The following is a 576,716-nucleotide window of genomic DNA, read 5'->3' as shown; positions in this document are numbered from 1 at the left end:
AAGCTCAATGTCCTTTATTTATGGCTAGAAACCAAATATGAGTGAGTACATCCCATGTTCCTCTTTTTGGGTCTGGCTTACCTCACTCAGGATAGTGTTTTCTATTTCCATCCATTTGTATGCAAAATTCAAGAAGTCCTTGTTTTTTACTGCTGAGTAATATCTAATATGTATATATTCCATACTTTCTTCATCCATTCTTCCGTTGAAGGCCATCTAGGTTGTTTCCAGGTTCTGGCTATTACAAACAATGCTGCCATGAACATAGTTGAGCATATACTTTTGTTGTATGATAGGGCCTCTCTTGGGTATATTCCCAAGAGTGGTATTGCTGGATCCAGGGGTAGGTTGATTCCAAATTTCCTGAGAAACCGAAACACTGCTTTCCAGAGTGGTTGCACAAGTTTGCATTCCCACCAGCAATGGGTGAGTGTCCCCCTTTCTCCACAACCTCTCCAGCAAAGGCTATCATTGGTGTTTTTTATTTTAGCCATTCTGACAGGTGTAAGATGGTATCTTAAAGTTGTCTTGATTTGCATTTCCCTGATCGCTAGGGAAGTTGAGCATGACCTTAAGTGTCTTTTGGCCATTTGAAGTTCTTCTGTTGAGAATTCTCTGTTCACCTCAGTGCCCCATTTTATAATTGGATTGATTAGCCTTTTACGGTCTAGTTTCTTGATTTCTTTATATATTTTGGAGATCAGACCTTTGTCAGTTGCGGGGTTGGTGAAAATCTTCTCCCAGTAAGTGGGTTGCCTTTTTGTCTTAGTGACAGTGTCCTTTGCTTTACAGAAGCTTCTCAGCCTCAGGAGGTCCCATTTATTCAATGATGCCCTTAGTGTCTGTGCTGCTGGGGTTATACGTAGGAAGTGGTCTCCTGTGCCCATGTGCTGTAGAGTACTTCCCACTTCCTCTTCTATCAGGTTCAGTGTGTTCGGACTTATATTGAGGTCTTTAATCCATTTGGACTTGAGTTTTGTGCATGGTGATAGATATGGATCTATTTTCATTCTTTTACGGATTGACATCCAGTTTTGCCAGCACAATTTGTTGAAAATGCTGTCTTTTTTCCATTGTATACTTTTAGCTCCTTTATCGAAAATCAGGTGTTCATAGGTTTGTGGGTTAAAGTCAGGGTCTTATGGTTTAATCTTAAGATTAGAAAAGCAAAACATCCAGTCTCTTGCTCTTACCTCTACTTCAGACAGAAATGGGTGATCCTGCCTCGACAAGTCCTCAGACTGATAATGAGCTGAGACTTGTCTTCTCCCATCTTATATTCCTCTCTAGTGCTGGGATTAAAGGTGTGTGTCATCACTGCCTGGCTTGTATGGCTGCTGGGATTAAAGGTGTGTGTCATCACTGCCTGGCCTATGTGGCCATTCTGGTCTTCAGTCAAGTTTCAATTATTAAAATGCACAAATGATGTACCATTGTAGAATAATGTCACTAGACCCATATTTTTGTGGAAACATCACAGTAGAAGCTTCTTAGTATCAATGAAGGTGACACTAATGAGGACTAGTAATAGATGGTATGGAGTTTGAACAGGCCATCTTTTGTAACCAGGCAAAGCTTCTAGTGGTGGTACTGGTTTGCACTTACATGAGTATTTGGCAGAGGAGGTCCTTTGAAGATCCATAAAAAACACAGTTTAAAACTAGAAGTTCAGTCTGAAAACTAATAGTGGTCCCATTGCCAAGGACAAGTCACTGAACATAGAAAGTTCACTGAAAATAGAAAGGTTGAATGTTGCCAGCATGGACCCTTAATATACACATCCTAGTGTTTTTGCATGAGAAGGTAATCTTCAGGCAACATAAAGATACATCGTTTTACTAACACGGTCACAAGAGTCTTGAAGTACAATATTTACTGCCAGGGAATATGCTGGGGCAATAATGATACAGAACATGTAGAAGTGGACATCCAATATTTTGTTTAACTTCATTCCCATGTCACCAGAGGAAGTCCAGATTCTACACTGCCTGGGTGACCACGAACTGGAGAATGGATACCACAGGCACCTATCCTAGTGTCCAAATAAAACTGGTTAAAAAGAAATAGAGAGAGAGAGAGAGAGAGAGAGAGAGAGAGAGAGAGAGAGAGAGAGGAAGAGGAAGGAAGGAAGGAAAGGAGGGAGGAGGAAAGGATTCCTAAGGAAATTCTGCTGTACTCCTAGATTCATGCATTTTCCAGTTATAATCAGAGACTTCCTTAGGCACAGAAACCCACAGACAGACAATATGAAGAGAAGAAGTCTAACTTGGAGGTATCTATTGGGTCCCTCCCATGGGAAATCTGAGAATGTTATGGAAGAAGGGTAGAAAGGATTGTAGAAATCGGAAGAGGTGGAAAACACCAGGAGAATATGACCCACGGAATCAACTAAGCAGAGCTGTTATGGGCTCACAGGGACTAAAACACCAAGTGCCTTGGTCTGTACCAGGTCTTTTGCATATGTTATGGCTATCAGCTTGGTATTTTTGAGGTGCTTGTAACAGTGGGAGTGGATATATTTCTAATTTTTTGCCTGTTCATTGGACTTGTTTCCTCTTATCAGATTGCCTTGTCAGCCTCAATATGGGAAGGGCCTTTGCCTTGTCTTATTGTATCTTGCTTTGTCCTATGTAGATGTCATATCTTCTGTTGAGAATTCTTAGTTTAAACCTGTACCCCTTCTTAATGGGATTATTTGGTATTTTGATGTCTAGTTTCTTTTTTTGTTGTTTGTTTCTTTGTTTATTTTATTTTTTTTTAGTTGTTGCAAAAAAAATTACGCCTCCTCCCCGTTTCCCATTTCCCCCCTCCTCCTCGCAAATATCATCCCCTCCCCCGCTCCCCTACCCCTCTCACCCTCACTTTCAAGAATAAAGAGCAGATCAGATTCCGTGTCCTGTGGGAAGTCCAAGGTCCTTCTATCCAGGACCAGGAAGGTGAGCATCCAAACAGGCTAGGCTCCCACAAAGCCAGTTCATGTATTAGGATCAAAACCTAGTGCCATTGTCCTTGGCTTCTCATCAGCCTTCATTGCCCGCCACGTTCAGAAAGTCCAGTTTCATCTCATGCTTATTCAGTCCCAGTCCCGCTGGCCTTGGTGAGCTCCCAATAGATCAGTTCCACTGTCATAGTGGCTGGGTGCACCCCTCGTGGTCCTGACTTCCTTGCTAATGTTCTCCCTTTTTCTGCTCATCATTTGGAACTTAAGAGCTCAGTCTGGTGCTCCAATTTGGGTCTCTGTCTCTATCTTGATCCATCGCCAGATGAAGGTTCTAAGGTGATATGCAAGATATTCATCAGTATGGCTATAGGATAGGGTCATTTCAGGTTCCCTCTCCTCAGTTGCTCAAGGTACTAGCTGGGGACATCTCCCTGGACACCTGCGAGCCTCTCTAGAGTCAAGTCTCTTGCCAACCCTAAGATGGTTCCCTTAATTAAGTTATGTGATTCCCTGCTCCCCTGTCCACCCTTCCTTTATCCCAACCATCCCATTCCCCCAAGCTCCCCCATTCTCCCCCCATTTCCCCTTAGCCCCATGACACCTCACCCCCAAGTTCCCAGGTTTTGCCCTGCAATCTTGTCTACTTCCCATATCCAGGCAGATGACTATATGTTTTTTGGGGGGTTCACCTTCTTATTTAGCTTCTCCAGGATCACAAATTATATGCTCAATGTCCTTTATTTATGGCTAGATACCAAATATGAGTGAGTACATCCCATGTTCATCTTTATGGGTCTGGGATATCTCACTCAGGATAGTGTTTTCTATGTCCATCCATTTGCATGCAAAATTCAAGAAGTCATTGTTTTTTACCACTGAGTAGTACTCTAATATGTATATATTCCACACTTTCTTCATCCATTCTTCCATTGAAGGGCATCTAGGTTGTTTCCAGGTTCTGGCTATTACAAATAATGCTGCTATGAACATAGATGAACAAATGCTTTTGTCATATGATAGGGTATCTCTTGGGTATATTCCCAAGAGTGTTATTACTGGATCTTGGGGTAGGTTGATCCAGATTTTCCTGAGAAATCACCACACTGCTCTCCAAAGTGGTTGCACAAGTTTGCATTCTCACCAGAAATGGATGAGGGTACCCCTTCCTCCACAACCTCTCCAGCAAAGGCTATCATTGGTGTTTTTGTCTTTAGCCATTCTGACAGGTGTAAGATGGTATCTAAAAGTTGTTTTAATTTGCATTTCCCTGATCGCCAAGGAGGATGACCATGACCTTAAGTGTCTTTTGGCCATTTGAACTTCTTCTGTTGAGAATTCTCTGTTCAGTTCAGTGCCCCATTAAAAAACTGGGTTAATTAGCATTTTAAAGTCTAGTTTCTTGAGTTCTTTATATATTTTGGACATCAGACCTTTGTCTGTTGCAGAGTTGATGAAGATCTTCTCCCAGTCAGTGGGTTGCCTTTTTGTCTTAGTGACAGTGTCCTTTGCTTTACAGAAGCTTATCAGTTTCAGGAGGCCCCATTTATTCAATGTTGTCCTTAATGTCTGTGCTGCTGGGGATATGCGTAGGAAGTGATCTCCTGTGCCCATATGTTGTAGAGTACTTCCCACTTTCTCTTCTATCAGGTTCAGAGTCTTCAGCCTGATATTGAGGTCTTTAATCCATTTGGACTTGATTTTTGTGCATGGCGATAGATATGGATCTATTTTCATTCTTCTACCGGTTGACAACCAGATCTGCCAGCACCATTTGTTGAAGATGCTTTTTTTCTTCCATTGAATACTTTTAGCTCCTTTATCGAAAATCAGGTGTTCATAGGTTTGTGGGATAAAATATGGGTCTTCTACTCTATTGCTTTGATCGACTTCTCTGTTGTTATGCCAATACCAAGCTGTTTTCAATACTGAAGCTCTGTAATAGAGTTTGAAGTCAGGGATGATAATGCCTCCAGAATTTCCTTTATTGTATAAGATTGTTTTTGCTTTCCTGGGTTTTTTGTTTTTCCATATAAAGTTGATTAATGTCCTCTCAAGATCTGTGAAGAATTTCGATGGGATTAAAATGGGGATTGTATTGAATCTATAAATTGCCCTTGGTAGAATTGCCATTTTTAATATGTTGATCCTCCCAACCCAAGAGCAAGGGAGATCCTTCCATTTTCTGGTATCCCCCTCAATTTCTTTCTTCAAGTACTTAAAGTTCTTGTCAAAAAGATCCTTCACATTAGAGTTACCTCAAGATATTTTATGCTATTTGTTGCTCTCATGAAAGGTGATGCTTCTCTGATTTCCCTCTGTGCTTCATTTTCCTTTGTGTATAGGAGGGCAACTGATTTTTTGGAATTGATCTTGTATCCTGCCACGCTACTAAGTGTGTTTATCAGCTGTAGGAGTTCTTTGCTGGAGTTTTTGGGGTAGCTCATGTACACTATCATATCATCTGCAAATAATGAAAGTTTAACTTCTTCCTTTCCAATTCGAATCCCTTTGATCCCCTTATGCTGTCTTATTGCTATTGCTAGAACTTCAAGCACTATATTGAAAAGGTATGGAGAGAATGGAGAGCCATGTCGTGTTTTTGATTTTAGTGGAATGATTTTGAATTTCTCTCCATTTAATTTGATGTTAGCTGTCGGTTTAATATAAATGGCTTTTATTATATTTAGGTATGACCCTTGTATCCCTAATCTCTCTAAGACCTTTATCATAAAGGGATGTTGAATTTTGTCAAATGCTTTTTCATCATCTAATGAAATGATCATTTTTTTCTTTCAGTTTATTTATATGATGGATTACATTGATATATTTTCGTATGTTGAACCAGCCCTGCATCCCTGGGATGAAACCTACTTGATCATAATGGATAATTTTTCTACCGTGTTCTTGGATTCGGTTTGCCAGTATTTTATTGAGAATTTTCGCATCGATGTTCATGAGTGAGATTGGCCTGTAATTCTCTTTTCTCGTTGAGTCTTTGTGTGGTTTTGGTATCAGGGTAACTGTAGCTTCATAAAGGGAATTTGGCAATGACTTTTCTGTTTCTCTATTGTGAAATACATTAAGGAGTATAGGTATTATGTCTTCTTGGAAGTTCTGGTAAAATTCTGCATTGAAACCGTCTGGACGTGGGCTTTTCTTGGAAGAGAGGTTTTTTATAACAACTTCTAATTCTTCGCGACTAACAGGTCTATTAAGATTGTTCACCTGGTCCTGGTCTAACTTTGGTATATGGTATTTATCTAAAAAAGTGTCCATTTCTTTAACATTTTCCAATTTTGTGGCATATAGGCTTTTGTAGTAAGATCTAATGATTTTCTGAATTTTTTCTGTGTCTGTGGTTATGTCTCCATTTCTGATCTTGTTAATTTGTGTATTCTCTCTCCACCGTTTGATTAGTTTGGATACTGGTTTATCAATCTTGTTGATTTTCTCCAAGAACCAGCTTTTTGTTTCATTGATTCTTTGTATTGTTTTCTGTGTTTTTATTTTGTTTATTTCAGCCCTTTTTGATTATTTCCACTCTTCTACTCCTCCTAGGTGAGTCTGCTTCTTTTTTTTCTAGAGTTTTCAGGTGGGCAATTAAGTCTCCAATGTATGCTTTTTCCGTTTTCTTTAAGTGGGCACTTAGTGCTATGAATTTTCCTCTTAACACTGCTTTCATAGTGTCCCATAGGTTTGAGTATGTTGAGTCTTTATTTTCATTGAATTCAGGAAAGATTTTAATTTCTTTCTTTCTTTCTTCCTTGATCCAGGTGTGGTTCAGTAGTTGACTGTCCAGTTTCCATGAGTTCATAGGCTTTCTAGGGGTAGCATTGTTGTTGAATTCTACTTTAATCCACGATGATCTGATAAGACACAGGTGGTTACTAATATTTTTTTGTAACTGTGAAAGTTTGCTTTGTTACCGAGTATGTGGTCAATTTTCGAGAAGGTTCCATGAGCTGCAGAGAAGAAGGTATATTCTTTCCTATTTGGGTGGAATGATCTATTGATGTCTGTTAAGTCCACTTGATTCATTACCTCCGTTAATCCTCTTATTTCTCTGTTAGGTTTCTGTCTGATTGACCTATCCATTGGTGAAAGAGGAGTGTTGAAATCTCCTACTATTAGTGTGTGTGGTTTGATGACTGCTTTGAGTTTTAGTAATGTTTCTTTTATGTAAGTGGGTGCTTTTATATTAGGGGCATAGATATTCAGGATTGAGACTTTGTCCTGATGAATTGTTCCTCTTATGAGTAAAAAATGTCCCTCTCCATCTCTTCTGATTGATTTTAGTTTGAAGTCAACTTTGTGAGAAATTAGTATGGCCACACCTGCTTGTTTCTTAGGTCCATTTGCTTGATAAACCTTTTCCCAGCCCTTTACTCTGAGTAGATATCTGTCTTTGTGGTTGACGTGTGTTTCTTGTAAACAGCAGAATGTTGGATCCTGTTTTCATATCCAGTCTCTTAGCCTGTGCCTCTTTATAGGTGAGTTGAGTCCATTGATATTAAGTGATATTAATGACCAGTGGTTGTTAACTCCGGTCATTTTTTCTTTTCTTTTTTTTTTGTGGTACAGTTTGTGTGTTTCCCTTCTTCAAGTTGTGCTGGTGGTGGGTCATTAGATGTCTGAGTTATTGTGGACATTGTTGGACTCCTTGGGTTGTGATTTTCCTTCTATTACTTTCTGTAAGGATGGATTTGTGGCTATGTATTGTTTAAATTTGTTTTTATCATGGAAAATTTTGTTTTCTCCATTTATAGTGAACAAAAGTTTGCTGGGTATAGTAGTCTGGGCTTGCATCCATGGTCTCTTAGTTTCTGCATTACATCTATCCAGGATCTTCGGGTTCATGGTTTCCATAGAGAAGTCAGGTGTAAGTCTGATAGGTTTACCTTTATAAGTAACTTGGCCCTTTTCCTTTGCAGCTCTTAATATTCTTTCTTTATTCTGTATGTTTTGTGTTTTGATTATTATATGGCGAGGAGATATTTGGTTTTTTTGTTTTTGTTTTTTTTTTTTTGATCCAGTCTATTCAGTGTTCTGTATGCTTCTTGAACCTTCAAAGGAATATCTTTCTTTAGGTTGGAAAAGTTTTCTTCTATAATTTTATTATATATATTTTCTGGACCGTTGAGCTGTACTTCTCCTTCTTCTACCCCTATAATTCTTAGTTTTGGTCTTTTTATTGTGTCCCAGATTTCCTGAATGTTTTGTGATGAGAGTTTGTTGGTTTTGCTGTTTTCTTTGATCAATGTGTTTATTTTCTCTGTGGTATCTTCAGTGTCTTACATTCTTTCTTCTATCTCTTGTAATCTGTTGGTAGTACTTGTTTCTGTAGTTCCTGTTCGTTTACCCAGATTTTCCATCTCTATCCTTCCCTCGGTTTGTGCTTTCTTCATTACTTCCATTTCATTCTTCAAGTCTTGAACTGCTTCCCTTTCCTGTTTGATTCCTTTTTCTTGTTTCTCTCGGTTTTCTTAGGTATCTTTGAGTGATTTATTTATTTCCTCTACCTTTTTGTTTGTAATCTCTAATTGTTTATGGCAGTTATTCACCTCCTTTTTAAGGTCTTTTATTATTTTCATATAATTCACGTTTGAGTCGATTTCTTCTAATTCTTCTGAAGTAGGGTGTACAATTCTTCTTATTTCGGGATTCCTGGATTCTGGTGATATCATGTTGCCTTTCAGGTTGTTGGAGGAATTCTTGCATTGGCGCCTTCCCATCTCTTCCTTCAAATGGAGTCAGGAGAGGCCTGGTGTCTTGGTCCAAACTTTGCTGTGACTGACTCTCTGGGTGTATCTCCTCAGTGTAGAAGCAGGAACCGTTCCCATGCAGATGAAACTCCTCAGCACCGAAACATGGACGCCTTGTAATCCAATGACCCGTGGACAAACGGGCAAACTTGGGGGGCAGGGCGGGGTCGAGTAGAACACAGGAGACCCTGCCGCGCAAGCTGAAGGTGCCCATGCTCCCTTTGGAGGTCCTTGAGGCCTGCCGGGTAGGCAGGCACTCACCTCTCTGGGTGGTTAGCCTTAGTGTAGGAGCAGAAAACTGTTCCTGAGCAAAGGACCTAGCAGAAAATGCAGGCTTGGGGGGGGGGGTCGTGTATAAGAAAGACAGCCCTGCAGAAGGAGCTGGGGGAGGGCGGTATGTGCTCTCTTCCGGGACAATCTGCCCCTTGATAGCACACACTCACCCATCCAGATGGAGCTCCTCAGCACCTAAACAGGGATGGCTGGTAGCCCAGTGAGTCGGGGACAAAAGGTGATGTCTAGTCTCTTGAGTTCTTTATATATTTTGGTTACCAGTCTTTTGTCTGATGTGGGTTTGCTGAAGAACTTTTACCATTCTGTAGTCTGCCATTTTGTGCTATTGATAGTGTCTTTGCCTTACCGAAGCTTTTTAATTTCAAGAGGTTCCATTTACTTATTGTTGCTCTCAGTGTCAGCACTATTTGTGTTATATTCAGAAAGTGGTCTCCTTTGCCAATGAATTCAGGACTACTTTCCACTTTCTCATCTATCAGGTTCAATGTAGTTGGATTTCTTTCTTTTTTTTTTTTTTGTTTTTTTTTTGTTTGTTTGTTTTTGTTTTTCGATACAGGGTTTCTCTGTGGTTTTGGAGCCTGTCCTGGAACTAGCTCTTGTAGACCAGGCTGGTCTCGAACTCACAGAGATCTGCCTGCCTCTGCCTCCCAAGTGCTGGGATTAAAGTCGTGTTCCACCACCACTCAGCTAGATTTCTTTTGAGGTCTTTGACCAACCTGGACTTGAGTACTGTGCATGGCCATAGATATGGGTTTATTTGAAATCTTTTAATGCTATGCTAGCACCATTTTTTAAGATACTTTCTTTTTTTCCATTGTACAATTTTGACTTCTTTCTCAAAAATCAAGTGTTCATATGTATGGGAATTATGTCAGGTCTTCAGTTAGATTCTCTTGATACATATGTTTGTTTTTATGTCAATACCAAGCTGTTTTTTTTTATTACTGTAGTTCTATATTGTAGCTTGAAGTCAGGAATAGTAATGCCTCCAAAATTTCCTTTATTGTACACAATGGTTTTAATTATCCTGGGATTTTGTTGTTGTTGTTGTTTTTGCATATGAAGTTGAGTATTGCTTTTTTGAGGTATATGAATTATCTTCTTGAGATTTTGATGGACATTTTATTGAATCTGTAGATTGCTTTTGGTAGAATTGTCATTTTTATTATGTTGATCCTACCTATTCAAGAGCATGTGAGATCTTTGCATTTTCTGATATCTTCTTCAATTTCTTTCCTCAAAGACTTAAATTTCTTTTCATATAGGTCTTTCACTTGTTTGGTTAGAGTTGCCCCAAGATTTTTATATTATTTGTGGCTGTTATAAAGGTGCTGTTTCTCTGATTTCTTTCTTGGCCCTTTTATCATTTTTATTTAGGAGGACTACTGATCTTTTTGAGTTAATTTTATACTCCATCACATTACTGCAGTTTTTTTTTAATCAGCTGAGGAGTTCTCTGGTAAAATTTTGGGGGTCATTTATGCATACTATCGTATCATCTGCAAATAGTGACAGTTTGACTTTTTGTTTCTAAATTTTATCCCCTTGATCTTCTTTTATTTTCTTATTGCTCTAGCTAGAAAATTGAATACTATATTCAATAGATATGGACAGAATGGACAGGCTTGGTTTGTTCCTAATTTTAGTAGAACAACCTTGATTTTCACTACATTTGTTTTGGTGTTGACTAACAGCTTTCTGTATATTGCCTTTATTATGTTTATGTATGTTCCTTGTATCCCTGATCTCTCCAAGACTTTTTATCATGAAGGGCTGTTGGATGTTGTTGAAGAGTTTTTAGCATCTAATGAAATGTTCATGCCATTTTTTTCTTTCAGTTTGCTATATGTTGGATTGCATTGACAATGTTGTGCATGTTGAACCATCCCTGAATCTCTAGGAAGAAGCCTTCTTGATCATGATGGATGATGTTTTGGTGTGTACTTGGATTCAGTTTGCCAGTATTTTATTGAGTATTTTGCAGCAATATTCATGAGGGAGATTGGTCTGTAATTCCCTTTCTTGGTTGAGTCTCAGAGTAGGTTGCTGTGTTTCCCCTTTTCTTCCTGATTTTGTTAATTTGGATATTCTCTCTCTGTCTTTTGGTTAGTTTATGTAAGGATTTGTCTATAATGTTTATTTTATCAATGAATCAATGTTTTGTACTGTTCTCTTTGATTCAATGGATTTTAATCCTGAGTTTTATTATCTCCTGCCATTTGTTTCTCCTGGGTAAGTTTGCTTCTTTTTGTACTAGAGCTTTTTGGTCTGCTGTTAAGTTTCTTGTGTGAGATTTCTCCAAATTCTTTTTATAGGCACTTAGTGCTATGAACTTTCCACATAACACTACTTACACTGTGTCCCATAAGATTGTATATGTGATGAATTCATTTTAATTAAATTTCAGAAGGTCTTTAATTCATTTCTTTATTTTTTTCTTTGACTCAAAGGTGGTTCAGTTGAAAGTTTTTCAGGTTCCATGAATTTGCAGGCTTTCTGTAGTTTGCATTGTTGTTCAAATATAATTTTACCCATGGGAGTTTAATAAGATAAAAGTGGCTGTTTAATATTTTTTGTATTTGTTGAGATTGGTTTTATTACTGAGTATGTGGTCAGTTTTAGAGAAGGTTCCATAAGGTGCTGAAAGATATATTATTTTGTGTTTGGGTGGAATGTTCTTTAGATGTATATTTAGTTCATTTAAGTCATGATATCTGTTAGTTACCTTGTTTCTCTGTTAAGTTTCTTTCTAGGAGACCTATCCATTGGTGAGATCTGGGTGTGGAAGTCTCCTGATATTATTGTGTGGGGTTTGATGTGTGATTTAAGATTTAGTAATGTTTCTTTTCCAAATGTGGGTGCCCTTGTATTTGGGGCATAGATGTTCCAAACTGAGACTTCATCTTGATGGCTTTTTCCTTTGATAAGCATGAAATATCCTTCTCTGTCTTTTTTGATTAATTTTTGTTTGAACTCTATTTTGTTATCTATTATAATAACTACACTGGGTTGTTTCTTAGGTTCATTTGATTAGAAAATATTTTCCCAAGCTTTTACTTTGAAAAAATGTCTGTCTTTGAAGGTGAGATGTATTTCTTGTATGCAGCAGAAGAATGGATCCTTTTTTTCATATTCATTTTCTTAACCTGTGTTTTTTTTGGCAAATTGGGTATTGATATTAAGAGATATTATTTATAACCAATAATTGCTTATTCCTATTATTTTGATTTTAGGAGAGGGAAGACTGGAGGATGGAGGGTGGAAAGGGATGGAAAGGGAGAAGGAGAACATGAGGGAACATGATGCTCAAAAAGGGAGAAGGACAGAGAGGGAGAGAAAGGAAAAATATATCTTGATTGTGTGAGCCAGTAAAGGACTAACCAGAAACATAGAATTAGGAAAATTGCCAGGAATCCACCAGGATGACCCCTTCTAAAACTCTAAGCAACAGTGGAAAGGACTCCTTAGCTGTTCTTCCTTGGTAATCAGAGTATTGATTATTTTAATGGGCATCATAGACCCTTCATCCAGCAACTGATGGAAGCAGATACAGAGATTTACGGTGAAGTGTAGGTGGAGGCTGCTTGTTCTTTCCTTGTTGCCCAGACCCAAAATAATTGCACAGAAACTATATTACTTACAACATTGCTTGGGATATTAATTCGGGCCTCTTATTAACCAACTTTTACATCTTAAATTAATCCATTCTTATTATTTTGTACTTTACCAACAGGCTTATTGTTTGCTGATAAGGTTCTGAGCATCTGTCTTTGTCAGCTATATAGCATCTATCTGACACTGCCTTCTTATCTCCTCTCTCTCTGCTTGGAATTCTCACCTTGGTCTATTCTGTACTGCCATAGGCCCAAAACAGCTTCTTTATTATCCAATAGTAAAAAAAACACATTTACAACATATAGACAGGAAGCCCACATCATCTTCCCTTTCCTGTCTAAATGAAAAGGAATATTTTAATTTTAACATAGGAAGACTGCATATAGCTAAAGAGTTATTAAGTATGAATTACAGTTACAATATTCATATATATTCTATCTGTTATCATAACTAAGAAAACTATAATTAAACATCTATTCTTTAATTCTATAAAAGGCCCCAAAAGGATATAATATTACTTTAGTTAACAGGAAGTACATTGTAATCAACTTTTGAAACTCTAGAATTGACAGAGACATCTCATTGCCTGGACAGTTACCCATGGTTCTTCTGTAACATTGAAACATCCATCTTTAATCTACAGGCCCATAGTATCTGACAGACATTTCTATGAGTCAGAAAATTTCAAAAACAGTTCCACCTATATTGGCAGTTTGTCAGTCACTCTCTTTTGTGTTTTGCAGAATGTCTTGCAGACTTTTTCCATGAAGCAGGAACCTTGAAGGACTGTTTTATCTTCTTTAGGCAAATTTAACAGTCATTTTTCTGTGGCTCCTGCATATCCAGTTCATACAGCATACCATGCAATCCAGGCAAGAACAGTTGTTGTTGTTGTTTTTCTCAAATGGCTACCCTTGTCACATTGTAGGCAAATTTTATGATGAGTTTCTTTACTGCCCATCAACCTCTCTGAAGTAATTGATGCTGATAGAAGGAGACATGCCTCACTGTCAAGAAAAGTCTGTTTTTAAAATGCCATATTCTGTATGTCTTTGAATGATTTGAAGAATACCTTTCCATCTGAAATATATCTTTGTACATCTAGAAAACCTAACTAACACAACTAGAAGCTTGCCTATTATAGCTGACTATCTATTAACCTGTATTCCTTAAATATACATTACATTTTTAAATGAGCTGTACAAATGCAATACCTTAAACAAAAGCAAAAATACATATAAAATTGACTTTAATTTTGTATCAATAGACAAAGATCCATACCAATGTAAAGTATTCATCTCTATAGCATATCCTCTTTTAAATGTAAAAAAAAAACATTTATAAGCAATCATTTAGGGAATTAGGGCATTGTTCTATAAACTACATCCTGATGCTTGGGGATGCTGGTAATCAGGTCTTTCACAGCACACAGGGGGAATCCCACATCAGCAAGGCACTGCACTGAGCTACCAGAAACTAGTCCAAGAGAGGGAGGAGCAATGTTATAAACAAAGGGGTCAAAACCATGATGGTGATATTCACATAAACAGCTGACTTGTGCTTGAGAGAACTCACTGACTCTGGACTGATAATGGGGAAAACTGCATAGGACCAAACTAGGCCTACTGAATGTAGGGGACAGTTGTGAGGCTTGGGGAGTCTCTAGGGCCACTAACAGTGGAACCAGGATTATCCCTAGTGCTTAAACTGACGTCTTGGTCCACACTCTCTCTAACATGGGACTTTATACATGCTAGGCAAGCACTCTAGCAACTAAGCTGTATCTCTGGTTCTCTACTTTTTTTTCCAGTCAAAGTAAAAAGAAAGAAAGTTCTCAATGATTTTTGGGTCAGGGCAGCCATAATCATTGAATATATCAGTCATGAGAAGACTTCTATTATTTCACAGGATCAGACTGTGACTATTTCTGGCATTCAATCAGTGTGGGTCTCATCTGGAGAAAGGAGCCTATCTCTAGGCAGAATATTGATAGCTAGGGAAAGAAAAGACTCTGGAGCCAAACTGAATATTTATCACCCTCTTTTATATAATGGTGCCCTCATTTTATTATCTGTAAAATGATCATGATGGATTGATTATATTACAATACATTTTCTTATCCTAGTATTTAATAAATACATAAATACTTGATGAATAGCCAGTGCTATAATGATAGTTACTGTTACCTTCTTCAATAACAGTTATTTCTGATCACTGTTTCTTTCTTAGATTCCTAGCTTCTCAGATTTTGATTTGATCTATTATATTTATATCTGTCACTTAGAGGTTAATTTTCGTTGTCCTTAGATCTTGCCCCAAAGATAGTAAGAAGAAACATAGGTCTCTTAACCCATTGGCCATTCTAGAGTCAACAAAGTATTTCCTATTTTCACTTTGCTTTTGAAAAATTTTACAAATAAAATATCTATAAATCATGAGATAAATTTTAGAAACTTGCAGATCAAATACCACTGATGGTATATTCTGTGGAAGCACAGCTGTTGGGTTGAAGACATGGATAGGTGGCTAAAAGCGTGAACTGTTCTTCCTGAAGACTCAAATTCCATTCCAAATATCTATATTGCCAGTCTCCCAGCTTCCTGTCATTCCAGCCTCAAGAGATCCAAAACCTCTGACTCCTGAGAGCACCAGAAGTCATATGCACATATCCCTCCAAGGTACATAAGTAGACAAGATTCAAAATGATTAAAATGTCTTTATAAAAAGCCCCATTTTTACATCAAAGTGACTTAAAAATCTCAGTTGAAACTAAAAATCTTTTTCAGAATAAATTTTTATATAAGCACTGTGTAGACTGAGTGATTCAACCAGCCTCACATTGAACTATTTTGTTGATGTTTCCTTCTCCTGAGTAATTTCTGAGTGAGTCATAAACACTTAGAAAATTCAGGAAACAATGACACAGATATGATAAAAACCCTTGGTTAGCTCAGTAGGCCGTGCTCCTGAAGGGCAAAACATAAATATCATTTATCCTTGTTCTTCTAGGTGTCTTTCAGGTACAAAGGAAATAATAAGCATATTTGGTAAATGAATAAATAATTAAATAACTAAGTGTTGACTTAATTAGATCAACATAGAAAAATGCACATGAGGCTCTATTGCAAATATGTTTATTCATAAACATTCACCAAAATATTTTATGCATTCTTAATATGAAAACAGAATTAGGGCCTCACAAGACCAGAATGCACTCAGTGAATCATTTGGGTGTTTGCAGGCCAATCAAGATAATACTGCTTCTAATTGGTATTCCTGAAAGTGGTTAATTTTTTCCCTATGCTTGACTTGTAAGCACTCAGGTGCAAAATTCTTTCTTGCCTTTAAGAACATCTTAGGAATTAGTCCCCTTCTGAATCTTGGAACCAGAGTCCCCCCACTGATGGGTAAAAATGGGGAAGAAGCATTTCAGCACGCATGGGCACAGGCCTGTCGCAATGAAGATTTATTAGATCCAGCCAACCAAGTGATCACTAGAAGCAATCAAAACAATGAATTTCCAGGGTGGGTTCAGCAAGTATTTCTTCTGTTCAGTAAGCCTATCCCACTCCAGTCTACTACACAGCAGGGTTCAGAAGACATGGGATCCTGTATTTGCTAGTCCAGATCTTGCTTGAAGGTGTTGACCTTGAAAACCCTATGACTTTGGAGATCAATTTTTGTTTATAAATGGCTTTAAACTGTGGTGCTCGGTGGAGGTCTTTGGGATTTGTTTGGCTGCCAGCTCTAGCTGCTGTTTGAAAAGAGCAGCACCATATGCAGCACATGCATATTCAATGGTGTAGCTCTTCCTGTGGGAAGGGGAGTGCCAGGGCTCAAGGCTCAAAATGTGAATTTGCATCTCACTTTGCATAAATTTGCATGCAGACTTCATAAGCCTCTAATTTCAAGTATGTAAAATGAAACGAATCAATGCAATCTACTGCAATTGTTTTCCAAGGCATTAATCACATGAAACACATCCCAGCTTTCCTTAACCAATTAATTTAATCACACCCAAGGTTAGCAGAGACAGGGAAGTAATGAATAATGGCTGCTAAGTGCCTGGCCTAAGGTTGGAAGGATTTATATATATGTATATACAGCCTCTGTTCTTTGCCAGTATGTCTTTCTACCAATCCTACACCTCTGTGGAAAATATATTAACATTTTTAAAATATTATATTTTGTTGCACGGCCTAATTCCAAAAAGTTATTCATCTCTATTTCATAGAATTTAAAAGGGGCTATGTGACTAATTCTGACAAATGAACTGTGAGCAGAAGTGATATATGTCCCATTGAAACAGAAGCTCTAAGAGCTAAGACAAGGTTCAGTGTGTCATTGCCTGGTATCACAATATAAGCAATATTCTGTTTGGAGGTTACATCACGTTTTTAAAGATAGACAAAGACCGAGAAAAGGAGAGTTACACATATCTCCTTGAGGGTTGTGCAGGAGAAGAAAGAAATATAGCCATGTGGCATATGTTGGCATGTTCTTTGCTATAATATAGCTAAAGTTTGGTAAATCATAATGGATGTATACTTTGAATCAGTAGAAGGAGATATAATTTGGTTCCAAAGGTTTTATCAGCTTTGCTTATGTTAACAGCACTGAGGCAGAGGAAATATATTGTACAGTGTATTCCATATTACTAACAAACATATGTAGCTGAGGAAACATTGTTCATGCTCCTTACACTATTCCATATAAAATAGATATTATATATGCCCTATTTGAGTAATAGGATAGACTATTTAAAATTTTTAATATTGACAAATCCATAAAAATTTGTTCAATTGTTGAGACAGAAACCATTTTTTTCTTTGTGAAACTTTGAAATTCTTCATACCAGACCATAAAATAAAACTCAATTAAGCACAATTTTTTAAAAAAACCCTTTTTTAGTACATTTCAATTCACTATTAAATTAAGGTGGATAAGATTAAAAGGGCTACCCAGTGAGTAATCAAATGATGAAATTTTAAACGAATCTGAAAAATGAGAGTTTTGCTCTGTTTTCGAAATTAAAACACATGAATAATTAAAAAATAATACAGGATATAGATGACAGAAATTCAAAGTACAATTTTCTTTGAACCAGTCAATCCTAGCCTTTTTGCTTCTGTCCCACAATGTTGTCCTTCAAATTCCAAATGTGCAACAGTGTGTCACTGACCTTAAGAAAGCAGAAAGTCAAGCAAAGAAAACATGATATTGGTTTATTTTTATTCTGATTTATATTTTCAGAAGAGAAGGACCATTAATCATAAATCTATAACTTCTCATTCTTTCCCCAAGCACACACACAGCTGGTTTATCAGTAATCACTATAAAATTAGTGATTTCAAAGTTGCTTTGAAACTTCCACAGTCCTGTTACAAAATTAGTTTGCTTTCTTAGAGAAAGAAATGACAGAATTTTCTACTGTGTGAAATGAACATCAAGAACAGAAGATAAATATTCAGGGACAAACCATGAGGAAGAGAAAATGGAGTAATTTCTTACCAAAAGAGTGGAAATTTAATTTACTTCTTCCAATGGCCCAGAAGCACACTCACATCTTGGATCATTTTTTTAGTATGATTTCTTCCAGGGGAGTGATAGCTCCTGAGTGTCTTTAGATATGAAAACTACAGAGCTATGATGTTTCTTAACTAATTTAATGGTTATGAAAACTACTGGGGACTCCTCATTCCAGAAGTTTCAGAAATAGTGAAAAAAGAAAGCATTTGATCTTTAAAACTGGCATAGCCCTAAAAATGCTTTAAATTTATGAATGACTAGAAGTACAGCTCAGGAGAGGGCTGTTTAATTAGCATGAAAAATATATCTTGGATTTGAGGTATTTAAATCACAGAAAGGGTGGAGAAGTACAATGGAGTCCTTTACAACTAATATTTCTCAAAAAAATCTAGATTTTATTTCCAGATTGTTTTGCACTAGAATCAAGTACATTCTTTTTTATAAAGGTAGAGCCTGAGAATGTTCTGGCAATTTTGTGGTCCTACAATGTTGCTTCAAGAAAAAGCAGAATTGTACAGTCCTTTAAAACTGTCTTACCATAGCCATTCAGTATTCTGATTGTTCACAAAGGAGGAGCTGGGTTTGGGGGCTAAAGTTTAATTTGATGAATAAGCCAACATTTTCCTACCTTTTTGGAAGATAACACACAATATCTAATTTCATTTTATTAAAAGATGTTCTTCTACTGTGTATTTATTTTAAATCAAAAGAACTTTGTTATGAACAACATGTATTGATATCATCAGAATTAAAGTTGTTGGTGATAATAGATGTTAGAACAGAAATTCTGAAGCTGTGACATTTCATACTGAGTTTTAAAACTTAATTACACTTATATTAATTAATCCAGTAGCACACATGAAAACCTCAATGACAGAGGTAAAACTAACAAAACAAATTTATATTCAGCTTTATATTATGTTTCACATTTCATGTGTCCTTACCTGTATTTTGTCCTTCCTCAAATTTCTTGGTGAAAAACAGTTTAATTGAGATAGGATTATATTTCAAAATAATTTTAATTTACCTTGCCCTGATGGCTAGAGATAGGAATACTTTTCAAAATAGTTACTAGCCATTTGTATTTTTATATGTTTTTCAGAATTATTTATTAAATTTTTCATGCCATTTGTTGAATACAGATTTATATCCTTGAAATGTAATTTTTGCAATTTTTGTAAATTTTGGATATTATCCCCTCGTCTGAATTAAGCTAATAAATGTTGATTCTGTGGGATGTCTATGTGTTTGCCTGATAGTTTCTTAAGCTGTACATAAACCTTATTTTTGTGTATTCTCATCCATTGTTTCTTGGGGCTATTTTCTCTGTTTTTGATGTCTGTTCAGAAAACTCTTGTCCATCCCAATTTCTTGAATAGTATTTATTATGTTTTCTTCCAGATATTTTAACATTTATGATATTGTTTCTTTTTTGCATTTCTGATTTTAAATTAGAGTTTTTGGTTCATATTGAGTTGATTTTTTTTCAGATTTAATTCACCTTATATCTTTCTCATATAAAAACTCTATGTGGTAGCCACCTCTGGAGATGTTGGTGTGGTTTTCAAAAAGTCGTCAGTGTATTTTTGATAGAGAGACTCAGTGAATACAGTCTATTTACAGATGTTGGGGGTTAGGAAACTTTAGGTTTTGGAGACAGCACCTAAGTTGTCCTTGCAAAGTTGTTCAGGGTGCAGTGGAGTCCTTAGCTTTCTGTCATCAATGTCTGGCAGCAGCAGCAGCTTTTTGGGCACAGGAGCCCAGACAATGCCTGTGCCTCTGGGGTCAGGGCCTTCTGTGATCTAGGATGGGCTCGTCAATCTTATTCTCCTAATAACCTCCCCAGACATGGGAAATGGGAAACTTGGCCAAGATGATGGCCCCTCAGATGGCAGTGGCTACCTTCTTAAAGCACTTAACAAAGACCAGGATGACCACTGCAGTTCCCAAGAGTGACAAAAATCCTTGAACCTTGTCTGCTGTCCAGTCCAGGTCAGCTTCTGCAGAAACAAAATCTTTAGAATCTTACAGTATAGTGACATATAAAAAAAACAAAAATCAATAATCTCAGATTTCTTGTTGGTCAAGGACAATAGGATCTTCTCCTCTAGGGATCAGTTTGATTTTCTTGACCAGACAGTGTTACTCAGTGAAGAGGATCCACTCTTTCTCTTTGAGTTTACCTTCTCATATCCTGTAACCATGGCCACAGCTTGGCTATGATAGTGGCCATTAGACTACTGTAGAATTCTCAGAAGACACAGGTGCATCCTTTCAAGTCTTCTTCATCTCCTACCTTTCTGGCCCTCTCTTGGCAACACCACACCCCTGCACTGCTGCACAGATGTCATCTGCCCTTTGGTGCTTTAGGGGAAAGAAGAAGAATTGGTTTTTCACAAGGCGAAATATATGAATCTGCTTTCATCTTCTGTACATAGAAATCCATCTTTGCCAGCGCCATTTGCCTTATGTATAGGCTTTTCTTTCCATTATAGGTTTGCTTCTTTTGTCAAAAAATAAAGGGGGCATAATTTTGCCATCTTATTTCTCAGCCTTTTCTTCATCGCATTCCATTGGTTCACTTATTTTTATGCCAGTACCAGGCTATCTTTATCTCTATTGGACTCCAGTACAACTTGATGTTGGGCATCACAATAGTTTCAGCATTATATTTACTTCTCAGAATTTCTTTAGCTATTCCGGTCTTTTGTGGTTACATGTGAAATCTTGAATTTTCTTTTCTAAATTAGTTTAATATGACTTTGGAGTTTTGATACATATTTCATTAAATTCCTAAATTACTTTTGGTAATATAGTCATTTTCACATTATTAATTCTGCCAATACAGGAACGTGAAAGATCTTTCCAGCAACCAGTATCTTTTTTAATCTAATGCTTCAGTGTCTTGAAATTTTTGTTGTAGAGGTCCTTCTCATTTTGGTGCATTTGGTACTTCTAGAGAAATTGTATACTTTTCCTTTATACTTTAAGATTTTAATTACAGTAGGAATTTTCTCAGGTGTAGACTAAAATAATGAGCAGGAATGTTGCCAGTATTGAACTTTGAATCAACACAACCTTCCTCAGTCCTTACGTGTTTAGGATTTTTCCTGTTCTTAATGTTTCTGAAGTTACTCATGTAACTTTACAGCCAAATTGGTGGTAACTTTCCACTGTTTTGCAGTGAAGCTTTGGATATAACCTCTGATCTCAATGTCACCATAATTTAGTCACTCTTAATATGCCCATTTTTTGGAACACCAACTTTTATTGCTATAATAATTCTCGCATTATTTATAGATAATAGATACCAAAAATATCGACCTTCAGGACTGGTACAAGATGTATTGAGTCAGACTTTTTTTTTTTTTAATTCGGAGATGAAATTTCAACTCTTTTAAATTTTGTTACAGACAGCTAAATTAAAATTTCCAAAGTTGTCTGAGACATATAGGAACATGAGTATTGCAAAACCATAAATGTGATACTGTAAAGCTTATCATGAGCACAGAGAAAACCTAATGCAACCCTTATGGTATGTAGGAAGGAAGACCTTTGTCAGAGTTTCCCTGAAGTAAGAGATACAAAGTAGAGTTCCAGGGACACACAGATTTCAACCTGAAGCTGAGCAACACCCATGGAATTTTAAATTGATACTATTTTGCTTTTATTTCTGTGAAACTAGTGAAGTTATTTTTCTATTGACAAAAGAAAAATAAGAGAAATGAAATAGATGTACTCACTCATAATTGGCTTCTAACCATTAATAAAGGACATTGAGCCTATAATTCGTGATCCTAGAGAAGCTAAATAAGAGGGTGAACCCAAAGAAAAACATATCGTCATCCTCCAGGACATTAACCTTCATCAGGCAATGAAAGGAGACAGAAACAGAGACCCATATTGGAGCCCCGGACCGAAATCCCAAGGTCCAAATCAGGAGCAGAAGGAGAGAGAACACGAGCAAGGAATTCAGGACCACGAGGGGTGTACCCACATACTGAGACAATGAGGATGATCTATCAGGAACCCACCAAGGCCAGCTGGCCTGGGTCTGAATAAGCATGGAATAAAACCGGACTCGCTGAACATAGCAGACAATGAGGACTGCTGAGAAGTCAAGAACAATGGCACTGGATTTTGATCCTACTGCACATACTGGCTTTGTGGGAGCCTAGGCAGTTTGGATGCTCACCTTACTAGACCTGGAAGGAGGTGGGAGGTCCTTGGACTTCCCGCAGGACAGGGAACCCTCACTGCTCTTTGGGCTGATGAGGGAGCGGGAGGAAAATGGGAGGCGGTGGTGGGGAGGAGGCAGAAATCTTTAAAAAATAAACAAATTAATAATAAAAAAAGAAAAAAAGAACTAGTTTTGGTGCTGGGACTAGGCAAAATTGAAGTCACCCTGATTGCTAAAAAAGTTATCACTTTAGAAGGTGCTAGACAGTTTTTGTTGAAGAAAGAAATATTTGTGCAGTAGTCTGTAAGCAGAGTTCTCCTATCCTAACTTCTTGGTCTCAAACACACAGAGACTTATATTAATTGCAAATCTTAATCCAATAGCTCAGGTTTTTTACTAACTAGCTCTTACATTTAAATGAACCCATTTCTATTCATCTATGTGTTGCCATGTGGCTCGTGGCTTTATCTATCCTCTAGCATGTCTTGCTTCCTGGGTGGCTGGCTTGCATCTCTTTGACTCTGTCCTTTCCTCCAAGCATTTTTAGTTTGACTTTCCCACCTATCCTTATTCTGCCTTGTTCTGGGTCAATCAACATTTTTATTAAACAATTCACAGTGTACAGAAGGATTATTCAACAGCAATAGTCATGCTGTTGAGAAGAAACAGAGTTAAACACAGTGAAGAAGTTTTGAAGAAGGGTATATTAAGAGTGGGTATATTGAATTGATTGACATAGATTTAGTTCCAAGATATCAACAGAAGTGAAAAGTTGTTCCTCCTTCCATACATCACTGACAAATGAAAATGGGTATGAACTCGTAAATGGTAGACTTATAAATAAGGAAGGAGAAAAATATTCCCAACACCACAGCATAGATCAATGAGAGAGTAAATAAGACATGTTCCTACTTCTTTGTCCTCATTATATAAACCTCCTGCATTTTATTGGCTAAATTCATCCAGAATGTAGTGGGATGCAGTTTCAGGCAAAGCATGGATCAGACAGAAGTAAGAGATCAAGGAGGAAGATTCAATATATCAACAATATCCATATCCTCCACTCTTTCTTCTATTTTCTTAAAGGCTTCATTTGCTTTCAGACATCAGTGAAATATATCCAGGCAAAGTACAATAGAAAATGCGACCCCATCTTTGTCAATAGGACTACTAGACAAACATATGTTTAGTTTTATATAAATTTGTCTAAAATTAAGCTTTTCTTTCATGTGTTAATGTCCCATGGACGCCTAATTTTCATTTCATTATTGTTTCTTTTCTTCTTTTCTTTTCTTTCCTTCCTTCCTTTTTTTTCTTTTCTTTCTTTCTTTTTTTTTTTTTCGAGACAGGGTTTCTCTGTGTTGCTTTGGAGCCACTCCTGGAACTAGCTCTGGTAGACCAGGCTGGCCTCAAACTCATGGAGATCCGCCTGGCTCTGCTTCCTGAGTGCTGGGATTAAAGATGTGAGCCACCAACGCCCGGGTTCATAACAGTTTCTTGTAACTTGAACTTGATTACTCAAATTTATACTTTACCACTCTGAATATACCAATAGCCAATAATACAAATGTCCTCTTCATACAAGATGCATTTTTAATGGGCACCAATCAGAATTCATATCAAGGAAGGTCCAGGGAAACAAGATCTTTACCACTGAAGGAGAGCTCATGATAATTTACAACATAAACAGCACATTATTTATAGGGCAAATATTTGTTGGCGACATCTCACAGGATTCCTCTATAAAATATTCTGTCTCTAACTAAATGTGATGTGTCCATATGAAGAAAGAGTGCAGGTGAAAATTCAAGTCAATAGGCAGGGCACCTTGTATAGAACACAACATTGTAACCTGAAAATTATCACACCACCTTTGTAGAAAAAGACTAGAGGAAACTTTGAAGTGTCAAGGGATAACTGAAGTGAAACATAACTTGCAACATCTTGTTTGAAAGAATATACTTAAAAGAAATAGGGTCCATGGTTCTAGAGCTGTGATGACTCTATAGGAGTTAGGAAATATGCAATAAGGATTTTGGTAGTGAGAAAAAAGATTCCTAGCCTTGTATGTACTGTACCAGTTCTCCATTGAGTTTGTATTCTTCTTTAAACAGCTGGCTTTTCTCCTTCGTTATGGAGAGACCATGTACATATTATTTCAATGTTTTAAACAGTATCATCATTATAAAAGTGGAAACAATAGCTACAATTTGTAGATTGTTCCACATAAAAAATACCATGCATAAAGTATTTTATGTATAACCTATGTCCAGGAGATTAGATTGAATATATATATATATATATATATATATATATATATATATATATATATATATAACAGAAAACTTTAAGAAACTTTGGAGCATCAAGTTAGATGGAAACAGAAAGCTTTGCAAAAGTGCATACCAGCTGTCACTAGCAGCTAGCCCCCTGTCAACACCCAGCTTTGTGGTCTAGACAGGAGCAGAAAATAACTGCTCGGGGCGAGGGCAGGGGGCATGCACAGAAGCAGAAGTAGCTGCTTAAAGAAGAAAGAGGGTACACAAAAGTAGTCCATACCCTGTACTCAGCAAAACTAACCCCCTTGACCCTGAGTAAACCTGGCTTGTGGTTTTTGCCTATATAATGTCAACCCCAAATGATGAGGGGGTCTCTTCCCTACTGCGCTGTGCCGAGTAGTGGTCAAGCCCCCAGCCTGGCTGGAGAGCATGCTGAATAAACCTTACTTTTGCATTCTGGAATTGACTGGACTCCTGTGGTGGTTTCTCTGGGGGGGGGGTGTCTCAACTTGGCCACAACATTATGTATGCATACACACACACACACACACACACACACACACATACACACACATACACACACACACACACACACACTTAAATCTGTGAGCATGTAATCTTTTAAATGAAAGTGAGTACAAGAATAAGTGTTATTATGGCAATTTTCAATAGGTTTGCTATTTTTATTGCTGTGAATATTCTGGAGAATGGCAACTGCTTTTTGAAATGGCATGTATTTATGTGCTGATAAATAAATCAGCCAGGAAATCTTAGGAACTTCAAAATCATCAGGTCTCTAAAGCAGTCACAAAAGAAGATGTGAGTCTTCATGTTGCCAACTTCACACCAAATATGACTGTGATCATCATCTAGTTGCATCAACTGTGTCTTTTTTCCCCACGACTACTGCAGTGAATGACGACCCATAGGCTTAAAAGTTAATGCATACCTCACATCCATTCAAAAGATGAGTGTGATTCTGCATTTCACTATTGCAAACAGTGACAAAATATCATGGGCCTGCAATTTCCTCCATGGCAAGCCTTTTCTCGTTTGCTTTCAATGTATATCTGGAAAAGCAATAGTATATTATACAGCAGACATATTTCTAGGTTTTTATTGTTGCTCTTGTTTGTCATGATACAAGGTCTTATTCTTTAACCTGGCATTGACTAAAACTTTCAATTAAATTGACTATAGATTCTGAGTGCCAGGATGGATACCAGCACTCAGTTTATAAACTGTGAGTTATAAATTGAAGTAAACAGGCATTTCAATCCTAATATATGAAAAAATAGATTTCAAGCTAAAACTAATCAGAGGAGACAAAGAGATACACTTCATTCTAATTATGGAAGTGATAAACCAAAAAGACATTACTCTTCTAAATACATATGAACCAAACTTTGGTATGCCTAATTTCATTTACAAAGAAATCACACTACTGAAATGAAAGACACATTTTAATATCAACCGATTATTATAGTAGATAATTTAAATACTACACTGTCCCCAATATACAGGTCATCTGAACATTAAATAATCAGAGAAACATCAGCATAAAAAATATTATACATCAATGAACAGCATTACACAATAATCCTTACGGTGCAATAGGGTCAGGTATACTTTGCTAGTAACTAGCAATACTCCAATTGAATTTAAGGCCTGCTCAACAAGATGGAAATCGTATCTAGTACTGGAAACCTAGGCATCTACCTAATGAACTTATTGATATTAGAGGAGAACATACAGCTGCTACATAACTTAAAAAGCATTCAAATCTTGAATTACATTCCAAAGATGCATAATAATACCCATAAATAAGTGTAGCTTCCACACTCATCAACATATAGAAAATATTATAGGAGCTACAAACTGATAAAATTGCAGAGTTTTGGTGCCTAGTCCCAACTGATAGATCTACAATACAACTCCTATACCTAAGGTTCAGGGATCATTGTAGAAGAAGCAGTAGAAAGACTGTGAGAGATGAAGTAAGAATGTTTTCTGTGAGACTGTGTCTCGAAACTCTCAGAGAAGTTACACACATAAAATATCACCAACATGATTGCATAAACAACATGAGAACAAGGCCAGCTTGAATGAGCATGCTAATGCAGAAGGGTAAAAGATCAGGAAGTTACAAACCTAGAGAAAAACCATAGGCACCTAAGGAATGTGGAAAGCAGAAGGCATAGCCTTTTCCAGGAAAGAGCATATCAACTTTTTATCTAATACCAGATAGTTAGCCCTGAAACATATTCATACAAGTAATATTATACAGATTGAGCAGGTTGTATTTAAAATTTAGAATATTTATATAAGCTAATTCTAAATTTTAGAATTACATATACGTAGCTAAATAAACAATGATTATATATATTTTTTCTTTTTGTAAAATTTCTAGAAAATATTTGAGAAAGGAGTAACATCATACTTGACGATCATCTAGGCATAGTTACCAAATATTGTTCACTGTAATTTTAATATTTTTTACTTGAAAATATACTTTATAAAAATAAAATTTTCTGTGTGTTGACAATTTTTACAACACATGTTAATTGTGCTTAAACTGATGTTTTTACTTCATGAAAATCTTCAAGAAGAGGCTGAAGTAGCCAGGCAGTGGTGGCGCACACATTTAATCCTAGCACTTGGGAGGTCAAGAGAGGTGGATCTCTGAATTTGAGGCCAACCTAGTCTATAGAGTGAGTTACAGAATACCCAGGGATACATAGGGAAACCATGTCTCAAGAAAACAAATAACAAACTAACAAAAACAAAAAGACAGCCTGAAGTAAGGTTGCTTTGGCCTAGTCTGGCAACCCATGCATTCACAGCAATAAACCCCCAGGGCCTCTGATATGACTCACCCTATTTGTTCCACAACCCAAAGGCCAATTTTATTGCACATTCAATCTCTTTGCAGCCAGATCTACCACTATACTAGAGTGCTAGATTAAAACATACATCTTACATACCATCCCAGTCTCCTCTGTCTATTTGACTTCACTATATCTAACTCACTTCTACCCTGAACTCAACACACGCACACATCATCTATTCTGACCCACCATCTCTGTCCATATCAGACACAGAACTAGAATAAAAGAAATCCACTTGCCTAGATTTTATCTCAATAAAACACAAACACTATGAACCAAGCCAGTATGTTGCCTCTAAACCCCAGAAGTTCAAGAAAATTGTGTGACAATAAGAAATACATAGATGAACTTGAGGATACAGAATTTAAGAAACAATCATAAATTTCATCAAGGAAGTTCAATAGTTTAAAGGAAACACTAAAAACCAGTTTAATGAAATTAAAATGAAAGAGTTGAAGGAGAATAGATGCCTGGGGGATACCGAAGAAAATACAAACAAAACTGAGAAAAATTTGAAGACAACCCGGACTTGCAAATGGAATTCAATAAATAGACAGCCACATTGAACAGGACTCAAACGGAAATCAAGATGGAACTGAGGCACTCAATAACCCAACTTGAAAACTGAAAGGAAAGTCTTTCAAAATCAAGCAGAAGAAAGAATATCAAGAACTAACAAAAAAGTAGAGAATGTAGGTAAAATAAGCCAGGGATATGAATTAAAAATAAAAGTATAGAAAAGGAACATTCAAGAAATGTGTAACACCATGAAGATACCAAACCTTTGAATTACAGGCATGTATAAGGAAAGAGAATGCAAAGGCAATGGCATAGGCTGGGACATGGTAGCACGTGCTTTTAATCCTAGCCCTCGGGTGGCAAAGACAAGCAGATTTCTGTGAGTTCAAGGCCAACCTGGGCTACAAGAGCCAATTCCAGGTCAGGCTCCAAAGCAATAGAGAAACCTTGTCTTGAAAAACCAAAACCAACCCCCCCCCCCCTAAAAAAGGCAATGGCATAGACCAGATCATCAACAAGATAATAGAAGTAGACTTCACCAAACTAAGGAAAGGCATACACATATGAATATAATAAACATACAAAACAGCAAATTGATGAGGGTAGAAAAAAGAATTCACAGACTATCATAATTAAAATACTAAATAGACAAAACAATAAAAAGGTATTGAAACCTGTGAGAAAAAAAAAAACAGACAGTACATATATAGGAAAACCCATGGAAATAACTACTAATTTCTCAGTGAAAGCCCAGAACAAAATTATTTCAAGTCCTAAAAGACCATAATAGTCAGACCAATGTAATATGGTCAGCATAATCTGTACCAGAGTTGTAGGAGGAAGAAATTTTTTCATGATATAGAAAGCTTAACATATTTCTATTCAACAAACTCAGCCTAAAGAAAATTACAGGAAGCAGTATTCAGGCTGAAGAAAGAAATGATCATAGTCAATAGAGTGTAGAAAATATTACAGAGCCCTAATTACTAAAATAATAATTATCTGTGAGAAAGCAAAGAACAATACTAAAAAATCAGTGACCCATTATCAGAAATTTGCAAAATACTGTTCAAAAAATAACTTTTAATAATCATATCCTAAATTATTAAAGAAATGGCACAGGCTGACTAATTAGATAAAGAAACAAAATCCATCTACAAGAAGCATATCTTACCCTTAAAGATTGTCACTACCATAGAGCACAAGGATGGGCAATGTACTCTAGTTAAATGGAATCAAGAATCAAGCAGATATTACTATCTTAATATTTAGGAAAACAAAAAATAATTAGGAAAGATAAAGACATATACTTCATTCTGTCAAGAAATACATTAATTTCATCAAATTCTATTCCTCTAGAGAACGTTGACTAGTACAGTAAGTGTTTTTCATATATTAATTTCTTTAATAGAAAGGTCTTCTAGATGAAACATCAGTAGGGATATATCAAAATTAAATGTTATCATATATCAAATGCACTTAACAAATATCTATAGAATATTCCCTCCAAACACCAGAGAATACATACTTTACACATAAGCAAATGGATGTTTTATCAAATAGACCAAATCTATGAGCTCAAAACAAATATTTACAACTTCATGAAGACTAGAATAAATTCATGTATCATATCTGACCATAATGCAGTAAAACTTAAAATTGACAGCAAATAAGCTTCTAATAAATATACAACCTCATGAAGATAAAACAACTCATTATTGAATGTTCAGTGTGACAGGGAAGAAATCAAGAAAGACATTTTCAAAGTCCCGGGAACTAGTCAAAAATGAAACACACAGAGTATAACCACTGGGACAAATTTCAAACAATCCTATGAAGGAAATTTATAACTTTAAGTGACAACATTAAAAAAATCCAAAAGAGGACAAAGAAGTGGCTTAATGATGCAAGTCAAAACAAGAACAAACAAAATCTAAACCCACTTGATGGCAGGAAGTAATAAAAAGTAGAGCAGAAATTAGTGAAATATATACAAACAAGACAATTCATCTGTGACTCTAAGAGTTGGTTCTTTGAGAAGATAACAAACAATATGCCTGAATATTTGCTCAACCAATTAAAGAAAAGTGAAAAAGGTGAGAGAATCCAATTTTAAAAATAGAAATGAACAGAAAAAGAATATAACAGATAACAAAGAAATTCTGAATATTAGAAGGGGATGCACTAAAAACCTGTTCTTATTAAAATGGAAAACCTCAAAAAAAAAGAACAAGGATTGTAAATTTCTAGATTTCACTTAACTACCAAAATTAAATCAAGAAATCAGAACTTTAAAAAAGACCAATAATATATGAAAGGATTAAATACTAAGTAAAAGCCTTCCAAATAAAATCAGTTTCACTGTTGAATTCATCTATACTTTCTTTGATTTTGTTTTGTTTTGCTTTTTGTTTGTTTGCTTGTTTGTTTGATTTTTGTTTTCATTTTTTGAGGCAGGATTTCTTTGTGTTTACCTAGTTATCCTGGTACTAGCTCTGTAGAATAGGCAGGCTTTGAACTCACAAAGATTCTCCTGCCTCTGCCTCCCGAGTTCAGGGATTAAAGGTAGGTACCACCATTCATCCAAACTTTTAAAGAAGATCTGAAGCCAAACTTTCTTAAACTGTGAAAGAAAGAGAGGAAGAGAGGGAAGGAGAGAGAAAGGAAGGAAGGGAGGAAGGGAGAAAGACATAATGAGTACTCCCAAATTCCTTCTATAAATCCAGTACCACATTAACAGAAAAACTAATTAAAGACCATAACAACAAGAGAGAGAGAGAGAGAGAGAGAGAGAGAGAGAGAGAGAGAGAGAGAGAGAAGAAGAAGAAAGAGAAGGAGGAGGAGGAGGAGGAAGAGGAGGGAGGAGGAGGAGGAAGAGGAGAAATAGGTCAATATCCCCGATGAACATATACTCAAAAAAAAAAAAGCTCAACATTGCAGACAAAATACAGATATACAGAAAAATAATAGATACTATGACTCTGGTGTCTTTCTTTATCAGTTAAATTAGGGAGTGTTTCAACATATGAAAATTTATTAAAATAAATTTAACAAATCATGTAAATAGATTTAAAGACAAAAATCCACAGCTATCTCAATAGGTAGTAAAAGCCTTTGACAAAATCCAAAACACAATCTTCAAAGAACTGCTAGAAAATGTAGGACTTGAGTGAACATACCTCAACATAGTAAAAGCTATAAACGAGAAACACACAGCCAGTATCATTCTATATAGAGAAAATCTGAAGCAATCCCACTGAAATTGGTAGGGGGGAGAAAAGGCTGTACACTAACTTCCCTTCTCTTTAATACTGTGCTCACAGCACTAGAAATGGTAAACAAGTTTTAAGAATGTTGCAGGATATAGAATCAACTTACACAACTAATTACTTTTCCATATGCTATTAACAAACATACAGAGAAATAACATGGACACACTCCCATTCACAATAGCCTCAAAGAAAAATGAAATATCTAGGAGTAAACCTAACCAAAGAAGTGAAGGACCTGTATACTGAAAACTTTAAACCTCTAAAGAAAAAGTTAGAGAAACACACTGGAAAATGGAGACATCTGATGCTCATGGATTTCAATAATGAACATTGTACCAAAAACTTTTTATCGATTCAAAGAAATGCCACTCAAAATCTTCACCCCATTCTTCACAGTATTAGATAAAACTACCCCAAAAATCATATGGAACCACAAAAGATCCCAGATAACCCCAGCAATCCTGAGCAAGAAGAATATCGCTAGACAAATTACCATTCCACATCTCGAGATCTACTACAGAGACATAATAACTAAAACAATATGGTCCTTGTAGAAATACAGACACACAGATCAATGGAGCAAAACTAAAGATCCAAACATGAACACATATAACTTTAGGCACCTAATAGTTGACAAACATGACAAAAACGTAAGCTGTAGAAAATAAAGCGTGTTCAACAAATTGTGCTGAGAAAATGGGATATTTAAATGTAGAAGAATGAAATTAGATCCTGTAAATCACTGCATTAAGATTAACTCCAAGTGAATCAAAGGTCTTATTATGAAACCTAAAACCCTGAAATTGATAGAAGAAAACCTAGGAAGCACCCCATATAATTTAGATATGAGAACAAACTTTCTGAATAAGACTTTCACTCGCTCAAGAACTAAAGATGACATTTGGTAAGTGAATTAATGAAACTAAAAAGGTTTTACACATCTAAAGAAACAGTCAGGTCAAAAGGAAATTGACAGAATGGGTGAGAGCTTTGCCAGCTGTTCATCTGAGTGCAGATTTATATCCAGAATACAGAATATAGATGTACTCAAAAACAGAGTCAAAAACACAACTCTCTGACCTAAATGAAGAGTTCTTAAAAGAAGAAACACAGCTAATAAATATCTTTAAAATGTTCAAGATTTCTAGCAAGTAGAAAAATGAAAATTAAAGTAACTTTGAGTTTTCATTTTATCCTTGTTAAAATGGCAAGGTTTATCAAAGTCAATAGGAAATGCAAGCTAAGATGTAGGCATAAGGGAGCTCTCATTCACTGTCGGTGGGGCTGCAAACTTCTCCAGCCACTCTGAAAGTCAGCAAGGAAAGTTAAGAAAAGCTAAAAATAAACATACCATAGGAAGCAGCTGTACCACGTTTTTATATCCTGCAAACTTGCCATTCTACTCCACAGATACCTGTGCCTCCATGTCTGTTGATTCTTTCTTCACAAAAGCTATGCCATGGGAAAAGTCTAAATAGCCTTACACTGATGAATTAGAAAATAAAAATGTGGTACATCAGCACAATCATGTACTTTTTAGCTGTAAAGCAAAAATGAAATTATAAGCATTGCATATAAATGAATAAAACCAAAAAAGGTAATATTGAGTGAGGTAACTGACCCAGAAAGACAAATGCCACAGGCCCTTTTTCACTTTTGGTTCCTAGCATCAAAACTTCATACGTGAGCAAATATTTTTTGTTGTTGTTGTTTTTGTTTTTGTTTTTCGAGACAGGGTTTCTCTGTGGTTTTGGAGCCTGTCCTGGAACTAGCACTGTAGACCAGGCTGGTTTTGAACTCACAGAGATCCGCCTGCCTCTGCCCCGAGTGCTGGGATTAAAGGCGTGCGCCACCACCGCCAGGCTGTGAGCAAATATTTTGTAGGAAAGGTGGGAATCATGAAACTAAAAAGGTACTATTGCCAGGGCTGCAGAGTATGGGGAAGCAATAAGGAAGAATATCATTGTAAAAGTGATATGATTGAGGTAATGAGAAAAAATGGAGAGAGTTGTAATTAAGGAAAGAGAGGGAGGTAAATAAATAAGAAGGAGTGAGGATAGTAAAATAAGAGTAAGGATGTCAGAAAATGTCATAAGTCATAATGGTAACTATTTACCTAAAACACCTATAATTCACATAAGTCTGTTTATAAATATATGTATATAGTTTAAATAAAAAATATTAATCTGTGATAGCAACGTTCCCCCCAAAATTCAAAGACCATTTAAGAAATACTCAAACATAAGGAATGAGAAACCCTCTTTTGATTTCTTGGTCAACATTGTTTGAGATATTCCTGAAATATTAGTGACTTTTACTATTGTCCTTGGTTGTCCCTTCTGAAGTGAAAGTTAAGTACCTATATTGAAATATAACATATATTTCAGACCTAAGAGATAGGGTTCCTTAGGCTGCAACTGACCTGCAAGTCTCATTTCTGAGGGCTAGCTTTCATGATACCTGAAGGATTCATACAATCTTACTAATGAGGCATGCAACCAATCATCTTACATAGTTATGATGCCTATGAATCATAATAATGACCAACACAGCATGATAATCTTAAGAGTATATTAATGGCACACATACATTAGAAGTAACCAATAGTTCACTAATTGAACTTAAGACCTGCTCAATAACAAGGAAATCATGGCTGGAAATATAAAAAACCACTCATGGCTCATATATGTTGGGATAGAATCTACACCTGCCATTTTACTATACCAGAATGATCTTTAACTACACTCGAGGCAGAGTAGTGGCCTTATACCCACAGATAAGTAGAGTCTTTACTACCGACCTAGGAAACTTCCCTTTTGAGTACTTTAATTCTCGGAATTATTTTGAAAAGAGTTGGTTGAAGGTTAATCAAATTCTATAGTAAAACTACCCAAACCTGAATTTTTCTTTGTTGGGAAACCTTTTATTATTAATTTACTTATTATCTTTACATTTATATTTTTGTGTCCCAATATCTCAATCCTAGGAAGTTTTATAGGTCCAGATTATTCCTTTCATTTATTTCATATTTCATATTGTTCCTTTCATTTAGGTGTCAGCTTCAGAACATTACCGCAAACCACATCCAACTGAAATGCAGAATTATACAATCCAGTCCCAATGAATGCATCTTAAATACAATTCCCTATCTATTGTTCAGGTATTCTTGTGGAAGAGGTGATAGAAAAACTGTAAAAGCTAGAGGGCCATGGAGTTTTTTATAAGATTGTGTTTCTTAAGAAGTGAGAAGTTACACCTACAATGTTTCATGAAAATGAACTAGCCAAGGAAACCCGTAGAAATGCTGAAGCGGTGGGAGAAAGCCCAGGAAGATTCAACTGTGGATAGAGAACTACAGGCAACTAAGGAGTAGGCACAGAAGAAATGGCTTTCCTCAGTAAAAAGAACACCAATTTGTTAGCTGATACCAAACGGACAGACCTGTAAATACATATAGAAGTAACATTATACAGCCTGAACAGGTTGTACTTCCATATTGGGACTATATGACTTGTACAACACTTAATGAGAAAGAGTACATGAATTAGAAAAAAGCCATAGGGAGTATATGAGAGGGTTTGTAAGGAGAAAGGGAGTGATTATTATATAAATATATTATTATCTTAAAAGAAGAAAAAGTCTTTTAATAAATTTCAATTAAGCTTGCTTTGAAATTCTTACTTATGATAATTTAAAACACATGCCTTTACATAAGTAGAGGTCTTGGGCTGGGAGTTAGGGGCAGCATGGAGTACTGTATCTGATCCGCACCATCACTGTTTGATTCACAACATATTTGTATAATTTTTCTTGTACATATCCATGTTATTTGCCATATAAACTCCCACCTTCTTATTTGTATGCCATTTTTTCTTCTTCTTTTGTTTAACTTCTGTCTAAACTTCCAGTACTATGTTAGATAGGACAAATAAAAGGAAGGGTATACTTGCTTTGCTTCAGAACTTACAGAAAATGATTTTAATTCATTCCTTTCAATGTGATATCCACTATGTGTTTATTATATACAGATGTTATTTGGAGGGCTACTTTCCACAATTAGTTTGTTCAGAATTTATATAATGAGGCAATGGTAAATGCTATCAAGTTCCATTTTTGTTTCAGTTTCAAAGTTTCAGTGATCATATATGTATTTTCTAATTTATTTGTTGCTGTATATATGTAAAACATCCTTGTTTCCTGGAGTTATGATGAACTTAATCACATAAATTATCTCTTTTATATTTGTGCATTTTTTGGTTATCATTTCTTCAAAGATTTCGATTTATATCTACCAGTGATATTTGTGTACAGAGATTTTTGTTTATGTTTGGTGTGTACCTCTGTGTGTCTCCATGTTTGTATGTATGTGGTGTGTGTGTGTGTGTGTGTGTGTGTATGATTGTCTAGATTGAGTAACTGGACAATGCTGATTTTGGAAGGAATGTCTCAATTTTTTGAATTACTTTGAAAGGCGTTGGTTTAAATCTGGTAAAATTCCACAATGAAGCTATCGAGATCTGGCTTAGAATTTTCTTTGCTGGGAAACACTTTATTAGAAATTAATTCTTTCCACTTGTTATTGGATGTCATTCATTTTTTAATGTCCCCATGCTTCAATTTTAGTGGGTTATATATGTCTAGAAGTCCATTTTATTTATGTTTCCAATTTACTAGCATGCAGTTACTGTTGACAATAGTCTCTCATGACATTCCGCCTTTTCTGTGATGTTGGTGGTAATGTCATCTCTTTTATCTCTGATTTTTAAAATTTAGATCTTCTGTCTTTTTTCTTGATTATATGTACTAAAAGTCTATCACTTTTGTTCATCTAAAAAACACACTTCCTTTATTTTTATATTTTGCTCATACTCGTATTACTCATTTATATTTTGATCTTTCTATTTTTATTGATTTTGTGTTTCTATTGTCTTATTTTTCTATGGCATTGAGAATAATTATTAGGGTGTTTATCTGAAGCTTTCAGAAGAATTACTATACTGTTAATACACTACTAATCCACATTAATGCTACCCTGGTCATAGTCTTCACTTCTTTGAAATCACTTTATGATGTCAAGTCTGACTGAACAATATCTCTTAATTCTTAGTCTCTAGTTCTTGGTACATTTTCTTTCTCTAGAGGTCTATACCATGGAATGGTTCATTCTTCCAATTTCTGGTTAGAATCAGATGCATGGAAGATTAAGACTAAAAGGCACCAAAGCAATCAACAACAATCTCTGTAGATGAACCCCTTGAATAGCAGTTAGATAGATCATTTTCGTCCAAAATAATATAACCACAGCCAGAACATATAACACTGAGTATTATGGGCCTATCATCTTTCTGTTCAGATTGCTTGTCAAGTCTATTTCATGCAGTAACAACTGGCTGGAAACTCTAGGATGAATTCAGTCCAGTGACTTTAATGATCTGCCATTCAGATTATTCATATCAACATTTAAATAGGATGAAGATAATATAAGGACAAACAAGTTTCTTGTGTAGCAAAAAATCTATAGCAATAATAAATTGTTTTCTTTTCCTCATATGCAGATTTGTGGTTACCTCCTAAACAGAGAATATCTTTAAACATGAGAGCTTATGATCTACACCTGCAGTTCTTAAGTTATGGACTTCAATGCAGCAGTACACCACCTTAGAATCTGTAGAAAATGTGACTTCTTGAACTTATCTATTGCTGCACCAGCACTGTCTGGATGTCGAGACTGGCGGGGGTCGCCGGGATTGAGACACAGAGGCTTCTTCTCAGGTGGAAGAACAGCAACCTTTATTTGCCCCAGCTTTAGCCTTTTATACCATCGGCCAGAAAGAACACAAACATCCTTGTACAAGGAAGTTAGCTTGTCGGTCAGGGGGAGTGTTGGCAGCCAGATCACAACAATCTATATCTATTCAATTATTAATTCAGAAGACGAGGTTTAGTGATAAACACTTTGGGAAGCTCTATTTTGGAGTTTATGATACACATTAGACTTCCAGAGTACTTACCTAGAGAAGCTAATATATGTATTCATATATATGGATATATAATTGAATGAAATCTAGGTATATGTTCTATATAGTGTATAAATTAGTGAATGAAATATATGTATAATATTTTTGTGTAATTAGGTGACGGAATATGTATTTGCCATAGTATAGGTGTAGAAGTCATAGACAATGTTCTGGAGTACATTATCCACTTCCACCATTATGTGATGTATTAACTACATTTCTGTTGGTGTTGTAGACCATTCTAAACACATTTAGGAGAAAATGAGGAATATGTCTTGCAGTCTCCAGGAGGAAACAGTCCACCATAACAAAGAAAGGGTAACAACTGGAACATGAGACCAGCCAACCAATCAGGAATCAGAGTGATCATATTTTATTTGCATACTAGAGGCAGAGTGGGCTGGTGGGTGAAGATGAAAGGAAAGGGAGAGGGAACTGAGAGAGGAGCAAAGAGGGAGGAGGAAGAGAGGAAATAGAAAGTGAAGTCAAGCTATAAATAGCTTCAAAACTTGTCCCCAGTGATATACTTCCTCAATCAAGGCTCCAACTCCTAAAGATACCATAGCATTCCCAAATAGCATCGACAGCTAAGAACAAGTGTTTAAAGATGAGTCTTTGTAGGACATTTCCTATTTAAGTTACAGCATTCTGCATCTGACTCCCAGAATTTTATGAATATTTCATAAAGGAAAATACGTTTAGTCAAAGTCCAGAAGTCTCCAGTGTCTTTACCAGTCCCAACACTTTTCAAAAATTCAAAATCCAAAGTCTCTTTGGCGACTCAAGGCAAGCTATTTACTGTGACCTCCTATGAAATAAAAATCTCATTACATACTTGCAAAATAAAAATGCATAGAATATAGTGTCCTATTCCAAAATAGGAAAGTGGAATAGTGAGGAACAATTGAAACAAAGCAAGACCAACAACCAGCAGGAAAAACATCAAGTACTTTTCCTCCAGCATTAGCATCTGAGGCTTTAGTTTCAAAGGACTTAAGGGGCTCCAGCCTTTGAAGTTTGCTGACTCTAATACCTATCCTTATCTTGTGATGGTCCACTGTCTGTATGTGGTTCTTTTTTGCAAATATTCTATGGCTCTAGCCATCTCCATCATCATCTTATGGTTTTCATTGTCACCTTTACTGATTCATACAGGGTTTTCTCAGGGTCTTCTTATTGGAACTTCAACCTTGCCACAAGATAAATGGATGATTCCCTTAATCTTGCATCTGTCATGGTTCCAAAACCCAGTGCCACATGTATAATACTTCAAAGTTTTGCTGTCACAGCAGGGTAGATCCTGCCCCACCTTGCATCACAGTTAAAACAGATTATGTATGCTTCAGTGGATGAAAAACTCCCCCTACCAAAGCTGTATGTAGTGTTAGACATCCTTAATCCCAACACTCAGGCAGAGTGACCATTGAGTGCAAGATCACCTGATCCATAGAGAAGGTCCAGAACAGCCTGAGCTACATAGATAAATCCGGTTTCAAAAAAGAAAAGGAAAGAAAAGAAAAGAAAAAAGAAAGGGAAAGAAGAGGGAAAAAAGCAGAGAAGAAAAGACAATCTTCCTTAGGTTGTTGCTTTCCATGAACAAGAAGATGGTGTCTTACCCCTGGGATATCTTTCTTATTGTTTCTCTTTAATTGATGGAGGAAGGTCATTGGCTAATAAAGGAACTGCCTTGGCCCATTTCATTGGTTAGAAGATAGGTGGGAGGAGTAGACAGAACAAAACGCTGGGAGGAAGAGGAAGTGAGCTCAGACTCGACAGCTCTCCTCTCGGGAGCAGATGCCTCAGAGAGACGCCATGCTCCCGGCTCCTGGGCAGACACACGCGATGAAGCTCTGAAGCTCCGACCCAGGATGGACTTAGGTTAGAATCTTCCTGGTAAGACCGGTGCTACACAGATGATAAGAAATGGGCTAGTCCAGGTGCGAGAGGTAGAAATGAGCCAAGCAGTGATTAAATGAATACAGTGTCTGTGTAATTATTTCGGGGCATAAGCTAGCAGAGCAGGCGGCTGGGGTGTTGGGGACGCAGCCCGCCGCCACTCCTATTCCTACATTTAATGGATATAATCACTTTAACAACTACAGCTTCTTTTTCCTCTTAGTGGCATTCTTATACTTTCTAGTGTCCTTTTCCTCTCTAAACTGCACATATTTTAATTTCTTTCTGACCTATTTACTATCCTTTTCATTGTATAACTTTAATAAAGTGATCAGTAATAACCATGCCATGGACCCAATGATAAGTTGTCTTGAAATTTCCTTCAACAGATAAACTAGTCATTACTTATTAATTCAGCCTCTTGAAAATTCTCAGGACACAGAGTATAGAGAGACCTTTTGCAATAGCATGTCCTAACTGGCCTAGAGTCTAGTTGCCATAAACTCTTTAATATTCTCTGAAGCTTCATAAGCCAGATATCCATTCTTTGCATTTTTATCAGTTTGATTACACCATAGGAACCATTAATCTCTGCTTAGGACATTTGACGGCTTTTCTGGGCCAAAGTTACAAAGTCCTCCATATTTGTCCCTGAAACCAGTTTCAAAAGCTAAGAATCACATAGTCAGATTTAGTATAACTGTGATCCCACTCCCTGTACCAATTTCAGTTTAGTTACTTTCCTGTTGCTATGATAAAATAAGAAAAAGTTATTTAGGGGAGAAAAGATTAATTTTGTGTGAAAGTTCCTGGTCGGTACGTCCAACATGGTGAGGGCATGAGGTCAGCCAGTCATGAGAAAGCAAAGAGAAAACAGGGAGTGAGGCCACATGGCAAAACCTCAGTCTATCCCCAGTGGCGTATTTCCTCAGGCAAGCCTCTGGAAAGGTTCCATACCTTTTCCGAAGTGCTACTATTTTGAGGCCAATGGTTCCTTCACATGATCCTTTGGAGAACACTTTCTATTCAATCCATAAGATGTGAGTTCCAGGGTTCAAACTCAGGTTCTCAGGTTTTCAGTCTTGGAAACTAGTATTTATTTTACCCCCTGAGCCATCATTCTGCCCACAAAGCAGCATTTTCAAAGGTAGATATGACCTTGGCCCTGAATATGTTCAATAGTTATATATGTCGTTAGAATGTAACTCTGAAAATAACTTTATTAGTATAAAGCATACACAGTTCTTTATGAGTAATGTTTTCTCACATAAGATAATATGTATATGAACGATTTAGCATAAGCTTGCTAGATTTTTTTTTTCATTACAGTCTTGCTGAGCTACAAGCAGTGCTGGCAAGTACACTATACAATTTAGAATTTTAAAGGGAAAGATGCATCTCTTAATTTTACAGTAATTAAAGTACCAAAATATAGTATCGCAAACTCAGTAGACTATAGGAATAAAGTAGCCCAGAAACAACAGATTGGGAACAAAAGCTCTGACTCATTTCACACTTCCCCTTCTAGCTATCAACTACCCCAGCAGGATACTACTGAAAAGTGGTCTGTGACAGACTGAAATAAATAGTAGATGATCAATTATAATCCCCTGATAATTCAACGTTAAATATACTAAATGCAAAAAGAGACAATGAAGATGGTAGAAAGATAACAGAGAATGTATATATACATAGAAATTAAGTTCTTCAACTGCCAAACACAAATCACTTATGGTATCATTCTTCATGGCAAAAGTACTTTCAGTTGTGATGCCAAATATGTAGGTAGAGCAAGTCTTCAGGAGTAAAAATCAAGTAGTTGCTTCAGTTCCCACATCCATGCTTAAACTCAAGGGCAAATCATGAAGCTTTCTGTCTCTGAACTAACACTGTTTGGTTTATCTTTTGCCTCCAATTTGATCATTGTAATGAAGTGTGAGTAGCAAATTAGAATGTTTACTTCCTTCGAAACTCCCAGCAATATGATTACATAGATATTTTGGCTTGTTCCTTATTTCCTGTTAAGGTAACTGAATTGTGTTAACTATGAAGGAAATTGAAATGCTTCTAAATAGACCAAAAGTCTACTTTGTATTGTCACTGGAAAACTGCACGTTGCTTAAGGCTTATTTACTAAGGTTGTCTGACTTTATTGTGCCTTTCATTGCTTTTGGACTGTTGTAAAATTCCAAAGACATAGAAGTTATCTTATAGAGAATACATAGGATTAATTCTTGTTTGTGGATATGTAAATAAAATTATTCAGTGGAAATCAAATCACTTTCTTCTTATTCAGACAATTACAGCGATTAAATGCATTTATCACAGCAATCACGATGATCTTATATATCTCTTTCACTTTGTGCTCCCTTTGTTATGTTTTATAAGGTTTTAACTTCCCTCGTTAATTAATGAGTTAAATAAAAATTCTTGACACATGTTTATCTTATATGTAAGAGTAACTACTAAACTTTTAAGGCACGATTATCCTTTAATGATGTATTGTATAAACAATATATTTAGCAACCAATTCTGGAAGATAAACCAACAAAAATAGACTACAAGTATAATAATTTCCCTGTTGCCTTTTATGGCTTCTGTGGTTATTATGTGGCCACATGATTGTCAGTGAGAAAGAGAGTAATTGTTTCTGTTTACTTCTGTCATAAAAAGGCAATGGATCCGCAGTAGGATATGGGAAATCCTGTTTGTCTTTACCTTTGCCTTACAACTATATGAGAAGAAGAATATTGGAAATGCAGCTGTCATCTTCAGGAACATGAGCAAGGATGAAAGAAAATCTTAGAGAAGCTATCTCTGAGTCATGACATTAATATTGAGTCTTGGAGTTAATCAATCAATCAATCTTTAATAAGCCAGTTAAACAGTTGAAGAACTACTCTCAGAGAGTATTGCTAGGTTAGATAGTAATTTCTAAGCATGAAGCTATACTAATTACTTGCTCTACACATTTTGTGTGTATTCTAAGAACTATCACGGCCACAAACTGATTATAGATCCAGAAAAATTTACAGGCTCTGAGATATTCTTCAATTCATGAACACAGTGAAGGTGGTACTTTTATGACACTGTAAAATACAAGCGAAAAATACAAATTCTTCTCTTTTTCCTCCATGCTCTGCATTTATACTTTTTAAAGTTATTTCAGTTTGGCTTTATTTCTGATGAATTGTGATTTTATGGAAAAATCCATATGCTTATGATTTTGTGATGTCCCACTTCCTTTCATTTCATTTTGATTGTTGATGATGTTCTTTTCTTCTCTTAGTGTCGATCCTCCTAGTAGAAATCTGATTTTGTATGGCTCAGTTTCAGTCCTGTACTTGTTGAGCAGCGTTGCTGCCATTCTTTCCATTTTACAGTAGTTCCCGCATATCTCTAAATTCCCTAATTTATTTGCCTATTATTATCTTCTCCCCTAAACCCACTCTATATTCAATAGCCAACTTCATATAGCCTGTAGTAGGTATTAATTAAATCTTGTTTTAATTAAGAAATTAATTACATACCACAAAAACCAGTTCTTAGCCTACTTTTTAAATCCTTATATCAAATGATATATTTTACTTCAAATTGAATTCTCTTTTTCATATAAAATTCCCTGAATGTAGAAAAAAAAGTCTTTTATTGTGGATTGAATAGGCTTGATCAGCACTAATATTCATTTTGAGTACTGATTCTTTAGTGTGGATACAGTGACATGTTAAGCATTGTAAGAAGTACTTGCTTCATAGTGATAGCCTACATAATTAAATCAATCCCTCCTAGGGATGAGTTTTCACTGTCATGGACCTGAGTTAGTTATCAGAATAGCATATTCTAAAGCAAGTGTCCTAGTTTAATTTCTGTTACCATGATAAAACACCCTGACAAAAATCAACTGAGGTAAGAAAGGATTTATTCTTCTCATAGTTTCAGGTAATTGTCATTGAGGTCTTTAATCCATTTGGACTTGAGTTTTGTTTTGTGCATGTGGATAGATATGAATACTTCTGCAGGTTGATATCCCGTCATGCTAGCACCATTTGTTGAAGGTGCTTTCTTTTTTATCATTGTATAATTTTAGCTTCATTTTCAAAAATCAGGTGTTCATAGGTGTGTGGATTAATATTCAGGTCTTCAATTCCATTCCATTGTTCAACCGCTCTGTTTTTATGCCCGTACCAAGAGCTATTTTCATTACTGTAGCTCTATAATAGCGCTTGATGTTAGTAATAGTGATGCCTCTGAAAGTTTTTTATTATACAGGAATATTTTGCATATCCTGGGTTGTAGTAATATGGGCGGCGGCGGCGGGGCTACGTCCCCAAAACCCCAGGCCGCCTGCCCGGCTAGCTTATGTCCCGAAATAATTACACGGACACTGTATTCTTTTAAACACTGCTCTGGCCCATTTCTAATCATCTGTGTAGCGCCCCTAGGTGCGCTTACCGGGAAGATTCTAGCCTAAGTCCATCCTGGGTCGGAGCTTCATAGCGTGCGTCTTCCCTGGAGCAGGTAGCATGGCGTCTCTCTGAAGGCATCTGCTCTGGAGAGGAGAGCTGTCGAGTCTGACCTCACTTCCTCTTCCTCCTGGCATTCTGTTCTGTCTACTCCTCCCACCTATCTTCTAACCAATGAAATGGGCCGAGGCAGTTCCTTTATTGCTTAGCCAATAAAATCAACAGATTGATATATGACACTCCCACATCACTGGGTTATTTGTTTTTCCACATGAAGTTTATTTTGGTTCTTTCAAGGTCTGTAAAGAATTGTGTTGGGATTTTGATGGAGATTGCATTGAATCTCTAGATATTTTTTGGTAGTAGAATTGCCATTTTTATTAGGTTTATCCTACCTATCCAAGAGCATGAGAAATCTTTCCATTTTCTGGTATCTTCTTCAATTTCTTTCTTAAAAGACATGAACTTCTTGTTGAAGAGGTCTTTCCCTTGTTTGGTTAGTATTAACACAAGATTTTTCTGTTATTTGTGGATATTTGGAAGAGTGATGTTTCTCTAATTTCATTCTCAGCTTCTTTATCATTTCTATATAGAAGGGCTACTAATCTTTTTGAGTTGATCTTGTATCCTGTCACATTAGTGAAGGTATTTATCAGCTATAGGAGTTCCCTGGTAGAAATTCTGGGGTCACTTATATATACTATTATATCATCTGCAAATAACAAACGTTTGACTTCTCCTTTCCCAATTTGAATTCCCTTGATCTCTTTTTGTTGTCTTATTTCTTTAGCCAGAATTTCAAGAAATAAGTTGAAGAGATATGTAGACAATGGACAGCCTTGTCTTGTTCTTGATTTTAGTGGAATTGTTTGGAGTTTCTCTCTATTTAATTTGATATTGATTTCTGCTTGCTGTATATTGCTTTTATTATGTTTAGATATGTTCCTTGAATCCCTGATCTCTCCAAGACCTTTATCATGAAAGGGTGTTGAATTTTGTAGTATGCTTTTTCAGCATCTGATGAAATGATCATATATTTTTTTCTTTCAGTTGATGTATATGATGGATTACATTGATAGATTTTCATATGTTGAATCATCCCTGCATTTCTGGGATGAAGTTGACTTGATCATGGTGGATTTTTTTTTATGTCTTTTTGGATTCAGTTTGACAGTATTTTATCAAGTATTTTTGCATCCATGTTCATTCATGGATGGAGGGGGGAGGACCTTGGACTTCCCACAGGGCAGGGAACCCTGACTGTTCTTTGGACTGGAGAGGGAGGGAGAGGGGAAGTGGGGAGATGGGGAGAGAAATGGGAGGAGGGGAGGAGGTGGAAATTTTTAATAATAATAATAAAGAGTTTGGCAATGTTTTTTCTGCTTCTATTATGTGAAATTCTTTGAGGAGTATAGGTATTTGCTTATTGGAAGTTCTGGTAGAATTCTGCACTAAAACCATCTGGCTCTAAACATTTTTTGGTTGGGAGGCTTTTGATGACAGCTTCTCTTCCTTGTAGTTCATAGGTCTATTCAAATCTTTCACCTGGTCTTGATTTAATTTTTGTATATGGTATCTATCTAGAAAATTGTCCATTTCTTTTGTGTTTTCCAATTTTGTGGAGTACAGGTTTTTGTAGTATGACCTAATGATTCTCTGAATTTTCTCAGTGTATGTTGTTTTCGTTTCTGATTTTTAAAATTTGGATGTTCTTTCTCTGACTTTTGATTAATTTGGATAAAGAATGTCAATTTTGTTAATTTTCTCAAAGAATCAGTTTTTTGTCTCTTAATTCTTTGTATTGTTTTGTTTATTTCAGCCCTCAATTTGATTATTTCCTGTCATCTACTAGTCCTGGTGTGTCTGCTCTCTTTGTTCTAGAGCTTTCAGGTGTGCTGTTAAGTCACTGATATGAGCTTTCTTTATATTATTTATGTGGGCACTTAGTGCTATGTATTTTCCTCTTAGCACTGCTTTTATAGTGTTCATAGGTTTGGATATAGTGTACCTTCATTTTCATTGCATTCTAGGAAGTCTTTAATTTCTTTCTTTATTTCTTCCTTGACCCAGGGGTGGTTCAATAGAGCGCTGTTTAATTTCCATGAGTTTGTAGGCTCGGAGAATAGTGTTGTTGTTAAATTCTAACTTTAAACCATGGTGATCAGATAAGATACAGGGAGTTACTTCAAATTTTTTTGTATTTGTAGAAGATTGCTTTGTTACTGAGTATATGGTCAATTTTACAGAAGGTTCCATGAAGTGCTTATAAAAAAGGTATATTCTTTTGTGTTTGGGTGGAATGTTCTATAGATGTCTGTTAAGTTCATTTGATTTGTGACATCTCTTAGTTCTTTTATTTCTCTGTTACGTTTCTGTCTGGTTGACCTGTCCATTGCTGAGACTGGAGTGTTGAAGTCTCCTACTATTAGTGTGTGGGGTTTGATGTGAGATTTCTTTTTGAGCAACGTTTCTTTTACATATGTGGGTGCTCTTGTATTAGGGGCAGAGATGTTCAGGATTGAGACGTCATCTTGAATGGCTTGTTCCTGTTATGAGTATAAAGTGTCCTTTTCCATCTCTTAGGATTGATTTTAGTTTGAAATCTATTTTGTTAGATATTAGGATAGCTACACCTGCTTGTTTCTTAGATCCATTTGATTGGAAAACTTTTTCCCAACCTTTTACTCTGAGGAAATGTCTGTCTTTGAGGTTGAGGTATGTGTCTTCTATACAACAAAAGGCTGGATCCTGTTTTCATATCTATTAGTTTGTGGCTTTTTATAGGTGAATTTAGTTTGTTGATATTAAGAGATGTTAATGACCAGTAGTTGTTAATTCCTGTTATTTTTGTTAGTAGTGCTTTATGTTTCCCTTCTTTGGGTTTTGTTGGCAGATGCTTATCTGTTGCCTGTGTTTTTGTGGGCACTGTTAGATTTCTTGTGTTGGGGTTTTCCTTCTAGTACTTTCTGTGGGGCTGGGTTTGTAGATACATATTGTTTAAATATGGTTTTGTCATGGAATATCTTGTCTCCACTGATGGTGATTGAAAGCTTTGTTGGGTATAGTAGTCTGGACTTGCTTCCTTGGTTTTTAATGTCTGTAGCACATCTGCCCAAGACCTTCTGGCTTTCATAATTTCCATTGAGAAGTTGGGTATAATTCTGATAGTTTTATCTTCATATGTTACTTGACATTTGACATTTTTCCTTTCCAGCTCTTAATATTCTTTCTTTATTCTGTATGTTCTGTGCTTTGATTATTATATGGTGAGGGGACTTTTTTTTTGGATCCAGTCTATTTGGTGTTCTGTAGACGTTTTTTACCTTAATAGACATATCCTTCTTTAGGTTGGAAATTTTTTCTTTTATGATTTTGTTGAATATGTTTTTTCTGCCTTTGAGCTGGAGTTCTTCTACATCTTTTATCTCTAGTATTCTTAGGTTTGATCTTTTTATGGTGTCCCAAATTTCCTGGATAGTTTCTGTTAAGAATTTGTTGGATTTAATGTATTCTTTGATCAATGAATCTATTTCCTCTATAGTATCTTCAACATCTAAGATTCTTTCTGCTATCTCTTACATTCTGTTGGTTATACTTACCACTGTAGTTCTCATTTGTTTACCCAGATTTTCCATATCCAGAATTACAGAATTCCCTCAGTTTGTGTTCTCTCTATTGCCTCTACTTCAGTCTTCAATTCTTGAACTGTTTGCTTCACCTGTTTGATTGTTTTTTCTTGGTTTTCTTAGATTTATTAATTCCTTCCAAATTTTGTCTGTCTTCTCTGTTTCTTTAAGGGAATTTTTCACTTCCCCTTTAAAGGTCTCCATCCTCTTCATAAAGTTATGTTTAAAATCGTTTTCTTTTTCTTCTTCTGGGTTAGGATGATCAAGTCTTCCTGTTGTATGACCACTGGGTTCTGGTGTTACCATGTTGCTTTTTTGGTTGTTTGATGAATTCTTGCTCTGGTACCTACCCATCTCTTCCTTTAAATGAGGCCTGCAGTGTCTTTGCATCTTGGTCCAATCTTTGCAGTGACTGAGTCTTTGGGAATTGTTCTTGGTCTGCTCTGTACTCTCAATGTCTGTGTCTGAGGGAGCCACTGAGTTCTCTCTAAGCCTGTGCTCTTGGTCTTCTTTCCAGGTTCACTCTCTTGGTCCTCTCTCTTGGTCTCTTCAGTGTTAGAGCAAGCTGTGTTTCAGAGTTCCACTGAGGTTGCAGGAAGATTGGCAAGTTTGGGGCTAGTAGTTTGTGGGATCTGGTGGATGGGGTAGGTAATGGGGTAGCCTACTTTCAGGAAGCTCTCTTGCTGGCTGGCTAGACAAGACAATGCAGTTGAGGGAGGGGCCCCAGGTTTTGTCTGTCTATGGAGGTCCTAAAGAGTGGGGTGTCCCACTGTGGGGCTGGCCACTCAAGATTTGGTCTCCCAAGTATTGTAGCAAGCTGTGTTTCAGAATTCCCCCAAGGTTGAAGGAGGGATAGGCAAGATTGGGCACAGGATGGAGCTGGTAGCTTGCGGGTTCCAATACATGGGATGGGTATTGTGGTAGCATACCTCTATTTTCCCCTTTCTAATAACTTAAGTAGACATGAGTTTAATGTAGACTGCAGACAGTAAAAACTGAGTTTTTGTTTTTGTTCTTCTTTGCTTATTTTTCTAAAGCACTAAGTATTGAATCTAGAAATACTATGCCACGAATCTTTACTCAGCACTAAATTCTCAGATATGGTTGGCATTATATTTTCTGTTCTTAAATATTTAACAGATTACAGAGAGTGCTATGTATATATGGACAATCACTTTTTGGCTTGCAGGAGTTTAGAGTCCAGTCGTATACATAGAATGAGGAGCACATTATTTCCTACTAAATTACCAACTGAGAATGCAGAATGCTTCAGTGAGTGTAAGGAGTGCACCAAGTTAAAAAAAAATATCTCCCCAGAAGCACCCATTTTTTGGGAAGGGGGTCAAATAGCCTTCCCAATGACAATAAAGTAAATGTGACTTAGTACATATAGTTTTATTAATTCTCGTCTTGACTGCTTACTAGTAACTTTAGGATGCACAGAATCCAAGATATCGTGAACAGAACAAGAAAAGTGCTTCATCCTATTTTTTCAAATTTACCAGATTTGGAGCACAGGATAACAGGAGGAGATAAAAATCCTGTTGTGTGTGTAAGGGACTTTGTTTAGACAATAAAGCACGCATGACTTAAATTACACATGTAAAGAGAGGATGCATATAGGTAAGTAAGAACAGAAACAGTGATAAAATATAAAAAGACTAATGGGTTTTTTCCTCTTTACTCTTTGATCTTTTGGGAGCCTACCACCCAGCTTGCCAACAAATCATATAGAGGCTTATTCTTTCTTATGAATGTCTGGCCTTCGCTTGGCTTTTCTTATCTTAAATTATCCCATCGACCTTATGCCACTGAACTTTTGGTTTTTTTTCTATATCTGTGCACATTTATTTACTTCTTCCTCTGTGGTTTTTTATGTGGCTGGGTGGCTGACCCTTGGAGTCCTCCTCACTTCCTTTCTTTCATACCTTGACCTCTCCTGCTAGATTTCTACTCCTATTTATTCTCTCTGCCTGCCAGCCCTGCCTATCCTTTCTCTGCCTGGCTGTTGGCTATTTAGCTATTTATTAGACCCATCAGTGTTTTGTATAAACACAGCTTCACAGAGTTAAACCAATGCAATGTAAAAGAATGAAACACATATTTACATCACTAAACAAATGTTTCTCAGCATAAATTAATGAACATATCTTCGACTAACATTCTACAGCAGCCTAATGTGGAGAGGAGTATGTTCTGTGAGCAGAAAGAGAGTATTTTTTTAAGAATGAAATTTGAGAAATATCATATTTTTCTTAGAGTGGGCAGTCTTCATCCATAGTTCTGTAGAAAGCTAAGGATCCACCTACCTCTTCCAGAAGATATGATTTTGTGAAAGATCCATTACTTACATAGGAAAGAAGATTTTAAGATCTTTTTACACCATTACAGTAAAGATAAATTTTTATTTTTTGCTTGTTTGTTTTTATAGACGGTTTTCTCTGTTTAACAACCCTAGAATTAACTATTGTAGATCAGGCTGGCCTCGAAGTCACAGAGATCCACCCACTTCTCCCTCCCAAGAACTGGGATTAAAGGTGTGTGCCTCACTATTGCCCAGCAAAGATAAAATCTTTGTGATCAATTTAATAATTGATTTATTTATAAAAATAGCATAACTTTATTCTTATGTTATCCATAGTATTTTATTTCTAGTTAAGTCTATATTAGTAAAAGTCTGAAATGTATAAATATTAAGTAAAACTAGTGTAGGTGTACATCACCACCACAGAAATCAGAGTGTATGTCTACAAACTCTAGCACTGATGAACAAACATTTCCTTATGTATTTATGGTTGCACACTCCCTTGTTGTTTGACTTAACATTCAGATGTATTAATACTGCAATGCAAAATATTTTCTCTACTCTGTAATTCACATGATATTTTCCAAGTAATTTCTTTTTTTCTATTGCTCTTTTTATTTCTTTTTTAATTTTAATTTATTTTTAAATTTTATTTTACATTGCATCCACAGTTCTCCCCCCCAAAAACTCCCCACCCTCACCCCACTTCCCCCCAGCCTAATCCCCATCCACTCCTCTCAACAAGTATGGCTTCCCATAGGAAGTCAACAAAGTCTGGCACAGTAAGTTGGAGCAGAACCAAGCCCCCTCCCCTTTGCATTAAGGTTGAGCATGGTATCCCACCATAGGGAATGGTTCCAATAAGTTAACTCATGCACCAGGGACAGATCCTGATCCTACTGCCAGGTGCCTCATAGACAATCCAAGCTTCACCACACTCTCCCACTTATTGAGGGGCTAATTTGGTCCCATGGAGGATCCATAGCTGTTGGTCTAGAGTTTCTGAGTTTCCATGAGCTTGGTTAACCTGTCTCTGTAGATTTCTCCATCATGTTCTTGACCTCCCTTGCTCAGATATTTCTTCCTCCTTCTCTTCAGTTTGATTACTGGAGCCCAACCTGGTACTTCTTTGTGGATCTCTGCATCTGGTTCTGTCAGTTGCTGGATGAAAGCTCTATGATGACTGTTGGATTATTCACCAATCTGATTATGGAGGAAGGCCAGTTCGGGTTCCCTCTTCACTATTGCTCAGAGATTTATCTTAGCTGTGGTCATTATTGTAGATTCTTGGGAGTTTCCCAATCACCGGGTTTCTTCCTAACCCCATAGTGGCTCTCTCTCTCCAGATCTCTTCTGTTCCTGTTTTAAAAGCTCCAACTAAAAGCCTGACTAAAGGCAATTTAGGGATTAAAGTGTTTATTTGGATTTATGGTTTTCAATAGAAGTCTACAGTGGTAGGAAGAAAAGGGTATGGCAATAGGAAGAGAAGCCAAGATTGCATCTTCAACAACAAGCACAAAGCAGAGAAAAATTAGCAAAGGGACAAAGCTTTGAGCTCACAAAGCCTGCCCCCAGTGACATATGTCCTTATCCTCCAACAAGGCTACATCTCCCAAACTCTCCAAAGAATATCATCTCTTAGAGGCTAAGTCTTCAAACACATGAGTCTATAGGGGACAGCTCTTATTCAAATCACTACAAGCACTAAAGCAATAATTTTTTTCCAGTATCTTTTGAGGTAAATTCTTTGTGTCATACCTGTATTGGACAGTTTAGTCTGTTGCTTATCTAAGGCAAAGAAGTGATGACAGAACTGTCAGAAAACTTCCACACTGGCTGTTCTTCCCATCATTACCCATCACAACTATTTTTATAAGGGTGACCAATTTATGCTCTCTGTTATTAATAAGGTCTTCTTGTTGGGCTTCAACTTTGTACCACAATAGAGGGTCAAATTAAAAATTGAAGTCATTAATAAGGTTGATCTTGTAGTGTTAGAAACCTTGGGGTGACTTAGTTTGCAAGAGATGTTTCTGACAACTATAATGTACTGAGAGGATAAGTAACTAAGATAACCTGAGTGATTTGATATACAGTCAGGAGAGTCTCAGGAGAATAAATTTTTATTATTAATAAGAAATATTTGAGCAGATATAGAAAAGCACAAACGGTCAATATGGTTTCCCCAAATGACAGAATTCATGTGTACGCTTATGAGAGGAAACAAACAAAACAACTAAAAGATAAAAAAAAATCTTGATTTTCAAGTAAAGAGGAAAGATTGAAATAATGATAATATATAATAATGAACTTGTTCTTATTCTTAAGAGTTTATATTGGACAAGATCTCCTGAGTAAATTGTGAGTATGGGGCCCTTGTGTGAGGGGAGAGGCAGGGAGGGCAGCAGAGAAAAATGCTCAATAAAAATCAATTTTCAAAAAAGAAAAAGATACAAAACAAATAAAAGAAGAGTCTACAGTGGAGAGAGGACCAAGAGGTGAGTGACAAGCCACCGAGAGGGACACCCCATCTATAGGCCCTCCATAACAGGGACAAAACCCCGGTCCCCTCTGCCACCTGCCTCAACATCTCTAGCCAGCCAGCAGGTGAGTTTCCTACTGGTAGGTTTCTTCAACACTCCAATCCCATCCAAAGGACCCTGTAAGATACAAGTCTCACTCTACCCCCAAACCCTAATATCCACTACCCCCATGCAAATTTAGTGGTACTCTAAAACATAGTTTGCTTCTACACAGAGAAGACAAAGAGGTGAATGACCAGCAACCAAATGAGAGACTCCTCTCTCTAGGCCCTCAGAGAAATGCTAAAACACATGTTCCAACTACATAGTTAGGACCAAGAGAGGTACTCTGAAGCACAAGCTGTGACTGCACAGTATGAACCAAGAGAATGAACCAAGGGAGTGAATAAGAGAGCAAGCCAAGAGAAAGGGTCAAATGAGACCTTAGTGGCTCCCTGATACACAGACAGTGACAGTACAGAACAGACCAAGAACAGTTCCCAAAGATACAGAAAGCCACTGCAAGGATTGGACCCATATGCAAAGACACTGCAAGCCTCATTTGAAGGAAGAGATGGGTGGGTGCCTGTAACATGAGGGCTGGCTTATTGGGGTTTATGTCCCGTCCGGTCCCCAACCATTTAGTTCCAGAGAAAATGACATAGAGAGTATACATTAGGTTATAAACTGATTGGCCCATTAGCTCTAGCTTTGTATTAGCTCTTATAATGTATATTAACCCATTATCCTCATCTATGTTAACCACATGTCTCAGTACCTTTTTCAGCAGGGTAGGTCACATCAGGCTTCTTCTGTGGTCCGGGTAAGACTGGAGAAGGAGCTTCCTTCTTTCCAGAATACTCCTGTTCTCCTTGCCCCACCTCTACTTCTTGTTTGGTTTTCCAACCTACACTTCCTGCCTGGTTACTGACCAATCAGTGCTTATTTAAAATATAATTGACAGCTATAGAATTGTTTTCCCACACCAGGCGCTAATGCAAGAATTCATCAAACATCCGAAAAAGCAACATGGTAACACCAGAACCCATTGGTCATACAACAGGAAGACTTGATCTTCCTAACCCAAAAGAAGCAGAAGAAAATTATTTTAAATGTAACTTTAGAAAGATGATGGAGACCTTTAAAGAAAAAATGAAAAATTCCCTTAAAGAAATGGAGCAAAAGACAAGCAGAAAAATTGGAAGAAATTTAAAAATCTTAAAAAAAAAAACAAGAAAACTAAGAAAGAAAACAATCAAACAGGTGAAGCAAACAGCTCAAGACTTGAAGACTGAAATAGAGGCAATAAAGAAAACACAGGCAAAGGGAATTCTGGATATGGAAACTCTGGGTAAGCTAACAGGAACTACAGAGGCAAGCATAACAAACAGAAAACAAGTGAGGGAAGATAGAATCTCAGGTATTGAAGATACTATAGAGGAATAGAAAGAAAACATTAAATCCAACAAATTCTTAACACAAAATATCCAGGAAATCTGAGACACCATAAAAAGACCAAACCTAATAATAATGGAGATATAAGAAGAACTCCAGCTCAAAGGCACAGAAAATATATTCAACAAAATCAGAAAAAATGTTGAAATAGGAGCGGCGGGGCTGCGTCCCTGCCACCAGGCCGCCCCCATGGCTAGCTTTACTCGAAATAATTACACGGAAACTGCATTCTTTTAAACACCACTTGGCCCATTTCTATCCAGCCTCTTCTAGGCTAGCTCTCGCACCTGGACTAGCCCATTTCTCATAATCTGCTGTAGCCCACGAGCTGGCTTACCAGGAATGATCTTAACCTGCATCTGCCTGGAGTGGGAGAACCATGGCGACTCCCTGACTCAGCTTCTTTCTCCCAGCCTTCTGTTCTGTTTTCTCCGCCTACCTAAGGGTTGGCCTATCAAATGGGTCTAGGCAGTTTCTTTATTGCTTAACCAATGAAATCAACAGATTGATATATGACATTCCCACATCAAAAAAAAAAAAAAAAACTTTCCACACCTAAAGAAGAATAAAAGTACGAGATTAAAGAACACCACATAGACTGGATTAAAAAAAAATGTCCCCATCACCATATAATAATCAAAGCACAACACATACAGAATAAAGAAAGAATAGTAAGAGCTGGAAAGGAAAATGATCAAGAAACATATAAAGGTTTTGGGTGTAATATCAGAATTACACCCAAGTTCTCAATGAAAACTATGAAAGCCAGAATGTCCTGGGCAGATTGCTGCAGAATTAAGAGACCATGGATGCAAGTCGAGACTATTATACCCAACAAAGATCTCAATCACCATCAATGGAGAAAACAAGATATTCCATGACAAAACAAAATTTAAACAATATGTATCCACAAACCCAGCCCTACAGATTTTTCCTACAGAAGGGAAAATCCAATTCAAGGAAGGTAACTGTACCCACAAAAACACAGGCAACTGATCACCTCATACCAGCAAATCCAAAGAAGGGAAACACAAACGCACTACCACTGAAAAATAATAGGAATTAATAATCACTTGTTATTAATATGTCTCAATATCAATGGACTCAACTCACCTAAAACAAGACACCCTCTAAGAGATTGAATAAGAAAACAGGATTCATCATTCTGCTGTATACAAGAAACATACCTAAACCTCAAAGACAGACATTACCTCAGAGTAAAAGGTTGAGAAAAGATTTTCCAATCAAATGGACCTAAGAAACAAAATAGATTTCAAATTAAAATCAATCAGAAGAGATGGAGAACACTTTATACTCATAACAGGAAAAATCCATCAAGATGAAGTCTTAATCCTGAACATTTCTGCCCCAAATGCAAGAGCATCCACATATGTAAAAGAAGCATTACTAAAGCTTAAATTGCATAACAAACCCCACACAACAATAGTAGGAGAATCAAACATCCTACTCTCCCAAAAGGACAGGTCAACCAGACAGAAACTTAACAGAGAAACAAGAGAACTAACAGATGTCATAACTCAAATGGAAATAACAGACTCTATAGAACATTTCACCCAAACACAAAAATATACCTTCTTCTCAGCACCTCATGAAATCTATAAAATTAACCATTACTCGGTAACAAAGAAAACCTCCACAGATACAAAAAAAAAATGAAATAACACCCTGTACCTTATCCAATCACCATGGTTTAAAGTTAGAATTTAACAAAAATGCTAATAGCAAAAAGCCTACAAACTCACGGAAATTGAACAGTGCTCTATTGAACCACCCCTGAGTAAGGAAGAAATAAAAAAAGAAAATAAAGATTCCTATAATTCAACCAAGATGAAGGGACAACATACCCAAATCTATGGGACACTATGAAAACAGTGCAAAGAAGAAAGTTCATAGCACTAAGAAAGTGGAGAAAGCTCACATCAGTTACTTAACAGCACCTGAAAGCTTGAGAACAAAAAGAAGCACACTTATGTGTGAAGAAGAGATGACAGGAAATAATCAAATTGAGGGCTGAAATCAATAAAATAGAAATGAAGAAAACAATACAAAGAATCAGTGAAACAAAGAGCTGGGTCTTTGAGAAAATCAACAAGATAGACACACCCTTATCCAAACTAATCAAAAGGCAGAAAGATAACATCCAAATTAGCAAAATCAGGAATGAAAAGAGGGGTATAACAATAGACACTGAGGAAATCCAGAGAATCATTATATACTCCAAAACCATGTACTCCACAAAATTGGAAAATGTAAATGAAATGGACAATTTTTTGGACAGATACTATGTATAAGAATTAAATCAAGGCCAGGTGAACAATTTAAATAAATACATAATCTGCAAGTAAATAGAAGCAGTCATAAAATGCCTTTCAATTAAAAAAAGCCCACAGCCAAATAAGTTCAGTAAAGAATTCTACCAGAACTTCAATGATCTAATTCCTATACTCCATATAAAAGAAACAGACACAGACAGAACCTTTCTAAACTCTTTTTATGATTCTGCATTTACCCTGATACCGAAACCACACAAAGACTCAACCAAGAAAGAGAATTACAGACCAACCTCAGTCATGAACATTGATGCAAAAATACTCAATAAAATACTGGCAAACCGAATGTAAAAATACATTTAAAAAAATCTACCATGATCAAGTCTGCTTCATCTCAAAGATTCAGGGATGGTTCAATATACAAAAATCAATCAATGTAATCCATCACATAAATAAACTGAAAGAAAAACTCATGTGATCATCTCATTAGATGCTGAAAAAACATTCAACAAAATCTAACACCTCTTCATGATAAAGGTCTTGGAGAGATCAGGAATTCAAGGAGCATATCTAAGCATAATAAAAGCAATATACAGCAAGCTGAAATCAACATTAAATTAAATGGAGAGAATCACAAAGGAATTCTACTAAAACCTGGAACAAGATAAGGCTGGCCATGCTCTCCATCCATTCAACATAATTCTTGAATTTCTGCCTAGAGCAATAAGATAACAAAAGGAGATTAAGGGGATTCCAATCAGAAAAGAAGAAGTTAAACTTTCACTATTTGCAGATGATATAATAGTATATATAAGTGCCCCCAAAATAATACTAGGAAACTCCTAAAACTGGTAAATACGTTCAGTAATGTGGACGGATATAAGATCAAGTCAAAAAAAAAAAATCAGTAGCCCTCCTCTATACAAATGATAAAGAAACTGAGAAAGAAATCAGAGAAACATCACCCTTTACAATAGCCACAAATAACAGAAAATATCTTGGGGTAACACTAACCAAATGAAGACTTGTTTGACAAGAACTTTATGTCTTTGAAGAAAGAACTTAAAGAAGATACCAGAAAATAGGAAGAGCTCCCAAGCTCTTGGAAAAGTAGGATCAACGTAATAAAAATGGCAACTCTCCAATCTATAGATTCAACGCAATCACCATCAAAATTCCAACACAATTCTTGAAAGACCTTGAAGAAAGAAAAATCAACTTTATATGTAAAAACAAAATGCACAGGATAGACAAAACATTCCTGTGCAATAAAAAACTTCCAGAGGCATCACCATCACTGATATCAAGCTCTATTATAGAGCTACAGAAGTGGAAATAGCTTGGTCCTGGCATAAAAACCAAGAGGTTAACCAATGGAATTGAATCAAAGATCTATATATGATACATACACCCATGAACACCTGAGTTTTGACAGCTAAAATTTTACAGTGAAAAAAAAGGAAACATCTTCAGCAAGCGGTGCTAACACAACTGGGTGTCAATTTGTAGAAAAACGAAAATAGATGCAGATCTATGTCCATGCACAAAACTCAAGGCCAATCAGATTAAAGACCTCAATACAAATCTGACCACACTGAACCTGATAGAAGAAAAAGTGGAAGTAGCCCCCAATACATGGGCACAAAGACCACTTCCTAAATATAACACCAGGAGCACAGACAAGGAGAGCAACATTAAATAAATGGGACTTCCTGAAACTGAGACGGTTGTGTAAATCAAAGGACACAGTCAATAAGACAAAAGACAGCCTACTGAAGGGTAAAAAATTGTCACCAACCCCATATCACACAGAGGACTGATATCTAAAATAAATGAAGAACTCAAGAAATTAGACACCAAAATTCCAAATAACCCAATTTAAAAATAGGGAGAATTCTTAACAGAAGAATCTCAAATGGCTGAAAGACACTTAAGGAAATGTTCAAAATCGTTATCCATCAGTGAAGTGCAAATAAAACAGCTCTGAGATACCATCTTACACCTGTCACAATGGCTAAGATCAAAAACACCAATGATAGCTTATGCTAGAGAGGTTGTGAAGTAAGGGGAACACTCCTCCATTTATGGTGGGAAGGCAAACTTGTCTAATCTCTTTGGAAATTAGTATAGCAGTTTCTTAGAAAATTGGTAATCAACTTACCTCAGGATCCAGTAATACACTCTTGGACATCTACCCAAAAGTTGCTCAATCATACTCCAAGGGCATTTATTCAACTATGTTCATAGTAGCATTATTTGTAATAGCCAGAACCTGGAAACAACCTAGATGCCCTTCAACCAAAGAATGGATAAAGAAAATGTGGCACATTCATACATTAGCATACTGCTCTGTAGTAAAAATCAATGACATCTTGAATTTTGTATGCAAATGGATGGAACTAGGCAAAAACCTTTCTTAGTTAACCCAGACCCAGAAAGATGAGCATAGTTTGTAGTCACTCATAAGTTGACACTAGAATTTTTCCTAACCGTGCCTCTCCACTGATGCAAAATAATCCCAATCAGAGGAAATCAGACCAAATTAAAAGATATCCAGTTTTAATTAGACATCTGCACTCTCGAGTACCCCCAGGGGAGGATAGGGAGGGGTTTTCCCAGTGCTTAGAGGGTTCCTAGGGTAGGGAGTTGTGGTAGCAGGGGGAGGAGAGGAAGAAGGTCAGTTAGGAGAAAGTTGACCTTGAATTTCTGCTTTGGCTGGGGGAGGTAGTAGGTGGAGGTTGGTAAGGAGCACGAAGGAGAGGAAGGCGGACAATGTTGTTTCACAGAAAGGAGTTGTGTAGTAAGGGGTTTAGGGAGTGGGGGAGGGGCCAGTGCCTCTGGTTGCATGATCCAGGAGGAGCTATCAGGTTCCCAATTCCCAGGTGGCCAGTATCTGAGGGCACTGTGACCCTGGCGACCAGAACCGGTGTTGCAAGACACTGGGTACTGAGGGAGGGGTGAGAGCGCAGTGTCCAAAAATCACAGACAGATGAACAAGAGTTCTGTCCATTTATCCCTAAGGCGGCAAAAATTTTCTAGGTCCCAGAGGACAGTAAACTCAAGAGTTCCCTCTGGTGGTCACTGCGTCCCATTGTCAAGGTTTGTATTGAGTCCAAATCTAAGTGCACAGAGAAATTAGCCACGAGGAACCGAGGGTGAACTGAGCTGAGCTTCCAAAGTCCTGTTGAAGATGGGAATAGTGAGAATATCAGCAAAGAGGTCAAGACCATTATGGGATACCCACTAAAACAGTTTGCCAGAGCTAATGGGAGCTCACCAACTTCAGCTGGACAAGGAAGGGATCAGCATAGGACCAAACTAGTCCCTCTGAATGTGGGTGACAGTTGTACGGCTGGAGCAGACTGAGGGGCTACTGGCAGTGGCACCAGGATTTATCCCTACTGCTTTTATTGGCTTTTTTGGAACCTATTCTCTTTGAATGGATACCTTGCTCAGTCTAGATACAGTAGGGAGGGCCTTGGAGCCTCCCCAAAGCAATGTATGTTACCCTCTCTGAAGAGTGGATGGGGGAATAGGTTGTGGGGGTAGGTGGAAGAAAGGGAGGAAGGGAGAAAGTGGGAACTGGATTGTTATGTACAATAAAAAGATTGTTTTCTTTTTAAAAAAAATAATTCAAAAGTCTATACTGATCTTTGTTATTTGTCACCTGCAGTATTGCTTTCTCCTCTTCTTTCCTTTCTTATTTTTTCCTTCTTTATTTATTTACTCTTCTTTCATATCATGCATCCTAACTACAGCCACCCCTCCATAGGCTCCCCCACCCTATCTCCCCTCTTCTCCAGATCTACTGCTCCTCCTTCAAAGATATCAATCAAACACAGCATAACAAGATGTAATAAGACTAGGCACAAACCCTTACTCATATAAAGACTGGATGAGGCAACCCAAAAGAAGGAAAAGGTTCTCAATTGCAGGCAAATGAGTCAGAGACACACCCACTCCTACTGTTAGGAATCTCACAGGAAGACCAAGCTAAGTGATTTAACATATATTCAGAGATCTTGGCATAGCTCCATGAAGGGTCCATTACTGCTGCTTTTGTTTCCTTGAGACCCTATGAGCCCTGCTCAGCTGATTCTCTGGGTTGAGTTCTGCTGGCATCCTTGACCCATCTGGCTCCTGCAGTCTTCCTCCCCCAACCCCACGTTACTTTCATGCTAAGTTACTGGAGGAATAAATAGGGTAAATGCAATATGTCCTGCTGTGTTTATATTTCTAAGGCAAAGAGATCTTGTGATTCACTGAGAGGCTTCATATTTGCTATTGCTTTAGGTTGTTTGAATACAAATGCAGCTGATAAAGAAAGTCAAACTTTGGAGAAGATTTTTATCATAGCAAGAACAAATTTGATTTAAAAAATTGTTGTTCCTAGAGGAAATTAAATTTATGCCAAATGGCTTCTTTAATTTTTTTTTCTAAAGAGAATTGTATTTCATTTAACATTTGGTAGATAAAACTATGTTTCATTTACATTTCTTATGTAACACTTAAATCCTTTGTCTGTCTGTTTGACTGCACGCATCCCAGGAAACCTTCTAGGAATCAGTTCTCTTTGTCTCCCAGTTAGTTCCTAGAAATCAAACTCAGGTTATAAATCTTGACAGCAAGAGCCTTTTTACTCTGAGTCATCTTGCAAGGTGCCAAAACTAGATTTGAATGCAAAAATTTTTACTGTGTGGTTGTGCTGAAGTAATTGAATCATTCACTCTCTTGATTCCTCATGTATAGTCATGAGAGTCAGGGATCTTTAGAACCATTACTGCTTTGAAAAACTTGACTTTCAGTTCTCTCCTGCTTTATGGGTGGCCTAGATGGGTACTACCTTCATGTTTCTCCAACAAAGGAACCCTGATTTTTCAATCAATATCAGCAAAACATCCCGATTTACATCCACCCTGTAACTAAACACATTATGAACTTATGTTTTGAATTACACACACTGTCAATCAATAAATCAAGCAATTGTTCTTACTCTCAGAATATTAGAATTTCCTTCAGACCCTGAGATGTTTTAATTTGTCACTGTTTCCAAGTATAATTTCTGTGTTTGTGTCATATATGTATGTGTTCATATATGTATGTGTCATATATGTATTTATGTTTTTATACTAGAACTATATTAAAGTAGATTGTGCTTACTTATTTATGATAAATTTAAAGTAATGAAGTCAAAACTGTCCTTCTTTTTCAGAATTATCTTATAGTAGTTAAAAAAAACCCTCAGTTTTATCAATTACACATTTGGGATTCTTGATATTTACTTGTACAGGTCATATCAGGTATTGGATTTACAATGGAGACCCATTGAATTTGTATTTTTTAAGTTCTGGTTTAGAAGAGATATTAGCTATGCACTTGATTACAATGGGCGCACTGTAGTAATATGAGCGGCAGGGCTGCGTCCCCAAAACCCCAGCCGCCTGCCCGGCTAGCTTCACCCAAAATAATTACACGGACACTGTATTCTTTTAATCACTGCCTGGCCCTTAGCTCTAGCCCTTACTGGCTAATTCTGATATCCCAATCAACCCATCTCTAACAATCTGTGAGCACCGGTCTTACTGGGAAGATTCTAGCCTAAGTCCATCCTGGGTCGGAGCTTCCTAGCGTGCGTCTTCCCTGGAGCAGGTAGCATGGCGTCTCTCTGAAGCATCTGCTCCGGAGAGGAGAGCTGTCGAGTCTGACCTCACTTCCTCTTCCTCCCGGCATTCTGTTCTGTTTACTCCACCCACCTAAGGGTGGGCCTATCCAATGGGCCTAGCAGTTTCTTTATTGCTTAGCCAATGAAATCAACAGATTGATATATGACACTCCCACATCAGCGCACCACAAGGAAGGAGACATATCTGCCTTGATCTGTCATTGCTCTTTGGAATCTTTGAGGATTCTGAGTACTACATAGCAGCTAAAAGTATTTCTAGCCCTTACTGAGAAAAAGGAAGCTTTTCCTCAGAAGTTTTAAACCAAATTTCTCTTTTTGAATGAATAGACAAAGGTGAATTTGTGGGATTTTGAATTCTACATTTGAGAATGCTAGTCCCAGAAAAAACATGACATTATTTTTTTACCTCATAGTTACCCAAAAGTTTTAGAAGAAATTTCAGCATAAATACATTCTTAGAAGTGATCATCATTTCTCCTGGATACCTTCATGACATCTGTTAATTTTGCCTGGTGTGATTGCACATATCCAAAATCAGGATCCCTTAGGGATAGAGGCAGTAGGGCCAGGAGTCCCTGACAAACCTGTTTTATATAGTGAGTTTAGGGGCATCCTTCCAACAGGTGCATGAATGACTACAATCAGGATATGAAGTAGTCTATTGGAACTGTTGCAAAAATCTGTCAACTGAAATCTTAGTTCACATTTCTCTAGCATATGATTTCATTTTACTGGGTCAGGCCTTAGGAAAGGCCTGACCTTTCCTAAGGTCAACATCTCCTCTAAGCTGCCTTTCTCTGGGCCTTACCTTCATATACTTACATATAGAAGTTTCCATCATCATCATCATCATCATCATCATCATCATCATCATCATCATCATCATTTTGTATGATCCTCTTTGGAATCCTTTCACTCTAGAATTTGATCACCTTTTCAGTCAATGACATTTTTTTTCTCTAGATAAACTCTTTGTTTTTCTTTAAGTCCTGTAGGTGATATCCAGGATACTCCTATTTTAATTTTTACTCTTGAATTTCTCTCTGAATACCTATTCAGAAACCCTATGAATAGTTACCATAACTTCCTATGGGGCTTGTGTTGGTTTTAAAGAAAATAGCTCCCAAAGAGTATGGCACCATTAAGAGGTATAACGTTGTTGGAGGACATATGTCACTGTGAGGGCAGGCTCTGGTGTCTCTTTTGTTCAAGATTTCCACATTGTGATTAGCATTTGACTTCTTGTTCCATGCAAGATGTAGTACTCTCAGGTCCAGCATCACATCTGCCTCCATACTCCCTGTAATGATGATAATGGACTGAACCTCTAAAACTGCAAGGGAGCCATCCCAATTAAATATTTTGCTTTACAAGAGTTGCTGTGCTCAGGGTGTCTCTTCACAGCAATAAAAACCCCAACTAAAACATGCTATTACTCAAATGTGACCATTATGGTAGACTTCTTTGACCATCTGTGATTCTATAACTTCTTCACTCTCAATCTTTAATGTTTTGCCTACATAGCACATTTTATTGCTCATATGTAGTGTTTGTGATATCTCTCTGTGTATGTGTGTGGTGTTTGATTCCTTCTGCTACATCTTGTGCCCTAAAAGAAAATATGTTATTTATTTTCTATGGTAGTCCAGCATTTTATCTGAACTATAAGATAACAATTAGAAATGCTATTTTAGAAAATATTGAAATATATTGAAAAATATCTTAATTTGAGATTTTGTTCTTTTTTCCTCATCGGAGTCATTAGCTCCTGATCCTGGCCATCCATTAAAAGAAAATTCTTCAAAAATTTAAACTTCTTTTCATACAGGTCTTCCAGTTGTTTGTTTAGAGTTACTCTGAGATATTTTGTGCTATTTGTGGGTTTGTGAAGGGTGATGCTTCCTTGATTTCTTTCTCAGTCCATTTATCATCCTTGTAAAGAAGGGCTACTGATTTTTCTTTTTTTAGTTAATCCTGTATCCTGCTACATTACTGAAAGTGTTTATGAGTTGTAGAAGTTTCTTGGTAGAATTTTGGGGTTGCTTATGTAAACTATCAAATCATCAGCAAATAGTGAGAGCTTGACTTCTTTTCCAATTTGTATCCCCTTGATCTCTTTTTGTTGTCTTATAGTTTTAGCTTGAACCTCATTAACTATGTTGAATAGATATGGAGAGAGTGAAAAACCTTGTCTTGTTCCTTATTTCAGTAGGATCGCTTTGAATTTCTCTCCATTTAAGTTGATGTTGGCTGTTGACATACTGTATATTGTCTTTATTATGTCTATATATGGTCCCTGTATCACTACTCTTTCTAAGACCTTTATCATGAAGGGATGCTGTATTTTGTTAAATGCTTTTTCAGAATTTAATGAGATGATCATGTGGCATTTTTTTTAGTTTTTTTATATGGTAAATTACATTGACAGATTTTTATAGGCTGAGCCATCCTTGCATCTCTGAGATGAAGCCAACTTGATCATGTTCGATAATTTTTCTGATGTGTTCTTGGATTCAGTTTGTCAGTATTTTATTGTATATGTTTTCATCAATGTTCATGAGTGAGATTGGTCTGTAATTCTCTTTCTCAGTAATGTCTTTGTGTGGTTTGGGTATCAGGGTAATGTAGTCTCATAAAAAGAGTCTGGCAGAAATCAAAGAAGACACCAGAAAATAGAAAGATCTTCCATGTTCTTGAATTGGAAGAATTAAATAGTAAAAATGGCAATCCTATCAAAAGAAATCTACAGATTCAATGCAATGCCCAGCAAAATTCCTTACAAACCTCAAAAGAACAACTCTAAACTTCATGTGGAAAAGCAAAAATCCCACAATAGGCAAAACAATCCTGTACAATAAAGGAACTTCTGGAGGCATCACAATCCCTGACTTCGAATTCTACTACAGAGCTACAGTAATGAACACAGTCTGGTATTGGCATAAGAACAAAAAGGAGGACCAATGGATCTGAATTAAGACCCAAATATTAATCCACATACCTACAAACACCTGATTTTTGACAAAAAAAGCAAAACAACAAATAAATAAAATGGAAAAAAAATAGCATATTCAAAAAATGGTGCTGGTATAACTGGATATCAACATATAGAAGAATGAAAATAGATCCATATCTATCACCATGCACAAAACTCAAGTCCAAGTGGATCAAAAACCTCAACATAAAGTCAACCACACTGAACCTCATAAAAAGAAAGTGGAAAGTACACTTGAATGCATTGGTAGAGGAGACTACTTCCTAAATATAACCCCAGCAGCACAGACATTGAGAGAAACAATTAAAGAATAGGACCTCATGAAACTGAGAAGTTTCTGTAAAGCAAATGACATGGTCAACAAGACAAAATGACAGCCTAAAAATGGGAAATGATCTTCACCAACCCCACATCAGAGAGAGGGTTGATCTCCAAAATATACAAAGATCTCAAGAAATTGGTCATTGAAAGAACAAATAATCCAATAAATAATTGAGGTATAAGCCTAAACAGAGAACTCTCAACAGAGGAATTAATAATGGCTGAAAGACACTTAAGGAAATGCTCAACATCCTTAGCTATCAGAGAAATGCAATTCAAAACTCTGAGGTTCCGTCTTACAAGATCAAAAACTCTGATGACAAGTTATGCTAGAGAGAATGTAGGGTAAAGGGAACACTTCTGCATTGCTGATGAAAGTGCAAACTGGTATAGCCCTTTGAGTATCAGTATAGAGATTACTCAGAAAATTAGGAAAAAACCTTCCTCAATACCCAGTAATACCACATTTGGATATATGCCAAAAGGATGCTCAATTGTACCACTAGGACATGTGCTCAACTATGCTCATAGCAGCACTGTTTGTCATAGCTGGACCCTGGAAAAAACCTATATGCCCTGGACAAAAAAAAATAGACAAGGAAAATGTGATACATTTACATAATGGGGTACAACACAGAAGAAAAATAATGACATCTTGAAATTTGCGGGCAAATGGAAGGAGGTAAGAAACATATTAAGTGAGGAAACCTAGACCCATAAAGACAAATATCATATGTACTCACTCATAAGTGGTTTTTAGATATAAAGCAAAGAAAAACCAAACAGAAGTTTCTGGCCAAAGGAAACCAATGGGATGTGACTATTAAACAAATTATTGTGTCCTAGATTATTTTGAAGGCAGAAGAAAACAGGGAGAGAGAATGAAGTAACAATAGATAAATTGTGGAGTTCAGGTAATATTTTGTTGATGGTGATTTCCTAATGGAGATAAATATGTTGTAGTAACAATGCAATGTTAACTAAAGTGGGGCAAAATCTCTTCAAATATCTGTAACCATCATTGGAGCCTTTGTGCACCCAACCAGGAACCAGATTTCTTTCTTACTGTAAAAATAAATGCTAATTAAAAATAAAGAGAAATAAAAGATTCACCTTAATTTAAAATTGATCCAATTTCATAACTACCAAAACAAAATTCTCGAGGGAAGGCTACTCAGGTTCCTGCAATTTTAATAAGTCTCTGGAAACTTCTGATGCTCTAGGTCACACATTATGAAGTACAGAAAAATATATAAGGAAGTAGTTAACATTCCATTATGAACATCATCCTTGATTTGATTGCTAATTTTGTATTTACTTGATGTCATTCTTTTGTTTCTGTTACAATATTTAATTCAATTACCAAAAGCAATTTGGGGAGGAAAGAGTTTGTTGCATCTTACCAGTTAATGTTCATCATCCATAAAAATCAAAGCAGGAATTCAAGATTATAATCAAGAGGCAGGAACTGAATCAGAGACTATGGAGTACATATGCTATTGTGAGTTATAGAATATTTAAATGACTTAGATTCCTCAGACTTATGAAAAGTAGTTAACATTATTATATGATGATAGTAACTTCAGGTTATTTCGAAATAAGCATTGGTTAGTTTTGATCAACTTGATATAGCATCATGTGGAATGTGGGAACCTTAATTGAGAAGATGTCTCCACCAGACTGTCCTTTGTCTGTTGGTTGTTTTGCCATTTTTTTTATGTAGAAGGCCCAGGTATTCTGGGTGGTGCCAGTCCTGGATAGATGATTCTGAATTTTGTCAAAAGCAAACTGAGCAAGCTATGGAGAGAAAGTCAGTAAACAATTTTATTTTATCATTTTTCCTTGGTTCCTGCTTGAGTTCCTGTTCTGACTTTCCTTGAATGTGACCAGGTTGTATAAAAAAAACTAAATCATTTCTTTCCAAGTTACTTTCTTAATAGTTTTTATCACAGCAATAAAAAACAAACTAAGACATCATATTCATCAAAAATGCTGATTTATCCATCCATCCATCCATCCATCCATCCATCCATCCATTCATTCATTCATTCACTCACTCACTCGAGATCCTGAAGTACTGTAGGATCAGAATCACAAATATAGTTCCTTGAAAGCAGCACCACAATGCTATTCAGGAGCACCAGCCTAATGCCATGGCATAGTGTTCCTAGACTCATTAAATAGCTAAATAATTATAATATTATGACCATGTAGCTTTCTATTGAAAATAGGAGGTGGTAACACTTTGGAGAATAGCACTATTTTTGAATTGGAAACTGATATTAACAGTGTCACTGTATACAGCACTCATATAAAATGCTCAGGCTATGGAGTAAAATTGAATAAAATTGTCTGACATATTCACCACAGCTGCTACCTGAACTGGAATATAATGGAGAAAATTAGTATTTTTTAAGCTTAAGTAACAATCAAGAACAACATTATCATTTTCTGTAATTGAAGTCTTAGGAAGCATATCACATCATATTTCTTCTCATATAGTGTCTCTATAAAATCTACTTGGAAGATTACTGTAGGCATGAGCAATCTAGTTTAGCCAGAATGATACTAGTATTAACTGTAGCTAAAACATTTAGTGTTAGGGAATGTAACACCACTGTAATTCCATATTAATCCTTTGCTATGAAAATCTTATTGGATCCCCATGCATTAAATCCCAGAATGGCCTTGTGAATATTGAAAAATAATATTATATGTGGAAATATGTGTGTAAATATATGTATATATGTACATTTATATATGTATATATATTTGTGTATATATATATATATTTAACAAAATATGCAGCCTATTTCTTTTCTCACTGTCAATCATAAATCACATTTCTGTAGCAAAATTGGAGCTGTTTCTAGTTATCTGGCTATCCTAAGTAATAGAGGTGCAAATATCATTTGAAAAAGAGTGAGTGTGTCTATCCAGTTATCCATAAAGCAACCTGTTTATCTATCCATTATGTGGCATTTACTCACAAGTGTAGTAACTATCCTGCCTGGTTTGTCTTTTCTCCCACTGTAGAACTTAGTTACATAGAAATTATTTAAAGGTGCAGTCTGACTTAAAAAAATGTTTCTAGATTAAAAATGACTAAACATCAGAAGACCATTTTCAGTGTCCCAATTTTGAAATCAGCAATTAATTAATTATATATAGAAGTGTCAGTTCAAGAGAAACCTTTGTCAATATTCTGAAATTTCTTTTATAGAGTTGCTATTAACTTCTAATTATAGACTAATTATCCTCTTCATTATCACAGAGGATCTGTATGTTGATGCCAAGAAGACAAGTGTGGATGTAATGCATCCGTGAACTATTTAATGTTTGCATCTCCATGTGAGTAGAGAAAAAAAGGGACAGAGACAGCCCCTGTGTTACCTCAGTAGTAAAGACAGAAGCTGAAGGATCTCAGTATTAAAATTCAGAGCTTTTAGGTATGGACAAATAGTGACAATAGACATCTTGATTTTAGTACAAAGAGAAGCTTATGCACGTTGAAAAGGAGGAAAAAATATTATTTCAGCAGTTCTATGAAGGGGAGTGTATGGGTGTGTGTATGAAAGAGAGGGTGAGAGAGAGAGAGAGAGAGAGAGAGAGAGAGAGAGACAGACAGACAGACAGACAGACAGACAGACAGACAGAGAGACAGAGAAACAAGGAAAGAAAGTATCCATGTTTGTTTCAAAGTTTGCCAGCGAAAAGGCAAATTATTTGTTTTTGATTTTGTTTTTTGTTTTTGTTTTATTTTTTATAAAATAAAATGCAAGTTTCTATAGAGCACCAAGTCATATTTTCATTATGGAGGGAGAATCAGTCCAGTATATTTAGTAGCAAATTTTTGGTGACATTTATGCTATCTTGATGAATTTCATCACACTCTTTTACAAGTGTGATTCGTCATCCACTTAAGGTCTGTACTCTCAAATATTGAAAGTCATTTCTTGCTTCATTAAAGTCAACTAGAAAGACAAAACATTCAGCTAGTTATATTTGATTAAAAATAAGGCAAAATGCTTCCAGTTTTCCTGGACCTCATGGCACTATATAGGAAATGTCCATGAAAAGTTGGACACCCTTTCATTGAAAAAGTGGTGTTGAGGCTTTTTGAGAACCTATTCTCTTTGAATGGATACCTTGCTAAGCCCAGATACAGTAGGGAGGGCCTTGGAACTTCCACAAAGCAATGTGCCTTACCCTCTCTGGGGATTGGATGGGGGTGGGGTGGGAAGCTATGTGGAGGGAATGGGAGGAGGGGAAGGAGTGGGAACTCGGACTTGTATATATAATAAAATTAAATTTAAAAAATAAGAAAAAAAAAGAAAGAGTGGGCTTGAAAGATAGTCATCCATCTCCTAGAATATAAACTTCCAGGATTTTCTAAAGTCTTAATTGTTTCCAATAATGCAGTTAAATACTGAGCACAGCATCTTGTTCTCATTAGATACTCAATAAACATTTTTAAATTAAATGTGTATATATTTTTGATTAATATATACTCTACAAAGAAGTGACAAAAATTCTCTCTTATACACACACACACACACACACATTGTTAACTTTTATATTTGTGAGACTTTTCTCAGGGTTCTAGAATCATGATAGAGGGGCTACTTCTGGATCATGTAAAGGCAGAGTGCAAGCTGCATATTTTTCTGCAGGCATAGGTGTTTTTTTTTGGGGGGGGAGATTCTGTAATAGTATGAGGTGGTTAAGTACTAATTGGACATTTTAGCCAGCATAAGCAAATAATGAATTTTGTACCAAATAAACCACACAAAGAAAAAGTTTATTCTGCCTGACTGCTTTGGAGAATTTAGTAAATAAATGGTTTATTTCATTGCTTTGGATCTGGGTATTTACTCTCAGGAGTCAGTGGCTAAATAAGGGAATAGACCTTAGTGGCTAGTTTTAGGGGTGCAATATAGTGGTTTAGCAAGGGAGAGGGAGTGGGATGGGAAAACCTGCCTGCAGTGATTGGACCTGCTAGACATTCTTTCATGAACTAAGCTTACTCATCTAACTAAAATGCTTTGTGACATGTGGCACTGCATAATCTTGAATATATCCCTTTGTTTTGTGGCATTTGAATAGACAGAGACATGTGACAATCTAGTACTCTTTCCCTTGTGGCCAGGACACAAGAGAGGTAGGAGACCAGGGTTCCATAATCATCTTCAAAGAGACAAGCGCAGTATCCTAAAGTACTCCCAGGCAGTTTGTCCTAAAAAGTTTAAACCACCTTCCAATCTGTGTTTTAATTCCCTAAATCATGGGCCTTTATGAGACAGTAAGATAAAGATTATGGTTCTTACCACTGAGACATAATAAAAACCCACTTATCTGGGCATGGTGTCACACACTTAATCCCAGCACCTGGAGTACGGGGGGAAAAGGCAGGAGGATATTTTGAATTCAAGGCCAGTCTGATTGACATAATGAGCTCTAGAACATTTAGGACTATATAAAGAGGACTGTCTCAAAACTAAAGAAAAGAAAAAAAAAAGAAAAAGAAAGAAAGAAAGGATGAACAACAAAACCCGCCATTCCTACTTTCCTTCCAGTCACTTTTCTAAATCCAGTTAAGATTCTACTTAGTTCATCTTTTTTTCTGTCAATCCTGACTGTCATTTCCTGCTAAATAGGATATTTTAATATTCTGGCCCCTTTGATCTCTTCAACTCTAGTAGTTTTACCTTCATGAGTCAGTCATTTGTACCACATTCATTCTTTTCATTTCAAACTGCTCTATTGCAAAAATCTCAACTTTATTCATTCTTCTTTTTCTTCTATGTTTTATACATAGCACTAGTAGTTCTAAATAAGACTTAAACACATTAAGTCCCTGTCCCAATAAGCATTAAACGTAATAGCCTAGAATCACCTGAAGAAGAAAAAGAATCTCAATTGAGGTAATTTTCTTTTTTTTTTCTGGTAAGTTTATTGACATGTCTGTGAAGGATTTTGTTGATAATTAATTGATGCAGGAGGGACCAGCTTACTCTGTGTAGTACTGTCCTTGGTCACATAGTATGAAGTAGTATAAGGAAGTTAGTGAGCAAGACAGAGAGTTAGTTAGCAAGTAGTAATCCTCCATGTATCCTATCTTCAGCTTCCTGCTTTGAGTTCTTCCCATGACTTCTTTCAAAAATGAATAATGGACTGTGATTTGAAACTGCAAAATGAAATAAGCCTTTTCCTTCTCTAAATTCTTTTATGTCAAAGTGTTCTTATCTGAGAAATAGATAGAGGCCACATAGTCTTTAACAACCCCAACATGGTCTAAATATGAAAGTGCCTTCTAAGAGTCAAGACCACCTTTAAAATATATTTTCTAAAAATAGCAAAGCGGATTCCTATATTTACAATATAGAAAAGTACTGATTAAATATTCTTATCCTTAATGGAGGAATGTAAGAAAGACAAGGAAAGACAAGACTAAAGAAAGGTCAAACCCCAGAAGGATGAATACTAAATTCTAAAGTTCCATAGGTAGCTTATGATGGATTGTAATAGTATTACTTAGCCCTAATCTTCACTTTTGCCGCATGTAGCAATACAGATTTTCCCTTGGGCTAGCTCCGCTCATTGCCTACAGCTTTTCTTGGCAGATATTACACATTCTTGGCATCTTCACCATCTTGACATCTCTATTTCTATTCAGGTTCACCTGGAATCTTTTTGAAAGATGTGGAATCTTTTTGCAAGTTGTAGAACTCTTAGCTCCTTCTCCAGCATTGTCTGCTTTCTTTTCTCCATGTCTCACCATGATAATGATGGATCTGAACCTCTGAACTATAAGCCACCCAATTAAATGTTTTCCTTTATAAGATTTTCTGTGGTCGTTGTGTCTATTTACAGCAAAAAAAAAAAAAAAAAAAAAAAACCCTAACAAAGACACTTGCTTATTTAGATTTAATCCATTATTTTCAATAATGCCTTAAATAGGATTATTTTCTTGATATAGTTTTTGCTGTATTTGTCTACTTTGAGAAATTTTTCAATGACCTGTTACATTTGTTTACGCTGTGAAACATTTGTTTTAATGATGCAAAGAAGTGTTGCACTCTTTGATGCTACACTTCTTTAACTCTATGAAGCTGTGTTATGTTGCCTGTCTAAAATATCTGATTGGTTTAATAAGGAGTGGAATGGCCAATAGCAAGACAGGAGAAAGGATAGGCATGGCTGGCACCCAGAGGGAATAAATAGACAGAGGAAATGAGAGAAAAAGAATTCAAGGAGCAAGAAAAGGATGAGAGAGGACACCAGGGGCCACCAACCCAGCTACACATCTAACCATGTGTAAGAAGTAAAGAAAAGCTCATAGATAAAATTCCAGAGGAAAAAGGTAGATGGGAAAACTTAAGAAAATTTTGCTGACAAAAGTCAAATTCAGGCAGGGCATTCATAAGAAAGAATAAGCTTACGTGTGTTATATATTAGGGAGCTAGGTCAAGGGTCTCCCAAAAGAGACAAAGAATGGAAAAAATCAGTCTCTTACATTTTGGTGCCCAAAAGGGGACTTGAATTTCCATAGGTCCTTTGGAAGCTTAAAACAAACAAATAAACAAAAATGGATATGGCTTCTTTAAGAAATTTCTGTTATACAAACAGAATCAAAAAGAATAGAATCAAAAAGTTAAGTAAACAATGCCCGCCACAGTGTGAGACACTGACATTCCATAGTTGGGGGACGGACTGCAGTTCCTGTTCATATACCTCTGACTGGGCCATGAGCTTTAGGCTTGGTTTTCACAACCTGAGAGAAAGGCAGAGTCAGCCTCGTAGAATAGCACAGAGCGCCTAGCTGTAGCTTACCAGTATAAAGTTTGCTCACGTGGTCAAAGAAGACAAAAGATACACAGTAATCAAGGTCCAGATTGAAAAAACAAAAACCTTTAAACAGATTCCAGAATGTTTTATAATGTGCATAGGCTTAAGAAAGAAAAAAATGTGTATAGGCAGTCATAGAAAGAAAGAAATCACTTAATAATAATAAAGTCTTTAAAGAGAGAGTAAAGTAATATAAGAAGAGTAAGTCATATAACAATGGAAAATATACATGCTATCTGGATCCCTTATGTTGCTGTGTTGATTTTGAATTTTATGATTTCTAATAAGCAAAGGACAATTGTTAAGAAACCTGGAATTGAAAAAGTGACATTAAAATAAACCAGCCTATAAAATACAGGGATGTCTTCACTTTAAAATGGAAGTAAAAAAAATGTATTTGTCAAATGAAAATCAAAAGTACTTTGAATAAGAGGTTTTGCTTTTGCTTCTACAGGAAACAACAGGCTGTGGATTCCTTCCAGGTTGATATGGTCTAATCAGGGAAGACCTCATAAATCTTGACTTGTCTTCCCAGTACTCGGCCATTATCTCAACTTTTCTCAAGGACTCTAAACATGTGTTCTCCCACAGACACCAGGAAGCAGTCTGAAGAATGTGATGCCTACATTCCCAAGAGAAAGGCATCAGAGGAATTTGGTTCTTTGGTGAGTCATGGATATTTGTTATAATTTAGGGTAATATAGAAATATAGGATAAAAAACTACTCTTAATCTCAGGTATTTTGCATTGGCTAAATTTTGGTATATTGATACAAGTTTAAAGTTAATTTTGTTACACTGTATATATGTTTCCACTTTTGGGGGGATTTCCACTTACAAAGCTCATTTAAAAATCCAATGTATAAAAAATACAATGTATAATTAAGAAATGAGGTTAGTAGTTAATGTATAATAATTGGACTTGTCACATTAGGTAAATTTTCAAGGTAAATGGGTATATTTTAGATATATAAATGGTCAACAAACACTTTAAAGACCTACAGAATATGGCATTTAAGATGTTTAATAATCTAAGGTTTTTTATAACAATAAGACACATCTTTCCTGGCAGCACAAATTTACTTCATAAAAGAATGATAGGCTTTGAAGAAACTCCATAAGAATTTACTTTTAATGTGGCAACGCTAGCTGTTTGGGCTAGCCTTGACTGTTTACAATGTGCTGTGAAGACTGGACATGCAGGACCCACAGAAAAGTGATTGCTGAACTTTGCCAAAACCATGTGGGATGATGCTTCAGGGTCCCTGCTTCATGTAAGAGTCTGCCAGACATTTTGCAGAATACAGAGAAAGGTAAATGCAAAGCTTTGCCAATACAAGTTGGGACGTTTCTTCAGATTTCTGACTTCTCTGAAAGGTCTGTTAGATACTCTAGACCCTTAGGCTTAGTAAGGATACACCAGTGTTGCAGAGGAATTTTGGGTGACTCTATTGACAGCCAGATGTCACTGTTGTTAAGAAAATTAATTACTTCTGGGGTCTTTGATAGAGTTATAGACTAAATAATTTGAGCCGCAGTTTTCCTTAATCATGACAGAAAGTAAATTCGGTAGAAAATTTAGAGTCACTAATATTTGGGATTAAAGATGTATGTCATCACTGCCCTCGTCTATTAAGCTAGCCAGTCCAGCTGTTTTACTTTCCTGATCCTTTGACAACTTTATTTATTAAAATACAAATAAAATGCCACTACAGAGTTTCTCTAGATTTTTTGATAATATTTATAGTAATAATGACAGAGTATTAATGTCACTATCACTCTTTTATGGTAAGTCTGTGATATTTGTTCTATTAGCAATTTTCATTAAAATGGGTACCTATGTGTTTTGTGTGTAACTGCTTAGAATTATAATGTCTTAATGGTAGATTTTTTTCCTCTTGAGTACTAAATGTCTCTCCCTCTCTTTAGACTAGTTTTGGTTTGAAATTGGTTCAGACAGATATTAGAAAAGCAACTTATGTCTTTTGCTTTTTCCATTTACTTGGAACTAGTTTTCTATTCTTTCACCTTAATGTGGTATTCATTATTGGTAGTGAGGTCTGTTTCTTGGAGTCTGTTTCTCCTTATAGATGTACTGAGGATTTTAATATTTAAAGTTATTATTAAACAAGATTAATTTATTCACATTTTTACAGTAGTGTTTTCCTTGTCCTCTTTTGGTTTACATACCTCTTGGACATGTTCAATATTTTCTTTAGAACAAATTATTCTGTTCAGTATTCTATGTAGAATGGAAATAAATTTCTTATATCATTTTTTTTTTGTCCTGGACACTTTCTCTTTACACTGAGAGTTCTTGGCATAATAATTTTTTTTTGGTATCATTCGTCTTTTGGAACTTGTAAAACACCTGTCCAGGCCTATCTGTCTTTAAAATGCTCTGGAAAAAATATGAATTATTCTGATGAGTCTGCCTTTAAATGTGACTTGTTCTTTGTCTCTTGTAGTTTTCAATATCCTTTCTTTGCTCTGTACATTTAGTGTCTTAATTATTATGTGAATGAGGAGTTTTTTTTTATCATCTTGTCCATTTGATGTTATGGATTTTGAACATTAATCAACATAACTTTTTTAGAATGTAAAATTTCTTCTATGTTTGTGTGGAAAATATTTTCTGTGTTGCTGACTCTTGTTTCTCCCCTTTCTTCCATATCTATAACTTATAGTGTCTTTCTTTATACTATCCCATATTTTCATGAGGTTGTATTTCTTGCGTTTATTTACTTTTTTAGATTCAACATTTTCTTTGTGTAAATGAGCCATCTCTTTTCCTTTCTTTCTAAGATCTTATATTGTGCCTTAAATTTGATCCAGACTTTCTATAAAACATTTTTCTGAACTTTATGTTGGACTTCTTGAGTATTTCACTTCATTTTGGATGTTCTTAATCTATTCTTTCTGCTTATTAAATTTCATTTTAATATATTAGATGCTTTTTGCTACTTTTTATATTTTGTTTTATGGTCCTATCTTGGATATTTGTTCATATCCTCTCTGAATTCCTTGAGCATATTTATACTTGTTTTGTCAAATAATTATTTTAAACATTAACCAAGTTGCTTTTCTCAGGTAACAACTCTGCAATTGGGATGGTTTTTTTTTGGTTTTTTTTTTTTGTTTTTTTTTTTTGTGGAAGGGATAACATCCAAATTGTTATTTTATTACAATAGAATTAAGCATTTGGAGCTAGAAAATCCACAATGTTTCTTGGTGTGGATGTCTAGTACTTCCTTTGTTGAGTGGGTTCTTGAATCTTGGTTTATGGTCACCTAAACTTGGCGACCTGTGGACCAGCTGTATGGTGTGTTGATATGAGTATCATATCAGAAGTCATCTTGGTTCAGCTAGGGGGAGGTGACAATTTTGAGTCTAAGAAAAAATCTCCTGTGGACTTAGAAAATTCATGATAAAGTTTATGGAGGTCTCACGATGATCTGCAGATAATCCTTCAGTAGTAGGGGCAAAAGTGCTAATACAAATGGGCAGTATTTTGTGAAAATGGGGCAAATGATACTACATTGTGCTTAAGAGGAGATAGATGTGGTGCAGGTAAGAGTAAAGTTTCTTGTTTGCTATTACAGGTACAAGATGCTAATGTCTAGCTCATTTTGTTGTCTTGCATGGTAGATTGGATATTGAGGTCCCTACTTTGAGTTCCAGGTTGGACTCCATGTATTGTCAAACAGATCCATGGTTAGAGTGAAAATAGCTAAGTGAGAGGAATGGGTCTGAGGTGATGCACCTTTATCTCCAGGCCAAACTTTATAAGGTACAGTAGTTCTGTGGTAGGAAGGGTAGATTAGAAGTGGGTGGTGATATAGAATTGGCTTCAAGACCTATCAAGGTTGGACTTCACATGGTATCCCATATTATTTAATTTAACCCTTACATGATTGCTGAAATATCAGCCCATTTTTACATATGAATTTAGCATCATGGAGCCAGTTAGTCTTATGGTACCATGTTGATAACTCTGATGGACCAATTACTAAGTTACATTAGCTTTGCAAAAACTCCATGAACTTGGGCTGGAGAGATGGCTCAGTGGTTAAGAGAATTGCCTGCTCTTCCAAAGGTCCTGAGTTCAATTCCCGGCAACCACATGGTGGCTCACAACCATTTGTAATGAGGTCTGGTGTCCTCCTCTGGCCTACAGACATACACACAGACAGAATATTTGTATGCATAATAAGTAAATAAATAAATAAATATTTTTTAAAAAAATCCATGAACTTGCTTATTATGTGAGTGAAAATTGCTATTGGAAGTTCTAGGCACATGGGTAAATCTATAAAATGCTAAAACTTATTATCAGTATATTAAATATTATATAACCTCAACAATGTAATTGGTAAATTTTAGATTCCTTATAGGATCTTACGGTCACATATCCTTTTGAAAAATATTCCAAAAAGGTACAACACTCATCCAATAAACTGTACAGTGCAATGAAATTCACCACATAGTTTAGCAAAAATTTTTAAAAAAATTCAGAACTAAATATAAAGACTATGCCATTCGATAAAGATTCTCATGTCTCCTTTATTCTTTAGATTGTGAAGTCTTTAGTCAGCCTCCTAGTTGCTGTTATGAATCAGAGTTTCTCTAACTAAAATTTAGCAAACAGTGATGATTCCATATAGCTATTCTTGGGCTGGACTGATTTCTGTATAGATTACATCTGACCATTGATAAAGTAATGACCTAAAAGTTCTATCTCTTCAATGGATTGTATATCATTAAATCATGAATCACTTTACAAGAGACATGTAGTTACTCAAACCTGAGATTCAATTTCTATGTTTTTGTTACCTTGTTTCTCAACTAGCAGAAATAGTGTATTTGTAGAAATGTGAGAATAAATAAATGAGATGGAGGAAATTTCAGGAGCACATGAATCATAGTGCAGGCAGAGATATATTGCAGTGGCAAAGGACTTCAAAGCATGACTCCAATAATCAAGAAAATAATTATCTCCATGAGTAGGCTTGATGTTCCTATAGTTGCGCTCCACTGCTTGGAGAAATGACTTTTTATCTGTTTCCCATTCATACTCTTCTACTTTCTTTTTGTATCATAAGTTCTTAACTTTTCCATCTTTTATTTTCATGAATTACATGTCCTTTAATTAAAAGCATTATTTACTAAATAAAACCCTCACTAAAATGAGTCATAATCAATTTGATTTTGGGTCCTTTTTTTTCTTCAAAAGTTCTTCAAACTATACTTTTTAAAATGAATCTTCACACATGAAGGCCTGGATATCCTTTCATCTACACATCCTCTCTATGTCTGGTATGAGACAGTGATATCAGCCTCTGCAGGAGCACCGTAGTGTTTCTGATGGACCACCCAGTAATGTGAAAAACTCATTTAAAAAAACAAACCAAACCAAACAAACAAGCCAATAGAAGATTTCAATGTTCCAATATTATTAAAATGTACATTCTATCCCCCTGTGACAGAAATTGTGAAACTGTTTTATCAGAGAAATCTGCTTTGTGATACATTCTATTGAATATTATGTAAAATAATTTGGTAAGTTTAGAATATACAGAGGGTAAAGACTTGTAGTAGGAGGAGCGGTGGGGCTGCGTCCCCGGCACCCAGCTGCCCATATGGCTAGCTTTAGCTTATGCCCCGAAATAATTACACGGAAACTGTATTCTTTTAAACACCGCTTGGCCCATTTCTATCTAGCCTCTTCTAGGCTAGCTCTCGTACCTGGATTAGCCCATTTCTAATAATCTGCTGTATCCCATGAGCTGGCTTACCAGGAATGATCTTAATCTGCATCTTCCTGGAATGGGAGAACCATGGCGAATCACTGACTCAGCTTCTTTCTCCCAGCCTTCTGTTCTGTTTACTCCACCCACCTAAGGGTGAGCCTATCAAATGGGCCTAGCAGTTTCTTTATTGCTTAACCAATGAAATCAACAGATTGATATATGACACTCCCACATCAAAGACTGATGGTTATGAGGAATAATATCCATGCCAACCTTTCTTTCTTCTTCCATCTCGCCTATCTCCATATAGAAATATATTTTTCTATTTAAGGAAACCTTAGCAGAACCTTGTTGTTGGTGTGCTAATGGAACAAACTGATCATCTTGGTTCAAAAGTTAGGAAGAGGCATATATGGAAGAAGAGTTGGACCTTAGGGGAGACATTTGTTTGACAGCAAGGAGGGAATGAATAGAATCACCTGGCAATCTGTTAGATGACTAATGTGACATAAACAGCAAAAATACATATGTAAAAATTTGTATATTTCCTATGAACCATCTGAGAAATGTAAAGTGTGGTACCAGAGAAAAGTCTATACTTCCATGATTATATAGAAGATGGCCTTAAATTATTACCCATTAGGCATAAAAGGAAAATGAGAAAATTCATAAAGAAAAATGAATTTCTGAAGTACTGATTAAAGTATTCTGATATTTACTGATTAAACAGGAAAGAATAAAATGAGCAGTGGATAAAACCTCTCCATAGTTGATTTGCAAATCAAGATAATTGAGCATGATGGTATTAGAGAAGAAGCAGAAGTGCATGTTATACATGTACATTAAGCTTCACTGATGGTAAGAAATTGAGATGACTTGAGACATTGTGAGACAAAATCTTTTCTTCTTTTTTTAAAGTAGAACTTATGCTCTGTGAGAGCACTGAAATTCCACATGTATTAAATTCTTTTCACACTACTTTGACAGAAGGCCTCATAGAACAACTTATGGAAGGAAATGCTTATTTTGCCTTATGATTTCACAAACTCCATTCTTTCATTTCGGGGAAAGTATGATGGAATGACTTCATTGCAGTTGGAAAATGTGGCAAGACTCTTCAAATCAAGTCTGCACATGAAAGCAAGAATTAACAGACCAAAGACAGGCTGGCTTACACTTGTTAGCAATGGCTCACCAAAAATTTCAAATAAAAGTATTTTGAATGTAATAGATAGCAATTGCATCTATTAAGAAAATAAGTCATACACTCACAGAAATAATGATGATATCAATAACATATAGCATATACACTTTTCTTGATATTGATATGTCAATTATGGGATGGTTGTTATATCTTATCTATCCCAAACTCTTAAGGAAATTAACTTCTTGAATGTGTAGGTTAGTGAAAGAGGTGGAAAACGAAATTTTAAATCATATTTACATTTTATTGACAAAAGAGAATCAAATGATCTTAACTAACTTCAATGGGGTGGGAAGTGTAATCCTATCTTAGAAAAAGAGTATATAAATGAATAGAAATAAAAATAGTAGTGCTCACAATAAAAATTGGTAACTGCACAAAAACTACTTAATAATTTGATCCAATATAAGAAAATTATAAATGACCTATAAATTAATATGTGGATATCTTGGTGCCTGTGTGTGTATACACTTGTGTATAATGATAATTTAAATATGGAGCCTGAATATAAACTGTACAAGAGCTCATTCTGTAAGCAACTGACTACAGGAATATTTTTCTTCTCTAACCCTGTGGCTTTTCACTAACACTTCTTTCATGAATGAGTTAAGATGAGATACAATAGATAAGCCAAGAAGTAAAATATATTTTTTTCACTAATAATTGGCTCATGTATGGAATTGTATATTTTTTCTCAAGCTTATATATTAACAAAACCATGCTGATACAAATGCATCTTATTCAGTATGTTTCAGTTAAAAATGATCATGTCATACTATTATAAAATTTTAGAATTTTGACATTTTGTTGCTTATTTCCAGTTAAAAATTTAAACCATTTTTTGAGAATATCCACAATCCTTTACTCTGTATATATCTTAAAGTCATGTGTTGTTGCATTAATTACATTTAAATAATGTCTTTTCATTATTAATTGGGGTACTTAATAATGCTAATTTTATTAATTATAAGTTTTTGATGAATCCATAATATGATACATTATTGGAGGAAGAATCTAACTGTAAGAAGTAGGTTACTGTGATAAAGTCCTGTCCTTTACGGCTTCTCTTCTCACTTCATAGCTGCCATTGGGTCAGGAGTTCTGTTCCACTATATTCTCTTTCTCGTGATATTCTATTTCACTACCCCTATGGAATTAAGATCACTGTAGCCATTAATGAGGCATTTTCTCCTTTAAATTCATTGCAGAGACAAGTAAATTTACTAATACACCAGCTAAAATTCTCTCCAAGTGTTTATACATCCATGTCATTATATTTTATTTATATTTTAATAAATAAAGCTTGGTTGAAGATGAATATTCAAAACAAACACACAAACAAACAAACATGCTTGTCAGCCATACAGACCAGGCAGTAGTAGCACACACCTTTAATCCCATCAGGCACACTAGTTAGCGATAGAATCCGGGCCATCGTGGTACATGCCTTTAAACCAGCCTTAGAGAGGGATATACGGATAAGAGAAGAACTAGCTCTCTTTCAGTCTGAAAATTTCGTAGAGTAAGTGTTCTCTAGTGGATTGGCTGCTTTCCTTTTCTGATCTTCAGGTTGAAGCCCAATATCCGTCTCTGGATTTTTATTATTTGTGCTACAATTTGTGCCCAATGTTTGGGGTACAAATTCACAAAAACGCAGATGGTCTATGGCTTTTTAGCTACCAGCACAAGCTGAAGCTGCACATGGGGATCCAGTCCCACCCAGCTAGGCTTTCTTTGTTTTTTTGTTTGTTTGTTTGTTTGTTTGTTTTCCCCCAAGACTTTGAGGGAGTATGAGATTTTCCTATTTTAGGCCCTCTGAAACAATCTCTAGCTGCCATCCAAACTCCAGAAGCATCTGGTCTCCAAATACATGCACCCTTTCTCTCTTTTCATTGTGAATTGTGGCTATTCCTAAATCATCTACTTAAGCTGCTGCCAAAATAGGAAGCTGCCTGGAATTCCAGTCAGTCCTTTACTGCTCTATGCAACAGCAACAAGCCTCATATATTCATCAACATTATTGGTAGATTTGGTAAGAAACTTTGAAGTTTTTAAAGTAAGGAATTAGTTAAAATACATATTTTTTCCCACATTAAAAACTAGGAAAAACCATTATGATGGAGGGATTTGGGTCTCTGTGTGATAATTTTCTAGATCGTTCAAAAATGGGATGATTAAATGAGAGGATATATAACTTAGATGGGATTTATGTAATGTCAATTTTAAACATTATCAGCTTTATCATTTTTGTCTTAGCACTAAACAGGTTGGTTAATGTGAATGCTAAGATACAGGCCTTAGAAAAGCCTAACAAAACAGATCACAAATATATTCAAATTTAGACAGAATAATTTAATAGAGAACCAATTTCAGCAACACATTATAAGAATAGAGAGGAATAGCATAAGGTTTTAAAACAATCAACCTTAATATATCCAGTAACCTTTGAGGAATTGCCAAATGACAATTACAGCTAAATATATTCCTGTGCCAATATTAGATTTAAGGTGATTCAAGGAAGCAATAATCTCATATAGCAAACTTTCATCTTTTGTGAAATAAATTTTAAACTTGTAGTCAGTTTGTAATAGAATTATCACTAGAGACTGTATAGAATTGGTTAAAGGTGTTTTAGAACTTGGCCCAAAATTACAGTGTAATACTTGACTCAGAGATGAAGCTAATGTTATTGAACAACACAGTAAAGCTAGAGGTATAAAACTCTCCCAAGATCAAGCTTTTGGAGAAGGACATTATGTGACTATAGAAAAGCAAGTTCTACATAATTACCACACCCTGGATTTATGCTATGCAGCAGTTTTGAATGCTTGGTACAGACTTGGAGAAATAGGTAAGAAAATTGAGTTATTTACTATTTTTATGTCGGGCCAAAAGGAAGCCTTTATGGATTTCCTCAAAGATTGACTTCAGATGTAAATAGAATGATACACAATTCAAAAGTTAGACAAGTTATAATTGAATCTCTGGCTTCTGAAAATTCCTATTCTCTATGTAAAATTATAGTTAGGCTATTAAGACAAGGTCAGCACCATTGGAGGAAATGATTCAAGGTTCAATAAACATTGATTCCCATGAATATGATGATGCATGGATAGGAGGGGTGATTTCCAGAGATTTCAGAAAAATATATCTAAATGTCAAATGTTATAATTATGGCAAACAAGATCATTTTTTAAAGTGTTGTATGCAGGCTGTTCCTAGAAAAAAATGTTTTTTTCTAAGAATAATCTATTTAGATTTCCCCTTTATTCTGGATTATTCAGAGGCATGGTAAAGGCACCCTTTGGACTAATGAATGCAGTCAACAACGAATATTCAAGGTGATACTTTGTCATTATGAAACTCCACGAGGAGCATCTCATGGTCCCCTATGCCAAATCTGCTTCATGCATTTCCTGTCATTATGGAGGAAACTCCTTCCCAGGGTAATTAAAGATCCCAATGCCTATTGTAAGAAAGCATACTGCTTTGGATAATAGAACAGCTATAGAAGACAGAATGAAAAAATTCAGAAGAAACCTTAAGTGAGTATTTTGGCAAATTTCTATAAATGAACAAAGAATTAAAAATACAAATAGATGATGCTGTCATTGAAAGTCTCAGAGACACAAGTGTGGATTTAACAACAAATTCATTAGAATCTTGTTTCCAAAGTGTCCTCTTCAGGATGTAAGTGTTCAGTTTTTAATGACCAGAATTTTATTTCAGGTAAAGCAGAACACTAGATGTGTCAAACATATAAGGCCGGAAGGACACAGAGAAAAATTAAAGATGTATGTAGATAATATAGCATTGAATTTGTGGGAAAGTAATTTATTACAGTGTTAATACTCAGATTAACATGACCCTGGTGTGGGAAGTCCTTCTGTCTATGTGTTGCTTTTATTGGTTAATGAATAAAGAAATTGCCTTGGCCTGTTGATAGGGCAGAACTTAGGTAGCTGGGGGAAAAAACTGGACTGAATGCTGGGAGAAGGAAGTTGGGGAGGAGATGATATGGAGCCCACTGAAGATATGCATGCTGAATACAGTTTCTATGTGATTATTTCAATTCTGGACATCTGGGAGGAACAAGCGGCTCCTTGCAATAACTGGTGCGCATGTGCCCAATTAAAATCCATGTAAAATCTGAGAAAGTTTAAAAATTAATTCTAGACACAGAGAACAGAGTTAAGCATAGTTTGCTAGCGGCATTTTCTTGGATGGGCTCTGTTTGCTAGAAGCAAGCACAGGCAAGGCTCCTTTAAGAGAGGTTTTTCTGCTTCAGCCATAGCAGCAAAAAGGCCATACAGTTTTAAACTGTGGCTTCCTGGGTCATTCTACCAGTGCAAACTCCAGCCCTGAAGCTTTTAAATGGCATTTGTGGGCCCGGGTGTTTGTGTGCCCACTTGGGGTCAGGAGGAAAGTAGCTGAGATCATGCTCATGGCTCAGTGCTCCCCACCTGGTAAGGTGGCAGGATCAGGTCTACTAGGCTTACACAGACAGGAGAGCATGGCAGAATCCTGCAGCCATACACAGAGATATTTCCAGGCTGTGCAGTGCTCTGAATGATATTTAGAGATTACTCAAATAAAAAAGAGTTTATGTGCTGCACACTCATTCTCAGAGTTAAAGTACTGAGTGTGGCTCCTACCTGGTAGCTCCAGAATCTCCAGCATTTTAAAAGTGTGGAGAGGTGAATTCAGCATCCAGAGCAGCTGCAACCAAGCTGCTTACCATTTTTAAAAAGGTGTGGCATATATACACATTAAAGTTTTACTCAGTAGTAAAAAACAATGACATCTTGAATTTTGCATGGAAATGGATGGAAATTGAAAACACTTTACTGAGTTAGATAACCCAGACCAAAAAAGATGAATATGGTATGTACTCACTCATTAGTGGATTCTAGCCATAAACAAAGGTCATTGAGCCTGTAGTTTGTGATCCTAGAGAAGCTAAATAATAAGGTGAACCCAAAGAAAAAACATATATTCATCCTTTTGGAAATTGAAAGTAGACAAGATCGCTGGGCTAAATTTGGGAACATGAGGGTGGGGGGTGAGGGGAAGAGGAGAGGTGAAGAGAGAAGGGAGAAGGGGATGATTGGAGAGAGCTTGGGGTAATAAGATGGTTGAGATGGAGGAAGGGTGGATATGGGAGCAGGGAAGAAGATATCTTAATTAAGGGAGCAATTTTAAGGTTGGCAAGACACTTGGCTCTAGAGGGGTTCCCAGGTGTCCAAGGAGATGTCCCCAGCTAGTTCCTTGGGCAGCAGAGGAGAGGGTGCCTGAACTTGCCTTCTCCCATAGCCACACTGATGAATATTTTGAATATCACTATAGAACCTTCATCTAGCAATGGATGGAGATAGAAATAGAGACCCACATTGGAGCACTGAACTGAGCTCCCAAGATCCAGATAAAGAGCAGAAGGAGGGAGAAGATGAGCAAGGAAGTCAGGACTGTGATGGGTGCATCCATGCATTGAGACAGTGTGATTTATCTAATGGGAGCTCACCAAGGTCAACTGGACTGGGACTGAATGTAGCATGTGATCAAACCATTCTCTCTGAATGTTGCTGACAATGGGATCTGACTGAAAAGCCAATGATAATGGCACTGGGTTTTGATTCTACTGCATGTACTGGCTTTTTGGGAGCCTAGTCTGTTTGGATGCACACTTTCCTAGACCTGGGTGGAGGGCAGAGGGCCTTGGACTTCCCACAGGTCAGAGTGCCCTGACTTCTCTTAGAACTGAAGAGGGAGGGAGAGGGTGAGTAGAGGGAGTGGGAGGAAAATGGGAGGAGGGGAAGAGATAAAAATTTTTAATAACTAAATGAAAAAGAAACATCTAAAAAAATAAATGCTCTTCAAGACAGTAAAGAATTACAGATAATTCAATAAGGAGAGATTCAGACATAAAAGAACTCCAAATGGGTCACAGTGTTGGATAAATGTACATAGGCTTGGAAGAGAGAATAAAATGAGTATAGGGAGTTAGAAAAGAAAGTAAATGGTTTAAAAAATAAAGCAAAGTCTTTAAAGAGACAGAGTTCAATCATAGATTAAAGGAGTAAAGATAGTTAAATATTAAAAATTAATAGAGTAAAAATAAAATCACATAAAGATGGAATTGGATTATACACAGAGAGTCTGGATTATGAAAATTATTGTGTTTTCTTTGAATTTTTTTTTTATTGTGAAGGAGCTAAGTACAGAAAGTCACTTCGCTGTTTGGGCTGCTAAGCTAAACCAGCTTGTATATTATAAAGGTATCATGACTTCCAAATTTGGGTCTAAGGATATGTTGTTTTGGAAAAGTGGTTCTTCTTATGATTCCATAGAGGATGAGAACCTGTGGATTGGTTCCAGACTGGTGTGGTTTGATGGAACAAAATCCCCAAAAAGTTACCTTGAACACCCCTCAAAAATTACTTTGCCCTATAATCAGCAAGAAGAAGTTTGGACAAACTATGCCCATATTCCCAAATATTGTTTGTAAATGTTTCTTTTCATTTAAAGGGGGACATGCTATAAAGATGGATACTTTGCATTGGTATGGATCTTGGCTTATTGATACAAATTTAAGGTCAATTTTGTTGTATGTATATGTATTTCTGATTTTGATTAAGGTATTATGTTTGTGTAGCTCATTTAAAAATGTAGTGTATAATTAAGAAATATAAGTTAATAGATACTTATCTATAATAGTCAAGTTTGTAGTCATGTTAGTTAGATGTTCTAGATGTATAGAGATATATTTTGGTTAGATAGGTATTCTTCAAATTTTTCAGAGACCTTTAGAATATGGCATTTACAATGTTTAAGAATTTAGGACTTTTATGACAATGAGACACATATGCTCCTGGCATCACCAATTACTTCAAGATGAAGATGGGCATTGAAGAAGCTCCTTATGGAGTTTACTAGCCATTTGGGAAAGAAATTGCTTTTGCCTGGACTGCTTAACTGGACATGCAGGACCCACAGAGAAATGACTTCTAAACCTGCCTAAAAAGTGAGATGATCCTTCAGGGTTTCTGCTTCATAAAAGAGTTTACTAGACAATGGCAATTGGTTTTTGATCCTACTGCACATACTGGCTTTGTGGGAGTCTAGGCACTTTGGATGCTACCTTACTAGACCTGGATGGAGGTGGGTGGTCCTTGGACTTCCCACAGGGCAGGGAACCCTGATTGCTCTTTGGGCTGAGGAGGGATGGGGACTTGATCAGGGGAGGTGGAAGGAAATGGGAGGCAGTGGTGGGGAGGAGGCAGAAATCTTTAATAAATAAATAAATAAAGAGTTTGCTAGACGTTTTGCAGGATACAAAAGAAAGTGAGTGGCAAAACTGCCGATATAGGTATAAGAGTCTTTGACATTTCCTGCTTCATGGAAAAAGTCTGCTGGATACTATGTGCCAGTAGGCTGAAGATAGATTTCCCAATGGTACAGAGGAACTTTGGTGACTGTTCAGGCAATGAAATGTCTCTGTCAATTCTAGAGTTTGGGAAGTTGCTTACAATGCACTTCCTATTTGCTTAAATAATGCCAGGAATTATCAGCTTAAAAGAGAGAATTGGCTTTGATTGAAAACAAATTAAAGAAGGCCATTTTATGAATCATGTGGATCCAAATCTCAACAGCATTCTGATCATATTACCCTCCACACATTCCCCTCCACAAATTTTAATGTGGAGGGAAGATATAATTTTAGAATCTACTATATAAACAGAGTTAAAGAAATAAAAGGTTATTTGGAAAAGGTTTCTGAGTTAATTCTAAAAGGAAAATTGTGACTTTTTTAAGTACAGGAAGAGACACAGCAAAAATTATAGTACCTTTTAATAATGATAAAATTGACAAATTATGGGCAGAAAGTGAACTCTGGCAAAGAGTTTTTAGCAATTTCTTTAGAGAGATTAACAACTGCTATCCCAAAAGCAAGAGAATTCAACTCATAAAGAGAACTAACTGGATCCTTCCTCACATTGTATGGGACACACCAATGACTAGAGAAAGTACATTTTTAACTGATGCAAATAAATTAGGAAAGGTAGGTTACAAGTCAGAAAACTTAAGTAAAGTGAATCAAAGCTCTTCATGATTCTGTTCAAACGTTTAAATTATATGCTAATCTCATGGTACTAAGGGATTTTAAAGAACCTCTCAACATGGTTACTGATTCTCAATATGCAGAAAGAGTTGTTTTGTGTATTAAAATTGTTGAGTTTTTACCAGATAATATATAATTGAATTTATTATTTATTCAGTTACAAGACATAATTAGGAATAGGAATCATCCCATATATATAAGACACATATGATTCCAAATGGGTATAAAAAGTCCTCTAGCACAAGATAATGCAGAAACTGATCAAATATTGACTGAAAATATGGTGAAGGCCTCAGAATTTCATAAAATAAATCATGTCAGTTGCACGTGTTTTAAAAAGACTTTTTCATTCTATTCAATAATCCAAGATAATTATAAGGAAATATCCTACTTGTTTTTTATATAACCAAACACCAATACTTTCAAGAAGTAACTCAAAGGGTACTCAAAGGAATGATCTCTGGCAAATGGATGTGTTTCATTTTGTAGAATTTGGAAAACTAAATATGTACACCACACCATTGATACCTCTTCAGGTTTTCAATGAACAACTGTTTTGAGTTCAGAATTTCCTAATTTGGTAATCACATATTTTGTATAAGTTATGGCCATCATGGGTATACCTTTACAAATAAAGATATACAATGCTTCTGCATATATCTATAAGAAAATGAAACAAAGTTTTGCTTATTATAATATAAAACATATTACAGATATAATACACTATCCTATAGGACTGATCGTTACAGAAAGTTCAAACCAAACTCTAAAGGATATGTTAAATAAACAGAAAAAAATGATAAATACCCCCATAAATAGATTGTACAATGCTTTATTAACTTTAATTTTCTAAATGCTAATGATAAATGAATAATACCTGTGAAAAGACATTTGATAGTAGGAAAAAACTACAAATTAAATCAGCCATTATACTTTAAAGATGTATTGATCTAAGAGTAGAAATCAGAACTTGTTTTACATTGGGGAAGGGGTTTTCCTTTTGTTTCTGCCAGAGAAGAAAAATTATGGATGCCACCAAAATTGATAAAGATTCTATTTGAACAAGAGCCACCTCTTAGTTAGAAGTGATAATAGTTCATCAAACAGCATGGTGTTTTAATCTAAATGTTTCATTATCCCTTCATTAAAATTTGCTGTTTCATATTAAGCTAGCCTGGTTATTATGCCATTTACAGATCAGATATACCTTGTGAAAAGGGAATCATCCCAAACTTAGTATTGGGGGTGGTTTTTTTCCGTCTTTTTAGGAGAATAAAGGTATCAAGTTAAGGAAACAGAAGAGCACTAGAGAAATGAGGCATCTGAAGCAAAAGGACAAATTACCTAGAAAATATATGTCTCAAGAAGAGGGGTAAATGGCATATTGATATATTTAATTTCTAAAAGAATAAAATTTCATAAATATTCACAGATGTTTTTTCTGCTATTATATATAGACTTATTATGTGAGTGGTCTTTTGCAATCCTAGTCCAATTAAATCTTAAAGTTGGCTTTTGAGTTGGATTGTGACTCTCTCCTTCTCTGGACCCAAGCATATTTGATAAAGTAAAATCTAAAATGTCTGTCTCATGGTAGAAAAGCCACCTGATACAGGAAAGAGAAAAACAAATATTCAAGGACTATTCTATTGTCACTAATCTCATAATCCTTTTGTTTTATATTGAATCTTTAACAGTTTTTCTTAAGGTATAAGATTTACAAGTATTGTATAAGGCTGATTGTTGGTTCCTGGCTGCCCAGATCTGAAACAATCACTCAGAAACTATATCATTTGAATCACTGCTTGGTCAATAGCTTAAGCATATTTCTGGATAAGTCATATCCTAAATTAACCCATCTCCATTAATCTGTGTATCATCATTAGGCTGTGGCATACTGGGTAAAGTTCCAGCATCTTTCTCTGGTGGGGCTACATGGCCTTTCTTTACTTTGCCTTCATTCTCCCATCATCCAGTTTAGTTTTCTCCACCTACCTAAGTTTTGCCTTGCACAGGCCTAAGACAGCTTTTTTTTTATTAACCAATGGTATCCACAGCATACAGAGAAGAATCCCACATCATATACAATTTATATGTAAATATGGATAAATATCTTTTTTTTCATGATATTGATGACCATATAGAATACTAGCTAATTCAAGAAAAAGGTTTCAGCTACCTTCCTGTACATGATTTCAGGTTTAAATCCCAATCAGTTTTCCGCAGTGAATCATAAGCATGCCTAACAATGACCTTTGAAGTCTCCAATGTAAAAATGGGTCCCATAATGATAATTCCTCCAGGACTATGATAACACCACTAAGCTGGTTAACACCACCTAAAGATGGGCTTTGTACAACAAACTGCTCAGAAAATTTTAAGATGGCCAGCTGATCATTCAGCCAAACAGACAACTCTAGTCAGGATTTGAGACAAATTCTCCACCTTCCCATTACGCAGAAACTGTACAACTAATGTTACAGCTATGCCTCCCATGACCTGACAATTAATTTTATTTTTTATTATTATTTTATTACTTTAACAAAAAACAATCCAAATTCTCACTCTCTCCCTGCCTTCCACTCCCTCCACAATCCTCCCACCCCTTACCCCTCCAATCCTAAGAGAGGGCAAGACATCTTGCCCTGTGTAAAGTCCTAGACCCCCCCCCCCCATCTAGATTGAGCAAGGTATACATCCAAAGAGAATAGGATCCCAAAAGACCAGTACATGCAGTAGAGTGATGGAGGAAGGTCATTGGTTAAATTAAAAGAAACTGCTTGGCTTTCATTGGTTAGAAGATAGGTGGGAGGAATAGACAGAACAAAACGCTGGGAGGAAGAGGAAGTGAGGGCAGACTCCACAGCTCTCCTCTCCTGAGCAGACACTTCAGAGAGACGCCATGCTACCTGCTCCAGGGAAGACGCACGCTATGAAGCTCCGACCCAGGATGGACTTAGGCTAGAATCTTCCCGGTAAGCACACCTAGGGGTGCTACACAGATGATTAGAAATGGGCTAAATTAATATGTGAGAATTAGCCTAGAAGAGGCTAGATAGGAATGGGCCAAAGCAGTGTTTAAAAGAATACAGTTTCCGTGTAATTATTTCGGGTAAAGCTAGCCGTGCGGGCGGGGTGCTGGGGACGCAGCCCCGCCACCGCTCCATATTACTACAACCCACGTGATGGACTAAACCCACTTAAAAAACCTGAGAAGGCTTAAAAATAAGGGAGAGAGAGTTTAACACAGATTTTTGCTGTTTGTTGGTGGCGTGCTGTAGAGAGATTTCCTGATTCAGCAACAGCAGCAGAAAAAAAAAGCTGCGTTATTTTAAAGTGTGGCTTCCTGGGGCTTTGCCGCCAGTGCAAACTCTGGCTTTATGTTTGTGTTCCCACCTGGGATCAGAAGGAGAGTGCTCTGAGACCTTGACAATGACTCAGAGCTCCCCACCTGCTCCTGGGCAGAAGGCAGAATCAGGCTTAGGCAGGCGGAAGAGCATGGCGGATTCCTGCTGCCATACAGAGACGTGTTTTCAGACTGTGTAGTGTTCTGCGTGTCAGATTTGGATGTAACTTGGATGAAAAGAATTTCTGCACTGCATGCTCAGTCTCAGAATTAAAGTGCTGAGCGCCGCTCCTACCTGGTGGCCCCAGAGCTAGCACAAAATTGTACGTCCTCCATTTTGAAATTTTCCTGACTCAGCAGCAGGAACAAACCTGTGTTGTTTTAAAATGCCGGCTTTCTGGGCTATCCTGCCAGGGCAAACACTGACTGTTTGAGGCAGGAGGGCCGGCTACCGAGAGAGTATTTGAGTGTTGTTTGTTGTAGCTTGCTTGCTGGCAAGGACTTTGAAATGCCATAGAAGTGTCGCTATAAATATGGCTGCAGCCTGTATATCCGCCATGAGGCTGGAAAGCTAAGGAATGGACTGGATCTAGCCGTCAAAGCCACACCTTTAGTCCTACTGAGATTGCTTGGTAAATTAAAGGCTCTTGTGTTCAAAAAACAGAGAGATATACAGTAAAGAGAGATTCAAAGACAGAGAAAATTTCTGAATGGTTTAAAGTGTGTTAAAAATATATGCAGACTAAAAGTTAAAATTCTTAAAGTAAACCTCTGTGACTTCAAGGTGTGGTAGCACATGCCTTTAATCCCAGTGCCTAAAAGGGAGAGACAAACAGATCTCTGTGAGTTCAAGGTGTAGTAGCAAACACCTTTAATCCCAATGCCTGGGAGGCAGAGACAGGCAGATCTCTAAGAGTTCAAATAATTCTGGTCTACAGAATTATTCCAGGTCAAAGATATACGCTCAAAAAGCAAAAAGTTAACCTAGGAATGTCACAGCTTAGATTCTTAAGTGTTTAGTGATTTAAAGGCGCAAATCAAAAGTGCTCCTGGATAGTAAAAAATTGCAGATTCACAATAGAATAGATTCAGACCACTAAATGAGTCACACTGTTGGATGAATGTATGTAGGCTTGGGAGAGAGAAGAAAAAGAATATAGAGAATAAAGTTAATGGTTTAAAAAGAAAAAGGTAAAAGTAAAGTCTTTAAAGAGACAGAGTACAGATAGTTATAGATATAAATAAAAATAAGCCGCGTGAAAATGAAAAATTCACAGAGAGTCTGAATTATGTACATTGTGTTTTCTTTAAAATTTTTGACTGTGAAGGAGCTAAGTACAGAGAGACATTTCATTACATGGGCTGCCAAGCTAAACCAGAATGGATATAAGGGTATTACGATTTCAGAATTTGGGTCTAAGGATATGATGCTTTGGAGAGAGTCTTCTTTTGTTTTCACAGAGGATGAGACTCTATGGATTTCTTCTATTCCGATTTGGTATGATGGACCACGTCCTCCTGAAGGGTTGCTGTGAACATCTTCAGAAAATTGCTCTGCTCAACTGCCAACTGAGATGAAACTAGCACACAGGTTATACCATGAAAGACCTAATTAACGACGCCCCCATTCAGCAGGAAGCAGTTTGGAGAGAAAAAACTGCGCCCATGTTCCCAAATTATAGTTTATAAATGTTCTTTTACATTTAAAGGGGGATATGATATAGACATGAATAATTTGCATTAGTATAGATTTTGCTTTATTGATAGAGATTTATGGTCAATTTTGTTATATGTATAAATGTTTCTGATATAACTTTTACTTGATAACTGTTTTGTTATATGTAATTTTGCTATGTTAAAGTTAAAGCCTTTTCTGTTTAAACCGAAAAGGGGGAAATGATGGAGGAAGGTCATTGGTTAAATTAAAAGAAACTGCTTGGCTTTCATTGGTTAGAAGATAGGTGGGAGGAGTAGACAGAACAAAACGCTGGGAGGAAGAGGAAGTGAGGGCAGACTCCGCAGCTCTCCTCTCCTGAGCAGACACTTCAGAGAGACGCCATGCTACCTGCTCCAGGGAAGACGCACGCTATGAAGCTCCGACCCAGGATGGACTTAGGCTAGAATCTTCCCGGTAAGCGCACCTAGGGGCGCTACACAGATGATTAGAAATGGGCTAAATTAATATGTGAGAATTAGCCTAGAAGAGGCTAGATAGGAATGGGCCAAAGCAGTGTTTAAAAGAATACAGTTTCCGTGTAATTATTTCGGGTAAAGCTAGCCGTGCGGGCGGGGTGCTGGGGACGCAGCCCCGCCACCGCTCCATATTACTACAGTAGAGACAAATCCCAGTGCCACTGTCAGTGGCCTCTCAGTATGTCGCAACTGTTAACCATATTCAGAGGGATTAGTTTGATCCCATACTTGTTCAATCCCAGTCCAGTTGGAGTTGGTGAGTTCCTATTAGCTCAGGCCAACTGTCTCAATGAGTGAATCCCTAATGATCTTGACTGCCTTGCTCATATTCTCACTCTTCAACTGGACCTTGGGAGCTCAGTCCAGTGCTCCCATGTGGTTCTCTCCCTTTGTTTCCATCTGTTTTTGGACGAAGGTTCTATGGTGATATTTAAGATAATTATCAGTCTGATTATAGGGCAAGACCAGTTCAGGCACCCTCTCCTCTATTGCTTAGGGTCATAGCTAGGATCATCCTTATGGATTCATGGGATGATTTCTAGAACTAGGTTTCTTGCTAACCCCATGATGGCTCCCTCAATCAAGATATATCTTTCCTTGCTCTCATATCTGTCTTTCCTCCATCTCAACTATCCCATTCCCTTAAGTTCTTCTCAACCCGCTCCTTTTCCCCTTCCTTCTACCCCCTTTCCCCCCCACTCTCAATTTTCTCAGGCAATCTTGTCTGTTTCCAATTACCAGGTGGATCTACATATGTTTTTCTTTGGGTTCATCTTATTACTTAGCTTCTCTTACATCAAGACCTATAGGCTCAATGTCCTTTGTTTATGGCTAGTATCCACTTATGAGTTAGTACATACCATATTCACTTTCTTGGGTTTGGGTTACCTCACTTAGGATAGTGTTTTCTAATTCTATCCATTTGCATACAAAATTTAAGGTGTCATTGGTTTTGTTTTTTTTTTCTTCCGAGTAGTACTCTAATGTATAAATGTGCCACATTTTCTTTATCCATTCTTCAGTCAAGGAGCATCTATGTTGTTTCCAGGTTCTGGCTATTACAAATAATGCTGCTATTAACATAGCTGAACAAATGCTTTTGAAGTATGATTGAGAAACTTTTGGGTTTATTCCTAAGACTGGTATTGCTAGATCCTGAGGTGGATTGATTCCCAATTTTCTGAGAAACACCATACTGATTTCCAAAGTGGTTGCACAATTTTACATTCCCACCAACAATAGATGAGTGTTCCTGTTACTCCACATCCTCTCCAGCATAAGCTATCATTGATGTTATTGATATTAGTGATTCTGACAGGTGTGTTAGATGGTATCTCAGAGTTGTTTTGATTTGCATTTCCCTGATAGCTAAGAAAGTTGATAATGTCCTTAAGTATATTTTGGTCATTTGAACTTCTTCTGTTGAGAATTCTCTGTTAATTTCAGTACCCCATTTTTAAATTGGGTTATTCAGAATTTTAATGTCTAATTTCTTGAGTTCTTTATATGTTTCGGAGATAGTCCTTTGTCTGACGTTGGGTTGGTAAAGATCATTTCCCATTCAGTAGGCTCCCTTTTTGTCTTTTTGACTGTGTCCTTTGCTCTACAGAAGCTTCTCAGTATCAGGAGGTCTCATTTATTTATTGTTGCTGTTATTGTTTATGCTACTGGGGTTATATTTAGAAAGTGGTCTCCTGTGCCAATGCAATGAAGGATACTTTCTCCTTTCTCCCCTATAAGGGTCAGTATGGTCAGATTTATATTGAAGTCTTTAATCCATTTGGACTTGAGTTTTGTGCATGGTGATGGATATGGATTTATTTTCAATCTTCTACAGACTGACATCCAGTTATGCCAGCAACATTTGTTGAAGATGCTTTCCTTTTTCCATTGGATAATTTTAGCTTCTTTGTCAAAAACCAGGTGTTCATAGGTATGTGGGTTAATATACAGGTCTTCAATTCAATTTTATTGGTCAATTTCTCAGTTTTCATGCCAATACCAAGCTGTTTTGATTACTGTAGCTCTGTAATAGAGCATGATGTCAGAGGTGGTAATGCCTCCAGAAGTTCCTTTATTGTATAGGATTATTTAGGCTACTGTGGGTTTTTTGATTTTTATATGAAGTTTATTATTGTTCTTTCAAGGTCTGTGGTGGATTGTGTTGGGATTTTATGGGGATTGTATTGAATCTATAGATTGCTTTTGGTAGGATTGCATTCTTACTATGTTGATCCTTTCTATCCAAGAGCATGGGGGTCTTTCCATTTCATGGTGTCTCCTTCAATTTCTTCCTTCAAAGACTTGAAGTTCTTGTCAAATAGATATTTCACTTCCATGGTTAGAGTTACCCCAATACATTTTATGTTATTTATGGCTATTGTGAAAGGACATGTTTCTATGATTTCCTTCCTTCTTTATCCCTTGCATATAGGAGGGCTACTGATGTTTTTTTAGTTGATCTTGCATCCTGCCATATCACTTGTGGGAGTGATTTCTTATTAATAAAGAAACTGCCTAGACCCATTTGATAGGCCAACCCTTAGGTAGGCGGAGTAAACAGAATGGAACGCTGGGAGAAAGAAGCTGAGTCAAGGAGTCGCCATGATTCTCCCACTCCAGACAGACGCAGGTTAAGATCATTCCTGGTAAGCCAGCTTGTGGGCTACACAGATTAATAGAAATGGGTTAGATCAATATGTAAAAGCTAGCCAATAAGAAACTGAAACTAATGGGTCAGGCAGTGTTTAAAAGAATACAGTTTCCGTGTAATTATTTCGGGTAAAGCTAGCCGTTCAGGCGGCCGGGTGCGGGGACTCAGCCCGCCGCTCATACTACTACAGAGTGGCACCCAACGTGCTAATGAACTCCACGTAAAACCTGAGAGGGCTTAAAAAGGAGAGAGAGAGAGAGAGAGAGAGAGAGAGAGAGAGAGAGAGAGAATTTAAGACAGCTTTTTGCTGTTTGTGGGTTGCACACTGCAAAGAAATTGTCCTGACTCAGCAGCAGGAAAAAACTGGCTTTTTTAAAATGCCGGCTTTCTTGGCTGTGCCTCCATTGCGATCTCTGTCTGGCCCCTGTGGGAGATAGAGCTTTTGAATGGAGCATTTGGAGTAAAGCTCTACGGCTTGGTTGATGGCAATGTGGACTGCTGTGTGCCTGGAACTGTGTGTGGCTCAGGGGCACCAAATGGCTCTGAGGCAGGAGCTGGTCTCAGGTAGGAACTACCGTAATTACCATAAAAACAGCGCAGTTAAGGTTTAGACTGGGCAGGACACAGGCGGTACCGTATTACCTGTACATGGTGCAACTTAAGTTTTTAAAAACTGCTTAACATTTTAAGAAATGCTCCTGGATAGTAAAAATATTACAGATTCACAATAAAACAGATTCAGACATAACAGACCTCAATGAGTCACACTGTTGGATGAATGTACGTAGGCTTGAGAGAGAGAAGAAAAAGAATATAGAGAATAAAGTTAATGGTTTAAAAAAAAGGTAAAGTCTTTAAAGAGACAGAGTACAGATAGTTAAGAGATTAAAAGAAATAAAGAAAAATAAGCCACGTAAAAATGGAAAATTCACAGAAAGTCTGGATTATGTACATTGTGTTTTCTTTAAAATTTTTGACTGTGAAGGAGCTAAGTACAGAGAGACATTTCATTACATGGGCTGCCAAGCTAAACCAGAATGGATATAAGGGTATTACGATTTCAAAATTTGGGTCTAAGAATATGATGCTTTGGAGAGGGTCTTCTTTTGTTTTCACAGAGGACCAGACCCTGTGGATTTCTTCTATTACAATTTGGTATGATAGACCACGCCCTCCTGAAAGGTTGTTGTGAACATCTTCAAAAAATTGCTTCGCTCAACTGCCAACGGAGATGAAACTAGCACACAGGTTATACCATGAAAGACCTAATTAACGATGCCCCCATTCAGCAGGAAGCAGTTTGGAGAGAAAAAACTGTGCCCATATTCCCAAAAATTGTTTATAAATGTTCTTTTGGATTTAAAGGGGGGTATGATATAGGTATGAATAATTTGCATTGGTATGGATTTTAAGGTCAATTTTGTTATATGTATATGTATTTTTGATCTTGAATAAGGTGTGATTGTGTAGTTCATTTTTAAAATGTAATGTATAATTAGGAAATATAGGTTATTGATGGATAATCATAAATAATAGTCAAGTTTGTAGTCATGTTACTTAGATTTTCTAGATATATAGAGATATATTTCAGATAGGCATTCTTCATATCTCTCAAAGGCTACAGAATATGGCATTTAAAATATTTTAATAACTTAGGACTTTTCATGACAATGAGACATGTCTGCTCCTGGCGGCACCAATCTACTTCGAGAGGAAGATGGGCATCGAAGAGGATCCTTATGGAGTTTGATAGTCATTTGGGCAAGAAACTGCTCTTGCCTGGACTGTTGCATAAAATGGACACAGAGAACCCGCAGAGAGAGGACTACTGAACTTGCCTAAAGGCGAGACGGTCTTTTGGGGTTCATGACTCATGAAAGAGTCTGCGAGACATTCTGCAGGACAGAGCAGATAGTGACTGAACTGTCTTTGAAATTGCCTGCTTCATGGAAATGTCTGCTGGATACTATGGGCCTGAAGGCTGAAGATGGATGCCCCAACGGTACAGAGAAACTTTGGGTGACTGTACAGGCAGCGAGATGTCTCTGTCATTTTCTTGTTTACTTAGGTAATATTATATCCTTCTGGAGTCTTTGATGGAGTTGAAGAATGGATAGGTAGTTATAGTTTTCCATTGTTATGATAAAAGATAAAATAGATATAAATATTGTAACTGTGATTCTTGCTTAATAACTGTTTAGCTATATGTAATTTTACTATGCTAAAGTTAAAGCCTTTCTTTTTTGTTTAAACAGAAAAAGGGGAAATGATGTGGGAGTGATTTCTTATTAATAAAGAAACTGCCTAGACCCATTTGATAGGCCAACCCTTAGGTAGGCGGAGTAAACAGAATGGAATGCTGGGAGAAAGAAGCTGAGTCAAGGAGTCGCCATGATTCTCCCACTCCAGACAGACGCAGGTTAAGATCATTCCTGGTAAGCCAGCTTGTGGGCTACACAGATTAATAGAAATGGGTTAGATCAATATGTAAAAGCTAGCCAATAAGAAACTGAAACTAATGGGTCAGGCAGTGTTTAAAAGAATACAGTTTCCGTGTAATTATTTCGGGTAAAGCTAGCCGTTCAGGCGGCCGGGTGCGGGGACTCAGCCCGCCACTCATACTACTACAATCACTGATGGTATTTATCAGCTGTAGGAGTTCTTTGGTAGAGTTTTAGGGGTTGCTTATGTACATTATCATATCATCTGCAAATAACAAAAGTTTGACTTCTTCCTTTTCAATTTGAATTTCTTTGATCTCTGTTTGTATGTTGAATTAGCCCTTCATCCCTCTGGGATGAAGCCAACTTGATCATGATTGATGATTTTTTTTGATGTGTTCTTGGATTCAGTTTGCCAGCATTTTATTAAGGATTTTTGCATCCATGTTCCTAAGTGAGATTGATCTGTAAATCTTATTCATGGTTGAGTCTTTGTGCAGTTTCGTATCAGGGTAACTGTAGCATCATTATAAGAGTTTGGTGATGAGCCTTCTGTTTCTATTATATTGAACAGTTTGAGGAGTATAGGTATTATCTCTTCTTGAAAGTTCTTGTAGAATTCTGTAATAAAACCATCCGGCCCTGGACTCTTTTTGATTGGGAGGTTTTTGATGATAAAAACCTCCTCATGGCTTATAGGTCTATTTAAAATGCTTACCTGGTCTTTATTTAATTTTGGTACATTATATCTATCTAAAAATTATCCATTTCTTCTACATTTTCCAGTTTTGTGGAGTACAGTTTTTTGTAGTAGGACCTAATGATTCTCTGAATTTCCTACATGTCCATTGTTATGTCCCCCTTTTCATTTCTGATTTTTTTAATTTGGATGTTCTCTCTTTGCCTTTTGATTAGTTTTGATAAGGGTTTATTAATCTTGTTGATTTTCTCAAAGAACCAGCTCTTTTTTTCATTGATTCTTTGCATGGTTTTCCATGTTTCTATTTTGTTGATTTCAGCCCTCAATTTGATTATTTCCCGTCTTCTATTCCTTCTGGGTGAGTCTGCTTCTTTTTTTTTTCTAGAGGTTTCAGGCATACTGTTAGGTCACTGATTTGAGCTTCCTCTGTTTTCTGTATATGGGCACTTAGTGCTATAAACTTTCCTCTTAGCACTGCTTTCATAGTGTCCCATAGGTTCGAATATGTTGTGCCTTCATTTTCATTGAATTCAAGAAAGGTTGTAATTTCTTTCTTTATTTCTTTCTTGACCCAGGAGTGGTTCAGTACTTGACTGTTCAGTTTCCATGAGTTTGTAGGCTTTCTGGGAGTAGTATTGTTATTGAGTTCTAACTTTACTCCATGGTGATCTGATAAGACACAGTGGATTACTCCAATTTCTTTGTATCTGTAGATGTTTGCTTTGTTACTGAGAATGTGATCAAATTTTGAAAAGGTTCTATGAGGTGCTGAGAAAAAGGTATATTTTTTTTTGTTTGCCTGGAATGTTCTATAGATGTCTGTTAAGTCCATTGGATTCATTACAACTGTTAGTTCTCTTATTTCTCTGTTAAGTTTCTTTCTGATGACCTGTCCATTGTTGAGTGAGGAGTATTGAGATCTCCTACGATTAGTGTGTGGGGTTTGATGTGAGATTTAAGTTTTAGTAATGCTTCTTTTACATATGTGGGTGCTCTTGTATTAGGGGCATAGATATTCAGGATTGAGACTTCATCTTGATGAATTGTTCCTGTTATGAGTATAAAGTGTCCTCCATCTCTTCTGATTGATTTCAGCTTCAAATCAATTTTGTTAGATATTTGAATAGCCACCCCCCACTTGTTTCTCATATCCATTTTATCGGAAAACCTTTTCCCAACACTTCACTCTGAGGTAGTATCTGTCTTTGAAGTTGAGGTGTGTTTTTTTGTAAACAGCACAATGCTGCTTCCTGTTTCCATATCCAATCTCTTAGCCTGTGTCTTTTTATATGTGAATTGAGTCCATTGATATTAAGCGATATTAATAACCAGTCTCATCTTTTGGTAGTTTGTTTGTCTGTTTCCCTTCTTTGGGCTATGGTGATGGTGAGGTTATCAGATGTCTGTGTTGTTGTGGGTGTAGTTAGCTTCGTTGGATTGAGATTTTCTTTCTAGTACTCTCTGTAAGGCTGGGTTTTTGAATATGTATTGTTTAAATCTCTTTTTGCAACTGAATATCTTGTTTTCTCCATCAATGGTGAATGAAAGCTTTGCTGGATATAGTAGTCTGGGCTTGCATCCATGGTTTCTTAGTGTCTGCAGCACATCTATCCAGGAACTTCTGGCTTTCATTGTTTGCATTGAAAAATCAGGTGTAATTCAGATAAGTTTACTACAAATGGCGCTCAGATGTGTGGACAACTGAATCCACTAAAAACCTGAGAAGGCTTAAAAATAAAGGAGAGAGAGTTTAACACAGATTTTTGCTGTTTGTTGGTGGTGTGCTGTAGAGAGATTTCCTGATTCTGCCACAGCAGCAGAAAAAACGCTGCATCATTTTAAAGCGCGGCTTCTTGGGGCTGTGCTGCCAGCGTGAACTCTGGCTTTAAAGCATTTCAATGGCTTTTATGGGACTAGATGTTTGTGTTCCTGCTTGGGATCGGAAGGAGAGTGCTCTGAGACCTTGCGGATGGCTCAGCACTCCCTGCCTGCACCTGGGCAGACTACAGAATCAGGCTTAGGCAGGTGGAAGAGCATGGCAGAGACGTGTTTTCAGACTGTGCAGTGCTCTGCGTGTAGGATTTGGCTGTAACTTGGATGAAAAGAATTTCTGTGCTGCATGCTCAGTCTCAGAATTAAAGTGCTGTGTGCCACTCCTACCTGGCCGCCCCAGAGCTAGCACAAAATGGTACGTCCTCCATTTTGAAATTTTCCTGACTCAGCAGCAGGAAAAAAAACCTGTGTTGTTTTAAAATGCCTGTTTTCTGGGCCATCCTGCCAGGGCAAACTGACTCTTTTACGCAGGCGGTTCGTGTGGTTTGCAAGCACAGGCTGCTGAAGCTCACTTGCTGGCAGGGACCTTGAAATGCCATAGAGTTGTGGCAGTAAACATGGCTACAGCCAGTACCTCAGCCATGAGGCTGGAAAGCTAAGGAATGGGCTACATCTAGCCGGCAAAGCCACGGCTTTAGTCCTACTGAGATTGCTTGGTAAATTAAAGACTCATGTGGTCAGAAAAAAAAAGATATACAGTAAAGAGAGATTCAAAGACAAAGAAAATTTCTAAATGGTTTACAGTGTGTTAAAAATATATGCAAGCTAGAAGTTGAAGTTCTTAAAGTAAAAAAAAAAAAAAGAGAGTTGTTGTGTGTGGTAGTACACACCTTTAATCCCAACACTTGGAAGGCAGAGGGAGATTGACCTCTGTGACTTCAAGGTGTGGTAGCACACACCTTTAATCCCAGTGCCTAGAAGGTGGAGGCAAACAGATCTCTGTGAGTTCAAGGTACACCTTTAATCCCAATACCTGTGAGGCAGAGACAGGCAGATCTCTGAGAGTTCAAGGACAGCCTGGTCTACTGAGTTATTCCAGGTCAAAGATACAGAGAACCTGTCTCAAAAAGCAAAAAATAAAAGTAAAAATAAACAAAATAGAGTTAAAATAAAGCAGTACAAAGATGGAAAATAAACAGAGAATTTTGATACTGTATGCTATTATGCTCTCTTTGAATTATTTGAATGCTGAGGAAGGAGCAACAGATGCCAAAAGATATTTGTTTATAAATGCTGCTGAACTAATCCAACACAGATATTTTGAAAATGCCTTGAATTTAAAATTTGGACCTAAGGACATGATGCTTTGGAAAGGAGTTTCTTATTTTGTTTTCACAGAGGATGAGACCCTGTTCATTTCTTCTATTCTGATTTGGTATGATGGACCATGCCCTCCTGAAGGGTTGCAGTGAACATCTTCAGAAAATTGCTTTGCTCAACTGCCAACTGAGATGAAACTAGCACACAGGTTATACCATGAAAGTCCTAATTAATGATGCCCCCATTCAGCAGGAAGCAGTTTGGAGAGAAAAAACTGTGCCCATGTTCCCAAATATGGTTTAAAAACGTTCTTTTACATTTAAAGGGGGATATGATATAGATATGAATAATTTGTATTAGTATAGATTTTGCTTTATTGATAGAGATGTAAGGTCAATTTTGTTATATGTATATGCATATTTCTGCTATTGATTAAGGTACTGTGATTGTGTAGTTCATTTAAAAATGTAATGTATAATTAGAAATATAGATTGTTAATAGATAATCATAATAGTCAAGTTTGTAGTCATGTTAGTTAGATTTTCTAGATGTGCATAGATATATTTTAGATAGGCATTCTTCATATCTTTCAAAGATTATAGAATATGGCATTTTAAATGTTTTAATAACAGGACTTTTCATAACAATGAGACACTCTGCTCATGGCAGCACCAATCTACTTCAAGAAGAAAATGGGCATCAAAGAGGATCCTTATGGAGTTTGATAGCCATTTGGGCAAGAAACTGTTCTTGCCTGTACTATTGCGTAAACTGGACACACAGAACCCACAGAGAGAGGACTACTGAACTTGCCTAAAGGTGAGATGATCTTTTGGGGTTCCTGATTCATGAAAGAGTCTGCAAGACATTTTGCAGGACACAACAGATAGTGACTGAACTGACTTTTAATTTTCCTGCTTCATGGAAATGTCTGCTGGAAACTATGGGCCTGTAGGCCAAAGATTGATGCCCCAAAGGTACAGAGAAACGTTGGGTGACTGTCCAGGCAGCAAGATGTCTCTGTCATTTCTAGAGTTTTGAAAATTGCTTACTTTTTTTTAGCTTAAGTAATATTGTATTCTTCTGGAGTCTTTGATGGAGTTGCAGAATAGATAGATAGTTATACTTATAGTTTTCCATTGTTATGATAAAAGATAAAATAGATATAAATATTGTAACTGTGATTCTTGCTTGATAACTGTTTTGTTATATGTAATTTTGCTATGTTAAGGTTAAAGCATTCCTTTTTTTTGTTTAAACAGAAAAAGGGGAAGTGATGTGGGAGTGTCATATATCAATCTGTTGATTTCATTGTTTAAGTAATAAACAAACTCCTTGGGCTCATAGCTTAGAACATAGGTGGGTGGAGTAAACAGAACAGAATGCTGGGAGGAAGAGGAAGTGAGCTCAGAGACGCCATCCTCTCCTGGGCAGACACACGCGATGAAGCTCCGACCCAGGATGGACGTAGGCTAAAATCTTCCCAGTAAGCACACCTTGGGGTGCTACACACAGATGATTAGAAATGGGCTAAATTAATATGTGAGAATTAGCCTAGAAGAGAATGGGCCAAGCAGTGTTTAAATGAATACAGTTTGTGTGTTGTTATTTCGGGCATAAGCTAGCAGGCGGCCGGGGTGATGGGGACACAGCCTCGCCACTCTTATTACTACACAATCTTAAGGCTTGAACTGTTTTCTTCACCTGTTTGATTTTTTTTTTGGTTTTCTTTGAGGGATTTATTAATTTCTTCCAGCTTTCTGCTTGTCTTCTGCTCTATTTTTTAAGGGAGTTTTTACTTCCTTTTTAAAGGTCTCCATCATTTTCATAAAGTTATGTTAAAGTTGTTTTCTTCTACTTCTTCTGGTTAGGATGATCAAGTCTTCCTTTTGTATGTCCACTGGGTTCTGGTGTTACCATGTTGTTTTTTAGGATGTTGAAGGGATTCTTGCATTGGTGCCTACCCATCTCTTCCTTCAAATGAGGCCAGCAGTGTCTTGGCTTCTTGGTCCAAACCTTGCTGTTGCTGTCTCTTAGGTCCACTCAGTATTAGATCAGGCCTTAGGTCCACTCAGTTTTGGCACAGACTATGTTTCCCAAGGTTCCATGAAGCTTGCAGGGAATGGCAGCTTGGGGGTGGGGTGGATTGAGGGCTACCAGGGAAGCTTCCCTGCTGGCAGTTAGAAAGCTGAGGGACCTCTTATGTCCCTCAAGAATTGGGGCAGGATGTCTGACAGGGTTCCATGGAGCTTGCAGGGAACAGCGGGTTGGGGTGGGGTAGATTGAGGGCTAGCAGGCAGGCTCCCTGCTGGCCTCTGGAAATGACTAAGGACCTGGGGAGGGGCCCCTGGCTTTTCTCTCAAGTGGAAGCCTTAGGGAGTTGGGGGTCTTGGGCCAGAGGGCCACTGCCTACTCACCTCTTATGTCCCCCAAGTATGGGTGCAGGTTGTATGACCACTTCTTGTATTTTTATATGCATATCTTTCTTTAGGTTTGGAAAGTCTATAATTTTGTTAAATATATTTTCTGTGCTCTTCAGTTGGACTTTTCCTTCTTCTATCCATATTATTCTTAGGTTTAGTCTTTTAATGGTTTCCTATATTTCCTGGATACTTTGTATTAAGCTTTTGTTAGATTTGAGGTTTTCTTTGACTGATGACTCTATTTCCTCTATCATATCTTCAATGCCTGACTTTATATCTTCCATGCCTTGTGTTCTGCTGGTTATGCTTGCATTTGTGATTCCTAATTATTTTTCCATGTTTTTTGTTTCCACATTTCTTTGGTTTGTGTTTTCTTTATTGTTTTTATTTTGGTTTCCAAGTCTTGAATTGTTTCCTTCACCTGTTTAATTGCTTTCATTTTTTGAATTCTTCAGTAGATTTTTTGATTTCTTCCAAATTTTTGTTTGTCGTTTTTTTCCATTCCTTTTAGAGAATTTCTTATTTGTTCTTTAAAGGCCTAAAACATTCTCCTAAAGTTATTTTTTAGGTCCTTTCTTCCACTTCATTTTTATTGGGGTGTTCAATTCTTGCTGTTTTAGAGACACTAGTTTTTGTTGGTGTCATGTTGCTCTTTGTGGTGTTGAGTGTGTATTTACCTTATCTATTCATCTTTTCCTCCAACTGGAATTGTTGGGTCTGTGTCTCTGGTAATTACTTTTCCAGGTGCCAGTGGATCTAAGGTTCAGATAGCTGATCCTCTTGGTGAAGGTGAAGCCATGTTTCCAGTCATCCTGGAGGTTATTTGGCATTCCCAGAGGTTGCTTGGAGCTCCCACAAGTTGTTCTTCAATACCAGAGGCCATTTGTGCCTGTTCCCATGAAGGTCACTTCTGTTCCCATGAAGGTCACTTGCTTGGGCCTGCTTTCTGTTAATTTTCTGAGTTGGGTTCCCTCCTGCAGAAGTTTCTGACTCAAATCTGGTCCCGCGATTGGCTCAGGCCTGCTCTGGTGGAGGTCATTGGCTTGGGTCTGTTCCAGCAGAGGCTGCTAGCTAGCGTCTACTTCAATGGAGGTCATTGGCTCAGGCCTACTCCAGGAAATACCCCTACTCAGGCCTGTTTCTGTGGGGTCACTGGTTGAGGTCTGGTCCTGAAGAAGTCACTGACTAGTGCCTACTTCATTGAAGGTCACTTGTTCTAGGATTCCCCTCTGTGTGCTGTGATTACCCTTAATAAATAAAGAAACTTCTTTGGACCTATATCAAGGCAGAACTTAGGTAGGCAGGGAAACCTAGGCTGAATGCTGGAAGAAAGAACTGCAGAGTCAGAGAGAAGCAATAGAGCTGCTGGCGACAGATGCTGAGAACATTAGCTGGTAAGCCACAGCCATGTGGAGATACACAGATTACTAGAAATGGAATAAATTAAGATGTAAGAGTTAGCCAATAAGAAGCTTAAGCTAATGGGCCAATCAGTGATTTAAATAATATAGTTTCTTTGTGTCTATTTTGATTTTGGGAGCTGGATGAACAAGTAGCCTTCCTTCAACAGTCATTCCCTTGTCCCTGGTCTGTCTAATCAGTTTTACCTTCAAATGTTTATTGCAATAAGTCATTGGTCTGATTCAAGGCTTCTGACTTCTGGTATACCATCATCACTGGATGCTCACTGAAACCTCTATGGGATATCCAGTGGCTACCCTGAGTTGTGGAGGTCCTGCAATTATTATTCCACAGAACCAGCCCCTTCATGAATTCAATCACATCATAGATTGAGTAGATACTAGAGTGGGTCAAAGCAAAGAACTCAGTGTGTGCCTAGTTGATACCTGATCCAGCCACAAATCAGGAGAGGGTAAGAGCAAGCTCTTTTATACCCACAGCATCAGGGCCAGTTTTCTCATGCTTATGGTGAAGAGTGTGGTCATCTCTATTGTGTGTGGAAGATCAGTTCTACCGTAAGTATTAGGGAGAGTTCTCTTGCTTCAGTGCCCAGTGCAGGTGCAATGGCATCTTTCCCAGGGCCAACAAAGTGTGGGACACCTTGGCACAGCCCTTTGTTTCCATCACTTATGGCTCCTTTGATCCCTTGTGGTGACATGGGCCACAGACTTCAACACAGACCCCATCTACAGCAGGACCATGGCCCTCAGCAGCAGCTTGGTCCCAGATGCCACCATAGATCTGGGTGGCATCACAGGTCACTCAGATCAACATGGCTCTGGTAGTGGTAGGAACCAAGATACCAAAAAGACCACAGGTTGCAACCCAGATGATAGGCTTCCGTGTGGTCTTTGGTGGCAGCCTGTGCCTTGAACTTCAGCACAGACCTTGGGCTTCCATATGTCATTTGGTGGCAACCTGGGTCAAAGACATTAACATAGACTTTAGCTTCAATATGATCTTGGACCCAGACATAGTCTTAGGCAACAGCCCAGGCTTGGAAGTCTCCACAGGCCAAGCAGCAGAGTAGGCCATTCAGATCAGTATGACAAAGTTCTAGCATGACTCTTGGACACCAACATGGCTGTAGGTTGTTGGCCAGAACCCAAACATCCACAAAGTCTTTTGTGGTAACTGGAGCCAAGGACATCTATTTAGATCCTAGCTACAGTAGGGCCATGACCAAGACATAGGCCTCAGTTGTAGCTCTGTCCAAGATGTCCCCATGCATTGGGTTGCATCTTGGGCCATTCAAATTGGTATGGCCATTGTGATGGCAGAACTCTCAGTCACCTACATGGATATAGGTGGCAGCCCAGACACTGAGCATCATAGTGGCCTTTGGTGCTACCAGGGTCCATGGATGTTAACAAAGGTGATGGCTGTAATAGGACCATGAAAAACACATGTCCCTTTGTGTCAGTCAAGGCACAGATATCGCCACGGCCCTGGGTGACAAGCAATCCACTGTATAAGTGTACTCATCACCTGCTTCACTTCTTTCTTTCTATGTCTTTACATCACGTGAACCATTTTGTTTCTTTCTCTCTAATTTCTCCATCCTACATTTGCTAAACAAAAGGGTACTACCCACTTGGTGGTACAAGGACCTGCTAGACCCATGGATAGTTTCAAGGCTGTATATGCCTTGATGATCCAGGCTGGCCTATAGATGACTTGCATGCACCTGAGCTGAATAGTAGAAAGTGGGTCTTTGGATTTCTTTTCACCAGACCAGGCCTTGAGGACCCAAGCTATTATGTGCACAGCTTTCACCTGTGAGTAGAATAACATCAGGTGGGCCCATGGATGCCTTCCTGCCAGCCCAGGTCTTGAGGACTCAACTAGTAATGTCTTCTTTTTTCTTTCTTTCTTTTTTTAATTAAGAATTTATTAGTACAATCTTTTCTCATTTTACATAGCTATCCCCATTTCCATTCCCTCACTCTTTCCCACCTCACCCTCTCACCCCACTATCCAATCCACTCCTCAGAAAGGGTAAGGCTTCCCATGGAGGCAACAAAAAAGTCTGACACTTCACTTCCAGGCAGGACCAAGCCCCCCCCCCATACTTATACTGAGCAAGTTAGTCCTCCAAAGAGATGTGCTCTGAGACGTCAGTTCAAGTAGTAGGAATAAATCCTGGTCTCACTGCCAGTGGCCCCATAGACGGTCTAAGTCTTACATGTCCACCACATTCAGTGGGCCTAATTTGATTCTATATAGGTTCCCCCACTATCAGTCTGGAGTCAGTGAGCTCTCACTATCTCAGGTCACTTTTTTTCTGTGTCTATCACCATCATGGTGTTTTTCTTTTAATTAATTAATTTATTTATTTATTAAAGATTTCTGTCTCTTCCCCACCACCGCCTTCCATTTCTCTCCCCCACTCTCAATCAACTCCCCCTCCCTCGTCAGCCCAAAGAGCAATCAGGGTTACCTGCCCTGTGGGAAGTCCAAGGAACCCCCACTTCCATCCAGGTCTAGTAAGGTGAGCATCCAAACAGACTAGGCTCCCACAAAGCCAGTACGTGCAGTAGGATCAAAAACCCATTGCCATTGTTCTTGAGTTCTCAGTAGTCCTCATTGTCCGCTATGTTCAGCAAGTCCGGTTTTATCCCATGCTTTTTCAGACCCAGGCCAGCTGGCCTTGGTGAGTTCCCGAGAGGACATCCCCATTGTCTCAGTGTGCGGGTGCACCCATCATGGTCCTGAGTTCCTTGCTCGTGCTCCCTCTCCTTTTGCTCCTGATTTGGACCTTGAGATTTCTGTCCGGTGCTCCAATGTGGGCCTCTGTTTCTGTCTCCTTTCATCGCTTGCTGAAGGTTAATATTCAGGAGGATGCCTATATGTTTTTCTTTGGGTTCTCCTTATTTAGCTTCTCTAGGATCACTAATTATAGGCTCAATGTCCTTTGTTTATGGCTAGAAACCAAATATGAGTGAGTACATCCCATGTTCCTCTTTTTGGGTCTGGCTTACCTCACTCAGGATAGTGTTTTCTATTTCCATCCATTTGCATGCAAAATTCAAGAAGTCCTTGTTTTTTACTGCTGAGTAGTACTCTAATATGTATATATTCCATACTTTCTTCATCCATTCTTCCGTTAAAGGGCATCTAGGTTGTTTCCAGGTTCTGGCTATTACAGACAATGCTGCTGTGAGAATGGGGCACTGAGCTGAACAGAGAATTCTCAACAGAAGAAGTTCAAATGGCCAAAAGACACTTAAGGTCATGCTCAACTTCCTTAGCGATCAGGGAAATGCAAATCAAGACAACTTTAAGATATCATCTTACACCTGTCAGAATGGCTAAAATCAAAAACACCAATGATAGCCTTTTGCTGGAGAGGCTGTGGAGAAAGGGGTACACTCATCCATTGCTGGTGGGAATGCAAACTTGTGCAACCACTCTGGAAAGCAGTGTGGCGGTTTCTCAGGAAATTCGGGATCAACTTACCCCTGGACCCAGCAATATTACTCTTGGGAATATACCCAAGAGAAGCCCTATCATACAACAAAAGTATATGCTCAACTATGTTCATAGCAGCATTGTTTGTAATAGCCAGAACCTGGAAACAACCATCACGGTCTTGACCCCATTGCTCATATCATTGTTCCCTCCTCTCTTAGACTCTTCTCTAATAAATTGGCCTACTGCAGTAGTGTAGATCTCTGTATCTGCTTCTATCAGTTGCTAGATGAAGTTTCTATGATGACAATTAAGGCAGTCATCAATCTGATTACAGAGGAAGGCCAGTTTAGGCATCCTCTCCACTGTTGCTTAGAGTCTTAGCTGGGGTTATCCCTGTGGGTCCTTGGAAATTTCCTTAGTGCCAAGTCCAGAGGTTTTATATAAAAAGACACATAGTTTAGATAGTCTTAATAGTTTACAGATTTAATGCTTCCCTGAAAGTTTTTATGAAATATCTAATAAAAATTGTTTTAAAAATACTACTTTTTAAATAAAATTTATACTGATGTTTTAAGTAAAAAAGATATTTCAGTATGTAAAAAGAGAATAACAAGAAATTGAGGGACTGACTGTGGCCACAGTCCACACTCACACTTGGAAATATCATAATGATTTTTTTTACTTTGTTTAATGAACGCTACATAAACCATGGCCCATTCTTTCCAGATGTGTGCCTTCAAATATATTGTCTCCCCTCTCCAAGTCTTGGTTTCCTAATCCATGAAATGAGGCCATAAGGCTGGATTGGGCAGTTTTGCTGGCTACATAAGCACACAGACACTCGGCAAACTCACATCTATCTCCATAGTTACCATCTCTTCCCTTTTGTGAAATTTCAGCTGGATCAAAAATAGATTTTGGTTTCCTTTTTGCTTGTTTCTGGAGCTGAAGGAAAAGATTTTGAAGCTCCTGTGGCTCCTTGGAAACTCCTCTTCCAGTCAGCTTGTTATGACTCACTTTGTCTTACTTTTTTAAATTGATTTTTATTGGGCTCTACATTCTCTGCTTACGTCCCTGCCTCTCCCTTCCCACATCAACCCTCCCCCAAGGTCCCTATGCTACCAATTTACTCAGGAGATCTTGTCTTTTTCTATTTCCCATGTGGATGAGATCTATGTAAGATTTCCTTAGTATCCTTATTGTTGTCTAAATTCTCTGGGATTGTGGTTTGTAGCTGGTTTTCTTTGCTTTATGTTTAAAACCCACCTATGAGGAAGTACATGTGATAATTGTCTTTCTGTGTCTGGGTTACCTCACTAAAAACAATGTTTTCTAGCTCCATCCATTTTCCTGCAAATTCAAGATGATGTTATTTTTTCTGCTGTGTAGTACTCCATAGTGTAAATGTACCACATTTTCTTTATCCATTCTTCAGTCAAGGGGCATTTAGGTTGTTTCCAGGTTCTGGCTAAGACAAACAATGTTGCTATGAACATAGTTGAGCACATGTCCTTAAGGCACTACTGAATTTATACCCAAAAGTGGTATTACTGGGTCTTGAGGAAGGTTGTTTCCTAATTTTCTGAGAAATTGCCACACATACATCCAAAGGAGCTGTACCAGCTTGCATTACCACCAGAAATGCAGTTTTTCCTTTTCTCCACAACCTTCCCAGCATAAGTTGCCATCAGTGTTTTTGATCTTGACCATTCTTACAGGTATAAGATGGAATCTCAGAGTTGTTTTGATTTTCATTTCTCTAATGACTAAGGATGTTGAACATTTCCTTTAGTGTTTTTCAGGCATTTTAGATCCCTCTGTTGAGAGTTCTCTGTTTAGGTTTGTACTCCATTTTTTTAAAAATTGGATTATTTGTTCTTTTGGCGACCAATTTCTTGAGTTCTTTGTATATTTTGGAGATCAGCCCTCTGTCTGATGTGGGGTTACTGAAGATCTTTTCCCATTCATAGGTTGTCATTTTGTCTTGTTGACTGTGTCCTTTGCTTTACAGAAGCTTTTCAGTTACAAGAGGTTCCACTTATTAATTGTTTCTCTCAGTGTCTGTGCTGCTGGGGTTATATTTAGGAAGTGGTCTCTTGTGCCAATGTGTTCAAGTGTACTTCCCAGTTTCTCTTCTATCCTCTTTCTTTTTAGTTTTCTAGTTGAACTATTATTTTTATTTCTTTTGCTTTGTTTTTAATTCTACTTTTTGTCAGCTTGAATTTTCTTCAGTGTTTTTTATCACTTTACTGAATTCCATTTTCAAGTCCTGAACTGTCTTTGCCATTTTCACTAGTTTTTTGTTTGTGTGTCCCTGTGCATCAATCACTCATTTGTATACTTTAAGCTTTTTCTCTTTGATTTCATTGAGCTATTTTCTTGTGTCTTCCTTAAAGTGTTTAAATTCTTCTGAAAGGTTTATGATTGATCTTTCAATTTTGTGCCCTGGAGTTATCTATGTAAATAACATTGTCAAGCATCTTTACAGGTCTGGTAGTTTTAGAAAGAAGTCACTGAATTTATCTTTTATATGTTGGTATTCCTGCATTGAGATCTGAACAAGTAGTATTCTTTTGTTACTTTTAAGTTTGTTTTGGATGGAGCATCAAGTGTGAGAAGGGAGAATGTGGGTTGGATTGGATCTAGAGGTTGGAAATAGTTTGAGAAGAATCAGTCAGGTAAGTAGAAAGGAATGGGCTAGTATGCAGGGTATTCCTATTCCAAGCTGGAAGTATGGGACTAGAAAGCTCTAAATAGAAAGATTTTTTATAAAGTGAATGAGTCCTTTGGTTTGAGAGAAAGGTAGAGAGGATAATGCCCCAAGACTTGAGGTCCTCTGCTGTGTAGGCAGGGAAGGCCAGACTACGCATGCATATTGGTTATGGAACCTAGGCTAAAACCAGTAGATTATGGAGCAGTAGCTGATAGTATAGATGTAAATCTTGTAGACTATAGAGAAGAGTTTAGGATATTCATGAAGTTAGACCATGAAAAAGGACATAGGAAATCTGGGTATGGAGTAGCATGGTGATTGCTACAAAATGATCATTTGGATTGATGTGGGCTGGGCAGGTCAGGTTGTATTCCTAGATGTTGGTTACAGCACAGAAGGGAATGATGAGACTAGGTCAGTGTGTGGATTTGGGAGCCTTGTGCAAGCCTATAGGCTGCCCTTAATGGATGGCTCATTAGGCCAAGGCACTGGTTTGGGAACTGGAATATACTCACAGGGATGTGGGGAAAAATCTAAGTGGGAAGTATTTACTCACCAGGCTAGACATTGGAGGAGAATGTAGAAAGTCTTTGTATGGAATGACATAGTCAAAATTTCACTTTCTTTAAAACACCCAAAGTCTCTCTGAAAGTCAAAAGCCTCTCCAAAATACCCAAGGGCTGTCTATATTCAAAATCTCTCTAAGATATCCAAAGTTTCTGTAAAATATTCACAGTATCTCTAAAATTCAAAGTTCTTGTAAAATTTCAAAGTGTTTTTAAGGGTTCAAAGTCTTTCAACTGTGGGATCCTGTATAATCAAAAATAAGTCCTGTACCTTCTTTTCCAGTAGGAGAGAATCACTGCACAGTCATAGTCAAATGAGAGAAAAACTAAATTCCAACAATATAAAAACATTGGTAACTGATGTCTTGGGCTCTCCCATGATTCTGTAGGTTCCAAATGGATCCATTTCTCCATCTCTGCCATCAACAAGATGGGAAGCTTGTCTTTTAGGTTCAGGGAGGCTCCACTCCACAGCTACTGCTATCTGTGGTATTTGTTTCATAGTATTGGCATTTCTAAAATGCTGGAGTCTCCTGTTGCAACTGGGTGGGACATTTACTGGTAGACTCCTTTGGATCTCTTCATGAATTCTGTCCCTGCAATATGGTGCCAAGCCTCCACCTCTTTCCATTATTCATTTAATACCAAGCCTTCTACCGAGACTGCGACTGAGGTTACATCTCACCAAAGTCTTTTATTGGCCTCTATTTAGGGACGCCAGCCTTGTCAAAAAGTGCCACACTCCAGTTGCTCTCCATGATTCTGTGATGTCATCACTTATCCCTTATTAAGTTCAGAAACCAGGAGAAGATGTATGTAGCATTTGATGGCTCTGCAGAGTAGGTTTTGTGCTCTGACCCTGAGGTAATATTCATAGACTTACATTCTTCAGTGATGCTTGCTTCTTTCTAATTATTAATAACAGCTAAGCTCCAGCTAAGCAGCCTCAGTTATGTCAGAAAGCACAAGATTTACTTCAGTGATGCTGATTTCTTGTTAGTCACAGTCAACTCTTTAGCTTCAGTTGACCAGGCACCACACCAGATTCTTAATTCAAAATATTGATTGTGCCCAACAGTGGTTTCAAGGGACTTTCAGATTTCCCCCTGAAACTTAACAAGTCAGGTTTCCATAAACTGTATTTCTCTCTTTTATCTTCTAGTTCCCACAAAGGAGCACCAATTTCTGAATACTCATGGCTTTTCAATCCTAAAGTTCAAATGTAACAGAAATCCTTTCAGTGACACAGGATCAGGTCTGTCACAGCAATGCTACAAAACCTGGGATTTATTTCAATCTTAGCTTGTGTTTCTACTGCTGTAATAAAACACCATTTCCAAAATCAGTTTGAAAATGTTTATTTCATTTTTCAGTCTATAATCCAACGTCAATTAATTCAGGGCAGGAACTTGAAGGTCATAGCTGATGTAGAAGCCATGGAAGGTTGCTTTATTTCCCATGGCTTTCTCAGCTTGCTTTCTTACAGCACCCAGAAGCACCAGTCCAGGATTAGCATTTCTCACAATTTTTTTGAGCTCTCCTATATCAATGGTCAATCTAAAAAATGCACCACACACTTGTCCACAGGTCAATTTGGTGGAGGCATTTTCTCAATTGAGGTTCCTTATTCTCACATGAGTAACTTGTGTCAAGTTGGCAATAAATCAGTCAGGACACCTACCATTTTTGATTCTTCTGTGCAGCTAAGACAGTGTGAATCATTCAAGTCATGGACAATAGCACACAAGGCTCTTAATGCTGATATCCAAGAGGTTATTTATTTTCATTCAGAGGTTATATTGGCATTTGGTGTAAGCTGTCATCTGATGGCTTTTGATTTACAGCCTCAGTATAGAGAGCTTTACTCTTTCCACAAGGCATGTTTAATGAAATCATCATAATAAAGCAATACATATACACTTTAGGATTAATATAGGCTATTCCCTTAAAATAAAATGTAATTGAAATTTCAAAATTACTTCTGTCATATTATATTATATTATAATAATTTGAGTCACATTTCTGTGATTAAAAATTTCTAATTCAAAGTACACTCATGAGAAATGATGCCAAAAGGGACTTAGAGTAAAGTTCTGAAAATATCTGAACCAGAAGTCAATCACTGTAAAGTCATTTTCTGTAAACGTGGAAAACACTACATTTTTTTACCTGCTTCTCAAATTACTTGTGGGAACTCAATAAGATAGTGATGTGAAAGTGTTTAATGTCTGTGAAGAGAAACCTGTTACTATTATCAAAGCTATTGTTATGACTATCTCTAGAGAATGTCAGAGAGGCGTCTTAGAGGCACATATTATTAGCTAGTGCTTCTTATTGATCACAGTTCTCTAAAATAATACACCTAAACAGAGATGCAGCTTACAGAGTATCTGAAAAAAAAAAAAAGAACACTAGTGTACTTTAGGCTTCAAGAACCACAAAAAAAAAAAATGAGACTGTTCAATGATGTATATTCCCATGAAGTCATAAATATTACAGTATGTTTTATTTCTTCCCATATAAAGAAAATACACTAGTTAGTGTGCTAATTAAAATGCATTGTAGGAAAAGGAGTTTCAACAAAGGTATATGTGAGTAATACTTACCTCAAAATACTTGGGTTATGGAAAGGAATTGGTAGTTTAAAATGGCATGGTTAGTTCCCCAAGTTCCCCACATCCTCCCCTTCTCACTTTTCTCTCCCCATCTCCCCTTACCCCCAAACCACCCCACCCCCAAGATCTCACTTTTCTCCCCGGCAATTTTGTCTACTTCCCATAGGCAAGAGGATAACTATATGTTTTTTCTTGGGTTCACCTTCTTATTTAGCTTCTTTAGGTTCACCAATTGTAGACTCTGTGACCCTTATTTATGGCTAGAAACCAATTATGAGTGAGTACATCCCATGTTCATCTTTTTGGGTCTGGGTTACCTCACTCGGGATGATTGGAATAAAGGAAGGCTGGATAGGGGAGCACGGAAGCACAATCCTTAGTTAAGGGAGCCACCTTAGGGCTGGCAAGAGACTTGAACCTAGAGTGGCTCCCAGGAGCCCAAGGCGATTTCCCCAGTTAGTTCCTTGGGCTGATGAGGATAGGGAACCTGAAATGACCCTATCCTATAGCAATACTGACGAATATCTTGCATATTACCATAGAACCTTCATCTCGTGATGGATGGAGATAAAGACAGAGACTCACACTGGAGCACTGGACTGAGCTCCCAAGGTCCCAATGAGGAGCAGAAGGAGGGAGAAGATGAGCAAGGAAGTCAGGACCACGAGGGGTTCACCCACCCACTGAGACAGTGGGGCTGATCTATTGGGAGCTCACCAAGGCCAGCTGGACTATGACTGAAAAACCATGGGATAAAACCGGACTCTCTGAACATGGCGAACAATGAGGGCTGATGAGAAGCCAAGGACAATGGCACAGGGTTTTGATCCTACTTCATGTTCTGGCTTTGTGGGAGCCTAGCCAGTTTGGATGTCCACCTTCCTAGACATGGATGGAAGAGGGAGGACCTTGGACTTTCCACAGGGCAGGGAACCCTGACTGCTCTCTGGACTGGAGAGGGAGGAGGAGAGGAGTGGGGAGAGGGGGAGAAGGTTGGGAGGAGGGGGAGGGAAATGGGAGGCTGAGAGGAGGGGGAAACTTTTCCCCCTCTCAATAAAAAAAAAGAAAACCCAAAAAATTAAAAATAAAATAAAGTAAAATAAAATCTTCTCACTGGAAAAAAAAAGGGCATGGTTGGGGGTCCTAGAAGACGGAAAGATACAGAAGAGATGATTTGGTGGTATTGTAATTTCAAAAAAAATAATAAAAGTACTTGTTTAAAACAAAAGAACCTATTGCTGAAGATGCAACACATTTTGGTTGCAGAAAATAGAGAAAGCAAACTACGAACTTCCTCTCTGCTGGCTAACATTAAAAGTGCCATGCAATCTGCTGTGGAGAAAAAGATAAAATCATCAACGGTATTACCCAGTCAAGAATCCCGAATACTAAAATATCAACCTGTTAGGCAAAAGGATCTTACTGGTGCAAAAATGGCATGTATTTTATAGGGTAACTATTGAAATTCTGATTGATTTTGCAGTCTACTACGCAAGAGGAATTAACGTCTAGTATTATAAATGTGGTCCAAAGTTGGGGAATTCCCAGGACATATGGGAGAATTTATTACTATTGTTTTGTTAAATGGACATATCACATAGCGGTATAAATACATACATTTATACCCATAGAGTTCTCAAACTTGACCACATATATTTCTTTTTGCACAAGCAGCAGCTAATCCTGAGATTCATAAGTGAAGTCTCCAGAATAAGTGACCATTGAATGTTCAGCTCTAAGTGGGACATCTATATCACCCCTCCCAAATCTTAGGGAACATTGTGAAACAGGGGATACAAAGAGATGAGGATGGGGTAGAGTGCTGTGAAATTTTGTCTTCCATATATAACACGGCCATTATACTCATTAACTCATGACACCTATTCATACCTACATAAAATCAAACCAACAAGATAAGTGAATGTTTCAGTCAATGTTACAATTTTGACTTAGTGGGTTATAAAATAAAAAGGATAAGAATTGGAAATAGCAGGAGGCATATGGGGTACCTGAGGAGAGCATGGGGGAGACAAGTGGGGTAGATAGTATAAAGACACATGAATAAAAAAAATAAGGAATAAAATATATTCTAAAAATAGAAAACTATATCTGTGCTTTAATTATGAAGTGATATAGGGAGAATATTGGTGCATGCTCTTCTTTTTACTTGTCGGTTCCTTAAAATAAAGTTTTAATATAAACAAAGAGAATGTAAATTCCCTCATCTTTACCTTTGAAAGTTGCAGAAGAAGACTTGATTCAATCAACAGCTGCTAGTACCCCTGAAAATGTAGAGCCACTCTGAGGAGCCTGAGACACCAATGGGGACTCTGAGGGGAGATGAGGAAGTGGAGGATGTGTCTGACAAGCGTGGCAGTATCTACACAACACCTAAACAAGGGAGGTCTCATGGAAAGATGTTTTTAAACGTGGTCTTGTGAAAATGGAGTAAAAGATGAGAGAGCAGGGCCACATATGCAATGGAGAGAACCAAAACTAGAGATGCAGAAACTGTGACTGTGATGGACAGGGAGCATGCTGCTGCTGAGTGTAGCAGACAGGCTGTTTAGCAGTTCACTCGGGCTCTGCTCCTATATGTGACCCCAATCCACATAATCACTCTTGAAGCCAGATACGTTTCTCTGTTCCCTGCCATCCTGCTGGGCCAGTATATCTCCCACCTGGCAGTCCCCACAGCCAGTTATAAAATAAACACTCAGAAGCTTATATTAGTTACAGTTGCCTGGCCAATTGCTTAGGCTTCTTTCTTGCTAGCACTACATCTGAATCAAAACATTTCCGGTTATCTGTATATCACCACATGTCCCATGGCTCACTGGTAATACTCTCAAAACTTATTCCCGCAGTGGCTGCTGGCATCTCTCTTCTTGGGCAGTTGGCTTGCCTTCCTTTCAATTCTTCTCTTCTTTTCCTGTACATCTGTTTGGATTTCCTTCCTATCTTTATTCTGTCTTACCATAGGCCAAAGCAGCTTTAATTATCAACCAATGGAAAGAAAATATATTTACAGTGTACAGAAGGAAATCCTACCTCAAGTTCTGGTTCTAAGTAGCAACAAGATATCTTAGATGAAAATAGTTCATTTTCTGAAAGACCTCCATGATCGATGTGGCTGCTGGAGACCAAGCTGGTGTCTGTGGTGCTGGCAACAGCTGGAGGTTATGCTAGTATCTCTAATCAGTGTTGCAACTACAGGCTGTGTTGTTGTGTTGTACCAGTGGTTCATGTTGCTACCAGAGGCCATATGGATGTCCATGGCCTGTGCTAACATTGAAGGACATGCTGAAGTCCACAGTCCATGCTATCCCTGAGATCCACTGGTCTTCATGAGACAACTTTTGTTTCTGTAGTCTGCACTGCCACCTAAGAACATGTTGATGGCTGTGATCATGGCTGCTGGGGAGACAATATTGTTGCCTGTGGTTTGTGCTGTCAGTGGAAGCCATGTTTAATCCATGCTGCCCCTACTAAACCTGGTGAAGTCCATATACAGAGCTGCTCCCTGAGGCCATGGGGATACATGTGGTCCATGCTGTCACGGGACGCCGTGTAGAATTTCATAATCCTATGATCAGTGTGTGCTGTAACTGCCTGTTATGAGCAGGAAAGCTTCCTTTTCAGCAGCATCAATGACTGCAAGGCTCAAAATTAAGCATGAGAAATATTTAAGGATCTCCTCCACCCTCAAAAAAAATGAAAAAAAAAAAATAAAAAGCCTAGACAAGAAACCATTGAAGAGAGTCCTTAAAAATGTTGATAAAGATGCTGAAGTATAATTCTTCACTATTGACAGCTTCTGGCAGGAGGATGGTAAGGGGAGTATTCAGTTTTCTTTAAGGGGCTGGCCACTGGCAGTTCCAATAATGAGGAAGGAAACACAAATTAGAGTGGGTGGGTTTTTTTTTTTCTTTTTTGGTGAAGGACATAAAGGAGAAAGGGTAGATTTGGGAAGAATGGGGAGTGAGTGTGACCAGGGTGCATGATATGTAATTCTAAAATAATCAATAAAAACATTATGTTGGAAAAAGAAAGTTGGAGAGGATACGCGGATGTTCATGGTGATGTGTTTCCATTGAAAGTTGGAGAATGATATGTAGATGCTCATGACAATGAGGTTATGAAGGAAGCAATATTGAGTACAATATTGTTCTCAGTCAAAATTAAAGGAAGAATTTTTGCCTTCTACTGCATTTATAAAGTTACTAGTAAAGGGCATAATTTACCACTTCACTAGAAGCAATTAGAAAACATAACTGAATGTGTGATAGAATGGCTTTCTCACATTAGATGATATACAAACTATTACTGTGATCACTGTGAGACAGTGAACAATGAGAGTCCTCTGAGTAAAAATGATTTCTACCTGAAACCACATTTCAGATGTGGACCTGCACGAGACAGCCCAAGCAAAGAGCAACTATTCACTATATTTCTTTATACAAAACATAGTTTTGATGCTATTGTACAATTCTTTTTTGATTTCTAAATTGAAGCTACTATTGTCAGAAATACAGTTGTCTAATTCCACAGTATTGTTTTAGAAATACTAATATTTCTGTAGGAAGAACATGAACATATTGTTTCGAACACATTTGTAGTATTTAATTGAACATGATATGCAATATAGTTAAAGTACAAATTTTAATACACACACACACACACACACATATGAGTCTCTGAACACAGAAGAATTAAAGGATGTTAGTCAACTTGAACTGCTACCAAAAAAGTGAAAATAATAGGTGAGTACTTTAGACCGCAGATAATATTGCCAGATTTTCTCAAAAATGTCACTTCACAACACTTTGTGTCCTATTCTTTAGTATTACTACATAACCAAGCAGCCAGCCAAAACAGTGAATGGCAGTCTTTTTGTCTAACTGATACCAAGAAAGTTTGTGAATGTTTTCCTTGCTTCCAACTCTATTCCCATTGAACCAAAAAGTGGAGAACAGAGTGTATTTCTCCCATTCCCTTTTCATACAGCAATTTCTATAACTTACTGAGTACCCTACTTAATATTTTCCATCATCAAAAATAGTCAAACATGCACAGATCCACTCACAACAGAAATTAGCAAAATCTAGAAAAGAAGAAGCATTCTGTTTATTTTTATCTTGGAGGATGTAAGTGCTTTGTTTTCTATGTGGTGATTTTACTATAATCTCTGAATACCATCAGTGATCTCAATAAGCCTCTCTGTATCTCCTTATGTTCTTAAAACATATCAGTTTAGATTCCTGCCTTGTACCCTCAAGTAAATATGTGGCTTGTTTAATAATAGAAGAACATGCATGAAGCTTGGTCCTTAAACTTAATCATATTATTGGTGCTTTTCTATTATTAAGCTACATAAGAAACCCAGGAAGCCTGGATGAACAAATATATTCCTGCTATTTTGGTGAACAATACAAACCCAACTAAAAGAATCAGTATTTAGGAGTACTGCTGTTGTGTCACAGTCTTTTCTGGGGGCTTGCAACACAGAAGTCTAATCACTCTGTATAGGGAACCCAAGACCAGTGTAAAGGTATCACTAAAGTCCAACTTGATAAAGCAAAGAGTTTTACTGTGGTCACTTAGAAAATTATGAGTAACAGGTTTCTTACAGGAGTAGAAAATGACTCAAAGACATTTGTTTCATCAAGGCCCATTTTGGCGTGGATGGCAGCTGGAAACCTGGAGAAAAGATGGCAGATAGCAAAACAGATATGAAAGTCCTTTCTGAGGGACTCAGTTGAGCTTCTTCTAAGAAACACAAGTTGTATTGGTTTATTCTAGGCACTTTAGCTTCTTTCTTTTTCTCTTAGGCTGCTTTGTGGATCTCTACTTTCTTTGATCCAGTCTCCTAAACTTGCCTCTGCTTCTTCCAGGTTGCTAGGCTTTGCTTGTAGATTAGATTTTTCTTTTAACTTATTTTTAGGGTTTTTTTTATTTGTTTTAATTGAGCTCTACATTTTTTTCTTTAAGAGTTACTTCTGCAGTCATTACTGCTTACATACTCTTGGGGAAGTTGGAGCCGAGCCTTCATGAATCTGATTAGTTTCAGGGACTTCCTGAAGCTATTTTCAGTTACTAACTTCCTGTTGTAAGGCAGTTCCCTGTAATGTTTCACCTTCCCTTAAAACATACCATAGTTTCCTCTCGCTATAAGTATCCTGTCTTAAGAAATTGCCTTTAAAGTTGGATGATTCGAATCTTAGAGGAAAGTGTTATATAACTGTGGCTAAAAGACTGAATTATTCCTGTAAGTTTTATTTATTTATTTTTAGAAATGCTCTTCTATTCACATGCAGTTCTGAAACAGGTGATTTTACTTAGCGTCTCTCAATTCTTTCTGGGTATGCAAGCATTTACAAGCTTCTTGTAGAATAAATGGGTCTTATGATTATCCAAGAAATTTTCATTTAAAGGCCTTTGGAACCTCTGCTACACAACTGCATTTGCCAGATATAAGTAAATAGTGCAAAGTATTTTTGCAGACTCCTTAAGAAAATAATCCGTTCTTTACTTTTATACTGATAAAGTACTTAGAACTTATAAGTACTTAGTACTTAAAAGGTAGGCAGGAAAAAAAGGGTAATTTAAAAATTATGTGGAGCAAAAGAGTTTAATAGGAATGCTTAAATGTCTGTCTCTTGAACCTCTGCTCAAAATCTAATGAGATGAATTGGTGAAAAATAAATTGGATGGTGTTGTATCTCTAATGACTAAAGGAGAAAACATACTTGTAAATCGCAAAGTGTTAAGGTAATTGATCTTGACTTTGGAGGGCCTTGTTGCTTTAAGTGCAACACTGTGGTTATTAAATTTTAGATAGAAAATAAACAGCTGTTTAGAGTTTAAAATCAGGAAGGAAAATCTCTTGTCTATATGAAGTTGAAACTTTTGCAAAAAACCCAATAGAAGTTATATGATACCAAACACCAGAATAAATAAGAGTTTTTGTAGGTCACTTTCATTTAAACAATTAGTACCATTCTCAGTACATAAAGCCCTCCTGTCTTCACATCCAAGGTGTAAAGTGTAGAAGAATGAAGTTTTAGAGTTGACCATGTGGGATTCATAGATAACTGTTGGTATCAAGTGATAGTCTGTAGGATATCCATCAATGCATTTGTAATCTTGTTCCAATGAAAGCTGAAAAAAGCACCTGGAAGAGGCTACCAATGTTTATCTGAGGTTTTGGATTATACTCTGTAGATAAAATTGCTGGGCTTTAGTCATGGCAATCTTCCCAAAGATCTTTCATACTATATATTACTCAGTGCTAATGTCAACACTCTTGGAATAATCATGAAAAATCCCCAATATAAGCAAACAGTATTCTTCTCCAAAGTCATGCACACCTGAGCAAATCAATCTCACCACATGTTAGCTTCACATAATTTTTTATATGAGCTTAGCACATTTTTGTCATTAGTCAGGATTTGACTCTTTGACAACTTACTTTGTATTTCCCAGTTCTTTGTTGTCTTATATAATGGCATGTTTCTATCTATTTCAAATGCATCTTGGGAAAATGAAATTTCTGGCAGAAGGAAATGGCCCAGTAAGCAAATGTACTTAATATCAAGCCTGATGGCAAAAGAACTATATCAGGATCCACATGATAGAAAAGAGAAATGATTCATCAAAGTTGTCCTCTGACCTTGACTTTGGGCTGTATCATGAGTGTGCCAACTCACATGCATATCAATCAATAAATATATAATAAGTTTAATAATTTTGAAAATTAAGGAGTTATAAAAAAGAATATTTTGATTTTTAAAAATGTGCTGAATAAGGAATCTGCAATAACAATAATTGCAGTAATGAAAATTGTGTATCAGGAACCAAGGAAAAGATGTTTTCTTCATTAGGGTGTCTATTGCTATGAAGAGACACCAGGAGCATGGCAACTCTTAAAATGAAAACATCCCACTGATAGGGATGTTACACAGAGGTTCAGTGTCATCATGGCATGGAGCGTGGCGGCCTACAGGCAGACATGGTTCTGGCTACGTATTGATCAGAAGGTAACAAGAAATGGTCTGAGTATCATTGAAGGAAGCTTGAGAAAAAGTAACCTCAAAACATATCCCCACAGTGACACACTTTCTTTAAGAGACAGCACCTACTCCACCAACATCACTCCTCTTAATAGTGCCACTCCCTATGAGTTCATGGGGGTCAATTACATTCAAGCTACCATAGATGTATATAATGGAAGACATAAAGATACTCTACAGAATAGGTGAATTCCATCACTCAAATTGTTTTATGTGGATGAGTCATTGCAAATTATTAGTAAAAATAAAGTAGAGGAAACATTTTAGATTTTGTGAATTTAACATCCCTATCTCAACAACTTGTTAATAAATATTTTCATTAGTTCTTTGGAAATTTAATAAATGTCTTTTGATGTTATTTATTCCTGCATCCATCCCCTTTCTCTTCCCACTCAACTTTATGTCTTTTATTTTCATATTAAGCCTAATTTATAATACCTAAATAATCTTGGATATATGGTTATCTACTGGATATTGGTTGACCTATCAGAAGCTACTGTCTTAGAGAATAGTGATCCTTCCTTTCCTGCAACAAAACTAATAATAGCTCCTCAGCTAGGGGTAGATATTCTTTCTCAGCTTTTCTCTCCATGCTTGGATTGGGTACAACATAACTTTAAAAAGTTCTGTAAATGCTGCCACAATTGCTGCGGCGTCTTATGTGCAGGTACCCTGCAATGCCCAAGAGAAAGCTTCCTTGTAGTCATCTCTGTTTTCTGCCTCTTACCATCTCTTACACTCCTCTTCCACAATGATTCCTGAACCTTTAGATGAGGACATGTGGCCGATAGGTTCCACTTAGGGATGGACATTCTATATTCTAGTATTTTTCAAACTTTGGTCATTTGTAGGTCTCTGTGTTAATCATGATCTACTACAAACAGCTCCTCTCTGATGAGGGTTGAGAGATGTCTTAATCATTGGTATTAGATATAATCTTAGGAGTTAGTATAATATTATGTCCATTGGAAGAATAATAAGAGATTTTTTTAGGGACTGTAATTTATTTTGTAAGAGTTACTGGCCCAATAATGGTACCAGAGAAGGGCTTATTCTTTCAGAACAGACCTTAAAATCAATCATAAGTGGTTGGTTATTCCCACTTGTGACCCTATTGCACCTGTGAGCATATCCTGCAAAGCCAATAATTACTGTAACTCACAGGATTCACAACTGTTTAAGACTGATAATTGCTTCTCTACTCATCAAGTGCTATGAAATCTAAAGAGTATAGATGAAGCCTTCAGATTAGCAGCACCTTAATTTTTCCATGTTCTGTGAACTTTAGGATGCTATCAATAATGTCCTACTGTCAAGCTCTGGGGGGCAACTAATAGAATTTGTAATAGCCAGTAATGCTTTGAGTCTTTGGAACCTTACTAGTCAAACATACCTAACAGAAGTAACCCCCTTCTGTTTTAGTGTATCAGAATTTTTATTTGGCTTCCTGAATTTTTTAGTTTAATGTTAATTTAAATTTGTCTTTTCTTCAGAGATGTTTCTTTTTGTTGAATTCTTTGATATCTTAACATGTTTAATTATTTGATTCAACTATTTATGCTTTTGAAATCCTCATTCTGGCATTTTTAACTTTGACTACTTGATCATGTTTATTGTTGCTATTTTGATCTTACTCTACTGTGAATTATTAGAATCTAGAACAATGTTCTCTGGAGACATTACTATGACACTACCAATTTTTGAAAGATATAACTTTGTTCATATTTGTGTATTCATATTGTGTAGGACATAGGCATTTAGAGTTAGGCAGTTGGTAGTATTTTGGTATGTTATTCCCGTCTCGATATTATTGAGTAGGTGTTTAAAGCTCTCTTTCCTTTTATTCCAACTTGTCAGGTGATTTAGCAGCAATGTTGATGTTAGGATTCAATTTTTGAGCAATTCAGTTTTGAAGGTAGAATAGGGTATCATAAGTAGTCCTGGCTCATCTTGAGCTTAGTGAGGTTTTTTAACCTGGAAATAGACATTCATAAAATCAGAAGATTCTCAGAGCCACTCATCAGGAATCTTGTAGAGGTACTTAGTTTTCAATAGGCTGTAAATACGTGTGGAATTGTGTGTCTTGGCTCTCTATGAGGAAAGAAAGGATAAGAGGAGGAAGTCATAAGACTTGAGGTTCTTAGGCAAGCTTTGTGAACGGGTAGAATTGTTGATGGGGAACTAATGTCCCTTTCTGGAGCAGTTTCCTTGGGTTCCTGGAATGGGTTGACTTGATGACACGAGTCTTGAGTTTTTTCTAGAAAAGGGGCCAGATATGAGTTTCTGGGATTGATAGAGCTAGGGTGTTGTGAGAAGGTAGATAGAGTTATGGGTGCAATTGTACCTAGGCTTACTGTCTAGATATGAGGGTGGGTACATGGGCACTTAAACCCATTTATTATCAGGGACACAATTATCAGTGAAACTAGCTGATGATCAGTGGGGCCCTACTTGAATGAGATGTCCCAAAATGGGCCTTGAAGGTAGACATGGGATACATGGTCTTCTGGAAACTAACACAACATTGTGTGTGTGTGTGTGTGTGTGTGTGTGTGTGTGTGTGTGTGTGTGTGTGTATGTGTTAAATGCACTTCCATAGTAAATAGTTTTATAAGTCACAGAGTAAATGCAAAAGAGTAGAAACCATTAAACCATGGTATAGATGATTTGGAAGCTAAGTTTTGTGTTGATTCTTTGAGGGATTCTGCTAAGATTTTATAGAGATGACATTCTTTTCAATATACCTCAACCATGAAAGAAATCTATACCCTAAACAAAATGGAATACCAAATGCTTAATAGTGGGAATTTAAAAACAATAACTATTTTGACTTTGGTACTTTCCCCAAAAATGTAACTTCTATGTATAACTGTCTCACCAAAACAAAACAATTCCAAAGCCATGACCACCTTAATTTAGTCAAATTAAATTCAAGGTTTAAGTTATTTATTCAGTTGTATTTTGTGCCAACCATGCTCTTATTCTGATTTAAATATTACCACCAAAATGCAACTCCATTTTCATTGTCCTATAAGGAATCTCTCTCTCCCTTCCTTCCTTTCTTCACTCCCTCCTTTCTTTCTTTTTTCCTTCCTTCCTTCCTTCCTTCCTTCCTTCCTTCCTTCCTTCCTTCCTTCCTTCCTTCCTTCCTTCCTTCCTTCCAGCCTTCCTTTCTACCACCATTCCTTCCTTCCTTCTTTTCTTTCATTTCTAGAGCCTGGTAAGTGGACACTTAAAAGCATTTTTATATATTCTATATTACAATTAACCATGGATATGTGAAAATGTTAACTGTATAAAAATGAACATTTTAAACATTTACTTGTGGTGTTAGGTGAGCCTTTTTATCTTTGATCTTGCCAATATAAAGTAATACAAGATTTTTTCATATAAAGCTCAAACCCAAATAAATACCAACATCAGATACAGACTATGAAGCCAGGCTGTTGGGGAAGAGATGATGATATTAATGTAGTTTTTTAGTTAGTTCCTTTGTGTTTATAGTTTATTTGTTAATTTGCTTTTAATAAAGCAGAGAAAATCTTCTTAATAACTAATTGATCTATTATGTGCAGCTTATTATTTTCTCATGTCAATTTGGTTCCTTTTCCCCAAAGGTGTATGTGTGTGGTAATAAATTAGGTAGTATAACAACAGTCTGTCACATAAAACTGTCTCCAGAGCTTATTCTACATATATACTAATCTTGATGAGTCAAATCCATTTGGTTAGTATTAACAACTTACTTTTCCTAAAGGTTATTCTCCACCAACTTTCCAACCTTCAAAAAAATTCTTTCATTAATGCTCTACATATGATAGTTCCTAAACATGTATTCACAAGACTCAACTTTCAAGTTTGTTTAAAAACACTCCCAAATTATCTAAGCATATAAAATATTTAGATCCAGTACTTAGAAAATAGACATTTTAAGGATGTTTTCAAGATGTTCACTATCCAGTCAGTCAAGATGTTATAATACTGGATATTACTGATTTAGGGAACTTTCATGAAATCTACTGGGAAAAAATATGTTTGAATAAAATAGATAATACAGACAAGGTATTAAATTCATTATAATAATTCAGATAAGTTTTTCAGCACAAATTAGTTATTATCTGAAAAAACTCACAGTATGTTCCTAATAGAAAAATCAAAAACTTAAATATATTGACTATAGACTGGTAAATGTAAATAAGTGAGGCTAGATGAGTAGAACATCCTTCTCACTTAACTTTGATTACAGAAACATTTCGGTAATTCTATTTCATATTCTTACTACTTCTTTGAACGAAGCAGCACTGGGGCAGATATGTATGTAGATTAAGCTTCCAGACAACAAGCTCTGTGGAGAAGTAAAAAGAATGCAGACATTGAAATATGAAAGCTTTCTGTCATGTCAAGGAGGAGCTTGTACTCAGCTATTATTTGGAAGGTTGCTTTGAGGGCTTTATGTGGAAATGAATATAAAGCAGTAACTATATTTTCTGATAGAAAAATACACTTGATGAAAAGTTCTTTAATTTTTGCTATATGTGTTTATGTGTATGTATTCATGTGTAATAATTTGAGTTCACATAGACCACTAAATTAAGTATGTGGAGATCATTGGACAACCTTAATTTTCCATCTTCACCATTCATCTTGCTTTGAATAGGCTTCAATTTTTCTTGTTCGCTACTGCGGGCTTCCAGAGATTTCAGTATTTCTTTTTTTCTTTTTTCTTTTTCTTTTTTTTCTTTTTTTTTTTTGGATTTTTCGAGACAGGGTTTCTCCGTAGCTTTTAGTTCCTGTCCTGGAACTAGCTCTTGTAGAACAGGCTGGCCTCGAACTCACAGAGATCCGCCTGCCTCTGCCTCCCCAGTGCTGGGATTAAATGCGTGCGCCACCACCGCCCAGCTAAGATTTTAGTATTTCTACCATCTATCCTGCCTCAAAAGTTCTGGAATGGGTACAGCCTGTCAATCTTGATATAGCATCAGGAAATATGAATTCAGATGTACATTCTTATGTGGTAAGCAATTAATTCCTAGGTCACTTCACTACCGTCAATGTTATGCTTTTACACCCTTGATTCTATGAGGCTTTTAGAAGAGAGGTTGCTTATCTCAGACATGCATTTCATTATAAAACTGATGCAACTCAGGAAGTATATTAAATTCTGCTGTCTCTCTAATTGTTTTGTAAACATCTCACTTGAGATTTGAATAGCAGTTAGACATTAAATGATTTTGTATGATTCTGTTCTCTTCAGAAACCATAGCATTTGGAGGTATCATTTTGAAGCAAAAATTTATGATGTCATTTCTCTCTTGACAGAACTAAGAATGTTTCTGGTATTTTTCTCTAGGCTATCTGATATCAATAAACACATACATTTAAAAAATCATGACATTGTAATTATTACCAGGTTTTGAGAATTCCAGTTTGTAACCATTTTCTTCTTCTAAGAAAAAGATTTTGTAAACAGAGAACTTTGTTCTTATACATAGGAAGTAATTTTCTAGTTTGATAATCTAGGAAAAGTCAAAAGAATTAATAGCAAGACCTTTCTTTAATCAGTCATTTATTCTCCAGAAATGACAGAAATGGCTTTAATTGAGAACTCAGCCGATTACACAGGGAAAACAGACAGAAAATTATTTCCACTAGCAAGTGATCCTGGTCTATTCATTTTAAGAATCTCATAATGATGGGTGAATAACTTGAGACTTGACAATTACCAGTTGAAGACATCTGATGACCTTCTCATGTGATCATGTCTACTACCTACACTTAAGACCTGAAAAGTAAGAAGGAGGAAATGTACTATATTATATTTAATAATACTTGATTAGTCATTCCTTTTGCATTTTTAAATTGATTTTTATTGAGCTCTACATTTTTCTCTGCTCCCCTTCCTACCTCTCCCCTCCCCTTCAACCCTCTCCTAAGGTCCCCATGCTCCGATAAGTCATTCTTATCTTTAGAAGTTTTGCAGTCATCTTCCCATGTATCAATGTCTCCAGAAATACATTAATACAAATACAATGATGATTCTTACAATTGCTGATGTGGGTATTATTGTTTATTATTTATATCTTTCTACTATTAGTATTTTTCCATTTACTTATATTTCATACTCTTTCAAATGTTAAAAACTACCCTATCATTTAAAATCATTTAAATGCACTTTCTATTTTTCCTTGGTAATCTAATTACAGCAGGGATTTGAATATGACCATTTAAGAGAGATCTATAGCTAGCCTTTAAGAATACATAAGCATGGTGCTCACCATTTGTGGCTTTTGCCTCTGCATAAAACATTCAATGGAAACTCTAATAGTTACCTTAATGTCTAAATCATCTTGGGACATTTCTTGAAAATAAGTTGATATATATGTATTTAAATTATTGTATTTAAATTATTATAGCAATACTATGACATAAATTATTTTTATTCTTTTAACATTATAAGAAAATTTTAAGCCTTTTAGTGTAAATTACTTACCTCTTTCAAAAATATTATGCTCTTTTAATTTTGGTTCTATGTAGTTTTTAAAATGTTCTTGGGATTTTGTTCACTATGTCACTTTGAGGAAGGTTGATTGTCTTACAAAATTTACTTTTTTTTTTTTCTTTTTTTTCAAAATTTACTTTTTTAAACTATGAATGTGGTACATGCATTTCAAACTCCTGTTCTACTTCCTTTTGCAATTTTTATAACTTTCAGAATTAATATTTTTATAGCATTTATTCCTAATTTTTAACATTATTGTGAATATACTTATGATTTAATTTACTTTTAAATTAATTTTGTGAATTAATCTGTTTTGAAAACTTTCTATTAGTTGAGATTCTTAAAGCCATTTTGTGGGTTCATTGTATTAGTTTCTGTAAGAATGATGAAAAGAAAATTTAATCTCTTATTTTCATGCAGTTTTATTTATTCTTTTACTTGTTTCATTTCATTGACTAGGATCTCCAACAATATGTTAAGAAAAATGATATCCATGATCTCTTATAGGAAGCATGAAGACTATTTACCCTTGTGTATGAAGTCTCTAATATACTTTTCTATCTGTCATAACTCAGACTTAAGTACATCCCACTGATTCTGAGGCTGCTGAGATTTCTTTATTGCAAATGATCATGACAGTGTCTAATCTTTTTCCTTTTCTTTCTGAAATACATAACTCATTATATTAGTATACAAGTAACAGTTTTTTATTGGAATTTGCGTTTATACTAAATTACAATAGCGCCACTTCTCCTCTCTCATCTATGTGCCTCTCCTTTCTGTCCTCCTATGACCCTTTCCTTTTTCACATCGCATGTTCAATTTTCCTCCATGCCTATTTTTCCTTCTCCTGCATCTTATTCCAATATCCCGACCTCCACTCCCATCACTCATACAAATATTTGAAACAAGTACACATATATGAAAAAGAGAATGTGGTGTTTGTGTTTCTGAGTTCATGTTCCCTCATGAAACATAATGTCATACAATCCTACCCATTTTCATCTCAATGTCATAAATCTTATCTTTCTTTACATTTAAATAAAATTTGAATTGTTTCGGTGACATGTTCCTGATTCATTTGTTGGCTGGCACCTAAACTGGTTCCATTTCCTTGCTGTTAATAAAAATCAATGAACACGGATATTGAGAAGGATTAAGAGTCTTTTGTATATATTCCAAGGAATAAGATAAATGGATAATATGAAGTTAGATTTTTAATTTTTATAGAAATAACATTCATTTTCAAAATGGTTGCATTATCAAATAAGGTTTTTCTTTTACTCACATCCTTACTCATATTTTTGTCATTTCTTTTCTTAATGATAGGGATGATAGAACTCTCGGAAAAAATTTAAATAGATTTTCCTTGATGGTTAACAATGTTAAATAAACTTTTCTTTGGCAATTTATTTTCTAGATGATAAGTGAAACAATTCCTCTTTCCCTTTCCTCTTTCTAAACACACAGTATACCTCTCCCTGCACTTCTTTACATTAGTGGTCTTCCTTTTTGCTGATAGTTACTGCATGCATATATGTATATGCATATACATATAAATTCTTTCCTGTTCAGTCATATAAGGTTATTTCTATGTACGGTTTCAGGGATGGTGTACATTTGTCACTGGACAATGAGTTCGTGTGTGGTCACCAGGTCATCCTAAGCAGACTATCTTTCTATATTAGCTTAATCACCCTCTCCAAGACGCAAGTCCATTCAGCTCTTGCATAGCCTTGGGAATACTTGTTGTTTGGCAGTTCCTCTTAAGGTTGGCAGTTTGAAAGACTTTCATTGTTTGTCTCTACCCTTAAAATGCAATGCCAAGATTGGTTCACCTTTAAATCCCTCTGTAAGGATCTAAATATCTCTATGATCTGTTTTAATTTTTTTTATTAGAATTGTATCTTGGCACTCATATTAACCAATGCTTTTAGGGATAAAGCAAGAATGATCAAACCAATAATATTTAAAATTGACATTATGTAAATCTCATCTAAGTTAATTATCTTTTCATTTAATTGTTCCATTTTTAAACCATCCATTGTGTAATCATACAGAGACCTAACTCCCCCATCATAATATTGCTTTTCATTTTCTAATGTGGGAAAAACTCTCTCTCTCTTTTAAACTAATCCCCCCCGTTTAAGAATTCCCAGTTGTCTCGCCAAATCTGCTGCTGCTGCTGAAGAGGATGTTGAATTTAGATACTGACTGCTATTTTTAGAACAGTAGAAACCCGAGTGGGTGTTCAAGGCAGCTACCTAGTTTGGCAGCATCTCGAGGAGGGGTTCCAGGAAAAGCCCACAACCCACCTGGACAGAGAGGCCACTGTCCAAATGCACATCGGGGATCATGGGGAAGAGGCACAGGCGGCAGGAGCTCCCTAAAGGCAGAGCTGGCCGGTGGTAAGAGGCTAACTCTGCAGCGTTTGGAGCCCAGAAGCCTGTAGAGTTTGCTGCAGAGAGGCTGCAACAGGAAAATCCAAGACTTGTTCATAGGACTTGGGGGCGGGGGGGAACCTAGCCGACAGGGTGGTAGTTTTTGACTGTGTGCAGTTCAGTCCTGTTTTGGTAGCTGCAAAGCCACAAGCAAACAGCGTTTTCATGAATTCATGACCCAAAGTTGGATGCTAGGTGAATCCTGATCCTCAGTAATCTTAATAATAAAAACCTGGATTCAAATATCGGTGTAAAAGTCAAAAGATCAGAGAAGCAAAGAAACCATCACAGTTACTTCTTACCTCTCTGAATGTTCGGATCAAAAGGGGCTGAGCTCTTGTCTCCACCTTGCCTTATTACTTCATCTCTCTGCCCAGCCTTATCACTTCCTGTCTGTCTGTATAGACCTCTGTTATTAACTAGTAGCTATCTCCACCTTCTGATCACAAGGCAAGTTTTATTTATCAGAAGGCAAAGTACCACAATAGCATTAACTCTTTTTTCTGGCTTCATATGCATCATTTATTTTTATTCTAAGAACTAGAACAACTGTGTGTATTTAATGCATGTGGATATTAGAAGAATTTCTACATCTTTGCACTTAGCTATACTTGTTTTTTTCCCCCTGTTTCTTATTATTATATATTCCTTGCCTTACACATGGATTTTGTTTGGAAGTATAGAAGTCAGAAATAAGTTTGAAGCTCCTACTATGCTTGTTTAATGCTCTTAAAATTGAAAACATATCAAAAATTCTCCACGTTTTTTGTTTCAGCAGTTTAGCTTCAGTTACTCTGGTGCTTCTACCATAGCTGTTGTTATTCTTCTCTCCATCTCTTCCTTCCTGTAGGAATGTTCAAAGAAAGAAATTTCTATCACGATTCCTGCATCTTGCTAAATAAATATCTAAGGTGTTGTTTTTGGCAGCTTTTCTGATATGGTAAGATCAGAAGCACTGTGATTTTCAGCAATAGGAGGCTTGATTCCAATATGACATACAACTGGGTTCAAGCTTCTAAATAATCTCCCTGCTGGGATTCTGTCAGCTAAGTTGGCCTTACCAGACTTCCTTTCAACATGCTGGCTGTGCTTGCTTAGTAGTCATTAAAACTATTCACTCAAATACATATAGAAGGAACAGCTGAGGAAAGTAAAACAAATTCATGGAATCTAAGGTTAGAAAAAATTAGTTGTTTTGTTATCAGGGGGCTCTCATGAAGAATTTCTTGCTGTAACTCATAACTCCCTTTAATTTGAATTGTGTGGCTGTGTAACTAAACTTTTGAGTAACTGCTTTGGCCTGTCACCATCTGTATCAAGATGATAACTGATGTTACTAATTTGCTTCATCTATAGTGCTATTATCATTCACACTAAGAAGTATTTTTCAATATAACAGTGTGAGGCAGTTGTTCTACTAAATTTGGACACTCAGTTACACTGGTAAGAAGACAAATTACCAAAATAGTGAGATGGTTATTTATATAAAGGAAAAACTAGGTGGCATTCACAATCTCATTGGAAGATGCTCTACAGAAGCATCTTCAAAAACATGTCTATACAGAGGTAATCCAGATATTCAGTAACATGTTTAAGAAAATACATCAGGAATAAGATTGAATATGAGGGCTGGTGTTGTTAAAAGTGATCAATTTTCACTTCTTCTTTGTATAACCACACATTAAACTAAAAAGTTCTAGTATTAGAGATAGTTGACCTCACTAATGCTGTCTTTTCCCTGGGGAATTGTTATGCATAGATTAAAATACAGAAAATAATTGAGAGATTATATGATGAAACAGACACTCTGACCTGGTCATGATGGACCTACTAAAATTTATAGGAAGTTGAAAAACTCCAAGCTGCCTTAAGAGCAGAGTTCAGACATGTATCAAGAACGGACAAGAAAAAGCAAAAATCAGGTTACTCAGAAAGACTTTGCTAGTCTCTTAATATTAGTCATGGGTTTGCAACTGGGTTCTCTAGGAAACCACAATAAAAATTCTCTTTTATTTGAATATCTTTAGAGTCATATTTTTTACAAATGAAAATTTCTTAACTATAAAAGTTTTTGAATATTTTTGTCAGATAAGAAAAGGTCATGAGATTTTAACTCTCGCTGGCACTATAAAATTCTAGAGGAAATAACTCTACTTAGTTCATTATTATATATTCATTCATTTAGCAAGTGTCCTGTATTGTCATAGTTCCTCGTTCAACTAGTAAGAGTTTTTGAGAGAGAAAAGGTTTACAGATTGGACACACACACACACACACACACACACACACAAACACACACACCTATATATGTCTGTGTGATTGATAGGTGATAGACAGAGAGATGATATGGAAATAGCCTCACAACCCTATGAAGAATGTGCAGCTGGCAATTGTGATGGCTAATTTCCATTGACAACTTGGCCCAATCTTGAACCATCTTGGAGGGGAGTCTAAATTAATAATTCCACCAACTGGCCTGTCGGTGGAAGACAACTTGATTATATTGTTGGAAACCTGAATATACTCTCACTGTGGTACCATTTCCTAAGAAAGGGGTCCTAAATTCTTCAAAAGTGGAATGATGAGAGCAAGCTGAGTGAGAACAAATGCTCTTTGCTCTCTTCTGACTTTGGCTTCATATGACCAATCCTCTCAGGCCTTGTGTTGTGACTTCCCTGCTGTGAAGGACTGTAATCTGGAATTCTGAGCTAAAGTAAAACCTTTCCCTGACACACTGCTTTTGTCAGGATCTTTTGTGGTAGCTACAGGAAACAAACTTTAAGCAATAAGCCAGAGACACACGATGTAGAGCTGCTTTCTGGGTCCCATTTTGTCTGGAGACTGGGTCTGACTCTGTAGCCCAGGTATATTTCAACTTCAGAATTTTATGGTTTGGAACTCTAAAGATTATAATCACATACTACAAGCACAGCAGGAATTCCCTTTTAGCAAGGCCTTTATTCCAGTAATATGTTTGATTGAATGAAATCTATTATTAGAGAAAAAATCTACACTATGAAAAATTCTGTCTTAAATGTTAATTTCATTCAGAAGCAGCCACTCAGACATTCAACATATATAATGACTCAGTTAAGTTTACATATAAAATTGGCAATTGTTCTTGTTTGATAGCTCTCTTTTTCCTTCATAGATGGTTATAGTATTCATTTACTTTAACAAAAGACATGGGGGAATTCTAAGATCACCGAAGAAACCACCTACTTTCAAGATACATGTCTCCTTTCTGTGTTTTGTAGAAAGAGCTCATTTTCTTCAGCATAGAATCAATCACCTCTCTAGTGTTACAAACTCTTCTTTGTCTGTTGGGTACCTTCTAAGAATAACACAAAATGATAATATATACAAATTTTAATGGAGTGAACCATAGCTTCTGCTAATGAAAACATGCAATTTTTGATCTAATACTCAGAAATTGGCAGAGTCTAAGTAGTACAATCTTTGCCGTGGGATCAGTGGGGTAGCAGATAGAAACATTCCTATATCATTTTTTTTATTTTAAGATTTATTATGTATACAACATTCCTTCCATGTATGCTTGCATGCCAGAAGAGGGTGCCAGACCTCATTATAGATGGCTATGCGCCACGATGTGGTTGCTGGGAATTGAAATCAGGACCTCTGAAAGATCAGTCAGTGCTCTTAACCTCTGATCCATCTCTCCATCCCTCCCATATCATTTTTAAAAATTGTTTAAAATTGTGCATGTAAATACAAGTTTGTGTGTGAATTTGTACATGTGTGAATGCAGGTGCCTATGGGGTCTACAAGGAGGCATTTGACTTTCTGGAATTGGAATTACAGATGGTAGGCCACCATGTAAGACATGAGAACCAAACATTGGTCTTTTGCAGGGTCATCATTCACTCTTGACCATTGAGGCATTTCTCCAGCCCCAATACTCATTTCTAGTCCTTGAATCTTAAACCTATAAATGTCATGTTCTTAAGAAATATCAATATGCTCTACTAGTAGGGAATGTAAGCTACATCCCACTCTACATGTAGTATCATTACTGAATTTCTAAAGATATTTGGTGATCCTGTAATGTTAATTTGTTCAGCAAGATTGCTATTATAATATTACCAGCACTTATGATGCTGAATAATTTTTATAGGAAACAGTAATGTGTTGTGAAAAACCCATGACACTAAATAAGGCATTTTGGAAATATAGGAACAGTGGCAGGAATGATAAATCCATAATATATGTCTACTTACTGAGCAAATGTTGCTATTTCATTTATGAAAATTAATTCAGTATAAGTGACCTGCATCTTCTTTCAGAAATAGTGACATTTTGAGGCCTTAGTGACAGTGCTATTACTTGATTGGTCACTCAGTAGTTATTGAAGCCTAATTGGTCTCTTTAAATGGAAGTCCATGTATGACTTTTTCTTGATACTGTAGTCATCTTTAACATTGGGCTACTAGACATGAGAAATGAAAACATGGGGAAAATTATTAAAATCCACAGCACAGATTTACTTTTTCCTGTAATTATTAAGACCCACCTTTACTGAGAATACCTTTTAGAAAACCACATGGGGCAAAATTCCATACTTTCTTCCTAATTTGGAGAGGCACTATCAAATTCTAATTTCTCAAATTCTATTTAATACCCAGATTTTCATTGTCTTGCTTCCAAGTCTCTATCATAATAAGCACATAAATTAGTGTAGACTTATAAAATATATCCATTTGATAAAATTAACGACTAAAATACATTATTTTCTCAGAAAAAGGAAGAGCAAGTAAAGAACTTTCCTTCTCCTTTGTAGTAGAAATTAAAGAATGACAATATCAGATGGTTTGGGAGGTGAAGCTCCTTTTCTATGGAACCATGGAAAGACAGTTGGCAACTCAACTAAACCAGCCTCTAGCAATAAGGGATTTGTTTGACTGGAGTATAGCTGGTACTCAGGATGTTCCTTGTGTCCTAAGTAATAAATTGTTCTAGAATACATCTAGTAACCAACATCTCCAGTTTTACATACTTTTACTATGAGAAACGAAGAAAATTTAGTATTTCCCAGGGTGAATTTGTGAGTGGATTAAGTGGAATTGTTTTTCTATGCATCCAGTTATTTTAAAGAAATAATTTCCATGCTCATTGTACACTGTAGAAAAAAAGAAAGTTTAGGGAATGAAGTGTATTTTTCTACTCCAAGTATGTTCTCTCTAAAAATTTCTGTGCTTTATCCAATATTTTTTTTGCTTTATCCATAACATCAAGCGATATGAAGAATGGCCTTGATCAACTTGTATTAACCAGCTTTATTTGACTCAGATTGCATGGTTTTTAAAAGCTTGACTAAAACACCACATTCCTACATCTTATTGGAGATATTTTTATAAACTCTGGCATAAAATCCCAAAACAAGTGTCTATTTATTCATCAATGAATTCAAGGAATATGGTGATATAACGAGATCAAATCATCCATTTAAAACATGGGTTATGAAACTGAACAGAGGATTCCCAAAATAAGAAATAGAAATAGATAAAAAATGTTTAAAAGGTCTATTATTTTTAATAGTTACTAAAATGTAAATTAAAACAATTTTAAAGTTTTATCTTACCACAGCCAGAACTGCAAATTTCAACAAAACAATTCCCACCACCAAATGCTGTCAAGGATCTAAGAAAAGGAGAGTTCACATTCATGGTAGGATTACAAGGTGGGGCAGTCATGCTGGATATAAGTGAGGAGAAATCTCACAAAACTAAAACTATATCTAGCTAGATCTGTCTGTGACATTGTCCAAATACTCTGTATTCTACTCTACAAATACCTGCTCACTCAAATTGCTGCTCTACTTGATATAGAGAGGAAATGGAAACTAGATTTTCTTCAACTGAAAAATGAATAATGAAAATGTGGTAAATATGCACAATGGAATTTTATTCAGGTGTAAATAAAACTGAATTTTGAAAATTTCATCTAAATAGATGGAATTAGAAAATATGTTGACTGAAGTAAACAACTTCAGACAATCAATCCTGATATCCTCTCTCATCTGTAATTCCTAGTTCTAAATGCTCAACTGTGAATGCAAAACTTGGGATAATCACAGAATCTTGAAAATTAAAATGCAACCATGGATGGGAGGAGTCACTGGAGAAAGTAGCAGGATACATGTGATATGAAGGAAAAAGTGAAGAAATTCAGCATGTTTGTGCTTTATTCACAAAGGGAGAAGGGAAGTCAATACAGAAGTAGAGGAAGGGAGGAAGGTAAAGAAAATAAGATTTAGGATAATTGAAAAGTCAAAGGGAATCACATTATTTCATATTTACTTTAAATTATCTATAATACACATAAATATTTGTGTATGTACATGCTTGCACACACTCACACATTCCAATGAAGTTGTACTACTTGGGAATGGAATGCTTCCCCCAAGGACATAGAAAATATCTCAGAAAACACAATATTATACATGAGAATGCTCCCATCAAGGTTTTCTTAATACGGTTCCTATGACCATGGTAAAGTCATGAACAAAAACTTGGGGAAATTGAGGAACAAAGGGTTTTATTCATCTTATAATTTTATATACTCGGTCCATCAATAAGAGAAGATGGAAGGAAATGAAACATGAGAGGAACCTGAAGATAAGAATTTATACAGTTATGAAGAAATGTGTACTACTTATGGTATTCCTTCCCTATGACTCGTTGAACCTACATTCTGATACATGTCACGTACACATACCCAGGAGTGGTATCACACATAATAGCCTGATCCAGTTATATCAATTATCAATCAAGAAAACACACTATAATCTTGTTGACAGGTCAACTGGAGACATTTTCAAAATTTCTTCCAAAATTACTATAGCTTGTGTCAAGTTGACCCAAAACTAGCCAGCACAGGACTGTTTATTTTGTTAGGGTAGTTCAAGAATGTTATCAAACTGTAAGGACTCTTGCTATTGCTTTTGTTAGCTTCCCAGAAGTTCAAGGTAAGTCCTTGTTGATGAAACCACAATATACTTTGAACTATATACTTTGCTCACAGAAGTCTCAAGATTCCTCTTGGATTGGACCTGAAAACCTCTTCCTTGAGAACTAGCTCTCATAGTACTTGAAGGTACTAGACAAGCTGCCAAGAGAGGCAATAAGTCAATACTCCTGTGTAACTTTGAAGCACATTGTGCTTGATAAGTTTTTGTCAATTTGACAAAAGTTAAAGTCAAGTGAGAGAAGGTAACCTCAATTATAAAAATGCCTTTATCAAAGGACATTATCAAAAGGACAACATGGCAGCCTACAAAATGGGAATGCATACCGATACAACCTGGTATCTAACAGATAGGTAATTTCCAAAAAAAAAAAAAAATCAGCAAACCAAATAATTCATTTAAAAATCAGGTACTGATGTATGCAGGTATTTCTCAACAGATGAATCTCAAATGGTAAAGAAATATTTAAAGACATTTCCAACACTCTTAGCCATCAGGAAAATGCAAATCAAAGCAGCTATAAGATTTCTTCTTGTACCTATAAGGATGACTAAGATAAAAAACATTAATGACTGCTTATACTGGGGATAATGTGTAGCAAATGGGTACACTCCATTGCCAATGGGATTGAAAACTTGTACAGCCATTTTGGAAATCAATATGGTGATTTTTCAGAAAACTGGGAAAAGACCTACCTCAAGATCCAGCTATAACATTCCTGGGTATATATGCCCAAAGGATATTCTGCCATACCAGAAGAACACCTCTTCAACTATGTTCATAACAGTATTATTCCTAATGTCCAGAAACTTAGATGTACCTAAACTGAAGATAAAGAAAATGTGGTACATTTACAGAATGGAGTTTCATGTAGCTATTAAAAACAATGACATTGGCTGGGTGGTGGTGGTGCACACCTTTAATCCCAGCACTTGGGAGGCAGAGACAGGTGATTCTCTATGAGTTCAAGGCCAACCTGTCTACAGAGCTAGTTCCAGGAAAGCTGGGGTTGTTACAAAGAGAAACCCTGTCTTAAAAAAACAAAACCCAAAACAATGAAAATAGATGGATTGAGAAAAAAAATCATTCCGCGTAAGGTAATGCATACTCAGAAATACAAATATGATATGAACTCACTTATAAGTGGATATTAGTTGTAAACAAAAGAATAACGATGCTACAATCCACAAATCTAAAGAAGATAAATAACGAGGAAGGCACAAGGCATAACACATGTATCTCACTGTGAAGGAGAAATAGAATAGACATCAACAAATGGGTGGGTGGAAGGGTCTTGATGGGGGTGGTGAACATGTGAACAGGAAGGATAACGTCAGGGGAGGATGGAGGGAGAGAGTTCTGGAAAAGTCAAGTGGAAGAAAGGGCATCTTTGGGATGAGCTATAAACCTAGTGCGATGGAAGCTACCAGGAATCTATGAGGATGACCCTACCTAAGACTCCTAGCAGTTGGGGATTCAGAGCCAAACTAGCCGTTTTCTGTAAACAGTCAAGATGTAGAGGGAGGAACTGGATCCCCAACCCAGATACATTACTGTTGACCTACAATTTGTCCTGGATCCAAGATATGCTAGGACAAAGGTGGCGTAGAAATTATGAAAATGGTTAGCCAATGACTGGCCCCACTTGAGACAAATACCTTAAGTTTGAGCCCACGCCAACATTGACTGGGGCAGGGGGACAAGACCCAGAGGCTGAATAAACCAGAGACCTAGTGTAGAACAAAACTTGACTGGCAAAAAAAATCAACAAATAATTCCTAATGATATTCTGCTATACTCATAGATTTTGCCTAGTCTGATTGTTTCTCTCAGCAACATATGAAAACAGAGCAGAAAACCACAATCAAACCCTTGGTGAACCTTGGAAAATCCTGTAAAAGAGGAGGAAGAAGGATTGTTAGAGCCAGAGGGGCCAAGTATACCACAAGAAAACCACAGAATCAACTAAACTGGGCTCATAGGGGCTCACAGAGACTGAACGGACACCCTTGCATATATACTACACTTGTGTAGATTGGTCTTCTTGCTGGACTCCAAACGGTGGAAAAAGGGGGCTATTGCTGACTCTGTTACTTGATTCTGGGACTCTTTCCTCCTACTAGGTTGCCTCCTCCAGCCTCAATAATAGAGGAAGTATGTATTCTTACTGCAACTTGATATACTATGTCTAGCTCATATATGTCGAAAGCCTGCCCTTTCCTGAAGAGAAACAAGGAGGAGTAAATGGTAGGGGAGTAGAAAGGAAGTTGGGATAAGTCACTGAGAGAAGAGGAAGGAGAAACTGTGGCTGGGCTTGGGTTAAATCAATTATTTAAAAATACATTTTTAAAGAAAATGCCTTTATTAAGATTGAACTGTAGGCAAGCCCATAGGTCATTTTCTTAGTGATTGATATAGGAGGACCCAGTCCATTGTGGATAGTGCTGTCACTAGACTGCTGGTTCTGGGCATCATAAGAAAACAGGCTGAGGAAGCCATGATGAGTAAAGCAGTAAGTAGCATTCTTCCATGAACTCTGCAAAACTCCTGCCTCCAATTTTTTGCCCTTCCTTTGATGATGAACTATGATGTGTAATTGAAAACAAATAAACCCTTTCCTGTCCATGTAACCTGGGCCATGATGTTTTATCACATCAGTACTAACCCTAACCATGATCCTGCTTCATCCAATTTATCACACAATTGCAAAAAGTATAATTTCTATAATAAATCTCTTACTCAGGATTACCTCTTATTGAGCACTAAGTTAATAATTGGAGCCACTAGTAGTGCTTATACAAGATTATTACTGCAATGCAGATTCTGATTCAGTTAAAACCTGAAATCAATTGTCATTGAAACATTGGTAATCTATGTCAACTATTTCTCAGTTATTATAGGCAGAACTGATATAGACAGCTAGACAGCTGACAAAATCCTTGTATTGCTTCCTTGATCTCTAGGGTGAGGCCTGTTATAGTAGAAAGGTCTAAATGGACAACTCTACCACATTTTTGTTTTACCAAACATAACCCCAAACCAATACTGTATTTTAGGACAGGTTAAAGACATTAATTTCCTGCCCTCATCAAAGAATCAAAGCAAGTAAGAGTGATTATTTCTAACACATGCACATCCAACTTATTTCTTTGGGACCACACAGACCACAAGATGGATTATGGCACAAAACTTGAGGGTGGTGTTTTGAGATGGTAACTCATTAAGTAGCACAGAGTGAACAAAAACTCGCAGTCCCGCTGCACTAGCTTCCTGAGTCACCATGCCTGTGGGGGGAGAACCTTGGACTGCCCCCAGGGCAGGGAACCCTGACTGCTCTTCGGCCTGTTTTGATACTATACTTTTATTCAGTTAATCAGATGGCAGGAGACTCTGTAGTAATATGAGCGGCGGCAGGGTTGCGTCCCCAAACACCCCAGCCGCCTGCCCTGCCCGGCTAGCTTATGCCCCGAAATAATTACACAGACACTGTATTCATTTAAACAATGCTTTGGCCCTTAGCTCTAGCCCTTACTGGCTAATTCTCACATATTAATTTAGCCCATTTCTAATCATCTGTGTAGCGCCCCTAGGTGCGCTTACCGGGAAGATTCTAGCCTAAGTCCATCCTGGGTTGGAGCTTCATAGCGTGCGTCTTCCCTGGAGCAGGTAGCATGGCGTCTCTCCTACGTCTCCTCCGGAGAGCAGAGCTGTGGAGTCTGACCTCACTTCCTCTTCCTCCCGGCATTCTGTTCTGTTTACTCCACCCACCTAAGGGTGGGCCTATCCAATGGGCCTAGCAGTTTCTTTATTGCTTTACCAATGAAATCAACAGATTGATATATGACACTCCCCCATCAAGACTCTACTTGTAGCTTATTCAAGATGTGATTTTTTAAAACATAGATTTTAGCAATGCATTCTTTGTTATGTATTATTGTGTATTATTCAGCTAGTGACCTAAACAATATATTCTTAGTATGTTAATAAAACCTACTGGAAGCCATTTGCTTTCAGCTGGCAGCCAGAAATATATTGTTCTTTTAAGAAGTAAAAAAAAATATTCTCATATTATAACAGTTTATGGGCAACTCTTTATGTCCCTATCCCAAAAGACTTTGGTTAGCTATGGTTTTGTTTTTTAACATTTTTAATATAAAAAATTAAAATGTAATTGCAACATTTGTCTCCCCGTCCTTTCCCTCCAAGCCCTCCAAATTCTGCCCCCCTGACTCTCAAATTCATGGTCTATTGTTTTTAACTATTGCTACTTACATATAAATGAATAACTATGTGAATACACTTGCTAAATCTGTTTAGTATTGCCTATTTGCCTATGATGTCAAGACTGAGAATTTGGTATTTGATAACCAATTTTGGAATGTCCTATGTCTATGTGGAAGCACAATTCCTTTTCCCAACAGTTTTTGGTTATTACTATGGATGGGACCATGTATGAATTTCCCAAACATATTAACATATCCTTTGGTGTTGGCATTGCTAATTCATATAGTTGAGGTATCATGGGTGTAGTTTTCCTACAACTTCTAGTATGGGTATTCTCATGGAAGACTTCTTGGTCCTCTAGTTCTTACAGTATTTGTGTCCCCTCTTTTAAGAGCCTTAAATACAAAGGTTGTGTTGTAGGTGTATCAGTAGGGATTGGGTACTCCACAATCAATTTCTCTGCACATTTTGACCAGTTGTGGAATTCTGTAATGGCTTCCATCTGCTGCAAAAAGAAGCTTCATTGATGTGGGGTGATATCTAATCTTGTGGTTAAATACAGGGTAAGTATTTAAAAGGCAGATAGGATTTACATGGGTTTTATCAAGTGGCAGTAATAGGTTCCCCTCTAAGTTTTCTGACTTCACTATACCTAAATAGTTGATTAGATTTTCACTACCAGGCATGGTTCCCCTCTTGACAAGTAGGCCTTGAGTCAAATTAAATAACTGCTGGTTATTGCCAAAATAAAAGCACTACTACTGTATTTTTATGAATATCTTGCTACACTGCTGAATGTCTTTTAATTCACAAATATTATATTTAGGTGTACTATTGTTGTGATAAAGCACCATTATCAGAGGCTAGCTGTGGAGGAGACGATTTATTTGGCTTAAACCTTCACATCATAGTCCATCACTGGAAGAAATCAGGGTAGTAACTCAAACAGGGCAGGGATCAGGAGGTGATGGAGTGGCCCTGAAGGAATTCTACTTACTGGCTTGCTAATCATATCTGGCTCATTCAGATTTCTGATAGAACAAATGACCACCAAACAATCCAAGGATGACACCATCCACAATGGACTGGTCTCTGAGTCAATCAGTAATTAAGAAAATGCCCTACAGCCAGATCTTATGGAGGCATTTTCTCAATCGAGTTTTCCTCCTTTCATATAACTCTAATTTGTGTCAAGTTGTTGTAAGACTATCCAGCCCAATTACCAAATGTGTGGGAAAGAAAGGAGAAAACTTCAAGGTCAACAACTCTCATCTCCTAGAATTAGCACCAGTGAAGAAATATGCTGTCTCAAAGAAATACTAAAATAAGACAACTCATCCAACTGCTGAAGTCAGACCTCAAGTAGGAAACACTTTGTGAATAACATAACAACTGATATATCTATGGACCCTCATCTCTGTTCTTCTATATCCAACATCTAGGTAGTGTGCCTTGAGTTATCATTAGTCACCAGAACCCAAAGTTAGGAGAACAACTAGGCCGATAGTGGAAGAAAGCAAGAATATTGGAATCATTCAGACATTTTTTTGGACTTTTCTTATCTTAACTAGCCCTAAAGTTCTTCAGATAGGAAGGATCTTGCTTTAGTTTTATGCCAAATCTTCAGAAAAGTTTAACCTGGAACCATGATGAGAAAATGGAATTGGAGATCAGAGACAAACACCTAACCAAATTTAAAATAGAAAAATCTAGTGTTAGAAACGTGACACAAAGACAAATAAATATGATATGGAATATAATGGGGGGTTATCACTGCATGGATGATCAACCTCCAGCAGCCTAGGACTCAAAGAGAATATGAGAAGTCAATGCATCTAAGACTGTTCTTTATTTTCCTGGTGGTTTCCTTTTCTCATTCTTGATGTTTTCCTTTTAACTTTATCTTTACTCTTGATGTTTTCCTTCTAAATGCTTCTAATTCATTCTTAGTGGTTTGTTCCTCACTCATTTTAACTCTATTCTTTTTTTTTTACAGCTTATATACTCCAACAAAATCTATTAGGCAATATAAAAATTACAATGTGGTTGCATTCTGTTTTTCAAGTGAATAATTACAAGTAAAAAAAGAGCTTGTTTCCCATATTCTTGAATGAATAAATATTGTATGTATTGTAGGTGAAAAACAAAGAACCTACATACATTCATACCCAAGCACTTTGATATAGACTAACAGTGTAGGCAATCAAGCTATTTTGTTTTAATGGCAGGTTTTGTAACTGGAAGGTAATAAAGAAAAGACCAATTATTTCATTACTTATCTTGAAAGGCAATCTCAAAAGGAATATTAGAGAAATCACAAGTCTAAATTTTTATATATGAAAAAGAAGCAGTCAGCTCTAACTTAAACCTTTAGGGTACATACCCACTCATCAATAGTTTCTTATATCAGGAGATTGAGGGCAGAAATGGGTATAAGAAATTAATCATTACCTTTGGTCATCAACCAATCCTAGCAAGAAAAGCCCATCAGATAATGATAATTGGATGGCTTTGTCCTTGTTCCCTGGCCTTAGAAAGTTCCTCACTCAACTATGTGCCTTCAAAAACTTTAGATTATCTTCTTTGGTTTTTCACCTCAAAGTTATTTGACAAAAACATCTTAGTCTTACTTTATTTTCAAATCTTTGTTTCAGCTATAATGTACTCCAAAACCTGTGAACACAACATGTTAAAAAATTTTATGTTAGCTGGGCTACTGAAATTCAATTGTTTTCTTAATCATTAATTCAAGCCATTATCTATATGGCTACTCAAAAGAAAGTCACAGGTTCTAGCTGTGTGATACTTCCTTGTTGTATTTTTTATCATCAAACCTCTTTTTAAGCTATCGTTATTATTATCACTTAGACAGTAAATATTTTTGCTTTTTTTTAAAGATATTTATTATTATTATTACAAATTTTCACCTCCTCCTCTCCTCCCATTTTCCTCCCCCTCCCCCCACTCCCCATCCACCTCCATCTCTAGTCCAAAGAGCAGTCAGGGTTCCCTGCCCTGTTGGAAGTCCAAGCCCCCCCCCATCCAGGTCTAGGAAGGTGAGGATCCAAAGAGACTAGGTTCCCACAAAGCCAGTACATAGAGCAGAATCAAAACCCAGTGCCATTGTCCTTGGCTTCTCAGTCAGCCCTCCGTGTGAGCCACGTTCAGAGAGTCCAGATTGATCACATGCTCCATCAGTCCCAGTCCAGCTGGCCTTGGTGAGTTCCCATTCAATAGGCCCCACCGTCACAGTGGGTGGGCGCACCCCTCATGACCCTGACTTCCTTGCTCATGTTCTTTCTCCTTCTGCTCCTCATTTGGACCTTGGGAGCTCAGTCCAGTAAGAAGAAATTATCTACATAATAATCCATAAGTAAAAATGCCTAGTAGGACAGGTTTAGCCCATGAGATAAACACACTACATTACAGGCAGTGGAGATCTCACCACAACCATTCACACCATACCAGATACCAGAGAAAGATAGCTGCACCAAACATATAAAGGCACAGCAGATGTAAAAGACATTCTGGAGTCTGAGGTCTTGGTGCCTTGCCAATCTAAGATTCATCACTTAGTGATTTGCCTCCTAGGGGCCTGAACTTCAATTGCTTTCTGCTGCACCTCTGATATGAATACTGGCAAAGGCCAACAGAAATATTTATTGCAAAGATCTTTCACATCATTATTTATTATTTGTTTGTATTTATTTATTTTGGAGTAGTTATGAATGGGATTGTTTCCTAATTTCTTTTTTCATCATATTTGTTATTGCTATATAGGAAAGCTATACATTTTATGTGTTAATTTTCTTTTTATTGTTTTATTGAGCTATACATTTTTCTCCATTCCCTTCCCTTCCACCCTGCCACTTTGCTGAAAGTGTTCATCACTTATAAGAGTTTCCTGTTACAACTTTTATAGTAGCTTATGTGTAGAATGCCATTATCTGAAAATAAATATTTTTAAATTCTTTTCCTACTGTTTTCCTTTTATTTATTTCTCTAAGACTTCAAACAACAAGCTGAATAAAAGTATGAAAAATTGTTTTTCTGACACATTAACTCCAACTTTTCTCAAATTATTACATGAAAGTGAAAGTAGAAAAATGCTATTATTTTTTATAATGCTAATATTATTCAGATACCCAAACAAGGTAAAGATATATATATACAACAAAAAAAATTAATACTATCTCCCCAATGCAGATAGGAATCAAAATTCTTAATAAAATACTTGCAAATGCAACTACAGTCCAATTAAAATGAAAATAATCATCAAAAAGATAATTCATAATATAACATTTAAAAAATAATTTTAGAATATTAAAGAGGCTTTATTCCACAGATGTAAGGGTAGTTCATCTTATGGAAATTAATAAGTAAAAGATATCACAAAAAAGATTAAAATAGAGAAATAATGATGTGGGAGTCCCCTCTGTGTGCTGTGATTGCCGTTAATGAATAATGTTGATAGGGTAGAGCTTAGGTATGTGGAGAGGATTGGACTGAATGCTGGGAAAAAGATGGGTGGAGTCATAGACGCCATGATCTGCCACTGGAGGTAGATGTGCTAAAACTTTGCTGGTAGGCCGCAGCCTCATAATGATACACAGATTAATAGGGTTAGGTTAAATTAAGATGTAAGAGTTAGCCAGTAAGAAGCTAGAGCTAATGGTCCAAGCAGTGATTTAATGAATATAGTTTCTGTGTGATTAATTTGGGGCCAAGCAGCTGGGAAAAACAAAGTGGACCCTGCAAAAAAATCATATTATAATATCAATATATTCTTAAAAGGTTTTTTGACAAAATTTCATATCTTTTTTTAAAAAAAGAACTGAAGAGGCCAGGAGTAGAATGGCTTTACGGAAATATAGCTAAAGACATACAGTAAACCTCTTGTTGACATTAAGATAAAGGAAAACACTTCAATGTTTTTCTACTAAAATCAGGAATAATAAAAGGATGTCTACTTTTTCTACACATATATGAAAATTGTTTTGATTTTGCTCAGAAAAATTCTACTTGACCTAAATTAAATCCCAATCACAATTTATGGGCAAATATAGGTGCCCCTTTTTTGGTTAATTGGATTAGGAATGAAAGGTCAAGCTCCAGAGTATTTCCTGTACCTCACTGGCATCATCTTATTTTCAGTTTTCCCTTTTACATTGTTTCTACTCCCACCCCCTTTCCCTCTCCCTCCTCCTCTCTCTGCAGGCCATAGTTTGTCTTTTTATTTAATTGATAGAAAATGCTTGTCTACATTCTATCTCCAAAACCCAGTAGTAGGTAAGCTGATCCTCTCTTATCAATTCACACTTCTAAGAACAATCAATTTAGCTTATCTTGGGTCAGCCTCTGGAAGAGAAACTCTTGCTGAGGAAAAATGCATAGAGTAGGGAAATTAGCTGATTCAGGATCTACAACATGAGCAATCTGATAATAAGAGGTAAAACAAAGATCTTTAGTGTTGCAGAAATAAAATATTAGAATAATTTGTATTTCCTAGAGGTTTTATAATAAGAGAAATGAACTTTATAGGTAAAAATTATTGGACTATTCATTTAAAAATTTTAGTGAATTTGATTAGACTTTTAAATTAGTATAAGCAGCCTCAAAAGCTGCAAAATAATCATACACTACAAAAATATTACATCACTGTCATAATTCAAGAATGTGTTTTATGGTAGTGAGTATTTTTTAGTAGAGCTTAAGGATCATCATCTTGTCACCTATATTGATAAATGAAAATATGTTTTTGGTTTACTTTTTGAAATAAAAATGTTTTAAGACTGTTGCCTCACATTTAACCTATGAAATATAGTTTGACTAAATGGACAGATTAAGCAATAGATTCAAATTTTAAATAGGTCTTACCAGCCCTGATTTAGCTAGGTATGGAATATTCATTAACCTATCTGAACCTTACAGATTCCTTTAGAGAAAATGATCTGGCATCCATCAATAATAGCTCCAAGGGTTCTCAATGTCTTTATTTGTCACTTTCCTTGCCTGAGATAAGATAACATGACCAAAGCATATCAGAGTAGAATGTCTATTTAGACTTAAGATTTCAGAGGAGAAATCCATAATGATTAGGAAGGCATGGCAGCAGACTACTTATGTGGGAAGCTGAGAGAGCCCATCTTAGACTGCAATCTCAGAGCTAAAGGAGTGAACTGAAATTGGCCTGAGACTACAGATACTCAAACCCAGTCCTGGCAATGTACTTCCTCCAGAAAGGTTGTACCAATTCACAAGTCAGCACCAACCAGGTGGCGACTAAGTTTTCAAAGACACGAGTCTATGGAAACATTTCCCATTTAAGCCACTACTTGCATATTCATATTCATACTTGAATGTTCATTTTGTATCTTTAGCTCACACAGAATTCAGATGTCTGTTGAATCTAGCAATGTCAAAGGAGAATAATCTAAACTTGCTGAGGCACAGAATGCTTACAGTGTTATTTCTGAATAAATGATATATTTAAATGGGTAGACGACCACCAGTAGACTTAATAACAATGGAGCAAATTTGAATGATTAGAAAGCTTAAACTCCATGACAATATAAGAATACTTACTTGTTGTTTACCATTGCAGACTGTATGAATAATAATAATGATTTTTATAAAGGCGAGGAGAATTTATAGCTTGTTAAGCAATGATACTTACAATTTAAATATACAAAAACAAATAAGAGAAATGTTATCTAGTCTCCAAATATGTATGATGGGATTCTTACACATCGAAATAAATATTTGATTCATAATACTGGGGTTCTATTTTTTCCTCTCTCTTGATATTTTTCTTTCATTTCTCCTTCAGTGGTTCCTTTCTACCTTTCTGAATTGTACAGGAATACCAAATTATGCATATAAAACTAAAGTTTCAAAACTGAGATTGATAAATGTGTGAGAGTATGTTATTTTTACTTTTCTGGATCTGCTTTACCTAAGTCAGCAAAATGTTTTGCAGATCCATCCTTCTACCTGCAATTTTTATAATTTCACTTTTCTTTACTGCTGAAAAGTCCATTGTCCATCAGTTTTTGGGCATCTAAGCTGTTTCTATGACCTAGCTATTGTGAGTTGAGCATGTATAAAATGGATGAGCATTTTCTGACCTACAGTCTTTATAGTATATGCTCGGTAGTAGTATATCTGGCTCATAGCAAAGATATAGTTTTAGTTTTCTGAGAAACTGCCACAATGAATTTCACAGTGGATGTAATAATCTACACTACCATCAATATTACATGAGTGTTCCACCATTCCCACACTAAGGATATTTGTAAAAAAAAACATATGGAAATGCTGTTTTATTCATATATATGTATATGTATTAATACATATGTATATGCACAGATGTAATCATATAAGTGAATTTAATTTGGAGTTACCCTACACAGTGGATAATGATATCAAATAAAAAGTCCATTGCTACGTTTGAAATTGCTCCCCTCCAGTTGTTGGTACACAGTGTCTAATAGATCCCCCAAATAATACAGGCTATTGCCACTGTTCTTGATTATCCACAGGAATTTGATGATCTGACCCTATTGATGAAGAATTTATACATATTGGTCACAAAAACAAAAAAAAATATTATGGTAACATGAGTAAGTTTCCTCTATGTTGTAAACCTTCCATGTTTCCAGAGAACAATATAAAGATTGCTGGTTGGGGAAAAGTGATCAACAGTATTACCCAATGGCAAGCTACAATAGTGATCATGATGCATGCCAAATAATAATAATAATAATAGCACACAAGTAATTTAATGGTGGTACCCCACTGCTTTGTAACTTCTTTAGAGAGCAACTCTAAGAAAGGAGGCACAGGTGGGTACTGAAAATCTGATCAAAAATCTATGGCTGGAGAACTTTCAGGACCCAGAGATAAACCTATTGCTATTAACTTACAGTCTTAGTGTTTCTAGCACTGTGAAGAGACTTTATGACCACAGTAACTCTTCTAAAGGAAAATATTTGATTGGGGCTAGCCTAAAATTCAGAGGTTTAGTCCATTTATCATCAAGGAAGCACAGCAGCACAGAGGCAGACTTGGTGTTGGAGAAGGAATTGAGAATTCTACAGCAGGATCAGCACACAGCAGGATGAGAGACACTGGGCCTGGCTTGAGCATCTGAAACTTCAAAGGCTATACCAAGTGAAATATTTCTTTCAACAAGGTCAGGCCTACTACAAAATCACAACACTTCCTAATAGTGGCACTTGCTTGTGACTAACATTCATATTTGTGAGTTTATGAAGGCCGTTTCTTTTCAAACCAACACATTGCATTCCCTGGCCTCCATAGACAATATCAAAATGCAAAAATGCACTTAGTCCAACTTCAAAAGTCACAAAGTCTATTAGAGTCTCAATGTTTAGTAGTCCAAAGTTCAAAATATTTTCTGAGACTCATGGCAATCTCTTAATGGTTACTTGTAAAATCAAAATGAAAAGGCATAGTCCATACTTCTCACACACAATGAAAAAGAATATTCATTACCATTTCAAAGCGGAGAAAAAGGAGCATAGTGAAGGTTGAAAATCAGCTGGGCTAACTTCAAAATCTGATTCACCGTGTATAATGTCAATAGGCTCCAGATTGCCAACTCCTATCAGCTTCTTTGACAACAGCACACTTTTCTCCCTTAGGCGGGTTTCCTTCCATGTCAGCAGCTCTATTCAGAAGCTATCCAAAGATTTCGAACCTCCAGTGTCTTAGGGTCTCCAAGGCAACCCAAACATCGTCTTTCTGGATTCTGTAGAAGTTCATGCAGGGACACACATGCATGATGGCCTCAGCGGCTTTTCTTATCACTGGAGGGAGACTCCATAACCTCTTCTCAATTGTCTCTAAAGACAGACCTATGTTTTTCTGTGGCTGAGGGTGGAAAAGGGCTCTCTTATTCAATTCCGTATTCACCAGCTTTTCATTTTCAATTGTTTTCTTTATTACCAAAGCTTGATTGCCCCGAAACTTGTTTTGTAAATCAAACTGGCCTTTCACTCAGAGCTCTATTAGTCTCTGCATTCTGAGTGTTGGAATTAGTGTGCACCACCCTGACAGCCTTCAAGCTTTTCTTTAATTCCCTTTCAGAAGTTGCAAAGCTAAGGCTCAATGGGTTCTTTCTCTGAGGTCAGCACTCCGTTTATTCTACTTAGCAGGAGGCTTTTCTTTAATCTGTTTACACTTCCTGCTGCCCCTTTTCTTCTCAAACTTTACATTGTATATTTTTCCTTGCTCAGCTCTTTTTCATTGTGTATTTGCATAAGTGTGGCCATTAATAACCAAGCAAGACATACTAGGCTGTCTGGTTATCTCCTCTGCCAAAGCCGTTAATCCACAACTCGTCAATTTAGCATCAGTCATATATTTTGGTGAAGGGCAGAGAGCAGCCACATTTTTCACAAAAATATCGAAAGAATTGTCTCTAGTCCACATATTTATGTTCTTCTCCTTTAAAACCTTTGGAACTGGGTCCCCACAGTTTAAATTGCCCTCAGCACCACTGCATTCCATGCTGCTACTAATATGTGCCGTTAAGCTCCCACTTACAGATTTCAGCTTCCTTACTAATCCTAGTTCCAAAGTCTACATAAACCCCGAACAAAAGCACAGTCAGGCCTATCATAGCAATACATGAGTTCCTGGTACAAACCTCTGTCTTAGGTAGGGTTTCTGTTGCGGGTGAAGGGACACCATGACCTTAACAAATATTTTAAAGGAGAACATATAACTGGGACTGCTTTACAGGTCCAGAGGTTTAGGCCATTATTTTTATAGAGTTGTACACAGAGGGAAGTGTGGTTGTATGCAGGCAGACATGGTTCTACAGAAGAACCAAATAGTTTTACATGAGGTTTGGCAGGCTGAAGAAAGAGATAGTGAGCCACTGGGCCTGGCTTGACCATCTGAAAACTCAAATCCCATTTCAAGAACACATTTCCACTAACACCATACCTAATCAAATAACGTCAAATCCTCCAATAGTGCCATTCCCAGGAGACCAACCACTCAGATATATAACTCTATTGAGATCATTCATATTCAAAACACTACACTTTCTAGAAGGATATAGTAACATTCATTTCTTTAAATCCATATTTCTTTACCCATTACTGCAGCTGTCAGACCTCGTCAATGAAGCGTTTTTGTTTCTGTGGATAGCTATGTAGAAGTTCACACCTAGTTAAAAATAAAAAGAATAAGTGATTCTTAAATATTCATCCAAAAATGGGATATCTATATCATTATATATTCTTCTGTTTTATTTCATTGGAAAATTACTTTTTAAACTTTCACACACATTACATTTCCCCCTCCTCTAACTGCTCTAAGACCCTCCTTACCTTCATACCAATCCAACATCAAATTCTATCTTTCCCTCAAACAGAGGAAAACATAAACATAATGACAAAAAACCAAACCATAACAACAGTAACATAAAGCATACAAAGAGCACAAAAATATGTGGAGACTGTTTTGTGTTGGTAAACTACTCCTGAGCATGTAGTGTGCTCTGGAGTGAGTGTGGTTGGTATACAAAATGTCACTCCAATGGAGAAAACTGATTTTTCCCCTCCAAACAGTCTAACAGTATGTGCTTTCCAATACTATGAACACTAGTCAGTAGGGTAGACAGTTCTAGTTGAGTACTAACTCAATTTCTCATGTTGTATAATATTAAATCATGCCTGTAATGGGTTTGCTGTGAGTCCCAGACAGCTTGCTGCAGCATCCCTGCAGCAGACAGTGGAACCACAGATGGTACAAGTCCCTGGCTGTGGGCAGTGGGAGCAGCTGGTCCTAGGCAGGGACTGCCCACAATATCACATGACAGGAAGGTGGCTGGCTGGTCCCCAGTGAGTCATGTGGGCGGTGGTGGGTAAAAGGCAGACAGGCACACCATGTAGAGTAAATTGGACATTTATTAAGTGGCTTATGGAGGGGAAGGGGAAAAGGGAAAAGAGGGGAGAGAGGGAGGAAGGAGAGAGGCTGGAGAGGGAGCGAGCAGGGGGAAGAGGGGAGAGCTGGGGAGAGGCAGAAGCTGCTTGGGAGAATGGAAGAGAAGACCAAGGCTGAAAGCAGCAAGGCAGTAGGCATGGCTTATCTCTTAAAGGGACAGAACAGATAATTACAATGCCTTCATCAATATTGCTTTACAGTCAGAATATGGAGGATAATCAATATAATTTGCAATAGCCTCTAAAATTTAGGGGGTGTTTATGACCAATAACCCAAGAAGATGAACCCCATTTCTGCTATTGGGAGTTTTACCTGGTAATTTATAATATGTAGTTTTGTTTCTTTTTAAGAGAATAAAAGAACATGGAATTGGGTGGGTAGGATGTTGCAGTTGGGAAGGTAAAATATGACCAGCCTATTTTGTATGAAATTCTCAGAGAATAATAAAACATTTAAAGAACTATCAGTAATTCAAAAGAGTCAAAGAATAACACTTTTTAAATATTTGCTTATATTACCATTCAGAAATATGAATTGATGAGTATGGCAACATGTTTCTCATTTTAAATAAAGTGATACTTTAATATATACACATATATGTATATATATGACTATATGTGCTCTAAAACATTAAATTGTACCCTTGGAAATAATCAGGTCTAAAAAACAATCTCTGACCAAGATCTTTGCTGTTATTGAAGACAGCCAGAATGATCCAACCACAGAGTCTCTCTCAAATAAATATAGCAGAAAGTTGAAAAACACATATTAACCTTGTTTCTGAATTAATTCAATGCTGTTAAAGTGATTAGATATCAGAGATATGATGGAAATTCTTCTGAAACAGGTAAATAATAAAAAAAATGTTGATATTATTTTGACAGAAGTGGTCAGTAACCTCATCTGGGTTAAAGTGAGAAGGATTTAGGCATGTGAAGTAGAAGGGGGAAAAGAACCTCCTCTAAAAATAGTAACAACTTTCAAAAAATATGTGTGCCATGGAAGTTAGCCAAGGTCTAATAAGCAAGGGAATGTGTAGAGTTTTACAAGACCACTCCATTACCCTAGTACCTGGAAATGCTATAAAACACTGTGAAGATATTTGAAATCACTCCAAGATCTTGAGAAAAGTGATGTAATAATATAAACATGTGTGATCTGACAGATGACATGTGAATACAGACAAGTCACATAAAATATCCAAAATATATACAAATAAACTCCCAAAGGATTTAACATTCCAGCGTGACGTCAATAACCACAAACCACAGTATTATATTTTCTTTTTGTAGTGTTGGAGCCTCAATGTCTCTTCCATCCACCCTGTTATGACGTTTTTTTGTCCTTGTCCACCTGATGAGACCTTATAGTTCTAGAGTCAGACATCCTTAGGAAACACAATTTCCCAACAATCTAACTGTTTCTCTAGTATGTACTTTCCCACCTCTTCTTCCACAGTGATCCTACAGTCTTAGGTATAGGTGCATGAGTTGTATTGTAGATGTGTTCTTTCGTCTTGCCCCCCTCTCCTCAACTCTGCATTTTGATTGGTTTTTGTTTTGCATTTGGTCTCCATATGTTTCAAAGAGAAGTTTCCTTTATTTGGGGTGAGAACTACATTTATTGGATTATATCCTAAAAAAATGAACAGGATCTGGAAGGCTCTACACAAACTAAAAGAGGATAAAATAAAACAATCTCTACCAAACTCTGAATCCTGTGGGCTCAGCAGCCACTAGGATGACAAGACATAATCACTGGTGCACTTACCAGAATGTCCGGAAAGAACTTTCTGTTCCTATACAAGTCACTCCACAAGATGAAATCCATATTTTCATCATTGTTCAACCAAGAATTTATGACTAGATACGTCATAGACACTAAATTAGATTGATATTATTCTGCTTATAACTCATTGTTATACCCATAAATTGACTCAGTTTGAAATCTTCATCAGAGAAGTTTCTATTTGCATTAGAAAAGTTCACAACTGTCCAAGGTGCAGAGAAAAAACTGGAATGTCTAGTACTGTATGAAAAACATACACTACTGATCTTTATCCCTTAGCAAGTCACCTGAAAGTGATTGTTGAGAAAAAGGGTTTGGCATGACTGTAAGACTCATAGAAATTAAATGAACACAAGGATACAGAGTCCTTCAGACCCACCAAGGGACCTGAACATTTGAACACACAGGATTATGTCAGCATGCACAGCCCCAGGCAAACTCAAGACTAACCAAATCAAAGACTGGAGAAGAAAGGAGGAAATGATGCAACACTCATAGCTGAGGAACTCCCAGTAATTGATAGCTATTGGGAGAGGGATCTTCAGTTTTCTTTAAGAGTTCCCCATTGAGGTTTGACATTCCTCAGTGGAAAGGGACACATCCATGAATATATGCAAAGCTCAAAATAGACTTGGTTTGTGAGAGAAAACAATGACCCAAAATTGGGTGGATAGAGAACGGATAGATCTGAGAGGATCTGAGCAGTGGATAGGCAAAAACACATTGTATAAAATTCTCAGAAACTAATTTAAAAATGGGGAGGGGACCAGTACCCTTAAATATATTGACATGAAAAGTAATTATGATTTCATGTATTAATATTTCAGGTTACCACAATCACAGTGGCAAATATTAACAAAAGAACTGGTGGTTGCCAATGTTGGCTAGGATTTGGAACAAAAGGGGAACCCTCATTCATTGTTGGTGACAATGCAAACATGCACACTTCTTAAAAAATCAGTGTGGAGAATTCTTATAAAAGGTATAAATATACCTATCATAGAACTTATATATACAACTATTTAGCATATGACCCAAATACATTATATTGTACTTCTCAAAAACTTTTCATCCACATTTGTTGACACTTTATTGACAGTAACTAAAAGTGGAAGCAGCCTAAATGTCCAACTGATAAGTAAATATTGAATGCATGACTCATATACACAATAAATTATATTCAGCTAAAGAAAAAGGAAAGTATTACATTTGTATGTAATTGAGTGGAACTAGGAAAATAGATAACACAGACACATAAGGATAAAATCTAGAGGTTTTCTCTAACTTGTAGTTATTTACTCTCAATCTTTTGATGTAAGTCTATAACCTGGAGAAAAGACAGATGCCTAGATAGGAATAATGAGGCATAGAAACTCCATGAAAGGGAGTAGCATAGAAATACAAGGACGCTATGAAGAGTGATGGGAACAACTTGCAAGTTTTAACTTCAGAGGAAGGAGGGAAAATAAAGATAGGCATGTTGAATTAAGAATAAATAAAATAAAACCAACAATATTTGAAAAATGCAGGGAATCCATATTATTTCATGTTTACCAAAATTACATGAACCATATATAAATGATTGCATATACATGTTATATATATTTTAATAAAGCTGAAATACTTTGAGTAAAAATACTCTCCAGAAGAGTAATAAACTAAAAACAATATCCATAGGAAATGCAAATTATTTCATATTTTTTAAAAATGTACAAATGACATTATATAATATATATATATATATATATATATATATATATATATATATATATATATATATATATTCAACATTCAAACTGATATTCCTTGTGCCTGGTGTTTTTGTTAGTCTAAGATTTCTTTGGAGATATTTTGTGGAATAATCTTCTTGTACACTGTGAAGATGTGCTTTTGCCAAGTCATCTTCTGATTCATTCATTTAGTAAAGAGCTAAAAATTCAATAGTTAGGCAACAGAGGATAGGCGGAAGTTCAGGGAAGAGATAGGAACTCTAAGAAAAATAAAGGTAAGATTCGCCCACCAGACAAGGAGGATGTGAGGCTCATGCCACTGAGAAGAGGCAATGAGTTACATGCAAGAACATAGATTACTATAAATGAGTTAATTTAAGTCTTAAGCATTAGTTGGGAATAAATCTTAACCAAAACCAAGCTTTTAGACTTAATAAGAATTCTCCATGTCATTATTTGGGAGTTGGCATACCAAAGAAAGTCTGACTACAAGGGATTAATATCAGTTCAAGTGTTTTAATTTCCTTGAAGATAAATTTATATCTTGAATATATATATTTATATATAAATATATATATATATGTATGCATGTGTGTATTATATGTTTTGTGTATATAATTATAACTGAATATGAAATGATGAGATTCCTTGAAACTGTATAAAACCATCTTGAAGTTAGATGTCTCTCTTCCCTTCCTTCTCCTTCTGAATTGCCATCTTTGCTTCCTGCACATTAAAAGATCCCTCCCCGTGACTTCACTTTTCACTCCTTATCCACTGCATCCTGTTATTCACCTCTCACACTCCTTCCCTCCACCTATGATCTCTTCATACTTACCTGGTTTTTGTGGTTCCTTCATGTTGTATACTCATATCTGAGAAATCGGAGGAATGAGAGAAAACAAGAAGTTTTCTTTTTTTCTGAGTTTTGGTTAGTTCACTCAATGTTATCTTTCTGAGTCTATTCATTTACCTGAAAATTTCATGGTTTAATTTTTCTTTATAGCTAAATAGCATAACATGGTGTATATGCAGCACAGTTTAATTTTCCATTGTAATTCCTGGCTCTTGGAAAGAGGACAACAATGGACATTACTGAGAATACATCTGTGGAGTAAAATGTTGAGTCCTTTGAACATATGCCAAGTAATGGTATAAATGAATCATATGATATATTTATTTTAGTTTTTTGAAGACTCTCCATAGTACAATTTCTTTCCTACCAACAGTTACTGAGGAATCCCCTTTTCCACAACCTCACCAGCATCTGTTGTCCTTTTTATTTTTATTTATTTATTTTTTTGATGTTAGCCATTGTGACTCAAGTGTAATAAATTTTAATGGATATATTAATTTGCATTTTCTTAATTACTAAGGAAGATAAACAGCTTTTGAAGTATTTCTTATTCATTTTAATTTTTCCATAAGAGCCCTCTGTATAGATTTCCAGACCATTTTTTTAAACAGGGTGGTTATTTTTACTCTGTTTTTTTGAGTTATTAGTATATTCTGATTATTAATCTTCTCTTAGATGAATAGTTGGCAATGATAATTTCTTATTATGCAGGTTTGATTTTTTTATGTGTGAGTTTTTATTTTGTTTTGATATTAGAGCAATACTGGATTCAGAGAATGAGTTTAGAAGTGATTCTTTTGTTTCTTTACTTTTCCTTTTAAAAATAATTTAAGAACTGGAGGTAGGTTGTTCAAAGCTTGGAAGTCTATTGTGGATATACCTGGGATCAGACTTGCATTTTTTCTGTCTTACAGATTTTGATAATTTTAATTTTATTGTTCTGTATAATTAGTATTTTGGCTAGGGTATATTATAGGATGTTTTTTGCTTGTTGGTTGTCTTCTCTCTCTCTCTTTTTTTTATTCTGTCCTGTCCCATTTGGGTTCTGTGTACCTTTTATATCTGTATGGATATGTGCTCCTTAGTTTGAGATAGTTTCCTTCAATGATCTTGTTAACAATCTGTTCTCTCCCATTGATCTGTGACTCTTTTACCTCTTCTCTTCCTATAATTAAAAGATGTGATACTTTGATGGTATCCAATATTTATTGTGTGTTATTTTCCTGTACTTTTAAAAATTGTTTACTTTCTTTGCTTATTTCATCTAGATTTATCTCCAAGTCATGTTATTATATTTTCTGATTGATTCATTCTATTTTTTTATTGAGAAAAGGAAAAAAATAGTTTCCGCCTCCTCCCAGCCTCCCATTTCCCCCCCCCCCTCCTCCCACTCTTCTCCCCCTCTCCTCACTCCTCTCCCCCTCCCTCTCCAGTCCAAAGAGTAGTCAGGGTTCCCTGCCCTGTGGAAAGTCCAAGGTCCTCCCCCCTCAGTCCATATTTAGGAAGGTGAACATTCTATTTATTTATAAGGCTTTCTCTTGAGGTTTCTAAATGAGATACTAAAATTTTCGATTTCATCTTTATTTCTTCACATATTCTCCTCAAAGTTTCCATATATTTATTAAATTCAGTTTTGAAATTTTGCATTATCTTCCTTGTTTCATTTTTGTATATATTGTATTTTCTTTGAAATCACTGAAGCATTTACTGCTAATCTCATGTATTTCTATTTGTGTCTTCTTTAAGTTTCTTGAATTCTGTGATAAGGTTTTTTTTTCTTTTTTACTTAACTTCTAAATTCTGTGTTTTGGAGTTATGTAGACATTCCTCATTAGAGAAAAATATCTATAGGTCTAGTGAGCTTTATGACAGGCATGCTGTTTTGGGTATTTTTGTTTTCATAATTTGTTCTAGTCATATGGACTTCTTTCTCTGATGTATATAATGTAATAATTTGGCCTTCCTTAGACTTGGACAGCTCAGGAGACGTATGAACTGAGATAAGCCAGATAAGGCTGGTGGATGAGCTATTAAAAGATCAGTAAAACATGGCTCCCAAACAAGTGTCTGAAACTAAGCCTGTAGGTTTGTAGATGGCAGCAGGTAGAGAAAGGGAAGGTTGAGGGATGAAACAATTTTCTGACAAAAGGTATCTCATAAAAGAGTGTGTATTCTGAAACTAGGTTTGGGGGCTTATGGATGGCAGTGGATTGGGGTAACAGTGGGGAAAGGGAAGGAAAGCAGTATGCACATAGAGCATACATACGGGCTTTACAGTTTATGAATCTGGAGCCAGTCATGTGGGTTTGCAGATGGAGGAGGGTTGTGGGAAGGGAAGAAGGGAAAGACATAACTGACCTAGGAATTGTGGTACACATGCAAACCAGGTTCATGGGTCATAGGTTGGTTATTTTGATAAATCTAAAAATTAGCCTACTATTTTAGCTTTTCTTACTTACTAGAATATAGGTTTTTAAAGTATTCTTGATAATATTCTGAATTTCTTTAGTGTCTCTTCTATTACTCCACTGTTTATTTCTGACCTTATTTATTGGCGTCTTCCCTTTAGTTCTTTTGGCAATTTTGGTCAAAGGTCTGATTATTTTGTTAATATTTTCATAGAATCAGCAATTATATTTGTTAACTATTTGTATTATTGACTTTGATCAATTTAAATAGTTTTGCCCTGATTTTTATTATTTCTTTCCATTTTTCAGTTTTGAGTTTGATTTATTCTTGAATTTCCAAAGTTTTGAGTTGCATCTTTAAGTCATTATTCATGGTCTTTCTGTTTTTTAAATGTTAGTGCTCAGAAATACTATTTTCTGTCTAATGGATGCTTTTAATATGTATGAGAGGATTTGCTATATTATTTCCATTTTCATTTAAGTCCATGATTTAAAATACATTCTTTCTTAATTCCTCCTTTTCCTATTCAACATTTGATAATGTGTTCTTTAACATCCATGAATTTTGTAATAACCAGATATATATTTACTGCCAATTTTAAGCTGTATAACATTGCTGTCAGATAGGATAGATAAATTTACTTCAGTTTTTCTTAATTTCTTTTTTTTCTGTTGTGACACTTCAGAAAGTGTTTATTATATGCAAGGATTTTGATGTGTAATATATACTAGTATAAAAATTAAAATAAATAGTTTTAAAATTTCTCATCTTGGCAAACCAGTAAATTCACTAACTGCTTTCATATAACACATACAAACACTCCACATATACAAAACCAGTAAACAAAACCCTAGTCTATAACTATGAAAATATTTAATAACATTTTACAGTGAGTCATTATAGATGACTTATTTCTGGGTAACAGAGCATGCTATTTATTAAGATGTGTTTTGAGCTCCAATGTGTTGCATTTTGTTTATTATTTCAGAACTCTTAATGCAAGATTGAATAAACTGATCTAGCTATACAATTACAAAAAATAGTTTCAGAAAGAAAAGAGTTATTTTATCAAGTACCTAAAATAAATAAAAGATAAATCAGTTCAATGGTAAGAAGTATTCATATTTAATCAGAAAATTTTATTTCTATTCTAAAAATAAGGGCTTCCTATTCAAGAGTGCTTGGCCAGATTTACAGTACCAAATTTATATTTCTTTCAGTAAAGCAGGCCTTAAGCTCTATCAGAAATCAGTTGGTTATCCACATAACATTCATGACACTATTGGACTCATGGGAATATTTTTCCAAGTCAATCTCTACTATCGGTCACAAGATTGATGATGATTTTTCTCCCAAAGTGATCTTCATAGCAGCTTCTACAACCATGAGAGCTATACAGCAGTAAAAATGCTTCCTGGTTAATATCAACTCTTTTCTCCATGTCTCTTGATAACTATGAATTGTGTCTTCAGTAATAGAGTTGTCCTATTTAGTTATGGTGGACAATTAATAACAATGATAATATTCTCTATTAATCTGATGTCTCTGGGATACCTTTGGCCAACAACTGGAGGGGCTGGCATTCTGAACCTGACACTTGCCTTTTCACTTGGCAGCCTATAGTTTAGGAAAGAGCATTTCCCCCCATTATTCAGGATATCTCTAAAAAATATCTATTACAAAAATATGTGTGTGTTCATATAATAATAGGGTTCCTGTGTCTTTTTGAAACATTCTAAGTGTTAGTTATTATTCTTCTAAACCCTCCTGCAGTCTACCCTTTCTAACGTTCCATAGCCAAGATCCGTAGGCTAGCAATTAGTCAGTCTGGGTTTGCAGTACCCCCCCCTTTTTTTTCAACTGATACACCTTTCAAATTGTCTCCTTGAAATATTGTGTTCATCCTCCTACTTTATGGATGAAAAAATGTTTCTGAAGAGGGGAAAACAGCTTTCACAAGAGCGCAAGGATTTTAGTATTCTAACTGGAGGGTGCTTGTCAATTCTGTCCTTTTCTCTTACTTGGTTAATGGCTGGGGATCCTGGAAAAGAAGTGTGTTGCTCTCAGGGCTTCATTGTGTAGACAATTCAATAGAATGTCTGTCATAGAAACAGACAGCTTGACTTGCACTATCTAGCTCACTTACCCCAGGAGGAGTTTGATTAAGGGAAAGACATTTGTAACTCTGATCCACACCAAGGAAGTTCAAGTCAGCTATTCTGACATATTGGCAAGAAGACACTAACTAGATTTATTTTTCCTAAATACATTTTATAGAAACATTACTTTTATTTTAATAAGAGAAGATACATTAATGTTAGGCCAGTTGGAACTGGGGGATCACCTTCCTGAGAGCATAATGTAGGGATGTGGACCAACTGCCTGAGAAAAGGACTGCCTAAGAACAACTTCTCCTGTTTGTCTATGCTCCAGCGAGACGGGGAAAATGTCTAAAACAACAAAAAAAAATCATCTCATCTCTGCCATATATCTGACTACGGTGAGTCCAGAATTTGTGTCTTCTGAGCATTTTTGTTAAGAATTTTATTTTGATATTTAAAATCTGTTAAATAAGTAGCCAGAACAGGGTACACAGGGCTATAAAAAAAAGATATAACTTTGAGAGATGGGAACATTTACATTATGGTATCAATTATTTGTTTTAAATTTACTCATTTTATATTGTTCTGAAGACTTTTATAACAAATACACTATTACTACACACTATATCATTATTTTTCTATATTAGACTGCTAGTTTTATTTTATATTAAAAAATCACACAGAGAAGAGGTGTCTTAGAAGACTCTCCATAATTTACTCTGCCACAAAATGTCTCAAACTCTAATTCCACTATACCACATGTCCCAAGTATCTTATATTCCAAAAATAAAGAACTTTTTACTTGCTCTGAATGCCAAGGTTTGCAGACTTCCCTTTTCTGATGCCATTTTCCTCTTTTGATACTGTTCTAGTACTAAGGTTCCAATTACACATATTCTAAGATCCAGATTAAATAGTATTTCTCTGAGAACACGCCCCACTCTCTCCACTACCCTCTACTCACAAACCCATATGGACAGCTTGAGTAGATAAACTGCGAATGGTTATACTCACTTGCTTTCCACCCTATCCAGCCCCACTAATACTCTACATTTATATTCCTTCAGAGCAAAAGCTGTATTTCTATATCCTGGATCTCAATTCACTCTCACTTATTTCTTTGTACTTAGTAAATGGCAATCTTTTTAGTAGATTTGATAAGTGATTACCATGCTGATTGTTGTGATCCAGTTAATACATTTACATATCTATCCCTAACTATTAAATGGAAGTATATAAATAAATCCAATATTCTTCATGAAGCCAGGTACATAACAATACTTTGGTGTGGGAAGTCCTGTCTGTGTTTCTTTTATTGGTAAATAAAGAAACTTCTTTTGACCAATGGCTTAACAGAGTAAAGCCAAGCTGAAAGAGAGATATATAGTGAAAGTAGACAAACTCAGAGAGAAGCCATGGAGCTGCTGCTGCAGACAGATGCACTGGACCCTTTCTAGTAACCACAGTGGCAAGTCACAGATTAGTAGAAATGGGTTAATTTAAGATATAAGAGTTAGCCAGGAATACACTTAAGCTATTGGCCAAACAGTATTGCAATTAATGTAGTTTCTGTGGGTTTATTTCAAAAAAACAAGCAGCTTCCCCCAGCAATACTTCTTGGCAGATTCTCCCTACTATGATGATGAATAAAATAAACACACAGTCATTTGAAACTTCTTCTTTCAAATCTGACATCTTTGTTGGGGCATTTCTATTTACCGTCTTAGGTCCATTATCCATTCTTTCCTGTGAGACTCCAAACTTTTAACAATAATTGTTAGAAATTATATTACTCAATGTTGTTTTTTCTAAAGCTCTCATATAATGAATATCACTCATGGAAGACACAGAGCCCCAGAAAGCAAGAGATGAGATTAGATTTACTTTCTTTCTTAATGTTGATGGAATATTGTTGGACAATGGCTTCCAACTTTTATCTAGGATCACAACTTTTATTAGAAAGCCCATTATATGAGTTAGTTTTCTCCAAATTACTATAAACATTGGAAATTTAAACAACACAAATCAATTGCCTCACAATTTTATGGGTCACAATTGTGGCAGGTCTCAATGAATTGAAATTGCAGTGTTGGCAAGGTTATATTTTACACAAGTGATGCTAGAATAGAATCTGTTCTTGTCACTTCCAGATTCTAAAGTTTTTACACATTCCTTCGTTAATGACCCTCTCCTCCATCTTCAAAGCCAGCAATATAATATCAGATCACTTTGATATATCTACCTTTATCATATCTCTTTCTGACAATGGCAGAGAACTCTTCTTAAAGAAGTATGGTGATTAGATTCAGCCATCTAGATAATTCAGTGTAACGACCTTATTTCAATTCAAGGTAATTAACCTCAATTGCATATACAGAAATTTTTCCCTTCCCTTTTCTTATTTTCTTCCTTTTCTGCCATTTAACTTAAATTTGCTATACATTGTGATAAACAGGATTTCAGCATCTTTAAGGAGGTAGGACTTTTCCCCATGCACATAGCTTTAGTCCTTAATATTTCAGGTACTACTATTCTTCTTAACTGTCACTGAATGTCTAAAAGTGATAATAGTTTCCTGATGTTACTAAATTTTTCTGCCTTTGAAAGGTCATTTTATACTCTTGTCTCTCCATAAGTTTTCCCATTACATTATTTTCACTTAACTTTTCCAATATGCCATAGGATTTCTTTCAAAAAGTTGTGTAGAATCAAATGCTAAATCCATGTTAGGGTGAAACTGTATGGTTGGAATTTTGCTTGAATCCCAGAAAGCACTAATTGGATTTCTCTTAAAAATCATTCATTATTTCATTTCCTTAGGATGATCTTCAGCCCAGTAAGACAGAAGACTGAAGTGCTGTGCAGATGAATGGAGAATACTTCTATCACCATTTCCATATGTTTATGTGCATAAAAACCTGAAATGTGGATTTATATTTTTGATATAAAAGAGTTTTCTCACTAAGAAAAATGAATATGAACTAACTGGGGACCTCGGCTTGGGCACCTGGGAGCCCCTCTTGCCAAACCTAAAGTGGCTCCCTTAACTAAGAATTGTGGTTCCGTGCTCCCCTGTCCAACCTTCCTTTATCCCAATCCTCCTGCTTCCCCAAGGCCCCACCTCCTTCCCTTCTAACTTTTCTCTCCCCATCTCCCCTTACCCCCATCCCACCCCACCCCCAAGATCCCAATTTTCTCCCCGGCAATTTTGTCTACTTCCCTTAGCCAAGAGGATAACTATATGTTTTTCGTTAGGTTCCCCTTCTTACTTAGCTTCTTTAGATTCACCTATTGTAGACTTCGTGACCCTTATTTATGGCTAGAAACCAATTATGAGTGAGTACATCCCATGTTAATCTTTTTGGGTCTGGGATACCTCACTCAGGATAGTGTTTTCTATGTCCATCCATTTGCATGCAAAATTCGAGAAGTCATTGTTTTTTACCACAGCATAGTACTCTAAGGTGTATATATTCCATACTTTCTTCACCCAGTTAGTTCCTTGGGCAGCCGAGGATAGGGAACCTGAAATGACCCTATCCTAGAGCAATACTGACGAATATCTTGCATATCATCATAGAACCTTCATCTGGTGATGGATAGAGATAGAGACAGAGACCCACACTGGAGCACTGGACTGAGCTCCCAAGGTCCCAATGAGTAGCAGAAGGAGGGAGAACATGAGCAAAGAAGTCGGGACCACGAGGGGTGCACCCACCCACTGAGACAGTGGAGCTGATCTACTGGGAGCTCATCAAGGCCAGCTGGACTGTGACTGAAAAAGCATGGGATAAAACTGGACTCTCTGAACATGGCGAACAAGGAGGGCTGATGAGACGCAAAGGACAATGGCGCGGGGTTTTGATCCTATGTAATGTGCTGGCTTTGTGGGAGCCTACCCAGTTTGGATGTTCACCTTCCTAGATATGGACGGAGAGGGGAGGACCTAGGACTTACCACATGGCAGAAAACCCTGACTGCTCTTTGGACTGGAGAGGGAGGTGGAAAGGAGTGGGGGGAGGGGGAGAAGGGTGGGAGGAGGGGGAGGGAAACGGGAGGCTGGGAGGAGGTGGAAACTTGTTTCTTCTTCTTTTTTCTCCTTTTCTCAATAAAAAAGAAAAAAGAAAAAAATAGACATGGAGAAAGTTAAAAAAAAAGAAAAATGAATATGTGTAAAGTTTCATTATTTAAAAGTATTTATAGACGATCTAATTCTTATCTATAAACAAAAATAAAAAGCTGAATATCTGCTAATAAACTGAGTCACTCTAACACATCATTAAAATTGAAACACTCATTCCATGTCTCTCTTCCACAAAACCATTGCTTCATGCTTAACATTTCATAAGAAACAAATCTCTGCTATATTTTTCTCTGCTCTGTGACTTTTATGCATTATTTAACATCTCTGATCCTGTTCTCTGAAATTTGGATGGTAGTGTGTAGAATGATTTTGACAAATTGAATAGACTTTACAGTGTTTCTAGTTCTTAATAATTCCAAAATATTATTATATTATTTATTAATTTTTTATTGAGACAGGGTTTCTCTGTGTAGCTTTGATGCTTATCTGGTGTGGGACTATTCTGTATTCTGTCAATTAAGTTTTAAATAAACTCTAATTGGCCAGTAGCCAGGCAGGAAGTATAGGCAGGACAACTAAACAGAAACTAGAGGTGGGTCAATGAGAACAGGAGAATTCTGGGAAGGAGGAAGCACATTCCTCCCCAGTCCTGTCCAGATACCAAAGAAGGAAGATGTGACCTACCCTGCCAAAAAAGGTACCAAGCCATGTGGCTAACATAGATAAGAATAATAAGTTAAAAGAGTTAGTAAGAAGCCTGAGCTAATGGGTCAATCAGTTTATAACTAATGCAGACTCTCTGTATGATTTTGAGGGGGGACTAAATGGCTGTGGGAACTGAGCAGGACAGAAACCCCAACAAGAAGGTCCTCATGTTACACCTGTCCTGGAACTAGTTCCTGTAGAACAGACTGGCTTCAACCTCACAGAGATCTGCCTCCCTCTGCCTCCCAAGTGCTGGGATTAAAGACAAGTACCACCACAAACTAGCTTTAGTCCAAAACATTATTAAGCAGCATTAAATCCTCCACATTATTCAAGGTATATGAAATACCTTGAATATAAATATAAAACCCTCATCTCCAGAAATCATTCCTAGATTTTCCCAGACATCTAAGTTTCCCATTACCTTTAATTTCTTAAAGTTATTATAAATAATAAGTAATATTTAGCTTTTATTTACAATGGTTATTATAGTATTCTTCAGAGAAGAACTCATGAACTCTGGTTATCTGGTAGTTTCTTCCATGCCTAACCTAGTGGTGGACAGAGAATACATAAAAACCACTTGTCAAATTTTATTTTTCCAAGAAAGATTGCTATTATGAGGAGTGTAATTCATCAACCCCCTTTTCCAGTTCCCAGTTTGCTTCATGAGTCTCTCTGAAGTCATGGAAGAAAGTAATGAAACATCTATTTGTGCAAGTTAGGTATCTCTTTCCTTTTGTTAATCTACAGGATTGTCATGCAGTTTTCTCATTCATGGAAGATATTCTTATTTCTAAATGCTCTGCTCACATCCTATATTTGGTCAAGATATTGGTTATAAATTTGACTTCAGAAAAGTTGATACCTTCTATTGTCTTTACATTAATCAAAACAACATAGATTATGCTGAAGAGTTAAACTGGCTCAGTGTCAGCTTTTTACCAGCTTGTGTAATATAACAAAAAGCTTTTTTTTTCCTTAGTGAAAAGCCTATTGAAAGTTCAGTTGCTTTCCTACTCAACAATCCATGTTTCATTTCGTCTTCAAACTAAAATGATGCAAGATCTTTAACTACCACCTGCATTGCCTGGAACATGTTGCATTTTAAGATGTGACAGGGAATAACAATGTCTAAGTCCTCCTTTGATTATTACACTTAAGTCCTTAAATCTAAATTTCAAACAAACATAACACTTTGATTATATTTCATTGATCACAACAAGAATCACATATGGCTGCATAAAAGGAGAAGACATGAGAAATTTTAACCCACCGGTTGGCTTTTAGAGAGAGAAAACTAAGATAGGATAAGGATTTCACTCTCAACTTCACTAAGACACTAGCTTGACTCTAACTTATATCATATTGCATCTGTTTTAATATTCTAATATGTTTTACACTATACTAAAGTGTCCTTAAAGATTATTTTTAAAAGTTGATTCCTATTACCCCCTCTAATATTGCTCTAGCACAATCTTTGCCATATTATACAAGAATATTAATTTCACCATTTTTATTTTTCAAATAATTTTTTGAGTATTGACCATGTCACATATTATTCTAGCTGATATAAATAAAGCCATAAACAACCTGCACTTATCTCTAACCTCTTGAAACCTTAATTTTACTCTGAAAAGAAAACATAGCAAAAATAGAATTTATGATAAAGTACCTATGAGTGTTATAGATGAAATTCAGAAAGAAAGGAGCAATTATGATACAAGTGTACACAGATAATAGTTTTGTAGACCTCAGTAGACATTGCAGCTGAGCACGAAATACTGAGCTTCTAGTGCAGACAGGCATAAACAAGAAAAGGAGATAAAGGATGAATCTTGATAGCCTCAAGGTAGATAGAAATGATGAGACTGAATGTATTGGGAGTAGACAGGAGCTGTTCAGAGACTTTCCAGAATTATAGAATTCCCTGTTCTTCCTAGAAACACTGAAATGAAATCCTTGAAATAGTTGCAATTTCTGATTTTGTTCTAAACTTGCTGTCAGAGGCAAAATGGCATTTTAACCAGAGTCCATGGACAAATATAACTGGTTGTTTCTGCCACACATTTTTCAGGTATGGTTTTATATTTCATTTTCCTTTTACACTTAAGAAAGTCCAATGGCATGTGCACAGCCCAATAATGGTCCTTCTTAAGACCTTTAACTGCTTTTTCATTTGCTATTTTCACACAGTGTGAAATTTCTGCCTTATGAATTGCTGAAGAAAAGATTTTTAAAAGTCCATTTCAACGCTTCTTTGAGGATGTTCCTGCTGTGTTGATTTACCTTTGATTTCTCCTTTACATCCCACCCACATAATCTTCATCCCACCCACATAATCTTCATAACTATATTGCTCATCAAATCCACACTGATATTTACTTATGACTTGTAGGTGATCTTTGCTCAGCTCTAATAGCTATAAATTTTTCATTAAAAGAACAGATATTCAGAACTTCCAGTACTTTTTATTAATAGCTGTACTACTTGAACCTTCCTTAAAATGAGTGAGATAAAGCAGGGCAGTAGTTGACTCAAGTCTTGTCTTGCAGCTCTAATTAGTGAATGAAGCTGTTTGCAGCTTCTCAAACTTGCTTGATTCTTCTGAAAGGTATTCTGATTAATATTATTGGTGTGTAGTCTTATTGGAAATGGTTTTTCTATAATAGTTTTTGATCATGGTTTTCCCTCCACCAATTCCTTCCAGATCCTCCCTACTTCCCTACATAAATTCATATTCTTTATTGATATCTCTCATTAAAAAGCAGACAGGAATCTTATTAATGAAGAAAAGAAATGAAGACGAAAAACAAAACAAACAAATGAACATAAAAACAGAGAGCCCTGTAAAAAAGGAAAGAAAAAACATATAAATGCAGAGACACATACATTGACAAACACAGCAACCCAATTAAACACAATCCTGAAAAAAATTTATATAAGGAAAAGACCTGTAGAGTGGGGATAAAAGAAAAAAATTCCAAATGTCTAGACAAAGCAATATGTATGAGACCAAAATTTCCCAAATTACCAGGGTTCATTTTGTGTTGACTGTCTACTGCTGGACAGAAGGCCTGACCTTCAGAATGGCTTGTACACTTGGTATATACTTAATATTATTTTATTCTGGAACTATATTCACCATCATATATATCATCCAAATTGTTAAAGGCATACCATATAACATTTGCTACTTTGTTTTTTTAGGTGCACTATATACTGGTATTAACTATAAGTAAGTTAAAATGTAAAGTTATCTAATCTTTAATCTTTTAGACCTGTATCAGTTGAGCAAGAACTTCAAGATTCTTTTGCCTCAAGCCCCTGTACAAAAACAATCCTACTTTATGTTCTGACACTACCATTATTTTAAGTATCTCTTACTTTCAGACTAGGAATGTTCACTGTGCTTACCTAAAGAGATATTTCTGGATCATGTAATAAGTTTATTTTTAACCTATAAATCATATTATTTTTTCTAGTTGATATACCATTTTGTATACATGTATTACCTATTTTGCCAAGGGGTAAAAATTTTCTTGCATTATAGCTGAAACTGGGTAACTTCCATTATATTGATAGTATTCTAACATATATGCAACAAGCTATGGTGTACTTCATGTATGTCTCATACTGGAAATGAAGTCAACTCATGAATCTTGGAGGAGAACCTACAAGAAACACATTACCATGTCAGTATAATCACAATTCTAAATATTTTTCTTCACATTTTCTGTTCCCAATATTCCTCAATTGTCTCTAGTTCTTCATATAGAGTTGAGGCCTTGTGGACTTTGCACATACACAATGGCAAGACATATTGGAATCTTTGCTCAGCTCATGTTTGGGCATTCTACAAAATATTTCAAGTGACCACAGTATTTATGATAGAACGTAATAAAGTAAGAATGAGACTAAATCTAGAAAAAAGGGTTGTTGATCAACTAAATTTAGATTTGAATACTAGAGGCTATGAAACCATGGGGATTTAGTCAGAGCTTCCTAACTACAACAGTAACTATGTATAATAACACAGATCAAAAGTCAAACTTCTTATGCAGATCCTCTTCTTTTTGATACTAAAGCTTTTGTAGGTAGAAAGAATAGGTAGAGAGAAGACTAAGGAACTATAGCATGTCCCTTTCATGGAAACATCAGCACTTCAAAGTAAAAAAAAAAACAAACAGGAAGATGTTAAACTGTATTAATATTACAATACTATCTATAAAATTCAAAAGACTTTCTTATTTTATAATAAAAATTAAAATACATTCACATACTCACATGCCACAAGGTTCTTTAAAAAAGTTAGGGGTTACGCTCACAGCAATATTTTTCATTCATATGGTAAAGATAGACAAGCAATATTTAAAAACTCTGATTATATCACAAACTGTGGTGCATCTTATCTTCGAGCAGTTAGAAAGTAGATACAAGAGGATACAGAGTTCTAATCTAAATAAGCCTTGGCTATATTTGCATTTAAGGTTAGCTCAGAATGCATTAGTGGCTATCTGAGAAAAATTGTTTAAAGATGACTTAAACTACACTAAACTTAAGGGTTTTTTTTCTTCTTCTTCAGATGCTCATTGATGCAAACAACTAACCAGCTGTTTCAGTATTCAGCTGCAAGAAATGTTCACCTTTTTAGTGAAAAGAAGTATGAAAATTAAAATGAGAATGACAAACAAGTGAAAAACGTTAATCAAGCAATTACTGTGATACCTTAGATTTGATTTCTGCTAGGTAACAACTTGAAAGCCCAGGTCACACCATTGTGTTTACTTAGAGTATGTAGTATTCATGTAGAAAGAGTTGCTACTATTCAATGATTTCAATTTTGATGAACAAACTAAGCAGCAATAGCAGTTACTTAATAGAAATTTAGTTACACTTGATTTTATATGCTTTTTAAAATTTTATGAAAAGAGTGATATAATTCTATCATATCTTATATAGATGTAATTTTATGTAAATACACTATTGGCATTGTACTTGAATTGAAGAATGAGTATTGCATTACTCTTGTGCTATATACAAGGCCAGAGGATGCTGAAATCACCAGTTATGTGCTGACAAAATTGAAGATTTTTTTGTTTTATTTTATTTTATTTTTTTATTAAAATTTTCACCTCCTCCCTGCCTCTCTTTTCCCTCCCCCTCCCCTTACTCCCCTCCCCCCAATCCCCTCTCTCTTGCTCTCCAGTCCAAAGAGCAGTCAGGGTTCCCTGCCATGTGGGAAGTCCAAGGTCCTCCCCCCTCCATCCAGGTCCAGGAAGGTGAGCAACCAAACAGGCTAGACTCCCACAAAGCCAGTACATGCAGTAGGATCAAAACCCAGTGCCATTGTCCTTGGCTTCTCAGCAGCCCTCATTGTCTGCCATGTTCAGAGAGTCCGGTTTTATCCTATGCTTTTTCAGTCTCAGTCCAGCTGGCCTTGGTGAGCTCCTGTTAGATCAGCCCCACCCTCTCAGTGGGTGGGTGCACCCCTCGTGGTTCTGACTTCCTTGCTCGTGTTCTCTCTTCTTCTGTTCCTCATTTGGACTTTGGGAGCTTTTGTGATGGCTAAGTTTCTGGCACTTCACTTGGACTGGGTCATGGGGTAATCAGAAATTTTAGTCAAAGGTGATTCTGTTATGTAAGTATTTTGGATAAAATTATCATTCTAATTGGCAAAGAAAAGCAGATTGTTCTCTACAAAATGGATTGTTGTGATGATATCTTGTTTGTACAAATAAAGTTTGCCTAAATATAAGAGGGCACAGTTAGGCACAAGTTAACCATAGAGGTCTAGAAGTTTGTACAGACAAAGAGGAAATGATAAGTCCAAGAAGAGAGAGGAAGTGATAAGGTGGGAGAAAACAGGATATCACTAATCTTATTGTCAATTGGTTATATTTTGACTCTTTGAAGCCTTTATTTAACCTCTGTGAGACCTGCTGTACATGATATTTTAAATGATTGAGATTTCTGCAGTGAACCAAGACCATATAAAAGAGTGACATCCAAGTCTTCAAAAGAAGAATAAGTCCTCTCAGTGACGATTCTACCAGGACTATGACAACAGTACTAAGCTGAAAAAGACCACTTACAGATCAGTTTTGGGCTATAAACTGCTAAGTACAAATTTGAGGTGGCTAGCAGAGATGATCTAGCCTTACAGACTATTCTAGCCAGAACTTGAGAAAAGCCTAGCACTTTCTCTTTACTCAGAGACTGGATAACAAATGATAGAGCTATCTCTTCTGGAACTGGACAATTTTTCTTTTAACTGAAATTTATTCCAGAATTTCTCTTTTCATGATTCTCTAAAGATGTTGTTGCCACCAGACATCAGGAAGTAGAAAAAGATCTTCACCAACCCCACATCCGACAGAGAGCTGATCTCCAAAATATCCAAAGAAATCAAGAAACTGGTCATTCAAAAGAACAAATGTCCAATAAAAATGGGGTACAGACATAAACAGAGAACTCTCAACAAAGGAATCTAAAACATCTGAAAGACACCTAAGGAAATACTCAACATCCTTATCCATAAAAGAAATGCAAAACAAAACAACACTGAGATTCCATCCTACACCTATCAGATTGCTAAGATCAAAAACACTGATGACAACTTATGTTGGAGAGTATGTGGGGTAAAGGGAACACTTCCCCATTGTTGGGGGAGTGCAAACTTGTACAGCCCCTTTGGAAATCAGTATGATGATTTCTCTGAAAATTAAGTTAACAGCCTACCTCAAAACACAGCAATACCACTTTTGGGTATATACCCCACAATTGCTCAATTGTACCACAAGGACATGTGATCAACTATGTTCTTAGCAGCATTATTTGTGATAGTCAGAACGGAGAAACAACCTAAATGCCCCTGGACCAAAGAATGGATAAGGAAAATGTGGTACATAATGGAGTACTACACAACATAAAAAAAAAAATAATGACATCTTGAAATTTGTGGACAAATGGATCTAGGAAACATCATATTGAGTGAAGTAACCAAGTCCCAGAAAAACAAATAGATTTTCAATTAGAAGTAGCTTTTAGACAGAAAAGAAATAAAAACCAGTCTACAATTAACAACCACAAAGAACCTAGTGAACAAAGATGACCCTAAGATAGATATCCATGTATTTAATCTACATGGGAAGAAGAAAAAAACAAGATCTCCTGAGTAAATTGGTGGGATGGGGATCATAGGAGAGGGTAGAGAAGAGGGAGGAAGAAGGGAGGGGAGGGGAGAAAAACATATAGCTCAATAAAAACAATTAAAAATGTATAAAAAAGGCGGCCGAAACACCGGGCGGCAGAAGGCGGCTGGAGGACGCCCAGTGCAGACAGCGGGGACCGACTGGGACTGGAGCAGCAGCAGAGGACACAGGCTGCTGGTGGCGGGAACAGTCCCAGCAGCAGAAGCAGGCTGCAGGTACCGCGCGCAACACCGAGAACAGATCGCCCCACTACAATTAAACCAAAGAGGTAGGCCTTCAGTTGGGGAGGTCCCCGGCAAAGAAGGAGCTGGGTCCTATTCCTGAAGACCCTTCTGAGGGGTGAGAGGGATCTTGGCCCCCAGCAGGAACCAGGAAACAGAGCAAGGGCATTTTGTAACAGGAACCCCTGGCCAGCAGGGAAACCTGAACCAGTTTTAAAAGACCCCTTAGATAGCATCGATAGGAGGACATTGGCAGGCGCCAAGGAAAGAATTCACCCAATAATCTGAAAAACAACATGAAAACACCAGAACCCAACGATCTTACAGCAGAAGGTCTCCAACACCCTAACACAGAAGAAGTGGAAAAAATTGACTTTATGAAAGCAGTAGAATCCCTTAAACAACATATGAAAAATGCCCTTATAGAAATGGATGAGAAGTATAACCAAAAATTTGAAGAAATGAGTAAATACGTACATAATACCCTGGGAAACCAAGAAAGAACGATCAAACAGGTAATGGAAAACAGTTCAAGAATTGAAAACTGAAATGGAAGCAAAAAAGAAAAGACAAACTGAGGACCAGCTGGATATGGAAAATCTAGGTCAACGAGCAGAGCCTACAGAAACAAGCATAATCAATAGAATACAAGAAATAGAAGAAAGAATCTCAGATTCTAAGGACACCATAGAGAAAATAAATGCTCTGATCAAAGAAAACTGCAAAGCCAACAAATTCTCATCACAAAACATTCATGAATTATGGGACACAATAAAAAGACCAAATCTAAGAATAATAGGAATAGAAGAAGGAGAAGAGTCACACCTCACAGGCCCAGAAAATATTTTGAACAAAATTATGGAAGAAAACTTTCCCAACATAAAGAAAGATATTCCTTTGAATATTCAAGAAGGATACAGAACACCAAACAGACTGGATCAAAGGAAAACATCCCCTTGCCATATAATAATCAAAACACAAAATATACAGGTTAAAGAAAGAATACTAAGAGCTGCAAAGGAAAAAGGCCAAGTAACTTATAAAGGTAAACCGATCAGACTTACACCTGATTTCTCTATGGAAACAATGAAAGCCAGAAGGTCCTGGATAGAAGTACTGCACAAGCTAAGAGGCATGGATGCAAGCCCAGACTACTATACCCAGCCAAGCTTTCATTCACTATAAATGGAGAAATCAAGACATTCCAGGATAAGTACAAATTTAAACAATACGTAGACATGAATCCAGCCCTACAGAAAGTAATAGAAGGAAAACTGCAACCCAAGGAATCCAACATTGCCAACACTGCCTACAATAACTCAGGCATCTAGCGACCCTTCACTAGCACAACTCAAAGAAGGGAGACACACAAATTCTACTTCCAAAACAATAAGAATATCTGGCGTAAACAACCACTGGTCATTAATATCACTTAATATTAATGGTCTCAATTCACCTATAAAAAGGCACAGGCTAAGAGATTGGATACGAAAACAGGATCCAACATTCTGCTGTTTGCAAGAAACACATCTCAACCACAAAGACAGGCATCAACTCAGAGTAAAGGGCTGGGAAAAGGTCTTTCAAGCAAATGGTCCTAAGAAAAAAGCAGGTGTGGCCATATTAATTTCTAACAAAGCTGACTTCAAACTAAAATCAATCAGAAGAGATCGAGATGGACACTTTATACTCATAACAGGAACAATTTGTCAGGATGACGTCTCAATCCTGAATATTTATGCCCCTAATATAAAAGCACCCACGTATGTAAAAGAAATTTTATTAAACTCAAGGCAGACATCAAACCACACACACTAGTAGTAGGAGACTTCAATACACCTCTCTCAGCAACGGACAGGTCAATCAGACAGAAACCTAATAGAGAATTAAGAGAACTACTGGAGGTAATGAAGCAAATGGACTTAACAGACATCTATAGAACATTCCACCCAAATAGGAAAGAATATACCTTCTTCTCTGCAGCCCATGGAACCTTCTCGAAAATTGACCACATACTCGGAAACAAAGGAAACCTCCACAGATCCAAAAAATATCAGTGTCCACCTGTGTCTTATCAGATCACCATGGATTAAAGTTAGAATTCAACAACAATCCTACCTCCAGAAAGCCAACAAACTCATGGAAACTGAACAGTCAACTACTGAACCACACCTGGGTCAAGGAAGAAGACAAGAAAGAAATTAAAGTCTTCCTTGAATTTAATGAAAATAAAGGGACAACATACTCAAACGTATGGGACGCTATGAAAGCAGTGCTAAGAGGAAAGTTCATAGCACTAAGTGCCCACTTAAAGAAAACAGAGAAAGCATACATTGGAGACTTAACAGCACACCTGAAAGCTTTAGAAAAAAAAGAAGCAGACGCGCCCAGGAGGAGTAGAAGACTGGAAATAATCAAACTGAGGGCAGAAATCAACAAAATAGAAACGCAGAAAACAGTCCAAAGAATCAATGAAACAAAAAGTTGGTTCTTGGAGAAAATCAACAAGATCGACAAACCCCTATCCAAACTAATTAAACGACAGAAGGAAAACACGCAAATAAATAAGATCAGAAATGAAAAGGGGGACATAACCACAGACACAGAGGAAATTCAAAGACTCATTAGATCTTACTACAAAAGCCTGTATGCCACAAAACTAGAAAATGCAAAAGAAATGGACATTTTTTTTTAGATAAGTACCACATACCAAAGCTAAACCAAGACCAGGTGAACGATCTAAATAGACCTGTTAGTCGCGAAGAGCTAGAAACCGTTATCAAAAATCTACCTTCCAAAAAAAGCCCAGGACCAGATGGTTTCAATGCAGAATTCTACCAGAACTTCCAAGAAGAGTTAATACCTATACTCCTTAATATATTTCACAATATAGAAACAGAAGAGTCATTGCCAAATTCCTTTTATGAAGCTACAGTTACCCTGATACCAAAACCACACAAAGACCCAACCAAGAAAGAAAATTACAGGCCTATCTCACTCATGAATATCAACGCAAAAATTCTTAATAAAATACTGGCAAACCGAATCCAAGAACACATTAGAAAAATTATCCATTATGATCAAGTAGGCTTCATCCCAGAGATGCAGGGCTGGTTCAACATATGCAAATCTTTCAATGTAATCCACCATATAAATAAACTGAAAGAAAAAAACCATATGATCATTTCATTAGATGCTGAAAAAGCATTTGACAAAATTCAACACCCCTTTATGATAAAAGTCTTGGAGAGATTAGGGATACAAGGGTCATACCTAAATATAATAAAAGCTATTTACAACAAGCCGTCAGCTAACATTAAATTAAATGGAGAAAAACTCAAAGCCATCCCACTAAAATCAGGAACACGACAAGGCTGTCCACTCTCTCCATACCTCTTCAATATAGTACTTGAAGTTCTAGCAATAGCAATAAGACAACATAAAGGGATCAAGGGGATTCATATCAGAAAAGAAGAAGTTAAGCTCTCGTTATTTGCAGATGATATGATAGTATACATAAGCGACCCCAAAAACTCTACCAAAGAACTCCTACAGCTGATAAATGCCTTTAGTAATGTGGCAGGATACAAGATCAACTCCAAAAAATCAGTGGCCTTCCTATACACTAAGGATAAGGAAACAGAGAGGGAAATTAGAGAAGCATCACCTTTCACGATAGCCACAAATAGCATAAAATATCTTGGGGTAAATCTGACCAAGGATGTGAAAGATCTATTTGACAAGAACTTTAAGTCTTTGAAGAAAGAAATTGAAGAGGACACCAGAAAATGGAAAGATCTTCTTGCTCCTGGATTGGGAGGATCAACATAGTAAATATGGCAATTCTACCAAAAGCAATCTATAGATTCAATGCAATCCCCATCAAAATCCCATCAAAATTCTTCACAGATCTGGAGAAGACAATAATCAACTTTATATGGAAAAACAAAAAACCCAGGGTAGCCAAAACAATTTTATACAACAAAGGATCGTCTGGAGGCATTACCATCCCTGACTTCAAACTCTACTACAGAGCTACAGTATTGAAAACAGCTTGGTATTGGCATAAAAACAGAGAAGTAGACTAATGGAATCGAATAGAAGACCCTGACATTAACCCACAAACCTATGAACACCTGATTTTCGATAAAGGAGCTAAAAGTATACAATGGAAAAAAGAGAGCATCTTCAACAAATTGTGCTGGCAAAACTGGATGTCAACCTGTAGAAGAATGAAAATAGATCCATACCTATCACCATGCACAAAACTCAAGTCCAAATGGATTGAAGACCTCAATATCAGGCCTAACACACTGAACCTGACAGAAGAGAAAGTGGGAAGTACTCTACAACACATGGGCACAGGAGACCACTTCTTACGTATAACCCCAGCAGCACAGAAATTAAGGACCTCATTGACTAAATGGGACCTCCTGAGACTGAGAAGCTTCTGTAAAGCAAAGGACACTGTCGCTAAGACACAAAGGCAACCCACTAACTGGGAGAAGATCTTCACCAACCCTGCAACTGACAAAGGTCTGATCTCCAAAATATATAAAGAACTCAAGAAACTAGACTGTAAAAGGCTAATCAACCCAATTATAAAATGGGGCACTGAGCTGAACAGAGAATCCTCAACAGAAAAACTCCAAATGGCCAAAAGACACTTCAGGTCATGCTCAACTTCCTTAGCGATCAGGGAAATGCAAATCAAGACAACTTTAAGATACCATCTTACACCTGTCAGAATGGCTAAAATAAAAAACACCAATGATAGCCTTTGTTGGAGAGGTTGTGGAGAAAGGGGTATACTCATCCATTGCTGGTGGGAATGCAAACTTGTGCAACCACTTTGGAAGGCAGTATGGCAGTTTCTCAGGAAATTCGGGATCAACTTACCCCTGGACCCAGCAATACCACTCTTGGGAATATACCCAAGAGAGGCCTTATCATACAACAAAACTATATGCTCTACGATGTTCATAGCAGCATTGTTTGTGATAGCCAGAACCTGGAAACAACCTAGATGCCCTTCAATGGAAGAATGGATGAAGAAAGTATGGAATTTATACATATTAGAGTACTACTCAGCAATAAAAAACAAGGACTTCTTGAATTTTGCATGCAAATGGATGGAAATAGAAAACACTATCCTGAGTGAGGTAAGCCAGATCCAAAAAGAGGAACATGGGATGTACTCAGTCATATTTGGTTTCTAGCCATAAACCAAGGACATTGAGCTTATAATTAGTGATCCTAGAGAAGCTAAATAAGGAGAACCCAAAGAAAAACATATAGGCATCCTCCTGAATATTAACCTTCAGCAAGCGATGAAAGGAGACAGAGACAGAGACCCAAATTGGAGCACAGGACAGAAATCTCAAGGTCCAAATCAGGAGCAGAAGGAGAGAGAGCACGATCAAGGAACTCAGGACCGCGAGGGGTGCACCCACACACTGAGACAATGGGGATGTTCTACTGGGAACTCACCAAGACCAGCTGGCCTGGGTCTAGAAAAGCCTGGGATAAAACCGGACTCTCTGAACATAGAGGACAATGAGGACTACTGACAACTCAAGAACAATGGCAATGGGTTTCTGATCCTACTGCACGCACTGGCTTTGTGGGAGCCTAGGCAGTTTGGATGCTCAACTTACTAGACCTGGATGGAGGTGGGGGTTCCTTGGACTTCCCATAGGACAGGGAACCCTGATTGCTTTTCGGGCTGAGGGGGGGACTTAATTGGGGTAGGGGGAGGGAAATGGGAGGCGGTGGCGGGGAAGAGACAGAAATCTTTAATAAATAAATAAATTAAAAAATAAATAAAAAATAAAAAAATGTATAAAAAAGAATACAACACCCATATTCTTAATGATTGTGGATATTTGTCATTCTGTAGGGGGATTGGTTAAAATTTGTTATTGTTTATGGTCAGGAAGAAAATATAACTGAAGAGATTAGATTAAATATCCTTGTTTTGAAAAAAAAGGAGGGATATAGTTATGATAGAATATAAGGGTAGATTGTTAAATATACTCTGAGAAAAATAAGCATGGATATTGAAATAGGGCTATAATGTAGATTATTAAATCTACTTTTCAACCAAAACCAAACTAATAGTTTTAAATGTTTTACATTGGCTTGGATTTTTGGTATATTGATATAAAGTTGAAAGTATTCTTATTAAAACATACTGTACATATATTTCTAATCTTGTTTAAGGTATGGTACCTATGCAAGTCAGTGATCAATATAATGCAAATTTCTAGCACTTGAAAATTATTATTATGGACTATTGAGGATAAGAAGGCAATGCAGTTTAGTAATTATATACCAATTATAATTGAGCTTATAGATATACTTGATATGTTTTCAATTTATAACAGAGATAGTTAGACAGGTTGTCTTCAAATACCTCAGAGATCTACAGAATGTGGCTTTAAAACATTTTAATAACATAGATTTTGTCTTTTTTTATGACAATGAGAGATATCTGCTCCTCGCAGTAACAATGTACTTTGGAGAAGATGATGGGCATCAAAGAAACTCTACATTGAGTTTATTTTCTCTGTGACAAAGGGTAGCCACTGGGCAAGAAAGTGCTCTTTCCTCAACTGCTGAGAGTATGCTGTTCAAATTAGACAAACAGGACACAAAAGAAAGGACTGATGGATTTTGCATTACAAGGTAGGATGGTCCTTCAGAATATCCTGTTTACAGAAAGGTGTCAGATATAGTAGTCCTCTTGGCCAAAGATGGATGGCCCAGCATGCAGAGGAACCTTCGGTGACTCTTCAGGCAGTCAGCTGTTTCTGTCATTTTTTTACATTTTTTGGAAGTAGCTTGTTTGCACTTCCTCTTTACTTAGATAGTACTATTTTCTTCTTGGTTCTCTGAGTTGAAAACTTTATAGTTATAGTTTTCCTTGTTGTCAGATTCAGAAAAGAAATTCACTAAAGAAATATAAAGTAAGCTGTACTGGGACTGATTGAGCAAACCGGACTCTCTGAACGTGGCAGACAAGGAGGGCTGACTGAGAAGCCAAGGGAAATGGCACTGAGTTTTGATCCTACTGCAGGTACTGGCTTTGTGGGAGCCTAGTCTGTTTGGATGCTCACATTCCGAGACCTGGATGGAGCGGGGAGGACCTTGGTCTTCCCACAGGGCAGGGAACCCTGACTGCTCTTTGGACTAGAGAGGGATGGGGAACAGGATAAGGGAAGGATGATGGGGGGAGGGGGAGGGAGATGGGAGGAGGGGAGGAGGTGGAAATTTTTAAGTAAAAATAAAAAAAAGAAATATAAAGTGCATATAATTGATAAGACATAAAAAGATAATTTTGATAATCCAAGTTAGAATAGAAAGTGAATTGGGAACAAGTTTTGGACACACCAATATAACATAGATATGGAGTATTTTTTTCTGAATTTGTCAATTGTTATTGGTCTAGACATTGTTGATTTATTTATTACCTGAATAATTATTGGTCTTCATGTATGTAGCTTTTTAAGTATTAGTTTTAATATTTTGTCAAAATTTTAGACTGAAAGGGGGAAATGGTTGATATCTTGCTTGTATAAATAAAACTTGCCTGAAGATCAGAGGGGAGAGCTAACCATAGAGGTCTGGAGGTCTGTATAGACAGATAGGAAGTGTATGTCTTGGCAGAAAGATGAACTGATACAGAGGAAGGAAACAAGAACTCAGTCTGATTTTGGATGGGAAGTTGAAATGTAAGGTTTTACGTCTGTGTTTCTTTAATCTCTCAGCATTTTCCCCAATATTTGACTCTGGCCCTTTACTATTAAGACCTATTAGAACTCGTGCTACAGAGGGCATGCATTCAAGTTTTGGAGGTCTCAGAAAAGACAAAACATTTAACAGACTGCATTCAATTTCATTTCTGATATCAGCTTTGCCTCACAAGTGCCCTTGAAATTTATCATTAAATCTTTTTAGCCTAGTGACCTACCAAGAAAATGGACTTGACATCTTCCATGATCACAAAAATTAGTTCACGTATATAAAGTTATTAATTTTATAGTAAAATATAGTATTCATTATAAAATGATATAATACCACAATACCTTTCATAGAATAAAATATGGCTATTGTCATAAATGTAGTTTTTTCATATTATATAAAACATATTTTATAATTTATTAATAAAACTGTATACACACCATATTGACATACAAATAAATAAATTATGTATTAGTATTTATTACATAATGTTTTTTGGTTTTTCCTGATTGTATACATAAATATGTATACCAAACTTATATAATATTTACTAGTCTTATTCCTTAGAGAACTCCAGTTCAAATATGAAAAGAATGCTTATTAGTTGAGGGTAATAGAAAATGTCAGTATGTTGATACCCCTCCTACAATAACCTTTAATAGTTTAGGGCTGATCTTTCTGTTCCACCAACATAATTTCTTCACAGTTAGTGATTGGTGCTTCACAGAGAGATCAGGGCCTGTCTAATAAGATGGCTTAATACACATTCAGAAAAGGAATTCAAAGGCAGTAAAGAAAATGCAGTCCTAATCCCCTCCTCAATATCATTCAATGTCACAAAAACTAGAAAATATATAACTGCTTGGAATCTTGCTTTTGTTAGTGAAAGCAGGTACAGAGGATGACTTTTATATACACATACATACATAAGATATAGAAATATATCATCTATAATTCTTTTCAATGCCAATAATTACAGATGTAGATGTCTGATTATATAATGTATTACTTGCAATTAATCTGTCTTCCATTCCCCTGATTAATAATTATAACATTAGTAATATTTAGTATATCTTAGTATATCTTTAGTATATATTAGTATATCTTAGTGATACCAAAGTTATGTATCATTTAAAGATATAAATGGCCATGTCTTTATTTTTGCTTTATATAACAGTTACCATAATCTTTTTTTCATATTATCAACATGTTTATTGGGCTAAAATAATACAAAAATTAGAATAGCTTTTATTGGTAAATTAGATGGTGTGAAGACATGTGCTTTAGTTAGCCTATTTTGGAGATATTCATATATTTTTAATTTTTTTTGCTTTATAAATAATACCATTCAAAATTTCCATTTCCCCTTCTCCCATTTCCCTCCCACTCCCCCACTTACTCTTTCCTTTCCCCCTCCAGTCCTAAGAGAGGACAGGGTACCATGCCCTGTGGGAAGTCCAAGGCCTTCCCTCCGTCCATCCAGGCCTAGGAAGCTTTGCATCCAAACAAACTAGCATCCCAAAAAGCCAGTACATGCAGTAGAATCAAATCCCAGTGCCATTATCATTGGCTTCTCAGTCAGCCCCCATTGTCAGTCACATTCAGAGAGTCCTGTTTGATCACATGCTCATTCAGTCCCAATCCAGCTGGCCTTGGTGAACTCCCCTTAGTTCAGTCACACTGTCTTAGTGGGTGGACGCACCCATTGTGGTCCTGTCTTCCTTGCTCATTTTTTCCCTCTTTCTGCTCTTCAACTGGACCTTGGGAGCTCAGTCCAGTGTTCCTATGTGGGTCTCTGTCTCTATCTCCATCCATTGCTAGACGAAGTTTCTATGGTGATATTTAAGATATTCTTCAGTGTGGCTATGGGACAAGGCCAGTTCAGGCACCCTCTCCTCTGCTGCCCAAGGACCTAGCTGGGACATCCCCTTGGACACCTGGAAATCCCTCAAGAGCCAAGTCTCTTGCCAACCCTAAAATGGTTCCATTAATTAAGATATCTTCTTCCCTGCTCCCATATCTTCCCTTCCTCCATCTCAACCATCCCACTCCTCCAAGCTCTCCCCAATCCTTCCCTTCTACCTTCTCTCTCCCCCTCTCCTCTTTCCCCCACCCTATCCCTGCCCCTATGCTCCCAACTTTGGTCCAGCGATTTTGTCTGCTTCCAGTTTCCAGGAAGATCTATAAATGTTTTTCTTTGGGTTCACCTTCGTATTTAGCTTCTGTAGGATCACAAACTATACATTTAACGTCTTTTGTTTACGGCTAGAATCCACTAATGAGTGAGTACATACCATATTCATATTTTTGGGTCTGGGTTATCTCACTCAGCATAGTGTTCTCTATTTTCATCCATTTGCATGCAAAATTCAAGATGTCATTGTTTTTCACCGCTGAGTAGAACTGTAATGTGTATATGTGCCACACTTTCTTTATCCATTCTTTCATGAGGGGCACCTAGATTGTTTCCAGGTTCTGGCTATTACAAATAGTGCTGCTATGAACATAGTTGAACAAATGCTTTTGTAGTTTGATTGGGCATCTCTTGGGTATATTCCCCAAAGTGGAATTGCTGGATCCTGAGGTAGGTTGACTCCCTATTTAAAAGTTACCATAATCTTTAAGCTCTGTTTTCTCAGTTTTAAGCTACTAGTAAACAATTACTTACATGTTTGATGTTTTCTAGCTTAAGCATTTTTTAGAGCATCAGGAAAGCTTTGACCATATAGATCATCAATGACTTTTTATATATTTATGCTCTGCCTTTTATATTCACTAGTAAAAAGGAGAAGTAGTTCTCCTTTATGATTAAGAACACTTTATAGGAATATGCTATATTGGCATTTAAAATCTCTTTGATAAATCTCTTCAGGACAGGGGAGATTTGGTAATCAACAAAGGGAAGTATTCTCAAGACTTAGTAAAACGTGTTATGAGCATTTGATTAAAATTAGAGAAATGTCTATGGGAAGATGTGAATTGATTCAAGGCAAAAACAAGAGAAAACAAAAATTAGTGAGAACAAAATGAATATAGTTAGGACAAGATGAACGATTAAATTAAATAGGACCCTTCACTCTTAAACACCCCTTGAATCCTCCAGCTCCTCACACAGGGACATGACTTGTTAACTTCCTGGGGCAGACTTCCTCTTGTTTTTAATAATTTTCTCTCATTTCAGAGCCCAGAGCACCTAGAGCCTACCACTTTGACAAAGCCCCTTCAGAGAAAACTACTTTTTTCTAGATATAGCAGAAAATGCCGCAAATATTATACATGTATCACCATCGTTTTGGCAGTGAGATATGTACTGAGGATAATATAAAATGAAAGATAATCCTTTATCCTGTATCTAAAATGCTGATGAATTAAAGTGAAAAACCTTGGAAAAATTATGAAAGTTTGAGAAGAGGAACAGTATGTCCTCATAGTAGTAAATTAGGAGATGTGTCATAAACTCTACAACAGTGTTAAGGAGTTGTTGTTGTTCTTGTTGTTGTTGTGTGTGTGTGTAAGTGTGTGTTTCTGGAATGAACAGCATTTGTAATAGAATTTTGAAAATAGAGGAAACTCTAAAGATGAAGACCCCAAACCAAAAAGGATTAGATTGGAAGGGGAAAGTAACAGTACTATGAGTACTTTTCAAGTGAACCAGAGGAATCTAGGAAGAAATGGAGAGTTAAAATCCATGAAGTAGAATGAATATGTGAAGGGACCTGAGATATAGGTTTATGACTGGCCACACTCAAGGCAAAGAGCATCAAAATAATGAATCTTATGGATATGAAGGATATCCATATTTATAAAGGAAAAAGATAAGTAAGAAGAATTGAAATTTGATACTTGACCTTGACTGACTGGAGAGAACACTTGAAATGGAAGAGAGAGAGAGAGAGAGAGAGAGAGAGAGAGAGAGAGAGAGAGAGAGAGAGAGAAGGTTTTCTTTTAATTAAAAATATAAAATGTGAGTCAGCACTGTCTATAAAAGAAAATACTGTTTCTCTTGTCACATTTGCAATACCAAATGTGAATTCTTTCTGTGCCAACCAGTTTTCTAGCTCTCTGAAGACACAATCTGGGTGTCTTACTATTTAATTCAAAACTGAAACTAACTAACAATAGTCAACACATATCTAACTTTTAAGGACTTAGTTCAGGAGACTGCTTTCCACTTCAGACACTGAAACAATGGATCACCACGTTACCCAAAACTCTTGGGTAATTGGTTACAAGTTGCAAGTTCTTTTAACTTTTTATTCAGATTCAATAATTTTCTATAATGGCTCATAATACTCAAGGAAACACAGCTTAGCATTATCAGTGTATTATATAGCATATTTTGACATACATATAAAAAACCAGATGATAAATTTGATAAATTATGATCCAGAATTGTCCTGAGCATAGGATCTTCTGTAGAGATGAAGACCAGTACTCTCCTAGCACCTCTATGATTTCATTATCCTGAAAACTCTTAGAACCATGTAATTAAGGGTTTTCAAAGGATCTATAATGTACTGATATTGATTAAATCATTGGTTATTTGTCCTTAACTTAATTTTCTGTCCTTCGCCCTTCCCAGATGTTACCAGTAAAGCTAACGGGGATGATCTTGTAATCATATGGATTACTCTACTATCACCCAATCCCATCCTGAATCTACCAGAGAGCTATGATTAGCTTCCTTAATAATATAAATCAGGTGTGTCTGAAAACAATTTACGATGGATAGAAAGACACTATTCATACCTCTATACTCAGAAAAATCCAAGTTTTATAAGTGTGCAAATCTTAGTAATGAGCAAAAAATTAGAGTAAAAACAGTCATTAGTATCCTTATTATATAAGATTTTGCTAGCAAGAAGTATAGACAAATCCATATTTCTGATAATATTAATGATTCTGTAATGGGACAGCACATAGATTGGTGTGGTAGACATGCATTTTTTATAGTTCTGGAAATGCAGAGTTCTAGATCAAAGTGCCACTCTAGTAGGGATCATGTGTAGGCACTCGCCTGGGCTCACACATTTCTGTTCTTTTCTGTTTTCTTTCATGGTGTCTTTTCTTTTTGATGTTAGTATACTTATCTCATCATAGCCATTTCAACCTTATAATCTCATCTGAATACAATATCTTCCCAGAAGACAGCCCCATCTTCTAATTCTGGCACATTTGTTAGGAATATCAATAAAGCTCTCAAAATACAGGCTTAGGGGTGCAAAATCATTCCTCTTTAATTGGAACAATAAATTCTACATGGAGTTGTCCTCCTTTATAGAGGGAAGATTATTTAAGATAGAAAATCTGCCTTCTATATTTAATAATAGACTGGCCACAAGTCATACAAGGCTCTTACTGAATCTATGTATGGCATCAAGATACCAGGAAAAAGAAGCCCTGTCATCAAACTTCCATTTACAATAACAGCCTTTCATAGAGAAAGGGCAATATTAATGCCATGATAAAGGTTTGAGAGGTTCTGAAATGACCTGTGTGGAACAAGCATTTTCTAACACTTTCTTTAGTATTGGAGAAAAGATGGAAGTCAATCCCTGCCTTCTTTTTAGTTACTTGAAAATATTATCTTCTTTTCTTCCCCGGATTTTCAAACACTTTATTCTCAAGAACAGTATTCATCTAGTGAAGAGAGTGACTGTAATTTCTATTCTCAAATTACTGCCTGGAGCATGAAATGTCCAACATCTTTCTAGGCAATAATTTCGATACAAAAATATAAACTCATCTCCTTTATTATTCCACTATTTATTTATTGAAGACTTTAGAATCCAGACTCTTTCCTAAGCACTAAATATACAAAGATGAATGGAAAATGTTCCTAGATGAACCAGAAGTTAGTGATTCAGATTTTCATAAAGACAGCTAAATTATCTGGGTTATTGTTAGCTTCATATGAAAATCAAACAAAAGCTCTCTAATTCATCCATCTGTCTATGCACTCATTGACAATTCAGGCAATGTTATTAGATGCCTCATAATAAGGAGCTAATAAAATGAAAAACTGGGGCTTTCTTTAGAGAGATCTGAATTGATAGTAAAACAGGAACTGAAGATGGGGACATGAAGATGAATATGTGAAATAAGCTAGTTGGAAGAGAAAGGCTGGAGTGCTCCCCAGCCTGGATAGAAACAGTAGACAGTACATGCCTAGAAAAACTCATGACAGAGAAACATGGGAGAAGGACATTCTCTGTAAGTGACCTAAACAGAGTTGAAGTTGGAGGCTCAGTGCTTTAAGGGACAGATCCCCACTTTCTGGTCTCCAGTATTCTTAAAATTTTGGGAATCGTTTCTTTTTATTAATATTTATTTATCTCTAATTCTGTTCTTGAACATATGACTCTGGTGTGATTCACGGTCACTGGAGATTTTAGTTAGTGCCTTTGGACTTAGATATGTGCCTATAACAGTTAGCAATTCAGTCAGGAGGTGATATATATATGATATATATATATATATCATATATATATATATACTTTCTCCTTTCTTAATTTGAACTATTTTTCCAATATCTACAAGGAACTTGTGAATATTATGTTAATATTTAAGCAGCCCACGCTTTCCTTTTTAACCTTATTTTCTTCTTTTATAAGGTGGCTTACATTGCTCTTCAGCACCAATCTGGAGACCCAAATGGCGTAGAATCTCTATTTCTTTACAGAGCATTAACCCAGTGTATGCCATGAAGAAGAAACCCAGAGACAAGAATGAAATATATCTTTTATTGACAAACCACATTTGATCTAGAAAGTGCATATATGCCTTGTCAAATTCACCCACATTTGCATGGAGCTACTGTCATCAGGAAGATTGACTATAGTGTCCTCTAGTTCATGTCCTCAAGAGAAATACAGACAAAGAGAAACCAAAAATGTTCCTGCTTACATAGTTGGTCAGTCTCCAAATATTATAAATAGAAACAAAATTCCCCTAGACTTTCTTATGATTTCAGTATTTATTTTTACATCATCAATCTCCTTTTTAGCATTTTATCTACACCTTAGGTAGATGGAAACTTCAGACTCAACAGTAACTCTAGTACTTTGATCACTAGTACAGGGAATGCTGAGTTTGTACTTCTACCACATTCACATGTTGATCGCTCTGGTGCTTCCAAACTTACATATTTTCTTATCTCTATATTTTTCAGTGTGTTTATTAACACGACAATAGCAGCCAGGACAATATTTCTCCACTAGAGCTCAGCAACCCTACCACAGTATGTCCCAAGATCCAATAGAGCTGAAGTTCAAGACAAGAACTTCAGAGTAGCCTTTATGAAAGTATTAGAGATCCTTAAAGAAGAAATCAAAATTCCTTATAGAAATCTATGAACATAGAAAGAATGAAATGAAGTGGTGAAAACAGTGTAAGACTTGCAAGAGGAAAAATGGTAAAAAAATTTACTCAAACTGAGTGAAACTAAAAACGAAAAATTTAATAAGTCAAACAGAAACCTCAGAGGCAAATTCACCAATAGAATACAAGAGTTGGAAGGCAGAATTTTATGCATTGAAGACAAGATAGAAGGAACGGATAACTTTGGTAAAGAAAAAATTCTATCTAAAGTCATCAGGTATGAAATACGCAGAAAGTATGGGAAACTATAAAAGGACAAAATTTATAAGTAAAAGGAATAGAGAAAGAAGAAATCAGATCAAAGGCAAAGACAAAAAATCCCCCAAACTAAAGAAAGAGGTGAACATGAATGTATGCACCAAAAGATGCATACAGCACATGAAATAGACTAGTCCAGAAAAGAAATTCTCTATGACACCTGATAATAAAAACACTAAATGTACAGAACAAAGAAAGAATATTAAAATCCTCAAGGGGAAAATTTTACATAAAGTATAAAGGCAGACCTATTTGAATAACACCCGAATTTTCAGTGGAGACTCTAAAAGTGAGAAGAGCCTATATAGAAATTTTACAAATTCTAAGGTGTGCAAGCTGAACTACTACACCCAGCAAAAATTTCAATCACAACAGATGTATAAAGACATTACTCAATATAACCAAATTTAAGCATTATCTAAACTTCAAATCTAGTCCCACAGAAGTGGTAGAAGAAATACATCAGCCAGAAGATGTAAACCATAATCACAAAATCACAAGGAATAAATAATATCAGACCAGCAAATCAAAATAGCATATGAAAATAAAATAAGTAGTTCATTTAAGCATTTTAATAAAGTGAAGGATCAGATGAGGGTAAACAAATTACAGTATTTAGTTTCATCGCACAATTTTTATATAAGTCAGTAAAGGTGGTCATTCAATTTGCATTTTAATGATTTATATTTCTCATGTGTCCACTTTAAAAATTACCTTTGATTCAACAGCCCCTTCATCCACTTTCTTTTCCTTTTTTTATTTAGAATTTTTATACAAGTTTCTCTTGTTTTACATAGTTATCCCCATTCCTACTTCCTCCCCACCTCCTGCCTTACTCTTCCCCTCACAACGTGCCCCATTTCACTTCTCCAAAAGGGTAAGGTTTTCCATGGGGAATCAATATATTCTGACATTTCACTTCCGGGCAAGACCAAGGCCTTCCACCCAGTAGGCTGAGCAAGGTGCTGTTCAAAGAGAATGTGCTCTTTGATGGCAGTTCAAGCACTAGGGATAAATCCTGGTCCCACTGCCAATGGCTGCACAAACTTTCGAAGCCTCAGAAATGTTCCCTACTTTCATTGGGTCTATTTTGGTCTTAAGCAGGTTTCCCTGCTATCAATCCAATGTCAGTGAGCTTGCGCTAGCTTAGGTCAGCTGTTTCTGTGAGTATCACCATCGTGGTCTTGACCCTTTTGCTCATATAATTGTTCCTCCCTCTCTTGAACTAGTCTCTGAGTAACTAGGCCCAGTGCTTCATTGTAGATCTCTGTATCTGCTTCTGTCAGTTGCTAAATTAAGTTTATATGATGACAATTAAGGTAGTCATCAATCTGCTCACTTGGGAAGGCCAGTTTAAGCATCCTCTCCACTGTTGATTAGAGTAGTAGCTGGTGTCATCTTTGTGGATTCCTGGGGATTTCCCCAGTGCCTTGTTTTTCACTCATCCTTTAATGGTTTCCTCAATCGAGATATCTCTTTCATTTCTCTCCCTCTCTCCTTCTCCGTTCTTAAGTATCCCATTCCCTCATCTTTTCCTCCTCCCTCCCTTTCTCTCCATCTCGTCGTCTTCCACTCCCCTTTCTCTCATTTTCTCAGGAGATCCTGTCTGTTTCCTCTTCCCAACGTGATCTATGCCTGTCTCTTAGTGTTCTTGATATCTAACTTCTCTGGGATTGTGGTCTATAGTCTGGTTATCCTTTGCTTTATGACTAATGTTCACTTATGACTGAGTACATACCATGTTTGTCTACCTGGATCTGGATTACGTACTCAGGATGGTTTTTTTTTTCCTATTTCCATCCACTTGAAAGCAGATTTCAAGAATGTCAATGATTATACTGTTGAGTAGAACTCCAATGTGTAAATGTAACACATTTTTTTATCCATTCTTCAGTTGAGGGGTACCAATTTTGTTTCCTGGTTCTGGTTATTATAAATAATACAGCTATAAATATGGTTGAGAAAATTTTATTCTGATTTGAGTGTGCATCCTTTGTGTATATGCCTCAGAGTGGTCTTGCTGGTTTTTGAGGTAGGTTGATTCCCAAGTTTCTGAGAAACCACCATACTGATTTCCAAAGTGACTGTACAAGTTTGCACTCCCATCACCAATAGAGGAGTGTTCCCCTTAATCTGCCTCCTCTGCAGCATAAGCACTTTTGATCTTAGTCATTCTGACTGGTGTAAGACAGTATCTCAGAGTTGTTTTGATTTGTATTTTCCCGATGGCTAAGGATGTTGAGCAATTACTTAAGTGTCTTTCAGCCACTTGCAATTCTTCTGTTGAGAATTCTCTGTTTAGATCTGTACTCTGTTTTTGTTTGTTTTTTTTAAATTTGGTTATTTGGTAATTTGATGTCTAGTTCCTCTATTTCTTTATATATTTTTGAGATCAGTCCTCTGTCTGATGTAAGGTTAATTAAAATCTTTCACACTCTGTAGGCTACCATCTTTGTAATGTCCTTGTTCCCCCAGAAGCTTCTCAGTTACAGGAGTTCCCATTATTAATTGTTGCTTTCAGTGTCTGTGCAACTTGTCTTATATTTAAGAAGTGGTCTCCTATGCCCATGTTTTCAAGGTTACTTTCTACTTTATCTTCAATGGGTTTCAGTGTGGTTAGATTTATATAGTGAGGTCTTAAATCCATTTGAACTTAAGTTTTGTACATGGGGATAGATTATGGATCTATTTTCATTTTTCTACATGATGACATCCAGTTATGCCACTTGTTGAACATGCTCACTTTTTCCATTGTATAATTTTAGCTGATGAACAGGCCAAGGTAATTTTTTTATTAATTAATGTTAATGACAGAACACAGAGGGGACTCCCACATCATGGGTATATAATAGTGGTATTGCTGGGTCTTGAGGAAGATTGCTTCATATTTTTCTGAGAAATCGCCATAGTGATATACAAAGAAGCTGTACCAATTTTTATTTCCACCAACAATGCAGGAGGGTTCCTCTCCAGCTTAAGTTGTCATCAATGTTTTTGATCTTGTCCATTCTTACAGGTGTAAGATGGAATCTCAGAGTTGTTTTGATTTGCATTTCTCTGATGGCTAAGCATGTTGAACATTTCCTTAAGTGTCTTTCAGCCATTTTAGATTCCTCTGTTGAGAATTCTCTGTTTAGGTCTGTATCCCATTTTTTTTTACTTGATTGTTTATTCTTTTGATGACCAGTTTCTTGAGTTCTTTGTATATTTTGGAGATCAGCCTTCTGTCTGATTTGGAGTTGGTGAAGATCTTCTCCCATTCTGTAGGCTGCCACTTCGTTTTGTTGACCGTGTCCATTATTTTACAGAAACTTTTCAGTTTCACGGGGTCTCATTTATTAATTGCTTATCTCAGTGTCTGTGTTACTTTTCTCAATTTCTTTAAGGAAAATTTTAATTTCCTCATTAAGGGTCTCAGTTATTGTCATAAAGTTATACTGAAGGTTGCTTTCTTCTGCTCCTTCTAGTTTAGTATGTTCAGGTCTTGCGGTCTTCCTGTTTTAGGACCACTAGGTTTCTGGTGGTGCCATATTGGTCTTTATGTTGTTGGATGTGTTCTTACACTGCTGTCTGCCCATCTCTTTCTCCAGTAGGTTTAGGGGGAGACTCTACTTCCCAGGGTCCTTTTCCTCCAACTGGTGTAAGTGGGGCCCGTGACTTAGGTGGTCACTCTTTCTCTGGGTGCAGCCAGGTCTGTGCTGCTAGTGGATGCTGATAAGGCTCTGGGGCTCCTTCCCCAGGGGCAGTCTGTGGAAATGCTCTCTCCAGGTGCAGCCTGGGCCAAGGCTTTCAAGGGACTGTCTGGGCCAGTGCTCCGGTGATCACAGATGTGGTGGAGCATGGTACCAGATGTGTGGAGGCTCCTTGCCGTCTCCGTGGCTTGGTGGGTGGGGGTGGGCTATGATATGCTCCTCCCAGGGCAAGGACATAGAGAGCTGAGCCCTCTAAGCAGGAACCCAAATTCTTACCTCTCCAGAAGCAGTTTGGGCCAACCCTCAGGTGGTCACAGTTGAGGAGGATGGTAGTGGGTGTGTGGTGGCTTCTCAAGGTCTCCGAGGCCTGATGGGTGGTGGTGGTGGTACAATGGGATTTTCCTCCCATGGGAAGGACCTACAGAGCTGAGACTTGCAAGCTGTAACACAGATGCTTACCTCTTGGTCAGTCTCATCCACTTACTTCAAGATTTTCCCTTGAGTAAAACGAGGACCTGGGAGTCCATTTACCAGAACTGCCTTGTTATCCTGTTTTGACATCTAGAGATCAAACTCAGACAGTCATTAAAGTCAGAAGATAGTTATACTAATGTTAGTCCTAAAACTGTTATCCTGAACTCTTTCAGTGTTTAAAAAACCAAATCAAGATTTTGGAAAAAAATATGTTGACCTTTCTGTTATAAGGGCATGAAATGTAAAATATCAACTGGAAATATTAGGAGGGGAACACATGAAAATAATGTGCCTCATGTAACTAAGTGATTGAAGAAAGGCAGTGACTGGTCAGTGACTTTAATAAAAATTACCTTGAAAAGTATGAACAAAATAAGCCATACTAATTAAAATACTCATTGTATCATAAAAATATTTTATAGTATTCCACTGATCATGTTCCAAGAAAAAGTTGTAGATAAACTTATTGTGGGTATAAGAAAACTTCTACAGTTTTAGGACTAACATCGTTATAATTGTTTTTCATAAATAATTTCATTATTTTTAGTCTTTATTCAGTGTCAATCCATTCTGGACTGAAACTATAATTCAAGACAACTATATTTTAAATAACCTTTTAGTTAATATACTTTCTATTTATTTTTGAAATTTTAATTGCATCATTTTCCCATTCCCCTTTCTTCCACAATACACTCCCATTTACTTCCCATTCTGCTCATTTTCAAATAATAACTTCTTATTATTTAATTGTTGGTGTGTGTTTATTCCTAAAAACATAAATATATCCTGCACAGTCTCTATAATGTTACTCATATATGTATTCAGAGGTGAGCATTTGGTATTGGACAACCGTTTGGTGATATCATCCCTGGGGAAGACGATTTTACCTTTTCTCATCATTTATTAGATATCTATAGTTCTTTGTCTAGAGATTAAATATCTTGATCTTTCCTGCTTTCATATTGGCATGTGTGTTAGTGTTTTGTTATGTTTAGGTAGTCACATTGGTGAGACTTCAAAGAAATAGTTTCTCTGAAATTTCTAGGAGATAAAACATTATAGTATACTTCCTGTTACTCTGTCTGTTATATTCATCTGACCAATTTTACACAATGATCCCTGAGCCTTAGATAGAAGAGCTGTGTTGCAGATATATCAGTTTGGACTGGGCTCCATTATAGTGCTATTTTATTTATGTTTTATTAAATAAATCTTGCCTAAGATCAGAAGGGCAAGACTAAGCCTCTAGAGATCAGGCAGTGGTAGTACACACCTTTAATATCAGGATTTGGGAGACAGAGTCAGATGGATCTTTGTGAGTTTAAGGATACCCTGGGCTATAGAGGATCAGTGCATAAACAAATCCAGGTGGTAGTGTTTCACACCTTTAGTCCCAATAGTAGGGAGACATGTTCCTTCAATTCCAGCCCTAAGGGAATATAAAATGAGGAGAGAGGTTTAGTCTTCTTAGCCTGTTTACTCTGCAGTCACTCAGCCTTGGTAAAGGTAAAATTTCTTTAATGTTTTGGCAGCTTTGCTTCTCTGGTTTTCAGGTTGAATCTCAATATCTGATTCTGGGCTTTTATTATCTGTGTTACACTCTACAACTCTGTATTTTGATTGGTTGTGACTTCCTGTAATAATTTTTGTCTTCTGAAAACTCCACTAATGGGTGTGTATAAGTGGTGTGGGATTTCCCTCTGTATGCTGTAAATATCATTGGTTAATAAAGAATCTGTCCTTGGCTTGGCAGAGCAGAATAGAGGTAGGCAGGGAAAATTAAATTGAATGCTGGGAGAAAGAAGGCAGAGACAGGAGATGACATGGAGCTGCCTCCAGGAAGAAATGAGCTAGAACCTTGCCAGTAAATCACAGCCAAGTGGCAGTACACAGATTAATAGAAGTGGGTTAAATTCTAGATGTGACAGCTAGCCAATAAAAAGCTAGAGTTAATAGGTCACGCAGTGATTTGATTTACACATTTTTTGTGTAGTTATTTCTGTTCTGGGCAGCTGGAAACAAACAAGTGGCTTTCTACTACATATAAGCATAGATATTTAGATTGTAGTTAGGGAATAAGCTGTTTTAAAGGGACAATGTAGTTGTAAGCTCTTCTCCAAGATTCATGAATTTATTTACTATTTTGAGCACCAGCCATGATTTCCCTCATCTTAAGCAGTGATAAGTCCAATTAGAAAGCTGTTGGTTATATCCAAGGTATGAATACCTTTTTCTAAAAAGTAAAGATTTCCTGGAGAACAGAGTGCAGAGCCAGTCACTAGTTAAACAGAGACCAGACAGTGGTTGCACATACCTTTAATCCCAGCACTTGGGATCTCATGCCTTTGATCCCAGTACTTGAGAGGCAAACACCTTTAATTCCAGCACTAGGGAGGAGAAAACAAGAAGTGGAATAGCTAGGCAGAGAGAAGAATATAGGGTGAACAGAGAAAGTGTTTGCCTCTTTCAGAATGAGTAGTTGGCAAGGTAAAAGTGACTGTGGCTGGCTCCTTTGTCTCTATTTATTCAACATTTTAACCACATATCTCACTCTAAGTTATTAAGACCAATTAGAATTTGCACTACAAATACCACTATTGCACTCTTGGGGTACTAATGGTGTACTCATGGTGGCCATTCTTGTTATTCATAGACATTATAATTGGGGATGACTATTGTTTCCCTCCTTTGGAAGCCTAACCAGAACTTTTGAAATCATTAATACAGATCATAAATAAGGAGGATTTCAGGTCAGACACTGTTTGAAGTACATGGTGTTTTTAGAAATAGGGACCTATTTATTCTATCTTGGTGAGTCCTAAATTTTGTACCTGACTTACTTTCTAGCATAACTAAAAAAAAAAAAACTGTATGTATAACTATCTAGGTTTCAACTCTATCAAAGACCTAAGAAGCCTATAATTCTATTTTTGTAAATATAAAGTACTATGCAAACAGTTTTCAAAACGGTTGAAATGATAGAGACATCTGGATGCATGTACATGAACCCAAGATTCCTCTGCAATGTGGGGGTATCCATCTTCAAATATACAGGCCAAGAAGATCTGGCAGACTTTTCTATGAAGCAGGAATTTTGAAGGTCTCTCTTGCCATGTTTTTCAAAGTTAGTCTTTTCCTTTGTGCCCTGCTTGTCCAGTATGTATAGCATACTGTCAACACTCAAGACAAGGTCAGCTACTTGCTCATATGACCAGCTTTATAACAATGAAAACAAACTCCACAATGCCTATCACCCTTTCTGCAGTAGATTGGTATTTCCAGGAGCATATGTGTCAGGAAGAAAATATTTAGATTATTAAATATCTTAGAAGCCATAATAGGTCTCTGTAGTCATATTAGATATGTTTTCAAAGTTAAAAAGATATATTTTAGATAGATAATCTTCAAACACTTCAATTTGATTATAATAGATGACTAACTACTAACTGCATTTCTTAATTACATTACAATTTTAAATGGGCTGGCATTACAACTTTAAATGAGCTGCATAAAAACAACATCCCAAACAAGAGCTAAAACATATACATAGTATAATAAAAATAACTTTTAATTTATATCAATATACCAAGATCCACACCACTGTAAAATATTTGAGGTTAATAGCTTTCTTTTGATGATATATTTCTATATCATCCCTAAATGTCAACAAATATGCATAACCTACTGAATGACTAGAAATCACCCACCCTACTTCTTGCAAATATGGATACTCTGTTCTCTAGACTACTTTTTTTCATCTGCATGTGACAGCACCTTTAGGAGATTTTGAGAAAATTAAGATAATTGTAACATTTGTTGTCCTCTCTCAAAACTATCCCCAGGCAGAGAATTCAATATATCCATCAATTATCACCTGTCTTGTAGCTTTTCCTAGTTTATTTATGTTTGTAGCCAATATTTTCTCAAGGGATCCCCTAATCAAACCTGATCTCTGTTAACCTTGAAGAAACTTATGGATACAAAAGCAAAACCTCTTCTCCAAATCAATGCATTTTCTGAATTCCATTTTAAAGTTAAGACACCCCTAAAGTATCTAATGGTGTGGGATGTCCTTCTATATATTTGTTGCTTTTACTGGTTACTAAGGAAGCTGCTTTTGGACAATAACATTATTGCTTAAAAGAACATAGCCAGGCTGGAAGAAATATATATAGAGAGAGAGTAGGAAGAATCAAGGAGATACCATGGAGCTTCCAGGGGTGAAAGAAGCAAGTTGCAAGCTGGAACCTTGTCTGTAGGCCATGAGCCTCATGGTTAAATATCAAATAATAGAAATGGGTTAACCAAAAATGTAAGAGCTAGCTAGCAATACATTTAAGTGGTTGGCCAAGGAGTGATTTAAATAATATAGTTTCTGAGTGATTATTTTATGGTGTCTGTGGCCAGGAATGAACAAGTGGCCTCCTACTACAGACTGGCACACCAACATGAGTAATTATATCCACATAAACACATAATAGAGCTTGAGCAGAAATTTTAGACACACACACACACACACAAACAGAGTTTAGCATAACTTCTTGCTCTGTTTTCTGGCAGCAAAGCAGAGACATGACTCCTTTAAGAGAGGTCTTCCTGATTCAGCAGTAGTAGCAAAAAAAACACACAAACAATGCAATTTCTAAACAGTAACATTCTGAATTATGCTGTGAGCACAAACTCTGGCTCTTCCAGAAGGCCAAGCTTTAAATGGGGTTTGTGGGCAGTATATTACAGTCTGCTTAATTGCATGGCAATCTAGACTGGTATAAAGTATCTAGACACTGGTTTACAATCCAGCGTTTCTCAGTGGCTATCATTTATTTTTTAGCAAAAAATTTCAATGTCCACACAAAAGTATACATGATCTAGGCTTTCTGTGTATTTCCCATGCACGTGTGGCTTTTATCCTTTATATTATTTACTCAGTCATTAAAGACTTTATTATTTATAAACTATTCGTTTAGTTTTTATGACTGTCTATGCCAGTTTTCTTTCCTTTCATCAGTCTATGAATATTTTTCAACACACTATAAACTGTTTAGAGGTATTTTTTTCCAACTGGACTTGTCTTTACTAAGAATCTGAAGCTTTCTTCAGTTGAGCTGAAACTTAAACTGATAAGTAGTCTTCTTCTGAGAGTTTTCTATGCCCTACTCAGGTCCATGAGAATCAAGTTTCACACCCCATTAGCCTGGCTGAGAGCTACATTCTACTGGGAGTTGCATCTAACTGGGAGTGACATTCAACAGCCCCAGCTTCTGACGATGGTAGGTTTCACAGCCATTATCATGTGGGAATGATGAAAGTCATGAAACCAATATAGCTGCTTGACAAAATTTTAGCAAACTTGAGGCATATGCAATGATTTTTGATCTGATATCTTTGATTTCTGTTTGAATCTCTATGTGTTATACTCTTGGGGGTTATTAGCACACTGATTCACCCATACCTTCTCTGAAAAAAATTATTTCTTTATGCCCCTGAGGAAGTCATGAATGTACTATTCTCTGCTCTCAGGTAAATAACCATACTTGGATGTCTTTTATATGTTTTGGGGATTTATATCTGCCTCTATGCAAACTCAAGTCAAAATAAAAGTAAGAATTTAGAAAAGGCTGACTGTATCTTATCTATGCTTAGTCACATGGCTTTGTACCTTTTTTCAGTAAGGCACTCTTATCTTGCTTCCTCTGGGTTTGTCTCGAAACTAAATCTCTGCCTTTCCTCTTCCCAGAATTCTCCTACTCTGGACACTTTACCTATACTTCTTTCCTGCTACTGACCAATCAACATTTTATTAAACCAATATGAGTAACAAATCTTTACCATATACAAGAGCATTATTCCATAGCATTTGGCCTTCTTTTTTCTATTCAAAACAAAATCCCTGAGTTTAATCTCATTTGTTTAAACTCTTTTCCTGACCATTTTCCACAACAACTTGTAACCAACACTCTAAACAAAGACAAACATCATAATCCATTTTTTAATATGGGCAAAGTTTTCTAGGCTACTTTAGGTTGATTGGGGGCACTGACAATCTTATGAGGATGCCTAGAAAATTTAGAATTATGGTTAAATATTAGCTTTAGTAGTCTATGAGACTGCACAGTCTCAGCCAGTTGTCTTGAAGTTATCCTGCATGTTGGATAGCCTGAAGACCTCTCGGGGGGGGGGGGTATCACTTATTCAAACCATATTAACTTGGAAAGAATCCACAACTTCTCATCTTCTGTGGAAACAAAAGCAGGATATCTTTTCCAAAGTAAACTATTCTTAGACCCAAATTTTGAAGTCAAGATACCTTTATGTTGGTTTAGATTAAAAGCCTCCACAATCAAATACCTCTCTGTAGTTTGATCATTAACAGTCAAAAAATTCAATAATATGCAGAATCCAGGCTATATGTGCATTTTTCTTTTTACATGTCTTATAATTTTATTACTTTAAAGCCTTCTTTAAGGACCTCAACTTACTATCTTTAAATTATTCATTTAATTTATGAGTGTTTATCCCTTCTCCTATCATCAAGCCTATGTATATTTATTAAACAAAGTATGGCCCATTTAGAGGTTTTTTGGTCTGAGTCTGCCTTTATTGTGTACTTGTAATTATTTTTTAATCATTGTTTTAAACCCAACCATGTGTCTTGGTACCTTCTCTCAGTTAGACATCCTTATCTTGTTTCATCTGCATCTGGATTGTTATTGCATCTCTGCCTTTCCTCTTCCCAGAATTCTCCCAGTATTGTCTCCCTGCCTATTTTTGCTGCCTGGATACTGACCAATCAATATTTTATTCAACAAATACAAGTGACAAACCTTTACAGTGTACAAGAGAATTATCCCACAACAGTTGAAAAAGTTTAGCAGGATAGGAGAAATGGTAGCAGATCAGAGCTCAGAATTCCTTTTAAAATATACTTTGAATTTCTTAGACACAGCATACAAGCTAGAGAAATATATATATATATTATTCAGCAATAAGAGATAGAATGACTATAAGAGAATAATATGTGTAAATAGTGTAAGAATGTCATAGAAAAATATAAAAAAGTAAGATATCAAGATTTGTCATTTCTAATTAGATTGATTTATATTAGGTTGCTATAATGTTACCTAATTTAGAAACAAAAAGTTCTTTTACTTAAAAAATTTTTAAAAGATTATAAAAAAACAAATATTACAAAGAATAGAGCAATAGCTACAATGGTTTCGAAGCCTGAGATCAGACTTAGATAATTTGTAGGTATTGTGATTGATTATCAAAGGTTGAAAATATACTCTTGAAAGCATGGTGATTCTCCTGGAGTGACTCAGATATGATCTGAAACATCCTGAAACCACAAACTACTGTCCTGCTGAAAGCAGACTACTATATTATGCTTGCTTACAATGAAATAATCGGCAGAATTCTAGGAATAGGGATATAGGTTGATAATAAAATCTATTTTCTCTCTATTTAAGCCACAATCCCGAGTATGCTAGAGAAGTATTCCCAGAACAAAATGATGTGATCTGTAAGTCTTGAGAAATCATAAATATCTTTAAGATCTGTATAAATAAATTTCCTGAATTTTAATCAGTGATATTTACAAAGTCTTCCTGTCTGCGTGTCTGACTCAGTGTTCCCCTTGTTTGATCCTTACATACTCTCAGAAACATCTTCATTGTTTGGACTGGCCCCCAGCAGACACCTGCATTGTGGTAGATCTTTTACTTATTTTCTTGTTTCTACTTAATATACTAGCAGGCTACTCGAGTTATTTTCAGTACAGCAAAGCCTCTTAAAGAAGTCATAACAATTTTGGGGAAGTGGGTGTTTTGTTTGCTAGTTTTCTCAGGCCCTATGTAAAAATTTGTGCCCATGTTGGAACACCAAATTTAGTAGTTTTCTCTGAGCCATTAACCAGTTCCAAAATCACAACACAGAAACTTATTGATTATAAATGCTGGGCCTTATTTTATGCTTGTCCCAATAGCTCTTATAACTTAATTTAACCTATTTCTCTTCATAAACACTTTAGCTTAGGGATTTTTATCTTTCTTTCATTCTTGTATGTCTTACACTGTATCTGGCTGGCTGGTGGCTGCCTAGTTGACTGCCCCTGGGCATCTCTCTTTTCTATCATTCTTTGTTGTCTCTCTCCTAGATTCATTAGTCTACTTATTCTCTCTGCCTACAAGCTGTGCCTTTCCCTCTCCTACCTATTGACCTTCAGCTTCTCTTATATCAATTAAGTTCCTTAGGAAAGCAAAGCAACACATGTTTGACTATTTAATGCAGCTTATACAAATGTAAAACACCTTAACAGAGTCAAAGTAATATTCCACAACATAAAAATATAAAACATCTTTATGTATCTAAAGTAATATTCCTCAACATCCAGTTTCTTAGAACCCTTTATTGAAGATACATTTTTCTCCAAAGTATATTCTTGCTATTTTTGTTGAGTGATAAATTGCTACAGTTATGAATACTCATGTTTAGATCTTCAATTTTGTTCCACTGGTAAATACATCTATCTTTTATGGATTCACTACATTGTTTTTATAACAACTAATATATCTTGGATTCTGCAATGATAATCCCTCTAGTATTATCTTTTTCATCATGACTGTTTTGGTTATAAGAAATCTTATGTAGTTACATATGAATTTTAGTACACTTTTTCTATTTTTATGATGAAAGAGATGGCAATTACATTGGATTTGTAAATGGCTATTTGTAGAATAGCATTTTACATTATTTCTATCACACTACAAGCATGTGACATTTTTCCAATTTCTTATGCCTTTTCTTTCTCTTTCTATAGAGGTTTAAAATTTTCATTGTAGATTATTTCATCTTCTTTATTAGATTTATCCTTGTTTTATTTCCTTAAATGCTGTTTTTACTGAAAGTATACTCATGATCTCTGTCTATATTAATATTGCTGTATTAAAATGGTTATTGACTTCTGTAATCTGATTTTATAACTTGCCACATTGCTCAATTTATTTATTTCTTCTATAGATTTTGGAATCACTTGTACATGATTGTTACATCATATACAAATAGGAATAGTGCAACTTTTTTTCCTATTTGTATCCCTTTAATTTCATTTTCTGTCTTGTTGAACCAACTAGTACTTTGAGCTCAATATTGAAAATGAGTGGGAATAGTGGGCAGCTCTGTCTAGATAATTATTACAAAACCCATAACTCTCTTATTTCTTTCTTTCTTGTTATTTTGTTTTGTTTTATGAAATAGGGTTTCTCTGTAGCTAATAGCTTGTCCTGGAATATTCTCTGTAGACCAGGCTGGCCTCAACCTCACAAAGATCTGCTCACTGCCTGGCAATATAACTCTTATTTCAATGATGTTAGTTCTTCCTTTTGAATATATATTTTTGAGATCTTTAATGACAAAGGCATGTTGAAGTTTTATCAAATCCTTTTGGGGCATCTACTAAGATCATCATAATTTTTTCCTTAAGTCCATTTATGTTGTTTATTATTACATTTATTAACTTGTCTATACTGACTGAGCCATCCCTGCATCTTTGAGATAATGGTAAAAATAAATATTTTTGTTATTGTTTTGTATTTCTTTTGTAAGTATTTTGTTAAGGAATTTTTTTTTTGTTAGAGTTTTTTTTGTGTTCTTTTTTTTTATTGATAAAAGGACAATAAAGAAAGAAAAAAACAAATTTCCACCTCCTCCCAGCCTCCCATTTCCCTCCCCCTCCTCCCACTCTTCTCCCCCTCCTCCCACTCTTCTCCCCCTCCTTCCACCCCTCTCCCCTTCCCCCCACTCCTCTCCCTTTAATCTGTCTTCACAGTGATACTGGCTTGGAAGTTTTTGGTTTGTTTATTTTGTATCCTTCTCTGATTTTAGAGTCAGAATGATAACAGCCTCATTTTAGAAAAGTTTTGAATTTTTAAATTTTGATTTGTGATACATTCATTTATATATTTACTTTTCAGTTATGAATTATTTAATCTGCATTTGTGCAATTACAAAAGTGTGTTTTCTGATCATTTTATTTTTATTAAAATTATAGTAAGATAGATGGAATTATTTCAAATTTTCAGAATTGTAAAGATTTTTCTGTCCCAGATTATGGCCTACATTACAGAAAACATTTTTTAAAAAACTTTTTGAATAGTTTCAGAAGTGGTGGCTATAGATCTTTCAACACTTGGTAATATTCTGCTGTGACTTCATCTAGCTCTGATTTTTTTTTAAAGATGGGAGACCTTTTATTACTTTTTCACTGATCAGTCTGTTTATGTTGTAGTCTGTTTTGGATGCTGACTACTTTTGATTTAAACTTGGGGATTTGAATGAATCAAAACAATTTATCCATTTCTTTTTGTTTTTTATCTTAGTGAAGTACAAGTTCTGTAAGTATTTATTTATGCTATTTATATTTCTTTGATGTCTATTTTAATTCCTGACTATGGTTATTTTGATCCTCAATCTTATTCTTCTTTCAGATCTTTTTCTTTGGGATTAAGGGTCTGTTAATCTTGTTAATCTTTTCAAAAATTAAAAATAATAGAAAGAACACAAAGAGCAAAATAAATGACTTAATGAATTAACTTGATTTTTTTATTATTCTGATTTATTTGATTTTTATGTGCCTGTTTTCTAAAGAAATGGAGAAAAGAGGCATGAAGTAAGGTGGGTGTAGAGGTAGGAAACTAGAAAGGAAATTAAGGAAGGAAAGTCTAAATAAGAATATATTGTATGAATTATCTTAAAATCTTCATACTACAAGCATGGCAAATAACATTAAAACAAAAAAAATGAAACAAATTAATTAAATCTAAGCCAAACTGATGGGAAGAAATAAATAATAAAACTAACGAAGACATTGATGAAATAAAACCATAGGAATCAAAGAGTTGACTTGGCTATGTTCAAACACTATTTATCCTAAATATTGCTTCTTGTGTTTTTCTTCCCTTTTATTTGGTTGACCATAAATTATTTTAGACATTTTATGCATGAGAAAGTTTTTCTTTATCCTTCCACTCTTGTAAATTGTTTTCTGTATGTATTAGTCTAAATTATTTATCATGTACTTTTAGTAATGTTAGACAGTTATCCAGGCTCTTTGCCTTTCCAATATTCCCTTGAGTAATCATCTGTTATTCTCATTGGTTTTATTTATGTGCTGTGTTGTTTCTCTTGCTGTTTTCAATGCATTTTCTTTGTTCTGTTCATTTACTGTTTTAAATATTATCATATTTAAATATTTTGGTGTTCTGTATGGTTTTTATATGTCTGTGGGTATGTGTTTTCTTAGTTTGCCAAAGTGTTTTTCTATAATCTTGTTGAAGATTCCTGAAATTTTTCTCCTTCATCTATTTCTTTAATTTGAAGAACTGTGTCCTTTCAAAGCATCACATATTTTCTGTATGCTCCTTTCCTAATTTTTGTAATTTTTCTTATTTGCTTCTTTTATCTAGAAAATCTATCTTTGAGTCCTGCTATTTTTTCCTCTTTTATATGTTCTACTTTGAAAGTTTCTCCTTGGGTTTTCTAGTTGATTTATTCATCTGTTTTACTCTATACTTATTTCATCTTGAATCTTCTTCAGTGTTTCTGTTTATTAAATCTCCTTCTAAAATCATTGATTGTCTTCATCATTCCTTTCAGACCTATATTTGTGCTATCATAAGCATTACTTATACATTTATTCTATTTTACTTCATTCTTTGAAACTTTATTGAGCTGTTTCTGTATGTCTGCTTTAAACACCTGGAATTTTCTGATGAATTTTATGATAACTCAAAAATTACATATATATATGTGTGTGTGTGTGTGTGTGTGTGTGTGTGTGTGTGTGTGTAACTTTCGTCGGCAAACACTGCTTTAGAACTTGTGTGGTGTATAACGTCCTTCTGTCTTTGTGTTGCTTTCATTGGTTAATAAAGAAACTGATTTGGACCCGTTGATAGGGCAGAATTTAAGTAGGCAGGGAAGACAAAACTGAATTCTGGGAAAAAGAAGGGTGGGTGGAGTCAGAGTAACACCATGGATCCACTGGACACAGACACTGGGAATTTTATCTGGTAAGCCACTGCCATGTGGAGATATACAGATTAATAGAAATGGGTTAAACTAAGTTGTAAGAGTTAGCCAATAAGAAGTTAGAGCTAATGGGCCAACTAGTGATTTAATTAATACAGTTTCTGTGTGGTTATTTCAGGGTTGAGCTAGCCAGGTGGCCAGTACAAACAAGCAGGCCTTCCTCCTTGCAACACTTGTGGATTCTGAGGTAAGATATTGGCTTTATCTATCATGTATTAGGCTTTTTTTTTTCACGTGATCCGTAAAAGTGGACTTCCCTTGTCAATTCTGTGCCTGAAATGGTCATACCAAATTGGGGCAGAAGAGAAACTGTGAAGATCAAATCATGTCAAGAGGTTGGAAGTGATTTAGGTGAGGTCAGATGGATAAGGTGACTAGGCTGATACGCCAGATTTAGTCTATCTGTGGCTTAGAGATAGTTCTTTCAGTTTTGGTGGGTTTAAGAAGTGAGAATTAGCCATATTTGCATGGTTAGACCATGGAGAAGGATTTTCAGTATATACCTCAATGGAAAAGTCGGATATTATGTGGTAAGAGCCTGAAGTTTGGAATTAGACTGGGCAGTCTTCAGGAGAAGTCCAAAGGTTTGGTATGACAATGTGGGATCAGATAGTTAGACCTCACTGGGTATGTGGGACTGAGTTAAATCTTGAGGTCTGGGGAGTGTTTAGGTAGAGAAAGACTATTTCAAGTAACCCAGCTAGATCCTAGAGAAGGATATGTAAGATCCAGATGGGCATGTAGGTGGTGTATGATATATAGGAGCTTGAAGGTTTGTGTCATGCTATATGAGTCCCATGGAAACCTAGAGGATGTCATGTTACAGATATGACTGATCTAATTATCCTGAGACTCTTAATCAGTGGCCCAAGCTAGATATGGAAGCTTGGGTATGGAGTGGATGATCATGTTGTCTTACTAAGCTAAACCCAAGAAAAGAATGTATAGAATCTGGCTACAGGAGAGTTTAAATATTGTGTTTTTATTTTTATGACAGAATTGATCTACCTTATCCTAATGACAATGTGTATGGGCATTAAATTTTGATTAATTAATCTAAGATTAAATATTGTTCTTAAGAGATTACTTTGCAACACTATCAACAATAGATTGTAATCAAGTTTGCAATCAGTTCTTTTGAAATATTCCCTACAATATTCCCTCACCTACAATATCCATAAACACCACTAAGACCACAAGAAAATCACTTTTAAATAAACAATAAGGAAACAATCAAATGAAGGTATATTTTATACCTTTTTATAAACTTTGAATGACTCAAGGGCATATGAGTGATGGTTTTTAAATTTTTCTACAATTTTCTATTATTTTTACATTTAAGTGTGTGAGGGAAGAATTGTGTACTTCTTCCTTTGGTACTCTATGCACATATTCAGAGTAACTGTCAAGCAACCCATTATTAAACAGAATTCAGGTGAAAAATATTGGTGGGTTGGAATAGAAGGGTGATCATGAACTAATTGGGAAATAAATAAATAGAGCTTAGTGATTAGTAGAAGTAGAAGGCTAAAAGGGGAATGAAATCAAGAGTGTTTCTGAAGCTGTAGTTGGGCAACCAGATGAATAATGCCATTTGTTAGACAGATAATTCGAAGCAGACTATGTTTAAGAAGGATGTTTAATGATACTTTGACTCAGAGTCAGTAAATGGAAGCACCAAACCCTTCTGTTGCCCAATTTGACAATGTCAAATGCAGGATTAATACTCTTTTATTTAGCCCTTGAGTTAGTACTTCGGATAAGGCCTACTAGCCATCTGAGATCAACTACAGGCCCTTCACATCATACCTTCACAAGGGTACATAAACTAAAAGCTAATTTAGAAATTAAGGCAATAAGAAAGAACATTTGAGTGAATGTACCATTTTATAACAATTTCTAAATCAAATTTTAAATAAAAACTTTGAAAGATCTGAATATCTTTGTCATGCTTACATCTATAATTGAAGAATCTTACCCAATTTAATTTCAGAACACTAAAAAACTGTTAGAAAGCTGAAAATAGGTCAACAGTAACTGTAAAGGTAGCCTTAGAATCTAAATACAATTAAAATTGACTTGATTGATTGTCATAATGTATACTAGTAATTTCAGCATTCAGAAGCTGTGGTTGGGAGACCAACACTAAAAATGTCCAGTCTGGCTGTATAATTAGACTCTTTCTCAAAAAACAAACAAAAAATACAAGATATGCACAACATAAAAAAACCATCATCTAAAAATAATAAAGGATTACAAGTTAAAATGCAGTCGAGATTCTTATATCACATAAGCTTATGTATTGATTATTATGAAAAGAAAATGAAATCTCATTTAGTACATTATATTGAAGATGGACATAATTAGTATTCAGAGCAGTAAACTTCAGGCTCAGGAACACAAAGCCTGTGTGACAGATGTTATGCAGGATCTATTACCTCCTGTTTCCCAGGTCACCACCATACTGTCTATACACATACATTAGCACTCATACACTGGATCTCTAGATGAAAGGTTTATTTAGAATAAAAAGAGTTTTCACAGACTCTGGGAGTGGAGGAGAGGGTGGCTGAACTGGTTTTGTCCCTTAGTCAATCTGATGACTATCTTGATATATCACCATAGAATCTTTGTTAGGCGACAGATGGAGATAGAGACAGAGACCCACATTGGAGCACTGGACTGAGCTCCCAAGTTCCGGTTGAAGAGCAGAAGGAGGGAGAATATGAGCAAGGAAGTGAGGACCATGAGAGGTTGGTCCACCCACTGAGACTGTGCCTGAGCTAATGGGAGCTCACCAAATCCAGCAGGACTGGGACTGAACGAGCATGGGATCAAACTGGAACCTCTGAATGTGGCTGACAATTGAGGCAGACTGAGAAGCCAAAGTGAATGGCACTGGGATTTGATTCTACTGCATGTACTGGCTTTTTGGGATCCTAGTTTGTTCAGATGCCCAGCTTCCTAGGCCTGGATGGAGGGGGGAAGGCCTTGGACTTCCCACAAGGCAGGGTACCCTGCTCTCTCTTAGGACTGGAGGGGGAGAAAGGGTGGAGGAGTGGGAGGGAAGTGGGAGGAGGGGAGGAAGTGGAAATTTTGAAAGGTATTATTTATAAAGTATTAAAAATTATTAGAAAAAAGAATATAAGTCAACCTATTGAGTTAGAAATAATTGTTAAAGATAATTTTCTTAACTTTCTATATAATACAGTTCTAACACACATTCATTCCTCCCCTTATTATCAGTTTTCTCAATCAACACCTAAAAATCTAGTAATATACCCATAGTGTGACAAGGTTTTCCATCATCAGTTTGTAAGGCGGTTCAGAGAATATAATGAAATTATCAGAGAAGACAAGACTTCATTTAAGATAATTCAATATTCATGTACCCTAACTCACAAAATGATAAATTAGGGGATGTAATAGCAGACTTCCCTATAGTTCTGCTTGAGATATCATGCTTCATTAGTACTTTCTAAATATTTATAGACCATTAAATATTTGACATGAAGATTGGATGTATAAGGAAAGAATTTTAAAATTAGAGTGTTGAAATATTCAACTAACTGATGGAGAAGAAATTTTTAAAAATAAAGACTGCTTAAATTACAGTGTAAAACATTCCTAAATCCAGTCTTAGGTATCAAAATAATCTCATGAATTGAAAATGCTGCTTCCCAAAAAGAAGAAAAATGAAAACTGATGAACTGATTTCTGCCTTCTGTCTGTCTTTAATTCAGTGAGCACGCGTGAATAAATGCTTTGGAAGAGCCCTGAGATGGACATTCTAGCAACTGAAATGGGCACATGCTCTACTTGAAGACATTTGGATTTTTGTCTTGACTGTTGCGAAATTAGAACATAAAATTTCAAATATACTTATAATTGACATAGAGATGAGCTGTTTTGATGATTTATTAAAATTCCTTTTGATGTGTTACATGTATTCACTCCCAGAATCTCACACTTTGAAATACTCCTACTCAGTAACATACTTGGTCTCAAATTTGCACTCCTCTGCTTTTGGCTTTTCTGGTCTTACACAACTTTTGGGCCAAAGCAACAATACTCAATGCAGACTAGTTTAGAAAGTTCTTAAGTAGAAAATAGAGGAGACATTAAAACTAACTTTGACTGTTCTTTGTATATTTCATCTGATTTTTTAAATGCTTAAAAGGAACAGAATTAAGACATTTAAAGTATGAAACTGGCTAGAAAAGGAAATGCCTTTATATTATATTACAGTTTAATAATACCTCATTTTTTTTGCCAGGAAATTCAAAATTACTTACAAGCCAGAAAAAGAGAAAGGCTTTGGAGCTATCAACTAGAGGAAGACCAACCTGCCAAGTAGAGGAGGAAAGTTTTGGGGAAATTTTATCCTCAAATCAAATAATAAAGCATAGTATCCAGGTGTAACACATAGTCCTCAAGTGTATCTTGTGTAAGAGACAGAAAGAGACAGGATGATTCAAAAGATGAACAGACAGACAGACAGACAGACAGACAGAAGAAAGGCAGAAAATACAAAAGAAAAACAGAAAGAAGAGATTGAGGTAAGAAGAAAATGGAAAGAGAAAATTTATACAAAGAAGATTTGTGGAAATTGGTAAAATTTGAATATTGCATTTACATCAGAGCAGTAGCGCTGCATAAAGGGCAAATATTTTTGAGTTCGACAACCACCCAGGAGAAGAGAATGACAACATTTTTCAAACACACGTGTTAACATATTTAAGAGTCAGCCAAGCATGAAAGTACATGTTTATAATCCCAGAACTAGAAGACTGAGCTGAACTAAGACCTCAAGGCCATCTGGGATACATAGCTACACTCCACTCCAAAAACGGGAAAAAAAAGTAAAGGAAGATCAGAGAGAAGGAAGGATTTTTTCAGAAATTTTAATAACGAACTAAACACATAAAATGATAAAGAATACCACAAATATAAATAATTGGATTATTTCTATAACTCTTTAATATATTTAAATTTATTAAAAATGTGTTGACAAAGCTTATAGATTTTTGAATTAAGGCATTTTTATTTTGAAATCAAACTAGTGGGAAAAATATCACAACAAATTTATGCATGAATTGGTCCTCTCTCAATTTATGGTGGTGTATATAAAGCCATAAAAATAATGCATAAATTAGTGCATTAAATTTTAGTCTTCATTCTCAACTTGACTGTATGTTCAATCAAGTAAACACAAAATGCTTGGCACTTCTGTTGGGAATTTTCTTGATAATACAATTTCAAATAGGAAGACCTACCCTAAATGTGGATAGCATCTTCTATAGTAGCTCAGATAAAAGGACATAAAGGGGGAAGTTTTCCTTTGCCCATTTGCTCTCTCTCTCTTATTGATACATTTATCCATTCCATTGGCACAACATTCCCTTGCTACTGTTATAATCAACTTCTTCAGCATTCTAATGTAGACTGAGCATCAGTAATTAGCTTTTAAAAATCTACTAGGCCTTTGGTGCCAGATAAGATCTATAGAGACAGTCATTGTTGTGAATGGAACAAGTGCAAGACTTTTAAGCCTTTCCAGTGTAAGATAGCCATTGTTACCTTGACTGAGTCCTATAAGCTAATGTGTGTGTGAGGGGGGGAGGGTGTACTCACTGATCAGTTCTGTTCTTTCAGAGAAGCCTAGCAATCACAGTTGTACGAATTTTGATTGAAATTCTTCGTATAAAAGTAAAACTGAGTTATAATTGTGGCTGTCATTACTAGCTGCATGATCTTGGGGAAATTATTTAAGTATTTCAAGTCTCAATTCCATATCTACAAAACATGGGTAATAAACTGTTAGCATCAGAAAAGTCTTGCTGGATTAAACCCTAAGGACGAAAGAATGTAAGGTATTATGTTACAAATTGACTCAGGAGCAGCACTAAGTCTGTCTTAAATGCATTCTTTTAAAAGCACAGTGGGGTTAACAACTATGACTAAAAATTCCTAAGTAAAAGTAGATGATCAATTCCAAGATAAACAAGACTAAATGACTGACCAGATAACATTTACTTCTGTAAGCTGTATGTTTCAAATTTAAATTGAACATCCTGAAAGTCAACATAAAAAGAATATACAGACAATTAAATAAGAAACAAGATATCTATGCCTGTTGCTGAAGAGATAGGAAACTTTTCTTTCATTAAGTTCTAAAATAATTAGCTTAGAAAGCATAGACTATACTAAAAGAAATAATATCCTAAGAAAGATTGTTACAAAAGATATTGTTACAGACTTCTCAACTCTCGGAATAAAACAATTGGAATGGCATTAAAAAAATCTCTTAAAGTAGCAACTCACAAAACAAAGTAAAAATAGCTAAGCTAAGCTAGGCATTGTTCTAAAAGTCAACTTCATCCAAGAATGCAACCTCTAATATCTGTAGAATTACACTGAATGTCCCTTCAGTAATGCCACTTCTCTTAGGGGAACTTAGAGAAAAATCAAGACAGAAAACGAATAGCCCTACCAACAATTAGATTACAGCAAATGGAAATTTTCTTTATTGCTCCTTAAAGCTAGATCTTAACAAAGAGAAATGGTGAGACTTGCACAACTTTTAGTAGCTATCTTCTTAAAGGTTTTGCCTTGGGTACCTACTCAGCCTTATTCTAGTCTCTATCCTATTTGACCAAAGCAGGTAACGTGGGAATAATAACTATAAGTTAGAACTTGCTTGATACACACAGATAGACATACATATACACATACATCTTTTAGGTGGAGACTGCTCTGCTCATTTGTTTCCCAGCCACCCAGACCCATAATACACACAGTGAAACTATATTAATTATAACACTGTTTGGCCAATAGCTTATGGATAGGTTTAGCTAACTCCTACATCTTAAATTAATCCATTTCTATTAATCTGTGAATCACCATAAGGTTATGGCCTACCAGGAAGTTTCTTGCTGGCAGCTGGAGGCATCTCCCTGCCTCTGCCTTGTTTTCTCCTTTATCTCTGCTTGGAACTCCGACTTTGCTCTATTCTGTGCTGCCACAGGCCCAAAGCAGTTTCTTTATAGTTGCAGAGGACCAGCCACAGCAGAGAAGTGGGTCTTGAATCAGATGTCTGGAAGAAGAAGTGAGTACACAAACACAGGATTCTGATGCAAGCTGACAGCTATCAGCTGCAGGGCAGGTCCTCTCTCTCCCTTTCTCTTCTTTTTCTGCCCTGAACTTCAAACCTCAGTCTTTTATTGTAAATCTTATTCAACAAACTTGAATTTTTTTTTCTTGTCACAGGTTAATCATTACATGGTCAAAGCAGTTCACAAAAAGTACAAAGATTCTTTGAAATCAGAACAACATCATTCATCACCATGGTTTCCCAGTTCCTAAGCCCCATGCCAGCCACTACATATCTCCAGAGGTATAGCGTAGACAAAACATGTTTGTAGTGGCATTTAAATAGTATTTTAATAAATAAAGACTGCCTGAAGATCTGAGACTAAACAGTCCCACTGGTCAGACTTACAGACCAGATTATGGTAACACAAACCTTAATCTCAGAGCCAACTGAGATTAAAATAGTCCATATTCTGAAATAAAAAATAAATCTTAGAAAATTCAGAAAGATTGAAATAATTTAATGTATCCCATTTAAGCAGACTGAAATAACACTTAAAAACAACAACATACAAATATCTAGTAGATACACAAGCTGATGGAGATTAAACAACCCACTGCTAAATATGAATGACTCAAAAGAGAAAACAATATAAAAATACTTGGAAAAATAAAACTAAAAGCATTAGACAAGAAATACCTTTAGGGCACATTAATAGCACACCTAAGATAGCTTAAATGCTTACCTTAAAAATAAATATAAATGTATACAAATTAATTACTTACTAATGCAACTCAAGAATTTGGATCTACAAGAACAAACCAAACCACAATCCAGTAGAAAATGCAGAATATTAAGACTCATGGCAGAAATGCAGTACAAGGAATCAATAAATAACAGTGTAAAGATAAAGAAGACCCTTGGACAAACAAGCCAAAAGAAAGAAAGGGATGATTCAAATCAACATAATAGGAAATAAACAAGGAAATATCACAACAAATGGATATTATAAAGGAAGGTTTTAAAAACTTGTACTGCAGCAACCTGAGAAATCTAAAAAAAAAAAAAAAACCAATAAATTTCTTGATTCTTCCAAACTACTAGAGTAGAACCAAGAAGAGAACAATAACCTAGAGAGACCCAAAACAAGAAAGGAGGTAAGAATGTTTTATTTTACCATTCAGACTACAAAACTGTACAGGCACAGATAAATTCACAACAGAATTCTCCCAGACTCTTAAGGAGGTCTACAACATCTACTTCTTAAAATATTAAATTTGTGGGAAAGAAAATAGCTCTTCCAAACTCTTTATGAATTCAATGCTACTCTTATACCCAAATCAGGTATGTATGTTTAAAATAGAAAACTACAGGCCAAAATTTGTGATGAACTTAGATGCAAAAATAATATACTGAAAATGTGAATACATTTATATGTCAATAAAAATGTCAAACATTATCTAATTGGTTTTACCCCAAAGCTGCATTGATGGCTTAACATACATAAATTAATAAATATAATAAATAATATAAACAGGCTTTAAAGACAAAAATTACGTATTCATTTCAATAGATATATTTAAAGCCTTTATCAAAATCCAACATACTTTTATAATAAAAGTCTTGGAGACCATAGAGCTAGAGGAAATGTACCCTAAGGATATATATAGAAATCCACAGCAAACACTATCTTAAATTGAGAATAATTCAAAAATATTCCTCTAAAATAAGAACAATACAGGGCTGTTCACTCCTCCTAAAATTCATTTTTGCACTTAAAGCACTAGTTGAGCAATAAGACATGAGAAAACAATTAAGGGATAAAAATAGGAAAAGATGTCAAAGTATCCCTACATATAGATAATATGATGTTTATAAATGATCTCAACATTCCACTAGAAAAGTTCTAAAAATGTTCAGCAATTTTATATAGAAGGTGGGATGCTAATTCTATATCATCAAACACATTAAGAAAGAGATCATAAACGCATTCTTATTTATAACAACCTCTACGAAAATAAAATATCTGGGAGGAAAGCTAACAAAGATGTAAAAGATTTCTACAATGAGAAACAAGCAAACGTAAATATATTATGAATTAATAATATGAAAATTATCATTTTTCCTGAAACAGCAGATTCAATGTAATCTCAATTCTTAAAAAGTCTATAATTTTAATTATAGAAATAGAAAGCAAATAATTCTAACAATGTTTTCAGTAATGAAAAATTATTCTAAAATTCACATGAAACAATGGAAAACCAAAACAATAGCTATACTAACCCTGAGAAAAAAGAACAGTGCTGGGGGGATTACAATTCCAGGTTTCAAAATACGTTATTAAGTTATGGTATAAAAACAGTATATTACAAGAAAAAGGACTTGTAGATCAATGGAACAAAATAGAATAATCAAACATAAGTACACATGACTACAAGTCTAATATTTGATAAAGTTTAAGAAATATATACTAGAGAAAAAACACCAACTTTAATAAATAGTCCTGGGACAATGAATGTCCACACATAAAGTAAAGAACCTAGGTCAATACTTATCAATCTGAACAGAAAGTAACTCCAAATGGAACAGAGGCATCCATGTGAAACTCTGAAAGTACTAGGAGAAAACAAAGCTGGGGCTGAGATCAACAATTAACAAATGAGCCTTCAAAAATCCCAAAATTTCTATACAGCTGGGGCAGATGTCAATCGTGCATAATAGATTTTCCCCATTACACACACACACACACACACACACACACACACACACACAACTGAAAACACAGAGTCAAAGGAAATTTAAAAATCCAAATAAGAAATGGACTATGAATCTGAACAGAGAATTTTCAGTGGACATAAAACAAAAATAGCTAAGAAATATTTGATAAAGTAACCATCATCCTTATAATTTGAAAATTTAAGATTAAAAGCACTTGAAATTTGATTTATTGCAAGTCAAATCTCTAATATCAACATACCTACTGATAAAAATGCCGGGGAAAACATGGAGCAAAAAAGAATAATTACTCACTGTTGGTAGTCTGTCTGAAAATTGGTGCAGCTACTCTGGAAATCAGTGTGGATAATGTCTCTCCAAAGCTACAAGTAGATCTACCATATGACCCAACTATACAACTCCTTGACGTGTACCCAAAAGGCTCAACCTTCTGCTCCACAAACACTTCCTTAGCATTATTGATTGCTAAATGGCTAAATGTTAATTACTATAGAGCTAGGAAATGGAAATAATCTAAAGTCCCTTTAAATAACCAATAGAGACTCTAAATGTGATTCAAATACACTATGGAATACTATTCAACTGTAAAGAAAAATGGAACCATGAAATTTATAAGTAAATAGATGAAAAAAAGGAAGTATTGTATTGAATGAGATAACCCAGACCATGAAAGCAGAAAATCTCATGTTCTCTCTCATTTGCAGCCCCCAAATCTTAAGATGTGAATATAAACAAGATTAAAGCAAAAACAAAGAGACATAGAGAAAGGGGCTTTAATTTTTAGAAGGAAGAAAATATGAAAGGAGAGGGAGGGAAGAGGGCTAAAAACACTAAGAATGTTAAATCTGTTTGGATGAAAAAGATGGTTTTCAAGATAGCTTTGGTTTTATTCAAGGAATTACATAGGCAGTGTTAGATTATCTCAACTCTATAGTAGGCAGATGTTCATAATTTACTTAGAGGTATGTAATTTCTCAGTTCCATCTGTATTTTCATAATAGCTAACTTCCTGAAACTTAAGGTCTTGCTGGTATTAAAGTAATAATTATTCAGATATTAAATGGTAATAAAAATTTATGGAAGACTGTTGCAATAAAAACAGAGAGATTAGATTCAGTTCGAATACATTTCAAAAGTAAAGGTCAAAGGATATTATAGCTGAGAAAAAGAATAAGCTATCAAATTAGAAACTACAGAGTGAAGATATCAAAAGTAAGGCATTTCTAGATAAATCAATCTAACAAGATTCGGTATGGAGGATGACTACATGTTTAGTGTAGAGAATTCACCAAAAACTTAGCTATCATGGTTATTACTAAAACTGGGTAAGGCAAAACCAAGGAGTCCAAGAGCAAAGTTTGCTAGAAAGAAAAGTTTGGTGGACCCTGACTCAGTCTGATGAAAGGTAGCAAGAAGAAAAGCCTCTTTTCTGGTTTTGTGATGCTGATTGAATAAAATAAAAATAAAAATACAAAAAAAGAGTAAATCCAGATCCATTACAAAAAGCAATGAAATATTTTACAGCTTTGGAAGACAATGGACTTTGTGAAAATAGAGTAGTCTAAGCCCTCAGTGTACTCAGTAAAAAATGATAGCTATATCTCCTGTTGATTTCAAAGCCTATTAGGAACAGTTTTAATGATGCCAAGAAATAACATGAAGACTTGCCATCTTGTGCATGTTTTAGACTGCACTGAGAAACCACTGAATTAAAACTACACTTTCAGTCTGTTGTATTTTTAACTAGAAAATGTGTTTGTGGTGTGTGTGTGTGTGTGTGTGTGTGTGTGTGTGTGTGTGTGTGGTGTGCTGTGTGTGTATGAGAAAGAGAAAGAAAGACAGAGAGACAGAAGAGAGCACATGTGCTTGCTTGCTTTCTGTTATTCAGATCTTTTTTAAATGTGGCCATATGGTAAATGAGCTGTAATGTCTCAGTCTCTTAGTAGCAAAGATGGAATATGGAACAAGTCTCCAAATAGTTCAACCCAGCCATTGTGGGCCATAAAAGGGAGGAAAATATTCTATTTACCATCTTTCTCCTTGGAAAACTGCCATTTCCATAGAGGTCAGAATCCTATATCCAGTGCCAGTCGGAATTAGAACAATTTATTCAATTGTCCTTTATGAGTCCAAACAACTGTTAGATCTCTGTAGAAATTGTGTGGATCAGCAAGTATTTGGAGGAAACAGCTGTGCTTGGTCGTTACTAAACGCTGTTAACATGGCTAATGGCTCAAATACGTACAACCAAGAAAGAAGCACTGCCCTTCTCACAGGAATGGCCGCTCTGTAACTGAACTTTGGTGTTTTTTTCTTCAGTGGATGTGTGTTTTGTATGTTCACATGTGCATGTGTGCTTTGGAGATACAAGTTATCCTGAAGTGTGGCCAATTGTGGTAGTTATGTACATTTCTTCTCTGATCCTTGTTCATCCAGGAAAAAACAAAGAGTATATGTGATGCCTTTGTTTAGAAAAAAAATGGACAAAAGAGATCATCCACTATATAAAGTCCTGCTTGCTTTCTAGTACATTTCTGATTTCTCACATTGTAGATACTGATCTCTTTGAAGGTTAATTTGCTTTAAAAGTTCTAGTCAGCTTAAAACAAAACACAAAGCCATCTTGCTTTTCTGAAATGGTAACCACCAAAGAACAGAAAAGCTTATACTCCAGAAACAATAGATGGAAGTGAAGAATGGAGAAAGAGGTTGGAATAGGCTAAAACTTAAACAGGAGGATTTTTCAAAAAGTCCCTTTGTATCTATACCAAATCTGAGTGATAAACTTCAAGCTGCCATAAGGCATTCTGTAGTGGCTTCTGCATACTAAGGAGCTCCTGAAACATATTCTTTGGGCTCAGTGATATAGAATTGGCTGACAAGCATTTCAGTTAGAAGACCAGGTTAAGTTGCTAAGTTGGCACTGAAATTCTTAATGTGATTTCCAGAAAAGAAAAAAAAAAAACAGGAATATTCCGATTTGTTTAACTTGCTCTAATTGGGCAAGCTGGGGTCTCTGACTCATAGTTAGACCCTTAAGCCCTAATTCCAATCTTCTAAACTTTTCCATAGCATGGCTTTCAAGGTCTAAAGGATTGAGGATTGTTTGGCAACTGTGCCTTTAGAAGGCAAATTGAAAGGCTGCCAAAATAAACAAACAAAAAAAATGAACAAATAAATTGTTACCTTCTCCAAAGGAAGTTGTTTGTACAGACATCTGTCAAGGTATATATGGGATATTCCAAAAAAGAAAATGAAATTGACTTGTAAAAGCAGCAACAAGAAGAACTTCCACTTCTACCAAGCATACACTTAGCAAAGTCTACTCACATGCTAGCCCCTTAACCTTGAAATCTGTGGAAGCTCCTGCTTTCTTCTTGAAAGTAAAAGGAAGCATGTTTGGGGAATGCATTTGGGTCTACTTTCTGACTTGCTTGTTTTCCAACTATCATCTTTGTCTATGCACATAGCAGCAAAGAGCGCTGATTTTGCTTATTTGTTAAGGAACTACTTATTTGCAATGACTTAACTCATACTGCATGTGAGGAGTTGCCTATTGGATCTTTTGTGGTATTTTTGTTTTGCTTTACTTTAGTTTTAGTTTTGCTATCTTTTAGTAAATAGATGTGAAGTTATCATAAACTCAAGAGTATAAAAAATTTCATCAAAAGAGGATGGCCATATCTTCTACAAATTTAATAAACCAACAATGCATAGTACTGTTCCTCCAAACCCAATGAAACCTTCTTCTGTTCAGTAACAGAATAAAAATCAGCCAGGCAAGTACACAGCAAAGCCACTGAGCTAAACCACTCTGCAGGTAAAAAACAAAAAACAAAAACAAACCCCAGTTTATTGGGGAACAACCTACCAGGCTGTCTCACAAGGACAAAGAACAGTAGTAATCAGCAGGAAGACAAGCAGAGTGATGTCATTCTTAGCTTCTCCTTGGCTTGTAGTCTTCTTTATGGTCCTGCACATGAGTATGGGGTCTAATGTCATCTTTATATGAAGACCCCAGTGACACTGGATAAGGATTCATCTTAAAGACCTCATTCACTCTTAAGCATGCCATAGAAGACTTCAGGCCAAATACAGAAACATTCTGGTATTCTCAGCATCACTTCTATGGAAATAGGACTCTGACATGTGAATTTGGGAAGTGGAAGTAAGACAAGTCAGCCTAAGGCAAAGCCCCTTCATGTTTCCCACTTTTTTGAATTCTTACATCTTCCTGTCAGTTTCTGAGGAGCAAAACAGATACCACTTCTGAATTGTCACAAACACTGCAACTCAAAGAGAAATTGACTAAAGCATAAAAGAACTAGACTGTTGCCAGTCAAGACCTGTAATTGACCTTTCAGTTTTCTCTTCCACACTATCGGTTCATAGGTTTTTATTATGTGATTTGACTGTATTGATGAAGGTTCCTCTCCCATGCACCACTTTTAATTCAAACATCTCCTGTGGGCTATCCCTTTTCTTCACATAATGAATATGTGTTGCTCTCATTGGTTGATAATAAAGGCTACCTTGGCCTCTAACAAGGCAGAATATAGCTACGGGAAAAAACAAACTGAAAAATGTGAGAAGGAAGGGTGGAGTCAGGAGAGACACAAGCCAGCACCAAAGAAACAATTTGTCAGTCAGAGCAACAGACTGAGCCCCCAAGGTCTAGTTGAAGAACAGAAGGAGGAAGAAGATGAGCAAGGAAGTCTGGACCGTGAGGGGTTGTTCCACCCACTGAGACAGTGTGACTATTCTAATGGGAGTTCACCAAATCCAGATAGACCAGGACTGAATGAGCATATGATCAAACCGGACTCTCTGAATGTGGCTGAAAATGGGGGCTGACTGAGAAGCCATTGATAAAGGCACTGGGACTTGTCTCTACTGCATGTACTGGCTTTTTGGGACCTTAGTCTATTTGAATGCAAAGTTTGCTAGGCCTGGATGGGGGGGGGGGGGCTTGGGTTAAGGAGGGAGGGGGAGGGAACAGGAGAAGTGGGGAAGCGGGAGGGGAATGGGGGAGGAAGTGAATGGAAAAATAAAAAAAAAGAAACAATTTGTCAGCAAACCTGTAAATGCCATGGCCAAGTGGCAATGCATAGATTAATAGTAATAGGTTAATTTGAATGTAAGAGCTAGTTAGTAATAAGACTGAACTATAGGCCAAACATTCTGTAGTTAATATTAATTCTCTGAGTGATTATTTAGAAGTGACTTTACAGGTGGTATTGGCACACGACTTTAATCCCAGGACTCGGGAGGCAGACGCAGGCAGATCTCTATGAGTTTGAGGCCAGCCTGGTTTACAAGAGCTAGTTCCAGGACAGAGCTTCAAAGCTACAGCGAAACCCTGTCTTGAAAAACAAAAGTGACTGCAGGACAGGACTGGACAGGGAGACCTCTGTTTACAATCTTTTAAGAACATAATTGTATTTCTCATTAATTATGAATCTGATGTATTTTTCAAATAATTTTTTTCTGTTCAATATCTATGATCTCCTCATATTGTTGACCCTATCAAAGTTCAAGCTTAGCCTGAAGCCAAACTCATTTTGATTTATTGTTCTATCACAATTGTGGTGGTGTTTGAGATGTAGTTTATAATTATGGTGCATTACTGTGTTATTTATTGAAAAAGATAGAGCTCGTGCTAGTAATAACAGCTAGTAATTTAGTTTCTCATTCAAGGATACCTGACATGTGACATCATGCTTTCTATTTCCAGACTAGAGAAACAAACATAAGTCAATCTATCAATATTTTAGGGCACAATGAATTTATCCTTACCATTCTACAATGTCATTCTCTTTCTTTATTCTTTGTATGTGTGTACAAAGCAGATTTAAGAAGTACTTTTCTTGCTTTTCTAAATGAAGATGTAATCACTGGCCCAATGCAATAAGTTCTGCACCATGAGTCTAGGGGCAACCTTAAGAGTATCAAAAATATTTGCAAAACTTTCTAACTTAGCCTAAACACCCCACAAAGGAATATATTTTTTTTCAGAAACAGAAGTTTTAGCTAAAGAGTTATGCTTTTGGAATATGATACAGGCTGCAACTTGGTCATTTAACCTTAGGAAATAAGGTAAAATTTTCCTGTATACAGTTAGGAATAAATCTCTTGAAAAGAAGAAGTCATGCTGGGAATAGAATCAAATGTTGAGTCAATATTTCCCCATTCACATTTTTGTTTCCATAGAATTTTCCTGTTTAGAATAAAGTTATTGGTACATCTTGGATACTCCTGAAGCTGAACTGATTCTGCACACACAAATATCTAGTCATTCAGGTACATATTAATCGAAATTCACAAGTGACTCTTCTAGAGTGAAAAAGACAACTCATCAGTTCTATCTGTTCAGTAATCACATAAAAAATTATTGTAGAAGTATTTCAAAAAGATTCAATTGCAAGAAACAATCACCAGACAGTAATTTAAATAGAATGTTATTTACTATAGGACTTTAGGTATTTTCAAAATTATAGATATTGAGGACATACAATATCAGTATGTATGAGGACCAGGCATACATACTGAATTATAGAAAAATTTCTAATCAGTGTTCTATTGAAAGAGCCTTTTTTCCTGCTGCTATCAGAGATATTGTTATAGGTGATGGCTGCATCTAAAATTGTGTTCTGGAAGATCACTTTTCATAATGGTCATTCAAGATCACAAAAACCACAGCCTTTACTACCATATTTAGTACATTTTAGCCCAGAAAGCCTGTGACTAGTCTCTGGTAGAAAAATAAAGAAACCAATACATAACTATACTTACCTTACTGAAAGAAATCAACTGAAGTAGCAGAAACACAGGCTGTATCTCAGTTCTATATATGCTAATACATATACTTTAAAGGAAAATATTATGTTTAGTATGATAAATAAATTTTAGGAAGTTAGATTTTAATCATCCAGTCTTCATAATGCAGGGAAACAAAAGAAAGCTGAGGGTCCTCTGCCACATACTCCATGAGGGACATGTCAACCATAAACTGAAGAAGAAGAAGAAAATCATGATACTCTCAAGGAAGAAAATATACTGTACATATAAACTTTTATGTGCATTTTATAGTACACATAGATCTCACAGAAGCCATGATGTATCATAAAAACACTTATATGCCTTGGTGGAGTAGCATCCTTTGCTTTCACCCACTAAATGCCTCAGGTATTTATTTACCCCACTTTAGGTAGGAGAGCCAAAAAATGTTTTCCAGATATGTTTAAATGTGCTCTTGATGGAAAATTATAACGCAAAATTAAAGAAACATTAAAGAACAAAGTTGAATACTGTTTGCCATTAAAAAATTTATGAGAGGAGTACCGTGAGCAACAAGCACGTAGAGAAGTATCATTGAGATTTATATATAAGAATGAATGATGCTTCTCTACATAAATATATATATACATATTTTATATCATATATAATTATTCCAAGTGTATATAACTCAGAGAAATAATGATAATTTCAAAAGTGGTTCTAGGAGAGAAAACTTTAAGTAGAGAATGGAGTTGAGACTCAGAAGGATTTTCTGATAATTAATTTTAATATGTCAACTTGACTAGGCTATAAGATTTTGGCAAATACCTTTTGTAGTATACTTAGAATGATTATTATTTTAACATGTGAATTAACAGACTGAGTAAGTTAATTGTTCTTTTTGGTTTGGGTAGTCGGCAGCTAGTCAACTGAAGACATGGTCAGGGTACTCCACCTGCCTGTCTGTTAAACTAGGATACTATATAGTTCAAGATTTTGGGTTACATCATGAATCAACAGGTCCACCACTCATTAGGCCTACAGACAAACTGGAGTTACACATTGTTTTCTTGTGTCTAGCTTGCAAATTGTAAGCTGACATTTGTTACTGGCCTTGATTATCTGACCCCATTCCTTATACTAATTATCTACTTCTTATATCCTATATCCTGTTGGTCCTCTTTCTCTGATTTTAATCCAAGTGAGTATAAATATTAATCTGTGAACTTGAATAATTCAGTTCACTTCTCTTAGCCTCAGTTTTTATGATTGTGAAAATGAGGTATGAGGTTTATGGAAACTCCTATGTCTTCAGAGTATTGTTGTCCTGAAGAGATAAAAGTTTGGTAGTATTATTGAATATAAGTTATAAAGAATATAGGTAGTTAAAAATGTGTCCTCCTTACCATCACATCTATCATGGATTACTGGGGAAAAGTATCCACCACCATTTCTGTTGTTCTACTTCAAAGAATGATTTATTTATATTGTGGTCCACTTGATAAAACATTTTCCATATCACCCAGTTGAAACAGTGGTGATTATTTATGGTTGCATCATTCAGAAAGAAATTTAGAAGAGTTAAACACTCAATTTTCAACATAATTTTTATGCTGATAAACATTAATTTTAATTGAAAAATCAAAAAAAACAATTATTGGATATTAAAAGGAGACTTTCAATGTCAAAATATAGGCATTAGATTCTTATTAGTCAATGGGAGTAATTAAAGAGTTGAGTAGAGAATCACAGTAAATACCCACAAAGTCAAGTTGGCAATTCATTCCATTAGATTTCTTTAAAGTTCCATAAACTAGAAGATATAGAGTTTTATTTCTTAATGAAATATTCATCTTCCATAAGGATCCATCACTTTCACAAACAATGCTCTTGGCTAAAAGCATTAGAAGTAAGAGAAATGCAAAACAGATATTAAAAAGAAATTACAACTCAGTAAATTCTCTTTCCTGTCTTGTCCTGTTTGCTCTTTCACTGTTTGCTGTTGTTAATTCCAAAAGCCAGATTTTCTTTCCTCTCTTCATTCCGCTCATAACTGAAACATGGGTAACTTATTCTGACACAAAGACTCTGGGGGAAAAAGATTCTGGGCCCTAGACTTAAATTCTATTTTGAAGTCCTCCTGAACCAAATTCATCCACTTCTGAAAACATACAGTAATAAAATTGTGAAGGCATTATTAAATCTCTGTATAATCCACAGCTGTTTAAACACATCTAAAGAGAAAGGGGGTTTCTTCCTCTCTTAGATTTAGATTAGCATGCAGGCATGAATATTGCCATAAAGTAGTAATGAAGATATTATCCTTGAATACAAATAAATTAGTAAAAATTAAAAACCCAAATACCTTAAAGAACACATGCCTCCTAGAGTTATTTATCAAAAGTTAATCATAGAATCTCACTTCTATGATATCACCAGTGTAAAGTCATATTTTTTTAAATTATTGAGTTTAACATTATACACTATATGCCACATTATTTAATAAAATATTTTTTAAATAATATGTATTGTTATAAATTACTTTTGAAAAATTCCTAACAAGTTCTTGAAAGGCCATTAAGAAGTCCCAAAGGAAAAGTGCAATTTTGCTTCCCAAAGGTTCAGAACATATTTGACTGAAGAACTTTTTCTTACACAAGAACATACCTTAATTAATATCACACCTGAAGCTTCTGTAGAGGAGTTTAAAACTGCAGGTTTGGTATCCCATCTCACCTTTGCCTGCACTCATATGTCCCAATATCATAAATTCATTTAGGTGGGGAACATTTTCTCTTTTTTGAAAATAACGCTCCAAAATCAACTTCCTTTCACTGTCACTTGCTATTAAAAACATTCCTCAATGCTATTCTTTGCTAAGAGACAATTTATCCAATCAACTAGTTGAAAACAGAAAGGTAAAATTGAAAATAACTACATTCATCTTTGCTTCTTCCTTTGCAATAGTGTGACTTCGGGTATTTGGAAAGTTCTCATTTTCCCTTAGTATCCTGCGCTCTATAATGTGAGTGCAATTGTAACACTTGTACTAACATTCAAGTGAGCCAAGCCTAAAGCGATGTGTCTGACAGGTAACATGTATTTAGATCACCAAATAAATGAGCTAATATATGAATCACTCCTCTCAATCTCATTTGATGTTTCCTGTACTTTTCAAGTTTTCCCTTAAGGTAAGACTACAATGTATATTCTTAGAGGCAAACTTACTAACAGAACTGCACTAAAATGATATACATTATGTATCCTTTGCAGTTCCAAACCCAATCTCATGCCTTATTCCCTGTTATTTTCTGTGCCAGTCATGTTGGGCCTTTGAAAGTTCTTTCAGTGGGTAGCACATGCTATTCCTTGTGTCTGAGACACTCTTCCTGTCTCCTGTTTTTCTTAATCATAATCATATTAAGGTGGAAAAAAACACCTTCTTTAGAATGTTCTCGTAAAATTAATTCTATCAGTGTAATTAGGAACAATTTTACATATTTACTAAGGAGGGTGTGAAGATTTGGTAACTTCACTTCTTCGAAGTATATTAGAGAATTCCTCTGTTCCCTTCTATTTGACCAGTAGTTTGTGATAGAAAAGCTCTCTTCTTGAGAAACTTCTCCTTTGCCCTGTGGATAATCTTCTTCATGATTTATGATATCATAGGAACTTATTCTAGGTATGAGTAACTCAGCCCTGAAAGAGATGGAAGTTTGACAAGGAAAATTAATGGAACTTTTCCCACAATTACTTTGGACCTTAGGCAAGAGATGACACCAAACACTGTACAGAGAACATAATAGAATCTGATATTCTCTCATTTTGGATACAGTATGGCAAAGAAATCTCAGAGCTCCTCCAGACTGTGAAATTTAACCTTCTTCACTGTTGCCACAAAATCTAATGGCTGTGTTTTGACCTTTTAGGTGACCTGTGCTTGTCTTGTCCACTGGCATTAGAAAGTGAGGACCTGAAAGAATGGGGCAGACAATAGTCTAATGCTGTAGATGAACTTACTTCAGTTTCAGTGGACTTTTCTGTACAAATGAAAAAAAAAGAAAAGAAACAATGATCTATAGAAGGTTATTTGGGTTCAGAAAGAGCAGGCCTGTCTCAACTGCCTGGCTCCTGTTGCGAGTTATATCTGGGAAAGTGCAGAAGGTCATATCCAGATTCAGGGTACATTGATCAGATGGGGTTCTATAGTTATTTTCTGATATAAAATCAGAATATTCATAACCTATAAATTAAATGCAAATGTTTGTCAAAGGAGGTATGAATTACATCCAAGAACAACCCAGGGAACAAAACTCACCTGAGGTAAAAAGGCCCTCTGCTTTTTTCCTGCACCTCTTTCATGGTCCCAGGCATTTGTCAGCATGTGTCATTCTTTTGACCAGGACAGCAGTGTGGTTCTGGAGAGCTATTACTATGTATCAAGACCTCCTAAGGCCTAGCCCCAGTTTATTTTCCTGGCAAAGTTCAAAGAGAAAGGAAATCTCTTTTGGGCCTAGAAGCTGGTGATGTGAAACTTGGTAGAGATCCAAAAAGGAAGATATCTTTCTTGATACTGCACCTGCTGCAGAAATGAACTCCTTCTGTTTCTATTTTTTTTAAATAATTTATGAAGTTCTAAATCTTTGTAACTCTGGTCTGCTGTGACTCCTTCCAGGTCTGAGATTGTTTCATACAGAAATATTTGTTCTATCCCGTCAATCCCCTTTGTGATGAGTTTGTTTAAATTTCTGATATTATCTTGATCTACCCTTACTGGTTTTGGATGAATCTTGGAATTCAACTATTTCTTTTAGATTTTCTAACTTAATGTAATATAGGCTTTTAACATATTCACTTTTAATATTCTGAAATCTTGATACCTAGCATACTGTTTCTCCATTCATCTCTAATTCTACTAATTTGAAACATCTATTTCTCTCTTTTGTTTAATTAGGAAGAAGAGAATATGTGTCTCATTTGTATATCTTCTTAAAGAAATCATTTCTTAGATTTGTTGATTCTTTGCATTGTTTTCTTTCGATCTGTTTCATTAATTTCTACTCTGATTTTGTTGTTTCTATCTATCTACTGAGTTTGAGATTGGTTGATTCTTCTATTTTGAAAATCTTGAATTAGTATACATGTTATACTTTATTTCTTTTAAAGTTTCTTATGATTGCCTTTTATGCTAGGATGTGGTCTGTTTTAGAAAAACTTCAATGTTCTGAGGAGCACAATGTAAATTCTTTGGTGCTTGCATGGAACATTCCACAGATATGTGTTAGGTCTTAGTTTTAGAATATCATTTAGTCCTCTTTATTCTTTTGTTCAGATTACTTAACTATTAGAGAAAGTAGAATATTCAAATAATCAACTAATGTGTCGGAGTTAATTTGTGGCTTTAAGTTAAGTAGCACCTTGTTTCTAAAATTGGATGAAACAGTTTGGTGCCCTTAAGTATAGAATAATAATGTCTTCTTTGTTAATTGTTGCAATAACTAACATATTCTTCATTAGCATTTCTGAATTATTTTGGCTTATGTCTATTTTTGTCAGATATTAAGATAGTGATACTAGCTTGGCCCCTAGTCCCATTGTCATAAAATACTTTCTCCCTATCCGTTGAGTTTATTTGAAGTTAGAGTGAGTTTCTTGTAGAAAACAGAAAACTATATTTTGCTTTTTACTCACTCAACTAACCTGTTCATTTTGATTGAGGAACTTACATTGTTAATTTTAAAAGTTACTATCGAAAGATGTATATTTGGCGTTTTTTCTTTTCATGTTCTTAATCATAATGTGTGTTTCAGTAGTTGTAGCTTCATTTGCTTTCTTTCTATTTTCTCTTGTTTACCTCTCTCTTCATTTCAAAGTTATTTTTTTTTCAGTATTCTCTGTAGGACTTGTTTGATAGGCATTAATTCTGTTAGCTTATTTATGCAAAGAAAAGGTTTCCCTTCCCTTTCAACTATGATAAATTTGCTTTGTACAGTAGTCTCAGTTGGCATCCATGGTACTTTATAACTTAAAAGGCACTGCTCTAGCTTTTTCTGTCTTTTATAGAAATTGAGGAATAAACAGTCATTCTGATGGTTGCTACCTTTTATATGACTAATGGTTCTTTTCTCTTGCTATCAGTACCCTCTTTGTTCTGTATGTTTAACGTTTTAAATATAATGTCTAGTCAGGATTTTCTTTTCTGTCACTGTAAATGGGGTGTTTTGTGCTCAGTTTATATGTGTTTCTTCCTTTGGGGAAAGTTTTCTAATGTGATCCTCTTTAAGTTCTGGCAATGTCATTAACTTGAGACTTTTTTTCCTCATCTATGCGTATAATTTAAAGATTTTTGTCTTTTCATGATGTGGTAGTTTGAGTGATATACCCCCACATTCTCAAACATTTGAATGTCTTGAATTTTCCCTTCTGGGTTTTGGTTTTACTTTTGTCCAAAATTTTCTTTCTGTATTACAAATCTTCCTTTTTGAATGGTAATATATATTTTGTATCATTATATGATGGAAGTATGTAATTTGGTTTCGGATTTTTACAGGAGTTTACAATGAATAGATTTCCTAAGTTTCAGAGGAGACTGAATTTTCAACAATGAATTGATTTCCTGAGTTGTAGATGAGACTGGTTTTTCAACAATGTAGATACTGTAAAACATTATGGGATTTTTGAAATAGGACATAATTCAGTTTCCAGTATGATATAGTCATGAGACTATGGGGGCAGAAAATAGAATGTAATAATGTGAGATTTTCCCTATAGTCATGGGCTTTTGATTACTTAGTTCCAAGTTATTAGTATTGTTTCGACATTTTGACAGGTATGACCAAGCCTTTTTTCCCCCTTCTTTCCTGTTCATACCCTATGTCATCAGATTTAACACTTCCTTTTCCATTATTCCTTGTGAATTATTTATATTAGTGAATTCTCTGTTTTATTTGTTTCTTTGTTTCTTATATAATTACATTGATTATTAATTCTTTTTCTTCTTCCACATGCTCCTACATACCCCACCTTTATCTTTATCAGATTCATAACCTGTTTTTTCATTAATTGTTGTTACATGCATATATGTATATGTGTACAAATGCATGTGTTTTTTTCTCCCTTCCTTTCTGCCTCTCCCTTTCTTCCATCCTTTCTCTTTCTTTCTTTCTTTCTTTCTTTCTTTCTTTCTTTCTTTCTTTCTTTCTTTTTATTTTTGATAGTTTAAGAAGGTTTGGCTATAGATGCTCAAAAGTCATAGAATTCGACTGTGGCTCATCTGGACCTGGTTGTTTTCTTTATTTGGAAGACTTTTTATTAATATCTCAATCCCTTTTGCTGTTGTTGTTGTTCAGGTTGTTGGCTTGTTGACTTCTTGGTTAATTTTATTGGTTTGAATGAATCTAGAAATTCATCAATTTTTTTAGGTTTTCCAAATTGATGGAGTAGATGTTTTTAAACTACTAATACCTTATAATATTCTGAGTTTCTTTAGTGTTTGCTTTAATGTGTCCCTGTTTATTTCTGATTCTCTTGCTTTCATTTGTTTATTTCTCCCTTCCTCTGCTTTCCTTTTTGTGTCTCTCTCTGTCTTCTCTCTCTCCCTCCCTCCCTCGTTCCCTCCCTCCCTCCCTCCCTTTCTCATATTTAGGTGGACCACTGATCTTTCAAGACACTTCATCTTATCACAGAACCAGCTCTTTATTTAATCTTTTCAATCTATTTTCATCTCTCATATATTAATATGTTACATCCAAACCAGTTTCCTCTTCCTCCTCCCCTTCTAGTTCATCTCTGTCCTCCATTTCCCTTCAGAAAAGTGCAGTCCTCTCAGAAATACCAATCAAACATGGTTCAGAAGGGTGCAATAAGACTAGGCACCTCCCCTCATATTATAACTGCAGCCTCGTATTATAAGGCAACCCATTAGGAGGAAAGGCATCCCAAAAGCTGACAAATGAGTCAGAAACAGTCCCTGCTCCTGATGTTAGGAGACCCACAGGAAGACCAAACTATCTAACAATAACATATATGCAGAGGGCCTAGGTCAGACCCATGCAGGTTACCTGAGTGTTGAGATTCAACTTTTTGATTTATTGATTATTTGTCTTGTTTTTTATTAATTTGTGTTTGAACACTGTTTGTATGATTTGTGTATTTAATGCGATCAAATTGGTTTGGATTTCAATTTTCATTTTTTTTCAAATTTTTGAGCTGTATTATCAATCCATTAATTTGTACACATTCCTCTGTATGTGTGTGCTTTAATGTAGGCACTTAGAGATATAAATTCTCTTGTAAGACTATTATCAATGTGTTCCAGCTGTTTTGTTGTGTTGTTTTCATATTCAATTAGTTACAGAACATTTTTTTTTCTTTTTTCCTTGATTTCTTCTTTGACCCATTCATCATTCAGTAGTGGGTTGTTAAATCTCCATGAGTTTATGGATTTTCCTAATGATTTGTTCATTATTATACGTTTTAAGTTTTATTGTGGTGTGGCCAGATAGGATATACAAATATTTCAATCTTTTTTTAATTTGTAAAGGTTTGTTGTGTCCCATACCATGGTCTATTTTATAAGTGCTTCTGTTGAGTAGAATATGCATTATTTGGTGTTTCAGTTAAATATTCTGCAGTTAATTTTTAAATCCTTTTGATGAATCATGTTGTTTAATTCTAATGTTCCTCATGGTATTTTTCCAGATGACCTATTTGTTGGAGAAAGTGTGATATTAAGATTATCTACTATTAATATGTACATTTATTAAATTGGGTTCAACAAAGTTGAGTGTATGTATGTTTAGGGTTATAATATCTTCTTTGTTAATGGGTCCCTTGATAAGAATGATCACTGTTAGTTGGAGGTCTAACTATATTAGATATTAGTATAGAGATACCTGCTTTCCTTATGGTCCCATTTGAGTTCTTTTGTCCACCCTTTTATTGTAAAATAGTGCCTTTCTTGTACTATATGCTTCTTGTATATGAAAGATAGATGAATTTTGTTTCTTGATCCTCCATTCATCCTGTGCCTTTTGAAGGAATAATTGGAGACTTTAATATACAAAGTTATAATCATATGGTTTGTATTAATTATGCATATTCCAGTCTTTTCTGAAGTATTGATTTTGATAAATTTGGATTTTTTGTGTGAGTTTTTTTATTCCTACAGCTTTCAATACACTTCTTTGTTTTGTATACTTAATTATATCTATGGGGGATTTTCATTTCTGATTTTCTATATTTGGTATTTTTTTTACTTTTCTTGTATTGACTAGACCCTGCAGAAGGATATACAGAATCTGACTAGATAGAGAGCCTGTATGTGGTGTCCATACTTTTAAATAAACATAAAATAATTTCCACCTGATGCCTTCCCCTTTCCTTTCTTTCTTCTTCCTGGTTCTACAGTCATGAGTTACCAAACAAAGGTGTTCCCATTATCTTACTACCCTAGCTTTTTTATATTTTTGTGTATTTCTTTTGTCTAGAATATTAAGGAAGATTTGCTTGTTTACTGATAAGTGCATATAGTGATATTAGCTGTGTCTTAGATTTGAGGGCAATATTATTAGCATCTACTGTAGCCCAGCAGGCAATACAATGAGACTAAGCTTAGTAACAAGAATCTCATACCTTTCTCTTTTCCTTGCATTTTACTAGCTCTGCTATTCTATAATAAAGGGTGTAGTGATCGATTTCAATTATTGAGGCAGGGAATGAACATGGCAACATGTTGTTAGGTCTCTCCACTTAACATGTATTATGCATTTTTCAGAGTGTGTGTTGTCAACTACTCTTTATAAGTCTACCATTGCTTTCATTTTAAAAGAGGACACTGAGATTGACTTACTTAACAACTTGTAATAACTGAAGATTATAATTGATTTCTGATTCTAAAATTCCATTCTCTACATTCTTTATTCTCTTTGCAATGTTCCTACTCTACTGTCAAAACTTCCCATCCACTACTTTTTATTGTTTTTACCCCATATCAGTCCTTCAAAATAGTAATAATTTTAAGCCCCATTTCTTTTTATGTGTCTTATTCATTAAAAAGTAGACATTTCTAAGTCATTTCAATGGCAGCAAAATCATTTTTATTGATTTCCACAAAAATGATAGTAATGTCTCAACAGGCACTCTGAAAAGTTTGTATATTATAGAGGAAATCTGTTTAAACTGCAGACTCATGCTGTGGTGTTATTCACTACTGCTTCTCAATCTGCTCTCCTGGAGTTATGAATGACAACCTATAAAAGTTCTTGAAAAATTAAAACTGGGGACAAATGCTTAGAGTCTTTATTGCTGTGATGAAAAAATGACCAAAAGCAACTTGGGGAGAAAGGTGTTTATTTTATGTCATGACAGTCAGGTCATATGCAATCAACAAGAAAAATCAGGCCAGGACTTCCAGGAAGGAACCTAGAAGGAGTAAATGAAGCAGAGGCAGTGGAGGAATGCTGCTTACTGTCTTACTCATTTTGCTTTCCTATGCACCCAAGGATTACCTTCCAAGAGATGGTACTACTCAAAGATCACTGAACCCTTCCACAGCAATCACCGATCACAATAAATGACTCACACGCTAGCCTACAAGGAAATCTTATGAAGCCATTTTCTCATTTGAAGTTCCCTCTTCTCAGATAATCAAATCATGTATCATACTGACAAAAGCAAAACAAAACAAACAAAAAAATGGGACATGGGCCTTCATTTATTTTCCCAATATAAACTTAATTTTATTGTATTTAGACTTCATACTGTACCCTAGGAATGGAATAAGTCACAGTATCTGCCCTCATGAGTAACGCTTACTAATATATACAAAGAAAACACACCAGTAATTAAAATAAAATACTGAGTACTATGATAGTTTAGTGTAGGATGTTAGAGAAGAAGAAAACTCTCAGATACAAGATTGATTTGAGTTAGTGTTCCAAATTTTAGGATACATGTTATGATTTGAATCTAAATGTCTTCCGTATCAGTGCTGGTAGCATTATATTTGAAGGTGGCATAATCTTTAGGAGATAGAGTGGCTGGTGGAGATAGGCTATTTGTGGGTAGCCAGGTGTGTGTTGTAGAGCTTCTCTGCTTTCTGTCTGCCACAGTGAGAGTATAGCCTCTTCAAGTTCCCACCTTCTCTATGTGTTTTCTTACAGGACTTCCTCATTCTGATGGGCTGAGCCTATGCTGAAATCAGGAGCTAAACAAATCTCTTCATCCTATAAGCTGATTCTATCAGCTATTTTGCCCCACCAACAATAAAATCGACTAACACAATATAGTAAAAGAAAGGTGTGAGGGGTAAGGTCACATTATAAGGCACACTGAATATTTTTCTACTTGTTCCTTTCAATTGTTTTTATTTACTGAGTATCAAATTAACTTTTATTTCACTAAATTAAAGTAGTAATTAATTCACTGTGCTCTTAAATATGTAACTTAATGGATGTTCTTAAAGTGCTGAATACTGCTCTCTGTAGAGTATATTTTACAGTTACTACTCATTCACAAGCCTGAGAGCATAGTGATCCAGATACTCAACCAAAGGTCAGATCAGGAGTTTAGTGACTGTTCAAGTGGATTCTATGCTTTGTCTGAAAGCTGAGTTTCCAATTGAAGGGACTTGAGAAAGTGTACCAGGGAAGAGTTGGATTGTTTCTTGTGACTCAGTTTCAAAAAATGTATTAGTCTTACTTCTTCATCCAATGAGAAACTATCCAGCCACTGTTATTTGGAGTTTTTCTGATTATGACAGCTTCTAGATCTAAGATATTTCACTTAGAGGCCAAATATAGCCAGTGAAGTGTGGATAGGATACCAGTAGAATTAAATATTACTTAAACTTATTTTAAATTGAAATGGATACATGACCACCAACTATGATACTGACCTGAACAGCCCGGTTATTATCAAAAGCCCTTATTGTAGGCATTTATGGTGTTCATCATACTATTACTTCGCTTTAACCTGGCTCATGTAGCATCAACTCCAGTTCTCTGATAACTCATTTCTTATGGGTGTGGCAGACTATTTCACAAATAAAATATGTCAGTATCTGACATCTTAGTGAATAATTAGGCCAAGATTCTCATTTCAGAAATGTAAAAGTCACCCTAACTGATCAAAAAGGTTAAATTTCCCTTGAAAATTAGACAAATATTTGAAATTCAAGTTACTTTCTTTCTTTGATTAAGCTCACCCTCTGGTTGCTGCTATAGTGAAATCTAAACTCATATCAAAAGTGCACAGCAAGCACACAGTAGGCTCCCACCAAGGCTTCTAGTACGACAAGGAGTGGTCATGGCTGAGAGCTCTGCCACTGTTATCTCCACGCCTACAACTCCATTGGAACTGAAGCTGCCCTTCTGAAAACTCAGTTCTTAAAACCTTGGCACATTTGGGGGTTTTCCTTGGATATAAAAATCCTTTACACCCTTATGCTCAAAAATGTATATTTTTTCTCCTAAAAAAAGTGAGCAGCAGTTACAACCAAGGAAGTTGTAAATGACTTAAGCTGCAGATGGGAAGGCTCCATGGTCGAATTCATTTCAGTTACTGCGCTTTTAGAACAGGAGGACGTTTGCAATCCAGCTGTATGAATTTAAGATCATGTCTATTGGACAGATGTAATTTTGTTATCTGTCTTTGAAAGTTGAACTAAAGCCCATTTGAAGTAATGAGTATGCTTAACCATCCCCACACACATACATACCCACACGTTCACGCTGGTGTCAAAGAGATGTCCTGTCTCTCTCTCTTATCACGTTTGCAAAATTCCATAGGCAATTGTCTTGGGATGGGCAAGTGCACGTAAGTAGATTCTATTATAATTATAAAACATTTTGGGTATTTTTTGAAGACACAGTAACTTTCTTTCTGTGCTTCTAGTCAGGTCAATTCCAGTGATTTTACCATTAAAACCTTCCAGAAAATCCCAAGCTCTCTTGCATGTAAATATCATTACATCTAAAATATATGAAATCTCCAAAAAATCATAAAAGAATAAATGATCAAACTTAGACAAAATTTAGAGTCACCCTTGAACATACATCATCGTTTGTCTTTATCAAGCATGTGCACCAATGTGGATATGAACCAACAACAAAAACAGGATAGAAAGGAAACAGCAGGCATCAGGAAAAAATAGAAGAAACAGGTTGATTGGTGAAAACTATTAAGAATAGACTTTACCCATTATCTTAAGTAATATCTAAAATTCTTATAGACATAGAACAAATTCCATAGGAAGCAGAGTTCCAACGGGCTCTGATAATGAATGTCCTATGTGAGTTTATAGGGAGGAAGAAATATAAGGGGTAGTGACCAGAGAAGCCTTATGGAGACCAGACAACTTGTGATGCTTCTGTTTAGATCTTAATATTGAAGCAGCTGCTATCTAAATAGTGTATTTCCACGTTCAAATTTGTCCCCATATAATTTCCTGTCAACAGGTTTTTCTCTTTGCCCACATTTAAAATAACACACTCTATAAAGATCTGACATGAATATTTCAATTGTGAAATAGATTCAAAGTAAATGTACAATTCAGCATACAATAAACATTTAAAAATCCCTGAAGTTATATGTTATGTATTCAAAAAAGAAAGAAATTTTATTATTCTTTTCTTTCAAAGTAAGAACAGTATCTAGTGCCTCAAAATGTGGGTCCAGAGCAGTACTGTGTAAACTAGCAACAATTGACTGAACTGGAATGAGAATGACATACATTTTCCCATATCATCCCTTTTTACTGTTTTAGTATTAATTTCCTAAAATTTATTAAAATGTGAAATTTATGTTGGCTAGTTTTATGTCAACTTTACTTAAGTTAGATTCATTGGAGAAGAGGAAACCTCAATTGAGAAAATGACTAGTTTGGATCAGGTTATAACCAGGCTTGTGTGAGTGTTTTCTTAGTTAATGACTTACAGGAGGGGGAACCAACCCATAGTGGTAACAGCATCGCTGGGCTGATGGTCCTGGGTTCTACAAGAAAGAAGGATGTACAAGAAAGTCATGATTACTAAGACATTAAGCAGTAAACCCTGATGGTCTCTGCATCAGCTCTCACCTCCAGGTTCCTATACAGTTTAAATTTCAACCCTGATTTCCATCAATGTACTGTGACACAGGATATCTAAGCCAAATTATCCCTTTCCCCCGCAAAGTTGTTTTTGGTAACTGAGTTTTGTCACAGAAGGAGAAACTGTACTTGACCAGAATCAAGCTTTAAAAATGCATGGCACATAGAGAAAGATATTGAGAAGCAAGACTCACGCAAGATTTTCTCAGAGGCCCCGAAGAAAGGACAAGGGGAACTTTAGTTCTGTATCCTTGTCCAGGAGGACATGTGGCAAGGCTGACTAGGGACGGTGCATCAGGAGAGTTAAGATTCTGGCTTCTGGGAATGTCACTGGCTGAGGTATACTGTGTTCTCTTTGTCAACATTGTATGAATTAGCTTACTGTTGACCATGTTCATTTTCTCCCTGAAAATAGCATATACAATGCTTTACTTCTTAATAAACTTACTTCACAGGCACATGACAAAGTTTGTTCAAGACCTCCTGATCCCAGATTTTATCTTCTCTAACTCCTATCTTCTCTATCTTTCTTATCCCTTGGCACCTCTATTCCATGTCAACATAATTACTAATACAAAGTGATAAGTCTCTGATTCGGATTATATTGAATGGACAGGTTAAGTTTGAAAAACATGACATCATGAAACTACTAAATAATTTTTCCTCCATGAACATGGAAAATCTATCCAAATAATTTGTAAGTTGTCTTTAACTTTAATCATTGTTTATAGTTTTTATATTTTGTTTATATTTATGCTGCTAGATTTATATCAGTGAATCTATTTTTGGTGTTAGTATACATATTTCTGCTGTGAACCTGTAATTTGGAGTTTTAGGCGCTGTTGGAAGAAGAACAGAGTGAAGCATTATACTATCTTTTGGGATAAAAGGGCAAAAGCAGAAAGTGTTTATTTTATGATACATCCTGACATTACTTTGAATAAGTTGCTTTGCTATAAACATATATCTTACATTAATATGGATGCATACATGTAAATATATATAATCACAATATACTCAATTCCTTTAGCATTGCTTGTGTTCATAATTTCACAGAATTTACCTGTGGGGATTAGATAGTCTGTTAAGGAACAAGAAGACCAATTTTGCTTCTGTCAGCAGTCATCTCTTCACCAGGGTGGGGCACTTGTGAGATAGCCCACACTACTGTTATCATGTCATTTCTTAATGAAAAAGTTGACGACAGCTATCCTGCTTGAGTAAAGAACAGGGTAAAATAGTGCCATAAAAATAATCAAATAAATAACCCAAAGACTTGATCGAAAGCATTTGACACCAGCAGAATGAGAGTTAGTTTTCAGTTTATATACAAATATTATCAGAATTATATTCTTTCACCAATTTTCTATTCTTCCTTGAATCCATCTTATCTATCATGCAATTTTCTAATTATAACTGACAAATAGAAAGTACTTGTCTTTGGGTTAAGGCATATAAATTATTTTGGTTAACAATATAAAGGATAAGTAACAGAGTGCCAATTTTTTACCCATGTGTTAAGAAGCCTTGTGTATTTGTACTTGTCCTCTTGCGATTCTGGACTGGATAAGAAATGTCTCTCTTTTTTTTAATTTATTTATTTATTAAGGATTTCTGCCTCCTCCCCGCAACCGCCTCCCATTTCCCTCCCCCTCCCCCGATCAAGTCACCCTCCCTCATCTGCTCCAAGAGCAATCAGGGTTCCCTGACCTGTGGGAAGCCCAAGGACCGCCCACCTCTATCCAGGTCTCCTAAGGTGAGCATCCAAACTGCCTAGGCTCCCCCAAAGCCAGTACGTGCAGTAGGATCAAAAACACACTGCGATTGTTCTTGAGTTCTCAGTATTCCTCATTGTCCTCTATGTTCAGCTAGTCCGGATTTATCCCATGCTTTTTCAGACCCAGGCCAGCTTGCCTTGGTGAGTTCCCGATAGAACATCCCCATTGTCTCAGTGTGTGGGTGCGCCCCTCGCGGTCCTGAGTTCCTTGCTCGTTCTCCCGTCTCCTTCTGCTCCTGATTTGGACCTTGAGATTTCTGTCCCCTGCTCCTCTGTCTCTGTCTCCTTTCATCGCCTGATGAAGGTTAATATTCATGAGGATGCCTATGTGTTTGTCTTTGGGTTCACCTTCTTACTTAGCTTCTCTAGGAACATGCATTATAAGCCCAATGTCCTTTATTTATGGCTAGAAACCAAATAAGTGAGTACATCCCATGTTCCTCTTTTTGGGTCTGGCTTACCTCACTCAGGATAGTGTTTTCTATTTCCATCCATTTGTATGCAAAATTCAAGAAGCAAATCAAGACAACTTTAAGATACCATCTTACACCTGTCAGAATGGCTAAAATAAAAAACACCAATGATAGCCTTTGCTGGAGAGGTTGTGGAGAAAGGGGCCACTCACCCATTGCTGGTGGGAATGCAAACTTGTGCAACCTCTCGGGAAAGCAGTGTTTCGGTTTCTCAGGAAATTCGGGATCAACCTACCCCTGGATCCAGCAATACCACTCTTGGGAATATACCCAAGAGAGGCCCTATCATACAACAAAAGTATATGCTCAACTATGTTCATGGCAGCATTGTTTGTAATATCCAGAACCTGGAAACAACCTAGATGCCCTTCAACGGAAGAATGGATGAAGAAAGTATGGAATATATACATATTAGAGTATTACTCAGCAGTAAAAAACAAGAAATGTCTCTTTTTTGCTTGCTTTTTTGATCTGATCATGAAGGACCATGTGGACCAGATATTTATCAGTCACTAACAGTGAAACTGAGTCTCTGTGACATTCTGGAGCCTTGTGATCAGTAGGCCCTAACCTGAGCCCAGACTTCATCTGTCCTAACTTGTAAGAGTCATATGATTATAAATGGTTCTCAAGCCATGTGATCTGCTCTGGTCTGTTATACTGCACTGATGTTGTCATAGCAAACAAAACTCAGTTTCCATCAAATGTGATCCTAGGAAAAGAATGCACATAGAAAATACCACATTTCTTGTCAAATTTCAACAGTCTTTATCTCTTATCCTCCACAGGCTCCTGGGGAAAGTGATTACTCTTACTCCTAACAGTTAAAACTTTGACTTCCCATAAACCATACTGCAACTCAAGATTGTTTAGTAAACGTATTTTTTTCAAGTATTTGATACCTTATCTACAAATATTTCATTTATTTTTGGTATTAGTTACAAAAAGCCTTCATTGTTGTTAACTAAATAACACAAGGAAGGAAAATACCTAAAAGTATAAGTAAAGAAGAAGCATAGTAAGACCTCAAAACCAATAACCACTATACTCATTGCCTGGATTATCCTTTTGGGAATGAACAGTTCTGACATCCAAAGATAAAAATGTGTTTTCCTCTTGAAAATGTCCTATTAAGAGTTAGAGCAAAGTTAACTGATTGCTCATCCTAAAATTTAAAGAGGCAACAATGATTTCAAATTCTGCTTCAGACATGAAATGGTACCCCATTGCTGAAAGAAGAAAAGAAAGCATTTACCTAAATGGTTCAGAAGAAAGCTGTGTGGATAGCTGCATTTAACAAGCAATGATATTTGTTTGAGAGATTCAACCAGAGAGGAAGGGCAAGGGACTCTAGTAGTGTAATCTGTATGTGTCATCCTGTTAGAACACAGAGAAAGATGTAAAGTTCACAGGAAATGGTACCCAAAGGAATATGAGCCTATTGTTAGGGATATGCTTCAGAGGGTACTAGTCATTCCTGTCAGTGAAAATTTAGTCCATATGGACTCTTGCAGGTATTTGGAATTTGAATCACATTTGAGTAGCCCATTGGAGACTCCTCTATAAATCCAAAGGGAATTGGCCAAATGGCTGGATAAGATTACAGTCCTCCTGAAGGTAAACTGAAAATGGGGATTTTTGCACCATTCCCAAGCCTTTCCTACAGGCTGTCTAGGTAGACACACAGGTAAGAATCCTCAAATTATCTCCATTCTACCATGCTAATTTATGATCCGAAAGTGTTCTGCAAAAATACCCTGAAGAGACCGAAAATGGAGATGATTATGAGATGCATAACCAATATGAAATATCAAGTTAGACAATTTTCATGCAGGTTAACATAATTCATGCCTTTGGATTTTTTTAAGACTACAATATATTAAACTTTTACCTCCTGGTTAGAAATAAAGTTTAGTGCTACCAGAAGAACCCTGTACTTCCAGCCAACAAAACCATAAGAGGTTATATATAAATACCAATCATCACTCTCCATACTGTGAATTTTTTGTCAATAGGGCTCTGATTCAAAAGTGATATTTTGGCATTTTCAATTATTTGCTTATGAAATGCATTAACCTATATTTATATTTAGGCTGCTTTCCAATTCAACATGATGTATTTGCTTTGAATTACAAACAGACCTTCCTTCATTCTTTCCAAAAACTCCAAATGATTTCATTGCTATTATTTTCTTAGCATCATGATGAGATGAGAATGCATGGATGAGAATGCAAACAAAATTTCAGGTCTTTCCTGCATCTCTGGCTCTCTGAAGGCTTTATTTATACTAGTAAATGGGGTTGATTGTACTGCTAATTAAACAACCTGAGACTTATGTAGGGATGTATTCAACCTCTCATTACCAATTTTCACAAAGTCTCAATAAGAAACTATGAATTTCTGAAATCTTTAAAGTTTGATTTAGGACTTGTTCTCGTTCCAAATATTTCAAGATGGCAAAAATTTGCCAAACCTTGACATAATAGCTTCTTCTTCTTTGTGTCCTGTATGAAAGTCTATACACAAGTCACTGTTTTCAAAAATAATTTAGAGAGTTTTGAAATCTTAGCTTTACGTCTTTGTTTTTTACATGGATTATCCAATAAAAAGTCTAACAACATCTGATTTCTTTTTTTTTTTATTGAGAAAAGGAGAAAAAAAAGTTTCCACCTCCTCCCAGCCTCCCATTTCCCTCCCCCTCCTCCCTCCCTTCTCCCCTTCCCCCCACTCCTTTCCCCCTCCCTCTCCAGTCCAAAGAGCAGTCAGGGTTTTCTGCCCTGTGGTAAGTCCTAGGTCCTCCCCCCTCCGTCCATATCTAGGAAGGTGAACATCCAAACTGGCTAGGCTCCCACAAAGCCAGCACATTACGTAGGATCAAAACCCCGTGCCATTGTCCTTTGCATCTCATCAGCCCTCATTGTTCGCCATGTTCAGAGAGTCCAGTTTTATCCCATGCTTTTTCAGTCATAGTCCAGCTGGCCTTGGTGAGCTCCCAATAGATCAGCTCCACTGTCTCAGTGGGTGGGTGCACCCCTCGTGGTCCTGACTTCTTTGCTCATTTTCTCCCTCCTTCTGCTCCTCATTGGGACCAGTGCTCCAGTGTGGGTCTCTGTCTCTATCTCCATCCATCACCAGATGAAGGTTCTATGATGATATGCAAGATATTTGTCAGTATTGCTCTAGGATAGGGTCATTTCAGGTTCCCTATCCTCAGCTGCCCAAGGAACTAACTGGGGACCTCGGCTTGGGCACCGGGAAGCCCCTCTAGGGTCAGGTCTCTTGCCAACCCTAAAGTGGCTCCCTTAACTAAGAATTGTGGTTCCGTGCTCCCCTGTCCAACCTTCCTTTATCCCAATCCTCCTGTTTCCCCAAGGCCCCACCTCCTTCCCTTCTAACTTTTCTCTCCCCATCTCCCCTTACCCCCATCCCACCCCACCCCCAAGATCCCAATTTTCTCCCCGGCAATTTTGTCTACTTCCCTTATCCACGAGGATAACTATATGTTTTTCCTTGGGTTCCCCTTCTTACTTAGCTTCTTTAGATTCACCTATTGTAGACTCCGTGACCCTTATTTATGGCTAGAAACCAATTATGAGTGAGTACATACCATGTTCATCTTTTTGGGTCTGGGATACCTCACTCAGGATGGAAGTCAGTGTTTCAGTTTCTCAGGAAATTCGGGATCAACCTACCCCTGAACCCAGCATTACCACTCTTGGGAATATACCCAAGAGATGCCCTATCATATGACAAAAGCATTTGTTCAACTATGTTCATAGCAGTATTATTTGTAATAGCCAGAACCTGGAAACAACCTAGATGCCCTTCAATGGAAGAATGGATGAAGAAAGTATGGAATATATACACATTAGAGTACTATGCTGCGGGAAAAAAACAATGACTTCTCGAATTTTGCATGCAAATGGATGGAAATAGAAAACATCTGATTTCTTATAGAATAAATTTGAACCTCCTACCTATGCTGCTTGCATTACACAATATTTATTGGGTGCTCTATTATAGCTGGAATTATTATAAATGGAGCATGTATTTTAATACTGTCTACATGAAACTTCTTTTTTTTTGGATTTTCTTGATTTTCTGGGCTGCTTTTCCCTTTGTTTAAGTCTAGGTATTACTTCATTTCACAAATAAGTTCTCTCACTTCAACCACATATTTTCTGAGAATTCTCCCCATCTTCAATTGGCTGAGTTCTTCTCTTTCATTGTAGATCTCACCAAGACTGCTTACCACCATCTTATACTGGCTGAGATTATGTCTGTTTCTTTTCATCCCCAAGATGTGAACCACAAGGGACAATAGTTGAGCCTGTGTTAATCTTCCCAGGTACCTAGCACAGTGTAGATATCCAAAAGATTTGCTGAATGGATGAATACATGAATGAACTGCCACTAGTAGAGAATCAAGTTACTAACTAAAACCCCAAGGGAAAATTCTCAACAAAAGTAGCAAATTACTCATCTGGAATTAAAAGCCATTATGATGTTGCTAGTTACTTGTATGCAGTTTGGCAGTTGGTGGGAAGCATATAAGGAAGAAATGCTGAGGATAACAATGTCTGACACCCACATTTCTCATTCTGTATCTTACTTGTTCCCTGAACAGTCAATAAGTATGGCTGTTCACAAGAAAACTCTCACATAGCATCACCACCTTAAAGGCAGGGAACTATATCCGAAGAACTGAATTCCTTGGCTATGTACATGTGTCATAAGTGTCCAAAGTAGCTCATTCTGTCTCCAGCTAAGCTATAAGCTCTTCAAATAAACCCAGCCTTATTTGTTTTCTTTCCTGACTCTCTTGTGCTACATAAGACTTTACACCAACAATCCTTACAGCATTGTTAAGAAAAACATATTTCTAGAAAAATTCTAGATGATCCGTATTCTTAAAAAATACTGTCATTATAATCAAAATACCCCTCAAAATCAGTGTTCTGTTCCACTTCTCACTTTAGTAGCAACCCAAAGCAAGTGTATTCCTCAGTACAAAGCATACTTCCATATGATGATTTAGAGACCCAGATCCATCTTGAAATTCCCTATAGCATCTTTACCCACTTGAGCACGGAGAAAAAAAGAAACAAACCTCTTTCTTTACTTTGAAGACCAAAAGGTGTTTTTATTATATAGCAATGAATATTGACAACAGCCTTACTAGGTGTGGTAGATTGAAAGAAAATGGTCATAAAATAAGTGAGCAGCACTATTAAGAGTTGTGTCCTGATTGGAGGAAGTGTGTCAGTGTGGTGGTTGGCTTTGAGGACTTTTTCTCAAGATTTCTTTTCTATCATGATGATAATAGACTAAACCTCTAAACCATAAGCAAGCCATCCCAGTTAAATGTTTTCTTTATACAAGTAGTAGTGGTCAAGAAAATAAATGCCCCAAAAAAATAAAAAAAGAAAAAAAAGAAAAAAGAAAATAAATGCCCAAAGAAAGACACTTGGGAAGGTCATACTTCATTGTATTGTATTAGAGCACTCTTAAAATTGTAACTATTTTCATGGAGGACACAGAGTGTAGATACTTTGTTTCATTTACCACCATTTAGCACTTTGCCTCTTGAGACTGCATGTATTTTCTTCAATTATTGTATCATTTTTACCATTGCAATAGTCTTGTTAATAAAAGGTGTAAAGGGTTTCTAACCCTATTTATTCAGGAATTCAACCTAATAAAATAAAATTGGATTAACTATTATACTTGATGATGTAAATAACAATTATTATTTCTATTTATGTTCCTGTTATCATTTGCCAGATGTTATGGCAACAATTCATCATTATCTCATTAGGTTCTCAAACAATTTCCTTTAAAATGGGCTTTCATCATTACTTTTATCTAAATGAAAGATGAGGGTTTCAGAGGTCAAATTACTTGCTCTTAGCCACATAGAATTTCATATTCCAGAATCACGGATTTTAATATCCATAGCCTGAAACATTCTCTATACTGTCTTTTATTTGGAATCCACATTTTTGTCCCAATGTTCCCTCAAAGTTATCTTCCTATAAAAATTTGTGACTTAAAGGGATAAATATTCATTTACTTCTATCCAAGAATAAATTCTTACTTTTAAACTATGACATAGTATCTCACATATTATTGTTACATGAAACTTGAATTATTAACCATACACATAGAGAAAAGTTCATGGATCAATTAATTAAATTTCTCAAAGATCAACTCTTAACCCAGTGACTCATATAGCAGAGACAAGACAAACTTATTCTGATAATGATGAAGCTATATTAAAAAGGATATGTCAAGGACCATTGCATTTTATATATAATTAATATTCATATTTTTCTTCAGAATCCTCCAATTGTGTATATTTTATAATATAAAGATCAGATACACCCAAGAGTGTTAATTAGTTAGGAATATGCTCCTATGGCCAGTTTACTAGATAAAACTCCAGTTCTACAATTTGACAACTATTCCATCAATGTGGCACTTGGTTTCTATTTTTCACTTATGATGCATGGATGTTTTGATGAAAGACAGTTTTAAACCATGAGTTTGTCAATAACATAAGCTGCCATATGATAATTTATTATTGTAAAAGCATATGTGCAAACTGGTGTTTTATATAATGAAAGAAATTCAGTGAGCTATGATGTTTATATTACTTTGTCTAGAAAGTAGTGTTTTCAATCATCATTTAAACAACTGTTTTGTTATCAGTCCTTGTACAGAAAAATATTCTGACTCAAACTTTCTGACACTCATTTGCTATTGATAGATTTAGTTGTCTCAGAAACTTGAACCTAGTTGCTGGTTTTTAGGCAAAAGTTACTGGGGGCTCTCTAACTATCTTAATAAATTCTGTACTATCACCTCAAATCTTGATCATCTAAATTAAATGTCATCTATCTAATTTTTCCCAAAAGAGAAAATTAGCCCTGTCCTAACTTGGCTTCTTTTCCTGTTTAATTGGCAGCATACTAAGCTATTCACTGGCTTCGTGCTGACTAAAAGAAAATATCAATGATGGGAAATATGATGAAGATAGCCACATTTTTCAACTGTTTTCTATCTGACTCCTGATTTTTATTTTTAACTGTCTCATAATAATTTCACCCTATCTTAACTATAATATAGTCTAAAATGCTATTTTCTTGCATTTTACTTGAAACAAACTGAAGTTCAGGGTAGTAAAATGACTTCCCCAGGAAACACAGCAGAAAAAATATCTGGGCAGGAACAGAAATTAGAATTTCTAAGACTCAAGGTTTCATTTGAGTCCACATCAAAATTTCAAAAAATAAATAGAAAGGAAGGAAGGAAGGGAGGGAGGGAGGGAGGGAGGGAGGGAGGGAGGGAAGGAGAATGAGAGACAGAGAGAGGGGGGAGGGAGGGAAGGAGGAAAAAAGGAAGGAAGAAAAAAAGAAAGAAAGAAAGAAAGAAAAAAAGAAAGGAAGGAAGGAAGGAAGGAAGGAAGGAAGAAAAAGAAAATCTCCTTGTAGGATAACACATTTGCTTCTGGTTTTCAAAACTGAATTATCAACAAAGACTAATATAAATAGGTGAACTTTTGTTGACAAAAGATATTAAGTACATTAAGATAGAACTGAAGTGACAGCAATTGCGTGTAGTACATTTTTTGTAGCTGTTACAAATAATTTTAGCATGGTTATGATAAATCTCTTCTTTAACAGAAACAACAGCTGGGGTCAGCCTTCTGTGAAAGCAGTAGGTATGCACTTGCATAATAATTTGAAGGCAAAGAGTCCTTTCTTATGAGAATTATTTAAGAAATTGAGATAACTTATTGAAAGATTTTTCCAGACTTACTGCCATGTCAGACTCCACCATTATTTCTTTCAAGATTAAATTTTTTGACTCAAGAAATCTCACTTTTCACATGAAAAACTATGTAGAACTGTTAATTATGGAAAGGCACCATTGAATATGTCAAACTACACAGAGAAAAACCCATGAGGCATCAAACCTACACAAAAAACTACAGGTAAGTGAGAGAAACTAGGAGTAGGAAAGGCGGGCTTCCCCGGAGAACACACTAATTAGTTGACCAGTACCAAAGAGCCATAAAAACATACATATAAGTACATTATATAAACTGAACAGGTTATGTTTGTGTCAATGTGTGTGTGTGCTAGCATGCATGAGCACGTATGTATCCATATATGCAGGTAGTAATAATGAATGAAAAGAGAGGCCATTAATTTGAAGAAGATGAGGTAAAGGTTTATGGAAGAGTGTGGAGGAAGGAAAGAACAGGAAAAATTACTTTAGAAAAATTAAGAAGAAAAGAAGAAATAGAAGGCATTAAAGACAATGTTAGTGAAACAAGTTCGTCCATGGGAGTCCTGATTAAGAATACAACACAACAACTGAAGAGTATGACGCAGTATTAGATGGTCTGAGTTTTCACCCTACCTCTTTATCAAAATCCTCATTGTAACAAAGAATCAATAAAAGTTTAAAGAATCAATAAAAGCTCCTTATAACATATAGTCTTATTTGACAGTTTACTAGGAAGATAGAGAGATCATTTAATAACTGCTCTTATGTGATGTATCATAATCATTTACAACTCTAATCCCAAGGGATTTGGTTCTCTCTTCTGGTCTCCATGGGAAGTGCACACAAGTATTGTAAAGATATATATGTAACCAATATTCATATGCATAAAATAAAACAAAAAGAAAAATGTAAAGTTTATTAAATATTTTCTATTAACCACTTCTTAAAACATTTATTAGTTATTTCAGGATTAAATACACTGTATTTTGACCAAGATATGCCCTATTCTACCCAAACTCACCCTTCCCAGACCCCTCACTCCTTCATCTTTACTTCATGTTTGTCTTTTCTTAGAAAACATTATCTCATGCCAGATTTTCTGGTTGTTGGGCTGGCTCTTACAGCAATTTTTCATTATTCTAATGTGGTATCTTTTTAGCTTAAAGCACTGTTCTTATGTTATCACTACTTAGTGCCCTCTCATTCAAACTAGTAGTTGTTAATATTTTTTCCTAAGAGTTCTTATTTTTCCTACTGCTTTATCCAATAATAAATTTTATTAGATATCTTGAATGAGTAAAAAAATAATGAAAATTTCAGCTGATATTTCACAAAGTAATAGAAAGAACATCAAGGACATATAAATCAGGCATATTCTCTATATATAATATAGTGAGTTTTAATTTAGAAAAAAATCACTTATTTCCTTAAAAATGATAATCTAGGAAACCAGTGTTTAAATCAAAGGAAATAAACATGGTTATAAAATCAAGATCCATAGACTAAGATCAAAGCATGCTACCAACAATAAAGAAGTAACAATCATTTTGACATCCAAAAGGCATTAATAGTAGATGTTACCTCATTAATCAAAACCCTGACCAGTATTATGAAAAACTGATTATTACAGAGTATAGAATTATATGTATAAATAGAAGTGACATTTGTAGTTGTCCTTGTTACTGTGGTATTGATGCATTAGGTTTGTGTAGTGTTTTATAAATTTAATGAACCTATATATACATGATTTCAGTTAAATTTCAAAAGAAGTGAGGTGAACAATATAAGAATTATAATTCTCATTGAAGGAGAAAAGCTGGAAATAAAGGCAGTAAAGCAATTTCTATAAGACTATTTAAAATTCATCAAACTAAGATTAGCAAATGGTTTCAGTAGTTGGTGGTTCCTTACAAGCTTGGATACCACATCTCTCTTTTAAGTATTAAAGCACTGAAGCTTAGAGAAGTTGGTTGGCTTAATTTCTCTAGAAGAATATAGAAGTCCTTCCAAAAGAATCCACTTGGAACCTTAAATATGAACATTTTCTTCAAATTCTGTTACCATCCTCTATGATGCTGAGGAGAAAGGATGATTAAATAGGTCGAAGTAGGTTGTAAGATATGACATGAAGAGTCCAGAATTACTGTTAATATTAAATGAGTAAGAAAGAATTTCACTCAGATATTTATAATATTACTGACACTTCCAGTACGATAAATGATGTAGTTTTAAGCACTTTATGTCAGAAGGATATAACTCACAGAAGAAAAGGGAAACATAACATGAGCAATGAGAACATTGATTTATTAACAGTCTAGAATATTAAAAGGGCTAAATATGTATGACTTGTACAATGACTGAAGGATGGTAAGGAAGTCTATAAAAGGATACAAAAGGATATTAGTGGCATAAATATCTTAAAATAAAGAAAAAATGTTAACATTATTTTTAAAGGTATCCTTTGAAGATAGGGAAAAATAAAAGTTGAATATAAGGAAATAGTAAGAGTTAAGTTTATTGTTTTCAAGATTAATCTTCTTGGGTCAAGGATAGAGTCTATGGAGCATTTAAAAGCTTATTGTACCCAAACACATGATAATAATACAGAAAGCTAAGATCCACAACCACTTGTAGCTCCTTTTCAATCCCAACTTCATAAACAAGAACATCACATTAATATTTTGCTTTTCATTCATTTTAATGACTTGGAATTTTGGCCTTTATGTAGAAAAGTCAAAGAGTTCTTAAGGTATTAAATACAAATCACTAGCCCTCAACCAAATGGGATTATATAATAACTTTATAAAACTGGTTCTTGAATAAATAAGTTAATTAAACATAGTAGACTAATGGGAGAAATAAGTGTTTGTAGTTTGTTATTTCCCATCTACTTGTTTTTACATGAAAAATTGGATTTTTCTATTCATACACCAGAAAGCAGTAAAAAAAATACAAATAATTTCAGAACAAAGAAGCCTGTGGCAGAATAGTAGGTTTGAAGCCAATCTGTGCTACCTAAGATCCATCTTTACAAAAAAATAAATAAAGACCCTTTGTTGAGATAAGGGATCATGGTTTTGTTTACTCTTTTGCTATGTTACATATGTCATCAAGATTGTTAGCTTGATTTCCAAATTTTTACCTTTGCCATATCTACTAGCACTTGAGGTGCCTATATATCTTGAACTACCTGCTTAGGTTCAATTATTTTGTCTTTCTGTATCCTATTTCCTTGTTAAAGTAACTATGTAGCTTTATTTTGACATGTTGTTTATATCCTGAGTATGGAAATTATAATAACATTGAGAATTGACAGTGTACCTGCTAATAGGAGTAAAAAGGTTTATTGGCATTCCTACATAAAATAACATTCAAAAGATACTGTCTGTTTTGTCTAAACTAAAATTTTGACTTCTGCTTGTACATGAGTTCAGTTACTATCCTGATCACAACCAGCAACTAAGAAGCATCTGTTATAAAGTTCATGTTCATCAGGTATTAAATGAGCAGGTGAACCTCATTATTCAACTTCATTAATTTGTCCATTCTAAATGTGAATAAATATTTAATGAACATAATACTGCTTGGTAGGTTGACTCTCCATCATCATATAATATAAATTTTCAAAACTCAGAGGATTCATTTCCAACTCCATATGCTTACCATTTGTTGAAAGAGGTTTCTGTCTCACCCACTGTCTCACCCAGTCCTGTTCAGTCCACCCGCCCCCCCCAAAAAAACAGAGAGACCTGCATTAATTATAAATTTGTAGGCCTATTAGCTCAGGCTTTCTTATTAACTAATTCTTACATCTTACAGTAACCCATAATTTTTGCCTGTGTTAACCACATGGCTTGGTACCTCTATCAGTGAGGCACTCTCATCTTGCTTCCTCTGCATCTGGATAACAACTACAGATTAAGCCTTTCTTCTTCCCAGAATTCTCCTGTTCTAGTCACCCCTCTTATACTTCCTGCCTGGCTACAGGCCAGTCGGCATTTTATTAAATCAATACAAGTGACAATTCTTTACAGAGGACAAGACCATTGTCCCACAGCAACCATTGAAAGGATCATGATTGACTTGAACCTCTATTGCTGATCTTTTTAAATAGCCTTGCTTCCCAGAAATTCTAGTAGGTAACCTGATTCATTGTATTGGAATTATTTAGGCTTTGAATCTAGTGTTCATAAAATCTTAGTTTATTGCATTGTTCTAGACAGGATAATGTGAGTATAATACTATTTCCAAATTCTCTGTTGTTTATTACTACAGAGATTATCCTTTTTCTTCCACCCCCTTCAGAAAAATGCTTCTCGGATGCCACCATATCTCTAAACATAGGTCATGCCATTTATATTTTATTTTGCCTTTTCTTCTTTAGTCATTTTGTCTCTCTCACTTCTTCTGGAAGCCCATTTGTTTTTGAAGAAATATGCTATTAAGGTTTACACTTAGGATTGTTGTCATCATATTCATTAAAAACGAGTGGCATGGAAAACCACTGAAGATCATTACAACTGTAGCCAGAATATAGTGTACTAGGATAATGAAAAGCAATTCTGCAGTTTCTCCATGCTCTGTTAGTTGTTTTTGTCATAAATGAGTTGTGAGACTCAGAGCGAATGATCCGTATCATATTAACTGTCCTTTTTTATTGCTGACAATTGAAGGTGACTGAGAAGCAGGGCTCATGTCAGACTGTATCTAATTGGAAACCTTCATCATTAATGTCTAATGTTGACTTGTGTTACTTGATGAAATTAGAGTCACAATGGAATGGATTTTATTACAGCAAATGAATTTGTTGGGCTGTCTTCCATTTCAGTGGGTTTTTTTTGTTGTTATTTTGTTTTGCTTTGCTTTGCTTTTCCTCCCTCTGCTCAGATGTATTTCTGTAGAGCAGTAATTTTGAGCAAGGCAAGTCTGTGCATAAAGCAAAATTAGCACTGTGAAGAAAATTGAAGCCATATGGACTTTTATTCCACATAATTTGTAAATTTCCTGCGTATTGTTGTGGAACTGAAGAGACTTTGTGAGGGTCACCTTGGTCCTAGGTCTCCAGCAAGAACTGTTCTAAACCCAAGCCAGACAACTGTAATATATTCATCTCACCCTCTCTTCCACCCTCCCTTCCTCCCTTTCTTTCTCCCTCCCTTCCTCCCTTCTTTGCTTTCTTCCTTTTTTCTTTCCTTTTTTGTCCCTTCTGTCCTTCCCGTGTGACTGTCTATCTCTCTTTCATTGACTTTGTGTAATAGAGAAAAAACTGAAGGTGATAATAATTAACCACATTTTATAGGATCACTTGAACATTTCATAAATGTAAAACTGTTTCAAACATATTATTTAGAAGTTCATATTATTCACCTTCCATACACCACAAACCAGTACATACAAATTTATTTGTTTTCTTTAACCCCATGAAGATTAATAATTGTTTTTGGAAATACATTGTTTTCTTTTTTTTTAAAGTGGTAAGGATTAATAGAGAAACTGAAATAAAAGTCCATATTTTGTCACTCAAAAACATTTTTTTGAAAATTCGGTCTTAAATAAAACTACAAATGAGCTATGAGGTCTTCAAGGCATATAGTATTCTAGAGAAATGTGAATTCATGTTCAGTTTCAGAAGATAAGGTTATAGATAATTGATACATTTTGATTCCTTATGAAAGAGCATTTTTCCTATTCTGACTCTGTTAATTCCACAATGCTATGCAGTCAAGAAGACTATGGAGAAAGGGTAAAAAGAGACAGAGAGTCTGTTCTTTATTAAACGATAATAGTGATATATGTAAATTTAGTCCCTAGGCTTTTAATCTTGTGTTCTCTTTATACTTTGCTTCTATCTGCCTACATATTTTTGCTATTGTAAGAAATAACTATCCTAACTTTTCAGTGTTTCCTTTGATCTACTATCAAAATACATTTACATATTTATCTTAGTAATAATTTAAATATTTAACCTAGACTACTACAGAATATAAATGACAATACTGTATAATGCATTGCCATTCTAGGAGCATTTGGAAGGTAGTAAAATGAATGATTTATTATTCTTATATATACATAATTTTGTCTTTAGTATTATTATTATATTTTGTCTGTCACCCCTGGGAATCAGTGAATCATAAACTGTTAGAGCTGTAAGGGACCTTGAAATTCTCTATTACATTCATCATTTTTCATATAAGGATATGGAAGACTAGAGAATTGAATTGATAACAAGATCATTTAGGCTAGAATTGCAATTCTAACACCAAATTTAGCATTCATTCTCCCACAGCACATTATGAATCTCAGTTCCACTTTTCTAAGTGCTTCATTCAGTCCCTGAAATGTCCTATGCCATACAATGATATAAACAAATCCTCTTGATGTTATATTTTTATACTCATACAACTGCTACTGATAGCTATCCTGGGGATGTCATTAGAATCAATGATTGAACAGTTTCAGAAAGTTTTTGTGGGAAGTTGTTTTAAAAAAAAATGAGTAAGTGAATCAGATCCCACCATGAAAATGAACAATTGTTTTGATATAAAAAATGTATAAACTAAATTTGGTGGGTCATTATGAGAGCCTGCTCTTAAAGAATGTATTTGCACGTGGTATTTTGTTGATACTAAACATATGGCTGGAGAGAAAAAAAAATCATTCAACCAATAAAGGAGATGCTTAGTCTACTCATTGCCAAACATCTGGGCAATAGTGGGGTAATTTTCTTTTACTGGAGAGTTTAGGGCTATTGTCACCTAAAGTGTAATCATAATGATGAGAACAGAGCATGAAAATGACAAATGGCACGATTCTCCATGGCCCCTGTGACGGAACATTTTTCAGGTCTGTGTAACTCAGTTCAACATCATTTAAGTTTGTATTTGATGACTGTTCTGAGACAATCTGGTGCCAAGACTTTTTTAAATCCCTACTTCATGAAAAACTGAAACAATGAGCTAAAAAGAATACCATATTGACATTTCCTAATAGAAGAGCACTGTCTGAAAGTTATGGTAGTCCCCTCCCAACTATTATCAGGTGATCTCTTTAATCTTTCAGTGGTTTGAGTGTATTTTTTGGCAGTGTTCCACAGATTTATATAAGTACAGAACATAGCATCATTTTGAGATGTAATTTATCAGTCAAAAGAAAATCAATTAAAGGTTACTCTCACAACTACAATAATTGGAAGAAAAAAGTTAAAGATTTCAGTAGAATGCATTTCAAAATAATTTAAAGACAGATTTGACTTTGGGTTCCCTTATGGTACACCAGTATTCATTACTCATAAGAGTTGGAGAAAAAAATTAAGATTTATTATTTTTTTCAATTCTAATCAAAAGTTAAGAAGAAAGTGTAGCGAGCTGCGTGAAGCCACATCTGATAATCAGCTCCAAATTATGCCTAAGACCTGACTTACGCTATTATCACACAACGATCATCAGCTGCTTGCATATGCGTGGGCCTATGGGCAGTGCCACCTGGCAGTTCGGGGTTGGCAGCCCATGCCTACTTAAGGGCTGGGAGAGGTTTGCCCAGGGAGAGAGAGGGGAAGAGAGAGAGAGAGAATGTAAATAAAGTCCCGGAATAAACTGTGAATAAACTGTCAGCAAGAAGAGTTCCGGTGGTAGCGTCATTCCTTGCTGGACGAGGTGGGGCGCGACAAGAATGGCAACAACAACAACAACAACAACAAAAAAGCCAGTACAGGCAAAAAAGAAGGAAAATAAAGGACATTTCATCGTGTATATTAGCAAAAGTAAAGCTATTTCATTTGTGATTTGTGTGATATTGAGAGAATTTTTGTAGGAGTGGAGAAAGGGCACTAGCATTGCTACCCTTTGCCACTATAGCCCCATACTGAGGGTGTGACAGGATCTTACCAGAGAAAGTGTCTTTGTAAAGAACAGTGTTCAGTGTTCATCACGGTTGCTTTCCATCATAGCAATGACAATGCTCTACAGACAAATAGAACTCTAATATCCAAAGCACTTTTATACAATGATATTTTTAATCCTTTCTCTTTACTAGATAAAATTTAAAATAAATGGAAAGATTAACATCATTTACAAAACGCCTACTACTGTCCAAATGTGCTGTCAAACATTTTCTGCTGCTATCTAATTCATATACACAAATGGAAGTGTACTACATTTTAGGTCCTTTTTAACTTAGAACATGATGGGGTATGGAGAAGCTAAATAATTTCCCCAGGTATCTGCATTTGGAATATTCTTCAAAATGAACAATACCTGTCTTACAGTAGCTCTCAGGTGACTTGGCAAGCTAGGGGCAACCAGTTTGGCAAAATCCTCATTCAGTCAATTACTAAAAGGCTAGAAAACCACTATCTACTTAGAAATAAGTACCAATAAGAAAGAAAAATAACCTTCAATATTTATAATTCCATTAACCAGACTAGTGAATTATCTGTGTACAATAATATAAATTTAGTTGAATTTTACAATTTAGCCTACTATGCACAGAATAGTAGAAGATAAATATAGTTTGTACAGATTATATATATATATATATATATATATATATATATATATATATATATATATATATATTTTTTTTAAGTAGTTTGTAAGGTAATAATTACCATACACACAACAGATATGCATACATAGTAAATGCATTCATACCACACACCCACACATATTATTTTTTACCTCTAAGTAGTACTCCACTGTGTAAATATACTACATTTTCTTTATCCATTCTTGATTGTTTCCAGGTTCTGGCTATTACAACTAATGCTGCTGTGAACATAGTTGAACAAATGTCCATGTACTATGGTTGAATATCCTTTGGGTATATGCCCAAGAGCTGGTCTGGAGGTAGGCTGATTCCCAAATTCCTGAGAAACCACTATATTAGTTTCCAAATTTATTGTACAAGTTTGCATCCCCACCAGCAATGGAGAAGTGTTCCCCTTACTACACATCCTACCCAGCATAAGCTGTCATTGGTGTTTTTGGTCTTAGCAATTTTGACTGGTGTAAAATGGTATCTCTGAGTTGTTTTGATTTACATTACATTGAATGCTAAGGATGTTGAACATTTCCTTACATATCATTCAGCCATTTGAGATTCTTCTGTTGAGAATTCTCTGTTTAGATCTGTTCCCCATTTTGATTGAATTATTTTGAACTTGGTATTTGAATTTCTTAATTTCTTTATATATTTTGGAGATAAGCCTGCTTTGTGATATGGAGTTGGTGAAGATCTTCTTCCACTCAGTAAGCTGCCTTTTTTGTTTTTTTGATTGTGTTCTTTGCTTTACAGAAGTTGCTCAGTTTCAGGGAGTACCATTTATTTATTGCTGCTCTCAGTGTCTGTGCTACTGGTGTTATATTTAAAAAATGGTCAAAGTGAATAATTTAAATATAACTATAACTTGCAAACAAATAGAAACAGTCATCAAAAGCTTCCCATTAAAATAAAAAGCCCAGGGTTGGATGGTTTCAGTACAATATTCTGTTGGAACTTCAAAGAAGCAATATTACATATACTCCTCAAATTGTTCCAAATATTAGAAACAGAAGGCACATTGCCAAATTCTTTTTTTTTTTCAATTGAAAAAATTTCCACCTCCTTCCCGCCTCCCATTTCCCTCCCGTTCCCCCACTCCTCTCCCCCTCCCTCTCCAGTCCAAAGAGCAGTCAGGGTTCCCTGCCCTGTGGGAAGTCCAAGGTCCTCCCCCCTCCATCCAAGTCTAGGAAGGTGAGCATCCAAACAGGCTAGGCTCCCACAAAGCCAGTACATGCAGTAGGATCAAAACTCAGTGCCATTGTCCTTGGTTTCTCGTCAGCCTTCATTGTCCGCCATGATCAGAGAGTCCAGTTTTATCCCATGCTTTTTCAGTACCAGTCCAGCTGGCCTTGGTGTGCTCCCAATATATCAGCCCCACTGTCTCAATGGGTGGGTGCACCCCTCGTGGTCCCGACTTCTTTGCTCATGTTCTCCCTCCTTCTGCTCCTCATTGGGACCTTGGGAGCTCAGTCCAGTGCTCCAGTGTGGGTCTCTGTCTCTATCTCCATCCATCACCAGATGAAGGTTCTATGATGATATGCAAGATATTCGTCAGTATGGCTATAGGATAGGGCCATTTCAGGCTCCCTCTCCTCAGCTGCCCAAGGAACTAGTTGGGGACATCTCCCTAGACACCTAGGAACCCCTCTAGAGTCAAGTCTCTTGCCAACCCTAAAATGGCTCCCTTAATTAAGATATATACTTCCCTGCTCCCATATCCACCATTCCTTTATCCCAACCATCCCATTCCCCAAAGCTCTCCCCATCCTCCCCTTCTCATATTTCTCTCACCATTTCCCCTTATCCCCATCCCACCCCATCCTCAAGTTCCCAATTTTTGTCTGGCAATCTTGTCTACTTCCAATATCCAGGAGGATAACTATATGTTTTTCTTTCAGTTTACCTTATTTAGCTTCTCTAGGATCACAAATTATAGGCTCAATGTCCTTTATTTATGGCTAGAAACCAATTATGTGTGAGTACATCACATGTTCATCTTTTAGGGTCTGGGTTACCTCACTCAGGATAGTGTTTTCTGTTTCCATCCATTTGCAGGCAAAGTTCAAGGTGTCATTGTTTTTTACCACTGAGTCGTACTCTAATTAGTATATATGCCATACTTTCTTCATCCATTCTTCCATTGAAAGGCATCCAGGTTGTTTCCAGGTTCTAGCTATTACAAATAATGCTGCGATGAACATAGTTGAACAAATGTTTTTGTACATCTCTTGGGTATATTCCCAAGAGTGGTATTGCTGGGTCCAGGGGTAGATTGATCCCGAATTTCCTGAGAAACTGCCACACTTCTTTCCAAAGTGGTTGTACAAGTTTGCATTCCCACCAGCAATGGATGAGTGTAACCCTTCCTCCACAACCTCTCCAGTAAAGGCAATTCCCATCAAGGTCCCATCAAAATTCTTCACAGATCTTGAGAGGACGATAATCAACTTTATATGGAAAAACAAAAAACCCAGGATAGCCAAAACAATCTTATACAATAAAGGAACTTCTGGAGGCATTACCATCCCTGACTTCAAACCCTATTACAGAGCTACAGTATTGAAAACAGCTTGCTATTGGCCTAAAAACAGAGAAGTCGAGTAATGGAATCGAATAGCAGACCCGGATTTTAACCCACAAACCTATGAACACCTGATTTTCGATAAAGGAGCTAAAAGTAGACAATGGAAGAAAGAAAGCATCTTCCACAAATGGTGCTGGCATAACTGGATGTCAACCTGTAGAAGAATGAAAATAGACCCATATCTATCACCATGCACAAAACTCAAGTCCAAATGGATTAAAGACCTCAATATCAGTCTGAATACACTGAATCTGATAGAAGAGAAAGTGGGAAGTACTCTACAACATATGGGCACAGGAGACTGCTTCCTACGTATAACCCCAGCAGCACAGACATTAAGGGCAACATTGAATAAATGGGACCTCCTGAAACTGAGAAGCTTCTGTAAAGCAAAATACACAGCCACTAAGACAAAAAGGCAACCCACTGATTGTGAGAAGATCTTCACCAACCCCGCAACAGACAAACGTCTGGTCTCCAAAATATATAAAGAACCCAAGAAACTAGACTTTAAAATGCTAATTAACCCAATTAAAAAATGGGGCACTGAAGTGAACAGAGAATTCTCAACAGAAGAAGTTCAAATGGCCAAAGGACACTTATGGTCATGCTCAACCTCCTTAGCGATTAGGGAAATACAAATCAAAACAACTCTGAGATACCATCTTACACCTGTTAGAATGGCTAAAATCAAAAGCCAAATTATTTTTATGAAGCTAAACTTACCTTGATACTGAAACCACACAGAAACTCAACCAAGAAAGAGAATTATAGACCAAGCTCCCTCATGAACATTGGTGCAAAAATACTCAATAAATTACTGCCAGACTGAATTAAATAACACATCAAAAAATCATCCACATTAATCAAATCAGCTTCATGACAGAGATACTGAGAAGGTTCAACATAGGAAAATCTATGTACTTCACCATAGAAATAAACTGAAAGAAGAAAACTATGTGGTCATGTCATTAGATGCTGAAAAAGCATTGACAAAATCCAAGGCCCCTTCATGATTAATGTCTTAGAGAGAATAGATATACAAGGAACATACCTAAACATAATAAAAGCAGTATACAGCAAGTCAACAACGAACATCAATTTAAATGGAGAGAAACTCAAAGCAAATACCACTACAATCAGGAACAAGACAAGGCTGGCTACTCTCTCCATATCTATTCAACATTCTTTAAGTTCTAGCTCGAGCAATAAGACAACAAAAGGAAATCAACGGGACCCAAAGTGTAAAGGAAGAAGTCAAACTTTTGTTATTTGCAGATGATATGATAGTATTCATAAGTGACCCCAAAAACTTCTACAGCTGACACAAACCTTCAGTAATGTGACACGATACAAGATCAACTAAAAAAAAAAAATCAGTAGGGCTCCTATACATAAATGAGAAAGAAGTTGAAGAAGATACCAGAAAATGAAAAGATCTACCATTATCTTGGATAACATAATAAAAATGGCAATCCTACCCAAAGCAATCTACAGATTCAACACAAACTGCATCAAAATCCCAACACAATTCTTAATATACTGTAAAGGAACAATACTCAACTTCATATGGAAAAACAAAAATCCCAGGATAGCCAAAACAACCCTGTACAATAAAAGAACTTCTAGAGGCATCACCATCTCTGACATCAACTCTATTATGGAGCTACAGTAACGAAAACAGCTTGGTATTGGCATAAAAACAGACAGGTTGACCAATGGAATTGAATCAAAGACCCAGATATAAATCCGCATACATATGAAACACCTAATTTTTGAAAAAGAAGTTAAAATTATACAATGGAAAAGAGAAAGTTTCTTCAACAAATGTTTCTGGCATAACTGGATGTCAACATGTACAAAAATGCAAATATATTTATATCAATCCCCATGTAAAAAACTCAAGTTCAGATGGATTAAAGACCTCAATATAAATCTGATCACACTGAACCTGATAGAAAAGAAAGTGGCAAATAACTTTTAAGGCATGGGCACAAGAAAATCTTTTAAGACCAGGATAAACTTGTCCTTTACATGTGTTTTCTGTCTAACACAAAGATGTAAACTTTGGAGAAACCACTAATTAGAATATTTGACTGACATCATTTAGGTTACACTTACTGATATATAAAATTAGATGGATGGATAGGTAGGTAGGTAGGTAGATGGATGGATGGATGGATAGATAGATAGATAGATAGATAGATAGATAGATAGATAGATAGATAGATAGATAGACAGACAGACAGACTGATAGGCAGAGTACTAGTCACTAGTTTGGGGTGTAGTTTTTGTTTGTTTGCTTATTCAAATTTTTTATAGATATGTATTTCCATTGTGATAAACTAAATTGCTCTTAACCCATGAGTCAAAACTAATCTTTCATGAAATCGCTTTTAATAAGTGTTTCTTATCACAGAGTCAAGAATAGAAGCCATTCTTTTTCCCCCCACAGGCATATAAACTATTTATTAACAGCAAAGGCCCAGGGACTAACTTCTTCTTGGATACACCCACAGTGCAGTCCCGGCGGTCAATGGTCTTAGTGTGCTGGCCTCGGACATGAAGGCCCCAGAAGTGGCTCAGCCCCCTATGGGCCCGAATCTTCTTCAGTCTCTCCAGGTCTTCGCGCAGCTTGTTGTCCAGGCTGTTGGCCAGAACCTGACTGTGCTTCCCGTCCTTCACATCCTTCTGTCTGTTCAAGAACCAGTCTGGGATCTTGTACTGCCGGGGATTCTGCATGATGGTGATCACACGCTCCATGTCGTCCTCCGTGAGCTCTTCAGTCCATGTCTGCTTTCCTCAACACCACATGAGCGTATCTCGGCTCAACACCCTTCATGGCAGTGATGGCAAAGGCTATTTTCCACCGCCCATGGATGTTGGTGTTGAATACTCGCAGGATGTTCTGGAACTTATCTAGGATCACAAGAGACATGTAGGCCTCCCGTGGAAGAGATAGAAGCCATTCTTGAAGACTAGAAACAATGTATACACAAAGCTTTTGAGTTTTAATTACATATTTTAGGTTGCTGGATTTAAAAATCTAAATTTTAAGTAAAAATTCTTTGTCTTTCTTAATAAATGGAACATTTCAGAGCACCAATTAATAGTGGAGCAGGTCACTCATTCCAAATCTCCCTGGAAATTTTTAAACCATTCTCTCATTCATTTCTAAACTTGCTACACACTGACAACAGCTGTCTCTGGGGATTATTCTATCATCCCAACTAAAAGTCCTCAGAACACAAGTGTAGCACAGTTTATAAAATCCCATAGTCACAAATTGGAACTCAACCTGAAGTAAATAAAAGCAAAACAACCAGTCATTGGCTCTTACCTCTACCTTAGTCCAAAATTGCAATCCTACCTCCAGGGATCTCAGAATGAGACAGTGAGAGCTGTTTTGTTCCATGTATTCCTCTCTTGGGCTAGGATTCAATGAGTGCAATACTACTTACCCATTTCAACTGCAAACTAGTGTGACTACTGGGATTAAAGTTGTGTATCATCACTGCCTGGCTATAAGACTAATCAGTAATGTTACTTTCTGAGCTTCAGGCAAGCTTTATTTATTAAAATACAAATGAAATGTCACTACACACAACCATGAATTCATTCCTTCTGCTCTTATCTACTTGTATGCTGTGGAACCCAGCATTCTTCTGTGACAAAACCAATGCTTGCTGGCTCTCACATATCTCAAATCTTATATGACTAACACAAGCTGTCAAGCCCTGCCTTCACAGTGCTTTCTCATTCTGAATCTGGGTACAGTCATGTGTCTTTTACACTGCAGAACCTTTGCGTGTTTTTCTTTATCTTCCTACCTTTACAGGCAGAAATACTCTAGGACTTAGGTTCCTAATCTCTTCCCACGTATCCACACATAACTGCTGTCTAATTCATTCATGCTATTATTTCTAATGTGATCTATACACTGACAACTCCTAAATTTATCCTCAAGGATTTTCCATCTTGACTCCAAATTGATTCCAATTTTGTACCAACATCTTTACTTGAAAGTCAGAAAGTTATCTCCAACATAGCAAGTCTGAAGTCATACTTTTGATATCCCAAAGATACTCTCTTTACACTTCATGGCATTAATAGTATTCTATCTCAAACATCAATGACAATTTATATTTTAGTTTCCCACTTGCTATACCCACAATGTCAGTCAACATTGTTATACATACCTTCTAAACAAACCCAAGCCATTCTTGCTCACAGTTTCAGCATGTACTTCTTTAACATGGTCTCCATTCTCATGAATTCATCGATACTTATTTCTCATCTTTCATGCTTTACACAACTATTATCTTCTCAGAGAGATGAGTTTTGTCCATGATATATTCCATAATTTCAACCACTAATTATTCTATTACTATTTCTAGTGCTATTTTGTTAAATGTTGATTATACACTCTTCTTCATGCTTTCTGACATTATCATATCCTGGATCTTCCTAAGGTTACCATAGATGAATCCCTTATAATAGTTCCCCGTCTTTTCTTTTTCACTGATGGAATTATTTAGCTTGTTTGATTGGAAAAATATATAATTCTGGTGTCAAAAAGGAGAGAAATTCTAAGAAACTAAGAAGCAATGATAGATTCTTAGAAAAAAAAATTCCCCAGCTTTTTCACTCCAAGATAAAATCCCACAAAATCTTCTATACTGGCTTCAAAGGTTCTAAGAGGGATTCAAACACCATTGTCATTGTGCTATCCCACTTAATAATATACAGTTTATGAGTTTTTCTACGTGTCTGTCACACATGCTTGCTCTCTCATCTCACTCCTTGAAATTAGTTACACAATATGCTGGTGGTCTTCATCTGAGTACCAGTCAAATCTAGTTAACTTTAAGTCAAATGAAGCTATTCCCCAGTAAAACTAAAAGCTAAACGAAAACTATTGACATGTACTAGTAGAGGTTAGTGAGTGTTGTTGTGATGTTTCCGTACATTAATACAATGTGTACTGACCATCTCCACTCCTCCTTATCTCATCTCACCCTCCTCTAAACTTTATAGTCCCATCCTCATTCTCTACTTTCAGGATATTCTTTTTTTTCTTTTACTGACTTAAAGCAGTTCCACATATACAGGAAATTTTCCTCTTTCTGTGTCTGGCTCATGAATTGCTCCATCTATTTTCCTACATTTGAGAGAATTTTGTCCTTAACAATGGATGAATAATATTCCATTGCATATACATAGCAAATTTTCTTTTTCCCACTCTTCTTTGGACTGGACTACTTCCACATCTTGTCTATTTTGAATGAACACAGCTATGTAAATACATCTTCTGTATACTGACTTTATTCTCTTCAGATATATATACCCTGCATATTACAGCACTTCTATTTTCTTCTTGATAAATAACTTTCATTCTGACTCTTACAGAGTCTATAATAATTTACATTATTACTGTGGGTAGTTAACAGTCTTCTGTTGGTGGGACTTTGTAGTTGTAATTTCTGAAATTAATAGTAAACAAAACCTCTCAGCAAATTCCCTGGTCTTCTAGTTCTGACAATCATCCTGTCCTCTCTTCTATAAAGTTCCCCACAGCTTAGGTATAGGACTATTTTGTACATGTGTCCATTGAGACTGGGCCCACATGTCTGCATTTTGATTGACTATGGTTTTCTCTAGTAGTCTCTGTGTTGCAAAGAGAAATTCTCTTGATGAGAGGTAGGGACAACACTTATCTGTGGGTATGAGAACAAATGTTTAGATTATTGTTTGGGATAATGCTGATTTAGTATAGTAGTGGATTTATGTTTCTTCCAGTATCACCAACTTCACTAATACTTGGTAGTTGCTAGGATTTCCAATGCCAGGCAAGATTTACTTCTTGATGAGCAGGTCTTAAGTCCAATTAGAGAGCTGTTGGTTAAAGCCAAGGTATACATTCCATTACTGCAAACTTCACTACACTTTACCATGCTGGTCAATGATGTGGTTCATAGACATCTTAGGTAGGAAGGACTTTTGTTTGCTGTCATGATTGGAAAAACTAATGGTGCTATTGTGTACTTTGAAACTAGTCCACAGTGTGTAAGCATTCAGGTGAGTTTCAGCCAAGGGACCTCTGTGCCATTTCTGAAACAATGTGCAGAAACCACTATCTTTATACAACAACAAGAAACATACAGATAAAGAGAATATGGACAACTACCATCCACAACAGCCTCAAAGAAAATTAAAAAGTAATGAAGTTAACAGGGAGATGGTGGAACTCTACAATGGGAATTTTAAACTTCTGAAGAAAGTTTAAACCAAAGACATAACATGCTCATGTATTGGTAGCATTCAAATTCTTAAAAAAAAAATAGAATTTCATGAAAAGATACTTTCAGGTTCAATGCATTTGAGATCTAAATTCCCATTTATTTATTCAGAGAAATAAAAAAAACTATCTTAAAATTCATAAGAAATGACAAAAGACCTGAGATACTTAAAAATTTTTGAGTGAAAAGAATACTGAAGAGATGGTCATTTAATATTTTAAAATATATTAAAAAGCCATGGTAATAAAACAATATGATATGCATAATTCCAACATGTAGATTTATTTAGACAAGCCCCCAAAATGAGTACACATAATAAACTGGAGAACAGCATTTTCAGGAAAAACGTCTGAGAAAACTAGATGTCCACAACAGAAGAGTACAATTAGATCCATACCTGTCACCTTGCACAAATGTCCAATTACACCAAATATCTAAATATGAAAATTGAAACAATGAAAATACTAAAAAGAAACACAAGCCTCCAAACAGTGGTGGCAAATATCTTTAATCCCAACACTTGGTAAGCAGAAGCAGGTGGTTCTCTATCAAGGCCAGCCTGATCTATAAGACCTAGTTCCTGGGTAGGCTCCAAAGTCATAGAAAAACCCTGTCTCAAAAAAAACAAAACAAAAACAAACAAACAAGCAAAAACCCCACAAGTCACATCTTCTGTGGGTACAGGTGTATCAAAGGACTTGTTGAATAGGACTCCATCTGCCCAAGAATTAAAGTTAGTAAGTAATAAGTGAAATTTTGCAAACTTAAAGGCTTCTGTAAAGCTAAAAAAAAACAATTAACCATGCAAAGAGGAGTGGCAGAGAATCTTAATAGGTTTAGGACTAACAGAGGTTTAAAATTAAGAATATAGAAGAACTAAAAAAAAAAGTGAGGGAGTCAAACAATGACCCATTCAAAAAATTTTCTGGAACTCAGCAGAGAAGAAATGAAAAGAAGAGGAAGAAGAAGACAAGGAGTGACAGGAGGAAGAAACAACTAAGGGATATTACAAAACTATTTTCCCTTGCAATTGTAAAAAAAAAAAAATCCAAACATGTTTGAAATTTCACCTTTTCCAGTTGAAATGACAAACATCAACAAAACATTCTTTAAAAATGCTGGAGATAATTCACCAAAAGGGGAACGCTTATTCACTATAGGTTGGATTGCAAACTGTTAATATCACTATGGAAATCAATGTAGAGAATCCTCAAAAAGCTAAACATAAATTTACCATATGACCCAACTATCCCTCTAAAGTATATGTCAAAAATGACTCAACATATTGCTCTATAATTACTTGCTCAGTTGTTTATTGCTGTTTTATCCATAATAGCTAAGACATTATGTCTCTCATCTGATTAATGGATAATGAAAACATGGTACACAGATAATAGGGAATATTGTTTATCTGTATATAAAAATGAATTTTTGGGTAAATGGATGAAACTAAAAAACATATTTTGAGTGGGGTATCCCAGACCCCAAAAGCAAATATCACATATTCTTTCTCTTTGGAGTCTCCTAGCTCCAAATCTTTAGTTGTGAGTACATAGCCCAGAGAAGCTGAAGAAAACTTAAAGTAAAACATGACAGTTGCCAGGCTAAAGGTTTCAAGAAACAATAGTGATGGGAAGACAAAGGAAAAAGTGATATAATTAGGAAAATTCAAGCAGGGGGTTTGCTTAGGGAGAATAAAAGGGGGAAATTAATACAGAAGAAAAAGATGGATGATAAAATAACAGTAAGGATGGCTTTAAAAATTCAAAAGGAGTACTATTAACTATTTACCTTTAAAAGAACCTATAATACACATAATTCTGTTATAAATACACATATATGACCAAATAACCACTTAAAGTTCCAACTAATTAAACAAACATCTGATATGTCATGTAACTGTTAGAAGTAAATAAAATCATTTGACACTTCCACTGCTCCAAACCCCCAGTCTTGGCCCCGGTCACATAGCCTCTGAGATAGTGCTGTTTCATGACTTTATCCTGCCTTTCCTACAGTCAACCTCCAGTCAAATCTTGAAATCTCAGCATAAGTTTAGGCTTAGTCTGGGTCTCCTCAATCTGTACCTCAATCTGTCTGTAAACACACAAGTTAACAGACCTATTCCAGATTGCATATTCTGTGCGTCTAAGCTTAATGAGATCAGCTTGTAAACATCCAGCACCCAGGTTTGGCCCTATGTCTGTATCCTATGGGCCTTCCTTGTCTGATTAGGTTGACTGATCTGATAGCCTGTATTGCCATATACAACTTCTAGGTTTAACCCAAGTGCCACAGCCTGCACTGAGGTTGAGTCTAGAAAGCTTTCAGAACTTTTGCTTGCCTGAATCTTCTCCAGATCCCATATACATCCTATATATCAGTCCAGATTGGTCAATTTCCTAAATCTCAGAATACCTGAACCATATTGAACTTTCAGGAATAGCCAAAGCAGAATTATATATGTGACAACCCAGTCTAATGGGTTATTGGAACCTCAATGTCCCAAGGCATTCCTGACCCTCACACTTTGCCTTAGCCCAGAAACTACATACTAGTTTACCCTAATGATTGTTAAAACTCTGGCCCAACCATGCCATCCTCAGACACCAGGTAGCACAACAAGAACATAAGTCTAGTCAATAGTCCCATTTATATGTTTACTAGCTTAGCACTCAATCAGAATCACTCTAATTTCTTTGATTCAAAATTAACTTGGAGATTCTGAAAGATGAAAATAGAAAATTTTCATTCTCAATGTGAAATCAACCAAATTTGAGCAACAATATCTTCTCCTCTCTTATTATATATGTGGTCAAAGTCCTAGTTATGGCAATTAGACAAGAGAAAGATATAAAAAGGATTAAAATAGGAAAATAAGAAATCTCTATTTACAAGTGACATGCTTCTTAAAAGATCCTACAGAGTATCCTAGAAAACCAGTGGTTCTCTGGCAGTGGAGCCAGAATTTATCCCTACTGCATGTACTGGTTTGGGGGGGATTCTATTCTTTTTGGATATATACTTTGCTCAGCCTAGATATAGTAGGGAGGGCCTTGGACCTTCTTCCAAAGATCTATGTGCCTTACCCTTTCTGAGGATTAGATGGTGTGGTGTAGGATGGTACGCGGAGAGAATGGGAAGAGGGGAAGGAGGGAGAACTTGGATTGGCATTTTTTTGAAATCTAATAAAAGAAAACAGTGGTCCTATCAAAAACTTATTGTTAAAATTACAGGATATAAAATCAATAAAAAAATCAAAGAGTAGCCTTTATTTATATCACCTATTCAGTCTCAGATAAAGAACTTGGAATATTTTACTTGGAAGTAAAATATTTATTTGGAACCAAAACTCTACAAGTCTCACTACAAAATCAATAGTCCAGGGAGGTATAGATAACGTCTGTTTCAATTGGAGAAGAATGACTCTTGGAGGCACAGACATCATCTGTACCTGATGAAGGAAGAGATGGGTAGATGCCAGTGCAAGAATATATTTGACAATATAAAGAGTAATATGGCACCACCAGAAACTAGTGGTTCTAAAACCATAATACCTGAAGTATCTTAATGATTAAGAAGTAGAAAAAATATGTCCTTAAAATAACTTTATGAAGACAATAGAGGCCCTTGAAGAGAAAATAAAAAATTCCCTTAAGTAAATAAAAAAATAAAAATTTAAATCAATAAATCCCTTTAAGAAATCCATTAAAAACAATCAAACAGCTGAAGGAAACAGTTCAAGGCTTGAAAATTGAAATATAGGCAAGAAGCAGAACCAACAGAATGCAAGAGATGGAAGAATCTCTGCCACTGAAGATACTATAGAAGAGATAGATTCCTCAGTCAAAGAAAACACTAAAACCAACAAAATCATAACACAAAACATCCAGGAAATGTGAGACACCATGCAAAGACCAAACCTAAGAATAGTGATAGCTGGGCAGTGATGGCACCTGCCTTTAATCCCAACACTTGGGAGGCAGAGGTAGGAAGATCCCTGTGAGTTCAAGGCCGGCCTGGTCTACAAGAGCTAGTTCCAGGACAGGTTTGATAGCTACAGTGAAACCCTGACATGAAAAAAACAAAAAAAAAAAGAAAAAAGAAAGAACAGAATAATAGGGATAGAAGAAGAATACCAGCTTAAAGGAACAGAAAATATATTCAGCGAAATCGTAGAACTTTTCCAACCTAAAGAAAGAAATGTCTATGAAGAGAAAAAAAGTTTATGGAACACCAAATAACCCTTTGGTTATTTGGTTTTTTGGTCCAAATATACTGGACCAAAAAAAATCCCCTTATCACATAATAATCAAAACTCTACCTACAGAATAAAGAAAGAGCTACAAATGGATAATATGGTAATAGCTTGTTTGTACTCTAACAAATAAAGCTTGCCTGAGCATAGAGGGTGGAACCATCTACTAGTTAACCATAGAGGTCTGGAGATGTGTACAGACAGACATAAAGTTATATGGCTGGGTGGGGAGAGAAACGTATGGCAGGAAGAGACAGGAGCTCAGCCTCTTTTCAATCTGATGAATTTATAGAGGTAAGAGCTCTAGTGGAGGGATGCTCTACTTGTCTAATCTTTAAGCTTTCATCCCCTAATGTCTGAGTTTTTATTATTAAGACCAATTAGAAGTCATACTACATCTGGTGCCTATCTTTTGGGGGCATGAATTCACACACACACACACACCAAAAATAAAATAAAACTGCTTGCCTGTGGTTTAGCAACCACTGGCACATAACAGAGTTACATGCAGAATCCCCACTGGAGTCACCACATCAACAACTAGGTTCTCCTCTCATTTTTCTCTAAGACTCAAAGTGAGTTTAAAATATTTTTGTTGCAGAATCTCTGCAGCAACCACCACAGACCCCAAACACTAGAGTCATCTGAGCTCCAGACACCACAGCTAGACTTACTGGCCCTAAACTGGCTGACTCAGCCTTCAGGCAGCTCTCAACTCTCTTACCATATGTCCTTATTCCATATGATCTCATGTGCCTTTTTTTTCTGACAGCCAGATTCCTCTTTGCTGTCAGTTGTGGATTTCGCCTGAAATTGCTCCTTAGCCTATTTTCACATTAGGTGGCTGTCTTGATATCCACTCAGGCTTCTACTGTTTTTGCAACCACCACACACTCTCTGCACATGGCTACATGCTAGAAGTTGCAGTTGCAGCTGCAGCTGTCTCAGCCAGGCAGTGCACCACCTGTGTTCTCTGATCAGATATGCTATGCAGCTTATGCTCCACCATAATTGTCAGCAAGTTTAGGCAGACAATTGGGAATTCTCAAAGGGGACATTTTGTTTTAGGAAGAGAGTATTTTGTCCCACATTAAAAATGGGAAGCAATATTGCAAAGAGAGTTAGCTCTCTGTTTGAGGCAATGGGTGGCTTGAAAATGGAACAATTAAAGGAAAGGATAACTAATTTATGCAGGATTTATGAAATGTCAATTATAAACATTATCAATTTTATTATCTTTGTTTAGTCACTAAAATGTTTCTTAATGTGAGTACTAAGATAAAAATTTTAGAAAAACTTATTAAAACACATCATAGAGATATTCAGATCCAGACAGAGGAATTTAAAGAAGAAAAAATTATAGTGTTGCTTCATAAGGTTATAGAAGAACAACCTAAAATTTTCAAACAACCAAATTTAATTTATCCAGTTGCTCCATAGGAACAACTGCCAATTAAAGATATCCTCAAGGCTGTGCAAGAGCTGAATGGACTGATGGGGAAATGTTAGATTTAGGGAGCTTCAAGGAAGTGATAATCTCATATGACATGCAACCACCTTTTTTGAAAAAGAGGGTAAACTCACACTAAAGTAGTAAAATAATTAGTACTCAATACTGGAGAGTCTTGGTTCCATCAGTCTTGGTGACTGATTCTCAATTACAATGGAGGACCTGGTGCAAATATGAGACTGAGAACATTGTGCAATGAACTAGGGCTAGAAGTATGATAATCTCCCAAGAACAACTTCTTGGAGAGTGATATTATGACAATGTACAAAGACAGATTACTGTGTTGACAATACCATGGCTTTATTGTGTGCAACAACTTTGAACGCTTGGCACAAAATTAAAGAAGTAGGAAAGAAAATTGAGTCATTTACTAAAGTTATACAAGGCCCAAAAGAAACTTTCACTGATTTCTTACAGAGATTGACTTCAACAGTAAATGGAATGATACTGAATTCAGAAGCTAGACAAACAATAACTTAATCTCTGCCTTTTGAAAATGTTGATGTAAAATGGAAAGGAGGAGTTTGGCCATTAAAGACAAAATCAGCATCCTTAGAGGAATGAATCCAAGATACAATCAATATTGGATCTCATAACCATAATAACACTTAGATAAAAGAGATGATTTTCAGAAGTTTGAAGAAAAATCAAATTGCCAAGTGTTTTAATTGCAGTAAATAAGGTCATTTAAAAAGGGATTGAAAACAGTACAAACATTTTTTCTAAGCACAATCTAAGCAGAATGCTCCTCTTCTTCTGGATTATGCAGAAGGTGTGGCAAGAACAAACATAGGACTAAGGAATGTATATATATATATATATATATATATATATATATATATATATATATGGAGGGACCTCTCACAGTCTCTTGTGCCAAATTCAGTTTCATTGTTCCCTGTTATGGTTGACAGATAAATATGTTGGTTTGCCCAATAACCTTTAACAACAGAGAAACTGCAGACTTTGGAACAGCTAATACAGAAGTGCTCAGCATATTGAACAATCAACCAACACTTGAAATTCTCTTGCATTTGCTGTTAAATAGAAATCTTAGAAATGGAGAATGTTAGCAGATCCAAGAGCTGTTAATATGGTGTTTCAGCCAATGGGCTTTCTATAGTCTGACATTTCTTTGCCTTCTCTATTACCTAGATGATGGTCTCTTAGAGTAATTGATATAAAAGTATGTTTTTTTTCACTATGACAGAAAAAAATTACCTTCATGGCATATTCTCAGCCTGTTAAGAGATAGTAATAGAAGATTCTCTCATAGGGAATGTTAAATAGCCACACCCTGTGCCAATATTTTATACAACAATCATTGGAAATAATACATAACCAATTTCATCAATCCGTAGTTTACCAATACATAGACAATATCTTACTAGCTTATTCAAATGTAGATACTTTTGAAAGAATGTTTTAAAAAGTGAAAAAATAATTACCTTTTTGGGAATTACAAACTGATCAGGAAAAATTTCAAAGAGGATATTCTATTAATTATTTCAGATATAAACTAGGTTTACAAAAATTAGACATAGTTACTGAGTCTCTATATGCAGAAAGAGCTGTTTTGCATATCAAAACTGCTGAATTAATACCAGATGATACAGAATTGACTTTATTATTCATTCAGTTACAAGAAATCAGAAATAGGAACATATATATATATATATATATATATATATATATATATATATATATATATATATACTACATCTGATCATATACAGGTTTGCCAGGCCCTGTAACACAAGGTAATGAAGAAAATGACCAAATGTTGATAGAAAATATGCTGTAGTCCTCAGAATTTTATAAAGTATGTCATGAGAAATAGCAAAATTTTGATAAGAGAATATTCAATAACTGGGGAATATGGGCATAGTATTGTCCAAACTTCTTCCTGGTGATTGGGGGCACTGTTAATCAGGCCTTTTATGATGTATCCTATGTGCTAGATTCATCATAGTCAGCAGTTGGGTGAATTTTTTGAGGATGCTCATGGTGACCTTTCAGGAGGCCTTGGTCCATGAAGCCATATTTGCCTGGAGGCAATCTAGAGGTTCTCATCTTCTGTGAAAACAAAAGTAGAATCTCTTTTCTAAAGCACCATGTTCTTAGACCCAAATTTGGAAGTCATGATACCTTTATAATATACATGCTGGTTTAGCTTAGCAGTCCATTCAATAAAATGTTTCTCTGTACTTAGCTCTTTCACAGTCAAAATTTCAAAGTAAACACCATAATATGCATAATAAAAACTTTATGTGATTTCCCCATCTTTACATGGCTTGTTTTTATTCTATTACTTTACTCTGTCTCTTTAAAGATGGTATCTTTTTTTTAAAAAAAGCATTAACTTTATTTTATGACTCTATACTCCTTTTTTTCTTTTCTCTCTCAAGCCTGTACACATTTATCCAAAACTGTGACCCAGTTTTAGGTCCTTTATGTCTTATTACATTGTCTATAATTCTCTACTGTCTTGAACTTTTAGAATGGTAAGCAGCTTGGTTGCAGCTGCTTTGGATATTAGCTCCACCTCTCTCCAATTTTAAAATGGTAGAAGCACCACCAGTGCTAGCTCTGGGGGTGCCAGGCAGTAGCCACGATCAGCAGTCCAACCCCAGGAATGAGTGTGCAGTACATAAACCCTTTTTATCTGAGTGACAGCCAAATCTGCCACACAGACCACAGCACAGCTTGGAAACATCTCTGTGTATGGTGGCAGACATCCGCCATGCTCTTCTGCTTGTGTATGCCTAGTAGATCTGATCCCACCACCTGCCCAGGCAGGGAGCCCTGAGCCACAGGCATGGTCTCAGCCACTTTCCTCCCAAACCTAGTGGGCACAGAAACATCAGAGCCCACAAATGTCATTAAAATGCTTCATAACCAGATTTCATGCTGGTGGCACAGCCCAGGAAGCCATGTTTTAAAACCACATGGCTTTTTTTCTGCTATGATTGCTGAGTCAGGAAAATCTTTCTTAAAGGAGCTGTGGCATGCTGCCAGCAAACAGAAAAAAAAGCTGTGCTAAACTCTATATTTGTGTCTAACCTTCTCAGGTTTTACATGCAGTTAGTTGACCACGTTGACATGACAATTTTTGTAGGGAGCGGGGCCCCTTGTTTTTCCTGGCTGCCTGACTAGCTTACACCTGAAATAACCACACAGAAACTATATTATTAAAACACTGCTTGGCCATTAGCTCTAATTTCTTACTGGCTAACTCTAACATATTAGCATAACTCATCTCCATTAATCTGTGTATCGCCATGTGGCAGTGGCTTACCAGAGATTCTAACAGGCATCCATCTCTGTTGTAGGATCCATGGCTTCTCTCTGACTTCCTGTCTTTTTCCCAGAATTCAGTTCTGTCTTCTCTGCCTACCTAAGTTCTGCCCTACCAACTAGGCCAAGGCAGTTTCTTTATTCATTAACCAATGAAAGCAACATACAAACAAAAGAAACTTCTACACCAGTTTGATTACAAAGCAAACAATGAGGTGCCTTTAGAAATTATACAGTCTTTACAGCTATGATATCCTGACAGTCTTATGTGATTTTCCTTATACATCCATTATTTGATTTTAGAAATTAGTTTTGTTTTTCATATTGTATCATTAAGAAAATGATTTGATAACAGATAAAACAATGAGGTACTTTTATAAATTATACAGTCTTTTCAGACTAATAATTTTGAACAGCTAGTTCAAAAAATTAATACTATGGAGAAGGATAGCATTAATTTGACAGATAAAATCTAGTCAATGTTGAAGGATGCTGAGATATTATCTAAGAAAAATTGTGCTTATGAATTGAATAATTAGAATCTGTTGAAAAGTTAGGATAGATTAATGGACAAGGTAACTCTCCCGGAAGGTAAAATGCATAGCATTAAAATTATGTCCAAGAATGAGACATTATCTTTACTGGACAAGATCCATACCTTTGAATCATCAATGAGGTCATTAGAACAGAACACTGAAAAAGAGATTCAAACTTTGCAAAAGGCAGTAGTAAAAGATTTGAAAAGATTAAGGAAATTATCAAAACTGATGAACAGGGACAGAAGGTAAAAGAACAGGACTTATCCTCATCAGTGTGTGCCAGACTCCAGAATGACTTATTCAGAGTTTTAACTGCATATCTGTTCATTTCTTCTGAGAAGACATCTGGAACAAAGTACCAAAGGTAAGAAAAAATATACATGACCACCTATAGGTATTGGAGATCTAAAAGTAATTAAAGAAGCAATAGTATCTTATGGCCTACATTCACCATTTGTTAGGGAAATGGTGGAAAAGTGGGCTTCAACCAATAAGGCTTCCCAACTCAATTGGCTTCAATTAATCTCAGTGGTCCTAGAATATGGACTCCAGCTGCTTTGGGAGTATTATTGGCAAGAATAGGCAAATGTAGAGCAAAAGAATTTGCGTCTTCACAAGATCAAATTCTTGGCAAGGGCCATTACTCTGATCCTCAGGGCCAGGCTCTCTACAATGTATGCACCTTGTCTTTATATAGCACAATAGCTTCAAATGCTTGGGTCAAAATTCAGGAACGAGAAAATAGAATTAAATCATAAACAAGGCTTAAATGGGGCTATAGAAAACCTTTAGTGATTTTTCACAAAAACTAACTAAGGATGTACAAATAGAAATCACAGACCCAGAGGCTAGATGAGTACTTATTAAATTTCTGGCTTTTAAAAATGCCATCTTAGAATGCAAAAAGATACTTGGGTCTTAAAGATCAGATCATCATAAATAGATGAATGTATCTTGCAGACAATGAATATTGAGACATTTGACAATAATACTGAGGCTTGGGTAGGAGAAGTGATTTCCAATGGCATGAGGAGATACCAAAATGCCATATATCCTGGGTGGTGGTGGTGGCACACCCCAATAATCCTAGAACTCATGAAGAAGAGGCAGGCAGATCTCTGTGAGTTTGAGACCAACCTTGTCTACAGAGTAGGTTCCAGGACTGGCTCCATAGCTACTGACAAACCCTTTCTTAAAAGAAAAAAAGTCAAATGCTTTAATTATGATAGAAGAGCATATCTGAAAAGGAACTGTAGACAAGGAATTCCTAGAAATAATGTCTCTTCTATGGATGGCAAGAATAGGTGGTCTCAGCCTTCTGGGATATGTAAGAGATGTGGCAAAGGTTGACATAAAACCAATGAAAGTAGGTCAATGAAAGACAGACAAGGCAACTTAATATTACCAGGAAACTCTTTTAGGGGCCTCTCTCAGGCCCCTTTATCAAATGTGGTTTAGTCATTCCAAGTCACTGTGGAGAACATGTCTTATCAAGAAAATTTAATAAATCTAGTGCTTACTGTAAAAAAAAAAAGTACTGTTCTGGATGATAGAGTAGACATGAAAATGAATCAAAAACTCCAGTAGGAAATGGGTAACATATATTTTTGCAGACTTCAATAAATGATCAAAGACAAAAGCTAAGAGGATTATAAATGACATTGTAACTGAAGGATTACTGGCCATGGGTTCAGACATAAGTATCATTACTCCAGAATTTTATCATCTGAATTGACCTCTTCAAGAAATAATTCAGTTCCTAGGAACCAAAACCCTATCTGAAGTGAAACAAAGCATGAGATGGGTTGAATTCATAGGGCCAGAAGGACAAAAAGAAAGTCTAAGGCCATATGTGAATTTATGGGGTCATGACCTATTGCAGCAATGGAATACCCAGATTAACATCCATACAGTCCCCCAAACTCATGCTTCTGGGAAGGATATTAGAAAGTATTATAAACAAAGTCAACAGTCATTCAGGCTGTACAAGAACACAAAGTAATTAGCAAACCTTCAGAGGTACTAAGGGCCCTGCCCTTAAAATTGTCAACTGAGAAGCCAATATGGGTTAAACCATGGCCTTTAACAGAAGAGACACTGCAGTCTTTGGAATAGCTGGTACAGGAATGACTAGATGGTTAGCATATTGAAGAATCAGGCAGCCTTTGGAATTCTCCTGTATTTGTTGTTTAAAAGAAAGATGGAAAATGGAGAATGGTGATAGATCTATGAGCTGTCAAGAAGGTAATTCAACTTATGGGCCCTCTACAATATGGAATTCCTCTACCTTCTCTATTGCCAAAAGGATGGCCTCTTAAAGTTATTGATTTAAAAGATTGTTTCTTCACTATACCTTTACCAAAAAAAAAAAGGATAGAGAAAAATTTGCTTTCAGTCAATACTTATAATTCTTAGCCTACTGGGAGATAGAAATGGGCAATCCATCCAAAGTTCAATAGCCCTACCCTGTGCCAATACTTTGTAAATCAACCATTGAAAATAACATGTAAGCAATCTCCTAAGTCTTAAATTTATATTACATAAATGGAATTTTGTTATCAGATTCAAATGCAGAGACTTCAAAAAGAATGTTTAAAAATGTTAAAAAAGTTTTGCCTAAATGGAGATTACAAATTGCTCCTGAAAAAATACAAAAAGAAAGGGGGGGGGGGAATTAAATGGGATAAAAAGTATATTAGTGTGAGCTTACTCCTACTAATTATATATAATAGTGAGTAATAGAGTGAATACTTGTGACCTATTATTTATGGACAATTTATATTGGTATAGATTTTTGTATACTGATACATGTTCAAATTATATTTGTTATATTGAATATGGTACTATTTCTATTTACAATATTTGTACACCTATGCAAAGTTATCTTGTCAGACTGTATGCATACATGTTTCTACATCTTTTTAAGACATTTTGTATATTGATACAATTTTAGGATTATATTATATATTTCATATTGCATTATATATTTCTACCTCTGATCAAGATACTTATGTATTGTTTACATTTTGAGGTCATTGTCCTCATTCATGGCAGAATTGTTTAAATATTTTCAATATTCTGATATGAAGTCTTAGTCTTTAAATTATATGTTTTAAATGTTATAGGTAAATAATCATTCATGTTTGCCATACTTATAGTCAGACTAAATAGGTTTTTTTTAGATACATAGAGATTGTATTATGCATAGATAGGTAATCTTCAACCACTTCAAAGATCTGTAAAACATGGCATTTAAATAACTTTGGTTTCTGTTGATGTGACACATATTTGCTCCTGGAAGCACCAATCTTTTCCTGAGAGAATGTTGAACACCGAAGACAATCCACTTCGAGCTTGTTTCTTTTTTTGGCACAACTGATCTTTGGGCAAGGAACTGCTCATGCCTTGAACACTGGCAATTGTATGGTGTCTGGACTGGACAAGCAGGATACAAAAAGACTGCCAAACCTTGCCAAGACATGGTAAGATGGTTTTAAAAAGATTTCCTGCCTCTGAAAATGGTCTGTCAGTTTCTCTAGGCCTTAGCCAAAGTTGGTTGCTTCAACATTGTAAATGAGACTTTGGGTGATTGTCCAGGTAGACAGTTGCTGTCTCTTTGGGAGAAAGCAGAAAAAGGAAGAGACTCAGGCTGCAAGCAGGAAGAAAGACCTGCCTGCCTCATCAGATGGGGAGGTAGTGGGCATGTCTTGTCTCTTAAAGAGAGAGGACAGACCAATACATTTAGTGTAGTTATCATTCCGATTATAGGAAAAGGCCAGTTCAGACATTCTCTCTAGTATTGCTAATTGTCTTAGTTAAAGGCATCATTGTGGTTTCCTGATAGTTTTCCTGGCATCAGATTTCTCCCTAACCCCATAATGTCTCCCTCTATTAATATATCTCTTTTCTTTCTCTTCCTCTCCATTTCTACCCCAACTTTACCTCCCATTAACTCATGTTCTCATCCCCTATCCACTTGCTTCAAACCCCTTTACACCCGCTAACCCCAGTTTTCCCAGGCAATCTCATCTATTTTCTCTTCCCAGTAAAATCCATGAGTCCCTCTTAGTGTCTTTCTTGTTCCTTAGCTTCTCTGGGACTGTGAATTGTAACCTGATTTTCATTTGCTTTACATGTAATATCCACTTATAAGTGAGTACAAAACATGATGTTTGTCTCTCTGGGTCTGGGTTTGCTCACTCAGAATGATTTTTTTTCAAATACTATCCATTTGTCTGTAAATTTTATGATGTCATTTTTTTTCACCACTAATACTCAATTATGTAAATGTGCCAGATTTTCATTATCCATTCTTTGGTTGCAGGGCATCTAGGTTGTTTCTAGTTTTTGGCTATTGTGCTGTTATAAACATGTTTGAGCAAATGTTCTTAGGGTAACTCTCACCAAACAAGTTAATGACTTGTATGATACCAACTTTAAGTGTTTGAAGAAAGAAATTGAAAAAGATATTAGAAAATGGAAAGAACTCCCATTTTCTTGTATATGTAGAATTAACATAGTAAAAATGGCAATCTTACCAAAGCAATCTACAGATTCAGTACAATTCAATCAAAATCACAATACAATTCTTCACAGACCTAGAAAGAACAATATTCCACTACATATGAAAAAACAAAAACCAAGGGTAGCTAAAACAATCTCGTACAATAAAGGAACTTCTGGAAGTATCACCCATGCTGACTTCAAGGACTACTATATAGAGCTCTTGTAATAAAAACAATTTGGTATTGGCATAAAAAGAGACACATGGATTAATGGAATCAAACGGAAGACCCTGAGATAAATGTAAACACCTATGAACACCTGATTGTTGACAAAGACACCACAATTATACCATGAAAAAAAGAAATCATCTTCAAAAAATAATGGTACCAGCAGGACTGGATGGCAACATGTAGAAGAATGTAAATAGATTCACATCTATCACCATGCACAAAACTGAAGAACAAGTTGATCAAAGGCTTCAAAATAAATCCATTTATATTGAACCTGATAGAATCAAAAGTGGAAAGTAGTCTTAAACACTTTGGCACATAAGACTACTTTCTGAATATATCACCAGTAACATAGGCAGTGTGAATAAAAATTAGTAAATGGGATCTCCTAAAATTGAAAAGCTTCTGTAGGTCAAAAGATGGTAAATAAGACAAAATGGTAGCCTACAGAGTGGGAAAACATATTCCCAATGCCACATCTGGCAGAGAACTGATCTTGAAAATATAGAAAGAAGTCAAGAAAGATGAAATCAGAATGCATCCAATTTAAAAATTGGGTAGATTTAAAAAGATAATTCTCAGTAGATGAATTTTAAATAGTGAAAAGACATTTAAGGAACTATTAAACATCTTTAGTCATCAGGGAAAGCCAAATCAAAATAACTCTAAGATACCATCTTACACCTGTCAGAATGGCTAAAAACAAAAAGACTGAGGACAGTTTACCTTGGAGAAGATGTGGAGTAAGGAGAATACCACTCTACTGCTGGTAGGGTTATAAACTTGTACAGACACTTTGGAAATCAGTTTGGTCATTTCTCAGAAAATTAAAAACCACTCTACCTCAATACCCAGTGATTCCACTCTTAGGTATATACAGAAAGGATGGTTAGTCATACCACAAGACCATTTTCTTTCATACCACCAACCATTAAAAACAGATTTTCTATACATGTTACTATGTTTTTGTTAGTCTATGGTTCTTATGGGGAGATTATCAGCCATAGTGGTTTCAATTTACTTAAGATTATATATATATATATATATATATATATATATATATATATATATATATGTGTGTGTGTGTGTGTGTGTGTGTGTGTGTGTGTGTGTGTGTCTGTGTGTGTGTCTGTGTGTGTGTCTGTGTGTGTGTGTGTGTACATGATAAATATATGTATATATTAAATACAAGCATACATATACTAAATACAAGCACACATATTTTAAATACACACATAGAGATATATACATAGATAATAGGTAGGTGGATAGATAGATAGATAGATAGATAGATAGATAGATAGATAGATAAGATAGAGAATAGAGACATACAGATAAGTAGATATCCTATATGTATTTAGTATTATTGTATATGTATGATTTGCTTTGGCTCTCTTGGGACTTCTCTGGTTCTACATGAATTTAAGGATATTTCTGTGTCTTTCTTTGAAGAATGCTGTAGCTATTTTTATTGGAAAGAAATTTGTAAACAACTTTTGACAAAATGGTCATTTTTATATATTAAGTCTACAAATCTTTAAACATAAGATGTCTTTCAATTTTTTAGTATGTTTTTTAATCTTTTTCTTCAGAGGTTTGAATTTTTTATTGTAAAGGTCTTTTATCTCCCTTGTTAGCTTGTTCCATGATATTTTATTTTCATTAATGCTATTGAGTATGGAGGTGTATGTATAAGCTCTTTTTAATGTATTCGTTGTTATATTTGATGTATGGAAAGGCTGCTGATGTTTGCAAATTAACCTTGTACCATCTCACTTTGTAAAAATATTTGAATGTTCCTAGCAGTTTTCTGGTAGAATATGTGGTACCTACTATGTATAATATCATATCATCTCCAAATAGAAATAATTTGCCTTCTTTTTTATTGGTGTTTCTATAATTTCTTTCTTTTGTCAAACTGTTCTGACTTGTGCTTCCAAAACTATATTGAAAATGAATGGGGATAGTCTGTAATACTATGTCATTCCTGATTTTAACAGATTTGCTTTAATATTTTCTCCTCATGTAAAATAATGGTGGCTGTGATTTTGTCATATGTAACTTGTATTATGTTGAGCTATGCTCCCTCCAACCCTACTTTCCCTAGAATTTTATAAGGAAAACATGTTAGATTTTATAGCTGGTCTTTTCTATCTGTTGAGATGATCAGATGTTTTTTATCCTAGTTCAAATTATATGCTGTAATATATTTATTGCCTTATATATGTTCAATAAACTCTGTGTTTCTGTGATAAAAGCAACTTTAACATCATGAATGATCTCCTTGATATGGCCTATAAATCTTTGACATCCCTGAAGCCACAAGTTATGCCTCACAACTGTGTTTATATTATCTTGAAAAGTTTTCTGAGATCACTGAGATAGAATTCAGGATGATTTGTTACTTTTAAATGTTATGTTGGGGGAACACCGGGCGGCGGAATGCAACGCGGCCGGAACACCGGGCGGCGGAACGCAACGCGGCCGGAACACCGGGCGGCGGAACGCAACGCGGCCGGAACACCGGGCGGCGGAACGCAACGCGGCCGGAACACCGGGCGGCGGAACGCAACGCGGCCGGAACACCGGGCGGCGGAACGCAACGCGGCCGGAACACCGGGCGGCGGAACGCAACGCGGCCGGAACACCGGGCGGCGGAACGCAACGCGGCCGGAACACCGGGCGGCGGAAGGCGGCCGGAACACCGGGCGGCGGAACGCGGCCGGAACACCGGGCGGCGGAACGCGGCCGGAACACCGGGCGGCGGAACGCGGCCGGAACACCGGGCGGCGGAACGCGGCCGGAACACCGGGCGGCGGAAGGCGGCCGGAACACCGGGCGGCGGAAGGCGGCCGGAACACCGGGCGGTGGAACGCGGCCGGAACACCGGGCGGCGGAACGCGGCCGGAGGACGCCCAGCGCAGCTGGCGGGGACCCACTGGGACCAGAGCAGCAGCAGAGGACACAGGCTGCTGGCGGCGGGAACCATCCCAGCAGCAGAAGCAGGTTGCAGGGACCGTGCGCAAAACCAAGAACAGATCGCCCCACTACAATTAAACCAAAGAGGTAGGCCTTCGGTAGGGAGGTCCCTGGCAAAGGAGGAGCCGGGTCCTATTCCTGAAGACCTTTCTGAGGGGTGAGAGGGATCTTGGCCCCCGGCAGGAACCAGGAAAGAGAGCAAGGGCATTTTGTAAGAGGAGCCCCTGGCCAGCAGGGGAACCTGAACCAGGTTTAAAAGACACCTTAGATAGCTTCGATAGGAGGAGATGGGCAGGCGCCAAGGAAAGAATTCACCCAATAATCTGAAAAACAACATGAAAACACCAGAACCCAACGATCTTACAACAGAAGGTCTCCAACACCATAACACAGAAGAAGTGGAAAAAATTGACTTTATGAAAGCTGTAGAGTCCCTTAAACAACATGTGAAAAATGCCCTTATAGAAATGGATGAGAAGTATAACCAAAAATTTGAAGAAATGAGTAAATACGTACATAATACCCTGGGAAACCAAGAAAGAACGATCAAACAGGTAATGGAAACAGTTCAAGAATTGAAAACTGAAATGGAAGCAAGGAAGAAAACACAAACTGAGGACCAGCTGGATATGGAAAATCTATGTCAACGAGCAGAGCCTACAGAAACAAGCATGATCAATAGAATACAAGAAATAGAAGAAAGAATCTCAGATTCTGAGGACAACATAGAGAAAATAAACGCACTGATCAAAGAAAACTGCGAAGCCAACAAATTCTCATCACAAAACATTCAGAAAATATGGGACACAATAAAAAGACCAAATCTAAGAATAATAGGAATAGAAGAAGGAGAAGAGTCACAGCTCAAAGGCCCAGAAAATATTTTGAACAAAATTATGGAAGAAAACTTTCCCAACATAAAGAAAGATATTCCTTTGAATATTCAAGAAGCATATAGAACACCAAACAGACTGGATCAAAGGAAAACATCCCCTCGCCATATAATAATCAAAACACAAAATATACAGGTTAAAGAAAGAATACTAAGAGCTGCAAAGGAAAAAGGCCAAGTAACTTATAAAGGTAAACCAATCAGACTTACACCTGATTTCTCTATGGAAACAATGAAAGCCAGAAGGTCCTGGATAGAAGTACTGCAGAAGCTAAGAGACCATGGATGCAAGCCCAGACTACTATACCCAGCCAAGCTTTCGTTCACTATAAATGGAGAAATCAAGACATTCCAGGATAAAAACAAATTTAAACAATACGTAGCCACGAATCCAGCCCTACAGAAAGTAATAGAAGGAAAATCGCAACCCAAGGAATCCAACATTGCCAACACTGCATACAATAACTCAGGCATCTAGCGACCCTTCACTAGCACAACTCAAAGAAGGGAGACACACAAATTCTACTTCCAAAAACAATAAGAATATCTGGCGTAAACAACCACTGGTCATTAATATCACTTAATATTAATGGTCTCAATTCACCTATAAAAAGGCACAGGCTAAGAGATTGGATACGAAAACAGGATCCAACATTCTGCTGTTTGCAAGAAACACATATCAACCACAAAGACAGGAATCTACTCAGAGTAAAGGGCTGGGAAAAGGTCTTTCAAGCAAATGGTCCTAAGAAAAAAGCAGGTGTGGCCATATTAATTTCTAACAAAACTGACTTCAAACTAAAATCAATCCGAAGAGATCGAGATGGACACTTTATACTCATAACAGGAACAATTTGTAAGGATGAAGTCTCAATCCTGAATATTTACACCCCTAATATAAAAGCACGTATGTAAAAGAAATATTACTAAAACTCAAGGCAGACATCAAACCACACACACTAGTAGTAGGAGACTTCAATACACCTCTCTCAGCAATGGACAGGTCAATCAGACAGAAACCTAATAGAGAAGTAAGAGAACTACTGGAGGTAATGAAGCAAATGGACTTAACAGACATCTATAGAACATTCCACCCAAATAGGAAAGAATATACCTTCTTCTCTGCAGCCCATGGAACCTTCTCGAAAATTGACCACATACTCGGAAACAAAGGAAACCTCCACAGATACAAAAAAATATCAGTGTCCACCTGTGTCTTATCAGATCACCACGGATTAATGTTAGAATTCAACAACAATCCTACCTCCAGAAAGCCGACAAACTCATGGAAACTGAACAGTCAACTACTGAACCACACCTGGGTCAAGGAAGAAATCAAGAAAGAAATTAAAGTCTTCCTTGAATTTAATGAAAATAAAAGGACAACATACTCAAACCTATGGGACACTATGAAATCAGTGCTAAGAGGAAAGTTCATAGCACTAAGTGCCCACTTAAAGAAAACAGAGAAACCATACATCGGAGACTTAACAGCACACCTGAAAGCTTTAGAAAAAAAAGAAGCAGATGCGCCCAGGAGTAGAAGACTGGAAATAATCAAACTGAGGGCGGAAATCAACAAAATAGGAACGCAGAAAACAGTCCAAAGAATCAATGAAACAAAAAGTTGGTTCTTGGAGAAAATCAACAAGATCGACAAACCCCTATCCAAACTAATTAAACGACAGAGAGAGAACACGCAAATAAATAAGATCAGAAATGAAAAGGGGGACATAACCACAGACACAGAGGAAATTCAGAGACTCATTAGATCTTACTACAAAAGCCTGTATGCCACAAAACTAGAAAATGCAAAAGAAATGGACATTTTTTTAGATAAGTACCACATACCAAAGCTAAACCAAGACCAGGTGAACGATCTAAATAGACCTGTTAGTCACGAAGAGCTAGAAACCGTTATCAAAAATCTACCTTCCAAAAAAAGCCCAGGACCAGATGGTTTCAATGCAGAATTCTACCAGAACTTCCAAGAAGAGCTAATACCTATACTCCTTAATGTATTTCACAATATAGAAACAGAAGAGTCATTGCCAAATTCCTTTTATGAAGCTACAGTTACCCTGATACCAAAACCACACAAAGACCCAACCAAGAAAGAAAATTACAGGCCGATCTCACTCATGAATATTGATGCAAAAATTCTCAATAAAATACTGGCAAACCGAATCCAAGAACACATTAGAAAAATTATCCATTATGATCAAGTAGGCTTCATCCCAGAGATGCAGGGCTGGTTCAACATACGCAAATCTATCAATGTAATCCACCATATAAATAAACTGAAAGAAAAAAAAAATATGATCATTTCATTAGATGCTGAAAAAGCATTTGACAAAATTCAACACCCCTTTATGATAAAAGTCTTGGAGAGATTAGGGATACAAGGGTCATACCTAAATATAATAAAAGCTATTTACAGCAAGCCGTCAGCTAACATTAAATTAAATGGAGAAAAACTCAAAGCCATCCCACTAAAATCAGGAACACGACAAGGCTGTCCACTCTCTCCATACCTCTTCAATATAGTGCTTGAAGTTCTAGCAATAGCAATAAGACAACATAAAGGGATCAAGGGGATTCGTATCGGAAAAGAAGAAGTTAAGCTCTCGTTATTTGCAGATGATATGATAGTATACATAAGCGACCCCAAAAACTCTACCAATGAACTCCTACAGCTGATAAACACCTTTAGTAATGTGGCAGGATACAAGATCAACTCCAAAAAATCAGTGGCCTTCCTATATACTAAGGATAAGGAAACAGAGAGGGAAATTAGAGAAGCATCACCTTTCATGATAGCCACAAATAGCATAAAATATCTTGGGGTAACTCTGACCAAGGATGTGAAAGATCTATTTGACAAGAACTTTAAGTCTTTGAAGAAAGAAATTGAGATGACACCAGAAAATGGAAAGATCTTCCTTGTTCCTGGATTGGGAGGATCAACATAGTAAAAATGGCAATTCTACCAAAAGCAATCTATAGATTCAATGCAATCCCCATCAAAATCCCATCAAAATTCTTCACAGATCTGGAGAAGACAATAATCAACTTTATATGGAAAAACAAAAAACCCAGGATAGCCAAAACAATCTTATACAACAAAGGATCGTCTGGAGGCATTACCATCCCTGACTTCAAACTCTACTACAGAGCTACAGTATTGAAAACAGCTTGGTATTGGCATAAAAACAGAGAAGTCGACCAATGGAATCGAATAGAAGACCCTGACATTAACCCACAAACCTATGAACACCTGATTTTCGATAAAGGAGCTAAAAGTATACAATGGAAAAAAGAGAGCATCTTCAACAAATTGTGCTGGCAAAACTGGATGTCAACCTGTAGAAGAATGAAAATAGATCCATATCTATCACCATGCACAAAACTCAAGTCCAAATGGATTAAAGACCTCAATATCAGTTTGAACACAGTGAACCTGATAGAAGAGCAAATGGGAAGTACTCTACAACACATGGGCACAGGAGACCACTTCTTACGTATAACCCCAGCAGCACAGACATTAAGGACCTCATTGAATAAATGGGACCTCCTGAGACTGAGAAGCTTCTGTAAAGCAAAGGACACTGTCACTAAGACACAAAGGCAACCCACCAACTGGGAGAAGATCTTCACCAACCCTGCAACTGACAAAGGTCTGATCTCCAAAATATATAAAGAACTGAAGAAACTAGACCGTAAAAGGCTAATCAACCCAATTATAAAATGGGGCATTGAGCTGAACAGAGAATTCTCAACAGAAGAACTTCAAATGGCCAAAAGACACTTAAGGTCATGCTCAACTTCCTTAGCAATCAGGGAAATGCAAATCAAGACAACTTTAAGATACCATCTTACACGTGTCAGAATGGCTAAAATCAAAAATACCAATGATAGCCTTTGTTGGAGAGGTTGTGGAGAAAGGGGTACACTCATCCATTGCTGGTGGGAATGCAAACTTGTGCAACTACTTTGGAAGGCAGTATGGTGGTTTCTCAGGAAATTCGGGATCAACTTACCCCTGGACCCAGCAATACCACTCTTGGGAATATACCCAAGAGAGGCCTTATCATACAACAAAAGTATATGCTCTACAATGTTCATAGCAGCATTGTTTGTGATAGCCAGAACCTGGAAACAACCTAGATGCCCTTCAATGGAAGAATGGATGAAGAAAGTATGGAATTTATACATATTAGAGTATTACTCAGCAATAAAAAACAAGGACTTCATGAATTTTGCATACAAATGGATGGAAATAGAAAACACTATCCTGAGTGAGGTAAGCCAGACCCAAAAAGAGGAACATGGGATGTACTCACTCATATTTGGTTTCTAGCCATAAACCAAGGACATTGAGCTTATAATTAGTGATCCTAGAGAAGCTAAATAAGGAGAACCCAAAAAAAAAACATATAGGCATCCTCCTGAATATTAACCTTCAGCAAGCGATGAAAGGAGACAGAGACAGAGACCCAAATTGGAGCACAGGACTGAAATCTCAAGGTCCAAATCAGTAGCAGAAGGAGAGAGAGCACGAGCATGGAACTCAGGACCGCGAGGGGTGCGCCCACACACTGAGACAATGGGGATGTTATTGGGAACTCACCAAGGCCATCTGGCCTGGGTCTGGAAAAGCCTGGGATAAAACCGGACTTGCTGAACATAGTGGACAATGAGGACTACTGAGAACTCAAGAACAATGGCAATGGGTTTCTGATCCTACTGCACGCACTGGCTTTGTGGGAGCCTAGGCAGTTTGGATGCTCAACTTACTAGACCTGGATGGAGGTGGGGGTTCCTTGGACTTCCCACAGGACAGGGAACCCTGATTGCTTTTCGGGCTGGGGGGAGACTTAATTGGGGGAGGGGGAGGGAAATGGGAGGCGGTGGCGGGGAAGAGACAGAAATCTTTAATAAATAAAGAAATTTTAAAATAAATAAATAAATAAATAAATAAATAAATGTTATGTTGGTCCACAAAACACATAAATTCACACACACACACACACACACACACACACACTATATATATATATATATATATATATATACATACATACATACATTTGTTCATGTATGTATGCATATGTATATTCATTCATATAAATACATGCATATATATATATACATATTGTATGCAAAACACATAGAAAGGATACCACAGCAATAAAAATCTCCCTGACTTTTAAAAGTAGTCTTCTCTGTCCCATAGACTCCAATCACTGCTGAAATGATAGAAAAAAATGTTTCTATTTCTCAAAATGTCATTCAGCTCTTTTGTTTGTGTCCTTTATTTGCAGAAGGAGCAAGAGTTCCTTAGAAATGCCCTTTTGAGGTTCACAAAAGCAGGGCTGCCATAAATCACAAACTGGTAATATTAGTGAAGTTAAGAAACAGAGTCATAACAAAACTTTTCTCAGAAATTCAGAATGAATTAAGTATAGAATTGAGGAAATTTGAATTTTTTTAGTCAGGATCACAAATTGAGCTTCTGAAATTATCTTTGAAGTGACATAACTGGTCAGGGCTAAGACTTAAACTCTGCCTCTAAAATTATGACAATAGGGCAAATAGATAGGGAAATAGGAGGTATGAATCCTCTTAATGGAGAAATGGGGAAGGGGAGCTCTAATCAGTAGAGAGCCTGAGGATAAATATGGAAGAAGGAAGAAGGAAAATAATACCAGGGGTGTCTGAAAAAGTCATAAGGCTTCATAATATTAACTATGTACATGAAAATACATATACTACATTTAAGTTAATGTAATAATATATAAATGTAATTTAAATTAAAATTTTTCAGCTGGGATGACAATGTTCCCTCCAAGAGCCAAAGACTATAAGAAAAACTCAATACCCAGTATGAAGTCTTTTGAGTTGTTGATCAGAACTGTCCAAGAGACTCTCCAAACTTTATATGTTATTTTGATTGCTCTTAGTTAGCCCCAAGAGGGGTGAGGTAAGTATTTAATGTTGAAAAAAACAAGTAAATTTTACACAGGGCTAGGGAACTAGAGCTGGGTCCAGTCTAAAAGATTCTGAGGACTAATTTGTTCTCATAACAGAAAGCATCAAGCAAGCTTCAAAACAATAGAAATAAACAAGAGGCATACCCAACTATGAACCAGAACATTAACCACCTATGAACTACAACAATGACCAACATGGCAGGATAATCTTAAGGGAAGACTAGTTTCATACATACTTTGGTAGTAACCAATTGTTCTCTAATTGAGTTTAAGGCCTACTCAAAAAGAGGAAATTCATTCCTTGTCCTGGAAACCTAGACATCTTTCCAGAGCTAAAGAAGTTATGGATCTCAAAGAATGACCTACAGCTGCCATTTTACTAAATAGCATAATCCCAAACTGCATTTCAAATAATTATCCTTATACCTGCAGATAAGTATAGTTCTCACCCTCACTAGGAAATTTCTCTTTGCACAGATAGAGACCATTGCAAAACACAATTTGTCAAAATACAGAGTTGTGCAACTGAGGCCTAACTGATACCTTTGCAATACAGTTTCTGTATATAAATATCAAGGATCATTGTGGAATAAGTTTGAAGAAAGGTTATAAGCAGCAGAGGAACAGAAAATTTTCTTGAGATCATGTCTTCTAGAAGTGTCAGAAGCAATAACCACGAAGTCTCACCAACATGACTGCCTAAATATGACCTGAATAAGGACATCAATAGGCATATCAATATGGAAAAGGGTATGCTTAAAGGTTAGACAAATAACTGCATGCAATTTAAAGTCAAGAGCAGAAAGATTACTTTAGCCAAGGGAAGAGCACACCAATGGTTATCCAATACCGAAAGGTCAGCACTAAAAACATGCATATACAAAATAGCATTATATGAATGATATATGCATATATGTGTAAATATACATTATATACATTCATTGGAGGTTCTGAGGAGTATTTGGAAAGATAAAGTGGAGTAGGAAAATCATTCAATTATAGTCATAACAAATAAAATGTACATCTAACAAAAAGACATTAGTTTGTTTCTGTTTTGATTTTCAACTTACAGCTTTGTCCTGGGGCTAAGGATTAACAAAGTTTGAAGGTAGAAGTGACTTTTCTAAAATACTTCTCTTTGCTTTTTTCTATTTAAATACTTAAAAAACTAGATAGCAACCAGTTGAGAATGAAAAGCCCTATACATTAGTTATATTTTGTATGGCTTGAGCATGTATCTGTCTTGTGTATGTCTCTGTAAGTTCATATGTGTATTAGACCTGGATTCCTGACAAATGAAAAGGCCAGTAAGCAATTTGAAATTGTGACCTGTGTCTGGAAACCTATCTTTCTTTACTCAAGGACCTAACTATAGTTTTCAAAATCACACAATTGTGAACTAGTGTAGGAGAAACTACACATAGAATAGAGGAATAAATGATTCATCCGATATCTAATGTAAGAAAATAAAACTTAATAATAAAAACGCATCTGTGTGATTTATAGAAAGTGTTTTACACCAGGAAGTATTTATTTTGGAGTCTAGTATTTTACTGTACATTATGTTTTACAATTTAGAGTTAGTATATCACACTGTTGCAAAAAAGGTGACTTCTAAAACTCATCAAAGGAATCTGTGTTTATTTGTCTCGTAAGCACTATTAAAACTGCATGGTTAAATATAGGTAGAGGAAGTTGGTTGTTTGCTCTGCCAGCATCCACCTTCCTTTCACATAGAAATAGCACCTTAATTCAATCTGTGGAAATCACCTCTTTACCTGCATTCTGACAATGTGTTAAAGTGATGGAAGTAAAGGACAGGGGAAATCATATAAAGCGGAAATAACCCTTGGTCATAGCAATTATCAGGGATTCCCATAAAACCCTGCAAAAACCAATGAGACCATTCTATGGACTTCTTGGAAAAAGAAACACCATCTTCTGGAATTAGTGTAAAATTACCTATAAAGCTACTTTAGCCAATGCAATGCTATGAATTAAAGGAGGAAAAGAACAAAGACATCATTCAGAAGAAGTTGAACGGATAATTATTTGCTTACTATATTAACTTCACCTTTAACAGAGCCATTCCAGAAACCAAAACTACCTGACTTTGCAATAATACAGTCTGAGAGATTCAGGTGTTTTGGTGATTATTATACTTTTTACTTATAGTTCAAACTAATATAATATTAGCTATATTAAGTATCTAATATAAGAATTTATTCTATTTTTGCAATCATTTATGCTCATTTGCTTTTTAAAAATGTATTTATAGAAGGCTTATTGTGACAGGTGCAAATATAGAAACTGAATTTGATGCTGTTTAAAAGAAAAGGAATTCCAGAGGCTTATATGTTTCAATGCTTGGTTACTAAAATTCTTTGGCAAAAATAAGGAGGGGTGACACTGTTGGAGTATGTGTGGCCTTGTTGGAGGTAGTGTGTCACTGGGAGTGAGCTTTGCGGTTCAAAAACCCAAAGCAGGCCAAATTTCTCTCTCTCTCTCTCTCTCTCTCTCTCTCTCTCTCTCTCTCTCTCTCTCTCTCTCTCTTTCTGCTTGCAACTTACCAATCAGATGTTTACTCTCAGCTACTTCTCTACTACTATTCTTGCCTGCCTACTGTCACATCCCCTGCCATGATGATCATAGAAGATTTGTAAGCAAAAAGTATGGTATATCACCATGTGACTCACAGTCATAGGAACCATGAATATACAGAGGATGAAAAAACTCAAACTAAGAATTACAAAGAAGCTCAGGAGAAAAGTAGAGGACATGATAACAGAAGCTCCAGGGCCCATAATTCTCAGCTGACCTATCTCCTTTGAGAAACCCTTGGGAACATTATGAGCATTGCATTGAGTGACTAAACACAGGACAGAAATGTACAGCTAGAAAAGTGGAGCCCTTTACAGTTTAGTAGGAGAGGTCAGTGATTTGCGGACAAAATTGTCTCTGTCTGTCCTGCTGTGTAAAAAGTTGAAGATATTATTTATTATTGTTGCATGGGTCAATTTTCTTTGTCCCAAGCTGAACCTGTTTGATGCTCTGAGATCCTGACAGGAGACACAGTTGTTTTCCTAGTTAAGGCTCTTTGTCCTAGCCCACCCTACTGCAAAGATAAATTTTAAGACTGAAGTTAATAGATGCCTGTGCTATTCTTCATTACAGATATCCATCTGTGCTCTAGAAAATGACCTGAATTTCTCTATGGTGACTGTAAAGAGAAAGGTTAACAATGATACAAAAAGACTAAGGCATTCAGAGCAATCAGGCTATGCAGCTGCTGTAATGAATTCTCTGAACCTTTCATGCACAATGTCTGTGTCTTTTCCCAGTGGATATGGCTGGAAATCTTCAGCCAAGTCCCCAATTGCTAGACAGCAAATAAAGACCTTGAATGGAAGCAGACAAGTACAAAAGACCACAGCTCTGCACATGACAGAAGATCTTCTAGAGACTTCACTGAAGACTTTAGTGAGTGACTTATTTTAAGAGATTAGTTGTTAGGCAAAGAACCCATATTTAAAACTATAGCTAGAGGCCAGCAACTTCATTGCATAGTCATAAAAAAATTTAAGACCATGTGTTCTGAAAAGATAACACATAGTTGCAGTTTTCTTGGAACTGAATTGTCAGTCAAACAGAAAAAAACGGTGCTGAGATCCACTCCATTAAAAGAGTAGGGAAATAGAGAGGTGAATCCCAAGCTTTTTTCATGGGGAAACAGTATCCAGGAGAAACAGGTCATCAGCCAACGTGTTAATGTCAGACAGCCATGCTAAATGCCTTGATTAGCAATAAAAAAGAGACTCTTCATTTAAGTAACATACCTGCCCCCAGTGACATTCTCCCAGCAAATTCTACTTCATAAAAGTTCACTAAACTCTCCACACAGTGCGAACATCTAGAGAGCAAATGTTCAAATATATGAGTCTACAGAGTGCATTTCCCGTTCAAATTACAACACTCAGAAAACAGAATTGAAACAGGTTGAGAACTATGCTTCTCACTGTCTGCTACACTGTCTTTTCCAATAGTTCTCACAGGTGGGAACTTACAAAAGGCTCACTCAGAGGTCACAAGAAATAAAACTTCTCTGGATCAGTCAGACTTCTTTGACTCATCCTAGAATCAGAATCCCTGGAGGTTGCAACCAATATTTTTTGTTTAATAAGCCCTCTAGAGCATTCAGATAGGACTCAACTTTGAGATCTACTTCTCTATGGATATTTTTGTAAACTAGAGCAGCAATCTGTTTTAGTAGACAAGATTTGATAGGAATATAGACTGCTTGGCCATTTGTGTATTGTTTAAGGCTATTTTTTGATGCAATGCCAGAGTTGAATAAATGTACAACAGATGAAGTAAATTATAAGGATAGAAGAGAGAATGAAAACCAAAGCATAATTTAACATCCTTACTCTGTCCTTGAGCTTTGAAAAAAAAGGCATGAAGATGTGATAGATAAAACCCTATGTCAAAAGCAGAGTTTCCTTAGACTTGACATTGCTAGAGTCAAGAAACATCACTGTCTTAATTAGTTCACAATTGCTTATAACAAAATGCCAGAGGTGGGCAAATAAATGAACAGAAATTCATTTATTACCATTTTGGAGACTATGAGTCCACATTGCCTGGCAAAAACTCTTTTCATAACTTGAGATAACCATCTTCCTTTTAAGTCTTTTCATAGTCTTCTCTTAGTGTTTGTATATGGATGAGGCAGAGAAGAAACAAGAAGAAAGATTGGGGAAAGGGAGAGAAGAAGGAGGAAGAAGAAGACAAACATGGAAAAGATGTAAAAAGAGAGAAGATAAAAGCTCTTCTTATAACACTATAAATTTATGATATTATGTCATTAATATTCATATATAATCTTTGTATTTAAACACCTTCCTAAGCCCCATCTCTAAATATAATCAGATTGTGGGTTTGGAATTTAACATATAATTTGTCATGGAGGGAGCAATTCATCTCAGAATACTTTAAAATTGGGAATTAGGTGAATTGATTTGGGGAGAGGAGATGAGGTGTCCTTTTGTTCTCTATGTTTTCTACTATAATTCTCAAAAGCATTTTTAAGAGGAAAAAAATTGCCTTCTAGTTAATACAACTTTAAGAGCATGACTTTGGTGATGTTGTGAGGCAGTTTCTGAGTGATGTTAATAAAGGAGTGTGAAACCATAATCACCTAAAAAGATAGGAAGAAGTTGGTTCTTCAAGAAAATTAACAAAATAGACAAGCTTTTAACCAAACTAACTAAAAGGTAGAGAGAGAATATCCAAATTAATAAAATCAGAAATCTAAAGGGGGACATAACAACAGGCATGGAGGAAACCCAGAAAATCATCATGCCATATTTGAAAAACCTGTACTCCACAAAACTGGAAAATTTAAAGGAAATGGAAAAGTTTCTGGATAAATACCAATTACCAAAATTAAGTAAAAACCATATAAATAAATTAAGCAATGCTTTCAGTTAGATGTTATTATCTCATTATAGTCTCCCAACATCCCAGTTAGGTAGATGTGCTAAATGTTTAACAAATGATATATTTGAGGCATAAACTGTAAAATAGGACACCCACAATACACACATAGTAAATGATATATTGTGAATTCTTGCACTACTTTCCCATATAAGTACCTTTGTAACATAAAGAGAGCTTCCTAGTTGCTGAATTATGTGCCCACAAGAAATAAAACCTCTTAGCATGACTGGCTTTCTTCATCCACAGAGATCTAGGTTGGAACTCATCTCTGAATGTCTTCAGACTCTTACTTCCTCTCCTGAGCTTCTTCAAGTGGCAATCCATCAAGTGCATCCATCAAGCTCCTTCTACACTTTTTTTTCTGTCACAAGTCTGTGGCAAGATGTAGGCACTTTTAGGTACTTTTCACTGTCTTACAAAGGATGAGTTAGAGTTCTTTAAACATCAGTATCATTATATATGGAAAGTATTACTATTGTCCTTCAAAAAAGGAAAGCCAAGCTTAATGGAAGCAAGAATGCTAACATGGAAATGAAGATGAGCCTTCTTTCAGTTCTTGACAAACTAAGATTAAGGAATGTACAAAATATTTTTTAATCTCTGACAACTTTGTTCAATTCTTTTGGGGAGGATTCTCTTTCAACTTCAGCAAATATACACTTCTCAGGTGAAGATGGAATTGAAAATGTATTTTGCCAACATAACACAGAAAAAAAATTGTGTGTGCCTTGTTGGTAGGTAGATTGCTTTAACAAAAAAAGGAAGGGAGACATTTATAAGAAGAAAGGCAGAGCTAGGGGAGGCTTTGAGCTCCTGTTTTTCAACAATGAAAAGAAAGAATAATCAAATATACATTGAAAATACAGCCACAAGCACTCTGAAGTGACTGACATTTGGCTGTGTTGCATTCTCTGACTGGGTAACAATAGAAGCCTGTTCAGCTGGCTTTTCTGGAAGCCCCGAGAAAGGTCCTGGAGTTAAAATGTCACAATGTATCTTACTTTCCTTTTCTCAATACTACCCTCCCACAGAAATTTAAAAATAACAACTATAAAAGCTGAAGAAATTGAGGGTGAGAGAGGACAGTTTAGAGTTGGATCAGGCTCCCTGATTTAGGACATAGATTATAAAACTTCATTGAGAAGATGAAGAGAAGAATAAAAAACATGATTTCCCCAGAAAACATTCAACTTCTTTGCCATAATTGTGTGATGGCTTAGAAAGTGAGTCAGCTTTTAATTGCATTTGAAATGAGGAAATTAAAGAATAGATAAAAGGTTTTTAATGAGATCTTTGCTGATCAGTTGGAGGACTACTTAGATTAAATATTTTTGCCCAGAAACAGCTATTGTTCTGTTATATAGGACCTGATATCCTGCCTAAAACCAGAGCATATCCATCCCTCTTTTGAAACCAGCTCCAACAATGGGACTTGCAAAGCCAAATGCATGCTGGCCTTTACTTTAAGCTCTTGCCTCGTCTCTCTTCATGTATTCCCCTTACTATGTTCTCCAGACTCTAATACACTGTTACTTAAAGAGAAGAAATGACTATGTGGTTTCCTCTTCAAAAGATGTGCTTTAGTTACACAAATCACCTTCAATAAATTTTCTCCTTCTTTCTTACTCTTCTATAACCCTCATGAATTTGAACCATGCTGTTTAGAGTATTTTTGTGGCCAATTAAACAGACAGAACCAAGAAAAATGCATTACAATTATGAATATTCTTTACCTTGTTATTACTATATTCTTCTAACAGAACTATTACATTGGACAATCAGTAATTTGATTGATATAGCAGCATACCTCATTACTGTAAGCTTCAGTTTGTCACTATAGCACTCTTTCTAACACATAAGCCTCCTATTTTGACTAAGTCAACTTTGGATCTCTTTTTAACTAATTACCTCAAAAGAATGACATTCCTACACATATTTCCCCACAATTATATATCTATATTCCCATGTGATCATTTTCTTGAAATGTATAACTCATATTAGGTGTATGGTCATAGATGGAGTAACATGTGTATGCAGATGTGTATGTACAGGCCTCTGCCCTTAGAATTAGAAGTTGATAATTGGTGGCTTTCTTAGTTTGGCTCCACTTTATTTACTTAGGCAAGGGCTCCCATTGAACCAGGATCTTGCTAATTCAGCTGGTTTAGGTAGCCAGCTCTCACAGAATATCACTTCTCTCTACATCCCTGATGCCAGGCTTGCAGGCAGGTCACCATACCAATATAGGTGTTCTGAGTATCTAAACCTGAGTCTCCATGTTTATGAGGCAAGTCTTATATCTACTAGGCTATCTTCCCAACTCATTTTTCTCTCTGAGCCTTTCTTATTGCTGACAGTCTTTCATGTCCAGTTGAAATGACATTTTTGAGAATTTCACTGCCAGACATTATCTCTTTCCTGTTGTCTTCTCCTTCCTAACAGGGCTTGCCATATAGTTCACTTTACTATTATTTGCTTGTATGCCTCTTTCAGTCCATAGAAGATGAACTCCTTGAAGTCAAGCATCTCCTGGTAGTCAACTCTAGGTCTTTGTCAATATGACTCATATGGGAGATGAGTATTATATTTACTCATATGCAATCTAAATGACACTTTAACATTTATGTATATTTTCACATACAGTAATTTAACAGTCATCCCAAAGGATATGTGAGACACATAATATCACATTTATAATACGAGACAAAAGAGGCTCACAAAATTAATTGATTGATCAAAAATAATCAACATTTTTTGTGGCTCATCAAGAGAAGACATCAGATCTAAAATTCCTCCTACAGTAGAACTTCTGTAATTCTACCAAAAATTGTATTTCAGAAAAAGAATAGAATAGTTATTTCATTATCACCCCACAGTGAATAAAAAGCCTAACAAATGTTCTTCTCTCATTTTCAATATTGCATTAGGTCACACTAGATACAGACATTAGTTTCATCAGTGTAATGCAATATTACCTTCCTGTATTATTAATAGTCAAACAATTGGGTTCAAAGCAGGTAGGCCTCATACAACATATGTTATTTGCCAAACATATGTCTTCTATGCAAATTTTACTATTATCTTGATTGTGTGTTATTTATTCAAAAGGCAGAAAGTACCAACATGCATAAAATAATGTGCGAGACTAGACTGTGGAAATATAACAAGTATGTAGTTAAGAGTCCTTAGCGACAAAGGAGTGGTGGTGGTCAAAAACCACTCACAAAACAAAAGGAGTCGGAGTGACTGGCATAAGGATATACATATATTTTTACTGTATTAAAATAATATCTATTATGGAAAAGCACTTTATATTAATTTTATGAATAATCAGACTCTTGTTTTGCAGCTTTAGAATACTAAAAAGGAAAGAATTTTATAAAAATTATCTGAATGATCAGACTCTTGCAGTTTTATAATACAAAAATCAGAATAACAACTGCAGCAAAGACCTGTTTAAGTAAATAGGATGTGGTTTTCTACATTCTGTGTATCTCCATTTGGACACCATTTCTGCATCTGATACTCTGAGTGGCTCAGAACATGGCTGAGTTTCTTTGTTCTCATTGTGAAACTCATGGCATAGGGTAATAATATTATACTCATCTGAACGCTTATTATTAAGCAAATCAATTGTTAAATTCTCTGTGACATAGGAACATATTCACTCAATAAATGAATATCATTCTTGCAAACTGTAGCAGACTTATCTTCTTTGAAACATGACTTTTCAAAAGAATATATCAGAGAAAATTTGAAAAGATATAAAGTCATCCTGTATTTCTTGTCAAGATTTCATAGTTCGCTTTCTGAAGTTAGTTTTTGTTTTGGATCCATTGGACAAATATTCTAATATCTCTAGGAACTTTCCTCCATTCCACCAGAAACAAAACTGCTCACGGTTGGCATGAAAGAGAAGACAGGGCAGGAAAAGATCTCGGGACATAAAGGTGGCCATTCCCTTCCTCTTTCCTATTGTTCTTCTATAACTTCTTTAATCTGAACAGAACACTTTCTCAACTGGAGATGTGTGGCAATGCCTGGAGACAACACTGACCACCCCACTGGGAAAAAAAAAAACTATTCTACCAGACACAGGACAGTGTTTCACCTCATAATACTTCCTGTTACAAATTGTCAGTCATGTTCACACTTAGAGCCCCCAACAGAGCAAGCTATAACCAAAGACACCGATAGAAGTGAAGCATCCTAATCCACCTGTAAGAATAACTAGTGAGCTCTGTTTGCAACAGAAAGCTCTTTATATGGGCCTAGACAAAGTGATCTAAATTCAGAAGAGCTTAAGAAATAGTTATGTGGAAAACTGTGCCCGAAAGAACCAGATTTCCCTAGAATCAGATTTTCAGACTTTTTTGTATCAGGATGTAGTAACAGATGTAGTTTGTAAACTTTGCGGATTTTCAGAATTCATTAAATAGGTCCTTATGTAAATCAATAGCTTACTTTACACGCTATCTAGATAGTTATGCCAAGAGGCAAAACTTCCAGCTGTTTAATTTGAAAGTTAGCTAATTCTGATTAGGAAATAAAATGTAAAAACATAGTTTGAGGATATTGCCTTTGTTTTTGTTTTGGGGGAAATTAAAGATTTATTTTTCTACATTTCAATTTCCAATGCTATAATGAGATTTTTCCTGCTACTTTATTAAATTTTTAAAAAATTAGTAAAGGGCAGGAGAGATAGTGTTCAGTGGTCAAGACCCGTATTTAATTCCCAGAACACACATGGCCATTTACAACAATCTCTTACTAAATTTGCCCAATATCCAACTCCCTCCAGTGGCACAGAGATGTACGAACGTGGAACACACATACACTAAATAAAGTAATATTTTTTAATGAGGGTATAGACTGAAATAAACATTCATCAGCAAGTTCTCTGTGTATTTGCCTGCGGCAATTTAGTGGTCTGGGAAGAGGAAGGTGTCAGCAAAGTCCTCAGGTGTGATAAACAGCCAGCTCAAGTGGTCTTTTTCCTATTTCCCTAGTGTATTATGGGAACAACAGCAGCAGCAACAACATTGCCAAGATGAACATTCAGTTCTCTCTCTGCTTCCTGACTGAAAAAAAAAAGCAAGCAAGCAAACAAACAAACAAAAACCAGTGACCAGATCAGCTTCCTCAAACATACACCCATGCCGTCCCTGTTGTAAATGGACACTATCCTCAAATTTGACAAGGATTTAAATTCATTGATACCCAAGTTCCATATTTCCTTTGTAGGGCATCTTCCTTGATAATTTGATGAATATTTGTAAGTGCAGGAGCACATCTTTGATTGGCACCTGTCTACAAACCATTTGTGACCACTGTTGGAAGGCACAGAAAGCAGCATTTCAGAGTCAGGTTTTCTTCCAGCAGCACAGACAGTAAAACCCTCAGACTGAATTTACCAGGATGCAAAGTGTCCAGAAAACCTTTGAAGCTTTTCAGAGGAGCAAACTACAGGAGACTCACAGTGCCACTATCAAACTTTGACATGAACTTGTCACCCCAAGGTCATCAAACTGTTTTCCCCTGTGACAGACATTTTATATTCTCCAGACACATGGAGAAGACACAGAAGGGATTAAAAAAAAAAACCCTCCAGATCCAATAAAAAAAAGTCTATCAAGATTTAGAATTAAGTCAATAATGTATCTTGCATACATTCTGTTGGTTGAGGAAGAAGATTCAAATATAAGATTCTGAAAAGTTATTTAAACAGGTTTCTGAGCAAGGGGAATGAATACTACATAGGGAGTTCCAGCTGTGTGAACAACAAATGGTTCCTATAAAGTTCAACTGAGGAACAATGCTAGTATATGGAATACAATAAAAGAAGATTGGCAAAATGCGCGAGAAAATAATGAAGAGGGTGGATACACTGAGAAATTTGATGACGATATTTGCACCACTTACTGTGTTGGACACCCATGAAGATCTTATAATCACTTCTAGAATTAAGCCTTACGCAGATGTTCAGACAGTCCAAGAAAAACATGATGATATCAGAAGCAATCTGTTATACAACAGTACTGTTGAAAGCAATAGCTGTTTCAAATAAATTCTCTCCAGAAACAGTCTTCAAAAAACACGGGGTAAAGCATGGCAGAAAGTAATGCTGTAGTAGTAATTCATACAGCACTGGAATTTAATTCTCATGTTACAAAAAAGAAAATTTGTCATATAAATACCAGTTAAATTTCACTTTATCTGATCAAGACCATAGTGCAAAGAAAAGTTGATTTGTTATGAGTTGGTTTTTATTGTGCTCTATTTACTATTCATCTAAATTGGGACATTTAAATCCATTCATAAATGTGATTAGAATCAACTAGACTTTGTAATTGCTTCCATGGTAAAATCTGAATTGTATTTAAAAAAAATTCCTCACCAAGTTGACAGGCATAGGCAGCATGACTAATACCTACATCATGGTTAACAGAAGGCATAAAGTGGAAGATTAGGACTAGCTGAACATAGAGGACAATGAGGAATACTGAAAACTCTGGAACAATCGCAGTGGGTTTTTGATCCTACTGCACGTACTGGCTTTGGGGGAGCCTAGGCAGTTTGGATGCTCACCTTAGGAGACCTGGATAGAGGTGGGCGGTCCTTGGGCTTCCCACAGGTCAGGGAACCCTGATTGCTCTTGGAGCAGATGAGGGAGGGTGACTTGATCGGGGGGAGGGGGAGGGAAATGGGAGGCGGTTGTGGGGAGGAGGCAGAAATCCTTAATAAATAAATAAATTAAAAAAAATAAAGTATACATCCCTCAGAATCAACTTTATATTTCAAGTTAGGATTTTAACCATATCTTTTACTAAATAACAGAATTTCAAATACCGTATCTTGATCATATTTAGTTCCAGTTTCCAGATCTAGATCCATTCCTTACCTACCTAGCCTGACCCCTGACAATTTTTTAGGACACTGTATCACAACAGATATCCTCATGCCTCATGCTCTGGCTATTTCAATCTCTTTGCACCTTCTTCTGCTATGTTCCCCAGACTTTAAGTATACAGGCTGTGTTGTAAATGTATTAAATGGAGGCAAGCATCACACATTGTGCTTCTCTCAGTTGTAGCTTTCCATCACAATCTCTACTGCAAAAAGAAGCCTATTTGGTTAGAGATGGGAGCTTGGTTAATTGTGAGATATATATATATATCTCCACAATTAATGCAACTAAAGTTATACAGGTGCAAGAAAGTACCAGTAGTAAGTTCACCTCTATGTTTTGTGGCCTCACCAGGTAATTGATTCAATTTACAGCACCAAACAGGAATGCCCTGCAAAAAGCAGGTCTTAAAACCAATCTCATAGTTGCTTCTTGCATCCAGGATACAAGTGCCACTGTTGCATCTTTAATAAGATCTTGCCAAATTGGTCTTTCTTGTATTTTAATGGTGTTATAGCTCGATAAAACTATGGATTGCTTTTCTCTTTTAGTAGCTTGCACAGTTTCTTCTAACACTATGGTAGCTAGTCTTCAGTGAGGCTTACGAGTCAGATCCAAATTGATCCTTCCAGAATTCTGTGTATGAAATGTGTGCAATAACAGGGTCTTTCTTTTCGGCAAAATATCAACAGCAATGGAAAGAGTCTATATTGCTCTGAGGTTTCTGTGACTCAGCTGACTAATAACTCAAAACAAGGTTTCCTATCCCTGGCATTGTTTGTTTGTTTGTTTGTTTGTTTGGCTGGTTGGCTGGTTTGTTTGCTTTACCTATGATTTTCACAGGGAGCACTGTAAATTGCTGTAACTTCAATTAAACCTTCCAAGGTGTGTGTGTGTATGAAATGTTATGTATAATTGTTCCCTCTGAGATTATCTCTACCTCTTACGCTTTGTGTGATTTATCTCTCCTTCCTGCTTCCCCTTTCTTGGTCTTACCGTTCCCTTAGGTAAGTCTCCCTGGCACATTTTTTTTTCTGTTTCCTCCTTTTTAACAGTGGGGTCATGTTATTTCTCTCTTGAGTTTCTGTCCATGGTAATTCAGTGTGAGCTGGCATCAAACATGTAGAGTATCATTAAGCATAAAATATTCACATTTTGTATTAAGAGAGTGTTATATGTACTCTATTCTAAGGCTTAAGACATCTATAAAAGACACCAGTAAGGCTTTCACAGCCGAGCATATATCAATAAGCGAGGCTTCAAGTGCCCATTTACTAGGTCTATGCTGTGACAGTTCAGCACTGCATGTCAATGTAGATAAATTAAACACTTAGTAGATAAAATTGTGATGATACAAAGATAAGAAGATGGATATATACCTAATGCAGGAGAGTCTTAGAAAGTTTCATAAGGACTATAGCTATCTCTAGAAGGCCAAGTTAACCTACTATCTTACTGTCCACTAATTATCAACAGGTGATAGGATGAACTAACAGAAAAATCAATAAAACCATATAGGAAAGACAGTAATCAGATGCCTAGAACCCAGACCTCAGGTACAAAAACAGGATCGGTAGACTGGCTATTATTTTCATATACTCTATTTGGTAAAGAGAAACACAATCAGATCTATAAGGGCTAGCATGTAAGGCCCCAAATCTATCATTAATTATTAGTATCTTCAAACAGGAAAAAGGAGTTCTAGTAGTGAACTAAAGTCTGAGAATAACTGAGTAGCTACAGTATCAAATACACATAGTAATTTTGTAAGTTTCATGTTCAAACTCTGGCATTATAATTGAAAAAAGTGCTAGCACTGTACATAAACAGAAAGCTTTTATACCTGAAGGAAGTAAAAGACATCAACCTTCCTCTTACCTCTAGAGCCCGTTCCTCTCTCATTCCACACTACACTGGCATCAAAGTTCTCTGTTCATCAAAGTATCACAGAGAACTGTGCATAGATGGTAGGACTCATAAAGGTATTTTACTTTGGAACATATTAACAGTCTTTAAAGAATTAGAAAGAGACAACCCAAGTCTTTGAGTGAAAAGAGGGAATAAATGAAGAATCAGTATTCACTAAGGAAAGAGAGAACCTGACAGAATTCCCTCTGCTGAACAGAGTTGCTGATGTACTGGTCTGGGTCTCAGATCCAATCCTAGTATACGGTTGTTAGGTAAAGAACAGAATAACCAGTTAAATTTGATGCAGATAATAGTAAATGGTTGGAAGTAAATATTTTTACTAGTTTGTAGAATGGGTACCAAAATATTTATCTTAATATTCAGATTTGGCTGGTCATCTCATACTTTATATTAGTTTAATCTGAGACAAGACCCTAGCCTAGATGGAAGTGAGAAGCCTAGGCCATGAATACAAGATAAGTATGAAAAAAGAGGTTAGTAAATAGATATCAAAATAAATACACCCACCACACACTTTGTAGCAATGTTTTCTATAAAATTTTTGTAATTATGAATAATTGCTAAAACTCAATGCATATTTTTAGAGATTAGAAACAAAATGCTACAAAATATGAGAAAATTGTAATCGAAAGAGCAGAATAGGAATGGGAATCTTCAATAAACATGATTAAAAATGATTCTTTGAAAATCATCACATTCATAAATGGAGTAATGTGAATGGATTCTATGATGGGAATTAAGGACAGGATGTCCTTGCTGTACAAATCAGGACATGGCATAGTCCTTTGCTAAAACTAAATTATTTGGTGTTTGGGCTATTGAGATGTGATAAACTTTAGTGTTTTTTGTAAGCTGCATATCAGACACAATCATGTATAATATTATTCATTTACATGAACATCTTCTGAATATTACATAATGGTCTAATAAAAGAGTTTGGATAACACAATATGTTGCTACCTGGATTTTCTTTTTTATATCCTGAGTGATATAGTGCATGCCCTGATGTCTAGGATCAGTTCAGCACTGTCTCCCTGGCTCATCTAATGTGGACATGACTGATTTTACACCTGGAATCTCAGAAATGATTTGCTTTCTTGGTGGCCTCATACTGTATACTAATCCTAAGCACCGCTCCCCCTCAGGCTGCAGGCTGGCATCTGTATTCCTCTCCGTCAACTGGAAAGCAACAGCATCACCCTTTGAATGACAAGGGCATTAAATGAAAATTCAAAATTCACTAAGGAGAGTGAGAGAGAAAGAAATAGTTTCGCCCTTATAACCTCATTTTCTAAATATTAACATCTAAGAACCTTAAATTTACTTCTACTGTCATCAATTTATGGATTACCATTTATCTCCCATTATATTATCATTGTCAGAGACAGAATGAATGCATAATTATTTTACTTTTAGTTTTGTATTTTGACCTAGGATAGTGCTTAGCAAACAAAATCAGCTGTTTGTAGGATTACAAACATATACATTGAGATTGAATTAATTAGTAGATTATCTGAAAGATCTTGCAAGCACACAAATGAATGTTTATTTTTTTTCATGCACAACTCCTGCTTTATTCCTTTCTTCATTCAGTCTCCTTTCCTCAGTCAACTGTCTTCTTTAGAATGGACTTTCACTCCATTTCTACACCTTAACTCATTTCCATATGTTAACATATGTAACCCCTAAGGCTATGTTCTTTCCACTATGTCATTATCAATGTTGGCAAAATGCATTTCATTAAAAATGGAAATGCAAACATTAAGAATTTACTGTGAACATAAAAATAATTTCATTCATGCACTTAGCTTGTAGTTTAATGGTGATCAGTATATAGTATTAGAGAGAATGATTTATTTTTTTCTACTCTTCTGATTTTTGGATTCATGTGTACAGACAAACTAGGGAACAGTTTTTGATAAATCATAAACAAGAACAAAAACTGAGAATGATGAAAGAATAATTCAATATCATAGACGGTTCAAGTAATCTTTCCCCTTTACTCCTCTTAGGGGGAATCAAAAGTATTCTTATGGCTATGTTAAAGAAGTGGATAGTTCTGAAACAGAGAATAAAGGAACCCTACAATTTTCCACAATGGAGAACAGAGATTTTGGTGAGGAAATAAAAGCCAATGATCTTGATTTTAAGTCAGAAGTTTCTTTAAATACTATGGCTTGGTCACTTCATGAGACATGAGTTCTAGACTTATCCTTTGATCATATGTGTGTAGTGATATGCTTCATGGAAAGAAAAAAGGGTGGATGTAGACTGCAAATGAGTATTAACATCTAGATTCCGCTCATGCCAAGTGTTGTTAAAATTGCTGTGATTGTTAAAATATAAGAGGAATCTGGGAAGTCTGCCAACAGTACCAATGGTTATTATTCTTAATGTAGTAACAAAGAAAAACATATCGAGAAACAGTGTGGTTCCTGCCCATAAACTTTTGCCAGCTATAACTGGGACCATCTGGAAAGCGTGTTATTTACTCTTAATATTTCTTTCTATAAAACAATACAAGCATGGATTTTTAAAATGTAGTTCAGTAAAATAGGGGCTGCGGTAAATTTTTGAGAATAGCTGCTTTATGAAAATTTTGAAACCTTCTAGTGTTTCAACAAGAGAACAGTCTCACCCCCACCATCTCAGTAGAATAGTAATCAAAAGTAATACATGCCCTGAAAAAGTTTGAAACTTCTATCTTTGATGCTTCTGTTTCCAACATAATCTGATTTTCTTTTTTGGGGAGAAGAAGTTAAACTGTGTCTTTTTCTGTAAAACAATTCTGTATCTTCTTGCATTTATAAAATAATGGATAACGTTTGAAAAACAATATGTAGCCATCTCCTAGTGGAATATTTTAGGCCACCTGGAACTAGACTATTTTGGGACACACTAGAACTCAACATAAGACACATAGACCCTAATCCCTTCCTGTTTATGGCTGAGGCATCTGACGTCTTACCAAATACTGAGTGATATCCTGTTTATTTCACCCCACAGGTTAGAATAAACTGGGGGTAGGATTTTCTTTCTTCCCTTCCTTTTACTCAAATAATCATCAGACATTATACATGTTTCATTTAGCCGTTCTTCAGAAAACCTTCTCAATATTCCCCCTCCAATAATAACCACCATTCGCAATGTTAGTTTCTGTATTAAATCCATGAGCTCCCACATCAAGGAGCACTGGATTTTAACGAATCTAATTTTCCTCCCAGTCATGAGCAGGTGAGAGCAAGATCTGAACTTGCTTCACGTTTTATTTGTAGCACCTTGCACATAGTACTCAGTAAATATTAGTTGCCTTAATGGGTTTGGAGAATTCTATCTTGAAAGCATTTGCAACAAATAAATTGACTCAAGAGTCCAAATCAATGTGATCACCATCCAGCTAATTTCAATTACAGAGGCCATGAAATGGATAATTTGGACTTGAATTGTTTAGCTTGCTTTAGATAAAATGTATCATCCATAGCCTTATCATCCCTTCTCTCCACTGTGTAGATAGTGCTCTGACATTAACGGTTTAAGATTAGGCTCTGATCAACGCAGTAACAACAAAGATACCAGAGCAGGAACGTGTTGGCTCTGTCATTAACGTTGGTGGCTTTGGAGATGTTCTCTGAGCTTCAGAGTGCGCTGTCACTGTCAGCCCTGCCGTACCTGCGCTAGTGAGGAAGATGAACGGAAAAATGTTTAAGTCCGGATGTTAAAGGTCTATGGAAATATACATGGAAATATACATTGTTGCAGGAAATTATAAGAGCATTTCCCAGTTAAATGTTATTAGTTTTCAACATCACAAACTTTTTGTGGTTTCCCTCCTTCTATTACTTCTCTAAAATATTCATATAAGCTTCCCTTATTTCCTTACGGGTCTGTGATGAAGCCTAGTTCTCTACTTGGCTTTTATGACTATATTTGTAAACTTCTACTAACCAAACACTTACAGTCAGAGACTGACTTCAGCTACTTTGCAGAGAGACCAATTAAAGAATCTAATTTGTAGAATATATGGCTTCCCAGCAAACAGTCACATATGGTTTAGTTAAAGGGAAAGGTATTAAATGACAAAAATGTATGTTTATATTTAAATGTGTGATGCACAAAAGCTTTTGGCCCCTTGATAAGAGAGTTTCATCATGTTTTTTTTTTTTTGTGTGTGTGTGTGTGTATGTCTCCTTTCAGAATTATTGCCTGTGAAACATTTATGTAGTCTCCACAGATTTTCCAAGGTTAGTTAAAAAAAAATAAGCAGAGGGATTGTAACCTGGAAACCAGAATAAGTTGAGGATTCATTCTTGTGACTTCTGCAGTTTGGATAACAAGAAGGCTGAAGAATGAACTCATGAATTTTAAAAGTGAAAGATTCACCTCCCTACAAGCATGTCTGCTTAGCACCTGTCTATTGTTAATGACAAATTATCTGAACTCTGCTTTGAAAGGAACTCAAGAGCTGTTCACAAAAGCCAAATTCTCATCTTTTGTGCCTAGATATCCAAAGTTATAAATCTGAGAGTTTTAGTCTCCCCCAAAAGAATGGAGGACACAAATTTACAAAGATTTGAGACTTTTGATTGTGTTTATTGCAGTGAATTTTTGTTACCTTCCTCTAGGACACCAATAACAGGCACTTTGAACATGGAAGAGGATGCTTGATTGAAACTGAGCCTGGTAATTCTACTTTAGCAATTTCTTGCTTCTTCTTAAAAAAATTCATTTCAGTATATTACATAAACCTTATATTTGGAATAAGTATCTGGAGTTTAGAGCCTATACAAATCTTTAGTTTATGCTATCAATTTTATCAGAAAACAAACAAAATAACCTCTACCTTACCTTTGTAAAAACACTGTTAGTGGGAAGAACATTATAGTATTTAACAAGTCTTCAGCTAGAACCACTTTTGAATGTAGCTTAGAGTCACTCCTTACAATGAAAACAATATCAGTAAGGGGGAAATACTTTTTAAAAAAAGTATTAAAGAACTATAAAAAGAATACTGAATGAACAGGGATGATAGAATGTTCTTTATTGTCCAACTCTTCCATTTCCCAAGGCCATCAGCTCAAAATGCTAGCCAGCTTCATAATGATACTGAGGTCAATAAATGGATATTTAATTCTTAATCTATAAGGCAAAAGAAAGTAGAGTAGAGTAGTTGGCCTTTAGGGTAAAACTTCCTGTTATGCTAGTGTATTATGGTAAACCTCATATAGAACATGTGCCGAGTCACTGGCCAAAGTTCACAGTTACCATTGACAGTAAAAGCTTCTGGCCACAATTTTATTCAGTAACTATTTCAAAGTACTGTAAGATTATTTGTCTATCACAATATTGTCTCTTCTTGATGTAGTGTCCAATTATTCTAATTTATTTCCTTAAATTAAGGCCTCATTAGTAAGCACTGTAGGATGAGCAAAATACCATTAAAAAGATTGCAGCTTATTCTCCCATGTAATAGATTCTAGAATTCTGTGGTCTGAAACATGCTTAGTTATACATACAAGTTCAAACCAATTAAACAAGAGTGAAAAAAAAAGAAAAATGCTATGTCAAAAACATAAGTAGATGCTAAAGCTTTGAGTTTGGATTTGTTGTTTGTTTTACTTTGGCTTTGAAGCAAAGGAAGGTTGTTACACGTCCTAACATTTAGGATAGCAACTGGGAAATGAGAAAGGCACAGTAGTGAAAGAACTCAAGCTCCCACAAGGAAACCTAACAGATCTCTTGCAGAAAAGAAAAGGGGAAAATAATATTAATGACATGAAGGAGAAATAGAGAAGTGATGCGAAAACTTAAGATTGACTCCTGAGGTTCTCAGACACAGTTTGCCTGACCTCTTGAGCAGGGGAGTTGACAAGCTCTGCCCAGTAGGGAGGAGATTGCCAGCCTGCAAACCTCTCTAACAGCTGTTTCCTTTCGAGCAGACTATCAGAAAATTGAAAACAGCTATGTAAAAACAAACAATCAGTTGAAACAGAGTAAGAAATTTTCAGCTTCTTTAAAAAAAAGTGAGAGCACTTTAGTTCCAGTTGAATTGTATAGCCATGGAGAAAGACCTCCTATCACAAACCAGTAAAACCTCGTAGAACAGAGCTGTGAAGATTGAGGGAAAGACATACAAGTAGCAAAGCAAATACAAAGAGTTGCAAATTTACATATAGAACATAAACTTGAAAGACTGTCAAACCGGTATGGGTGAATGTTAGTTAATAGCCTGGTTTATTCATGAGGAATTGTGTCAGGCTGTATTTACAGACATCCTCAAGTCATAAAGAATTGCTTTGTCCCAGCCTGATGATTCCCCTTCATTTTCAGAAAAACATGTCCAGTAGTGAAAACAGCTCACCCTTCTTCCAGCCAAATGATGAAACAGCAGTAATTCCTAGGTAGAAGACAGATATAGATATACTGATAACAGGTATAGATTAATTTAGATAGAAAAGGATAGATAGATTATGATATACAGATGGTACATATGGAGATACATATGCATCTAGACACTACACTATACACACATACACACACACACACACACACACACACATGTTACCAGTTCCTCTAAATATATACAACCTCAATTCTAATTAAAAGAAAAGCCACTTTCATTAATGTCAGTGTTGTGGCCTTGTTTCTTTCCCACTTTGTCCCAATTTATTTCCAGTCTAACAGCAATATCCAACAAAAACAAAAAGAGAAAGTATTAAACTATAAAAATTATTGCCAGTATACTGTTCTATTCATATTTAGGCAAAGAGTACTCATACATTTCCGGCCACCCACACCCAAATAATCACACAGAAACTATATTAATTACAACACTGTTTGGCCAATGACTCAGGCATATTTCTAGCTAACTCATACATCTAGAATTAACCCATTTCTCTTAATCTGTGTATTGTCATGAGACTATGGCTTACCAGAAAGGTTCAGATCCTTCTCCTTTGTCACCTACATGGCATCTCTTAGACTCTACATATTATTTCTCTATATCTCTTCTACCCTGTCTATATTCTGCCCTGTCATAGGCCAAAGCAGCTTTATTCATTAACCAATAAAAGCATCACATATACAGAAGGATCTCCCACATTGTTTGTATATCAAATGTGCAAACCAAATATATTTAATCATTTTCCTATTATGAATATTTCTTTGTCTTTTGAAATTTTTCATTATTACAAGACTTCAATAAAATTTTATTTTTCTGTATTCACCCTACAAACCACTCCCAAAAAAGCCAACTGGAAAGGTTCAGTGTCAGGTAGAAACCTGGTACAAGGGAAACTCAGAGAAATGTACAAGGATGACCCCAGCTAAGACTCTAAGCAATTGCAGATATGTAGCTTGACCTGGCTATCTCCTGTGACCAGACATGACTGCCAGTAGAGAAATTGTGAGGTTAACCTAACCACAAAACCATTGACCTACAATCTGTCTGACCTATAGGATATACTACAGTAAGGCTGACACAGAGACAGTGGGAGTGGCCAACCAATAGCTGGTCTAGGCTGAGACCTATGCCAGGAGAGTAAACCCACCCATGACACTGCCTGGAAAACAGAACACAGAGGGTGGCCCAAAGACCTAGGATAGGACTAGATATGACTGAGGAAGAGGTATCAATGTAATAATGCCTAACAATATTCTGCTATACTCATAGAGTTGGTGCTTACCCAAATCATCATCAGAGAAACTTCATCTAAAAACTGATTATCAGATTAGTGACTACCTTAATTGCCATCATAGAACCCACATCCAGTAACTGATGGTAGCAAATGCAGTGATCCACAGCCTAGCATGAGGCAGACCTCTCGGACTTCAGTTTGATGAAAGTGGGTCTTGTATCTATTTGTTGCTTTCATTGGTTAATTAATAAAGAAACTGCTTGGCCCTCTGATAGGGTAGAATTTAGATAGGCGGAGTAAACAGAACAGAATGCTGGGAGAAAGAAGCAGATTCAATGCAGTTGCCATGATTCTCCCACTCCAGACAGACACAGGTTAAGATCTTGGCTGGTAAGCCATCTTGTGGTGTTACACAGATTATTAGAAATGGGTTAGATCAATATGTAAGAGCTAGCCAATAAGAGGTTGGAACTAATGGGCCAGGCAGTGTTTAAAAGAATACAGTTTCCAGTTTCCGTGTAATTATTTCCGGTCAAGCTAGCCATGTGGGCAGCTGGGCGCTGGGAATGCAGCCTGCTACTCCTCACAACATCAGTTGAAGAGAGGGAGACAGGATCATATTAGCAAAGGGGGTTAAGATCATGAGGTGGGAAACCACAAAACAGCTAACCACAGCTAGTGGGAGCTCACGGACTCTGTATGATCAGCTGGGTAATCTTCCTGGTACCAAACTAGACTCTTTAAATGTAGGCAAAAGTTCTATGTCTTGATCTGTTTGGGGGGGCTCCTAACAAAGGTATGAAGACTTATCCCAGGTGCATTAACTGACTCTTTGGAGCCCATTCCTTGTGGTAGGAAGAGAAACTTTATCTAGTAACTGGTGAAAACAGATGCAGAGAGAGACCCACAGTCAAATATTAGACTGGGCTCCAGGTATCCTGCTGAAGAGAGAGAGAGAGAGGAAGCATTTATGAGCCAGAGGTGTCAAGGACATCACAAAAAAAATCACACAGAATAAACTAACCTGGACTCTAGCTCACACAGATTGAACCATCAACCAGGAAGCCTGCATGGGACTGACTTAATATCTCTGCATATATGTTACAGTTGTGTACATCGATCTTCTTGTGAGACTAACAATGACAGCAGGGACTGCCTCTGATTCCTCTGCCGACTTTTGGGATCCTACTCCTCATACTGGATTGCTTTGCTCAAATTAACACAAGATAAAGTGCTTAGTCTTACTACAACTTGTTATATCTTGTCTTGTTAATATCCATGGGAGCCAGAAGGCATAAGTCACAAACAATCCCATACTAGTTTGGAATTATGATTAATAAAATGGTTATTTATTTAAAGGGGAAAAACTTACAGATCACCGTCCCAGACAACAGCCCTCTGTGTAATCTGGAAAGGAGTTTAGTAGCCCGAAGCAGAGCCGGAATCAAGAGAGCAAGCACACAGCTACTGCTGTTTTTAAAGCAAACTGGACCACGCCCAAGTGGGCTGGTATCTTAAAGTCTATTGGCTGAAGGAGCAGAAGCAGCTCCCGCAGCAGGAGCCATGTTTTTTTCTGAATAGAAATGGAGGAAAAATGAATGGGGAGGGGAGCAGAGGGGAAATAGGAAAGAGGGACTCGGAGGAGAGGAAGGAGAGGAAAATGAGGTCAGGATGTAAAATCAATCAATTAATTAATTCAATTTTTTATTTTTCCTTCTTTGATCTTTAAGAAATAAATACCTTTTCTATTTTTATTATTATGTTTTATTTAAAAATCTTTTTTAATTTACATGCCAACCCCATTTTCCCCTCACTTCTCTTCTCCCACCACCTAACTCTCCCATTCTATTCCCCCATACACTCCTCAGAGGGGATAAGGCTTCCTTAGGGAGTCAACAAAGTCTGGCATACCAAGTTGAGTTAGGACCAAGCCCTGCCACATCAAGATTGTGCAAGGTATCCTACCTCAAGGAATGGGCTCCAAGGAGTCATATAATGCACCTGGGATAAGTCCTCATACCTTTGTTAGGAGCCCCCAAAATAGATCAAGCCATAAAACTTTTGCCTACATTTAGAGAGTCTAGTTTCGGTACCAGGCAGATTACCCAGCTGATCATCCAGAGTCTGTGAGCTCCCACTAGCTGGGGTCTGCTGTAATTGTGGTTTCCCTCCTCATGGTCTTAATCCCCTTTGCTCATATGATCCTGTCTCCCTCTCTTCAACTGAAGTCTGAAAAGTCTGCCCCATGCTCGGCTGTGGATCACTGCATTTGCTACCATCAGTTACTGGATGTGGGTTCTATGATGGCAATTAAGGTAGTCACTAATTTGATTTTAGGGAAAGGCCAGTTCACCCACTGTCTCCATTATTGCTATGAGTTTTCACTGGGGTAATCCTTGTGAATTCATGGGAATTTCTTTGGTACAGAGACAAACAAATATATGACTTTGACTCATATCCTAATGTTTTTTCTGAGATAGTATGGGTAAGAATGCTGTTACAGGAATGTAGACAAACGAATAAACAAACAGTTATTCTAAGAGACAGGAAAACTCAACTTTAATTCACACTAATGATTTCAGTCATAACTACCAAGCTAAGGCTTAGCAAAAGTTCTTTGAATCCCCACAATTTCTTGTGACATTTAAAAGTTTGATAACATGTTATTATCCCTGACTATATGGATAGTTGAGGAGGTTTTTTGAGTCTCCTGACTATCCGGAGAATTTCCCATTATATTGAATATATAAAATTGAATATATAATATTCAGTTTCCAAAACTGAATATTACCATTATAGTTAGGCATGTCTATAGGAAAACCATTTGCATGTAGCAGTTAAAACATTCCTTCCATAGAAAAGAGAAAAAGAAGTATGACCTTAGATCATTTAGCTCTGATAATCATTGCTTAAAACAGTTTTTGTAATTATTTGGTTTCCCAAAATAAGAGGAGAGGGCTTTGATAAGTAATCAGAACTCAGCACACTTAAGTCAAATTTTAACTCCTACTTTCCCACAATCCTATAGTTTCTAGATGTTGATTTCTATTAGGCTTCCACAGGATAGTACCTTCATTTTGTTAGTTATGTGTATAAAAGTACAGATTATATAATTGTATCATCTCTTCTTTAGTATGAAGATCTTAAGATCCTTGGCCTATGCTTATCAACACATTTTACAACTCTTTCTCCAGTACCCTCCAGAAATAAAAAGTACATTTCAATGTCCCAGAGTGGCACTGATTATAACATTTCATAGGCTATTGTCTAATTAATGTAACATGTTCATATAGTTTTTGTTTATATTCCAGATTTATCTTTGCATGTTAGTTTCCAGAAATACAATTTTAATGGTGTAGAAGAAGCAGTCATTGCCATCTTGACTATGCTGAGGGAAGGAAAAGTTGAGAGAAGAGAGAAAAGAAGTACATGTATTTAGTAGTTAGGAACCTACAACTCTGTTTGTGTTTGGGCCACACACTAGTGATGTGTGTCTGACTGAAAAACAAATCACCAAAAGAAGGGTTATTTTATGATCCATACACATATAAAATTTAAATTTCAGTGCCATCAAGAATTTGAAACAGAAACTTTGGTAACACAAAGTTTGATTCATAAATTTCAACAGTATTTCCACCAATCTAAACTTTGTTTCCTTCTCAAAGTTCCCTTTTCCAGTTCCAGAAAAATAATTTAAAATGCATTGTTTTCAAATCAATAATATATTTTATAATTGTGGACATCTCCCTACACAAAAATCTTCTCCTGATAATTAACTTTCTTCTGCCCTTGAAAGAAGCAGTTTATTTGAGAACTACCTCAGAATACCTTCTTTATCAAGTTCATCATTCCATCTGAATAAAGATCATGGGCTATGTAGTGTAAAGAGAAGATACTCACTACCTAAATAGCACAGGAAACATGTGCTACTATGAAGTTTCATCTTCCAGGCATCACACCAAGCAGGCAGAGACCTTATCAGCAATGGGTGACCAGTATGGAAAGTGTTGTGACTCAAAATAGTAGTTCACATTCAAGTATGGCAATTCAACCTCAAAAGGACTTTGAATGTTGTACTGTGCTATGGATTTGAATGGATGGATGGGTAAGTAAAAGAGCATAATAATGACTTTTGCCTAACCACAACTGTGAACATCATTTTATCTTCTGCTGTTGTAGACGGGTGATGCTAATAAGGTCTGAGTATTTAAGATCAAATACTGTTGCTGGGACTTCACAGCTCCTTCAGGGGAGGGGTTGAGAAGGCAAGAAGTCAACATAATAGAACACTAGAGTCCTGTAAAAGAAAAATAGCACATTCATTTATTCAGCAATGGGGACAGTTTACATACACTCCACCCACCCCCAAGGCTGCTTTACAATCCCTTGATATTGCATGGTCACCCCTCATTGCTAGGCATAATCAGGACCCCTGCTAGCACCTGTTGTTGGTCCCTCAGGCAGACCCCAGGCTGGCTCATCTCTGTCTTGTGGGCCTTATCTTACCCAAATAAGAGTTTGAGGTGTGGTAAAATGATCAACCCTACCAAAATCTCAAAGATACCACTTAGAAAGCATGAATTTAATGATGTTTAATATGCGTACTGTCTAGAACCATGCAAAGAGAAAGGCAAAAATAAATTAAGAGTGAATAGAAAAAAAAAACAAAATAGATGTTGAAAATAATTCTCAAATACGTGAAAAATCACAATATAAATGACATAATTTTATTGATAAGTCTTCAATAAAAGGGAAAACCAAGTCAATTAAAGTATATTTATAAGAGCCAAACCATGACACCAAGAAACAGAAGTGGTGAGAAGGCCTTATTTTTCTTAGAGGTAGAAATTTACATATTTCTAGAGTTTTAAAATTTTAGGTTTTCAGCTAGATAAAGCCGGCATGTATTTTTGGTGGAGGTTATATTTTAAAAGGACTACAAACACTATGTGCTCTACCCAAAGTGCACATTACTACCTTCCTTTCATGGCAATTGGTGTCTATAATACACACACTTGTTCACAAGGATTTCACTCAGTATGGTGAGAGATTAACCAGATTGACAATAACTGTAGGGGATTATTTTTCCTGAGGTAAGTCCAAAGACAGGCAACTCATGTCCAATATACATATCTAAGGACTCAGAAGTACCCTGCTCCCTCATAGCTTCCTATTCTACCATCCCTAGAATTCTTTATCCTCATGAAAACTAGATGCAAGCCTCTCCCAAGACTCAAGACATTCATGTGGCAAACAATAAAAAAAATTACCTACTATATCTGTATTTCATGTGCTAGAAAGAGATTTCCTGAAAGTCAAATCTGGTATGTATACACATCTGAATATCAATAAAAACAACACTTAGAATGAAACACCTAAACCAGTTCAAGTGTATATGTTTACTTACAATTAAGAAACAGTATACAAAATGTGGACTTCTGCACATAAAAGGATAATGGGGTATAGGTACAAAAAATTCAAAATGAGTGAAGCAATTAACGTAAACAAGAGCTATACATTCAATGACCAGCTAATGAGTGCATGCAGACTGTGCCCAGGTCACAAAGGTCAATTGTATCATGAAAACCTAGAATTTTCAAGCTCTAGAATAAAGTAAGTTTTTATTTGCAAGAACAATAAAGCTTGTGGAAAGCATTTGAATAACTGCTGAAAAGTCTGTTTCTTCCTTTCACAATTCTGTTTCTTGGTATCATGGTTTACTCTTACAAATGTACTGTGTTTGACTTGGTTTCCCCTTTTATTGAAGACATAAATGAAATTATGTTATCCATATTATGATTTTTCATGTACTTCAGAATTATTTTCAATGCCTTCTTTTCTTTTCTTTTCTATTCACTTTACTTTATTTTTCCTTTATCTTTGTATTGTTCTTGATAGAAGGATGTTTTTATTTATCTTCTTGCCCTTTTGTAATTTTATTTTCGGTATTTAACTATTACCATGTTTTTTAGTATGTTGAAAAAAATCATCATCTTCTACTCCCTTTTTAATAGCACAAAGACACAGAATGATTTTATTCAAATCACCACTTTTCATTAATTTCATGCTATAATTCTTTAGTATTTCAGTTATACTTTTTTCCCAATTCTTTTTACAAAAAGGAAATCTTCTATAGATTTATATTTTTTGAAAATGACAGTTAAGTTTGTTTACATGTTTATCATTGCTTTGACACTCCCTTTTTCACTGAATATCATGTTTTTGTAATTCATTATCACATTATAGTCTAGGATATAGTACTAGATTTTGCCACATTGAGAAGCCCACCAATTTAATTGTGATTCGTCTGCTGCAGGAATTTGTGAGGGTCTTGTTCATTGTTTTTTCTGATTAACAAATGTTTTTCTTCCCTTGATCTCTAGTAGCTTCTATTGTATCTGGTGTTATATAGTTTACTATCCTGTTCATGTGTTAAGTGTCTATTACATAAATGATTTCTTTCAAATATAGGTAATTTTGACTTTAAGGGTATTTTCTGTTCTTTGTCCTCAATAATTCATTCATTCTATCACAACTCACATAATCCATACCCATACACATAATCAATTAATAAGTTGACTTAGTGAGTTATTAAAAATAAACACATGAGGTTGGGAGGTGGTGATATAGAAGGAGGTAAGATATATGATATTATTTCATTGTATACTTGAATTTCATTCAAATATCATGAAAATTTTCAGAAAATACTCATATTTAGTACATTCTATACATTCTCATGTTTCGTTTTGTCTCAGATTTGATTTTTCATATTTCTCAACTCTGATATGAATACTTTGAGATCAATTTGAGTCACTTCCTCATGTTGATACTCTGATTTCTTTAATCTTCTACTACCAGTCTCTAATCTGTCATTGAATTTACCTGCTTACTTCTTCATTTCAAACACTATACTTTTATTCCTACATTTTATTTAGCTCATTTTGAAATGTATATTTGTCTTCTGGAGACACTTTTATTATAAATTCTATTATTTTCTTTTATTCTTCTTAAATAATACTAATGCACAAGCCTTTTTCTGATCAGTTCTAGCACTTTCCTACTGTGTAACATTACAGCATTAATTCCACTCTTCTTGCTGTGAACTCACAAAGCTTTTGGCTTAGGTTTTTTGAGACAGGGTCTCCAGGTATAGACTTATCTATCAGGGAACTCACTCTGTAGACCAAGTTGGCCTCAGAATCATAGAGATCCACCTGCCTTTATCTCCAGAGTACTGTGATTAAAGACATGAGCCACTACTGCCCTATGAACATCCAAATTTTCTTCACTTCATAATGAACTCTTTTTCACTGAAGGCTATCATAAGAAGTCTTATAAATGCTATAATGTGAGTATTTATCACATAGATGTACTCATTTACTTCTGCAATGATTACTATTCTGCACACACATCTATGCCATTATAGAAATGTCTTGCCCAGAATTCCTACACAATATGAAATATATAAATTTTTACCTTCCACTCAAATATATTAGAATCTTGGTGTTTGATTGCCTATTAATGTTTTGTCATAATTATCCCCTGGAGAAGAATAGTCCAGCAAATACAGACTTTCCCAAACCATTACTAATAACAGTAATTAAAAAAATTTTGATCTTCAGCCGGGCAGTGGTGGAACAATCTTTTAATGCCAATAATCTGGAGGTGGAGGTAGGCTGATCTCTGTGAGTTCAAGGCCAGCATGATCTACAAGAGTTAGTTCCAGGTCAGCTGCAGCTACTACATGAAGAAACCCTTTCCTGAAAACACAAACAAAAATTTTGGTCTTGGGGGCTGGAGAGATGGCTCAGAGGTTAAGAGCATTGCCTGCTCTTGCAAAGGTCCTGAGTTCAATTCCCAGCAACCACATGGTGGCTCACAACCATCTATAATGGAGTCTGGTGCCCTCTTCTGGCCTTCAGGCATACACACAAGACAGAATAGTGTATAAATAATAAATAATTAAATATTAAAAAAAATTGGTCTTTATATGGGTATCTTGAACATGTTATGTCAGACACATAGACGAACATATGTTTGCTTTATCACAGAATCAGAATTTGTTAAATAACTTAACTTTTTTCAATTGCAATAATAGTCTGATTTCCCCAATGATTCCAGCTGAGGCTAAGAGTTTCTTTTATTCTAATATCAAATACTAATATTAACTTGCATATAACATGTCACATCACAAAATAAACATATATGTATATTTGCATGCACATATATACACATGTATGTGTGTCTGTATATATATAGAGAGAGGGGGGGTTGTCTCAGAGTGACTATAATTGATAAAAGAGGCAAGGAGTTTCAAGAGGGTTCATAACTGGACAGACAGAGTTTCAAATACCATGTGTGTGGATAAGATGACAAATGGAAACTTACCTGTAGGGAAGAAGACATAGGAGCAGTAACACTGCTAGTGTGCTAGATGTGAGAGTAGAGCTGTACCGAATCAGCAGGTATGAGGGTGGAGCTGTATAGGTGAGTGCAGCTGCAGGTGTGGGAGGCCAGGACTTGGTCAAAATGAAGGAACATGTAGATGGATGGACAACAGATTCATACCATCGACCAGAATAAGCAGACAGTCATGTAATAAGTTATATCCACAGTAGTGACAAAGAGAACCTGAAGCTCCAGGGATGGCAAAGGATTGTATGGCTGTTACTTCTTAATACACATACCACCAGAGGGTAGAGTGGGGCTTTGCCATCTCAGTGCTGTGTACATACCTCTTTATGGAATACAGTTGATGAGATTATACCTTTCCCCTGCTCTGGTGTTCCCAATTAATTCTTGGTCCTGCTTCTCTAATATGGTTTTAATGTGCCTATGTGTCCTTACAATCTCAGTTAACCCTGGCATATATAGAAAACTTCTCAAGAAAGAGGCCAATTATTAGTCTGTAAGCTTGAGTGGTCCAGGTCAGTGGTGATCATGTGTTTACTTAAGAGCACAGACATCTCTATCCTCAAGATGGAGTCAAGAGATCCTGCAAAATGGAGTCCCGAGGGGCATTGTAATGATTAGGCAAGCAGGCCTGCTTTGTGTCCCGCCTGGCTAGCTTAACCCTGGAATAATTACACGGAAACTGTATTCATTTAAACACTGCCTGTCCTATTAGTTCTAGCCTCTTATTGGCTAACTCTCACATCTTGATTAACCCATTTCAAATAATCTGTGTACCACCACGAAGTGGTGGCTTATCAGAAATATTCTAACTACCGTCCGTCTTGTGTAGGAGAAGCATGGCGTCTGCCTGACTCTGCTTCTTTATCCCAGCATTCTATTCTGTCTACTCTGACTATTTAAGTTCTGCCCTATCAAAAAGCCAAGGCATAAACAGAAGACCCACCTACATCAGGGCATTACAGAAGATGAAAACAAAACAAACAAACAAAAAAGCAGATTTTTTCCATAAAACTGAATGACTTACAGGAAAACACAGAATTATTTCAACAGTAGGGAACACAAATCTAGGTTGCGACCTCTGTGGGTCAGGGTCATTCATCCCTTTGTGGGGCCTGCAGTTTCACCTGATTTCTAGCCCTCATTTCTGAAACTTGTTCATCATAGTGATAAAGCTACATTTTAACAAACAGTTTTTATAACAAGACTCTCAGTAGATTAATAAGATTCTTCTTAAAACTTTTTCTTCATAGATTAATAAGATTCTTATTGAAACTTTCTCTTCATTTTCTGAAATGATCATAAAATTAACCCTGTTTTAGCCCTTGCTTCCTTTCTGTGTGATTTTTATTGCACTGGTACTTCTTTTTCCTCAAATTATTCTTTGGTCATCCAATTTTATTATTAGAAAATTATTTATTATTTACTCAAGTCTCTAATTCTCTTTACTAACATGATTGTTCCTTTTCTAACTGTCAGGTTAAACACACACACATGCACAAACATACACACACAAACACACATGAACACAAACATGCATACACACATGTATACACAAATCAAACACTTAATTTAAAATAATTCTCCTTTTGCCTTCTTCCATTTGATTCTGCAAGTTAAGTATGTTCAGAATTGATGCTTTTGTCCATTGTTAATATCTTCTCTAGGTTCTTTTCTCTTAAAAAAGTCAAATTAACACAAATAGTTAAACTGTCCAATGACACCAGTGGATTTGGCTTATCCAGATGTACTCCTGATTATGACACTTGATTAAACTTCATCTTTTTTCTCTTAAAAAAGTCAAATTAACACAAATAGTTAAACTGTCCAATGACTCCAGTGGATTAGGCTTATCCAGATCTACTCCTGATTATGACACTTGACTAAACTTCATCTTCTATGGAGTTTGTCATACACCCCAGCAAAGAAAATGGTAAATTTGTTTGATATATTAATAAAGAATATTAAAGTCTTCAGTTTCCCCATCATTTAACTCCACTCTAAAGGTTATCCACATAACTTAGCTTACACAAAGAGATACTTTTGATCACTTTAAGGTATCCTTCTGTTAGGAATATTCCTAATAAAAGCTCTTTGCTTCACTAATGTTACCATTTCGATAATGTGACCACGTGGTGGGGGAAGGGGAGGTAAGAGAAAAGACCACTAAGGGACTTCCCCAGGAGCAGTTTAAATTAAATAGCCTGGGGGAGGAGCCAAGGTTTTGGCGGGCTGCCTTGCCCCTTTTCAGGGAGGGAGCCAAGGCTTTGCGGGCCACCTTGACACTCCTCCAGGGAGGGGTCAAAGTTTGGCAGGTACAGGGGGTGGCCTCCATATTAGGCCCGAGACCCTGACTTACAACTTTCCGTTACAACAGGATAAGCACAGCACAGAAGAGAGTGGGGAATAAACTTCTGCGTTTTGGGAAGCTTTGTCCTGGAAGACTGACTAGGTAACTGGAATAAATAAAGGACAGAAACACAGACATACACAGCAACCTTGGCATCTGAGATTGGGTGGGCCGTGTACTCTCTGGTGGAGAGAAATCTCCATGCAACATTGAGGGGACTCAGACATTGTGATGGGGTCTCTCAAGGTCATTGGTCTTAGGCTGTGGTCATTATATCCAGGAAGAGGAATCGACAGCACCGGCTATTTTATACTATCAGCATCTGTGGAAAGACTAGGTGAAGGCTTTGCCATTCCCAAAGCCTGACCCGGAAAAAATTTTGCCACTTCCCATGGGTCTGCGATATTGGATTCCTAATTAATAATACCACATTCAGTCAGAAAGTTATCTGCTCCTTATGCATTTACTCGGGGCTTCTTCTACTATCCATGACTTCAAGTCTGTATGAATACAGGTACCCCTACTGCTCATCTGGACTTCCTAATATTCTGGAAATCCACAGGCTATAATTATATGTAAATGAGTTCCATCATAATCATCATGTAAGTAATGGCTTCATTTCTTAATTTTTATATTTATTTTATTTTATTATTATTTACATGTTTGCTTGTTTGTATTTTGTTTTACCAGACAGGTTTTTTTTTGTGTGTGTGTGAAACAGAACTAACTATCTTGGAACTAGTTTTGTAGAGCACACTGGCCTCAAACTCACAGAGGTCTGCCTGCCTCAGCCTCCTAAGTGCTGAGGTTAAAGGCATGCACCACCACACCAGGCCCAGAGTTGATTCTTTAACCTTTGTTTTTGTTTGGTTTTTTGGCAGGGAATTCACATTGTAAAGATCAGTGTCACATCTTGTATCCCTTCAAACAACTGCAGACAGTATTTCAAAATTCAGTCTTATCACTGTGGTAGGTAGTCAGTCTTGTGTGGGGATTTATAATATTGGTACTTTATTTTGTTATTTTCTCCTCTGCAGAGGAGCAGGGGCTGCAAATATGGAGAATATGGAATCAGAGTCTTGCCTTCCTCTTGAACCCTTGGTGGATGATGTCCAGATTGAAGGTCAAGTCACTACAGACAAATGATTAGCAGTATGTGATTAGATTCCTTTACAGAGAAGCAAGTACAAACTTGTCCTTACCATATACTGAAGCATGCCTAGCCTAACCATTAGAGAGCTTGTCTGCTTATGTTTCCTTGAGAATCTTTGCTTCAGTGAGACTAAAGTGTTTAGAAGTGCAAGAATATGAGACACCAGTGAGCAGTCAGCGATCAACAAGGAGCCATAAACATAGCGAAGTTAAAGTAAGACTCTAAAGGTAGAACAGCTGTTGCACCTTCCCTCTTGGACAGCTGCTTCGGCTGATTGTCCTGTGTCACTTTGCAACTGCCTAGACTGAGATACATAGGTTGCTTCCTGCCAAACTTTTAGGGGCACAGTTCATCACCTCATAATTTTCTGCTTACGAGAACCCCTAGGAGAACATTCTCACAATTTAGCCTAAGTATCACACATTTATTTCTATCCTGAACAATTGCTTTCTATTGCATTTATACATACAGAATGAATTTGGTGACCTTTGCATTTGGTAAATATTATAATAACTCCTCCTTTTTCTCTACGCTCCTTTCTTTGTTGTCTAGTTTCTCTGGGATTGTGGCCTGTAGCCTGGTTTTTCTTTGCTTTTTCTCTTTTAATATGATTTCTTGATATGTCTATTTAATTTTACCTTCATAGTCAAAAACATTAAATGAGATGGAAATCAATGTATTTTATTAGGCAATAACTTTGATGAGTTTTCTTTTTAAATTGCTTTGTTATTTTGATGACTACTGTATTATTGACTTTTTACAGTACTATTGCAATCAAAGATGCCTGTGAAAGTTTCATCTTGAATAGAACTCAGTTCGTAAACAAAACATAGTAGAAAAAAATCAGGTATGAGAGGCAGCAAGTTTGACTCAGACACCTTTATCACACATCCTTCATTAAAAATCTCGCTTGACTAATCTTACTTTCAAATGCCATGAACACTGTCACAAATCACTTACAGTTTTCAGAACAAAGAATCTGTTCTGAGGATATGTGCACAATAATGATTTGTGCACTCTCCTGAATTTTTATTTCCTTGGTATAGGATTTCTGACAAGCTATGCTTAATGGGGAAAATGGTTTCTAATAAAGCTGAACTGCAACAATTGACTGTAGTGCAAATAGAATTTCCCTGTATGACCTATTTCCACTACATTTTTTTTCTAAAAATTATGTATTGGCTATTAGGTCTAAATGTAATACATGGTCTTTAACACCTTTCAGGAAGAATTTTAAGAAGCTATGGAAATTCCCTACTGTCTCTCTGTTTCATCTGGCCAGCAGCTCAGTCATCTTGTTGATAAATGAGCTCAGACTGGCGTTAGTGTTTAACTGACAATGAATCTCACTTTATTGCAGTATTTATGAAAGCTTTTAAGAATATTGTTAAAAGAAAGTCTTTGCATAGGCTGCAATCAATATTTCTTAACATGATATAGAGAGTCTAAGTCCTCAGACTTCCGTTTTCATTACAATTTTTGACAGAGAAATTTAGTTTTAGTTAACCAGGAAGAACTTTCAGGTTAAAAATATCTTCTATAGGTTTTTACTTCTGGTAAAGTTGTGATGTTTGGTGTTTAACTCTTTTCTTCCCACACCATTTTTAGTTACACCCTCATCCCCAGGTAGTTTGGGTCCAGAAAACTGAGTCACACAATTACCATTTTAAGACAAAAGCACTGTGCTTTCTATTAAGACTGTAGAGTAATTAACAACATTTTATAATAGCTGTGAGAATTTCTGCTTGGACTCATCTGATTGTAGTTCTGACATTTCAAATAACAAACTGGTAAACAATGCTGGCTACAGAGGCCTTCTCAGCGTGTGCAGGAGTGACCTTTGGCAAAGAAGAGTCTTTGTCAGAAATGGGCTCGGAGGTGGCCCCTGTTAGAGAACAAATGGTGCAAGAAAAACGCTGTCTTGTCAGCACACAAGGACAGCTAGCTGGTCAACACTTGACAAACGTGAAGATTTAGGTTGGTCAAAAAATGGGGTGGGGAGCATTGTTATTCCTAGAAATAAAATTAGAGAATAACTACTAGAGAGGGCCAGCTGGACAATTTAGCTCTTTTCAGTTTTGGCTCTGCTAGAAGATTCATATTTTAATAACTGCCTGTGTTATACAGTGAAGTAGTCTTCTGGGTTCATCATCACCTTGCTTCCATTTGCAGTAAGGTGGAGAAGTTATCAAATGTGGCATAGTGACAGAAAACTAGGTTTTGGAACCATATCAGCTATAAATTGATTATAGAAAAATCATTTAATATTTCTTAGCTTCTCATTTCTTGTCTACAAAATAATCTTTCTCACATCCCAGGCAGACAACAGAAAGGAAAAAGGAAAGATAATCAGTAGATGACACAAGACTAGCAAGAAATCTGGTTGCTAAATTCAACCTATAGTCTACTTTTGAAAAGTTTTATTAGAAAACAGTAGACCAGAAATTAATTTTTTAAACTGTTTTATTCAGAGAGAGTCACATCTTAAAAGATCTGTCTTACATCTTGTAAGCATATTGTATAGGGACTTCAAACAAATTCAGTCTTCCACAGAACTCTTATGACACTAAATGGAAGTACAATTTTTTTTGTAAAAGACCAATTTTACAAAAAAATTTATCAAACTCTGAACTACATAATTTGGAGTTTTCACCAATAAAGAATAATCTTAAAAACAAAGTCTTTGGGGTGATTGTTCTTATCAGGTTCCACAAAGAACAATGTATGATAGTGATATTTAACCATCATGAGGAATGCTGCATTAATTTGTTACTTACAAGTTGTAGTCAAACATTAAAATTTGATGCCAATTTTTATATTTTGAATTGCTGCAGGCTCAAAATGACTAATGCCATAGCATGACAATGCAATTTCGAAATGAACATGGTGACATCTGTCGGAGATAATAGCACTCCACCTGGGAGGCTAAGTTAGAACTGTAGGCTGGAGTTAACCTGAGTTACATAGTGGATTCCAGGCCAAAATTATCTGTATAGCAAGATTTTCTCAAAAATAGTGATGATAATGATAATAATAGTAAGAATAGTATAATTTTTAAAGGGACCAATAAAAAGGAGACTGGCATTCAGTGATCAAGATACCACCTCACCCCTGGATTTGCCAAGATATTCACAATATGTCTTTCCACATGTGTCTCAAAAACAGCTTAGAGTAATTTATGTGTGTCAGAGAATGTCCAGATAAAATCATATTAAATAATTTAGAACTTTATCTTCTTATGTATTTCTTGGCAGAAATTTTACAACTTAGCTCAGAGCACTGATTCCAAGATAAACAGCACCATATCTCTGAGTACCATTTTTTCCATTCTTCCTTACATCTTTGCCTCACTCTATGATACATGAACATCTTAGATTAACAATGTTCAAGACAGGAAGAAGAAACATATCAAAATGGAGCTTGCTCATGTTCACATCTCTCTTTTTATTGAAAATATTATTTTTTATATTAGGTAAATTTTTCTTGAATAATCCTAAAAATTTATATACAGGCACAAACACATTAAAATCCCAGAAAGACTTCTCTTTGCTTTATTCGCCAGAACAGTCACACAACCAACTGAAGATTGAAATTGACATAATGAAAGATGGCTTTTAATACCTTATTTAGCCAATCATAATTCATCCCACGAAAGAAGACACATTGACAAGAGCTAAGAAAAGAAAGGAGGAATGACTTTTTCATGAGAAGTTAATGGTGTCTATACACAGACTAACTTGAAAAATGGTTTAGAGGTCTTTCACATGGAAGAAGTCTCAAAAATTTTAGGAAAATGCGTTTGTTAAGATGTAATAAAATGTTTTAAAATATCTTAAAACTCATATCTAGGCCAAGACTTTTTGAACTTTTCCCACTTTGTCACTTCTTTAAACCTAATTTGTTATTATGTGGTCCTTAGATATATACATATTAAAAGGGTATGTAACTCAAACATTTAATAATAAATAATAATAAAAACCTATTTTAGGAATGCCTATGGCTGGGAACTAGAGAATGAAAGAATGTTTGGCTAGCATGTGCAAGGCTCTGGCTTTGATTGCCAGTCCAACAACCAAAAAGGAAAAATATAAATTTATTTAAGAAAAATAACATATTTTTACCATTTATTATAAATGCAAGGAAATTTGCAAGATACTTTAAACAGAATTGTGATTTTGATTTTCTATTAAATACATAAAAAACCTTCACTAAATATTTTATGGCACAGAGCACCTTGAATATTTTTCAGAATTAACCAATATTTTGATTGCATAATCATCAAAACTGAATATTCCACTTTGTACAAATACATGCATAAAATAGCAAAAATATATTTAGAACAATTTTAGAAAATCTTGGAAATTCTGTCCTAATCCCCAAATAAATCTTATTTAATGTTTATATGAAACTCAAATCAGTAACTCAAAGAACAGTTTTTAAAATCAAACATTGTAAAGTACTTCAATGGTATGTTAATTGAGTACTTACTTACAGAATAACTGTTAACTAACTATTGAACCTTGTTAAGCAAAAATGTAGAGACATCATAGAAATATGTAGTGGCATGGAAGATTTAAAGAAACTGTATACATAGCTATGGCGTTGCTTATCTTAGCATCAGAGCAAAGGACGGATCAAAAAACACTTAAAGTCTTTGTTTTCCATAGTTAAACGTGGATTACATAACATTAGAAACCTTACTATTTGCAGTAAAAACACTGTAATTTGACATATACTACAGTCTTTAAACTGAATCTTTGAATTTTAGATGATATACGTTGGCATTGTTGTATAATGGCAGATGCATTGTAAAATGCCCAAATTATGTATCCTGAACTGAGGCTGGAGTGAAGTCATCCCATACAACATAAACGCTCACTGCCAGAAGCAGTTAAGGTTTATTATGTACTTGATTTTTAATTAAAATTTAGTTGTTAAAGATTAAGAAATATTTTACTGATGTTAAATTTTTCATAACCTCCCATATAGGATTATGACTTATAGGTTACAGTCACCAGGCTACTAGTTAATGACATGCACTACTACAGAATTTATCAACCAAGTATTTTCTCAAACAGCTCCTTTGGCAAGAGGACGTATGATCAATTATCTTATCATGATTATTTAGTCTTGGCAACTTGGTAAAATTTAGTCAACATGGAAACAAACCTTTATATATGTCTATGAAGAATTATCTAGAATAGGCCAATATATGTGGGAAGATCTGCTATAATATGAGTGGTACCATTTTATGGGCTGGATCGCAGGACTGCACTAAAGACAGAAAATGAGATGAGTGCAAGAACCAATCTCTTCATTTTCTTACTGTTTCACACTGCTGCAGCCATGAATGACTTCCATGCAATGATGGACTATATATTCAAACTAGGTGCCAAAATGACCCCTGCCTTAACCTGCTCTTGTCATAGCCACAAGGCAGTAGCTAAGGCTGCTGACAGTATCCTCACACCTACATTTCTTCAACCTGAATTGGCATAAGAGTGTCTCGGAATCATTGAGATAAAGTATATTCTCAGCTTTGTTTTCTTTGACTTGCATATTTAGGGGAGTTTAATTGTTGAACTCTGGGGAAAATGATCTAGTTTATAGGCCCTAAAATTAAATTTAGTAAGTATATCTTTAACACATAATGATGGAACTTATCTACACCAAAGAGTACTTGATGGACTTTCTCATGATTATATATCCAGATTTCCTCTGCTTCCTCTTGTATAGAAATGCTAGAGAGAATGAAAGTGCCCAATGACTTCAGACACACTATTAAGATGAAAATGGTAGCTCCTAGGATTGTGAAACACCTTAGGTGTAGTATACAAATATAAACATAGTCCTTTACTAGGTTACTAGAGGCCTAACAGTTCTTAAAATACAAATCTTTTCTTTTCTGCCTTGTTACCTTAAAGTCTCATCTTCCACTCTTTGGGTTATGATTATAAGGAAGGAGAATTAATGGTTAAGGTTCAGATGCCTTGCTTCTAAAACTATATTTTTAGTTTTCAAAAATTTCATCTTTTTCTTATATTGAGCTATTTTCCTTGGTCCCCTGCTTCACCCCAAGCTCTATCTGTTATTTGTTTCCTCTTCACAACACTGCAAGTGGAAATAGCATGCATTTTGGGATTTAATAACCAAGGCCCAAATCCTATTTTTCTATGAACTAGCTATGTTTCCTCATTTATGAAATGGAAATGACACATTTCAAAATAATGTACTTGAGAATTATATGATAAACACACAAATTATGTAATATCCATTTAGACTAAAGTGTTTGCTGCTTTCCATATTATTTGATCTATAGCTATGAAGAATGATAAGAAACATTTACTGAGAGTTTATGGTTTTCCAAGCATTGTGCTAAGTGCTTTATACTAATTATCTCATTTAATGGTCATTAGAAATTGGTGGGTAGGTGTTATTACTAGTGCCAGAGGGCCTATGAAGCTAAATAATCTCACAGATGCGAATTCTATAACAAGCCTGTTGGTACATAACCTCCATAACTAGATCTCTATTTAAAAAAATAAAAGAAAAAAAAGAAAAGAAGTTGTTGAAAATATCTGTTCTTGTTATTTGCAGTTCTTACATTTCATCTGAACCTTCAGCTGAATGATTATCTTATCTTCCTTAGAAATGTAGAATGCTTTGTCTCAGATACAATGTGAGCATAACTCATGTGTTTCTCTTCAGAGATTGCTATTTTTGACCTAGTGTTGGAGATAGAATCCAGGGCTTTGTGTATGTTAATCAGGTTGTCTACCACTAAGCTACATATCCAACAGCTTTTCTGGGAATATTATTCTAAGATGCATTATTTTGTTTGTTGTGTTTGTTTAACTCTGGAAAGTTGTGATACTTCGTTTGTCTGGAACACCTGATGGTCTAGTAAAACTCTGAATGGCCAATAGCAAGGAAGGAGAAAGGATTGGCAGGGCTGTTAGGCAGGAGAATATAAAGAAGGAGAAAATTGGGAGAAGGTGTTTGGAGGGGAAGCCTGAAAAGAAGAATTTCAGGAGTCAGGCATACAGCAATCCATTAAGAAAAAGTAAGATTTAAAGAAGTAAGATAATGTAAAAATACAGAGGCCAAGCTGTTGACAGGAAAGTGGGTAAGAAACAAGTCAAGCTAAGGCTGGATTTATTTTATTGGTTTTATTGAGCTGTACATTTTTCTCTGCTCCCTCCCTGCCTCTCCCCTCCCCTTCAATCCTCTCCTATGGTCCCCATGCTGCCAATTTACTCAGGAGATCGTGTTTTTTTCTGCTTCTCATGTAGATTATATCCATGTATGTCTCTCTTAGGGTACTCATTGTTGTCAGGTTCTCTGGAATTGTGATTTGTAGGCTGGTTTTCTTTGCTTTATGTTTAAAAACCACATATGAGTGAGTATATATGATAATTGTTTTTTGGGCTCTGGGTTACCTCACTCAATATGATGTTTTCTAGCTCCATCCATTTGCCTGCAAATTTCAAGATGTTATTTTTTTCTGCTGTATAGTACTCCATTGTGTGAATGAACCTCATTTTCTTTATTCATTATCCAGTCAAGGAACATTTAGTTAGTTTCCAAGTTCTGGCTATGACAAGCAATGCTGCTATAAACATAGTTGAGCACATGCCCTTGTGGCACGATTGAGCATTCCTTGGATATATACCCAAAAGTAGTATTGCTGAGTCTTGAGGAAGGTTGTTTCCTGATTTTCTGAGAAATCACCATAATGTACCAGCTTGCACTCCCACCAGCAATGCAGGAATGTTCCCTTTACCCCCACAACCTCTCCAGCATAAGTTGTCATCAGTTTGTTGATCTTAGACATTCTTTAATGTGTAAGATGGAATCTCAGAGTTGTTTTGATTTGCATTTCTCTGATGACTAAGGATGTTGAACATTTCCTTAAGTGTCTTTTAGCCATTTTATATTCCTCTGTTGAGCATTCTCTCTTTAGGTCTTTACTCCATTTTTTATATTGGATTATTTCTTCTTTTGATGACCAATTTCTTGAATTCTTTGTTTATTTTGGAGATAAGCCCTCTGTCTGAAGTGGGGTTGGTGAAGATCTTTCCCCATTCTATAGGCTGTTATTTTGTCTTGTTGACCATGTCTTTTGCTTTACAAAAGCTTTTTAGTTTCAGGATGTCTCATTTATTAATTGTTTTAGTATAGTATCTGTGCTACTAGGGTTATGTTTAAGAAATGGTCTCCTGTGCCAATGTGTTCAATTGTACTTCCCACTTTCTCTTCTATGGGATTCAGCGTGACTGGTTTATGTTGAGGTCTCTGATTCATTCGGACTTGAGGTTTGTGCATAGTGATAGATATGGATCTATTTTCATTCTTCTACATGTTGATAGCCAGTTATGCTAAGGGCTGGGTGTTTATAACTAAGAATAAGCCACTGTGTATGACTCATTTGGTAGCTTGTTGGTGGGTTCCTGAAAAACAAAGGAACTTCATAACATCATGCTATAACCCTTATATGCTTTCTTAGAAGGCAGGTGATCCTCCATTTCCCTTTCCCTTTTCACTATTGAGTCACAGAAAATGAATAAATGGCAGAGAATGAAAGAGCCAACAAGGAGCCCAGGTCTCAAAATTTTCTGGTGAAAAATAGCTCTTTGCCTACCTCTGCTTTGAGACTATGTAATAGAGCAATTTATTCTTCATTAATGAAGAAAACAATAGATTTTAACCGTGTTTTCATTATAATGTTTTGTCATCATTGTTGGGTAAGAGCATTATTAACTAGCCAACTCTGTTCCTTTTGGTATGCCTTACTTTGAAAGCCATTTTCTATTTTATCCCTCCTTTGACCTTTTTTAGTTTCTTACAGTATCTCCTAATCAATGATTTTATCTTTTCATCATGTCCTTTACTTTCTGTCTCTTGAATGCTCACAATGCCAATGGTGAGGGAAACCTGTGGAAGAAAATAAAGAGACAAAAGTAAAACAACAAAAAAATCAACTGTGCTTTATCAGATTAACTTTCTAGCCAAGAAGAAATGCAATAATGATCACCAATGCACATTCTTAAAACCTTCTCAAAAAGATAAAAAGAGCTAAACAGGATATAAAGGGTGTACATGAAGCTCAGGTAATACAGAATAGGATTTCTTCATATCACATATCCAGTAACACAAAAATCAAGATGGTTTAAGAGGATGTGCACAGAATGCTTTTAAAACTAGGAAATAATGATGCATGCATGCTATTGACTCTATCATGGCTACCTTTTTTCTCTCAGAAGGGTTGGGGGAGTAAATAGGGGCATCTCACTGGGGTGCCCCTTTTACATAAAATTGCACTGTCCACACAGTTCAAAACAAGTTCCTATGTAATACAGTCCACACATGCATAGATCTGCCATTTCTCCTTAAATATAGAATAAAAAATGTGTTTCATTTTTTAAATGGAGGCTATTTGATGTTGTAGGAGCTGTGGGCTGGCATTCCTACCACCTGGCTCCCAGCCGTCTGGCTAGCTTATGCCCCGAAATAACAACACACAAATTGTATTCTTTTAAACACTGCTTGGCCCATTATATCTAGCCTTTTCTCGGCTAACTCTCGCACCTGGACTAGCCCATTTCTAATAATGTGTGTAGCACCCCAAGGTGCGCTTACAGGGAAGATTCCAGCCTATGTCCATCCTTGGTTGGAGCTTCCCCACATCTGCCCCAGAGAGGAGAGCTATCGAGTCTGAGCTCACTTCCTCTTCCTCCCAGCATTCTGTTCTGTTTACTCCACCCACCTATGTTTTAACCTATGAGGCCAAGCATTTTCTTTATTTTTTAACCAATGACCTTCCTCCATCAATTTGACATAAATTTCTCTTTAAATAATACTTTTTGTTCTTTATCCTAATATAGTGAAATTTATTGGGACTAACTTGAAACCTATGATTTGACTCTTCAAATTTTCTGATCCATATTTTTGGTCTTTCTCATGTTCTCATTTCTATTAAATTTTGATGTGACTCTATTCAGTCTAGTTATAAATTACATTGATTCTATTCTGTAAAATTCTGAAAGCCCTTCAACATAGAATTATGTTGATAAGACATATGTTTGTCTGAGGGTATCCCCTATCAATATAGTTCACATGGTAGGGGAAGCAGACATTTGGGCAGTTAACCTATGATCAAATTGAATAAATTGGAAAGTGAAAAGAATGTCACAATAGCCCTAATATCTTCAACAACATTCATTCTATTCCAGAAGTAGGTAACATAAAGTAGTGAGTAAGTCAGTTGCCTTGGTTTAGAATCTCATTTTCTTCCTGCTTTTATGTCATCTTGGGAAGATCACATCTCAGAGATGAGATTCTTTGTTTGGAAACTAATGATAGTGATACACAGCCATAGGTTATGATCTAAGGGTGAGAATAAAAACCATGTAACAGCTATGAATGTGAATGCAAACAGTTGGTGCTCATACTCAACTGGACATATCTCTCTTGTAGTTGAAACTATTAAATTATTCAATATGATATAGCAGTATGTGATATGTGCCCATGTCTTTGCTGTTCATAGAAACATGTATGAATCATTAATAATAAAATAGTGAAGTTTAGTCTCTACTGGAAGAATCTGGAAGAACATATCTATCTAGTCTTCTACCTTGCTCTAGGTTACTCTCTTGGCCCTTGCCCTTAGCAAAGACTAATTAATTATTCAAAATTTTCTTAGAATCTAAGATGAACTTGAGGTCTGTGACATAAATATAATTTCCCAGTAGCAGAAATATGTCATTTATATGCTTAGAAACAAAGAATACCAATTGAAGCATCATGTTACTCTCAATAGTGAAATAGCAATGCGATACAGAGGCCTAAATTGTGATGATCACTTTTTAGCATCATCTACATCCCAAGACAAGAGAAATCAAACAAACTTGTTTCTATCACTGTATGCTGTATGTATTAAAGACAGGGGTGATGTATACCCTAATAGTATACAAAAGACTGTATGTGGAAATGACCACAGAGGACAAGACCTTGCCTTTTCCCAATTAATGCTTGCAAAACCTCACTGAATATGCTAAGGGCTACTTTTTTGCAAAGAAAAAATTTGTAGAGCCACTCAAAAATACTGTATCCATGATGCAAAGAGTCAACACTATAGTACTAATACTACAAGTTCTAGAATTGCTGACTAAATACTATTATTTCCAACTATGTCATCTAAAATTTACTCTCTTGATGCTTAATATTTAAGCCCTATGGACCAAAAAAAAAACTAACAAAAAAAACCTGTAGGTAGCAGCTGTGATTCTTATTTCTTAGAAATTCGATCCAGGAGAACACCAGGTAAGAGTGTTTTTCACATGGGGGTTGAAAAAAACAAACTAGGAGTATACTAAAGCTGTGTAAAATTTCAAACAAAACCTAAATTTTCCCTTTATTATCCACCAGAATTGATGGTATGACCTTTCTACAGAAGACAGCACGTGTCAGAGAACAATGAGAAATAACCTTGATACTAACTAGGAAACTTCCTGGTGGCTAGCTTCATAGTAACAGAATATGCTTTACAGGATGTCTGGGGTAGGGGGTCACTAACTAATCAACAGTCTTGCATAACAATGATCCTTTAGGTCATAATAGCAACTGTCATAGCAAGATATGCCCATGAAGGCAAGAAGATGGTAATTTTTCATTGAAACCCTATATGTCAATATCTTCTCCTATGTCATAATCCTTACTGGTATACATTTACTTTCTAACAATCCTGGGTCCAGTTTTCTTACCATCCATTCCATACTCCATCAGCATGTTTTTCCTGAGACAACAAATTTGAGTATCCCTTTCAATTACTTAAATTCTTTCAGAGGATTTCCTTTTTCTTCAGTACGTAATATCATGGTTTGAATAGTACTCATTTGAAGCCTAAAGAGTCCAAATCCAGGGTAACAATAGCTGGTTAACAGTTAAGAAGGGCTAGAGGAGTCTGCTCTTGGTCAATTACATTAGTTAGTGGGTGTTGTTGGATTTTTGTTGATTTTATTTATGTTTTTGTTGTTTCTTACTTGACAAAACTAGAGTCAGCTAGGAAGATGGAACCCTAATTGATAAAATGCTTCCAACAGATCACTGTTACTGTAATCTCTGGATAGGGAATCACTGCCGTGATAATAGCTATTAATGGTGCTTGTTATCAAAGCTATCTCCACCATACTTGACAGCCAGCACAGTTAAAATTAGTAGGAAGTAGGGCTTCCTTGTTTATCCACTTGCCAAGTTTTGGAGGGCTACCATGATTTGTGGATCTTATCAACTGAAAGAGTCAGAGAGATTCAAGTTTTATTGCTGTGGGGCAATTGTTTTACTCTGTAATGATTTTGTTTTTGTACTTCTTTATTAAAATGCTGATTGGCCGGTAGCCAGGCAGGAAGTAGCCAGGCAGGGCAACCAGGCAGGAAGTAGAGGCAGGGCAAGGAAATCAGGAGAATTCTGGGAATAAAAAAGAGTCAGTCTGTAGTCATGACTAGCCACAGTGGAAGCAATATGAGAATGCCTCATGGATAAAGATACCAAGCCACATGGCTAACATAGACAAGAATAATGGGCTAGTTTAAGATGTAAAATTAATTAATAATAAGTCTGAGCTACGAGGCCAACCAGTTTATAATTAATGTAGACCTCTGTGAGTTTCTTCAGGACTGAATGACTGTGGGACCAGGTTGGACAGAAAACTTGGTCAACGTGTTATGGTGATAAGCTTTAAAGGAAGTCTCAGAAAATGTTAGAATTGGTATACGTCAGCTATATTTTCCAGTCTTTTCCATCATTACTTTCAATCTCTTCAAACCTCTCATGACTTGTATTTTTCCAAGTGAGTTAAAGACTTCTACTTCTCCTTACATTATCCCTGAAAAACCTAATCCCTTATATCTAGTCTATGAAATTTGCATTCTTTCTTAATGATCCACTTTAAGCAACATTTTCACTGGAATCATCAGCCAGAAGTAATCACTTCTCTCTTTCTATGTTCTTTAATCATTTATTGTATGCTACTCACAGTAATCCAATTCATCTGCTACATTAGTGTTGACAAGCCCTGCCCTGAAAATATGCTTAGGTACTCCCAATTAAAACATTTCCATGTTCCTTCCATATCCTTTTCTATTCTGACTCAGACTTTGACATATATAAATGTGTGCTGACAAAAATGAATCTGTTAAGCATAGCTAAATTTCCATTGCAGCAGACATGCTCATAAAGTGAGGTAGACCCACCTGTATTTATTTCCCAACAGATTATAAATGCTCAACCCATTAAAGAGAATGAAGTAACTACAGAGAAGAAGAGAATGTTGGCATCTTATAAAAGGATAATGTAAAACAAAAAATCTCCCCCTTGCTCTCTTTTCTCAGAGGTCGCTAGAATATGGAAACACATCAAGCTTTAGTGCCTAGGCTTCTATTTATATAATCTCCCTCTTGTAATTAGAGACTTTGTTTTCTTCAAAAGTAGTCATAATTTAATTGACTCAAGATGCATTTCATTTTTTAATAAAACCTCTAGCATTCATATAATTTGTAATATATTTTCCATCAATTTTGGCTGTGTTTCTTTAAGATTTTAGTCATGAACATAGATAAAAAGGAATATACATTTAAAATTCAGATGGGTTCTTTCCCCTTAGTGACATCTGTTACTTGATTTTATTCTTTATCAGTAAAAACAGACATTTTAATAAAATGCTGGGCAGATGTCAAATAATTCAGGACATGATTCTTTCATAGAATATTTTTTCTTTCAGAATATAACATGCCTTAATTATTCCCTTTGAAAACTTTATCATCTACACTGACTAGTATATTGGATTTGCCTTTATTGATGACCTTTGAAATTTATCACAGGGTAATGTTTTGGCTTCTCCTTGGGGAAGACTATTTCTTAAGCTCTCAGTATGCTTGACAGAATTTTAAAATATTGCATAATACCCTCTTCCATTCTAGAATCTCCTTGTTCTGTCTGATACTATATTTAAAGTTTCCATTTACAAATATTTAACATCTTCCCCTCATATGAATGAATTCAGGACTGAACCCCTTGATATCAGATAACAATTTTAGAAGCTCTCATAATTTCTTAGATGCATATCTAGGATTAAAGCATCTTGAGCTTTCATTAGTCAAGATGGCATGACCATAGGTTTCCTCGTTCTCCTCTTATTTAGGCAGCAGTGTTGGTGATACTACATAGGAGTAGCTCCTCTGACATTTCTAGAAGACACAATCATATAGACAATTCATCTGATTGTTAAAATCTTTCCAACACTCTTACATAGTAGTGCCTGAGCCTTGGCAGCAGGAGTTGTGTTGTAGATATATCAGTTAAGACTGAACTCAACAATTCTGAATCTTGAGTTTTACTATTCTCTAAAGGTTTCTGTATGTTACAAAAAATGTTTCTTTCTATGGCCTGATAACTACATTATCTGTGGGTATAAGGATAAATATTCAGAATGTAGTTAGGGCTGATGCTTGCTTAGTAAAGTGGTAGTTGTAAGTGCTCTTCTAAGATTCATGACTGCTATAACCTTGGGTTTTGTCTAGGTTTCCACTACCAGGTATGGTTTAACTCTAATTGAGTGTAACTTAAGTTCAAAGAAAACAACTTTGATTACCACCAAGGTATGTATGTGAACTTCACCCTTTAGATTACAACAACACTCTGGTTGTTATGATGGTACCCAGGGACCATAGTTAAGTTTAGCTTATTTGTTGCATGGCTAGTTCTAGTACCATGAAAATTGGCCATCTGGGAGAAAGCTTTCAGGTCAGATCTAGCCCATGTACAATGTACAAAGTGCCTGGTATTTTTTGAGAATAATGACTTACTTTCCATCTCTGAGAGACAATAAACTCAGAAATGTTCTACAATGTCTGGGAGTCTCTTGGACAGCCCTGAGCAACAATTCAAATAGAACATCTAATCCTTAGTGCTGATGGTTTTGTTAAATACTTCATGGTTTTTGAGGGGAGTTATTGTCAGGCCCAACTGCAAAAATTCATGTAAATAATTTATGTATATGTATACATAGACTTGTGTGTATTATAGGTACTCTTAGGTAATTAGTAGTTTGATTCCTATAATATTTTGAATCATCCTTACTGTTATTTTACCTTCTTTGTTTATTTCTTCTGTATTTATTTCCTTCACACAAAATATAATTAAAATGCACCACTTTATTGTTCTTCTCTTGAGATCACTTGTGTACCCTGCTTTCCCCCATTAAAATAGAACCTTTTTTATTTTTCTGGATTCAGAAGCTACGTCAGGTAATATACTCAAGATTTTTGTCATGAGATCTGGGAAAATCAGCTTCTCTTATTCATTATGTGCCCAATACTGACAGAGCAGATTGGAGCAAAAGATAGGATATGAGGACGGGTTGGACCTAAAAGTTGGATATGGTTTAGGTTAAATGAAGTTAGGTGGGATCAGGATTAGTGTGCAGAATATGCACTATGCTTCAGGAGCATATCTAGAGGATAGACTGTCCTCAGAGTGGGATGATCAAGTGGACTCATTCAGCTAGACGCTGAAGAAAGAAATGTAGTGTCTGGCTGTGTGGAGAAGTTAGATGTGACACAGAAGGCATCTGTGGTCAAAGACAGGAAAGGTAAGTTTTGGAAAAAGCCTAGAGGTTGCTTGTGGCCCAGACAGACATGACCAGACCAAGCTTGACACTGGATATTATACCTGGACTAAATACATAGAGGGGAAGATCAGAAAGAGTTACCCACCTAACCCTGAAGAAAGATATGCATTGCAAAATATTTTAAATCTTTTTTCTATTTCAAGATTATACAATAGTCTTTTAAAAGACTATTCAAAGTGACTTAGGTTCACACTTTTCTTCATTAAAGATCAATGCATTAAGAGCTCAAGAGATAAAAAAAAAAGACCATTTAAAAAAATGACAGAATAGAGATCAAGGTGATTTTTGCAAAGGAATTGAGCAGTTTAATAATGAACAATTTTCACAAACAGGACTGAACTCTCAAATAACTATAGGGACAAGAAAGGTAATGGAAATAAAAAATGTAATTTAGGTCTAGCTGCTGAGGACCATATCTGAGAGCAATAGATAGTGAGATAGCATTTTTTACTTATACATAGGATTTCCCTCTATACGCTGTGATTACCATTAATGAATAAAGAAACTGCTTTGGACTTATAGCGGGGCAGAACTTGGCTAGGAGGGACAAACTAAACTGAATGCTGGGAGAAAGAAGGGCAAAGTCAGGGAGAGGCAGTGTAGCCCCACTGGACTCAGACACCAGAATATTACCTGGAAAGCCACAGCCTAGTGGCAATACACAGATTACTAAAAATGGGTTAAATTAAAATATAAGAGTTAACCAATAAAAAGTCAGAGCTAATGGGCCAAGCAGTGATTTAAATGATATAGTTTCTGTGTGATTATTTCAGGTCTGAGGTGTCAGTGGGCCAGGACCACACTAGTGGCCTTCTTATAACACCAATGGATGTTCCATACTAAATAGCAAGACTGTCATTTCTTATAGGTGTGATAAATTTTAATTTTTTCCCAGTGGCAATTAATTCAAAATAATTTCAAGTGCTGTGCATATACATAGTGGTGAAGCAAATCATAACATCTGGCCTCTTGGACATTGACTACACTCTTTTAGGCTCTGTGCTTTGTTTTATAGAAATGCAACATTCTAAAATTGCCTTCAATTTCAATAAAAGTGATAAGAAATCTATGTTTCACTGTAACCCAAGTCATACAGTACTATGAGAGCATAAAGGAGAGAAACACATTTTTAAAGGACTGTTTGAGATTTCCAAGAGCATATAACACATGAGTCTAATGTGGAATGGATATACATTTACAAAGTATGTGAAGATGGACAAGAAAAAGCAACAGAATCTTTGAAGAAGACATAACCACAACAATGCCCCCACAAAAAAACAAGAAATGACCAGATCAAGAGATTTCTCTGTTTGAGTTTAGTCAATTTAAGAACTTTTTAAAATTTTCCTTGACAAACTAGAAGGTACAAATAATGTGGGATTCCCCTCTTTATGCTGTGAATACCATTGGTGAATAAAGAAACTGTCTTTGCCTGTTGATAGGGTTGAAATCAGGTGTGTGGGAAACACTAACCCAAATGCTGGGAGCAAGGAGACAGAGTCAGAAAGAAGCCATGTAGCCCCGCCAAAGACAGACACTGGAACTTTAGCCAGTAAGCCACAGCCACGTGGTGAAACACAGATTAATAGTCATGGGTTAAACTAATATGTAAGAGTTAGCTAATAAGCTAGAGCTAATGGGCCAAGCACTGATTTAATTAATATAGATTCTGTGTGATTATTTCAGGGCTGAGCGGCTGGGAACCAGCAAGCGGCATTCCTCACAACATACAAAGATATGACTTATATGAACATTAAATAGATTTCCTTATTAATCAATAAGCATTGTAATTTTCAACTACAATAAAGGCACAAGCCCTTTATTCACTTAAATATTTCATACTGTAGCAATACTCTTAGGTTAAGAACAAAAACTGAAATCTCCTTTGGAAAGCCAAACAGACCTGCATTAGTTGGTTTCTTTGCTGTGATGAACACCATAACTAAAGGCATTCTAAGACAATCAAGGCTTTGTTTCAACTTAGACTTCCAGTAAAGTCATCATTAATGAAAGTCAAGGCAGGAGCCTGAAATCTTAGAGAGAGGCTGCTTACTGGTTTGTTCATTAGTTTTTGCTAAACTACCGTTCTTACACAGTCTGGGTTTACCTGCTCAGGAATAATGCTATGGCACAGTGGCTAGGCCTACCCACTTCAATCATCAATCAAGAAAATTCCTCATAGACATAGCCACAGGACAATCTGATCTAAGCAAGACCTTAAGTTAGGTTTTCTCTTTCCAGGTGATTGGGGGATTTTGTCATATTGTCAACAAAAAACTAATCACCATAATATTTCAACTTCAATTACACATGGGCAATGAATTCTAGCTATAAAAATAATTTCTTTGCTTTTCTCTTCTTTTTATCCTTTTGTTCTTTTTTCTTTTTTATTCTCTGATAAAACTGTCTCAATGAAAAAAATCATTAGGAAAGATTACAACAATTTGTTGTCTAGTGTCAAATGGTCAACTCCAAAACAAACAAATAAATAAATAAATACAAGTAACATTACACAGACTGAAGAGTATATATATACATATTCTGTCAATAACAGTTGTAAAACAATGATGCCATGAGTTAAAAGTTTAAAGGAGAATAATAAAGAGTATATTGGGTGGCATAGAGGAGAGGAAGGGAAGGAAGAAATGGAATTATATAATAAGCTCAAAAATAAAGTAAATAATAATTAATTGTAAATATCAGGCTACATTTCGACTTGTCCACATATTACCAGCATTTGCACAGCATATCAGATCCATTGGTGAACTCCCATTTTGGAGTATTCAACTCTCTCATTTGATTTTGACACTATTTCAGATAAAGTGAGTAAGTGAACATTTCAAATCAAGAGGATTGATGCTTTTACCACTTTTGCTATAAAGGATGTTAAATCATAAGCCTTGATTCACAGATGCTGATACCTAAGATGTGTACATTTTATTCTACACATTAGACACTCTAGGCAATAGTTTTCAGTTCTCACAAGCACCAAGACAACTAAATACTGTCTAAGAAATGATATAATTTCAAACTTCATGCAATGGAGTACAGAAATTCCTATTATTTTGTTTTATGAGCAAGAACTGGAAATGGAAAAATAAAATGACATGTAGACTAGTACAGATGCACAATAATAAATATTATAAAGGAGTAAAAATAACCTTTTGCCTTTGGTTTCCAAGAGGTTTTAAGTCTCTCTTCCTCCCTTCTTCCCCCCCCCCTCTCTTTCTCTCTCACTTTTTCACGCACACACACATGCACACATACAAACACAGAGAATGAGAGAGACAGAGACAGAGAGAGAGAGAGAGCAACAAAACCTTACTTTTGGTTTTGTTTGGTTGGTTAGGTTTGGTTTTCAGCTAGTATCGCACTGAACCTGGAACTTGCTCATTTCTCCCAGCAGTCCTGTTGGTCAGAGGTAAACACTAACACACATGAATTTCCTATGAGGTCTGGAAAACCCCAGACAGCAATTATTTTACTCACTGATCATCATTACAGTCCCCCAATTTTCAAGATTTACAAATTCCATTCAGAAAAAAATGTTTCACTCTTGCTATTACCTACCTAACCTCACATGTATATGGTACTCTGAAATGTACCTCAACGTTATTTACTAAATACGTAATGACAAACTATTGCCCTGAAATGACTATTTCAAGATACACCTTCCCCAATACTTGAATTTCTCAAACAAATCACCCCTATTTGGATGTTTCCCCTTGATGTATATAGTGATGTAAACACATTAGATGCACAATGCATTGATTATTTCCAAGTCGTTTTGCCTGTACACTATTGTTATTACCTGCCACATAGGAAAGATGGAGACACCGTCATTGTGGTCAACAACTCCTCTTGAAATTCTGGAGTCAGACAGAAGCAGCTACTCTTTGTGTTTTGAAGAGTGAGGAGGTCCAGTGGAACAGAATGCAGTATAAGTCAATGCTTAAGAACTTGGCCCTACAAGTTCCCATGTAACTGACTACATAATCCTTAGTGTGCTATGTGACTCTGCTTATTACAATCCTATGTTTTACTTTGATCTTAGAAGCTGTTTCCAAATATTGCCATTTTCCCTATAAATTTTATAATAAAATGTTTTCTATTCATCTAATAAATGATATCTATTCACTTGTTAAAAATGAAAAAAAATATATAATGGCTGAAATTCTACTTTAAGCAGCAACATATTTGGAGTAAAAGAGGCTTAAGGTACAGAATGCATCCTAAGGGCAAAGTCTATCCTCTGTTGGTTTATTGAATCTCCAGAACTACTTCACAAATATTTTTGCTGAAAAAATTAATCTTCCCCTACCCCCATAACAAAGTGAGTCCAAGTACTTTTTTCTTTCATTTGGTTTAGGAGAAAAATTTAATTCATGAACTTCTCTCATATTTAAACCTATATCAGTGCACTATTTAAGGAAACTTTATCTCATAGCCAAAACTTTGACATTCTGAATAAATATAAATAATGTTGAAGCATGAAAACTTGTCTAAAGCCTAGCTTTTCACATCTGAGTCAAGGTCTTGTTGTCAAGCCAGAGTTCTTCCTCGTACAGCTTGTATACCAAATCGAACCCATATGTGACCTGACACCAAAGAACAGCTTTTGCATTTTAAAAATAATATTAACTAATAAATAATACATAGAGACTTATATATAACACTGGATGTATAAATTATAATCCTAAAATATTTACTGTTTGGCTTACTTCACAAGAAGTATTCTAACCTTTAATCTAGGAAGAAAATGCCCTCTCTCTGGCTTTTAAAACCTTATGAAAATTCTAAATACAGTTCATGACCACTCATCTTTACAAAGTAAATTATAGTAGAAATAATTCAGATGGGGAGAAAAATGCACTCCATTTGAATTTGTGGCACATTTTGTGCATTATCTTAGCATGAATGTACCCAGATGTGGCCAATGAGAAAAAAAATTAAAGTTCAAGAGGTTTTGTCTGGAAAATAATTTCAGGACACGCTGATAAAAATGGAGCAAGATAAGCAGGATGGTAAACAGTCAATAAATAGTGCCTGATCAAATAAAACTCATAGGGTGAGTAAATTCAGTTTAAATCTGAATATGCACTTCAGTATAAGACAGATATTACTATGTTAGAATACTGATAATAGCCAGGCATGGTCTTTCAGTCTCTAAGCAACAACCTAGAGACAGTTATTTAACTGCTATTGGAAGAGTTAGATGATTCGTAAATATTCATAGATCTAATTGCAAATTAGAATGGGGTACAAAATAAAAAAGCAGGAGAGAAAATTCAGAGTCTACATCAGAGGAAATAGTGAGTCAAATTGAGGTTTAAGTAACATCTAATTCAGCAGAGTATTAACCCCAGATGCTAGAAGATACAGTTTAAAATAAATAGGTTTAGAAAATTTGTGTTACTTTCAAAAATAAACATTTTAAAGAATAGTAAAGGAGAGAACATCCAGATAAGGGTATGTAGCTACACTTGCAGAAAGAGGCACCCAGGTTTCATTAAGCAATTGACTGCAAGAGTTGGGAAATATTATTTCAAAAAGTCCTGTGTTCAATAGTTGGGCAGATACTGGCCCTTTGTGAACCACACAATGGAGACATTCAGAGCATAATCCCATGGGAACTGTCCTATAGTAAAGGTAAAATAAATGAAATTCTAGACAAATAATTTAAATAAATGATTATTGGCATTCTAAAATGAATAAAAATAAGAAATAAATAAACTCCTTTGTAAGTTCCAAGAGGACAAATATAGTGGGATTAAATAAGAAAGTCACTACAGAATATGAAATAATAAATAAAAAAGAGATAGAAATGCTGATGAAAAAAAGACTGAAGCAAAGTAATGAAAAGTTGCACAGAAAACTTTATCTAAAGAATGGATGAAGAACAGAACAAGATTTTACAGCTAGAGCAGAAAGTAAAGGAAATGAAACCTCCAAACATGAACAAACATAAATCAGTAAGAAAACAGGAGTGTTAGTCCTAAATGGGATACCTATACCAAATCTCTGCCTTTGCAGATAATGGGGCAGAAAGATCATAGCAGTTGGAGGTAGTTCGTGACTAAATAATAATAATAACAATAATAATAATAATTTACCGTATCTTTAAAGATGAACTACCATCAGTAGTTTTAAAATTATTTTATAAAATAGAAAAGGATAGAATTCTTCTAAACTCTATTTACAAAGGTAGTGTTAACCAAATTCCAAGATCAAACAGAGAATAATAACTAAAAAAGTAAAATTAAACACCAGTATATCTCCATGATGAGCAAAGATGAAAACGTTATCAAGAAAATAAGTGAAAACTAAACTTAAAGACAAAGCAAACAAAGCATTCAGAATGGTTAAAGTTATCATTCCAAACATGCAGGTATGGTTCAACATAAAATCACAAGTGTACTTCATCACATAAATGGGCTCAAAGACATAAACCACATGATCAACTCAATAAATGCAGAAAAATGACCTTCACAAAATTTATCATACCTTTATAATAAAATTCCTGGTGATATTAGAGATGGGGGAAACATATTTCAGTATTTAAAACGACTATATATGGCAACATATAGCAATATCAAACTACATTGAGAAAATCTAGAAGAATTCCCATTAAGAAAAACAAAATTACTTAATCCCCATGGTCATGTTCAGTATAGTTCTTGAAGTCTTAGCTAGAATAATAAGATAAGACAAGGAAATAAAAGAGACACAAATTAAAATGGAAGTAGTAAAAATATTTCTATGTGCAGATGATATGATCTTCCATATGAGAGACCATAAATGCTCCACCAGGAAATTCTCAGAGCTGATAATCATTTTCCATAAAAGGACAGATTACAAAATTAACTTACAAAAATCAGTAACACTTCTATAAACTAATGACAAGCATATTGAGAAATAAATAATAGAAACAATACCATTCCCAGTAGCCAGGAAACAAACTTGAAATAAACGAATTGAAGTAAAATACAACAGCATTGAAAGCTTTAAGCACTCAAAAAAGAAATTGAGCAAGATGCCAGAGATGGACAGATTTTCTATGCTCCTGTGTTAGTAGAATTGATATTGTGAAAATGGTCACTGTACCAGAAACAGTCTACAACCAATGCAATCCCAATCAAAACACAAGCTCCTTCACAAAAATAGAAAGAAAAAAAACAAAAATGAATGGTCAAATTTATATGGAATACAAAAGACATAGCAGCCAAGGCAACCTTAAATAATATGTCAAATAACTCAGTCAATAAATGGGATAGGGAAACGCAAAAATAGTTCTCAAAAGGTCAAATATAAATGGCTAGCAAACACTTTTTTAATTCAACCTCACTGTCAGAGAAATGGAAATCAATAATACTACATTGAGATTTCATCTTATTTTAATCACAATGGCAGTCATTAAGAAAACAAATAGCAGCCGGGCAATGGTGGCTCATGCCTTTAATCCCAGCACTCGGGAGGCAGAGGCAGGTGGATCTCTGTGGTTCGAGACCAGCCTGGTCTACAGAGCTAGTTACAGGACAGGCTTCAAAGCCACAGAGAAACCCTGTCTAGAAAAACCAAAAAATTAAAAAAAAATAAAAAAACAAATAGCGGATACTGGAGTAGATGTGAATGAAAGGGAATGAAAGGGAACCCCTACATACCACTGCTGAGAAGGTAAACTAATATAGCCACTATGATAATAAGTGGGAAAGAAGAAGGGGAAGAAAGAAAGAGAAAATAGTGAGTCAAATTGAGGTTTAAGTAACATCTAATTCAGCATTATGAAGGTTGAAAGATGCACTAATCTATGGACCTATCAAAATGTTACTGAGAATCACTTTAAAATTATGTCCATTTTGGAGAATAAAGTAGCATATTTTACCCTAGAGACTAGGAAAAAGTTATAGTCTTTTAACAGTATCAGTTATGGGTTCCATCTCACAGAGCAGGTCTCAAACTAGTCAGAAAGTTTTTGGTTAATACTATAACAGTTGTGCCCCTATTCTACCTGGGGGCATACTTTACCACACAGATTCCATTATTATAGCTGACAGGATTGACAGACAGGTGAGAGTGATGATTGCTTTTCTCCTTTTAATAGTGTATCTCAAGGTCCAAATCAGAAGCAGAAGGAGAGAGAGCACGAGCAAGGAACTCAGGACCGCGAGGGGTGCACCCACACACTGAGACAATGGGGATGTTCTATCGGGAACTCACCAAGGCCAGCTGGCCTGGGTATGAAAAACCATGGGATAAAACCGGACTTGCTGAACATAGCGGACAATGAGGAATACTGAGAACTCAAGAACAATCGCAGTGGGTTTTTGATCCTGTTGCACGTACTGGCTTTGGGGGAGCCTAGGCAGTTTGGATGCTCACCTTAGGAGACCTGGATGGAGGTGGGTGGTCCTTGGACTTCCCACATGTCAGGGAACCCTGATTGCTCTTCGGGCTGATGAAGGAGGGGGTCTTGATTGGGGGAGGGAGAGTGAAATGGGAAGCGGTGGCGGGGAGGAGGCAGAAATCTTTAATTAATTAATTAATTAATGAAGCATCCAGAAAAATAACCACTTGATTTTTATTTAAAAAATGTTTTTCACTCTAGTATGATGTCTTGTAAAAATAGAATTTAGCATAAAGTTCTAAAAAAAAATAACCAAGAGCAATGGCCATATTCTGCGATTTTGGGGGTCTACAGCAACCCATTGGCCAACAACTCAAAAAGAGGTAATCCATCCCTGGAATTTTTATTTGGTAAAATGTGGTATCAAGTTGGGGTGCTGTCACCTCGTTATAGGATAACACCATTAAAACACTTTTTATGTATGTATGTATTTTAGGAAACATCTACTATAATAGGTTTACAGATGGCATTTTTAAAAGGCTTTAGTGTTAGTTGTCCCTGTCAAACACAACAGATTTCCTTCACTTGCAAAGAAGAATGATGTTGGGTCATCTTAGAAAAATGAATACAGCTGCTAATAATAATATTAAATAAATTAAGGCACTCTCATAAAAACAAATATGCTTTGTTTTCTCTCTTGCTTTGTTTCTAGATTTTATAGTCATATAAACCATATGTACAGAGAAAAACATTCACACAATGAAATAATAAAATAAACATTTGTATAAAATTCCTCTCTTCTCTGTCTCTCTCCTCTTCATGACACTCAAAACCAGGACTCTACCAGTTATAAAACAAATTGAGCAAATTGAGTAAAATAATGTTGCCTCTAAGATTTGTGTATTAGGCAATACAAAGAAAGTGATATAAATACATATTCAACTTCTGAATTTTAAAAAGTTGTATTCCTGTGTCAGGTTTTGAACTTGATAATATTTCCCTCCTACTGAATAGACAAAAAGTATCATGAATATGGAACATTTGCCAGATCAAAACAACATGGCATTTCAATAATAAAGTGATTATGAGCCTATAATATTAAAATGCCAAAAATAATATTCTCCAATTTAGAAAGTAAGCCTCTATAATCAAATTCTTAAGGAATTATCATAGTCTTTATGTCAAATCCCATGAAAACATAAACTCCCAAATAATTCAATTCTCAAATTCTTTTTCTTTTGTGATTCTTATGTTTTTAGAATATAAATTCTAAATTATTCTCCCCAATACAACCTTCTAATCATTTCAGTTCCAAAACAACTCCAAATGCCTGGATAGAATTAGGATTCCTTCAGTGCAATCACTCGGTAATCTTTTACTGGACTACATATAGTTTCTTCAGGACTTCAGAAATTAACTCAATGCCGAACCTTTACTGTATCTAAAATCTTAAAAGTTCAATTATATTCTGGATTGGTATTGGACTCAACGCTTAAAAAAATAAAGTGGTCCTCTTCATAATATGCCTACTGGTACATAACTAACTAATAAATTTCATCAAGATAAAAATCAAAGGCCTCATCCCTTAAGAGGCTGATGTTTCTAATCCCCAAGAAATCTTCACAACTAAATCTAGTCAATATGATAGCTAAACTATATCTGGTGTCTGTACTAAATAATCTGTAATAATCCTTTCATATGCTTATTTTGGTGCTATTTACAAAGATACATTTACTGTCTCTTAAGGGAAAAATCTGTTGTCTTCTCCCTTTTAGGACAGAACATCTTTTTTTTTTTTTAAATAAAGTAACAACTACTGTAACCACAAGCTGTAAGAAAGCTGTTATTGTCTTCTGAAAATTTAAAGCTTCCTAATTTCCAGTCCTGTTTTGATGTCATAGACTCTGCTACACAATAACTGGATTTAGCGTAGACTTCAGACTAAGACATAGCATTACATTATTTCCTCAGCAGTTATTTCTGCTGTTATAAGGCGGTGGTTTTGTTTTCAGTCTTGCTGTGAATAAAACAATTACTTAAATCTAAAATGAAAATTCACACTTAACATGTTTGGGCATTCATAATAAACTGACAAAGAGTTAACCTGGAAAAGAAAAAGAAAGTAGTTGATCACCACTGAACATAATTACAAACCACTTGAACTTACTATAGCCTTCTCATGTTAACTTCCATAGCCTTAAATTTAGGATAGAAATTGAGACAGCCACTCTATTCCTATCTTTCTAGACAAAGACATTGTTAGAATACCTAGTCTTTTTGCTGTTCTATTGCATATTTAGACTATAGCTGAATTGTATTTGACAAAATATCAATGTTATGAGCTGTATAAGATGCCTCTAATATTAAATCTAAGAAAGACCTATAAGTATCATATATAGGTGATAGTCTATATAATAAGGCCAAACACAACTTACAAAGCTATCTTGTACAAGGGCAGCTATATGGAGGAAGAATAACATATCTGCATTCCATAGGAAACTTCCCTCCTGGAGAGGAATAATTTGGGCTCTGAGAGTCTGGTTTCTTCTTTTGTTACTTATAGTCATAAAGTCATCTGTGCTCTACATCAACAGAGAGTCAAGAGGTTGACAGGAAGTGTAAAGTATAGATATACTTCTATAGATACAAATTATAGATACAAGTATAGTTAGAAAGAATGAGGATTCTTTCATATGTAAGAAAATCTGTGGTTAAAGAATAAATATTTCCTGCTAAAACGATCAGGAAATTTCTCTAACATAATGGTAGAAGACATGGTTTTGTTTTGTTTCATAATATTTTATTTTGTTATATTTTATTATTATCATGTAGAAGTCTGTCCTTTTCAAATGAGAAACAGAAAGGGAGTAGATTTTGATAGGAGGGGATGGGGATGAAGTGGGAGGAACAGATACAGGAAAACGGTAAAACTGTAGTCAGGATAGATGTTGTAAGAAGAGAATTTATTTTCAATAAGATAAAGCATGGTTTTGCTTTTGTTTAAAGATTTAAAGGGCGGGATATGTACCAGAGCATCCCTTTGTTCAAGAAAACAGGTGTATTAAGTCAGCATCTATGGAAAGTAATAGCATATCATTTTTCTAAATCACACAAATACACACACAAAACACAAACTAGCTCATTTCTAACTTCTGCCAAAAGTTCAAGCACAACTTTAATGTATACAAAAGAAAGGAAAAGAAATAAAAGGATGGTAACTGGTTCTCCCTTCTGCATGAAACAAAGCTATGAAAATCAGAACTAGAGAGAGAAAAAAACTTTTGTGGCTGTATCATACAACCAAGTCCACAGTCAAACATTTCATTTCATCAGCATATGAGAATCACCAATTCCTCTTTTGTGTGGTCTCCTATGCTTTACAACAAATAAAAATACTAATGTCTCTCAGTCTCATAAGGTTCAATAAAAACCCAAACAAAATAAAGACTTCATAAAGTATACAACAAACTACATTCATTCACCAACCCTTTCTGTCATAATGAAAGAATGTAGTTTCTTCATCAGGTATCTGGTTGGGCATGAGTTTCTGGACATCAGATTGTCTTTGTTCATGTTTCTGAACATAAACCCTCATTTTTTCCAAATATCCAGAACCCTTTCTAGATTCCTGGCCTTTACCCATATTTTCTCCCGCCTGGAAACAAATATTTGGCAGAGGCTAGGACCCACACTTAGGGGCATATATGGTGTTTGTCTTTGCAAGCCTCGGTTACTTTACTTAATACTATGTTTTCCAGTTTCACACATTTTCTGCAAATTTTATAACTGTATTTTTATTTATGACTGAATAAAGTTAAACTGTATATATGCACTGCATTTTCATGCAACTGAGATTTTTACTTGAATGAGGGTAGAGAATTGATCTGGTCTACTTCAATTTGGCATATTCCATGGAATAGTGCAGAGCTAGGGATGGGGGATCCTCATTTGATTGAGGAGTTGGGTCCACAAACACACAAGTAGGCAATATATAAGAAAATTTTCAGGAAGCAATTTGTTGTGGGTAGGAATTGTTGATGAACTATAAAGATGGATATTCACCAAAAATATATACAATCATGTGTGATAAAAATCAACTTTCCCTAGTTTATTCAGTTAAAAATGTGTTATATAAACCAATATTGATTTTAGTCATATTTGAATATTATAATAATGCATTTCATTTATAGAGATGCCAAGGAGGGGGTAGTTGGGAGGGAATTTGTTGGGTGAATGTGTGTTAGATGAGAATGTAGAAAGCCCAGGAGCACTCAATCGAGACAAAGAACCATAGGCAATTAAGGAATTGTGAAAGTGGGAGAAATAGTTCTCAAGTGAAGAGAACACCAAATGGTTATTAATTCGGGATAGTTGATCCTGGAAACACATACAGTGAACTGTTGTGGAATAATCTTTTTGTACACTGTGAAGATATGTCTCTGAGAAGGAACCTTCTGATTTATTTAATAAATAGCTGGAAGGTTAATAACTAAGGAAGAGAGGTTAGGTGGGATGTCTAGAGAAAGAGAGTATCTTAGGGAAAGATTCTGACAGGTTGAGATTCATCAGCCAGACACAGAGGAAGTAGGACATATAATATGGAGGAGAGGTAATGTGCCACATGGCAGAATGTATATTAATAAAAATTCATTGTTATAAGAGGTATTTAAGATAAAGTCTAAGCTAAGGCCAAGTCTTCACACTTAATAAGAAGTCTCTGCATCATTATCTGGTAGCTGATGATCCAAAAAATTTACAGCTGCAACCAACATTGTAGAGACTCAGTTGGCTTTATTTATACAGAACAAAGAAGAGAGGGATTATGGAAGGAACTGGTGGGAGGAAAGGGGAAGGGAGAAATGACGTAATTATATTTTGTCATCTATTATTTGTTGGGAATAGAATAATTGTTTATGTAAAGATATGTGGCATTTGTTTGTGCTGCGTTTGTTTAATTATGTAAAGCTGTGCTGCTGTCTCACCTTGCCTAGCTAAGGCAACAGATTGGTCTAATAAAAAGCTGAATGGCCAACAGATAGTCAGAGGAGGAATAAGTAGGGCTAGCAGTCAGAGAGAAAAGGTGAGCCAGTCAATCCACCATAGGTGAATCAGTCAGCAGCCAGGGTTTAACCAGTGGCCAGTTAGATAGGCATGGAGGAAACAAAAAAGTAGGTAGGACATACATAATGAAAGAAAGGTAAAAAAAGGCCCAAAGCAAAATATAGAAGAAGATAAATGGTAAATTATGCTGTAAGATATAGTGGGAAAAGCCCCAACTAACCTATTAGAGGAAAAGCTGAGTAGAAAAGGTAAAAACACATGCAAAACCACAAAGAGCAATATGACATCAGTAAAGCCTAAAGACCTTATGTCAGCAAGACTTGAACAACCAAATATAGATGAAGCAGAAGAAAATGACCTAAAAATTAACTTCAGGAGAATGTTTGAAAGTCATTTTTTTCCTACTTGTTCCTTTCAACTGTTTTTATTTATTGAGTATCAAATTATCTTTTATTTCACTAAATTAAAGCAGTAATTAATTCACTGTGCTCTTAAATATATAACTTAATGGATGTTCTGAAAATGCTGATATCTGCTCTCTTTAGAGTATATTTTACAGTTACTACTCATTCACGAGCCTAAGAGCATAGTGATCTAAATACTCAACCAAAGGTTAGGTCAGGAGTTTAGAGGCAATGAGAAATCCCATCAAAGAAATGGAGTAAAAGACAAACAAAAAATTGGAAGACAGCAACAAATCCCTTAAAGTAAATTTAAAAAAAAGCAATCAAACTTATGAAAGAAACTATTAAAGACTTGAAAACTGAAATAGAAGCAAGAAAGAAAATACAAGCCAAGAGAATTATAGAAATAGAAATCCTGAGAAAATAATAAGGAACCACAAACACAAGCATGAACATCAGGATACAAGAGATGGAAGAGAATCTCAAGCGCTGAAGATACAATAAAGGAAATAGACTCATCAGTCAAAGAAAACATTAAATCTACAAAAGTTACCCAAAACATCCAGGAAATATGGGATACCATGAAAAGGCCAAGCTTAAGAATAATTGATATAGAAGAAGGAGAAGAAGTTCATCTCAAAAGCTCGGAAAATATATTTAACAAAATCATAGAAGAAAACTTTCCCTGCCGGGCAGTGGTGACACACACCTTTAATCCCAGCACTAGAGAGGCAGAGGCAAGTGGATCTCTGTGAGTTTGAGGCCAGCATGGTCTACAAGAGCTAGTTCCAGGACAGGAACCAAAAGCTACGGAGAAACCCTGTCTCAAAAATCAAAATAAATAGATAGATAGATAGATAGATAGATAGATAGATAGATAGATAGATAGATGATAGATAGATAGATAGATAGATAGATAGATAGATAGATAGATAGATAGATAAATGAATAAACTTTCACAACCTAAAGAAAGATATGTCTATGGAAATATAAGAAGCTTACAAAACAACAAATAGACTGGATGAAAAAAAAAGTACCCTCATCACATAATAACCAAAACACTAAACATACAAAATAAAGAAAGAATATTAAGAACTACAAAGGAAAAAAGCCAAGTAACATATAAAGGCAGACTTATCAGAATTACACCTAACATTTCATTGAAGACAGCAAAAGCCGAAAGGTCTTGGTCAAGCATTATGCAGACATTAAGAGACCACAGATGCCAGGCTAGACTACTATACCCAGCAAAACTTTCAATGACCATAGAAACAAAACAAGATATTCCATGATAAAATCACATGTAACCAATGCCTAGCCACAAACCCCTTATACTAGAAGGAAATCCAAAACACAAGGAAGCTGGCAACATAAACAAAAACACAGACAATTGAATGTCTCATAGCAACAAATTCAAAAGAAGGGGGAAAAGCACAAATTAACATCACAACAATGAAAACTAAATTAACTGAAAATAGCAATTACTGGCATCAATATCCTTTAATATAAATGGACTCAAGCTACCTATAAAAAGGCACAGGCTAAGATATTGGATAGGAAAACAGAATCCATCCATCTTCTGCATACAAGAAACACACCTCAACTTCAAAGACAGACATCACCTCAGTGTAAAGAGTTGGGAAAAAATATTACAATCAAATGGACCTAAGAAACAAGCTAGTGTAGTTATCCTAAAATCTATCAAAATAGACTTTAAACTAAAATCAATCAAAAGAGGCAAATAAGGACATTTCATTATTAGTCACAGGAAAAATCCATCAAAAGGAAATCTCAATACTGAACATCTATACCCTAATACAAGGGCACCCTCATGTGTAAAAGAAATACTTCTAAACCTTAAATAATACATTAAACTCCACACACTAATAGTGGGAGACTTTAACACTCTCCTGTCACAACTGGATAGGTCAATCAGAAAAAAAAAACAGAGGAATAAGGGAATTAACAGATGTTATGACTCAAATGGACTTAACAGACATCTATAGAATATTCCATCCAAACATAACAGAATATACCTTCTTCTCAGGACCTCATGGAATCTTCTCAAAAATTGAACACAAACTCAGGAACAAAACAATCCTCAACAAATACAAAAAAAAAAAAAAAACCTGGAATCTTGTCTACTTCCCATATCCAGGAGGATAACTATATGTTTTTCTTTGGGTTCACCTTCTTATTTAGCTTCTTTAGGATCACAAATTATAGACTCAATGTCCTTTATTTATGGCTAGAAATTAATTATGAGTGAGTACATCCCATGTTCATCTTTTGGGGTCTGGGTCACCTCACTCAGGATAGTGTTTTCTATTCCCATCCATTTGCATGCAAAATTCAAGATGTCATTGCTTTTTACCGCTGAGTAGTACTCTAATGTGTATATATTCCACACTTTCTTCATCCATTCTTCCATTGAAGGACATCTAGGTTGTTTCCAGGTTATGGCTATTACAAATAATGCTGCTATGAACATAGTTGAGCAAATGCTTTTGTAATATGATAGGGCATCTCTTGGGTATATTCCCAAGAGTGGTATTGCTGGGTACTGGGGTAGGTTGATCCTGAATTTCCTGAGAAAAAGCCACACTGATTTCCAGAGTGGTTGGACAAGTTTGCATTCCCACCAGCAATGGATGAGGGTACCCCTTCCTCCACAACCTCTCCAGCAAAGGCTATCATTGGTGTTTTTGATTTTAGCAATTCTGACAGGTGTAAGATTATCTCAAAGTTGTTTTGATTTGCATTTCCCTGATCACTAAGGAGGTTGAGCATGACCTTAAGTGTCCTTTGGCCATTTGAACTTCTTCTGTTGAGAATTCTCTGTTCAGTTCAGTGCCCCATTTTTTAATTGGGTTAATTAGCATTCTTGGGGGTGGGGTGGGATGGGGGTAAGGGGAGATCGGGAGAGAAAAGTGAGAAGGGGAGGATGGGGAGAGCTTTGGGGAATGGGATGTATGGGATAAAGAAATAGTGGATATGGGAACAGGGAAGTATATATCTTAATTAAGGGAGCCATTTTAAGGTTGGCAAGAGACTTGACTCTAGAGGGGTTCCCAGGTGTCTAGGGAGATGTCCCCAGCTAGTTCCTTGGGCAACTGAGGAGAGGGAGCCTGAAATGGCCCTATCCTATAGCCATACTGATGAATATCTTGCATATCACCGTAGAACCTTCATCTGGCGATGAATGGAGACAGAGACAGAGACCCACATTGGAGCACTAGACTGAGCTCCTAAGGTCCAAATGAGGAGCAGAAGGTGGGAGAACAGGTGCAAGGAACTCAGGACCGCAATGGGTGCACCCACCCACTGAGACAGTGGTGCTGATCTATTGAGAGCTCATCAAGGCCAGCTAGACTGGGACTGAAAAAGCATGGGATAAAACCGGACTTTCTGAACATGGTGGACAATGAGGGCTGATGAGAAGCCAAGGACAATGACACTGGGTTTTGATCCTACTTCATGTTCTGGCTTTGTGGGAGCCTAGCCAGTTTGGATGCTCATCTTCCTAGACCTAGATGGAGGGGGGAGGACCTTGGACTTTCCACAGCGCAGGGAACCCTGACTGCTCTTTGGACTGGAGAGGGAGGGGGAGAGGAGTTGGGGGAGGGGGAGAGGAGTGGAAGGAGGAGGAGGGAAATGGGAGTCTGGGAGGAGGCAGAATTTTTTTTTCCAATAAAAAATAAATAAATAAATAAACCCGGAATAACCACATGTATCTTACCAGAATCACCATGACTTAAAAATAGAATTCAACAGCAATACTAATCCCAGAAAGCCCACAAACACATTGAAATTAAACAATGCTCACCTGAGTCATCAATGGGTCAAGAAAGAAATAAGGGGAGAAATTAAATTTCTAAAATTCAATGGAAATGACTACACAACATACCCAAACTCTGAGAAAGAAATGAGCAAAAGTCTATATCCCTAGCCAAGAAACCATCTACAATTATAACTGCCAACAAGGGAAAAATTAGTTTTCTTGAATGGAATCTCACTGGGTATACAAATCACACTTAAGGGCAGGATCCATGACCACAATCACATGTAGTAGATGACAAACACAAAAAAAATTCAGTGGTATGTGGGAAAGGTTATTGTCTCACAATACCTTTCTTGGGCTTTCTTTAAACCTTACATGTCTTTTGTTTGTTTATTAAGGTTTCCATTTTCCTGTTTTAATGTGATTTTTGTGTGTCCATACATGTGTGTCTCTGTGTTTATATGTGTTCTTTGAATTTTATCTTTGTTTCTTGAACTTTTTTCCTTGTTTCCTCTTGTTCATTATTTTTTGTCTTGGTTTTGTCGCATTCATGTAATTTTATTGGTTTTTTCATTGTTGTTTATTTGTTTATTTCTATCATCACCATCATTTTAGATTTATATTTCTATCTAATTAAAGAGAGAGAGAAAGAATGAAAGAAAGAAAGAGAGAGAGAGAGAGAGAGAGAGAGAGAGAAAGAAAGAAAGAAAGAAAGAGTGGATTTGTGTGGATGGGGAAGTGGAAGAATAACAGAAGAATTAAGAGAGGTGAAACTGCAATTATATGGAAAAATATATTTCTTTTTTATAAGCACAGATAATTTTAATGATTTATGTTAATTAAAGATTGCTTAAATTCATTAGTGAATAATAAAAATTTTCAGAGTTTCTACAGAAGGAAGTAATGTGTTAAAGGAAGTAAAGTGTTTAATCTCATGTGTTAAAGCTTAACTAAAACCAACTGCATAAAACCATTTAGAGCACTCAGAAATAGTAGTATTAGTAGAGAAAAGGAAATAATGAGAGGGGGCTAAAGCATGAAAATCAATCATGAATGGCAGTTTTAGAAATTCGCAGAAAGGAAAAAAAAAACATAAACTTGAAAAAGAATGAGACTCTGGATGCAATAGAAATCAACTCAGAATCAGAATTTAAAAATATGACCCAAATCCCCATATCTTAAATGGCTTAATCCAGATGTTACTGCCACCTCCCTGATTCAGGATGAAATGTGAATCAAACACAGGTAAGAACTGTAAGCTTTCAGATCTGTTCACATTGGAAAGCCAACATCAGGAAAATGTTTTTCTGTTCTCATGATATGCCTGATGACATGTGAAAGTAGTAGGCCAAAGGAGTACTTTTGCAAAGCATATTTTTAAAAATCAGCAGAAGATCATACTTTCTTATTAAGAGGATCTTTTTGTTTTTGTTTTATTTAATTTTTTTAATTTATTTATTTATTAAAGATTTCTGTCTCTTCCCCGCCACCGCCTCCCATTTCCCTCCCCCTCCCCCAATCAAGTATTAAGGGGATCTTTAAGGAATTGACTTCACAGTCTCCCGGTGTTGTGAGTAAGGGCAGTTCTACCCCATGGTTGTCAAGTTGCCCTCTTAAGCTTCTGACAACAAAACCAATGGTTCCTTCGTCACCTCCTGCAAACTGTACAAAAATCTCAATTTCTGGGAAGATTTATCAAAGAATCCCTTTAATTAAAACCATTTTAAAAGTATAGCACTAGTCATTCACAATAAGAACATGCAGAACACACAGGGAGAGGTGCCGATGTATTCCTGATCAGGTAGTGAACTCTCGACTTCTATGCTTTGGCTGTTTTGCTATCATGAGTTAGCTCCTTATATCTCCATTATACTGCTATGGCCTTTGTGTAGGATATGGTAAAAATGTAATGAATTGAACGGTCTCCAACTTTTGCCTATTTAAAGTGTGGATTTGCGTGAGCACATTTCTAACTGAAAGGAGGTGGGGGAGAATCATAATCAGAATATATTGTATGGAAAAAATTATTTTCAGTTTAAAAGTTAAATTACAAAGAAATAGTGTTGTGGAAAATGTATTAGAAAATGGGAATTTTTTAACTTTGTATTGATTCTTTGCAGATTTCATAGTATGCATCACAATCCCACTCAGCTCTCTGTCTCCTCACTTCTGACCTCTGTTCTTATGACCTCCCCCCAAACAAAATAAAACAACAAAACAAAAACAAGAAAACAAAAAATCTCAAAGCTGTAGTGTGGCCTAGTGAGTTATACCATATAACCTGATACGTCTTTACTTGTGTTCATTGCAGTGAGTCATTGGTCTGATTCAAAGCTTCTGAGTTCTACTACTCTATCAATACTGGGCCCTGACTCGGACTCCTTTTGGAAATCCTGGTGTAGTCCTGTGTTATGTACATCCTGTAGATTTAGATATGTAGGTCCAGCTTGGATCTGTAGGTCCAGCCTGTAGATTTCAATCTGTAGGTACAGCAGTTCATAGAAGAGGTGGATATTTGGGTTGGGCTAATTCATAGCCCTGTTTCTAGGCCTGGGTCGTATCCGAGTTCATCTACCCACCAGCTTTCTTTCATCATAGCTACCTGGATGAGCTCTCAGCACTGCACCAACTAGCCCACTTGATGCAGCAGGAAGCAAGGAGTGGGGCCACTTCTCTGATCGCACCACAAGACAAGCTCATCTGCACCCTACTCATCTGTGCCCTAGCCAAAACCGTCTGCTCCAGTAAGGTACAGGGCCTCCTCTCCCTTGTGCTACAGTTGGGGAGGGACAGAGCCAGCTCTCCCATTCTTATGATCCCAGTACTAGCTCTTTCACCTGCCACAGCTGGCAAGGGTGGAGGGGGAAAGGGCATCTTTCCCTCACCCATCACAGCACATGGCAGATGAGGGAGGAATAGGGTCAACTCTTCTGCTCTCCTGGCTCAGGCACAGCTCACCTGTAGTCCCAGCAAAGATGGTCAACTCTATCATGATACCCAGGTGAGGTGCAGGTCCTGCTCTCCTGAGCACTTTTGCAGGCAAGAGGCAGTGTCAATTCTTCTAATCTCCTGTGTCAGGCCCAGCTTTCTAATCCACCACTGGTGGTGAGGGATTAGTGTGTAGAAAGATCTTCTCTCCCTCACCCAATCCACAGTATGGCAGATTAAGGATGTTGGCCACATCTCCCATGCATCTCTGCAGGGACAAATCACCTGTTCCCTGGTCAACAGGGTTGGTTCTACTATGCTGCCCAGGCAAGATGCAGAGCCTGCTTTTCAGAGTGCTGCAGCGGGTGAGCATAGGGTCACCTCTCCCACTTCCATGACTCCTGGACTAGCTTTTCTCACATTCAGTAGGAGACAAGGTACAAGGAAACTCCAGTATCTGGATACATCAGTTTTCCCCATGTTCTATATTCTTATAGTACTTGTCATCATTATGCTTCCTTCCATGCACCTCCATACACCCCCACACCAATGAGTTAATCAGGACTAAAATTTTGAGACATAAGGCATAGGGCTTTTTTCCCTGTTACAAATTATAAAATAGAGCAAGATAACAAGTCTTAATCCTTACTATTTAATAATGGTATGTATATTTGACACTTGAAGTTTCTAATATCACATTTTACTTTGTTTCTGTAGCACATTAGTGTTTTTATTATTAATATTATTATCTGTTCTTTTCTAGGAATATCTTTACCCTTACCCATTTTATTCTTGCAATTAGTTTTCTGACTTAGATCAAATACTAAACAGCTAAGCCTTCCTGGAGCATGATAAAATAATTAAAACAGATTTTCAGTCTCATTCTATAGGCAACGATGATACCTGTAAGAGTGTCAGCAGGATCAGAGCTGTGCTTTAGGACAGCTTAAGAACATTAATCAATGTTCTTAATTTTTGTGCTAAACAGTTTAGCTGATTCTTGTTTGGATTTAGGGTAAAGATTCGCATTCTTAGGAAACTAAGTCAGATATCACAATTCAAAGAAAGATAGTGACTGTTCTTCTTATGTTATAGAAGAAAGTACCCCAGACAAAGGCACATGGTGTCAAATAACTTCTTCCATGTGTTCATGACAAAGCTTCAGATTTTTCTAGGTTTTTTTAAATAATACCTATGTGTCATCTCCTGAATGTTTTAGCTGGATACACATTTTTAAATATTGTCGCTGGATAAAATATTGATGAGACTAATTAGACAGGCAGGATCTGTTTGAGAGCTCAGGCCAGGAACCTTGACAGGTCCAAAAAGGGACTTTTGTTTACTTTTGCACATTCTAGTTTTAAAAATGACTCTCTTTGTCGTTTGGGTTTGATGCTTTCCCAACACAATGAAAAGAATGTATCCTCAAAGTTAAATACAAAGTTAAGTACAAAGAAAAGTTTCTGGTATACTTCTGATTACCACTTAAGAATATTAGACTTCCCCCAGGTTGAAACGGAAATTCAAATTACAGTTTGCTCTACTTCCATGCTGATGAGTATAGAGGACTAACACAGAATTTTGTGAACAAATACAAAAGGTTTTAAAAATTATCTGGTGATACAGATTCTGTTTTAGTTACTTTTCTAGTACTGGGAAGAGACATCATGTTTAAGACTACTTGTGAAAGAAAGCATTTGATTGGGGTTTGATTACAGATTCAGAGGATTAGCCCATAACCATCATGATGGGGTGTAGCAGAAGGTAGATATGACAATGGAAAAGTAAATGAGAGCTTTTATCATGATCTACAGGCAGCAAGGATGTGTGTGTGTGTGTGTGTGTGTGTGTGTGTGTGTGTGTGTGTGTGTGTATAAATCTCTCCATAATGTCTAATCCTTCCTAAACAATCCAGCAGCTGGGAACAAAGATTTCAAATATATCAGCTTATGGGAACCATTCTCATTCAAAACACCATAGATTCTTTCCTTGAATTTTGAAGAAAAGTTCATTTTGGAATGACTTTCAGAATTCTGCATGACTTTGGAAATGGTATGAGCTATCCAAGGTTTGCTTCCCCAAAGATATACTAAGAATAAGACTATTGTTCTTTCTGACCAAGAGTCCTTGTGACAATCATGAGGAAAGTATTACTGTACGTCCCAGTTTACAGAGGAGCGAAAGACCTCAAATAAGGTATGCAAGGTGTTAAAAAAAACACCTTATACAACATAAATTGAAATCTGAAATCTTTCTGCTACCGCATGCTATCAAGCTTACAGAGTCATTTACATATAAAACATTTACATGTAAATTTTACTGAAGCCTCATAAATTAACAGTTATTACATTCCATACTAAAGGATCAGATCTAGCTACCAATTTTCAAATGAAAAGCGTGATATAGTCCATTCCTATTTGTAAATATTTAGTTCATTTTGGAAAAAGAACACAATCTTATTTCCATTGGTTTTGTACATGTCACTTGTTATGATCAATGATGTGTTGCTGAAGAATTACAAATCATGTGTAGCAGAAGTGTTAACGATTGCAAATGTCTCACCATTCTTATTTTTACCCTAAGTTACAGTAGTTGACAATATTCAGTAAGAGGTTCTGTGGAATAAACAAAGCAGTATAGAACACAAATGGTCCTGAGGCACCTTTGGGACTAATTTTAACAATATCTTCCTTTTCTTGATCCAATAAAATATAAGGATTACTTGTTACTGAAGCACAATCTAGCTATGTTGAATAATTCAGAAAACAATAAAAAAATTAGTCTAAAGATTCAAGCCTCTTATTTGTATCATTGGAACAAGTAATCAAATTGAATATTGACTTCTGAAAGTGATTTTTTTCCAAATGGTTTTCAGTATAGTGAAGTTTTTTTCCTTATGAAAAGAGGTAATAGGTACTCATCCTTTACCCAAACCCTGTAGACATCTCCAAGGACTACTCAGAAAACCTATTAGTGTCCAGTTCTGAAATAAAATAAGTAAAAGGAGGAGAAGACCTATCCAGCTGTGCTAATTGTGAAAGCGTAGGGGATGTTACTGTTTTGTGGATATCACTCTTCAATTTTTTAAAAATTTTTATTACTTCTTTCATCTTTTTAGATTATGATGTAATTATCACATCATTAGTCATCTTCCCCTTTTTCCTCTCCATACCTGTGACGTGCCTCTTTTGCTCTCTTTCAAATTCATTGTCTCTCTTCCATTAATTATTATTAATTATTAATATTACTGTAATATTCCTAAAAAGAGCCTTCTTAATCAGTGTCAGTATAATGTTACTTGTACATATATACATATTGTACAGATTATAAACCAATACCTGAACACCATAGATTCAATCTTAAAAACAAAGATTGTATAGACTATGAACCAATACCTAAACACCATAGATTCAATCTTAAGACTTAGCAGGAACAGGACAGAACCATAATTCTGAAACAAAGAGTTCCTTTGCATATCTTATCTTTTTTGAGGTGGGACAAAGAATTGGTGCTAATTCTGCTGAAGATCAAACCTTCAATTCCTAAGAAGCATAGAGATGCAAACAACAGTAAACATAAAAAAGGCAAAATCCAGAAAAAAAATAAAATTCTTTGACTTGACTTTGGTCTATTGTGATAGAGATAAAAATACTACAGATAATGTCTTCTTTTGAGGAAACTAAAGGTTAAAATCTTATCGTCTATAGCATCTGTAGGGACACACATACACAACTGTCAGGAGAGATTATACTGGAGGCAGACTGTCAATGGCTCAGTCTCAGTAAGGAGTACATACTTAAGATATCTAGACATTTGTCAGCAGTTAGTTGCTGTGTTCTGACTATGTATTTCTATTTGTCTTAGACTATGATCTCCTATCAACTACCTGTGCTGAAAACAACCCAGGCTAAAGCACAGAGAGCCAGATGAAGGTATCCTTTTGTAAAAGGATGTATCAAGATATTGTGATCCAAGAGTTCAGGCAAGCTGGTCTTAGGCCATTTCAATAACCTAAAGTGTAGAAAGGAAGATATTATGTGTGATGGCTAGTCTCTTGGGGAGTTTTCAGATGGGACATTTCAATAGTTATTATTATTATTATTATTATTAATTATTTTACTATTACTTAGGACTTCTTCCATAGTAACCCAGTCACTCTGGTTTATGTGGAGCAGAAAAAAAGGAACTGTAGTGAGTAGATGAGTCTGGGATAAATCCTGAGTTCACTAAAAATACATTTTTCTTTTTTTTAAATTAACATAATTTGTAAATGATCTTTGGGATGTTCACATCATGCGTGCTAACCCCACTCATTTCCCGGTACCTAAGTAGCCACCCTTCAACCTTGTAGCACCCCCAAAAGAAAAAAATTAACAAAAAATAATAAAAATAAATAATACAAAACAATAAAATTAGCCAGGTGGTGGCAGCACATGCCTTTAATCTCAGCATTCGGGGGACAGAGGCAGGTGAATCTCTGTGAGTTTGTGAGTTCAAGGCCAGCTACAAGATCTACAAGAACTAGTTCCAGTACAGGCTCCAAAAACTACAGAGAAACTCTGTCTTGAAAAATCAATAACAATTATTATTATTATTATAAATGATAAAAATAATAAATTTTTAAATGCAAATAAGAGCATTAATTAAAAACAAACAAGAAATAAGAATACTTCACTCCTCCATCTTTCCTGCCTCTATATCACCTCTTCATTAGTCTTGGTGGCATTGAGAGCTGCTCTATTGTTCATTGATTAATGTGTTGTTAGGCAATTTCAAGGCCTCTGGCTTCTGGTACACCATGAATACTGGACACTCACTGAAACTCCTCTTGACTATCCTGCATTTGCCCTGAGTCATAGAGATCTTGTGACTCTGGTTCCATACGATGTGACTCTTCATGTCATGTATCAGGTCATAGATAGAGTCAGTTTTGGGTAGTGCCAACTCAAAGCCCTGTGTGTGTGTCTGGTGGTATCTGGGTTGTTGTGACTGGACTGCTGGGAACATCCCCCTCAGGTGAGTGACAAAGCCAGCTCTTCCACACCCAAGATGAAAGGTGGGACAAGCTTTTCCTGTTAAGGGATGGGGCCAGTATTTTTGTGCCAGGGTCTCTGACTATAGTGTCACCTGACTGTCTTGTGCTTAAGGATCTTCACCCTGCCTAGGGCAAATAACTCTCAGAAGACAAATGTGTCCATCTCCACCTCCTCAGTCATTCTAAAAATACATTTTTGATCTAGTCATATAGAAGGAATAGCAAGTATTTAGGTAGTGTTACAACTATTTGGTTCTAAGACTCAAGATAATAATATAATAACAGAATTAAAATAAACTTATACTGAAATTTCCAAGTATATTCTTTGAGTGAATGATCAGAATCCTTAAACCTACAGATTAATAACTGTATATTGAATTGTATCATATATTGATTACTGAAAATTTAAAATATTCAACTTTCAGTACAACAAAAAATGAATATCTGGACATTTGATTTATGAAATATTTCTGTCCATGATGACACACTTAACTATAAGTCCATCAATTTATTGAGCATTTGCTTATACCTGATATTAAAACATCTGCAAGGATAGATAACATTAATAAATAGCATTCCCATAATGAGCCCAGTTTACTGAAGAAATAACACAAATACATCAAGATTATCACACAAGAGAAGATTCCATCTTGAAAGAAAATGTCAGAATTATGAAGTTAAATTGGGAGCATGGGGATCATGGGAGAGGGTAGAACGGGAGGGGAGAGGAAGGAAAGGGAGCAGAGAAAAATATATAGCTCAATAAAAACAATTTTAAAAAAGAATCATGAAGTTTTCCAATGTGAATGGAGTTTTAGTACACAAAAGGAAAAGGGTTCTGGTCAAAATAAATAAATTGCAGAGGTAGAAAAGGACAGGATTTGTTGCTAGAATAATCTATCGCTGTTGAGTGAAGATAGAATTATATCGTAAAGAGTAAGTACCCCTGAGAACCAGACCTCTGACAAGTGAGATGTGCATAGCTAATATGAGAAGGGGTCCAGGAAACTTGGGAGAGTTTGTTATAAAATCATCTGTAGGGGCTGGAGAGATGGCTCAGCGGTTAAGAGCACTGGCTGCTCTTCCAGAGGTCCTGAGTTCAATTCCCAGAAACCACATGGTGGCTCACAACCATCTGTACTGAGATCTGGCACCCTCCTCTAGCATGTGGGCATACATGGATGCAGAATGTTGTATATATAATAAATAAATAAATCTTTAAAAAAAATAAAATAAAATCATCTGTAGTAGGGAGAGAAAGCCAATAAAATATGAATTAATGGGAGGGTAGTCATTTTGGGCAAATAAGACACGCTGGGAGACCAAGAATACAGTTCAGATTGCTGTCACAAGGAAACCGGGGTCATCATCCATCAACTCCTATCTGTCTTTGGTTAAGGGTTATTTTTTTCCTGAGCACTAACATCAGGACACTTCAAGCAGACATGCTTCTGCAACCAGAGAAAGCCCTCAGGCAAGCAGACATAGGTACTTAAGGCAAAAAGCCTTTCATGTATACAGAGAAGTGGCCCTTGGAGGTACAGACAAGCCACAGGCAGGACACCATCTTGAAATAGGAAGAATCTAAAGTACCAAATATAAGTCAACCTCGCAGCCTTGTGTTCCTTTCATCTACATTCAAATCCGTTGACATTTTAGAGCTTTGCACACTTTGAAAGGAGAAAACTTTACTTGAGAATGGAGTCTGCAAGTGGCAGGAATTGCAAGAGAGGACTGAAATAGGCAGGATATAGTGAATCAGCCCCAAATGAGAGGAGCACTAATAAAAACAAGATGATGGACAGGACTGTGTGTGTGTGTGTGTGTGTGTGTGTGTGTGTGTGTGTGTGTGTGTGTGTGTGTAAGTGAGAAAGAGTAAGCTTGATAGGATGAAGTGATGACAAGATGAGACTTATGGTGATAGATATGGGTCTATTTTCATTCTTCTACATGCTGATATCTAGTTATGCCAGCACCATTTGTTAAATATGCTTTCTTTTTTTCCATTTGATATATTCTGCTTCTTTGTCAAAAATCAGGTGCTCGAAAGTGTATGGATTAATATCCAGGTCCTTGATTTGGTTCCATTGTTCCTTCTGTCTGTTTTTATGCCAATATCAGGCTGTTTTCAGTACTGTAGTTCTGTAGTAAACTTTGAAGTCAGAGATTCTCCAGAAGTTCTTTTATTGTATAGGATTGTTTTGGCTATCCTGAGTTTTTTGCTTTTCCATATGAAGTTGAGTAGCATTCTTTCGAGGTCTGTGAAGAGTTTTGCTATGATTGTGATGTGCAGTGCATTGAATCTGTAGATTTCATTTGGTAAGATTGCTATTTTTACTATGTTAATTCTACCTATCCAAGAGCATGGGAGATCTTTCCACTTTCTGGTGTCTTCTTCAATTTCTTTCTTCAAAGATTTAAAGCTCTTGTCATACAAGTCGTCCACTTGTTTGGTTAGAGTTACTCTGAGATATTTTATGTTATTTGTGGCTGTTGTGAAGGGTGTTGATTCTCTGATTTCTTCCCCAGCCCTTTTATCATCTGTGTACAGTAGGGCTACTTTTTTTTGAGTTAATTTTATATCCTGCTACATTGCTGAAAGTGTTTATGAGTAGTAGAAGTTCCTTGGTATAATTTTTGGGGTCGCTTATTTTAAGTAGCATATCATCAGCAAATAGTGAGAGTTTGACTTCTTCTTTTCTGATTTGTATCCCTTTGATCTTCTTTTGTTGTCTTAGTGACTCTAGCTAAGACCTCAACAACTATATTGAATAGATATGGAAAGAGTGGACAACCTTGTCTTATTCCTGATTTTAGTGGGATCTCTCTGAGTTTCTCTTCATTTATCTTGACATTGGCTGTTGGCTTGCTATGTATTGCCTGTAATATGTTTAAGTATGTTCCTTATATCCCTGTTCTCTCCAAGACCTTTATCATGGAGGGATGTTATATGAGACTAGTGGCTTAAAAGTGAAGGATGCAGGAGATTCTAACATTTTCAGTCTGGGAACAATGTTAGCTATATGAACAGCAACAAAGAAATGCAAAAATAGGATATTGGGGCTTCTTTTTTCATACATGAACTTTAGTTCAGCATTGAAACCCTTTCTAGATTTGGTTTGGGCCACTATTAATTTAGAATATGTTGAAGTCACATCTGATTGTTCTGGTGTTCGGTGTCCAGAGAGACAGGGTTGGAGTGGAAGCCATCCAGGCCTCAGAGACATCACCTCACACTAAACTGCAGGTTATTTGCTTTTGGTTTTATTTTTAATTAACATTTTGGTTTTTATTTGAATTTGCTGGTTTTCATTATAAAATTACAAGTCTGTTGTCACCTGTGAAGGTAGTGTAGTCTAGGAAGAAAGCAAAAATTCTTCTCAAGTAAAGTTCAGTGCTGTAACTACCCTGACAAAAAAGAAGCCATCTTCCCACACACTGTCAAGGTACTGTAAACCTAGTCAGGACATTTACAGCTTCTCTGGCTTCTGCTTATACTACAAATGCTCCTGAAAGAACTTTAGGACCTCCTCCCTCTTTCTCAGGTTTCCTGATGCTGTTTGCTTGTTTGCTTACTGGCTTGACGCCTGGATGGCTGGTTGCCTTGATGACTAGATGGTTGTATGGCTGCTTGGCTGGATGATTGGTTTGTTTGCTGCTAACAACATAAGCACAAGCAGGGAAAAGCTCCAGCGAGTCCTCAATAGTGTAAGAAAACAATTCACAGCAACTTTCGTTTGCAACATTTTTTCTTGAAACAGGAAACTGTGCCCAAGGAATATTTGTCTTGGCTATTTTAACTCCTTGGAAAACTAATATAGCAGTTTAGAACACTGTCAATTTTTAATAATAGTAATTTGTGATAATTGTGATTTCTATCTTGGGGCAGTTTGTGGACCACAATGGCACCCCAATGCTGGATATATGTAAGTTATGAATGTATCTCTGAAAGATGAGAGGTGAATGGTGGAGTTAAGCTAAGGAGATCCCCTTGGCATGAAAGGGATAGTGAGTTAATACTGTAGTTACTGCCATAGAGTCAGCCAGCCAAAATCATCCTCCACCTATAGACTTTCCAAGCAAGTTTTATTTCCTCCTAGAAGAGTTGTGATCAGAGCCAAGAGTGCCACCTACAGACACTTGAATGCTAAACATTTATTAGACACTTTGGGGTTACATATATTTTAGAAATCAGTTGTTCAAGATCTTGAAGTTTCATGATTTTTTTTAAAAAAAGGAGAGATTCATGAAGATGAAGTGTGTGTCTAAGTACATGTGTGTGTGATTGTATCTGTGTGTGTCTATGTGGCGACTAGCCATAGACTTGTCTTCCATCTGTGAGTTCTTTTAGAGTCTCTACTCTTTTTAAATTGTCTGCATTCTCTTAGTTACCTTTTGGTCCATCTAGTTTCATTTTTAAAAGTTCCTGTTTCCTGTCTAACACACACACACACACACACACACACACACACACACACACAGAGAGAGAGAGAGAGAGAGAGAGAGAGAGAGAGAGAGAGAGAGAGAGAGAATTTTCCCTTTTGAAATTACAACTTTATTTCTTATTTATTCTTGAGAATTCTTATTTGTATACAGTGAAATGTGAACATAACCATCTCCATTTCCCTCTTCTGATTCCTCCCATAGGTGTTATATGTCCCATCCCAACATCATGCCTTTTTTTCTTTTTCTTTTTTTTAATTAATTTTTATCGAGCCATACATTTTTCTCTGCTCTTTCCCTGCCTCTTCCCACCCCTTCAGCCCTCTCTCAAGGTACCCAGGCTACCAATTTACTCAGAAGATCTTGTCTTTTTCTACCCATGTAGATTAGATCTATGTATGTCTCTCTTAGGGTCCTCATTGTTGTCTGCGTTCTTTGGGATTAAAGACAATTATCACATTACTCACTCGTAAGTGATCTTTAAACATAAAGCAAAGAAAACCAGCCCACAAATCATCATATCTTTATTAACCATGACTCTTTAAGATCAATGAACATATTAGTATGGAAGGGGGAAAAGTTCACTGGCTCCCACCCCTAGAACAAGAAATGAAGACAGCAAATGACTATGTAGAGAAGGAGAATTAGCCTCTTCCAGAGATGAGCCTACTTATTGCTTGTGCAATGCAGCACAGTCAGCCCTGAAACCACATGCACAATAAAAAGACTCAACTGGCCCTAATTATATATTTGTGCACACACACACACACATACACACACACACACACGCATCATTGTACATGTGGGATGTGTGTTGTGTGGCAATAAAAGAAGCTACCACTTTAGAAAGGTAAATATGAGAGGGGTTGGAGGGAGAAAATGAAGGGGAGAAAGGGGTGTGATTCTACTTCAATTAAAAACATTATAAATGCCTTTTCCACTGGGTCATTCTCCTGCACAGAAGGCAGTCAGCATACCCAGAGGGAATGGCATGATCCTGAAGACTCACTCTCACAAGAATTTGCAGCAGCAAGTGGATACTTGGTTAAACCAGCTGGTAGACAAGACAAATATTGACAAGGACCAACAGGAGAAAGTCAGCTGCATCGTCACTCGCTCTGCATCCAGTCTCCTCAGCCCTTAGTGAGGTGCTCTACAGTGAGATACCACACCAAGCTACCAGCTGGTAGGGGCTTCCACCTGTAAGAACTCAGGATAGCTTGTAGCCATAAGAAAGTGTCTCCCACTCTATAGACCCAAGGAAGCAAAAGAAATCCACGGCCCTTGTGCAGCACCTGAAGAAATACTGATCCAAACTCCTACTTATCCCCCATGAAGCATTCAGCTCTATAGAAGGAAACTAGCTCTGCTGAAGAGTTTAAATTGGTCACCCATCTAACAGGACTGTGATGCCCATCCGGATTGTTTACAAAAACGGAGAAAGAGTCATCACAGAAGAGAGGAACTTTTATGTTTTTGCCAATCTTCTCATGTCCTGAGATCCCAGTCTTAGGCATACGAGCAAAAGGGATGAAGGAAGCTACAGAGAAAGATGATGAAAAGAAAATGTAATTGGAATATTCCAATACATTTTCCATAAAAAAAAAACTATAAATAAATTTAATCGGAAAAATCAAGGCCTTAACAAGTGTTTAGTCTTTCCAGATTGTTTAAGTAATGATCATTAATTTCAAAGAAATAAATCTCTAATACATTGGAGATTTATTCATTTGAAATTAATAATGGAATTTTGCACTAGATTGTGGAAGCTACATTGAGCATATATCCTCAAATCATCAAATTACATAACATAAAATTTGCTCTTACCACAGAAACTAAAATGATCCTCTCCTTCTAAGTGATATAATGGAAACTGGTAAAAAAAAGAATTTAATACAAAGTTTAGCTATGGCCCCTTCCAGGAAAGCACAAAATATAAGACAAATCTTAAGCTTCAGTTTGATTTGTTTATGCATAAAATAAGAAAAAAATATGCTTCTCATAAAGAGTGCATTATAGATTTTATTTTGCACTGCCTCTCACTAGATATCTTAGGTGTCTCCCCATGATTATTTTCCTTCCAGATTTAACAGGAAAATAATAAGTATTTTCTGAACCAGAATGTTCAGATTTGACTGCATTCCAGGCCGCTCCATCCAATGCACTACAGATCATATTTTCCCTTATTAACAAAAGGTCTTACATTAATTAAATACTTTCTCATGCTTGTCACGTACATCTTAATTTAAAACCAAGCTCTCCTCACTACAAGCAACTTCCAGTAAAACAGGCAGCAGAACAGACCATGCCCTGATCACAGGTCCACAGCTTAGGACGTGCCAGGTCTTCTTAATGAAACTAAGTGCCAAGGTTGTGCATTCTTCTGAAATGCACCAGGGGAATGAAGGAGCCATCTTCTTGCTATTGAGTCTCTCCATGAATTTTCACTGTGTACTTGTTAATTTAAGTCAACTAGAACAAGCTCAAGCCATCTGACAGAAGGGAACCTTATTTGAGAAAATGTTCTCCCTGGATTGGACTCTGGCCAAACCTGTGCTTTTTCTTGCTTGATGATTGATGTGGGAGTGCCCAAATCACTGTGAGTGGTGCTACCACTGGGTTGGCATCCTGGGTGCTGTAAGAAAACAGTATGATACTGTTTCTGGAGAGCCAGACTTCAGCAGCACAAGGTTTTGCTAGGAATCCGTGGAGTCAGTGAAGCTAGACTTTTCTGTCTGAGGGGGATTAGGGAAAAGCACTCACAACTCTCTCTTGATAGTTTCCTTCTTTATTCTCTTTTTTTTTTTGTATTTATTTTCTCTTTCTCCTCTCATGTTGTTTTACAGCTTTTATACCACAACAAAACCTTCCAAGCAGTAAAAAAAAAAAAAAAAAAAAAAAAAAAAAAAAAAACTCAAAATGGTTGCTGATTATAGGTAAAAACATGTTTTCATCTCCCTCACATGAATAAACATTTTATGTATTAGAGGTAAAAAAAAATTATCTCAAGAACCTACATACATTCATACCCAAGTGGCTTGTTATAGATTAGTCGTGTGGGCAAGCAAGGTGTTCTTGGCAGGCTTTTACTGGCAGGCTGTGCTTTGCAGTTGCAAAAAAAGGGACAATTACTTCATTACTTATCTTCAAAGATAATCTTATAAGGACTCTTAAAGGAATAACAAACCTAAACTTTTATATATGAAAAGAATTAGTCAGCTCTACTTTAAATTTTTACGGTACATATCTATTCATTAATAGTTTTATATATGTATATACGTGTGTGTGAGTGTGTACGTGTGTGCATGCGTGCGTGCGTGTGTGTGTGTGTCTCTCTCTCTCTCTCTGTGTGTGTGTGTGTGTGTGTGTGTGTGTGTGTGTGTGTATGAAAAGACTGAGAACAGAAATGGATTTAAGGAATTAATCATCACCTTTGATCATCAATCAAAGCAAGGAGAGTATGTCAGTCAGTAACAATTGGGTTGCTTTGTTCTTGTACCCTGACCTTAAAGAGTTCCACATTCAACTATGTATTTTTCAAACATTTTAGATTTTCTTCTTGGGTTTTTTTCACATCAGAGGTTTTTTTTTAACAAAAACATCTTGTCTAACTTTGTTGTTTTCAAAGCTTTGTTTCAGCTGTGATGCACTCCGAGACCTGTGAACACATCTCCCGGCATTAAGGTTAAAATAATTTAAACTAGCTGGGCTACTGGGACTCAATTGGTAGTCATTAACTGGACCTATAATCCATGCAGTTCCTTAGGTGAGACTCACAGATGCTGGCTGTGAAGCATATCCTTATATTTATTTTTACTCATCAAAACTTGTATAAGCTGGGGCTGGAGAGATGACTCAGAGGTTAAGAGCACTGCCTGCTCTTCCAAAGGTCCTGAGTTCAATTCCCAGCAACCACATGGTGGCTCACAACCATCTGTAATGGGGTCTGGTGCCCTCTTCTGGCCTGCAGGCATACACACAGACAGAATATTGTATACATAATAAATAAATAAATATTTTAAAAATTCTTGTATAAGCTATCATTATTATTAGATGGTACATATTAAGGAGGATTTATCTTCTTGACAATCTACAGTAAAAATGCCTAGTAGAATGGGATGTTTCCAAGACATAAACACACTATATTATAGGCAGTGGAGATCTTGCTATGTCCACTCACACCATGCTAGATACCATAGAGAGCAAGCTGCGGCAAACATGTTGCAGCGGAAGCAAAAGGCATTCCCGGGTCTGTAGTCCCAGGGCCTTGCCTAAAAGAGATTGACCCTTCTGGTGGAATGACACCTGGAGCTTCAACTGCAATTGGATGATCCTTTGGCATGGCCAATAGCAGTTTGAGAATGCCATAAGGAGCAAGTTAGTAAGCAGCACTTCTCCACGGCCTCTGCATCAGCTCCTGCCTCAAGATTCCTGCCCTGTTTGACTTGCTGCCTTGACATCTGTGGTGAACTGTGACTTGGAAGTTTAGGCAAATAAACCCTTTAAAGTCCAAGCTGATTTTGACAAAGATGATTAAGCACAGCAATAGAATCCCAAGCTAAGAGTAGAATTCACTTCATCCCACTTAATACAATGACTCAGTCACAAATAAAGGGACATTCTTTATTTTATTTCTTATTGAATGGACCTTTTAATTTCCTTCATCCACACTTCAAAATCTGTGTGATTTTTCTCCCGTTTTGAAGTTAGACCTTGGTACATGAAGACTTTAAAGATGACACGTGCAAAGAGAGAAACCTGAGGAAGCTGGGAGTCTGTCCTCAGAATCTCCCTTGAGCACCAAGCAAGCTGAGCTGAAAAGGCAACAACGCATCATCGTCTTCTGCTTCTCCACAGCTGAGGCCCATTTGCCTGATCACAAAAAAGCATGGCTGCAAACAACATGTAATCTTCACTGCTTTCTCTTTAAGATCGTTATCACTAGACTTTGTGAACAATGATAGTCATAAAGAAATGAGTAGGGAATCATTCATTGATTCTGAGAAAAGACTAATCAAAAAATCAGTGCTTGGAGAGAAGATAAATAAGCATAAGATTAAAGTTTTTACAACAGCTGGCATGAGCAATTGGCAAGGAACTCTCTGAGTATCTCAGAGCTATATAGCTTATGCGGTGTAGGAAAGAAGAAGACAATCTCTACAACATTATCTCTGGAATCTGAGCCACAGAAGCTTGAGACTGAACCTTCCAACCATCCTAGCTCCACCTTGTACTTGCAGCTACTTTGTGAAGCTGGGCATATACATCCCTGTTGAAGTAACACTGTTTGCTATGGTTTGCAGCAGTCCTCAAAGGCCACACTGATCTAAAAAGCAGAAGTATCGGATTATTTGCCACTTATTTGCTAGCTGGAAGCCACTGATGCACAACAGAAGAAGGGGAAATGTATGGGAGATGGAAAGCTAAAAGAATGCCTCACCTGGGAATATGGTTTAAGTCTCTTGCCAAAAATGTGCAAGCCACCTGACAATAACCATGTAATGCATTATCTGATAAAATCTCAGAAATATAATATTATAAATGGCATTTGTGGTCAAAATTGTTGTCTTGACCTCCTTGTGACTTATGAACAATAAGAATTCTGTTGTCTTCTTTTCACTTATATTTTATCAACCTATAAATCTGTACAAAGCACCTCATAAACCGCCTAAAAATTTGCTTCCTATATTTTGATAAAAATAAGTATATTTAAATCTCTGGTCCTGCAAGCAAAGTTAAGATATAATTAAGGGAATAGTAGAATGCATGTGATATGAAAAACAGAGGGTATGAACACAGAGTTAAATATAAGTGAGAATAGGTGTGAGACATGAAGCAATAGAGAGGTTGGGAGATAGGTGAAGAAAAGCCAAGATATACACATTATAGATAACTGATAACTATTTTGTAAGATAACCTAAAAATAATTTCAGAGTTGGGCAGTGGTGGCACACGCCTTTAATCACAGCACTTGGGAGGCAGAGGCAGGTGATCTCTGTGAGTTCAAGACCAGCCTGGTCTACAAGAGCTAGTTCTAGGACAGGTTCCAAAGTTCCAAAGTGAGAAACACTGTCTCAAAAATAAATAAATAAATAAATAAATAAATAAATAAATTCAGAAAAAAACTGAGTTTCAGCTTTCAGTACACTGCTGCTTCCAGGATACATGCAGTATGAAGTGAAAATTTTGATTTTCGTGGAAGACCCAAATTGCTCTTTGTTGACCATCATAACTAGATAACAGGGCCTTTGCTGAAGAAAGGAAACATTAGGATGCAAAGGATAACAGAAATCAGTCTTGAGCTAACCAGGAAGCTACCATATGCTATCTAGCTTTTCTGGTGCTAGAAGGTGCTATGGCTACTGGGGGTCTTATCTACCACTGGACACGAAATGCTACAGTAATGACATGACAAGCAAGATGGAACACGACAATTGTTTTGGTAACTAACAGTTTTCTGACTTGATTTGAGGCCTGCTCCATGAGAGTAAACTCACCCCTGCTATCATAACCCTGCTCAAGAGCCCGTGGCTGGTGAAGCTATAGCTCCAAGGGAAGCCTATCATTGTTATTTTTTATAATGGTAATGCTGTAAAAATGCCTCATGAAATTTACGTTTATACTCATAGATCTGTGCTGCTTGTCATCTTGGCCAGAGAAGCAGTGGTTAATGGAGAGATTCATTACTGGTCAAAGTGTTGACAATAGGTGACAGCAAGTGCTCATCTATCAAGCATAGAGCTGTCATTAAAACACTTAATGGAACTCTGTCTTGAAAAGACTTGGTCATTGTTTTTTTTCATTTTTTATTGATTTTTATTGAGCTCTACATTTTTCTCTGTTCCCCTCTCTACCTCCCCGCTCCCCTTCGACCCTCTCCCAAGGTCGCCATGCTCCCAGTTTACTCAGGAGATCTTGTCTTTTTCTACTTCACATGTAGATTAGATCCACGTATGTCTCTCTTAGGCTCTCATTGTTGTCATTTGTAGGCTGTTTTTTTTTTCTCTGTGTTTAAAAGCCAGTTATAAGTGAGTACATGTGATACTTGTCTTTCTGTGTTTGGGTTACCTCTCTCAAAATGATGTTTTCTACCTCCATCCATTTTCCTGTAAAATTCAAGATGTCCTTATTTTTTTTCTGCTGTTTGGAACTCCATTGTGTAAATGTACCACATTTTCCTTATCTGTTCTTTAATCAAGAGGCATTTAGGTTGTTTCCACGTTCTGGCTATGACAAACAATGCTGTTACGAACATAGCTGAGCACATGTCCTTGTGGAACAATTGAGCATCCATTGGAAACATACCCAAAAATGGTATAACTGGGTCTTGAGAAAAGTTGTTTTCTAATTTTCTGAGAAATCACCATACTGACAACCAAAGGGGCTGTAACAGCTTGCATTCTCAACAGCAATGTAGAAGAGTTCCCTTTATCCCACAACCTCTCCAGCATAAGTTGTCATCAGTGTTGATCTTGGCCATTCTTACAGGTGTAAGATGGAATCTCAGAGTTGTTTTGACTTGCAGTTCTCTGATGACTAAGGATGTTGAACATTTTCGTAAGTGTTTTTCAGCCATTTTATAAGATTCCTCTGATGAGAGTTCTCTGTACTCCAGTTTTTTATTGGATTATTTGTACTTTTGATGACCAAATTTCTTGAGTTCTTTCTATATTTTTGGAGATCAGACCTCTGTCTGATGTAGACTGTGTTTTTGTCTTGTTGATTGTGTCCTTTGCTTTACAGAAGTATTTCAGTTTCAGGAAGTCCCACTTATAATTGTTTGTCTCGGTGTCTGTGCTGCTGGGGTTATATTAAGGTAGTGGTCTCCAGCGCCGAAGCATTCAAGTGTACTTCCCACTTTCCCTTCTATGAGGTTAAATGTGGCTGGCTTATCTTGAGGTCTTTGATCCATTTGGACTTGAGTTTTGTGCATGGTGATAGATATGGGTCTATTTTCATTCTTCTACATGTTGCTATACAGTTATGCCGCCACCATTTGTTAAATATGTTTTCTTTTGTATATTTGATATATTTTGCTTCTTTGTCAAAAATCAGGTGTTCAAAGGTGTGTGGGTTAATATCCGTGTCTTCGATTCAGTTTCATTGATTCTCCTGTCTGTTCAAGACCAGATAAGCAAATTAAACAGACCTATAACTGCTGAAGAAATAGAAACAGCCACCAAAAAAATTCCAAGACCAGATGGTTTCAGCTCAGAATACTACAAGACTCTCAAAGAAGAACTAATACCAATAATCCTCAAATTATTCCACACAATAGAAAGAGAAGGAACATTGCAAACTGTTTTTATGAGGTTACAATTACTGATACCCAAACCATAGAAAAACATTACTAAAAAAAGAGAATTATAGACCAATCTCACTCATGAACATTGAGGCAAAAATACTCAATAAAATACTGGAAAATTGAATCTAAGAACACATCAGAATCATCATCCACCATGATCAAGAGATGACTTAATGGATAAAAAACATTGAAACTCAAGTAAGAGGACAAGACTTGAATCATCGAAATGCCTGTAAAACGTCTGATAGGAATAGCAGGTACCTGTAACCCCAGCACTTGAATGACAGAGGCAGAGATCACTTTAAGGAGATAACTAGGAAATTTGATAATGAAAGGGATATTAGTCAAAATTCCTACAAAGAGTGAAAATAAAGCAAAATAAGAAAAAGAAGAGGGGAAAGAGGAAAACAAAAGAAAGAGCGAGAAAAAGAAAGAAAGAGAAGAAAAAAGAAATAAGGGAAGAAAAGAATGAAGGAAGGAAGAAAACATGCATGCAAAGATATTTTTACTACCATCTTTACTCCCAAAGAATTTCCCTCAAGTCAGCTGGCTAATTTGAAAGAAGTTTAATAGATTCTATCGGTTGCATTTTAACATCTGTCACATTTTCCCTACTTTCATTTATCTAGCTATCATGTGCATTAGTTTTAAGTAGGTCCATACTAATCCATAGAGGTGAATTCTAAACAGACACATCTATTATGGTAGGCTGAACCTTCTGCCTGCTAATGACTCATCCAGAAATGAGTGTGTAAAGCAATGGTTGCCAGTAATGATTCAAAACATGAGAAAAGGCATCATTGATGATTATAAAAATGGAGCCAAGTAATAAAGATCCTTTTAGCTTCTCTTTCTTGATATATTATCTCAATATGGTACATAGAACTCTTGGTTTACCTGTAAGAAATGCAAAATAAAAGGAGATAGGTCCCTAATGACTGCATTCTGACCTATATAATTCTAAAACAAACATATCTCTATCCATGGCACAAATAATAATAATAAATATATAATAAAAATAATTAACAATAACATCCTTACTGCTGCAGCCAACTGCTCCACAGTTCTATTACTTCTGTTGAGGGCATTTTAAACAACATGAGGAGGTATATATTTGCTCCTCATTGACTTGGAAATAAGCATAAACCTGGGTTCTCATAAATCCTTCACTCTCACTGGATTGTACATGGGAGGAAATGGAGGATGTGGAAGGCGCACCTGTAAGCACTCTGCTGCAGTGTTTTCATGAAACTGGGAGAATGTAATGGAGGACTGAAAGGAGAGTCAAAAATCACTTTCTGAGGCCAGGTCTTGCATGACTACTGAAGGCCCTGGATAGGGAGTGTTTGTATGTTCCCATAGTGACACAAAGGAATAAGAGTGTTCTAGAAGAGGGGACTTAATGGGTCCATCAGAAGAAGAAAATCTAGTTCTACACCTAGGTTTGATAGAGTTCACAGAGAATGAACATAGGGTGGTAGAAGACTGCTACATGGATGGGTGAGCACTGAGACATCGTTATGGAAGAAATGAAGAAGAATGAAACTTGCCTACCTGAGTCCCAGCCCCATGTGGCCACTTGCTGTCCCAGATAGAAACTGTTTTTTAGGAATCAATGCAAAGAAATGGAAATGGGCTAGAAGGGAGGAGCAACAATATCCCTAGGTAGGAGAAAAACCATTCCGTGGTCTCCCAGAGTTTCATCTTAATTTCAGCTGAGATTAGATAGAAATGCAGCAACCAAATGTTGTCTTGTACTAGCAGTTGCTCCCTCCGGTATGTGCTATGGAAATTTCTCAAGTACCTGGAATCTTTAGAACACAGACACATTATTCTCAAAGAAGCTTTGCAAAGTAGGCAGAGCTAGTACTTCTACCATTTAAATCATGAAGACCCAGAAGATTGAAAAATTGCTATAATAGCATCCAATTAGACTATTCAGTCTCAGCTTCATGGCCATCTAGTAGTATCAGACATTGATTCCTTCTCATAGAGTGTCTCTGAAACTCAATAAAATATCAGTTGGTTAGTTTAGCTTTTGTACCAACATTGAACCAGTGCATCTTGCCCTTTGTCTATTCCTAAACCATGAGCCAAATTGTTTATTTATTTCTCTGGGTGGTTGGGTTTTTCATTTGCTTGTTTTTAAGCTCATAGGTCTTTGCTTATGTATTATAGTTTCTGTTTGTGATTTTATGAGATTTCTGTGTGTAACTCTATATCTGTGCATGTTTCTTGCACTCTTCTTTGGTTCTTTTTTCTGTTCATTCGTTTGATTTGTCCTATTCCAGGTTGTTTTTATTTTATTTCATCATTTGTTTTTTTTCTGATGCTTTTTCTTTTTTCTAATGACAGAAAACAAGAAAGGATGTTTATTTGGGTGGGTGGAGGTGTGTATACAATCTTGGAAGAGTAAGGGAAATGGAAACCATAATCAGAATATTTTATATTAGGAAAATTTTATTTTCAAAAAAAGAGAGAAAAGAATGACTACACAAATAGAGATATGTTCACTTGGTAAAATCTTTGCTGTGCAAATGAGTCAAGTTACATAACATCTGAGAAAAATAAACACTATATCATGGGCCTGTAATTCAAGTTAATTTCCTTATTCTAAGGAAGAAGAAGTATCTGTATGGCTTGCTTGCCAAGCAATCTAGCAAATCATGAACCTCTTTATTTAGTGAGAAAAATATTTTTTTACTGATTTATTGAGCTATACATTTTTCTCTGCTCCTCTCCCTTTTTCTCCCCTACCATTCAAACCTCTCCAATGGTCGCCATGTGCCCAATTTACTCAGAAGATCTTTTCTTTTTTTTTACTTACCACATGGATTATATCCATGTTCTCTGGGATTGTGATTTGTAGGCTGGTTTTCATTGCTTTATGTTTAAAAACCACTTATAAATGAGTATATATGGTAATTGTCTTTCTGGGTGTGAGTTACCTCACTCAATATATTTTCTAGATTACATTCAAAATCTAATTATTTTTTTCTGCTGTGTAGTACTCCATTATGTAAATGTACTACATTTTCCTTATCCATTCTTCAATCAAAGGACATTTAGGTAGTTTCCAAGTTCTGGCTATGACAAACAATGATGCTTTGAACATAGTTGAGAACATGTCCTTGTGGCACAATTGAGCATTCTTTGGGTATATATCCAAAAGTGGTATTACTGGGTCTTGAGGAAGATTGTTTCCTAATTTTTGGAGAAATCACTATACTGATATCCAAAGGGACAATACCAGCTTGCACTCCCACCAGAAAAAGAGGATTGTTCTTTTTACCCCACAACCTTTCCAGAATAAGTGTCATCAGTGTTTATGATCTTGACCATTCTTACCAATGTAAAACAGAATCTCAGAGTTGTTTTGATTTGCATTTCTCTGACAACTAGGGATGTAAAGTATTCCCTTACATGTCTTTCAGTCATTTTAGATTCCTCTCTTGAAAGTTCTCTGTATAAGTTGTACTCCATTTTTTATTAGATTATTTGTTCTTTTGATGACCAATCTCTTGAGTTCTTTGTATATTTTGGCGATCAGACCTCTGTCTGATGTAGGGTTGATGAAGATCTTTTTTCCATTCTGTAGGCTGTTGTTTTGTCTTGTTGAGTATGTAATTTGCTTTACAGAATCTTTTCAGTTTTAGGAGGTCCCATTTGTTTCTCTCAGTGTCTGTGCTGCTGGGGTTATATTTAGTAAGTGTTCTCATGTGCCAATGCATTCAAATATCCTTCTTGAGGTCTTTGATTTATTTGGACTTGAGTTTTGTGCATGGTGATAGATATGGGTCTATTTTCATTCTTCTACATGTTGCTATATATTTATGCCAGCACCATTTGTTAAATATGCTTTCTTTTGTCCATTTAATATTTTTGCTTCTTTGTCAAAAATCAGATGTTTGTAGATGTGTGGATTAATATGTGGGTCTTCTATTTGGTTTCATTGTTCCTCCTGTCTGTTTTTATGCCAATACCAGACTGTTGTCAGTACTGTAGCTCTATAATACAGTTTGAAATCAGAGATTGTAATGCCTCCAGAAGTTCTTTTATTGTACAAGATTGTTTTGTTTATCCTTGGTTTTTTGCTTTTCCATATGAAGTTGAGTACTGTTCTTTCAAGGTCTGTGAAGAATTTTGCTTTGATTTTGATGGGCATTGCAATCAATCTGTAAATTGCCTTTTATAAAATTACCGTTTTTACTATGTTAAGTCTACCTACTTATGCTTATGCTTGTGGCTCCTGATCATATTCTCATGATTTCTGTTTCTGTAATCCCCTTAGCTTGTGTGTGTGTGTGTTTATTGACTCTATTTCACTTTTCAAGTATTGAATAGTTTCTTTCATATGTTTGATTTCTTTTTCTTGCTTTTCTTTGAGGGATTTGTTGATATCTTCCAATTTTTTTGTTTGTGTTTTCCTCCATTTCTTTGAGGGGATTTTTCATTTCCTCTTTAATGGCCTCAAACATTCTTCTATAGCTATTTTTAGGTCATTTTCTTCTGCTTCATCCATATTTGGTTGTTGAAGTCTTGCTGTTGTAGGGTTACAATTTTTACTGGTATTGTATTGCTCTTTGTGGTGTTGGATGTGTTCTTACCTTGTCTACCCATCTTTTCCTCTGATTAGTGTAGTTGGGCCTGTGACTCTAGTGAGCAATTTTCCAGGTTCCAATGGATCCAAAGCTCAGATAGTTGCTCCTCACGGTGTAGTCAGTGTCATGGTTCCAGTCACCCTGTTGGTCACTCCATGTTCCTGGAGGTCTCTCAGTGCTCCTGGGGTTTGTTCTGCTCCTGTGGAGTTCATTGTCTCATGCATGTTTTGGCCTAGGTTGTTGGCTCAGTCATGGTCCTGTGGGGTTTTCTGTTTCAGGCCTGCTCCAGCCTAGGTTGCTGGCTCAGTCCTTTTTATTTTTAATGTCCCTGGTCTGGATTTTCTCCTGTTCCTGTGGAGTTTGCTGTCTCAGGCCTATTCTACCCAAGGTCCATGAGAGAAATCTTACTCAAAAGTTTTGTAAAGAGTAATTGAGAAAAGACAGTATACATTTACCTCTGTCCTCCATATACTCACACATACATATTTACATAAGTATATACAGGTGTGCATGCATACACACATAAACACACAAGTGAAAAGGATATAGTTAATTAAGGTTAGAAAGCATGATAGAGAAAATAAAAGATAGCTATCCATGTGATGTCCATAGTTATGAAAAAGAGAGAAAAAAATGTTGATACATAACTTACTTTTTCCACCTCCACCTACCTTTTTTATTCAGTCCAGTAACCAATTCTGTGAGATGCTACCAACTACATTCAGGATGGATATTCGACTGTATATTAAATATCTCTGGAAATAACTTCCAATGTGCACACACACACATAATCATGAGTGAGTCATCTATGTGACTGTTAATCCTGTCAATCTGAAAATGAAGATTAAACATCATAAGTATTATTCCGTATTCTGACTTGAAAAAAAAAGAAATTTTTACCATATTGTTTCAATAGAATTCAACAAGGTTTTTTTATTTGTCTGTTTGTTTAATTCCTTTGGCTTTAATATTGGCCTCTTGAGTAACCTTACTGGATCAGTAGGGGTAAGACAAAAGCTGGAAGGCAAGTAGAGAGCTCCTAGCAGAGAAATCAAGCTGTACTACTGTGACAAAGAGGCATTAACCAGCTTTCTTCAAGGGAGCTTCAAGTAGCTTCATTTGCTGAAATAATAACATGGAAAGTATACCAAATATGAAGCCTCCCTCAAAAAAAGAAAGAAAGAAAGAAAGAAAGAAAGAAAGAAAGAAAGAAAGAAAGAAAGAAAGAAAGCTTTCCTTTCCTCATTGGAGGCCAGTGAGAACAGGCTAAGGAACTTAGGGTTGATATTTTCAGTACTTGGGTTACAAACATTATGTTCATAAGCCTTCTAATCAATGGCACGATTATGTGCATAGAGCCTCCAACTTGCTTTGAATGGCATGGAAAACCAAAATTAATCAATGTGTATGTAGAAGAGTAGCTAGGGTTTATAAGTGGGGGTTTATTTGGTTGCTCATTCAGTAACCCTTTTAATTTCTTCATAGGATTACACATCTTATACTAAAAGGTGCAGGAAGAATTAATTAGGCACCATCACATTGTGTAGGATGTTTTTATGTATAAGTGTTGCTTTTAAAGGTTGATGAATAAAGCTGTTTTCACCAATGACTTAGCAGAGTAAAGCAAGGCAGGAAGTCTAAACAAAGATACACACAGAAAGGGTAAGCAGAGTCCAGGATATGTAATGTAGCTGCTGGGGAAGCAAGGTGTGAGGTAACAAGCCACAAGCCTCATGGTAAAATAGAAACTAAGGAAGATGGGTAAATTTATAGTTAAAGCTAGCCAGAAAAAAGCTTAAGTCATTGGCCAAATAATTGTAATTGATATTTGTCAGGAGCCAATTTCCTCCTAAAATCATTACAGGAACCATCACCTCAGAACATTTACTTCATAAGAACTGTGGGAACATGTGAACAGAGAGAAACCTGTAGAAAGGGACCAGTGGGACAAAAAAATACTTCTAGCTATATATGGTGCCCAATGTGGGGCTTGAACCCATGACCCTGAGATTAAGAGTCTCATGCTCTACTGAATAAGAAACCAATCCAGGGGATCAGTAGTACAGAGCATACTTATAGTTACATCTGGTGCCAGAATGTATGGGGCTAACCTAACCTAGTTACTGCCACAAGCCCACATGGCCTTAAACACCTCAGATCTGGATGTATGCTCACTGGGTTCAGGAGGAGCAGGATCAGGTCTGCTAGGTGTACACAGACAGGAGAGCATGGAAGATTCCTGCAGCCATACATAGAGAAATTTCCAGGCCATGCAGCACATTGCATGGCAGATTTAGCTTTTACTCAGGCAAAACAAGTTTATTTGCTGCATGTTACTTCTCGGAGTTGAGGTGGTGAGCATGACTCCCACCAGCTGGTCCCAGAGCTACTGGTAGCTCTGCATGTTGGAAGGCCAAGAGGGAGGTGAAGCCAGCATTGAGGGGTGCTTCAACCACGCTGCTTAGCCTTTTAAAAAACCATTCCTGGTCAGAAAGGAATTTCAAATACACAAAAGGACAGATTCAGACTTAAAAGACCTCTGAACAATTCATGGTGTACTCAACAAATATGCATAGGCTTGGGAAAAATAAAAAAGTGTAGAAACATAGATTAAAATGATTTTTAAAATCCTTAAAAAGATATAGAGCAATAAAAATAAATTCCACATTGAGTTTACTTTCTTTGTTGCAAACATTAGTCAGTTGGTAAGAGAGTACTCTTGCCTCAACTGTTGACAGCATGCTGTACAAATTGGACAAGCAGAACACAAGAGAAAGGTTTATCAAACATAGCCAAGACAAGGTAGAATAGACCTAAGACTATCCTGCTTCACATAAAAGTCTGTGAGATATTCTGGGCCTATTGGTTGAAGATAGATGCCCCAATTTTGCAGAGAAACCTTGAGTGACTGTCCAGAAGTCTACTGTTTCAATCACGTCTCATATTTTTTTTTGGATGTTGCTTGCTTTCACTTCCTGTTTAATCAGGTAATATGTCCTTCTTGAGTTTCTGTTGGAATTGAAGACTTTATAGTTTCAGTTTTTCTTGTTCCCAAATTCAGAAAAGAAATTTTCTAACAAAAATATAACGTGTATAAGGTTGAGAGACATAAAAAGATAGCTTTGGTCATGTAAATTTGAATAGACAGTGAACTAGGTGAATTTTTAACTCACCAAGATAGAATAGATATGGAGTATTTTCTCGCAATTATCAATTGCTAGTGGACTAGACATTGTTGGTGTATGTATTGCCTGTACATATTATATATAGTTATTGTACTTATTGTATATAGTTTTTCTTACATTAGTTATAACCATTCTTTTTAAATTTTTAGAACAAAAAAGGGGAAATATGATGATATCTTGTTTTTACAAATAAAACTTGCCTGAAGATAAGAAGTAGAGCTATGCACTAGATAATCATAGAATTCTGGAAGTCTATACAGACAGACAAAAGTTATATGGCTGGGCGGAGAGAGGAAGTGATAAGGTGGGAGGTAAAAGGAACTCAGTCAGGTTTTAGCTGGTGAGTTGAAAGGTAAGATGGCCACAATTTTGCTCCTTCATCTCTCTGGTGTCTCAGCATTATCCCCAATATCCAACTCATGGTACAATAATGCATATATGTACTTTTTTCACAAAGGGAATATTTTATAAAATAAAACAAAAGTTGGCTGTTATAGAAAAATTATTGTATTTTAGGATTAAAGAACTAGATTTTCACTACATGGTTGAAAACTTCTACTCAATCCAAAAAAGAAAAAAATCAAGTAAGCCATTTGTTCCTTGTTTTTAGATAATTAAGTTTAAAACATGGCAATTTTTATATAGTTTACTTATATCGGAAACTTATTACACTCATTGACCTTTTACTGATCATTGTTTTGAATTCAGATTCAGATTATTGCAATCACAGCTAAATTTCAAACTTTACCCACAACAGAAAAATGTGCAAAATGAGAAGCATAATAAACCTAAGAGGAGGGCTGGAGAGATGGTTCAGCCATTAAAGGCTAGGCTCAGAACCAAAAATAAACCTAATAGGATAAAAGTGTGGTAATAGTGGTGGAAGAATTCTATTCTAGAAACTCTTTCTTTGGTATTGAGAGCATGTTACAGCCTAGTGAATTAAAAAATGATAATTAATTTAATTAAATGTATAACTCCTTTTTGTAATAGTTGGAGAACTTTATGGTTATTTGATCATTCAAATACTGAAGATCTATTGAGGAACTGATTTCTTGAAATCCTCCTATGGAATCACATTTTTTGAAAGAGTTTTGATTTACCCTTTAGCCCAGGTTGAGATACTCTTCAAGTGAAGAGCAAAATTATTCAAAAGATGTTTTGATTAAAGATAAGGTTGGTTTTAGAGCAGTTGTTCTGAACCTTCTTAATATTGTGACCCTTTAAAGCAGTTTCTCATGTTGTGGTGAGCCCCATAAAAGTATTTTCATTGCTACTTCATAACTGTAATTTTAATACTACTATGAATCTTAATGTAAATATCTGTGTTTTTAATGGTCTCAGGAGATTCCATTGAAAGGGTTTGTATTGTCTCCCCTATAGGGAGTCAATAAACAGGTTGAGAACCACTGTTTTTTTCCATTAAACTAGAATAAAAGTGAAAGACGAAACTATGGAAAAGAAAAATAAAGGGTGTGGTTACTTGAGCATAAAGCAGTTCACTAGGCTCACATATTTGAAATCTTGGTCCCAAGTTGCTGATTCTGTTTAAGGAGGTTAGGGGACTTACGGTGTTTGAAACTTTGCTGGAGGAAATACCATTGGTGTAGGATTTGAGAGTTCTTAGTTTTGTCCCACTGCCAGTTGATTCACTTTTCTTGAACTTGAAAGGAGATGTGATGAGCCAGCATCTTCATGTGATGCCTCCTTCACCATTGTAAACTCCCTATATGGAACAGTAAACCAAAATAATCTTTTCCTTCTATGAGCTGCTTCTACTCATGGTATTTTTATCATGATCTACAACAACAACAAAAACTAAGCCCTGATACATAGGATATAGGGAAACCAGATGAGAAGCTACATTCATATCTAAAAAGCAAAATGTGTGTGACATATTTGGGAAAAGGAACTGGAGAAATATTTTGAGGAATACCTAAAACTAATGCTGAGCAAGACTGATGACTGGCAGAAACATGAAGTAAAACAGACAGATAATGGAGAGTGGTCCATTTATCCTTTAGTAAGAAATAAGTGTTTGCTAAGAAAATTTAATGTATGCAAGGCTTACAATTAAAACATATTGCACTATGAAATTTTCTATAACCCTTTCTTTTAGCTTTCTTCTGTTATATTAAAAGAGGAGTATTCAATCAACTGTCCCTCAATGTCATGGCCACAGATTCAGACCACACACCCAGAACTTCATTGAGTCATGGAATGCCTAACAGACCCTAATCCATAGTCAATACAATAAAATCAATGCCCTCAACTAGCTTTCTTTGCATAATCTTTGCCAGCATAGTCTGGTGATTTCTTAAGACCCTTGCTTTTTTTTCATCTTAAAACTCCTAACCTAGTCCAGTCACACATCCTGTGCTCAGGCCCAGCCTAGTCAGTCACCTGGACCCTCATCCAGCATAGTAATCTGACATGCAAACATGCATGAGAAATTTCACATTGTCACAACCCTAGATAAAGAGCTACAGGTTACTTAGAAAGGTAGAATTATCTTCCTCCAGGAATAAGCTTTTACAAAAATGCCCATAGCAGGTCAGCCTTGTACACATGTACATATGAACAACACTAGACAGACTCACTAGGTTGCTCATACATGCAAAAATAATAATTAAAGAAAAGATGATGGATTTGGGAGGGAAGATGGAGGGTTTGGCTGTGCAGGGGAGGACAGAGCGGGAGTGACATAGATGGAGTACTCATATATTGTGTTCTCAAATGCATATAACATTAAAAAATGTTCAATGAGAGAACATTGGAGAGACAGGGTCAAAACTGAGTTCTGTGTGAGTTTTAATGAATAATTTAACCGTTATTACCTTCACTTTTCTCGTCTAGAAAGAAAATTATGCTAATGATATGACCTGTCAGGTTATTTACCTCCCTAATCTTATTAAAAGACTCGAAAATCAGTTGACTCTGGGCAGGACAACTCTGTAAGAACAACGAGAGGGTTAAGGCACTAAATGAAGAATGTGACAGATCATGAAGACGAATCAGTTGCAGGGAGAGTCAAGAATGTAAATTAATATAGGTTTGGGGCTTTCTGTAGTCACCCATCAGCACCCAAGGGAAGCAGGTGCTAATAATATCATTGAGAATAAAACTTTAGGTTACTGCAAACGCATCAAGCAACAGACACCCGAAATTTACACTAATGTACTCTGAATCAGTGCCAAAATCAGTCTCGTGAAGGCCCTTTAGAGTGGTTGACAGCACTGTGAAAAAGTTTAAAATGAAGGCTAAGTATTAAAATACAAAGTCATACCAATATATGCTTTCTCATTTTCTCAGAAAAATAATATACCACCAGTGAGTGCCACTTCCTAAACAAGGAAAGGTATTTTTTTCCAGTCACCTGCAAGCAGCTGATGCTTTCTCACTTTTGAAGTAAAAACAAGAGCATTGGCCAACTTATTCGCATTCCCTCTGCTTCATATTCAGACCTTAAGGAGATTAGCTGGAAGAAGTATGAGAAGAAGCTGGATTGTGAAATAGAAGGGAAACCGAAGCACAGAGCCAGTAAACTGAGGTTAGAGTCCCTGATCCCTGGATAACAGTTAGTACTGAACTTTGTAAGGAAAGAATACATACATTCAGAGTTGAAGAACCAAACAAACCAACTGTCTGATTGGTTTAGACTAGGAGACCAGGCTCTGTGATCTCCATCTGAACAAGTTCTTTTCAACACAAACTGCATTGAATGTGCTTGGAAAACAGAAGCACTGTCTATTTTTCTCCAAGTGGATTTACTGACAGTGTTCTCATTTGCTCCACTTGGAGCCCTTCTAGCCAGTATATGCAAGACTTCTCACACTTAAATTATCATTGTCCATCTAGAATATGGAACCTCTTCCCTTCTTCATCTTTGGGGTGCTATTGCTTTGTTAGTTGCTTTTGTTTTGTTTGTTGTTTTTATCTTTGTTTATTTGTGATAGGACCTTGTGCATGACTGGCAAGTTTACCACCACAGATTCTACCTCTAGCTGCTTCCTTGCCTTTCACCCCTCACTTTTTCTTACATTCTCCCAGTTCTGGCTCCATTTCTAATTCCTTGTTATTATCATTCCTGCAAGACAATATCAGAATATGGTATTCTAACTGTTTTTTATTTTTAAAAGAACTTTGTAACTTTTTATTCTTTAAGCTAGGGAATATGTTCTGCCTGTTGTTTTAATGCTCTGTAACCCATAGGATATCTAACTCGATGAAATAATTAGTTGATTTTGAAATGCACTCTAGACAAACAACCTCTGGATCCTATTCATGAATATTCTGAAACAACAAGCTTGTCCATCATCTGTCATTTACATACATGTATAATTGTGACAGTGTCCCAAGCTGATTCCTCTATCATCTACCCATTATATCTGTCACTACTCTTGTTACACATTCACCTCCTAGCATCTCCTGCATTAGATTAAAGCTCTCAAAGATTCCTTATGGAAAAGGCTAATAGGTTGTCCTGTATAGAATGAGAAAACTACAGTTTTAGAAGACAATGAAATCATGAAGGTGGCTGGAAAAGTATCTTTAGAAAATATAGAAATACCAGGAAGAGGACAAATAGGAGTCTACGTAACAGAGAAAACTGGAACTAAAGGCTATCTCAATACAGTCAAAATAGACATAAAATGCTTCATGTTCCCACTGTAATCTACAAAAAGAGATTTATAGATTTATTGGTATCATACATAAATGACATACAAAGTCCACTTTCTGTTTGAAACCATAAATCCTAATTTCCTTTATTCTTATACTTGTTCTTCCTTTTCAGGATGCAATATTGTCCACCAAGCTGTTATCTTCTACCCAATTATTAGTAATTCAAAACTTATTTTTTCCTAGTAAATATTGTTCTTATTACTAAAATAGTTTCTAGTAATCTTGAATTTGAAGAGCATGACATATCAATGTCAATCTTTTTCAAATCAAAGAACAATCAAGCAATTGTGTTAGATATCTTACTTTTTGATTGGATCTCTTATGTATTTTAAATAGTAGGTAAATGGTCTGCATCATTTTTTTCTCTCTCTCCCTTATAATTGATAATAGAAATTCGAATGATTCCAATAACGAAGAAATATTGACTCTTCCTCCTTCTTGGTCATCCACCAACACAGAAAATATTTCTTACTCCCTTTACTCAGTGCAGACACAGAGCAGCACTTCCTTACCAGGGACCACTGCCACAACGTTTGTACATTCTAACAGTTTGGATCTGCTTGTTAATCTGCCTTCCTTGCAGGAATGAGTGAAAATATAAATGTTAAATATTTTCTGAAACTCTCAATACCAAATGTTCTTCTCATCTAAAATATAGAGCTGATATCCAAACTTGAACTTTATTTTATAATTAGAAGTTATTAAATTGCCATATTGCCTCCATTTCACCCTCACTCATCTTCTGGATTTTTCTACAACTGTTAGTAGCATCCTTTATCAAACATCATCCTATTTTTGTTATTCCTTCTTACCTTCCTTCCTTCTTTTGTTGCTTCCTTTCCTTCTACCTTTCTCTTCTCTTTTTTTCCCTCTCACTCATTTTCCCTATCCCTTACTTTGTTATATGCTGCCTTGGATCTAGCACATGAACTGACAATGAGTGGCTAATTTATGCTATTAAATATATAAAAGAGTCTACAAGACTGAGAGTTTTAAAAAAAAGAAGTGATTTTAAAAAGTCTATGGAGAGCTATATTTACAAGACTTTTATTGCTATCATTTTATAGAGGAAATTAGTCTTTTATGCTTTCAGTAATGGTCCCCTAGGCCCTTTTTTATATTGGCATGTTTATAAATTCCTTGTTTTTACAGCAAGGCAAAAGTATTCTAAAATGTGTTCTACTCTCACCACATTGACTGGAAGAATATACAAAGGCATTCTGGAATGCAAAAAAAAAAAAAGTGCTGGCTAAGACCACAATACCATAGGCCACTAGGCATCCACTGAAGATTTCTTTCCAGGAATGGTTGAAATTTGTAATGAGGAAGATGTTTAGAAGAGGAAAGGACATTTCTTTTCTTGAAAACATGACTGCTATAGTTAAAGAACAGAAAGCTCTGTTCTTTGGGCATCAAAACCCTAAACAAGTGTTCCTGAACCATTGCTTATCTTGGCTAGTACTATTCAGACGCTGTTTAGAAGGGCTCCTCATGAAGGCATCTGACCTTGGCACCTCCTGACCTTACTGCTTCAAACAGAGGAACTACTCTCCTTTGTCACTTAGGAAATTCTCCAAGGCCATAGTGGACCTTCTGGCTCCATATTCAGCTCCTGAAGTTCATGTTAGACCTACAACCCCTCTATGCACTGAGCCATTTTGCAGGCCCTAAAAAAAAATTTCTAACTACATAAAATACAGTCACTAGTCTCTCTTGATTTTAAAGTTGGGAGATTTGTTTAGCATTTTTGTTTAGTTTTTTAATTTAATTATCTTTCCTTCTCTTTATATGTATGCATATTTTGTCTTCATGTATATCTGAGCATGACTTTGTGAGCCTGGTGACTATGAAGTCCAGAAGATAGAATTGGATCCTCTTGAATTGTAGTTGCAGATAGTGTGAGCCACCACATGAGTGTTGAGAATCAAACTTTGGTCCTCTGGTTTACCAGCCAGGGCTTTCAACTCCTGAGCCATATTTCCAACCAATTGGATTATTTTCTAAATAGCAAGTCATGCAACTTTGTATATCTTTCCTTCTCTAAGTTCTATATCACCACAATGTAACTCTTTTCATGAGACATTGAAGAAGGAGGTTATTTAGTCAATTTTCTACAAGAGCTCATTTTCAACATTCACCTGAATACAGAAACTAATTTGACTTAATTTGACACTAAAGAGGTCTCAGAACTAAGTGATAAGAAATACATGAATTGGTTGCCAGATACATGGTTTCAAATTTCCAATTTCTTTCTGGTTAATAGATTCTTTTGATTAAATGTAGAACTTGAGAGTTGACCATGTACAAAAACAAAGTGGTTAATATATGTTTTTTTATTTATTAATTTTTATTTAATATATGTTTTTATTAATTAATTAATTTAATATATGTTTTTATTTATTAATTCTATAATATAGTGATATTAGTCCAATTAGCATATGAGTAAAATAAGCATTAAACAAATCAGATATCTTATTGAAGGAATACATAATAATGTCACTGAGTTCCAAATTATTTCCAAGGTTGAGTCTGTAGCAACTCTATAACAACTGCTTTCTTCTTCATATTCTTTTCTTTTTTAATCTCATCTAAGTTTATAATATATAAATGTGCATATTTGTTGTAAACTTACATACCGCATAATAGTCAAATTCAGTGATTCAGACTCAAAAGGAAATCAATAACTTAAGCTTCATTAAGAGAAGCTTCACTCTCTTCATTGTCCATTCCTTTAGATGAGGTGCAATTTATATCTTTCATCATAATTCTTAATCCCTAAATTTGGCAACATTGTTGAATAGGGAGTTGCTTGAATGAATGAGTGAATCAAGTGTTATTTTTGTAGCTTGGGCCAATTAACACTGAATCCACCTCATGGGAGCTTTCTTTTGATACTTTTCTCTATGTTGCACCAAAACTAGAGATGACTCATACAACTCTGAAAGCAGGTGTTGAAATATTTCTAAAAACGAGCCTCTCCACTGAAACAAATAATTTCAATCAGACCAAACCAAACCAAATTAAAAGATATCCAGGTTTAATTGTACATCGGTACTGTCCAGTGGCCTGAGGGGGAGAACAGAAAACCAACCCGACAACCAAAGAGGAAGAGAAAAGACCATGTGTTTATTTTCTGGGGAGCAGTTTAAATAGCCTGTGGGAGTTGTCTCGACCTTTCCTGAGGAGGGGTCAAGGTTTGGTGGGTTCCCTTGACCCTCCCTGGGTAGGGGTCAAGGTTTGGTAGGCTTAGAGGAAGGAACTTCCAAAGATGGAGGCCAGGGGCAGGGATTACATTCTAGACTCTTTGTGTAAGGGGTGACAGGAAGCTGAGGTGATATTTATGAACAACATTTTAAGCTCTTTGGATAAAGGGGCATCAACTCAAGTCTGGCTACTTCCTGTGGGTATGGGGAGATGTGCGGGAAGGAAAGCTGGGTGTTGGTGGTCATGCTCAGAGAGAGGTGTGGCTGGAGAGGCATCCTGTTTACTGTCTTCCTGGAGATTCCAGGCATCTGTTTCTTGAGGGAGATGAGAAGGCAGGTGACTAAGAAAAAAAATACTGTTTTTACCTGTCTTATCTGTATCAACAAAGATGAGTGTGCCAGGATGAGGAGCTGATAGGCCCTCCATTGTGGAATCTTAGAAAGCCAGAGGTCCTAACTGCTGGACAGACCAAGTGTCCTGAGTAGGTGCCCACTTGAGCCTAGAGAGATGTTACCAGCATGGATGCCCCAAGCTTGGCAGCCAAGGAGGTGGTAAGGATTATTGTGTGAGGTCCTGTCCATCAAGATTCAAGAGAAAGTGGGGCAGGTTTAAGGGCATTAGAATCCACTGGTGTGGGGGCAGGGACACAACTGTCAGCATGTGAATCGAGAAGGGACCTCAGAAGGGAGAGGTAGATACCCCACCAGTGGAGGAGTTTGGCCTGGGAGATGATGGTTAAAAAGAAAGGGCCTGCCATAATAAAGCTCAAAAAGGGCTCAGAACTGTAGGGGAACATGGGGTGACCCTAAGTCGAGTAAGGGCAATGGGAAGAAGAGAGGGCCAAGATAACCTGAGTTCAAAATAACCTAGAGAACTTGATTAGCTGATGTTTGATGAGTCCATTGTCCCTCTCCACCTTTCCTGAGGATTTTCGATGGTAGAGGATGTAGAATTTTCAGGAGATGTTGAGAGCTTCTGACACAAGCACCATGACCCTGGAAGTGAAGGCTGGCCCATTGCCCATCTGGATGGCCCATGGGATGCCAAACCAAGAAATGATGTGGTACAGGAGTACTTGAGTCCCCACATCTGCTGTTTTTCTGGAGGTCAGAAACACTTCTATCCATTCTATAAATGTGTCCACAAGTGTTAGGAGATAACAGAGTTCTTTTGAGTAGGCATATAGGTGAAATCAACCTGCCAATCTACACCTGGTTGGTGTCCACGAAGCTGATGTAGAGATTGGTGTATGTGAAAAGCCCCTGTGGATTGGCCTGGGAATACATCTGGCAAGAGGAGTGAGCCTGTGAAATATGATCTCAAAGATGGATGGGTCAAAGAAGTGCTCTAAGAAGCAGATCAAAGCTTCATGGCCTATGTGTAAGGTCTGGTGGATGTCTGAAATGATTGACAATGCCTGTTCTTGGGGAAAGATGAGATGGTTATTTAAACAGAACCATCCATCCTTTGGTTTTTGTGCCCCCCCTTTTTTATAAGCTTGTCCCTCTCTTTTGGTAGGAGGGAGTTAAGAACAAAATATGTTCTGTAGAATCAGAGGAGCTGTAGGCCAGACTCTGGGCCACTGAGTCAGCCATGGCATTGCCTAAGGCCACTAGGTCCTTGGAGGATTGATGTCCCTGACTGTGAATAATGGCTACTTCTGCAGGGAGCTAGAAAGCCTCCAAGAGGATTGCAATAAGGGGTCCGTTAACTATGGGAACTAGCATTGCAGGGTTTAGGGCAGGACTGGAGGCCAAAGTAATTTGGGAGTTTTTTAGAAACAGTAAGAAAAAAACCTGGTCTCGTGAAGGGCCAAGGAGAGAGAGGAGTGTCTCAGAAGGTCTGAAAGGTGATGGATGAAATATACCATGATTGGCCTGCAAGGCCTCCCAAGTGAGTTCAGTTGCTGCTGCCAGGGCTCTCAGGCATGGCTGCCATCCACAGACAGTGAGGCCCAGCTGTTAGGATAAAACAGGAACAGTCCAATTCAAATGCCCAGCCTGTTAGGTTAGAACTCCTGTGGCTACTTCTGACCTCTTTGTGGGATCTGGAAGAGCAAGAGCAGGGGCTGCTAGAAGGGCATCTCACAGTAGAGAGAAGTGGTGGCAGACAATAGCCGAGTGGGTAAGAGGCCCAGTAGGGGTCTTTTTGGCTGCCTGGTATAGAGGCTTGGCTGTAATGGCAAAGTTGTTAGAGATCTAATGGCAGAAGAACCCTAGCAGGCCCAAAAATGAGAGGATTTGAACCCTTGTGGTTGGGAGTTGTAAATCCCACAGGGCCTGGACCCAGTCAGAGGTGAGGGTCTTAAACCCCAGGCTAAGTTGAACACCCAAATATACCACTGTAAGAGAGCACAGCTGAGTCTTAGTTGGTGAGACTCAATATCTCAAGGATCGGAGGAAGTTCGGGAATACAGAAGTGGCATGTTGAGACAAAGGCAATGTAGGACTGCAGAGAAGGAGATCATCAATGTACTGAAGGTCAAAGGATCTGGGTCAAAGTCATAGCTTGGCCAAAAAAAATCGTGGCTGTCCTGAAAACCTTGATGGACAATAGTCCGTGTAACCTAGCTGGAGGACAGGCATTCAGGGTCCTCCCAGGTGGAGGCAAAGAGGAAGTATGTCTGAGTGTAAAGGGACAGTAAAGAAGACATCTTTTAGGTTCAGAATAGTAAAGTAGGAGGCGGAAGAAGGAATATTAGACAGGAGATTAGATGGGTTGTTAACCAGTAGGTGAACTGGAATAACTGCCTCATTTATGAGTCAGAGGTCTTGAACCAAGTGGTAACTTCCAGAGGGCTTACACACAGGAAAGCTTGGAGTGTTGCAGGGTGAGTCGATAGGAATCAAAAGTCCTTGAGATAGGAGATGGGTGATAATAGGCTTAAGGCCACAGCAGTGGATTTCAGAAATAGAAAACGGGGTCTGGAAGGGAAGGATGAAGGTCTTTAAAGCAAACTAGAACTGGCTGGTGGTGAGTAGCAACCATAGGAGTGGAAGTGTCCCATACTTGGGGATCTACTGCATCAGGGAGAGTAGGGACAGAACAGTCTGGGGTAGGAATCTATGAGTCTGTTAAAGTGAAAAGAAAGAGCAAATCAGGAGAGTGTGTGTGGGCCAAAGTGAGTGTGGCCCCAATGCAGTTGATAATATCTCAACCAGTAGAGGTGCAGGGCAAACAGGTATAACTAGAAAAAAATAAGAGAAGAATTCTTGCAAGGCAGTGGCAAAATTTTAAGTGGGAGGAACGGGTTCCGTCTACCCCATGACTGAAGTTTGTGAGGGGAACATAAGGCCCACGTGAGATGTAAAGACAAAGTAGGTAGCTCCAATACAAAAGCAATGGACTTACCTGCTACCTGCAGCATCACCCTAGGCTCAGACAGGGCTATGAGAGTCACCAAATCTGGGCTGTGTCAATCCTCCGCAAGGCCGAGAAGTTCAAAGGCTGGCACAGTCTCACTTGCCAATGTTGGTGAGGCTGGATTTTCATGGCATAGCATAAAGGATGATCCCACACAGGGGCATTATGATGTCCAGTGTCCATGTTGCTGGCAGATAGGGCATGGCCTTGTAGATGGAGGCCCAGGGCAATATCATGCCAAATGACCATTAAGACCACATTTGAAGCAGTCTTCAGGTGACGTTCATTAGGCTGAGCTCTGGTGGGATTGAGCCTTGTGGTTGACTTCCCTTGTACCCCTTCTGGGGGTCTTGGTGGCCTCAGGGCAGCTGCTAGGCCTCGGTCTTAGAGCATTGCTGCCTGTTGTAGCCTTGTCTATCAGGAAGACTCAGCTGTTTCTTTTCAGACATTAGACTTTAAAGGCTATTTGTAGAAATAGGAGCAACGGGCCTCTTCCTGCCACCCAGCTAGCTTTACCCGAAATAATTACATGGAAACTGTATTCTTTTAAACACTGCTTGGCCCATTAGTTTAAGCCTCTTATTGGCTAACTCTCACATCTTGATAACCCGTTTCTATTAATCTGTGTACCACCATGAGGTGGTGTCTTACCGGAAAGGATCTTAACCTGCATCCATCTCAGAGAGGAGAGCTATGGCGTCTAACTCACTTTCCTTCTTCCCAGCATTCTGCCTATCTAAATTCTGCCCTACCAGGCCAAGCAGTTTTCTTTATTAATTAACCAATGAAAGCAACAGATCGATAGATGTCCCACCTACATCAGCCATTTTCACCAATTCTTGTATGAGGGTTTGGGGACCTTCCTCAGCCTTTTAAAAACTTTTTTCTAATATCTGGTACTGACTGAGAAATAAAATAGATAGCCAGGACGGTGGCTACTACTGGGAGGCTGGGTCCAATCTGGTATATTGGACCATGGTCTCTTGTAATCTGTTTTAAAAATGCCTGGGTTTTTGTCAGCTAGGTGTGTGATCTTTTGAAGTTTGTGAAAAGTAACTCCTTTTGATGAGACCATCTCTATACCCTGAAGGAGGCAATGAACCATGATGTCCTACCTCTGTCAGTCATTCTGGCCAGGTTGTTAATCCCAGTGTGGTTCTGTGGCTGGCATGGCAACTTTGCCCACACGGACTGTACTGTCGGCTAGGTGAGTCTGGTCTGCATACTGTCTTGCTGCTGCCTGAATTCTACTTCACTCTTTAGGCGTGAGAGTAGACACCTGAATGACGTAGAAGTCATGCCAGTTTATATCATAGGCCTGGGACAGATAACAAAATTCCTTAATATAAACAGAATAAATAGCAGAGAAGGAACCCAACCACTTTTCTATTTGAGAGAGATCTGGAGGAGAGAATGGAACAGGGACTTTAATAATGCCATCTGCTCCTACTATCTCCCAGAGAGGGCAGAGAAGAGCAGGGTTATGATAAAGAGGAGAAGACTGGAGAGGATTTGGAGGGATCTAGGAAGTAAGTTGAGGTGTGGGGAGTTAGATGCAGTAAGAGGGAGGGAAAGAGGGGAAGGTGGTTAGGGAAAAAGTTGATCTTGAAATTCCGGGGAGGGAGTAGGTAGGGGTGCCTAAGAGGAGGAATGTGGAGAATGTTGTTCCACAGAAGGGTGTTGAGTAGTAAGAGTTTAAAGGAGTGGGGGAGGGGCCAGTGCCTCTGAATGCCTGGTCATAGTGGAACTATCAGGATCCCAATTCCCAGATGGCCGGGAATCTGGAGGCGCTATGACCCTGATGACCAAAATCAGTGCTGCAAGACACTGGCTACTGAGGGAGAGAGGAGAGTGCAGTGCCCAGAAACTGTGGACTTAGAGAGTTCTGTCCATTTATCCCCATAGCGGCAAAAATTTTCTGGGTCCCCGAGAATGGAAAACTCAAAAGTTCCCTCTGGTGGCCATTATATCCCATTCTCAAGGTCGTATTGAGGCCAAATCTTAGTGCATAGAGAAACTAGCCTTTTGGGACAGATTGTACCAGACAGTTCCAATTTATAAAGATTTTGTAGGAGGCAGCCCAGGGGCAATAATGGATCTGGCTTTAAATTGCAGGAACCCATTTGTTAGCCTATGCCCAATTGTGGGGCTCAAGTCTATCACAGTATGTCCACTGGGACAACCCTTGAGCCTAAAACAGGGTTGTGATAATTGAGTGGTAGGCGTCCCTGGCTCTGCAATTTCACCTCTGCTAAGCCTGACTCAGCCGCTTGGATTGGACTTTCACAGCGCTATTGCGATCTCAGTGAAAAGCTTGAAAATTGACAAAATTAAATATGAATGGGTGTTACAAACTCTAAGAGCATAAGGAAAAGGGGGGGTACTCATCGAGTAGAAGCCTACATAGCCTGGAAGCCAATTTTAGCTGGTGGAGGTGGGTGCAATAAGGACATTTCCCAACACATGGCCTTGAGCCTGGATGAAAAAGAGCACCACTCCCACCCCCACCCCAGTGGGACCTTCAAAAATGTTAGGAATATTCCTAAAAACGACCCTTTCCATCCACGCAAATAATTCCAATCAGACCAAATCAAACCAAATTAAAAGATTTCCAAGTTTAATCTGTACTCGGGTGACCCAGGGAGGGGCAACAGAAAGCCAACAAAACCACGAGGGAAGACCGGGTGTTTCTTTTCTGGGGAGCAGTTTAAATAGCCTGTGGGAGTGGCCTTGACCCTTTGTGGGAGGGGAGCTTCCAAAGATGGAGGCCAGGGGCTGAGATTACAGCAGAAACAGAATAAAAATAAAAATTTAGTTTCAAATAGAATTGACTGAATTGGATCAAGATAATTGGAATTTCTACCAATAACAGATATCAATCTATAGCTATGCCCTTCATGGTACAAACAAGCATTTTTTGGGATCCTTCCATCAAATTATAACTTAAAACCTCTTAAAAAATTCTCTTCAAAATGATGAGACAAACATTTTCTCTTTATATTCCACTACTATAGCAATTAAAGGCAAAATGAGGTGTAATATAATTGATAATAAATCTTTTGTCTAAAAGTACATTTTTAACCAGAGCAATATAAAGATGGAAATGCCAACAGAGCCTAAAGGAACTGGCAGTTAACTTTTTCCTCCTGAAATCTTTGATATTCCTTTGGACTCTTTAGACACTTATTGCTTTGACCTGAATGAGAGACAAGGGATATATTAAAGATGAGTTGCCCCTTATCCTGGCCAAGAAAACAATGAGGAAAAAAAATTATTTCCCAGACATGGTATATAATCAAGAAAAAAAAAACACTCAAGAAAAAAATTCTATATGTTGGAGGATAAACATCATGCTTCCTGGATCCCAAAGTCTTCTGCTATAAAATGGGATAGGAAATTATAGACTTGCTAGTGACAAAGAATTGTGTTGAAAGTATGGTAGGACACTAAGTATAAAAACACTCTGAAAATTCTACAGTCTGTAAAATACAATTCACTAAACATTTGCTGTGTGCAGGGTATTACACCCAAGAGCTTAAAATTAAATTGCTTGTTTAATGTTTCCAGCAACACCATGAGGCAAAAATTGACTTTGGCAAGGAAACTGAAAACCGGAGCGCTGATGTAATCTGCCCAGGGTAATAGCTGAAGCCTGGAATTTCACACCCATGTTTATACTGCAGAATGTGTATTACAAAAATGACTGTTTCATTCAGAGAGAAGAAAAGAAGGGTAGAGAGAATGAGAGAGTGAGTGAGGACAATCTTCACTGCTCTTGTGAGCAAAGCTAATTCCTGAAAAGTTCAAAGGTCCCACTACACTCATTCTCATTCCTGAGCACTCATCGGAACTATTAACATAGCTTTAAAACAATACTGAAGCCTATATTCTTCTCCAAGGAGCCTCAAGCTCTTTAAAGCTCCCAGGAAATTCTACTGTAGCCAAATGAGTAAATAACACAATAGTGATAACCCAAAAAACATGAAGCCACCAGCTTGCTCAGATATAGGCTCTGAAGATTCCTTTACCATGTAAAATAAAAGGCACACACAATGAGAGAGTGGGGGAAGGGATGAATGGCTAAGAACTGATGGAATTCAATTTTCATCGCTCTATTCTGAATGGCAACTTTCCCAGCAGATACATTACTAGTCATGTCCCAGTCATAAAACATAGAACTCTCATTTCTTCTGCAGCATTATATACTCTGAGTGCTTTTCAGCGTTATTAACCTCCATGATCAAAATAGATTGGAAGGCTGAAAGCCAGAGAAAACCTCTTTATATCTTCTGAATTGCAAAGCCACTCTCTGAAAAAGAAGTCGCCCTGTGTCTGAGTGTTCCTGTTCAATCATACAAGCCAAGAGTTACACAATTTCTCTGTGTGAAAATAGCAGGTTTAAAAAAGACGATGGACCTTGAAAAATAAATGCACTTTAATTAGACTCATTCCTATTAGGATAATAGCATACTTTGTCTGCATAGTGTTTCCTATGATCAAGGCCATCACTGCTTTCTATAGTCATATTTTCCCGATAAAACTAACAACACATGTAACAGGAAACACCCATCATTACTGCTGTTCAGTTTACACTCCCCTCCTATTTAGGTGAATCAAACAATCGACAGAAAACAAGGTCATGTCCTGGTGGGGAAGCTTCAGGAATATAAATATTCCTTCTGCCTCCCAGAAAGTGACTATGGCAGTCTGATAGTACAACCCATTGGATGCTTTCATTCAGATCACAGATATTTGAAGGAAATATGTGACATCTATTAGAGATTGTTCACAGTGGCTACTCCAGAAAAAGAGTCAAGAAGCTAACCAAGTTTACATACCCTAAGAACTTTATGAAAGTCAGTCAATTCCTCCTCTGTTTCTTTTCTTAGTTTCCCATTCCATGAAATATATGCGTTATATATATATACTCATACTGAATTCCTGATATTGCTTTTGGCATGTGAGTAGTGATAAGTGTTGACTCTGTCCAGATAAGTAATATGGAAAATTTGATAAATATTAAGATTAATTTATAGAAGATTTATGTTGTTCATGAGTAAAATTGCATAAATACAAAATTAATAAAACCCATAATCTGACATCAAAGATCAGTAAGTAACTAAAACATTAGATAGAGTTTTTAAACTTTCAAAATATGTTTGATGAATTTCATTTTTCACTGTCTCCTAAAATATATGTCTATCCTCACAGACTCTGGACTGACAGCTGGGGATCCTGTGTGAGGTCAAACTAAGCCCGCTGAATGTGACTGACAGTTATATGGCTTGATCTGTTTTGCTGATAGTAGTGGGGGAGCTGGGCAGTGAGACCAGGACTTAGCCTGGGTGCTTGACCTGGCTTTTTGGAGCCCATTTCCTATGGTGGGATGCCTTGATCTGCCTTGACACAGAGGGTAAGGGCATAGTCCTGCCTCAAGTTGGCATATCAGACTTTGTTCACTACCCAAGAGAGAAGGCCTTAACTCCTCTGAGGAGTGGATGTGGGGAGAAGTGGAGAACAGAGGTTTGGGGAAGGGGAGGAAGGGGGAACTGGGGCTAGTATAGAAAAATAATTTTTTAAAAAATAAAAAATACCTCCCTCCATCCCTAACCCCTGAAAACCCTCTCCTGTGAATCCAGTAACGTCTTTCTAACATGTCTACAAAATTCAGCCCAGCTACCCGCTTCTCCACACTTTTATAGACTCTCCTACCCACAGGCCGTAGGATGCTGGTAAATGTTTAACGATTCATTCTCTGAGAGAAATCCATGCTTGCAATGTTTGCCAATTTCTGACATATAAATACTGTCATCATAGTTGGTTTTAAGCCAGCAGCACGGCACTGCCATGCACATAGCTGCGGCGATGTGAACACTGCCAACTCTCACAATCTGGCATAAACTGGTTACAACCACCTGTAACTCAAGTTCCAAAGGATTCAAAGCCTGCTTCCAGCTTCCCTGGGTACCCATGTGCACATGGCACACAAACACACACACACACACACACACAAGTAAAAAGAAAATAAATCTTTAAAACTAAAGAGTATCACTGTGGCCCCATGCTGAATCAGTTGTCTTTCCAATTGACCTTTGATGAACTTTACTCAGCAGAACCTAATTTGCTCCTTCCCCTTCCGTTAAACATCTATCTCACTCACTCCAATTAACTATAAGCTCCTTGACAGAAGAAACTTTACTAGTTTTTAAATCAAACCTCTAATGTTTGGCACATAGTAAGGATTCGATGAAATTTCAGCTAGCTCGTCATCTTCTGTGGCAAGCCTGCCCACTCTGTAATGATGGGACATTAAAAAGACTGCAACACCTTTTTTCTTCATGCTGTTCTGTTTCTTCTCCACTCCTACCATGGCCCATGAACAGGGAAGTTCAATTACAACTAATTTCTGCTTCATGATGGAATAAACGTCTTGTTACCAGATGTATGTTATGTTTTAGCTCTTCCTGAGTAATGAATTATTTTCCTTAACTAAAAAGATTTCAGTGATTGCTGGCAGCAAGAAAACATCCATGGATAGCCATTTATTGTATAGAAAACATTGTTGAATGTCATAATGTGAATGACTCTTCACTATTTACAAATTCCCTTTGCATCTTAATAATAAAGTATTTTGAAATTCACAGCATTTTAACCTAAAGCTATAATTTATCAAATTTCCTAATTCCAACTTCTCTTCAGCTTAAAACTTCAGGAATCCATCTACATAACTTAACCTCTTTCTTTAATGTTTAGTAGCATAGGCCAACCATATACAGGCAACAAAACTCTGTGCTAACTGTTAAATCTGCTCTCTATAAAAAAAAAGAGCTTTTTTTCTGAGTCACATTATATTTAATATAAGACTTCATCCCTGGCACATGACATAGAAGTCTAACTTTATAGTGAGACTATTTTATAAGAACATTGCCAGTGATAATTACTTCACCTGTTTCCTACTTGCTTGCAAATAAATTAGCTATTTTACATGCATTCTGTTTTTACAACCTTCTATACAGTGAATAAATTAATGATCTAAACAAATGTAGACTTTTTGACGGCAAGAAGTCTTCTTGGTATTTTTTTTTTTTACTTTCCTAAAAGAATGCTGTCAACCAGAGTGTGGTGCAAAGAGACTGAGAAGGTGCAAGCTTTCCAACTTGAATATCTTACTATAAAACTAGCAAAATCCAGGCCAAAGTCTAGGAAGAATTCAAACATGACACGAAATAATGTTCACACAAATGGATTATTTCATATTCAATCATATTGTCTGGATATTTAATTAATAGAACAACTATATTTCTATTGACAGCCTGAGCCTCCTAAGACCCATAGCCTTATTTTCTTCTGGAAGCATGCACCAAAAGGAACTTTGTGTACTTCAGTTTATTGTCAAATATATCTTGTTTCCATTAGGGTCTGAACACACAGACATTCACTATGTCTTTATTGATAATTGTACCTGATTAATTGTACCACAAACTCTTACAGAAGGAGTATTGAGTAGTTTTTTTATTAATTAACATAGTCAAGTTGAGGAAAACAATCTACATGACGGATAGCTTGCATAAAAATAATTAAATCATTAATCTTTTCCACACGATCATGTACACTTTTGCAAGATCAGTCTTTAGAAAAGATTCAACCTGGAAGAGCACGTTTACATATCAATGATGTAGTGATTTCATTTGGACTATCACAGAATTCTTTTGATCGTGCAAATTTTTATTAGGACATAATCAAAAGACAGTCAAGAATTTTGTAATGGCAATCTTTAATACACTTTGTTTAAGCTATCAGGGAATTTAGGGAGAAAGCTGCACTCCAGTTTTTATTTCAGCAAAGAGGCAGCAGTGTAGCTCCAAAGCATACCCAAGCTTCTTCATCCTGAAATATTTTACCTAAGAACAAGGAGCGGTCCTGTGCAATATCAGAAGTATGGAGAGCAGAAGCTGCGAGGCGGGCCACACAGTCTTTCTGAGGACTATAGCATAGAGGGTGGGAAGAGAACCTGGGCTGGGGAATACATAAGCCTGAGAAGCAGTTGTTTAAAACAGCAAGTAAAGAAAGTTCTTTTTTATTAATTTATTTTTTTTTATTGAGAAAAGGAAAAAAAAAAGTATCCGCTTCCTCCCAGCCTCCGCTTTCCCTCCCCCTCCTCCCACCCCTCTCCCCCTCCCCCAAATTCTTCTCCCCCTCCCTCTCCAGTCCATAGAGCAGTCAGGGTTCCCTGCCCTGTGGAAAGTCCAACGTCCGCCCCACTCCGTCCTTGTCTAGGAAGGTGAACAACCAGACTGGCTAGGCTCCCACAAAGCCAGAACATGAAGTAGGGTCAAAATCCCGTGCCAATGTCCTTGGCTTCTCATCAGCCCTCATTGTTCGCCATGTTCAGAGAGTCTGGTTTTATCCCATGCATTTTCAGTCACAGTCCAGCTGGCCTTGGTGCTCCCAATAGATCAGCCCCCTTGTCTCAGTGGGTGGGTGCGCCCCTCGTGGTCCTGACTTCCTTGCTCATCTTCTCCCTCCTTCCGCTCCTCATTGGGACCTTGGGAGCTCAGACCAGTGCTCCAGTGTGGGTCCCTGTCCCCATCTCCATCCATCACCAGATGAAGGTTCTATGGTGGTATGCAAGATATTCGTCAGTATTGCTATAGGATAGGGTCATTTCAGGTTATTTATTAAGGATTTCTGCCTCCTCCCCGCCACCACCTCCCATTTCCCTCCCCCTCCCCCAGATCAAGTCCCTCTCCCTCATCAGCTGGAAGAGCAATAAGGGTTCCCTGACCTGTGGGAAGTCCAAGGACCGCCCACCTCCATCCAGGTTTAGTAAGGTGAGCATCCAAACTGCCTAGGCTCCCCCAAAGCCAGTACGTGCAGTAGGATCAAAAACCCATTGCCATTGTTCTTGAGTTCAGGAAAAAAACACATGTAACTTGCTATTCATTAAGAGCTGGACAGTCCATAACATATGATAAGGTTCAAGAAGGAGTTTTTTAAAGTTGTGAAAGTCCAAACTCTGACTGGCTACTAAAGAGAGGCTGGGCTATTTGGATGCATTCCCAGTTATCTTGTTAAAACAGACACTAGTTAATGAAATATTTGTGGCTCCCAGGAGTTAAAATAAAATATTTAGTTAGGTAAATCATTAGATTGATTGTATACATTCTATGTGACTTGTTCTACTGTTTGCAAAGATTTCCTGAAGAGCAGTCCCATAGTCAAGTGTGTCAGAATCTGGACTCCTACAGTGGCCTGCTTATGTACAGCTGTGTGGTTGTGTAAGAGTCTTTAAACCTTCATGAAATAAGTCTTACACTATTTCTCCAGCCCTCATGTCCTCCATCACATTGTTACTGTGGGAAGTGAGCTAAATTTGGCTTTGTAAACCATAAAGTACTGTGTATATGTGAGTAGTGCATGTTTTAATCATCCAGACAGTTATCGACACCTCATAAGGAAATCAATTGAAGCTACATCATAAAAAATAATTAGTTCTACAAGCCTTCCCATGGGCTACACATAGAGCTCAATGGTAGAGAAGTTGGTTAGTATGCTCTCTGGCCTTAATTGAATCCCCAGTGCCACAAAAGCAGTGTGTAGATGAGTATAAGACAATCTAATGGCTAAAGGATTTTCCCCCCTTGCCTTTGCTTATCTCAACAGCTACCCAAATCTTCAACCTGTCATCAGAAAATCCTGCCTTATCCTTCTCTAAACTCTCTTTCAACTAGATTTAGGAAAGTGTTTTTGATTCTCTTTCTATTATTCATTTCTCAAATAGCAAAACTAATTCAAAAATCAGAAACAATGAACAGGATACCATCCCAGGAATACTTATATACTAATGTTTGTGTTGATGCAGAATATTTCTAGACTAGAACACAGTGATGTGTTATAACTTCTCACTGCTTCATATGAGAACAATATTATATAAGGATTAGGGTTGGAATTTAAACACCTCAAATTAACAAGTATTCTCTTAAATACCTGCTACTTTGTTGGCATTATGACAGATGCAATTGTCAAAGAAATATATGTCCCCTTAGAGAGATCACATATTTGTTCCTGAACAATGACATATGCATCATATGCATAAGAAGTTGCTTGTCCAGTGATTATCTGGCCTCCTTATGTTCACAACATATGGTGCAAAACATGGGAGTCTCAATTATATCTTATAAGTGTTAGGACCTTCAATCGGTCATTTATGCTTTTTGAACTCCTAGCTTCTTAATTTTAAAGTGGAGATTATAAGCTAACACACCTCCCACTGGGGACAATGACATATTCTCTCCTAAAGATATGTAAAGTGCTTGAGCACTAAGCCTTGCACAGAGTAATACACAGGGAATGGAAAATACAATTTACAGCTATCTCTGAGGTTCCACAGAGATCTTTTGGGTGCTACAGCAACTGGGAGCAAGCTTTGTGGCATGAAAACACCAGCTGTTGCAACTTGCACAAAGTCATCCCCAGTGATGTAGGGGATGAGTAGCCAGGGAAAAACCAAATAGTTAACTCATTTCCCAGTGTTCCACCTCAGCTGGCTGTTCAAGATCTGGAAAGCTGCATTTGTTTCAGAGGATACCACATCCCGGATTGTCCCTTGGAGCCACTGCAGCATGTGGCATTTATCTTATCTTCCACAAAGTGTTGTTCTCTTCAAGGATCATTGCTTGTAGAAGCCACATATTAATTTCTTAATATTCTGGCATGTTCTTTCTACTCATAACAGGCTTCCATGTAAGCAGATCACTCTGGGCCTATTAAATATTGTATTTGTTTAACAGTCACTATGTAAACATGCTTTGGAAGGATTATTTTCACTGAGCCCTGTTAGAGGTCACTGCACAGAAGCTCATTACTTTGTTACAAGCCTGTGACTCTTTCATATCCCTCACATAGCAGAGAATGACAAAAAAAAGCCACATTAAATCCTCTAACCATGGAGTGATTTTTATCCAGTCCATACAACCCTTAGGTCTTCTAGAGAACTCCTTCATCTGAATAAGTCAGACATAAACATTTACTTTTCTTTCCCAAAGTAAAATCTGTTTCTATTGTAACTAATATTGTAAAATATTTCAAAAAAAAACCCAGGCAACCCATTTTTGCTTCAAGAGGAATCAGATAACATGTAAAAAAGCAGAAGGATTAAGTAGAGTTTAATTTTTTTATCTCTTAGACACTTATGTTGCTTTTTCTTAAGTTTGTACAAAAAAAAATTTCCCAGCTGAGCTAAAAATGTGGAATGCCCTTCTGTATGCCACAAATATGTGCTGCTTTATTGGTTGATGAATAGTGCTGCTTTGGCCTATGGCAAGGCAAAATATAGCCAGGCGGGAAAGCCAAACTGAAGAGAAGGAGAAAGTCAATGGAGTTGAGGGGGATGCCAGCAGCTGCTGAAGAAGCAAGATGTAAGGTAGCAATCCAGGAGCCTCATGGTAAAATACAAAATAATAGAAATGGTTAATTAAAATTAAGAGCTGGTTAGTAATAAGCCTGAGGCATCTGCCAAATTTTTATAGTTAATATAAGCCTCTGAGTGTTTATTTGTAAACTGGCAGGAGGAAGAGAAAACTCCTTTTACAAGCTAAGATCAAAACTAGCACATTTCACACACTTGAGAATCCAGAAGGTCATTTGCTTAAAAGCTAGACACTAGATTCTTTAAATTTTATATCTACAAAATTTTAAATGATAATTTCAGAAGTCACATTAGGTAATCAATGTAGAACTGCTACAACTAACCACCAGTCTCTTTGTCCACCTTATCAACTTGCCGTGAGCTTCACAACCATTGGGTAAAAGTGAGAACCAGATGTAGTAGTGTATAAGTCAATACTAGCACTCAAGGGAGAACAGAAGATTATGAATTTGAAAACCCTATAATTTCTTCTAAATCATGATGCATCTAAGTCACTGCTGGTACTTGAAGGCAACAAAATTTAAAACTTGCTTGCAAAGAAAATTGGGGTAAAGGAAAGCAGTAGTTAGGAAAAGAGAAATTGAGATATACACAGAAAATTTTTAAACAAATTTGTAAACATATGTACCAAAAGTCTTGGTGTATCAATTAGAAAGTTCATGGGTGAGATGAAGTTGAAAAAAATTAAATCATAGGGGTCACTGCAGGTGTCATGGAGTGTTTTATAACAGAGTATGTGTTGAGTAGGATCTGGACCTGGAGTCATAACTCTATGTTTATTGAAATCAAGTCTTCTAATGTAATTCATTTTATTATGCAGTACTTGAAGAACAGTTTCCATAGGGTGTTGTCTATCTTATAGGAGACTATCTTATAGGAGTGTCTCTTTGAATATTGTGGATAGAATTGGATGTTTTGTGGATGATATTAATAGTGGCCATTAGGATACTGTTTTACAAACTATGGACTCTGGAATTTCCAGACAAGATCTTTGTCGATATCTATGAACAGGTTGTTCAGGAATTGATAAAGTTTTGTGAATTGAGTATTTCCAGGCCACTGAGGTAGACAGTCCCCATCATTATGTTAAAGCTAACACAACTAGAGGGCTGTATTCTTTGGGAAAACCTTCTAGCCTGGTCCTGCTAATTTTGGTGAGGTATATCCAGATGAAAGTAGCCAAGAGAAAAAGGGAATAGTAATTGCCCAGCATTAACTGGGAAAGTCAGTGTGGTGCCTCCATCTTGCCTCATGGCATTGTTGGGACAGGTGTTGAAGTGGAACCAGGAAATGGTTCCTCCTGGTGTGACCATAGATGTGTTTTGAGACAAAACAGCTGTCAAACACGTGAAAGAAGAAGAGTTTACCACACAACTGAGGAGGAATATTAAAATTGGTCAGAAATGCCATGTGGAGTGTGCTCAGTTCCCTCAAAATGGCCAGTATCTCATCACTGGATCTGTTGATGGATGTAATGAAATGGCGAACTTCACTCCTGAAAATATCAGGAAGGATCTTAAGTATCAGTCCCAGGTAACTTCATGATGATTGATTATTCTCTTCTCTGTATGTGTTTCAGCAGAGATACTGAAATGTTAGCACCTAGAGCCCAAGATTGAATTATCAGGTGTGGAAGAGTCAGGATGGACAGAGTTTAACAAGATTTGAAAGGTCAGATAGTAAAAGTGTCACCTGTCTAAGCTTTTCTAAGTAAAGCAGTGAGATCCTTAGTGCATCTTTTGATCAAAGAAAAAGAATTTATGGCTTAACATCTGAGAAAACACCAAAGGAATTTGAATTAATTTCTTCTTTGTTAATGAGGCAACGTTTATACAAGGTGGACTCTACATTATTAGTGCGTCTTCTAGTGGCACTGTGAAGGTATGGACTATGAAGAGCACAGAATGTTCAAATACCTTTAAATCTCTGTATAGTGCTACAGGGACAGATATTACTATCAGTAGCATGACTGTGCTTCCAAAAAATCCATAGCTCTTCATTTCGTGCAACCGATAAAACACAGTGATCATCATGAACATGCAGGGGCAGACTGTCAGAGATTTAGTTCTGGTAATAAAGAAGGTGGTGACTTCATTTGATGTGCCCTCTCCCCCATGGTGAGTCAATCTACTGTATCAAAGAGGACATTGTGCTCTACTGCTTCAGCACAGTCACTGGAAACCTGGAGAAAATTCTAATGGTTCATGAGAATGATGTGAAATTGCACATCACCCACATCAGAAATTGATTACCACCTAGGGTGAAGATGAACTCCTGAAGCTCTGGAAACCCTAACTCAAGCTTTACAATACATGGGAGCATGTATTTAAATGGAGAAATGTTCCTGTGTTGTTTTAGTTTTTCATGTCTGCCTTTGTAAGAAAAGATATTGTCTGAAAATGCCAGAAGAGTAATTTTGTGATAATTTATGTTTAAACAATAGTTACCATTTAAGGCATCTTTTTCCCTTGAGAGAAGGATTCCCTATGTAGCTCTAGCTGTCCTGAAAATCTCTCTTTAGGGCAGGGTGGCCTCCAATTCAAAAAGGTCCAACTAATTCTCAACTGTTGGGATTAACAGCATGAGCCAAGGCATCCTGGCTTCCATTCAAAGCATTTAAAAAGAATTAGGTAATCTGCTTCTAACTGGGTCATTCATTTAAATGTTGCCATTGATCTTATACCAAAATATTTGAAATATTGATATTTCTAGAAGAAAAAGTTTTTATTTGAAAAGCTAATTAAAATCTTAATCCTAGCATAAAACTTGTAAATAAGTCACTCTGCAATATTCCGTAGCTCTGGGTTTTTTTAAAGATTTTAATAAACTTATACCTCTTTAATAAAATTAAAACACAAAATTCCCAAGTTCATAGAGCTAGAAAATAAATCTTGAATGAGTTATTCCAGACCCCAAAAGACAAATCTGGTACGTATGCACTTATATGTAGACATTAGCAGTAAAGTCATTTATAAGCAGGTTACAAATGATATAACCACAGAGGTAAGGTATAGAGTAAGGGACAGGGAAGATAATTGAATGACCCATACAGGTAGATTCACTACATCCTGTCAAACGGTCAAGATATGCAACCATACTTCTGCTTCTTCTTTTGTAATCGGAGGTTTAACCTGGGAAGCGGCTGCCTATAGGATACTTAGTCTAGGATGGCTTCACTGCCTAAACAACAGAATGTTAATGACTTGATGTCTCAATGTTTTGAAGCAATTAACTGTTCAAACTGTCCTTTGTATCATGTTAAAGATGCCTTCTTCCCCCTTTTATATTGAGTATAAAAGTGTATGGGAAATTAAAACAGGCGATTTCTGTATTCACTGGAACTCCCTCCCAATACTATCCTATGTTTCTGTTTTATTATTTTTGTTCGCAACTTCTCATTCTTTACTACATTTTCCGATTCCCATGCCCCTAACATAATAAGTAGTATTTTTTTTCAAAGCTCGGCTCCGATACAAAAGAACCATAATTTTCACAACAGCAACAAGAAGTAGCATGCAAGTATATTTGAAAGTTTTATATATTTTTGTCTATATGTATATGTGGTAAGCCATAATTAGCCAAAAACCGTATTTAACATGTTTCCTCCATAGGCATGATTGAGAGGATAAAAATACTTTGAAATGGAAGTACTATTAACAAAATACATAACATCATAATGGCAGAATGAAGAGGATGAAACGTAGCCTTTAGAGAAGTGTAGAATGCACTCTTCTATATGCATATGTGTAATCTCTTTCACTTCCTCCTTCCCTCCTTTCTTTCCTTGCTCTCTATCTCTTTCTCTCTTCTTTCCTGAAAATCAAGTTGCAAGTAGATTTAAGTTAGGGAACTTCAAGGCCCTGATCAGGTCTAAACCAGGATGGAAAAAATAGGTCACTGCACTGCTTCCAGCATTCCTGAAAGAGCTCTGAGCCTTCCCTCAGCAAGTGCATCTACTTGTATTTCTGACTCTTCCTTTAGGAGGCCCCTCGGGGCTTTGCTTCTTTTATCCCAGAGTATAAAGCCTGGAGCTCTATGGTAATTATTCTTTCTCTATTTCTGTAGTATTTGAGTATTGATATTAACCCTCCCAAACCCATTCTGTCATTAAAGGGGCCTGATGCTGACAGCCAGGAAAATCTACCACCATGAGTCCTTGTTTATCTCAAGATCCAACCATTGAGTATTTATACTAAAAGGATAGAAATATAATGAGTACAAAACTTACAAAACTTAAATTTGCTATGCAGAAAAAGTAGTAGACTTTCTTGATCGTGTTGATGTTGTAAAGGCTCTCCCAGAGTTCAAGGAATTAGACTAAACCCCAATGATTATTTCTGTCCATCTAAAGGAGACTATACATTTATCTTTAAGAACAGAATAATAAAATTTTCCTTAGCTGAACATTTATACAAATAATACCTTATTGACTACATTAATCTGTATTCAAAATTTTGTTCTATTGTAAATTAACACTATTCTTCAAGATTGTCTATGGTTAAGAAGTTTGGATGGGTAGGTGAAGTGCTATATTCAACTCGAGTTAATATGTCATACAAGCAAAAGTGCAGAGCAGAAAAATATCCAATGGAGCACAGGCCTGGCTGGAAATTGAAGAGCTAGGCAGGAAGAAATGATAACTGCCACTCGTATTTTGACATACAAACAGACTTCCCAGAGAAATCTCTTTCCATGAAGAATCTGGGGAATCCGTCAGAGGACCTAGTATCAGGCATGCATTTTAGACATTCTCTGATCAGATATTGCCTTCAAAGGGGCCACAGCCATCCATCAGTTTCTTTCCTTTATTTTATTTCCCTTTTCTACTAATATCTCCTTTCTTAGTCCAAGACTGTATTGATTTCTAAGAGTGATAGAAGAAGCTAACATGATCACCCTGTGTAACAGGACCATTAAAATGAAGATTAAGAAGCCAATCAATTGACAGTTTATGCTGGAGAGGATTTGGAGTAAGGGGAGTACTCCTCCACTGCTGGTGGGAGTACAAACTTGTACAGCCACTTTGGAAATCAGTATGGAAGTTTCTCAGAAATTGGAAATCAATCTACCTCAAGACCCAGCAATACCACTCCTGGGTATATACCTAAAGAATGCAGAATCATACCACAAAGACATTTGCTCAGTTATGTTTATAGCATCACTATTTGTAATAATCAGAACCTGGAAACTACCTAGATGCCCCTCAACCAAAGAATGGATAAAGGAAATGTGGTACATTTACACAATAGAGTGTTACTCAGAGGTTTAAAAAAATGAAATCTTGAAATTTGAGGAAAATGGATGGAAATAGAAAAAAAAAAACATCCTGAGTGAGGTAACCCAGACCCAGAAAGACAAACATGGTATGTACTCACTCATAAGTGGATATTAGATGCAAAACAAAGAATAACCAGGCTAAAATCCACAACCACCAAAAAGCTAGGTAAAAAGGTAGACCCCAAGAGGGACAAACATGGAAGGCTCCAGGAAAGGGAAATATTTAAGATCTCCTGGGAAAATTGGGAAAGGGAGTAAAAGGGAGGGTATGAGGCATAGGAACATGAGAGTTCAAAATGGCTGAGTTGGGAGAAGGTATCTTAATAGAGGGATCCATTATGGGGTTGGCAAGAAATCAGGTGCTAGGGAATTCACAGGAATACACAAAGATAACCCCAGATAATATTCCTAGCAATAGTGGAGAGAGTGTTTGAACTAACCTCCCCTATAATCAGATTAGTGACTACCCTAATTGTCACCATAGAACCTTAATCCAATAACTGAAGGAAGCAGATGCAATGGATCCAAACCAAGCACTTGGGTGAGCTCCTGGAGCTTAGTTGAAGAGAGGGAGGAGAAATCATAGGAACAAGTTGGGTCAAGATCATGTTTGGAAAAAAACCACAGACAGATGACAGATGACCTGAGCTATTGTGAGTTTACAAACTCTGAACTGAGCTGAGGATTCTGAATGGGACCAAACTAAGCCCTCTGAATGTGGGTAACAGTTATGTGCCTTGATCTGTTTGGGGAGGAGCTGGCAATGGGACCAGGACTTACCCTGGGTGCATGAACTGACTTTTGGAGCCCATTCCCTATGGAGGGCTATGAAGCTCAGCCTTGATACAGTGAAGAGGGGATTGGTCTTACCTCAACATGGTATACTAGTCTATGTTGACACCCCGATAATGACCTTACCACTTCTGAGGAGTGGATTGGGGGATGGAGGTAGATAGGAGTTGGGAGAAGGGGAATGCGGGGAAACTGGATCTGGTAGGTAAATTTAAAATAAATAAATACAGTCAATTACTAGCAGTGACACACACCTTTAATTCCAGCACTGGGGAGGCAGAGGAAGAGGCCAGCATGGTCTACAGAGTGAGTTCCAAGACATACAAAGAGAAACACTGTCTTGAAAAAGAAAGAGAGAGAGAAAATGAAAGAAACCAATCAATGAGAAGCAGGAAGAAGAGCTAGTGTGGGGAGGAGAGATCAGAGAAATCTAGGGCAAGCATATTTGTAGCAGCTGACAAATTTATAATCTAGTTGTGGACGAGTCTACAGACATAATGAGTCACAAAACACTCATTAGCTAAGAAGACAAGCATAACCTGTATCAAGTGAAACAGAATTTTAAAATGGATGAAAAAATATTAAGTAAAGGCTTAATATTTTTAAACTGAAATGAGCAGGTGTTGAACATAACTACATTCAATACATCTTCACTGTTCCTAATAATTTTGTCACATGATCGACTAGTATTCTCACCATTTTGCAGATGAAGAAACAAACTAAGAGTTAGTATGTTCTGGACACTAAGCAACTTAATGGCCAATCTAATGGTCAATCTAGTAATTGATATGTCACAGAAATTTTTTCTGATCAAAGGCCTGTAAGGCCAAGTAGCCAAAAATAGTTAAGTTTTCAAAAGGCAGGAGATAGAACAAATGAGAACATCTTTCACTTGGGCAGGGAATAGTCCAACTGCCATCAAGGGGTTATCTGGGCTTTATTTGTAAACACGCCATGCTATAGGACTAAAAAGAGTAGAACAGTGGTGTTTCCACTGTGGTTTAACCTAAAATCCAGAAGCAGAATCCATGAGATCATATCAGAAAGTAAAGCCCAATAGACTCACTGCAATCCTGCTCTAAATTCTGCCTTTCAGAGGATAGAAATAGCTTTCAAGTTTTAATCATCAGACTAAGTATCAGTTACCTTAGGACTTTCCAATAAAGAAGAAATAACGGCTGGCAATCTGACTAGTTTTGTCAATGGGTCTTTGATATAAGACATGTTTTGATTCTCGCGGAAATCCTAGGAGATATATAATAGTGGTTATAATTTCAATCTTGTGGATGAGAAAATGGAGGCTATGAATGATCAAAGTTCTGTCTATAATTATGTTGAAACCTGGATCTTCTACTATCAAAGCCTATGTTATATTGTTAGTTTTTTTTTCCCGCTGCAATTCCTATCAACAACATTCACAGGAAGGGGAGAAGAAAGATAAAAATGTATATTGTGGAGAACATATAATAAATTGATCACATGTTTGAAGAGAAATATGCTTACTTGACAATAAGTCTTTCACCTATTGTATATTCTCTGAATAATTATGGCTTTCGGAAAACTAACTTGCAGAAGAAACTAAAATTCTGCAGTTAATTTTAAACTTGTCCATGCTTCCTACATTTTCACTATTGTCTGGTTCTGATTTTCTATATTTTGTTTCAAAACACTGATTCATTTTAAAACAGGCAAATTCTTTGTGAGTTCTACTCGGCTTCATCTTTCAGCCACTTTTAGAGACTTGAGAAGTTATATTTTAGCTGAAAATTCCAGGGAATTTGGCACATAGGGTCACAGATTGAAGCTTGACAACTGCCCCTGCCTGTCCCCCTTCCAACATACACACACTTTAGAATGGCAAAACTTAGGACAGGATCCAAAAGAATTTGCAAACTTTGCTTCCTGCTCCTGCCTCATATGTTTTGCTCCCATATAAAAGATTAAGCAAGAGCAGAAATTCCAGGATTCTGAAAATAAACTATCAGCTGGGATGACAGAAAACAGATGCTTGTTGAGAGCTCTGTTTCTTAAGGTGTCTGGTGGACACCTGGTTAAAAGATTTTGATGAGGAACAGGAGTGGGGAATAGGAGGTAGGAGAAACAGAGGGAAGAGCCATAAGCTAAACCCTCTTCACGTCCTGGTTTAGAAGCAGCAGCATAGGAAGCTCAGTGATATCATACTCCTTTGCCCTATTGTTCATAGTCAACAAGTAGACTGCTGGTCACTAGCTTGCAATCAAGAAAAGCTAAATTTTGCCATTTTTAATGTTCTAGGTTCAAGAGCTGTCTTCTATCTTTGATCTAACAAGATAGCCAAAAACATGTTGCACTTATTTTGAAAACATAAATTGACCTTGATGTTCTATGTCTAAGATTCAAAATAGTTAAAGTGTCAATGTGTAAACTTCTGTTTCTCTTGCTTAAATAAGGATAGCTGATCCAGAAAATAGTCTCCTAGTAATTCAAATATTTTCAGGTGGCCACACAGGAGATATTGTAGGTATACACAATCCAGTCCTCTCTAATAACTTCCCTCTAACACCAACCTTGATCTCTCAAGATAAAAAATTATGATCTGTAATAAGAACAAATTACAGTCAATCCTCTATTCTGTGAAAAGAGCTATTAAGTAGTACAGCCTCTGTTGTTGTTGTTGTTGTTATTTTTATTATTATCATTATTCCTTATGTATAAGTGTATGTGCTTATACACAAGGGTACGTGTGTGCATTCCATGATACGTGTATGGATGTTAAAAGATAAATTGTGACAGTGTCTTTTGCTTTACAGAAGCTTCTCAGTCTCAGGAGGTCCCATTTATTTAATGAGGCCCTTAATGTCTATGCTGCTGGGGTTATACGTAGGAAGCGGTCTAATGTGTTGTAGAGTACTTCCCACTTTCTCTTCTATCAGGTTCAGTGTGTTCGGACTGATATTGAGGTCTTTAATCTATTTGGACTTGAGTTTTGTACATGACGATAGATATGGATCTATTTTCATTCTTCTACAGGTTGACATCCAGTTTTGCCAGCACAATTTGTTGAAGATGCTCTCTTTTTTCCATTGTATACTTTTAGCTCCTTTATCGAAAACTCAAGAACAATGGCAGTGGGGTTTTGATCCTACTGCACGTACTGGCTTTGTGGGAGCCTAGGCAGTTTGGATGCTCGCTTACCTTACTAGAACTGGATGGAGGTGGGTGGTCCTTGTACTTCCCACAGGACAGGGAACCCTGATAGCTCTATGGGCTGACAAGGGAGGGGAACTTGATTGGGGGAGGGGGAAGGAAATGGGAGGTGGTGGCGGGGAAGAAACAGAAATCTTTAATAAATAAATAAATGGAAAAAAAGATAAATTGTGGAAGCTTTTTGCTTGTTTGTATTTTGTTTGTTTGTTTTTGCCATATGGTTTCCAAGGATTAAACTCGGGTCATCAGATTTGGCAGAAAGCATCCATACCCACTAAACCATCTTACTTTCTAGAGTTTTTAGTAGAATAGCTCTGTCTTTTACTCTGCAAATCAATAGAACTTACAACTTGTAACAAATCTTTAAAATCATACTGAAAAAAGTAGATTTGAATGACACACTTCAGATTATTTTGACCGCCCTTCTGAGAACAAAGACTCGGTTACAATAGCACTTTTGAAAGCAGTTCTATTACATGCATAAAATAGTCATTCCACTCGGCTCTATCTTTTAGATTTCACCTCCTCCCAATAGTGGCATTCTAGGGACATAAACTTAAATTATGGACCTTTGGGAGCACTTAAGATATAAATTTACCAAGATAACAATCTAAGAAGAAAGTAATATAGATATGGCTGCCTCTTTTTGAGAGAAAACATCATTTTACCTTACAAACCTTGAATGTCTAAACTGTAAGAACAATCTGGAAACCATTAGACTTATGTGAATATCCTATACAGAATATTTTCCTATTCATATATGTGTCCATAAAATTTAATTATGATTTCAGTAATTGCTTCAGAATTCCATATTCACACACAATGTACTTTCATCCTATTAACCCAGTTGCTTCCTTTAACTCCTCTCAGGCCATCCCTATCCCCACAACCACTTCGGGTTACACTCATGCACTAGTGTGAGGCTTAACTATGAGTGTGATCACCCTACAATAGACTATACCCTTAAAGAAAATGAACTCTCCATCCATCCCACAGGAGCCATCAACTGCCAGTAGCTCTGCAGCTAAGGGTAGGAGTTGTGATTCTCTCTGTGGCGCACACTCTACAGACCAACTATGTTCAAATGTTGACAAATTTGATCTCTTGTGGATCTTGTTTGGGCAACAACAGTTCTGTCATGACAGACACTATTTTATTCCAGTCCTACTGATCCTCTCATTCCTACAGCCCTTCCCACTCCTTCCATGATGAGCCCAGAGCCTGAGGGTGAGGAGCAGGAAATGTGATATAACTGTTCATGGCTGAGCACTTCTCAGATACTTATTCTCTGCACTTTGACTAGTTGTATGTTTCTGCATTTGACTAACGTTCTCTACATAGAGAAACAACTTCTCTGCTGAGATCAGAGAGTTTTAACTAATTTATGAGTATGTAAATGCAAATGTTGGGGTCAGTTAGATACTATGCTTCTAAAGTTTTAGATCTCTAAAGAAGACATTATATTAAAAGGTCCTTTTATCGGTAAGGTTTACCCAATTTTTTTATGGAAAACATAAATTGGAACTAACACTAACAGATGGAAATATGGGAGAAAAGTGGTTAACAGGCTTAGAGAGAAAAGAAATGGCCGAGAAAAAAGACTTATAAAAATACCTATACTGATTCTGATGGATATAAATGTTTATCAGGAATCAGCACAGTGGTTCTGGCATAGTTCTCTAGACTTATCCTATGGTGAACTCCATTATTTATGTGCACTACTCTTAACTCTAGCCCGAACCTTGGAAACACAACCTATGATCTTTCCTAGGTCCATGCATACTCAAAAAATCAGCCCACCTCTTCCATCTTAGCACTTTCAAGCTTAGCTCACAATAGCATACCTTCTATCTCAAACTAGCTAAGGTGGAACTACTCCTTTGTCTTAGTTTTGTGCTTCCTGGGTAAGCACCGAATTGGAATTATCCACAACCACCCAGCAATAACAACAAAAATCAGTCCTGATTATCTGAGTGATTTAACTTGATCCACTTCATACCTAATGTGAAACCAACATAGCTTGGGCAACAATGAAAACAAAGTTAAACTTATACTTAACAGACACAAACTAAACCTTTCATCAGAAAAACAACCATCAAAGGAAGTCCACATGCCTGGGTCACATTGAAAAAAATGCAAACAATATGAAAGGCAAAGACAACATATTTCTCCTCAGAAACAATGTGAAAGGCAAAGACAATATATTTCTCCTCAGAAACCCCAAGTCCTATAGAAATGTTCCCAAGTGAGAATCACCTAAATGAACCCCAATGATTTAAAAGAACAATCTAAAACATGATTAAAGGAGTTAAGTAGTTAAACAAATACCTCAGTGAACTTGAAGAGGATAGGAATGAACTCCTGATTGAAGTTCAAGCAACTGCTAATATACAGCTGGATGAAACAACAAAGAAAAATCAGGATCTGAAAAATTAGTTCAGTAAAGAGAGAGAACTACAGTAGGAAAGTCAAGATGAGGTAAAGATTGAATGAAAAACCTGAATAACATAATTGGAAAGCTCGGGGGAAGTGTTATGAGTAGAACGGATCAAGAAGAAATAGTAATATCAGAGCTTGAAGAAGAAATAGAGGAACTGGACTACTCAAGCAAAGAGCATAAAAAATAAGAAAAATGCATGCAAAACTGTGATAAACCCCGAAAGACAAAAATCTATTAATTATAGGCATAGATGAACAAAGAGAATCCCAGGTAAATGACAAAGAACATATTTTCAACAGGATCATAAAAGATTTCCAGAAATAAAGAAAAGACACGAGAAGTATACAGAACAGGAAACAGATAGGACCAGAAAAAAAAATCCCACAGCATGTTAAAATTAAAACCTTAAATATACTGAATAAAGAGAAGATATTGAGCCTGGCAGTGGTGGCGCATGCCTTTAATCCCAGCGCTTGGGAGGCAGAGGCAGGCGGATCTCTGTGAGTTCGAGGCCAGCCTGGTCTACAACAGCTAGTTCCAGGACAGGAACCAAAAAAGCTATGGAGAAACCCTGTCTCGAAAAATCAAAAAAAAAAAAAAAAAGATATTGAAGTATAAAGAGAAATGACAGGTCATTCGGAATAACAGCTTACTTTTATTAATTTTCATTCTTTTATTAATTAGTCAGTTAATTCATTTTCCCAGCCAGATCAGTTTTCCCTCCCTTCCCCTTCTCCTCCCAATACCTCTCCCCCACCTCCCCTCTCTCTCCTATCTACTTTCTCTTCCCTTCCCTTCAAAAAGCACAGTTCTCCCATGGAGAAAAAGTCAAGAATACTTTACCCAGCAAGACGATCAACCACAATTTTAGGAATAAGAAATTTTTCTACAATATGAAGAGGCTGAAAGAATTCATTTCCAACAAGCCAGCCCTAACAGAAAACATTGAGAGTAATACTTTGAAATAAACCCAACATAGTCAAGAATCTATGAAAAGAAAATAAGGAAAGCTATAAATACTGACAATGGGACTAAGAATGCAAGCAAAGAAAAAAAACAGCAAAATAACAACACAAAAGAAACAGCTTTCTATAATAGCTTTAAATAGTAATGCCCTAAATCTCCAATCAAAGGACACAAGTAAGCTGAACAGATTAATTTTAAAAAAATCTATATGTTATAAAGGAATTCATCTTAGTTGTGCAAGGATAGGTACTATTTTAGAATGAAAGGCTGGAGAAAAGTACTAATGACAAATAGGACCAGGAATTAGTTATTATTATCCTAAATATAGGCAAAGCATCTCTCATACGAACATTACTGTAAAGACACTTGATTCTGACCCAGGGAACAATTTATAAAAAAGACATTATAATCGTTAACATAATGCTGCAAACATTGCTGGGCATAATTTTATAAAATGCATGCTGCTATGCTTTAAGAAAGATATTATCCTAAAAAAAAATGATAGGTAATTTCAGTATCCCACTTTGTCCATTAGACAGGTCATCTGGACAAAAATAATAAACAGAAAAGCATTGCCATTAAACAGCATCATACATCAAATGTATCTAAAAATATCTACAGAATATCCCAACCAAATACTAGAAAATGTGCTGAAACACAAAATAGATCATACACGGAAACAAAAAACAAACTTCAAAAAATTAAAAAGAAGTTAAGTAATGCTGATGTGCCATGCTTTATTGACTCCCACAGAAGGCCTGCCCCTTTCTAAACAGAAACAGGTTGGGTTGGGGGGCTGGGAGGATGTAGGGGGAAGAAATGGGAAGAGCATGGAGGGGAAACTGCAGTTGGGATGTAAAATAAATGTAATTACTATAGAAAAGAAAAAAGTATTAAATAAATCTATACATCCTATATGACCACAATGCAATAAAACTTAAAATCAACAGCAAATGAGTATTAGTAACTACATAAACTTGTGGACATTAAATACCACATTACCAGAGAGTGAATATACCAAAGAAAAAAAATAAATTTCTAAAACTAAATGAAAACAATATAATAAAACTTTTGGGACACATTGCAAGCAGCCTTCATGAGGAAAGTTCTAGATCTAAGTGCTAAATAAGATATGGCAGAAACATTCGTATCACTTATCCTCATGTCTGTACCTGGGCATGTGGGCTTAACTGGTCTCTACACAAACCTAGGACATATTACCTTTGCAGAAATTCTTTTGGAAAGTAATCAACAACCAGATAAATTCCAGAGAATTGCTCCAAGAACGAATGCAAAATTCTCTGTAAATTTGTCCATATTACCATTTCCGAGAAGTGGAAGAAATGAAGCAGGTTTTATCTCCATATATATAGATAGATAAATAGATAGATGATAGATAGATAGATAGATAGATAGATAGATAGATAGATAGATAGATAGAAGAGTATCTCTATGTATGTGTACATATGTACCCTTCTATCTATATCTACCTACATATTTACACATGTGTAAATATGTATGTGTAAATATGGAGATACCCTTATATGTATGGAACCCAGAAGGTTCATAATGAGATAGGACTGCCACCACAACACAATTTGTATTTGCAAAGAAAAGTTGTTAATTAGCTTGAAAGAATTCTACAAAAAATTAATGCAATATGTTCAATGTGACTACCTCCCCAAAGGTTGATTTTTTTTACTGCATAAATTTTGAAAGTACAGATTCATTTCTAGTGGTATTATATTCAAATGCACTCAATATGAAATCTTGCATGCCTCTCATATCATGTTAATAGACACACATTCAAAGATAATCTGAATCTCATGAAGTAACATTACATATAAATCTGAAATACAAAAAAAATTCATGTTATAAAAAAAGTTGGTTAAGCAAAAATGAAAATATATTCATTATGATTTGTTTCAGGATTTTCCTCTTTCCACATTTTCCCATAGCTTTAGGGCTCTTGGCACAGTTTACTGGAAGGAGAGTTTTTTGGCTTTTAGGTAGCTTGCAATGAGCTGTATCTCCAAAACTGCTAGAATCAGTCAGAAAGTTCCCAATCAAGTTAAAGCCATGGCAGCTTTGTGACCTCAAACTTGTAATAGTTCATATCATGCCATTGGAGGGAGAATCAGAGCTAAAAGTGAATCTTCCATGATGTACCCTCTCTCTTAGCACTGAGGCCAGAAAAGAAAGTCAACTGCACAGTATCCACAAAAGCACGTTGGTGGAGGATACTCAATTTTGTTTTGATTTCTGTTTGGATCTAACTCTGGAAATAACTCTGGTAGATTCCCTTCTCAGGTTGACTCTTATGCTTTATTTTAGCTAAATAGGAAGTCCACCTGGGCCCCATGATATTCAGTAGACACCTTGGGTCAGACGTTCCACAAATTAGATCAACTCAGAGAGCTTTGACTTGATTTTCCTTTGTTTGAAAAAGCAAGTCCTTCAGCTCCAGCTGCAAGGATTAGCAGCTAAAGCCAAGCTGTGCTAGCTGATGAGCCTTGCTCTGCTGGGCCTCTTTTCATCCAGCTAACACTGGCTGCGCAGGAGGACTCGCTGGAGACTGCTCCCCCTGCGTAGGATGGGACACCATATGGAGGCTTCTGGATTAAAACATTCGCAAAATCTTTCTTCTTTTAAATTTTAGACTTTGAATTTTTGTTCACAAACTAACTCTATTATCTAGCAGAGTACTTCTGTTACTTTCTGCTGTCACAGTTTCTCTTCTAGAAATCCTAGCAGAAGGGTTTGCAGCAGGTAGACCACATGTAGGCTGTTGTAGGCATCCGTTTTTGCTTATTGAGACATCCTGTATGTGGGAGTTTGAAAGATGACAAATTATCCAACTATTAAAAATTGTGCAATATCAAACTTTTTCATAAAAATATCTAAACAAATCTTCCAAATTTTTCTAACATTTAATATTGTGTTCAAATAAGATATGATATCTGGTTATTAGGATCATACCAGCTAATTCTTTTCATGTTTATTTTTATATATTTTAAGCAAAAGAGTATGCATTTTTGTGGGGAGTGTTTAAAAGTTTTCAACCAGAGATGTTGGGTTATTTGTATTTTCAGTGTGACTAGTTTTCCCAAAATTCACTGCCTCAAGCTTTCTTTCCATCAGGGTCTCAAACTCCCTGAGCTAGCCATATTTTCAGCACCAACAGTTTTTTGTGCACAAGCTAGTTTTATTGCCTCATCTAATTGCAATTTAAGAGAGAGCTTAATTCTATTGAATCAGATACCCAGGGGCAACTCAAAAAGAAAGGGGGCTACTGAGTTTACTGAACTCTCATAAAAGTGCCCAGTCAGGATCTACCAAGGGCAACACAGTTGTTTGGGGATTATCAATTTAATATGTCTTTACATTTTATGAATTGCAGGCAGAGTTGTATTTATAAGGAAACACATTGGTGGTTTTTAAAGTGATTAATTAAGCATGTAATTTATATGGAAACAATTTACTGCTGGACATTATCAGAATACCCCAAATAACTTGCAATTTTCTTGCCTTCTAATTTATAGACAGAATTTATTTTGATTGTACAATTAGGAAAAAGACCTTTATTAATTTTGATGGAAGTCTAAAGAACCAAGACCAATTTAACAATGAAAGAGTCTGCTTTAATCTTTAAAAAGTAAAAAGAAATATGTATACTTGAGGTTTTGCCCAGTGAATACATTCTTTTGAGTCTAAAGTCAAGCAAGTATATATATTTCTGTTCCTGGCTTTCTTCAACAAGTCATTTTATTACCCTGAACTTCAGTGGGGTTTCTTTTGTTTCTTTGATTTATCGATTGATTCTAAAAATAACTATTTTTTAAAAAATCTCCTTTTCTGGAAGCAATGAGTATGGCCTATATTGTTTAGGGTACATCTAGAGCTTCCCTGATTAACACTTCAAAAGGACGATTTCCATGCTTGGTTCTCTGGTGTTTGTTAAGTAGCCTATGGTTTAGGGACAATATTGTTGCTGAAGATACCACACAACTATAGTTACAATATTTATATCTACTTTGTCTCCTTCTTTCCACAGCACATGAACCATTCCACTTCTCTTTTACTCCCATTTCTCCACCACGCATTTGTTCATCCTAATGGGCCTTACCTGCTGGTGCCTGGTAGGCGCACAGATGTCTTTCCAGGAGTCAGGGCCTAAAGGACCCCAGTTGGCCTGTGCCTGGATAGCCCTCACCTGAACAGAACAGCATCAGGGTAAACATGGATGTCTTCCTGTCAGCAAGGGCCCTGTGGGCCCCATCAGCTCTGTCTAAGCTTCTTTGAAATTCTTATTGAGGATATTATTTATTCTGCCAACGTTTTATTAATATGTGAAGATTTGTGGGTGAGGCAAAATATAAATAGGTATAGTAACCAGATGAATTGAAAACATCATCAAGAATAAAATAGCACTTACTGAATATTTTGTGACCTTTCCTAGGAAGGTATGGTAAAGGGTAACTTTCACCTGATATAGGACACCAAAAATGGACCAAAGTAACAATTCTACCCAATTCTAGCTTAGTGGGCCAGTGAGTTTAGTGTGGTTACTTTCAACAATGTGGGTAAAGGCTTGCTTGTGGAGGCACAGATGACTCAAAGGCAGCTGTATCATGGAAAACCCAGCCTAGAAAAGGCAATAATTCACACAAAAGCATCATTGTACCTTCTTATATGACTTGCAGGCAGCTCAACCATCTGGAGTCTCTTCTCCCCAGTAAATTTTATTGTTTATATAACCTTGAACAAGGACTTTGCAAATCTAGAAATTTCAGAAGCTTCATGAATCTTAGTTCTGCTCTCTTGTTGAAACCTCTAAATTTCATTTTGCTTTTAGGATTTTGATATTTTTTTTTTTTGCCTTAGCGTTAATAGTACAAGGCATTCCTTATGTGACAGTGTTCCATTTGGAAGAAATACTCCCTTCCTCTAGCCTTTACGTTCTTCCCAACCTATTTTCCATGATTTTGTTTGACTCTTGGCAGAAGTGATATAGGTGTTTGTTTTTTTATTCATCTTTGGTTAATGTTGGGAGAGTGTACTCTAAGTAGAAATTCATTGTTGACACATGAATTCAGTCACATGTGATCAGTCCAAGCACTGTGGATTTGGAAAAACTAAGTGCGTGGATTGATCACATCTATCCCCATGAAAGGCCCGAGCAGATGCCATAACAGGCTGCTCAGTCTTCTATCAGAGACCAAGTCTCAGTTTCAGCTTCCCAATACTTAGCAAGCGGTTTCTGAAAGAACCACAAGCAATGGACAATCAATCTTCAGTACTCCTGACACAGAGATGAAGGAGATAACAGGTACCAAACCTGGGCCATTCCCTGCAGCATATCAAGGCAATGACCAAATAGGGACAGATTCTGGGAATTGTACAAACGTGCCCTAAGATGAAAGAATTATAGCCGTAGCCATCCCACTAGCCCTGGACAGTCGGAAATGTACTAATGTAACTGACGCTTGCTTAGCCAATCATAGATAGGGTAAACCAAAGTGTCCCTAAAATACTCCTTGACTCTGCTTAAAAGGAGCCCACATGCTCCACTCAGAGCCATTACCATTTTGTACAGGTGAGCAACCCCCCATATGTTTGTATAGTAAAAAATACTCTTCCCAATTGCATATGTGGATGCTGGTATTTTGTGGGAATTCTCTTGGACCCTAACATATAGTGCATTGTCGAGGAAGTCCCCTTAATACTCCCAAAACACTGAGTGTTTGGAAGTTCAGCCTGTGAGTGAGCACTCTTTGTCTTGGTTTGTCATTGTTCTGATTGTCACTGTTCTGCTCCATGTGTTCCTTTCTCTGGGAAGCTTGAGCTAACTGAATCTGGAGGCCCGAGTGTGCCAAGTGGGTGCCTTTTCACCCTTGTGTCACATAGATTGAGAGATGTCTCTGATCCACTTGTACCTGTAGGGGACTGGGGCAAAGCAGGTTACTCCTGTAAAATGGAACTCGCTTACAGTGAGACAAGCCGTCGACATGTATCTGGTTTCTGTTCCTCGCACTATACCAGTACCTGGTTGTCTGTGTCACTGATATCTATTTTTGTCTATTAACGTCCTTTATTATTCTAGAGGAAATGGGACAAGCAGCCTCTACCTCTACCCCCTTGAGCATTTTATTGGACAATTTTCAGGACTTTAGAGCCCAAGCCCATGACTTGGACTTATTGTCCAGAAGGGAAATCTCTCCAGAAGGACGTATGGTGCCCGCAAAATGGGGAGGGGCAGGGGAGGTGCAGGAGCCCTCCCTCCATCACTCTTTTGTTGGATTATGGTTATTAGTCATCAATTATTAAATTTCATATTTTTTAAATATATATACATATATATGTATATATTTCTACTCTTTGTTAAGGTATTGTACCTACACAATATTCCAGACTACTGAAGAAAACACAAGAAGAACTTTGAATAAAGTGTTTATGTTATCTGAAAAGCAAAGAATAAAAAGGAGGGAGGCTGAAATAATAAAGAAAGAGAAAGAAAAGAGGAGTTTGTCAAAATTAGAAATGTCTGCTGAACCAGAGGAGCAGAGATAGGAAACGTCTTACCTGGCCAGAGGGGATGTAAACTGTATTTGTTTTGGTTTTCATATTGCAAATACTAAATTTGAAAACAAGCCATCAAATATGTTTGTAAATTTGACCATATTAGGTTAATTCTTGTTGACTTCCTTCATTTTAAAAATAACTGATGATTCTTGACTGCAAATTGTTTATATTAGAAATAGGGTCATGCTATTTAAAGGAGGAAAGAGGACTTTTGTCCCATGTCAGACTTATTTTAAAATGTAAGGTATAGCCTGAACTCTGGCTTTAAAGCATTTGTGGCACTCTGCTTGCTAGAGGCAAGCAAGCGCTCTCATCTAAGAGAAGCTTCCTGACTCAGCTTTAGCTGCAAATCCCTGCAGCTCATTAAGAGGTCCTGCCACAAAACACTTAAACAGTGTTGATGAAAAGCTGAATGCATGCTTTTCAGTTTTCAGCCATAGCAGGAAAAAAGCTGTACCGTTTAAAAATGCTGGCTTTCTGGTCCATCCTGCCAGGGCAAACTCTGACTGTTTGAGGCAGGAGGGCCGACTACAGAGAGAGGACTTGTGTGTTGTCTGTGGACATAATGCTGCAACTTACTTGCTGGCAGAAACCTTGAAATGCCATAGAGTTGTGGCAGTAAACATGGCTACAGCCAGTACCTCAGCCACGAGGCTGGAAAGCTAAGGAATGGACTGGATCTAGCTGGCAAAGCCACGGCTTTAGTCCTACTGACATTGCTTGGTAAATTTAAGACTCATGTGGTCAGAAAAAGAGAGATATACAGTAAAGAGAGATTCAAAGACAAAGAAAATTTCTAAACAGTGTGTTAAAAATATATGCAAGCTAAAAGTTAAAAGTTCTTAAAAGTAAAAAATGAAAGAGAGTAGTTGGGTGTGGTAGTACACACCTTTAATCCCAACACTTGGGAGGCAGAGGGAGATTGACCTCTGTGACTTCAAGGTGTGGTAGCACACGCCTTTAATCCCAGTGTCTAGAAGGCAGAGACAAACAGACCTCTGTGACTTCAAGCTGTGGTAGCATACACCTTTAATCCCGAATGCCTGGGAGGCAGAGACAGGCAGATCTCTGAGAGTTCAAAGACAGCCTGGTCTACAGAGTTATTCCAGGTCAAAGATACAGAGAACCTGTCTCAAAAAGCAAAAGGTTAAAAGTAAAAATAAACGAAATAGAGGTTAAAATAAAGCGCACAAAAATGGAAAATACACAGAGAATTTTGATACTGTATGCTATCATGCTCTCTTTGAATTATTTGAATGCTGAGGAAAGAGCAAAAGTTGCTAAAAGATATTTATTTATAAATGCTGCTGAACTAATCCAACATAGATATTTTGAAAATACCTTGACTTTGAAATTTGTATCTAAGGATATGATACTTTGGAAAAGAGATTCTTATTTTGTTTTCACAGAGGATGAGACCCTGTTCATTTCTTCTATTCCGATTTGGTATGATGGACCACGCCCTCCGGAAGGGTTGGTGTGAACACCTTCAGAAAATTGCTTCGCTCAACTGCCAACTGAGATGAAACTAACACACAGGTTATACCATGAAAGACCTAATTAACGACGCCCCCATTCAGCAGGAAGCAGTTTGGAGAGAAATAACTGCGCCCATATTCCCAAAAAATGTTTATAAATGTTCTTTTACATTTAAAGGGGGATATGATATAGGTATGAATAATTTGCATTAGTATAGATTTTGCTTTATTGATAGAGATTTACGGTCAATTTTGTTATATGTATATGTATTTCTGATATTGATTAAGGTATTGTGATTGTGTAGTTCATTATTAAAATGTAATGTATAATTAGGAGATATAGGTTGTTGATGGATAATCATAAATAATAGTCAAGTTTGTAGTCATGTTAGTTAATATTTCCTAGATGTGCATAGATATATTTTAGATAGGCATTCTTCATATTTTTCAAAGATTATAGAATATGGCATTTTAAATGTTTTAATAACTTAGGACTTTTCTTGACAATGAGACACTCTGCTCCTGGCAGCACCAATCTACTTCAAGAGGAAGATGGGCATCGAAGAGGATCCTTATGGAGTTTGATAGCCATTTGGGCAAGAAACTGCTCTTGCCTGGACTATTGCATAAACTGGACACAGAGAACCCACAGAGAGAGGACTACTGAACTTGCCTAAGGTGAGATGATCTTTCGGGGTCCCTGATTCATGAAAGAGTCTGCGAGACATTCTGCAGGACACAACAGATAGTGACTGAACTGACTTTGAATTTTCCTGCTTTATGGAAATGTCTGCTGGATACCATGGGCCTGAAGGCTGAAGATGGATGCCCCAACGGTACAGAGGAACTTTGGGTTACTGTCCAGGCAGCAAGATGTCTCTGTCATTTCTAGAGTTTTAAAAGTTGCTTTTTTCTTGTTTGCTTAGGTAGTATTGTATTTTTCTGAAGTCTTTGATGGAGTTAAGAATAGTTAGTTATAGTTATAGTTTTCCTTAGTTGTGATAAAGATTATTGTAACTTTTACTTGATAACTGTTTTGTTATATGTAATTTTGCTATGTTAAAGTTAAAGTCTTTTTGTTGTTGTTGTTTAAATCAAAAAAGGGAAAATGATGGAGGAAGGTCATTGGTTAAATAAAAAGAAACTGCTTGGTCCTCATTGGTTAGAAGATAGGTGGGAGGAGTAAACAGAACAGAACGCTGGGAGGAAGAGGAAGTGAGCTCAGACTTCACAGCTCTCCTCTCGGGAGCAGACGCCTCAGAGAGATGCCATGCTCCCAGCTCCTGGGCAGACACACGCGATGAAGCTCCGACCCAGGATGGATGTAGGCTAGAATCTTCCCAGTAAGCGCACCTTGGGGTGCTACAACACATGATTGGAAATAGGCTAGTCCAGGTGCAAGAGTTAGCTGAGAAGAGGCTAGATATAATGGGCCAAGCAGTGTTTAAAAGAATACAGTGTCCGTGTAATTATTTTGGGGTATAAGCTAGCCAGGCAGCGGGGGGGGGGGGGGCTGGGGACGCAGCCCTGCCGCTCTTATCACTACAACCATCAACTCTGGAAACTGTTGCTCACATTTGCTAAAACAGCTCGGTGTCCCTCAATACCTGCATTGTAGTGTGTAATCTCATGTGAGTTAAACTTTTTTATTCTTTTCATACCTTGCAGAGAGAATTCTCTGATTTATATTCACATGGGTAGTTTTTCCAGTAGGAAATGTATTTAGATGACTTAACCTGAGTCATTTAAGTCTTACATGGGGAAGTTAAGTCATTCATTAAAACGAGATGCTGTGTAAACATGGTGAGAAAAGAGAGTAATTCTCAAGCATCAAAAAGTATCTCAGAATCAGGGTATTTTCTCCCCTCAAACCTATCTTCTCAAGTCCCAAACTCTTCTCTTGAATCTGTCTCATGGCTCCAAATCTTCATAAAGCTCATATTGGGAGAATGAGAAACAAGTAAATGATTATGTTAGTAAGCAGTGTTGGTGGCAACTTGCTTTTTCTCTGTGTATTTTATCACAACAGCATAACTGAAGCTAAAAGATATTGGTACCAAGGAATTGTTGCTGTACTAACTACATCCATAAAACTCGGTTTTTACATACATAAAACTCGGTTCTTATGCCACATGAACCACACTATGACTAGAATGTGGGAGAGTTTAGAACATGGTCTAGGAAAGACATCATCTTCTAGAATCAGAGATAAAGATGAGATTTGGATGCCAGTAGTACTGAAAAAAATGCAGAGAGCAAATGCTTTGTCCCTTACACTTCAGAGCAGAAATAAGGACTTTATAAGAAACTAATGGGCACTATTCATGTGATGCTCGCCAAGAATGTGGCTGTGCTCTGCCTGTGTCCTGAAAGCTTGAGTGAAGATGAATTTACAGATAATATTGTGCTTAGTTTAACAGAGAAAACTCATGGCAAAATAGTTCAGGCTAATGATGAAGAACTTTCTGTAATTAATAGAGAGATGAGCTACTGTGGAGAAGTCATGTGTTCTACACTGGAAAAACAAGAAATTATTTACTGATGGACTTCGATTTTTTTTTAATCTGATTGTTTTTGCTAAATTCTAGGCTCTTCTCTACTAGACTAAGAATGTTCCCTCTCTGCCACTAGATGTTAAGATGTATAATTTGCTTTTTGTATTTCTTTAGGAGTTTACAATTCAAAATTGGACTTTTAGAAAATTGAAACTCAGACTTTGGCATTTTTTAAAGCTGAAATTTATTTTGTTTTGTCAGATTAATAAAAGACTTTGAGGTCAAGAGATGAAAGGATGTTGTTTTAAGATGATATGTTGGTTTGTAATGCTGACAAACTGTGATATGGTAATGTCTGCTTTTACATGCAAAGTTGAAGCTGTTAAGAGTCACCTGAGAACAGAGTATCAAGCAAGGACTGTAGAGGTCATATTTTCCTGTGGACATATCTAAGAGCAATTGCCTTGATTATGTTCATTATTGCAGAAGTCCCAGGCTATTGTGGGTAGTAATAGTCCGTGGGTTGGTTGCTGGACTGCATGTGAATCAGGAAGGTGAGCTCCATCAACTACATGCATACATGTATTCATTTCTCTCTTTGCTTGTTGTGGATGTGACATGACTAAGATTATAGCCCCTTTGGTTCCCCTGCTATTGTGGATTATAACCTGGAGCTGGAACTGAAACAAACTCTCCATTAATATCGCCTTTGTTAGGGTGTTTTATCATAGCAACAGACATGTGTTCTAATGGCATCTATACTTAAATTGAGAACCAAAATGAAAACCCTTTCAATTACTGTGCCAGAAAGTTCCTAAAAGCAATCACACCTCCCACTGGATGTAATGCAAGACTGATTAACAGATTTCTTCATTAACAATATAGAGAGGCTGGAATATAAAAGTTCAGAACCAAATTATTTTGTAGCATTTTTAATCCCTCCCCATGTCAATAGCCATCTATTACCCTCCTCTGCATGTAATGTGATATCTGTGTAATCATTAGGTAAATCTTTGCAAAGTGGAAAAACTTAGTGTCCAAAGGCTAAGAATGTCGAAGGGAAGCATCTGAGAGCTATAGCAGTTTTCTCTTCTGTGCTGTAACCTACTTATGTATGTGTTTCCATAAATATATTTTAAAAGTGCCTTAAATGCTTTTAGATGGGAAAAGAATTAGTATCATAAAATAAATATTTTTCAAAATGAAGTAGACAAAAATAATGTTAGAAGATTAAAGTATGCTATAGAATATTGTAAAAATAAAAAATAGAATGTCTTTCATTAAGTTAATTGTAGTAAGAAAGTTGCCAACACATTTTAAGATCCAAATTCAGTTCCATGCAATAAAACTAATATTTGATTTTCAACAAACATCAATAAGGTTTTCTTAAATTTTGTTTATTCTTAGAAATGTTTAGAGTCAGAATACCCTTAAGATTAATTACTTTTATCTTTTTACTAAATGATTTAAAACACATGTTTAGATTTCTATTATTATCTATCCTATTGAATAAAGCCTTCACTGATTACCCATTGACTTAATAGTAGGAAGATTCTTGTTAAATAATTATTCATTCTTGGAAAATTCTTACTAAATTTCATAATGATCATGGAACTCATTTTAATGTGCAAATAATTAAATCAATTTCTACACATTGGTCTCTTAGATAAACAATGTTACTAATATATTGTCAAAATTAGCTAAATCTTTGGCTTTCCTCTAAGTTTTTGTTATGCAGAACATTCATTGTTTCTTTATAAAATAATTACTAGGTATCCTATTAAAATGGTAAGAACAATATGTGCAATCTCTATTAGAAGAAACTATATATTATTCAAAAGAAATTTAACTATGATAATAATTGAAATTAAAGTTTAGTTCAGAGCCTTCCACAAAGAGTAAACAAATCTAGACAATTTCATCAGAAGAGAGAAAAACAACAATAATTGAGATAATATCACTGGCTATTATATTTAAGTTATGCAATAGTAAAATATTATCCCTCAAAGAATATTGCAAACTATTTTAAAACTTGCAATGGCTTTCTGGTAGCATATAAGATAGTCTTATATTAAGTATAATTATGACCTGTATATAGTTTCCCTTTGAAGAATAAGCATGACATGAAAGAATATGATTGTGTGTCAAGTTGATAAGGGATAGATTTCTGTTGTCTATTCTTGGTTGTAAATTTGAATACATCAGGAGTCAACTAAAACCAAAGTATCTGAGTACACCTGTGAGAGATGTTCTTGATTGGATCATTAAGGTGAGATGACCTCTCCTAAATCTGGGCAACACTGTCTAATGTCAAACCACAATAAAGAACACAGAAGAAGAAAAATTTCTATTTTTACATGCTGTGTTTACTCTCATTGAGTAAGTAGTTCATCTATTCTGTTGCTGAGGCAGTACTTAGCTTACTTCTTCAGGATTCCAACAAACACTAAAGATGAGTTGAGACAATCTACACTGTAGACTGGATTTTGGTTGTTCCACTGTGAAACTGTGTTGTCACATTCATAAATACTAAGGATATTTTTTCATCCTATTATTTCTGACCAGCTTTCTAGAGAACCTTGGCAAATACACTGCCATACTGATTTCCACAATGGCTACATTAGAGAAAATGCAGCTTAAAAATAGGTGAGTCAGATCAAAACCTCCTTTATTCTATTTCCTAAGAATGCAAAGAAAAATTTTCATGAAGAAAAATGGTTTCCTTTTTAGCAATGGTAGCTGATTGTGCTAATGCAGGTTATATGTGGACTTCATTATTACATTAGCCAGACTGGACTGCTTGGAGATGTGATTATACAAATTTGTGAAAATCTGGTCTCCTAAGCATGTTTTATTAAAATGACCTTGGCATCTTAATTTTCTCATTACAGGCCAAGCATATAAGTTCAAAGACTTTTCAGAGACCCACAGGAAATACTTGACTGGTTTCTGAAGGAAAGAAAAGAAATGAAGAACAAAATTGCATATTCCAAATACACAGGGACACACAGAAGACATTCCCATTTCAAAACTAAGAAAGAAAAGAATAGAGAAGAAATACTGAGCCAAATTTATCAAGGCACATATTCCAGTTAGGTTTTTTTGTCAATTTGACATGTGATTGAACCACCTAGCATGAGGAAGCCTCAATTAAGTTATTTGCTTATCAGACTGGTGTGTCTGTGATCACAGGTCTGTGGGTCATTTTCTTGACTAGTGATCAATACAACTTTATTTATCACCCTCTAGGTGACTGACTACAAGACTGTGATTCTTGTTATGTCCAAAGTGGAACCCCAAAAATGACAGTATTGTTGACATTGTCCTAAACGAAAGGACTCTGACCAGGTAAAGAGAATAGTCATTAGGTAAACAGAAGCCTGAATTCAGCATTCCTTGGAAATCTCAGAAGTTGTGTTTCTGTTTAGGACAAAAACTACTACCTCAAAAAACTGTTTCCCCTAAAAATTCCTGGTATAACCCTTGGATATATACTCAAAGGAAGCTCAATCATACCACAAGCACATGTGCTCAACTATGTTCATAGCAGCATTATTCATAATAACCAGAACCTGGAAACAACCTGAATGCCCCCTAACCAAAGAATAGATAAAGGAATCATGGTACATTTACACAATGGAATACTACACAGTGGTAAAAGAAAAATAGTGATGTCTTGAAATTTACAGACAAATGGATGGATCCAGGAAAAAAAACCTATATTTAGTGAGGTATCCCAGACCCAGAAAGACATATTTAATATGTACTCACTCAGAGAGGCTATTAGACATAAAGCAAAGAAAAGCCAGCCTACAGTTCACAACCTCAAAGAACCTAGATAACAAAGAGGATTCTAAAAGAGACATTATGGATCTACATGAAAAGGAGAAAAAGACAAGATCTTTTGAGTAAATTGGGAGTGTGAGGGTCATGAGAAAGGGGAGAAGGAGAGAGGAAAGGAAGGGGAACAGAGAAAGATGTATAGGACAATAAAAACAATAAAAAGAATTTAGATTTCTCTGTTGAGAATTCTCTGTTTAGTTTTATACTCCACTTTTTATTGCATTATTTGTCTTTTAATAACCAATTTCTTGAGTTCTTTGTATATTTTTGACATCAGACCTCTGTCTAATGTAGGGTTGATGAAGATCTTTTCCCATTCTGTAAGCTGTCATTTTGTCTGGTTGATCATGTCCTTTGCTTTACAGAAACTTTTCAGTTTCAGGAGGTTCCCTTTATTATTGTTTCTCTCAGTGTCTGTGTTACTGGGGTTATATTTAGGAAGTGGTCTCCTGTGACAATGTGTTCAAGTGTACTTCCCATTTTCTTTTCTATGAGGTTCAGTATAGCTGGCTTTATGTTAAAGTCTTTGATCCATTTGAACGTGAGTTTGGTGCATGGTGATAGAGATACTTAAGGAAATATTCAATATTCTTAGTCATCAGATAAATGCAAATAAAAACAATTCTGAGATTTGATCTTACACCTGTTAAGGATGGCCAGCTAAGTCCTCGGGCAGTAGAGAAGAAGGTGCCTGAACTGGCCTTGTCTCATAGCCACAATGATGAATATCTTGAATATCACCAAAGAACCTTTGCCTGGCGATGGATGGAGATAGAGACAGAAACCCACATCGGAGCACTGGACTGAGCTCCCATGGTCCAGTTGAAGAGCAGAAAGAGGAAGAAAATGGGCAAGGAAGTCAGGACTGTGAGGGGTTCATCCACCCACTGAGACAGTGTGACTGATCTAAGGGGAGCTCATCAAGGCCAGCTGGACTGGGACTGAACAGCCATATGATCTAACTGGACTCTCTGAATGTGGCTGACAATGGGGGTCAACTGAGAAGCCAATAATAATGGCACTGGGATTTGATTATACTGCATGTACTGGCTTTTTGGGATCCTAGTCTGTTTGGATGCATACTTTCGTAGGCTTGGATGTTTCTGCCCTATCAAAAGGCCAAGGCAGTCTCTTTATTCAACCAATAAAAGCAATACAAATACAGAATAACCTCCTACACCAGCCTTGTTCTTCCCACAGGGCAGGGTACCCTGCCCTCTCTTAGGACTAGAGGGGGGAGTGGAAGGGAGATGGGAGAAGGGGAGGAGGTGGAAATTTTGAATGGTATTATTTATAAAGCAAAAAAATAAATAAAATGTTTGAATTTTTAACTAATAAAAAAAAGAATGGCCAAGACCAAAAACACTAATGACAACTTATGCTGTCAAAACAAAGAGAAATTAAATCTAAATGCCCAAACATCTTATTTTTATATCATGCTACTATTTTTTGAATAAAATTTACTGCAATTCTTTACTTGGTTGCTACATGTTGCATTCATGAACTTAATAGCGTAGGTCAAATATAAGTAGCTAGTAAAAGAAGAAAAAACATCCTGGTATTCCAACTCCAACATCCACGGAATCTATGAACTACTGGAGCATGTGAATGGGACAAACCTAAAGATCCAAAACATCATGATCTCCATGACAAAGGGCACCAATAGGATATCTGAGAGGATGAGCCCCACCATGAGACCCATTATTGCTAGTTTAACAACCAGAGGTCTCCATCTAAGTCAATGATCCTGGTAATGAACACTTATAAGAAAAGATGAATGGACTAAGGAACAGATAAACTCTGAATCAAAAGGCTACACTACAGCTTCGATGATAAGATTCTTCTCCTTTTTCTTTCTTTCTTGCCTTTTGCCTATTTGTTTGTTTTGGTTTTCTTGTTTTGCTTCTTTTTTTTTTTGTCTGGGTAGACTTTATTCACATAAAATTTATCAAAGCAAAGTCATTAGCTACAAGTTCAAACAATATAGTCAAAATGTATCTCCTTTAACTTACGGCATTCCAAGTTTCCCCAAAGCACTCACTGTTTTCACATGCTGTTGGAGAACTGACCCAGTGCACATGGAGCTTTGTTCTTCATTTGTAGCGTTATAAATTAACAATGAAATAAACCACTCTACATAGGAGGAATTAAAGCCAAACATCCTTAAAGCTTACAAGTTGGGCACAGAAGGGAAAGAGCCCAATTTCAGTAAAAAGGCATTTGATCCTTTAATATTCCAAGACTTTACCTCTGGATTCTTTTTTTTTTTTTATAGGTTTTGTTTCTTTTATTATAACAGTTAACTGAAAAGATACAATGAATCAAAGGTAAGAAATAGGGATAGGAACAAATACAATGTTTTTTTTATGTATTTTTTTTATTGATAAAAGGAGAATAAAGTAAAGAAAGAAAAAAAAAACAAATTTCCACCTCCTCCCAGCCTCCCATTTCCCTCCCCCTCCTCCCATTCTTCTCCCCCTCCTCCCACCCCTCTCCCCTTCCCCCCACTTTTCTCCCCCTCCCTCTCCAGTCCAAAGAGCAGTCAGGGTTCCCTGCCCTGTGGTAAGTCCTAGGTCCTCCCCCCTCCGTCCATATCTAGGAAGGTGAACATCCAAACTGGCTAGGCTCCCACCAAGCCAGCACATTGCGTTGGATCAAAACCGCGTGCCATTGTCCTTGGCGTCTCATCAGCCCTCATTGTTCGTCATGTTCAGAGAGTCCAGTTTTATCCCATGCTTTTTTTGGTAACAGTCCAGCTGGCCTTGGTGAGCTCCCAGTAGATCAGCTCCACTGTCTCAGTGGGTGGGTGCACCCCTCGTGGTCCCGACTTCTTTGCTCATGTTCTCCCTCCTTCTGCTCCTCCTTGGGACCTCTGTCACTAAGACACAAAGGCAACCTACTGATTGGGAGAAGATCTTCACCAACCCCACAACAGACAAAGGTCTGATCTCCAAAATATATAGAGAACTCAGGAAACTAGACTTTAAAAGGCTAATTAACCCAATTAAAAAATGGGGCACTGAACTGAACAGAGAATTCACAACAGAAGAAGTTCAAATGGCCAAAAGACACTTAAGGTCATGTTCAACCTCCTTAGCGATCAGGGAAATGCAAATCAAAACAACTTTGAGATATCACCTTACACCTGTCAGAATGGCTAAAGTCAAAAACACCAATGATAGCCTTTGCTGGAGAGGCTGTGGAGGAAGGGGTACACTCATCCATTGCTGGTGGGAATGCAATCTTGTGCAACCACTGTGGAAGTCAGTGTTTCGGTTTCTCAGGAAATTCGGGATCAACCTACCCCTCGACCCAGCAATACCACTCTTGGGAATTTACCCAAGAGATGCTCTATCATATGTCAAAAGCATTTGTTCAACTATGTTCATAGCAGTATTATTTGTAATAGCCAGAACCTGGAAACAACCTAGATGCCCTTCAATGGAAGAATGGATGAAGAAAGTATGGAATATATACACATTAGAGTACTACGCTGCGGTAAAAAACAATGACTTCTCGAATTTTGCATGCAAATGGATGGAAATAGAAAACACTATCCTGAGTGAGGTATCCCAGACCCAAAAAGATGAACATGGGATGTACTCACTCATAATTGGTTTCTAGCCATAAATAGGGACCACGGAGTCTACAATAGTCGAATCTAAAGAAGCTAAGTAAGAAGGTGAACCCAAGGAAAAACATATAGTTATCCTCTTGGATAAGGGAAGTAGACAAAATTGCCGGGGAGAAAAGTGGGATGTTGGGGGTGGGGTGGGATGGGGGTAAGGGGAGATGGGGAGAGAAAAGGTAGAAGGAAAGGAGGGGGGACTTGGGGAAACAGGAGGATCGGGATAAAGGAAGGTTGGATAGGGGAGCACGGAACCCCATTTCTTAGTTAAAGGACCCACTTTAGGATGGGCAGGAGACTTGACCCTAGAGGGGATCCCAGGTGCCCAAGCTGAGGCCCCCAGTTAGTTCCTTGGGCAGCTGAGGATAGGGAACCTGAAATGACCCTATCCTAGAGCAATACTGACGAATATCATGCATATCATCCTAGAACTTTCATCTGGCGACGGATGGAGATAGAGACAGAGACCCACACTGGAACACTTGTTTTGCTTCTTTATTAAGTTTGGTTTTTCTTTTAAATTTGCTTTTGAATTGAAGGGGAGGTTTCAGGGGCAGAGAGCAGATGCTAAAGTAGGGAGATAATTGGGATCAGAATGCATGATGTGAAATCCACAAGGAATCAGTAAAAGTTTAAAAATTTCCTGGTATTAAAGCTTTGCTATCTTTCTGTCCACTGTTACATAATATTCTCTAGACCACAGTTACAGAAATGATAATGTAGATGTGTCCCTGTTCCTTTCATTTCTACATTGTGTCTATTTACAATTTTTTTTTCGGATGATCACTGTTTGATGTTGCAGAGGCTTCTTGATGAGGTTTGGTAGCTATACTTGTCTATGGACATAAAGATAAGATTAAGAATGAAGAAAGGGATTATTCTTGTCTATCAAGGTAGCAGTAGTAGATTATTTTCTAAGGTTCATGACCTCACTAACTGTGGGAGACTGACTAGATTTTCAGAACCAGAGCTGATTCTCCTCTTGTTCAGCAGGTTTTCAGTCTGATCATATAGATGTTGGATGCCACCACTAGCAAATGAGTACCACTTAGTACACATTTATACATATCTTGTAATGCTGGTAATTATCATAGTTCATAGGTATTGCAGCTGGGTAAGACCATTTAATTACTTCCCTCCCTTGGCAGCTTGCATAGTATTTTCTAAAACCATGGAAGGTAGATTGAAAGAGGCTTTCATGTGAGATGAATCTTGAATCATCGGAGTTTTGTGTCCTGAATGTGTAATGTTTTAATCAATAGGTGTCCACCCTCAAGTCATAAACATCATCTAATCCTACTTCAATAAGCAAAATTGTTTTAGGAGTGACAAACCATTTGAAAGGATGTTTCTTGTCATTGATACTGAAAGTTTGTTAGTCTGTACTTCCTGTGGGGTATTATTGTCAGTCCATGTTGTTTTAACTTGTGTATGTGTACATATGTGTACATGTGTACAACAGATATGAGGTGGAAAATAATAAATGAGAGAATGTTCTATTTGTGGAGGAAGTAGAGATTTCAATATAGAAAAAGGGAGTAATGAGGGACAAATTACACCAAGATTAATGAAGTCTCAAGAACTCACTTTTTTGTATGCAATTAAATATCGTCCCCCCTCTCTTTCAGACTATTTAAGCAGTCTTTAATGAAAGATCTGTATGAGATGTCTCTACTCCTGCATCATCTCAATCATTTCATTTTTTCCTTTATTTTTATCCTTTCTGACTTGTTGTGACTGGGCTTGCCTTTCCAGGATCTTTTTTGCAGTCTTTCTCCAGCTTTAGCCTGGTGATACCCACGCTGCTAAGGTGGATGTCAACATGGACAGTTGAACCATCAGCCTTTGTGTGCTGCACTCACTCGATGTAGATGACATATTTCTTCCTGCACCTTGGACCACTTTGGCAATCTTCTGGCCTTTGTATGTTGTTGTTCAGTGATAAATAATGAATTAGAGCTAAATATATGTGGGGGATCCTATAAGCTTTACGGTCAACTGGGAAGCAAACCTCATGAGATAAGAAGCAAAATCTAATTCAGCCTGACTTACTCAGTCCTGCTTCAAATCTTCTGGAGTCTAACAACAAGTCAATTTATTTTAGGCATACTTAAATCCAGTACAATTTTGAATACAAGTTTTCTATCAACCATCACCCCCATATTCATGATAAAGCTTAAGACATGACTACATTGAACCTCCTTTCCAAAATGAAGTGAAGGTGGATCCTATAGCAGGGGCCAGGATCTGGTGCAATTGCTGAGATAGCAGGCTACAAAGTACCTGTGTTATCTCCCCTAAGAATGGGTTCTATTAACTAAGATACAAAGATAAACATAAAGGTCTGGGGAAAGACTGTGTGAGATAAATATTCTGGGGATTTGGATAACATCTGGCTCTGTAGATAGCAAAGGTCACCAGGTCATTAATAACAGTGATTCCCAGGCTTCTGGGTGGAAAACAGGTATTCATTTCCATCTTTGAGGATACAGCTCTGAATAATTCACATTCCATGTGTACAAGGACATCTGTGATCCTAACAAATATACAAGCATGCATAGATCACAGATATTTAATATTGCTGAGATGTGTCTAATATAATACGACTTATTAAAGCTTAAGATGTGTCAAACAAAATATATTTTATTTGCCTTTTAATGCATATATTCACATAAAATAAAAGTTGTTTATTACAAAAGGGGAAAATATAAAATAGATTAAAGTTAGTAATTTCTTTGATAAAAGAATGGAGATAAGTGAAATTGAAAGGAAATTAATGAGGAGTTTCAACTGATAATATAATTCTTTATTTAAAAATATTTAAAAAGTAAGCAAAATTGTAAAATTTGTTTATAATGAATGATGATTGATAATACACATTTATACTTGCTTCCAAATTCTACTAACATAATAAAACCTGTATTTTTAAGACATCAGCCAAAAAGGAAAAAAAAAAGAAGATTTGGAAAGGAAACAATAGCAACAAATTTTGGTAGCTGAAAAGCATAGCAAGTAGATTTTTTTTTTAATCAAAGAATTGAGGAAAGGAAATCCTACACTGACAGTTTGAAAACAGCAAAACAGCTTGATTTTTTTTTTCTTCAGAGTGCTAAAAAAGGGCAGAAACTGGCAACATAAAGTAAAGAATGTGCAGCCAACAGCAGGGCAAAAACTGGGGGATGGATTAAGAGTCTGTTTCAAAAAGCAATTAGCTGGGTGTATTGGTACATACTTGAGTTCCCAAAACGAGGGAGGCTGAGTCAGAAGAATCCCAAATTCTGGACCAAGCCCAGCTATAAGGTAAAACCCTATCTCAAAGAAATAAAAGGCAATTATACTCAATATTTCTGCTTTCTTTCTTTCTTTCTTTATTTTTTGTTTGTTTATTTTATTTTTTTTAGTTGTTGCAAAAAAAATTTCCGCCTCTTCCCCATTTCCCAATTCCCTCCCCCTCCTCTCACACATCGCCCCCCTACACCCACTCCCCTACTCCTCTCCCCCTCCCCCCAATCCATTCCCCCTCCCTCTCGAGAATAAAGAGCAGTCCAGATTCCCTGCCCTGCTGGAAGTCCAAGGTCCTCCCACTTCTATCCAGGACCAGAAAGATGAGCATCCAAACAGGCTAGGCTCCCACAAAGCCAGTTCATGTATTAGGATCGAAACCTAGTGCCATTGTCCTTGGTTTCTCATCAGCCTTCATTGTCCGCCACGTTCAGAAACTCCGGTTTCATCCCATGCTTATTTAGTCCCAGTCCTGCTGGCCTTGGTGAGCTCCCAATAGATCAGTTCCACTGTCACAGTGGGTGGGTGCATCCCTCGTGGTCCTGACTTCCTTGCTCATGTCGTTCCTTCTTCTGCTCCTCATTTGGATCTTTTTTTTAATTTATTTAGTTATTAAGGATTTCTGCCTCCTCCCCGCCACCGCCTCCCATTTCCCTCCCCCTCCCCCTATCAAGTCCCCCTCCCTCATCCGCTCGAAGAGCAATTAGGGTTCCCTGACCTCTGGGAAGTCCAAGGACCACCCACCTCCATCCAGGTCTAGTGAGGTGAGCATCCAAACTGCCTAGGCTCCCCCAAAGCCAGTATGTGCAGTAGGATCAAAAACCCATTGCCATTGTTCTTGAGATCTCAGTAGTCCTCATTGTCCGCTATGTTCAGCAAGTCCGGTTTTATCCCACACTTTTTCAGACCCAGGCCATCTGGCCTTGTTGAGTTCCAGATAGAACATCCCCATTGTCTCAGTGTGTGGGTACACCCCTCATGGCCATGAGTTCCTTGCTCGTGCTCCCTCTCCTTCTGCTACTGATTTGGACCTTGAGATTTCTGTCCAGTGCTCCAATGTGGGTCTCTGTCTCTGTCTCCTTTCATCGCCTGATGTAGGTTAATATTCAGGAGGATGCCTATATGTTTGTCTTTGTATTCACCTTCTTAGCCAAAAGACACTTAAGGTCATGCTCAACTTCCTTAGCGATCAGGGAAATGCAAATCAAGACAACTTTAAGATACCATCTTTCGTCTGTCAGAATGGCTAAAATAAAAAACACCAATGATAGCCTTTGCTGGAGAGGTTGTGGAGAAAGGGGGATCCTCATCCATTGCTGGTGGGAATGCAAATTGTGCAACCACTCTGGAAATCAGTGTGGCGATTTCTCAGGAAATTCGGGATCAACCAACCCCTGGACCCAGCAATACCACTCTTGGGAATATACCCAAGAGAGGCCCTATCATACAACAAAAGTATATGCTCAACTATGTTCATAGCAGCATTGTTTGCAATAGACAGAACCTGGAAACATCCTAGATGCCCTTCAGTGGAAGAATGGATGAAGAAAGTGTGGAATATATACATATTAGAGTATTACGCAGCTGTAAAAAACAAGGACTTCTTGAATTTTGCATACAAATGAATGGAAGTAGAAAACACTATCCTGAGTGTGGTAAGCCAGACCCAAAAAGAGGAACAGGGGATGTACTCACTCATATTTGGTTTCTAGCCTCATTTGGATCTTAAGAGCTCAGTCCGGTGCTCCAATTTGGGTCTCTGTCTCTATCTCGATCCATCGCCAGATGAAGGTTCTAAGGTGATATGCAAGATATTCATCAGTATGGCTATAGGATAGGGTCACTTCAGGTTCCTTCTCCTCAGTTGCTCAAGGTACTAGCTGGGGACATCTCCCTGGACACCTGCGAGCCCCTCTAGAGTCAAGTCTCTTGCCACCCCTAAGATGGCTCCCTTAATTAGGATATATATTTCTCTGCTCCCGTGTCCACCCTTCCTTTATCCCAACCATCCCATTCCCCCAAGCTCCCCCCATTCCCCCCTTCTCACGTTTTTCACCCCATTTCCCCTTAGCCCCATGCCACCTCATCCCCAAGTTCCCAGGTTTTGCCCTGCAATCTTGTCTACTTCCCATATCCAGGCGGATGACTATATGTTTTTCTTTGGGTTCACCTTCTTATTTAGCTTCTCTAGGATCACAAATTATATGCTCAATGTCCTTTATTTATGGCTAGAAACCAATTATGAGTGAGTACATCCCATGTTCATCTTTTTGGGTCTGGGATACCTCACTCAGGATAGTGTTTTCTATTTCCATTCATTTGCATGCAAAATTCACAAAGTCATTGTTTTTTTACCACTGAGTAGTACTCTAATATGTATATATTCCACACTTTCTTCATCCATTCTTCCATTGAAGGGCATCTAGGTTGTTTCCAGGTTCTGGGTATTACAAATAATGCTGCTATGAACATAGTTGAACAAATGCTTTTGTCATATGATAGGGCATCTCTTGGGTATATTCCCAAGAGTGGTATTACTGGATCTTGGGGTAGGTTGATCCCAAATTTCCTGAGAAATCGCCACACTGATTTCCAAAGTGGTTGTACAAGTTTGCATTCCCACCAGCAATGGATGAGTGTGCCCCTTACTCCACAACCTCTCCAGCAAAGGCTATCATTGGTGTTTTTTTTATTTTAGCCATTCTGACATGTGTAAGATGGTATCTTAAAGTTGTCTTGATTTGCATCTCCCTGATCGCTAAGGAAGTTGAGCATGACCTTAAGTGTCTTTTGGATCCTGGATTCTGGTGATGTCATGTTGCCTTTCAGGTTGTTGGAGGAATTCTTGCACTGGCGCCTTCCCAACTCTTCCTTCAAATGGAGCCAGGAGAGGCCTGGTGTCTTGGTCCAGACTTTGCTGTGACTGACTCTCTGGGTGTATCTCCTCAGTGTAGAAGCAGGAACCATTCCCGTCCAGATGAAACTCCTCAGCACCGAAACATGTACTCCTGGTAATCCAATGACCGGCAGACAAACGGGAGAACTTGGGGGGCAGGGCGGTGTCGAGTAGAACACAGGAGACCCTGCTGCACAAGCAGAAGGTGCCCACACTCCCTTTGGGGGTCCTTGAGGCCTGCCCAGTAGGCAGGCACTCACCGCTAGGGGTGGGTAGCCTTAGTGTAGGAGCAGAAAACTGTTCCTAAGCAAAGGACCTTGCAGATCACGCAGATTTGGGCGGGGGGGGGGGGGGGGGGGTCGCGTGTAAGAAAGACAGCCCTGCAGAAGGAGCTGGGGAGGGGGGTTTGTGCTCTCTTCCGGGACAATCTGCCCCTGGATAGCACACACTCACCCATCCAGATGGAGCTCCTCAGCACCTAAACAGGGACGGCTGGTAGCCCAATGTGCCAGCGACAAAAGCTCTGCTTTCTTTCTTAACTCACAGTGTGATAAATTTTCTTTAGGAGACACAGACATCCAATCACCCATATTAAAGAGAACTATATACTTACAGAAGTCAAACTCCTTATGAACATGGACTTAAATGAAAAGCCTGGACTCAAATCCAAGCACATCAAATACTACTGATCGTGCTTCTCCCCAACTCCACATTACTATACAATGTGTTATGATGCTCTCCTTACAAGTCTAGTAAATGACATGAAAATCTACTTTGACTAGTAAGAATTTTATACTTATGCTATTTTTTCTCAAATAATAATGAATGAGGAAGAAACAAATAGTCAAGATGTATTCATAAGAATCCGTGAGAGGTGAGTAAAGAAGAGAATATAAAATATTTTATTAAAGTAAGAAAAAAAGGGACTTTTCAGAGCTAGGAATATAACTTAGTGGTAGAGTAACCGTCATTCTGCAAGCTACTGTAAGATTATTTTAAAAATTGTAAATGAATAAAAGCATATAGTTTATAGTATCTGTTCATTCAATTCAAACAGCCTATTAACAAATAATGTAGTTTCATATAGATCTTCTTAAAGTGTCTAATTTAATCTCTTTTCCTTGTTTCTTTTGGTCTCTCTTGTACATGTTGCATTTTTCCCAAGTTCTTTAAAAATGATGATTGGTTAAGGCAATCTTCAAAACTTTTTATGAATACAAATTCTGCAGGGTCATCTCAGTCTCACCAGGAAGTATCCGCTGCTGTCAGGTGGCTGTTTTACCCCCAGGTGATGAATATTTCTTTCTTAATCCACATACCTCAGGATCGCCCCCTTTTCTCACACCTTCCACTTTTTGTTTTTAAGATTATGGGTAATCAAAGCTCTGTGAAAGTTACTTTCATCTGTAAAGCAGTCCATTAGCCCTCTGCTTTCTCTAAGCTGCTTGAGTGTTCTCACTTCTTACTCTGGTTCAAATTGTGGATAAAAATCCACGCATTTTTCCTTCCATTGTCTATTTCTGTTGCATTAAACACACCGGAATATTATTTTACCCATTTATATGCCCAATAAAGGGACTTCTCTCATTTAGTATATCACACATACTTACACACACACACACACACACACAGTTCTTTAAAGTTATTGACTCTACTTTTAATCCAAAGGCTTCTTTAGAAAATGTCCCATTATATTAATAGATAAAAAAAACCCAGAGCTTCCTGTCAATATCTGTAATGCCTTGGTTGTCATTTTTTCCTTTTTAAACATGAAATTATTTATAATCATATACTTCTCCAAGATCTCCCAGTTGCTGAGAATGGAATTTTAATAAAGAACACATTTGTAAGAGGTTTTTTTCCCTTCCAAGTTATCACCTTATCTTCAAAATACATATTCTTTTAATTCTGATTTTTTAAATTCTAACCCAGGTTATTAATACAAGATTTTAAAGTTATTTAATTCTACAGCCTTATACTATACCACAAATGTTTTGATAGAGAAGAAACTTTACTATTTACAGACTATTAACTTTGCTCACCTCCAGCAGAAATATCTTTTGTGATATTGTTCCTTTTTGCTACAGAGTTCATATAATATTGAGAAATATAAACTACCAAATCAATATGTTGTCTTCCATAACCATCATCTATGATTATGTACCATCCACCTCACATATATTCTGACCTATCAATTATTGATCAATGCAGATATCTTCTCTATTAATTGTCAATAAAGAATAGATCGACTGTCTGTGTGAACATTTAGCTTTATTTATTATATATTATGGTTATAGTAGATGGTACATATTCTTTCTCAAGCTTTTGACATAAACTAATTTAATTACAATAAGGTTTCCTAGATATTTGAAGAATAAGAGAGTCTCTCAAAACTCCTTGAACGTTGTTTTTCTAGTTCATTCCTTTTTTATATGAAATACAAAATTTCAGGATCCATTTGTAGAGGTTTATGACTATATCCCAACACTCAGAAACTAAGCCAAAATTTTTGTTATAACGTTAAGTCTAGTCAGAGCTACACAGTTTAAAAGGGGGATTGGATTAATGGCTGAGAATAAGGGATGAAAATAATACTGGTGGAGTCCTCTTTTAGTTGTATTTAAACACTATCATACTTATCTCCTATTCATGAATTTTCAAGCCTATGCATAATCTTTTTATAATAAAATTAATTTGGCAAAAGTTGTAAGTACAAATAATCAATGCTCTAGACTCTTAGATACATATTTTTTAAGACTGGAATATATACAAGATATGGAGCAAGAACTATGTCCTGTCTCCTTCTGAGCATCAACTTACTAGAAGATGACTGATCATAATGATGACCTAGAGAGAAGTCATCTATGAGGAGAAGTAAATAAAGCACTCAGTAGGAATTTCCTTAAGGATGCAGGGAAGGCTTCAAACTAGCCTAAGTCATGGTTGCCGTGTGTGTCTGGGTTTCTGTGGTACTTCTTATAGTAGAGGACATAGTAGAACATAAGAAATCTGTACGCAAACAAAATCAAAAAGGAAATAATGTGGACCAAGAGTAAGATGCTTAAATTTTCTGGGCCTTTAACCCCATAATGTGAAAAGAACAAAGTTTCTTAGACATCAAAGATAAGAATAGACATCTCACAAACAAGTGGGTAGTTTCCAATGGGCTGTGTTTTGATAACTGATACTATTATTGTCATATTTAATATTTCTATCTCTTTGAGACAAAACTGCTCTGTATAGTTGAAACTCCACAAACACATGATCCTCCCACCTTACTATTCCTGCAGGAAGTAGGTGAAAAAAATGAAATTTAAGCCCTGGCAATGCTGAAGCATGCATGGGCAGCCCATATATGGCAGTTCTGTTGAACTTATCTATATTGAGTTTTATGGTCTAAGTTGATGAGGACTACTGACCAGGTCTCTTCCTCAAGAGGGCACCAGATCTCATTGCAGATGGTTGTGAGCCACAATGTGGTTATTGGGAATTGAACTCAAGACCTTTGGAAGAACAGGCAGTGTTCTTAATTACCAAGGCATCTCTACAACAAGCAGGAAAGAAGTACCAGCTCCATTTTTAAGAGATTTTATTTTATATTCTATAGGCTCTCTTTGTAATTGAAGCAGAAACATACATACAAACAACTCAGGCTCAGGTCATTTGTGTTGTTAAACTGATTCATTCACCTGCTCAAAGTCCTAAAATCCAATTCTAACTCACTTAACAGATACAGGAAATCACATGATCCCTGGGGTGAAGTGTCTTTATTCCATATACTTAGTAAGCCCTGTCTGTGCATAAATAAAAGGCACTTGGCAGATCATTAACATCATCTGTCTTCCCCAGAGTCCTCTTTCACACTTCGTATGCTCATCTTAGTCACTACACATATTAGAGCAGTTACTACGCCATTCCATCTCCTACATATGCCTTCTTATTTTAAAGAGAATACACATAATATTTCTAAGAAGAATAAACAGATTATTTAGACCATTCGACCTAATTATGTTCTTATAATATTCCCTATATGACTTTTCTTTTGAGACACTCTAAAAATAAGCTTCCTCTGCTAAACTTAAATTTATTCTAAACTTCAGAATTTATTAGCATAAACTCTTGGAAATACATTCCTTGATTTCAAACACAGACTTTTCATGGGAGAGTATAACAGCATTTCCAAATGACCATCTATCTCCCTGTCAGTTCCAAGGTCCATCTTCTGGATGTGGGAAGCCATGGGGAACTTCATAAGTCGTTTTTCTCTGCCTGCCTCAATTAGCTATTCTCACTTTCCTCCTTGTATTTCTCCTTCCTTTCTTCCATTTTGACCCAGTATTCTAACTTGTACCTTTCTTGCCATTCCTAAAAATTCCTTTCCTATGAGCTGACCCAGTCCTCCCTATGCAAAGCTGATAAAAGCTACTTTTCCTTGGATGTGTTTAGTGTTTTTTCAATCTTTTCTAAATAATGGAAAGCCTGGGAATCTTTCACTGTCTTACTCTACTCTTTTTTTTTATTTTTTTATTGAAAAAAAAATTGCACCTCCTCTCAGCCTCCCATTTCCCTCCCTCTCCTCCCAACCCTCTACCCGTCCCCCCACTCCTCTTCCCCTCCCTCTCCAGTCCAAAGAGCAGTCAGGGTTCCCTGCCCTGTGGAAAGTCCAAGGTCCTCCCCCCTCCATCCAGGTCTAGGAAGGTGAACATCCAAACTGGCTAGGCTCCCACAAAGTCAGAACATGAAGTAGGATCAAAACCCCATGCCATTGTCTTTGGCTTCTCATCATCCCTCATTTTTCGCCATGTTCAGAGAGTCCGGTTTTATCCCATGCTTTTTCAGTCACAGTCCAGCTGGCCTTGGTGAGCTCCCAATAGATCAGCCCCACTGTCTCAGTGGGTGGGTGCACCTATCGTGGTCCTGACTTCCATGCTCATGTTCTCCCTCCTTCTGCTCCTCACTGGGACCTTGGGAGCTCAGTCTGGTGCTCCAGTGTGGGTCTCTGTCTCTATCTCCATCCACCACCAGATGAAGGTCCTATGGTGATATGCAAGATATTCATCAGTATAGCTATAGGATAGGGTCATTTCAGGTTCCCTGTCCTCAGTTGCCCAAGGAACTAACTGGGAACATCACCCTGGGCACCTGGGAGCCACTCTAGGTTCAAGTCTCTTGCCAACCCTAAGGTGGCTCCCTTAACTAAGATATGTGCTTCCCTGCTCCCCTATCCAACCTTCCTTTATCCCAATCATCACCTTTCCCTAAGTTCCCCCCATCCTCCCCTTCTCATTTTTCTCTCCCCATCTCCCCTTACCCTCATCCCACCCCACCCCCAAGATCCCAATTTTTTGTCCGGCAATCTTGTCTACTTCCCATAGCCAGGAGGAGAACTATATGTTTTTCTTTGGGCTCTTCTTCTTATTTAGCTTCTTTAGGATCACAAATTATAGACTCAGTGACCTTTATTTATGGCTAGAAACCAATTATGAGTGAGTACATTCCATGTTCATCTTTTTGGGTCTGGATTACCTCACTCAGGATAGTGTTTTCTATTTCCATCCATTTGCATGCAAAATTCGAGATTTCATTGTTTTTTACCACTAAGTAGTACTCTAATGTGTATATATTCCACACTTTCTTCATCCATTCTTCCATTGAAGGACACTCTTTATATCCACACCTCTTCTTTGTTCCTCTTATCTACTGTCTACTTTGGCAGGGGTAAGTGATCTATAGTCATTGGTTATTCCACATCAATTCATGTACCAAGATACTAGGTTTAAATCTTCTTAGCTATCACCACAAACTAGTGAGGTTGTCCTTATAAAATAATTTTAGAGAAAAAGAAATTAAAGTATAAGGAGGTTGAATAACTTTGTTAAACTCATGAAGTCAGAAAATTCTGCCAGAATCAGGATGCAAAGTCATTAATCTACATAGCACTAAGTCTGTGATCTTTTATGCAGCTGTGCTAAGACCTCTCTGTAGAATATTAGTATTGCCGTTACTAATCTTCATGAAAATTCATTTACGTTGAAAAGCACCCAATCAACACAGATTGAAGAGAACAATTGATTAAAAAAAAAGAAAACTTTAGGTGTTGGCAGGCTTCCTTGGTAGATATTATATGTTGGGAAGCACAATGCTTTTTCTATGAGGATGAATAATATAACTATAATTACACATGCCCTCCAAAAACTAACTCTATTTACAGAGCAGGGAGTAAACCAGTTTTACTAATGAAGGGACACATTAGAAGCTTCTCAAGTAAAAGATATTCAATTCCCAAAATAAGTATTTCTCACCATTAAAGAATACTTGGAGACCCTTGTTCCATAATAACAAAGGAAGGAGTAAATCTGAGAAAAGAAAGCATTACAACAAAGCCCTGAGCAGGAAGCATGGGGGAAATAAACCAGAAGTAATCCCAAGACTACCAGGGAGACTCAGTAATAGTACCCTGTGCAGCAGAGGCAATTCATTATGACAGAATGATCAGTCATATGAAGAAAATGAAGCATTCTGTAGGAAACGCACTGCTAAAAACTTGAAGGCCCCACAGAGAAAAGAAACTGAAGACAACCCTAAAAATTGAAATTATATCATGAAACACTAATGACTATGCTATTTAAAGGAATATAGATTCAACACAATCTTCATAACAATTTCAATTACAGGATTAGAGAGGTGATTCAGTGGTTAATAGTATTTACTGCTCTTGAGGAGGGTTCACATTAAATTCCCAGCCCTTACATGACAACTCACAAGCATCTGTAACTCCAGACTGAGGGCATCAGATACCCCTTCTAACCTCTGCAGGCTCATGCACACCCCTGTGCACATATATAAACTCACGTACATACACAAAAAATAAATAAATGTTTTTAATTTAAATTTTATTTTTCATAGAACTAAAAATAGGACTCCAAAAAATGAACACCGAGGTACAAAAGATGTTCAATTGTCAAAGCAATTTTTAGCACAAAGACAAATGCTGGGGATACTAAAATGTCTCATCTTAAATTAACAACACAGCTATAGTACCAAAATACAGAACATTGTCTTGGTTAAACAAAATTGTCATGTAGAATAATGGAACAGAAGAAAAGGCCTTAAAACAAACTCACACACATATAGTCATCTAACTTTTGACCATGATGTCAAACATACTTTTAAAAAAATACAGCTTCTTACTTCACTGTGACTCACAGGACATGCAACATGCAATCTGATGTTCAAATAGCAAGAGCCCTGTGGGTTGGGGAAATTTAACCTATTAGGTCTGAGTACAATCCTGACTGTTGGGAAAATGCCTTCCCCCCAGAGTACCAGGGAATGGCAGAGAGCACTATAACAGAAACTACCAGTAGTATTGTAGGACAAAGATTCTATGAAACGTAATTGCCACTCCATCCAAATAGTGCTGGACTTTCCAGCCACTTAAAAAAACAAACAAACAAAAAGACTGAAAAAGAAAAAAAAACTAAAAATCAAGGAACACTGACTTTGAATTTGTTATAAAGCGGAGGATGACCTTGAATTCTAATTCTCCTGATTCTCCCCCCTCTTCCCCCTAACCTCATCATTTTTCCAGTGCCAGGGATCAAATTCATGGCTTGTGTGAAATATATGCTCTACACCTGAGCTCTACTCCTAGCCCTGCCCCTTTCTCCCCCCCCCCCTTTTTTTTTCATGACAGGGTTTCTCTGTAGCTTTGGAGCCTGTCCTAGAACTCTTTCTGTGGTCCAGACTGGCCTTGAACTCACAAAGATCCACATGCCTCTGCTTCCTGAGTACTGGGATTGAAGGTGTGCGCCACTACCGCCTAAAAAAAAAATACAGCTTCTTCACCAAATGATACAGAGAAAACTGGATGTCCATACGTAGAAGGATAAAGCTGGATCTCTATAAATATTTCTGCATGTGCAAGCACACACAAGTGCACACACACACACACAGAAATCAATTCTTAACTGGATGAAACACTTTAATATAAGGCCTAAAATTTTTGAAGTACAAGAGGAAAACATTGGCACAGCACTTTAAGATATAAGCATATATAAGATATAAGCACCTTATAAAAGGGATTCTGATTTTAGAGAAAAAATTCAAGAAATTTTTTTTATTTCAAGTGAAATAACATAAAATTAAAATGTTTCTTAACAATAATAACAACAAAAACAACAATAATAATAATTAAACAATAATATTAATCACCATAGGAAAGCTATTGCTGTGGGAACTCCTTCAGTCAATAGCCTTTGAGATACTGGCCCACTTTGGGCATGGTCTCGTGTAGTATAAATGCAGACAAAAAGTGTGCACAGGCCTCTTGGTTGCTGCATTCAGTACCAGTTCCCAGTGCTTGCAGGGGACTACTGATCGCTACTATTTCTGTGAGTTTAATCCCAGATAAATAAACCTTTGTTATACTCCATTCCAGGCTATTGTGGAACTCTTTTGTATACCAACAGATTGGCACCAATATGGTCTGAATTCATACCACTGTCAGGCCCTGCCCAGACCCCCGTGACCTTCTCCCACCCCACAGAGCAGAACTTCCCCTCTGCAGCCGAACTATCCCATTTGGCAGCTAGCTGCACAAAGTTTGGCTCAGCTGACCCACTAAAGCAATTTGGCAATTTTCTGCTGGCCCACACACACATCGTTCAGTCCTGCCTACTGTTATGCATGACCTATGCCTGGATGGCTTGGTCCAGCCTGTTACTGCTGCCCACTGCTTTCTGCCACAATTCCTCTGTGATTTCTCTGGCTTCTGCCAGGACTGCTCTGATCAGGCCAAACTCAGACTCCAGTCACAAGGGCTCTAATCTTGTACTTGGAACACAGGCTTGCACTCCCAGTTCGGGTCCATGAATGACTGGCCTGAGCTTTGGCCAGTAACCTCGCTGCTCACGACTGCCTGCAAGCTCTGGATTCCTTGATATTCTGCACAACTCAAGCCTATGCATACAGCTTTGCTGTTCTTAAGTAATTAACTGCATTTGTTAGTATTTCTAAATCAGGTAATTCAAGTACTGATGGAGGACCTGCCGCAACTGCCAACACTGCGACACCTGCTGGTCAATTGAGATTGTTACACCTATAACAATTTTCATAAAATTATAATGGAGGTAACATAATTTGAATAATAAATAAATAAATAAATCTGAAAATTGTAAACCAACACCAAGATAATTGAAGACAATATCACCATCCAGGAATTTAAGAAACTTTTTGTTTTTATGATGGATGAAATTCTGCAAGAGCTATTTGAGCTACCTTCTACATATATTTTTGTGAACATGGTGGCTATTAGCTTTGTTCTTCATATTATATGCTTACAACATTAAAGAAATGGCTTGATAACAGAGTCAAGAATGAGGAACTTTTAGGAAGGATACAGTCTTTAGTTGAAAGGGTTTTCAACTAGATATATTTGAAAATATATTCAACTAAATATAATTGAAAATTATAACCTTAATTTGACAGGCAAAATTTAATCCATGCCAGTGGATTATGAAACCTTACAAAAGAGTACTGAGAGATTATCTGAAATGATTCATACTGTTGAAATGGAAAATCAAATATCTTAAAAAGTTATGATAAGCTAGCAGATAGAACATCCCTCCAGAAAGGCAAGCTACACACCATCCAAATCATATCCAAGGATGATAAGATATTATTAATGGAAAAAATTAAAACCTTGGAATCACATATGCAGAGTGAGAACCAGAAATTAATTGATTTGATGAAATCATTAGAAATATTCATAGGTCAAGAGATTCAGACTTTACAAAAGACAGTGACAAAAAATAGTTGACTAGATTGAGGAATTTGTCAGAACTGATAAATGAGGAGAGGAGGTACAGGCAAAGAATGTAACATTACCAGTACTTACCAGAGTCAGAGATGACTTACCAAGACTTTCAGCTACTTTTCCTATTATTACTTCTGAAAGGCCAGCAAATACTAAATATCCAAACAGATAACAAGAATGGAAATGGAAATCTATAGATATGAAAGATCTAAAAGAAATTAAGCTAGCAGTAGCATCTTACAGCATGCATTCACCATTTGTTAGGAAGATGATAAACACATGGACTTTCAGCAGTATGGTTAATCCACATGATTGAATTCAATTAGTCTTAGTGGTACTAGAAGATGGGCTGAAGTTATAGTGGAAGTGATACTAGAGAGAGGAGGCTAATTCTACAGCAAGGTAGAATCAAAGAACTTGAGACTTGCCAAGATCAAATTCTTGGTGAGGGGGCTTATGCTGATCTATAAATTCAAACTATTTACAATGAAAACATCTTGTCCATATGCCATGCAGCAGTCTTGAATGCTTGGAATAAGATTAAAGAACTAGGAAAAAGAATTGAATTACATACAAAGGTCATAAAAGACCCAAGGTAACCCTTTAGTAACTATTTACAAAGATTAACTAAATATATACAAATAGGGGTAACAGATCCAGAGGCTAGATGAGTATTTACTGAATCTTTAGCTTTTGAAAATGTTAACATAGAATGTAAAAAGATACAAGCACATTTAAAGGTCATGTCAGCACCAATGAATGAATGGATCTTGTGCAGTGTTAATGTTGAGTCATTTGACTTCGGTAGGAAAAGCAATTTCCAAAGGTATAAAGAGACATCGAAATGACAGACACTTTAATTATAGTAAAATAAGATATCTGAGAAGACCCAAGGTAATGAATTGTAAACACTGCATTGTGAGAAAAAATGTTTCCTCTGGAAATAACAAAAGAGAAGGTCTCAAACTTCTGGATTATGTAGAAGATGTAGCAAAGGCCAATACTGGACCAATGAATATAGATCAACAAACAAGGTAACCTGTTGTCATCAGGAAACTCCTTGAGGGGCTTCTCACTGGCCCCCAGGTCAAATGTGATCCAGTCATTCCCAGTCACTGTGGAGGACATGCCTCCCAAGGAAAATTTTAAAAATCCAGTGCCTCTTATAAAAAGCCATACTGTGATGAATAACAGAGTAATTATTGAAAATGTATCAAAAATTCCAGTAGAAAACAGGAAATGTATATCTTGGAAGACTTCTATAAAGGATTAAAGATCAAAGCTGAGAGTATGAATAAACAACATTATAACTGAGGGATTACTGGTCATGGGTATGGATGTGATTATTATTACTCCAGAATCTTGGCATCTGAATTGGCTTCTTCAAGAGACAGATATTCAATTCTTAGGAATTAGAACCCTATCTCAAGTAAAACCAAGTGATGATATGGGTTGGATGTATAGAGCCAGAAAGACAGGGAAGAAGGCTGAGGCCATATGAGGCTAATATAGCATAGCAGTGAATCTATATATGAGGTCATGATCTGCTACAGCAAGAGAATTCCTAGATTAACATTCTAGCAGTCTCAGATATGGAACATAACCAGCTCATGATTCTGGGAAGGACTTTATAAGGTACTATAAAAAAAAAGTCACCAACCATTTAGGCAGTACAAAAACACAAAACAACTAACAAAACTTTAGTGGTACAATTGGCCCTACATTTAAAGGTTAAGTAAGAAACCAATATGGCATAAACAATGGCCATTAACAGAAAAGAAACTGCAGGCTTTAGAAAAGCAGGTATAGGAGCAACTAGATCCTCACCATATTATATAATCAACCAGCACTTAGAATTGTTCTATATTTGTTATTAAAAAGAAATCTGGAAATAAAGAATGGTGACAGATCTAAGAGCTGTAAATAAGATTATTCAACCAATGGGCCCTCTAAAATATGGAATTACTTTACTGTCCCTATTGCCTAAAGGATGGCCTCTTTCAGTTATTGATTTAAAAGATTGTTTCTTGACTATACCTTTACAAGAAAAAGAAACATTTTCCTTCATGATACCTACTTATAATAATTCTCAGCCTTCTAAGAAATATCAATGGATGATCCTCCCACAGGAAATTTTAAATAGCCCCACCATTTGCCATTATTTGTAAATTACCCATTGGAAATAATACATAAGCAATTTCTTAAATCTGTAGTTTATCATTACATGGATGGCATTTTGTTATTTGATTCAAATATAGATACTTTAGAAACAATGTTTGAAGAAGTAAAGAAAGTTTTGCCAAGTTGGGGATTACAGATTGCTCCTAAAATAATACAAAGATGAGATTCTATCAATTATTGAGGTTATGAAATAGGTTCACAGAAAATTAGAATATAAAAGGCACAAATTAGGAGCGATCAGTTGCCAACTCTCAATGATTTTCAAAGATTGCTAGGAGACATTTCCAATCTATGGCCCACTTCTGGAATAACACCTGATCTATTATTTTAAGCAAATCCTTAGATAGTGACAAAGACTTAAATAGTCCCAGGGAATTAACCTATGAAGCTGAGAAAGAATTGACTTTGATTGAATGTAAATTATAGAGGCACATGTGAATTGTGTGAATTCAAATCTTAACTGTATTCTGGTCATATTATCCTCCAAATATTCTCCTACAAGAACTTTAGTGCAAAGGGAAGATATTATCTTAGAATGGATCTTTTCTCTTTTTTAGTTTTTTTTTTTTGGACTGGATCTTTATACCTTTTAAACTGAATAAAAAAATTGAAATTTTATGTGGAAAAAGGTCTCTGAATTAATTATAAAATAAAAATTGAGACTTCATCATTTAGCAAGAATAGACCCAACAGAGATTATAGTACCTTCTACTAATGATGAGATTAAAAAATTATGGGAAGACAATGTACCCTGGCAAAGAGTTTGGACTAATTTTTTGGGAGAGATTAATGACAACTACCCCAAAATTGATAGAATTGGCCTTATAAATAGAGGTAATTGCATCCTTCCCCACACTGTATGTGACACACCAATAACTGGAGCCCCTATACCAATGTAAATAAATCAGAAAAGGCATGTTACCAATCAGAAGATATAAGTAAGGTGGACCAAAGCCCTTATGATTCTGTCCAAAATCAAAATTATATTCTATTCTCATGGTACTAAAGGATTTTAAACAACCTTTCATTACAGTTATTAATTCACAATATTCAGAAAGAGTTGTTTTGCATATTGAACGTTCTAAATTTATACCAGATGATACAGAATTGACTTTATTATTTGCTCAGGTGCAAGATATAATCATGAATAAGCTTTGTCCCATACACATAATACATTCAAACCCATATGGGTCTGCCAGGTCCTGCACAAGGTAAAACAGAAATTGATCAATTATTGATTGGAAATATGCTGAAGGCCTCAAAATTCATAAAAAACCACTATGTCAATAGCAAAGGTTTAAAAATGGCCTTTTCTATTACATGACAACAAGGTAAGCAGATTGTAAGGCAATTTCCTGTTTGTTTTTTATATAACCAAATACCACTACTTTCAGGAAGTAACCCAAAGGGTACTCAAAGGAATGAAATCTGGCAGATGGATTGATGTGTTCCACTTTGTAAACTTTGGAAAATTAAAATATGTACACAATACCATTCACACCTGTTCAGGTTTTCAACGGGAAACTGCTCTGAGTTCAGGAAAGGCTGATTCAGCAATTTCACATTTACTAAAAGTTATAGCCATCATTGGTAAACCTGTACAAATAAAGACAGATAATAGGCCAGCAGATAATGTGTCGAAGAAAATGAAACAGGTTTTTTGTTTATTATGATATAAAGCATATTACAGGTATACCACATAATCCTACACATCAGGCAGTTATAAAAAGATCAAATCAAACTGTAAAGGATATGTTAAACAGCAGAAAGAGAGGAAAAATAGCCCCAGAAATAGGTTGCATAATGTTTCATTAACCTGAATTTTCTTAATGTTGATGAGAAAGGAATAATGGCAGCAAGGACATTGTATAGTATATAAAACTTCTGAATTAAATCAGCCAGTATATTTCAAGGATGTGTTGACCTCATAATTGAAACCAGGAAATGTGCTATATTGGGAAAGGGTTTGTGCTCTTGTTCCACAGAAGAAGAAAAGCTATGGATACCATCAAAGGCAATAAAGATTTGTTTTGAAAAAAAGAAACCTCTTGATAAAGAAAAATGACCACTCATCCACAGAGTTGACAGATTTATAGGTGGTAAAAAAAAAAACGTCATAAGGATTGAAGCAGGGCTCTATTCTTGTTTTTGCAGGATAATACCCATCTTCAAAAAGTCAACAGATCTTGGGCATCTAGATACATAAGGAAGAAAAGATAGCTATACAGAAATAATCACCAAGCAAAGAAAAATCTGACTTATGGTACCAAGATCTTCTGCAGGGTAAAATTTCACTACCTAAACATACATTGTAGGAGAAGGTATTTGTTCCTGCTGGTTACCCAGAACCAAAATAACCACACAGAAACTATATTAATTAAAACACTCCTTGGCCCATTAGCTCTAGCTTCTTATTGGCTAACTCTTACATCTTAATTTAACCCATTTTTATTAATATGTATATCACCACAAGGCCATGGCCTATCAGCAAACTTTCAGCACATCTGGCGGCAGCTTCATGGCATCTCTCTCTTTCTCTGTGCCTTTCTTCTACCAGCATTCATCCCAGTTTCCCCTGCCTACCTAAGTTCTGCCCTATCAACTGGCCAAGGCAGTTTTTTTATTCATTAACTATTAAAAGCAACACATAGACAGAAGGACCTCCCACATCAATACATATCTCCTGACTTCTCAGTATAATGATAGCCAGGACTCACTTAAAAATCAAAGCTGGCTTTGGAGATGCATAGTGGCTATCATTCTCTAAATCCAACTTTGTTGCTAAAGGAAAAAGTCATAGTTTCTGTCTCATATCAGGAGCCACCAGTTATGAGACATAAGGAGGATAAAATTTAGAGAGTAATATTATAAAAATTTTGTTTTCAAAAAAATTTATTTCTTTCCATACCTACTTTTTTCTCTATGGTACCTTTCATTGAATATATGCCTAAATGAATAATGTTTAATGCTAGAAAAATCCCTTATTCCCCAGGAAAAGGTGATAATAACAGCTCTTTGATTGACTAGAGTGTAAACTCTGGGAGTGCCCGCCAGAGTAGTGTGCCCCACCATTCTAGTGGTTATGACTGCTAAACAATCACAGCCAGCATGATCCTTTTTCCTAATAATATCCAGCCTTGGATTGGAACGTTAGGATTATATCTCACCAAAGAATCCTGATGAAGCACATTGTTGAATTAATTGAGTGCCTGACACCTAAGGGGGTAAGGAAGTGATCTCATAAGGTTGTCCTCCTTTTAGGAGATTATAAAACACATCTAGTTTCCCAGTCTCAACAGGCTACCAGGGCCTTACTCAGTTCATTTCCCACAGTATCTTTTGTAACCCTGATAAAGTGAAAGGCTTAGGCAGGATTAATTAGGGTCTATTGACTATGTCTTGAGTTGGTGTTATTTGGGATCCCAACAAATGAAATGAGTGTACATTTTGTGTTTTGTTTGCTGCTATTTTAAAGTCATGTTGTTGGAGGACATCACCAATAGTGGTTACCCAGGGAGATAGCTCTGATTCTTCCAAATGCCCCATGATTAGATCATCCATATAAACATATAGGAGGGTACTATCTATGTCAAAATAAGGAAAAAATGATACTATACAAATATTGTTTGCAAAAGGTCTGACTATTGGCCATCCCCTGTGGGAGAACAGTTCATTCGTATCTCCCATCAGGTAGAGAAGAGTTAGTTAACTGTAGAAATGGAAAAGGTGAACTTTTCACAATCCTTCTCATGAAGAAAAATTAAGAAGAAGCAGTCCTTTAGATCAATTACAATGAGGTGAAACTGGGAGAGGATTGCTTGAACTCAAGGTAAGTCCCTTAAAGGGGCCCCTACTAGCTCTATAAGGGCATTGATTACTCATAGTTCCTGTAATTTTCTCCAGATACCATTAGGCTTATGTATCACAAACACAGGGCTCATCAAACAAAGTTTTTTTTTTAACCTTTGCTGTTAAAATAATTTTTTAAATAAATTTTAAAGCCTTCAGCATATTTCAATATATTTTTCCACAATCCTTATTTTTTGTATTGAAATCTTTAACTTTCTATACAATTGAACATATGTAATAAAAATAACTCCTCATAGCTTGGAGGTTGATCAAATCAGACTGAACCAGCACATGACTCACAACTTGGAAAGTAACAAAAAATCCACTCTCTCTGTCCAGACCACCTGATACTTTATTCCTATATCCTAGAGTCTGCTTAAGTTAAGCCATCATATTAAGCAGCCAGACAAAGTACTCGATCTGTGCCTGATGCCTACCATACTTTTCTCACAACCCAGAGTCAGATCCAAATTGCTGCATGTACCTGGCCCAGTGAAGAATAAGTATTTCCTCTTTCCCTAACTCCTTCAGATCCCACCCATGCTTTGTAGCATGCTCTATTGCACTGAAAATTAAGTAAGGCACCCTTCTTTACCTCCATTGCCTATAACACTACCCTAATTCCAGGAACATGCTTAAGCTGAATGGTAGAAAGTTGTTCAGCATGGCAGAAATATAGTAAGAGAAACGTTCCTTCCAACCTGTTTTCCACTCTTCAGTATCCCCAAAGTGGTTCAACACACTAACCACATAAAAATATTAGTATGACGATGTGAAAATATGTACTAAAATTTCAACCAACAGCCTCACATACTAAGCTTCTACTGAAAAAAATAATACAAAAAGAGTAAATATTACCACCAGATTCCAGGAGAATATTTTAAATGGATTTTAAGTCAAGTAAAATTTTATCCTTCTCAAAGATTTCTGATGCAGTTTGACAGCTGAGAGGTTTTGTCAGTTTAAAAGGACAACCTCACTGAACAAATTTTAGTAAAATACAAATACAAAACCTGTAAGTTATAAAAGTTTGAGGACAAATACAAGTTATCAAATTTCTCTCTCATGCTGTCTTCAATAGTCTTAAAAATACTTTTCATTGTGCATAAATATCTGTCACAGTCATTCTGACATAAATATGCTACTGTTTATACAATGTATATGTCTGAAACTTCTGTCTTCACAAACCCAAAGAATTCTTGTGAGTTCAAGTTAGCCAAATTGAAGGATACACCTTAAATAGGTCAGATACACCCGCTTTCAATTCCCTGGTCCTAAATTTTTTTTTCTTAACTTAACTTTGTCCTCTGTTCTGCCAATACCTTAAACAGGTGTAAGAGACACCAGACGTTTCCATACCTCAAACACCAGACAGGAGCAAACAGACCAGCTATACCAGGATATGACCAGCACTCAGCTTTCTCAGGCTCCCCTATCCAAGATGATGCCCACAAATAAGCAGAAAGCAGTCTTGAGAATCTGATGCCCCAATTCTTTTAACCTGTTTTGCCTAACCCCCTGCTTTTTTATTATAAAAAAGAGATGGGAATGTAATGGTCTTCTCTGTCTTTTTAGGAGACAAATGACACCCACTTACTCCCCTGTCTATCTAGATAAGATTATCTTCAGTTTCCAGCCTGAGTCCCTTCCCTTTTTTGTCTCTCACCTGAAGAGGCAGCTTCTGCCTCACTCCATTCTCCCCACTTCTCCCCTTCCCCTCCTAGACAGTCTCTCTGTCTCTCTGTCTCTCTCTCTGTTTCTCTCTGCTCTTTCCCTTCTCCCCTTACCCACTCTTCCCTTCCATAATCCACTAAATAAATATCCAACCTCACTATGCATGACGTACCTATCTGTCTGTCTCTTACCTTCTGCGTGGCTCCCTACCCAGCCACCTTCAGAGACCTGTGGCATGGTCTCATGGCATGCCCATCTGTCTGTCTCTCCTTGTGGGATTGGCTGCCCCATGAGGGTCTCTTACCCACCACATGACTCCCTGACTGGTAATCACAGCCTGCTGCAGCCACTCAGGGAACTGTGCCATCCCTGCCTGGGACTGGCTGCTGTCAGGACCTGCTGCCAGCTGCCTGCCTCTGCTTGGGGATCTGCAGCATTTTTGCTTCTGCACCCCTTGGGGACATGCAATTTTACTTAATCTATTACACTAATAACAAACTGCAGGCTCTGTGCTTACCTTTTACACAACCTAATAACGAGCAACAAGATCCATGTTTATTTACAGTTCATTTACAGTTTTGCTTTTTCATTTTTGTTTTTGAGTCATGTCTCTTTGTGTAGCCCAGAATGTCCTTACTTGCTATATAGACCAGGACAGCCCAAAGTCACAGAGCTTGGCCTATCTCTACATCAAAACTGCTGGGATTAACAATCTGCACTACCATGCCCAGCTCTGAGTTTAGTTATTAAACACTTGAACAATTAACATCAGTTTCAACACTTCTTAACAAAATCCAGACTTCAAGAGACTGAAGCTGTGTTTATGACCATATTGATGTGTGTGGCTTAGGTTGATGCCTGAGGCTATGTTCACATCTGTGGTCAATGCTGCTGCTGTTGGGGAAGGTAGCCATGTTGTTGTCTGTGGCTCTTATTATGTCAAAAGCCAAGTGGATGCTGTGGTCTGTGTTTTCACTTGAAGCCATGTTAATGTCTGTTGCTTGGGCTGTGGCCACAAAAATATATGTAAGTACATGATCTGTAGTCCAGCTGAAAATAAAGAGCAAGGAACTTTCCTTTGATATGTGTGCTGCCTTCTTTTTAAAATTTTAATCTATCTGAATCAGTTACAGCAACAGTTAGGTCGCTGAAGGCCACAGCCTGAGGGAATTCTGCTCCCTCAGGCACCAACTCTTTCAAAGCTAAAAGGGAACTTAACTAAATCTCTGACCCTCTAAAGAATTCAAGATTTGAGGTGGAATTCTGCTCCTCAGAGAGGCTGAAAAGCAGTTAACTCACTACCAATTAACTCACTGCCTCTCCTTCTCAAAGTTCTCCAAAAGCCCTCTTGTTTCTCCTCTCCCTTCTTAAAAACCCTTCTCTGTCTGGCTCTACCCAATCACTTCCTGTCAACTACTTGCTGACTCAACCTCCTGATTGCAGGTAAATTTTATTTTTACAAACACATCTTTGTGTCATTAAACAAATGTTTCAGATCATAAACAAAATCAACACACATTAAAATAATATTCTATACCGAGTTTGAAATCCCAAATAATCAATAAAAAATATTATGTTGGAAAAAAAGAAGTCATAAAATTGAAAGAGAATAAGGGGAGTAGGATTATTGGGGAAGGAAGGTTTGGAGGTAGAAGATGAGACTGGAAGGGGAAATGATATAATTATATTAATCTGAAGAAAGAAATGATTACAAAAACATATCCAGTTTCTTTTAGGAGAACATCATTTTAACATTAAATTTGTGTAGGGAATTGCACACATTGCATGTTGATGTCAATATTTTTAGAGACCTGACTGCTGTATATCCAGTAACTAAATACATTTGTATAAGCATGTGACATGTTTGCAAGACTATTTAATAAAGACTTTTTTAGAACAGCAAGGCATTAGACTCATCATAAATACCTTACCATATGAGAATGTAGAATAATGGGAGCACATTTACATAGGGAAATATATATATATATATATATATATATATATATATATATGAAAGAATAAAAGACCCCTACCTAGTAGCATTAAGTTAGCAGACCCCTACCTAGTAGCATTAAGTTAGCAGACCCCTACCTAGTAGCATTAAGTTAGCAATAACAAGCCCAGCCGCCCCCCCCCCATAACCCACAGCTGGCCGGCTCTCATGAGAAACATCCTGTCCGCTTGAGACCCTCAGGACCCTCTCAGGACCTGCAGCTAGCCGGCTCTCATGAGAACATCCCGTTTGTCTAGGGGAAACAGGAAGCCTATAGCCAGCACATGTGCCCAACTTAGGATATATCAACAATTCACAGGAGAAACAATTCCCCCTACGGAAGATCCCAGCTTAGCTGCTGTAACGTCATTCCACGCGGCTTTTGACGAACAATGTAAATGCAGAGTGAGGTCAGGGTTCCTGGCTGCAAGGCAGAATATAGAATCAATTAACAGGAAGCATGTTGCCATACATCTGGGCTGGGAAAGGAAGAACCAAGAGAAAAAACAGGATAGCTGATCCCATACATCTATTCTGGGAAAGGAAAAACCACCTGTGCCCCTTGCCCCATTCCAACTGACCAATAACCATGCATTTGCTTCTGTAATCCGCTTCTGCTACCCTCTTTCCTATAAAAAGACCCCTCCCCAGTCTGCGGGCGCGCAAGCCCTCCGAAAGACTTGCTGCCCGCAGGTACCTGTGAATAAAAGCCTCTTGCTGTTTGCATCCGAACGAGTGGTTTCGCTGTTCCTTGGGAGGGGTCTCCCCAGACTGAAAGGCAGCCCTCATTGGGGGTCTTTCATTTGGTGCATTGGCCGGGAAATTGAGACCCTTCGCCCAGGGAGCACCGACCCACCGGAGGGAGGTAAGCTGGCCAGCAATCTGTGAATATCTGTGTTTCTGTGTTTCAGTGCATGTGCCTGAGTATCTGTGTTTCTGTGTTTCTGCGCCTGCGCTTGTATCCGGAGTGCCTGCATCGGTAGTGCCCGAGTTTGTAGTAGAGTGCCTGTATCGGCAGTGCCCGAGTTTGTAGTGAAGTTCCCGTATCTGTATTGGCTAGCTAGCTAGACTGGTATTTGAAGCGAGTCGCGGAGAAGGAGAAGCTGACGAGCTTGCTCTCCCGACTGCCATTCTAGGAGACGTCCCAGAAGTGTCTGGGGCCAAGTATGTGGCCCGTCCGTATTCTGAGAGTCCTACTAGGATAGGACTGTTTGGGGCACCCCCGCTGTCTGAAGGGTATGTGATTTTTCTGGGAGACGAGAGATCCGGGCTCTCATCGGCTCCATCCGAACACTTGCTTCTGGCTCTACGCCGAAGCCGCGCTGTGCGTTTGTGCGGTCTCACTGTCTGTCTTTTGTTCGTTAGCTTTGTTCTGTCAATAACTGTGTTTGAAACCATGGGACAGTCCATCGCCACCCCTTTGAGTTTGACTTTGCAGCATTGGCGGGATGTCCAAGCCACCGCGAAAAGCCAGTCCGTGGACGTCCGCAAGAAGCGATGGGTCACACTCTGTACATCGGAATGGCCCACCTTCGATGTCGGATGGCCACGGGATGGGACTTTTGACCTTAACGTTATCTCACAGGTTAAAGCCAGAGTGATGGGTCCCAGCCCTCATGGGCACCCTGATCAGACCGCCTACATCGTCACTTGGGAAGCCCTGGCTTATGACCCCCCCCCCTGGGTCAAGCCTTTTGTTCCTCAGAAACACCTCTTTTCTGCTTCTGCACCTACCCTCCCCCCACCTATCCTTCCAACCCCGGCCGGGTCCCCCTCTTCCACTTCCCTCTACCCTGTATTAACCAAATCCTCGCAGGAAAAGAAACCGCCAGAGACTAAAACAAAGCCAGCCCCACGGGTCTTGCCTCCAGGGGACGACCTCCTGCTGAACCTGCTCTCAGAAGAGCCACCCCCGTACCATGGGTCACCACCCCGGGATCCTGGCAAGGCAGAGTCGGCAGACTCCCCGGGGGACGATGAGAAACCGCCGGAGCCCTCCCCAATGGCAGCTAGACTGAGAGGAAGGAGGGAACCACACCCCGCTGACTCAAGCACTTCCCAGGCTTTCCCACTTAGAGCAGGCGCGAGTGGCCAGACTCAATATTGGCCATTTTCGGCGTCAGATCTCTATAACTGGAAAAATAATAACCCTCCTTTTTCTAAGGATCCGTCTAAGTTAACTTCCTTGATTGAGTCTATTCTAGTCACCCATCAGCCTACCTGGGATGATTGCCAGCAGCTCCTGCAGGCGCTTCTAACTACAGAAGAAAAGCAGAGAGTCCTCCTAGAGGCACGGAGGAACGTCAGGGGGGCCAATGGCCAGCCCACCCAGTTGCCTAATGAAATTGAGGCAGCATTCCCCCTAGAGCGTCCGGATTGGGATTTCACTACGGAGGAAGGTAGGAATCACCTGGTCCTCTATCGCCAGTTGCTCGTAGCGGGTCTCCGAGGGGCCACTAGACGCCCAACCAATTTGGCTCAGGTAAAGCAGATTATCCAGGGCCTCGAGGAAACCCCTTCTGCCTTCCTAGAATGACTTAAGGAGGCTTATCGCATTTATACTCCTTACGATCCAGAGGATCCAGGGCTAGAAACAAATGTTTCCATGTCCTTTATTTGGCAGTCAGCTCCGGACATTAAGAGGAAATTGGAACGATTAGATAACCTAAAGGAAAGTTCACTCCAGGACTTACTAAAGGAGGCAGAGAGGATTTTTAACAAGAGAGAGACCCCAGAAGAGAGGGAAGAACGACTTAGAAAGGAAGCTGAGGAGAGAGACGAGAGGCTAAGAAAGGAAGCTGAGGAGAGAGATGAGAGGCTAAGAAAGGAAGCTGAGGAGAGAGACGAAAGGCTAAGGAGGGAAGCTGAGAAGAGGAATAGAGAAATTAGCAGGCTTTTGGCCACTGTAGTTTCAGGACAGAGACAGGATAGACGGAGGGGAGACAGAAGGGGCCCCCTCGTGGACATGGATCAATGTGCCTTCTGCAAAGAAAGAGGTCATTGGATGAGAAACTGCCCCCAGAGACACAGGGGACCTCGAAAGCCAAAACCCCAAACCTCCCTCCTGACCTTGAATGACTAGGGAGGTCGGGGTCAGGAGCCCCCCCCTGAGCCCAGGATAACCCTTAATGTCGGGGGGCAGCCAGTCACCTTCCTAGTGGACACTGGGGCTCAGCATTCTGTGCTGACCCAGAACCCTGGACCCCTGAGTGACAGGTCTGCTTGGGTCCAAGGAGCTACCGGTGGAAAGAGATATCAATGGACAACTAATCGTAAAGTTCATCTGGCCACTGGTAAGGTGACTCATTCTTTTCTTCATGTCCCTGACTGCCCATACCCGCTATTAGGGAGAGACTTGCTCACAAAATTAAAAGCCCAAATATACTTTGAAAATTCGGGGGTGCAGATCACCGGGCCCCAAGGGCAGCCCCTGCATGTGCTGACCCTAAATTTGGAAGATGAATACCGGCTCCATGAACCGCCCACAGAATCTGGACCCCTAACGGAGACCTTTTGGCTGACAGAATTCCCTCAAGCATGGGCAGAGACTGGGGGCATGGGACTGGCCAAACAACAAGCCCCCTTAGTCGTATCTTTAAAGGCTACAGCCACCCCCATTTCGATCAAACAATATCCCATGTCACATGAAGCCAGAGAGGGAATTAGACCTCACATACGGAGACTCTTGGACCAGGGAATATTGATACCCTGCCAATCCCCCTGGAATACTCCCTTATTGCCTGTCAAAAAGCCTGGAACGGGGGATTACAGGCCAGTCCAAGACTTAAGGGAGGTCAACAAACGGACAGAGGACATACACCCCACGGTGCCTAACCCCTATAATTTGTTGAGCGGACTCTCCCCAACTTATAACTGGTATACAGTATTGGATTTGAAAGATGCATTCTTCTGTCTGAGACTTCACCCTAGAAGTCAGCCTATATTTGCCTTCGAATGGAAGGACCCTGAATTGGGGATTTCGGGACAGTTAACTTGGACTAGGCTCCCACAGGGGTACAAAAATAGCCCCACCCTGTTCGATGAAGCGTTACATAGAGATCTGGCTGGCTTTAGGACCCAGCATCCAACACTGATGCTACTTCAATATGTAGACGATCTCCTGCTGGCAGCCACTTCCGAACAGGAATGCAGGGAGGGAACTAAGGCCCTGTTACAGACCCTGGGGGACCTTGGCTACCGAGCCTCAGCTAAAAAGGCTCAAATTTGTCAAAGGCAGGTCACTTACCTGGGGTATTCCATCAAAGAAGGACAGAGATGGCTGACAGAGGCCAGGAAGGAGACTGTCATGAAAATGCCAGTGCCTCAAACCCCTCGACAACTGAGGGAATTTCTAGGGACGGCAGGATTCTGTCGCCTCTGGATCCCGGGGTTTGCTGAGATAGCGGCTCCCCTGTACTCTCTTACTAAACCAGGGACTCTATTTGAATGGGGCAAGAACCAACAGGAGGCATATCAGAAAATAAAACAGGCCCTGCTAACAGCCCCTGCATTGGGACTCCCAGACCTGACCAAGCCATTTGAACTATTCGTAGATGAAAAGCAGGGTTACGCCAAGGGGGTCCTAACACAGAAGCTAGGACCCTGGCGACGCCCTGTAGCCTACCTATCAAAGAAATTAGACCCGGTGGCCTCCGGATGGCCCCCTTGCCTCAGAATGATAGCTGCAATAGCAGTCTTGACAAAAGACGCGGGCAAACTGACTTTGGGACAGCCATTGACTATTCTGGCCCCTCATGCGGTGGAGGCCCTGGTCAAGCAACCCCCGGACCGCTGGCTCTCCAACGCTCGCATGACCCACTATCAGGCCATGCTCCTGGACACCGACCGAGTCCATTTCGGGCCTGTGGTAGCCCTGAACCCTGCAACCTTGCTCCCTCTGCCAGAGAGGGAGGCAGAACATGATTGCCTCGAGATCCTTGCGGAAACGCACGGGACTAGACCGGATCTGACGGATTGCCCTCTTAAAGACGCCAATTTCACCTGGTATACGGACGGGAGCAGTTTCCTAAAGGACGGAGAACGAAAGGCTGGGGCAGCAGTAACCACCGAGACCGAGGTAATCTGGGCTAAAGCCCTTCCAGCAGGGACCTCCGCCCAACGAGCCGAACTCATTGCCCTCACGCAAGCACTTAGGATGGCAGAAGGTAAGAAGCTTAACGTCTATACTGATAGTCGGTATGCTTTTGCCACCGCCCACATCCACGGGGAAATCTACCGGAGGCGAGGGTTGCTAACCTCTGAGGGCAAGGAAATCAAAAACAAGCTTGAGATTCTAGCCCTACTCAAGGCCTTGTTCCTGCCTCAAAAATTAAGCATTATGCATTGCCCAGGTCACCAAAAGGGAAATAACCCAGAAGCCAGGGGGAACCGCTTGGCAGATGAAACAGCTAAGCAAGTGGCCCAAGAGACCACCTCGACGGCTTTCCCCATACAAAAAGGGACAGAAAGGGCACGGGACCCCCTCAAATATGATGAAAGAGACCTGGAACTCTTAACCCGCCTGGGGGCCTCCCATGACCCAAGCACAGGCAAATGGACCTGGCAAGGAAAGACTGTGATGCCCATGGCATACACTCATGAGATGCTGAATTACTTGCACCAGCTGACTCACCTCAGTCCCCGCAAGATGAAAACCTTATTGGACAGGGAGGAGAGCCACCTTTACTTGCTGGGCAGAGACAGCATGTTGCAGGAAATTGCAGACAACTGCCGAGCCTGCGCCCAAGTTAATGTAGGAAAAACCCGGCTGGGACTGGGAGTGCGGGTACGAGGGCATCGTCCTGGAACTCACTGGGAGATTGACTTTACTGAAATCAAACCAGGATCGTATGGATACAAATATCTGCTGGTATTTGTTGACACCTTCTCTGGATGGGTGGAAGCCTTCCCAACCAAGCACGAAACGGCAAAAATTGTGACCAAAAAGCTGTTGGAAGAAATCTTCCCCAGGTATGGCATGCCCCAAATGCTGGGCACGGACAATGGGCCCGCCTTCGTCTCCCAGGTAAGTCAGTTGGTGGCCAAGCTACTGGGGATTGATTGGAAATTACATTGTGCATACAGACCCCAGAGTTCAGGACAGGTAGAGAGAATGAATAGAACTATTAAGGAGACTTTGACCAAATTAACGCTTGCAACTGGCATTAGAAACTGGGTGCTCCTACTGCCCCTAACCCTCTATAGAGCTCGCAATACACCAGGACCCCACGGGCTCACACCTTTTGAGATACTATATGGGGCGCCCCCGCCCTTCATTAATTTCTTTGACTCCAACATTTCAAACTTTGCTAATAGCCCCTCTCTGGAAGCTCATTTGCAGGCGCTCCAGATCGTGCAGAGAGAGGTCTGGAAGCCACTTGCTGCAGCCTATAAGGAACAATTGGACAGACCAGCGGTACCTCACAACTACCAGATTGGCGATACAGTGTGGGTCCGCAGACATCAGACTAAGAATTTGGAACCCCGCTGGAAAGGGCCCTACACAGTACTGCTAACCACACCAACGGCACTGAAAGTTGACGGTATCGCGGCCTGGGTCCACACTTCCCACGTGAAAGCAGCCCGTACGGAAAGGGATACAGCAGAACCATCATGGAGGGTTCAGCGCTCTCAAAACCCTCTAAAGATAAGACTTATCCGGGGGCCCCATTAACCATTTTATGGACCCTGTTGGGACTGGGAATGATGGCCCGAGGGGATAGTCCGCACCGGGTTTTTAACATAACCTGGAGAATCACCAACCTTATGACGGGAAGGGTTGTCAACACCACTTCCTTGCTAGGGACAACGACAGACGCTTTTCCAACCCTATACTTTGACCTTTGTGATTTAGTGGGAGAGTCATGGAACCCCTCGGACCAGGAGCCGTTCCCTGGATACGGCTGTCACCATCCAGGGGGCCGACATGGGACAAGAAGCAAAGATTTCTATGTATGCCCTGGACAGGATACTAGAAGAAATTGTGGGGGGCCAGCAGAGGGGTACTGCGCCCAATGGGGTTGTGAAACAACAGGGGATGCTTACTGGAAACCATCCTCAACTTGGGACCTAATCACCCTTAGGCGAGGAACCACACCTGGGTATCAAGGTAGGGGGCCATGGACATGCGGAGGAAGGGCATGTGGCCCTTGTTACGACTCCACCACCGCTACTAATGTCCGAGGGGCCACCCCGGGAGGCAGATGTAACCCCTTGGTCCTTGACTTCACCACACAAGGGAGAAAGGCATCCTGGGACGGGCCCAAGTCCTGGGGATTACGCCTCTATCGACGACAGGGGCATGACCCTGTCACCATGTTTTCCCTAACCAGACAGGTAACGAACGTTGGTCCTCAGCTATCTATTGGACCAAATCCAGTCTTACCCAAGCAGAATCCTCCTTCCCACTTAGCACCAGCATCCCCCCCAAGCTTCTCCCAACACATCACGGAGAAACATTTGGCTTATACCAGCACTCCTAATACAGGAAACCTGCCCCTCACGACTAGGGAAATCAAACAGCAGCCTCCCCAGCACCTCGGGACTGGAGACAGACTGCTCAATCTGGTGCAGGGAGCATATTTAATTCTCAACGCTACTGACCCCAATAAAACCCGAGAATGCTGGTTATGCTTGATTTCCAGACCCCCCTCTTATGAAGGGATAGCGGTGACAGGTGCCTATGCCGTATATACCTCGCCACCCACACAGTGCACCGGTCTTCCCCAGCACAAACTAACCCTGTCGGAAGTATCAGGAAAAGGACTCTGCATGGGAACAGTCCCAAGCTCTCATCAAGCTTTATGCGATATTATACAGCCAGTCCCATCCGGTTATTACTTAACCGCACCAAGCGGTACCTACTGGGCTTGTAGCACTGGGCTCACTTCTTGTCTATCAACAACTGTGCTTAACCTGGCCTCTGATTACTGTGTTTTAGTTGAATTATGGCCTAAAGTTACGTATCATGATCCTGAATATATCTATGGTCATTTTAAAGGGGGACCCCGATTTAAACGAGAACCAGTGTCCCTGACTCTAGCACTGTTACTGGGGGGGCTAACTGTGGGAGGCATAGCAGCGGGGGTAGGAACTGGTGCCTCTGCCCTTATAGCCACCAACCAGTTCAGACAACTTCAAGTCGCAATACATACAGACATTAAGGCCCTAGAGGAATCAGTCAGCGCTCTTGAAAAGTCCTTAACCTCTTTATCAGAAGTAGTGCTACAGAACCGTAGGGGGCTTGATATACTGTTCCTACAAGAAGGAGGCCTATGCGCTGCCCTGAAAGAGGAATGTTGCTTCTATGCAGACCATACTGGCCTAGTTAGAGACAATATGGCAAAACTGAGAGAAAGACTTAAGCAGAGACAGCAGTTATTCGAGTCAGAACAAGGATGGTTTGAAGGCTGGTTCAACAGGTCTCCTTGGTTTACCACTTTAGTTTCCTCCATCATGGGCCCCCTAATCGTTATACTCCTAATCCTACTTTTTGGACCTTGTATCCTAAATCGCCTGGTCCTATTCATAAAGGATAGACTCTCAGTCATACAAGCCTTGGTCCTCACTCAACAATACCATCAGCTTAAACAATATAATCCAGAACATGCTGAAAGTGCCCATTAGCTAAATAAGCGATTTTACCCTATCTAAAAAAAAAAAAAAAAAAATGGGGAAATGAAAGAATAAAAGACCCCTACCTAGTAGCATTAAGTTAGCAGACCCCTACCTAGTAGCATTAAGTTAGCAATAACAAGCCCAGCCGCCCCCCCCCCATAACCCACAGCTGGCCGGCTCTCATGAGAAACATCCTGTCCGCTTGAGACCCTCAGGACCCTCTCAGGACCTGCAGCTAGCCGGCTCTCATGAGAACATCCCGTTTGTCTAGGGGAAACAGGAAGCCTATAGCCAGCACATGTGCCCAACTTAGGATATATCAACAATTCACAGGAGAAACAATTCCCCCTACGGAAGATCCCAGCTTAGCTGCTGTAACGTCATTCCACGCGGCTTTTGACGAACAATGTAAATGCAGAGTGAGGTCAGGGTTCCTGGCTGCAAGGCAGAATATAGAATCAATTAACAGGAAGCATGTTGCCATACATCTGGGCTGGGAAAGGAAGAACCAAGAGAAAAAACAGGATAGCTGATCCCATACATCTATTCTGGGAAAGGAAAAACCACCTGTGCCCCTTGCCCCATTCCAACTGACCAATAACCATGCATTTGCTTCTGTAATCCGCTTCTGCTACCCTCTTTCCTATAAAAAGACCCCTCCCCAGTCTGCGGGCACGCAAGCCCTCCGAAAGACTTGCTGCCCGCAGGTACCTGTGAATAAAAGCCTCTTGCTGTTTGCATCCGAACGAGTGGTTTCGCTGTTCCTTGGGAGGGGTCTCCCCAGACTGAAAGGCAGCCCTCATTGGGGGTCTTTCATATATATGTGTGTGTGTGTGTGTGTGTGTGTGTGTGTGTGTGTGTCAATGTAATATAGATATTGATGTGTGTATGTTCTCCATGAAATGGAATGTAAAGAACTAAATAGCAATTGCCACTTTTATGAAGAAAAAATAAATGCCTAAATATATTTTTCACTTGTCCCACCTATAAAGTAGAGGTATATTTGTCAATATTTCTTGAGTCATTTTTCTATGCAAAATGTTTTGTTCAATAATGACCAGATAAAAACTACATTCACAGTTTCAAATTCTGGTAGTTCAACATAAAACAGTTTAAATATGCTCAAATTCCTTACTCTATTTTTTATCAAATTCTTCTAGTTGATTTCTGGAAATTATAATACAACAAAAATAATATGTCTTACTTTTCATATAGTTTTATGACTTATATGACATATTTATCACACAATGATATAAAATGTAATATGTATGTGAACAACAATGTTCACTAAATTTCATATATACTATTATACAGTACTAAATCATTCAAAGAAATTGGTGTTAATTCAGTTCATCAAGTGATTGCTTGATATCCACAGAAATAGGAATAAACTCCATTGCAACCTTTAAGGGTGAATTGCTAGTCTATGTATGGCTCTTGCTTGGTGTCCACGGCCTTTTACCTTGTAATAATAATCTACTGTATCCCAACCAAGTCCATTAGGCTCTTTGTACAACTGACACAAAAACCAGGCCACTTTTCTTTTAACAAAGAGCTCATTAAGACCTATCATACAACCCTACTTTGTTGAGACTGAAGAGACTTTGCTGTCAAATATTTGTGATTAATCTTAACTCTAAAGATGATCTTGTGAGCCACATTATCAAACTGCTGACTCCTGGAATATTTTATCCTTTGTCTCCCTCACTGACTGTTCTTGAACATTGAGAGACAAAATTGCAGCATCAGTTTTCTTTGTCATAAGATTGTCAGGATACATGAAAGACTGAGTAAATAATATATAGAAGACTTTACATTAGAGGGTAAACATACAGAGGTGGGTATTTAGGAGGATTGGAACAAACAAATAAAGTAAATGCCATTTTAGAAATGCATTGCTTTGAGAAAGACAATGTTTCTTAGATACGATTTTTAAAGTAAAGTACTGAATTGTTCAAATAAATTTAAAACAATTATGAACACATTTTACCTTTTGAAAGTGGAATTGTACAAGAGAAGGCTATGGGGATGCCCACAGCTGGGGTGTAAGAACAGAGTTGAACTCCAGGTTCTGTCATGTTTTGTATCCCTAAAGTTTAAAATATTATGATAGTCTATTATGACTATCACATGGATTGATAATTTTAAATGCATTTCTGTTTGTTTTGTGAGTAAAAAAAAAATTCAATGTGGCTATATTGGGAAAAGGGACAAATTGATCCAGACAACTGTCTAAGTCTATTTTGATGGAAGGGCATCCTGAGGTAAAATCAGAGTTTAAGTAGAGGACCACAGATACAAATGATCTGAACAACTAACCAGTTCTTGTTAAGGTGTGGTCCTACTCATCAGTGGCCCAGATATCCTTATCAGGGCTTCAGTCTCATCATGTAAGATAGCCTGACAAGTTGTTAAGATTGTGAAATATTTTCACAGGAGACAAGTTCCCCTTCTAGCTGAAGTCTTTTCCTCCTCCCATCATGAGATTACTGTAGACTCTCCAATTTTGGGGGTTAGGGGACAGTGTTTCAATAGTTTGCTTCAGAGACACAGGTGTCTCTTTAGAATATCCTTATTTCACTTTGAGAGTTACAAGTACTACTTTGGAGGATTCAAAAACCCCTTGCAAAATTAAGCACCCTTTTAAATTCTGTGAAAGTACCTCTCTTTCTATTGATTTCTAGTGAGTATCTTAGTACATTATTTCTAAGATAGATCTAAACAATGGCTACTACTTAGTCCTTTGAGTCCCTGGGGCAAATACCTGATTTGCCTGCTTATCTTTTGTGATTGTTGATAGTTTTAAATGTTTTTTCTCAAGGAACAATAGTATAGGAAAATGATTATGACATTATATTAAGTAAAAAAAATAGATACCAAGCCAGGTTTACAGTATGACCCAATTAATTTTGAAATATTAATAGAGAAATATGCAGATATTTATATACACTGAATGGCTTGTAAATGGATTATTTCCTGGCTTCACATATTGAACTAAATAAACAAACACCACTGGTGCCATGAAGTTAAAAAAAAAAAAACCTTTAGAAGATTTTCTGAAGGTAATGCATTCATGATCATCTCAACTCCATCATCCTGTCTTTTCTGACCTGACCAAACACACGTTTAATGAATTTGGCTCCGTTTCTTGATTTTTAATGAAGAAAATGTCATTAAGTATTCAAGAATGTAATATAATCAATATTTGGAAAGAAGACCAGACAGTTCATATAACAATTTGTAAGTCATTAAAACTGAACTTTAAGTATCATCATTTACAAAACTGTGTTTAACCATGCAACAAAGGAACAATCATGCTGCCCTTTTTCTGTTAGATCACATAGATTTGTTTTTTTATGTACACTCCTTTCTCCCTCTCTCATTATTTCTATATCTCACTCATTTGACCATCAAAGAGCCTCAAGTTTCTTTTCATAATTAAGCCTCTTCAACACTGGTTCCCCATGAATTCTACCATCTCTCCTACTCTGCTTGCCAAGGTATTCCCAGAGTTAGTTCCTGTGACAGAAATCATCGTACTGTGTTCATTATTAGAGGGTCATTTCTTAAACTTTTCTACTCACTAAAATGTATATTCTTATTTAATTTAAGAATATTACTTCTATGGTTTCTACGAAAGGACAGATTTCAATGGCTATAGTGTTATGTTTTTGGTGAGTGTGCATGTGTGTCCATATATATCTGTATGTTCCTTTCAGTTAAATGTTGGTTCATCACAGCCATTTTGTAGACTTCAATTTATTCTTTACATTAGCTAATGGACTTGAAAAGAAAATAAGCATGTTAAGAATCAGCTTGTTTTTACATGCATATTAAATATCAATGGTTTATTTTAGTGATATTAAAATGAAAGATAATTGTATATCATGAAAATTACATACACTTACTCATCCAATCCTTCATAATGTAGGTGTTAGTTTGAGTATTTGAAAACTGAAATGGAATTTGCCTGTAATACCACTACTTAGGAGTACCCATGTGATTCTAATTACTATAGAATAGAAAACCCCCATTCTGAAATAAAAAGATAATCACATTGTTGTACAGTTACCACATGTTGCTTTCTATCCTGTTTTTACCACTTTTTAAAAAAGTTAGCATACATTTATTAATTTATATCAAAAAGAACTTACATGCTTCCAAGCACACTAAGCTGTGACATACTTATCATTTCTTACAATGCATATGGGCACAATGCCCAGTCTTTGAAAATATATCATGAGTCTTTAAAGCAAGCACAATTTGGTATGACTGATTCATGGATTATGAAAGCCTATTATGTAGGCACTGAATATCCATGAATAAAATTTCTGTCTGGATTTCAGGAGACACTTGTGATGTGCAGTTCAATATAAAATGAAATTATGACTTTGACCAAATAGGAAATGCAGATGAAATCCCATTCTTTTTAATATGCTTTGATGGTAGAATATAGATGATGATGTCAAAGATCAAAATGTGAAGTGCATATTGTGGCAAGCAGAACATAGAATTGAATGTCTGAGCAACTATCAAAGATCAGGAGTGATTCATTACTTATGAAATATAATGAGTAACCAGTATTGTGTTTTATAGTAGATTGCATCATAGATTAAAGAATATTATATCATGGTATTCATAATCATAAAAAGTGAATAAAATAAAATACCAAACAGTTACAAATTGTTGATAAGAAAAATATTTGTGGATCAGCTTCAATATTCTTTTTATATTTTCCTTAATTTTCAAATTTTCTAAACAATATAGATGACTTTTCAGTCAGAAAATACAAGATATGTTCTTAATACAAATATGTGCATATAAGAAGGTTTTCAGTTATCTCACTTATTTCTCTTTTTATTATAAATATATTAATTAAATTATATTTAAACCATTTCCCTTCCTTCTCCTACCTTCATTTCTTTCCATATACTTTCCATCCTCTCAAATTTATAACACTTTTCAGTTATGTGTGTGTGTGCATATGAGCAGTATATAAATTTGAGCCACTGGGTCCAAACAATGTTGCTTGTATCTGTATGATTTGTGGGCTTAATATTTGGCATTGGACAACTACTTAGGGGCTAATCCCTTCTGAAGACTTCCTGTCTCAACAACCATTGATTATCTATAAATTTTACTTTGGGTGGGCAATGTGAAATGTCACCCATCCATGTTGGCCTGTCAATGGTATTATCGTGAGTAAAGTCTTGTTTAGGTGATCACATCCTTCATAGATTTAGCTTTAATATCATATCTAGGAGACAAAATTTGTAGCAAACTTCCTGTTTCTTTAGTTCTTGCACCCTCTTTCCCCTCTTCCTCGGTGTTCCCTGAATCTCAGATGTAGACATCATATTATGCATTTACCAAAGGAGAACAAAAATATCACGGTCCATTGTTCTCTAAGGTTTGAATGGTTTTCTGTAGTAGTCTCTGTGTTTTGATAAAAGAAGCATCTTTAATGAGTTGCTGGAGCTTCATTTATCTACAGGTATAAGAACTCATATTTGAAATGCAATTAAGAATTGAATAGGTTTCAAAAAGTGGTGGTAGTAAGTTTCCTCCCAAGAACCATGTTCTCTTTAGCCAGTGGTGTTTAGCTAGGTGCTTAGCTATGTACTGACATGATTTCTTTGCTTAGGGAGGATGCTTCAGATGAGATACAGCTTGAATTCTTTGAGTCCTGTATCCAAAGTAGATAGGTTCTTCAGCAGTAGGGACTTAACTTTACCCTCTGTAAAAAAAAAAAAAAGAAATAGCAGTATATATTGTCTAGGGAGTTTCTTGGACACCCCTAATCAATGACTCAAAAGGGTTTTCTCATACCTGATACTGAAATTTTGTCACATAATCTATGGCATTTGGGAAAAGCATTGTCATCCCAAATAGCTATAACTTCCTTTATAATATGTGGGGATATGAATATATGTACTTCTGAATGTGTGTATATACACATTTATACGTATTATGTGTAACTTAGGTAAGTATGAAATAATATGGTTTTTGTTGGTATTTAAAATATCTTTAATGTTATTTATCCCCTCTTGCCCTTACTCTCTTTCACTTTCTGTGTTGTCTCTTCTGCATTGACCTCAATTAAAGACCCCCACTCTTTTCTGGTTTCTCCCATTTTATCACCTGTATACTGCCATTCCTTTCTTAGAGCTCCTTTCCCATCTTTCATGACGTCTTTTTTACCTTCCTTGTTCGTGAAATAAAAATATAAAAGTAACACAAACAAAAACATTAATGAGCTCAATAAACACATAACACTCTAGTGATAAGTATAACTATTAATAACTCTCCAATTAAAAGATATGATAGCTAAATAAGCATACCCATCTTTCTGTAGTCTACAGAAACTCACTTTAAAAACAGACACCAGCATAAAGGGAAAGGATAGGTAAAGTAAATGTAACAGGAATAAGGCACATGTAGATATCCATGTAATTGATGAAATAGACTTCAAACTAAAACTAATTCTAATTCAGGAACAATCAAGCAATAAGACATTTCACATACTTAAATATAAATTACCAAACTCTGGAGCAGTCGATTTCAAGTAAAACAAAATAAATTGTAATTAAAATCACATATTACAACAAATCCAGTAATAGGAGGTGATTTCAGCATCCCACTTTGCCAATCAGAAGGTCATCTGAAACATATATAAACAAAGAAATATATAATTAAATGACAGCATACATCGAATAGACCTAACAAATATCTACTTCACTCAAACACCAAAGAATACTCATTCTACTTAGCAACCAGTGGGAGGATCTTTAAATTAGTGTACATACTGGGAAAGAGGGTAATCAAATAACAAAAGCTTCTAAAAATATTGAAATTAGTCCATATGTCCTATCTGACCATAATGAACTAAAAGCTAAAATTGAATCAACAAATCTCTAGTAAGTACACAAACCTGTGAAAATTAAATAATTAACTACTAAAGATTGAATAGATCAAAGAAAGAAAAATAAAATGTCCAACTTAGTGAAAATTAAAATACAATATAAAATACTATGGGACACATTAAAAGTATTCTTATGTGGAAAATGTATAGATATAAACTCCTATATTGAAAATTGGGAACAGCCCATCTGACCATAAAAAACAAATGGATAATGAATATCTATATTTACACCATGGAATATCACTCAAATATTTAGAAAATAAAGAAAATAGAAATAAATTATTAAAATTTTAGGTAAATGAATGGAGATAGAAAAAATCACGCTAAGTGAAATAATACAGATGTAAAAAGACAAATATGATGTGTATTCCCTTATATGTGGGTATTAGCTGTTAAATCTTCAAAGAGCTGACTAATATCCATATAACCACAGATGTTGCATCCAGAGTAAGGGACTAGGATGAAAGGAATGATCTTTCTAGGAAAGGTATATAGGACAGATAGCTATGAATGGGGGTGGTATTAGGTAAGCCTGGAATAGGAAGATTAATGAGAGGAGGAATAAAGAAGCAGTAGGTGATGGCAGAAATCAAAGGGGTTCCTGATTCATGAAAGAGTCTGTGAGATAGTCTGCAGGATACAGAAGAAAGTGACTGAACTGTCTTTGAAATTTCCAGCTTCATGGAAATATCTGCTAGATACTATGGGCCTGTAGGCTGAAGAAAAACTTTGGGTGACTGTCCAGGCAGCGAGATGTCTCTGTCATTTCTAGAGTTTTGGAAGTTGCTTACTTCTTGTTTAATTACTTAATATTATATTCTTCTGGAGTCTATGATGGAGTTTAAGAATGGTTATAGTTATATTTTTCCTTTATAAAAGATAAAATAGATATAAATATTGTAACTGTAATTCTTGCTTGATAACTGTTTTGTTACATGTAATTTTACTATGTTAAAATGAAAGCCTTTCTTTTTTGTTTAAACAGAAAAGGGGAAAATGGTGTAGGAGGGTCTTCTTTCTATGTGTTGCTTTCCTTGGTCAAATAAAGAAACTGCCTTGGCCTTTTGATAGGGCAGAACTTATATAGGCAGGGAAGACAGAACAGAATTATGGGAGGAAGAAGGCAGGCAAAGAGCCACCCACCATGAAGCTACCAGGTCAGAAATGCTGAATCTTTCCCGGTAAGCCATGGCCTTATGGTGACATACAGATTATTAGAAATTGGTTGAATCAAGATGTGAGAATTAGCCAATAAGAGGCTAGAGCTAATGGGCCTGGCAGCAATTTAATTAAAACAGATCTCCGTGTGATTATTTCAGGGGTTAAACTAGCCGGGCAGGCCAGAACAAGGAGCCCGCACATCTTACTACACGTTTGGAATTATGAATAATAAAGTTATTTATTTAGGGAAACTTACAAATCACTGTCCTAGATGACAGTCCTCTGTGTGAACAGGAACATAGTCTAGCAGTCAGAAGCAAGAGCCAGAAGCAAGAGAGTGAGTGCATGTTTACAGCTGCATTTACAGTATAAGAAACCATCCCCAAGTGGGCTCATATCTTAAATACTATTGTCTGAAAGAGTGGAAAGTGCTTCCACAGCACTTACCTCTTTCTTTAAATAAGAGAGTTCCAAACCCAATACAAAACGAAATACACCAGAAACAAATATCAAGTATAATTAGAATTACATCCATCATAAACAATATTAAGCAAGGAACATATGCTAAATGTTTTAATAAACATTCTATTCTAAGGAGTCTAAGTCTTATATAGGAAATGGCTTGGCTAGATTATAAGAGGACAGTAACTACAACTATCTAATCTTCAACCTCATTAAAGGCCTGAGAAGGGAGATAATATTACTTGATCAGGCAGGAAGTACAATCAAGTAGCTGCCAAAGTGAGCAATGTATAAGGGAGACAATTAGCTATCCAAGCAATCACTCAAAGTCTCATTTGCAATGTTGAAGCAACCAACTTTGGCTAAGGCCTAGTATAATTGACAGACAATTTTCAGAAGCAGGAAAATTTTCAGAACCTTCTTACCCTGTCTTAGCAAGATTTGACAGTATTTTTATTTGTGTCCTGTTTATCCATTTCTTGATACCATGTACTTGGTCAGTGGTTGAGGTATGGGCAATTTTTTTCCCAAAGGCCAATGGTGCCAAGAAGAAAACAAACTCCAAGTGGAATGTCTTTGGTGCTCAACATTCTCTCAGAAGTAAATTGGTGCTGTCACGAGCAATCATGTCTCATGTCAACAGAACCCTAAGTTATTTAAATGCCATATTCTACAGATCTTTGAAGTGGTTGAAGATTACCTATCTGGACAGAATACAATCTCTATGTATCTAAAGAAACTAAATACAACAAACATGAACAACTGTTGACCTATAATATTTAATACATGTATAACATAAAGACTAAAAATTCATGTCAAAATATTAAATAATGTATCAACAAATGTGTAACAAATGAGGACAATGACCTCAAAATGTAAACAATGTATAAGTATCTTGATAGAGGTAGGAGTAATATATAATGCGATATGAAAATATACCCTAAAAGTTGTATCAACATACAAAATGTCCTAAACAGAGGAAGAAGCATGTATATATACAATTTGACAGAATAATTTTGCACAGGTATACAAATATTATAAACAGAATTAACAAATATAATGTGAACTTGTATCAATATACAAAAAACTATACCAATGCAAATTATTCATAAATAATGTCTCACAAAGTATTCACTCTCTTACCAACTATTATTATCCCTTTTTAAAAGAACAAACATAGTTTCCACCCCAACCCTCTACCTGATAGAAGAAATAATCAAGAACCCCTAAACATTGTTCCCAACCCTTAGGACAAACTTCTTTGGTATAGGAGGCATCATCCTCTACAATTGCTTCCCACTATTATGGGGGTGATATTCTCTTTACAGGATCCTTCAAAATTAAAGTGATGGTTAAGTTTCAAAATTACTATATAGTATAGTTACAAATAACTTCCGAGTAGTCAACTGGGTTTTTTCAAAGTTCTTATTTGGAGTTCTGGCCAGAACGTCATGAGAAGGCACACCATTTCAGCAGCTGGTACCCCAGAGAAACAGTCTTATAGTAGTGCTATCGGCATCCTGATGTCACCTCAACCAGGAGTTGTTGCTGTGGGGACCCATCTTCTTAAACATATATATGATTAAATATATGTGTATCCAGTACCTGACCTAATAATCCATATTTCTTTTTCTAGATGATCCTTAGTGGATAGTTATTTTTCCTTCTGTCAGCATTCAAATATCCAGGGTCTCTTGAATTTTTGAAGATGTGTATTTTCCTGTAAAGATATGAGCAGAACCCTGCCCCAACTCTATGTGCTTTCCTTACTACCTGTATGGTTGTCAACATTGTGGGTGAGCTGTCATTTTTGTTTTTCAAGAGGTTTGTCCTTTTCAAAATGAATCTTTATTAATTTTAATGGTATCCATAGTTTTTCTTCTCCTGTGGAAACAAGTTCTGGTTTCCATTGTGAGGTCAACACATTCTTGAAATACACTGGTTGATTCAATTCAAAAGTTTTCTTCCATTATCCAATGACTCTCTGCTGCTTTTATTCCTTTCTCATTAGCGTTAAGAAAATTTAAGGTTAATAAAGCATTATACAAACTATTTCTGGTGGTATTTTTCATCCCTTTCTGTTTATTCAGCATATCCTGTATAGTAATATTTGACCTTTCTATAACTGCCTGACATGCAGGATTACTTGGTATACCTGTAATATGCTTTATATTGTAATAGGCAAAAAATTTCATTTTTAGATGTGTATGTTGGACCATTGTCTATTTGTGCAGGAATGCCCATAACTTCTAATAAATGCATGATTACTGAACCAGCCTTTTCTAAGCTCAAGGCAGTTGCTCATTGAAAACCCGAATATGTGTCTATGGTGCGATGTACATATTTTAATGTACCAAATTCCAAAAACGCATCCATCTGCAAGATCTCATTCCTTAGAGTACAATTTGGGTTACTCCCTGCAGGCAACAGTGTTTGATTATAGAAAGAGCAAGAAGAACATCTCTTTATAATCTCCTTAGCTTGTTGTCATGTAATAAAAAATTCTTCCTTTAAACCTTTGCTATTGCCAGGATGTTTTTTTTAATAAAATTCTAAGGCCTACAACATGCTTCCAATCAATAATTGATCAATTTCTGCATTACCTTGTGCTAGAGGACCTGGCAGACCAATACGGGATTGGATGTGTGTTATGTATATAGGACAAAGTCTATTACTGACTATGTCTTGCACATAATGACATAATGAATAATAAAGTCAATTCTGTATCATCTGGTGTAACTTCAGCAATTTCAATATGCAAGGCAATTCTTTCTATGTATTGTGAATCAATAACTATATTGAGAGGTTCTTTAAAATCCCTTAGTACCATATGAATTGTGTGTAATTCTGCCTCTGGACAGAATTACAAGGGCTTTGTTCCACCTTACTTATTTCTTCTGATTTGTAACCTACCTTTTCTGATTTATTTGCATCAGTATAAAATGTACGGGCTCCAGTTATTGGTGCATCATATACACTTTGAGGAAGAATCCAAGTTTTCTTTATAAGGTTAAGTCTATCATTTTTGGGATAATCGCTATTAATTTCTCCAAAAAAATTAGCATGAGCCCTTTGCCAGGGTTCATTGTCTGCCTATAATTTTTTTATTTCATCAGCAGAAAAGTCATTATAATCTCTGCTGGGCCTATACCTGCTAATTGATGAAGTATCAATTTACCTTTTATAATTAATTCAGAGACATTTTCCAATAAGTTTTTAATTTTTTACCTGGTTCATGTGGTAAAAAGATCCATCCTATGATAATATCATTCCTCTCAATAAAATTCCTGAAGGATAAATTCTAAAAGGCAATATGACTAGAATACAATTAAGATTTGGATTTACCCTATCCACATGTGCCTTCTGTAATTTCTCCTCAACAATAATCAATTCCTCTTCTGCTTCAGCTGTTAATCCTCTGGGACTATTTAAGTCCTTATCACCATCTAAAGTCTTATTCAGATGAACTATCAGGTCAGGTGTTATCCCAACAAGCTGGTCATAGACTGGAAATGTCTCCCAATAATCTTTTAAAGTCATTGAGAGTATGCAACTGGTCTCTCCTAATTTGTGTTTTTTGTGTTCTAATCTTCTGCAACCTCTTCTGTAACCTAGGTAATTAACAGAATCTCCTCTTTGAATCTTTTCAGCAGAAATTTGTAATACCCATTTAGGCAAAACTTTATTTCTTCAAACATCCTTTCTAAAGTATCTGTATTTTAATCAGATAACAAAAGGTCATCCATGTAATGGTACATTATAGGCTTGGGAACTTGCTTACATATTATTTCTAATGGAGTTATGACAAAGTATTGGGAAAAGGTAGAGCTATTGAGCATTCCCTGTGGGAGGATGGTTCATTGATATTTCATAGTAGGCAAAGAATTATTATAAACAGGCACTGTGAAGGCAATTTTTTCTCTATTCTTTTCTTGTAAAGGTATAATGAAGAAACAGTCCTTTAAATCAATAACTATGAGAGGCCATCCCTTTAGTAACAGAGAAGGCCGATCAATTTCAGATTGTAGAGGGCCCTTATGTTAAATTACATTATTGACAGCTCTTAGATCTCTCAACATTCTCTATTTACCAGATTTCTTTTTAACAACAAATATAGGAGAATTCCAAGGACTGGTTGATTATTCATTATGATGTGCATCTATTTGCTCTTGTACCAGCTGTTCTAAAACCTGCAGCTTTTCTTCAGTTAGTGACCATTGCTTAACCCATAATAGTTTCTCAGTTAACCATTTTTAAAGGTAGGTCTGTTGTTACCTCTAATGGTTTGCTAGTTGCAGGGCCATTAATACCTCTGAAGTTTTATCAATTGTTTTGTGTTCTTGTACACCCCAAATGGCTGGTGACCATCATCTATAATATCTTCTAATATTTTCCCAATAAACATAGGTTTGGGGGGCTGCATGAATGTTAATCTGGTTATTCCATTGTCGCAATAAGTCATGACCCCACAAATGTACGGCACTATTAGCTATATATGGCTTCAGTCTTCCTATTTGCCCTTCTGGCCTGATGCATTCAACCCATCTTGTGCTTTATTTTACCTGAGAAAGGGTTCCAATTCCAAGGAACTGAACACCTACCTCTTGAAGAGGCCTATTCAGATGCCAAGATTGTGGAGTAATGATACTTACATCCATACCCTTGTCTAGTAAGTCTTCAAGAAAAATTCCATTTACATATACCCTTAGCTTTAGCATTTGATCATTTTTATTATTAATATTTTATTTTACTATTTTAAAAATACCAACCCAAATTCTAACTACCTGCTCTCCTTCCACTCCCTCCACACACCTTCCCATCCCACATCCCTCCAATCCTAAGAAAGAGCAAGGCACCTTGTTCTGTGGAAAGTACAAGGCCCTCCCTACTACATCTAGGTTGAGCATGGTATACACCAAAAGAGAATAGGATCACAAAAAGTCAGTACATGCAATAGAGACAATTCCCAGTGCCACTGTCAGTGGCCACTCAGTCTGCCCCAAATTTCAACCACATTCAGAGGGTCTAGTTTAATCCCATGCTCATTCACTCCCAGTCCAGTTAGTGTTGGTGAGCTTCCATTATCTCAGGCAAACTGTCTCAGTTGGTGAACCCCTCAAAATATTGACTTCCTTGCTCATATTCTCACTCTTTCAACTATTTAAATGGACTTTGGGAGCTCAGTCCAGAGCTCCGATGTGGGTTTCTGCCTCTGTTTCCATCTGTTGTTGGACAAAGGTTCTATAGTAATATTTTAAGATAATCATCAGTCTGACTACAAATCAGATACCCTCTCTTCTATTACTTAGGGTCTTATCTGGGGTCATACTTGCAGATTCCTGGGAATTTATCTACAGCCAGGTTTTTTGCTAACCCCATAATGGCTCCCTCAATCAAGGTATCTCTTTCCTTGCTCTCATATCTGACCTTCCTCCATCTCAACTTTCCAATTCCTTCAAGTTATCCTTAATCCTCACCTTCTCTCCTTCCTTCCTTCCACCCCTGCCCCCATGCTCCCTGGTCTTTGATTATTTACAGAAGTCTGGCAGAATGTACATTTCCTGTGTCCTGCTAGAGTTTTTGACTTATCTTCCACATTTATTCTATCATTCAGACCAGTATTGTTTTAACAGCAGGAATTAGATCTTTTAATTTTGCTGGTGAGACACATTCTCCACAGTAACTGGGAATGACAGGGCCATGTTCACCATGGAGACCTGCAAGAGTCCTCTCATGGCATTTCCCAATGGAATTGGGTTCGCTTGTCTATCTTTTGTTGACATACATTCATTGGTCCAATGTAGGCCTTTGCCACACCTCCTACATATACCTGAAGGCTGAGTCCACCTATTCCTGCCATTCCCAGAGGAGATATTATTCTGAGGAATCCCTTGTCTATAATCCCTTCTTAGATGTCCCATTTTACCATAATTAAAACATTTGGTATTTTGATGTTTTCTATTACCATTGGAAATTGCTTCTTCTACCCAAGCTTCAGTACCATAGTCAAGTGTCTCGACATTCATTGTATGTAAGACCCATACATCCATGGGTCTGATCTGATCTTTAAAGGTCCAAGGATACTTTTGTATTCAAAGTTGACATTTTCAAATTCCAAAGATTCAATTATTATACATCTAGCTTCTGTGTCAGTTACCCCTATTTGTACAGTCTTAGTTAGTCTTTGTAAAAAGTCACTAAAAGTTTCTCTCTGACTCTGTTTAACCCTAAGATATGATTTCAAGGAAAGAGATTTCCTACTTCCTGAATCCTGTCCCAAACCTTTAAAGCTGCTGTGCTACATAAGGACAAGGTGTGTTTATCATAAAGAGCTTGATTCTGAGGATCAGAGTAAAGTCCCACTCCTAGGATTTGATCTAGGGAAATCTCAAGACCCTTTGCTTTTTCCTGTTGCTCTAAAAGTATAGCCTCTTCCTTAAAGAAGCGCCTCCAAAGTAACTGTGGTCCACTTTCTAGGACTGCTGAGATTAACTGAGTCCAGTCTTTTTTTTAATTTATTTATTTATTAAAGATTTCTGCCTCCTCCCCACCGCCGCCTCCCATTTCCCTCCCCCTCCCCCAATCAAGTCCCCCTCCCTCATCAGCTCGAAGAGCAATCAGGGTTCCCTGACCTGTGGGAAGTCCAAGGACCACCCACCTCCATCCAGGTCTAGTAAGGTGAGCATCCAAACTGCCAATCAGAGCTGAGTCCAGTCTTGTGGCATTGCTTTGTTACTGCCAGCCCACATTTGGACCATTTCCCTAACAAAGGACAAATGTAGTTCATAAGTTACAATTGCTTGTTTAATTTCCTTCAGATAATTTATATGTATAGGCTACCATAAATATTCTTTGACAACTTTAGAGTACTTGGGGCCAGATACTCTTTCTGATGTTATTACTGGAAAGGCAGGCAGAATTCTAGAGACACTATCCCAGAGGTTTTCATGTACTGATGAAGCTAAATTTTGTACTCTGAGCAGAGTGGAGGATGTATATGCAATCAGAGCCGGGGATCCTAAAACCAAATGGTTAGGCATAAGATGATGGTAGAAGTCACAAAATAATCCCACACCAGTTCAGAATTATGAATAATAAAGGGTTAGTTATCTAAGGGAAACTTACAGATCACTATCTTAGATAACAATCCTCTGTTATCTAAGAGTCTGGCAGCTGGAAGTACAAGCCAGAAGCAAGAGAGCGAGCACAAACTTCACAGCTGCATTTACAGTATAAGAGACCAAACCCACGTGGGCTATTATCTTAAATGCTATTGGCTGAAGGCATAGAATGTGTTCCCAAAGTAAGTAGGAAATGGGATACAGGGATGTACAGCTAAAACTAATGATCAGATGAGGGATCATAGGGAAACCTAACACAGTAGAAACTTGTTAATATATATATGAACAAAATTTATGTCCTGACAATGCTGAAGCATACATGAGTGGTTCTGTTGAACTTGTCCATATTGTCTAAGTTGATGAGGATGAATGATCAGGTCTCTTCCTCAAGAGGGCAACATATGTCTTTACAGATGGTTGTGAGCCACCATGTGATTGCTGGTAATTGAACTCAGATATTTTGGAAGAGCAGGCAGTGATCTTAACCACTGAGTCATCACTCCAGCTATGTATATGTGTGTTAAGTAGATATGTACATAAATGTATATATGTGAGATATATATATATATATATATATATATATATATATATATATATCATCAAATGATGAGGGAAAGTCACAACTAGACATTTCTCACTACCCAATGAAGCTTCCAGTGACTGAAATAGTTTACAGGTAATTGAGTTACTGGATAGAGGAGTGCCAAGGAAACCTATAAATAGGCCAGACTATTGCCAAGACATTGGTTGCTCTTCACAAACTGATAGCAAAGCCCTATTACTAAAGACAATGCCTATATAACACATTAAACAAAGAGAAGTCAAATAGAACTAGAACTTTCACTCCTAACTAGTGTGCATGGTACTCCTACCTACTGTTCATGGTACTCCTACCTAGTGTTCATAGTACCAAAAGGTAGTCTGCATGCTACAAGAGGAGAAAAATAAACACCAACATATCTACAAACATACAATCTACAGTGATGACCTGCCTTCATAATAAACTGTAGTAATAGTCCACACACATTGTGGGAGTAACCGATTATTATCTTTTTGAATTGCAGGTGATGAAACCCATGTCTGACACTGATCAAGTGACCAAGAACCTGAGACTACATAAGCCATGGGCCTAGGGGAAAAATCAAATATTCTTATTTTGCTACTGATCTACAGAAATTAAATTGCCCTAAACAATATTCTATTGTAGCCATAAATCAAAAGATCCACAAAAGAGCAATGTGAAGAAAAGTGAGAGATTTTGAAATAATCAGTCCTAAACATGATATCTCCATCAAACCCTTCCCTGTAGAACTCAGGGAGCTATGTTGAAGACAAGGCAAAAAGATTATCAGAGTTAAAGGGGAAGGATAACAAGGAAGCTAAATATACCAGATCCCACAGAACTAACACAAATGAATTCACAGAGATTTTTGCAGCATGCATAGTGCCTCCACATGTTCAAATCAGACATGGTTCTAGTGCTGAAAATGACAAGCAGACAGGATCTCTTCCACTTAACCAAGAAGCTCTCTCTTTTTGGCAACCGCTTACAATGGAAAAGTTAGTTTTACCCAAACAATGGAGTCTCATTGGTTATATAAACCATACTTAAGAGTAGGCCCTATGACTTTAGTAGATGGTCAACATATAAGGAACTCAATGGTTATCTTGTCTCTAATTGATTTGTTGGACATTTTTTATCCTACTGGACTTTTGCTTGCCTAGTACATCTTTCAATTTTGGGTTTTTGGGGTGATGGTGGTAGTGGTCATGGTAGTGGTGGTGGTGGTAGTGGTAGTGGTGATAGTGGTGGTGATAGTGATGGTGGTGTTGATGGTAAAGGTGAGTGTATGTGCTTGTACTTGTCTATTTGTCTGGGGGGGGTTGTAGTTTTTTACTTTCTCTTTTAATTATGGTTTGTTTTTTATTTGCCAGTTTATTTTCTAAGGACAGAGAAAGAAAAGTAAGTCATGCACTGGGATGAGTGTGGAGTGGGAAGGGTCTGGCAGGAGATGTGGTGAGGGAAAAACATGATCAGAATATATAATTTGAATTTACATGAAAATAAAGAAAAAGAGAAAGGTTATCCTAATGATATTTTTAGGAAACAAAATTAACACAATTAAATGATTTAATAATGCAACTAATAGGTTTTCAAAAATGAGAAGAAATCCAACACAATTCCAGAAGAGAACAAGAAACAATATTAACAAGAGGGGTTATTAATGAATAGAAGCAAAGAAAACAATGTAAAGAATAAATTAATATATGAGCTGTTTCTATGAGAAAATAAAATCAACAATCTGTGGACCACTGTGGTTGTTTAAAGAAAATGACCCCTAAAGGACGTGGCACTATTAGGAAATATGACATTGTGTGTGGCATGAGCTTTGAGGTCTTCTATGCTCAAGCTACTTCCAGTGTCACAGTTTACTTCCTGTTGCCTTTGAATCAAGATGTAAGGATTTTTAACTCCAGCAGCATATCTGTCTGTATGCTTCCTTGCTTTCTGCCATGAGAAACAATGAGTAAACCTCTGAAATGTAAGCAAGTCACCACAATTAAACATTTTTCTCTATAAGAGTTTCCATGGTCATAGTGTCTCTTCATAGCAATAGAAACCCTAACTAAGATAGAAGTTGGTACCAAGGACTGGGATATTATTGTGATAGGAATAGCCATTCTTTTATTTAAAAGAATATGTCCTTGGGCTTCCCACAGGTCAGGGAACCCTGATTGCTCTTCGAGCAGATGAGGGAGGGTGACTTGATCAGGGGAGGGGGAGGGAAATGGGAGGCGGATGAGGGGGGGAGGCAGAAATCCTTAATAAATAAATAAATTAATTAATTAAAAAAAATTATGTTTACAAATCAAATCCAAGAAAACATCAAAAAGATCATCCACCATGACTAAGTAGGCTTATTGATTTATGTTTATTGAACCATCTCTTCATCTCTGGAATAAAGTCTACTTGATCCTGGGGGGGAAAAAAAAGAATATGTACCTTCGAACTGTGGATTACAAAAGTAATTGAATGCTTTGTTTAAGTATTGTTTAATTGGCCAACCCTAATTTACATATCTAATTTTAGGAAAGCCAAGCTTAGGCAATGAAGGAAACCATCAAAAGCAGAAAGCTTGTGAAGACATAATTGATAAGAGAGCCATGCTCCAGCCCCAACAAGCAGCATATCTTGGCAACTTTGGCCACATGGTTCTGGCTATAAAGTCGAGGACAGAAGAATGGCATTATGGTACCTTCCTCCACTATTAAGGAAGATCCCTGAGGCCAGACATATATCAGGGGTGTTCCTGAATGGAGGACAAGAAAGGCCACAGTGGAAAGCTGTGAAGGTAAAGCCTGGGTTGTCTTGAACACCCTAAGATTACAAAGATTCCAGGGTTTTGAAATACGTGCCAAGAAAAGCTGCCAACAGGGAGTAGAACCAGACCAAAAGAAAGAAATGTGTTTTAGTTAACAAGTAATGGATGAGTGTCTAGACTTATCATATCAAAATGTTAAAAATATTTCATTAATTTTTGACAATGTGTTAAAATCATATTTACCTCTTTTCCAACTCTTCCCAGATTTCTAACTTTCCTTTATTTTTAATTTATGGAGTCCTGTGTATGCTGTGCATGTATTTTGAAGCATTTTTTGACCTGTTAATTCTCATGTCCTTAAGGAAAACTGATTCCCCTTTTCCCTGCAGTTATCAATTAACAATGGTTCCTCAACTTCACATTCAGCTTGTCATTCTAGGTTGGAAATGTTGTGTATCTTGTGGTTTCAAGATTTCCTGTTTGCCATCTCAAACTACTGTGAGTTCCTATGTTCAAATTTTCTATTGTGTCCAGGAAACAGTTTTGTTCTATTCATCTACCTGTTCTGCTCTCCTTTTCCATGATGACCACGCCAGAGTTTTTTAGTCTTTACAGAAAAATCAGTTGTGATTCTCTGCATTATAACCACATATACTGCAAAAAAGAAGCTTCTCTGATGAAAGCTGAAGGATGAATTAATCCATGGATATAACAATAAGTCATTAGGAATCAGGGTATCCATTTAACAGAATAGACGTAGTAAGTTATCCCCTAGTGTGCATGGCCAGTATAGTCACATGTTCTTGACCCTATAACCATACTAGGTAGGGGTACATCTTAGATCACAGTGGCCTCTCAGTGGTTTTCCTTAGTCCTAGAGGGAGACTATTCTTGTCTTTTATCCTGTCACACTAAAGCCAGAACAATATGGCTGGAGCTGTCTATATCTCCTGATGGATGGTGCTGGAACATTGCCTCTTTATTCAGTTATATCTTCATCAGATTTCTGTTTTTGTTTGTTTCCTTTACTGCTAAGCTTGACTGTCCTGAAACTTGCTCTGTAGATCAGGATGTTTTCAGATTATGAGGCCTCTTTTCCCACCCCAATTCACTCTTCCTCAGTTTCTGTTTAGAAAATGCCAGGTCTCTCTTGAGTATCAACAAAACATGCATATCAAGTTGCACCAAGCATATAAGCCCCCCATGTATTAATGCTATCCAAGGTGACCCAGAATTAGGGGTAGGGTCCAAAAAGCCAGTAAAACAGCCAGAGACAATACTTGTTCCCACTGTTAGGTGTCCCACAAGAGGATAAAACAACACATTTGTAATATACATATGTTAAACAGATAGACAGACAGATAAATAGATATGATATATATATATGCAAAGGGCACCTAGGTCAGTCCTATTCAGGGTCCCTATTGTTCCCAGTTGGTTCAGTCTCTGTGAGCCCATATGGGTCCAGGTTAATTGATACTGTGAGTTTTCTTGTGGTACCCTTGATCTCCTCAGCTTCTACAATCCTTTCTCCCTATATTCTGCAGGATACCCCAAACCCAGTTTTGGGTGTGCATCTGGTTCCATCAGTTCCTGGATGAAGCCTCTCTGATGACAATTGGCTAGGTACCATCTGGTAACAGGAGATGACTAGGTATCCACTATGACTAGGAGTCTTAGCTAGGATTATCTGCATAGGTTCCTGGGAAATTATCTTTCCCCAGATTTTTACCTCACCCTAAAATATCCTCCAATTTTCAGTTGTCTTGTTTAGTATTCTCCTCATCCTCCCCTATCCAACCTGATCACTCATGTTCCTTCCCCACCTGCCCTCAAATCTACTCACAAAATCTCTTCTATTTTCCCTTCCCAGGGAGATCCAAAAGTTCCCCCATGAACACTCCTTGTTACTGGCTCTGAGTATTGTAGCATAGTTATCCTTTAATTTACAATCAATATACATTTATGAGTCAGTACATACCACATTTGTCTTTTTTGATCTGGGTTACCTCGGGATGACTTTTTTTTAGTTAAATCCATTTTCCTTCAAATATCCTGTTGTCCTTATTTTTAACAGCAGAGTAATACTGCATGTTTTCTTCATTCATTTCTCAGTTGAGGGACATCTAGGTTGTTTCCCGGTTCTAACTATTACAAATGAAGCTTTTATGAATATCATTGAGCAATTGTTCTTGTGGTATGACTGTGCACCCTTTGCATATATGCCCAAGAAAGATGTAACTTGGTTTTGTGGTAGAATGATTCTCATTTTTCTGAGGAAACACAACACTAACTTCTAAAGTGGCTGTATAAGTTTTCATTCTCAAAAGCAATCAAGGAGTGTTCCCCTTATTTCACATCTTATTCAGCATGAGCTGCTGTTTGTGTTTTTTATCTTAGTTATTCTGAGAGGTGTAAAATGGACTCTCAAAGTCATTTTGATTTGCCTTTCCCTGAAGGTTAAGGATATTGAACCTCTTTTTAAATGTTTTTCGGCAATTTGAAATTCTTTTGTTGAGAATTCTTTTCAGATTTGTGTCCCATATTTTAATTGGATTATTTAGTTTGTTAATATCTAGTTTCTTGAATACTTCATATATTTTGGAGATAAACTGTGTAGGTTGGGGAAGATCTTTTACCTGTCTGTAGGCTTTTGTTTTGTCGTATTGAGGTTGTCTTTGTGAAAACTCTTTAAAAGCCCTATGGGCACTGGGTGATGATGGCACATGCCTTTAATCCCAACACTTGGGAGACAGAGGTAGGTGGATCTCTGTGAGTTTGAGACCAGCCTGACCTACAGGAACTGCTTCCAGGACTGGCTACAAAGCAACACAGAGAAATCCTATCTCAAAAAAACAAAAAAAAAGCACCACAGTCTGTTGGCCATCCAGTCCATGAGGACAAAGAGGCCGAAATGGTGACATATCCTGAGAGACAGCTTCAGTGAAGCACCTCAGCTTTATTCCAGAGTATAGTAGACATATAAGGCTAGAGATAGTACGTGGGGAGTCACCTCATTTGCATTACGTGGCCAGTTCCTATCACATAGCTGGATTAGTAGCAGAATGGTCCTATAATATAGCAAGAACATGTTACCTAATTATCATCAGAAGGGGAACATTTGCAGGGAACTGTGTCAAGGGTCATCATTTAGATAAGTCAAGCATCTGGACCTAAAGACATTCTTCAAATAAGGTTAGGTAGAGAAGAGGAAGTTCTTTCTGAGAGAGGTAGTCCTCCATATTGTGCTGAGCTTTGATAAAGCTGCCATGCCATGGTAGACTGTAACCTCTGACCATCAGAGTCGCCCAACAAAAGACAGAATATAATTGTGGCTGGATTACATTTCACAGGCTTAGTTCATTATTGTCCTTGCAGGAAGCATGGTGGTACACAGGCAGACATGTGCTGGAGAAGTAGCTGAGAGTTCTACATCTTGATCTGCATGTAGCTGGAAGTGAGGGAGACACACTAGGCTTGACTTGAGCTTCTGAGACCACCACCAACCAGTGACACACTTCATCCATCAATACCATATCTATTCCAACAAGGCCACACCTCCCGATGGTGCCTGTCTCAATTGGGACATTTTCATTCAAACTACCACACATTTATTAGACTGAGAAGCTATTTAGAAATAGAGAAAACCCTAGATAAAGAATCACGGGCCCTTTCAGCTTAAAGCCACAAGATAGAAAGGTCTGGGAGTGACTGGTGCCACAGGCATATACCCAGAGTCTTGAGAGCACCTGTAACAGCTTCAGTCCTTTTCAATACATTATAATGTTCCTTGTATTTGAAAAGCCTTCTCACAGCTTCGGATGTAGGATAGCTGTCTGTAAACCATGCAATCCTTGAAAGCACAATAAGTAATGATATGTTTTGGATACCTTATTAGAAATTCTGTGGGAAAAAAAATGCTTTCTATCTACTCACAGAGGTTGCTTGACTGAAAGACACCTAAGAAACATCTGACTTCCCGAAATTAGTTTAAGTTGTTTACCTCCTTAAAGAACTTCCCTGAAGGATGGATGTTTTATCTCCTTGCACATATGCTGTGTCTTGATGAGTTCTTCTCCAAAAAGGACAATGCTAACCACAGAGGAAAGTGCTACACAACTCTGTTATTATAGACTGTGTAGCCTAGAAAATTCACAGAAAATCTGTTTAGATGTTTATTTCTTCCTTTGTACAAGTAGAAAAGTATCTGACTCAGGGTTCTAAGATATCTACTCACGAGATGAAGCAGTAAAATTACTAAAGGTTTTCTTTTTTTAATTTTTTAAATTTTTTTTATTATTGAAAAATTTCCACCTCCTCCCCACCTCCCATTTCCCTCCCCCTCCCCCCACTCCTTTCCTTCTCCCTCTCCAGTCCAAAGAGCAGTCAGGGTTCCCTGCCCTGTGGGAAGTCCAATGTCCTCCCCACTCCTTCCAGGTCTAGGAAGGTGAGCATCCAAACAGGCTAGGCTCCCACAAAGCCAGTTCATGCAGTAGGATCAAAACCCAGTGCCATTGTCCTTGGCTTCTCATCAGCCCTCATTGTCAGCCATGTTCAGAGAGTCCGGAGCAGGGAAGTATATATCCTAATTAAGGGAGCCATCTTAGGGTTGGCAAGGGACTTGATTCTAGAGGTAATCCAAGGTATCCAGGGAGATGTCCCCAGTTAGTTCCTTGGGCAGCTGAAGAGAGGGAACCTGAAATGGCCCTATCCTATAGCCATACTGATGAATATCTTGCATATCACCATAGAACCTTCATCTGGCGATGGATCGAGATAGAGACAGAGACCCACATTGGAGCACTCCCAAGGTCCAAATGAGCAGAAGAAGGGAGAACATGAGCAAGCAAGTCAGGACCGCGAGGGGTGCAACCACCCACTGAGACAGTGGGGCTGATCTATTGGGAGCTCACAAAGGCCAGCTGGACTGGGACTGAAAAAGCATGGGATAAAACTAAAGGTTTTCTTATATCCTGGGTAGTTTGTAAGCTATAACACTGAATTTTATCCATACGTTTTCCAAGTTCTATATGAAAAACTTCAGTTTAAACATTCCAAAGCCCTTAAAATTTTAAAACTGCAGGTAAGTTCAGTGTCCAAAGAAGCATGTCTTTGAAATTGAATTGAAAGGGTATTTAGCAAGGTGTTGGTCTTAAAGAGAATTGAAGATGTAATTTGGTTTAGCTCCTTTGGCATTTGCAGGTGAAAACTACCACAAATTAATTAGCATGTCTTCATTTGCTTGAGGATGATTAATAATGCTCAAGCAAAACAGATTTTACATAATTCATCAGTCTGACATAGCCTAGTACCTCTGGAATTCTTAGAACTTCTAAACTGAGCTGCTCTGGGAAACTTTAAAACTAGCTGTGACAGGCTCTATTCTTCTAAATCCTGTTGTATTCTTCTTAAGTTAAAGCTGAAATCTAGCCACAGGATGAAGGCTGCTTTCTTTCAGGTTTAGAAGTAAATGCTGTAAACAAACCCTTCTTCAAGGAATGCCTTTGACTTGGTTTTCAATAATCCATTAACTTCACTTAAAAAATTATTCAGTTTTTTAATGGGAAGGTAAAACCATAGTGCACTCCTTTTCTTCCTCCAACCACTGGTCACTGTTAGCCATCAAAGAGTAGATCTGACCCATTAGATAAAAACAGAATTGATCTGAGATGAGTTTTGTCCATACTATCAAATGGGGGACCGATGCTGTTGCTGTATCTCCATGACAGAGGACTGGCCTGGCACACATGAGGCCCTGAACTCAGTTCCCTTTACCACTCCCCACCTACCTCTAAATAAAAATGGCATTACCCTAAACACTCCACTCTTAGAGTTCCACCGATGAACTTTGATTCACAGGGAGATATTGAAGATGAAATACTTTGGCATAATGACCGCATTCATCGGGAATGCTATCTTTTTAATTGTGAGCCCTTTCTTCTTGATGAATTTATAGACAGAAATGGAAAGAAACCCAGAAAATCTTATTGGCACTGCTAGTTGAAGACTGACTTTGCCACACTGAACTTCTCACTTTAGGAAATGGAAAACCTTCCTCACATTCTCTTCCTGGTAATGTTTCCACAACCTGCATTGGAATATTCAGAATTGACAAACGACAATTAGGATCCACAATTTTCTCTTCCACTCAAAACAAGATTATTCAGCTACTGTAAAGGTGACACTGTACCCTTGGTCATTGTATGGTAAAAATATATGGGTTTTATTCATATAGGAGATGCTTCACTTCAGTATTTACTTCTCTTTTTAACTTTTATTCATTTGTGTTTGTGTATGTGTGTACACCTGCAAGCTTACCTGCACACATGCACACATGCCACAACACAAGCACAGAGGTCATAGTAAAGCAAATAGGAATTAGTTCATTCCTCCTAACCATATGGGTCTTGGGATCAAATGGAGATAGTCAGATTGATGCCATGTGCCTTTACCAACTGAGACTTCTGGACCCCTGTTTTAACTCTTAAATGTACATTTCAATAGTCATAAAAAATTCAGAAGTAATACCATCCAATGCCACCTAAGGAGATGATGCTGTAAAAATAATGTACTACATGCAAGCTCCTATAAATCTCTACTTCACTTTGGGATCAGGGGTCAGTACTAGGAGTACTGCCATTTGTACTGCAATTTGTAATCATTTTAATCATTCTTGTGTAATTCTGTCTTGTTTAAACAGAATAATTGCAAATTCACAGAGTTAGAAGTTGGCAAATGAGAATTTGGAATAAGCCCACGCTGTCTAGACTTACTAATTTTAATTCCATCAAGGGAAGTGTGGCTCAGAAATTATAGTCTACAGCCCAAGAGTACTGATTTAAATCAAGAGGAGGGAGGGGGAAGTTCAGAGAGAAACTTATTATTAACTGTCCATCTGCAAGTTAGGTAAATCTCATTATTTCCACCTGAGTCCATCTGGCTGTGCTAAACTAACCACAACTCTAATCAAAGGTACATGGTAGCCTGCTGCCCGCCACAGCAAGTCAGACCTGACATCAGAATCCTTCTGCCCTCTGACCTGTGGGGTAGCCATGAGCAGTAATTAACATCCATTTAGTAGCTAGTCACTCTTACTCAGCTGCTTTCTGTCAAGTTCTAAGCAGACAGCTGCATACCCTGTGACCTAGGGCACTTCATCAGACCATTTCTGTCTCCAAGCAAACAAGTGATCTCAGTTCCACTTGTCCATAATACAAAGGCCATGACACCAAAGGGTCACTTACTACCATAAACAGTGTCTATAAGCCTTAGTTAAAGATGCCAGCACTAAGTAGGCTAGACAGAAATAGCAGTTCTGTCAGGGAGGCCTCAGAGTTCAGAATACCTAAATCATGCCAAGCAGATCTGATAGAAATATTGCCAGAACACACTTAATGTCAGAGAGTGACCCTCTTCTGCTTTCTAAACAATCGATACTATTCCCTAACACTGAAGCCCTGAACTCATGAGACTGTAATTTGAACTATTGAACACTGAAAAACCTAAAACCATTGAAATGAAGAAACAAATAGGTGTGCACTGTGCACATCTATGCAGTATCAAGTTTTTTTATTTGACCCACAGCCCAGCACCTGAAATATGCTAAATGCTCAGATACCCAAAGCTTAAATAAGCCACCAAGTGAATGGGGTAAATGAATTCCCATTTAATTGCTATGACAATTCCAAGCCATAATTCAGCTGTTTGGAAAGAAAGTAAGACCCTTTGAAAATGCAGCTTCTTATAGTAAGGCTATTACAGTAAGAGAAGTTTACTTTGGAACAACTGTCCTGACTCTAAAATCCACGCTAATTCCTTCCTTTGGAAGTCTAACCTATTAATGTATCACATGCTACTTTGGATGATGTCACTTACTATTAGAAGATCAAAAAAGATGGACCTTTTTCTAGTTTGGGTTAAACTCCCCAGACTCTCTTCCCTGACTTGATTATGGCAGTAATTATTATCTTATTTCTTTACATATAATTAGATAATAAGAGAAAAAAACTCAGAGTCATTATTTGGGGGAGACTTATTCCTTTTACTTCATTATCTAACATGCACCCCCTCATGAATGATAGTAGTATTTAACTTTTCATGAATTTCTTCTGCTGCTCATAGAGCAGCAGTTCTCAACCTGTGGGTCATGACCCCTTTAGGGATAAAATGACTCTTTCACAGGGGTCACTTAAGACCTTTAGAAAACACATATGTTTACATTACAATTCTTGACAGTAGCAAAATTATAGATATGAAGTGGCAACAAAAATAGTTTTATGGTTCTGGGTCACCACAGCGTGAAAAACTGTATTAAAACATCATAGCATTAGAATGGTTGAGAAATGCTGTCACAGAGGTTTATGCATCCAATACTAAGCTTATTTTAGCAAGCCACACTCTGGAATAGGGAAAAGTAAAAATCAGACTAAAGCCTCCTCCAACCTTTTTTTTTTAATGACCATCTTGATTCAGCATTAGAATGTCCAAGACACTATCCTGTGTTTTTAAGAAGTAATGTGCTCACAGTCTCAGCCCTGAAAGTTCTTCTCAACTTCCCTTTCTTCCCTATAGCTCTCCTTTCTGTTAGCGCCTGACTTTGAAGGACTTTCCTTTAGTGATCATCATCTGCCCAGTAGAGAAGGCTGACCTATGCTTGAAAGCTCTTGTCTATCTCTGCTATAGGTAGCAGAAGCCTCTGCCCTGAAGATAGATACCTGTTGTGTTCTGAGGTCTGCCTTTATTGGCCTTTAGAAACTAAGGACACTCAGCTGTTACTGTCTCTACTTTGCTCATTCAGCCTCCAGTCTCCTCCAAATGTCCTATTCTCCATCAAATACATGTACAACTACATGTCATTACCACGCACTGTGGATGAGAATTGACAGTCATTGGACTCAGAATTTTCCAGAATTTCAAAAGTAGATAACCAGGTTGTAGTGTCTGAGAAGGTCCTTGAACATATCCTGCTTTTAGACCTGTGTCCATTACATAGCCTTGGGAAAAAAAAGCAAAGATCTTTGTAGAAAGTAACAAACTGAGCCCACAACTTAACGTCATAAATCAGGTTAGCGTCATCTTCGATGAGCAGGAACAAAGCTCAAGCAATTGCCAGCATATTCATCTTATAGGAACAGGGAGTTCACTATAGGGACAGAAAAATAGCAGGAATCTCTATGGCATATCTCTCTCTAATTAACTATATGAGCAGAGGATGCAGACATGAGAGTTACAGAAGAGAAAAATGGATTGAAGGAACCATCTTCAAGTACATAGCTAAGATTCTCTAAATCAGATTCTCTTGCAGTCCTCTTCCCTCACTTTTCTGACTCTTCCTCCACCTTTTATGTCTTCCTTTTTTATTTTCTTTTCAACATTTTATCCCTGCTGCTTTGCTCTTTTAAAACTTGACAAGATAAATATCTCCCACAGCAAGCTCAAGGCCTCAGAGAATATTTTCAACACAGCCATTTCTAGACCCTGAATCTACAAAGGAAGTGCTGGCATGAGCCTTAAGTAGGCCAGCTCTACTCACCTCCAACTCTACTTAATCAGCTTTCTTAAATCTGGGTACAGAAAGCAAGAAAAACTTCCTCACCAAGCTTTTAACTCATCTTCAACCTGCCTACTTCTCAACAGTCTATGTGTAAGGTGAAATAAACAAATCCCCTTCACAAAGTCCCAGGGCTGGGTTCTGCAGTTTTCTTTCACATGAGAAAGAGATTTACACATTAATACCTAGGGCCTTCTATCCTTGGCTCCTTGAGAGAGAAATAGGTCAAAGGGTTTGTGGTAGCTAAAATGTAGTTAGTCCTTGCTATAGGCGGGGCATGGCAGTTTATAAATTTTATCTCATTCAGTCCTCACCATGACCCTAGAACTGGAGATTTCCACCCTGAGCTGCAGCAAGAGAACAATGAGTACCCACTGAAGACAAAATCTAAATCTAAATTTTGTTGGCGATGTTCTTTGTATTGTTTTGATGTTTGTGTTTGTTTGCTTGCTTGTTGAGACAGGGTCTCACTATGCAATCTTAACTCCCTTATTAAATGGAACTCATTATATTGGCAAAGATGGCATCAAACCTGAAGCAGTCCTTCTGCCTCTGTCCCTTGAATACTAGAATTATAGATGTATAGCAACCATACCCGACTCCCCCCCTCTCTGCCTTATGGATGTCACTTTTTAGCCTAAACTGGTTTTGGACACATGGAAGACCTTAATCACTGGAGTGCTGAGATTATAGGCAGTAACTTCAGTGGCCAAGTACTTGTAAGCATTCTTACTTCTAAATTTGGGTTAGCACTATACTGAGCTAATTATTTTCCCACCTTTCCTGAACCCAATCTTACCTATTTTTCTCAGAACAAAACAGCTGAATTCACAATGCAAAAAACATTAAATCATAACAAAAACTCTGACTTGTTCCTTATATATTTGACCTCATGCCCCAAATTAGATAACCAACAAATCAGAGCTTATTTAATATACTTGGAAATCATTGCTACAGAGTTGGTATTGAAAGCAAATAAGTCTTGAGGAAGGTTGTTTCCTAATTTTCTGAGAAATCGCCACAGTGACATCTAAAGGGGTTGTACCAGCTTGCAATCCCACCAGCAATGCAGAAGTGTTCCCTTTTCCCTACAACCTCTCCAGCAGAAGTCGTCATCAGTGTTTTTGATCTTGGCCATTCTTACAGGTGTAAGATGGAATCTCAGAGTTGTTTTGATTTGCATTTCTCTGATGACTAAGGATGTTGAACATTTCCTTAGTGTCTTTCAGCCATTTTAGATTCCTCTGTTGAGAGTTCTCTGTTTAGGTCTGTACTCCATTTTTTTTTTTTATTTATTTATTAAGGATTTCTGCCTCCTCCCCGCAACCGCCTCCCATTTCCCTCCCCCTCCCCATCAAGTCACCCTCCCTAATCTGCTCGAAGAGCAATCAGGGTTCCCTGACCTGTGGGAAGCCCAAGGACTGCCCACCTCTATCCAGGTCTCCTAAGGTGAGCATCTAAACTGCCTATCACATGTACTCACTCATAGGTGGTTTTTAAACATAAAGCAAAGAAAGCCAGCCTACAAACCACAATCCCAGAGAACTTAGACAACAATGAGGACGCTAAGAGAGACTTACATAGATATAATCTACATGAGAAGTAGAAAGTATAAAAAGACAAGATTTCCTGAGTAAATTGGGAGCATAGGGACCTTGGGGGAGGGTTGAAGGGGGAAGGGGAGAGGCAGGGAGGGGAGCAGAGAAAAATGTAGAGCTTAATAAATATCAATAAAATAAAATAACCAAAAAACAAAAAATGTAAAAAAAAAAAAAAGTGAAAGCAAATAAGTAAAGATAATTATCCAAAAGATGAGATAAGGAAGGAAAGGGCAAACTTTGAGGAGATAGTTTAAGAAGAAAGAATGAAGTCACAAAATTATTCAAAGACTAGGAAGCATTAGCAGAAAAAGAAGATGGGAATATTAATAGATTATGAATAGCATCTAAGACAGTGATTATCAACCTGTGGGTAGTGAATTTTGGGGGGATTGAAAGTTCCTTTCTAAGACCACCAGAAAATGCAGATATTTAAATCATGATTTTAACCATAGCAAAATTACAGTTGTGAAATAGCAACAAAAGTAATTTTACAGTTGAAGGTCACCACAACATTGAGGAACTATACTAAAGGGTTGCAGCATTGGGAATGTTGAGATCCTCTGGCCTAAGAGATTTTAGATGACAGGGTCTCTAAAAATAGTAGTTAGTGCATAGAAAGTGCTCTCAAATATTTTGAATGTTCACTTAAATGTAGTAGAAAATAGTATGAAACTGAAAATTAAAGTAGGAACTGATATTTCACATGTGACCCTTGAAGTAGATTTTTCAATGAAAGGATTGATAGATATAAGACTTTAGGGAATAAAAGAGTGAACAGAAGACAAAATTTAAAGCAATGAAAAAATATAGTAGTTTCCTTACAGAATTGGAACTCCGACAGAGTTTGTAAAGGATATTTACTACATTCCTACAGCCAGCAGGTAATAATGAGCTGAGTGATCATGACCCAGAACCAGCACAGTTGAACTATATAAGGCGGTGTATACTAAAAGGCCAGGAAGATGGGCACTGTGCAGGGCAATGTGGTTGTAGAAAGAACATGTTAAAAGTCTGAAGTTCTAGAAGCTACAGAATGATACTAAGAACACCACCTCCTTCACCAAGAGAAAGAGAAACCAGCATTTGACTTTTTAGGTCTATGTTGTTTTCAGGTTTATAAGCCAGCTTGAGCTTAGTTCAAAGACAGACTGTGATTTTTTGTTTGTTTCTTTGTTTTATTTTTATTTTAGTGTGTGTGTGTGTGTGTGTGTGTGTGTGTGTGTGTGTGTGTGTGTAGTATCTGGGACCAAGATGAAGAAGGTCTATACAGAGCTTAGACAAGGACAGAAAGAGTTGGAAAACAATTATATCTATCAGGATTATAGTAAGAAATTGGAAAAATACTCAGAATTGCAAGGAAGGCTAAAAAAATCAACAATAGATGATAAGTTCACAACAGGCAGTCTTGATTGAGGACCATTGCAGAAGGGACTTGAAGGGACAAAAGAACAAATAACAATGAACCTACTAAAAGTCTGAAATACTGGAAGAACTACCAAGTAGAAGTTTGTATAAGATCATGAGACTAGTAAAATTTGCTCTGCACATTTTCCTTCCACATCTGGCTCTTGCTCATGGCTCCCAAAAAGCCCCATGAGTAGAGCCCATGTGACCATTTCAATATCCTGAGGCACTAAGGAGAAAGGAGACAGATGAAAAAGGAGTGAGCAAGGGAGGTGGGATGAATCTGGAACATACAGACAATACCGAGCAGAAGAGAAGGAAAGGATTAGGACAGAGCAGCAGTAAAGAGAGCACAAAGTACAGAAATACAAAAGAAGGAAAAGTCAGAGATCATGAGTGACAGCCTAAAAGTGCTGCCAGCCCTCTTAGTCTACAAAGGGAAGTATTTATATATATTTGTGTATAGATAGTGGTAGGAATTAGAGCCAGCTATGTTCATAGACAGTTCATGATAACATCTAAGTTTGATTTTTTTTAAAAATTATCGGCACTTCAGACACACAGTTTGTTCAATACCAGACACTTCTGGAGTAGTCAGAAAAATCTGATTAATCTCTGGATTACACTGGATATGAAATTTGAATTCCATTCAATAAACACTTACAAAACACCTACGAAGTGCAGGCAGTGTCATAAACAGGGAAAACAAAGTTGTTTCATTCTCTTTCATCCAACACAAACCTCCTGGAGAAAGGACAACACAATAGAATAAGTTCATATTATTCTTAGTGGGTTCTCAGCAATAACATAAAATCATCTTTTGATAGGAAAGTATATATGGGCTGATGTGCATATGGGTTTCTCTTGCAGTAATGAAACACCATGACCAAGACGTTATTTGGGAAGAAACAGTTTATTTGGTTCATATTTTCATATCACTGTTCATCATCAAAGGAAATCAGGGCAGGAACTCAAAGAGGCCAGGAACCTGGAGGCAGAAGCTAATTCAGAGGTCGTTGAATGTGCTGCTGACTAGCTTGCTCTTCATGGCTTGCTCAGCCTGCTTTCTTATAGAACCCAGAACCACCAGCCCAGGTTTAGGCCCTCCAATATCAATAACTAATTAAGAAAATGTCTTAAAGACCTGTGTATAATCCACTCACATAGACATGTTTTTCTTAATTGGAGTCCCTCCTCTCAGATGACTTTAGCTTATGTCAAGTTGACATAAAACTATCTAGCACAATGCCTTTAACCCATCATGCAGCAGCCAGTGGCAAGATGGTATTTATGAGTTAAAAGCCATCCTGATCTATATATTAAATTATGCATAGAAAGGACTGCATAATAATATCCTGTCAAATAAAACAATTTGAATGAATAAAAAGTGTTGTAATAAGAGCAGCGAGCTATGTTCCTGGCACCCGGCCACCCGCACGGCTAGCTTACCCAAAATAATTACACGGAAACTGTATTCTTTTAAACACTGCCTGGCCCATTAGTTCCAGCCTCTTATTGGCTAGCTCTTACATATTGATCTAACCCATTTCTAATAATCTGTGTAGCCCAAGAGGTGGCTTACCAGGGAAGATCTTAACCTGTGTCTGTCTGGAGAGGGAGAATCATGGCGACTCCTAACTCGGCTTCTTTCTCCCAGCATTCTGTTCTGTTTACTCCACCCACCTAAGGGTTGGTCTATCAAATGGGCCTAGGCAGTTTCTTTATTAATTAACCAATGAAAGCAACATATTAGAAAGAAGTCACTCCCACATCAAAAAAGTGTAGGGAGTTGCTTGGTGATAATGGAGATAATGGTGTTGCAGAACACAACAGTTAACTGTAGAAACAATTGGTCCCAAAATAATTTGATTTTTTTGTTTGGTGCTGTTCCACACTGTTTCCTTTTGTTCTTTTTTGTCATTGGAGTCAAGTCTATAGGTGGAGATTGCTGGTTCATTTCTCAGCCACCTGGACCCAAATAATATCACAGAAACTATATTAATTACAACACTCTTTGGCCAATGACTCAGGTATATTTCTAGCTAGCTGTTACATCTTGAATTGACCCATTTCTATTAATCTAGGTGTTGGAATGAGGTTATGGCCTACCAGTAAGAATCCATTATCTGTCTCCTTTGGCAGCTACATGGCATCTACCTGACTCCACCTATTTTCTCTCTATATCTCTGTTCGGATTTCCCACCTGGCTTTATTCTACTAAGTCATTAACTGAAACAGCTTCTTTAATAAACAATGGCAATAAAATATATTCATAGCATACAGAGGGGAATCCCATCTCACAAGCCAAAAGTTTTACATGTGTTAGCCAAGTGCCCTATATTCTGAGGCCTGTAAATTATGCTTTTCAAAGTTCCTGTCTATAGAGGTGTATCTACCTATCTATCATGTAGAAACCTCTGGTCTACCACTGACTCAGGAATCAATCTCTCATTTACCACTTTCCATTACTTCTTTTGTGTTGAATTAGTTGAACTCATTGACCAGAGAAGAAAGTTGGTTGTTATCATTTAGATATGCCAAGTTGACAATGTTTCATGTGTTCAAGCTTGAAAAACATTGAGCGGTGGTTGAACCTTTAAGAACCTTCAATGAAGTCATTACTGGTCCCTCCAGAATTGCTGGCCTCATACCTTGGCATGTGATTTATTGGTCTTATTTGTGTTCATACCACTAGGCTCAAATATACCAAGAGGTGCTCAAACGAGCTAGGAGGAGTGAGGTCATGGTTTTGGACCTCTACTACCATGAGTGAAGTACATGTCTTTCTTTATAAATTACTCAGACTCAAGAACTCTGTTATTTAACAGGAAATATATAAGTGTCCTTGCCTTGGTATTCTTCAAAACCACTTCAGTTTTGTTTGTGGGGGTGGGAGGGAGTGAAGGAGGGTTTGCTTACCATTCAAAGCAGCCATATCCTTGGATTCAAGGTGCTTTGTATGACGTAAGAATGGCTTCACACATTGCCTCTTGTATGTCCCAGGACATGACTACTACCTGATTTTCTTATTAGACCTAATCTTGTTTGAGACACCTGCATTTAAAAGAGTACTTTTTGGTTCATTAGCTTGGTTTTCTTTTGTGGGAAATCTTTTGCACCTGGGAGGTGGGGAGGTAGACAAAAGAAGACAAATCCCTAGCAGGTAGAGGAATAAAGGCCCCAGAGAAAGTGATTAATGTCATTGCTGGTAATTTTCTATAATGGGTTGTCAGCAAGTAGCTAACTGTGTGCCAAGAGTAAAATAGAAATCCTTCAGCATCTGACTAGAGCACTGAAACACAAATGTTTGCAGGGGAGCCCACAATAGAAGATGGGATAAATTTCGGTGACTAAGTAACAGCGGTTACTTAAGTCATGGACCTTAGTAACTCAACCTTTATCCCATGCTACTTCCCTCCCATGGACCTCAGTAGTTTGCTTTCATTTCTATCATATGTGTCCAAAACATTTAATCAGATATGCTGCCTTCTTTCATGGTCTGGGCTGCAAAGATCAGTGCCCTTCCTAATGGGTTCATGAAATCAAATTCTCCTACTCTATAATTTCTAACTAAAGAAACTCCCCCCCCCCTCTTAAACACAGACAAAATACCTTGTACTCCACTTTGAAATCAATTCTATCAGTCACTCAAACCCAGCCTCCTCACTCCGCCTTGATTTTTTCTTCCGTTTTGTGCTGAATCTCGGCTCTATTAGTCCAAATGGCCTGATGTAGGCTACCTTCAAAAGGAGCACTTTGAACCCTTAAATTACTTTAAAAGCTATGTTTAAATGTGGTTTCATCATTGGCCATAAGCTGCTGAGGCTGTTTTCCTCTTCCTTTGCTGAATCTCCCTCTCCTCTTTTGCTTCTCACATTCCTTTTTATTCACTTCTCTCCTTTCTTGTCTTTGATGATTACCAGGGCCTGTTTCTGATACCACAACTATTGCTTCCTTGCCAGATGAAACACAAAGATAAAAGAATTCTCCTCCTGTACAGGATCAGCTAACAGTTGCATTAAACTACTGAAGGACAGTTTAAACCATAGTATGCCTATAACACAGGCGTACATGGAAATAAAATGATGGCATGAAAAATAGGCATAACTCCAGCAGAGAAATACATGTGGGGGTGTGGTACAGGACATACCCAAAGGAAAACTGAAAACTTTTGGAGGCATTCCTCTGCATCAAGATTGCTCTTCTGAGCCTCAAAGCAAGAATAGATAATTTTAAAAACCACTAAAATAACTGAGAAAAAGTACACTGTTCTGGATCAGGCAACAATTGATAGCAATGTGCTTGATTTCCAGAACTAGCAAGAAATTCAATTATAAATATGAGCAGGACAAGTTATACCTGGGGGCAGTTAGATAATTAGAAATCCTCTGCAGTTAAAACACATAGAATAAATATATCCAGGAACACTGAGGAGTCTCCAGAATATATACATTTATAATCACACACATATATACATACCTACATATATTCATGCATATATATGAACAGATATGCATAACTTTTTCAAGCATTGTTAAGCATCTGTGCTTGTCAGCTTTTTTCCACTGTAACAAATTCTTGAGATAATTTATCAAGAGGAATTATTTGTTATTTGTTATAATTCAAAGGTTTCAGTCCAGGGTCTCTTGGCCCTGTTTCTTTGTGTCTGTGGTAAAGTCATTCATTGTAAATGGGAGCATATACTGAAGTAATTTGATCATCTCATGACAACCAGAAGAAAGGGGAGACCATCACCACACAATCCCCTTTGGGGGCATGCACATTACTAGGCACTAACAAACTTTTACAAAATTTGAGACTCTTAAAAGCCCCCTCTCCCATTTCCAGTAGTGCCACAGATTAGAAATCAAGCCTTTGAGACACAGGCTCTTCATAGAAATACCTGACTTGATTGGACTAAGATGACACTTGGATTCAAGAGTATAACCCAGAGGGTTGTTAGTATCCCAGGTGGATAGTAAAAATGTATTTAATATTTGATTACAATTTTGGCACACAGCTTCTAAAACTCTGGGAATTTTCTGAGTGTTTTGTTATTCATTGCATAAACCCTGGGCCAAACTTGAGTTTCTGTCAATGAGATGACTCAGGTAAAGAAACGTAAGGGATCACAGTAGAACTCCCTACCTGGCTGAATGAGGAGAACTTTGATCAACAGAGACTATAGAACTTTTAGAGAAAGAAATAGAGTTTAATTAAATGGTGAATAATTTAATTAAGTACACCTAATGTCTTCATTGGCTTCCACATATATAATTGACTAGCTGTTTCAAAGAGCATAAATTTATTTTTCCAAACATGAGGTTGAGAAGTTCAAAGTCAAGTTTCCAGTCAATTCATTTTATGATAAGCTTTACATACCCTTTTGAAGATAGATGCTAAAAAGAAATCCCACACTAGATCAGAATTAAATAGAGTAAAGGGTTATTTATTTAGGGGTAGATTCATAGATCACAGTCCTCTAGTCAAACTGAAAAACAGCAATGGAATCCAGCAGCTGGAAGAGAAAGCAAGCGTGCTTTCCATCAGCATTTATAGTATAAGAGGCCACACCCAAATGGGTATGTAACCTACAGGCTACTGGCTAACGGAATTCCTACAGCACCCTTTCATGGATGTCTGCACAGAAAAATATCACTTGCAAAACCATTATACCCATGAAGAATATTGCCATTCTCTTGACCTACTCTAACAGTAATCACCTTCCACAGGTCTCATATCCATGCACATTAGAGGCTTGATGTATGTGTGTAAGGAGGCAGAATTGAGAGGGAAGTTGTTGGGACACAATTTTTATAACACTTACATAATGAAATTCCATTTTAACACCATGTAACAGTGCTAAAGAGATGATTTGGTGAATCATACATTTGTCACAAAAATACGAGAACCAGAGTTTGGATTCCCAGAATTCATAAAAAAAGCTGACATGGCAACCACCAATGATTATAGCACTGAAAAGGCAGAGCTAAGATTGCTAGGGTGAGATATCTGGTTAAAATAGCTGATTGAAGAGGTCTGGGTTCAAATGGAGAACCTGTCTCAATAAATAAAGAGGAGAAAAATCAAGAAAGAAATACCACATCAACTTCAAGCCTATATATACATACACATTTGCCTACATATGTGTGAACATGTATTCACACATTCATCCATACTACATCACACCACAAATACATATGACGGAATAAAAATAGTCTGGGCACAGGGTTTAGGAGTTAGTGGTCACAAAAATATGAGGGTTGATGTGATGACTACAGAAGGGCTAGAACACTAAACTCCTATACCTCTTCTCAATCCTATATAATTCTTTGTATCCTTTACAATAAACCAATACAATAGTAATTTTCTGAGTTACATAAATAATGCTAGTAAATTACAGAGTCTGAAACATGGGCATAAGGACACCACAATCTGCAGTCCATTGGTACTGTTCTGGTTGACCTGCCTATACTTCCTGCCTGGCTACTGGCCAATCAGCATTTTATTAAAGCAATACAACTGACAAAGCTTTTCAGGGTACAAGATCATTGTTCCACAGCACTTCCCCGGCCCCCTCCCGCACTGTTTTTTTTTTCAAAACAAGAACTCTGAAACGAATCTCCTTTTTTAAGCTTTTTTCCTGACCACTATCCATAACAACTTGAAACCAATATTCTATACAAAAAAATCCATAATCCATATTTTAGCAATGTGGGCATAGTTCCAGGCTACTTCCTACTGATTGGAGACACTTATAACCTTATGGGGACCTAAAGAAAATTTAGAATTATGGTCAAGGCCTGACTAGAGTATTCTGTGAGACTTGATCATCTCAGCTAGCAGTCTTGACACTGTTCTGGAAGTAGAAATCAAAGGAAACTCCAACAGATGTCCTCTAAATTGTTGAACCATCTGGACCATCTGCTCCTATCAGAGATTCTTCAGGGGGTCTTCTTTGATCAAACCTGATTTTTCTTAACCCAGAATGAATCAACAGCTTCTCATTTCCTGAGGAAACTAAAGAAAAACCTCTTCTCCAAAGTAACATATCTTTTGACTTAAATGTTGATGTCAAAGCATTTTCAAAATATATATGTTAGACTAATCCAACAACATTTATAATCAAATGGTTTTCAGGAGCTATTGCTCCTTTCTCAGCCATCAAACCATTCAAAGACAACACAGTAACATAAAGTATCCAGATTCTCTGTATTTTCTATCTTTACCTGGCTTTATTTTAAACTCTATTTCTTCTCTTTATATTTTTAATTTTTGGTATTATTTTTTTAGGCAAGGTTTTTCTATGTATCTTTAGATATCCTGGAATTCACTTTGTAGACTAGGCTGTCCTTGAACTAACAGAGATCCTTCTGCCTCTGCATCTGCCCCCCAAGTGCTGGGCTTAGAGCTATGTGCCACCACACGCAACTACTTTATTTCTTTCTTTTTAAATAACTTTATCCTTTTTCTTTTGTCCCCCAAGCCTACAAATATTTTTTTAAACCCACTGTAAGCTGTTTAGAGGTTTTCTTCATCTGAATCTATATTTACTGCATATCTCTTTTTTTTCTGACCACATGAATCTGTAATTTGCTAAGCAATATTGCTAGGATTAAAGCTGTGGCTTTGACGTCTGCATCTACCCCATTCCTTAGCTTTCTGGGAATCTAGCGTCATGGTGAAGGTACTGGCCAGAGCCATGTTTATTGCCACAACTCTATAGTACGCGAAGGTCCCTGCCACCACCAAGAAGTGTGCCATCAGTTACTCATAAACACCATTTGTGTGCTTTGTGGCAGAGCCTCTTAAAAGGGTTGCAAGGTTTTTGCAGCTAAAGCTGAGTCAGGAAGCTTCTCTTAAATGAGAGACACTTGCATCAAGCAAAACAACCAACCTTAGAAAATGTTGCTAGCAAGAAGTCATGCTTAACTCTGTTCTTTTTATTTCTAAAATTCCTTGCCAAACTCTCTCAGGTTTTATGTAGATATAGTTGTCCACATTGGCACCATTTGTTGGCAGAGACTTCTGTGCTGTTGGACAATGATCTTGTACCCTATAAAGATTTGTCAGTTGCATTGCTTTAATAAAGCACTGATTGGCCAGTAGTCAGGCAGGAAGTATAGGTGCAGTGATCAGGCAGGAATTACAGGCAAGGCAATCAGAACAGGAGAATTCTGGGAAGAGAAAAGGTTAAGTCTGAAGTCGTCATAAAGGAAGCCAGACACAGAGGAAGCTGATAAAAGGTACCAAGCCACGTGGCTAACACAAACAAAAATTAAGGGCTAATTTAAAATGTAAGAATTAGTTAATAAGAAGTCTGAGCTAATAAGCCAACCAGTTTATAATTAATGTAGACCTCTGTGTATTTCTTTGAGAGTGAATGGCTATAGAACCAGGTAGGACAGAAACCTCTGTCAACAAAATACAATTCAAAAAAGACATGTATTTTAGGTCTTTAATTAAAAAAATATGACCATGACCCCATCCATCCTGTTTCCTTACAAACCAACTAACATTTCAGCCAATGTAATAAGTTCAACTCTAAAAACAAGTTCTTTGTCAGGGCTATGAATATGATGAGATTAAATTCCTGAATTTCAGTTTCATTACTGGGCAAGAAAGAAAGGATTTTTATCAGTGCAATTAAGGTTCCTAAATCAGTTGACTTTGTTAAGTGAAGGTGAGATTATTCTATATAGTCACCTGACCTGGTGAGATAAATGATTTAAAAGAGGGTCTAGAAGGCATAAACAAAAGACAAAGACTTCCCTGCTTCCCCAAAGGATTTAAACTATAGCATGATGGGATTCATGGGAGTCCCCATGATAAAAAATGGAATTTTTCTGGAAGCTCTGAGAAATCCTCAGTTGATAGCCAACAAAGAACAGAGCATCAATCCCACCACAAAAAGTAACTAAAATGTAAGAGCCTGAAGGACCTTGACCAAGAAACTTGACCAAGCCAACACTGTCATTTCCATCTTGGGAAACTATAAGCAGAATATCCAGCTAGTCTGTGTCTACATTCCTGTGAGATAATAAATACAACTCATCCTTTTGTGTTTTTGTTTAATTTTGAGATTATAGTATAATTACAATATTTCTTACTTCCCTTTCCTCCATCACAGTTTTTCCATATACTCTAACCATATATCCCTCAAATTCACAGCCACCTTTTCACTAATTGTTATTGAATACATGGTGGATGGAGGCCACTTAGCCCCAAAATAATCACTCTGAAACTGTATTAATTAAATCACTGTTTGGCCCATTAGCTCTAGCTTCTTATTGGCTAACTCTTACATCATAATTTAACCCATTTCTATTAATCTGTGCATCACCATGAGGAAGTGGCCTACTAGCAAAGTTTCAGGACATTTTTCTCCCATGGCAGCTCCATGGCTTCTCTCTGACTCTGCCTCCTTTCTCCCAGCATTCAGCTCAGTCCTCCTCACCTACCTAAGTTCTGCCCTATCAATGGGCCACAGCAGTTTTCTTTATTAATTAACCAATCTTATTCACTATATACAGAGAGAAATCCCACATCACCATGCACCTATGTATATACATGCATATATATATATGTATATGTATATAACCTGCTTAAATTATATAATGTTAGTTGTATGTATGTATTATGTAGTTTTCAGGCCTGACCATTTGGCCCTACTATAGGAAACCACAACCAATCAAAATGCAGAGTTGTGGAGCTCAGTCCCAGTAAGTACATCTATAAAACACTCCTACATCTAAGGATCATTAGAGAAGAGGAGGTGGAAAAATTGTAAGAACCAGAAGACCAGGAAATTTGCTGTGAGATTGTGTCTTCTGTGAATATCAAAAGCTACCCCCCATAAATTTTCAACAACATGACTGTTGAAACATGAGTTTACCACAGAAAATAGACATGCCAAAGTAGATAGAGGAAAGTTTTTGAGTCCTCAAGCCCACACAAAAAAATATAGACTTCCCTGATTAGGAAAGCTGTAAGTGGGAGGGGTGTTCCCCAGGGAAGAGCACACCAATTGGTTTTCCAGGACCAAATATATGTATTCATAACATTCTCAGTTTGAAATAATTTGTTATGTAGCAATAGAAAATAAATACAATTACACGAATAAACAATTCAAAATTTGTCATGCTCCTCCTTCATGTTACAGTGCTGTCCAAGATGTCTCATAGTTTCTTTTTCAATAGAAAGTATAGCCAAGTATTTTGTAAGGTGTTTAGCAAAACTTTTTTTTATATAATATGTGACTAATAATTCCAACCACTTGATTTATACTATAGTCATGGTTTATATGACAGTATTAGCAAAATGTACTATGTTTACTGGGCCATTTAACATATTCTTCCTCTAAAATGGCATTCTTTTTTCTATGATAACAATATGGGTATGCCACTCCAATAAAGTATCATCTTCAAAGCAGAAAATAAGTTATATATTTATTACTCCAAAGCCCATGGTTTGATTTCCACTTCTCAGGATAAGTGCTTTTTAAACCTTATCACTAGTTAACAAAACAGAAATTATGACTTTATTAAAAATATTCACCCAAATTTCAACTCTCACTTTTCTGGTGTAGCGTGAAACCAGTAGCTTTTGCATAGAGTCTTCATTGAATAGACAGTTCAGTGAATCCAAGCACAAGAAGGAATTGAACTACTCTAGAATTCTTAACCATTTTCTGTTATCCTTTACTTCCTCATTACTCTTTACCAAGTTTTTCAAAAAAAATAGCCAAGACTAGAATATGGGAATAATTTGTTCTGGCTGGTTTGGATCCTAACTTTAATATGTCTTTTAGACATTTTTTCTGTTTCCATCATGCTGTTAATAATATTAGGAAAGGTTTACATCTCTCACAGTTTGCTGAATTCAAATAAGGTAACAGATGAGAATATTCATATGGGAAAAGAATTCCAATAATTTGACAAGTTTTGTTTTTTAATCATTTAAATTCATTCTTAGACAATTTTGTGCATGGATGCATGTCTACCAACCACTTTTTTGCCTCCCTACCAACCCTTCCCACCTCCTTTTCTCCCCATAAATATCTTTCACACATTCATATGACACAAATGCTTGTTTTAGTAACAATTTAATCAATATATAATTGAAGTTCAGTGTTAAGAATTTTGTCAGATTCCAACTGAATTGCTAAATCTCTTTTCTGAGACCTTAATTCATCCATTCTTCAAATATGTATGAAATATCTACCAAGACCTATGTGTTACAGAAGGTCCTTCAAAACAGCCTCCTATGGTGTAGGAGGTCTTTCTGTCTATGTGTTGTTTTCATTGGTTAATAAAGGAACTGCTTTGGGTCTATAGCAGAGATACAGGGGAACAGAGCTAGACAGAGAAAACTAAATGGGATGCTGGGAGGAAGAAGGCAGAGTCAGAGAGAGATGCCATGGATCCACCTCCAGAGATAGACATGCTGAAACTTTGCCGGTAAGCCACGACCTTGTTGTGATGGACAGATTAATGGAGATGGATTAAATTAATATGTAAGAGTTAGCCAATAAGAAGTTAGAGCTAATGGGCCAAGCAGTGTTTTAATTAATATGGTTTTTGTGTGATTATTTCAGTTCTGGGCAGCCAAGACAAACATGCAGCCTCCTCCAACACTCCCACTGTTATAATTATACTCTTACATAATAAAAATTCCCAGATTCCAGGAACCTCTTACCACCTGAGATAGTTATAATTGTCAAAAACATCTCCATTGTAGAGAGAGCCCGAGTCTTCAGGGAAAAAAAAAAAGACAGTCAGGTGTTAAGTGATAGTTGGCAACACACTTAGAAATAGCACCTAACACCTTAAGTGACAGTGAACAAAGCCAGGAGGTGTCGATGTGATGTGGACACTGATCAAATGATCCTAAAATAACTAAGAGAAACAATGAAGCTTTTATAAAGAAGCAGGAGCATAAATGGAGCTTTAAATGTCAGCCAGATCCTGAGGAATGGGAAGCAATTTTAAATGTGTTGAACAAAAGGAGTAAGGACATGGAATGCATCATGGGAAAGGGTATTTGTTTGGCTGTAGTTGGGCATCCTGAAAGCTTGACAAAGGAGTTTGAAGTTGATACGATGAGAACCAGGAAACTTCCCAAGGACATTAAAGTATAATCAGTTTCTTTTTCACAAGAGCACTGTTTATTTGAGCAGTAAATAAGTATTTTCCTTCAGAAGAGGAGGGCAGAAACAGAATAGTTCAGGCCAAGGCAGGATTTAAGCAAAGACCAGTTCTAGAGAAGGATTTTAAGCAAGACAATGCCCTGTGGTAGTTGAATCAAGTGTTACTTGATTTATAAATTTGTCTATTAAAGTTGCCAGAAGCAACTGACCTTCTGCTCACTTGTTGATGCAATGTAGCTTCTGAAGTTTGTGCAAAATTATATTTTTTACATTTTTTCAAGAGTGATGAATTTTTTAGATCCACAATTTTGAAAACATATTTCCTGTCATGTAGACATCAAAAATAAACCTTCTAATTAATATTTTTACCTAAACTATATCTTTCTTAAGAATATCCTACAGGAAGGCAGAGTTGGTGTTAGAACTGTTTTTATGCTTTTTAACCTAGCCACCTGACTAGATGCCTGTTAAATCGCACAGAAGGAAAATGACTAAAGGTTGAGTTCTTGTACCTTATAATACTAGAGATATAATGTTCTCAATTAGGATGGCTGGTTCAGGGAGTTATCATAGTCTTGTCCAACAGTCATGCAAATTTTATTTAATCATAGTGAGACGGTATTCCATCCAAAAACCCTGAAAGATTGTAATTCTTAAACTCCCTAAAGAATATAAAAACAATCCAGAACTAACCGGTGGGTCTTTTCCTCTTTGCTTATTTTGTAGTTTTTTCTGCCTACATAGGCTTGAAACCAAGACTGATCAATTTATTTGGATGTTGAGGGCAGGCATAATGGTGATTCATGCAGAAGCTACTGATATGTTCCTCCTAGAACTATAAAAGAAATTGCATGCATTCTGTATCCCCTGTTTTAATTATTTCTTCCAATTAAATATTATTGTTTAGTGGACAATCCAAACACATCTCTTTCCTACCAAGGCTAGAATAGAGCTTGTCACTACTCTCTTACTTCATTTGAAGCATGTTTTCCACATACTAGAAACAGAAAAGAATGAAAGCATGACTTCAGAACCAAGAAGGGTAATGTCTTAGTCTTCTATTTCTGTGAAGAGATACCATGACTAGGACAACTCACAAAATAAATCATTTAATTGGTGCTTGCTTACACTTTCAGGGCTTTGGCCCATTATCTTCATGGCGGTGAGCACGGCAGCAGGCAGGCAGACATGGTAGTCTAGAGTTCTACATCCAGATCATCAGGCAGCAGCAGGAAGAGAAAGAGTTGCTTGGCGTGGGATTCAGAAATCTAAAAGCCCACCACCAGTAACATAATTTCTCACAACAAGGCCACAACCCCTACTCTTTTCAAATACGGCAATCCCTGATAACAAAAATTTTAATTTGCCTGAATTTGGCCATTAGGGAATGGCACTTCTTATTAAAACCACCATATTCTACCCTTTGACCTCCAAAATATTATAGCCATATCATAATTCAGATCAACTTCATAGGTCCCCATAATCTATAAAAGTTCAACTTTATTTAAAATTTCAAAATCTCTTCTGAGACTCAAGGTAATTTCTCAACTGTAATATCATATAAAATAAAAATCAAAAGGCATATAGCACACTTCCAACATACAATGGCACAAAATATGTATACATTACTATCCCCCCCAAAAAAGGAAATGTAACATAATGAAGAAATACTGGACCAAAACTAGAAGAAAAGCCAGTAGGGCAAACTGCCGACCCTGCATCTCCATGTTTGATGTCAAAGTGCTCTTTGGATTTCCAACTCATTTCAGCTTTGTAGACTGGAACATATTTCTCTCTTTTGGGCTACTTCCACAGTCAGTCTGCAAATCATCCTACCATCCTGGGATCTCTAACATCCGGGGTTCTCCAACACAATCCAGGATCTCTTTCATGGCTTCATGCAGTGGTCTCTCTGGAGTTCCATGCAGGTGTATTCCTGACACACACAACTAGCCTTAGCAGTTTTCATTAGGCACAGAGAGAGATTCCACAACATCTTTCTCATATCCTTGACTCTAAAGACAGAACCAAGTGACAAAGCTACCAAGTTCTTCTGTTTGCTAGGGGTGGAACATGGCCCATTTGTTCAAATACGCCTTCATCAATTTTCTGTTTTTAATGATTTTCTTCAGTGACTAACATTTTTCTTTGACTCCCTTTCACATGTTGGAAGCTAACCTGGGTGTGGTTTTACCCTGAAGTCACCACTGCCTTCATTTTATTTAAGATCATAATTTCAAATAATGCCACTCACTGGTGATCAAATACCCAAATCCATGAGCCTATGAAGGTTCTTCTTGTTTAAACTACCAAGAATAACAAATATTTTCCGACATTTCACCTTCTCATCCTTTTTGAAAACATTGCATGCCTTCTGGAAGAGACTACTTGCTATAAAACACTCAACCAGAACAGTCAGGACTCAATGTGATAATCTCACAGACTGGCATGAGAAACAAATCTGCTTTAGGATTTCGGTGTGCTCTCAGAAATATCCCATACGTTATTTCCAATCACCTAATCTGCATTTCACAGATACATATTTCAGTTTAGGATTTAGGCAATTATTTGTTGGAGACTGGAGAGACAGCTCCCTGAAGAGGACACAGGTTCTGTGCCTAGCACTCACCTGGTAGCTCACAACCACTCATAATTCCAGTTTCAGGGAATCCGATGCCCTCTTCTTCTAACCTCTCCGGGCACCACAAGCTATATATGTGGTACACATATCTGTATTCAAACCAGCACAAACACACATAATAGCATAAACTAGACAAATATTTGTTGACAACATTCTTTATATAAAACACCAATGGTGAAAGAAAGCAAATTGGAATGTTATCCTTGCTCTCAAATGTTCAAAAGGATTGACTTGGTCCTTTTTCTGCTTCTTTAGCAGAATGCCTCAGGCAAGAACATTATTTAAAAATATGTAGATATTTCTTCGTAGTTCCAATGACTGGATATATTATATGTTTGGGATATTGGCCAGGTATTTCCAGGTTCTTGGCTTCTTGTTTTTTTTTAATATTATAGTCTAATTATAATATATTATATGTAATGTATTCTATTAAACTTATTATGCATATATATTATATATAAGAATATATATTTTTTATTCCTCACTCCAAACTCTTCCATATGCCCCTCCTCACTCTTCTTAAGGTTCATGATCTCTTTATTTCACTAATTATCATTTCCTATATATATGTATATAAGTATACATATATATGTGATATATATGTTTTAAAATAAAATCTGTTCAGTCCATATAATGTGACTTGTAAGTGTGTGTAGTATGTATGGTTCTTTGCTTCTTAATAAATGACTTGTAATAACAACCCACACATATTGCAAGAAAACTATTCAAAGTAGTAAGACAGAAATACACTGTTAAGAATGATAGTGAGCCACATAAGAAAGTATTCAAGGGCTCTGATTACTGTTTGTGGCTTTTATTATGGAGTTTGGTTTCTAATGTTATGGTTTGGGTAGTTCTGCATTTGACTAACAGATTTAAGTTAAATGCCTGTTTCTTTATTATGCATGTCCTTTCCCATAATTCACTTAATTTTAATCATCTGCACATTCAATTATGCCTATGCATAAAATGATAAATATAGGATGCTTCCTAAAACTTCACCTAGAGGACACATTTTTTTTCTTACCTCACATTAACCCAAATCTAGTTCTAGTTGACCCATTTTCTGTAGTCTTAGAAATAATTCAGGATGTGTTTGAATATAAACAGGGTGTTATTGAGGAACAGCTAAGAGGAGTCATTAATTTCCTTGTTTAAAAATATATACATGAAGCCTGATGCAGGTGGGGGTCCTAGGACAACAACGAGTTGCTAAGTGCATTATTAGGAAATAGGTATTTGCACAGTACAATCTAAATGGAGTTCCAAATTACTCTGGTATGCTTGCCTAAAAGATACATTAGGATAAAAAACCCAATAATGTGTACTCGGTCCTTTCATGGCAGCTTCACAGCAGATACATAGCATAATCACAGACAACTGTATCTTCATGTGGTAAAGGATCAAGAATGAAAATTCCTAGAGTCTTTGCTATGATACAGTACCATTATGACCCAAACAACTCTCAAAGATCCACCTCCTCAAACCACTATTCTGGTGACCGAGTTCCCACCATATCATTTGGCAGACATGTTCAGACAATAACAGAGAATATAAGTTTGAAATTTAATGAAAATATAGTATTTCCACTAAGTAGTTGAAAATGCTTCAACTATAGAATTTAGGGGATTGATAAAACTGCTATCTTTGCATCTTCTGATCATCTTATGATGATTAGTACTGAATTGGAGGAGCAGAGCACAGTTATCATCAGAAGTAATGAGCAATATTCATTATTGACTTTGAACCACCTACTGTGTCTGGCACCTCCTAATTGCCAAGGCAGCAGTGACTATTCTTTTCCATTTTAAAAGTGAGAATGTATAGGATTGGTGAGGATTAGACCTTGATATAAAGTGGAGAACTTTGATTCAAATTTAGCAATTCAACTCTAGATGTTACACCTCTAATCTCAAGGTATCACAAATTAAATATATCACAAATGTTTCCTAGTACAGTACTTTGCAAAGTAAATATGAGAACCAAACAGTCATTTTAAGGATGACAATTGCAATCCCACTAAAAAAAAAATGAAATAAAGACCAGAAGACCAAGTAGGCTGCCTACAGACTATTTCCACTCTCTCTGTTCCCAAGACCCAATCCTCAATATCTCTCCTAGCACTGCAACAGAACATCAGCAATAGTCTCCCTCCCCACTGTCCATGGCTCCTGTGGATTCCATAGACCGTCCACTCCAGGCCTCTTCTACCCTCCGTATGACCTGATCTCTGCCCCCAACTCCAGCAAAAAGTCCCTGCTCAAACAGAGGCCATGCCTGCCAAATGAACAGGCAAATTTCCCAGGGATCCTCTCTACTCTCTATGTAGCCCCAAAACCAATACTTGGAATTGCTCTTACTGCTACAACAAAGTAACCCCCTCTCCCAGTCTCCAATAGGAGAGAGCATTCCTGTGAACACACCAGCCAAGCAGGCCAATAAAATAGGCAGCACACAGCAAACACACTCTCAAAATTCCAAAGAGAAAACAGAAAAAATGGAACAAAACACCCACCCATCAAATACAAACCCAGAAAGCAGCACCTAGACCTACACTCACTCCAAACCCAGATGTCTAGACACCAGTATAAGAACACAGTCAACTATATGTTTTTCTTTGGGTTCACCTTCTTATTAGCTTCTTTAGAATCCCAGATTATAGACTCAATGACCATTATTTGTGGCTAGAAACCAATTATGAGTGAGTACATCCCATGTTCCTCTTTTTGGGTCTGGGATATCTCACTCAGGATAGTGTTTTCTATTTCCATCCATTTGCATGCAAAATTCGAGAAGTCATTGTTTTTTACCACTAAGTAGTACTCTAATGTGTATATATTCCACACTTTCTTCATCCATTCTTCTATTGAAGGGCATCTAGGTTGTTTGCAGGTTCTGGCTATAACAAATAATGCTGCTATGTACATAGTTGAACAAATGCTTTTGTCAAATGATAGGGCATCTCTTGGGTATATTCCCAAGAGTGGTATTGCTGGGTCCTGGGGTAGGTTGATCCCGAATTTCCTGAGAAACTGCCACATTGATTTCCAAAGTGGTTGCACAAGTTTGCATTCCCGCCAGCAATGGATGAGGTTACCCCTTTCTCCACAACCTCTCCAGCAAAGGCTATCATTGGTGTTTTTGATTTTAGCCATTCTGACAGGTGTAAGATGATACCTCAAAGTTGTTTTGATTTGCATTTCCCTGATTGTTAAGGAGGTTGAGCATGATCTTAAGTGTCTTTTGGCCATTTGAACTTCTTCTGTTGAGAATTCTCTGTTCAGATCCGTGCCCCATTTTTTAATTGGGTTAATTAGCATTTTAAAGTCTAGTTTCTTGAGTTCTTTATATATTTTGGAGATCAGACCTTTGTCTGTTGCAGGGTTGGTGAAGATCTTCTCCCAGTCAGTAGATTGCCTTTTTGTCTTAGTGACAGTGTCCTTTGCTTTACAGAAGCTTCTCAGCTTCAGGAGGTCCCATTTATTCAATGTTGCTCTTAATGTCTGTGCTGCGATCTCCTGTGCCCATCTGTTGTAGAGTACTTCCCACTTTCTCTTCTATCAGGTTCAGTGTGTTCAGATTGATATTGAGGTCTTTGATCCATTTAGACTTGAGTTTTGTGCATGGTGATAGATATGGGTCTATTTTCATTCTTCTACAGGTTGACATCCAGTTGTGCCAGAACCATTTTTTGAAGATGCTTTCTTTCTTCCATTGTATGCTTTTAGCTCCTTTATCAAAAATGAGGTGTTCATAGGTTTGTGGGTTAAAATCCGGATCTTCTATATGATTCCATTGGTCGACTTCTCTGTTTTTATGCCAATACCACACTGTTTTCATTACTGTAGCTCTGTAGTAGAGTATGAAGTCAGGGATGGTAATGCCTCCAGAAGTTGCTTTATTGTATAAGATTGTTTTGGCTATCCTGGGTTTTTTGTTTTTCCATATAAAGTTGATTATTGTCCTCTCAAGATGTTATCCTGGGTATGGGAAGTAGACAAGTTGCCGGACAAAAAATGGGGAACTTGGGGGTGGGGTGGGACGAGCTTAAGGGGAAATGGGGAGAGAAAAGTAAGAAGGGGAGAATGGGGGAACTTGGGGAAACAGGATGATTGGGAGAAAGGAAGGTTGGATAGAGGAGCAGGGAATCACATAACTTAATTAAGGGAGCCATCTTAGGGTAGGCAAGAGACTTGAAACTAGAGGGGCTCCCAGGTGCCCAGGGCGATGTCCCCAGTTAGCTCCTTGGGCAGCTGAAGATAGAGAACCTGAAATGACCCTATCCTATAGCCATACTGATGAATATCTTGCATATCACCATAGAACCTTCATCTGGCGATGGATGGAGATAGAGATAGAGACCCACACTGGAGCATCGGACTGAGCTCCCAAGGTCCCAATGAAGAGCAGAAGGAGGGAGAACATGAGCAAAGAAGTCAGGACCATGAGGGGTGCACCCACCCACTGAGACAGTGGGGCTGATCTATTGGGAGCTCACCAAGGCCAGCTGGACTGTGACTGAAAAAGCATGGGATAAAACCGGACTCTTTGAACATGGCAGACAATGAGAGCTGATGAGAAGCCAAGGACAATGGCACTGGGTTTTGATCCTACTTCATGTTCTGGCTTTGTGGTAGCCTAGCCAGTATGGATGTTCACTTTCCTAGACCTGGATGGAAGGGGGAGGACCTTGGACATTCCACAGGGCAGGGAACCCTGACTGCTGTTTGGACTGGAGAGGGAGAGGGAGAGGATTGGGGGGAAGAGGGGGAAGGAAATGGGAGGCTGGGAGGAGGCGGGAATTTCTTTTTTTTTCTTTCAATAAAAAAAAAAAAAGAACACAGTCAATAACAGCCAGGGAAATATATCTCCATGAGAACCTAGATATTTATTCTACCACTGCAGGTATGAACATTTCAACATAGCCTAAGAACAAAATGAAAGAAAGACCTTTAAAAAATGATAAAAGCTATATGAAGAGGATAGATGTAATCTAGGAAATGAGTAAATCCCTACAGAAATTCGGGGGGGGGGGGGAGATAACTAAAGGAAATGACTAAATCCCTTAAAGAAAGACAAATCAAACAAACAATTGAACAATTGAAAGAAACAAATAAAACTGTCTAAGACCTGAAAAAAAAAGAAGTAGAAGCAATAAATAAATCACAAAATGAGGGAATCCTGGAAATAAAAATATAGGAATTCAAACAGGAACTACAGAGGCAAGTTTCATCAACAGAATACAAGAGATTAAAAAAGAGTGTAAAGTGTTGTGGATATGATAGAAGAAATAGACACACTGGTCAAATAATATGTTAAACCTAAAAAAAACAAAACTGACATAAAATATCCAGGCAACCTGGGACACTATGAAAACACCAAACCAAAAAAGGATAAGAATAGAGGAAGGGGAATGATACTATCTCAAAGGCTAAGAATATATCTTCAATAAATCGTAGAAGAAAAATTTTCTAACAAGAAGTAGATGCCTAAAAATGTACAAAAACTTGCAGAACAACAAATACATTACACAAGAAAGAAAATCCCATCATTATATAATAATTGAAACACTAAACACAAAGAACAAAGACAATTAAAAGTTGCAAAGAAACAGACCAAATAACATATAAAGGCAGACGTATGAGAATTACATCTGAAATCTCAATAAAGACACTAAAAGACCTAACGATTTGGGCAGATTTGATGCATATGCTAAGAGAACTAAGATTCCAGCCAAGATTACTATAACCATAAAAAACTTTCAATCACCACAGGAGAAAATAAGATATTGCATGATAAAGTCAAATCTAATCAAAATCTATCTACAAATCCAGCCTTACAAAAAGTGCTAGAAGAAAAATCCAAACCAAGGTTAACTACGCCCGTGAAAACACAGGAAATAATATCACATCATCATAGCCAAAAGAAGAAAAACACACCCTAACTCATGGGCGCACACGACCACCACCACCAGCAGCAGCAGCAGCAAAAACAAAATAACAGCAATTAACAATCACTTTTCATTGATATCTCTCAATATCAGTGGTCACAATTCCACAATAAAACCACACAGATTAACAGAATAGATGCAAAAGGATTCATCCTTCTGCTGCATGCAAACAATATACTTCAACATCAAGGATAGACATTCCTTCAGGGTTGGGAATAGATTTTCCAAGCAAATAAACCTAAAAAGCAAGCTGGTGTAATCATGCTAATACCTACCAAAATAGACTTCAAGCCAAAATTATTCAAAAGAGATGGGGAAAAATACTATATAGGGAAATGTAGTACAGTAGTGGTGTTGGGATATCCTGACTTATCGGGAAGCAAAGATGTACTTAGAGCTGCAATTGGAGGGGAGGGGGGTTGGGGCGCAATACGACAGTTCTGGAGGGGTAGAGCCACAATAGTACAGATCTAGAGACTGGAGCTGAATGGGACAGCTCAGCCCTGGAGGAAATGTGCCCTGACTATCGGGAAGCCAGGCTTACCTAGAGCTGCAATAGGAAAGCTTTGGAGGCTGGAGCTGCAATGGGCAGCTCTGCCCTGGAGGAAAAGTATCTTGACTATGGGAAAACTAGGATACTTGAAGCTTTGGTGCAGTGGGGGATGGTCTTCCCACAGGATATAAGGATTCTGCTCCTCTCTTGTAGAACCCTATGGCTGAGATCTACTCTGTTCCCTTACAGGAGTGTCCTAGCAGAGCTATCTGCTTCTTCTCCAGCCAAAGATGTTTCTTTTGCTAACACTCTGCTAAAGAAAGAGAAGACTGTTGCAGAAATGTAACAATCTCCTCTGACTCCAGCAAAAAGTGGCTACTTTTCCTTTGCTGGCCTTGCTCAAGGAGCATCCCAGCAAGGTTCTTCTGTTCTGCTCCATCTTGCTGAGGCCCCTAGGGAGGGTCTGAGCAAGGTTTTTCAGTTCAGTCCCCCTAGGGGATGTCCTAGCCAGGTTCTTCTGCTCTGAATGAAGGAGGAATCCAGGAAAGTGGCTGCCTCTGCCAGGGAGGGATTAACAGCAGCTCTTAACTGAAGGGGTGGAGAAGTTTATATAGGGCTTCTAAGGGGTGCCAGGGAGAAGGGGGATTGGTTAGTTTTTTCCTGCTTAGGGATTAGTCAGTGTAGCTGGTCAGGGATAGAGATGGCTGACTTCATGTCCAAACTGTGTTTCTTTCCCTGGTCCTTTTTAACTTTTTGACTCTAATAATAGGACCAGGGCATATTTCTTTCACTGGCTCTAATTCTAGAGACAAACTGTCTTTCTTTGACACTAGTTTCAGAGTCAGGACATGTGTCTTTAGTCCTGGGTTCAGGGATAAAGATGTTTCTCTCCCTGGCCCAGGTCTCAAATTCAGGGTGTGTTTTTTCTCTACTGGATTCAGAGTCAGGGTACTCAGTGATTGGCTGGTTTCCTGCTCCAGTTGTCCTTTTTACCCTACATACTCATCAAAGCAAAAAAAAAAAAAAAAAAAGTTCTTTCAATTCTTAACACCTATGCCTAAAAACAAGGGTGCCCGCTTTTGTAAAAGAAATACTACTACAGCTTAAATCATGCATTGACCTTATACAATGATACTGGAAGAATTTAATATCCCACTCTCAACAATAAACAGGTCATCCAGAAAAATTAAACGTAGAAATTAGAGTTAACAGACAGTATAAACCAAATAAAACTAACATATTTATATTCTACCCAAATACAAAAGAACATACCATCTCAGCACCTCATAGAACAGTCTTCAAAACTGATCACAAACTCAGAAACAAAACAAGTCTCAGCAGATACAAGAAAATTGAAATAACTCTGTGAATCCTATCTGGCCATCAAGGGTTAAAACTGGATATCAACAACAGAAAGCTTACAGAAACTGAACAACTCTTGATTGAATAAAAGAATGGGTCAAGATAGAAGAAAGAAACTGAAGACTTTCTAGAATTCTATGAAAGGGCTGAAGATATGGCTCTGCCGTCAAAGGCTAGACTCACAACCAAAAATGGAATTCAACAAAAATGAATGCACAACATACCTAAAATTATGGGACACAGGGAAAGTGGTACTAACAGGAAAGTTCATAATACTAAGTGCCTACCTTAAAAAAAATGCAGAGATCTCATACTAGCAACTTAATGGCATGCCTGAAAGATCTAGATCAGAAGGAGGAGGAGGAGGAGGAGGAGGAGGAGGAGGAGGAGGAGGAGGAGGAGGAGAAAGAGGAGGAGGAGGAGGAGGAGGAGGAGGAGGAGGAGGAGAAGAAGAAGAAGAAGAAGAAGAAGAAGAAGAAGAAGAAGAAGAAGAAGCACAGCCAAGAGGAGTAGGAAAAATATAATCAAATGGAAGACCAGAATCAAGAAAAATAATAACAAAGAGGGTAAAAAAACTGAAACAATGAGTTGGTTCTTTGAGAAAATCAAATAGATAGACAAATTCTTATCCAAACTAACTAAAAGACAGAGAGAAAATATCCAAATTGATAAGATCAGAAAAGAAAAAAATGCATAGCAAAAGAAACTGAAGAAATTCAGAGAATCATAAAAATATGCTTTTAAAAAATTACTCTGCTGTGCAGTGGTGGCACATGTCTTTAATCACAGCACTCAGTTAAGCAGAGGCAGGTGGATCTCTGTGAGTTTGAGGCCAGCTTTTCTACACAGTTAAGTTCCAGCACAGCCAAAGATACCCAGAAAAACCCTGTCTTGAGAAAAACAAAAAACAAACCAAAACAAACAACAAAAAACTTTATTTTACCAAATTAAACCTAAATCTAAAAGAAATGGATAATTTTCTTGATAGATATCACTTACCAAAATTAAATCAAGATCAGATAAGCAAATGAAACAGACCTATGACCTCTGGCAAAATAGAAGCAGTCATTAAAAGTCTCCCAAGCAAAAAATAGAAAAAAAAAATTCTACCAGACTTTTAAAGAAGAGCTAATTCCAATACCCCTCAAATTATTCCACAAAGCAGAAACATAGAAACAGAAGGAACATTGCACAATTCATTTAATGAAGCTACAGCTACTCAAACCACATAGACTGAACAAAGAAAGAGAATTACTGACCAAATTTCCTTATAAATATAGGTGCAAAAATACTTAATAAAGTACTTGAAAACCTTATCCAAGAACACATCTAAAAGATCATCCAGCATGATCAAGTTGGCATCATCACAGAAATGCAAAGGTGGTTCAACATACAAAAATCAGTAAACATAATCACCAAATGAATAAAATGAAAGAAAGACCACATGATCATCTCACTAAGTGCTAAAAAAGCCTTTGATAAAATTCAATGTTCCCTCATGTTAAAAGCCCTGGAGAGAATAGAGAGACAAGGGATATATATGCCTCAATATCATAAAGGCACTTTACAAGAGGCCTATACCTAACATCAAATTAAATGGAGAGACCTCAAAGAAATTCTGCTAAGGCCAAGAAGAAGACTAAGCTGTCCATTTTCTTCAATACATTACTTAAAGTTTTAACTAGAGAAATAAGACAACAGAAGGAAAACAAGGAGTTACAGCTTGGAAAGAAAAAAGTCAAAGTATCATTATTTAAGATGATATATAAGTATTTACATAATGAACCTTAAAAATTCTACAAGGAAACTCCTCCAGTTGATAAACACTTTCGGCAAAGTGGCTGGATACAAGATTAAGTCAAAATAATCAGTAGCCCTCTTATACATAAATAACAACTGGAGAAAGAAATCAGGAAACTAACACCATTCAGAGTACCTTAAATAATATAACATATATTGGTGTAACTCTAACCAAATAAATGAAAAGCTTTCATAATAAAAAAAACTTTACATCTTTGAAGCTATCATTAAGACGCTATTAGAAGATAAAATAATCTCCCATGAGCATGGATTTGTAAGATTAATATAGTAAAAATGATCATTGACCAAAAAATTGACAGATTCAAGGCAATCACAATCAAAATTTCAACACCATTTTGTACAGACCTTGAATGAGTTATTCAAAACAAAAACCCAGGACAGTTAAAACAATCCTGAACAATAAAAGACTTCCAGGGGTTTCACCACTTCTGGTTTCAAGTTATATTACAGGGCTATTATAACAAAAACCATATAGTATTGATAAGGAAATAGACTTGTTGATAAATGGAACCAAATCAAATTGAAAACCCAGACATTAATTCACAGTTATTGATGTCTGATGTTTGACTAAGAAGCCATAAATATACAATGGAAAAAAGAAAATATCTTCAACAAATAGAGTTGGTCAATCTGGATGTCTGAACATAGAAGAATACAAATAGATCCATATTTGTTACCCTGCAAAAAGCTAAAGTCCAAGTGGATCAAAGACCTCACAGCATAAAACCAGACACACTGTACTGATAGAAGAGAAAGTGGAGAACAGTCTTAAATGCATTGGCATGGTACAAAATTTTCTGAACGTAACATCAATAGTGTAGGTACTAAAATCAACAAATAGGGCATCATGAAACTCAAAAGCTTCAATAAGGCAAAGGACATCATCAATCGAACAAAGAGGCAATCTACAGAATTGGAAAAAAAATTACCAGCTCCATATCAGATAGAGGTTTAATATCTGAATAATATAAAGAACTCAAGAAACTAGGTGCCAAAAAGGCAATCTAATTTTAATGTGGGGTACAGATTTAAACAGAGAATTCTCAGCAGGGGATTTTCAAATGGCTGAGAAACATTTTAAAAAATGTTCAACATCTCTAGCCTTCAGGAAATGCAATAAAACGACTTTGAGATTTCATCTTAAGCCTGTCAGAATGACTAAAATCAAGAACATAAATGATAGCTCATGCTGGTGAGGATGTGGAGGAGGGGGAATATTCCTGTTAGTGCAAACTTGTATAGTCACCATGGAATTCAATATGGTATTTCTTCTGTAAACAGGGAATTGATCTACCTCAAAATCTAGCTGATGGAGGATTACCCTTTGTATGCTGTGGATATATTTTATTGTCATTGGTTAATAAAGAAGCTGTTTCAGCCAGTGGCTTAGCAGAATAGAGCAAGGCAGGAATTCCAAGCAAATAGAGGAGGAAAGAAGGCAGAGTCAGGGAGATGCCACGTTGCTAGCCAAGGAGTCCCATGGAGATCTCTATACAACCCTGTTTGATATTAGGACAGAAGGATGGATGCTCTTTGAAAACTGACAGTGGTGCCAATGTCAAGTACAACATCTACATTGCTCATTGAACATAGGGAAGTCAAGCAGTTGCCTGAATGGAGCCTTCACTGGTAAGTTCTAAGTTTTGTCACAAGAAAGTGCTCTGAAGGCTACAGAAAGAGAAACCTGGATACCAATCCAGCCATAAAACCCTCCACCTATAATCTTTCCAGTTTGCAAGTTGTGCTGGGAAATGATGACCCAGAACATGTGGAAGTGGTCAACCAATGTCTGGTTTAATTTGACGCCCATGGCCACAAGAATGACCCCATGCACTACATTTCCCAGATGGCCAGGAACTGTAATCTGGAAAGTCAAGAGACCAAGAGTAGTCCCAAACAGCACTAGCAGAAAAGAAAAAAAACAATGAAATGATTCCTAATGATATTCTGCTATGCTTATAGATAGTTGCCTTATCCAGTCATCATCAAAGGAGTTTCCTCCAGTAGCAGACAGAATTAGGTACAAAGAGCCCCACCCCCAAACTGAGTCAGACTTTATTTGGAGAGGTAGTCTAAATTAGAGGTCTCTATCTTGTCCCTCCCCCCCCCCCGAATTGGGGAAACCCCATGAAACAGGTGAGGAATGATAATAGGAGCCAGAGAAAAAGAAGGAAACTAGGAGAACATGGCCCAGCAAATCGACTAAGCAAGACTCATATGGGCTCAAGAGACTGAAGAGGCAAGCATGGGGCTTGCATGGGTCTGTACCAGGTTCTCTGCAAATATGGTTGTAAGTGTTGTATTTTTGTGTGACTCTTAACAGTCAGAGTGGGCGTATCTGTAACTGATTTTTGAGACTCTTTTCCTCCTATTAGATTGCCTTGTTCAACCTCAAGATGAGTGCATTTTTTTTTTTGATGTCTTAGGGTTTTACTACTGTGGAGAAACACCATCACCACAGCAATACTTATGAACGAAAATATTTAACTGGGTCTGGCTTACCATTCAGAAGTTTAGTCCATTATCATCAAGGTGGGAAGCATGGCAGCATACATGCTCTAGAAGCAGCTGAGAATTTTACATCTGATTCTGCCACAAGCAGAAAGGGACAGTGACACAGTTGGCAGGCCTAAGATTCTAAGACCTCAAAGGCCACTCCTTGGGAAAACGTCTTCCAACCAAGTCACATCTACTCCAGCAAGGCCACACTTCTGAACAGAGCCAATCCTTATGGGCCTTAGGGGGGGGGGGCATTATTATTCAGATCACCACTCTTGTCTTATTGTATCTTATCTTATCCTGGTAGGCAGTTATCTTTTGGGGGATTATTCTTTTCTGAAGAGGAAAAGGAGAGGGTTAGATCTAAGGAGAAGGGAGGTGCAAGGGGAACTGGAGGAATTGGGGAAGGGGGAACTGTGGTCGGGATGCATTCTATGAAATAATAACCTATTTTCAATGAATTAGTCAACAGATGATAGATAGATGATAGATAGATAGATAGATAGATAGATAGATAGATAGATAGATAGATAGATAAATGAGAGATAACAAAAATAAAAATCAATAACTTCCCACTATTATAGTTCCTATTTTCACAGAGCTGTAATTGAAACTGTAATGGAAGCCAGTCACTAGTTCCTACTGAGACATACACGCACTTAGGCTTAATTGATTCTTGCTGTTCGTGGCGTAAAATATTCTGGCTCATAAAAAAATAAAGGAAAGCAAAAGCAAAAATTAGTATTAGTCTTGTTTATTTAACCTAATATGTCTGAAACATCTTCTATAATTAATTAAATTCTTTTTAAAAATCTGTTGATATAATAAATTCTTTTATATTCACATCTCCATACTTGGGCTTTCATATCTACTGTTTGTTGCCTTTTACTTTCGACTAGCCATATGCCAGGTGCTCAATAGGCCACAAGTAGTTGAAATATCTCTACTTGTTTGGATAATGCTCAGAGGAGAAATTTACTCTTCACTTGCTGTCTTTTAAAGAATTACAGTAACTGCAAATTAAAGATTTCTTTTTTGTTAAATCTAATGCCATCTTAGATTCTAGTGTATAAAACACATACAACAAGACTGTGAAGATAATGGACAAAGAAAAGTCTATTGTTTGTTTATACTTTACAAGAGCATATGAAAATAGACAAACACAATATTTATTTGCAGGCCACTATGACACTTCTTCCCTTTCATCCTTTTACCAACTCACAAGCCTAGTTCAAGACCTTCTTCATTTCTGAATACTCTTGGCCTGGTCAAGCTCTAGATCCATGATTGAAAGCATCATTCCCTGGTCCAATTAAGAATTCATCTACCAGATTTGCCAGGCTTACTTCAGGTCCTGTACCTTCTGAAATGGCCCAATTTAAAGAATGTCAGATTATTACAACGGATACAAAGCCAAAGAAGTCCACATGCATTGGCAAGTCACAAAAGCAACATGAATAGTCAAAAAGGATATCTTCCATCAAATGCCCTGGACTTATAGAAGTGTTATCTAATGAGAACTACCTAGATGAACTACAGGATACAGAATTGAAAATAACAACCATAAACTTTATTAAATAACTCAATGAATTAAAAGAAGACACAAGCAAGAACTTCATTAAACTCCAAGGTGATAACAATAAACACTTGAGCAATGTCCAAAAAATACAACTACATATCTAAATGAAATAACAAAAATAATTTAGGATATAAAAAATCTAATTCAATAAATAGAAACACTGAAGATAAAACTAGGTGAAATTAAGATAAATTAAAATACATAGTAAATAAATTTAAAAACTCAAAGACATAAGTAGAATAAATCATACAGAAGATGGAATACCAAGACTCAAAAATAAAGTACAGAATCTAGACAAAATAAGCAAAGAAAATGAAAATACAAGTTAAAATCACAGTAGAGAAATATACAAGATATTTGGAGACAAAATAAGCAAAGGAAATGAAAACACAAGTTAAAATCACAGTAGAAGAATATACAAGATATTTGGAACACCATCAAAAGACTCACACTTTGAATTATAGGCATAGAAAGAGGGGGAATTCCAAGTCAATGGCATAGACCAGATCATTAACAAGATGACAGAAGAAAATTTCCCCAGAAAAGACAGATTCATAAAAATACAATATACAGATATGCCATCTAGATGAGATCAAGAAAGAAACACCCCATGGGAAATCATAATCAAAACATGATGTGGGAGTGATTTCTTTCTAATATGTTGCTTTCATTGGTTAATTAATAAAGAAACTGCCTAGGCCCATTTGATAGTCCAACCCTTAGGTGGGTGGAGTAAACAGAACAGAATGCTGGGAGAAAGAAAGCTGAGTCAGTGAGTCACCATGATTCTCCCACTCCAGACAGACGCAGGTTAAGATCTTCCCTGGTAAGCCACCTCGTGGGCTACACAGATTATTAAAAATGGGTTATATCAATATGTAAGAGCTAGCCAATAAGAGGCTGGAACTAATGGGTGAGGCAGTGTTTAAATGAATACAGTTTCCATGTAATTATTTCAGGTAAAGCTAGCCGGGTGGCGGGAAGCGGCCCGCCGCTCCTATTACTACAAAAACACTAAATATGTTAAACAATGAAACACTATTAGTACCTGCAAGAGGAAAGACACAACTGATAAATCTAAAAGGAAAAATCAAGTTGGGGGAGAAGGATGGAGTGGGAGAGCAATGAAAAAGAGATCTTGATAGAGAGAACCACTATGGAGTTAGGGAGAAATCTGGAGGTAGGGAAATTCCCAAAAATCCACAAGAATGACTTGAGCTAAGAGCCCAAGCAATAGTGGAGAGGGAGTCCTAACTGGGCTTCCCATATAATCTGTTTGGTGAATACCCAAACTATCATCATAGAGCCTTCATGTAGCAACTGACAAAACCGAATGCAGAGATCTGCAACCAAGCACTGGGCTGAGCTCCAGAAATCCAACTGAAGATAGGGAGGAGGGAATATATGAGCAAGGGAAGTCAAAATCATAATGGAGAAATCTACAGAGTCAGCTGAATCAAGCTCATGGAAACTGATGAACTCTAGAATAACAGCTGTGGAGCCTACATGGGACTGAACTAGGCCATCCATCTGTGAGAGATAGTTGTGAATCTTAAACTATCTGTGAGGTACCTGGCAGTGGGACCAAGATCGATCCCTGGTGCATGACCTAGCTTATTGCAGCCCATTTCCTGTGGTGGAATGCCATGTTCAGCCTTGATGCAAGGAAGAGGGGCTTGATCCTGCCTCAACTTAATGTGCCAGACTTTGTTTACTTTCCATGAGAGCCCTTACCCATTAGGAGGAATGGATGGGGGTGGGCTGAAGGGTGGCAGGAGGAGAGGTAGGTGGGAGAACTGTGGATGGAATGTTAAATTAAATAAATAAATACCCCTATTTCTCAATGGAAACTCCAAAACTGAGAAAAGCCTGAAACAGTGCACAACAATTTCTAGAAGACCACTGCTGTTAGAGCAAAGTTATTTGTCATAGTTGAAAGAGAAAGAAAAGTTTTCCATATCCACACAGGCTTTTAAAAATTCATTAGCAAGGGAGGGGGAGAGGAGTGGGGGGAAGGGGAGAGGGGTGGGAGGAGGGGGAGAAGAGTGGGAGGAGGGGGAGAAGAGTGGGAGGAGGGGGAGAAGAGTGGGAGGAGGGGGAGGGAAAGGGGAGGCTGGGAGGAGGTGGAAATTTGTTTTTTTTTCTTTATTCTTCTTTTATCAATAAAAAAAAAGAAAAAAAAATTCATTAGCAACAGCTACAACGAGAAACAACTAAATACAGTACTGAAAGTAGTGTTTTAAACTAAGAGAGAAATAGGCACAGCCAAGAGACTCTGGAAAGAAAACAAACAAAACTGCAATCTAACAAGATAAATCACAACTAAGAACATATGCAATCAAAGGCATCAAAAAGACTGCAGTCTACATACTCTTCGATAACAGCTCTAAATATTAATGACCTCAACTCTCGAATAAAAAGTCCCACACTATGTGACTAGAGTAAGAAGTATAATCAAGCTATCTGTTTTCTATGAGAAACTTATTTTAATTTAAAAGACAGGGACCACTTGAAGTGCTTCTAAAGGGGGAAGTTATTTAAAGTAAATGGTGTCAAGAAATGAGATCCTTTAGCCACTGCTAATTACCAAGTCATCTTTAGGCTTTTCAGTCTGTGGTCTCTACTCCCATAGTACCTATTTTTAAACAAATCCCAGACTTTATGTGACTTCTGATTTACATATATCACAAAGTAGCTACCAAACATTGAAGTCTTTAAAATCAACATGCCTGAACAGTTAATAATAAAATACATTTTGTTTCTATGCATCATAATTTCTGTAAACTACAAGGTGGGATTATATTTAAGTTCAGCTTTGTGCCTAAAAGACTTCATAAAATGGTATTGCAGCCTTTCTATTACACTACATCAGGAGATGCATTCTGACTGCTGTTATTATTGATCAAGAATTTCAGGTGTTGCCTTCCTGAGCTTCCATTATGAAGTTCCCTATCAGCTTTTCAACTAACTGTCTTAGCAGGCATTGAAGTTAATTGCTTAGATCAATTATCTCATTAAGTGTTGAGACATTGATTTTCTAAATCTATCATTTTCTCTTCATTTATCCCCAGGAATTGTCCTATAAAGAAAATTTTTGGACAAAATTCTTAGCTGTCTTTTCTGTATGAATAGTACCTTAAAACAAGTAAAAGACTAGATTATTGTTGTTATTTATCCATTTTTAGGATAATTGACCAGTTTTCTAGTATACCACAGAGGTTTTTACTATAAACTTATGAATACTGATATATAGTATTCACTTCAGTACATTTACAGTGAGAACTTTTAAGTTAGCTTCTAAGTCTTTTTATTTTTTATTAATCATTTCCCCTTTTATGTTTCAAATTAAATAAAATATTTTATGTGCTTCCCATTGTCTTGATGACTGCCTTACTTTTTTAATAACAGGTTTTTCCTACAGTGTTAGTTACATTGTCATTGTTGCGATAAATCATCATTATCAAAAGCAAGTTACAGAAGTAATAACATTTTTTGTCTTATGGTTCCAGATGAAGAATTCATGTGGTAAGGGAGACATAACAGCAGAAAGCAAGAGAAGAAAACTGAGAGATCACATTTCCATTCACAGGAAGTTAAGAACTGGAAGTTGGTGAAAATATAAACTCCCAAACTCCACTGATATACTTCCTCAAACAAGGCTAAAGAAACACCGCAGTGGCCCCTAATGACACAGTGCTATCTATATACATAAATCACAGCATCACTCAGGCCTTATCAGAGAAGTATCTTCTTGCAGTAGATGACAATTAGGAAAGAGATTCACAACTGGATAATGTGTAAACAGTGACTAACTTTGGAGAACTCAGTCCTAAATGAGATTTTTTTTTCAAATCTGTGTCCTCAAGCCTAAGGGATCTATGTAGAAGAGAAGATAAAAATTCTTTGAGTCAGAGGTGATGGAAGACTCCAAGGAACCAGTGTCTTCCAGACACCGCAGGACTGACACACAAATGACCTTCCAGGGACCATGGCAACATGCATAAGACCTGCACAGATTCAAACCACACTGAGAAGGTGTGTGAACACAAAAAAATCACTTCTATATCTTACCATGAGGCTTGTGGTTTACCGGTAAAGTTCTGGAGTCTGTCTCCATCATTTTAAAGACTTCCTGAATCTGCCTTCTTTCTACCAGCATTCAGTTTAGTTTTCCTGCCTATCTCTATTCTCCCTTATCACAGGCTCAAAGCAGCTTCTTTATTAACCAACGATAACAAAATATATTCACAACATACAGAATCCCACATCAACACTCCTCATTTCTCTTTTCAAATTCTTGACCTCTTTTTTCATTAAATTTTTTATAAATATAACCTGCTAAATCTGTAAAATGTTACTTATAGGTATGTTTTCAGGGCTGACCATTTGGTATCCATGTACTGGACAACACTTGGGAAGACTATTTCTCCCACTCTCAGCATTCCTTAGTTGTTGGAGCTCTTTGTCTGTGGTTGAAACCTCATTGGCTTTCTTCCATCCACTTTAGCATGCTATGTATCTGTTCTTTGGTTCATGTTTGGAAGCCTTTATGGGTGTAACTTCTGATATTGCTAGGAGATATAATCTCACAGCAAATCCTCTGATCCTCTGGCTCTTACAATCTTTCAGCCCTCTCTTCCACAATGTTCCCTGAGCCTTACATATGAGAATGTAAAAGCAAAATCTTGGTTCCTCATAACATTAACATTTTAAAATACCTTTGCTGATCTTGCTCATAAAAATGATACTTATATCTTTCAACATATGTCTGGATTACTGAGTTTTAAAATGTCATTTGAATAATTTCTGGCTGAATTATCTTGATGCAGTTAATTACTTTTATGATATACAAATGAGTTTACTTCTTTATTTTAATTTGTCAAGATTGATCCCTTGTTTAGATTCTTGTGATGATTCAAAATTCAAATCTACACAACAATTCATAATGAAGATACTCTATGTGTCTGTGGTTTTTATCTACACATTCTTTCATATGTGCACTACTCTATACTTTGATTTTTGCAGTTCATCATATGTTCTGAAAATTATGGCCACTCCATGCACAGGTAAAATCCTCATTCATTTACTAGTTGCATAGTATCCCATTATATAGAACCATATCTTACTTTATTCCTTTATTAGTATAATAACAGAGATAGATAAATAAATTAACAAATAAATAGGGAAGAGTGCTACAGCTTCTTTTGGAGAGCTAAACATACAACAATAACATTTTGTTAGACCTTCTACCTTTTCTTTGTTCTATTAGTCTACCCTTGTTCTATTAATCTGTTCTAAGTGTTCCGCATCAATGATTCACAGTCCCACGATTAGAGGAATTTGACCCAACCCTAGCTCTGAGGATATGCTTAACTTTTGTTTGTTTTTAAATGACTATGTCTTGGTCAAGGAGACTTAATTTTAAAAAAAAATGCCTACTCATAAATTCTCCATAAAGTTACTTTCCTCCTAGTACATCCATTAGAAAAGAAAATGTTTTTTTCATATCCCTTGATATGATTCTTGGGGATTCTGTAGTCATCTTGCTTTTCCACTAGGGATTACCCCAAACCTAAAGATAGCAGTCAGGAGTAAAAGATTTTACCTATTTCATAGCACATCTTAGTCAATGAGCCAGCCAAACAGTCATAAAGGGTATGTTTCTTAGATTACCTGGCTATGACATATGTGAGTTAATATATCTGCTTGTTTAGTACCAACTGCACCAAATGTTTGGTCAAAAGCATTACCCCAGCTCCCTAATGCCCCTTTATACAAAGAGCCTGGAGTATTAAGTTGGGGGCCTCATACGAGCCTCCAGCATCCATCTTTGGAAGCCCCTTTCCTGAGAGTTACCTCAGTCCCAACTTCACCTCCTCATCGAGGGTCAAGGAAGCCCTCCAAAGAGTGACCCCTCCCCAGGGAGGGTCAAGACCACTTCCACAGGCTGTTACTATTGATTTGGAATGAACATCCTAAATATTAGAAAATACCAATTGCATGAGCCACCCCTCTTTCTTTTCTGTCTTACCTGGTTCACTTCTCTTGAGAACACTGGAAAAAGAAGTTTAAAGAATTCGCACCAATTTGCAAATGAACCAAAACCTCAGCTCATTCATTTGCCGCCACCTAATGTGGATGCCCTCTTATCTCTGCTCAACTTTCTGATGCTTTCAGTAAAAATCCCTGCCTGGAAATCCTGATCCTGTTCCTTACCCCTCACTCCTGCAGTGCTGTACCTCTCACAACAGAAACAAACCACGAAAAAGTTGACATTCATTATTCTCTCCACAGCAGGCAAGTTATCAGTTTTCAATGACTTAAGGAACCTAACCATCTACAGTGTCACTGAACCGCTATCCCATTCCCCATTGCTAACTCTTTCTTCTAGGCCCTCCTCCCATCTCAAAGTGATTCCAAAACTGCTTTTGCTTTAAAATCCAGAGCAGTTGGTCTATCTTTCCTTATACTTCTATTTCATTAATTTGCTTGTACCTTTCAACACTAAAACGGCTTAAGACACCTAAATCAAAGAATGATTCTGTTCCTAAAAAAATGGACACTGTGTTACTATCAGATTAATCTGCTTAAATTGGCCATCTCTTAAAATATCACTGATTTTCTTACTGTGAATACTTAAAAGAAAAATAACAATAGTTATTTAATGATATTTTTAGAATTTTTTATCAATGAGGTTGAGAATACAGTTAAACTCTACATCTCAATGAATAATGTTAGATACATAGAAAGTGCCTGGTTGTTGCTAGTGGCTCCTGCTGCTATTCTTTCAGCAGGTATCTTTGATTTAAAAAGGTTGTTTGGACTTGCTGCCACAAGGAGATAAGAGTTCTGATAATATACACACTGAAGACCAAAAGAGCACTATGACCTCAGATAGACCCTTGCATGTAGTGACATGCCCAGACAGGATCTGCACACTATGAAGATTAGTATCAGTGTCTTAGAAACATTAGTAAATGGGAAAGGATTGAAAATAGAAGGTTCTTTAATTTCACTTCCCAGGTTATGAATATTGTTAAAGACAGAGGCAACACTGAGTCACCTGGTATTTTTAAATCCTAGCAAGAGGCCTGTTTTGATTCCCGTGGAAGACTCTTACTGTTGCCACCCACTTTGACACTGGGAGGGGAGTAGCAGCACTGTCAGTTGACACCTGCACAGTTGCCCCTGTCAGGTACCGTATTTGGAGTTTGTGAAAACTACATACATAAGATGGATATCTTGCTTTCAATATACAAAGGAAGGAAATAGAAGAGTTTTCATTGTCCTCTCCCAGTCCCCACTGTCCCTATCTTGGCCCTGATAAATATGAGCTAGTCTCTAAAATATATATCTCATTCAGGCAACTGTTGTCCTGCTGCAGTGATTCAGTAGCTTTAAAAGATCACCTCAAAGTCTCTGATCCTGAACAGAATATTCTCAGCATGCTCCAGTGATGGAGAAAGCCTTCTTAACCAAAATCTTTAAGAGGTGGGTCTTAGTTAAGGTGTGGCTTTGCTGCGTAAAAGGTTGCACGTTCATGTGCTTGCTTTCTGTGCCTTTTCCCACAGGACATTGCTGTGCCTGGATTTCTCATTTCTTGTTTCATGAGTTTTCCTCTTATAATAAGTAATATGTAATTGTTTTATCCTTAGCTAGCCTGGTTATTTCAACACCTGTTGCCCAACATAGGATGAACCCACCACCCTGAGATTCAGAGTCTCTTGCTCTACTGACTGAGCTAGCCTAGAAGCACAGACAGCTTTTCCCTTGCTCCTTCCCCAGCTTTTCCAACATTCTAGTGAAATAGTGAACTATATAGCAGTTGATCTAGGAGTGCAAATGGCATCAAGAAAAAAAATAACTGAGAACAAAGTCTACATACCAGGCATTACACAGACATAGCATGATGTCACTGAATCTCTTACCGGACAGCAGAGAATTTACCTTAGGAAAAAAGAACTTTGCCTTTGTCAAGGAAGTGCCAAAACCATATTGATGGTGTTCTCGTGGATAACTCACAACTACTGAGATCAGTATTGCACAGAATTTGGGGCACATTGAAAAAATCAAAGCAGAAAGTGAAAACAGTTATGGATCAGATAAGTCTTTCATTTCGTGAAAAGGAAGCAAGTTGGGGCCTGGATTCATGGACTATATAAGGACTTGACTGGTGCAATCTAAAGAGGGGCATGATGCTAGTACAGGGAAGCTTCCAAGCAATGATTAGGATAACTTGGTAACTAAACAACAGAAAACAAGACATGGGAATTTTTGGTCAACTATGATGGAGGGAGGTCATTGGCTAATAAAGGAACTGCCTTGGCTCATTTCATTGGTTAGGACATAGGTAGGTGGAGTAAACAGAACAGAATGCTGGGAGGAAGAGGAAGTGAGGTCAGACTGGACAGCTCTCCTCTCCAGAGCAGATGCCTCAGCAGAGACGCCATGCCCAGCTCTCAGGCAGACGCACATGATGAAGCTCCGACCCAGGATGGACTTAGGCTAGAATCTTCCCGGTAAGACCGGTGCTATACAGTTGATAAGAAATGGGCTAGTCCAGGTGCGAGAGTTAGCCTAGAAGAGGCTAGGTAGAAATGAGCCAAGCGGTGTTTAAATGAATACAGTGTCCATGTAATTATTTCGGGTAAAGCTAGCCAGGCAGGCGGCTGGGGTGTTGGGGACGCAGCCCCACCGCCGCACCCATATTACTACAAATGACGCCCAGACGTGTGGCTAACTGAGTCCACAGAAAGCCTGAGAAAGCTTGGAAAAGAATAGAGTAAAGCATGTTTCTTATGGCAATTTCTCGGGTCTACTCTGCTTGCCAGAGGCAAGCAACCACCTCATCTAAGAGAGGCTTCCTGACTCAGCTTTAGCTGCAAAGCCTGCAGCTCATTAAGAGGTCCTGCCATGAAACACTTAAATGGTGTTGACGAAAAGCTGAACGCATGCTTTCCGGTTTTCAGCCGTAGCAGGAAAAAAGCTGCGCCGTTTAAAAATGCGGCGTTTGAAAATGCTGGCTTTCTGGGCCATTATGCCAGGGCAAACTCTGACTGTTTGAGGCAGGAGGGCCGGCTACAGAGAGAGGACTTGAGTGTTGTCTGTTGTGGCTTGCTGGCTGGCAGGGACCTTGAAACGCCATAGAATTGTGCCCATAAACATGGCTACAGCCAGTACCTCAGCCATGAGGCTGAAAAGCTAAGGAATGGACTGGATCTAGCTGGCAAAGCCACGCCTTTAATTCTACTGATATTGCTTGCTAAATTAAAGACTCATGTGGTCAAAAAACAGAGAGATATACAGTAAAGAGAGATTCAAAGACAAAGAAAATTTCTAAATGGTTTACTGTGTGTTAAAAATATATACAAGCTAAAAGTTGAAGTTCTTAAAGTAAAAAAAATAAGGAAGAAAGAGAGTAGTTGGGTGTGGTAGCACATGCCTTTAATCCCAGTGCCTAGAAGGCAGAGACGAACAGATCTCTGTGAGTTCAAGGTGTAGTAGCAAACACCTTTAATCCCAATGCCTGGGAGGCAGAGACAGGCGGATCTCTGAGAGTTCAAAGACAGCCTGGTCTACAGGTCAAAGATATACACTCAAAAAGCAAAAAGTTAACCTAGGAATGTCACAGCTTAGATTCTTAAGCGCCTAGTGATTTAAAGGCACAAATCAAAAGTGCTCCTGGATAGTAAAAAATTGCAGATTCACAATAGGACAGATTCAGACCACTAAATGAGTCACACTGTTGGATGAATGTACGTAGGCTTGGGAGAGAGAAGAAAAAGAATATAGAGAATAAAGTTAATGGTTTAAAAAAAAAAAGGTAAAGTCTTTAAAGAGACAGAATAAAGTAAAGTGATAGAGTAAAAATAAGCCGCGTAAAGATGGAAAATTCACAGAGAGTCTGGATTATGTACATTGTGTTTTCTTTAAAATTTTTGACTGTAAAGGAGCTAAGTACAGAGAGACATTTCATTATATGGACTGCCAAATGGAACCAGAACGGATATGATAAGGGTATTATGATTTCAGAATTTGGGTCTAAGGACATGATGCTTTGGAAAGGAGTTTCTTATTTTGTTTTCACAGAGGATGAGACCCTGCTCATTTCTTCTATTCCGATTTGGTATGATGGACCACGTCCTCCTGAAGGGTTGCTGTGAACATCTTCAGAAAATTGCTCTGCTCAACTGCCAACTGAGATGAAATTAGCACACAGGTTATACCATGAAAGACCTAATTAACGATGCCCCCATTCAGCAGGAAGCGGTTTGGAGAGAAAAAACTGCGCCCATGTTCCCAAATATAGTTTATAAATGTTCTTTTACATTTAAAGGGGGAAATGATATAGATATGAATAATTTGCATTGGTATGGATTTTAAGGTCAATTTTGTTATATGTATATGTATTTCCGATATTGATTAAGGTATTGTGATTGTGTAGTTCATTTAAATATGTACTGTATAATTAAGAAATATAGGTTGTTAATGGATAATTATCGATAATAGTAAAGCTTGTAGTCATGTTAGTTAGATTTTCTAGATATATAGAGATATATTTTAGATAGACATTCTTCATGTCTTTCAAAGATTACAGAATAGGACATTTAATGTTTTAATAACTGAGGACTTTTCATGACAATGAGACACTCTGCTCCTGGCAGCACCAATCTACTTCAAGAGGAAGATGGGCATCGAAGAGGATCCTTATGGAGTTTGATAGCCATTTGGGCAAGAAACTGCTCTTGCCTGGACTATTGTATAAACTGGACACAGAGAATCTACAGAGAGAGGACTACTGAACTTGCCTAAGGTGAGATGATCTTTCGGGGTCCCTGATTCATGAAAGAGTCTGCGAGACATTCTGCAGAACACAACAGATAGTGACTGAACTGACTTTGAATTTTCCTGCTTTATGGAAATGTCTGCTGGATACCATGGGCCTAAAGGCTGAAGATGGATGCCCCAACAGTACAGAGGAAGTTTGGGTGACTGTCCAGGCAGCGAGATGTCTCTGTCATTTCTAGAGTTTTAAAAGTTGCTTTTTTCTTGTTTGCTTATGTAGTATTGTATCTTTCTGGAGTCTTTGATGGAGTTAAGAATAATTAGTTATAGTTATGGTTTTCCTTAGTTATGATAAAGATTATTGTAACTTTTACTTGATAACTGTTTTGTTATATGTAATTTTGCTATGTTAAAGTCTTTTTTTTTGTTTAAACCGAAAAGGGGGAAATGATGGAGGAAGGTCATTGGCTAATAAAGGAACTGCCTTGGCTCATTTCATTGGTTAGGACATAGGTAGGTGGAGTAAACAGAACAGAATGCTGGGAGGAAGAGGAAGTGAGGTCAGACTCGACAGCTCTCCTCTCCAGAGCAGATGCCTCAGCAGAGACGCCATGCCCAGCTCTCAGGCAGACGCACGTGATGAAGCTCCGACCCAGGATGGACTTAGGCTAGAATCTTCCCGGTAAGACCAGTGCTATACAGTTGATAAGAAATGGGCTAGTCCAGGTGCGAGAGTTAGCCTAGAAGAGGCTAGGTAGAAATGAGCCAAGCAGTGTTTAAATGAATACAGTGTCCATGTAATTATTTCGGGTAAAGCTAGCCGGGCAGGCGGCTGGGGTGTTGGGGACGCAACCCCGCCGCCGCCCCTATTACTACAAAAACTAAACACTGAAAATTAGGAAAACCTCTTGACCTGTCTATTCAGAATCCCAGAGCTCCAGTTCTTAGAAGTAAGCCCAAGGAAAGAGTTCACTTCAACAGTTTCTTAGCATTCTAACAAAAAGCAGAATCACAAGGTAAGAAGAAAACCTGGTGTAGAGACCATGGCAACTAAGAGGACTGATCATTATTATTTAATAGAAGTTTCCTAAGAAAGGAACTAATTAAATGCACCTGCACTAAAATGATCCCATGGCTATTATCTGCCCACACAGACAAACTGAGAACCATAAAGTCTGAAATGCAGCAATCAGGAGGCCTAATTGTCTCCTGCAAGGAATGGCTTTGTTTTACGTAGTACTCCATCAAAAACACTAAGTGTTAATGTGTCTCATATAACATATCTGGCCAGCTAACTAGTTTAATTCATCACACACCATGAGAAAGAATAAAAGCTGGAGGTTAGTGACAAGTTAATAGTAGAGTCAGGAGACTCTATAAGTATGGAGAAACATACTTTGATTGATGGTGCAGAACTATTAGGTACTACTCTAGATGGACTCTGTCAAGCTTTATTTAGTGGCCAATCAAAGAAAAATAGATCTAGTAATTTAAACCTTTAAACATGCTCTTTCTATTAAAAAAAAATTAGAAGTGTGTGGGTTTATTGCATTTGCATGGAACAGTAAAAGTTCAATTATAGCCAGCTCTCAAATATCTACAAGTAGATTCAGTATAACAAATCTTCATTCCATTGACTTGCAAAGAACCCCTTTTGTTATAAAGTTCTGCTTTGCCTTTCTTCACATCCTCCCACCCCAGATACAGCTAAATGAAGGAGTAGCCACATTTAACATCTACCAAGCCAATGTAAAAAATTGTAAATTGGATTATACTGATGATATTAATCTGTTGGACTACTAGTTTAGTTTAACACACTGTGATGGAAGAAGGTCATTGGCTAATAAAGAAACTGCCTTGTCCCATTTGATGGGCCAGCCTTTAGGTGAGTGGAGTAAACAGAACAGAACGTAGGGAAGAAGGGAATTGAGCTAAGACGCCATGCTTCTGCTCTCCAAGGCAGACGCAATGAAGCAAGCCGCCAGGTCAGACATGCTGAATCTTTCCCAGTAAGGCTGGTGCTACACAGTTTATTAGAGATGGGTTGATCGGAATATGAGAATTAGCCAGTAAGGCCTAGAGCTAATGGGCCAAGCAGTGTTTATATGAATACAGTTTGTGTGTCATTATTTTGGGGCATAAGCTAGCAAGGCAGCTGGGAGCCGGGTGGCAGGAACACAGCCCACGGCTCCCTTCAACAACACTGCATTAAAACAACAGGAAACTGAGATAGTTGGAGAAAGTCTCTAAGCTACTGACTAACTGAACTCAAAATATCTACTTCTAATTTGATACCTTCCTATATGAAAGCTGGAAGATTTAAAATACTCATTTTACAGGCAGTCACAATTGGGAGAGTTCAAGCACATGGCTCTGACCAAGGACACAGTATATTAGATGTCTATTAAAAAGTTCCTAGAGATGAAAAGCAAATAGAAATGCCTGCTTCCTCTTCCTCTACCCCTTCCTTTCTAGCCTTAATGTTGATGGCTGGAAAATACCAAAAGCATTACCTTGATCTCAATAAACCATGAAACAGACCTCAAAAGCTGCCTGCTTCTAGTCTTTGTGTTTTATTGTTTGTTTGTTTTTTGTTTTTGTTTTTTTATTTTCAAGACAGGGTTTCTCTGTAGCTTTTGGTTCCTGTCCTGGAACTAGCTCTTCTAGACCAGGCTGGCCTCGAACTCACAGAGATCCGCCTGCCTCTGCCTCCCGAGTGCTGGAATTAAAGGCGTGCGCCACCACCGCCCGGCTAGTCTTCATGTTTTAAAAATACTTATTGCATTTGAAGCCAGCTTTTTTAATTATGTGAACATGTATGTAGACAGACCTATGAGTAGGTATATGCACTGACTTGCAGGTACCTGAAGAGAGGTCAGTCTCCCCTGGAGATAGAGCAGTTGTGAGTTGTGTGACACGGGTGCTATGAACCAAACTTGGCACCTTTGCAAGAGCTCTATATGCTTTTAGTTGCTGAGTCTTCTGTCACCAGGGCTAAAAATTATAAAAAGTTAAATTTCCAAATTTATGACCTATTATGAATTTGGCATATTATTTCCCAAAATATTTTTTTGGTAAATAATACATGAATCTGACAAATTTTCATGTTGACCTATTAGTTACACAAATCGGATAGGCTGCCAATAACTACCCTTACTGGATTTTTCTCTTGTACCTATGGATGTTGGATTTAAATGAAAAGTTTAGATTAGATAAGATATTTAGTGGTCTACTTTGTCATATGCTTGTTATTAACATAATCCCTGAAATATGAGCACATCTCTTTAGTAATTAACTGAATAATTCTTTGAACAATGCAAACTAGGAGTTTCATAGTCTAAAATAGTTCCAGTTTTCATCTAAAACTGGCATTGAATTCACCAGAAGTGTCCTCAATAGTTATAAAGGTGACAGAACTGAGAGAATATGTATTGTAATGCAAAAAGTACTGAGTTGTATTAGAAGACATGAGGTTTTAAGTCAGAAAATTGCTAATTATGCAATTTCTAGTATATTGTTCCCACTGGTTTCTTTGAATGGGTGTCTTCGGATTCTTGGCATCTTTTTTATAGAGGACTTGTTTAAAAAAGTAGTAGCCTGCCATTCAGCTCCCAAATAAATACCCAGAGACTTATTCTTACTTATAACTACCTAGCCTTAGTTATCGTTTTCAGCCAGCTTTTCTAACTTAAATTATCCCATTTCTCTTTGTTTTTGGGCTTTTTACCTTTCTTTATTTTATATATCTTTCTTTCCTTCTTTCATGACTACCTCTTTGGCTGGGTGGCTGCCCTCTGGAATCTTCCTCTCCTTTTTTTTGCATCTTGCTCTTTCCTCAAATGTAGATTTCTTTTCTAATTATTCTCTCTGCCTGGAAGTCTTGCCTATCTCTCTCTCTTGACTAACTAATGGCCATTCAGTTCTTATTAGACTAATCAAGTGTTTAAACAGGCAAAGTTTACAAAGTAACACAGTTTTACAGAGTTAAGCATAAAGGAATACAATACATCTTTGTATCATTAAACAAATATTCCACACCATAAACAAATGTAACAAATCTTAAACTAATATTCCCCAACAAAGCTGAGTAAGAAAAATTATAAAATGTACAACTTAAGGAGAAAGGGGATACCAGGATTGGGAATGGAAGTACATCTTCTGTTAATGGAGATAAACAGATTAATATAAGGACTGATATTAAACAAAATAAAGGAAGTGGTCACCTCAAGACAAGATTCGCCCAGATAAGCTTCCAACTTGTGAAAAGAAATTAGAGTTTCAGTCTTTGAACTTTGGAGTTTTAAACATTGTTGAGACTGTGATAGACAATGAGGGCTTTTGAAGTTGGACTAAATGTATTTTACATTAGGTTCTCGGGGCAAGGAGTGGAACAGGGTGGTTTGAATTTGAATGACTATCATAGACTTATGATTTTAATGCTTGGCCAATAAGGAATGCCACTATTAGAAGGTGTGACTTTATTGGAGTAGGTGTGCCTTGTTAGAGGAAATATGTCACTATGAGAGCAGGCTCTGAGGTCTCATATGCTCAAGCTACTCCCAGTGAGGCACACAGTCTCTTCCTGTTGCCTGCTGATAAAGATATAGACATCTTTGCTCTGTCTACCACACTTACATGCTGTCATGCCGCAACATGATGATAATGAACTAACCTTCTGAAACTGTAAGCCATCCCCAATTAAATTTCCAGCCTCGTGTATTTTTTTATTTATCTATTAATTTAATTAATATTTATTTATTAAGGACTAACTATATCAGCATTGTACTCAAAGACATTGAGGTATAAGATACACTGGTGTAGGAGTTCCTTCTGTTTGTGTGTTACTTTTATTGGTTAATGAATAAAGAAACTTCCTGGGCCTAGTTGATAAGACAGAATTAGGTGGGTACAGAAAACAGAACTGAATGCTGGGATAAAGAAGGGCAGAGTCAGAGAAGCCATGGATCCTCCACCACCGGAGAGGGATGCCGGTTAGAATCTCTGGTAAGCCACTGCCACTGTGCGATACACAGATTAATGGAGATGGGTTAAACTAATATGTAAGAGTTAGTCAATAAGAAGTTAGAGCTAATAGCCAAGCAGTGTTTTAAATAATACAGTTTCTGTGTGGTTATTTCAGGTGGAAGCTTGCCCCTCCCTGCAACAATACACTCTTCTAATCTCCACAAGTCTAAAATGTTCAGAGACTTGTGCCACACCTCTAACCCCAGCATTTCAGAGAAGGAGGCAGAAGGATCAAAAATTTATACTTAGTTGAACAGCAAGTTCAAGGACAGTCTGAAATGTATGGCATGCTGTATCCGAATTATTATAACATACCATAAAGCATTACAGTATATTTGTAATCAAAAGTATTTGTACGGTTGATAACCATTAAAGGATGTGAACAGGAAAGTCTTAAATCTCTTAAAACATGAAAGCTCATAAATAAAGAAAGAAGAAAAAAGCTGTATAAAAATAAATTTCCTTCATGTCACAGTTTGCTTGAAAATTGCTGTCTAAGGAAGGTTTCTTCAGGAGATAACTTTCTGAGCTTCTTTGGAGCTCCTCAGATGATGCATTGTCTTGGTCTGCTGAATCCCCATTGATAATAAAAAATTAAAAGATTGTGTTTGTGATTAAATACAATAAAATCCCTTAACCAAATCCTTATGTTTTGGTTGATATATTATTCACTCTAAGAAACACTATTGGGTATCATATTTGCCCTCCAGTCCCAGTCGGTACCATATATCCTATGCTCAGGCCTAATGGGTGAGTCTGCCTGATCCTACCCCTCCTGCATGCTCACCCATCCCTAGACCTACATTGAGTTCCACAGCCAGGGCTCTGGAACAAACTGGTAAGGTCCAGATCAGAGTGATTATCACTGTCTAAGTCTGTCCTGACCTCCAGGTTTGGGCTGGATAGCAGGTTATGTGCATCAGCCCAGCCTCCTGTGTCTATGTCAGACACACAACCAACTAAAGAAGTTCACATGCCCAGGTCCCATCACAAAAACACAAATACAAAAGTCAAGGAACTCTGTCTCTCTTCAAATCCACCTTTCATGTAGAACTGCTCTCGGTGAGAAGTACCTCTGCACATAAAACTTAAAAATAAATAAGGTTCATCAAAGAAATCAAGTAGTCAAAAGAAGAAGCAAACACCTTATTTAGCTTAAAGAGAGTAAATGCCAATAAGTACAGCTCTCACTTTTTATTAAACAAGGTGGGTTTTATTTTTAATTTTTTGAGACAGGCTTTCTCTATAGCTTTGGAGCCTGTCCTGGAACTAGTTCTTGTAGACCAGGCTGGCCTCGAACTCACCGAGATCTGCCCGCCTCTGCCTCTCAAGTGCTGGAATTCAAGGTGTGTGCCACCATCACCCAACAAGAAGTTTATTTTGCATCAGACAAGAGGTCCTTACAGAAAGCCACACCTGATACAAATGCAGAGAAGAGCTGATTCTGAGAAACAACTCCTACACTAAACCATGGATCAGGGAGTATCATGAATTTTTGTCAAGAAAGTCTGTAAGGGCCAGAGAACCAGAAATTCTGCTGCAAGATTGTGTCTTGGAGCTATTACAGGAAAGCTACACCAATGAATCTGAGTAATATGGCTGCCTAAATAAGTCCTGAGTAATAATAACACCATCTCATATACCAATGTAGATGGGGAAAAGAAATTCTGTAGAGCAGTATGAGCAAGGAACAAGGGTACAAAGCAGCCGGGAACACAGCAACAATTTACTGTAGTTGGAACATCTATGCTACAGGTCATTAGGTGAAGCAAGAAGCGCTCTCTAGGTCATTACTGTGAGAGAATCTCAGGTTCTGTGTTAAGAAGAACATATGCAAAGGGATCTATTGGAAGGTTTTAATCTGATTTTCAGATCAGACTATTGTTAGGGACTGTGGAAAGCAAGAAAAGGGATGTCTCATGCTCTGTACAGCAGGACAGGAGACCATTTCTAAGCTGTTCGCTTTAATTATGTATAAAAAACTAATACTCAAAAACCATATCAAGAAGCAAAAATAGAAATTTTCAACCAGTTAGGTCCCTAAAACCTGAAAAAAAAAGTTTTGTTTGTTTGTTTTTTTTTTTGTTTGCTTGTGTTAGTTTGTTTTGGGGTTTTGAGGGGGTGTTCTGTTCAGTTTTGTTTAGTTTCATTTGGTTTTTTTTTTTTTGAGACAGAGTTTTTTTGTATAACCCTGGCTATTCCGGGATCAGCCTGCCTCGGCCTCCCTAGTGCTGGGTTTAAAGGAGTATACCACCATTACCTAGCAAGAATGGTTTTGAAACCTTCTATATCCTGGAAACAAACAGATAAAGCATCTTCTTAATTGTTCCCTGATCCAGGAACTACCTGGGAAATCATAGTGCCCAGAGGAACCAATTGCGAAGGTGCTGTTGCAGGACTGGCTTTAAGGACTCCAATGGAACTCTCAAAGCAACACTCTTCCTAACCCCACACCCAGACTCTGCTATAAAGCTAAGTGTCAAGTTCAGGTGCAGGCCCACACAGACATAGCAGTCACCTGAAGGAACATGAGGAAAAAGTTGTTAGTGTGGAACAGAGAAGCTTGTCGCTTTGCCCTCCAGCCATGTTGGACCTCAGAGAAGAGAATAGACTACACTAAGCAGCTTGAGTGTACATTCTTAGCAGTGTATTTAAAGGTTGAATTATTCTGCCAGTGATTTGGGAGACAGGGGTTAGTGAGTCAGTGTCATGCTCAGTTATCGGCAGAGCAGCTTGCTCCTACAGTAGATGGAAACAAATACTAAGACCCATAGCTAGACAATGTTCCCAGAGTGAGGGACCTGGAACAGGCAGCCCTAAAGGGAATATGTCCATAAAACGTTTTCCCTTCAGGGCTCAGGGAACCTTGCAGAAGAGGTGGCATAAAAAGTGTAAGAGCCAGAAGGAATGGAGGACACTAAGGAAACAAGACCTTCCTAAATGCCGCAGAACTGATACACATTTGAATTCACCGAGACTGGCAGCATGCATAGGGCCTACACAGGCCTGCACCAGATGAAGCCCCAGTGCTGTGACACAAGGAGACACAAGCTCCAGTTTTTAACTCATAAGCTGTCTACAATTGAAAGCCACTTGTAAGTAAAAAATTACTTTTCTCCAATAAAGTCTTACAAGGGATACAAACCATGCTTAAGGGCAGGCCCCATGACCAGCAGTATGGAGCTAACACAAAGGAACTCAATGCATCTTTGCACCATAATGTTTAGTGAGGGGAATTATTTGTTGATTCATTGATTAATTGATTGATTGATTGATTGATTGATTGACTGATTGATTTTTCAGTCTTACAGGTTCTTTGTGTATTAATTATGGTTTCTAGTTTGTGTTATTGTGGGATTCCTGGGTGTGTGAATGTGTATATATCTGCCTATATGTATATTCTTTTGTTTTTTCTTTGATGCTTCTGTTTGTTTTGTCCTATTCTGATTTTCTTGTTTTTGTTCTTAATTTATCTTTTTTTTTAGTTTTTGTTATTCTTTCGATGCATGTTTGTTTTTTAAAAAGAATCAGAAAGGGGGTGTATTCAGATGGGAAGAAAGGTGGGAAGGCTCTCAAAGGCTTTGGAAAGGGGAAAAGAAACCATAATAAGAATATATTGTGTAAAAACATCTATTTTTAATAAAAGAAAAATAGGGGGGAAAGTGATCCATTTATCATTTTCATGCTTTCAAAGGAGGTACAAGTTATTTAGACTATACACTGCAGAGAAAAAAATATTTATTTTTTTTAACTTAAGCACACCTCCCTTATTTGGTAATAGAAGTTTCATCTTAGATAGTTTAGTATAAATGTGGGCAGTCCAGGGTTTTCTGCTGTTATTATCTGTGTCTGTTCCAAAGGTGTCAGACTCTGGATTTTGTCCAGTTTTGGTCTATTGATTGTCTCTCATTTTGAGAAGCCTTCACTAAAGGGCATGGAAACTACTAGAAGCTTCCGCCTGAATGGCAGAGGTATGAGAAAGTCAGAGGACGATCTTGGGTTTTCTTTAAGACATCACAAAGACAGCTCAAAGGCATATCAGAGATAATAAACACCAACTTCCTGGGCTTGCTAAGAAGCCAGGAACAGCTGCATTCTCTCTGAAGAACCCTCTTGAGGGATATGCCCCGCATCCAACTACCTAGACTCCTTCACAATTTCATTGCCTGCTACCAAAAATTATTCTCTGGCTCATATAGCTAGATAAAACCAGCTCCTTCTTTATAACCTGCTCCTGACACATTCAGCGCCCAAGTTCTGATAGCCCTAAAGATTTCCCCTACCTCAATTTTCAGGGTCTTTATTTTTTTTAAGTCTGTTATGAGTTTCAAATAAAAAAAAACAGTCACTCTTATATTCTTCTTTAGTGTTCTCTTCTGTGCAGACCTACAGCAAAATCAGCCACTGTTGAAGTCAGCCATTGGCTGAATGACGAAGAGTCAAAAGCCCTAAAAATTGCTAGTGAAGAGCACAGCAGTTGATATGCCCAAATTTGATCTGACCACATTGAAACTGATGAAATAAAATGGAGTGGTTTCTCTCCTTCCCCTTTCCAGCTCTCATTCCCCCTCCTTCATCTCTGTCTTCTACTCAATGTAGTTTGGAGTTCCAACACTCTTCTCCTGCTCCCCCAGTTGATAAATAAAGCCATGAACAAAATGATTGATGTGGGATTCCCGTCTGTATGCTGTGGATATATTTTATTACCATTGGTTAATAAAGAAACTGCTTTGGGAGAGCCATCTTTGGGGTGAGTGAGTGCGGCAGCAGCCCGGAGCAGGGAACTCAGACGTTCCTCATCCCTACTACACTTCCTAATCATCCTGCTGGGGCTATACTGCCTGATACCTCTTCTCTCTTCCTATCCCACCCAGCTTGCATCCAGAACCTCACCCCCCCCGTCTGCCTCCCTCCCCTCTTTGGCCACATAACACCTCCCAGCTCAGCCTGTTTGGGGGCTGGGACTGGAGGACGGTAGTTCCTTTGTCTCCATAGCCTGCCTGCAGCAAGCAAGGTAGGCCCTTTGTTTACAAGCTACCCAAGCAGCACAGAGATCCAATCTGGGCACCAGGAGAGCCATCACTGGGGAGTGACATCACTGGGAAGGTACATCAGTGGGCAAGGAGACCTGATCCTGTAAAAGAAGATCCATAGGGAAGCATTCGGAGGAAGAGATGGGCAGGCGCCAATGCAAGAATTTACCCAACAATCTGAAAAACAACATGAAGCCACCAGAATCCAGCGACCTCACATCAGGAGGACATGAACACCTTAATCAAGAAGAAGTAGAAAAAATTGACGTTATGAAAGTGATAGAGGCCCTTAAACAGCATGTAAAAAACGCCCTTATAGAAATGGATGAGTATAACAGAAAGTTTGAAGAATTGAATAAATCAGAGAATGATACCCTAGAAAACCAAGGAAAAACAATCAAGCAGATAATGAAAACAGTTCAAGACTTGAAAACCGAAATGGAGGCAAAGAAGAAAACACAAACAGAGGGCTGGCTGGACATGGAAAATCTAGATAAATGAATAGAGACTACAGAAACAAGCATAACCAGCAGAATACAAGAGATAGAAGAAAGAATCTCAGATTCTGGAGATAACATAGAGAAAATAAACGCACTGATCAAAGAAAACAGCAAGTCCAACAAACTCTCATCACAAAACATTCAGGAAATATGGGACACAATAAAAAGACCAAACCTAAGAATAATTGGAGTAGAAGAAGGAAAAGAAGTGCAGCTCAACAGTCCAGAAAATATACTTAATAAAATTATAGAAAAAAACTTTCCCAACCTAAAGAAAGATGTACCTATGAAGGTTCAAGAAGCATACAGAACACCGAATAGGCTGGATCAAAAAAAAAAAAAAACAACATCCCCTCACCATATAATAATCAAAACACAAAGCATACAGAATAAAGAAAGAATATTAAGAGCCGCAAAGGAAAAAGGCCAAGTTACTTATAAAAGTAAACCTATCAGACTTACACCTGACTTCTCTATGGAAACCATGAAAGCCAGATGGTCCTGGATAGATGTACTGCAAAAACTAAGACACCATGGATGCAAGCCCAGACTACTATACCCAGCTAAGCTTTCGTTCACTATAAATGGAGAAAACAAAATTTTCCAGGATAAAAGCAAATTTAAACAATACGTAGCCACAAATCCAGATTTGCAGAAAATAATGGAAGGAAAATCATTAACCAAGGAGTCCAACAATGACCACAATAACTCAGACATGTAGAGACCCATCACCAGAGAAACTCAAAGAAGGGAAAACACAAACTCTACTACTAAAAGAGTGACCAGAGTTAACAGACACTGGTCATTAATATCACTTAATGTCAATGGGCCTCAACTCACCTATAAAAAGGCACAGGCTAAGAGATTGGATACAAAAACAGGATCCAACATTCTGCTGTTTACAAGAAACACACCTCAACCACAAAGACAGGCACCTACTCAGAGTAAAGGGCTAGGAAAAGGCTTATCAAGCAAATGGACCTAAGAAACAAGCAGGTGTGGCCATACTAATTTCTAACAAAGTTGACTTCAAACTTAAATCAATCAGAAGAGATGGAGAGGAGCATTTTAAACTCATAACAGGAACAATTCATCAGGATGAAGTCTCAATCCTGAATATCTATGCCCCTAATATAAAAGCACCCACGTACATAAAAGAAACATTACTAAAACTCAAGGCAGCCATCAAACCACACACACTAATAGTAGGAGACTTCAACACTCCTCTCTCACCAATGGACAGGTCAATCAGACAGAAAACTAAAAGAGAAATTAGAGAATTAATGGAGGTAATGAATCAATTGGACTTAACAGACATCTATAGAATATTCCACCCAAATAAGAAGGAATACACCTCATGGAACCTTCTCGAAAATTGACCACATCCTGGGTAACAAAGCAAACTTCCACAGTTACAAAAAAATGATAGTAACCACCTGTGTCTTATCAGATCACCATGGATTAAAGTTAGAATTTAACAAGGCTATCCCCAGAAAGCCTACAAACTCATGGAAACTGAACAGTCAACTACTGAACCATACCTGGATTAAGGAAGAAATCAAGAAAGAAATTAAAGTCTTCCTTGAATTCAATGAAAATAAAGAAACAACATACTCAAACTTATGGGACACTATGAAACAGTCCTAAGAGGAAAGTTCATAGCACTAAGTGCCCACTTAAAGAAAATAGAGAAAGCACACATTGGAGACTTAAGAGCCCACCTGAAAGCTCTAGAAAAAAAAGAAGTAGACTCACCTAGGAGGAGTAGAAGACTGGAAATAATCAAACTGAGGGCTGAAATCAACAAAATAGAAACACAGAATACAATCCAAAGAATAAATGAAACAAAAAGCTGGTTCCTGGAGAAAATCAACAAGATTGATAAACCCCTATCCAAACTAATAAAATGGCAGAGAGAGAATATGCAAATTAATAAGATCAGAAATGAAAAGGGGGACATAACCACAGACACATAGAAAATTCAGAGAATCATTAGATCTTACTAAAAAAGCCTGTATGCCACAAAACTGGAAAATGTAAAAGAAATGGACACTTTTTAAGATAAATACCATATACCAAACTTAAACCAGGACCAGGTGAACAATCTAAATAGACCTGTTAGTCACGAAGAATTAGAAGCTGTTATCAAAAACCTTCCTACCAAAAAAAGCCCAGGACCAGATGGTTTCAATGCGGAATTAGACCAGAACTTCCAAGAAGACCTAATACCTATACTCCTTAATGCATTTCACAATATAGAAACAGAAGAGTCATTGCCAAATTCCTTTTATGAAGCTACAGTTACTCTGATACCAAAACCACACAAAGACTCAACCAGGAAGGAGAATTACAGGTCAATCTCACTCATGAACATCGACGCAAAAATCCTCAACAAAATACTGGCAAACCAAATCCAAGAACACATTAGAAAAATTATCCATTATGATCATGTAGGCTTCATCCCAGAGATGCAGGGCTGGGTCAAAATATGAAAATCTATCAATGTAATCCATCATATAAATAAACTGAAAGAAAAAACCATATGATCATTTCATTAGATGCTGAAAAAGCATTTGACAAACTTCAACATCCCTTTATGATAAAAGTATTGGAGATTAGGGATACAAGTGTCATACCTAAATATAATAAAAGCTATATACAGCAAGCCCAGAGCTAACATCAAATTAAACGGAGAGAAACTCAAAGCCATCCCACTGAACTCAGGAACACGACAAGGCTGTCCACTCTCGCCATACCTTTTCAATATAGTACTTGAAGTTTTAGGAATAGCAATAAGACAACATAAGAAGATCAAGGGGATTCGAATTGGAAAGGAAGAAGTTAAACTTTCATTATTTGCAGATGATATGATAGTGTACATAAGCGACCCCCAAAACTCCACCAAAGAACTTTTGCAGCTGATAAACAGCTTTAGTAATGTGGCAGGATACAAGATCAACTCAAAAAAATCAGTCGCCCTCTTATACACAAAGGATATGGAAGTGGAGAGGGAAATCAGAGAAGCTTCACCTTTCACGATAGCCACAAACAGCATAAAATATCTGGGGTAACCCTGACCAAGGAAGTGAAAGATCTATTTGACAAGAACTTTAAGGCATTAAAGAAAGAAAGTGAAGAGTATACCAGAAAATGGAAGGACCTCCCTTGCTCTTGGATTGGGAGGATCAACATAGTAAAAATGGCAATTCTACCAAAGGCAATTTATAGATTCAATGAAATCCCCATCAAGGTCCCATTAAAATTCTTCACAGATCTTGAGAAGACAATAATCAACTTTATATGGAAAAACAAAAAACCCAGGATAGCCAAAACAATCCTACACAATAAAGGATCTTGTGGAGGCATTACCATCCCTGACTTCAAACTCTATTACAGAGCTACAGTAATGAAAACAGTGTGGTACTGGCATAAAAACAGAGAAGTCGACCAATGGAAACGTATAGAAGATCCGGATTTTATCCCACAAACCTATGAACACCTCATTTTCGATAAAGGAGCTAAAAGTATACAATGGAAGAAAGAAAGCATCTTCAACAAATGGTGCTGGCACAACTGGATGTCAACCTGTAGAAGAATGAAAATAGACCCATATCTATCACCATGCACAAAACTCAAGTCCAAATGGATTAAAGACCTCAATATCAGCCCGAACACACTGAACCTGATAGAAGAGAAAGTGGGAAGTACCCTACAACAGATGGGCACAGGAGATTGCTTTCTAGGTATAACCCCAGCAGCACAGACATTAAGGGCAACATTGAATAAATGGGACCTACTAAAACTGAGAAGCTTCTGTAAAGCAAAGGACACTGTCACTAAGACACAAAGGCAACCCACTGACTGGGAGAAGATCTTCACCAACCCCGCAACAGACAAAGGTCTGATCTCCAAAATATATAGAGAACTCAAGAAACTAGACTTTAAAATGCTAATTAACCCAATTAAAAAATGGGGCACTGAACTGAACAGAGAATTCTCAACAGAAGTTCAAATGGCCAAAAGACACTTAATGTCATGCTCAACCTCCTTAACAATCAGGGAAAGGCAAATCAAAACAACTTTGAGATATCATCTTACACCTGTCAGAATGACTAAAATCAAAAACACCAATGATAGCCTTTGCTGGAGAGGCTGTGGAGGAAGGGGTACCCGCATCCATTGCTGGTGGGAATGCAAACTTGTGCAACCACTTTGGAAATCAGTGTGGCGATTTCTCAGGAAATTCATGATCAACCTACCCCTGGACCCAGCAATACCACTCCTGGGAATATACCCAAGAGATGGCCGATCATATGATAAAAGCATTTGTTCAACTATGTTCATAGCAGTATTATTTGTAATAGCCAGAACCTGGAAACAATCTAGATGCCCTTCAATGGAAGAATGGATGAAGAAAGTGTGGAATATATACACATTAGAGTACTACTTAGTGGTAAAAAACAATGACTTCTCGAATTTTGCATGCAAATGGATGGAAATAGAAAACACTATCCTGAGTGAGGTAAGCCAGACCCAAAAAGATGAACATGGGATGTACTCACTCATAATTGGTTTCTAGCCATAAATAAGTGTCACGGAGTCTACAATTGCTGAACCTAAAGAAGCTAAATAAGAAAGTGAACCCAAGGAAAAACATATAGTTATCCTCTTGGCTATGGGAAGTAGACAAAATTGCCGGGGAGAAAATTGGGATCTTGGGGGCGGGGTGGGATGGGGGTTAGGGGAGATGGGGAGAGAAGAGTGAGAAGGGGAGGATGGGGGGAACTTAGGGAAACAGGATGATTGGGATAAAGGAAGGTTGGATAGGGGAGCAGGGAAGCAAAATTCTTAGTTAAGGGAGTCACCTTAGGGTTGGCAAGAGACTTGAACCTAGAGTGGCTCCCAGGAGCCCAAGGTGGTGTCCCCAGTTAGTTCCTTGGGCAGCTGAAGATAGAGAACCTGAAATAACCCTATCCTATAGCAATACTGACGAATATCTTTCATATCACCATAGAATCTTCATCTGGTGATGGATGGAGATAGAGACAGAGACCCACACTGGAGCACTGGACTGAGCTCCCAAGGTCCCAATGAGGAGCGGAAGGAGGGAGAAGATGAGCCAGGAAGTCAAGACCACGAGGAGTGCACCCACCCACTGACACAGTGGGGCTGATCTACTGGGAGCTCACCAAGGCCAGCTGAACTGTGACTGAAAAAGCATGGGATAAATCTGGACTCCCTGAGCATGGCGAACAATGAGGGCTGATGAGAAGCCAAGGACAATGGCTCGGGGTTTTGATCCTACTACATGTTCTGGCTTTGTGGGAGCCTAGCCAGTTTGGATGTTCACCTTCCTAGACATGGACGGAGGGGGGAAGACCTTGGACTTTCCACAGGGCAGGGAACCCTGACTGCTCTTTGGACTGAAGAGGGAGGGGGAGAGGAGTGGGGGGAGGGGGAGAAGGGTGGGGGAAGGGGGAGGGAAATGGGAGGCTGGGGGGAGGCGGAAACTTTTTTTCTTTTTTTTTCCTTTTCTCAAAAAAAAAAAGAAATTGCTTTGGCAATGCAGAATATAGCTAGTCAGGAAAATTATACTGAATACAGGGAGAAAGAAGGCAGAGGCAGGCAGATGCCAAGTACCTGCCCAAGAAGCAAGATGTGAGGTAACAAACCATGAGCTTTGTGGTAAAATATAAAATAATAAAAATAGGTTAATTTAAAAATGTATTAGATAGCTAGAAATATGTATGATCTGTTGACCAAATAGTGTTGTAATTAATATAGTTTTGTGTGATTATTTGGGTCTGGGTGGCTGGGAAATGAAAGAGCAATCTCCATTTTACCAATGATTCAAAACATTTCTGGAGTGGATGATCAGGTGAGGCAGTTCATTTCTGAATCCCCCAGAGGGGAAACACTCTTTTGTTACTTCCCTTCTCCAGTGGACATGCAGAGCCTCTGTGTAGCTTCTTCTGGACCACTGGAAATTTCAGGAGACAATGCTTCAGAAAGTAACTGGTACTTAGAACGTGAAGAGTCTTTGGGCAGAAATGGGAAGCTGGTTGGGTCTCAAACGTTGGAAGAAATTGTTACAAAACTCTAGGAAGAGGAATCAGATTAACTCCAGAAGTTTAGAAAATATACAACATCCTAGGGAAAGAGAAGTATTAAAGATGTCCCCAAAGTTCCACTCCTGGGTTATCAGGTATGTGGTAAAGATCTAAGCAGACCTGAACTTTCTCACTTGGTATCAGCAGAGACTAACAAATGCATTGTAGGTTTCTCTTATCTTGCCTTCTTGAAAGCAGAGATCACCCTTCATTTGTTCATTTGTTCATCCATTCATTCCCTAATATATCTATCTTCCTGGTAGCCTTAAAGAAATTAATGGATGTGCCCTGTAATATCTGAAAACATGACTGCCTTAGGTACTATTCTTTTGCTGTAAGAAGACACGATGACAAAGGTGAGCATTTCATTGGGGGCTTGCTTACAGTTTTAATTCATGATCAGCTTGGCAGGAAGCATGGAGGCAGGCAAGCAGCCATGCCACCTGAGCAGTAGTTGAGAGTTCATATCTGTTCTGAAAGTTGCAGAGAGAAAGCACTAACTGGAAATGCTGTGGCCTTTGCAGCTTCGAAGTTGACCCCCAGTGACATACATCTTCTGAAAAGATCTCACCTAATCTTTCCCAGAAAGTTCCATCAACTGAGGACAGAGCATTCAAATATATGAGCCATTCTCATACCACAATGCCCCAGATGGCACCTTTCATTCTACTATTTGGTTATCTCCATTAAAGAGAATATTACCAGAATCATAAGTGCTGTTTTTCTTCAAGAATGTTGAAAACTTTGCATATTCTGGAAATTCTGATTTCTATTTTGTTTTTTTGGTTTTGCTTCTGTTTGGTTGGACCTCTGAAGTCAAGGGATTACCAGAGTGGCCTTGACTTGGTGATCCTGCACAGAGCTGCAACTACAGATGGTGACACAGAAATACTGTGCACAATGCCCTTCGTTATCTCTTTGCTCCATATTTTACAACATAATTTAAGTGAAATTAATATATCTCAAATAATCAGTGATTTGACCTTTAGAATATTATTTCTAGGGGTATTTTGATTCATTATCAATTACTTTGTCATTGAAATAAACAGCTCTCACCTCAGCTTGGCTACATAAAGACTTCTTAGTTTTATGAGGGCCCAATTATCTATTACTGGAATTAATTTTTTGACAAATGGGGTCCCACACAACAAAAAATTCTTTCCTATGCCAGTGTCTTACAGGGTACTGATTGTGTGTTCTTCTAGCAGCTTCAGTGTTTCAGGTTATACACTGAAATCTTTGATCCATATGAAATTAATGTTTGTTTGTTTTGTCAAAGGACAGATATTGTTCTAATTTCAGTCTTCTCTGTGTGCACTATTAGTTTTCCCAGCTCAGTTTGTTCAAGATGCGATCTTTTCTCCAGTATATGCTCTCCTTATCTTTGTCAAATACCACATGGCTGTAGTTAGGTACACTTCTGTTTGGGTCTTCTGTTTTGTTCAGTTTGTCTACATATCTGTTTTTATGCTAGTAGCAGGTGGGTTTTAGTACTATTTCTCTGTAAAATATCTTGAAATATCACATAGTAATCCCTCCAGCACTGTTTTCTGCTGCTGTTGAGAGGGAGAATTCCTTTGGCTATCTTTGGTCTGTTGAATTTTTTTTATTTCTATGAAGAATGTGGTGAGGATTATTATTAAGATTTCATTGAATCTCCAAATTGATTCTGATACAATGATCATTTTCACAATATTAATCCTACCAATCAATGAGCAAGGAAGGTTCTTTCTTCTCCTTGTTTCTCTTCCAATTTCTTTCTTCAGAAAAATTTAAGTTTACATTGTAGATGTTTTTTGCCTTTTGGGAAGGGTTTATTTCTAGATATTTCATTTCTTTTGAGAATATTGAGAATGGGAGTGTATGACCAAGATATCTTTCTCGGGATGTTTAGTTGTTGATTTATAGAAAGACTATTGATTTTTTTAAGTTGATCTTGCCACTTTGCTACAATTGTTGATCAATCCTATAAGCTTTCTGATGCAATTTTTGGCTCTTTTATGAGTAATAACATATCATCTGCAAATAAGATAGTTTGACTTTTATAATAGCCTTTTAATTTTCTTCTCTTGCCTTATTGCTCCACCTAGTGGTTTAAGCGCTGTATTGTCATTTGATTTTAATAGGATCGCTTCCTATTTAGAATGTTTTTTCATATTTAGGATGATATTGGCTTTGGGTTCATCGCAAATTCCTTGTTATATAGAGGTAAGTTCCTTCCAATTATAGGACTCTTATTATGAAGGCACATTGAATTTTGTCAAAGACCTTTTCTGCATCTGTTGATTTTTTTTGTCTCTCAGTCCATTTATATAATTTGTGAAATTTATTGGCATACATATGTTGAATTCTTGATGCATCTCTGAAAAAAGACACTTAACCATGGTGGAAAGTTTCAAGTATCTTGCTGAAAACTTTTGCATCTATATTCATAGGGGAACATTGTCCATTAGTTTTCTCTTTTGTTGTTATTGTCCTGTCCCCTGGCTTGAATATTAGAGTAAGGTGACATTGGAGTCATAGATGTCTAGGAGAGCTGCTTCTTTCCACTTTTTTGTTAGTTTGTTCTTGGCTGGTTTAAGAAGTATTGACTATAGATCATCTTTGAAAGTCTAGTTGAATTTTGCTTTGAATCTATCTGGGTCTAGGTATTATCAAAAGGTTTTTTATTACTGTCTCAACCCTATTTGTTATGAGTCTGTCTATGTTGTTGACCTCTTATAAGTTAAACTTAGGTGGTTTGAATGAGTATAGAAATTTATCCATTTCTTTTATATTTTTGCAACTTAATGGAGTACATGTTTTTTAAGTATTCCCTTATAATATTCTGAATTACTTTTTTGTTGGCTGTAATCTTTTTGTGCTTGTTTATTTCTGATTCTGTTAGAGTCCCTTCTTTCTTTTGGTTACTTGGGCCACCAGTATGTTAATCTTATTTTTCTTCTAAAAGAAAGAGCTTTTAGAAACTACCTTGACTCTTGCCATGTGTTCTTTGTCTTACTTTACTAATTTCCATTCTGGTTTTTATTATTTCATGCTGTCTATTGGATTTGGGTTTGTTTTGTGATTCCAACATCTTGAGTTGTGTCAAGGCCTTTTTGTTCCCTTTCTGTTTTGTTTTTGTTTTTGTTGCTGTTGTTGTGGTGGTGGTTTTTAAGGCAGGCACTTAACAGTTTCTCCACAATCACCAAGACAGTTACAAATCCCTTATCTACAATGGTGTACTGCCTTTAAGATGTGCTAGCACAATGGTGGTAAAAAGCTTGTTGGAGTCACCAACCAGTAAGTGATCTGACTTAAGGCCCCCTCAACAAAAATGGACCTATACCTGAAACTAGTTGGGTGACCAAGAACATGAGACTAAACTGATAGTTTCAGGACTAGGATAAAGCCAAACCAAAAGGAAAAATATGACTCCTAATTATATTCGGTTATATTTGCAGATCAATGCCCTATTCTGCCATCTTCAGAGAAGCTTCCTTCATCTGCAGCAGATGGGAACAAATACAGAGAACCACCTTCTGGGGGAGGGAAATCAGTTTTCTCCAATAGAGTCATGCTAGGTTTATCAACCACTTTGTGTCAGGCCTCATGGTCTGGAATAGGTGAGCAACATATAATGGGCTCCACTGTGTGTGTGTGTGTGTGTGTGTGTGTGTGTGTGTGTCTGTGTGTCTGTGTGTCTGTGTGATGTGTGTGTCTCTCTTTCTCTCTCTCACTCTCTCTTTCTGTGTGTGTCTTTTTGTGTGTGTATGTGTGTGTGTCTGTGTGTCTGTGGATGTGTCTGTGTATCTATGTGATGTATATGTCTCTCTGTTTCTCTCTCTCTTTCTGTGTGTGTGTGTGTTTGTGTGTGTGTCTGTGTGCTGTGTGTGTATGTGTGTTTTCATTTGGTTGTATGTTGATGTTTTGGTCTTTGGCACTTTTGGAAGGGATATGGTTTTATTTTGTTTTCTTTGCTGAGGGTGTTGGGTTTTGTTTTTGAGAAAAAAAAAGAAATGTTTGATGGATAGGGAGGGGGAGTGGATCTGACTTGGGATAGGATAAGAATATGATCAAAATATATTTAAATTTTAAACTCACTTCGAATAACAAAAATATAATAAAGTACAAAAAAGAGCTATGTGCATCTTGATAAATTGTTTATGTCTCAGAGGCATTGTTGTATTGCATTTTCATTTTCACTTAGTTCTAGGAATCCTTTCCTTCTTAATTTCTTATTTGACACATTCATCATTCAATAATGAGTTAGGTTTTATTAAGCACCAATTTGTTCTTTATTCTCTTTAAGTACACTGAGCTGCTTGTTTGTGCCTTCTTTAAACTCCTTAATTCTTTGAAGAAATTCATGTTTATATTTTTGCATTCTATCTATTAGAGTTGATTTAGGTAATTATTATTAGAAAAGAATTCTGAGCTGATGGATGGGGAGGTGTACTGTCTTGATCTTTCATATTGTGTAAACTTTGTGATGAGGTCCAGACATGTGGACTTTTGTTGACTCTGTGTCTGATGTGGACACAAGATGTGTGGGCTTGACCGGGACTGGAATTTGGCTAGAGCATGATGAGGATGAAATCAGGTAGACATGGACGGAGCTGAGTTGGTGAGGATGATGCGGCTGCTGGTACAACTTGGAGGTTTTGGGATGCAGGGGAGAGGCAAGTCATACTGAACCTGGACACTGCATGAGGAACACCAGCTAGACATTTGAATTTGGGAGGATGGATAGACAGGATCAGATAGACCCACCAGGTTGGGAGCTCAACACAATATATGTTGACTCCCACTGGTACTGTTGATTGGAGGAAGTTGGTGAGGAATGCATTAAGAAATCACAGTGGATGCTGAGCTAGCATAAATGATGTGTGTCCTACATAATGCCTGGAGGTAGAGGATGGTACAGGTGAGTGTCAACAGACTAGGCAGGGGCACTTGATATAGGACTTGGGTTAGATTTGAGGATTTTAGCATGGACTCCTCAGGATGGGCTCTAGCACATGTACAGAGCCAGACTGGACCTTGAAATTGTGGTGTGGAAAAGATGAAGTCATGTGGTAATGCTGAGGGTGGAGGAGCTAAGAAACACTGAAGTCTCTCAAATTTTGTTTTCTGTTTCTTTTGGGTAGGATATTATGATTCATTTATTTTGTGTATGACTAACCTCATATTTTTTCAGCAAAAACTATTGTTCATTTTTAACGATTCAGAAATATATTTATAAGTGTTTAGCAAACTTATAACACAGGCTTCAGGGGTTGAAATAGAAGCTTTGAGTTTTCAAAATGAAATATTAGAATCTAGTTACTGCTGGATGAAGGATAAAAACCTATAGCCATCCTTTCCCTTTCATTTCAACAGACACCCTACTAAGATATTGACTCTGTATTGAAATAACCAGGCTAGCTAAGGATAAAACAATTATATTTTATTTATTATAAGGGGAAAACTCACAAAACAGGAATTGAGAAATCTATACACAGCAATATCCCACGGGAAAAGTCACAGAGAGAAAGCACCTGGGTGGTGCACAGGCCTTTTCCTGGGTTCCAGTGAAACTACGCCTTAACTATGACCCATATCTTAAAGATGATTAGCTAACAAGATTCCCCATCATCTCCCCCTTTTGTCTAAACAAGAGCAATCTTAATGATGATTAGCTAACAAGATTCCCCATCATCTCCCCCTTTTGTCTAAACAAGAGCAATCCAAACCCAAGCTTCAGTACTATAGTAATTGTCTTGACATTTATTGTATATAAGGCCCATTCATCCATGGGTGCTAATCTGATCTTTAAAGTCCTAAGGATCCTTTTGCATTCTAAGTTGGCATTTCCATAAGCCAAAGATTCAATCATTATATGTCTAGCTTTTGGTCAGTTACCCTATTTGTACAGCCTTAGTTAATATTTGTAAAAAGTCACTAAAAGATTTTATCTCACTCTGTTTAACCCTAAGATATGATTTATCCCCCTTTCCTGATTCCTGAATCCTCTCCCAAGCATTTAAAGCTGCTATGCTACATAGGAACAAGGTGTGTTCATCGTAAAGAGCTTGATCCTGAGGATCAGAGTAAAGTCGTTTGCCCAGAATTTGATTTAGGAAAATCTCAAGTCCTTTTGCTTTTCCCTATTGCTCTAAAATTTTAGCCTCTTCCCTAAAATAACAGCACCAAAGCAACTGCAGTCCACTTTCTAGGACTGCTGAGATTAACTGAGTCCAGTCTTGTGGTGTTGCTTTGTTAGTGGAAGCCCACGTTTTAACCATTTCCCTAACAAAGCACAAATGTATTTTGTAAGATTGCTTGTTTAATTTCTTTTAGATCAGTCATACATATAGGCTCCCATGTATATTTCTTAACTACCTCAGGGTATTTTGTTTCAGAAGCTCTTTCTGATATCACCAGAAAGGCAGGTAGAACTCTGGGTAAACTACCTTAACCTGGGTACCAGAGTTTGGTACATACTGATGAGGCTAAATTTTGTCTTTGTACCCTTTGTCCCTGGTCATAATTCTCAGACTTTTTAAATCTATTTACCACTGCCTTTTGTAGAGTCTGGATCTCCTGTCCGGTGTTCTGTTCTAATGTCCTCATTGAGGATTGCAAGGTGTAAAGTCTGTCCAGTAGAGATAATGTCTCATCCTTGAACATAATCTTCATAACATGCATATTACCTTTCTGGAGGGACATTCTATCAGTCAATCTATCATAACCTTTCGACAGAGTCCGATTAATACATTCAACAGTATGAATTCTCTCAGACGATGTCTCAGCACTCTCTGTCATAAACTGAATTTTGTTTGACAAATTGGCTGCATTCTTCTCCAAAGTGTCAAATTTTCCTTTTAATAAATTAATATCATATTGTACATCTTTCTCCATACTATTGAATTTCCTTTTAATTGGGCAGTGTCAGTCTCTGAATTATTTCTAAAAGTGCCTCACTCTTGGCCTTATTATCAAACCATGTTTTTAAGTAGAAAATACGGAGGACAAAACTAGTCCCCAGAATGAAATATAATGAACTAGGAGGGAAATCATATAAGTCTTGTGTGACCTCATACATGGTGTAAGTAAAAATTCTACTGAAACCATAGACTGTTAGGTTGTCTGCCATATTGCCCTTTTAAATTATAAATTTATAATTAATATTTTATATTAAATTTTACCTTTGGTTTAGTTAGCTGGAGTAGGTGCAATAACCGTTACCTGACAGTAGGAGTCTCAGTGCAGTTGGAGCCACGCGGCTGGACTGAATCTGATTTTAGAGTTAAATGCAAAAAGATATGCTCAGAATAAAAACAGTTATTTAGTATAAATCACAGACTGTGTGCTCCGTGGTGGTCCCTGATTGGTCAGCAGTCGCTCAAGCAGTAGAATAGAAAATGCAGACAAATTGTTTAGATGCCCAAAACAACTGTAAAAGACCTAGGAAGCCCACATCTCGCCTGAGTTTCCACAGTGTGGATATACTGGACCTGGGGTCCCCAGCTACTGTATGGCTCTGAGGAGTTTAATGAAGAAATATAAAGAACCACTGCCCATTCTTCAGGGCTGCTACACAAGAATTCTATGCCCAAATGAACTACTAGCTGTGCACACATGCCACTGCTAAGGTGGGCTGAGAGAGGCTGCGAGAGCACCTTGCCTGGCAGAAGATGCGTGGGTACTCAAGGCTGGGAATTATATATCCCGTTGGGTGCCAAGTGTTGAAATAACTGGGATAACTAAGGATAAAACAATTATATTTTATTTATTATAAGGGGGAAAACTCACAAAACAGAAAGTGAGAAATCCAAGCAAAGCAATGTCCTGAGGGAAAAGTTGCAGAGAGAGAGAGAGAGAGAGAGAGAGAGAGAGAGAGAGAGAGAGAGAGAGAGAGAGAGAACTTGGGTGGTGCCCAGGCTTTTTCCTTAACCATGACCCATCTCTTAAAGACGATTGGCTAACAAAATTCCCCATCAACTCAGAGTCTGTAGCTAATAAACTCCTAAGTACCAGCGTCTCTCACTTAGGAAGAGAGCTTACATTTAAAATGTGTTCTACCTCACCATTGTCCTCCCCACACTCTCCCTACCTCTTGCCCCTGCATAAGAAGCTGAAAGCCTGGCTAAAGGTTTGAACTATAAAGCCTGTCCCAAATTCAGAAAAATATAAAAAGGAACTTCTCTTTCTGCTACACAGGCTCTGATACCCTTTTCTAGAGCACCCCCCCACACACACACCATGTTGTCTTTATTGTTGGGATATAAACTCTCCTGGAAGTTGGTACCATATTATTGACTATCTGTCTGACCATGTCATTAATAGCTCTTCTAATGAACTTCCTATCCCCAACCATCTATATCATTTCTCCTCTTGAACCACATATCCACACTCAAGGTCTTTAAAATTCCTAGTCAGCACCCTTCGAAAGAACCAATGCTCCCATTCTTCTTTCTCCATTATATTGCCTGGAACTCAGATTTGATGGTTGAGACAGATGTCCTCTAACCTGAGGGTAAAAGGCCTGCTGTGCAGATAGTAAACAAGCAAGAAGGAGCTTAGCCCCTGATGACATCCAGGAATCACCAAACTGGACTGTGCAACTCCAAACTTCTTTCAACTTTAAGATATAAGATATATAAGTATTCACTTTAGTCATTTATATTAAGCATTAAAAAATCTAGCTGAAAAAGAAATCGCATACTAAGAAAATGTAACAACAGAAAGGCAAAAAAGACATCATTTTTCAAAACTAACACAAAGCTAGCACTTTCAGTAAATAAAGCTTCTAATTTGGGCCTGAGGAGATAAAACCATGGTTAAAAGCATTTGCTACACAAATGCAAGGACCTGAGTTTGAACTCCAGAGCCCACATAAAAAAAGCTGAGCATGACTGTGTCCCCTTCACTGGAGGGTAGAGACAGAGGAATCCTGATTTATCACTAGCCAGCCAACCTAACTGAAATAGTGAGCTTCTAGTTCAGTGAGAGACCCTTCCTCAGGGCAATAAGAAGAAAGATCTAGAGAAATAATGCAAAGTCTTTCTCTGACCTCTGCATGTATGCAACATACACACACACACACACACACACACACACACACACACACACACACACCGGGTAGGGGAGGGTAGCTTCTAATTTATTTCCTGGTCCATGAAAGAAGCCCATATGAGAAAAGTTTTTCCCACTTAGGTTGATTCTGAAGCACCTGGGAGCTCCCTTTCAATTCTCCGAGGGTCTAGCTGCAAAAGTCAAAGCTCTCTGTGACTCCAAGACATACCTGCTGCTACAAAGAGCTCTAGTTCTTTGAGGTGTTATCCATCATGGCTGCCTCAACAAGCCCATGGAAAGGCCTGCAACTCAAGTTTCAAGACAGACTGTGATATAGCAGTTCCTTCAGATCATCTCTATGAAATAAGACACAAAAAGACCCTGGAAAAAGCAGAAATTCCTACACTAATCCTGTGATTTATTATAAACAACATGGAACATTAGAGCAAAACAAGCACAAGTAGGGTTCCATTCTATCAATCTCATCAGTCCTGGTCCTTTATTTGTGAACATCTTTATGAAACTAGTTAAAGCCTTTTAGGATATTAAATTTCTAGTTATGTGAGCACTACCCTCCCACCAACATCCCAATTCCTAAATAAGAACTTGAGTAAACAAAGCTCAGACTTGGGAAGTGTTAAATGGCTTGCTCAAAAGGGCTGCCCACAGATTTTTCACTTCCCATCCTCCTTGGGTATGCTTGCAGCTCTGAAGCCCATATAATAGACTGTATGTTGTACTTGGTTAGAAAAACATGGTGACAAAGAAACAGTCAAATCACAGCCAGGACCTTTAGTATTTAAACATGGTTCTCCTTGGGAGATATTTAATTATCCATGCAGCTCACTGACTGTAAACACTAGCAGCCCTCTGTGATTTTCCAAAGGCCAGGACCAAACCAGCTTGGTTTGCCTTTCCTGTGAATGTTTGGCCAAGTGCTGTGCCTATAACGAGACTCTGTTGTACCATCCAAGGATAAACACCATATGACATCCAGATGGACTCTGCCAACTTGAACAATTGCCTCCCAGGCACCTGCTTACCAAGTTGACCATGAATTTAACAGTGTCCATGGCTCAGATTTGCCATTCCAAAGAATGACACAGACACTAGATTTCTAGCCTGAGACCTTGTATTCCTGTGGTCCAACATGGCTGGGCTTTGATTGCTAGGCATGAAAGGTGAACTTGGGGCTACATTATGAGGTGAATATGTTCATCTTTGGCCTTCTGGTTCCTTAGGACACTGCCTTTTTCTCAAGTTAAATAGAAGCTCACTATTTCTGTTAGGCTAGCTAGCTAGTGAGAAACCAGGACCCCTCTGTCTCTGCCCCAGAGTTATGGGGACACAGTCATGTTCAGCTCTTTTATGCAGGCTTTGGAGTTCAAGCCTCAAGTTTCTTGGCCTCTTCATTGTTAAGAGTGTAAGGAAAACAGAATAAAACCACAGAAGACTTCATGGTTTATGATCCCTAAAATATACAGAATGGGAAAATCCTTAGAAATGAAATATGTGATCAGTAGTTATACACTGAGGACAGCAGCAATGTAGACTGACCACTTACTAGATACAGGTTGCTAATAGATGGAAAATGGGAATTGTTGATTAATACTGTAAATGTAGTAAATGTCTCTGAACTATATACCTTAAAATAATGAAAATGGCAATTCTATATTATTTGTCTATTATGACAATAAGTAAGATATAACCAAAGTATTGTGTATACTTAATCTTTGTGGTGATTTAAATGAGAATGGCCCCTATAAACTCATATATTTGAATAGTTGAACCCTAGCTGGAGGAACTGTTTGAGAATGATTAGAAGATATGGCCTTATTGGAGGATAAATAGCGCTGCTGATAGGACTTAAGGCTTCAAAAAACTCACACCATTTCCAGTCTGCTCTCTGCCTCCTGATTGTGTATCAAAATGTGAACCCTCACCTGTTCTTTGTCTCTGTACCTTTGCTAAATCACCACACACCCAACCCTCTGGAAAGCCCAATTAAATGATTTCTGTTTTACAATGCCTTGGTGATAAGGATCTTATCATAGCAACAGAGAAGTAACTAAGACACGTCTCACTGCAGAAGATATGACTAAGACCTAAGAATGTTCCCTCAGGGGAGGTTTAATGTGAGTAGAGGAGAAAGTAATATTTAAAGGAGTCTAGGCTAGATCTTATACCTTCTCTAGCATCTAGCCCAGTGAGTCTCCCGGATCCTGCACCCTCCCCAGCTCCTAAAATCTGGTACCGGTCCCATATACAGTGCTAAAGCCTACTCTGTTTGTTTTGTTTTTTTTCTCTCTGAAGCTTTGGAGCCTATTCTGGAACTAGCTTTTGTATACCAGGCTGGCCTTGAACTCACAGAGAGATCTGCCTGCCTCTGCCTCCAACATCTAACCTATAGGCTCTTGACCCACAGGTCCCTCACAGACCACCTCTAACTTCAACATTTGGCCAAATCCTGTATCTTTCTCCAGAGTTTCATGCAGGTGACTTCCTGCTCCTTCCCTCCACATACCCTCTACAATGAGTAGATATACCCCTACATTTCAGAACTGGATGAAGACTAGCCCAGGCTCCATGGTTCACCTGATTCTATCCTGCCAAAGAAATTTCAAATCTCTAGGTGCAAAGTATTCACAGATCTCTTCTGCCACAGTCTGATCTGTCCATATAAGTTTTAAAAAGAAGTACATGTGTCCAGATCATATCACAAAAATACAAATAATATGAAGGATTAAGACACCATCTCTCCTCTAAAGCCTACTTAGTCTTATAGAAATGTTTGGAAATAAAAATTACATAGATGAACCCCAAAACACAGAGTTTCAAAAGAATAACCATAAACTTCATCAGAGAATTTAATGAACTTAAAGAAAATACATAGGTGCAGCAGAAATTTGGCCAAAAATTTTTCAATAATTCCAACAAAAAGGTTAGGCGACAAATCCCAGGAGAAATGCCAATTTACACACAGGGGGGAAAAGGCGGGGCCAAAAACCCAGAAAAAAAGAAATCAGGCCAAAATATACACACAAAAGCCAGAAGGAAATCACAGCAAAAATAAGGCACAAAACCAGGTGGAAAATCCTGATAAATATGCCACCTGAAAATGCTGGGTGAAATGATTGGACCAAAAATCCAGAAGAAAAATCTCGTAAAAATATGGAAAAAATTGATGTAAGGAAATACTAGTAAAAAAATCAGAACAATGTGAGATCGAATTTTCTAGTAAAAAAAAAATGCAAGGTGAACATGGTAGATGCGGTAGTTTGAATAAAATTGGTACTGAAAGGTTCATAGGGAATGGCACTATTAGGAGGTGTGTCCTTTTGAAGTAAGTGAGGCTTTGTTGGAGGAAATACATCATCACTAGGGCTGGGTTTTGAGGTCTCAAATGGTCAAGTCAGATCTGGTGTGACACTCACTTCCAGCTGCCTGGTGGTCCAGATGTAGACCGCTCAGCTACTTCTCCAGCACCCTGTCTGCCTGAACACTACTATGCTTCCAGTCATAGTGACTGTTATGGTTTTCTGTCTCTTTAAGAGACAAGCAACGCCCACTCCCTCCCCCATCCACTGAGGCAGGCTGATCTCCAGCTTCCAGCCTGAGTTCGCTCTCTTTTCCATCTTCCTCTAGGAGAGACAGCTTTGCTTCTGCCTCTCTCCCCACTTCTCTGCTTCCCCCCTTCTCTGTCTCTTTCTCCTCTTCTCTCTCTCTCTCTCTCTCTCTCTCTCTCTCTCTCTCTCTCTGTCTCCCCCTTCACCCTTTCTCCTCCGTAACCCCCTGAATAAATATTCAACCTCACCCTACATGTTGAGTCTATCCATGTCTCTGTCTCCTGCCCACTTGCCATTTGTCTCCCTACCTGGGACCAGCCACTGCTCGGGGACATGCCTCTGCCAGTACTTGCATATACATGTCCACAAAGAGACAATACAAGCAATGAAAATTTTAAAATAAATGTTAAAAAAAAATAAGACCTGGGATGAGGGAATGGGCCAAGGAAGAAGTGACTAGACTCAAGTCCACCACAGTGGCAGAAGAACTGATCCAAAAACAGCAACAATGATCCGTGTACAGTACAGTCACCATATAAGGCCTCAGTTTGCTCAAAAGGTAAGTTGCTTAGGAAGAGTTGTTAAATAATAACTCAGGAAGACCCCACCATGAATTGCAATAGCTATTGAGTTTGTGGTTTGTGAGAATGTATTGAAAATTAGCTTGCACAAGGTCATTCAAAGATTGTTAAATATGGAAAAACATTGAGGTTGGAGAAAAATTTCAAGTTTTGTTTCTTTTTAGTTTAACTGGGCTATTCAAAGTAATCAAATCCATGATGAAAGACAATGTTGGCTTCATCTAATGTTGTTCATTGGTAAATGCTGGACATGTTCCATGAGCTCATGGAAAAAACTAAACGCAAAGAGTCTGATGCAGCTATTGTAACTCTGTTTCCTTCTGGTATGTGACCCCATCATGACCACTAGGACTTGAAAAGGTCTTGAAAATAGTTTTCATTAATCATAAAAAGAGGATCACTAGAGGGGGCTCAATCATCCAGAAATTGTGTGTCTACACAAAAAGTTTGGAATAAAGATTTTGCACAAGAGAAGAGAGACATTAAAAACTAAGGTAGGGTAGCAAGGCTTTAATGCCAACACTCAGCATGTAGAAGCAAGTAGACCTCCATGAAGTCAGTCATTCTTTTTTTTTCAAAGTCATTCTTGTCCACAAGATTTGTCTTTATACACATATACTCCAAAAATCAACAAAAATAAATAGTAAAATGAGATAGTGCACCTAGTTCATAACTTGTTTGGAAAGAGCTTTGTTTCTGAATGTTATTTGTAATATAGAACAGTGACTCTGGAACTATATATGTATTGGAATGATATATTCACATTCTTGTTAGATTTAGTATAATTTCAATCATCCTAGTAGAAAAATAAAATGCTCTTCTGGCTTCCTTGTTTCATCTCTATAGTTATTCCATATAATATAAAAGGTCCTTTTCAAATTTAAACTTAATAATAGTTTCTTCCTGCTTCGTGTATAGATATGTGGATGAGTTTATGGTATGAGTTTGTGTGAATGTGTATATAAGAATGTGCACACTTCTGCATATAAATGCAGGAGCCAGAGGTCAATTTTGGGTGCCTTTGTTGTGCTCCACTTTATTTTGTCAGATTTTTTTGAGACGGGGTCTCTCATTGAACTTGGAGCCCACTGATTCAGTAGGTAGACTGTACAGAAAGTTTCTGGGATCCTGTGTCTCCACCTCCCAATGCTGCCAATACTCAGATTTTTTGATGGGTGCTGGGGATCATAATTCAGGGATCCATAGTTATACAGCAAGGAATTTGACATGAGTCATCATGTCAGCTCACTCTTTGGTATGGGAGGTCCTTCTGTTTATGTGTTGCTTTCATTGGTTAATGAATAAAGAAACTGCCTTGGCCTGCTGATAGGACACAACTTAAGTAGGTGGGGAAACTAAATGGCATGCTGGGAGAAAGAAGGCAGAGTTATGAAGAAGCCATGGAGCTGCAGGAGACAGATGCTGGGAATTTTGCACGGTAAGCTACAGCCACGTGGCAATATACTGATTAATAGAAATGGGTTAAATTAATATAAGAGTTAGCCAATAAGAAGTTAGAGCTAATGAGCCAACCAGTGTTTTAATGAATACAATTTCTGTGTGGTTATTTCGGGGCCAAGCTAGCTGGGAGGCTAGAACGAACAAGCAGGCCCTCCTCCTACACATCTTACTTTTAAGAACTCTACCTTTTACTCCCTGCACAAAACATGATCTTTTGGCCAAGGACTATAAAAAGTTGCACAGACATAAACCTCAATTATTTCACTTTCTCCTTTGTACTTTTCCCTTTTCTATTAGCACTTGCATTACAGTCTACAAGTCTTGATCTGATTAGCTCTCTCTACCAGTTAAAAAATTAAAAGGGAAGAAAAAGTTTGAGCTCAATCGTAGCAGGGAAATCCTGAACACTACAAACAGCAAATGACAGACTCAGCAATTGAAGCAAGGTGTTTAATGGGGGTGAGGAAACACACACATGCAGCAGGAACACAGAGAAAAAACCTCAACAAAGAAAGAGAATCAGGAAGCTAAAATTCCAGTATTTCTCTCGAGACTAAAGTGTTTTAAAGTCTCTGAAGAGTCTTCCTCTTTTAATTTTGAAGCAGAAATTGTAAGCTGATTCACCCCCCCCCCCGCATGCCAGCTGCTGTATAAAAGTGCACTAATCCAGCCTTGAACCAGTGCATTAAAAGAGGCCCACTGGCAGGAGGGAAAGTCTACAAGTCCTTTGTTTTAAACTGTCAGGGTTTGCCTCAGATCAGAAGGTTGAAGAGGCAATCCTCTTTGAAGCCTGCCACCTTTATTATCTAGCTGTGGCCCCTCTCCCTGACTGGCTGCCTAGGAATCTGTCTACCTCCTAGTTTCCCATTTACATCTTCTGCTATTAATGGTTCTTTTTACAAGAAGTTTCGCTCCACTTATTCCTTTGTTGGACTTCTTGCCCTCAGGATCTACACATGATTAGTCTGGTTCATACTGAGATCATCTTAATTGTTACCTCCTTAAAAGTGTTGCCTGATCATTCCAACTGAGTTAGCTATCCTCCTCACCCTGACTTGGATTTTATCATATCACCTTCAGCTGTCTCTTTACTATTGTTTACAGTTATTGTGGCTCTTCATTTATCACTAATTTACTGTCATTTTTCTCCCTGATATGTAAATGCCAAGAGAAGAAGGGAGGATCTTTTCTTATCTTCATCATAATTCCCCACACTTGAGAAAAGTATCTCAAAGACCATAAATCCTCAATAATAATTTTAGGAGGAAAGAGTACAAAATTGAAGGATGAAGGAAAGAAAAATCAGAGCCTTAATGTCTAAACTAAGTGTTTAATTATTATCTTAATCTTCCCAATTTAGCATCTTAAAGTGTTTCCCTGAATCTGCTGAATGTAGAGAAACAATATAAGTTTTCTACAAGCATATTGCATTCCAGCTTCAATGAAGTGTTTCCCTGATTCTCAATATTTAAGCACACTAGTCTGTAATTTATTATATCAATACATCTACAGCAATACAATATTCATATCACCTATATAAATAACAGAAAAGCA

The 576,716-nt window shown here is 37.1% G+C and overlaps 1 long non-coding RNA gene and 3 pseudogenes across 1 annotated transcript; 3 read left to right on the top strand and 1 right to left on the bottom strand.

Annotated features, from left to right (window-relative positions):
- Nucleotides 1–101,629: 101,629 nt before the first annotated feature.
- LOC142833777 (uncharacterized) lies at nt 101,630–543,766 on the top strand. The gene is made up of 3 exons (XR_012907446.1): nt 101,630–101,752; nt 428,216–429,039; nt 543,490–543,766. It is a non-coding gene; the product is annotated as an uncharacterized LOC142833777 (long non-coding RNA).
- Nucleotides 261,615–262,131, bottom strand: LOC142834230 (small ribosomal subunit protein uS13 pseudogene; annotated as a pseudogene).
- Nucleotides 370,190–370,760, top strand: LOC142834229 (large ribosomal subunit protein eL13 pseudogene; annotated as a pseudogene).
- LOC142834193 (WD40 repeat-containing protein SMU1 pseudogene) lies at nt 408,803–410,325 on the top strand (annotated as a pseudogene).
- Nucleotides 543,767–576,716: the final 32,950 nt, after the last annotated feature.

The sequence above is a fragment of the Microtus pennsylvanicus genome, chromosome 13, assembly GCF_037038515.1.
Source record: "Microtus pennsylvanicus isolate mMicPen1 chromosome 13, mMicPen1.hap1, whole genome shotgun sequence".
Lineage (NCBI taxonomy): Eukaryota > Metazoa > Chordata > Mammalia > Rodentia > Cricetidae > Microtus > Microtus pennsylvanicus.
The sequence above is the reverse complement of the archived record's forward strand: the minus strand, read 5'-3'. Positions and strand labels throughout refer to the sequence as shown.